Source organism: Leguminivora glycinivorella, chromosome 6 (genome assembly GCF_023078275.1).
Source record: "Leguminivora glycinivorella isolate SPB_JAAS2020 chromosome 6, LegGlyc_1.1, whole genome shotgun sequence".
Taxonomy (NCBI): Eukaryota; Metazoa; Arthropoda; class Insecta; order Lepidoptera; family Tortricidae; genus Leguminivora; species Leguminivora glycinivorella.
In genome coordinates, this window is record NC_062976.1 from 16,028,626 (window position 1) to 16,605,341 (window position 576,716).

Consider the following 576,716-nt stretch of genomic DNA (forward strand, 5'->3'; position numbering starts at 1 on the left):
ATCGAATAAATTGAAATATACCTAAGTTTATGAAGAAATATATATGTGTCTCAAATAGTAATGATTTGTAATAAATCGTGATAAATGTTTGGTATTATTGGTAGAGTAGCTATTGTAGCTATTTATACTACTGCTATTTATTAGTACGGCCACTACGGGTGAGAAGCTGTCTACGTATAGTACCTAAGTATAGTCAGTACTAGAAGTACGAGTAGGTAAGCACTTCACCGCGCATGTTAAATAGCTGACTACGACTATTACCACCACTGTAGTTTTTGCTATCTTTACTGCTGAATCTAAACTGGCAGCGATAGGTAGTCAAACGCGACAATTAGAATATGTAATCAGACCGAGGTCTGGAAAACTCGGTTTTCGCCGCGGAGGTAAACGACTCGCAACGTCGTATCGTACGAGTTATTAATCAGCACCTTACTTACGCCGATAGCTATTCTAATGAGGCATGTACCGAAAGAGGAAGCCTTGTAAGGAGGCCGTGGCGACATGCGTGTCTTTTAAAGGATTTAGGTTACGTGGCAGATTCGTGGAAAAATAATATACGTATGCGATTGTAGAATTGTACATGCATTTTACGTAATTCTTTCCCCAAATAGGTACGATTAGTATACCTAACAGATATTGTTGGGTCTGTAAGTAAAAGTTTTAGTAATAGTGTCTAGATTTTTTATAAAAACTGTTTGAAGTAGGTACCTAAATATTCGAGGAAATGTAAGAATATAGTTTCTAATTGTTATGTCGTGTTAAAGCAGTGCACCATGATGGTGTTACATACCTTCTCTGGGCGGCGTGTGTCTGGCCAGTTCGATAGGAGTTCGGGGGTATTGCGGCGAGTGGCGAGGCAGAAGCAGTGGCCAGACTCCTCCTCCACCATACAGCGCTCCGAGCCCGCTGCAGTACATCAACGCTCCTAGTTCTGTACACAGAAAGGAATAGTAAACAACTGTTTTATCTGCATTTAATTACAAATACATTTTATTGTAGCACCCATTACACATCGTGTCATTCAGAAAGACGCATTGCCTTGGTTTATTGTGTATGTCACGCTCTATATCAGCTGATAACTCTGACATGCTAATGTCAAACAACACAAATATTGTTTGTAGCAACCAGTAAAAGCGAACCTATCTCTGATCTTCATATGATTGGGAATATGGTGCTCACCGGTAGCTCAAACATACTGCTTCAAGGCTCAGCCCGCGATCTCGAGGATGTCGCATCGGCAGCAGATCGAAAAGAGGTATGCGGGCAGCGGGGACGATACTTCCCGTGGCTCTAGCATAGGTACTGCTTAAAGCCCACCCATGATCTCGTTAAGCTGCAGCGTCGGCGACTGCAGGGAAACGCTCCTCTCGGAGGAGGGAAAGCGGCGCGGGCGAGAACGGCACTTACCCGTGGCTCTAGCATACTGCTTCAAGGCTCTGCCCGCTATCTCGATATCCCCAAGCTGCAGCAGATGCGGCAGCGTCGGCGACTGCGGCGGCGACTGTGGAGAGGCGGGCGACTGCGGGGAGACGCTTCGCTCGGGGGAGGGGAAGCGGTGCGCGGGCGGCGGGGACGACAGCTGGAACTGCTCCGCCAGGCGGGAGAGGAGCACGTGTCGGGACATCCTGGAACAAGGTACTGAATGTAGATAGGCGACCAACTAGAAGACCATCATACAGAGTGTACCGTCAATCATACTTACTTGGGTAAGTAATTTTATGCCGAATAAAGGACGAAAAGCCCAAGTTTGCATAATAAATTAATCCCTAGCAAACTTTTTTTAATACCCAATTTAGTAATTGAGTAAAAAGTAATAGATATCCTTTGATTGATGAACACACTTAATTGGTGTATTCTCTTTGGGTGACAGCGTAACATGCGTCAGCAAAACACATTTATCAAGATTTCACAGGCATTAGTAAACGATTGTAAAGTGGCGATATCATCGTAGTTTTCACGTGACCGGCGTCATTACGCCGGCCATCTATTTGTCGACACCGCTCGCCCTGATTAATCCATTCGCCTGTGTTGACAGCGAATCGCATTAAAAGCTCAATCAAGTAAATGTAGAATCAGAATAATGGAGCGGCACGGCGCCCTCTGCGTACGCGCATTAATAATGCACACTTCAGCAAAAACAATCTTCATTAAACTAACGCACCTCCACCACCCATTTGAACGATGAAAGTGTCCTACGTAAACATCAATTTACGGCAACTATAGCTATTTCCATTACAAATTAACAAAAATATATCATACATTCCCATCAACATGTCAAAGCAAATCAAAAGTAATGAGTTTCAGGAATGATTTGCCGAAACTATCTAATTACTCTAATGTTGGTATAAATGCAAAGCTAAATTATACAAGAAACTTAGGTTAGTTATTCGACCCTAAATTAATCGTTCCAGCGAATGTGCACCTTATAGTTAAGGTTCCGATAACGATCTTATTTATGAAGCAAATTGTGTAATTTCATTTCTTGTCATACAAATGGGGCAATTGATTCGAGCTATTACAGCTAATTGAGTAACGAGTGAACTTATGAGGGGGTTGTGTGTCGCAATTTCTTGTGTCTATAAAGAGTGGTAATTATTTGCCACCGACTGCTGGTGCTGCCATATTTTTTACTGCCGTGTACTCAGTGGGAACTCGCGCAAGTGTTGAGAAAATCAATCACCGCTATAGCATTCGAGAATACCGCAATTGCAAAAAAATAAAACAATATGTATAAAGGTTAAGAAAGGCCATGAGCTGATATACATTTTTCATCACGGTTGAAACGTACCTATCTATCTAATTACCCGGTAAAATCGATATGCAAAGACAATACTGCCCAGCAACAAGTCAGATATTATATCGAAGTGGGCTAGATTTTAATAAATATCCGGACACGACTTTATTGTGACATTTGTGACAACGTACAATTAATTTAGAGTATGGAACAATTTGGCGACGTTCGTAGGTGTATACAATTTTACGTATCATATCGTTCACCTATTTTTAACCGCCTTCCAAATCTCAAAGGAAGGGGTTATCAAGTCGTCTGTATGTTTTTTTTTTTTTAATGTTTGTTCCTCGATATCTCCGTCGTTACTAGACCGATTTTGAAATTTTTTTTTTGATTGAATGTATATGCATACAGATTGGTCCCATTTTTCTCAGAACCCAGTTCTGATGATGGGATCCTGGAGAAATCGAGGGAACTCCTCAAATCTGAAAGGCATACATATGGTGATTTTTATGTTTTTAAAGGAACAGCATGCATTTACGTACGGAACAGTGACATTTGGTGCAGTGGAACTCCTGATGATGGTCAGAATGGAACTCCTCAAATCTGAACGGCACACTTATAGTGACTTTGGTATTTTTATAAGAACAGCATGCACTTACGTCCAGAACAGTGATATTTGGTGCAGTGGAATTGCTGATGATGGTCAAAACGGAACTCCTCAAATCTGAACGGCACACTTATAGTGACTTTGGTATTTTTATAAGAACAGCATGCACTTACGTCCAGAACAGTGACATTTGGTGCAGTGGAACTGCTGATGAAGAGTGAGCCGCCCCTGGTTAGAGTTCCGTTCTGATAATCATTCTCATCTGTAAGTACTTCAGAATCATCCAGATTTCAAAATTGGTTCAGAAATGACGGAGATATCGAATAACAAACATTAAAAAATACACAGACGAATTGATAACATAATCCAACATTTGAAAGTATTTATCACCAGAACCCCAAAGGAAGGCGGTTTTTTTTTCTTATTATTATAATTAGTTGTAGATTCTTATCTACCACATAATTGTTGCACTATCGATTTCAGTACGTTATAAAGATTGCTGTGCTTTGAAATGTCACAAGCTGGTTGAAAAGCGCTAGAATTACCCACTTCAGTGTAATTTGCAGTATAACTTACTACTTACTGGCGGAATGTAGAACTGAATAAATAATAAGCTAATATTACTTTTGCCATCACTTATACATTTTTAAACAACATTTAAGCAGTTCCATCTAGCAGTTATTTCATGATATTCTTTCACAAGGCCGTATTAACGATAACCTGTATTGGCTCTGTTGGATTTTTTCTGAATCATTGAGTTTGTATTTTGTTTTAAAACTGAGTATCTTTAAACAAAATAGGATAAACCAAATTAATATTTTGAGCGACATTTTTTTTATTATGAGAAACAGGTACATCATTTGACCACAATATCACCTGATGGAAAGTGCCAGTGAATTTTCCAATGGGTTCAAAATTAAAACGGACGGATTAAGATAATTATGTAGTTGACGAGCTCATTGAATAATCAAAGCCGATTTTGTTTTGTAACCGACTTAGCTACGAGCTACGACTAAGTACATATTGTTTGGAAGAGTTCCGAGACGGAAGTTGGTGACTTTCATTTCCCTTTCTTCAATCAACAGTTTGTACTGTAGAGGTAATTTGAAATTGAGCATCAGTGATACAATTTTTCTAGAATCCAAAACTACGAATGTCAGGATAAGTTCCCGTTCTCAGTAACCGAGAATTACTGATATATACCTATACGTATATAAACTCACACCTGTATTCCGAAACGCGGTAGGCAGAGCACATGAAACAGCTCAAGTTTTAGTGACAGTTTTAGCAATTGTTTATGGCTTGAAAGAACACGAAACCCTTACTAATTGCTGTGGCAAAAAGCAAAGACAAAACAATTATTGGTAAGCGATGCTGCGGACAACCGTAACATCAAAATTTAACTTTTGCAGTTTTGCACTCGGCTGCAATGAATCTGACCGGTATCTTTACAAAGACTACCAACAAAATAAATTACAATACCTACTTCCATATGACTTTGCAGATGGTACGGTATAGGTCACGAATGTTTTCGGCTCGGCACATCAATTGTTTTACTTTTGTAAAACATGTGCAAACTTTATGCAGAGTTTATATTGAGATACGGCAATAAGACGCGTCATTTTGTGAAATTGACGTATCTAAAGACATTCCAAACTTTAAAAACCTTATCTAGATTATAAGAATAAGAATAAGAAATTTATTTGCTAGAATACTTATAACTAAGGTACAGATGTTCGTGTAAGAAGACAAGTAAAAGTATTCAGTCATCGTCATGACGACATGCAAATGTTTCTTAAAACTAAGTATTAAATTTATTAATTTTACAAAATATATAACTAATATTAAAAAATTACAAAATTAAAATCTACACATTCAACAACAATAATAATTAACTTCATTCCATTGTTATATAAATATAAAAGTATGTCAACGACTAAATATAATTAAAAGAGTTATTCTCACGTAAATCACAATTATTATTATTCAATGTTTCAATATGTTTTAAAATTACAATTAAAAAAATTCAAATTAATTTATAAAATTCAATATATTATTACTAGGATGTAAAAATAAAAATTATAAAATAAAACAATATTCCATTCAGTCACTTCCGTTCATTCGTTCATACTTCCTTCCCGTTCCACTACCTTAGATTATGATTTCACGTTATTAGAATTGTATATCGTTTGCGAAATATCTGCCTTAGATTATATTACCTATATGCCAACTCAAATTAGATGCTCTGAACGGGCTGTAAGCCTCGCGAACCGCCATAATTAGTAAGTTACCTATGCCATTTTCTAAGATCTCCAAAAACTTGGTCGACAAAAAAATCTCAATAGTTAAGTACAAAATTTCACTGGCATCGGTTCAGAAATGCAACTTTAGCAAAAATGCAACGTTTTGTCAATAAATGCAGTCAAATTTGAAGTAGCATACAAACCGGAATATAAAATCAGCGAAAAATTCATGTATTCCTGTATTTTATTATTTTCTTCGTGATATTTAGGAGGCAGTGAAACCTCTGAAAAATAGACGAACTCTATGGATACTGCTACTAAAAATTAATATATCGATCGATATTGTTATAGGCGTTATAGCCACATTTAAAGCTAAGAACATTAAAAAAAAGTTTATATATATGATTAAATATAATGTATGCAATTACATTGTATACAATCGCCTTTGATATTTAAGTAAAAACTTATAGGTACGTAAGTTGTACATCATAAAATATCATGACTTATACATAGTACAGAGAATATGGTTTGAAAAAAGTAGGTAAGTAATCAGTAGATTATTTTATTGAATGTGGGTATAATAAGTAATAACGTTAAACATAAGGACAATAAAAAGGCCTACATAAGTTATCGATTCGTATTTTAATGTCTTTGTTAATTAAACTTCTGTACCTGTATATTTAATTACTCTCAACTATTGCGGATTCTCCTGGATTTTTCAAGGAAGCTTACCCGGAAACAAATTTTACTATTATTTTGAAAATGGAAAGATTATTTAAAAAAATTAAGAGATTTTTAAAATCTCAACACTGAGTATTTTAGGAAATATCCAAGCGCAATGAATCTGTCTGTAAAAGTTGCCCTAGCTGCTGAACGAACGTTTCTGTAGCGGCTACGTTCCCAATACAAAGTTGTGCGTAACTGCTTACAAAACTAAATTAAGAAACGTGTGTAAGTATGATATTTATTTTGTGATGCTTATTAGGATGTCAAAGATCATGTCACTGATGTCAAAGATCATGTTCAGATCATCAGCAGGGGTAATTAAGAAACCTAAATATCTTTAATGTCGTTAACAAAACTTAATACCTACTTATCTACTTACATTTCATTAGGTATTTATAAAACTTTCATTCAATAATAAAATCATCAACAGACATTCAATAATAAAATCATAATTGCAGTGATTTGTAAATTGAAAATCAAGTTAACTTTGATTATTAATAATTAATTAATGAAATCTAAGAAGGGCGGGCGGACTTACCTAGTTTGGGCGGGAATCTGCAAACGTTTTTCCTTTCGCACTCACTGCCGCTTCCACTGTAACGTTGTCTTAAATGTACTTAGGATTGATTTCAAATCCACAAATGATTTCTAGATTGAATCATAACTGGAGGTTGTGTCGGGGTGGTCGCGAGCGCGCAGGCTGCGGCGCGGTCGAGCGCAGAGGTGCGGAGCGATCGGCGCGCGGCACCTGACTGAGCGGACTAGCGGAGGCTCTCGCGCCCCGACCTACCCGACACAGTACCACTATAACGTTCTTTTTTCAAAACTCTGCTAACAAAAAACGAGCAGGTCGGGGAGGCTGCGCATTAAAGAAATGATTTGATGAAACGGCCGCTTGACAGGTGGCTCGCGTCGCGCTCGCATCGAGTACCAGTTAATTGTAGCTTGCACATAGATAGTGCGCCGGCGGCAAAGAGAAGCCCTGAAAAATTGCTTTTATACATTAATGCCCTCAAATAAGCGGTTGCTGCTTCTGTGACATTAAAGTTCCCCTATTTTCAAGTTCTACTTTTAGATAAAAGCAGGTTTTTAAATTGCAGTTCAGCAGCATGCATGTTGCGCTTGCACCTTTGTGTCTCTTGATTTTCATAATAAATTCAATACAATGTAATTACTAATTAGACACGTACAATTTTCAGCCACGGTAATCTGTAATTCTTAGCACTGTGTATATACATATATGTCGTTACATACGTATGTAATCAGTGGCTAATCCGTAGATAAATCCGAGTGGTGTAATCGTATATGTCGAGATTAGAGGATTTTAGGCGCGCGGGAAGCTCCGTTAGTTCGGGCGCCCCGCCCACCGCGCCGCATTGGCTGCCGTCTAGCGCGGGGCGGGGCGAAGCTTAGATTTCACTTAGGAAAACAACGTGAAAACAAGCTGTGATTTGTTTACTTTAATACATAGAACTATGTCAAATCATTTCAGTATTATATTTTCTTAAAGGGAGGTAAAAAGACAATGCGAATCAAATATCATTTACGATTTAACTTGTATATGCAACAGTATATTTTTCAATGCTGAAAAGTATGTAAAAAAGGCTCGAGCAGACGCCCCAGGAGCAGCTGAGCGCGCCTTATTTATTCGCGGCCGTTGTAAGGCGACGCACAAAGAAACGGCAAAACATCTACTATAGGTACTAGAGAAACAGATAGGAATGCTTTAATGATTTTACGTCTGTTTTTGTTCGATTTACAAAACGAGCCATGGACGAATGCGACGATATATAAGTAAGTTTTAAATTATAGTATTGACCTTTACTTTTCCTAAAAAAAAATCCTTACGCGTCTATCGGAAAGGAGTCAAGGTTCATTGCCCCTACCTACATGTTCATTATAAATCCTAATTTGGTTCGTACTTATTTAGGATTTCAGGGTTAATTTTTAGGATTCCTCGTAGCATCGTTCCGTGTAGTGTTTTTATGGCATACCATTTTTATTATCTTGTTGTGAAATAGGTCTAGTGTGCCCCTCGAAATAAATTCCTACTTATATGAAAGAGTTAACAGCTGGTATGTGGTATTATTGGGCTTATGCTAATGTATGGAAGCTCCGACACTTTCACCTTGGTGGTTCGCTTTCCATACAAAAAAAAATACGTTTCATGTACCTACTTACTTAGTCATTACACATTATTACTACATAACATGTCCGATTTCCTTAACGTTCGAAATGTTCGAATATTCATTTGCGGCAAATTAATAGAAAATCTGAATTAAGTATATAGAAACGACACAAAAAATGTAACATCAAATAATGTTTTTTCTACTTGCCGACAGTAATCTGTCAATTAGGACACCACAGACTAAACTATAAGTGCTAACTTTTCATTGTTGGATACTCTATGGCAGTTCCGACTCAATTATAATAAGCTCATTATAGTTGACTTTAGTTAACTGTAATAATTTCAAAAATAGAACTTTATACAATTTCTATACTAATTTGCGATACCTGGCAAATTTTCCTGCATCTGAAACACATTTTTTTTTATCTGTCGCGTTATCGGCCAATCAGAGACGGTTATTACAAACAATTGGTTGCTAGGTAATTGGATGTTGATACAACGGTGCTTGTGAAGATGATGACTCGTAGAAAAAGTATTGTTTACAATAGTGATATAAGTAATTAAGCTTTTCACTCTCGTACCGTACTATTAGGCCACTCAGCAAGCTTCGTGGCCTAAACATGGTACTCGACTGAAAAGCTTTGTATTATATCACGATTGTATAAAATACTATTGTATTATGCACGATTACTGTATAAAAAAGTATTCTTTATTTATTCATTTACATAAGTTAACAACTGCTTTGTATGAAGAGGTTACAATCTGAACGACGTTTAGTAAAAATCTGAATGAAAAAAAAATGTACTGACTGTAGTAATATTAGGTTTCACCGTTTATTACTAAAGTAATTATATAGTCGATTAACTCTTTGTGTGGCAATCAGTGAAATTCAATTAGGCGTCTAATCTGCTTTGGTTGGCGTGTTGCGTTACAGGAGGCCGTAAGGCTTCAGAGGTGCTTCAGGCGCGTGCAGCGCACAGACTAGCGCGCGCAGTGGTTGCATTGGATTACTTTTTTTTTAATCCAATAAATATTAGCGAAGCACCTTGTGTGACTTGTGTCAATGAATCAAAGAGTCACAGATATACCTGTAGTAGGCTTGAAAACAACAGTATTCAATCATTAATATTATTTAAGGGTAAGACTGAGTTCTTCCCATAGCCGTTTAGGTAATAAAAGGAAAATGTAGGATAGGGGCAAAATAGTACATTTCGATACAAGTGCGAAAAAGAGGAAGTTCGAAACGAGTGGCGATAAATTAAAACACGACCGAAGGGAGTGTTTTAAATCGACACGAGTTACGAATTTCCTTTTCGCACGTGTATCGAACGACGTTTTTCAGTACAGATGGACCTCCGAAGTTTCGACCTGACGTATAATGAACCACTTCTCGCACTAGTGCGTAAAAAAACACCATCTGTACTGAAAAAGTAGTTTTATAAGTAGGTAACTTACCTTTAGTTTTACTGCAGGAAAAATGAGATAGACAAAAGTTTCTTTGGGTGTAGCGTGTAGTATGCATCTTGAAATCTGCAATGCAACACAAAAAAAAAACATTTTACAAGTAGTTCTATTGGAGCAAAACCAAACAGCTGAAAATGTGGGAATTGATGCTTGAGCTAAATAAAAATTATAATGAGCTGAAAAAAACGTAAAGTTTTTTTTTAAAGTGATAATATTAACCATGGAATCTCTGGTCGCCATAGTACGATGTGTCATAACGGCGAGCGAGTCGCGTGGATGCGCAGGCGGCGGCGCGGCGGGGGTAGGGGGAGGGGGCGTCACGGCCCGTTAGCGCGGATCCTCGGCGCGTGCACATGTCGCCTCGGCACGCGCCCGACTTTTTATCATCCTTTTTCTGTTTTTGTTTTCTCCCTTTGTTCGAATTTTGAATTAAATCGGTTTTTTCGATTCGGCATTAATGAAGCCCTGGGTCGGTTGCGATTGCTTTTGTGATACTCAGATAAAAATGTGGACACGAGTTTTTTAACTGAATCTGTATAAGAATCTTTATCATTTGCATAAGATTAAAAGCGTAGTTAATATTACTTTCCTATTTCCAATGCGCTTAACTAAAGACGAATATTTTTATTTGTTTAGACGTTTAATCTGACAGCGTTTAGATTGCATCGCAGTACACATTACAGCTTTAAGTGAAGTCACTAGATAAGTAAATCAAAATAAAACGGCGGGAGGGTATGTTTCAGCTGCGGGCGTACCGGTTTGCGCAGGCTGTCGCCGCTCGCCGCTCGCCATTCCCGCAGTCAACTTTTATTAATTGGGCAGATGAGAGTCACGGCTTCCATGATGAATACTTCTACCTTATAAGGCCATCAGTTTGCGAAACCTTTTATAGATTCTCAATTAAAAGTGTCTATTATAGTTAATGGGACGCTCGGACATAGTAGTTTATAGAAAAAGGAATATTTGCTTTAAGTACGGGATAAAAAACAGGTAATATAACGGAAAGGACGATTAAGTGGAATAAAATATAGCGTGGGGGTGCGGGTGGCAGGTGGCTGCGGCCTAGTGCGGAGCCCGGGCCCGCTGCGTGCAGCGCCGTGTGCCCCGCTGACTAGGTGTCTATTAGCGACTAGGTTGTGATTTTAATAAGGACTTTACGTCTTACGTTTTATTCCAGAAATAGCTTCTACAATATAGAAATCAATTGGTGTAATGGTACGTATCGTAGGTACTAGCTATAGCTACATATACCAACTATTTATACATAAAAGCATACCGAGTAAGGTACAGCGGGGCAAATCTCGACTGGGGGGCAAACGTAACTGGTCCATTTTTTCCATGTTTTACAATGTTTGTATTATTAAATAGAGTGTCCACCGGTTATTATATGGTAGGCGTGTTCAGTGGATATGCATGAAGAACTCAACATCATAGTGTAATAATGGAAAAAATGGATTAGTTACAATGGCCGCCCCGTCGAGATTTGGCCCGCTGTACCTTAGTTATTTTAGAAACATTAAATTATTTACAATTACATATTATATTATAACGGTCCACGTAGGTACGTGTTATTCTAATAAGAATTCTAGTGAGTCAAAAAATATTTGAACTTGCATATAATCCTATCGGTGGACTTATTGACACGTCGAAAGATGGTGCTTGTGAATATTCTTTTAAATACATATTTGGTTGGCATAAATAAAATAAAAATGTACCTTTTTTGGTATGTGAAACCACCCTTTGATCGAGAGGTTATGTATCGCTAATATTTTTAATACTATGGTCACATCACTACGCACCCTCGGACGTGGACGGTAGTCACGGCCAAGATTGCCGACTAGCGGCATGTGCACCCTTAACGGATTTATGTAAACGTGCGGTCGCGTGCCGCACAGATGCTTCGGATACCGACCCTGATTTAAATAACCGACTTACCTGCACAGGAGGTCATTTATGTGTAGATAACGATCGCCGCAACATTTTTGTACTATGGTCACAAAACTACGCACCCTCGGACGTGGACGATAGTCACGGCCAAGATTGCTGACTAGCGGCATGTGCACCCTTAACGGATTTATGTAAAAGTGCGGGTCGCGCGCCGCACAGATGCCTCTGATACCGACCATGATTTTAAATACCTACCTAACCGAATTACCTGCCGGACGGAAAATGTTGTCTTTACTGACCTTTGGATAATTGAGACTAAATCACAGATTTTTTTTTAGTATGACAGATAAAAGGACAGATATGATAAGTTTCGTCAAAAGTTCTGATAAGTTTGATAACGAGTAACTTTGCCCATGCGTACTCGTAGTTTTATTTTAATATAAAACGCTATTATAGCGTACTCGGCAATCATTGCCTTGAAGTGAAACGAGATTATGTTCAGTGTAATGTCAAACCGTAGCCGCCGCTGTAATCCACTCAAATGAGTTTATAAACATAATACTAATATATATATAGCGACCCGGCCCGGCTTCGCGCGGGGAGTGAAGCATAAAAATACGCATAATAAGTTATCCTTAAAATATAGGCATATGTTTTTGTAGACCTATGAAGAGAAACTTTCACCATACATTGTTTTCTAATATTGACAACGGCTTGGGCAGCGTTTTTGATAAAAGCGCTATGCCAATGCATTAGCAAATATCGTCATATTTCGACCAATTCACAAAAAAAAAACAGCCAATTATATAGGTATACAACAACTTTCTCAAGATCACTCTTGTCATTAGTTGAAAACTGCATGAAAATCTATTCATTAGTTTTTTGTTTTCACCGCGAACAGACAAACAGACACAGACAGACGAGGCGGGGGTCTGTTTTATAAGGTGGAATGAACCTTATGTACATGTAATAGAGTCTTAAATCCATTTCAGACATAAGTCCTGTATTTGTGTTGGAAGAATCGCTAATAAACCAGTAAACGCTCATGATTTACACGATCGAATCTCGCAGAAGCGCCTTGGGCTTTTATTGCATTATTATAAAGGTATTCTTATTAAAGCCGCCTGCATTGTGTCAAATATATCTCAATTTAATTGTGTGCATCAGAATGACTGACCAAAGTGGCAGATCGATGTTGGAGTACCATCAGCATTTACTACCTATTTGCTACTATTTACTACCTATATTGACATATTTGCTACCTAAGTTAAAAAAAAGATTTTCCAAAAACAATGTGGGCAGTCATTCTGACGTCAGGATGACTGCCCAAACTGAGTATGTCGGGGTTGGACCCCCTAATTTGCAACAATGTATATACTATGATTTACTACCTATTTGCTACCTACACATATATTTTTTTCAGATTTTTTAGGTAAAAAATAACGATTTTATGAGCAAAGTATTATTTTTAGAGATTTCTTCCATAAAGTGGGCAGTCATTCTGACGTCAGGATGACTGCCCAAACTGAGTATGTCGAGGTTGGACCCCCTAATTTGCAACAATGTATGTACTATGATTTACTACCTATTTGCTACCAGTACATATATTTTTTTCGGATTTTTTAGGCCAAGATTAACGATTTTATAAGCAAAAAAATAGTTTTTTTGTAGAAATGTGTTTCATAAAGTGGGCAGTCATTCATACTTCAGTTGGACCCCATAATTTGCAACATTCTACCTATGTCCTATGATTTACTACCCATTTGCCTACTTACATAATATTATGTATGTTTTCAGATTTTTTTAAATATGAAAAATTGAATATAATGAAATAAATATAGGCCCCAAGGCCCCATTTGCCTACCTACATAATATTATGTATGTTTTCAGATTTTATTTATAAAAAAATTAAATGAAAATATATCGATATTATATGTAGGTAGGTAGCAAAGGTAGTAAATCATAGTTGCAAATTAGGGGGTCCAACTTGAAGTATGAACGACTGCCCACTTTATGAAACACATTTCTACAAAAAAACTATTTTGCTTATAAAATCGTTATTCTTTGCCTAAAAAATCCGAAAAAAATATATGTGCAGGTAGCAAATAGGTAGTAAATCATAGTACATACATTGTTGCAAATTAGGGGGTCCAACCTCGACATACTCAGTTTGGGCAGTCATCCTGACGTCAGAATGACTGCCCACTTTATGGAAGAAATCTCTAAAAATAATACTTTGCTCATAAAATCGTTATTTTTTACCTAAAAAATCTGAAAAAAATATATGTGTAGGTAGCAAATAGGTAGTAAATCATAGTATATACATTGTTGCAAATTAGGGGGTCCAACCCCGACATACTCAGTTTGGGCAGTCATCCTGACGTCAGAATGACTGCCCACATTATTTTTGGAAAATCTTTTTTCTAACTTAGGTAGCAAATATGTCAATATAGGTAGTAAATAGTAGCAAATAGGTAGTAAATGCTGATGGTACTCCAACATCCATCTGCCACTTTGGTCAGTCATTCTGATGCACACATTTAATTTATTTTATCGTTAAAATAGTATTTTTAAGTAGGTAAATAAAATAAAAAAGATTTTTATATACGTACTTAATTTATGAATTACTTCTGAATATTATGATCTAATAGATGAACGATGAACTCGTTGGGTGGACGCGACATTCGAAAAACTGCGGGGCACCTCTGGATGAGATTAGCCCAGGACCGGAATATGTTACGTATACGAAGACAATCTATGCTCAGCAGTCGGCAATTAACGGCTGGAATGATGATGATGATGAGATGAACAAGAGTGCAATTACGTTTTTGGCTTTGATAAGTCATCCTTCAACTCATAGCTATTATACCCAAATCGATTTTCCACCTATTATTGTCTTATTGCTCAGTAGATAATTAATAATAAGATTCATGTCGAATTGTCTATTTATTGTCTAACCTCTAAAAGTCGAAGTATAGCCTACAAACCGTTACGCCGCAGACGCAGGCACATTTAAACTTAGACATTGTTGTAATTTCTGTAAAAAGTTCAGTTTTTAGGTGCATGCTCTGTCGAAGGTGAAATTTAGTTAAAAATGCCCATACTTATCTATAATTACGAAATCGTGATTATTGGATTGAAGGTAACAGGGCAACAGTTAGCCGGAGTCATGTGGCGGGCGGCGCGCGCACAGAAACCGTAAAAGATTGTCGAGGGTACGCAATCGCACTTCGAGCGAACGGCACAAAGCTGTATTGTGTCGCGCGCAGGCGGTGCCACTTGCATAAAGCCTTCCTACCACCGATATGCGAGAACTGGCGCAGCAAACGAGTAAACCATTGTAAACATATCCTAAGAATTCGTAAAAGTTGTACGCAATTGCAGAACGGTTTCATACTGGATAGTCTAAGCGTTGAAATTGTAAGTGACACGAACAAGGCCCCGGGTACAACTCTCCTGCACTAATTGCGGTCATTCTTGCGCGCTCCCATATTGACTGAGCACATGTTGCCGACTCCGAGGCCGCAGACTGCTGCTATGTTGCGGTTTTCGATTACTGCACGCATAATTACTACGCACGCTCCTCACAATAACCCTTTTACACTATTATAATATTTTTATAGCTTTTATTAATCAATATTAACTCGCCATTAAAAATAAAATCAACAGCGGTTACGAGTTGCGGTAGCCGGAACGGCGCGCGTGTGTGCGAATAATCACAAAGGTACAGCTTCGAGGGAGGGTATAAATACTTTCTTGACTTTTGATTATTTCATGCTATCAGGAGCGTACACGGGTCTTTGACAATTTAATAGCATATGCGCGCGCACCTGCCATTGCAAAAAGTAGGCGCACGCTTCAGGCAGTGCGAGGCGCGGAATTCGTCGCCGTGACCATGCCCCTAGCCTATCTTATACGCTATTTACTGATAATTGATTGGTAAGGTGTATAGGCGCATTATATCCAGTTTTTACTGCTGCCTATACAAAGACCTTTCGCCATTTTAATGTCTTTAATCTCCCTATAATAATTTTATACTTACATAAATACTGCTGGTTTCATAAAAACTCATACTTGTTATACAAGTGTATATTACGCCGACGATATCATAATCTGTTTATAAAACCATGATTTAAAAAATCCTAGGTTATGTGTTTAACGAAGTTGCGATGGCGGTGTGGCAGTAAAACTCCGTTGGTAAATAGCAAATGGGTGGATAAGAATAAATTCGAGTTTAAAAAAGCGACCGTAATGGCTGACGGTCATTCATGTTAGGTACTTGTTATTCGAAAAAACTGTGGTAGTAGACAACCACTGCGCACTACGACAATTCTAATAAATCCCTCTTGTGCCAATGGTATAGATGGAAATTGTTTAAATAAGTACTGTATGTACAGGGACCCCCTCCCCTACCCCTGCAAACATTATGCTGAAGAGATGTCGCCTACCTCTGCATCTGACTGTACAAATCTGAATGTGTGCGTACGACTGCGTAGCTTGTGCGCGGGCGCAGTGCTGCGCAGTGAAGATGTCTGCGCGAGTTAACGCGCGCCCCGCGGCGGTGCTGCGGTCGCCGAGCCGCTCATGTCCACTTAATGAGTATTTTAACTACTGAAAAAGACTTCAAGAGAAAGGATAAGGCAATTCATAAAAATTTGGTACAGTCAACGAGATTGTCCTTTATGAAATGCTTTTGCCTGGTAAGGCAGAGCTACTTCAATCAAACTCGTAAAAATACTGCCAATTTGTTGAAAGTCATTAAATACGCATACGTTCAGATATAAAATGGCAGAAACCGCATCTTTAGAATTACCTATTAGAAAAATAGCATTTTGTAAGGGAAATTCTCGTGGAATGCCCCTTCAGCTTATCGTTTGATTCGCCTTGGAGGAAGATTACAACTCGACTAGTTGATGATGAATTGATGATGTGTTCGCATAGACGACGCGCTTGTCTCGCATTCTTGCACAGCGCCAGCACCATTTTTGGTGAACGTATGTTTCGTCCTTACGAAGTTATATATGTCAGTGCTACTGCAGCTAAATCATACCCCACGTCTCTCATGCTCACCGTCCTCTAGCCTTACATGCTACCAGTAATGAGGGGGTTCGCGATGGAATAGATTTAACATAAAGCCCGGAGCTTGTCTAAGTGCCTTTTGAGATGAAAATAAAAGTTGGGAATGCAGATCGTAAAGAGCGACCGTAATCAAGGCTGGACGTGCTTCGGATGTAAGTGGATATGTAATAAAATTAATAATCAAATCTTCGTCGCTTGGACGGACTTAGTTGTTCCACTAGATGGGTAACTCATTTTATGCCCCCTGTAAATATCCTTTATGGGGATATCTTGATTATTATGAAAATGATAGAAATTAAAGAAGCCTTCACCGTCAATGTCTAAATCACGAATGAAACTGGTAATAACGTCTACGTCGCTACATTTAGCAGACAGCAGACGTCTAAGGAACATCCCATACAATAAAATTTAACGCACCCTTTAACGGCGACAGACGGTTTGATGCAACCGGCCCATAATGTAAATCCATACTATACTTACTATACTAATATTATAAATGCGAAAGTAACTCTGTCTGTCTGTCTGTCTGTCTGTCTGTCTGTTACGCTTTCCCGCTTAAACCACGCAGCCGATTTTGATGAAATTTGGAACAGACAATCTTTAGACCCTGAGACAAAACATAGGCTACTTTTTATTTCGAAAAAAAGGGATGAAGGGGTTGAAAAAGAGGTTGAAAGTTTGTATGGGATTTCTTAATTTTAAAAGATAAAACCATGAAACTTTATATTTTAGCACTTGATAAGAAATCATTAAACATATATTTAAAGTCACATACAGGTCGAACGCGATTAATTAACATTATTTTTACCTTTAAAATAAACATGGTGGGAAATAAACATTAACTAAAAGCGGGTAGATTATATTTATTTGTCTACCCCGAACATTTATATAAATTAATATCGGGTAGTTTTGTGTTGTTTACATCTCCGGTGACATTTTGCTGGGACGTCAGTCTTCCGCGACCACGGCCAGTGCAACCTGGCCGAAACGTTGGGAAAAAAGGTAAAAATAATGTTAATTAATCGCGTTCGACCTGTATGTGACTTTAAATATGTGTACAAAGCGCGAGAACTTAAAGTGTTATATCATTAAACATCTTGATAAGGGATAGGGATAGGGATAGCGATAGGGATAGCGATAGGGATAGCGATAGGGATAGGGATAGCGATAGGGATAGGGATAGCGATAGCGATAGCGATAGGGATACGGATACGGATAATATGGGTATCGTTAGAGGGATACGGATAATCGGTCGGCGGTCTCTTACAATCAATGTGCTCTAAGAAGATCGTTGTTTGCTTGCTTGAAGATTACGTTTGCGATAAGTATAAGCAAAATGTAAAAAATTGTAAGGGATAATAGAAAAAAGTACTTTTTACCCACCGATCATAGTGTCGAAATACGGGCTATGTGGGATGTTTATAAAGGTTTCCCCAGCGTATATAGAATTACCTACGCTGTGGTCGATGTGTAATATTTCTACAATCATTGCAAGCAAAAGTATTATGTGCAATCGAAATAATCGCAGATAAATATACCTACAGAGAAACCTAAGGATTCAAATGAAAATCTTAATGAATACTTTTATTACGCGGGCGAAGCCGCGGGTAAAAGCTAGTAAATTAATAAATTATGTATGAAAAAAAAATCTTATTTATTAAAAAAAACAATGTAGTTAGACTCCTTAGATTAGAGCTCCGATACTAATCGTTACAAAAATATTCGCCCGTATGGAATACACACGCTGTATAATGGAACATTATTTTTTTTTTCTATAACGTAGTCCAATAAAATCAAGTCTTTAGTGTTCTTTACATATCCCGCACCTTTTTTTGGTCTTCTCTGTTTGGCCTAAAGGTTGACTGGTAGAGAATGCCATGTAGCATTAAGTTCGCCTCTTGTAACTGTATATTTTTACTGTGCAATAAAGTTTAAATAAACATTACACAGACCCAGTTATACAAAGTGTCTACTAGTATATTAGGTAAAATAGTGGATCTAGTGGGTGCCCCGGTGGATAGCGATATTTACCTTCTCCGATAAACTTTAAATGTTGGTCAAGATTCAAGATTCAATAGTTTATTCATCGTAAACACATAATTATCTACATTAGTAGGTATTACATAAATGTTACAATTAATATTAAAAAATGTATGACGGGTTTACCACGAAATGGTCCCGCCTCAGCATAGATGCTGACCCAGGGGTCAGCGCTGATCTTCCGGCGAGACCACTTTGTGGGCCACGAACGCAGCTGTACGGCCTGCCCCTCCGAAACATCTGAACATTCTGAACGCGTCAAAAGTCGATCTAGTATGTCCATACATTTTACGACATTGAAAACTTTTCTTATGCTCGAGAAATACGATAATACATACGAGAAAACATCCTCAGTGTGATTTAGTGTGTAAACCCGAATTTTGAATATCGTTTTCACGAATGCATTATAAGGGGCTGTCCATAAATTACGTCATCGATTTTTTCAGATTTTAGACCCCCCCCCCTATAATCATCCTATCGTCATATCTTAATGACCCCCCCCCCCTTCTCCCAAAATTGACGTCATTACCAGTTTGACAAAATAAAACATTGCAGATTTGAGAAAAATAGGGTATTATATGATTAAAACACTTGGTTATAGAATCATCTTTTATTATTTTTACTTTGGCAATAATCATTGATATAATATAACTACTTATAATATAATATAAATACATAGTATAAAACAAAGTCGCTTTCGCTGTCTGTCCCTATGTATGCTTAGATCTTTAAAACTACGCAACGGATTTTGATGCGGTTTTTTTAAATAGATAGACTGATTCTTAAAGAAGGTTTATATGTATAATGCATTTAAGTACCACGGGCGAAGCCGGGGCGGGCAGCTAGTATTATATGTAATATTATTGTTAGAGTATTTTATCTGTAGTTATTACTGTATTTGTGTACATCTATGTTGCATTACTTATGTATGTTTATTATGAGTTATTTTAGTATTGTATGCGCCTTAGCCGCCTCTCACATTTGCAGTCTCACTTACTAGGTGTGCTGGAAGAAATTTCTTTTTAGAAATAATCTTTTTGTACGTGAAAAATATACTATAAATAAATAAATAAGAATGAGAAACACCCCCCCCCCCCCCCCCCATCTATCATTTACCGTCATCCGCAGACCAAACCCCCCCCTAATTTAGAATGACGTAATTTATGGACGGCCCCTAAGTTACAATGTAGCTGAATGAAATCCGGCCTAATGCTTACATAATGTGAAAAACGTGACTGCCTTATGGAGACGCCTGACGCCTGTTACTGGACCTCCGTGACTCCTCAGGCTAAATTCGCATCGCATAACTGGTATCACTAATTTGTCCTCGACAAGACGTATTCGTTCATTTAGTCATTAATAACATTTAAATAAATCGGTTGGAAGAGCGGAGCAGGATACCTAGCCATAGTCACTGTCACTTACGATTCGTAAGCTAGCTTTCCCTTTTTTTTTATGGAATAGGCAGCAAAAGAGCAGACGAGCCGCCTGATGGTAAGCAGTCATCGCCGCCCATGGACATAAGCAACATCAGGGGAGCCACTTATGCGTTGCCGACCTTTGAGAACCCTAAATACCTGCTTCTTGAAGAACCCCATGTCATAGCGCAAGGGAAACACCTCAGAAGGTAGCTCATTCCACAACTTGCACGTTCGCTATTCTGGGTAGGTAGGTATGTAGTCAAATGCACAAACGCTCACATCGTTATCGTAGCTCTATCTCAATCGATCTTCCGTATTGGCGCGACAGAGCCATCAGACTGCGTTTGGCGTCAACGATAGTAATTCGGCTAAGCCGGTGTAGTGGCACAAGGCACAACAAAGCCAGGGTAGGTAGCCGAATGGCACAAACTCTCACGAAACGAAACGCTCGTAGATATCTATCTCTATCGCTCTTGCGTATCGGCGCGACGAGCCAGACTACCTTTTGCGGCGTTTCGTTTTCGTATCGCGTCGCAGAAATGGCATTCGGCTACGGCACCAGACTGCGTTTCGATCGCCGTGTAACGTCAACAAATAAATAATAAAATATAAATAAATATTGGGGACACCTTACACAGATCAACTTAGCCCCAAACTAAGCAAAGTTTGTACTATGGGTGCTATGCGACGATATACATACTTAAATAGATAAATACATACTTATATACATAGAAAACATCCATGACTCGGGGACAAATATCTGTGTTCATCACACTAATAAATGCCCTTACCGGGATTCGAACTCAGGATCGCGGCTTAGCAGGCAGGGTCACTACCGACTGAGCCAGACCGGTCGTCAACGAATGTCACTTCGGCTAGGCCGGTAGCAGCGGGAGCAGTAGGCCTAGCACATGATGGCCGCGGGAGTGTCGCCGCGAGATAGATGCCACGTCTTCTTCTAACTGTATTAATGACATAAGGACGGGTAGTCTATCTCGCGGCGACATACTCCCGCGGCCATCATGTGCTAGGCCTACAGGTGCCGTGAAGGCCGGCCCGCGGCCCGCGGGCCGCGACCCGGGAGCGCCCGCGCCTCGCCTCCAGTTAATTGATTCCAATCAAGGCAAGACCCTCGATAACTCTCCCTGGACACTACTTAGTCTGCTCTGTTTCGTGATTAACAGCTGATCCTTCATCATCCTCCTTGCGTTATCCCGGCATTTTGGCACGGCTCATGGGAGCCTGGGGTCCGCTTTGACAACTAATCCCAAAATTTGGCGTAGGCACTAGTTTTACGAAAGCGACTGCCATCTGACCTTCCAACCCAAAGGGTAACTAGACCTTATTGGAATTAGTCCGGTTTCCTCACGATATTTTCCTTCACCGAAAAGCGACTGGCAAATATCAAATGTCATTTCGCACATAAGTGAAAAACTCATTGGTGCGAGCCGGGGTTCGAACCCGCGACCTCCAGAACGAAAGTCGCGCGCACTTACCGCTAGGCTACCAGCGCTTAACAGCTGATCCTTACATTTGTATTATGTACTAGCTTGTGCCCACAGCTTCGCTCGCTTTAAATTCGAAGATTGCTGAATGCCCCATACAAACTTCCACCCTCCATTTTAGGGAAGTGGAAGGTTAGAAAAAGACAAAAAGTAGCTTATGTCACTCTCCGTTTCTTCAAATAACTCCACTTAAAAATCATGTCAATTCGTTGCTCCGTTTTGCCGTGAAAGACGGACAAACAAACAGATCACACTTTCCCATTTATAATATTAGTAAATAAGTAAGTATAGTAAGTATAGTACAGGGTGGCCCAAAAATACGTTGACAAACGTTTGTATAATTATTTTTCAGTCCTTATACGAATGATTGTCAAACAACAAACAAATTAAAATGTGAAACCTTAATAATTTTTGACCAAATAAATCGAATCGCCTTCAAAATGCCCTCCTTTGGCTTTGAAGTACAAACGCAAATGTAAGAAAAAAAATAACGATATGCCGCTGCACCTCTAGTATGATTTTCGTCAAACTTATTGCACGTTTAGTTTTTTAAATATCCTAATTTTTGTAATCAATAAACGGGCTAGGGTTTTAAGATTGATTACTAACTATAATTTATAGTTTTAAGTGAGGTGAATTTACGTAGGTAGGCTGAAACGTATCGAACGTATGAATTTGAAAAAATCGCCGTTTTACAATTGGTCTATATAGCAAATCTTGCGAAATGGACATGAATGCTGTTGAAATATTCATGGTGAATGTAGAAATATACAATAAATATAGGCTCAAAAAATATTTTCGGCAACTTCGATATTTAGGTTTATTTCAAGATTTTACTATTCTTTGTCAACGTAATTTTGGGCCACCCTGTATAGTATGGATGGATATGGATAATGCTGCAATGACCGCAGGGCTGCTTCACTAGGTTAAGTTGTTGATCTCCTTCGCGATATGTCTTTTTATCGACCGAAGCGACTGGGTGACTGGGCGATTTGCTTTTGTATGTCCGTATGTTCGCCTCTAGAGGTCTCAATTATCGTGAAATGATTTGACCTAATTGTATGATTTTATTAAAACCAATTTTTCAATTATTTTATTATGCGGATATTGCCATAATCGGCTTAAAAGCCAATAGCGTAGAAGACACTTAAGAGTCTTAAGACCATCGTGAATTGACTGCACTATATTAATGCCTTGAGTAACTATAGATAGAGTTTTTCGTATTTGAGCATATCACGAAGGTCTATAAGTTCTATAACTTACAGAGCCACTAGCATTATATTATATAGTATCTAGGGTTTGCTCCCGGGAAATACCGGTACCGAAAGTACCGGGAATTCCCGGGATTTTCAGCCATGCAAAGAACCGGGAAATCAGCTTTAAAATCCCGGTACCTTCGGTACTTTCGGGAAATACTTTTTAGTGGCATTTTTTGCTGCACATTGCATTTATTTCTGTTTATATTACTCATACAGTTAAAATGAAATAGGTGTACAGTAAGCCCCAATACGCCTAATCACCATTTATTAGCGGGTGACAGTGGCAGCCTGGCAGCTGTGGCCACGGCGATACCCTAACTAGCCCCGCTAGTCGGTAGTCGATTTTTATATTTTTAGTGGTACCTTATATTTATTTGCGTATTTTTTTTTGCGATGGAGGGTTTGAACATTAGTAGCAAGTAAAACGCAAGTAAAGTACCTATAACAAATTAGCGCTGATTAACTAGCATGTTGTCTGTTCGCGGATTAGCTGAGTAATTTTCTAAATTTCCGCAAATAAACGCTGATTATATCGATTATCATTCATAAAAAATGTTTTCTTATTTTGTTTATTGTGATTATACTAGTAAGACTATACGTAGAAAATGAAACTGTGATTATCGTTATCTCTACATGTTATGAAGCAAATTCGCCCGCCGTGTATGTCTGTGTGCCAGTGTTCTAGATAAACTCAAAACTACTGAAAGGATTTTCATGCGGTTTTCACCTACGTATGAAAAGAGTGATTCTTGACGGAGGTTTAAGGTTTTGTTTTAAATTGATTAAAATATGACGATATGTGCTAATCAAGATGGTAAAAATAACGCTGCTTAAGAGTTTCAATCGAAAACCCTGCCCATACCGATAAAATAATCTTGGTGGAATTGTATTAATCTTATATATACATAAGCGGTATACAAAAAGTCGGCGGCGATGTCTAACTTTAAAAAATCTTCTTCTCGACTTTTTAAAAAACGTTCACATATAATGTGGTATTTGCAAACCTATTAAACACAAGTATTTGTCGAGTTTGCGACAAAAAGGGTAAACCCTTTTGCTCCCAAAAACTTCCTGATATTTCCGGGACCGTTTTAAGAAAATTTCGGGAATGGCAGATCGCTAAATCGGAGCAATGCATTGCAACGGTACCTATGGTTGCCAAGTTCTCCCTATTCATACTAAGAAATAATAAAAGGCAGATAAAATATTATGCCGAGCGAAGCCGGGGCGGCGCGCTAGTACTGCTAGTAGTAATATGTATAATAAAAGATGTCAAATCCTAAAAAATATGTTGTTTTATTTGAAACAGCGAAATATTTAGACCAGTCCCGAAAGTACCGAAAATCCCGGGAAATCCCGGTTCCATGTTTAAAACAGTACCGGTACTGCAATCCCTAGATCATGGAAAGAGGATAAAAGAAGTAAAATAATCTAAATGCTCGTATCGTCAAAAATGGTTTCGATTTAATTAATGAAATATAAAATTCTCAGAACAGCATTGTTGGAACTCAAAAGCCTACGCGAAGTATAATAATTGATATAAAAATAATTCTTAAATTAAAATATTAATTAAGTTCATCGTTAAGGATAGTGCAGTGCATTTAAAGAGGCAGTACGTTACGCTTGTTGTCGAATGCTTCTTAAGCAGGGAGCCGAAGTGCTTTTTGCACAAATAACTGGTTAAGGTATGGCAAGTTATTTCGTTTGTTGGATTCCGCAGATATGTTCATTGAAAAAAGAATTGTTTTATTTGTGTAATAAATTGTAGAATATTTTGCATAAACTATTTATGGATAATGATTAATAAGTCATTGAAAATTCTTACCTAATGTAGGTATATGGCCTCATACATTCCACGACTCTTCTCTGTACGAACTAGTGCATTTGATCCTTATTTGAAGTTTACTCAAGAAATAATAATGTATTGACAAAAAGGTACAATGAACAGTCATATCTCCAAACTAGCTTTTTCAAACTCAAGGACCAAAAGCGCTGTGCTTTGCAGTTATAAACATTATAGCTTGAAGCAAAATAATTATCATATTTCTAGTATTTCTACTGCTTATTTGCAATTGCTACGAACATGTCGGTGCGCTACGCACGCTACGCCGTAGCAGATAAGTACCAAGCTTATTTACCAATAGAAATGATTTGTCCTTGGTAACCTACGAGTACTTCTATTTACTATGGGTGTGCTATGGGCGGCATATTTCAGTGCAATATTAGGTCTACACTACATATTATGTCACTTACGCCGTGTCTTGCGTGGGCGACGGTCGCGCGACCGTCGCCGTCGCGTCTCATACTTCCATATCGATAAGGTTTGATTTCGTATGCGTCGCATCGCCGTCGCGCGACCATCGCGCGACCGTCGCCCACGCAAGCCACGGCGTTACACACAATGTCGCGTGATTGCTCATGAAATACCTATGCTACCTTTTCCCACATAAACATGGTCTTCAAGGTAGGTGTTTTTTAAGTTGTTGTAAAATCATCGTTCCTTTATGACATTTTTCACAACCGAAGTCCATTCAAGAATATGTATATTAGGGTGAATTTACTAAAATGGCATCTTTTTTTTATAATCCCATCACGACGAAAAAGCTAAGGCCTTAAGGTCTTAAGCTCGAGTTAAGGTATTAAGGTCTACAGGTGTGCAGTCAGTGCCGCGGGTCCCTAAAAACACGCTCCCGACCGCGGCGGGCGCCGCCGTCGAAGCTCCGATTTAATTGCGACCATTAATCCACTTCCACAGATCACTTACCAACTAAACGGACCATTTAGGGTGTGTAGACAAATGCCAACAGGTCATGCTCCGTATTGTATAGTAAGTTATCTCTGTCCATCACTCTTCCGTATTAGCATGACACGAGTTGCGTTTCGTTTTCTATGGATCGTTAACGTTTGCAATTTGTCTAAGAAGTCACATTGCCGATCCGAAACGTACGAAATCTTGTGCGAGTTGTATACATATCTTATTGTTTTTCTTGTCATCACTAAGTTAAGAAAAACAAGGGCTAATTTTGCGGCACTCTTTACAGGTGGAATTTATTTTCTGTACTGGGACTGGGAAATGTATGTGTGTTTTACGTTACATAAAATCTGAATTTCGGAGTCGTTGTGAGGTGGTCTTTGTCCGCGATCAACCGCTTCCTTTGCGTACGCGCATCCTTTTTATAGTCGATTTTACAGTAAGCATTATTATAATAACTAAAAATTACCGCAGTACGTGCACATTCGGTCCTTGAGTTTCTGAGCGGTTTCAATTAAACAACTTGCTCTTGCTCATAATGATTATCATTTAAAAAGCACCTTTTGGCGGATTTCCGATCAGTACTTATTGTCAACACAAATAGAGTCATATCAAGGTGAGCTGACAGTGATTTTGATAGTAATGTAAAGCAGGGGCAAATCTCGCAACACGCCTATCATATATAACCGGTGGACACTCTGTTTAATAATGCAAACATTGTAAAACATGGAAAAAATTGACCAGTTACATTTGCCCCGCTGTACCTTAGTTTTTTTTTTGTATAGACATAATAAAATTGTCTTTATGTATATTCTTGACATGAGCTATGATGATCCTTAAAAAGAGTTTTTCTACTCGTCGACTTTAATCTGTCAATTAGGACACCACAGACTAAACTATAAGTGCTGACTTTTCAGTGTTTGACACTTAGTCAACTATAATATTTCATTACAGTTCATTTTTAGTTAACTGTAATAATTTCAAAAATAGAACTTCATACAAGTTCTTTACTAATTTGCGATACCTGGCAAATTTTTCTGCATCTGAAACACGTTTTTTTTTATCTATCGCGTTATCGACCAATGAGAGACGGTTATTACAAACAAGTGGTTGCTAGGTAATTCGATGTTGATTGATACAACGGTGAACGACGCTATTAACATTAATTTTAACTTGAATGATGATATTTTTCGTCCATTGATGATAAAGATGATGACTCATAGAAAAAGTATTTTATATAATAGTGATATAATTAAGCTTTTCACTCTCGTACCGTACTATTAGGCCACTCAGCAAGCTTCGTGACCTAAACATGGTACTTGACTGAAAAGCTTTGTATTATATCACGATTCTATAAAATACTATTAAAGTAACTAAACTTAAATATGAAATAAAACTATGGAAACGGATTAAATCGCGTATAATGAATGGAGCATGACCTGTTGGCAGAATGTTGCGAGAGGCCATTGAGATCAAGAAATATCCAAACTTTAATAGAGAGGATGGCTTTACTTTACCACCGGCTTGGGATCCAGTAGTACATCTGATAATGGAACAAGCAAGACGAAGGCTGTGAGGCATTTGTGTTGTATGGTGTTGGACATTTGCAGTTTGTTTCTTTGTCAATTTTGTGTAGATTAATTGGTTAATTATTTTTTAACAGAATAATGGTAAAATTTTTTGAATATTGTATAACTGGCTTTATTAATAGTGTGTGAACCTGCCTTAGAAATCTATATTATTTGTGGTCATGGTTCGTTAATATTTCTTTTAAGTGGGTAGCTTTTGCACATTTTAATTTTTCCTCAGTCACCCGTTGACCACGAACGCTGTAAAGAGTTCGAAACGTCGGGATGTATTTTAAATTCATTATACGCGATTTAATCCGTTTCCATAGTTTTATTTCATGAGTAACTATCGCGGTAACCGAAGACAATAAACTTAAATACTTAATTTTCAAACTAAACTGTAAATGTCTAGTGTCTCTGCAGAAAGAGCAGAATCGTCGAATGTTAGTTAGACATATATTTCACAACTTTTATTTATGATGACAATGCTAGGTTTTAGTCATACTTGTTATGGATAATTTTTGGCCAAAAGCTGCACTTTTGGATGGAAGCAAGCCGCTTTGCATGGTGATAGTAGACATCATAGTAAACGATTTTTTCCGAGGATATCGAAATTTCATCCCTTAGTAAGCCGAGCGTAGCGAGGTGTTTTATGAAAATGAAAAAAATTCTATCTTTTTATTGTATCGTCCGATTTTGAAAAAAGGCATCTCAAATGAAAGGTATTGATTTGTGTAATTTAAAAAAAATACAAAGAAAAATTTTTAAAAGAAAAGTATGAAAAAAATTAAAAAAAGTAAATTTACGTCTCGCACTGAATAACTTCAAGGAATGACAGACAAAATGTACAATGTCGGTATACGAGTTTTTTAAATCAAAGACAGATAAATTCGTAGTTCAAAACTAAAAACTGCGTCGAAATCGGATTAGCGTTTTTTAAGATACAATACAAGTTGCCAAAGTTGGGAAAGATCGCTTTATATGGCCACTTTTAAATTCCTTTGCCAGAAAGTCTGAAATAATATGTTTTTCTGACACAGAAAAATACATAGTAACAGTACACATCAAAATAAAATTAAAAATTCCGAGGATATTATAATTTCATCCCTTAGACGACGTAGCGAGGTCGTAAAACCGAAAAAAAATCTCATTTTTTTGTACGTCGTCCGTTTTGACGAAAACCGAAAAAAAACCTCATTTTTTTGTACGTCGTCCGATTTTGACAAAACATGTTTAATTTGAAAGGTATTGCAATAAAAAAAATTGCCTTTTTTTTTTACAAGGATTTTTCGTAACGATCCAATAAAAAAAAACTGACATCGCTGCGCTCGGCTTTCCAAGGGATGAATTTTTTATATACTCGTAAAAAATTGTTTATTATGATGTCTATTACCTATGCATACTTTTAACTGTAAGAAAAATATAATGTTTCTGACTTTCTGCCTAAGGAATTTATAAGCGACCATATAAACAAACTAAGCCAACTTTGACAACTTGCATCTTAAAAACTACTGATTCGATTTCGATTCGGTTTTTAGTTTATAATCATGCATTTATTTGTCTTTAATTTTAAAAAATCATATATCGAAATTATACACCGTGTTTACCGTTTTTTGCGGTTATTCAGTGTGATACGAAAATTAAGGTTTTTTTTTAAAAAATCTTACATTTTTTTCCAATTTTTTTCAATATTTTTTTTTAAGTTACATAAAGCAATACCTTTCAAATGAAACATGTTTTGTCAAAATCGGACGACGTACAAAAAAATGAGATTTTTTTTTTCGGTTTTCGTAACCGACCTCGCTACGCTCGTCGTTCTAAGGGATGAAATTATAATATCCTCGGAATTTTTAATTTTATTTTGATGTGTACTGTTACTATATATTTTTCTGTGTCAGAAAAACATATTATTTCAGACTTTCTGGCAAAGGAATTTAAAAGTGGCCATATAAAGCGATCTTTCCCAACTTTGGCAACTTGTATCTTAAAAAATGCTAATCCGATTTCAATGCGGTCTTCAGTTTTCAACTACAAATTTATCTGTCTTCGATTAAAAAAAACTCGTATATCGACATTGTACATTTTGTCTGTCATTCTTTGAAGTTATTCAGTGCGAGACGTAAATTTACTTTTTTTAATTTTTTTCTTACTTTTCTTTCAAAATTTTTTCTTTGTATTTTTTTTTAATTGCACAAATTAATACCTTTCATTTGAGATACGTTTTGTCAAAATCGGACTACACAATAAAAAGATAGAATTTTTTTAATTTTCATAAAACACCTCGCTACGCTCGGCTTCCTAAGGGATGAAATTTCGATATCCTCGGAAAAAATCGTTTACTATGATGTCTACTATCACCATGCAAAGCGGCTTGCTTCCATCCAAAAGTGTAGCTTTTTTTTCATAACTAGTATGACTATTTCATAAACGTTCACTAAAGTTATCAAACCGATAAAGTTCGTTTGTCCCTTTCTATCACACCAATACGTCGGAACAGGCGGTTTCATTAGACTTATCTTTCTAGTGCTAACGGTTACTGAGATTATCCGCGGACGGACGGACGGACGGACGGACGGACAGACAGACATGGCGAAACTATAAGGGTTCCTAGTAAACTACGGAACCCTAAAAAGGAAAACACGGTTTATATAGGTCTAAGTAGATAATGTTTTGGTTGAAGGTAAAGGTCCAAATTTCCCTTATTCGAGCAGTCTCAATAAGAGTGAGAGGCACCCGGAGACTTATAAGGGCCTTCGAATGTGAGGACGGAGCAGGGATCCTGTACTAAAGAAGGATTCCGAAGAAACGGCCTTAGCGAGAATAAGTGATTTCCATCTCTTAACAATCAATCGACTATTGCCACTGTTGTTAATTTAACGTTCCGGACTACGTGCTTGTTTTTGTAGTTGTCAATATTTTATATTTCATCACATTTCATTAAAAGTATTAGTTCGATATCTTGTAAGAAAAAAAAAAAAAAAAATAGTTATTTGTTATACAAGGGGGCAAAGTTGTATTTTAACGCCGAGTGTGGAATTGAAAAACGAGCAAGTGAAAGGATTTCGAGAATAGATCCTGAACTTGCGAGTTTTTTAACACACGAGAAGTAAAATACATTTGCACCCGAGTGTAACACAAAACTTTTCCCCTCACTATAGCGAGGAAACTACAACGCAAAAAATGCGTTTATCACTGCTTCCAGTAGTTCCACAGGTGGTAAATCATCTTTATTACTAGATTCACCTACTTTTATCAATTTTAAAGCAGTTAATTTGACTTTATTCAAGGTCAAATTACTTTACCCACTAGTGGATAAAATGCGTTTTTCCGCTGGTATTAAAGGACAAAACACGTGTTTCCGAGCTAGTGAGGGGAAATAGTACATTACGATACAAGTGCGTAAAAAAGGAAGTTCGAAACGAGTGGCGATAAATTTAAACACGACCGAAGGGAGTGTTTTAAATCGACACGAGTTACGAATTTCCTTTTCGCACGTGTATCGTACGACGTTTTTCAGTACAGATGAGCCTCCGAAGTTTCGACCTGGCATATAATGAACCACTTCTCGCACTAGTGCGTAAAAAAAACAACATCTGTACTGAAAAAGATATTACATTATACAAGGAATACTTGCAAACACCTCATTAAACAGAGAACATAAATTGCTCTATTTCACGATGGCACCGGGCTCGGTGAGGGTTGACAGTTTAAACGTAGTTAATTAGGTACAACGATTAAAATCGAGAAAAAATGGTAATCAAAGGGCGAGTGTCTTGTAAAGTAGCACTTTTCATACAAGCCGTTCCATACTACACTTCTTTATGTTTATTTTTAACCGCCGCCTCAAATCTCTCAAAGGAAGGTGGTTCTCAATTCGTCTGTATTTTTATTTTTTTAAATGTTTGTTCCTCGATATCTCCGTCGTTACTGGACCGATTTTGAAATTTTTTTTTTGATTGAATGTATATACATACAGATTGGTCCCATTTTTCTCAGAACCCAGTTCTGATGATGGGATCCTGCAGAAATCGAGGGAACTCCTCAAATGGCATGCATTTACGTACGGAACAGTGACATTTTGTGCAGTGGAACTGCTGATGATGGTCAGAACGGAACTCCTCAATTCTGAACGGCACACTTATAGTGACTTTGGTATTTTTATAAGAACAGCATGCACTTACGTCCAGAACAGTGACATTTGGTTCAGTGGAACTTCTGATGATGATCAGAACGGAACTCCTCAAATCTGAACGGCACACTTATAGTGACTTTCGTATTTTTATAATAACAGCATGCATTTAAGTTCAGAATAGTAACATTTATTTGTTAGGAGATTTGTTCTCTTTGTTATGCTTACATAACATATTGAGTTTTCAAGTCAAATTCTGTCAAGGTCGATTTCTTATATGTTATCGGATATCGGATTCATGAGGAATTGAGGAAACTCCTCAAACCTTAACGGTATAGGTATATTCATTAAATTTGTGTTTCCATCAAATAATCAAAGATAAGCAGTTTTAAAAATTACCTACACATTTCTACAAAATCCAACATTCGCAAGTACCTTTGACCAGAACCCCAACAGCGGCGATTTTTTTTTCTTAAAAAATATTTTTTCTATTCCCGAACTGTTATTCGTCATTTACAGGGTCGTGCATAGATCGTTAAAACCCTACATAAAAGATGCCCGCCCCCGCCCGGCGTCCCGCGCACCCACGCATACGATATAGCTCTTAAAGTATTGTTAGGTAGCCTTTAAGGGATATAGCGTGTGTGCGCGGGGCGCCGGGGGTTGCGGCGGCGCGGGGGAGTGCGAGCGACAGGGTGAGTGCAATGAATCATTACAGAGGACAAGTCAAAATTCAGGGAATAGTGCGAATTTCACGAAAGTTATTCTAGAAAACTATTAAAAAGTAAGTGCATGGTCGTAGAAAAAGTATTGTATGCAACGGTGTTTAACTGAGTCAAAAAATACTCGTGGCGTCTTAATTTATTTAACAATTTTCGGCTTCGCCTCAAATTGTTACCCACGCCACTCGTCTTTTTTGACCTCCTTTAAACGCCTGTTGCATAAAATACTATTATTACAGTTTGGATGAATTTAAGTTGGTAATTGTACAACGTTATATTTAATAACTTATTTAGATGGAAGGAATCAATCTATTTAAGAACGTTAATAATTTATGTAAGTGGCATAAATTAGAGCGTTTTCACATTATCCGATCCGGTATCGGATGTATAGGAAGGATGTCAAAAATCAAAATGGCGTCCTTAATATACCTATGTAGGATATCGGACCTACATCCGATATCGGATCGGATAACTTATTCCTATACCATAATACGGGCATTTTCAGAATTTGGGACACTGTCAGTTTTGTGACGATAATTAAGCATGATCTTTCAATAACAATATTGTTTTTGTGTTAATTACATACATTTAAGCGATCTACATTCAGAATTAGAAAAAAGTATTTTTTTAGACAGATTTTATGCTTAATGCGTCACAAAACTGACAGCGAGTTAATTTTTGTTAACAACTTATGCTAATTGGGGGGACCCAAATTCTGAAAATGCCCATACTTAACATATGTGTAGTATGGAAATATGAGATTGGGACCCGTGAGGACTTTTGTAAAGTTTTCATTATTAGGTAAACTGCCAAACGTATTGCTGAAGAGCGAACAGATAGGTACATAAATATTAGTTCCGTTATTAGGATTACTTCACCATTACCATTCTGTCCCACTGCCCCATAATTTTATAATTATTTAGTAACCCACGGTGAAACTGAATTAGAGTATAGGTTATGCGATGCGTGTGCCGCGCGCACGCGCTGATAATTACAGGCAAAGGTCGCGAGCGCACATTGCGCCGCCTGCGCCCGCGTCGCCCGCGGCATCAATGACATTTGATTATGCGCCGATGTACCGTTATTCTGAATTTCTGGAATTTATTATTTAGAGGGAATACTTAATAATCAAAGCAGTTCTTTAACAAAATGTACATTTGTAATATTTTTTTATGCCGATTGTTGATACGCATAAATATGATCAGCATTGTAGGACGGATTTCGGTTCGTGATCCGTTACCACAATATCATCAGAACTTATTTAACTCAAAAAAACTATGTACCTATACTCTAGGTAGGGCGGTATTACATAGGTAGCACGTTTTCTTAGTGTTTTTCCGATATTTTAGTTTCGCTCGCATTTTGTGATCATCTCTTCCGGTTTTCGTTTCAATCTCTATTTGCGATTAAGTAATAATAGGAAGATTGCGGGCTTTGATGATGCCAAAATGCTTTCAAAATAGCCTGCCCAGGCAAAAACTTTCCAGACAATCCAAAATCACAAAGGAGTTGGGATAATATTTATTGTGATTTAGCTTACAATACTCTTTTAAACAACTTAACAGGTCCAGAACACGCGAGGCTTTTGGCGGTCGGAGCCCGGGAAGCCGGTTACTGGCTACATGCCCATCCCTCACCAAACACTGGTACTTTCTTGGTTCCGACCTCCCTTAGACTGGCGATTGGCCTGCGACCTGCGACTTGGGGTTTCGGTGTGTACGCCACACATACGCTCTTGTGGCACGGACGTGGACCGACTGGGACACCATGGATTACCTTGTCAAACAAATGCAGGCCGTTTTTCGAGACATGCGTCGCTTAATGACATTATCCGTCGGTCCCTTGCAAACATCAATGTGCCTGCTCTCCTTGAGCCGCCTGGCATAATCAGAGATGATGGCAAGAGGCCTGATGGAGTGTCCTTGGTCCCTTGGAGTATGGGACGAATGTTAGTGTAGGATGCTACCTGCGTAGACACATTGGCACCGTCTTACCTCCAACGGACCAAGATAAAAGCGCGTGCAGCGACAGAAAGTGCCGAAATTTTGAAACGTAATAAATACAAAAGTCGTGGCAAAGAATACCTTTTTGTACCTTTTGGCGTAGAAACTCTATTAGGTCCATGGGGTCCCAGCGCGAACAAGTTGTTCACAGAAATAGCGAAGCGTCTGGTTGAGGTAACTGGTGACCGAAGAGCTGGCGACTTCCTAGCACAACATATCAGCATTGCGATACAGCGAGGAAATGTCGCCAGTATCCTTGGTACAATGCCTCAAGGGCCTATTTTAGACATTAGCTAGCTTTTAAGTTTAGTCTTAGTTTCTTATATAATTATGTAAGTACGTTTATGTAAATAAATAATATTAGTAATAATATTATATTCAATTTATATCAAATTTGACCCCTTGCGTCATGTTACAAATATATATTTTTTTTCTATAAAAATATATTATTATTTAACTCATTTTTAATTTAAACTCAATCAAATCAAAAAAACGAAAGGGTTAAAAAACGAAACTGAATTTTATAGTAATAGCTCACTCCAACGTAGGCCACGTCTTTGCCTTTGGCCAGTCTGTGGCCAAGAGTAAGCCCATTTATAAAAAAAAAGTAATAGAGTAAGTAAGTAGGTACCTAAGTAACGAATACAAAACGATTAAGAATAAAGCGAGAGACAATAGATTGCAAAGTACCATCAATTCAAATCATGTGATTTAATGTCATTACTCGTTTTGTACAAAAAATGTTTATCTACACCTACTTACTGATATAGGATGCAAAGATTACTTTTCAATACTTCCACAAAAGGACATAATTGCACTATTGGGCCACCACTTCATCAGTATTCGACCGACGCTTCAATATTTACATAACACATGCATATTTTAAATGTACATTTAATAGTTATCTACTATTTTCATGCATTGCTAGCAATTGGCAGCAAAAAACACCCGTTGACTTTTGTAATTACCATATCAAGAATGCGTAAGTATTTGTAGAATCTTTGAGGAGCAATTACTTATACTGCTGCGAATGCACATACGTGAGTTGAAACAGGACTCCTGCCAGTGGCGAGCGTGTAATCACCTTATCTTGTTGCTCCTAACAATATTTAGTTTACTTACCTACAATGTATCTTTTAATGTAAGTACCATTTAATGATTACCACTCTGCATTACGTTTTGAATCTGTTTATTCACTTTATTCTTTCATATTTAACTACGTTCTTTTGCATTTTGTCTGCGAACAATGTAATTTTTATAATTCAATTAAAATAAAGCGGCTATTTGTGTAGAGTGAGTCCCTTTTAAGACGGAATAAAATAAAACAAGAAATACTTACTGAATATAATAAAAAACCACTCATTAAAAATATGGTACCTATTCTATTAATGTATGGCACCTAACTACGTATGTGTAATGGTATAAAGATAATATTTTGGTAAACAGAGGTGTCCCAAAAAAGTAGTGTAGATTAGTAGAGTATGTAGTTTTTATCCACAAGAGAGGGAATTCAAAGTTATCGTGTTCGCTGACAAAATAGATTTTTAACGATAGGTATTTATTAGAGTTTGTTACTTGAATTATATTTTTAGTGTCTTTTCGTTGTGTTATATAAGATTCTGGTCAGCGAGTCAAACTTTTAAAACCTCTAGAGTTAAACAAACTTGAAATTTAACCCTTAATAGTTATTTGTTATACAAGGGGGCAAAGTTGTATTTTAACGCAGAGTGTGGAATTGAAAAACGAGCAAGTGAAAGGATCCTATAGTTGAACCACGAGCGAAGCGAGTCGTTCAAGAATAGAATCCTGAACTTGCGAGTTTTTTAACACACGAGAAGTAAAATACATTTGCACCCGAGTGTAACACAAAACTTTTCCCCTCAGTACAGCGAGGAAACTACAATGCAAAAAATGCGTTTATCACTGCTTCCAGTAGTTCCACAGGTGGTAAATCATCTTTTGACTTTATTCAAGGTCAAATTACTTTACCCACTAGTGGATAAAATACGTTTTTACCCGCTGGTATCAAAGGACAAAACACGTGTTTCCGAGCTAGTGAGGGGAAAACCCTATTAAAATTAAACCCTAGCTCGGATATCAGTAAACACCAAGTAAACACTAATAATAACGCCAATAATAACCTAAAAAATCCTCTATAATACAAATAAAATAACTATTGACGCTGCACTGTATGAAATAATGTAATAAATGTTGCTTATGTGTATTAGTATAATAATATCTGTGCCGTGTTTATTCGTATCACTTAATGTCCGTCGAGGCTTCCAAGTCACGCAATGCAGTATTTAATTAAAATGCATCAAAAGGCAGTTATTTTTTAAACGTATTCATTTACCTGCCCCGGGTATGGAACCAAAGTAACTTAATCGCCTCAAAGTATTCATAAAATACAGAATGTCGAACCAGTAGCAAAAACATTTGTGTGTACCTACTTACTTACCACTCAGTGAATCTCTAAAGTTTCTTGCTTTTTTGTGCTTTTTGACCTGTAAATGAATGAAGAATGTAAAAAAAACCAAGCAAAATACCGATTTTTATAACATGGCGTTGCTTTATCAACCTGTTCATATACTTAAGACGTAAGTGGACGACTATCCTTACACCGCTTTTTCGTACAAACGGCGTTACCATAATAAGTAATAGATTGAAAATATTTTTTCTCAAACATGCAATGAAATATTGTCTTTACGTTCCTTAAAATGGGCTGGGAAGTATCGCTTTTTGGGCGCAACAACTCGAAAGGACTGTAAAGGGATTTCATATTATTTTTCAGGCCTAGGCCTGCAAAGTAACTTTTTTTTATAAAATATTGTCCTTTAGAGCATTTTTTTTTATTTCATTGTATGTTTGAGAAAAGCACTATACATGCCTCGGCGTGAAAACGGATTCCCGGCCTCGTATCCCTATCCGGCCTCGCTCGCACGCTCGCTCGGCCGTATATACCCACTTGGCCGGAAATCCTCATTTTCCCGGCCTCTGATGTAATGGACTATGACACAATTTAACGCAGGGAAGTTTGTATTTAAGTTTGTATTGTTTACAGCCATGTCCTTCTCCGCTTAATTTTTAACCCCCGCCGCAAAAACGACTGGGTGTTATAAGTTTGACGTGTCTCTCTGTCTGTCTATGTCTGTGTTTGTCTGTGGCATCGTAGCTCACGAACGGATGAACCGATTTAGATATTTTGTTTGAAAGGCCAATTAGACGGGAGTGTTCTTAGCCATGTTTGATGGAAATCGGTCCACTATATCAGGGTTTTTTTCAAAATTAAAATACAAATACAAAATAGGTTATTTATAAAAAACACAAATTTCGTGATATTACAGGGATGATGACTCCCGGTAAGCAATATTGCCTGTGTTGGGATAGCCACCGCTCTACCTTAGGTTGTAAAGGTACAATAGTACTTTAAAAGTGAATGAATTTATCATAAAAATATAGGAAACATAAAATATAATTTTTTTTTGTGTTTATTAAGTTTTTGAAATCAAATAGTGATTTGAATTATTTCTGTGTGTGTCTGTGTTCTATATTTCAGAGAGGAAAATGGAAGCTACATTTGTATGTCTATTATAAATTATCTAAGTGGTCAGCCAATCTCCTCTTAATCCCAAAGGGCATTGCATGAATAGTCGCATAAAGTCCGTTTATTGGCCACCTAAAGCAGATGGCGTCCCGCGAGCGGGTCGGATTGTCACAATCATAACCAGATGAAATTCACGGTCAGTGGGCTCGTAATTGTGGCTCTGCTGCCCTACCGCGCGTAGGGCTGCGCACTGCCTTACTTCCTAAGGTTATAATGTTTTCATTATTAAATAGTGTCCACCGGTTATATATGGTAGGCGTATTCAGTGGATACATGTAGAACTCAACATCATAGTCTAATAATGGAAAAATGGATTAGTTACAATTGCCCCCCAGTCGAGATTTGCCCCGCTGTACCTTATTCAATGAACTGAATCACTGACATAACAAATAAGATTTTTAGAATTATACCAATATCATTTCAATATAACATTTTAATTATGATTTATAACACTTGTCATATGGCCATTATATTCCATAAAAAACACAAAGGGATGACACGTTAGGCCAGGGGCCCATTTCTCAAAACTGAAAGTTGCAAGTTACAAGCGGAAGTCTCTTTCCAACTTGTCATATTATATTAGACATTGAATACCACTTATAAATTGTAACTTATAGCTTCGAGAAATGGACCCCAGAGCGGGTCTGTGTGTAAAACTGTACGACGCGTATTTTCTTTGGCGACCGATCACGTGGTACTTCCCATAGCAAATTAAGCTTTAGAACCTCTGGCTCTGATAGATAGATAGTATGGACTTTTTTTTCTGACATATCGGGGCGGCCGCGGGCACGGGCAGCCCTGGCGAGCGAGGCGACACGTAATTGCAATCGACCGGCAGTAATCAACCGGCTCCGGCGTTTATCGGAAACATCTTTATTAAATTTATCAACTCTCCGCCGCCATTGCCACAAGAACTAGGCAAACAATGTCTCCTAAAAAATCTTGTGGGGCCTTATAAGGCATTTGTAAAGAAATCAGATAACGCTACTTAACGGTTACCGTTGAGAATACGCATAGATTCTCATTACATTTTAAAACTTTGTATGTACATACGTATAGAGTCATTAGGGTCTGAAGAAGCCAAGTTAACAACGATTTTGATACAAGAAACTGCTCAAGGGCTATTAAAAAAAAAAGCTATTTTACCTATAAAACTCCCGTGAGACTCAGACATATTTAAAAATATTTTTAGCGTATTGAGTCGATATAACGCTCGACATGTTTCGCTCCATTTCCATTTTAAATACATTATTAAGCTTATATGAGCTCAATAAAAATAATTTATTTGCATGAACAAATTTACATATTTACCTATAGAAACTAAGACTAAGGTAATACTTAATAGCTGGCTTATATTAAAAAAAAATATATATATGAGAATAATGTACCTTAGTTTGCTTAACACGTGTAAAGTGTACCCTATGAAAATCGTTGTAAACTTAGCTTGGTCTAACTCTATGACATGTATTTCAGGTTTCATGGGAAGGATCCGAATGAACTAAAAAACAGAATTTAAAATTACTCATTGAGGTCACGTCCAAACAGTCGTAATCCGACAGCTGACTGCAAACGGCAATTTATTCGCGCCTAAGCCATAAATTCGTCCAAGTCAGATCGAAACTAAGCACATTTTTCACAAAATTACAAGCTTCATGCAGTGTAATCGCCGTGATGCATTCGCGGCTATAAATAAAACGTTTGCGGCGCAAGCGCGTTGAATCCGACGATGGCTGGAACTCGTCCGGGGAGCACCTGCGACAATTTTTATAGTATAAATTTGCATTAATTCATTTAGGCCTGTTTTCATCGCGGCGTATAAATGGGTTAGCCGGTAAGTGGTGGATCTAGCCGGTGGGGACGCGACGGGGGGTGGTCGGCAGGAGGGGGGAGGGTAATTGACGGAGTGTGCGCGGGCGACGCGTCGCAAAAGCCTGTTTTTAATCGTAAAGCGATTTTGATTATGACTTGATTAGATATGGGTTAGCGGGACTTCATATTAAATCTATACTTAGTGCAAGATGTTTTTTCATTATATTTTTTAATTTTAAGTTAATGACTTTGCGAACTCCTTATAGATGTGTCTATTAAGTGCTTGTTAAGACCTTTCTAATAAATTTCCACTCGATGTGTTTGGGGTTTTTCATTAGACTAGATCCGATTATAACTAGCATTTTATTGTATTGTCATCGGTATTAAAATTACAATTCATACACACGATGTATGTATGATTTAAAAAGTCATTTATGTTCGAACATCGGTCGTTTGTCCATAATCAAGAAGTAAAGATTAATTACGATTCCCAAAAAAATTGTTAACGTTGTTAAAAATACATTTAGTTATAAATTGAACATCAAACAAAATGATACTTTCATAACATATGTAGGTACGTACGTAGTTACATATGTAAAAGAAATTAGAAGTAAATATTTGTATCTCACTTGTAAATACCTATTATGCCTACGCTACTAAATTGATTATTCGTAAAGAGACAATTTAATTTGATATGTTGTGTTTAATGATTTGTTGCATAAAAATTGCTGAACTCGCTGAGAAAAAAGAATAATTATTAATTAATATAAATGTTTTTGCAGAATGTTCTAAAATCTATCATTTTAACCTATTTTTCAAGTTTCATTTAAATCTTATCCATACTAATATTATAAATGGGAAAGTGTGTATGTCTGTTATTAAGCTAGTATTTTAATATAAAGATTGGGACAAATCGCCCTCGGCGCAGCCCTACCCTTGTGACTGTGCGTAGGCCGCGGCGTGTGGTCACTCCACGCGCAACTTATAACCGCACATATCAAATCTAACATCTCGCAGGAGTCTAGCAGCCTTCTGAATTATGTCAGACTGACAGTTGTTTGCCACTTGTCCAGCCCGTAACATAAACAAGGTAAAAAAAGAAATTAACTTTATAACTTTGAGCTCTAATACAAAAATATGTAGGCATTCTACGCTTTATTTTAAAGGAATGAGCAGCGGAAGTATAACCATATTTTATCGTCGACTGTACTACGCCTTAAGTGGAAATAAATTCTGGTATTGAAAAAAGGCCGGGTGTACCCATTTCTACATCGCAAGTACCTGTCTGAGTTACCTACAAATAAATCTCACGAGTAAACAAATTATACAGTACATTAAAGTTTTTCCAAGATCCTAATGAATATAGCGACTACATTTTTTAATGTCAATACCTAACTTTATAAAAATAATATAGGTACAACCCCATATTCGTCAACACTTAAATTTTGTATTTAAATTGCCACGTAATACCTACCTATATACAGCCCCTAAGTAACAAATTATACAGTACATCAAAGTTTTTCCAAGATCCTAATGAATATAGCGACTACATTTTTTAATGTCAATACCTAACTTTATAGAAATAATATAGGTACACCCCCATATTCGTCAACACTTAAATTTTGTAATTAAATTGCCACGTAATACCTACCTATATACAGCCCCTAAGTACATATCTATCGCTATAAAACTTATATCATCCATACTAATATTATAAATGGGAAAGTGTGTGTGTCTGTTTGTTTGTCCGTCTTTCACGGTAAAACGGAGCGACGAATTGACGTGATTTTTTAAGTGGAGATAGTTAAGGGATGGAGAGTGACATAGGCTACTTTTTGTCTATTTGTAACGCGAGCGAAGCCGTGGGCAAAAGCTAGTTTGTTATAATTCTAAACACATTACGATAATATGTTTCAACGCACGTGTTTGCCGTGGACATGGAAATGCACTTCAAGACGGTTCCCAAGTATCCAAGCCGTCGCCGGATCCGGGCTAACCGTCTCAACGTTTCTGGATACGGTTACAAACGGTTTATTATGAATAATAAGATAATTGAATTAGAATTTACGGGCATTTTCAGAAATTGGGACCCAAAATTAATGACAGTTGTTAACAAAAATTAACTCGATGTCAGTTTTGTGACGACAATTAAGAATAAAATTTGTCTAAAAAACCCACATTTTTTATGTTTTAAATGTAGATTATTGCTTATAGTTTATGTAATTAACACAAAAGCAATATTTTTATTGAAATTTCATGCTTGATTGTCGTCACAAAACTGACATCGAGTTAATTTTTGTTAACAACTTTCACTAATTTGGGGTCCCAATTTTTGAAAATGCCCTTACACCAAGTTTCTTATGTAATTATTATCTTACGACTTCGTAGTATTATTTAAATCGTTTGAGGTACGATCTATCTCCAAATTAGACAAGCACAGATTCTGTTAGTGCAACAAAACGTAAGTACACAAAAAACTGTGTTTGACAAAATGGTGTAGGTACTGGTACTACAATATTTAGTAGAGAATTTCTCTAAGACATACGTTTGCCATTTGTAGGTAATTTCTTGTATAACTATATGATTAAGACGATACGGTAGGGGTCAATTCTCCATACAAATGCTCTCGACTATTTCCTCCCTGGTTTTTGAAGATAGAGCAGTGATTTTTTCAACACAGATTGTTATTATTTTTATCTGTGTCGGACCGTTTTGATTTTTTTGATATTCTGCTTTTTAAAGATTCTAGAGCCAATCAAAAATTTCCAAAACGGCCTTTTTCATTGTGGCGCAAAAAAAAGTGTGATACTCAAGATTGGTAACAATTAACCAAAAAAGATAAATGGTCCGACATTGATTATTTCATTGTTATTCAGATTCTCAAATTTCGTTCCGATTGATTAAGTTTTGAAGGAGGAAAGAGTCGAGAGCGGAACCTCGATTTTAAAGATTTTTTTGAAATATATTTTGACCGAGTTGTTCTTAATGGACAATTTTTTTTCGATAAATCTAGTTAATAACACTTGTATATGTAACTAAAATTCCCAAGTTGAAAGGGGGGCTCCTTTCCATTTTAGCATTTTCGCTACCGTATCCTCTTAAGTAGGTAACATAATATTTTTCTAGTGCTTTGCTTACGCAAATTATCTAGATACATAAATATATTAAAGATCGGGCAGTGTAGTGGCAAATGTCGGTGTTGTTAATATATCCTTCATTCGCGGAAAATAAATGTGAAACACATATATCCAGAGGTTAATTTCATAAGCGGCAAATGCTGTACAATTTACATTACTCGAACCATATTATTATGTACACTAATCCGCAAAGTAAATTACTTATTCCTACATCCACATCCCATAACCAGTCCCTTAATCTCGAATAGCTTTATTCAGCCGGCAAATATAGACTACGAACAGTACATTTATCTTCACGAGCGTAGGGACTATAGCTAAATGTAGCCACTGGAATCCCTCCAGGCCACCTAGCCGAAATGACCATCGTTCACGCTAGCCGCCGATCGAAACACAGTCTGACTCAGTCGCGCCAATATGGAAGAGCGATAGAGATAGCTAGCTAACGATATTATCGTAATCATTTGTGTATTTTGCTATGTACCCTGGAGCAATAACGCTATCGATTCACGGTAATAAAATCATTATTCATAGATTATGAATACGCGCCATACAAAAGACATCAACGGCATGGCGCGCGTTCCGCTGCTTGAGCTTCAATTTCTCCCCACATGAAAGACGTATGTAAAATGAAACCACCTCTTTTTATGATACACCTTATGATATTCTAAAAAATCCAGGTTTTTCTTCAACGTAAAAAGTCGTGGGGTGAAGAAGCCGTTAGCTTAAAGTGAGGTGGACGTATCGCATCTGGAAATGACTCAGTTGCCCGTTTAATGGTAAATAAAATGTTTAATTTAAAAGTTTACGAGCAATAAAGTTTGAATTAAGTACAAAGATTACGAATAAATACTTAAAGGTAATACGACGGATCTTACTTGTAATATATGACATTATTAATGGTATTTGATTGAATGTTAACCGACTACTCATTCTTATTTTATATCTTACTTAATGTTTTCAGTGAGGCCGCCGGTCAGTAAAGGAAAGTACTTTATGCGTTATATTATAATACTTATCATATTAAAACAACTGCTCGTTACAAATAGAATTACAATTTAATGAATAAGGCCTTCATTCATCAGGTTCTTCTACGCAAGGAAGTTGGATGGCATTTCATATTTGTAATTTGTAATCTAATATAATGTAATATAAAAAAAACTAGAAGTCATATGCAACTATATGAATTCTGTCAATTGGCCACATGTGTATTTGTGTAACTATGTTCATTCATGAGATCATGAGGGAATCTATAAAGCTCTTAGTTCTTTTTAAAATTACGTTTGTGTAAAAAAGTCTCAATGTTTGTTGTAACAGGTGATAATAAAAATAATTTTGCATTAATCTGATCGTTTTAACTTAACTTTAGTGAATAAAATCACTGGGTCCATAACCTAATGAAACTCGTGTAGACAGTTGCAAACAGACTGAATGTATTTGTACCTAATATTTTATTGCAACTACCAGATGGCAGCACCAGTATACAGGTTGATTTTGTTACCTAAAATGTTAACATGAAAAGACTATTCCAGACGTTTTATATCGACGGCGAGGATCCACGACTAGCCGCGACTCACCATATGGCAGCGCACATGCCTCGCGCCCAAATTGCAGGTTACTTCTATCGCTTTCATTCAATAAAACGGTTTGGGGTACGACACGAGTCAAACAACAATCAGACTTAGGTGGCCTATTACGGTAAGAGGACAGTTGAATCATTGTCAGGAAAGATACAATTTGTCACCACTTTGAAGAAAATTCGTATCTTCTGTCAGTGAAAAATTTAAAATACAAATGTAGTGGCTATGTAAGGGGTGCATAGAGAGTTACTGCGTTTCAACTTTGAGTAGCAGTATGACATACGAGATTTTGTCAAAGTAGTGACGAATTAGAAAACGAGTTTGCGTATGTAGAAGCACAGATTAGCATTATTAATTGATTTTGCAACTGGCACTTATAAGTACTTAAATTTGTACCCGTTATCGGTCTCCATCATGAACTAAGCAGTAGAACAATCTATCATATCTACGTGTACTACTATATATACGTGTAAATAAGTTAAAACTATCTACCTACTAAACCCGAGTGAATGACGGTTAAGAATTCCGTTCAGAACGTAAAATAGAAAAACTGAACAGAATGTTATAATATAAAAGAATCAGGATAACCTAATTCTGCAAAAAGTGTGCAAGGGTTATTATATTTTAAGGTCATGGAATTTTTAAGGATCTTGTGACACTGTCACAATCTTCTTTCCTAAATAAGCTGCAGAGTTAGCTTAGCTTGATATTTTTTGCTTTATTTACTTAGAGGTAGTTTTTAATTGTGAACGCATTAATCTCGCCCCCACAACTACATAGATGAGCTTACAGACAGCAAGGCAAGCATAGTTAGTGACAAAAAACTGTTTCAAAACGCCCCTCTAATATTTGTAATCCCATCCCATCTATTATTGGATGATCAGTTGATCACGTCTAATCTGCAACACGTAAGTCCAACACTTAATTGTTTCGAGTTGTTTTTAACTGATGAATGATACTAAAACAAACAATTGATTAAAAGTTAATTATCATGTAGAATAGTCACATAATAAAGTAACGGATTACTTTAATTCAATATCTTGTTTATTTCAAATACTGGCAGGCAAGCATGATCGTGCGATAAATGATAAAACTCCCTATCGCACTATTTGTAAGTGCGATAGAGACGACCAGATGTTTTATCATTTATCGCGCGACCATACTTCCCTGCCTGGGGCCCATTTCTCAAAACTGAAAGTTACAAGTTACGCGGAAGTCTCTTTCCAACTTGTCATATTAGACATTGACAGCCGCTTGTAAATTGTAACTTGTAGCTTTGAGAAATGGGCCCGTGGTCATCGTACTCGTACTCATCGTATGGTAAAAAAAAGTACAAAATCGCGCTACTTACCAATCGGGTTGAATATGACTAAATATAATTCTAATAAACGACTGTAAGTGTAAAACGATGTCCACTTTAATCTCATACCCTATAATCCTATAATACATAGATGAGATTACAAGCAGCAAGACCCGCAGGCAATGTTTATTATGACACTAATTAGAAAAACCAAACTATATATTCAAACCAAGTTACTTTATTAAATATATTTTTCAAGTAGTCGCTCAAATATATAAAGTGCTTTTTCCCGCGGCTTCGCTCGCGTTAAATTCGAAAATTTCGGAATGCTCCATATAAACTTCCAACCCCTATTTTAGGGAAGTGGGGGGTTAGAAAGAAAAAAATGTAGCCTATGTCACTTTCCATCCCTTCAACTATCTCCACTTAAAAAATCACGTCAATTCGTCGATTCGTTTTGCCGTGAAAGAGACAGATACACACACTTTCTCATTTATAAAATTAGTACTCGTATGGATAGACTGAACTATGTACTCGTACATAAGAATATCATACTTACACTAAAGAAAAAATTACCAAGTCCACCGGTGATCTAGTTGGATCCTCAACTTACAGTGGACTGTCACTTTAATGCTTTAATTTACAATAAACATTCGTTTAAAATGTTAAAACTACTGGTGGTGGTGGTGGGGTGTGGTGGGTCATAAACTCATTTGTAAAGAATACGAATAAACAATTCTAATAAAGAACGTTAATGAGGCACATTGGATATGAATCCAATAACAAGATGAGTTTACGAATAGCATGACAAACATAGTTAGCTACGCTTTAGTTAGCATCATTCTATTATATATTTAAAAAAGTTAGCAGACCATTTGCGGCATTTACTACACTCCCCCATGTGTAACTATGGTCCTATTTGAAGCCCGCATCAAATCAGCGGTAACAGAGAGTTCACGTTTAATTTGTTACACATTGTTTTAGATCGCAATATGTCGGCGGGCCGTTATCTGATGAAATATGTCCGTTATGATTGGCAAACAAACAGTATGGCGCCGCCATATGTCGCGGCACGTGCGCGCGCGCATCGCTGCTCGCTCAGGGATGAAACTACCACGTAGACTTTACAACGGCTTGGGTTTAGAACTTGTAATTAAGTAAATACCCCAGAGATAACTATTTCGAGTTACAGCCATTGTGCTTAATTTAATTTTTTACATAATTACCTCAGTACCAACATAATGGTCATCGTCTTCTAAGGAGTAGTAGGGTAGAGTTTGCTATTATATATAGATCACTCGAGACAAATGATCCATCCATATAAAAATTCTAGGGACCATCAGTCAACGCCAGAAGTTAAAACGACTAAGCTTCTGATCATCAACCTGGAAATTGGCACAGGCGTCATTTTTACGAAAGCGCCTAAGTGCCATTTGACTTTTCGATCCCGACCATACGAGTCCGGTTTAATCCGATAGGTACCTACCGAAATGCGATTGTAAAACATCGAATCGTAAACACAAGATTTATATGAAGGGGCTATAGACCTTGATTACCTTTATGATTTTGATAAGTCTAATTAAAATATCGTGAATCATTCGAAACTCGTATTCAAATCTTAATAATAGGTTCCCAATTAAATAAGAATTATTTATGTCCTGGCGGGCAAGCATGGTCGCGCAATAAATGTTAAAATATCATGAAATTATAGGGACGGCCAGGGTACGTAGCCGAATGGCACAAACGTATTGGCGCGACAGAGCCAGACTACCTTTCGCGGCGTTTCGTTTTCGTTTCGCGTCGCAGAAATGCCATTCGGCTACAGCACCTAATGTTTTATCATTTATCGCGCGACCATGCTTGCCTGCCTGATCTTCTTAACATCAAAATATGTCTGAACGTCACAGCATACGTAGTACCTACTGTCACAATTTTCCCATCATGGAAGGAAAGTGAAAATTACCATAACATTATCTCACCTGATGGTTGCACTCGACCTACCTAACTCTATGGCGCAGGGAAGCCAGGGTGCGGCGTCATCCGTCACTGTAATCGCTTGTTAATCATTTTTCGGCTGATGGGGCTCATCGCGTCGCCCTTCGCGGATTATAATATTCACAGCCAATTTTAAGGGTGCTAGTGTTGTAGAAAAAAACTCCAACAGCATGTAAGTTATTGTTGCGTTAATAGCATGATTCGTTTCTCTTGACAGCATCAATAACATGTATTTAATATTTTCCCCAAAAGTTACATTTAAAAGTACCTACTGGTGCTGAAATGTATTTAAATTGGGAGATTATCTATAGATGTATACATACTTGTATATTGTTGATCCTTATCATAGATGCGAATAGACGCAGTAGGCTGTAGGTACGGCCAAGTGGCCAAATACATTATATCGTAACATGCCGTTTGAAACGGTGACGTTTATGTACGCATATATATGCATATTGCCATTATTCGTTTGGTGCTGACTGGACTGCCATGTTCCTACCCAGCAGCAATAAACAAGCCTCAAATCGAGTTAACCGCAAAGTTGTTCAAAAACAAAACTAATCAAACAAACAGTGGAGTAATAAAGTGTCGAAGTGCGAGGTGGCGCCCGTATCGTCCGCGGCCCTACCATTGACATTGAACTCGCGCGTTCACTCAGGGGAGGTTGGGGTAGTAATATTACCTACTGGACAAATACTAGTTACATGGAAAAAGTAGGTGATACAGAAAGTACCTATTAACACATTTTATAATGTTAAAATATGTTTAACACAAATTAATTAATGTTAGTTGGAAGTTCATAGGTACATTTGTTATTACTTTCATTTAGTCATTAATGTATGGACTCATACTAAAGACTAATAAATACTTATACTTACTCAATTGATTGCCCGGTTCGATAGTCAGCTACAATAATTATGCGGGCAACACTTAATGTATTTAGGTAAAATTTGTTTCGATAGAGAAGAGTCTTGGTTTGTATGAGGTCTTATATATTCTGCGACTATTATCTTTCCGCACAGAATCCAAGGACTTAGCTAGCCCTTAAATTGACATTATCTAAAACACTGGGCATTTCAAACTTCACTCTCTCTCTCTGTATTTTTACCCAAGCTAAATGCACCACCAAAAAAGCTAACAACATGAGTTATTGCTTGACTAAATTGGAACAATATATTATTTAACGATAGGGTAATACTGCTTTAATAAGCCTGGTGCTCCCAATATCCCACACCTCCCCTAGCACCCGCATACCGCATGCGGTGATTTGCATGCCTCATACTATTACACGTAGTTACATACAAACTGAACAGATAGCCGACGTGATAACGTAGACATAGTGTCATTCACGAAGCCCCGTCCCTTGGTTCAAGTTCCACAAATTGAAGTGTCATCGTAAATGGCACATTCGGTACCCGCGACGTTCCGAGAATGAAGGGATTCGATGACGCAATTACAGCAGACGTCAGCGCTTATCTTGCGCATGATTGCCCGTAATAAAACTGAGCTGGGGGTACAATAAAATATAGCCTGTAATCAGGCAGGTAAGGGTATCGAATTTCAAATGTTTCAGTGGGAGTTTACGTATAATTTTTTCCTTGTAAGTTTTTCAGACATTGGTAGGTAGGTATTTGGAGAGTCAATAACCTCAACCTGTCATTTGTCGAAAACATTCAACCATAATGTTGAAAAACGCATTCTCTTTATTTCAGTCAAAGTCAGTGCTATTGGAGACTCTATTCAAGTATTGATTTAATTCACTTAAATACTTATCAAAATCAAACCACTAAATATATGAGACAGGCGAATACGGATGAATAGCTACTATGAAAAAATGTGCCCAACATGTAGAATAAAGCCTTCTGCTAATTATTATAAAACCGAAAATAGGAGAGTATTGTTTTTGTGTTGACAGATCTTATAATTTATATTAGCTAGAAATAAGAGCAATACCTATAAATTAACCGTTAATAGAATCGTCCCTTAATTCCCACAGAGAATCAATTAATGAGCACCGCTATAAAAAAGATAAGATTGCAAATGTGTGTATTCACACGGTTAATTTCGCCCTCCACTTTAATTTCAGTTTAGATTAAATATGGCGTAATAAATTTAGGGTTTCTAATCAAGTATGTCGCGAAAGGAAATTGTCTACGGGCCCCAATTCTAAGGTGAAGTGCGATAAGGGGTATACAACAAATAAACATGGTGGAACTATTAGTGAGGTTGTTAATGTACGCACCTGGGCCCGCAGGTGACCCGCGCACGGGTGATATTGTTATTATACTTATTAACAACTGCCAGTATAACTGGGACCGTAGTAGCCAATCGATCAGGATCCTTAGTTGGATTTCTCGATCGCTCTTCCGTTACGACAGAGCCAGTTGCGTTTCGTTCGCCACGGAGAGTTAACTATTGTACATTCTATCTTGGCTACAGGTCCTGGCAGGCAAGCATGGTCAAGCGATAAAACATCAGGCCGTCTCTACCTACTACACCACAAATAGTGCAATAGGGACGGCCTGATGTTTTATCGCGCGACCATGCTTGCCTGCCTGATACGGTAAATACCACGTAGCCAAATGTACAAACGCTGACGACAAGCGCGGATCCAGCTTCGTGCCCAGGGGGGGGGTCACGTGGTAAAGGCCCGGGGCTCCAGGGGGGGTCACGTGGTCTATTTGTATGGCCAACTTAGGCTCCAGGGGGGTCGTGACCCCCATGACCCCCCCTGGATCCGCGCATGGCTGACGAGAATATCATTATCTCTATCGCTTTTCCGTATTGGGGCGACAGAGCCAGACTGCGTTTCGATCGGCGTCTAGCGTAAATGATTGTCATTTCGGCTAGGCCGGCAGGCCATGGGGGATACATTTACACTGGTTTCTCAAACGATTCATGGAGCTCGCTGAAGTTATAGGAATAACAGTGTGATGCGCTTGTGGGAATTAACGTGTTTCTATTGTTTTAGGACACTTTGGTTGCGTCGATTAATTTGGGGTTTATTGGTTACTGTCATGCGAATATTTGGGTTATGACTAGTCATTCGACGACATCGTAAAAGTGTTGATGAAATAAAAGTGATATAACTTACGAGTTACTGACATTGATAACTATGTTGAGCGAACGTAAGGTTTGACTTGATTTAGGTATAATTACATTAATTAAACGATCTGGTCAGTTATTTGGAACTGTTGATAATTTATAATGATGTTAATACGTAATACAGTAGGTTTTTAAGTAGGTCAGAACATTTTACACTAGGTACACTATTTCCCTTTCAGCTTTCTAAGCGCGCGGTTGTTTTTTTATTTACGATAAAGGCAGCGCAAGCGCGTGCGCTCACTGGAATGTTATTGTAGGAAAAAATTATATTTTACCACGTAAACATTTTTCAGTACAGGTGGTGTGTTTTGCCCACACTAGTACGCGAAGTGGTTCATCTTTTGTCAGGTCGTAATTTCAAAGGGCCACCTGTACCTACTGAAAAGCGATACACGTGGAAATTCGTAACTTGTGTCCCTTCGGTAGTGTTTTAATTTATCGCCACTCATTTCGAACTTATTTTTTTCCGCACTTGTATCGTAATGGTCTGCTATTTCTCAGTAGATATGTCTAATTTAAAACGCATCGCGTTTAACGTTGAGTTTATAGCATAAAGCAACCGAATGCTTTAGAGTAAACCAAAATACGAGTTCCAGATTATTGTTATGTTCAAGTAAATAGGTTGTAAAATCTCTTAGATGTGTTTTATAGAAAACAATCTCCAGCCGTGGGCAACTGGCGGCCTTGGTCACTTTTTCTTAGTATATTGCATTTATTTATTTAAGTTTGTAAAATATTGAAGTGAAATAAAAAGCATCTGTTAACACTTTCCCCTTTATTTAGAATAATTCAATAGTATTATCACATGTCTGATCGAACTTGTATAGTATGTAAGCACGTTATATATTCTCTTTACGGAGAACACTTCACAGTTTCACACTTAACTGTTGCTAGGGCTCGGTACGGCTACTATTTTTTCATAAAGCAAAAAGTAAACTATAAGGAACCACTGCTTAGATAGGCAAGATAATTCTAGATCGGCATAGATTATCTGTCGTAGATTTCGCATATAAAATGTTTACAGGTGCTTTCAACACATTTGATCGTTATCTGAACATTCGAATTTTTTTAAGTTTATTACGAATGGTCAATTTAATGTATGTGTTATTATGGCTATCGGCACTCTTATATCTAAGATGTACTACATATGCTACAGAACTATGTAGGTATTACAACAGTTCTAGTTTACCAGGCGTATTAGATTTGAACTATTCAATTTGAATTAGATATTGGTGTAACCTGCAAGGCAGCAAGGTCTAAAGAATCAAATGCGAAACCGAATGTACAAGAAATATGTGCAATTTCAGCACTATTTTGTCTTGACCAAAATAAGCAAGTTGTTATCCACAGACAAAATTATTATGGATTCGCGTAGGTATGTAATTTTGTCGCGTATGCTCCATCTAATGGTTAAATAACTATGCCGAGCGGTTAGACCGCAGCCGCGCGAGCCCTAGCCAACATTAACATACACACATGTTATGCAAAAACTTGACAAATGCCAACGCAGCGGCGTCCGTCCCCGCAAATGTCACGCGACCAGTTATCGCGACACTATAGACACCGATATGTCATAACTGCACTGTCTATGGCTATGTACCGCACACTTGAGGACTTGCGGAGACTATGCAGCTGCGTCGCTAACAAAATACAGGTAAATAGACAGTTTGAGATATGGACGTGAATTAAAAGTGCAATGTGGACGTTGAAAGTTATTTTCTAGCTTTTTGTTATCTGAACGAGTCAATCCACATGGAATAATTAGAATATATACCGATTCACCGATGATGGCGTGAATTACGAATTTGAATTTCAAATAAAGAACACTTATAGCGTACCTATTTTAATTTAAAATTTAAATGGATATCTTTAATCGAAGAGATTAAAAATGTTCAGGGTTTAATGTAATTTACGCCAGCCTAGGTAAATTGGACCAGTACTTATAATACGCATAATAGACAATACGCATTTTAACGCCTTTAGGGGGGCGGTTAACATTAAAGGGGATACAGTGGATACAATACATGGCTAACATGTTTCGTGGCCACTAGGTATATGTATTATGAATAAAATCATAGTTTGCATGCTCCAAAAAAGCTCCACGTAGCTTTTAAGAAAATTACATTAAAACTTCAAAAATAGCTCTTAGTAAATCAGTAGTAGTAGTAGTAGTAATCACTTTATTGTGTACAACAGATTCACATACAGTTTACAGGAACAGAGGTACAAAGGCGAACTTATCCCTATAAGGGATCTCTTCCAGCTAACCTTAGATTAGATGAGAGGAACATTAAAGTAGGCAAGATAGACAAACTTACAGAAGTACAATAAAGGTCAGAAATAAACCAAAATAATGTCCACAAGTAAATAAACTACATAAATACTAAATAATATTATGAAATAAACTACATATACGAATACACAAATAAAATACGATATATAAATATATATATACATAAATATGAATATCGCAAGAAATATGTACTTCTCAAATAGGAGTAGGTTCAGAAGGAATACACATAACCAGATCACGCTTGGTTGGAAAGCCAAAGCTTCTTCAAATTAGTCTTGAGTGATGCCACAGACTGAGACTGTTTGAGAGACCGGGGCAGTTCATTCCACAATTTCACCGCGCGCACCGTGAAAGACTTTGCATACGTACGTGTATTATTTGTCGGAATGGCAAGCGTAAGATTAGTGCTTGAACGTAAGCGGTGTTCACTGCCTTCAGCCAGATAGTTAAATCTCTCAGATAGGTAAGTTGGCGAACAGGGGTTATAGAGTACGTTGTACAGCAACGACAGGACACGCACATCTCTACGTCGGCGGATCGGTAACCACCCAAGCCGGGAACGAAACTCAGAGATGTGATCGTATTTGCGGAGGCCAAATATATACCTGATACAGACATTCTGCAACCGTTCCAGTTTGTCCAGCAATTCCTCGGTAAGATCTACAAACGCAACGTCACCATAGTCAATAAGAGGAAGCAAGAGAGAACGAGCAAGAGTAACCTTAGTATGAAAAGGAAGGAAATTCTGCAGTCGCCGTAGAGAGTGGAGGGAGCCAAAGATATTTTTACTCACTTGAGTAACGTGAGGAGCCCAAGAAAGCGTCTGATCCATGGTGATACCCAAACTTCGGACAGTAGAGGAAAGGGGGATAGTAGTCCCATCAAACAAAATGTCAGGTATCACCATGTCTGAGAGCCTGCCCACATAGTAAGGGCTACCAATGACAATTGCCTGTGACTTCTGAGCATTAATCTTAAGGCCAAATTTACTCGCCCAATCCCGTATCGACTCTAAGTCACAATTAACCTGAGCAATCAATGAGGAAATATCGTCTATACAGGCCGCTGCATAGATCTGTAGGTCGTCTGCATAAAGATGATACGAAGACGTAAGCGCGGTGGTGATACCATTAATAAAAATTGAAAATAAGAGGGGTGAAAGGATCCCACCTTGCGGAACACCGGCGGAAAGCTCGCACCAGTTGGACATATTGTCATCCACTCTCACACGCTGGCGTCTGCCATAAAGATAATTACGAAACCAGGCTAAAGAAGTTTCGGAAATGTTAAGGCTCCTCAATATACCTAAAAGGATGTCGAAGTCTACCGTGTTGAAGGCGCTACTGAAATCAAGGAGTACAAGGACAGTAAGTTTTTTGGATTCTATATTGAAACGAATATCGTCGGTGACTTTAACCAAAGCAGTAACTGTGCTATGCCCGGGGCGAAATCCTGATTGGAGGGGATTAAAAAGTGAATTTTGATTAAGATAAGATAGGAGACGACGGTTCACATAATGTTCAATAATTTTGGATAATACAGGGAGAATAGAGATAGGACGGTATTGGGAGAAAGAAGCAGGATTTGAAGTTTTCGGAAGAGGGATGACATGGGCATACTTCCAGGATGCTGGAAATGTTCCAGTGGATAAGGAGAAATTGATGATGTTGGAGATGATGGGTGAAATGAAATCTGCCGCAAGCATAAGCATGTCCACACTGAGGTTATCGTCACCGACGGCTTTCGTTTTAATAGATTTCAGAATCACATCGTTGCTGGCAGTAACAGATAGAATATTTAAAATTTAAAAACCTTCTCCGAAAAAACAACAAATAATACCGTACAATATGCAACAAGGCGCAGGCAGCAGCTCAATGGAGGTGGATCAAGTCCTAATGAATAAGAAAAGAGATGACGAAATAGGAAAACTTTTGAAGATATTGGATATAATTGTAGATACAGCAGGAGGTGCAGTAAAAACCAAAATAACAGATGATTATAAGTCGGATATAGTTGATATCGACTTTTCCAATGAATTATCAGGCATCCTCATGACAGTATATACTGGGTTGCGCAAGAAAGCAAATTCTAACACTAACGTCAATACAATAACTGCATATTCTGCATATAAAGCAACAGTGAATAATGTTGAGATTTCAATTGGAACAATTATCACAAAAGTTGAGGAAAGTGATATCAAGTTAGATTTTCTAACAGCCACTCCAATAGTAGAGCTAATGACTTTATTTCGAAATTCATTTGATGAAGTCCGTAATGGAGTGACCAAGTTTCAAGTAAAGAGTGGAACAAAGAACGCCACTAAAAAAGTGGTTGGCAGCACAAACAAAACAATCTGTGAACAGACCCTTTCAAATTATGGTTTGAACAACAATCACATCCCGCTGATGCAAGGAATCACTTTTCCTCCTGAGAGACGGACTGGGCTGATCAGGAGCCTTGGGCCTATGGCACAAGCCATTTTACTCATTCAAGAAGATAAGTACTTTGATAAGCTTGAAAGTGCCTTGAAGAATAGTCTATTGATGCTCCCTATGGCAGAAGAGATAGCCCGCTGTTTTAGAGAAGCGAGAAACCCAGGATCCGTACAGGGTGTCTTGTGTGAATTGGGGGATTTGCTTCTCTTGACCACTGCTAGATCCACCCAGAAAATATACTTGCCCTTGCTCCTGGTAAAGGTTATGTGGGATGTTTACCAATCATATCGTACTGTGAATTGGAGTTTCTCTGGGACTGGAATATTAGTGTTGTATTCAGAAGCAGCAACAAAAATCAAATTCACAATGAAAACTTCTGCTGTGGATGATTTAATCAAGCAAGTGGTGTTCCACGCTTGTTTTGGAACTTATCTAGATGATTTAGGAATTCTGTCCAAGATTACTGATAGGACTGCTGCTTGGAATAAAAGGAAAGAGTTGAATAGTTGCTTTACAGAACGCTCTAAGCAGAGTGTAACAGTGTTTTCTCCAGTGCGCTTCAGGCTTGTTTCCAAAATGGCTCAGGCTTTGCAGACAAAAAGTCTTGGCAATGTCAACCCTGTTTGCATAGGCCGACCTTCCTTTACAGGTTTCAGAAAAAGAACTCTTACTGGAGGGTTTGTCAACTACATGACTTCAGGGAAAATCTCCGTAAATTTCTCATCTGACCCTCTCCAATTACAATATGCTTTGAAGAAAATAAAAGATGAGATTTTTTCGAATAGAGATGACAAGAAAATTTTGATGTCAGGAACAAATAATTGGCTTATTAAAGATAACAAAGGATTCTGGGTTGAGACTGATGAGGTTCCTGAGGAGAGTGGTTCTTATTTCTTCGGTGCTTAGCTAACATTCTTGATTGATATATCTAATATAGTGACTTCCTTAATCAAATATATTTTGTGTGTTTAACTTTTCTTTGAATTTTAAGTGTTTCTTGTGGGGTGATAAGGCCGATTTCAAAGGGGACTGAATTAAAGTTATTAGTGGTACCCGCAAGAAGTGATAAAGTGGAACATTTAACTATAGGATCAAGAATAACCGGCGAAGTACTGAAAAAAATATTAAGGCCATTTATATCTAGGAAATTAGAACCAAACGATTGAGTTTTACCCACTCCAAGTGTTTTTAAAAATTTCCACAACTTATCAGGAGGACACTCCTCAATAGATTGGTGTATGTACCGACGCTTTGACTCTCTACAGACCTTGTTGCAGCGGTTACGTAATGATAAATACTTTTCACGATTACTGTCAGAAGGAGTTTGTCGGAACTTCACACGAGCACGATCTCGCTTCGCCATCAGCAGCTTAATTTCCGGTGTGAGCCACGGAGCAGGGAAGTGCTTAACGCGTGTGGGCTTCAACGGTGCGTGTTTGTCATAGGTCCTAAGCAATATGTCATTGAAAGTCCTCACCTTCATATCGATATCAGCGAGACTTTCCAGGCCTTGCCAATCCGCACTCGATAAATCGGCATAAAAGGCCTGCAGATCCATGTCACGCAGGTTGCGACGCATTATAATTTTGTGTTTACGTTTTGGAGGACGGATTCTGAAAGCAGCGTATATTAAATCATGGTTGGAGAAACCAGCCGCATTATATTGGCCGTGAGAAGAAACCAGGTCTGGTGAAGAAGTTAGAATGAGGTCTAATAGGGAAGGAGGCCCGTTATGCGAAAAATGGGTGGCTGTGAGAGGTAAGATACTAAGGTTTAGAGAAGTAGCAAGAGAGTGTAGCTTTGAAGAGCGAAGGTCATTTTTAAGAAGGCAGGTGTTAAAATCACCCATGATAATACTATGGTCAAACTGGGGGGTTATGTCAATTAAAGTATTGTGTAATGTGTCAAAATAATTAATACTGGAAGATGGACTGTAAAAAACGCCTAAAAGAACTTTAGTGTGATGTAATATGACCTCTAAAAAAAGATACTCTGCAGAACTCGAGTAGACCGATGGTGATTGCGCGACTATCCGACAAGCAATATTACTCCTAATATAAATAGCTACACCCCCACCTCGGATGGCTCCCGCTCCACTTCCACTAGTGCCTGTCCGGTCGTTCCGTATCAAACAGTACCCCGGCAATGGGTAAAGTGTTGAAGGTAGAGAAGGTTTTAACCAAGACTCAGAAATTAAGATTGCATGGATATTCTTATTCGAGCTGAAGGCTGATAGCAGTTCAGTGTAATGTGCTGGCACGCTCTGTGCATTGATGTGAACGACATTAAAGTTTTTATACGAAGAGTCAAACGTACATTGCAAACGGACTCCCAAATCAGTTATATCTGAAACATCACTCAAAGAATCGTAAAAGCTTGAAGAAGAAAGAGAGAAGAACTCGCTTTCTAAACTAGTATTAGAAATATCTGACATTGTGTATGGTGTTGTACTATTTTATGTATATATAAAATTGTCTATAATATATAAAGTATTATAAGAATAAATAAAATATATATTAAGTACTATTAAGAGTAACTTAATAGTAAACCTCCTCATCTGCTCGCCAGCAGCTTTTACAAATCGTACAATTTTAAGACATTTTAAACTTAGAACAAAGATACAGAAAATAATAGTAATAGGAAAATAGGCACAGAGAGCTGCGCCATCCATCATGAAAAAATAACTTTAAGTTATAAAACGCACAAAATTATTGGAAGTTGAAAAAATCAGATGCCACCGATCCATATAAAACTAACGCTACACAATTTAAAAATATTTATACCTCAGCGTAGTCATGGAAATATACATCGTAATGAATAAATGTGACATCCACACATAAGTTAAAAGTAATATTAATGCTAAGACAAATTCGAATTCTAATTTTGCCCTTTAGAAAAAAAGAGGGAGCAAAAAGTTCTTAAGCCTAAATGGTAACTACTTAGTTTAAAAATAAAGAAGTATAATAAAAATAAAAAGGTACAAGGAACATAAGAATAATATCATGAAATAGTCCATACCCAACCCACGTGATGAAAATTGAGATCACTCTGTAGCTGTCAAGAGTATCGAGCGCGAAAAAAGGGGTAAAACGTTTTGATGTCATTAAATGGATGCGTGTCGGATTGTAATAGCAGCCCCCGGTGAAATTCATTAAGTTGGTGTTTGAAGTGAGGAGTTTGCATGACGACTGGTTACGCGGCCTGTGCACACGAGCTCTATAGGGCTATAGGGTTAATCATAATCAGTCTGGTGACTACATCCTTTAGAATCAGTAATCCCAAGGAACCGCGTCTACTAAAGTGACCAAATACAGTCTAGCTGCACCAATCAGTTACATCCCACCCCTAATTTTAGAACAAAACGGGACTTAATCGCGTAAACACTTACATTTATATTTGGCCCGACGTTTCGAACATCAATTATGTTCGTGATCACGGGTAGACTGGCGAAGAATTGCATCAACATCTTCTCGTCGCCCGAGTTTTTGTTCTAAGTAAAACTATGAGTGCAAATCGTGTTAGTTTAAATCAATACATCCCACCCCATTGTATACTAAAATAGCCTGAACTTCATCCTTGGAAATAAATACTGTTAATTAATAGGCGTATCTTTCTATCTTTTTAAGTTTTTAAATAAGCGGAAGTTAAAAAATACTTTCGCTAATACCTTTTAAATTTTATTAACCGCCTTCCAAATCTCAAAGGAAGGGGTTATCAAGTCGTCTGTATGTTTTTTTTTTTTTTTTTTTTTTTTATGTTTGTTCCTCGATATCTCCGTCGTTACTAGACCGATTTTGAAAATTTTTTTTTGATTGAATGTATATGCATACAGATTGGTCCCATTTTTCTCAGAACCCAGTTCTGATGATGGGATCCTGGAGAAATCGAGGGAACTCCTCAAATCTGAAAGGCATACATATGGTGATTTTTGTGTTCTTAAAGGAACAGCATGCATTTACGTACGGAACAGTGACATTTGGTGCAGTGGAACTCCTGATGATGGTCATAATGGAACTCCTCAAATCTGAACGGCACACTTATAGTGACTTTGGTATTTTTATAAGAACAGCATGCACTTACGTCCAGAACAGTGATATTTGGTGCAGTGGAATTGCTGATGATGGTCAGAACGGAACTCCTCAAATCTGAACGGCACACTTATAGTGACTTTGGTATTTTTATAAGAACAGTATGCACTTACGTCCAGAACAGTGACATTTGGTGCAGTGGAACTGCTGATGAAGAGTCAGCCGCCCCTGGTTAGAGTTCCGTTCTGATAATCATTCTCATCTGTAAGTACTTCAGAATCATCCAGATTTCAAAATTGGTTCAGAAATGACGGAGATATCGAATAACAAACATTAAAAAATATACAGACGAATTGATAAGATAATCCAACATTTGAAAGTATTTATCACCAGAACCCCAAAGGAAGGCGGTTTTTTTTTTCTTAAAAATTATTCTCCTACAATTTCCAGAACCTCTTCATTAGTTCTTCGTTCTGTCCAACTGATTTTCTCCATTCTTCTTCAGCACCACATTTCGAAAGCGGCTAGCCGTTTATTCTCTTTTTTGGTCAGAATCCACGTTTCGCAGCCGTATAAAGCTATGCTCCAGATATAAGTTTTGATGAGCCGTTTTCTAATTTTACGCGACCTATGCTTGTATGAGTGAAATATGACAGGTCGACTGTTTTTGACAGGCGGTAACTGTGAGGTAACCGAGAGGGGGTGGGCGGCACTTTCAGCGGGGAGCGAGAGCGGCCATACTGTACGATAGTACTCTCTGTGCCATTATTAACGCGCCGCGTTACAAGGAAGCTAACTATTTGGCAATGGTTAACTCTGCACTGGTTTTTTTTATTCCCATTAAATTTATGGTTAGCTTCTTTACGTTAAGGTGGCTTGCCTAGGTTACCCGAAGCTCAGGCTGCGTTAGATGGCGTTAATCTGCAAATTACCAGTCTTATTTTTTTTGTGGAGTCGTACAGGCATTTATATACTTTCAATTATGCTTCGCGAACATTTAATATTAAAATTGACGTATTACAACAAACATTCAACTTCTCATTGTGACGTTAATCCCATCAATGTAGATAAATTTACTATTTTACACTATTTTTAAGTACCACTCACACATACAAACAGTGTTTTTGTATCCCTTCTAGTCGATAATTTCACGCGGCGACAGCTTGTTTAAATAGCCTTGCGGTAAATACGTGCCATCGCATGATTTGCATGAAAGTACTGGGTTCGAATCCAGGACTTTTTCTCTTTTTTTTTTTAACCGCCTTCCAAATCTCAAAGGAAGGGGTTTTCAATTCGTCTGTATTTTTTATTTTTTTATTTTTTTTAATGTTTGTTCCTCGATATCTCCGTCGTTACTGGACCGATTTAGAAATTTTTTTTTGATTGAATGTCTATGCATACAAATTGGTCCCATTTTTCTCAGAACCCAGTTCTGATGATGGGATCCTGGAGAAATCGAGGGAACTCCTCAAATCTGAAAGGCATAAATATGGTGATTTTTGTGTTTTTAATGGAACAGCATGCATTTACGTACGGAACAGTGACATTTGGTGCAGTGGAACTCCTGATGATGGTCAGAATGGAACTCCTCAAATCTGAACGGCACACTTATAGTGACTTTGGTATTTTTATAAGAACAGCATGCACTTACGTCCAGAACAGTGATATTTGGTGCAGTGGAACTGCAGATGATGGTCAGAACGGAACTCCTCAAATCTGAACGGCACACTTATAGTGACTTTGATATTTTTATAAGAACAGCATGCACTTACGTCCAGAACAGTGACATTTGGTGCAGTGGAACTGCTGATGAAGAGAGAGCCACCCCTGGTTAGAGTTCCGTTCTGATAATCATTCTCATCTGTAAGTACTTCAGAATCATCCAGATTTCAAAATTGGTTCAGAAATGACGGAGATATCGAATAACAAACATTAAAAAATATACAGACGAATTGATAACATAATCCAACATTTGAAAGTATTTATCACCAGAACCCCAAAGGAAGGCGGTTTTTTTTTCTTAAAAATTATATGGAACTATAGTCAATGCAAGGTGATCGACGCAGTCTTACAAACACCATCTAGAGTAAGTGATCTGTTATGGAACCATTTTGCGGTAAGTGTTATAAAGGCTGATACAATAACATTCAGCACCTGTCATTCCCATAATAGCATTACATTACTAATAGCTGGCGTAATATGTTGTAATGACTGCCGTAGTATAATGTAACATGAATTAATCCAATTATGAACGAATAGCGAAACCAGGACTATGTGTAATGTGCAGCATATATTTTGCAGCCAAGACTCAAAACTAAGGAACTAAGTTTTGTAGTATTCGGCCAATAATAGTATAATAAAGTAAAAAACCTCGACCAATTACCAAATGTAAGTCAATCAAATCGAGGCGTCTACCGCTAAACACGAAAACGGGAATGTCGTTATCAGCCTCTTTGCATTTCGAGCGACAGAGGAATATAAAGAAATTTTGAATTTTGCGTTTCGCGGTATAGTCGCAGCCTTTAGATATTGTGGTATGCTTACACAAAACTTTTTGTAATAATCGAAATATCGCGTAATTCTGGGTGAAACTAATATAAAAACCCCAAATTTGTACATTTATATTTAAATAAAATCGCCTATCAAACTAGATACCTTTTCTGACGATACCATGATGTCTGTGAAGGACAATGTTACAAATATGATGATTAGGATTAACAAGAGCTTCGTAAGATTCATGATTTCTACAGTAATCATGACATAGCAAAAGGTTTTTACTTTAGGGAAAAACGTAAATATGTCTCATTGCTACAGAGACCCTTTTTAGGGTTCCGTAGTCAACTAGGAACCCTTATAGTTTCGCCATGTCTGTCCGTCCGTCCGTCCGCCGATAATCTCAGTAACCGTAAGCACTAGAAAACTGAAATTTGGTACCAATATGTAGGTATATCAATCACGCCAACAAAGTGCAAAAATAAAAAATGGAAAAAAATGTTTTATTAGGGTACCCCCCCTACATGTAAAGTGGGGGGCTGATTTTTTTTTTCATTCCAACCCCAACGTGCGATATATTGTTGGTTAGGTATTTAAAAATTAATAAGGGTTTACTAAGATCGTTTTTTGATAATATTAATATTTTCGGAAATAATCGCTCCTAAAGGAAAAAAAAGTGCGTCCCCCCCCCTCTAACTTTTGAACCATATGTTTAAAAAATATGAAAAAAATCACAAAAGTGGTACTTTATAAAGACTTTCTAGGAAAATTGTTTTGAACTTGATAGGTTAAGTAGTTTTTGAGAAAAATACGGAAAACTACGGAACCCTACACTGAGCGTGGCCCGACACGCTCTTGGCCGGTTTTTTTTATTTCCATTGTTTTCATATGTAAATTCAGTTATAACTTATAATGAACAAGAAAAAAAATATTCTCACAATTAAAGGTACAATTTTACCCGATACAGCGATAAGCAAGTGACTTCTTGAATGTTTTCCGTTTTGGTTTACAGGAATGTTTGGTAACACCAATTTTTACCATGGCCTAGCTTAAGGTGCCCAGGTCACCTGACAAAGATTTTAAGATGGGGAAGGGGGTCGCTGATATTCCAAGTGCCATATCAAGTGCTTAAGGGCCACATACGTCTCTAAATTAAAACATTGATGGAAAGTCAGTGTGCCAATGTATAGCAAAACTATGGCCCATATATGGTCAGTTTTGCTGACTGCACATAAAATTACATTTGCATCTTGTGAAAACAATGGAATAAAGTTGACTCTTTACTTTCATTTGATACTAGCACAATTATATACTCAGTACCCAACAATCGTCTCGCGCATAAGGTGTGTTACCATTGACAAAAAAATATATAGACTGGAAGTCTATACTAGATGGAAGTCCGGAGTAGACAATCTTGTTATCAATCTTAAATCACCAAATCGTATTACGGCGGCGTATACAACACAATTTACAAAGATATTCAAAAATAGAAAAAATAATTTGATTTCAAAAGATTTATAAGGAAGTAGTACATTCAGATTATGGTAAAGAAAGTTCTTCTTATGAGTTTTAGCATTTTTTGAACGAAGTAGGAAGAACATACCTGTATTGTGTTACAGTCGAGTTCATAAATATGTTTACATTTCTTCACCTAAACTCGTTACAATAAGGTGACGAAATGTATACATATTTATATGATCAATTTGGAAATTATTTATTCAAAAAGCTTTTTTATTTTTGGATATCGATGTAACCTGCCAAAACCGTCACGCCGAGCATCTATACTCGTGGTATATTTTATTATTTCATGGTGCTACAGGTAGAGATGGGTAACTACCGACCTAACCGCGGGTAAATACGCGGGTATTTTAATTTTTCTTCTAAATTTGACGTTTTTAAATGGTGTTTGGGCTAAAATAGATTAATTTAAGTCAGTCTTTGTAATTGTACACATAATGTTTATACAAATTGGGAACGAATAGGTTGCTATGAGATTTTAGTGTATCACTCCAACTATAAAAATCGTGTAATATCATTCTCTGACATACGGAAATAATTTCAAATGCTTTTAGTATAAATTATAAGTTTGATAAATTAAAACTGTAAATAAAAATATGTGAATAAAAATATTTAAAAAAATCTTTTTCAAGCTCATAACTCATACATAGTATGTTTTATGACAAAAATGCATAGAAACTTTTTTGTAGGAAATTGTGTCTACTTTAGTTCGTACATACAATACTTTTCGATATTAATGATAGTTTCCATGAAATATGAAAAAAATACATTTTACCCCCCCTAACCCCACCATAACCCCCTCCAACCAGTACTAGGAAGTTTATCTTTATCGTATAAATACGACTAATTAATACAATCTAAAAAGCACACTTAAAACATATTTTTTTAATTATTTTTAAAAATATTCATTAAAATTTCTGTAAACTTAATTGTCTCTTTGACTGAACAGTTTTGTTTTAAATTGTGTATAAAAATTACAACCACTAACTTAGTATTTATCTCCATTTTAACACAAATCAGCATGTCCAATATGAAATGAATCTACCCGTCAATTTGGGTAGATACGGGTAAATACCGGGTAGATAGGTTTTTACCGGTTAAATACCTGGGTGGGTAGATTGGGTATTTACCCACGACCCATCTCTAGCTACAGGTTATGCGCGAGAATATTAGTTAATTACCTATAGCATATTAGTCTGTTCTACCTACGTTCTTAAAGAATAAGCCTCTGAATATCACTCAAACCGCCGCCGGTGCATCACTATACGCCTCTATTACCGTGAATACATAACTTTATTCTAACAATCAGCACTATAATGAAAAAATATCTCTTTCTAATTTGCGAATAATCACATATTGTTAAATATGTCTAGGTGGGCTAAAAATATCTATGTATTAGAAAGCGGACATGTATGTGAATATACAATTCCAATAATAGTTTACACGTATATTTGCATAGAGTAAAATGCGACGGAGTTACAAATATCAATGACAAATGTTTTATACAACTATCGATAGACATACAGTAGCCATACCACGAGATGATATTTGACATTTACGTTAAGGGCTGCATGAACTCGATAGAATTTCGATTTCGAATCTACCGCACCAATGAGGAGGCGCACTGACATTTTATCCCGACAGGGGGCGCCTGTGCAAGTGTCTAGGCATGTCACCGTCATTCACATGTGTGAGAGAGAAAAAAAATATCTTCTCGCTCTCACGTATGAAATTCTTTATCTGTTCAATGGACTTATGAGGAGGCGCCATCTGTCATAATCTTTGAGTGTGCCTCCTCATTTATCAGCGAATTGGTTTCCGATCGAGTTGAGGCAGTTACTTTTACGTAAACGTAAAGTTTCAACTGGCGGTACAGATATACTGCGAAAAGATTTGCCTTCATATTGTTACGGAAACGTACGAACGTGTCATGCTATTTCAATCAGTGTCAATACAAGATGTACTGACATTGACTGAACTAGCGTGACAAATACGAACGTTTCCGAAGGAAACCCTTTTCACACTACATCTGAGAACGTTCCAAAACTTCATAAGAAATTACAGTTTATGATTATCAATATTATCTATAAAAGGGCGACTTTAAACATGTAACATCAAATAAAGGATACTGGGTTGAAACAATCAATACTTAATATCTACGTTGTAAGATCTTTTTCCCCTCACTAGCTCGGAAACACGTGTTTTGTCCTTTAATACCAGCGGGTAAAAACGCATTTTATCCACTAGTGGGTAAAGTAATTTGACCTTGAATAAAGTTAAATTAACTGATTTAAAATTGATAATAGTAGGTGAATCTAGTAATAAAGATGATTTACCACCTGTGGAACTACCGGAAGCAGTGATAAACGCATTTTTTGCGGTGTAGTTTCCTCGCTACAGTGAGGGGAAAAGTTTTGTGTTACACTCGGGTGCAAATGTATTTTACTTCTCGTGTGTTAAAAAACTCGCAAGTTCAGGATTCTATTCTCGAACCACTCGCTTCGCTCGTGGTTCAACTATAGAATCCTTTCACTTGCTCGTTTTTCAATTCCACACTCGGCGTTAAAATACAACTTTGCCCCCTTGTATAACAAATAACTATTTTCCGATGTCTTTTAAAATAAGCTATCAATGTGCATTTAATATTGAGCCAGAATCACTTGTTTTGCATTACGAATTTAAAGCCACCAAAATTATAAGTAAACAACATGTAAACAACAGTCTCACTCATACTTGTTTTCAGAAATATGCATACTGATTGAATAAAAAAAACTTAATAAAGTAATGAATAGGTACAATGTAAATGATAAATTTGGCTACTCAAGGCGCTCAAATCCTATGTACTATTGGATTCTGAACGGCTACCTCGATATTTATTGCAGCATTTCACTATGTATATGAATGTAACCCTTAATACTATCTCACAAATGACCATATAGCAACCGTATTGATAATATAGTGTAACAATATAGTCAATAACGTGTCATCTGGCGCGTTTCCACTGGTATACAATAGGCGGTAAACAAAATACTAACAACATTCTCGTTATCATTGCTGAGATTTAGATGTAGGTTACATATGCAACAAGATATGGAGCAATTCCATAAAATTGTTTAGCATTGCAGTGGCGGTACAGCCATATAAGCCCAAAAGCCGGGCTTGCCCTAACATTTTTAAAATCGCGCGCTAATATTAGATATTATTAAGTTCTCCATAAGTGAGCTCACGGCCGACCGACCATACGGTACAGACACGTACAGACCACAGCATGTTGCCATGTTTTGCCGTGGCGCTAGTGCAGCGCGGAAGAGCACGTTCACTACGTTCAGCTATAACTTGCTCGCTTGCACTCGTTGGCTTGCAATGGGGCTTGCTCTTGCATCCTTTTTTTCCTAGCTTTTAGCGTACATTCTGCCTAGCAACTTATATAACTATTTGTAGGTATATATAGAACATTTGTTCCACGATTTAAGCCGGGCTTTTGGTATGAAGTGAGGAACAAGATTGAGCGCGCGTTTGATTGACAACTTCAAGTGTATTATTATTTAGTCGAAAGTTTTATTTGCGTTAAGTGAATGTGCTCTTCTTCGTTTTCTTGTTATTAAGTGTTTAATTCGTTTAAAAATCCAATTGACAATGGATGAATTTGTTCCTTGTGACGGTGACAAATGCGTGGTACACATATTACTCGACGAAGGCAAGGTAAAGTAGTTAAATTTTGCCCAAAAACGAGACATTATTTCCGCGCGAAAACCAACGCCCGGCTTGTGTATTTCTCAGAAAAGTGCGGCGCGTAATAGAACATTTTGTAGGGCTGTGAGTTCGAAAATTGAAGATTAAGTAGTTAGATATTGCCAAAACGTACCTTTCGGCTTGCCTCACTTTGAAACCCTAGGCACGCCACTGTAGCATTGTCCTATAATACTACAACTTTCTCTGAAAAATCGCATGTAAAGGATTTTTTTTGTTGAAATGGTATGAGACAACTTTTGGAATGCTCTTAATTCATTAATTAGGTAAAATGGTTTAATAATTAAATACTGTCTACATGTACATATATCCAATTCGATCGCGTTTTTTACCAGCGCTTTTTTAAAATATCGTTTGCGTGTAAGTGTATACTCTAATCTGAATAGATCATCAAAACGCGGATTCAACGCATACTAGCAACCATTGTATTCATATAGTATACGTGCAATAAACTAATAAATGTACCAAACCAAAAATAATCGACCAACACGTAATCTGAGGGTATCGTACTTACTGATCGAACTGTATACTAAATTGTCTGCTAAAAAAACTAAATCCTATAATAACCTGCCAGTTTCAAGTGGAAACACCAGACAACAGAACAAACTGCTTGTGTATACTGCAGTGGGTAATGCATGATTGTACAGTTCACTTGTGCACGAGCGACGCGAGCCGACGTACGCCGGACTTGCCCGAACCCTTGGTCCTCTTCGTCTGCTCCTTCACACCCCTGGAAAGACGATAATTGACATTTTAGTTAGCATAGGTACTTATACGATATTATTCCGAGTTTTCAAATAACAGTTTACATGGTTATTGACAAATTCAGTGCTGCTGACCTGATATCAAGCCTTCTCTGTAGGCGTTTTCGCTATAATTATACGCTTCTAGCGCGTAGTAGCCTAGTAGGTACGGTAAGCTGCGCTTACACTTCATGTGTTAATCTTATACTTTTAAACGAGCAATTCTTGTATATTTATTTATTTATATATATATATATATATACCGACGATCTCGGAAACCGCTCTAACGATTTCGCAAAAATTTGTTATGTGGGGGTTTTCGGAGGTGAAAAATCGATCTAGCGTACCCTTAAATCCCGGAAAACGCGAATTTTCGAGTTTTCATGAGTTTTTCTTTCGCGTTAGTAAACGTAAAATATGGTCGTTAATTTCGCCGCGCGCGCATCGGTTCCGTTTAGCTCAGTCGTACGAGGTCGGTCTAATGTTCGCAGATAAATCGCAGGTGTCAGGGTTTCGAATCCCGGCCATAAATTAACTTCTTTTTTTTTTGTATTAAGAGTTTTTTTTATCTAAAGACGTGATATAATAAAATAGAACCGAGCGAAGCTCGGTCGCCCAGATATTAAATGTAAATACGAGATTCAAAAGTAAGTTAGTATAATTCAAAGTCCTTCAATAGGTATTAAGAATGTTAAAGCCCTCTCAATGCTCTGTCGCGCTTTCCGTATCTTTAGCCGCGCAAAGGGATAAAACTTTTCTAGTCAGGAAGGATAAGTCACCTAACCTATCCATAATTCCATATTATGAATAACGAGGGCACTAAACTACTGTGATTAATAATATAAATGTAACCTAGGGTTGTTGCCAGCAGCAGGATACCAGTGGTCATTCTGCATATAACCATCGATCCTACCATCTAGCGGGTCTGTTGGGCTGTTATAAATGTTATACACGATGTGACAGGGACAGCGCACCATCGTGTCATCGCGCTGTCCCTGTCCACCACGAAGTAGTGACGGTTATTATAAGTACACGGCCAAGTACTCACAGGTAGCGGGTGAGATCCTCGATATCGACCAGCATGGAGTCTTGCCCCATGTGCAGCTCGTCTCGCGCCATCAGCAGCTGCACGAGGGACTCGTTTAACGACTCGATCTGTGAGTGCAGCTCGTTTACAACCACCTGCAACGATTTAATGGTTAAGTACCTGCATAATAATAACAGAGATTTATCGAATTTAATTTGCCGTGATCATAATATAATGAAACTAAATTTTACGGTTGAACTCGCGAGTCGCGTGATTTTAGTCACTTTCTTTAAATTTAGTTTACGAATCGCTGATGGCTACAGGATAAAGAAAAATGTCGACTGACCCTAAAATATACATAACTAGCATACACTAAGCACTTACCGTTAAACAAATAAATCGAAAGTTATTTATCTGCCTCTTTGTCACTCTTGCGTGTTCGAGTGATAAAGAGACAACTAAACATTTGTCTTTTCGCGTTTCATATTAGGACTCTGTAAACAAACCATCAATGCAACTTTCTGCATCAATATAACTTTTTAATATCACTTCTAACTTCTTGTATTGTACTTTAACCGGAGAATTCGACACACGGATTTATAGAAGCGGCGCAAACTACATAGGAAATATCTGAATGACCACGCCTTTTGGGAAGTAAGCAGGGCTGCTATATATAAGATTTTATTATCTCTCTAGGGCCGAGTTCAAAGAAATAGTCTTATTTTACAAGGCTATTTTTAAATACATTAATAGCTGATCTCTAATGACCCTTATTATACTCATAGTTTATATAAGTACTACTATTACAGTAAACAGCGCATATTAATTACCAAAATAACTCATTGTTAACAAAAATAAAGTCATATTCGGCGATAAACAACGTCTGCTGATAAATAGTTAGTTAACAAAACAGAAGTCTACGTGACACCATTATAAAGTTAGGAAACACGCAACAAAAACAGCTATTGTTTTGTTTTACGAGTGGCCGCACGCCAAGAACAGAATCAAGGTCAATACCGTACAAAAGACTAGTCATAACTGTGGCCGCGAGTACTACACATAATACTATGCGAAACCGGACACTTCCGGATTATTCAGTACAATCGGTATCAAATTGGTCAATGAGTCCCGCTTTTGAAAGTGCGTTTAAAAAAAATGAGCAGACTTTCTCGCGTGTAATCATTTTCTTTTTTATATGGCAAATAAGTAAGTATAAGGTTTAGGAAAAATTGTATACAATAAAGCTGAACTTGTCATGCATGTTGTACTCAAAGTATAACGTGAGATAACTGAAAAAGTATTTCTGCCTCAAACCCAGTCGGGAAAACTCCGGTATGGAAGTTGTAAAGAACTCACTAGGTATAGTAGGTATACCTCACCTAGTTTGCGTGCGTATACTTTACCTAGGTTTTTTAGATCGTAATCCAATATAATTGTATAATTTGTTGTTCGTAATAGTATTTTATGCAACTGGTGGTTAAAAGAGGTCAAAAAAGGTGAGTGGCGTGGGTAACAATTTGAGGCGAAGCCGAAAATTGTTAATAAAGACGCCACGAGCATTTTTTGACTCAGTTAAACACCGTTGCATACAATACTTTTTCTACGACCAAGCACTTATTTTGAAAGAAAATTATAAATTCAACAAATACCTACTTTCAGTCATCTTAGTTATCTAGGTGGACCGCCTACCATTTTGAATATGCAGTTTGAGTGCAAACATGAAAATAAAACTGTCTATGGTATGGTTCTTTGAAGCCTGCACTAAGACGAATCGAGCCGAGTTGAATCGAGTTCTATACATTTGATTGCGATTCGACGCGTCGCCAATGAACGCAGCAGAAAACGAAGGAGTCTCGACTCTGCGAATTGGTTTGTTAAGTTGGTAGCAATGTATTTACTGAACTGTAAAACAGCTATATCGTGCGACTGCTACTAAATGTTTTCAGGGTATAGACTAGATAGACTTGTCCTGACATCTTTTATGTAGGGTTTTAAAGTTCTATGCACGACCTTGTAACTCACGAATAACAGTACGGGAGTAGAAAAATTACTTTATTTATATAGCTTTTCGTTGAAGGAAAACATTGCGTAGAAACCTGCATGCATCTGCAAAGAAATTCAAAGTTGTATGTGAAGTCCCCGATCCGCACTGGGCTAAACGTAAGGACTACAGCCCGAGTCTTCTCACGCGTAAGACGAGGCCTGTGCCTAGCAATAGGACGAATATGGGCTGTGTGTCAAGTCAATGTGTAAATACCTACTGGATTGTCAAGGCGTATAATCAAAGAATCATGACCGTGACGCTGTCTGCGTCCTGCACACTTTCTGCACCCCATTACACACTTGGTAGAACATGCGTTGTCTAGACGAGGAAATCCAGACAGCTCTCTACCAGCAGAATGATATATTTCCTGTCATATACAGCAATCTAGCTCAGTTGAAGATTTATGATTATGTCTTCTTTTGGAATTTCAGATGGAAACGTTATCATCGAAGAAACTTTTGTAATGAAACGGTAAAAATATACTGTAATGTAGTTTTTGTGGTAATTGGCTAATACTTTCCGTGTTGTGCACTTAACTCAATAGCTAATAGTTTATCTACTGTGTGTCTCACACAGGGAAGGACGTGGCGCCCGAAATTTTACATATACATATATATTTACATATTATTTCTTCGTTCTGCAACAGGCTCCGGTTAAGAATATTTTCGAGTCTTAACCTGCATGCTCATAAGCTTTGACGATGTAGTTTCCTCTCACTGATTTTGAATGCCTTGCTGGTATGTTGGTTTTTGCCGCAAAATATCATTAGCGTATGGCATGGCACACTTTACTTACGGACACCGTTAGTAACGGACGGAGTCACAAGTAAATAGAACGTCAAGCATAATCAACCCCACGTGATAGCTGTTTAGTGTCAACAGAAACTTTGCACATATTCGACGAGTGGAAACACAGTAGCACTAAGTACTCGTAATGCCCGTCGCTACCTGTTTTGTCCGTTTTTTCAGAACGAGCGAGCCGAAAGAAAGGCAATAGGTATGCTGCTCTCAAGTAGGGCAGTATCATATGGACGAAAAGGGCAAACCAGCAGCAGGGGGCAGACGACGCCCACGCTACAGCCTCCTGAACGTAGTTGCTGAGAGATGGGACAGTGGCCTCATAAAACACTGGTCCACTCTCCACTGATCTCTAGTACCCAAGTTATTTAAGATTATTCTTAAGTTAACCATAGTTTCATGTTTTGGTTAAGTCATACTAACAAAATATGGACCTTGTATGTCTGAAATAAATGCATTTTTTTTTTACAATTGTAGCCATTTTCACTATACTATTTTCTCCAAAACGTTCGTATTTCTCGTGCTAAGAAGCGCTGTTGGCGTAGCGGTTAGAGCGTGCGACTTTCAATCCGGAGGTCGCGGCTTCGATCCCCAACTCGTTTTAAGATTTTTTTTTTTTTTTTATTGCACAGGGAAACAAACAGCATATTATTACACATACAGTTTAACAAATGTACTTAACACAACGGCCAGAACAGTTTCCACTTGTAGTTAACACAACATATGCTCTGAGAGAAACATTCAGCATGCACAAATAGAAAATACAGTTATTCATTTTACTTACTAACGAGTTAACATATTAGAAATTTACAATACAAAACAAGAAAAGGGGAAGGCAAGGTGTTTCAGACATACATATTTGTCATTTGAGATGAGACATGTTATGTGCGAAATATCATTTGATATTTGCCAGTCGCTTTTCGGTGAAGGAAAACATTGTGATGAAACCGGACTAATTCCAATAAGGCCTAGTTACCGTTCGGGTTGGAAGGTCAGATGGCAGTCGCTTTCATAAAACTAGTGCCTACGCCAAATCTTGGGATTAGTTGTCAAAGCGAACCCCAGGCTCCCATGAGCCGTGGCAAATGCCGGGATAACGCAAGAGGATGATGTTCGTATTTGTCGTGCTAGCTCGATCAACGTTAGTATTGTAATAAAGTGTACCTGTAACTGCGCGACGTTCATGTCTGTGAGCAGCTGGCGCGACACGCGGCGGCGGTCGGGCGCGAGCGGCGCGTTGGCCTTGCGCATGGAGTTGCGCAGCATCTCCGTCACCGGCGACGCGCCGCGGCTGCGACGCTCGCGCTGAAACGTTACACGCATGGTTACCCGCCTGTTTCATATTTGTTACAACTGTCTCATATTTTCGAGCACAGCCGCTAATCCGCTAAATAGAAACGAAAGCCACTCGGCCACTCATTTGCGCAAGCCGCGTCGATCAGCAGTCGAAGTTACTACTAGCTCGGGAGACAACTGTTTGGGGTCTCACTTGGGTTTCAGTTTCATTAATGTACTTAGTTTTTACTAGCAAAATAATAATGAACATAATAGATAACAATACGGAAGCAAGGAAGCAAATCCCGTTTGTTTAACATACATTGTAACTTTATCATTCCAAACCGGAAATTTAGTAACAGATTGAAGATTGGACGTTGGACATTACATAGACACACTTTTACCTGATAGTTAAATAATTCAGCATTTAGTCAACATCTAGATCAGTTTAATATAATTATCTGATGGACACTTAAGTTAAAGTTGTTTCATGTTTAAGTATTTTAATGAACCTAATGTAGGTAATGTTACAAGGAATTTAGTTTCCAGTATATTATGTAATTATTTTATCACTTTGTGGTTTACACTTACCTCCATCTGAATCCGGGCCAACTCTTTAGCCTGGGCGAGTGCGATCCTTGCCTCGGTTTGAAGTGTTGTCTGTAGTGCGTAGAAATCTGACTCCTTTAGCTCTATGTGTCCGAGTGACTGTGATGATCGAGACTTGGGTGTCTTCAGTGAGAGAGTTGTGGGACGTAACTTAGCACCTGAAAGGAGACAATTACACATTATGATTTGTATTTGAATATATCCAGATGTATTTTAATTAGTCAAGTGACTGTGAACTTTAGTATTCCTCATGTAATCGACATTCACAATGGTCTACTTACAATATTTTTATCAGTGACCACAAAGGAAATTGGTAAACAAATACATAAAACAAAATATCAAGTACCAATATCAAAACTATTCAAAACTAACAAGAAACATTAAAAGACATAATCACAGACAAACAGTGTTAGTTCTACCCATTGTAATGCCAAAAATCAATTTAACACTTAACTAAGACAATGCATCATGTACTTACTAGATGGGACAATGCCTATTTTGTCATGTTTTGTAATGCTGACAGACAGCGGCCTTGTCTGGTACGGATGGTTATTTAGACTGTAGTTTGACTTGCTGAAAATGCTTGACCGAGACAGACTTTTGGTGCTATAGTTGATATTCCTGTCCTGCTCTGATGTTGACTCATTGTCAGATGCTGTCTCGTTCATGAAACATATTTGGAGATTCTTCCCTGCATAGCCACACCACAACATAACACATTATAATGACAACACAAAATAGCCCATTATTTAGATGGTTAGGAAAAAGTATTAATGAGATACATATTATGTTAAACCCATGATATGATGAACTAAGAGCCACTTGCACCACCCGCTGAACTCAAGGTTAGTGGGCTGTCAACTGTCAAATTCCATATAAAATGGTGAGTTAACCTCGGGAACCCTCCATTTTCGGTGGTGCAAGTGACCCTTAATGAACTATTGAATTGAAGTAACATTATTCCTTAAAATGTAATGTATCCTCTAGCTCCCCAGAGCGTTATACCTATCTTTATTGTGGGTCTAGTGAAAAAGGGTATAACTCAAATTGACTCGGTGAAAAAGGGCACAAGTCCCACCTCGGACTTGTGACCTTTTTCACCGGGTCAATTTGAGTTATACCCTTTTTCACTAGACTTACAGTATTATGCTCACACTAATTAGATTACTTGATAGCTTTTAGCTTATAAGTGAATGTATAAATGCGACTCATCATGATTTACTGTTTAGCATCAGAAATAATAACATTCTCAAACACTTTGTAGCGTTATCTATGCTGCAGGTAGAGTAATGTGAGAATAGGAACCACCATTATTAATTACCACACCCTTGGGAACAGGATGTACCATGACATGCAAAAAAAAGCCTTTTTGGATAAACTGCTCTTTCAGGTACAAATCCCTAGGTAAAGTTACTAACACAATAACACTATAATTATGTAGCTATCACAAAAAGTACCCAAAACAATCTAGAGAAATTCATAATACATGCTAGAAATTAAAACAAAATAAATGCAAATTATCATTGTATTATGAAATCACATATACCTACTCAAATATATTGATGCAGAAGTAAGATAACACAACACAAACAATTACCCCAGATGAGTTGTTTCATAATCTACATTTAATAGCCCACACATATCCCTCTACCACACAATATAAATGATTAGACTAGGTACCCAAATAACAGCACAATTTATGAGTTGAAAACTCACCATTTTGCAATCTCGAGTGTAGGCTCGGTTTTTTTCCGGGCCTGTCAATGTGTCCCATACTATAATATTCCTCACTGTCAGCCCCCATGGCCAAACGTTTCCTGATTTCCTCCCTATCATTGCGTTTCTGAAATTAAACATAGAACTTTTATAAAACAAGGTCACCAAATACAGAAAGTCACAAAAATATCATAAAAATGCTACATTTAAATTGCTTGAAGGTTCTTCGGTAATGGTAACTATTCTTGTAAATTTGTCTAAAATATCATTTTCCGTGAGGACCGGCCACTCGAACTCTGTTTCGGCACATTCCGCGGTGTCGATGGTGCCGATGGCTCTTGGACTTAAAGCTGTATTATCACAATTATATTCATTGGTGGGTTGAACATGTTTTTTGACGAATTTCGTCTTGAGCAAGTGTAGGCTTCGCTTCAATCCTGATATTTCTAAATGATCTCCATTGTCAGGTGTTTCCAAGGAAGTTTTGCTAAATCTCCTTTTAATGTTAGTAATTAGACCCTCAAACATCTTATATTAAGCACAGTCTTCTGGTTTTTTGGCAAAAATATGGCACAGCCTATTAGTAGAAACCTATACAATAAAATGGCAAAAAAATAACATTATTCTCAGCTGTCACTTCGTTGTCGTTTGTTGTTTGACATTTAGGTTAGGGCTGTGCTGTGATATAGGGCAAGGACGAGGGACGTTCCATTTTTTATCGATTACAGTATCGTCAATCCTTAATATCGATTTAAAAAAGTAGAATTACTTACAAGGCAACAAACATTATCCACAGATTCATGGTTATCATATGTAATTGTGTATAAATCTAAAAGAAACCTTGTATCCTTTTTATAATGTCTTTGTTCGGAATTAAAATATGGCATCGATGCCATCACTACAATTTATGCTAATAATATTTGCACAATACAACTAGCCGTAGTTAACTTAAACTAAACACTGCCCGCACACCTTGCTTTGTGTTGGTGGCTTGGTGGAGACTGGCCGCCTGTATGCTCGCGTAGTTGAATCACCGGTAGAAAGTTGAACTTACTACTTATTGATAATTATAAAATTGTTACACATGGTTGTGGCAGACGTGGTTTAGACGTATACTTTTTACCGTTACCTTAGTATGCGGCGCGCTAATTTAAATATGGCAATGGTTATTACAAGTTTATAACGTTAAGGTTGTACATCATAAAAAAACTCGTACCCGTCTCTCTGCTTCTTTAGCAGCCTTCAGATGATTTTCAATTGCATCTAAATCTAACTTAGGCAGAGCAGTTTCTATGTTGTAGACGTCGAAACTCCCTGAAAAATAAAAAATAAAAACTTTTTAGACTTCGCACATACGGGTATTTCAGCCATCTACGCGGCCATAAGTCAATTTTACAAAATGCATGACAGGTAAACAAAAGAGTTGCCCCTATCAAGATGATTAGTCTAGGGATTAAAATTACTCCCTCCAAACCTGATTCCATGAATCCCGATAACGCACGATCAGTCGGAAGTTGATCTTCCCATTCGGTGTAAGTATCTCTTCTCGGCGTTCGTGTGTAAACGTAAACTTCAATCGGTCATATTGGTAAAACCAAGTTAATTTGTGAGAAAAAAGTTATGAATCCAGACACATCAGGTAATATACAATACAATACAATACAATACAATACAATACAAATACTCTTTATTGCACACCTCAATACACGAAACAACATAGCAAGTATAAACAACAACTTAAGAGGTAAAACAAGAGGCGGTCTTATCGCTAAAGAGCGATCTCTTCCAGACAACCTAGGTAGTGGAGAATAATAAATTTAACCTTGTAAGTAGGTGTACTAAATGTAGACTTAGAGGAAATCTAGCACAAACTATACTACGCAAAACAATAATAATAATATACTACCAATTTTAAATATATTTACTAAATTATGTTTGTATATTAATAACTTTTTTGTTTTTTTAACTTGATCGTTTTTTTAACTTTTTTTTTGCAAATATTTTACTTCAAAAAGGGTTTTGTTATATGATCCTATGAGATCCCGTTTTAAATTCACTTTTATTTTAAAATTTAAACCTTTGGGGAGATAACTGTCAAAAAATTAGCCGCGGATAGCCGCGGATTATAATTATTTTTGACCTTCGAAATTTATACTGAAAAAAGAACCATTGTCATTTTTTTATGATTAAATTATTTTTTGTTTGTATAAGTTCTCCAATATACTTCAAAACCTTCGAATGCAAGGCTTGTGACTCGCCAGTATCTATTGGACCATTTGAACCGCATTTGCAGCTTTAGTTTACCTATATCGAAGAAAAGCTCAACTTTTAAAAAAAGGACCTTTTATCTATAACGAGGATCAAATCACAAGCTTTAAACAGAAATTTTGCCCATTTTAAATCGGAAATTAAACAAAGATGGTCTTAGGCTCACAAAAATAGAAGAAATATTCCGAAAATTGATTAAGAAGTGGCTTGAAGGAACGTTTGAACTTCCCATTGTGAGTCTGCAGCGCGGTTCTTTTGTATTGTATTGTCTTATGCGGTTCTTGTGTCTACATAATAGATCGGGTCGACCGTGTAAATTGTTTGACGAATCGAGTAAAATACCTATTTCATGAGAAAGAGGAAAACATGCGGTCTATCTTAGAAGGAAAAGTGATAGCATGCTGCACAACACAAATTGAGTTGCGGAAAACAGGAAAACGTGATGCGTCTGACGTACTGAAAGATATTTTGAATTCTCCGAGGCTATCAACTTCTGTTTCTGACACACAGAAGAACAGAAGTTGATATAGACTTACACCGCATCGTCTCAGGGTTTAGCAATGTTTGTGGGTAGCTGCAAAGAAGCTGCAGAGGCACGTTACAAGCACTTCAGAAATTACCAGCAGCAGTTTTGCCAGGAAAGTTTCCAGAGAATCTTACCAAACTAAAACTAAATAGATTGCTACTCAGCTCTGATCCCATCTTAAGCAGTTTAAAGAACGCAAGATAAAGCATCATTAATAGTTTTGCCTGAAAAATAGCTATGTTATGTTAATTGCTACGTAACCAAATACTCAAAATTAATAGTAGTATGCATTATAATAGAATAATTTCATGTTTAATTAAATAAAATGATATACAAATGTATTTAACCTACTAATAAGCACCTATGTAAATTGTGAACTGCAACATCTCTTTACTAGCAAAGGATGTCTTTGTCTATTTCTATGTCTAATGTTTTTAGGGTTCCGTAGTCAACTAGGAACCCTTACAGTTTCGCCATATCTGTCCGTCCGCGGATAAACTCAGTGATCAATTGATCATTAGCACTAGAAAGCTGAAATTTGGTACCAATATGTATATCAATTACGCCGACAAAGTGGTAAAATAAAAAGTGAAAATAAATGTTTTGTTAGGGTACCCCCCCTACATGTAAAGTGGGGACTGATATTTTTTTTCATTCTAACCCCAACGTGTGATATATTGTTGGATAGGTATTTAAAAATAAATAAGGGTTTACTAAAATCGTTTTTTGATAATATTAATATTTTCGGAAATAATCGCTACTAAAGAAAAAAAAGTGTTCCCCAAGTGTTTAAAATATGAAAAAAAAAATAAGTAGAACTTTATAAAGACTTCCTAGGAAAATTATTTTGAACTTAATTGGTGCAGTAATTTTTGAGAAAAATACGGAAAACTACGGAACCCTACACTGAGCGTGGCCCGACACGCTCTTGGCCCGTTTTTAATGTCAATAAACTGTTTTTTCCCACTAAGTATATTTTATTTCATATAATAATACCCATTAGAAGTCATTTCTACTAAAAAATAATTTTGGCCGCGCAGATCGCTTAAATACCCGTATGTGCTTCGGTTTAGTGATTTAGCTTTTAGGAATTAGGAAATTTATAAGAGAACTGGGTAACTATATACCTAAATGTTTTAGAGCTAGTTGAAAACTACTAAAAAGTGCTTCTTCTATCTAACTTCTATAGTGAGTTTTGTTCAAGCAAATTGCAAGTAAGTATGTTCTATAGAGGTATTATCAGGTAATATTTTACAAATAACACATTTTAGAATTACATTTCAATGTAGGAATGTTTGTCATCAATTCACTTGCTTTACTTTGGTTTGTATCCCAGCACCTCCACCATCTCGTTTATACTCGACAGCACAATCCGTACGTAAAAGGTAGGTACTTGCGTGGGATGTTGCTACGTTATTATGAAAGATAAACTTTTATTTAAGTGCTAGCTAAGTTCCCAGGAGAATTTACTTTATTTCAAGAATCAGGATCTCCTAATGCTATAACATTTCCATACATATTACTTCAATTGTATACTTTGCTATCTCGGAGGAAATAGACTGGTGACGCCTACTGTATGTTGCATTTGCTTACAAAAAATTCTGCCGAATTTCGAGGGGGTGAGGAAATAACGCATGCAAGAGATGCATAAATGATTAGTGTCAGTACACACGCACATTTTGATAAAAAAAAACAACACGTTCTCAAGTTGATGCACACAAACATATCGCCGATACATTATCTTGGTCAATATTATGTATTATAAATTATCGTAATATTGCAATTTAAATTGATTTTTACATAATATTAAAATCGAGTATTGTAAATAAATACTCCATGGGAGCAAACGAGTTTTGAATCGATTCCACGTGATTAGATATTATAATGTCATTAATCTGACATTATGATAAAATTAAAAATATTTTTATCTAAATAAAATAATATAAGAGCTGTAAAAAAATACTGAAATTACTTACACATGGATTATATACTTTTCCCCTCACTAGCTCGGAAACACGTGTTTTGTCCTTTAATACCAGCGGGTAAAAACGCATTTTATCCACTAGTGGGTAAAGTAATTTAACCTTGAATAAAGTCAAATTAACTGCTTTAAAATTGATAAAAGTAGGTGAATCTAGTAATTAAGATGATTTACCATCTGTGGAACTATTGGAAGCAGTGATAAACGCATTTTTTTGCGTTGTAGTTTCCTCGCTATAGTGAGGGGAAAAGTTTTGTGTTACACTCGGGTGCAAATGTATTTTACTTCTCGTGTGTTAAAAAACTCGCAAGTTCAGGATTCTATTCTCAAACCACTCGCTTCGCTCGTGGTTCAACTATAGAATCCTTTCACTTGCTCGTTTTTCAATTCCACACTCGGCGTTAAAATACAACTTTGCCCCCTTGTATAACAAATAACTATTATTTTTGTAACCTTGAGGTGGTTGAGTTTTATTACACGTGCTCACAGCAACTTTTATTACCAGTGATCTGTGGAGAAGCGAGCTTTCACATGGGCAGATGGGTAAGTAACTAAAAGTCGTCTCTTGTCTATTTCCTCCGAGTTTCCTTTGAACTTGCTATGAACTGAATGCCATAGCCAAGAAGTAGATAAAAGTAGGTATACATTAAGTAAGAATTAGCTTTATGGTTCAAGTTTACGTAAAATTTTACCATAATCATTATTAATTTCAAATTGGATTAGTTGTTGTTGGATTAAGTGGCATATATGTATAATTAACTTTAACTTAAAAAAAATGACAATGTGAACCGTGTTCGCTTAAATGCACTTTAACAGTAAACAGCCTTTTTGCTTCTACTTCGACCCAATATGTATTAACACAAATATGTAATGTGGTTAATGAACAAAGAGTGATACAGAATTTGCTAAATCTTAAAATTTAATTCAAACCTTAGTTGATTACCAGCAATCAACTCATAAGTATTATGGAACCTAAACAAAATATGGTTGGAGCAACCTTACTCATATTTGTACTTAGGATTACACGCTCTACAAATCATTAACTCGACATAGGCAGTTGAAGTCAGGTACCGTTGTCGGACGAGAATTGTTTATGTTACGACGATTGCCTAATTAGTTATTTGACTTATTTGGTATAACTTATGTAAGGTGTTTGGTCAATCAGAGTATTTGCGACTGGTCAGTTAAAGAGGGCTATCAAAGATCTAATATAGGTATTCCGTTAGGATAATATTTTCAAAGGATGCTTTTACTCCACCAGACGCAAAATACTCCGGTATACTAATGAAACTTACCCAAATCACATTTGTCTACATTTTCACCTAATCGGACGGATGAGTTGCCTTGAGCTGTTCTGGTATACTTCTTAATAGCTGGTGCCAATTCCTTCGGCTGTTCCTTTGGCGCCGATGGTTCACTGGTTTGGAACATCATAACCACTTCAGTATAAAACACTTAAAAACTTTGTCTATCTTAAATACCACACCCAAATGACTGAATTATGTTGGAGTAAATGTGCCAGATGAATGTTTCTGCTCAATTTGAGTTGATTAACCGCGCGTCGGTGTACCGAGTCATACTTTTCTCCCGAATATAAGAGAATGACTGCTCTGTAGCGTCTATTTTAAGCTTCAGCGCCTGCTATTGCATGGCGGTAAATTAATTTAATGTTGTTTCTATTAAACAGAGCACGGTGCATCGATCGCAGCAGCAATGTATTGATGGTTTCTATACTTACTAATGTTAAGAAATGAAATTTGGTATATGTAACTAAATATTACTGTAAGCAGATAATTTAAAAATGACTTAGAGAGCTTTACCTACCCTACCTGCTTTTTACGTACAGTCAAGTGCAAAAATACGTATCGATTTTATCCGCTCAAAAATATGTACCGAGACCTTATTCCGCCGACATAAAGTGCTATGGGACATATTTTTGATAAGTTGTACGCACCCATATTTTTACACTTGACTGTACCCTAGTGGATACTTGTGAATATTTTCATTATGGGTAGGTATTACCTACACTAAAATCACATTTCATTTGTCACTAGCGCTCTCAACTCTCAATACGAGAATAGCAATAGAACCTACTACAAACTGATCCGCTTAGGTTATACATAATAAAACCTATATTAAACACTAGCAAATCGCAATAACTACTCACCTAAGTACCTTGACCGGTTTCCTTGTGAGTACACCAGGATTGCTTCCACTTTTAGTATCTGCAGTATATCGAGACGAATTCGCTACTTCATTGAAATTACCATCTGTTAGGATCACAGAAGGCTCTTTTTTATTCCTTATCCATAATCTATCACGTTCTCGCATTTCATCTAACTTCGGAATAATTTTCCTTAACTCGGTGCTGAGTAGTTTTATTGTATTTTCGACGTTATTGCTCATATTTTTTGTGTCATATTCGGTATCATAAAGGGTGATTTCATCTTTCCCGTCTGATAAGAATGCATCGGTTATCTTATTCGTGTTATTTTCTATCAATAAAAATGTAGGCCTATTGAGATTCATTTCTGTTATTGCATTTGTTTCATTTTGTTTAATATCACTAAATTCATTATTTAACACTTCTTTACTAGTTATATTCTCTGCCTTTTCGGAAATTTGATCGGATTCATCAGCATGAGTTTCAACAAGTTTCTTTATGACATGATTCACAACTTCACTTATGTTATTTATGGTATTTTCAATTGGCTTGGCAAACGTGTCTTTGATGTCTTTTCTTAGTTCTTCTAAATCATCTTGAATGTTAATGTTATAATTTAACAATTGCTTTATTTCGTCTTCAATTTCTTTATTAAAATCCCCTATTATGTCTTTGGTGTGAAAATTATTTTCTATATCAGTATCTGTGCAAGTTATATCAAATTCACTACGGTTGATATTGTTATTATTTTCTGATATTGTTTTTAATAAATCTGGAATTTCTTTTTGTAAAATAGTATCCGCTTTAGCTGTTATTTTACTCTCAATAGGCGAATTTAGTATTTTAGAGTTTTTAAAGTCTTCCTGGTTATTATTATTGATATTTTTACATACGATGGTTGTTTCATTTAAGTTAAGCTCTGGTTCGTACGAGGATTCGGTTATCTCTAAATCTATATCGTCGTCCGTCATATCATTTTCGGAGTGATAAAAGTTTTCAATATTTGAAGAGTAATCCTGAAAATAGAAAATATATTTTTATTACCTCATTACCATAATATTTTATGTATAAGTACTATAAGTACTACACTCTTTACACCTAAAAGCGAATAGATCTGTCCCAATGTAGACTTCAAGAAATATTTTCCATCCATACGTGAAAATAAATATTTCATCCACAGATAGCTTTAACAAATAGTACGGTACATCGTACTAATGAGGCTTCCTGTGAGCCCCAGATCTGGGTCAGTGCCCGCACTACAAGGGCATCTGTCAGCGAAACTTGACCCACCTGCAACGTATGCGCCAAGTGTTGAAAACCTGGATAATTCGGATTCACGATTCCTCTAGGCACGGGGCGACTGCCATTCTCAGACATCTCATCCGTGTCCGAATGATCGAACGGCCGCTCGTCCTCAATTGGGGTTGTATTCGAAGACACATTACTACCTGAAATATCGATTTTCAAACGTTACGCACACGCGTCAAAAACTATTAGATACACCTTATAACGTCCATTCACCCACGCGTTTAACCGTCTAAATAATTAAACGCCTAAAGAAAAATAGCCCCCTCACCCAAATAAATACGGACAACGCCACCGTTACCTTTACGCGTAACGTGAATTAAATTACGCTTGTTCGCTTAAATTTTCGTCCAAATACATTTACCGTTTCATTCAGTTGCTTTGTTATAGAAAATGCTTTTATAAGACTTGAATTATAAAACCGCTCAGAGGAATTAACAAGCAACAAAAATATCAGGCGCTTTCACCCTGGTTACAATTATGATTTTGAGTACTTAGCCTGGCAAGGTACTTACATCAAAACGGATTACCACGAAATAGGCTTTATCTAAATGTTTGTATTATTTTACTTTCACAATGAATGTGTAAATATAACATACAAAAGCAACTTTGTGAAAATAACAGCATTAACTTGGAGAGAGATTAAATCAAGGCCTGCCAATTAAGATTTCTTTCAACTAACACATACCTAGAAAGCTTTCACGGGGAGCGAGGAAATTTTCCGTGGCGGCCTCCAGGTTGCTAGCTTCTGTGTTATTCAAATTCAAGAATACAGGGTTATTTCGATTGTTCAGCCTATACAAGGTATTGCACACTGGTTCATCAGTCAAGTTGGAGGTTTCGTTCGCAACATTCTTGTTGTGCACACTATTATTTCTGAACAAATCACTGGTAATCGAATTATCGTAGTTAGAATTAAATTGAAAATGTTCGGTCCTGTTAATGGTGTTATAAAAATATTCTGAGCTGGAGTTATTGGGCAGCCAGCCCCGGTTGTCTGAGTTTATGTGTGACAGTATCTGTCCGTTCTCTGCGGCCACATTACCGTTATCGATGACCTGTTTGATTCTCATGATTACCTGAAACAATATAAAGCCCATTAATATATTGATTAATATGCTGTCGTTGTTATATTTAAGTATAGTTATATTGCTTTCTGGGAAATTCCATCTGACGATATGATATTATTCGACGAGTTATTGCTGACTTTGCTGGTAGGAACCGTATGTTAATAAAAATTAAGTACCTAACTTATTTATATAATTCAAACAAGTTTGCGACGAGCTTTGTGGTCATTAACCAGATCAATAAACAAAGTGTGAACTCCTAACACGCATAGTTCATTAACCTTGTAAACGTCATGTCATGTAGGTATATCGTATGCGTCGTGTCTTCCTATTCTTCCTAAACCTTGTCGCATTGCATTGAGTAATGACTAAAGCATGATGGGGCGAGCGAGAGTAAAATATTTACGAGAGTAAATTAAATCGTGACGGCTTGCTGGATCACTTGAGACTTGAGTTTGCAATATTTTTACGCCCCGGGTCACACAATAAGGTTCATAACACTTGCAACAAAAAAATTAAAAAACATGATTATGATAAGTACTTGAAATTTCCTACAACAGTTTCTGTATAATTCTGGCTCGGCCTGGGTGCAATTGCACAGTCACTGTGCGAGTCTAATAAGATGAAAACGTCATTACCCGTCTCACAGCCGAGATAATAAGGTTTTGATTTGAAGATTAATAGCTTGAAATATCTCGGTATTTTAGATTAAAATCTTACAAAGTGTGCTAATGGGCCGGGAGGTGTGACCACAGTAGGTCCTTGGAAGTTGGCCTGCCTTGGGCCCAAAACGTCTCTGAAGTTTGCAAGGTCCGCGCTGTTGCCAACTAATCACCAAGAGTCGCAGCGCGAATCGCATCACGTTAACTAGTTAGCTCGCTTTCTCTATAATTTGTTGTATATAAGATTACCAATAACGACGTAAGTAGGTAGGTAACCTAACTTAATATAGTAAAACTGTCAATTGTTCTTATTCATCTAAGTACATATTATTATACTTTGATCTGGCAAAAGAGTGTTTAAAAAGTTAAGTATATTTTTGTGTTGTTTGTTAAATACAGAAAAGTTTATTTGCCTCCCGTATCTTGAAATCCATACGGCGCAAAATATTATATAAAATATATGATATAAGTATATGAGTAAGTAGAGTCTGTTCGAAAAGTGAAGAGTCGTGAAATGTATGGGGTACATTCCACGACTCTTCACTTTCCGAACAGACTTTACATACCTACATAAAATGCCACTCTTGATGGCAACTACTTGGTAACTTAGTTTTTTTTTACTTTGGTGTCAAATTCCAATATACTTTAAAATGGAAGAATCCATTTATTTACATGAATAATTTTATATATAAATAAAAACTAAGTTGTCCGGTCATTCGCATGGCGAAGGTTTCATATCCATAGAAAATTTGAATTTTGCGACTTTTTTTAGTGTCAAGATTTAGTTTTCACTGACTTGGCTGTTTAGACACAACCGTTGCCCTAAAAAAGTAGAAGTATCGATACTTTAGCATCACTACAAGTACAAGAAACGTCATCGAATGTCACGTCACTGGACCCATGAGTGGCCAAAGTCCAAACAACAGTAACAACGTAAGATCAAACATAAAACCAAGTGAAACTTATGTAATTCATAGCTTAAATCTAAAATAGACCCTTGAGGTATGTATCTACCAAATATTTGGCTTTACATCGAGGTTTTTTGCTCCGGGAAAACGTAAGCATATTCCATTATAGCATTTATAGCTTACGGAAGCAATATTGGCGGCATACCGAGGGCGACAATCCTTATACATTAAGATATATATAGTTATACCTACATATGTAAAGCAAAGATTTTCTTGCCAGAGAATTGCACACAGAATATCAAATATGAAATCTTGAAGGTGTAGAATAGTAGATTTAAATTACTATCAACAATTGGATCAACAAAGCTAAATCTATGGTGGAAGGTTAGAACCATTTTGTGTATTTTGGCCAAAAACATTTTTCTCTGACGGAAGGGCACATTATTTTTTTGTAAAATAAAAACCTTTTCTGCGCGTGCAAAAATTGCAACACGAAAACTATGTGTATTTTTCACGACACCACAATGTAAAAAACTTCGCTTTCATTTGCTAAGATATTGATAAGAAAGTTGTATTTTCTCTGTGGGACTGTTAGCAATCTTATAGGAGTTGTTTCCTTAAATAACTATGACTGATAAAGTAATATTTGTGTACATTCTTTTTTAAACTTGATAAATCCTTCAGTAGACAGATCGAGCCGTTGTTAAATATTTTGGGTTATGTTATTATCATTGGATTATATGTCCTAAATCCATAGAGGGCTATATTGCGGATCAGAGCCGGATATTGTAAGCGGCCCGCCCTCGTCCTTGCTGCTTGCGACACGCGGCGCCGACCTCAATCCGTATATACCTACAGCCTGATAAGCTACCACCCTTGCCATTATTAGAATAAAACCATTCTATAAAAGCAAAAGTTTCACTATGAGGGCATTTTAATGGTAATTTCAGATCGCTTTCCATCCACTGGCGTTTTGAGGGAGATATCTCATGTAGGTAGCCGTGGCATTGCGTCGATTGAACTCGATTCCTAACAGGTTCTCTAAAATTCTTCAGTATCTATAGATACAAAACAGGGTACGTATTAGCCGAATGGCACAAACGCTCACGAAACACTCACGAAACGTAACGCTCGTATCTCTATCGCTCTTGCGTATTGGCGCGACAGAGACAGACTACCTTTCGCAGCGTTTCGTTTTCGTTTCGCGTTGCAGAAATTCCATTCGGCTACGGCACCAGATCCCGAAAACTCCTCCGGTTTTACCAACGAAAATTTTTACACCACGCCACTACTAGGTAGGTAGGTAGATCGCTAGTCGCTACCGCAGAAGTAACAATTAGGTAGCCATCCCTTCCGACCGCTTGTCGATTCCAACAATCTAAATTAAATTCCAGACACGTTAATACCAATAAACGTGAATCAAGTAGGAAGGCTAATTTGTTTGCGATTCTTTATGAGTTTTTCGATTGAAAATTATCCAAAGCTCGACTGTATGTTTAGGAATTTGGTCATACACCGTAAACTAATTAATATTGTGATATGACGTTACCTTGTCATCCATAAATTAATTAAGGAGATGTATGCTTCAATAGGACTCCAGTGTCCTAAAAAGTAATTAAGCAGACGTAGGTATTTATCGCGCTACTAAATTATTCTTATGTAATTATCTTCTGAATTGTGTAGTGCCCTGTCGGCCCTCTGTAAGTAAAGCACCCAACTCCGAGCCGAAAAGTTTCAATTTGATGTCTGGAGATAACAAACTCCTGAGATAAGCAGCAGATTTAATTAATTTCGACTCCAGTACTTCGGGATTACGATTCTCACCAACTTCTATTGTATTCCATTCTGTATTTTGTACATAGGTATGCTGTAGACAGGCTGTCTAATCCAAGGAATTGCCTTTAATTTGATCGCGTAGTCAAGTCTTCGCAAGATTGAGAGTCAGATAGCTTTAAGCACATTTCGCTGGCTCGGTATTAAGATATATTGACACGATTTAGAGTCTAGACGGTATTCAATCCTCTTTCACAGACATCCGTAGCAAAAACTGTCGTATCGTGTTTATCTTCCGTCAAGGAGGAAAAACTATTCAGATTCAGTGAGGTAGTACATAGGTACTTTATTTTTTCCTAAAATGTAAATAAAGTCTTGTTTTTGAAATAAAAATATCTAAATTCTTATGGAGGCTCAGTAATTTCACTGCTTGCAGCTTTTATTTTGGTTTTCTTCTGCTCTTATTTTTGTTTCTTGGTAACGTGGATATTAAAATGCAAGTCTCCATCGGCAAATTAGATTTCACGATTTCAAGTTTGATATTTATTATACCTAGATGCGTCAGCATTATTATCCTCGATAATTGGAAAGTGACAAACCATACAAATTTAAATATGATTTGGACTTTGGTTTACGAGTATTTAATTATTTTTATTAAATAAAATGAATATTCTTACGACTTAATACCATACATTTTATATGTGATATTGATATATGTTAATAAATTAAATAACGTACAATCAAAATTAAAAGAGAGCTTCCATTAAGTATTTTCTAAATAAAAGAGCTTCTTTCTTAAAACAGGTGTAACTTGACTTGATGTATCAGAAATTGGAAAAGAACTAAGAAAGCACAGCGCTCCGTTGTTGGTTGTTGGGGTAGCGTCGGAGCGCATGGCTGCTTGCCAACAAATTGATTTTTGCTAACACCCGGAAACTAATCCTGTTAGAAGGAAAACGTACTTTCTAATTCTATTTCTACCTCGCATTTTACCTTCCCTTCATTAATACAAAATCAGGTTAACCGCACGAATAGAACATGGCTAATAAAGAAACATCACTATGCATAACCCTAAATAAAGCAATTCTGGTTTGAAATTGTTAATGCAGAACCTTAATGATATTTGTTCAGTCAATTCATGCGAGCAAACAGTGCCGCGCGTTGTATCTCTATAAAGCCAAAATTAGAAAGCGGCGGAACATTTACAAGCGTTTAAATGGGTTAGGGTAGTTGCCTATTTCTGCCTAAATTTATATTATATTTTAAAAGACAAACATTATTCGTTTTTTTTTCTTTTATGTAAGTCAGGAGTTTTTGGCAGCTGTATTTGTGATTTACAGATAATCCAGTGCTAGGACAAACATGGTACTCGACTGAAAAGCTCTGTATTATATCACGATTGTATAAAATACTATATGCTTCGACTAATAGTCAAGTCGAGGTCGAGCTAGTATATTTTATTGAATTTCTTAATTAAAAACATGATGTCAAATAGGCACCGACTTAGTTTTATTATGACCTATAATAATAAGAAAATAGGCAATCAAAATACGTAATTATTTTTGCCCTTTAAATGCGTAGACAATTTACTCCCGCAATATCGTTAATCTTAAGCTTTTAGTGTTAATAAAACAGGTGTAAAAAACATATTAATAAGATACACGACGTAGTCCTTCGGGAGTAATATGGGTTATTTATCATCGCCACAGCGAGAACCCGAGACGCAAAGGCCCGCAACGTAAATGATAATATTTTAAACAAGATTATGCTACAAGATACTGGGATATCTTGTGGCAAGTGAAAAAATAAATAGCAAGGAAAAGTGTAGAGGAATGTGATAGTAACACGAGCCTGTTTTTCTATTTTTACTACGTAAAATGTTATTGAAAGTTTCAACGCATATTTCAGCAGTTCCCAAAAAGTTTGTACAAAAATTAAGGAAAAAGTTAAATTTGTTTTTTTTTATTCCTATTTTGTTACCAAGATTTTTTGATAAATTGAGATTTTAGTAAGTTTTGTTTCGTCATTAATATACCTAGATATTTTTCTGGCATGAACGAAGTGACAAAGTGACTTACTTCTAGAGCAGGCTCCAAGGGGATGTTCGTTTGCAAAAATAGCGCACCTCATTCTGACTTCAGATATATATTTTATAGATCCCGGACACCATATAAACACATGTTGCCAACCAGTATTGTGGTCCCCTTCCCCGCACCCCGGCAATCAAAAATCGCATACAAAGAAAAAAAATTTTTTCATCAAACCATGCATGCTTAGTTAGTATAGCTATTAATGATGATTTAAACATTGCATGATAATATGTATAACTTGACACAACTTGTACCTACTCAGTATTCAATCAAGAGCAAACATAACTGCCAATAAACTGTTTTGCAGTTTGGCGGTATTTTGTAAACTGTCATATCAATGTAACTCTAACTATACATATTGTAAAAAACCTAGTAGCCTAGAGAATGAAAATAAATACTGAGAATAATAATAATTCCGTGTGGGGTATCAAATGAAAGGGCTTACTGAGTAGTTCACGAATATATAGCATACTATAACATTTATTATACTTCCTCTCAGAACTTTTTGAAAGTTTACTAAAATGCTCGATTTTCGAGTTAACTTTAAACCACTATTGCTTGAGAAGTTATGAATCTATTTTAATCATTATTATTTTAAATAACTAACAATAGTCCATTATATACAAAATAATAGTTAATACAGTCAAAAAGTTGCATGGGGGAGCGAGGGGAGCAATCAAAGATGGCGAGTTTCGATATTTCTCTCGTGGCCAAACGTTGTGTATAACTGTTGTTTTATTATTTTTTCTACTCCTGCTTTTCTCCTCCCACTTTAATCTGTCAATTATATTGTCCCGCAATGAAATTCCACTCAAAAACCGAATTTTAAGAACCATATTGAAACATCGAAACTCGCCATTTTTGATTGCTCCCCCGCTCCTCCATGCAACTTTTTCACTGTACGAACTATTGGTTCGCAAACAATGGACTATTGTTAGTTTTTTATAATAACAATGATTAAAATATATTCATAACTTCTCAAGCAATAGTGGTTTAAAGTTAACTCGAAAATCGAGCATTTTAGTAAACTTTCAAAAAAATTCTTAGAGGAAGTATAATAAATGTTATAGTATGCTATATATTTGTGAACTACTCAGTAAGCCCTTTCATTTGATACCCCACACGGCATGGTTTGATGAAAATTTTTTTTTCTTTGTATGCGATTTTTGATTGCCGGGGTGCGGGGAAGGGGACCACAAAACTGGTTGGCAACATGTGTTTATATGGTGTCCGGGATCTATAAAATATGTATCTGAAGTCAGAATGAGGTGCGCTATTTTTGCAAACGAACATCCCCTTGGAGCCTGCTCTATTCCGATATTTAGTTCAACGATAACTTACATTATAACATGTCATTAATTATTATAATTATGTCATTAATTTTTGCCGTAGCACTGAATCTTGAGTAGTTTCATGTGGTCTGCCTACCCCATGTTTTATAGAAATGTCACATATTTGAAAATAAACGGACAACATTTAATTATATCGAACCATATTTTAATAGTTTACATAATTTCTTACATGATTATTCAAGATTTTAGAGATTATTATGAGGGGTAATTAATAACCTCATGTAAGGCTATTTATTGATAAAATAAATAATAAATATTGGGGGACACCTTACACATATCAACCTAGCCCCAAACTAAGCAAAGCTTGTGCTATGGGTGCTAGGCGACGATATACTTACTTATATATAGATAAATACATACTTATATTTACATAGAAAACATCCATGACTTAGGAACAAATATCTGTGTTCATCACACAAATAAATGCCCTTACTGGGATTCGAACCCGGGACCGCGGCTCAGCAGGCAGGGTCACTACTCACTACCGACTGAGCCAGACCGGTCGTCGATGTCGATAAAAGGATTGTCGATGTTTTTATTTTGTCAAGCAGTAACAACTTGACGTTCGAGTGCTAGAAAAATATCTAGGTATAGTTATTAAGGTTCTCCAGTATCTATAGTTTCTTAATTATAACAATTATCCTGTATATATCTTACGAAAGTCAACTTATATTACTAAATGGTGGTATCAAAATAGGATCAATTAAAATTTGCTGACGTGGCTATGTAGAAACTATTTGGAACTAGCCGAATGGCATTTCTCCGGCGCCAAACGAAAGCGATACGCTATCGCGCCAATACGCAAGCGCGAGAATAGATATCTGCGCTGTTTCGTGAGCGTTTCGTGATTGTGCCAAGGATTTAAGTTAAGTCGACGAACGAGAACGACACACCTATTAGTTTAAAAATATGTTATGACGTGATACAGACGCACGACAGCGGCTACTATTTGAGTGATTGTATAAAATTAAATTAAAACGGGACTTAATCGCGTAAAACTTACGTTTATATTTAACCCGACGTTTCGGACATGACATTACGTCCGTGGTCACGGGTAGACTGGCTGGGAGTTGTATCAACATCTTTTAGCTGTACGAGTTTTTCGAACTACCCGCACTTGATTGTCATCAGTCACTTTTATTACGCTAGGGTTGCCACTCTGCCTACATACAACACTCACGACATCCGATGGTATGGGACGGGAAGTTTTCTCACGTTTACACTTGCTAATCACTGGATTCCACGAAGATGAAATCCCTTGCCCTTCATTTTGATTGAAATTACGATGTTTCCTGATTTCAATCGCTTCACGTACTTTCCTGCTATAGTAAAGACGTTCAGTTGAAAGGACTTTGGGATTATGCAGTTCAATCCAGTGGTTTGGTCCTGACTCTAGCAAATGCTCGGCAACCGCAGACTTATTTATTTGTCGTTTTTTGACCGCCGCGATATGTTCTTTGACCCTTTCCGCTATTATATGGTGCGTTTGGTTGCTCCAATATAAGAACTACCACAGCTACAGTTAATCTTATAAATGCCTGGCGTCTGATATGGAATAACATCCTTTGCTGACCTTAGTTGCCCCGCCACCTTCGACAACGGCATGTACACAGTCTGTATCGAATACTTCTTTAGCATGGTACCAACCTTGTCTAGCAACGGTGGCAAGGTGGCGGGGCAACTAAGGTCAAAAAAGGATGTTATTCCATATCAGACGTCAGGCGTTTATATGAATAAACTGACTAAGCGGCTTTATAGCAATCGACCTAAGTGGGACGTTTTCCCGTTCACACTCACAACTTTACCGTAACACGTCTTTAATAGTCCACCGCAAGCATTTTCTCCTTACATAGCAATAGGTACATATTTTTTGTGCGGGGAAGTTGCCAGCCCTCCAGTATAATTTACATTATTTTCAATTGCCTGCACTACGTAATGTGGATAGCCTGATAGCCTACGAAGCATCAATGTAATATTGAAACGGGCACTGCTAACCGTAATGACCCCACAATACGTGCAGCAAAGTTGTTCTCGATATAACTTGGCTGCCTTACGAAGCCCTTTTCTATACATTCGTCTTGTGGAATTAATGCTGTGTACTATGGATAGCGTATGATAGAAAGTCAAATGATACCTACAATTATTGCCTCGCTTTCGGGATAGACGAGATATTTTTGAGGCATAATTTCTAGGATGAAAATATCCTCCCAGCACGGGAAGCATGGTCGCGCGATAGACGATAAAATATCAGGCCGTCCCTATCGCACTTACAAATAGTGCGATAGGGACGGCCTGCTATTTTATCGTCTATCGCGCGACCATGCTTCCCGCGCAGGACTCAAACTATATCTGTACCTTTAAACTAAATCTATAGGGCGGTTTAAGCGTGAAGAGCTAACACAGACATACACACTTTCTCTTTTTAACCGTCGCCTCATATCTCAAGAAGTACGGTTATCAAGTCGTCTGTATGTTTTTTTTTTTTTTTTTTTTTATGTTTGTTCCTCGATATCTCCGTCGTTACTGGACCGATTTTGAAATTTTTTTTTTGATTGAATGTATATGCATACAGATTGGTCCCATTTTTCTCAGAACCCAGTTCTGATGATGGGATCCTGGAGAAATCGAGGGAACTCCTCAAATCTGAAAGGCATACATATGGTTATTTTTGTGTTTTTAAAGGAACAGCATGCATTTAGGTACGGAACAGTGACATTTGGTGCAGTGGAACTGCTGATGATGGCCAGAACGGAACTCTTCAAATCTGAACGGCACGTTTATAGTGACTTTGGTATTTTTATACGAACAGCATGCACTTTCGTCCAGAACAGTGACATTTGGTGCAGTGGAATTTCTGATGATGGTCAGAACCGAACTCCTCAAATCTGAACGGCACGCTTATAGTGACTTTGGTATTTTTATAAGAACAGCATGCACTTTCATCCAGAACAGTGACATTTGGTGCAGTGGAACTGCTGATGATGGCCAGAACCAAACTCCTCAAATCTGAACGGCACGCTTATAGTGACTTTGCCATTTTTATAAGAACAGCATGCACTTTCGTCCAGAACAGTGACATTTGGTGCAGTGGAATTTCTGATGATGGTCAGAACCGAACTCCTCAAATCTGAACGGCACGCTTATAGTGACTGTGGTATTTTTATAAGAACAGCATGCACTTTCGTCCAGAACAGTGACATTTGGTGCAGTGGAACTGCTGATGATGGCCAGAACCAAACTCCTCAAACCTGAACGGCACACTCATAGTGACTTTGGTATTTTTGTAAGAAAAGCATGCATTTAAGTTCAGAACAGTGACATTTATTTAGTTATGTTTGTTAAGCATAAGTTTTGAAGTCAAAGTTTGTCAAGCTTCGATTTCTTATAATATAATAGGATTCATGAGGAATTGAGGAAACTCCTCAAACCTTAACGTTATACGTATATTCATTTGTGTTGCCATCTAATAATTAAAGCATTAAAAGCAGTTTAAAAAAATACTTACACATTTCTACATAATCCAACATTCGCAAGTAGCTTTCACCAGAACCCGAAAGGCGACGGTTTTTTTTTCTTAAAAATTATATAATATTAATATGGATATGTGATAGGTATATTTAGATGCGTATGTAGGCACTATCGGTGGGTAAATAAAACGCAGCGTTCAGGCCGTAACGGGCCCCAGGGAACCGAAATACCTCGTGGATATTACTCGTGTTATATTAGAATGTGTGGGACAGAATAGTAGTAGCTGTGGTGCTGCTATTGATTCCAGCGACTATCTCTAGCTGTCTGCCTTCTGTTTCCGTATTAAATATTTATATAGAGACATTCTTACCCAGCGGCCCTTTAGTCTATCTATACCGTGTATTATATGTGTACGTAAAAGTTGATCCGAATCGGGCAGACGAGATATTTTGGGAGAGGTATAAATAAATATGTGGATCCCACACCTATTTGAAGTGAAGTTGCAAGAGATCGGATGGTTCCCGGATATTAAAAGTTGGTTCTATAAAAATAGTAGCAACGCCATTGTTTCGTCTATGATAAACTTACGAATCTGCAATTTTATCAAAGGAAGACCTTATACAAAGTATGGTTGATTAAGAGTAATTAATTTTTCTCCTCACTAGCTCGGAAACACGTGTTTTGTCCATTAATACGAGCGGGTAAAAACGCATTTTATTTTGTCCACTAAAATAATTTAAAATAAAGTAATTTGACCTTGAATATAGCCAAATTTTCTGCTTTAAAATGGATAAAAGTGGGTTAGTATAGTGATAGTTTTACCACCTGTGGAACTACTGGAAGCAGTGATAAACGCGTTCAACTATAGAATCCTTTCACTTGCTCGTTTTTCAATTCCACACTCTGCGTTAAAATACAACTTTGCACCCTTGTATAACAAATAACTATTAATTGCCACATCGAAGGTGTTAAGATGCCTTCCTATGGATACATAATATCAAAATCTAGGTACGTCTGAGTATGAGTTTTACTTTGCTACCATTAACCAGTAACCTGGAGAAAAGGGTCAGTGGTCATGAAGAAGAAACTATTACTTAAAAAGCTTTTAAGATTCCGTGAAAATACACACATCTAAAGGCTCCGTGACCGTCTGGCCGGAGCATTAACCCCCACTTCCATTTTTCAGAGTCAGATAAAATCTTCCTCCAAGTGAAAGAGTTACAGTGATTGATAATTTATTACGTTTCTTGCTGGCGTTATCAGAGGGTGATGTCCCCGAGGAATAATTCCATCTTCAAATAATGTCGTGATTTAAGTAAAATTATTGGGGCTTCTGAGAGCGATGGGCAAAAGATTTCGAAAGGTTAGTAATAAATGTGTAAAGCAATGAGAAAAGAAAGTTTTAGTGCATAAGTTGCCACAACTAAACGAAAGTTAATAAGTTATTTAACTAATTTGAAGTTTTCAAAATGACACAAAGAGACGAAATTGATTATTTCGCTGATTGTCTATGAGATAGTTAAATGAAAACCGCTCGAAATTCTAGACCATTAAAAGCTAAGCTTTTAAAGAAAAACATAACACTAGCTTTTAGCATGCATCGGTAAATAGGCTAATAGACTCATGTCGAATTTGGGACAAAAAATGATTGTCTTTTGTAGTATTTGACATAAAAAAACAATACTTATTTATAGAGTTTGGGTATTAAAAGTGTGCGATGACTACGTATTTTCGATTAAAAATGTGTGTAATTTTTTATTTATTTTGGCCACCGAAAACGCTGTCAGCGATGTATGTGACGTCATCGAATTCAAACCTTACTGCATGTCAAAACAATCACTGACATATTGAACTTTATGCCTTTATACTTAAAAAATCAGAAAATGTTGTTTTCGAGTAGAATGATCTGATGCACAGATACTGTATAGAATAACATGACTGTGATGTTTTCGCCTGATTACGTAAAAATAAATTTAAAAAATATTTTTTTGCTGTTATTAAGTCATAATAAAATATGGTAATATTTTATTTTGGTTAATTGGACAGTACTTAATCACACCCTTTAAAAAACCGGCCAAGAGCGTGTCGGGCCACGCTCAGTGTAGGGTTCCGTAGTTTTCCGTATTTTTCTCAAAAACTACTGAACCTATCAAGTTCAAAACAATTTTCCTAGAAAGTCTTTATAAAGTTCTACTTTTGTGATTTTTTTCATATTTTTTAAACATATGGTTCAAAAGTTAGAGGGGGGGGGGGGGGGGGGGGGACGCACTTTTTTTTCCTTTAGGAGCGATTATTTCCGAAAATATTAATATTATCAAAAAACGATCTTAGTAAACCCTTATTCATTTTTAAATACCTATCCAACAATATATCACACATTGGGGTTAAAATGAAAAAAATAATCAGCCCCCACTTTACATGTAGGAGGGGAACCCTAATTAAACATTTTTTTCCATTTTTTATTTTTGCACTTTGTTGGCGTGATTGATATACATATTGGTACCAAATTTCAGCTAACTAGTGCTTACGGTTACTGAGATTATCCGCGGACGGACGGACGGACGGACGGACAGACAGACATGGCGAAACTATAAGGGTTCCTAGTTGACTACGGAACCCTAAAAAGGGTCAAGTAGCCTATAAACGCATCTAAAACTAAATCCTAATAGAAAACAAAAGAAACATTACAAAATTGGAGCTTTAGACTAACTGAGTTAATTTCAAAACCGCAAAACCAAATTAGGCGGGAAGCCAACACCCACATATAACTGATGTTACTGCACAGTCAAAGTGCCAAAAATAAATAAACGAAAGTTAATAAGTTATTTAACTAATTTGAAGTTTTCAAAATGACACAAAGAGACGAAATTGATTATTTCGCTGATTGTCTATGAGATAGTTAAATGAAAACCGCTCGAAATTCTAGACCATTAAAAGCTAAGCTTTTAAAGAAAAACATAACACTAGCTTTTAGCATGCATCGGTAAATAGGCTAATAGACTCATATCGAATTTGGGACAAAAAATGATTGTCTTTTGTAGTATTTGACATAAAAAAACAATACTTATTTATAGAGTTTGGGTATTAAAAGTGTGCGATGACTACGTATTTTCGATTAAAAATGTGTGTAATTTTTTATTTATTTTGGCCACCGAAAACGCTGTCAGCGATGTATGTGACGTCATCGAATTCAAACCTTACTGCATGTCAAAACAATCACTGACATATTGAACTTTATGCCTTTATATTTAAAAAATCAGAAAATGTTGTTTTCGAGTAGAATGATCTGATGCACAGATACTCTATAGAATAACATGACTGTGATGTTTTCGCCTGATTACGTAAAAATAAATTTAAAAAATGAACACACTGAGTGAGTGAGTGGCACTGAAGCTTTAGTAGTTTCATGTGCTCTGCCTACCCCTTTATGGGATACAGGCGTGATTGTATGTATGTATGTATGTAAATTTAAAAAATATTTTTTTGCTGTTATTAAGTCATAATAAAATATGGTAATATTTTATTTTGGTTAATTGGACAGTACTTAATCACACCCTTTAAAAAACCGGCCAAGAGCGTGTCGGGCCACGCTCAGTGTAGGGTTCCGTAGTTTTCCGTATTTTTCTCAAAAACTACTGAACCTATCAAGTTCAAAACAATTTTCCTAGAAAGTCTTTATAAAGTTCTACTTTTGTGATTTTTTTCATATTTTTTAAACATATGGTTCAAAAGTTAGAGGGGGGGGGGGGACGCACTTTTTTTTCCTTTAGGAGCGATTATTTCCGAAAATATTAATATTATCAAAAAACGATCTTAGTAAACCCTTATTCATTTTTAAATACCTATCCAACAATATATCACACATTGGGGTTAAAATGAAAAAAATAATCAGCCCCCACTTTACATGTAGGGGGGGAACCCTAATTAAACATTTTTTTTCCATTTTTTATTTTTGCACTTTGTTGGCGTGATTGATATACATATTGGTACCAAATTTCAGCTAACTAGTGCTTACGGTTACTGAGGTTATCCGCGGACGGACGGACGGACGGACGGACAGACAGACATGGCGAAACTATAAGGGTTCCTAGTTGACTACGGAACCCTAAAAAGGGTCAAGTAGCCTATAAACGCATCTAAAACTAAATCCTAATAGAAAACAAAAGAAACATTACAAAATTGGAGCTTTAGACTAACTGAGTTAATTTCAAAACCGCAAAACCAAATTAGGCGGGAAGCCAACACCCACATATAACTGATGTTACTGCACAGTCAAAGTGCTGAAAATAAATATACATGACTTTATTGCTTATACGTTAAGGCTGTGGATACATATTTCTGGCACTTTGTCCGCATCTATACTACCCTGACTGTACTATACATAGTACGGTACAGTCAAGCTATGCACAACGCCTCACAATTTGAGGAAAGGACGGGACCCGCGACGTGCGTGACCCGCGAAGCCCTCGCCCGTTAATGGCCCCAAATGATGGATCGCTCTACCTACTCGCAAACAGGCTGCAGCGTAAGCCAATGCTGTAAATATTCATTACCTTGTAAAAATTACCTACTCATGGATTACATAATAGCAAACGTTTTGACAAGCAAACGTAATATTGTTTGAGATATATATAAAGCTTGGTAGGTGCACCGAGGATACCAGTAGGTAGATTAGATATTATGTTATTTAAAATCCACTTATTGGTTCAGTCACCGGCATACATATTTAAGTGATGATTTCTGTACCTTGTGACATTAACATCTTGTTTGTAATGTCATACGAAGTTGTCAAATGATTAAAAGCGACAAGATACAGAAAACTTATTCTTGCGGGTATAAGTTTGGTAAAGACAGTTTAAAGCTATCGCAGCGCGTGCTGAATTGGGATGACGACTAAAAAAAACTATTTAGTCCGTCAGTTACATCATCAAAAAATTTGGACACATATTTTTTTATTTTTTCTCGTAAACGAAAAATGACGACGGTACAGTGCCTTGAAATTTCGCGTGACGTCACGCCTAGGTACAATTCTTACCTAAAAGTGACGTCACAAGCCGTGGGGGCTCTGGAACTTTGTGCCCTGTATCATTGTATTTTTTCATTAATTAGATATAGCGAAAAATATGTGTTCAGTATTTTTAGACGATCCAACTGACGGACTAAACAGAATTCCATTTTTTTTATGTAGTCGTTATCCCTATTAGCACTGACGCAAAAAGCTTAAATAGCATCTTTAACTGTAAGTTAATATTAGTACAACTAGGGAACAAATCAAATTATTTTATTGAATATTTTTCGATTTGTTATTTTTTCAAGTAGTCACACTACTATATATAAATTATAAATTTAAATAGATATCATACACGAAAGAAAAAACGACAGGGCCCACTGGTGGCCGAGCTGGGAAGCTGGTCTATTTAAATTTATAATTAATATTAGTAGTTATGTAGTACATAATAACATATTGTAACTTTTCCTGAAAAGATATTCCTTCGTATTACAAGCTTAGCTCTTTTTATCGTTTTTAAAAAACGAGCTGTTAACGAGTAACTAATTCTACACTGATCATGGCCTCATACTCTCGGACACTGGCGAACAAATATATGAAAGAATAGCGTTCCTAGCACTTATTCTAAGCTCGTGTAGGTAAACGCGTACCATGCTTGTCCTGTCACATCTCACTCATGAGATGTGACAGGTCGACTGTTGGCGTTTTTCACAGGCGGTAACTGTGAGGTAACCGAGAGGGGGTGGGCGTCACTTTCAGCGGGGAGCGGGAGTGGCCATATTGTACGATAGTATTCTTTATTATACTGTGACCTGACATATATGTAGACACTATTCACTCAACCCGTTATTCACTTATCATTTCTTGGAATTACTTGCTAGGTACTCTATGTACCTGTATGTACCTAATCAAGTAATCAATAATCATTCACTCCAATTCTGCCTTTACATGTTCGTTGAAATTTGGTTGAAATGGTTTCCGACATGAATGCAGTGTCGATGTTGGAGCTGTAGGCATATTGGGAAATAGCAAATTGAATTATGCTTCCGGTTCGCTGGTTCAACCCTTTGAAAACATTTCAATAGGTACAGCTATCAAAGCTGCTATACATATATGAAAACAATTTTAGCCTGTGCTCACTAAATTTAATAAATAAACGAATTTTACATTTTCTCTGTAGTAATGTGAAAAATTACTAGAAAAGTAATAGAACTGGTGAAAATCAGTGTAGGTCGGTTCAATATAACATAAAAGTTACGAAGCGTTGCGATACAACAAGGAAATGCCGCCAGTGTCCTTGGCACCGTGCCTCAAGGGTCTATTTTAGATTTAAGATCAAGTCGTATGTACTGTTACACTTAATCAAAGTTTTAACATTTAAGACGATACGGTAGGGGTCAATTCTCCATACAAAGGCTCTCGACTATTTCCTCCCTGGTTTTTGAAGATAGAGCAATGTTTTTTTCCCCTCACTAGCTCGGAAACACGTGTTTTGTCCTTTAATACCAGCGGGTAAAAACGCATTTTATCCACTAGTGGGTAAAGTAATCTGACCTTGAATAAAGTCAAATTAACTGCTTTAAAATTGATAAAAGTAGGTGAACCTAGTAATAAAGATGATTTACCACCTGTGGAACTACTGGAAGCAGTGATAAACGCAGTTTTTGCGTTGTAGTTTCCTCGCTATAGTGAGGGGAAAAGTTTTGTGTTACACTCGGGTGCAAATATATTTTACTTCTCGTGTGTTAAAAAACTCGCAAGTTCAGGATTCTATTCTCGAACCACTCGCTTCGCTCGTGGTTCAACTATAGAATCCTTTCACTTGCTCGTTTGTCAATTCCACACTCGGCGTTAAAATACAACTTTGCCCCCTTGTATAACAAATAACTATTTCAACACAGATTGTTATTATTTTTATCTGTGTGTGTGTGTGTGTTTTTTATCTGTGTGTGTGTGTGTGTGTGTGTGTGTGTGTTTTATCCGTTTTGATTTTTTTTGATATTCTGCTTTTTAAAGACTCTAGAGCCAATCAAAAATTTCCAAAAACGGGCTTTTTCATTGGGGCGCAAAAAAGGTGTGATACTCAAGATTAGTAACAATTAACCAAAAAATCTAAACGATCCGACATAGATTATTTCATTGTTATTCAGATTCTCAAATTTCGTTCCGATTGATTAAGTTTTGAAGGAGGAAAGAGAGCGAAACCTCGATATTAAAGATTTTTTTGAAATATCGTTTGACTGAGTTATTCTTAATGGACAATTTTTTAACGATAAATCTAGTTAATAATACTTTTATATTTAACTAAAATTCCCAAGTTGAAAGAGGGACTCTTTTCCATTTTAGCATTTTCGCTACCGTATCCTCTTAAGCAAATGCTTACATCTAAATAAAGTTTTGCCTAAGTGCTACGAGCGCTACGAGAAAAACGCCTACGAAGAGAGAACCCACCTATTCGGTAGCTGGCAGAAACGAATCTAAAATTTTTACAATCAACACAAAATATGATTTCTTGTGTATTTTATTTGTCATCTAGCTAGCGCTAATATTCATATTTGACAATTTTAACTTAACACACATATCATGTTCAGAATTATTAAAACTGAGATTCACAGAAGTTGTAATTCTGTGTCAACAGAAGACAATGTATGCACTGTGACTATATACACCGTGTTTCACTTAACACTAAAAACCTGAAAACAGTTTGTTCAGAATCGAGAGTAGAATCGATTGAGCTATATCTTGATGGGGGTAATATTTTTATTTAAATTAGTATTATTAGTTATTTTTTACGTGCCCATTCTATTGTACTCGTAATACAACATTGTGTATATCGCATTGCTAGAGGTTGTTTACCTTTTTTCAGTATTTAGGGGTATTAATACTGGCCGGTTACTTGGACGATTATTTTTTCCGCTACTAGTTTGACGTTGTTTGTCAGTTTAATCTTAATGTTTATCATAAGTCATAACAAATTGAACTCGTACCTAATTACAACCTTGTCATTTTGAATATTGAGTTTATTTGCTTACTGCGATAACCTGTCCAATTTGAAGTTTACTGTGACAAAGCTTTAAAGTGTTTTACAGTGACATCTTAGCTGTCTATTGGTAAACCTTATGTCGTTGCAGTAACGTACACAAATAAATAGTCTTATGGTTTATGATGGTAGTTAGCAATTATTTTATTGAGTGTAGAGCTAAAAGTCAAGTAGAGCTGTACAGAAAATTAAAAATTCAATTAAAAAAAAAGTAACGATCAGATTAAAAGATGAATACTCTAGATGAGTTTAAAAAAATAAAAATCAGTTGGGGTGTCTGAGGTTTTGAGTGATACCGGAAACACCGTGTAGATATTATTTTGACAGTAATTATCTACATGTCGGTCTATATTCGGTCCTCTTTGCATATACTTATTAGCGACAGTTGTCAGACAATATGTTAGTAAAGTTATGGGTACCTCAGTCTGTTATACGGCATGCCTACTTCAAATGTCAAACGATTAAACTCCTCTCAAAACGGACGAGACGCCTACAGTTCACCCACGCTAAACACATGAATGGACATGTACACAGAACGATGAAATCTCTCGTATTTGTTTACGAGTAATACGTCTAAAGTTGATTCATGGTTTTGTTTCTCTATTTCTGAATAATGATGCGAGGGATTTTATATTAGAACACCGATCGTATCGACTAGCGAGGGACTCAAAAATAAAACCCTGCAGCGTACTGAGAGACTAAACGTTTACCTATGCCAAAGGTGGAAATAAAAATGCTCCGTTTTCTGCACAAGAAAATTATAACATGTTTCAAGAAATTAATGAATCTACGGTTGTGTTGTACTCACGTTATTACATCGCTATTGCTGCGACATCATCCACGGAGTTTAGCCGTTGCGTGAACTCCTACAAGTATACGCCCGAAGAGGAGCCTCCGAATTAGCCCGAAACATGTCGCAGCAATAGCGATATAATAACGTGGTACAACCGTAGATTCATTAATTATTTGAATATGTCTCAAGAAAGTTTAACGTGTATATGTTTCAAGAAGTTGTTTAAAAGAAAACGTACCTATGCAGAAAACAATTACAGTGTCCTAGAACGGAAGAACGAATCGCTTTCCAAGTAGGTGATGTAAAAAAATGTATTTTATTTGACTGCATTGTAGGTTTGTATGCCAATCACATAGAAGCTTACTGCCCCGTTTTATTTCTGCATCTAATGATACAGTAGAAGATTAAGTAAAGTTCACGTTAGCAATAAAGTGACCGACGGCAAATGAACCGTTCGCGCCGTAAATAGCGCTTACGAGCACCCGGCGGCCCTTCCACACGCCGACACTGCTCAATAGCTTGTTCTGCCATCCTAATGCGGATATACCTACGACCCAATATGGCTGTGTATTGGGTCGTATAAAATTAAATTACATATTCAAAGGAGAAGTCTTGTTTTTTTACGGGAATAAGGATATAGAGATTAATTATCAAAAATACCTAAGGATGGTAAGGATATCTGAGAACAGTTTCGGTTTATTGTATAGGTAGATGCTAGGATAATTTATATAGGATTTACAGTCTCCTCATGTTTTAGCGCCACCTATTAAATACTATCATAACTACACTGATAATGCCTACAATTTTTTCAAAATGTGTATTGACGTGATATCATGATATTAAAATAAAGAAGCATGTCATTTGTTCTTATACAAAATAAAAACACGCAAAAATATTTGGGTAAAATATGATTTTGGCCACTTCTAGGCTACGAAACAGCGCCAACTAGTTTTAAACCTAAAAGGACAATACATTTCAGGGGTACGCTTTTTTGTATGAGCTTTGTCTGTCCCGTATTATATGGTCCTTGGTAGATGTTAACAATTTGCTTTGAGAATAAGATACGTAAATATATAAATTTAAATAGATATCATACACGAAAGAAAAAACGACAAGGCCCACTGGTGGCCGAGCCGGGAATCGAACCCGGGTCTTCAGCTTACGCGGCTAACGTCTTCACCACTAGACCACCCGCCCGCCGTGGTACCCGACGAAATTTCTCTAGTGTATGTTATCTCTGATAAGGCTAGGCGCCTTTTGACCAACTCTAAGGGCGAGCAATTAGTGCTTGCACCTCCTATACGAATCCTTTGCAGGATTACGATATAGCGAGAGAGATGGTGCTGCCATCTATACAACTAGGGAACAAATCAAATTATTTTATTGAATATTTTTTGATTTGTTCTTTTTTTGAAGTAGTCACACTACTATATATAAATTATAAATTTAAATAGATGTCATACACGAAAGAAAAAACGACAAGGCCCACTGGTGGCCGAGCCGGGAATCGAACCCGGGTCTTCAGCTTACGCGGCTAACGTCTTCACCACTAGACCACCCGCCCGCCGTGGTACCCGACGAAATTTTTCTAGTGTATGTTATCTCTGATAAGGCTAGGCGCCTTTTGACCAACTCTAAGGGCGAGCAATTAGTGCTTGCACCTCCTATACGCTCTAATTGCTCGCCCTTAGAGTTGGTCAAAAGGCGCCTAGCCTTATCAGAGATAACATACACTAGAGAAATTTCGTCGGGTACCACGGCGGGCGGGTGATCTAGTGGTGAAGACGTTAGCCGCGTAAGCTGAAGACCCGGGTTCGATTCCCGGCTCGGCCACCAGTGGGCCTTGTCGTTTTTTCTTTCGTGTATGATATCTATTTAAATTTATAATTTATATATAGTAGTGTGACTACTTCAAAAAAAGAACAAATCAAAAAATATTCAATAAAATAATTTGATTTGTTCCCTAGTTGTATAGATGGCAGCACCATCTCTCTCGCTATATCGTAATCCTGCAAAGGATTCGTATAGGAGGTGCAAGCACTAATTGCTCGCCCTTAGAGTTGGTCAAAAGGCGCCTAGCCTTATCAGAGATAACATACACTAGAGAAATTTCGTCGGGTACCACGGCGGGCGGGTGGTCTAGTGGTGAAGACGTTAGCCGCGTAAGCTGAAGACCCGGGTTCGATTCCCGGCTCGGCCACCAGTGGGCCTTGTCGTTTTTTCTTTCGTGTATGATATCTATTTAAATTTATAATTTATATATAGTAGTGTGACTACTTCAAAAAAAGAACAATTCAAAAAATATTCAATAAAATAATTTGATTTGTTCCCTAGTTGTATACGTAAATATAATTAATTTCCTAATTTCCAAGATTATCAATGTAGCACATTCAATGCCAGCGTGTGCTACGCGCTACGAGCGTAGACGATGACATGGGAAAAGGATGTGTAACGAAAAGCGCCTACGAAAAGAGAACCACTCTTGACTGTATTAGGATCATTGTCCATCATATGTTTAGTATTAGACTCCTTACGAATCAATATTATGATTGAAAATTTGACCTTAATTTATGTTGTGAATACCGCTTCATATTGCGCAAACATATCAAAGAGTTTTATTTTCTTAGTCCTCATTTAGCTCTTATTGAACGTTGTGAAAGTAACAAGTCACGCAAGCTGTTATTCAGCGGGCAGGGTAATGTAAAGCTCATTTAATAAGGCTTTTGTAGCAGCTAGTAAAACGTTATTCATCATTAAGTCAGAGTATCAAGCTTTTAACTAGTGGCAGTGAGGGAATGTGAACCAACACATATGTTACCTTATGTGTAGCCCGTTCGTCTAGACTGTGTAATGGGTACACTGTCTAAAATAGAAGTGCGGTAGACGGGTTTGTGTGCTACTGTATCAAAGCTCAGAAAAGCAATTAGTTTAAGAATCATACCTGTAAAAGGCGCCATCCTGGCTACAGCTTAGCGCAGTCACTGAATAATAAATGCAGCGAGCAAGGTTATCTTTTATGTTCCAACAATCCTGGCTCGGAGTGCAGCGGCCGGCCGTGTCCGATTCTCACGCGCTCACTACACACAGCTATGTATAAGAATGTACGTCACTAACGAGGTTATAGTATAAGAAACAGGAGCGCAGGCGGACAGCGCTGTGTGGAGGCTCCGGACATGCGCCCCCGCCCGCCGTCTCTGCGAAATGATCGCGTGGCGCCGCCGGCCCGCCGCCCGCCCGCGCGCCCGGTGCAGGCAAACATACTCCCTTCGCTTTTAGACCATCCACAGGAGCCACCAGCATAACAAAGACCCCCGTATGTATACAACAACTATCCGTCATCAATACCAGACTTATAGTGGCTCTGAGACGAACGCTCGCCAGTGGATGGTCAACAGATGAGACTAGCAGCACAGGCTCGGCCGGCACTCGGCACAGTCGGCACAACCTACATCTACAGTAAATATTAAAACAACAGATGAATTTCCATGCCGCTACATTATTCAAAACAGAGTTATGAATGCAAACAGTAATGCCGTTGTTGCCATTTTATTTACGATCACAATTGTAGGGTAGGTACTATTTTGCTATTTGGTTAAATGTAAGTAAAACACCAAATACACCTATACAGACCGTACTTATTGTTAAGTGTGACCTTTTCTTCGGGCAGAATCTAAGAGAACTAGGTCGATATTATGGTAATGTTCCTGCGTCTTGATATTACGATTATGCCTCTTCATATACGAAAATGAATATGAATGTAGATATGGATCGTTATCTTTAAGTATACGTTTATTGGATAAGTAAAAGTACCTACGTTATCATTTAGAAATTCTTTCACAGCCTGCAAAGAACTTTTAGGTGTATTATAGACTATAATATTCATATGAAAGTCAATTCTGACTTAACAATTTGCAAATTTTCAATCATGTTTTGATACGACTTGTGTTGTGTTGTATGATCATGAGTAACACTTTCGAAACCGGGCTCTTAACATTTTCGCTAATACAGTCGGCTACGCTTCTACGAGCGGTGTGCCCGACAGTCGGGTTCTTGGTAGCGAAAGTGTTAAAATAACAGTGGCGTCATGAGGCATGACGCTCGCATTTATTGGTGCGCGTGAGCATGTTTGCTACACAACTATCGAAACATGCTACGCCGTAGCAGGAAGTCGTAGCAACGTTTGTTACATGTCTCGTCTTTATATCAATACGTTATATATATACAGGTACTACGTTGATACTTTTTAAGCCTCAAAATCACTAACTCTAATAATATATGATTACTTATTTTCTAAATCAGATTCGATTGTTTCGAAATCAGATTCATCAAAGTGTAATGAAACAATTTGCAGTTCGTAACTGAACAAAGCGGCTGCATAAATGCATTGTATCTAGGTAAGCATCCGGTGCACACTTTACTTTATCGAGCACGTTCACTGTAACGACACGATTTTCTCGTCAACACAAATGAGAATGCAGTTGCAACATGGATTTCATATATTTTAGTGTCATGGGATTTGGTACGATTGGTACATTTGGTACTGTCATGGCAAGATGATAATCGCTGATAAACAACGTCAAACGAAACTTACATACATACATACAATCACGCTTGTATCCCATAAAAGGGTAGGCAGAGCACATTAAACTACTCTAGTTTCTGTGCCACTCTTGGCAAGTAAGGGATTGAAAGAAAACGAAACTGTGACATTGCGTGACAGGTTGCCAGCCTCTCGCCTACGCCACAATTTAACCCATATCTCACAGTCCACTTCTAAGATACCCACGAGAAGAAAAGGGGCGGTGAAATTCTTAAACGAAACTTAAATTTTAATAATGTTAAGTAAGTCGGACTCGCTCACCGAGGGTTCCGTACAAACTTTCAATAGTTGAATCATCAAAATGTTATTCATAGAACTCTACAGATTTGACTAAATCCCTCAAGACTCAATTTTCCACATAACAAGTAATATTTTAATATACAATTTTATTGTTAGACAATGTCCAAATAAAATCAAGACTATTCGACTTCAATAGTTTACGACTTACGACATGTCGCAAGGACGCTCCTGAACCGACCTCATTATATCAGGAAAAAACGCAATGTAGGAAATGAGCGTTCAACGTACAGCGACATCTATCGGCAAATTGAGTAAACTAATGCGCGCGAGCTAGTATGGAAGATGATTTTTATGAAAAATTGTTTATTGCGTGAACCGATTTTAACCATTTTGCCTTTATTTGAAAGCAGGTAATTTCATTGTTATTTTGTTAGTAAATACAGGTACAATAAACACCCGCAAGGGCGTTGAAATTGAAAATGTAAATCTGAAAGGTTTTTTATAAATAAAAAAAGTTTTCAGGATACTTGAACGATTTTATTTTTCCTGTAATATTCATTATAATAGCCATGTTTGGTGAAAATTTCATAAATTTATGTTGGTAAACTTCGGAGATAAGGGGGGGGGGGAACGGTATTTTTTTTTACATTTTCCTTAAAAAAACATTTTTTTTCAACAACCACAAAATTTAAAAAAATGGTTTTGATATGTACAATTTGAGCTCTTTCTAACGATACCCCACTTGACCTAGTTACTTGAAATTTTCAGTTTGCCCCCCTTTCATTTTAGCCATTTTCTATCATTTATATTGATTAATTTAAAATAAATATACTTTCAACTTGTAGAAGTTCACAATGTTTATAACTATTCCAAATTTCATATCGATAGCATAAGTAGTTCTCGAGATATTTAACAATGTGACAGACGGACAGACAGACGGACAGAGTCGCACCATAAGGGTTCCTGTTGTACCTTTTTGGTACGGAACCCTAAAAATGTCATATGACTTTTCGTAGAATCCACAGGCTGATCGTTTATGATCCATAAAAACGCAACTGTCACTGTCGTACTACTATAGAAGAGACAAGACCAAAGATCTTTACACGGGATAGCTCAATCACATTTTTTGCCATACGAAATTTAACCTTATTACTGAAACAGAAAGTCGATCGTATCAGACTAGCGAAAACGGTCCACATGAGAGGGCACTGTTTGGGCTGGTGTCCCTCTCGCACGTGTTGCCAGTGTTAATGAGGTTCCCATATTAGTAGTATTTTTATCTGTATATTACCTGACTTTATAACTTCTTATTTTATTTTAATGTTATATTCAATCTAGGGTTTCGATATATTTCAAAAAATTTGGAAATAATTATAATGTAATTATTTTGATGCCAGTAAATCAAAGATATGTATAATTAAAAAATATGTTCAAATGGGTATTAGTATTTCACAAAGCATTTCGTCATCGTAGCGCAGCTTGCGCAATTGTCAACTTGGCTTGACGCAAAACGCCGCAGAAATGTAGTCTGGCTCTGTCGCGCCAATAGTCATAGGGCTTACGGCGAAATTATGGTCAAAAGCTGCACTTTATGCAGAAAGCAAGCCACTTTGCACAGTGATACTAGGGACCAATACAAACGTTTTCATCCGAGGAAACACGATTTTCATCCACTAGAATTCAAGATGGCGGACATTTTCCAAAATGGCGGCCGCATATTTTTAAAAATTTATAGAATCGTAACGGCTGCACCGATTTTGATGGTTGGGGTGTCTATCGCATCGTATTGAAGAGTTCATTAATATAAAAAAATAAAGTCATAAAAAAGGTAAGATGGCGGCCGAATAATAAGAAAAATATGAAAATTTCAAACTTTTTTTTTCATTCTCGTGCAATTTACCAATAAATTTTCTATGATATGGTCACATTTTTATGTATTTAAATTAAACCTGATAATATTATCTATATAATAAAATAAAAATCATGAAAATCTGTTGAGTAGTTTTTGAACTATACTCATTTGAAATGGAGCGCGCGGATTTGAAAGACGTTTTCGCACGTGATGTAAACAATTTTGGAATCATAACGGCTGCACCGATTTTAATGGTTGGGGTAGCTATCAGTTTGTATTAAAACATTTATTTATATAAAAATTAAAATCATTTAAAAAAATAAAGATGGCGGCCGAATAATAAAAAAAATATGAAATTTTAAATTTTTCTTTTATTCTCACGAAATTTACAAATAGTTTTTCCACCATATGGTCACATTTTTATTTATTTAAATAAAATCCGATATTAACGTCTACAAAATGAAACAAGAAACATTAAAATCCGCTCAGTAGTTTTTGAACTATACGCATTGAAAATAAAGCGCGCGGGTTTGAAAGACGTCTTTGCACTTGATATGTGATGCATCGTATCGTTTGGTACCGCTATACACGCAAGACTGATTATTTATTTTGGTCTCAACTTACTATATTACTATTCAGAATCAATGGTTTTAGTATTTATATATATTATTAGTTTTTTATTCCGAGTTTAGGTATATTTAGACAACCCCCGTAAACTTGACCATCACATAATTTTTATTTTAATACGTAAAAGAACTTAAATGCACATAACATAACATTTGTATTAATAGCAATTGTCCTTTCCGAGGACTCCAGAGATAATTTTCGACAACTTCTGTAGGGGGCTACGGAAACATATATTAATACAAAACATATTTTTTACTTCTCGTCTAGGTTATACTGAAAGATAAAAGAGATACAAAATAATATCAAACAAGGAAATAATGATAACATAATAATTTATAGTAATAGCATAGTGGATACCCCCTCCCAACTGAGGGGGACTGAAATCTTCTCGAGGCTGAGGCGTAGGGTTAGAGCCGGCGTAGCTTTATTTGACATTCATATGCGCATTGTAATTTGCCTACTTGAAAAAAAAAAAAAAAATATTTCATTTTCATTTTTTCATTTTTTTTATAATATCATTTTTGCAAAATACTTTTTATTTTGGCAGATCCCTTTGCAAATAAAACATTATTAATACATTGCATTATTTGCATTGCGCCGCGCAGGGTAGACCCACAACACGTACAGCGTATTGTTTCGCAGCCTTTTTCACAACCGCAATTGTCCAAGTATACATATTCATACCATATCTCCCTGTTTTCAGACCACTGCAGTACCCAACTATCGTTGTACGTCTTCCAACCCCAGGATGATGGAAGTAATATCCAGAATATGGGGCGTTGTTATACGACACGGAGTGCTGCCGATGTTGGTTAGGTACTAATTTATTTTCGGTGGTAAACAGTTTCATGCTCACCAAGTTGAACTGGAGTGAACTTTTCAAGCATGGCGATTATTCCTCCCGGAAGACTTTGTAGTTACTGCGATGTTTCTATCAAAGCTGGTATAACTTCAGTGTGTGTGCAAACAATGTTTTAGAACATGATTTTTTCCTTTTGTATTGAAAAAAGAAGTGGTATGAGACGTAAAAGCGTAAAAACCACGAATAGCAGTAGTACCTTATACTCCGGTAGGTTATTCTCATTTGAAGTCTTAAGAAAATATACTAGATAAGAATTGGAAATTTCCCAATATAATTAGCTCCACAGATCACATTCTTAAATGCCAAATTGGGACCGTTCTTAACACATATTTTAGTGAGCAAGCATGGACTCAGGCCTGTTTACCGGTATGGTTTGGCGGCTGAGGCACTCGTAAAGTGTCATTTTGCCGTCATTCCTGCCTCCATTTACATCACGTCCGATCTCGCACGTAACGCCCTGAAAGCCTCCACGGCTACAAACTGCGAGATAAACTCAACGAAGGGCATTGGACACTCTAGCATCCGTTACCACCCTGAACTCACTCGAGGTCTCACATGAGGCAAAGACCTTTCGAGGCTCTAAGCTAGGTCCAAACCCGAATCTGGCCTGACTTTACGTCTATCCTTCACCCGAAGACTCCAGTGGTTTTTATTTAAATACCAAGACATCTGTATCGGAAGATGTGAGGATACGCGTGAGTCCCTGTTCCGCCATATCTTTTGCGCGAGGTACAATGAGGCTATCAGCTTCTTCCGGTTACGTTCCTATGGTTTACCCTGAAATAGCAGAGCAAATGTTCTCTGAGGAAGTAAATTGTTTAGAAAAAAAAATCACCACATTTATAACATCAACAGGCTATAGTTTCTCGAAAAAGTCTTGTTGGTTGTCATGCTGAACAGTGTATTCCTGGAGGAATAATGGCCAAGCTTGAAAACTTGATCCGCAGACTCAACATTTATAGGTTAACTTGGTACGCAAGGAACTGTTTCCAACCAAAATTAATAACCAGCATCCCACCAACATCGCCAGCACTACAAAAACATACGCTCCTTGTCACAGAAAACAAGTTATTTTATACATAGATATTTCTGAAGCCCCCTACAGAAGTTGTCGAAAATTATCTCTGGAGTCCTCGGAAAGGACAATTGCTATTAATACAAATGTTATGTTATGTGCATTTAAGTTCTTTTACGTATTAAAATACAAATTATGTGATGGTCAAGTTTACAGGGGTTATCTAAATATACCTAAACTCGGAATAAAAAACTAATAATGTATATGAATACTAAAAACATTGATTCTGAATAGTAATATAGTAAGTTGTGACTAAAATAAATAATCAGTCTTGCGTCTATAGCGGTACCAAACGATACGATGCATCACATATCAAGTGCAAAGACGTCTTTCAAACCCGCGCGCTTCATTTTCAATGCGTATACATAGTTCAAAAACTACTGAACGGATTTTAATGTTTTTTGTTTTATTTTGCAGATGTTAATATCAGATTTTATTAAAAAAAATAAAAATGTGACTATATGGTAGAAAAACTATTTGTAAATTTAGTGAGAATAAAAAAAAATGAAAATTTCATTTTTTTTTATTATTCGGCCGACATCTTTATTTTTTAAATGATTTTAATATTTATATAAATAAATGTTTTAATACAAACTGATAGTTACCCCACCCATTAAAATCGGTGCAGCCAATCTGCAAGAGCGATAGAGATAGATAGATACGAAAGTGATATTATCGTGAGCGTTTTGTGAGCGTTTGTGCAATCGCCTACGCACACTGTTGTGCCAATACGGACGTGCGATACTACTACGAAACGCTACGGAGTGTAAGCAATTATAGCGTAGGCTAGTTAGGTACCATAGTTTATCGTACTATAGAAACGTGTCGTTATCGTATACGACCACAATAAAGCACAAAGCGTCGGGTAGCTCGGAAATTCGTAGATTCAGCCGAATTGCTACGCTTTCAGGGAACTGCAGCATTATGACACAGTTACACGACCTACTTACTAACTCCTTTCACAATCGCACTTTATATTACAATATGGGTTCCATTGTGGCGTCACCTGTCATTACAATAATTATCACAAATTGGTCAATTTTCAACCTTTGATTCATCTTTGATTGCTAAAAGCGGCTCTAGAACATGAGCAGTTTCATGTGATCTGCGCCTACCCCTTTTAGAAATACAGTTTATGTAATATAGTAATATCAATTTAAGGTTGTCTGGAAGAAATCGCTCTTTAGTGATAAGACCGCCTGTTGTTTACCTTTGTTTGTGTTGCTTCATTTGTTTGTATTGTTGTTTTTGTGCAATAAAGAGTATTGTATTGTATTGTAATATATATAATATTTTCATAGTTGTATAATAAGTATGGAAATATATTAATACTAGCTGTTGTCCGCGGCTTCGCTCGCGTAGGAAAGAGACAAAATGTAGCCTATGTCACTCTCCATCCCATCAAATATCTCCACTTCAAAAATCACGACAATTCGTCGCTCCGTAATCCGTTTTGCCGTGAAAGACGGACAAATAAACACACACACTTTCCCATTTATAATATTAAGTATGGATAAATCAACTAAGTTTTGTAGTCGGTAAGCAATAATCATTATGAAGACAAAGTTGAAGCATGCCTAATAATACAAAGCAACAATGTTAAATAGTTACGCGTAGAAAAAGCTACTCAAATCTCTATGTAAATAACTTTTAGCACAAATAAATAGATATTAATAGGTACAGTTGTTTAATTAATCAGACTATTTATTTTTCACAACGATCCAGATATAGCATTTTAATACTCAAGCAACTAGTAATTAAATAATTAGCCATCCTAATTAACTTTATAAAAATTTCGAGATCATAACGTGCTCATTTGTTTTTCTCAAGTTGTTCTCAACTAATAAAATTGATAAAAAGTCTAAAGCGTGTTTTATTTCTTACAAGAGCTAATGACTTATGTCTGAAAACTTCATTTTTTGTATTTGTACATTTTATACCTACATACTACATACTACATATTTTATATTTTTATATTAGGTGAGGTGAATATGAGCGGGATTGCAAGTACCTACTACCTATCATAGCTAAATTTATATGAAACCTAGTATTTATAGGTACATATAAATCCTATTAGACGCTCGATTTCGCTCCAAAACATTTGGAGGTTTCCATATTCTATCTTAAATAGAATATTGGTATCTATATTACCCATTTCATTCTAAACTATACAAAAACTCATTTAAATTTGTACCTTAACCTAGCGCTATAAACTCCAATCTCAAACGGTTTTCCAATGTATATTACGGCTATTATGCTCTGTGGGCGGGCATTGCGCGCCAGTCCGCGTTTCGTTCATTCTGTAGTTTCAGGATTCCAGTAGCAAGCGCCCTCTACCGACAAACATGAAAATATCCTAAGAGAGACTTTACGTTGAAGAAAAACGTCTAGAAAACCAGATGTCGCTTTTGTCAATAGGAGACAATTTCTACGTGGGCAAAATAAAACGCCCATGTGTTTTACGAGCCCTTCGGTAGATGGCGTTGTGAAGGAAGACCGTTTACTTTATTATAGGGGGCACTATTGTAATGTTTTGCTGCCAGAGTGCAGCACTGGCATAGTCTTTGAACCGTTATCGTTTTTACGGTTCCGTAGTCAACTAGGAACCCTTATAGTTTCGCCATGTCTGTCTGTCCGTCCGTCCGTCCGCGGATAATCTCAGTAACCGTTAGCAGTAGAACTAGAAGCTGAAATTTGGTACCAATATGTATATCAATCACGCTAACAAAGTGGTAAAATAAAAAATGGAAAAAAGTTTTATTCATTTTTAAATACCTATCAAACGATATATCACACGTTGGGATTGGAATGAAAAAAAAAACAGTTCCCACTTTACATGTAGGGGGGGTACCCTAACAAAACATTTTTTTCACTTTTTATTTTACCACTTTGTCGGCGGTATTGATATACATATTGGTACCAAATTTCAGCTTTCTAGTGCTAACGGTCACTGAGATTATCCGCGGACGGACGGACGGACGGACGGACAGACAGACAAGGCGAAACTATAAGGGTTCCTAGTTAACTACGGAACCCTAAAAATGATTAGTTATATACGCTCAACTTCAAATTTTAACAATGTATTTCAATGTTTATTTTACCAGGGGCCCGTTTCTCGAAAGGTACAAGTCTTGTATTACAAGTGTGTTTCCATGACAACCCATACGATTTGACAGTTTGCGCACTTGTAATACAAGGCTTGTACCTTGTACCTTTCGAGAAACGGGCCCCAGATGTACCGTATTAAGTAAACTAAACTATGGTAAGGTTACATTTGAAAATATGACCATGTAAATATGAAACTAAAGACATGCGCAACATCGCACTATCACCATAAGTATATAAAAAGAAGTAAGTTTAATAAAAAGATTCTTCATGAAGCTTATGATATGACGGTACCCTTTATCGCCAATCGACCCGACGTGAAGCTTCGTCCTTCGTTGTCCTCATTTAGAGACGAAAGCGACGCAATACAGTAGTTTACTTACAGTATCTTCTAATAATGGAATTTATTAAACTATATATTATTTAATCATCCATTAAGTCATAATTAGTAGCTATCAATTAAGTCATAGTAAAAAAAAGTCACAATTCAGCGTTGCCCCATTATGAAAGTTGCTTAGTGTGACCCTCCCCAGTACCCTGTTCACTCCTGCTCACGACTCATGAATCACCGTGTATAGAAGCGTGAAATATTAACACTTTCGAAACCGGGCTCTACGCGGCGCTACGACATTTTCGCTACATACGGGGAAATCCATGTAATCGGCTACGCTTCTACGAGCGGTGTGCCCGACAGTCGGGTTCTTGGTAGCGAAAGTGTTAACTCAATGGCCATACACGTAGTCTCGTGAGAAGGAGAGGCGAGCCGGCAGGCAAGCACTTACAAATAGTGCGATAGGGACGGCCTGATGTTTTATCATTTATCGCGTGACCATACTTGCCTGCCTAGCTGGTTTACTAGATAACTACAAAAAATACTAAAATAAATGATATTTTACCTTTACCTACCGTTACTAATTTTATTTTACCTATAAAGTATACGAATATAGTTAGGTATCTCCGAAAAGACAAATCCTCGCATACCTTAAGTTTTACGACAAGAAAACCTCAAAATCTTTAAGCAAATCGGAATAAAAGCAATCAGGGCGAAAGTTCCAGCCAAGTTAACAGGCTATTAGCAAATACAATGCCAATTTTGTCCAGCTCCTTGTGATCAGTTATTACTAGAACATCGATTTCGATTAGGTACTCTACTCCATTTCTGTTGTAAGAACGGTTTCGAATTAAGTAAGCGGCATTTTTTACCCTTATCGTACAGGAATCGGCTTAAACTTTGACCAATTATATTGTACTTTTCCTTCGTTTGTAGAATTACTATAATTAGTAAAAATCTGCTTAAAATTTTTACTAATACAAGATATCTAACATTTTTATTGTGTAATCCAATTGATTACCGGTTCTTCTCTATAAAGATTCAACTTATTACTACTCACGAAGGTTCCTATTTTCTACGCGCTAAATACGCTAAAGCAGCATAAAATGTGGCTTTATGATTAATGTGCATTGTCCATGTCCATTTTATCAAATTTATGTAGAAATTTTAGACGGAAGGACACAAAAATATTTCTATACGAGAAAATAAATATAAATAAATAAATATTGGGGACAGCTTACACAGATCAACTTAGCCCCAAGCAAAGCTTGTAACTATGGATGCTAAGCGACGACACACATTCATACTTTTTTAAATAGAAATACATACTTATATACAAAGTAATAACTCATAATAATAATTCTCAGAAAATATACATATGATATGATATTAAATATTACATTCCAGTAGCAGATCTAATGATTAATATCGTATACAAATATGAATTATGAACATCAGCAGTATCAGCACCGTCGCGCGTGACCTTGAAGAACTTCCCCGGGGCAACTTCTAACGTTATTGGTAGGTACTGATCCCTTACGTGACATTCAATCACAAAATGTTTCTCTTTATTCTTAATACTTTTGCTTAAACGGATTTCGCTTTCTTCTGAAGGAACAGGAAAATCTGTCCTTTTTACCTTTTAGTAACTCTCCGGCCGGCAATTACGTACGCGGTTTTTGGCGGATATTTCCCTTGGGGCGGAATAGAGTTTACAAACTGGAATGGTAGATAAACTTGTAACAGGATAAAAAATAATACTTCAAAGTACGAGTATTTAGAGTAGGATGTAGGTCCTACACATATGTATACTCGACAGTGAATAGGAGGTTTATTTAAGCCCCAATTTTTGTAAGTTTAAACAAATTGTAATGTTTGGCCAACTTTTTGCAATTAGGTTTAGGTACGGTCACCCAAGAAAGTGGTTTACCACTTTTTTGGCTGACTGTACATACTTACCTACCAACCTAAACACTAAAGTGACTTTGGGTCACTTAGGTATCAATTTTGATATCCTACTCAAGTAAAACGCAGAAGGCAGGAAAGTATTAAGTAAAACGCAGGCTGGATACTAACTGACTTTATTGTAGGTCTACCCGACATTTTACAATTGTTGGCATACCCTGCACATCCCACCACCAAATCAAGACATCGTTTGTAAACAATAACAAAGTGAAGGTCTATAGGTTTTGCAATTCCCAAAATTTTGCCTCTTGCACATATCTACAATGACAATTAAAGCAATTACTAATAACCCTATACATATATCCCTCCCATCACTAATTTGAAGGCACAACAAATATAAGTAATACATGATGAATAATTACACACTGGTGTAATAATTCATTCAGCTTCATTACTACCAAACGAGTTTTACATAGGTAGTTTTTTTTATTTTATTCTTATTACATCTAGTTAAATACGGTCAGTTTCTTATTAGCCCTACGCTGGGCTCGAATGCTGCGAGCGGATGTGGCTGTGGGGCTCGCGAGGGGCTCGTTCAGGTCGTTCCCCGGTGGCCTGTCAATATCTGCCGCGTTCCCGTACTCGTAGTCAGACTCCGCATCTGACCCTTCGACTGCCTCAGTGCAGTCGGCCGCGCCATACCTATTGGCCTCGTCAACTACCCCCGCGGGTTTCACAGCCACCTCCGTACTCGATTCCCCACCGGCGCCATCAGTATCACCAGAGTTGGTGTCCGCTGGTAAAGTGCTCGCGCGCGATAATGAGTACCTAGCAGGATTATTACCCCTACCGAAATAATTTGATCTTGATGACGCCGCCAAATAGAACCGTTTCCAACGTCCACTTTGTACGACACTGGACCTGTGGTCGCTGTTATCTGACCCTCAGCCCATTTTTGACCCCTTTGTGTATAATCCCGAGCTAAAACAGACTGTCCTACGTGGAACCGGCGGTAGTGGCCGCCGGCCGCCGCGGCCTGCTTGCTCTGCGCCGCGCGCGCGCGGCCGCGGGGTCGGGGCGCAGCGCGTCGAGGCGGCCGCGCAGCCGCCGCCCGAGCAGCGCTACGGCCGGTGCCACGCCCGTGGTGGCGTGCTCGCTGTTTCTATATTGGAACAGAAACCGGCTCAACGCTTCTATAATATCTACCCCCTCGATAACTGCCCGTTTGACAGCTTTCTTTACGGTTTTCACCGCATTTTCCGCTTCTCCATTTCCCTGCGGTCTGTATGGCGCCGATGTGGTGTGTCTTATGGAATTTCTTGCGCAATAATTATTAAATTCCTCTGAGGAAAATGGTGGGCCATTATCCGTGACTAATTGTGAGGGCAACCCGAACCTCGCAAATATAGAACGGAAAGCTTTTATTGTCGCCCCTGCTGTCGTTCCTGACATAGGCAACACCTCTACCCATTTGGAATGAGCATCGATCACGATAAGAAATCGTTTATTTGAACAATCAAAAAAATCGGCATGCAGTCGCCTCCACGGATACAAAGGAAACTCCCAAGGATGGAGCGGCGCGTGCGCGGGCGCGTCGCGCACGGCACGACATGCGGCGCACGCGCGCGCCGTCTCCTCTATATCTGCATCCATCTTCGGCCAATAAATATAATTTCGAGCTAGGCTTTTCATTTTGTTAGTGCCTAAATGACCCGTGTGGATTTCCCTTAGTATATCCGCCCGTAATTTCGCGGGAACCACGATCTTTGAATAAAATGCACCCTAAGTCGGCGTACAATTCGTCTTTACGAATAAAAAAGGGTTTTTCTTCCTCAGAATTAGGGGAAAATGGCCAACCAAACATTATATATCCTAGAATCTTACATAACAATGGATCTTTTTTTGTTTCACTAGCAACATCTTTAAAATTAATTGGCATTGACTCTAACATATTAAAATCTGACGCTTCTGAGGCGGGGCGGCTCTCGTGAGACAATGGAAGCCTAGACAGACCGTCCGCCGGACCGTTGTCCGCGGACCTAACAAATTCGACTTTGTAATCATAGCCCGCCAGCCGCGCTGCCCAGCGCTGCAATCGACTGGCCGCCGTCTGAGGGATGCCTTTCTTTCCCCCAAAAATATACATAAGCGGTTTGTGATCCGTGCGAAGTAAGAACTGCCTCCCAAACAAATATTGGTGATGCTTAGTCACGCCATAAAATATGGCCAAGGCCTCTTTATCGAGTTGGCTGTAGTTCTTCTCCGCGTCGTTGAGCGTACGCGAGGCGCAGCTGACGGGCCGCTCGCTGCCGTCCGCGTACCGATGCGCCAGCACGGCGCCGACGCCATACGCGCTGCTGTCCACTGATAACACGAGCGCCCGCCCCTCCTCATAGTGCGCCAAAACGCGATCACTAATCAATATATTTTTCGCGCGGTTAAAAGCCTGTTCACAATCACTGTTCCATGACCAGTTAACATTTTTTTTTAAGAGTGCATGTAGGGGGTGTAATATGGTACTAAGGTTCGGAATAAATTTACCGTAATAATTTAAGAGACCTAAAAAACTCTTTAATTGCGTGACGTCCGTAGGCGTCGGTAAACTTGTGATGGCCTCAAGCTTAGCGGGGTCCGGGTGTAAACCGGTTTTGTCTATAATAAATCCTAAGTAATGCACTTTTTCTTGAAGGAATTTACATTTTTCCATTTTTACAGTTAACCCCATTTCCCTAAGCCTCTCAAGTACCATCCTGAGGTTGCGGAGGTGTGTATGGCGGTCCGGTCCCGTGACGCAAATATCGTCTAGGAATACCACTGTGCCCGGTACCCCCCGTAACGTCTCCTCCATTAACTTTTGAAACTTTTCCGGCACACATGAAAGACCATAGGGTGTGCGGCGGTAAGAAAAAGTACCTATATGTGTGGTAATGGTGGTGTATTTCTGTGAATTTTCAGTTAACATTACCTGCTCATATGCGTGCCTCAGGTCTATTTTCGTGAACTCCTGTCCGTTACTTAAGTTGGCAAATAACTCCTCAATACGCGGTAAAGGATAATAGTCCCGCTTTAACTTGGGGTTAATTGTTATTTTATAATCGCCGCACAACCTAAGTTCTCCGTTTGTTTTAATGACGGGCACAATGGGAGTTCCAAAATCAGAATGACTCACCCTGTATATGGTCCCGTCGCGCTCCAGGCGCGCCAGCTCGCGCTCCACGCCCGCGCGCAGCGCCAGCGGCACCGGCCGCGCCCGCATATACACACCCGAGCAATCACTCACTTCTAAGTTAAGAGTTTTTTTACACGTACCTAACTGGTCAGTAAACACTTCTGGGTATTCTTTGCACAATTGTTTCACGAATGGATCCTCCACTATTTGGTTCAGTTTAATCTCTTTAACACCGAACGCCCTAATCCAATCGCGACCTAGTAGCGGCCTACCACCATTTTCAATTACGTACAAAGATTGGTTCTGCATTTTCATGCCTTGATAGCATACTTCGACCGAGAGAAATCCGAGAGGATCGATTCGTGAGTTATTGTAACTATGAAATCGTGAATGATTAGTTAACAATTTTTTATTCTTAAAAAACCGTTTATAAAATTGCTCACTAATTGCCGATATTTTACTACCTGTGTCTATTTCCATTTCTATATTTAACCCCTCGACTTCCATGTCAACAAAATAAGGATCATTACCTCTAGATTGCATTTGAATGTGATAGAACTCATCCTCCGAATTATCACTTAAATAATGCTGTCCCTTATCACTAATACGCCGATCACTTTTTGGGCACATCACTTTTAAATGTCCGCGTTGATTACACTGATCGCAATTATAATTAGCAAACCGACACTTATTTGCGCGATGCCGTTTACCACATCTCCAGCAAATCGTATCGTCGCCCGTCGTTCTAGACGCGCCGCCGCCGCGCTCGGCATTCTCGGCCGGCGCTCGCGGCCTGGCGCCGGCGCCGCCGCGGCGCGCGCGCACGGCGTGCAGGGCCTCGCCCGCCACACCGCCGCCGCCGCCGCCGTTCGCACCCGCCGCCGCGGAGCCTCCGCTGGTCCCGCTTAGGACTGCATGCTTCTCCGCGGCCTCCAGTGCCAGAGCTAGTTCCACTGCCTTGCCATAGTTAATATTTTTTTCTGCAAAAATCCTCGATCTCATAGCCTCGCTTGCCAACCCCGAGACGAACTGATCTCGCAGCTCCTCCTCTAAACGTCCCGAAAAATTACAATTCACTGCGAGATGTTTTAGGCTTTGTAGAAACTCAGTCAATGTTTCGCCAGGCTGTTGCCTCCGTTGCCGATAAACATGACGCTCGGCGATTTCTGAGCGCTGCGGCTCCAGGTGGTCCGAAACCAATTTGACAAGGTCATCGAATGTTTTTGTCTCCGGGTGGTCAGGAGCACAAAGGTCGCACATTAATGAGTAAGTCGCGTCCCCAACTACCGTAATTAACGTGGGCACTTTTAAGGTTTCTTTTATTTCGTTTAATAAAATAAACTGTTTGACACGTCGTACGTAGGCCGGCCATTGCTTAGAGTTTAGATCAAATGCCTCGATTTTACCGATCGGCATTTTACACTCGCGAAACTTTAATATGTGCGGCACACTACACACGTATTTAAAAGAAAAAACACTTCAAAACGCGTAATTACTCGATTATTCGTTAAAAATCTCGACTGCGCCAATGGAAAGTATTAAGTAAAACGCAGGCTGGATACTAACTGACTTTATTGTAGGTCTACCCGACATTTTAAAATTGTTGGCATACCCTGCACTTACCATTTTTCTAAGTGACTTGGAAAAAATAACAAAATTGTTTCACGAAAAAAGGTATAAATAGGTACCTAAATAAATTCTAGATATTTTGCTATTTTACACATCACAATAAGCAGGCTTACACACTACCACAGAATAGGTATATGAAAAACACCAAGTGAGTTATGATTGAAAGATACCTATCTCCACACAACATGACTTTCCCAGGCCATGAACTTCAAATGTTCGCGTAAAATATGACCAGACAAAGTTACGATCATTTTAACGACCACATTACTTTGACGTAGCTTCCAGGAAGCTACGTCAATCCTATGAAAACTTGGGTCATTTACGATCAATATGTGCATTGGAAAAGCTAAAAAACCGGCCAAGAGCGTGTCGGGCCACGCTCAGTGTAGGGTTCCGCAGTTTTCCGTATTTTTCTCAAAAACTACTGAACCTATTAAGTTCAAAACAATTTTCCTAGAAAGTTTTTATAAAGTTCTACTTTTGTGATTTTTTTCATATTTTTTAAACATATGGTTCAAAAGTTAGAGGGGGGGGACGCACTTTTTTCCTTTAGGAGCGATTATTTCCGAAAATATTAATATACAGTGTGTAATTCTAATACGGGCGAATCCCTTAACGGTGGTTAGTGATGTAGAACATAAGAAATGTAATTATTAATTAAAATGTTATCCATGCAAAACAATCCGGTCCGTACCTAATGCAAAACACACTCACTTAACGCTCATCGACAGTTACTTTTAAAAGCGATATTTTAAAAGGTAATGTTATTAACTGTCATCGCAATTATACCATGTTTACAGTTAGTTAATTATTTTTTTTTGATGTACCTACTTTAGATTTGGGACTAACATACTTATATTTATTTAATTATTACTAATTATTAATTACTTAGAAATTTTCAAAAAATCCGAGTAATAATGAGGTTAAATTTAACAGTAACTTAAAACACCTCTTAAGTAATGACAACACTGATACAGATACAATGGACAATGATGAGTTGATGGTTTTATCTAATATTCTGGCTAGTTCAAAAAACCTAAAATTACATGCAAATGGCCTAACACGCATTACAAATTCATGTCGCTTACAGAACATACAATACCGCCCTTATTTGGCAACGCAAACTACACACAGATTTACTTTAAACTTAACTGCAGATTTCAGGCTAGGGCCATTATTTTGAAGCAGCACATTACGTAGCCGGGGAAAGCGACATGAATATAAAAATACATGCTTGGCTCCTTCACAGAGAGAATAGAGAACACTCGTGTTGTCCGGTAACGTTACGGCCCATTCTACGTTTCTAGGTTTCCACTCGACTGAGAACAGTGTCTCGACTCTAATTAGGTAATTAGGTCGCTGTTATAAAGGTATTGTTCGTATCTCACACTGTTACTTTAACTTTGTTAAAGCTATACATATATATGTATACGTAGATATAATTATGTATAGAATAAGCTTCGGAAGCCGCAAACATTTTTTAAGAAGACTAAGCGGACACAGATATCTGTTACTACTTACAGATAATATTTTACTACATAGAGATATCCTAGAGGTCAATATGGAGTTGGTAGACAATGATGTGGACACGGACCTTAATTTTTATCGGGAGCGCGTTTGGTCGTTACCGTAAATTGGATTCCTAACGTGGTAGCCTAGGTCCCTGTATATAAATCGAAAACAGAGACCGCACTGTAACAGAACAAGCGTCTATGACGAGGAAATTGACTCGTTATTACATATAAAACTTACGGCGAATCAACTTTTCCTTGACCAACTTTTTGGTACATATTTCCTTTGGGATTTCATTGGATATTTTGACAAATAATATCTTTGAAGCTTTATCACATGTTTAGTCACGTTTTCACTCATCAAATTCACTATTATTCGATGCAAAACAGGTTGGAAAAACATATTTATCAACAAACTACGTTCACATGGATGAAATACTGACATTGACAGTTGTCAACTGAGTAGCGTTCCAATATTATATCTTGATTTCAATTATAAGTCATAAAAGTTCATAATGATTGTAGTATACTTTCAGGATGTGTTTATTGTAGCATTTAGAAACAAAAATGATATTTTGCCTCAAATTTGATTTACAAAACTAGTTAAAAACCTTTGATAAAGTAATATTTGCATATTTATAGTTACCACAATATAAAATGTTTCATTACGTACTAGGAATCAACAAAAGATATCTCCATCTCACTCTAAAACACGTGCAATCATGCAGATGTTACTATTGAGAAGCAAAAACGTACGTGCTGAGAGAATATGGACGTTAAATGTATAAGGCGTACGGCTTAGTAAACAAAGTAGTTATGATCTTTTTTCTTATCGTATCCCAAGTCCCAGGTTTGTCCCAGTTATATCCCAAGTATGTCCCAGTTATATCCCAAGTCCCAGGTTTGTCCCAGTTATATCCCAGGTATGTCCCAGTTATATCCCAGGTTTGTCCCAGTTATATCCCAAGTATGTCCCAGTTATATCCCAAGTCCCAGGTTTGTCCCAGTTATATCCCAGGTATGTCCCAGTTATATCCCAGGTTTGTCCCAGTTATATCCCAGGTGTGTCCCAATTATGTCTCTTATAGAGAATCTATAAAAGGGTCGGAGCGAGCCGACGCGCGTCATTCTTAAAATATCTACAAGACTAACAGTGTCTCTGGCTTTCGTGTGTTATACTGGTGAGTGAAGTTGTTCTGCTATTATTTCTCTGTTTGTTTTTACTTGGAAATTATTCTAAGTGATTGTAAACTTTGAAATTGTGTCTCTGTTTGATTGTGCGGGGACAATATCGTCGTACAGTTGAACTTAGACCTGTGGTGGAATTGCTTTACTGTCAGTTGTGGGGTTAATTTAGTGTTCTATTTATAGTGTAGTGTTATATTTAAATTAATGTGTATAGTGAAGTTTTCTGTGCTTTGTTTCATGAGTGCCGTTAAGCAATACAAAGACTGGGTCGATGTATGGCTGGTGTTTGGAGATAAGTCTGTGTTTGGTTTTGTAGGGAGTAATTCTTGCAAAACTAAGCGTAGATTATAGCACGTAAAGGAAACTTCATTCGTTTGTTTAGTTGGTCAGTAAAATTGAATTTAGTAATTTTCTATGGGGTTATTTTGTGAAAGTTATAAGCCAGATCATTGTTTGTGACAGACTGTTGTCCGGCTAGGCGCTTCTTCCCTTACGGTGTCAAATAAGAGGCGTTTAGGGGTCTTTTTGTTCCAAGTGGAGGGCTTGGACGCTTTTCTATACTTACAAAAGCGTATTTTCTCACCGGTCTCAAAGAGTCCAACTGTTAGATGGAAGTGAGGACTTTCACGATTGACGAAAGGCATTAGGAGTAATCCTTGCTCACTGAAGTCGGCAGTATTTGAGGCTGGGGTCCTATATATATTTATATTTATTTACTCGGTGCTCTAGTCCATGCTGGCGTTGGTCGCTGGGGATTTCGGTTGTGATCGATCAACATCTAAGTAAAGTTGATCGCAGCTGGGTCTCTCATGTGGCTGGTACTGGTGTGTCCTAGAATACTGGATATATACACGGATAGGGCGATCTACTCTCAGTAGGTGATTATTGGGAGTTTCAAATCAAAGATTTGAAAACTCCCAATATCACTTCATATTTAGGACTCGTACTCAGGTTTATTGGTGATTTAAAACTCCCAATAGGTTTTCAGATGATTTAAAACTCCTAATCGGCTTTCTCATGATTTGAAACTCTCAATAGGTTTTCAGATGATTTAAAACTCCTAATCGGCTTTCTCATGATTTGAAACTCTCAATAGGTTTTCTGATGATTTAAAACTCCTAATCGGCTTTCTCATGATTTGAAACTCTCAATAGGTTTTCTGATGGTTTAAAAAGCACACAAGGTTTACGATTGCATATTTAGAATTAGAACTTGTGAACTGTAAAAGCGCAATCAGATTTTTAACTTAACATTTCGGATTCGTTCATTTGATTGAAACAGATGAAGTATGGTGTTCGTTGTTAAATGGTCCATTTCGAAAATGTAAGCCGTAAAGTTAAGTTAGGTATGATATTAAATAGCAAAAGCTTAACGCAACACACTCTCCGAGGTGGCCAATCTCAGATGTGGTCTCTCTCAAGCGTTTGCTCGATTGACAGTGGCGTTTACACACAACGTGTCTGATCAGCTCGTCAGCGTCGCAGAACACGAATGGACCCCCAAAGTGTGAACTCTGGTGTAGTCGCGTTTTACATGCATCGATTGAGTTTGACCCCCTCCGGGTATGGGATTCCATATCTATCGACCGCGTAAATACAGAGATCCCCAAGTCTCGAATTCAACACTACATGCCTCGGTTGGCCAAGCCAAGGAATGGTTTACGTGTTGAGGTTGTCGGTCGTCACAACCCGACATACTACACATCACCATTTTTATTTATATGAAACATTGTAAAAACTTTATAAGTGTGATGTAGACCCAGTTATGCTATTGGCTGTTTCGGATTACGTACTCCCACGTCATATCTACTACGAATTTTGTAATATATGGTTTAAAATAACGTATATAAAATATGATCTTCTTTGACACCCATAACAAAGAGTTCAGTATAAATTAAAGGCTAGCGTATGTCATATACTGCACTTTGCAAAGCAGAACTTTTCATAAAGATATAAGGTTCAAATTTTGATTATATTAAAATCATGACATACATTGAACAGTATGCGAAATTGCAATCACTCATTTAGTTGTAATTTGAGTCAGTTTACCTGGTTGCTCACTCGCTATGTTTATCTTATAAAATGATCACGATTTACATGAATTATAAATGGTTTTGATATATAATAGATCTCAGTATACATATTTCAACTATATTGTGAGTGGTAAAACTCTAAAAATAATATCGTATTTATTCTCTATGTTTTAGTATGTTAAAAATAAAACAATTAATTTATCATGAAACCATTTTATTTAAGTAATGAGTTATATTACAAGCACGACGACTAACTAAAAAGTAAAGTACATTTTATAACATAAAATTTTCTAATAATTACTCACTTCGCTCAACTTTTTTACAATTTTTTCTACCAGACCTTCAGTTGCATTTAATAACTCATCATAGTCATCTTGAACAACATATTGTACTGTAACCCCATTAGATTCGATATTTGATTGCTCCAAATCGGATATACTGATTTTAATCAGACGCTTTCCTTTTGTAACCTTTCTGATGACATGGGAATTTAAACCCATTTTTTTTATTTTCCTCTTTCCTTTCTTAGCGATTTTCTTCTGACTTTTTGCTGGTGTACCTGATAATGGAATTTCTAAAGATGGATTCAGGAGCAAATCCTGGTATTTCAGGTACGCATCCATGTCTTGAGAATAATTGAGCGGATCATTCGGTTTTTCACAAACTTGCGAATAAAATGGTGTGGTTTCAGTCATTTCAGCAGCGTGGTTAATAGGTTGCGAGCCCTGTAAAAAAATATCAAGTTAAATATATTTCAACACCAAATAAAAGTACTCAAAGATACCAGAATATAATAAAAGTAAAATACATACCATTCTGATTTTGAAACTGATAATGCACCCGGCTTGAAATCTCGAACTGTTGTAATTTTAATTTGTTAAATGCTCTATTTATAACTTCGTAGTAACAAAATATAGTATAGCTATTAGCTATTATAGCTTGCACATTGAACGCGGTCTTAACGCGGCGACATTCGTTCTTGTTTCCGACAAAAGAAATATTACACTTTTGTTTTTCAATAATTAGCTGAGTTGAATATTATATTACAGTGATGATCAACCTTTGTATTATATTGGTTTCTTACTGTATTTTTGCAAATGTTGTAGTTTATGTTAGTTATAATTTGCTTTTAGGTTGTTAACTCATGACTTTACGTCAGTTTCGTTTTATTAATAAAACCCCTGGCTTATTCATTTCCTCTACTATTTTCTAACAAGTGCAAGTGTTACAGTGCGAGTTTTACGTACACGGAGAAATTCACCTTGAAACAATGTTCGTAAGTTTGTAATATTTTATTTAGCTATAAACTATTCTGAATATGGTGTTGAGTGATGTTTGTTCTCGATTAAATTTACCGATAAGTATCCTTCTAAGTAGCAGTTTTATGCGAGTTAAGTGCGTATTGGTATTAACTTTAACTTAAAATTTATAACCCTCGCTGGAGAGAGGTACAAGTACAACTGTGAAATCTCGTTCGACTGAACATAACAGAATCTTATTTTTATTTTCAGGTCTGACTTTGAGTACCATGTAATCCAGTCTAAGAAAGACCTCGACTCTGAGGATGAATCTGGATCATTAAAGTATGTATTTTAATTAAATTTAAGATTTTATTGACTTATTATTAATTTTTGTTATTATTAATGATCTGATGGATAATCACTGTGTATTGTAGGACTCAGAAGAAAACAACCAAAAGGAAAAACGCTTCTCAGATCCCGAAACGTGACGCGGGCTGGTCGCTGGACAGAAACGTCGTCGAAGAATGTGCTAGTAAAAGGTAATTAATTAAAACTGTGTTTGAAAACTTGTCTACAAATGCGAACTTTTTATTTATTTCTCTTTATTTATGAGAACTGGAAGTAATATAAAGTTTTTAATATTACAGCAAGAAGATCAAACCAAAGAAAACTGTGAAAAAGCACGCATCGTCCGTGTTAATAACTGATACGTTGCAGGACAGTGACACTGACCTTGATGAAGAAGACAAAACTAAAAGGTAATTAATTCAATTCAGTTATTTTATATGTAATACATATATTTACTTAACTAATTGTAATTAGCCTTTGAATCTAAACATTTTAAACCATAGTATTTAAATTCTTAAATGTTAAGTACTTACCTAATTAACTAATTATATTTTGTTGTATTCGATAATATAAATAAGTTTTTAATATTCCAGTACGACAACCAAGTCGAAGAAAGAGACACCTGATTGTAAGCCAGGCTGGTTTTCAAACTGGGGTGACGAAGGACATGTTGAAGCCCAGCGTCGAGCATCCGCTGCCAACTCTCTGTCGTCCGTGCTGATACGTCGCGTCCCAGGCGGCTACGTGCGTCGCACAGCTTCGTTAACCGGTGATCTTTTTATTGATCTTAAACTGTATAACGTAGTAGATATTCAAAACGTTCCATCTGAAGCCCGTTGGGAGAAAGCGCTGGTTAATTTTAAATATCGTGTGGATTCCGTTTCGGATATAGTAGATGGAATAAATAAGATTCTAAAGCGTTGTAAGGACGACTTTACAGATGAAGGAACCTTTTTCCCAGATAAAAAAAGCCAATAATCTTTAATCTTTTTTACGTCTAATTTAGTCTATTCCTATGTCAATAGGCAAAATGCCTCATAATAGCTCCATATTTTGTTCAGTGTGTGACATAAGTATTCCAAGTAAAGCCTTTTCTGCTCACTTGCGCACTAACTTGCATAAAAATAATAACTCTGTTCAATTAACTCCTGATATTGAAAAAATAAGCAGCGCTTTCCGTAGTAGAATAGCATCATACAGAGTGCGTGGACCAGAGAGTAGCCTCCATGACTCACCGGTAAAGTTTCTGTGCGCTCTTCGTAGACATATTAAACATATTCTCGAAGCGAGAAGGCTTGCTTTTGGATCAATAAAGGTTAACTTTGAACTGTTTGCTGAATTTGGTTTGCCGAAAAATGAAGCATGTGAAATTAAATCATTCGCTACGCAAAATATCATTTTACATCAGAGTTACGAATTTAAAGAAATATTTTCAACCATTTTGAACACATTGAGCACGAAAATTGATGAATTTCAAGAACGGGACAGTGGCTGGAGCTTTCTACGAAACTTATATCTCGAGATAAACATAAACAAATATAATCCTCTTAGAGCGTCTAGATTTATAGAATTACCAAAGTTAATAAAACATCGAAGAGCTTGTGTAAATATTAAAAACAATGAAAGTAGCACTATCTTCGAATGATGATAAACGAGTAATATTAAAAGACAATATTCACACACTTGCGTGGGGACATGCTTCATTTTTCTAAATATAGTTATATAGTGATATTTTAAAGGAAACTTTGAACTAATTTGTAAACACCTACTTTACTTTTTAAGTTAGCTATGCCAGTATGTATATTATTATTAAATAAACTTAAAAAAAAAAAAAAATGTTTTTCTTTTTTAAACCCACCATATTTATGTACAATGTTTAAATCAACTCAGGATACTTATGTTATGATCGTATACCTGTATCACGAGTACAATATCGTATCATGAGTTGATTTAAACATTGTTTTCAGGAGTATAATTTACAGGTTAATAAAATGCGTTTTATTTAGCACATTCATTTATTCAAAGAGGAACGTGATTTTCTAAATACCATTTTTTCATACATATTACATTTTTTAATGCACAAGTTTTTTTATGGTACACACAATTAAAAATACAATCATTAATACAATATTTTTTATACAGTTCTTGTAAATTCGGTGCACCCTTTTCACTTAAATCTATAACAGTACAGTTTGAATATAATTCTTTAATCCATTTAATTTTTTCCATACCTTTAACGAATATTATCTTATCTTTAATATGATTATAAATAAGTCTTCTAAATTCTCTATAATCAACATAACCTTCGTGCCACAAAATACCTAAATGTTTTTCAATCCATTTTGTCTGCCTCTCTTCACTTTCCGTCAATTTAGAAAATCGAAAAGGGGTTTTATTAAGAAAACTTGAGTGTATTCTAGCGTGCTGTATGCAAATTCTTTGATAATAAATTCGTTTTCTTTTGTTTTAAACCCTTGAAGGTCTACAAATATATGCTGCATTACGATACTTTTTTCGTAATATTACTTAAAGGCTTATATTCAAATACACTATCATTTAAAATCAGACAGTAAGCTGCAGTGTTCTTTGGTATATCAGATTCACAATCCAATTCAACTCTCACATCTACTGAACCGATTTTTAAGGTTTCGTTTTGACGAGAACAGTTGATAACAAATAAAGGAGCTTTATCTTTAAAATCTTTAGGGCTAAGCAACGGCGCTTGTAGACGATTATAATAAGACTGTTGAAATTTCGCATACTGTTCGTATATTATAGCAAACTTTTCACCCGAAAAACTAACATCAAAACTTTCGTACGGAAAGTAAACTGAATTCAAGAAAACTTTAACATCTCTCAAATTACAGTGATCAAAGTGTGATATGTCTTTATTAGCTTCATTTTTTCGTCCCGTTTTCAATCCAATTATAATATAACGCGGCTTTTCAATTTGCGATGAAGTTTTGATAGACCAAGAATGTTTTGACGTCTCAGGCAAGAGCGGATATTCATACAAATCCCAAGTCCTAAATGCTATCTGAACGGCACGATCTCTTTCTAAACATTTGAGTAAATTTAATCTTTCACGATCAGACACTTTAACATGAGGCATGCGCCATACTATTTTAGATATAGTAATATTGTCTATATATTCATTCGCATTTAATTTAACACTATTCAAATTAGTATTGGATCTTAAAAGAATAAGTTCATGCTTGCAATTAATTATGATTTTGCTGTAATCCTCAGCAAACCCGAGAATCTTGTTTAAAGGTACAGACACAGAAAATGTACCTTCCGTGTTTTTTATACCATTGACATCAAATCCCCATAACTTAGACATGGATGCTTCCAGTCCATTCATAGATACAAGAGATTTCATAGTTGTTGTAACTCCTGCGTTTTTAATTTTGTCAATTTCGATTCCATTTAATTCATATCGAATATCTTGAAATAGATGAAGTATGGGGTTGTTTGTAAGAAGAACACTTTTTACCTCGGCTTTTGTTTCTCTATTGAATGCGGTTATAGTACCTTCTATGTATAAAGAACTTGCTGATGGTAGTACGTAAAGATCTTGTTGGTTTATAGGTATACGTATTTCATCGTTGAAATTGAAACTTGTGACGTACGGTTTATATGAATGATATTCAAAGCTCTCGATAGAATTATCAAAGACAAAAGGTTCTGTTAAGTTTAATATACTCATTTTAATAGGCGTAAGCTTTGGAGGAATTGCTTATTTTGTTTTGTGAGTTTTACTTTAGGTCTTCTTTTCGTGATTGCAGGATGAGTACTGGTAATGTTTTTAAGAGAGACTGAAGTTTTATTGAAGTCTATCATTTTTTCTTAAATGTAAATATAACTGAATTTCTTCACCCCGTAAATTAACTAGATTATTGTTAACGTCTAAAATTCTTATCGTTATTGTGTTTAAGCTATTTTGGGTTACAGGGAAATAAATAACGTTTTTTGGTGTTTCTATAATCCGATAACCAGGTGGCACGTTTGGTACAAACTCGTGAATTATATGACTAGGTTTTCCGTTAACGAATGAACCGCTCACTATGTCACATTCGATGCGGACTATGGTTGTTGAGAGAATGGAGACAGGATAAGGGGATTCAGTTAATATATTAGCTTGAATAGATTCTGAACCGAAGCCAAGTATATTACCGATGGAGCCTTCTTTGTCGAAATGAATATTTTCAGAGCATAAAATAGATGTTTTTAAGGTATTATTATTGCATGTTAGTGCAAAAGAGCATCCTTCAATATGTTCTTTAAGGTAATCGTCAATATCTTGAAGTTCATATGATCCTTCAGGAATTTTAATTACTTTGTTTTTACCATAATAGAACTTATTATTTCTGTCGTCTATGTTGGGTATAGAATTAAAAGTTGACATATACAATAGCCCACACTCATATTCACCATCCAGGTGAAAAGCTGGTGAATAGTTTGTTAACAGAGTGGAAGATGTTCCAGTTATAGACAAAGTGAAAGACATTGTGAGAATGATAAACTGATTATTGTGCGATGATATTTAAACGGTTATACCAATATTGTTTTAAATACTTTAGGCATAAGTGTCCACAATTGACAGTGTTAAACTTTTGATATGTGTCATAATTATAGTAAATATCATATTTTTTTAAATACCTCTTTAATTCTAGCGGAGGTGAAAGGTCACCATAACTATTAAAATATTCACAATAATTGTTATCTTTTACGTAGGCTACCCAGTGTGTACCATTGTTTTTAAAACTGTCTAAATTAACAATTCCACATTCTACTTTTTTAGGAGTCTTTGGTAAACTGTCTCTCATATAAACTCCTCGAAAATATGGAATATCAGATGAGTGTTTTAAAATGTCAATATTTGAAAGAGCGCGCCTGGGTAACCTCTCAGTTAGTTTTTTGAAAGTTTCAAACATAATCCTTTGCCATTTTTATATGGTTTAATGTGTAAGCCTTTTCCTAATGCAATAGATTCCATCATCTTGTTATGTCGCTCCGATTCCGCTAAATTTTTTCTGGCGGCTTTGTAATCACCTACAGCTTTAGCAATTCCGGCAGCTCCTCCTGCTAATGACCCTAGCGCAGACAGACCAGCAAAAATAGGTATCAGCGGTAAGAAGCCTCCAGTTTTTGGAATTGGTATAAGACGAGGTACCCGTACCTTGGAATTGGTTTTAAAAATTTTCGTCGCAGCAATAAGTGCCCGCTCAATTATATTACTACCTTTTGTTTTTGGTTTCTTTTTTAATTCACTGCGTATCTTGGTCACAAAACGTTTAAATGGTTTTATACCCGCACCTGCCTTTATTTTAGATTTCATCACTTTGCTAACTAACCACGAAGCAATTTTTTCTCCTCTCCCTGCATCTTTCGATTTTCTTCTTTGTTTCGCCATTTCGTATAGTTCTAAATCAGCACGATGTCTATCAGCTAAATCCGAATAACTATCATATGCTATGTCGTGTTTCATACACGCATTATCTAGCGCATTAATTCCTTTATCGCCTCTCTGCAACCTTTTGCGCAATTTTGTTCCCGGACCACAATAGTTATAACCAGGTAAGTGTAATTCAAAGGGTAAATTATTAATAGCGCTGTTTAACAGTCCTTTCCCTTTCATATCTCGTGAGATAATAACACTATCATTAAAAGGAAATTATATAAATATCTTTAAACAACCGCACTTTTATCAATCCAACTGTTTTCGCTATTATTAAGGCCCAACCATTTAACATACAACTTTCTACCCTTTCTTTTAATAACCTTTTCTACAAGGTAAACGTTTGGATGGTTGGTTTTCAGAAGTTCTTCCTCGTAAAATGTACCGAGTATAGTGTTTTTATGCTGGTCTTGAATGTGATACGTAACAGGTTGAGTGCGATTCACATGAGTAATAGTGAAAAGTTCTGTTGACCAATTAGGTGTGTAACCTTTGTGAAAGGCATTTTTATACTTGCTAATGCGTACACAATCTCCTATATTGAATTTGTTCGATTTATAAGACAAATTGGATAGTGATTTTTTAATATTTTTTAATACTTGCATTTCATTATCAAAATTTACATCAATAGGTTTTATTTTTGTTGTGCGATGCACAGTCTGATTATATGATTTTACTACATCGTCTAATGGCTTACCAACCCATTTATAGTTACCAACTAATGCAAAATGTTTGTAGAGCTTAGACTTAAGTGTCTTTATCAGCCTTTCAACAATAGATGCCTTCTTAATTGAATAAGTTGAGTAATGATTAACTTTTAATAATTTTAAGTAGAAATCGAATTCTTGATTGTAGAATTCTTTTCCTAGGTCAGTTTGTAAGTTTTTAGGTCTTCGTTTAGATGTTTTTATTATTAGTTCAAATGCATCTTTGACTTCTGTTTTAGTTTTAGACTTAATAGGTGTACACCATGCATACTTTGAAAATGTGTCAATAACGGTTAAAATATATTTATATCCTCTGTTAACAGTATGAAGCTTTTGTAAATCTATCAAATCGGCTTGCCATAAATCATCAATTCCTTGTAGTACAACCGATCGTCGCTTAAAATTTCTTCGCGCTGACCTGTGGATCTCGTTCACTATTTGTTGTTTTATCATTATTATATTTTTTTAAAATATCGTCTATCTCCTTCTTCGTATAAAAGTTCAGTTTTAACTGAGTTACGAGTTGGTGAATTTGATTATTTATTGTGTTAAACAAAGAGTCTATATACTTCTTTTCGTACATGTTTTGAATGTGTTCATCAACGTACTGCTTGTTAACTGCATCATCGGAAGATAATGGTTTAACAACCCCTTTTAATCTTATAGTTTTTAGATCAAAATTTCCTGCTTCTGTTCGAAGCAAAGCCTTGTACTTGAGCTCAGAGATTTCATCAGTACGCAAACGTTTATGAACATGGTGACCGAATTTGTCTATATTCATTTTTTACTTGAAAGTCAAACTTCAACTGATGGGAAAGGTAAGAGTATATACATTTATATATTATTTATTAAGCCTGCTTCACGTAATTCTTCAATTATGGATATTATCTCGTTATCTAACCCTGTATTTCCAGCGTCACGCGATGCTATAAGCAGTTTTAATCTGTCAACTAATTCGTTTGGATCATCCCAATATACATATGAAATATCTCTTTTTACTTTTTTCATTGATGGTAAACCTTTACCGGATATATATTCTTCACTTACTGTGCGCTGTTTGGATAATTTGAAAAGAGGTTTTATAAGGTTTAAATATTTCATACCCTTGTTGCTTTTTATGGGTTTCTTTGGATCAAAGTCGCGTCTATGTGCATTCGTTTTCATTAACAATGTTTTATATAATCGTTTATCATCTTCAGTTACTAGTTTTAAGTCAGGTACTTTCTTAAACAACAAATCATGTAAGCCTTGTGTTAAAAAATAACTTTCTCCACCTATCACGAGTTTATCATCATTAACAGAAATTGGGTAAGATCCAAGCATTAGCTTTCCACGCTCATTTCGTACACCAAATGGAATGTTCATGATAAAATATTGTTTCTGCCAAGCGGGATCATCGCGAGGAGAAGGAAACGAGTCTGACGTTCTAAATGAAATATTATTTGTTGTATCAGAATCACTTTGGTTCACACTTTCTTGAGATGAAGAATCACTATCATTTAATTCATTTTCACTATAATTTGGTTCAGATTCAAATGACTTTCTCAACAAAGTTTTATTATCCAAACTTTCTTTCATCCCATCTTCTGAAGGACTATATTTCAATGTTTTTACTGGCTTGTTCCATTTAAACCTATCGTTATCAAAATCTGAGTCACTAATGATTAGATTGTTATCATTACTACTATGTTTTTTTACCATTTCACCAAGTGGGTCTGTGATTGGTTTTAACATTGCTTCCAACATCATATTATCGTTTGATTTAACATCACGAATGCGTTTAACTTTTTTCTTACTGCTTCAGCAGATTTGAGTACTTTTTGTTTAAACAATTTTTCTTCATTAATTTTATGTTCCATGTCTGAACTAGATGGTTTCATTTTAAGCAATAAGTGTTTAATGTAATACTATGCTTTATATATCAAGTCAATCTAGAATTATAAATGTATCAAATCCTTTTCTATAACAGCCTGAATTTCTATTACAATCTTTATTTATGACTAAGTAATCAAACGGGATCTTCCATACTTGTGCACACATTTCACGAAATTGAGACCATGACATATCACTTCCTACATGTTCATCATAAACATGCTTTAAATTAATATCATCCTGTTTAAAAAGAATAATTAAGTTAGCATTATCTCTTATTAATTGTTTAGGTATTTTACTATACGTCTGATTTAGATAAAAGCTATCTATATTTTTATGCCTTCCCATTGCAAAGTAATCTCGTATATTATTTTGATTTTCACACGCAACATCATCAAATATTATAATGGAATTCATGTTTGCTGTATGAGGACTTAAGATTTCATCATTTGCGTTATATTTTTGAAATGATACTGAAGGAACTAGCTTTAAAACTTGCTCTAGAAATTGATACATTGGTTGAAATAAGGTTTTAGAATACACATAAACATTTTGAAAGCGTAGACCATGTTCATGTAGCAGCAAACCGACAATTAAATTTGTTTTTCCACAGTTCGATGGGCCACATATTATACAGCGAATGGTGTCGGGTAAAAGCGAGCCATGTCGAAAATAACGTTTATTGGACAAAGAACAAACAGCATCCAACTGCAATTTCTGAGACTGTTTTACGAACTTCATTTTGTCAATAGGCACGTGCAACTAACTTGAAAGGTGTTTAATCATTAACGGAGTTTTATAAACTTTTGTCTATATATTCGTCATGAGCGTTTTAAATCATCAGAAAACCTATTGAGAGTTTCAAATCATGAGAAAGCCGATTAGGAGTTTTAAATCATCTGAAAACCTATTGAGAGTTTTAAATCACCAATAAACCTGAGTACGAGTCCTAAATATGAAGTGATATTGGGAGTTTTCAAATCTTTGATTTGAAACTCCCAATAATCACCTACTACTCTCTGCTACCCTAGCCCGCGGGCAAAAGCAGAGGGGGGGATCAGAACTCAAGCCTATAGGTTGCCGATCTCAGCTTCGCTGGCTGAACTGTACAGCTTATGGTAGGGATACACTTGTGCATATTCTGAACATTAGATCTATGGTAAGTGATGGTCTGTGTTTCAGATATGCTAGAGTAGGGAAAACGATAGGACTAGGGTAAAGTCACACACTATTTCTATGAAAGTAGAGTTCTTTTATGATTGGTTTTGAAATATAATTGGTCAACGTGTATTGTGGAGAAATAATTTAACTACTACTATTTATATGGTTTTAATGGACTTTAAATGTGGTGTTTACTATCTTAAAATATGTGGTAAAACTGGTAATTTATAAAAACTCTTATTACTTAATTTATTTGAGTGAAATTAATAATTGTGGTAGCAATTTCTGATTTTTCGGTGTGGCTGCGGGACACTTAGTGTTGCTAACTAGTTTTTCAAGGTAAATTCTATCAAATTGGCTAGGGAAACAAACTGTCTTTGGAATAAAAGGATTTGTTTGTTATAGGGCCCAGTGGCATGCGAGCGCCGTCCACTGATGGAAAGTCTAAATCTTAGAAAAGTTTGACTTACTTATTTCTTATAAAAGTTAGCAACTGCTCGGTGTTTCGATAAAACATTAGAAAGATCGAGAAGTTATGGTCTATTAGCAGTATTGGGGAACGGGGGTTTAGCTAGTGAAAAGAAACAAAATAAAAAAGGGGTTAGTTTGTAGATAGATAGCCCTTCAGGCTTACTTGCTTAGGATGCCCGATAATGTGGTTTGATTGGGCCTAAGGATTCCAGACGGTATCGCAAGTTCTCACCCCAAACCGGAATCGAAAATAGAGCGTAGCCGATGTTTTCTAAAATATTTTTTAATATTTATTTCATGTATGTTTCACTCACTAACTTTTATTCTAAAATTCCTTCATCACGTCATTAATTTTCTCTCTCATAACTTTCTAGGCCTAAATCTGATAAAATACTCTTCTATAACACTATATTATTATGCTACAATAACCTTTATTCTTCTTTAAAATATAAATAAATAAAATTTTAAATATTAGTCAAAAATACAGCTGATACTCATTAAAGGATCTAGGTTATCGCGGTTCACGTCGAAGGGTTCTACTTATTCACGCTAGACGATCACAAGGCCAAATTTACGGGGTATATTTAAAGGGGGGTTAGCTATACTGTTGGTTAGCCAAGTAAGTAAGTAAATAAGTAAAGGTGAGCGGAGGTTTAGTTACATTTTGGTTCCGTGCCCAAGGGATCTAAGATGTGCTCTGTAGAACACATCTTGGATACCAAGGTTTATAAATAAATAATAGGAATTAGCCTTACCAGGCTACATTTGTTGTTGTGAAAACGAGTGGGTGTGCTGTATTTCCTGACTTATTTCATCTCTAAATAAAACTCATATACCTAATATTTTTATTCAATCGCTATTTCATAAAAACAAAAATAACTTTATTGTTAATAAACACGTCTGTAGTTTTTCTTCCATTGTTGGTTCTTGCCGCGTTCCGGGCGAAGTCATGCATCGATGCGGAGTCAATTGTATGTTCATCTCCTTCCACTGGTATCTAAAAAAAAACATAGTAATAAAAGTAAAGTAGCGTAGTAAACTAAGACAAAAAAAATATTTCTAGGAAATTAGTTCATAGTCGTAGTGGTTAAACATCGTCCCCAATAGGCGATTCGGGTTGCATTGCTACGTAGCAATTGTTGGCATTGGCGCATCTTGACGTTCCCTTGCGCCTGTGCGTAGTACTATTATTTATTCTGTGTCTTAATGTATGTTTTATGGCTGTTGTATAGGCAGGGCAAGTACTGGAAATACTAGGTACTTATATAGAAAATACCCATGTATCTAAAATAATAGGAAGCGCGGAGCTGTAGCACTTTAGAAGAGTTTGCCACCTCGTGACCGGAATTGGAAACATAAGTGTGTACACAATGTACAATAGTAATAGAATTTCATGTTAAAACAAATAGTTCTCTATAGGCCCAGTATATTTTCTTAACAGGCTCTGCCATCTTCAGGGCTATTTTGAAAGCTTTACATCATATTTGCGCTTCACATCGCAGCGTCTGGCAGCTTCGATGCTGTCTTATATAGTCCATGAACACTCTGATATGTATATTCTTAGTAGGCGCCTGTTATACAGAACTTCATTCATAGGTAGGATAACTACTAGTTAGGTCAGTAAGTAGGTCGCTAACATAGTCTAGATGTAAGGTTATTTTCCTAAAATAATCCAGGATACCTAAGCCCTAGATTTAAGACCTAGTAATACAAGAAGATAGGCTTTAGTCTAATGGCTATGGGGGCGCGATTATTCGTTGTCGCGCTGAAGTACAATATTATATGGGGCGTCCCGCCATTTTTCTATGAATACTGAATAGCTACACGCATGTTATACTATGACCGTACCTCCTTCGATGGATGGTTTGTTTGCATTTCTGTTGTAACTCTATAATATATGTATTGTCTCACAGGATTTCATACATCATACAATAAATTGACAAAGTCTTTATACTGAATATTTTCACTATGAGAACAAATGTCTGTCTGTTACAGTGGCGGCGCGTCAAACATATTCATAGGCAAGCCGGGGCTAATTTGGCTTACATATTTCCTTTACAACTCTGCTCAAATGTCCAAAAACAGGCAAGCCGGTGGGAATCAGCTTTTATGGACGCGCCGCCACTGGTCTGTTAGGTTATATGTATTAATCATGTTAGGACTAATTTAGTTCATTAGCTTATAAGTCATCATATATTTTCATATTACATCCGTAGTAAACAAGCATACGTCCCTCTTGATGGTGAGAGGTCACTGTAGCCTATATCTGCCAATTATTTCAATAAATTAAATGCACAGTGCGAATTTCAACTTTCTATAAGTATATATTTTTGCTATAGTACAAACAAGTATGTATGTATGAACAATATTTTCAACTGGTACACATGACATGTTATCTCACTTAGATTGTGTACACAGCTTTTATACGGAACCTTACACTGTCGCAATATTTCACGGATCAGGCATATGCCAACATACATATTTTATTAGTTAAGTTAAATAGCTACACAATCGTCACCAGATTTCCTACGAAATTACCAGCATCTGGGAGGTCGTACCTCGCCATACCCTAACTCCACCACTGCTTGATCATTGTCACAATTGCTTAAATAATTTCATGAAAATTGATTGAAATTTGTAATATTCCTGTTAAGTAGGCATAGATAATAAGCACTATTATCATTATAAAACCATATTTTACTGAGGTTCAGAAAAAGTATGTAGTATGTGGTACGCATTAAGTATGTAAACTTACCTAACATGACCGGGTCCAGTCTGATTGTCGGATTACTTTGTTGTTCAGTAACGTTGAACGAGCTGGTAGTGCAGATCAGCGAGACTGAAAGGAAATAGTCAGACATTAGAAATGTTCATGTGGATAGCGTAAGAAAAGGGTTTAGTTTTAGAGTGGGGTTCTGCCAAATAGGAACAATATTATTTCACTTATCTACTCACGGGGGCGCGTCGCTTAATTTTTGGAACTAAGACACGCCCATGAGAAATATTGTGTCAGAAAAAACAACGCATACAGCAAAATGTACAAAAGGAAAAAAAATATTAAAAAGTTTGAGAACCCCTGCTTAGCAGTTCATATCTACACGAGTTAGGACATAAATGAGTTAGTAATAAGTTTGCTTAGCCAATAAAATGATGATGAGTCAGTTAAGTTTGATTTTTATCCGGTCGCTCATGCCTCGCCGTTTTGCTCTACGCTTCATTTCAATTTTCTAGATAAAATATTGATGCCATGAGCTGTTCACTTTTAAATTTAATAATTAGAACGTGTTATTATAATAAAACAAAAGTACCTTTCGTTTATATGAAGTCAGTAGATATATGGAAGACGGTCCAACTGAAGCGTGGCCTCTCGGGTAAAACCTGAAATTGTACATATTGAAAGATTAGTTAAAAAAGGGTGTATGTATGTTTAAGGAATCTTATTTATAAATACGTATCATTAAGATTGTTTATATTTATCTAGGCCATTCATGGTTAAGAAAAAAAAAGAAGAAGAACAACCATATCCATGTTTCTATGTAAAATTTCCTGTCGAGTCGTTTTACTCACTAAGTAGAGTTAATTAAGTTAAAAAGTAGCTGTTTAGTGGCAATGATTTTTTGTACTTACTTGAGGATAGTGCTAGGATGGGGAGCAGTTCATAAAGGACACACCGAAAATTCCTTGGTCAACCTGCTCGTTGCCGACAGCTAGTTGAGGTTCTTCGATGATGTTTATCCATTTCATATACTGAAAATTGATACATACATTGTTTAAACTCAATGTAGCACAAACAAAATTTATGCTAAGTCTGGATTTTTAGTCTACATAATTTTATTTAAGTATACAAAAATACAAAATTAAAGTTTGGACAAGTTACAATGCCTATTTTTAAATGCCATGACATTCATTTGAGGTCCTACAAATATTATTTTCCATAGCCCATAAGCCAGCGCTTCAGAAAAATAATTGAGAAGTTTATATGTTGGTACGGAAACAACGTTACAATTTCCAAGAACAGTTAGGTAGCCTAGATCAAATAAATTAGTCGAACATATTTTTAATGCTTACCGTTTAACCAAGGTATGTTCAGTTTCTATAAATATTGTTTTCCATAAAATTTGTGGCAGATGTGTAGAAATATCGGGCATTGTAAATTCCAATTAGATGTTGACTGAAAAATCAAACAACCATATAAACCTCTTTGAAAGTAGCAAATATATTTTGACAGTTAGGACTATTTCACGTACATTTAGAATATTTAAGATCCTCTTAGGCAATGTGAAAGTCAGAAAGTACGAGTAACGTGGGGAAATTTATTATCATTAACTTATCTGACGACAGAACAATGAAATAAGCAACATTTCACCAATATATTCGGTCTAGTCGTTGTAGTTCGCAAGTATGTTCTGCTGGGTTTCGAAAACGACGACTAGTTTGAAAACACATCAAATAATAAAACAAAAGCTTACCTTTCATGCAAAACTGCTTTTGAAGTAGGCAATTAGTTCACTTTATCAATTGAGGCATAGCCCGATAAGACATCCTTTGCATGGGCTGTTTGCTCATTAGATCATGAGTATGAGCACTAAATTCTTCTATTATCTTGATGAGAAACACAACAAAACACATGTCCATTGCATTCACGTTTTTTTTTTCCAACAATAATGTCATGTCAATTTCGTAACCTCACTTTCGCTAACGGAAAATTACATTGCAATTGCAGTTCAGAGTTCAATTTGATAAAACAGGCTCACTTTGTCGACAAAATTATTTAGAAGTAACGCGTGTTTAGGGCAAATAATGTTTTGTTTGCATTTTCTTAGTTTGCTAAATGACAAAATGGCGAATATGGACGGTTCATGACCGGCGTCGGCGCAGAATTGCCTGTCGTATTGTTTAAGCAGATTAAAATGAAGCGAATATTTAAATAATTCTAGTTGTAGATCACGTAATTAATAATGAGCTAAAGAAAACAAAAACGGATCTGCCATTTTTTCGCGAACAAGCGGATTAGCGGTAAGCATGACATAGATTAGAGAAAATAATTTAACCACAGATAACATATATCTTCGCCAAAAGGTGTTCTATCGGTGACATTACACAAACTATCATTGTTTTTAAGTTGGTACGCTTGATCGGTCATACAATTAGGTACCTTAAGTTTTTCGGAGTGGTGATGATTATGGTTTTTGTAGTGGGTGGACGGTTGATGGAGTTCATAACAGTGGCTAGTTTGTTTGAATTCATTCCTGTTTTTTAGAAGTGTTTTTTTGAGTATCTCATTTGGCCGGTGAGCGCGGTTGGTGGTGTGAATGGCGGTCGTGCCTTGGTCTGCGCTGTGACTCCCGATTTGAAGGAGAGGGCCGGTCCGTCGGGTTGACGTCTGACAGATTTGAGGCTTGCCGCTGTTGATATTGCAACGTTATTTGTGCCCTGTGTTCCCTGATTTGTGCTGTTTTTGGGTTTTTGTCGACGACTTCTGCCTGCCCTTGGATTTTGTGGTGCCCGCATCTCGCGACGACCACCGTGCATCTATTTTGCATTCGGAGTTGGACGCCTTCACGACGACTTGGCTCACGTATTTTTGGACAGCGATTCTGCTTTTCTCGACAACCCTTGCGCTGCCCTTAGAACTACTTGCTCCCTTCGACGATTATCACTTGCAAATAAGGATAAAATGGCTGGTATAAATGACCGAGAAGCTTCCTATCCATTAGTTCACGATCCAAAGTATTACATGGACGAAATGAGATGCTTTGTTCCATCGTGCAAAAATATAGAAGCAAACAATCCCTATTTAAGTTATTTGCGTGTACCGCAATCTTTTAAAGAGATAAAGTGTAAAGACTGAAGCTTTGGAAAGAACATAGGAAACCCAAAACAATTTTATTGGTCGATGGAATTCTTGGGAGAAAAGTGTGCTGACTACTAGAGTTACACGCCATTGCCTTTTTAAAATAATATATAATGATGATATAGATGGAAAGAATATGTGACCATTTCAATTTCAGTGAAGTAACGGTAACAGGAATTTTCAAAATGGACCATTTTTTGAAACCTCACTCTGTAGTGAACCACGGTCAGATCAGATATTTAAATAATAGTGTTTTCATGTCATTGCTTGTGTTTTTGCTTTGGTGAGTTTGCAGACTAATTTAATAAAACTACATTGATCGATTCTTTTGTTTTATTATAGTATTTTTGTTTTTAGTTTGAATAGGTAGTACTCATGCTGTCATGCTGAAACATCAGACTCAGGCAGGGCATTCCACTCTTTACATATTGAAATGAAATATTTATTTTTTAAGTAGGCATATTACAATGCGCATATGAACGTCAAATAAAGCTACGCCGGCTCTAACCCTACGCCTCAGTCTCGAGAAAATTTCAGTCCCCCCACAGTAAGAGGAGGGTACCAAGTTATCTATAACTATACTATGGGACCGGCAAACTCGGCGGGCCACTTCTTTTCAAAACATTACATCTTAATAATTAACATGCATTAAATTATAAATAAATCCGTCTCATTTCTTATCTAAAATAGTGTTTTCATTTTCGTTGATATGCACTGTCACTAAATAATATTTTTTTTGTGACATGGTGTTCAGAAACGACTTTGGCTCTTACAATGCATCTGGTGTCATCTCTCTTCAGCTCCACAAAACCAACTGCACTTTGGACATAACCATTTCTCATCATCATTGGCCACGCCACAACGATCACACACAAAACGTGAGTCTGCAGGGAGAGGCCGAGCCAGCGAAGTCTTCTCTGCTTTAACATAGCACATAAGCTGCAACTATGTGTCCTCGACAGCACTACCTCATTGCTAACTTTATCTTGCCATGTAACATCAAGTATAGTCCTCAGGCAGCGCATGTGGATAGCCTTAATCGCTTCTAGAAGCCCTATAAATAAGAAAAAAAAATCCTGGTATAAGTGATGTTAGTGTTTTATATACACAGACAAGACATGTTTATCTTAAAGTATAAGCAACTTACATCAATGTTTTCTCACCCTAATCTCTACAATGTTGTGCTTGTCGCTATTCCTTAAATATTCTATAATAACCGCCATGTCTGTTTCCAGAGTTTGTTTTCACAAAGTCCTTTGATCTGCTCATTTTATTTGCTAAACTAGCTTGTAGTATGTCGAGAAAAGCAAAATCGCCGTTGTCCAAGGTACGTGGGCCGGGTCGTCGTGGGGGCGTCCAATTCCGGATGTGGAGTGGGTGTGTTGTGGTCGTCGTGGGATGTGGGTGCTGCAGGGTCCAGGGGTGGTCAGGGGTCGTCGGTGGGAGCTCGGGAGCAGCACGGATTGGGGAGCGCGGGGTGTGGATAATGTTGCAATATCGGCAGCGGCGTGTTTCGGGTCTGTCGGGCGTCGGCTTGACGGATTGGCCTTTTTTTTGAATCGGGAGTCGTAGCGCGGACTGGGGCGCGGCCGCTGTTCATGTCGCCGGCCGTGTTCATCGGTCGAATGAGATGTTCAGGGAGGTATTTCTAAAAGACAGGAATGAGTTTGGGCAGGCTGGCTGCTGTTATGAACTCCATTAACCCTGTACTTGCTGCAAAAAATGTAATCATCGCCACTTTGAAAGGCTTAGGGTACCTAATTTTCGACAAAAGATATTCAGTAATTCAGTAATTTATTGTCCGGTGTTGTCATTTACAAAACTTTACTTCATTTTTCTCTACTTCATTATAGTAAAATTAATACAATAGATGTATTTAAATACAAAAGATTTTGTTAATTTAATTTTCTATTGCTTAAATCACATCAAACTATTCAAGTTGTGTAGATTTTGAACGGTATTTTGTAAATAGGGCCTAACACATGTCCCCTTACAAGTGCGGTCCGACCGTCTGTTAGATCCTTAAAGAATCTCACAATATATTTTTAATGTGGTCACACTTTTGTAAACCGATGCGCACACGCGATTTCCTACGCATTGACAAATTTACACGATAGTTTTCGTTCGATTTCATTAAATTATGAAAAAAAAAAAAAATCAATTATATATTTCTAATAACTAGTCAAATATTTGAACATTATGATAGGCTAAATTTATGATATCAAATAATTGTATTGTTGATTTAATGTTTGTGACTACTAAAAACACATTAGTGTGTTTACAATGAAAATACACCCATGAGGACAATTGTAAAAGAAAAAAAAAACGGTTAAGGATGACAATATTGACAGTGACAGTTCCTTACGAAAAAAAATCTGAGCGCGAAGTTATTAAATTTTATTTAAGAAAACCGATTTCACTGAAATTATAGTGTTATGTAGCTTCAAATAATTAGTGTAATTGATAGTGTAGGAGCATGTGTGATTTTTAGTGACGTCTTATTATCACACGTAGAGAAATGTGAGAGTTAACTACGTTTTGAAACGAAGAGCTCTGTTAGTGAAAACATAGTAATTTCAATTAGTTTTAGGCCATAATTAGTTAGTTAAAAAAGGTGTTAGTGCAATAGTGCAAGACTTGAGTACATGGAGTCAGAGTTAGCAACAGTTTGGACGCGAAAAACATGAAGTGAACATTGAGATATTTCGTGGGACGTTCGAGTTGAAGTACCCGGCTTTTGATGTCAACTAACGGAGGAGTAAGAGTTTTTGAGCCTGGTCTCATACCTGCTCATAGGACCAATGTGTTACTGAAGATTTTCAATATGATTATGTTGTTAGTGGTGCCATATTATGCCACACTAAACAGAAGAATGGAACAGAAAATGCCGATCAAGAAAAATACATATATGTAAGTGTTCAAAACCCCAGTTAATTTACCCTATTCTAGTTTTATTGAGCAAACAAGACGGAGTTTTATAGTCTGCAGTAATTTTTGAGTTAGAAAAATTAAAGTCACTTAGCGATCAGACATCATACTTGAGGAAAAAAAATAATAACAATAATAATAATTGTAGGTGAACGTAAATGAGACGTACGTCTCATATGGTTAAAGTACCTAGATGGTCCTGCAACCTTAGTTGGCATATTTTTTTTTGGAAAATATTTTAACGCTTGTGATTTTTATTTTATCTTTCCCTCTGTTTATTGGAAGTCTTTAACTTAACTTTAGTTTTAACCTAAGATAGATTCTTACCACAGCAGTGTTCTGTCATTGAACATAGTGGATCAGCGAGGACGGTGGAAACATGCGGTGAAAACTTCAGTGTGTGTTTAAGTGCATGCTTAGTAACGCTAGTGAAATAACAAGTGTTTATGATATTCGATTTATGCAATATTTTATTTTTTGACCAATGATTGTACAAATAAGGACTAGCCAACTTTAGAGTTGAAGAAATATTCATTGGTTTCAAGTTACTTGCTGTGTTCAAAAATAAGTAACTGGATCTTTTGCGGTTATGCTGATTGTGATCAAGTGTGCAACGTGTCTTCGGAAGAGGTTTCATGGTGTCCTGGGTTATGACACCGACTGAGAAGAGAATAGTTTGGAAAATTTTGAAATATTACCAGGAGGCCAGCAGGATCTAATCATCATCATTAGCTACTCAAGAACTCATCATAGAACTAGCCAAGTATGAAAAGAAAAAAAAGGAAGAGAGACACCATGATCAAGTTCCTCAGCCCATTGTCGTGTTTGTTAACAATTTTCTAAGTTTGTTGCAGCTGCGAATGCCATGAAGAAGGAATGGATTGTCTGAAATTGCAAAGGACTGTCGGGGCATGTTTTACAATACTGAGGACACGAACATAGAAGAGGACAATGCAAGTTTAAGCTCGCTTTAAGAAATTTATTATTTTGTTACATTATTATTCAATCAAATAAAAGTATTTTGAACCTACTTATGGCATCATTTTGTATTTTATCATAAGGCAATTAAAACCAAAATAAAATTTTGCAGATAGTTTGAAAAAAAAAAAAAGGAATATATTTTATCAAAACCACATCAAATTTGATGTTACATTATATTTTACAAAAAATATCAAAACCATATCAAAATTAAGGATACATCATATTTTGCGGGAAAAAATTGAAAATATGAAAACCACTTCAAAACTGCAATTACTTTTTTTTTGCAAAATTGTATTATGCGTTTATTATGAACATTACATGATGTGTAATGTAAATTTTATGAGTACATTGGTTACAAGTAGGGTATGCAAACCGGTTAACCGGTTAACCGAAAAACCGGTTAACCGAGACTTTTTGGCCTCGGTTAAAAACCGGTTTTCAAAGTCTCTAACCGGTTAATAACCGAAACTATATTTATTTCCCAAAACGACCAAATTAGGCATAAAAAAGGATCAAAAGTACGTAATTCTTCAATGTTTTGTAACAATAAATATTTATTTATTACTTTTCATTGACAACAATACGCACCTGCACTGAATTTCTTAAAGAAGTCATAGTATAATTATGATTTTATAATCTAATTAAACGTGAAGATTAAACAATAGTCCCGAGTCCACTCAAATATACATTTTATACAGTAGAGTCCGGTTAGTGTTACGACTCCGCATATACCTAACGTCCAACCGCTTACAATAACCGAATAACGGAAGCACAGGTATTTGTTTGGTTTTCATATGTGATATTATGAATGTACATCCGTTTATTACGACTCCGGTTTTAACGACCAACCGCTTTTTACGACGTAATTTTACGCAAAATCCGTTCGTCAAGTCCGGTTACAACGACGAGCGACAACGTTTTATTTTATTTTATTTATTTTATTTTTATTTAGAACACATACAGTCATTTATACATATGAAAAGGGTGCATATAAATATACGCATGCAAACTTACTACTTAAAAAAGACCTAGTTTTACTAGTAAATTGAGGAAACAAAGGTATTTCTGCCCCAAGCACGGTCCCCTGTCTTGCCTACAAGTAGCAAGATGAGATTGTGGCGATGTGACTTTTTGGAGCATTGGTTTTAATAATTTTAACAATTGGTTCGCCTCGGGTCTAATCTTATGAGCTAAATAGAACCCACTTTTTATTTTTCGATTGCGTTTAAACTAGTTTTACTTAATAAAAAAATCGATTGTCATATTAATTACGTAAATCGATGTTCAAGGAATGCGACTATTTATTATTACGACATACGACAGTAATTTGCCGGTGATGAGCAAGCACGCATACTAAAAAATGACATATCTTTAAACCGAAATGAAATTCGTTTTGTACGACGTCCAGTTAGTACGACGTAATATCAGCGGTCCCTTGGGCGTCGTTATAACCGGACTCTACTGCATATATCAAATGATATTTTTAAAATAAAGGGAAAATGTAAATCTTGGTTTTCTTACGTTAATTCCTTGTACTACTAGTGTCTCTGGGAGCTGTAGACCTCCGCGACATGCTTAGAAAACGCACAACTGACAAATATTTTGTTCTTAAACTTCTGCATTTTACAAAATTTCCAAAAATTGGATAAAAATGATCTTCATCGTGCAAGTAATACCTGCTACGATATCATAAACAACAGAATTCTTGAAGGTAATGGTAATATTATTGCGTAGTATGGTAATTTACTAAAAATCCGCAAAACCGGTTAAAAACCGGTTAACCGGTTTTGAAGATATAGGTTCGGTTATTAACCGGTTTTTAAAGTTAACCGGTTTTTGCAAACCCTAGTTACAAGTCAATGACTTCTTAGTAAAGAATGTTTATTTATTGCGACATACTTATGTGGAACATTATTATTTTTCTTTCTTATCATCATCATCATTATCATTATTTTAAATGCGTCATGAGTTTTTCAAAATTTTATTGAGATTCACTGTTATTATTATAGGGGTGGTAGAAGTCCAAATTTTGTCTGAAATTAATTTTATTTCTATAGTGATCTGTGTGATAAAGGGCCTTATTGGCTAGCCCATCGTAAAGTTTCACTGTCATTTAGTAGTTTCATTCCTAGGATTATAAAGTGGTGTATGGTGGATGTAAATCTATAATACGGATCTTTTTTATTATCTAGATAAAGAAGTCGGTTCATTATATGGACAACAATTTTTTTTTTAAATCTTTATTTTGTAAGAAGAATGTATTGGATATACATTGTATGGTTAGATTATTTTAATATAACAATAACTGGACATCATAGTAGCTAGTCTGCCTGGGGTAGACGTTAGGAAAATCGAGATCGGTGGATAAGCTATTTTTCATTTTAGTTATTACAGTTAGCAGTGATATTTATTATTTATGCGTTATCATTTATTACATTATATAGGGTGGTATACTGTACGATATCGGTAATCACCAGTGCAGATCCTCGATCCTAAGCATAACTTGGTCAGTATTTTATCCTACAAAGATCGGAGTAGGGAGGGCCACTAATTTTTTAGCTGACTGTACTTACTTTTATTAAATTTTTGCATTTTATGTTATCAATTTTGCATTATGAACTGCAGAAAAAAAAAACAAAGACAGGAAAATTGAAAGTAGGGTAGTGAACTTACAGTAATTGACTCTAGTTAAAATGTGACCATAAAATGTAACATTTTGTCCGTACGAACATTTTATTTTTAACATGTGTATCAAACAAATTTCACATATTGTCAAATTGTTTGCGGTTAGTAATTATTTTATAAAATTAAATATAGATGAATGAAGGACCTTTCGTAAATAAAATGAAATTTTCTTTGTCCTCGAGTCAGGGTAGAGTGGGGTAAAATGGGATACGTGAATTTTGAAGTTATTATGTTATTTTATTTCCATTTTTATTCTTTATTTTGATTACTTTTAAAAGCGTTGGCTTTTTGTTGAGATCGAGTGAAAGAGCGAATGAGGAAGTAAGAATGGTTACATTGTGTGTGTGTGTGTGAATAATTTAGAGATGATGAATGTTTATAGATGTAAGAATGTTTTGAATGGGATGAATGACTGAATGATGTGTGTCTTGAATGATTTTTTTTTATGGAATGAGTGGATTGATACGGACAGACAGCGCTGGAAAGTGGTCAAAACTAGTTTGGTCGGAATTTGCGGGAACAAACAAGGGGGGAATTTTGGGAACACATTAGTCATAAAATTCTTATTGGTTAGGTTAAAATCCAATGGATTCGACCCATTTCAAGGGTAGTTTTTTGTGACTACTAACTACACAAGGTAATAAGACCCATACGAAAACCACACACCTCATCTTGAATGGGATGTATTTGACAATCGACATATTTAAGGGCCGATATCGTCTAGTGAGAACGAGGCTCTTTTCAATAATTGTTTCCTTGTTATGTTTTCCAATATGTGGAGTTTAGTATCATCAAATCATTCCTTCATTTGATCAAGGATGTAGTACCAAGTTTAGGTACATGCTTATGTCATTTAAGGTTTGTTTTATAAAAAAAAAACACCCCAGCAAACTTTAAGTCGATATATTTTATTCAAGTATGAGACATGCGCCAAAACATGTGGCTGGAGTGATTAGGTAGAGGAATTGGTTTGAGTTCCGACAATGGAGATTGAAGGCTCTGGACTTATAATGAGAGCTCTAAAGGTTTCTTCGTATTTGCATGGGAAGTTATTGTGAACTCGTTGAAATTATTACGGTAATTATTCCGGTCCAACAGTGTGGATGGAATGAATATTCGCCGCGACCGGGGAACGAGCTAGCAAGAACGGGTTAATAGGACCTATCAGATTCACAACCTGGTATCCCTGGCGGTGCGTGGACTCTGGGAAAAGAGTTATCATGGTTCATTGTCGAGATTCTGATGAGCTGATTTCAAAACTGAGTCGCTAGCAGTTGCATAGTATTGGAATACACACCACACGATTAGAAATGGGGGGATATTTCCGACTGATCTAGAGATATTCTTCTTTTATTCAATTTTATTGCTTATTTTGCTAAGTGAGATTGGATTTTTTTACAAACCACTTTGTATTTTATAAAAGAAATCCAATCGGGGGCGAGTTGTAACAGAACAAGCGTCTATGACGAGGAAATTGACTCGTTATTACATATAAAACTTACGGCGAATCAACTTTTCCTTGACCAACTTTTTGGTACATATTTCCTTTGGGATTTCATTGGATATTTTGACAAATAATATCTTTGAAGCTTTATCACATGTTTAGTCACGTTTTCACTCATCAAATTCACTATTATTCGATGCAAAACAGGTTGGAAAAACATATTTATCAACAAACTACGTTCACATGGATGAAATACTGACATTGACAGTTGTCAACTGAGTAGCGTTCCAATATTATATCTTGATTTCAATTATAAGTCATAAAAGTTCATAATGATTGTAGTATACTTTCAGGATGTGTTTATTGTAGCATTTAGAAACAAAAATGATATTTTGCCTCAAATTTGATTTACAAAACTAGTTAAAAACCTTTGATAAAGTAATATTTGCATATTTATAGTTACCACAATATAAAATGTTTCATTACGTACTAGGAATCAACAAAAGATATCTCCATCTCACTCTAAAACACGTGCAATCATGCAGATGTTACTATTGAGAAGCAAAAACGTACGTGCTGAGAGAATATGGACGTTAAATGTATAAGGCGTACGGCTTAGTAAACAAAGTAGTTATGATCTTTTTTCTTATCGTATCCCAAGTCCCAGGTTTGTCCCAGTTATATCCCAAGTATGTCCCAGTTATATCCCAAGTCCCAGGTTTGTCCCAGTTATATCCCAGGTATGTCCCAGTTATATCCCAGGTTTGTCCCAGTTATATCCCAAGTATGTCCCAGTTATATCCCAAGTCCCAGGTTTGTCCCAGTTATATCCCAGGTATGTCCCAGTTATATCCCAGGTTTGTCCCAGTTATATCCCAGGTGTGTCCCAATTATGTCTCTTATAGAGAATCTATAAAAGGGTCGGAGCGAGCCGACGCGCGTCATTCTTAAAATATCTACAAGACTAACAGTGTCTCTGGCTTTCGTGTGTTATACTGGTGAGTGAAGTTGTTCTGCTATTATTTCTCTGTTTGTTTTTACTTGGAAATTATTCTAAGTGATTGTAAACTTTGAAATTGTGTCTCTGTTTGATTGTGCGGGGACAATATCGTCGTACAGTTGAACTTAGACCTGTGGTGGAATTGCTTTACTGTCAGTTGTGGGGTTAATTTAGTGTTCTATTTATAGTGTAGTGTTATATTTAAATTAATGTGTATAGTGAAGTTTTCTGTGCTTTGTTTCATGAGTGCCGTTAAGCAATACAAAGACTGGGTCGATGTATGGCTGGTGTTTGGAGATAAGTCTGTGTTTGGTTTTGTAGGGAGTAATTCTTGCAAAACTAAGCGTAGATTATAGCACGTAAAGGAAACTTCATTCGTTTGTTTAGTTGGTCAGTAAAATTGAATTTAGTAATTTTCTATGGGGTTATTTTGTGAAAGTTATAAGCCAGATCATTGTTTGTGACAGACTGTTGTCCGGCTAGGCGCTTCTTCCCTTACGGTGTCAAATAAGAGGCGTTTAGGGGTCTTTTTGTTCCAAGTGGAGGGCTTGGACGCTTTTCTATACTTACAAAAGCGTATTTTCTCACCGGTCTCAAAGAGTCCAACTGTTAGATGGAAGTGAGGACTTTCACGATTGACGAAAGGCATTAGGAGTAATCCTTGCTCACTGAAGTCGGCAGTATTTGAGGCTGGGGTCCTATATATATTTATATTTATTTACTCGGTGCTCTAGTCCATGCTGGCGTTGGTCGCTGGGGATTTCGGTTGTGATCGATCAACATCTAAGTAAAGTTGATCGCAGCTGGGTCTCTCATGTGGCTGGTACTGGTGTGTCCTAGAATACTGGATATATACACGGATAGGGCGATCTACTCTCTGCTACCCTAGCCCGCGGGCAAAAGCAGAGGGGGGGATCAGAACTCAAGCCTATAGGTTGCCGATCTCAGCTTCGCTGGCTGAACTGTACAGCTTATGGTAGGGATACACTTGTGCATATTCTGAACATTAGATCTATGGTAAGTGATGGTCTGTGTTTCAGATATGCTAGAGTAGGGAAAACGATAGGACTAGGGTAAAGTCACACACTATTTCTATGAAAGTAGAGTTCTTTTATGATTGGTTTTGAAATATAATTGGTCAACGTGTATTGTGGAGAAATAATTTAACTACTACTATTTATATGGTTTTAATGGACTTTAAATGTGGTGTTTACTATCTTAAAATATGTGGTAAAACTGGTAATTTATAAAAACTCTTATTACTTAATTTATTTGAGTGAAATTAATAATTGTGGTAGCAATTTCTGATTTTTCGGTGTGGCTGCGGGACACTTAGTGTTGCTAACTAGTTTTTCAAGGTAAATTCTATCAAATTGGCTAGGGAAACAAACTGTCTTTGGAATAAAAGGATTTGTTTGTTATAGGGCCCAGTGGCATGCGAGCGCCGTCCACTGATGGAAAGTCTAAATCTTAGAAAAGTTTGACTTACTTATTTCTTATAAAAGTTAGCAACTGCTCGGTGTTTCGATAAAACATTAGAAAGATCGAGAAGTTATGGTCTATTAGCAGTATTGGGGAACGGGGGTTTAGCTAGTGAAAAGAAACAAAATAAAAAAGGGGTTAGTTTGTAGATAGATAGCCCTTCAGGCTTACTTGCTTAGGATGCCCGATAATGTGGTTTGATTGGGCCTAAGGATTCCAGACGGTATCGCAAGTTCTCACCCCAAACCGGAATCGAAAATAGAGCGTAGCCGATGTTTTCTAAAATATTTTTTAATATTTATTTCATGTATGTTTCACTCACTAACTTTTATTCTAAAATTCCTTCATCACGTCATTAATTTTCTCTCTCATAACTTTCTAGGCCTAAATCTGATAAAATACTCTTCTATAACACTATATTATTATGCTACAATAACCTTTATTCTTCTTTAAAATATAAATAAATAAAATTTTAAATATTAGTCAAAAATACAGCTGATACTCATTAAAGGATCTAGGTTATCGCGGTTCACGTCGAAGGGTTCTACTTATTCACGCTAGACGATCACAAGGCCAAATTTACGGGGTATATTTAAAGGGGGGTTAGCTATACTGTTGGTTAGCCAAGTAAGTAAGTAAATAAGTAAAGGTGAGCGGAGGTTTAGTTACAGCACTCATGTAAAAATTCCGAATCCACACATAATAATGGAAAAAAGACAATGCCTATCGTGGCGCCGGCACGTTCACTAAAAGCAATCACAGTAGAGACGTTTTCATAACAAAGAATGGCCTCTTTGCGCGCTGCTCACAACGCTGAGTGGATTGCTCTCTGGGGAATAAACTTTCAACACACCAAATTTTTCATGTGCCCAACACCAGCAACTCATTAAGGATGTTAAAAGCGGAATTTTAAATCAGTTTGCTGTTTTTACATTGATCCTGTTCTCATGTAAGTAAGTAGGTTTGTAGTGCGAGCACATAGATGTTGAAATATTTTAGAATAAGACGATTTGATTTGAGCATTAAAATTACTGGTTACTAAAATAATAACACCGACACCCATGTAACACCAGGCTATGTATTTTTACTGAAGCAGATGTAGTGCAAAAAGGTTTTCCTTCGTATTTTTCTGGACACGTTCGTAATTGTCATGTTAGTTCATACAGTGTCAGTGATAAGTCTTGTACTGAGACTGACTGAAATAGCATGACATGTTCGTACATTTCGCGAATGTAGACCTTTTTAACCCCCGACGCAAAAACGAAGGGGTGTTGAGTTTGACGTGTCTGTCTGTCTGTCTGTCTGTCTGTCTGTCTGTCCGTCCGTCCGTCCGTCCGTCCGTCCGTCTGTCTGTCTGTCTGTCTGTCTGTCTGTATGTATGTCTGTCTGTTTGTCTGTCTGTCTATGTGTGTGTCTGTCTGTGGCATCGTAGCTCCCGAACGGATGAACCGATTTAGATTTAGTTTTATTTGTTTAAAAGCTGAGTTAGTCGGGAATGTTCTTACTTCTTAGCCATGTTTCATGAAAATCGGTTCACTATGTCGCGGTCGGGGGTTTTTTCAAAATTTTAATTTTCGCACTATAACTGTAGCTATTTATTTTTATCAGTTTACAAAAAGAAGTATGATGTAAGTACCTAAGTAGTCTAACAGCTACCCTTTGCTAAAACAAAAGACGGGCATGTAAAGAAAGGACACCGTTCAAATAGGCTGACGTCGGGATTTCGGCCGATCGATGCACAGCCCATTCATCGCTCGACCCTGAATCACCATTCATAGGCATTTGTTAACGCATTTCCCTGGAAACATCCTTCAAATTGAGTGTTTCCAACTTTCCCGCAACCTCACGTTTTAACGACATTTAAAATTAATAAGAGTTTGTAATCGGGCCTTCAGCTGTTTGTTTTATGATTTTACGGGCCGTAACGGCTATTATCCCATATTTTAAAGTGAGTTACCTACAGCTTTTCGTGACTAAATGACATTATTGCAACGTTGGGAGCGGCGCGAGGGGTCGCGGAAGCCTTATAGGTGCGTTACGGAATATGCTAAACAAACAATTCTGAGAATTTTGTTTATTTAGGAACTTGTAACATTATATGAAGTTACAAGGGTTAACATAAACATGTTGTGGGTATTATATTTTCATACATTTTAGGGTCTCAATTTAAATTCAAAATTTAGCCGCTTGGCCAATTTGACATAACAACTAATAATGTAAAGGTTGTCTGGTAGAGATCGCTTTTTAGCGATAAGACCGCCTGTTGTTGCTTAATTTCTTGTTTGATCTTATTTGTTGTATGTAATTACTTAATGTGCACAATAAAGAATATTATTATTCTCAGTATTTATTTTTACTCTCTAGGCTACTAGGTTTTTTACAATATGTATATGAAAATAAAATATAAAAACATTTACAAAACAATATAAAAACATATAAACATATTATAAAAAACCTAACCTAGGGTGCCGCCAGCAGCGGGGCAGGGCCCAAGCTGCCGGTGGTTAGGGCTGCAGAGAGAGGAACCGTCGGACTATCCGCGCCGTGTCCAAGATCACCGCCTTCTGCATCTGGCCCTTGATCCAGCCACCTAGCGAGAGTCTCTTAAGATGTTGGTCGAGACTCTTCGCTATGAGACCGTTCGCTGAAACGACTATCGGAACAATGATCGTTGAATCAACATCCCACATGGCGGTTATCTCGTGAGCCAAGTCTAGGTACTTACTGGACTTGTCCTTCTCGGCTTTCACGAGATTCTCATCATGGGGGATGGTGATGTCAACGATTATTATTATTATTATTAATGTTTGAATTAAGCGCTGTGAGAGGCACATCTATACAGTCCTATTTATTTATTTAGTCGTATGGCAAGAAAAAGAAACATTTATAAGCACAAATTAAGGCCAATCAGCCATTTGATGGCCTCGTCGCTAAGGGTGATCACTGATCAGGTCTTCTGGAGGTCCATAGGGATAACACATGGCACACTATAACACCGTAAAAAATAAATGACATACTTCGGTTCGCACATAACTGGGCGGAATCGGAACGGGCTCCCAGTCGCAGTTCCGCGGGTCCGAACTCCGAAAAGCCATCGTGAATACAAATGCGTTATCAACGCGCAGGCACGAGCGATCACTGAACAGGTAAATTGGGATACAATTCCGACTAGACAGATGTAATTCAACGTGCCACATTTGATGAAGGTGATGTGCTAAACAAAGCAAGCGTTTGTTACGATAACAACATACACGGTATACCTTCCTGCTTACTGTATGATGTATGTGCTGAAAATTAGGCCGAGATTTTCGAGGTATATCGGTTAATTAATGTTAATTAATATTAGATTTGAGTACCTATTTGGATAGTTTGAAAGTTCCTCACTCTTAAAACAATTTTTTTTTCAGTGAGTTGTTGAGTGTGTAAATGCGCTCATTATCTACAGAATAAGAACCTCCATCTATCCATTAATTTTTTTTTTTTTTTTAGCCTATTGGAGTGTCCCACTGCTGGGCAAAGGCCTCTCCCCTGGCTCTCCATAATTCCCGATTCTCCGTTACTTCCGGCCAGTTATTTTGGAAGTCGTCAAGGTCGTCCCGCCATCTTTGCCTGGGCCTGCCCCGCCCACGCTTTTTCGTCGGCATCCACTTGGTGGCTATGTTAGCCCACCTATCCGGATGCATGCGATAGACGTGGCCGACCCAGTCCCATTTAAGCCTGGCGGTTTTTCTGCCAACGTCAGCAATGCGAGTCTTAGAGCGCAGCGTGGTGTTACGGACGCGGTCGGTCCTTTTAACACCTAAAATGCTGCGCTCCATAGCGCGTTGGCAAACCTTCAGTTTGGACTTCTGGTTTCCTGTGAGCGACCATGTTTGTGCACCGTAGGTTAGGACGGGCAGTATACACATGTCGACGAGTTTTCGCTTTAGTGAAAGTGGAAGGTGTCCCTTCATATGCTCCTTCATGGACCAGTAGCTCTTCCAGGCGTTATCGACACGGCGTTCGACTTCTTTGTCTTGCCTGTTGCTGAAAGAAACTAGCTGGCCCAAGTAAATGTACTCGTCGACATATTGTATATTCTGCCTGTCTACCTCGACCCTACGTTTCTTGCTGTTGGTCATTGCTTGGGTCTTTGCACGATTCATTTGAAGTCCAACCTGAAGGCTTGCATTGCTCAGATCTTGGAGCATTTGTTGTAATTCTGATTCCGAAGAGGCGAAAAGGATAATATCGTCGGCGAAACGAAGGTTTGTTAATCTTCTGTCGCCGACGACTATCCCTCTAGCCTCCCAGGAGACCGCCAGGCTCTTGAAAACTTCTTCAAGGGTGCTAGTAAATAGTTTTGGAGATAGCGGGTCACCCTGTTTGACGCCTCACTGTATTGGAAACGACGGACCGGAGTACTGAATTTTTATGTCTGCTGTGCTATTTACGTATATGTTTTGAATTAAATTGATATATGGAGGGGGGATATTTTGGTTTTGAAGTGCGGTAACTATGGCAGAATGTGTGATGCTATCGAATGCTTTAGTGTAATCTACAAATGCTAGGTATAAGGGAAGTTTGAATTCGGTAAACTTTTCTATGATCTGGTTGATTGTATGGAGGTGATCGGTGGTGGAGAACCCAGGACGAAAGCCAGCTTGATTAGGGGGTTGATGTTGGTCGAGTTGCCCAGCAATGCGACGCTCGATGATTTTAATAAATATTTTGTATATGTGGGATACCATTAAATTAAATTTATAAAAAAAATACTAAATATAATATTCATATATAGTCCTAAATCAACTCGAAAATTGTATAAAGACTATAAATCAGTATACAAATTAGTTTTAACTAACACTTTATCCAAAAATCAACTGTGCGAATAAATAGGTACAATTTTCATGAATTGAATTGCTCATCAGAGAACAGAGCAATAGAAACGAATTAACGACGAATTACGAATTAATTATCTATCTAACCCGAGCCGTATTATTTCATTTGTAATAATTTCAGTAGGCGTTGGGTTAACGAGACGTCTCCGTTGAAATAAACTTGATCGTTATAGTATCCACGCTCAAAGTTTCAACCGGTTATTTATAAGAAAATGTATTTTAAGTTACAAATATGGGAAACTATATTTGATCATTAGGTATAATGTTCGTGCGGTTTCTGTGGCCGAAGACCTCAAACGCCGCAAATATGCAACCCTTGGCAGTGGTTAAATTTTTGCGGCGTTTGGGGTCGAAACGCTGGGGCCACAGGGGCCAAGCGCGTGTACCAAGAAATAGCAGCGCGTCTCATACAGTCATCATGTGCTTCCTCGGGCTCGGGACTAATGTTCTCTGCAAGGAAAATCGTATCTTCGTAAAACTGTTTAATGTGCATTAAGTGCAGTAGGTAAGCAAAATTTAGGTTAGATTGCTTTTAATAGTTCTAAATATTTTAAGCGACTCTCATAAACCTACCTCGCTGATTCTAATACACTACTTTTATTTGTTGAGCTAACGTAAGTCAAGATTTTCTTTGTAGGGTTTTTACAGCACGCATAAGCCGTCTCGAGTGGCCGTCAAGTCGAGTCGAGCACTGTGTCGTAAACTTGGCCCGGTCAATATGACGGGAATATCAATTTGTTTTCATCAAGAGGTTTCTGCACGGTAAGTTCCGGCCGTAACGTTATTTGATGGTTACCTATGCCTTGAACCTTGAATAAAAGTCGTTGCAGAAGTATGTTCTAAATTTCGATAAATGGCAACTAAGTATGATTTTTACATACGACTAAAATATTTTTTTTGTCAATGAAAATATTTTTTGAAAACTAAAAAATTTTTTTTTAGATATATTTTTATTATTGGTCTAATAATCCTGTTTTGCTAGTTTGCTGGCTAGACCACGGAAGCTCATCAGTTTGCGGCCGTTCATTATGAGAGCCAAATGAGCTTTTGTTCTTCTAATGATGACAATCATCTAAGTTATATTCTGAGTACGAGACTAATGATGAGTTATGACGTTGAATTCTAACAAAAATATTTTTTGCTTGCTCCCTTGTAATCAGCACTACACACCATAAGCTTTCGCTAGAGGTACAGAACCTCGTAGAATTTCAATTGAATAACAAACAATGTCGGCAATGTCCTGATTAGGTGGGCTCGCTAAATGGATTAGTAACTTACGTAACTGAGTGCTGGAGACTTGGTTTGTTTTTACAATTACTCTCGCTTTGTGCCCGAGATGCACTGCAGCCTCCGCCTCCTCAAGGTAGCAGCATATGAAACATACTGCATATATCAGGTTGATATTATTAAGAGGATACGGTAGCGAAAATACTAAAATGGAAAGGAGCCCCCCTTTCAACTTGGGAATTTTAGTTAAATATACAAGTGTTATTAACTAGATTTAATTTTATCGAAAAAAAATTGTCCATTAAGAACAACCTCAGTCAAAAGATATTTCAAAAAAATCTTTAAAATCGAGGTTCCGCTCTCGACTCTTTCCTTCTTCAAAACTTAATCAATCGCTGAATAACAATAAAATAATCTATGTCGGACCGTTTAGCTTTTTTGGTTAATTGTTACCAATCTTGAGTATCACACCTTTTTCATCACAATGAAAAAGGCCGTTTTTGGATTTTTTTGATTGGCTTAGAGTAGCTTAAAAAGCAGAATATCAAAAAAATCAAAACGGTCCGACACAGATAAAAATAATAACAATCTGTGTTGAAAAAATCATTGCTCTATCTTCAAAAACCAGGGAGGAAATAGTCGAGAGCGTTTGTATGGAGAATTGACCCCTACCGTATCGTCTTAAGTTGTAGCACTTCGCTCGTAGCCGATCACAGCGTTTTCCTACTTTGTAAAAGAAAGCGACTACGAACAGAGAACCCGCCGAGCGGGGTACAGTCGAGTTCTTCACCTTATAGCAACGAGTTAAGGTGAAGAAATGTACACATATTTATAAACTCGACTGTACCGGTTCTAAAGGATGACAGCAAAAGATTTTTACAGTAATTTATTGTAAGTATAAAAATGTTTTCAAAGAAAAAAACAAAAGTAAAACGAAGTGTTACTATACATGCCGTAAGATTCAGTAGCTACTGACTAATTACAGCATCGAGTTTAAAAAAGAAAAAACATTATAAATAAATGTTTCCAATAACAACCCGAAGCCGCGTTTATATAAATAAATAAATAAATATTATAGGACATTCTTACACAGATTGACTGAGGCCCACGGTAAGTTCAAGAAGGCTTGTGTTGTGGGTACTCAGACAACGATATATATAATATATAAATACTTATATACATAGAAAACATCCATGACTCAGGAATAAATATCTGTGCTCATCACACAAATAAATGCCCTTACCGGGATTAGAACCCGGGACCGCGGCGTAGCAGGCAGGGTCACTACCGACTACGCCAGACCGGTCATCAAAACAGCATCGAGTTTAAAAAAGAAAAAACATTATAAATAAATGTTTCCAATAACAACCCGAAGCCGCGTTTATATACTTATAAACATTTGAATCCGATAAGCGGGGTGTCTAAATGTCTTCCGCAATGCCGTAATACGAAGAGGATAACGATTGCGTCATTTGAGACTGATGTAATGTACAGTCCAACAAGAAATTATACAAATTAAATAGAGGCGCCATTGTAGTGTCGTTCCGTTTCTTTTACTATTAATGGGCTTACTGATGACCACAGACCAGTCGAGGCGAAAACGTGGCCTACAGTGGAGCTCGCCCAGAAGGTGCCTGTTCAGTCTTGTTTTGAACCACCCTTCACCCTTGGTTGCTGGGTTATATAAGCTGGAAAATATAGACGCGGGCAAGGAATTTCACTCCTCGGCCACAGTACATATAATAAAGAGTACTATCGTACAGTATGGCCACTCCCGCTCCCCGTTGAAAGTGCCGCCCACCCCCTCTCGGTTACCTGTCAAAAGCGCGACCAGTTTACCTGTCATATCTTACTCATACAAGTATGGTACACGTTCACCTACACGAGCTTATAATGTGTACTAGGAACGCGCCTCTTTCATATATTTGATCGCCAGTGTCCGAGATGTGCCTTAGGAGTGCGCATAAGAAAAGAAGAAGCAAAGCGCTTTCTTACATAGAAGGTAAAAGTCAGACCTATAAGTATATCAGAGGCAGACCGAGAAAGAGGTGGCGGGGTGACTTGGATGCGTTCCAGCGGAAATGGCAACATCTTGGCCAGCACAGGGAGGATTGGAAAGGACGAGGGACTTGGCCTAGCACTGGGACACACAATAAGTGCGTTTGCACGTTATCCGACACGATATCGGATGTCAGACCGATATCCCATATATTTACGCCGCCATCTTTGATATTTTCCTTTGAAATCCTTCCTACATCCGATATCGGATCGGATAATGTGAATCGCACTAAGGCTGTAAAAAAAGTACCAGTGCTCGAGAGTGACCAAGTAGATGCCACTTTCAATCTTAAGCTATTATTAATAAATGTGACAGAAAGATAATATCGGCATCGACACGCTAATACCTATTGTCCCGGATCTGTAAGTTCACATTTTTGACACATTTGTTTTAAAGTATGTTGCGATGTGGCTAAGACGTATCGTTTGCCAAATCTAACGATTAATTTCGAATTGGTTGAATCGATTAGGCCCTATAAGGCCCTAGGCGCTTAAACAAATATACGATTTCTATCAACTTACTGAAATGTCATTTGAAGCGAAATGACAGACTCTGCCACAGCAAGCACTAGTTTAAAAATAAAAACCGGCCAAGAGCGTGTCGGGCCACGCTCAGTGTAGGGTTCCGTAGTTTTCCGTATTTTTCTCAAAAACTACTGAACCTATTAAGTTCAAAATAATTTTCCTAGAAAGTCTTTATAAAGTTCTACTTTTGTGATTTTTTTCATATTTTTTAAACATATGGTTCAAAAGTTAGAGGGGGGACACACTTTTTTTTCCTTTAGGAGCGATTATTTCCGAAAATATGAATATTATCAAAAAACGATTTTAGTAAACCCTTATTCATTTTTAAATACCTATCCAACAATATATCACACGTTAGGATTGCAATGAAAAAAAAATCACTCCCCACTTTACGTGTAGGGGTTCCGTAGTTTTCCGTATTTTTCTCAAAAACTACTGAACCTATTAAGTTCAAAATAATTTTCCTAGAAAGTCTTTATAAAGTTCTACTTTTGTGATTTTTTCATATTTTTTAAACATATGGTTCAAAAGTTAGAGGGGGGACACACTTTTTTTTCCTTTAGGAGCGATTATTTCCGAAAATATGAATATTATCAAAAAACGATTTTAGTAAACCCTTATTCATTTTTAAATACCTATCCAACAATATATCACACGTTAGGATTGCAATGAAAAAAAAAACACTCCCCACTTTACGTGTAGGGTTCCGTAGTTTTCCGTATTTTTCTCAAAAACTACTGAACCTATTAAGTTCAAAATAATTTTCCTAGAAAGTCTTTATAAAGTTCTACTTTTGTGATTTTTTTCATATTTTTTAAACATATGGTTCAAAAGTTAGAGGGGGGGACACACTTTTTTTTCCTTTAGGAGCGATTATTTCCGAAAATATGAATATTATCAAAAAACGATTTTAGTAAACCCTTATTCATTTTTAAATACCTATCCAACAATATATCACACGTTAGGATTGCAATGAAAAAAAAATCACTTCCCACTTTACGTGTAGGGGGGGTACCCTAATAAAACATTTTTTTCCACTTTTTATTTTTGCACTTTTTTGGCGTGATTGATATACATATTGGTACCAAATTTCAGCTTTCAGCTTGCTAACGGTCACTGAGATTATCCGCGGACGGACGGACGGACGGACGGACGGACGGACAGACATGGCAAAACTATAAGGGTTCCTAGTTGACTACGGAACCCTAAAAATGAATGATAAATGACACAATAAGCAAAATCCTGCGTGATAAATTAATATCGTAAAATACTCACTAACGAAGATCCGCAAAAATGTAACATGTGTTAGATTATGTTTAAAGTAAGCGAAATATTGTTTTTAAGTACTTGATTTTTTTAAATATTATTACAGGATTTTATTTAAAACATTAGGTTGCGCGAGTTTACGTTTTGTGGGCGCTGTCATGTGTCAAAAAGAGGTTCTTACAGCTCTGGGACAATAATAAGGTATTAGCGTGTCGATCTCATACTTTTGCCTTCTTGATTTGAAAGGGATGACACTACAGTGTCGTTTTTTTAATTTCTACAGTATCTCGACGGACTGTACCACATTTCTCCGAATTCGGACAACAAAAAATAAAATACGGGTTGAGCTTATAGCGTTGTCATTATCTTCACGCCTAGCACGTAGGCGTCCTTTAAGAGGATAATGACCGGAGCTTAAATCCTTTGCCTGTACAATTTATAGCATGAAATTGCCATTGCTATGAGTAAGGGTTATCTACTCGCATTACCTTAATCAATTTAATCATATTTAGCTAAATATAAACTAGAATTAAATCTCCAACCTTATAATTATGAAATTGAGTAAATCTCTAATTCCCGAATTAATTCATTCGTGCATTCATAAATAATCTTCAAACTCATGAATTTCTTACTCACCAATAAGTACCTACTATTGCTTGGTTATAGATGTTGTAGTATTGACTAATATAGTTACACCGTTTTTATTACATAGAAATCGTTTTTAATACAGCTCGTAATCATTCCTAAATTCCCCTAATTTTGCTGGCCGCATTTTAGTCAAAGTACCTATGTAACCTATAACACATTTTTTTCTAAATTTATATTTTTACCACCGCCTCAAATCTTTCAAAAGAAGGTGGTTCTCTATTCCTCAATTTTTTTTTAATTGGAGCAATTTATTGTTGTCTGTGTGTATAGGCCGCCATTAAGTAATTTTGAAACTTTTGAAAAAATTATGGAATCTGTGCTACTTAAAATATCATCTTCTAGTAAAAAAATACTTATATGCGGCGACTTTAATGTAAATATCTTGGAAAATTCAACAATAAGTATCAGATTGTTGAATCTTTTCAAATCATGTAATCTCAATCATATTTTTATGGAGCCTACTAGAGTGACTGCCACTAGTGCCACCTGTATAGATAATATTTTCACTGATATTTTTCCTACTACTAAAGATGTAATTAGCAACTTAGAATCAGACCATTTAGGCCAATTGATAGTATTTGAGACATTAAGGAAAAATACTTTGAGAAAACAAATAACTTTTGTACCAGTAACCTCCGACCGCGTGGAACGAATGAAGCAAAGTTTGGTTCAGGCGCTACCCTCCCTGTCTTCCGATATGAGTCCTAATAGTATGTATAATTCATTCTTTCACACTTTTCTGCAACATTATAATGCAATATTTACTTCAAAATCGGTCGTAGTTAGTGGTGCATCAGTTTTTAGTGAGTGGGCTACTGCAGAGTTACATCAACGAAGACGTGCATTGTATGCCTTGTATGAAGAACGGCGGTTTAATACGAGTGATGAATTTAAAGAACATGTTAAGCAATATTCGAAGAAGTTCAAGATAGATTGTCATATCGCTAAGCGAAATTATCTTAGTAATAAAATAAAAAATAGCTCTGACATTATTAAAGCAACGTGGAAAGTAATTAATGTGGAAACTGGTCGCTCGAAACACGCAGTAAAAGATATTAAACTGAATATTGATAACAAAATTATAGATTCCAATTTTGAAGTAGCAACAGAGTTCGAAAAATTTTTCACCGAGATACCAGCATTCACAACTAAGGATTTAAATTCATCACCCTTATCTGCCGTCACATTATTAGAGGAAAACGTTCCTGAGTGTTGTAGAGACCTTTATTTTGAACATGTTTGTACCTCAGATATAGTAAAGGCATTTAAATCAATTAATGTCAAAAAAACTAGTGACCTCTGGGGGTCTCCGTCCATGCCGTAAAATCCTTAGTTGAGGTTGTAGCGCCTGACTTAGCAGTTATATTCAACAACAGTGTTGACTGCGGCGAGTTTCCTGATCTAATGAAACATAGCAAAATAACTCCTTTATTTAAATCCGGCAGCCACTCTGACCCCACTAACTTTAGACCAATATCTGTGCTGCCAACTTTCAGTAAAATATTTGAAAAATTAGTTCTTTCTCAATTAGTACGACATTTTAACGTTAATAATTTAATGCATAATAAGCAATTTGGCTTCACACGGGGTCGCTCGACAACCGATGCTGGTGTTGAGCTAATTAAGCATATTTTCGATGCCTGGGAGGAGTCACAAGATGCTTTAGGTATCTTTTGTGATTTATCTAAGGCCTTCGACTGTGTTTGTCATGAAACATTGATCAGGAAACTACATTATTATGGAGTCAGAGGATCAGCACTAGATTTACTCAAGTCCTACTTAAATGGTAGAATACAAAGGGTAGATGTCAATGGACAGAGATCAACTGGGTCATTGGTCTCTATGGGTGTACCACAGGGATCAATATTGGGGCCTTTCCTGTTCCTTATCTACATAAATGACTTGCCATTCCTTGTAAAGACCCACCATGATATAGTATTGTTTGCAGACGACACCTCACTTATTTTCAAACTCAAACGACAGCAACAAGCTCACAGTGATGTAAACAATGCTATCTCTAAAGTAGTGAACTGGTTCAATGCTAATAATTTATTATTAAATGAAAAAAAGACTAAATGTATTAAGTTTGTCACTAATAGTAACGTAAGGAATGAGCAAACAAGTGTCGTTGTGAAGGATGAGGAATTAGAACTGGTAGATAGTACAGTTTTTCTTGGTATAACTTTAGATTCTAAACTTCAGTGGGGTCCCCATATTGTAAACCTCTCGAATAGACTTAGTTCTGCAGCTTTTGCAGTGAGCAAGATCCGTCAGTTAACAGACGTGAAAACAGCTCGATTAGTCTATTTTAGTTACTTTCACAGCATTATGTCATATGGTATTTTACTTTGGGGCAGTGCTTCAGAGATAAATACCATATTTATTCTGCAGAAGAGGGCTATTCGAGCAATATATAAAATGAACCATAGAGACTCACTTAGAGATAAATTTAAGGACATTAATATAATGACAGTGCATTGTCAATATATTTATGAGAATATTATGTATGTACATAAAAACATTTGTAATTTTAAGAAAAACTGTGATGTACATAATATAAATACTAGAAATAAACATAAACTCGCGGTGCCCTTCACACGGCTCTGTAAAATTAAAAAATCATTCATGGGTAATTGTGTTCGATTTTATAATAAACTTCCGAATCATATTACTGACTTATCAATTAATAAATTTAAGAATCATGTAAAGCGTGTACTCATTTCCAAAGCTTATTATACAACACAAGACTACATGAATGATAAAACAACGTGGGATTAATTGTTATTCGAAATGGTTTCTTATTTTTACGTTTATTATTATTATTATTGTTGATGAAATTAATATTGTATTTTTTTGGACATTGGATTTTTCCTAGAAATATTCTAGACATGTATTTTTATATATACATATACCTAATTATATATTTTTTGTTTAACGATTATTTTTATATGAAATTGTATATTATAGACTCAATATTATTATGAACAATAATTTACAACAATAAATTGCTCTGATAATTAGGTTAGATTAAGATCATAATATATATGTAATGAACTATTCATAAGAGCTTGTAACTAGGCCTACATGAATAAAGATATTTTGAATTGAATTGAATTGAATTGAATTAATGTTTGTTCCTCGATATCTCCGTCGTTACTGGACCGATTTTGAATTTTTTTTTTTGATTGAATGTACATGCATACAGATTGGTCCCATTTTTCTCAGAACCCAGTTCTGATGATGGGATCCTGGAGAAATCGAGGAAACTCCTCAAATCTGAAAGGCATACATATGGCGATTTTTGTGTTTTTAAAGGAACAGCATGCATTTACGTACGGAGCAGTGACATTTGGTGCAGTGGAACTGCTGATGATGGTCAGAACGGAACTCCTCAAATCTGAACGGCACGCTTATAGTGACTTTGGTATTTTTATAAGATCAGCATGCACTTACGTCCAGAACAGTGACATTTGGTGCAGTGGAACTCCTGATGATGGTCAGAACGGAACTCCTCAAATCTGAACGGCACGCTTATAGTGACTTTGGTATTTTTATAAGAACAGCATGCACTTACGTTCAGAATAGTGACATTTGGTGCAGTGGAACTGCAGATGATCGTCAGAACCGAACTCCTCAAATCTGAACGGCACACTTATAGTGACTTTGGTATTTTTATTAGAACAGCATGCATTTAAGTTCAGAACAGTAACATTTATTTAGTTATATTTGTTAAGCATATTGACTTTTCAAGTCAAATTTTGTCAACCTTCGATTTCTTATAATCGGATTCATGAGGAATTGAGGAAATTCCTCAAACCTTAACGGTATACGTATATTGATTTTTGTTGCCATCAAATAATTAAAGCAGTTTAAAAAAATATCTACACATTTCTACATAATCCAACATTCGCAAGTAGCTTTTACCAGAACCCCAAAGGCGGCGGTTTTTTTTTCTTAAAAAATATTTTACTTAGATGAACTTGAAACGAATGCTGGTTGTTTTAATTATCTCGTCTCGCTACGAGGTGCTAAGAGTACGGGGCCACGAGTCCATAAATCTGTCTCACGTAATAACGTTCTTTCCCAATAGCTCGCAGTCTCACGTAACATATATTACCACAATGTTTATTCCCTTGTCCAATCTTTACAATGGTTTATTCAAAGCTGGTATGCTTTCTTGTTGATAAATAGTGACGAAAAAGTTTCGTTTTCTTTCAAACCCTTAATTACCAAGAGTGGCGCTGAAACTTGACCAGTTTCATGTGCTCTGTCTACCCCGTTTGGTAATACAGGCCTGAGTTTATGTATGTAAATAATCACGAACAATACCGACAATAAAGCGCGATTAACGAAGCCGTACTACAGACAAAACCAGATACTTATGATTTTGTAACACAACGCGCTCAAGAAAAGGGGTTGTAAACGGCGTAGTATTTTAATCCCATTATTTTATTAGGTAGCGCAAAAGCCTTGAATCCAGTAAAAAATGTTTTACTTAACTTTCGTTCAACGCTCACCAGTTAATGAGCACTTGGGTACGATATTACGTTTGAAAAGGCTGAAGGGGAACCGGGCCTTTTTTACGCTTTAGACCGCGATTTATTTTACTGTTTCACTCCCCTTTTCCTCGTTATTCATTTTCAGTTACCACATTTATTCAAACCATAGTCTGGTACTGTCACAGAATTCATTAAATAAATTTCATAATTTAAATGGTTTAAATTTACATTATGAATATTGAACAGTCTTAATTAAATAGTAGCGCTGAGGTTTTTGATTATCCTGGCTTAATATATTCGTAAGATGGTATCTTCAATCAAGATTTAGCCATTTCCTAAACAAAGTCACTTTCCAAATAATCTGAATTAAAATTAAATAAAATATTTGAAACAACTTACCAGGTCTCCACAACTCTGGTCCAAATATCTACAATCCTTTAGTCGCGCACTACGTACGTGAAGGTTGTCATCGCGAGCTTATACAGGGTGTCCTGACGAGCGCGTCGCGTAGGCAACGGGCCGCTACTGCCGCCGCCGAGCCTCCGAACCACCGAGCCACCCCGCCCGCTTCCTGCCAAAGCTGTTCACTACAATTCAAAACGCATCGTTGTAGAAAAACCAGTGTAAAATATGACCAGTATACCCACAACCACGCTTCACGCGTAGATCTTGATTATAATGGAAAGCGTAAGTCGAAGTGCGTAGTCATAGATTAGAATAAAATCTCTGCCGTGACGCAAAGTAGGAAACTGTGTCGACCTAGGGGAATCTCCTAGCTAACTAGCTGCATATTTACAACCACTCTGTTTCACCCTGACACGACGTCTGTGAATCACTGCACAAAAGTAAAAAAATATTAGCTGTTAGCCACATCAAACTAGTTACTGCGGCGTATGGAGTGATTCGAACTTAGATGCGTCAAATATTGGCACTAGAAATAATATAGATTGGATAGGACAATATCAAATGTAACGTTTTTTTTTGAAGAATCATCATTTTTTTGCACTGACATATACTTATAGACTAAGAGCCCAGAGCCGCCAGACTTTCCTAATTTTCCCAGGGAGAAACTTTGGAATAATGTAGAGTTAAGTATGGTATACTTAGACGTATAATGTCAATTGTCAACCCATGGTGAAAAGATTCGCTGACTAAGGATGAAGTCTTAGTAGTTCAGTTGGCAGAGCGCGGAAGTATCTATCCAGAGGCCGTATGTTCAAATCTCACCCATAGCTATCGAATCGTTCTATGTGAAATGCCCTAACAGTTCCTAACAAACGTGAACCAGCTGAACAATTTATGCACCCTACATAGTTTAAATCAGCCATTTTCCACTTCCCGTAAAGTCTTTCGGCATCTGTGGGCTAACCCGGCCGATAAAGTCTACTCGCCTGTAAACTGGAATAGGGGATGCTATCCTTATCGCTACCAGGTTATTTGTGCAAAGGAAACCAGTAATAAATAGCGCTCTGCTCTGTCTATTTGTATGGGAGTAATATTTAACAATTATTTATGAATATTTTCTGTGTTCAGTGGAAGGTCATGTTTGATGTGCTGGTGGAGATGGGTGTACCTGAACACCTTGCTTACCTAATACAGAATCTGTACCTTGAGGGTTCATGCTTCGTGAAGCTGGAGAATCAGAAATCAAATTATTTCCATACAGACCGGGGCGTCCGTCAAGGCTGCATTCTGTCACCCAAGCTTTTTAACCTGTACGGCGAACAGATCATGAGGAAGGCACTTGACGGCTGGGAAGGAGGTGTTTCAGTTGGAGGTCGATTGATCAGTAACCTGAGGTACGCAGACGATACGACAGTAGTTGCGTCGAGTGAAGTAGAGATGGCGGATCTTCTGAACAGAATTGAAGATGAAAGCGCTAAGCTCGGACTTAAGATAAACCATTCCAAAACTAAAATAATGGTAGTTGACAGGGCAAATATACTTCCAGTTACCGACGCACTTCGCCAGTACGAAAAAGTTAGCGAGTTTATGTATCTTGGGTCGTTGATAACCTGCAACGGTGGCAGCACTGACGAAATACGCCGTAGAGCCGGTATGGCGAAGAGTGCTATGGCTAACCTCGATAAAATTTGGAAGAGCAGAGGAATCCGACGTCAAACTAAAGTGCGATTGGTTCGAGCACTTGTCTTCTCGATATTTATGTATGGTGCCGAGACTTGGACCCTAAAAAGCTGTGACGTGGCTAAGATTGACGCTTTTGAGATGTGGTGCTGGCGAAGACTGCTACGTATACCTTGGACAGCTAGAAGAACTAACATCTCTGTTTTGGAAGAACTTAATATCACCACACGCCTCTCCAAAATATGCCAGGAGCGAACCCTTAGATTTTTCGGTCACATCATGAGATCACCAATGCATAATATGGAGAAGTGTATCATCTTGGGGCGAATGAATGGTAAACGCGCTTGGGGTGGGGCTCGTAAGAGATGGTCTGACTGTGTGAAGAAGTCGACTGGCGGCAGCCTATACCGTGCAGTCCACATGGCTTATGACCGCGTTCAATGGAGACACGCTACTTGTGGTCGCGATCCTCAGCATTGAGGGAACGAGGAAGAAGAAGATGAATATTTTGATTTATGATGAATTCATAGGACCGTTTAATGATAATTCTAAGGCGAACTCAGGTGGTGATTGGCCTCTGCCCCTTAAGCGCGCCCTTCGTAGTTATCTTTCTCTATCGCTCTTCAATATAGGTACTAAAGGATGCCTTTCCAAAGTCACAGTCGCTTATGAATATGATAATATCTCTCTATCTCTATTAGAGTCGGATGATGTTGACGTATTTGCCGACAGTACTGGTGCATTTTACAGGAAATTCCTAAGGTGCATTGATGTGATATAGTCTTTGATATCTCTGTTAGGTATAAATGTAGGTGTTTTGAATGATTCACGGTTATTTTCATTAGACTTATATTGACCGGGATATAGACCGTGATTACCTTTTTGATTTTTGTCGAGCTCCCGATATTTCGACGCAGATGCATACAATTAGACTTATATTGACCGGGATATAGACCGTGATTATAATATTTCGACGCAGATTATCGAATCATAATAAATTTTAAGTTAAGTTTTATTGTTATAAATGTTATAATTGTCTCATTATTTTTTGTAACTGCGATGTTGTTTATTAATTAATGTACGTATACCACATATTATAAGTGTTTTGGTGTAACACTGTAAACTTTAAATAAATCGCAACAATAGGGAAAATCGATAGAACCGATACCGGACCGGAGATACTTACCGTTCGTTCATTGGCTAGGTACCCAGCGCCTTTCATTCGCCACAGAGCGTAAACGATTATCAGTTTGTCTAAGCGTGCAGCTATCCCAGCTAGCTGTCCCAAACTCGCGGGACAATAGGAACATGTACCCTCATGCGGGATTACCGTCTTTGAGGGAACTCGGCCCGCGCCCGTTGAAGCCATTTAAACCGGCTAAATAATCACCCTCACGGTGTAGGGGTTGTAGGCATTTCAATTTCAAGGGGTCCTAATCTGAATATCAAGACTGATGTGTGTTGGGAAGTTTTCAGACATGAGTAATTTTCCATTTTCGAAAATTCTTATACCTTTATTTCTTGTTTTGTTCCAATTTATATAATTTATAAAAACTTTTCAAAATTTTTCCAACGTAATACATGAACAGTTGCTCAAATGCTTTTTTGGTACGACAACACCTTATGGTCATCAGCTAAAAGGAGGAAAATATAAGTGCGACTATTTCTAGTAGGTAAGTCTTGTTGTTGGCTATAAAAACGAACATATAGCCGATAGCTCATAGCTTACTAGCTCGCGGTGGGACCAGTGCCATAGGCACCTATTTCGAAAAATGTACCTATACAAATACATATAATTGTACATTATGGAACGCGAGGCGGAAGTCAAATATTGCAAATAAGTGTAAATTAAATCGCGATGGTTTGCCGAAGCGATTTAAAGATTGGAGTTTGAGATACACACACAATAAAAAAATAGATATAAAACCTTTTGGAAAGAGACTCCTTACATCTACTTTTTGAGAAAAAGATTATGTGGTTACTAATAGAATTCTAGCGCGCTCAGTGCCCATACGTCGCAGAGGCACGTACGATATAAAACTTCCTTGTGTCAGTTGGAGACTTTATTATTGAATTTGAAATAAAAAAGCTGGCACGCGATAAACAGAATTTGTTCCCTAAGTGGATTTCTTCAACTTTTTCAATATGCCAGAACCAAATACCTACTTACCTATTTAGAAGTAACAAAGGCATTGTGTTAAGTCATCAATATAATATACTTTCAGCAATATAATTAAACAGAGTAGAGTATAGATTAAAACACGTTTACGTGATGATAATAGGTGATGTAATCCCATTCCCATAAAACACTCAATAAAAAATATATTGCACCATTGCCAGTTAATTAAAAACTCATCATCAAAAAAACATCTCCACAACACATACATATCATATCATATGATAGGTCAAAACGTCAAAATGTGTTAAGGAATAGATATTTTAAAAGTAGGTTCATAATACCCATCGGGCCCAAATGAAGTTCTTTGAGACAAATGAATTTCAGTGACTTCTAACACACCGAATTCGAAGTCGCCGAACTTATCAAGTATGTCTGCTCCGTCGAAAGGAATCCGCTTGTTTCTTCTTCGGCGTCCTCCGTTTGGCGATGATTTCCTATACTTGGTGTTTAAGAGCGTTACATGCAATTTAACACTGTCTCGGCCAAATTCATTTTTATTCATCAAACCTGAAAATAATTTAATTTTAGATCGGGAATAAACATTGCTGATGGAATAGATTATTTTTATAATTTTTGTTCAATAAAACACCTCACATAATAATTATATCTAGAATTTTTAACATTTTCATTTAAATACAATCGAGTTCAAAAACGTGCTTTTTTAAATGAAATATTGATATTTTACAGACTAGGTACTGATTGTATATTTATTATTCTTTATATACTTTATTTACATGAACATATTTACATAATTACTACTTATTTAATAACGAGAAAGAGATCTACTAGTAGCGTTTAAAATTAAAAATGGCCAATGGCCATGCAGGCCAACTGCAACATCAGTCTACAAATTGAGTTGAGTTGTAGTGCGTCTGTATCAGCCCTAACGTAAGTGCCAAAGAAATTAATGGAAATACGTGAATTACCAATTCGATAGCCTCATTACCTTTCCTGCTGTAAAAATCCACGATTTTGTCAGCCAACTGCTGGACGATACCGGGTGTTGACTCGTGTTCTTCAACTTTGGCATAAAGGACGTTTATATTTCCAGAATTGTTGCCCATGTAGGATAGGCCCTTAATTCGGATTTTTAAAGGCAAATGATCTTGAAGCAGTGGACTGAAATAACGTGAAAAATCTTATAATCCATACTAATATTATAAACGGGAAAGTGTGTCTGTTTGTTTATCCGTCTTTCACGGAAAAACGGAGCGACAAATTGACGTGATTTTTTATGTGGAGATAGTTGAAGGGATGGAGTGACATAGGCTACTTTTTGTCTCATTCTAACGCGAGTGAAGCCGCGAAAAGCTAGTACCTATATAAATCAAACACTGCCTATTTCGAATCCGCTAACTTGGAGGTTGTAGCCATGTAATAACCGTATATTAATATTAATAAATCATTTAAATAAAATGATGCGACTTTTCGTTCATACCTGCCCTCATGACATGACATAATAATACATTTTATGCTTGGTGGGGTTACTGGGGTAGCGTAGGACGTCGGAAGTTACCGGGAAATAAACAAGATTTCCGCACTTGTTGCTTAAATAGCTATTGTGCAATTAAGACAAATAAAGAAATAAAATACAAATACTAACATTATAACTTTCTCCTTAGCCTCTGTAAGGACGGTGGAAGCAAAAGCCCTTTCCTGGCTATCCGTTAAACATGTCACTCCCACAGTAAGGTGTATTTTACTGGGCTTAATAAAGATAGATTCGTGTAACCCGCGGTTTTGACAGTCGCGAAGGACAGCTTCCTGAAACGCATATTCATATTGAAAAAGCAAATTCCTGGCAGAAGAATTGAGATGCATGAAGTTACGCACTTAGAGCTACTATTTATGATGCTAATCCATTAGGTATTTATGTTACTGTAAAATCCTAAATTTTTGCGTTACGGTGGTTGCGGCAGATTGTTGCGTTGCGGCGCCGCACCACGCACATGTGGCGGGGCTCATCAAAGTTCGGTAAGACCTAACTATGATTTGCTGTACTTAACTTTTTGACTTTCACTGTCGGAATACCTAGGTTTTCTGACAGTGGAAGTGATCAGGCCAAAATACTGTTTTCACCACACCAACTGTTAAAGGCTTACTTTGCAATTCGAAAACAGATAGCAAAATTGCATTTGATGTTTTATAGTTAGCATTTTGTTCGTGTCGGTGTGGTGGAAAATTATGTGTTTCACTCGGTGGCAAAGTTTGTTTAACCTTCGTGCCTTGATACCCGAGCAAGCGAAAGATTCCAATATTGAACCGCGAGCATAGCGAGTGGTTCAAAAAGTGGAATCTTGAGCATTGGCACGTGCGGTTAAACAAGAACTTTGCCCCCTTGTAAAACAAATAACTATTGTTAATTTGGTAGGGTTAATGAATTCGTTTAACTAAATTTTGGTTAACCTACCTGAAATCGAGTAAAATTATCCATGATTTCCGGCACATTCATAGGTATTGATATGAAATGCGTAGGACTCTGTTTCATGCGTGCCGACACAACTATCTTGTTGATTAGCCGTCTTGCTGCTTTCACGTTCTAAAAGAGAACATAATTATACTGGGTAAGATATTATAATAGTACATTGTGATGTTATATTTTGTTATGGCTTTGAACTAGTTTTGACACGACCATGACAATTATCATTGTGATTAGTGCATGACACGATAATTACCTACAGACATAATGGACTATGTACAGAAAGGTCAATTCCTACAAAACCGAAATGTAAGCGCAATTCGGGGACAAATCATGTTGTTCCTTTTTAATGTAGGTACAACACTGAAGTATTCCTTTCAAAATTCAAATCATTATGTTATCTGTGGTGTCTCACACAGAGTCGAGTTGTGCCAACCCTAATTGCTCGTAGCAATGCTAAGAAATGTTTTGCCCTCGCCTAACTGCTTCAGTTCGAATGCATCGTATCAAAACCACATCAAAACCCAATAGCAGAAGCATACTGAAAGGTTAGGTTAGATCTTAAGCTGAGTTTATAATTACACCAGCATGTTATTGCTGCAAATTTTGAGACGCAACTATGGGTAAGAGTGAGTGGCAAGAATCTGCATCTCTTTCTTGCATATACCTTTGTTTCAAAACTTGCAACAATAACTTGCAGGTGTAAACTCAGCCAAGCGCGGATCCAGCTTCGTGCCCAGGCCCCAGATGGGGGGTCACGTGGTCTATTTGGATGGCCAACCTAGGCTCCAGGGGGGGTCATGGCCCCATGACCCCCCCCCCCCCCTGGATCCGCGCATGAACTCAGCTTTAGGATAGACGACGCCAGGTCGCCTCTGCAACAACCGTTATAGGTAAGAAGAATGCTTGCATGTGTTGGTATAAAAGAAAGGAGGGAGCTAAAAAAATCGCTAAGGTAGCCGGTAGGTATAAGATTTGACAATGATAACGGTCGGTTATGGTGGCGCCACCAGACGTCATAAATCGCAAAAAATCGTCATGACGTCATGATACATTTTGTACTTATGCTAGCTAGATTTTCATCAATTCTTACTGCAGCAGTTGGTCCCAGTATAGTGATATCTCCGTCTTGGCCATTTCCAGGAATCTTCAGTTCCGTCTTGGTGTCTTGCTCAATTTTATCTTTCGTCTGTTGTTCATTTCCTATTATTATTCCAAAATATTTCCTGAAATCGAGGTTTAAAATGACATTCGAATAATAAATACAGGGCGTCCCAAGCCTATGGGATATGAAGGGAAGTACCATCAATATCGTAGACAGAGTAATTTGCTGGAAGAAAACTTTAGGTATTTAATTTTTAAAGATTTTTCTAACGCCGTGTCTTGCGTGGGCGACGGTCGCGCGACCGTCACCGTCGCGTCTCGTACTTCCATATCGATAAGGTTTGATTTCGTATGCGTCGCATCGCCGTCGCGCGACCGTCGCCCACGCAAGCCACGGCGTAAGAATGAATTGCTTCGTCTGGGAAGTATACCGACGAAAATATTTAAAAGAAGGGGTATTTAGCTGACAGAAGACTTTAGGTATTTTATTTTTATCGTAGATCTACGATCTATGTTCCTCCCCTGCGTGTCCCATAGTCTTGAGACACCCTGTATATTAGTATAACTTCAGTAGGTAGCTTTGAAAGGATACGGAACAAAAATAGTGGAAGCTATTCAATTATTAATTCTAGCTAACTGTAATCATAGAGTGTGAAGGAACTTCGTGTCTAGATAATACCAGTATTACGACCCAGCCACGACATTGGTCTTGTGAGCGGCGGCCATACATTGGAGCGAGACACAGTGATGGGACGTTTAATTCGCACGTATGGCTGCCGCTCACCGCTGTCGCGCTTAGACCAATGTCTTAGTCGGGCCGTAAAAGAGTATTAAGCCCTTTTAAAAACTACATCTAAAGAAGAAGTACTAGTTATATTTAAAATGTTAAGGCTTAATAAACGATAGTAAATAGTATTTTATGCAACAGGCGTTTAAAGGAGGTCAAAAAAGACGAGTGGCGTGGGTAACAATTTGAGGCGAAGCCGAAAATTGTTATTGACGCCACGAGTATTTTTTGACTCAGTTAAACACCGTTGCATACAATACTTTTTCTAACGACCATGCACTTAGTTTTTTTGAATAACTTTCATGAAATTCACACTGTTTCCTGTATTTTGACGCAAAGGTTTGCACTGTCAGTTCGGTTGCCCAAAGCCTTCCCGCGCACGCGCGCAGTGTCGTTATAAGTCGTTGCCATGGTTACAGAGCCAAACAATGCGTTTTCAGTTTTTTCGATACTGCGCGCATGCGCGGAAAGTCGATGGAGGCTGGCTTTGGGGAATAGACCTTTATGTAGGGTTTTTAAAGATCTGTGCACGACCCTGTAAATGACGAATAACAGTTCGGGAGTAGAAAAAATAAATAATAGTTTAAGTAGGTACTTAGAAACATGAAAACTTGTGCTGTATCGAGAGTCATCAAGTTGCGTAATTTCTGTGTCTTCATCGAGATCACTGTTCTCGTGGTCGCCGTCCATTTCTGAAACGATTTAATCAACGAATTATTATTATTTAGGATAATTTACAAGATACAAGAATAAAAAAGGTTTTAATACTTTTAATTATATGATCTCTTCAGTTAGTTAATCACAGGTTGACAGCATTAGTAATCAATCAGGAACACACACACACACACACACACACACCTAACAATGTTCTTGAATTGTTTTAATAAGGTAAAATGTTGTCTACATTGTGTACCTACTTATATTCTAAAAATAAATCACGAGCGTAGCGACTGGTCCAAAAAGTGGAATAGTATTAACCGCGTGGGTTTCAAGTGACGGGAGGTGAACAAACTTTGGTCACTGCTGTCAAACGAGTTAAAGTACCTATTTGTGGGATCTAACAGGCTAGATATCTGACCGGGTATACCATATACTTAGGTTATTCAAATAACAAAATGCTACTTACCTGTTTATGTTATATAAATTAATAAGTTAACGTTAGTTTATTATCTGAATATGTAACTTACTTAATTAAATAAAATATTTTTTAATGAGTTCTTTTACGATATATTTCTAGATTTGGGGAGGGTAATAGTTCTAGCTAATATTTTAGTCTTCTATATTATACTTTATTTATATTTATAAAAACTAGTGATACTGATAACAGAGTAAAGAGATTATTAAATAAAATATTGGTTGGATAACTGATAATAGTATATGTAATAAGGTATCCATAGTTGAGCAATCGGTAATTCGAGTTAAGTACCTAAGTTTATTTAATTACCTACTTTCCTATACGAGTATACAAGCTATTTTTCATCGTTGAATTGAAAAGGCAGAAATCAACTTATCTTCTCACATTTAATTGATATTAATATCTGGGCGACCGAGCTTCGCTCGGTTCTATTTTAATATATCACGTCTTTAGATAAAAAAACTCTTATAAATACAAAAACAAAAAAAAAGACAAAAAACAAAAACTTAATTTCTGGCCGGGATTCGAAACCCTGACACCTACGATCTATCTGCGTACATTAGACCGACCTCGTACGACTGAGCTAAGCGGAATCGATGCGCGCGGGGCGAAATTAAGGACCATATTTTACGTTTACAAACGCGAAAGAAAAACTCATGAAAACTCGAAAATTCGCGTTTTCCGGGATCTAAGGCTACGCTAGATCGATTTTTCACCCCCGAAAACCCCCACATAACAAATTTCAGCAAAATCGTTAGAGCGGTTTCCGAGATCGTCGGCATATATAAATAAATAAATAAATAAATATACAAGAATTGCTCGTTTAATAGTATAAGATTTAGTTAAAGGAGGAGCACATTTTACGAAGGATAACTGAAATAACTCACCTATTCGGAAGCCTACACAAGTTTCATTACAGTATTAAAAAGATTTCCTCCAATGAGTTTTCTACAGAAATATTTTTCCGGTTATCTTGTTTACACACAATTTCCGCGCATGCGCAGTGCATTGACTGGTCTACTTTTAAGACGCAGAGACAGATAACCTACAATCTTGTGTCAAATTACATTAAATGCATAGTACTTGCGAATAGTTACCTACTAATTGGTTCAGTTTCTAGATAGAATAATATTACGTACATACCTACTTGCAGCGACAGAAATACCTCGATACCATACCAATATTACATAACGTATTGACTTTTGTGTTACGTAAATTTTTTTATTTTTCGGGTAAAAACTGCCAGCCCGGAGCTGTGTTGCCAGTGTAAATTTATAGTAAATAAAAATAACTATATCTATAGCAAGTTATAGTGATTTTAGATATAGGTAACTACTTCAACGACTATTTCAACGGAGCCTAAGAAGCTAAAGAGCGAAGCGAAGGTTCCTTGATGTAGTTAAATTTGTTTTAACTGTAAATTGAACGGCATAAAACAAGTGAAACTCTGTTCTTATTTGAAATTATTTATATTTTTAACTGTAGCACCGTGAGCCATACATAGTTTAACATTTTTTGTATGACAGGACCTAGTCTAAAATTTGCCATTGATAAATTTCTAATGGCTAACACAACTTATTCCTAAATACTTACCGACATGCTGTACTTCAGAAGTTCGAGGGTGGACATTTTTCAAAAGTCGGCATTTCCTATTGAATATCTTCTTACTATAGATATGATCATGCACAGGTCACCACTACCAACAACAGCTATAAATGCCATAATATTTGGAAAACTGCCAATGGATAGGTATTTATGACCGTCACTTTCTGAAAATTATCGTTGATTTCAATGATAAAAAAGATATTTTTTTACGAAATACTTTATTATTTACATAAAACTATGGTATAGATATAACAAAAGTGGGCTGATAATACCCATCAGGACCAAGAGCATGTCGTTGCGATAAATGTATCTCACTCAACTCCATCACACCGAATTCGTAATCACCAAATTTACTAAGAATCTGCGACCCATCGAAGGATTCTCTTTTCCTTGAAGAACCTTCTTGAGAAGATTCATTTCTGTACTTGGAATTGAGCAATGTCACGTGTAGTTTGACATTAACAGGATCCCACTCTTCTTTCTTCATGAAACCTAGAAAATAATAATATGTAGTTTGCCATTTGGGTTACTAGCAAGCGAAAGAACCTAAAATAGAAATACGAAATTATCCAGCAAAATCGGAATAACGTAAGGAATGGTCAGACGACAGTTTGCATCTCTTACCCACAACACAGGTCTTCTAGAGCTTATCGTTGGACTCAGTCAATTTGGGTAATAATGTCTTGTACAAAATATTTGTTATATAATCTGTGAAATTTTAGAGCTGCTTTGAGAGTCGTGCCTTTTCCGAGAACATAGGCTAGTTCCCTACTAGTCAAATCAGCTTCTTTTTAAGGCTGCTTTCGCGAAAAACGTCAAAATAATGTATCGAGCATCTTATTAACTTGATACTTATAAGACTGGATTTTAGAAAACTTACTTACTAAATTAATTACGAATTTTTTTCTGATGCACGTTTAGGAAAATCCGCGTGTAGTGCTGGATTAGTCGATCTTATTTGTAAAATTTGGATAATTTGGAATACTTACTGAAACTGGTAAATTTATAATACGTGTATGTCCTGTACTACAAACTTCTCAGACTACATGTTTAACCCCCGACGCAAAAGCGAAGGGGTGTTATAAGTTTGACGTGTCTGTCTGTGTGTATGTCTGTCTGTCTGTCTGTTTGTCTGTCTGTCTGTGTGTGTGTCTGTCTGTGGCATCGTAGCTCTTTAACGGATGAACCGATTTTGATTTAGTTTTTTTTGTCTGAAAGCTGAGTTAGTCGGGAGTGTTCTTAGCCATGTTTCATGAAAATCGGTCCACTAGGTCGCGGTCTGGGATTTTTCCAAAGTTTTTATTATAAGGTTTTTAAAAAGAGTAAACAAGGCTAAGACGAATTGAATTTTTTTCAGAAATTACCTAAAATTAAGAGACAATTTCTTTGGAAATCTACATCACATCGGAGTTATTTTCGTAAAAAAATAATCTGCAACGTTTACTCAAATTGCTCTTATGCCTTAGTGATTATAAATGTCTATTATATATTTTTGGCAATTTTTTGAAAACGAGCCTTCCCCTTCACAATTATTACCACTTCTGGACATTTTCTCATATTTTGTTAGACCAAGTAGAAGAAGTCCTATAATATGTTATATAATTGTAAACTACATACTCGGAAAGCTCTTTAATTTGATACCACACACGGTATGATTAAGCGCTCGGTTGCGATTTCTCTATTTTTCAGATGAAAGGGCTCTTAAGAACTGTCAAAACGATTTGCTAATATGGAATTACTATGCAATACTGAGGAGTGAGGTCACGGTCAATTCATTTACTTTATACCTTTCTCTTTGGCTTATTATAGAAATTATGTTTATACATAACTATATTGTCCATATTTTTCTTCTAATTATGTGGTGCTTTATTTTGTGCACTGCATAAAATATTTTATTTTAAGCATAGGAAACTAGCCTATTCTCCCGTTTGGATGGGAAATGTTCTGTCACGAGAATACTCTCCATAGTAAAATGAGAATGTTCTCAAGATTCTCAAGAATAGCACAACTATACAGTTTTACTTAATTACCTTCTCGACTGAAGTACGCCATCACTTCATTAGCCAGCTGTTGAAGGACGCCAGAACTAGACTCTTCTTCAACATTCGCATACAGAACATTTATATCTTTAGGGTCATCGTTCATGTAGGATAAACCTCTTACTTTGATTTTTAAAGGCAAGTGTCCTTGTAGGAGGGGCCTGAAAAATAAGGATGTATTCATATTTAGGTTTCAACTATGTAAAGCCCACCTTATAAAGTTCACAGTTTTGTTATTAACTAGGAAAACGGCTCGGCTTCGCACGGATATTATACTTATGTGTAAATCTTCTTCTTGAATCACTCTACCCAGTAAAAAACCGCATCAAAGTCCGTTGCGTAGTTTTAAAGATCTAAGCATGCATAAAGACACAGACAGAGAGATAGAGGGAAGTGATGAATCGGGATGAATATCGTTTGTTTACGAAAGCAATAGGTAGAATAAAATAAATCCTACAAGTATTTATTTGATTTATGATAACAATTTTCTAAACCTTTCCCATGTTTCGTAAGCTTATATCTGATAATGGAATTTCAGCTTTAGTTGTACCCGTATTGATTTAAAGCGTAAACTTTTGATTTAGACACTACATTTTTTGTTTTTTTACTAAACATATACAAAAAGGCAAAACCCTCACATAATGACTTTCTCCTTGGCTTCCGTCAAAAGTTTGGAAGCAAAAGTCCTCTCTTCACTATCCATCAAGCACATAACTCCCATCGTCAAATGAACTTTGTTAGGCTGGATAAAGACGGATTCCTCTATCCCGCGGTTTGGGCACTCGCGGAGGACTAGTTCCTGGAAAATAATATAAATGGATTTGGATAAAAACGTATACCGTTTCGTATAAGATCACTAAAACTTAAACTATTTTCTATTTCAATGAATACCAAGCATGGCCATTACGTAACAACAAAATACTCGAGATTTTAAGACCTAATTTGGACGCTCCACTCTTAATTATGAGCTAGACCCAACACCGACCTGAAAATACGCAAGCAGAGAGTCGACAGTGTCCACACAGAACAAGCAGACCTGCCTTGGTGAAGGCAATGTCGTCTACATTGCCCGTTTGCTGCGCGAAGACTTTGCCTCACGTTTCACTACCAATAATAATTAATTACCTTAAATTGTATGAATCTGTTCACAATATCTGCCTTATTCATGGGTATTGATATGAAATGTGTAGGCTTCTGTTTCATACGGGATGACATCACTATCATATTGATTCGCCGTCTGGCAGTCTTCACACTCTAAAATAAAAATTACCTTCTAGAAGACTACAATAAATTGTAAGTACAAAGTATTATAATAAGAAGGTTTTATTATAATACTTTTATAATAATAATTTGTCTGTAAATTATTAGAGGTTTTATCTACTATGCAAATTATTTTAAGTAATAAATCACATAAATTATAATGTTATAGCCAAAAATGCAATCAGTAATTAATTAGGCATTCATTGGCATCACTTCATTATTTCTCCAAATAGTAAGTGAAATGTGATTTGATATTTTAATTAGGTAAATATATTTTTTTCTCTGCATTTAGTTTGAAAACCTTACAGTAGCACTGGGTCCCAGAATAGTAATATCTCCTTCTTTTCCTTGCCTTGGTATTCTGATTTCTGTCTTAGTTTCATGTTCAATTCTGCTTTTTGTATACCCTTTCCTCCCAATAATTGAACCAAGGTAATGTCTGTGAATGAAACACAATGAAAAATTATCTAATGGCCAGGGAGCGTACTTTTCGTGCCGATGACATCAATTTGACGTCACACTCCATATAGGGTGATCACAAATTGTTTTATTGTAAATAGTTAATCATTAGTCATTAATCATTTTAAGTTATGAATTTCTTTGCATGGTAATGAATGCAAGAAGGATGGTGTGCTTTACGTTAGAGAGGAATTCTCTTTTCTACGTATTTATTGTAATGTGTTGTTAACAATACTATTTAATTAAATTTATGTATAAAAACAAATCAAATAATTTTATTCACGTTTCACATTTCAAGTAGGTATTATTTATGCCACATGTAAATGGACTACTGTATTTGAAGTAATTTGTACACGATTAAAATGATTGACGACTAATGATTAATAATTTACAATAAAACTATTTGGGATCACCCTATACGGAGCGTGACGTCAGATTAATGTCATCGGCATGAAAAGTACGCTCCCTGCTAATGGCATAAAAAGATCTACAGGCTGTCCCACGGCTATGCCACATGTAGGGAAAGTAGCTTTACATTTTCAAATGCTAGCACCTGGCACCTGAATATACTGTAGACAATTAAAAAATACAGTTTTTAAGTATGACAAAAATACTTACTTGGAAACATGAAAACTTGTACTATATCTAGAATCATCAAGCTCCACTACTTCGATATTGTCATTTTCATCATTCTCATCACTGTCTTTGTAAACAGTATCTGAAATTCAAAAATAATGTATCAATTGGTAACTTACATCATTACAGTTTGTTTAATTTTGTCTTTGCTATGGTATGACAACTGACAACTAGTCACAGTCAGGTATTTGTAGTCAGAGTTCAGACCAATGCTCAACTCTCTTATTAACAGCCTAAGCAAATAACAAGATAAAGCAAATAAGTTTGTAAGCAAGTAAGGTGTTACCATGAAATACCTCTTTTTACTTAGAGGGTTTAGTACTCTAACTTTGTTCCTAACTTAGGAATGGTATAATACCGTAGGTTTTATTACCGTTTTCATATAAATCGTGTTCCTGGAAGGTATTTATATCGACAAATGTATCAGTGTTTCTGTAGCACCTCCCGTCAATCCACACTAGTTCGGGTTTTAACACATTATATGACATTTTATTTATCTCTTTGACTGTATTTATTTTGGCTACCAACGAGTCTGTTTTTATAAATTCGTAAAGCATAAAATTCTTTATTATATTTATTAAATAGAGTGTATTTACAACTTTACAATAGTGGACAAAACTGGCTCAACTGGGCCAACAGGCTGTCAAACTGACAGTGACAACTCCCTTTGACATACTCTTTCAGTTCAGAAATTAAATAAGTGAATTATTGACAAGTCTGCTCTGCTACAAGTGTCGTTGCACACGGTAGAAATTATTCGATTCAGGCATTCTCGGCTCCGCTCCGTGCGCTTGAGTAATTAATTGAGCATGCCGTGGCAATATGCTGAGTGGGCTCCCAATTTAACATCTAAGTAGATTGTGTTGTATTTATCTTTGTTATATTTGTCCAAACTGATGTTAAATAAAAAATCATTCTATTCTAATGTTAGGATGCGGATGATTACTTGAATTTTAATAATTTTGGGTAGTTTCATACAGTAGAAAGCTATAGTCATACTATAGTCGGCCAAGCAAATGTCACTTTAAAAAAGCGGCAAATTTGAAAATTGTAGGGGCTAAGGTTTATTCGATCCGTTAGTGAAAAGTTTCAAGGTCGTGGTGCGCGAATTCGTATATTAGCAACATAATTATGTATGTGGTGACGGTGGTAATATTCTATGCTTGCCTGCCTACGCTTATAGCTAAACAATCAATCAATCAATCTTTATTGCACCATGATACAAAGGTGTTACAATGGCTCTTCCACATAGACTATGTACTGTAGGTACTTATGTAAAAACCTTACTTTTTAGGGTATGCGACAACTTAGGCCGGCCTTACAGAGTCTGAATCATAAAGCGAACTTCTGTAGACCTTGTAGACTTATTAAGCTTGTTTCTTTGCATTTTATTGCCTCTACACGTATTTTATATAGTACACCTACGAAGGCGCACAGCCGAAAATAATGTAAGCACGTTAGCACGCGAAGTAAATTGCCGGGGTAAACACCACTATTTAGAAGAATGAGAAGCGTGCGATTGGTGTTAATTCAATGACACGAAGGCCACCCACGTTTTTGAGACTCTGGTCCATTAAGCAATAAAAGCTCGAGCTAATCCATATTTATTATCAGACGTATATATTAAAAAAAAACCGGCCAAGAGCATGTCGGGCCACGCTCAGGGTAGGGTTCCGTAGTTTTCCGTATTTTTCTCAAAAACTACTGAACCTATCAAGTTCAAAACAATTTTCCTAGAAAGTCTTTATAAAGTTCTACTTTTGTGATTTTTTTCATATTTTTTAAACATATGGTTCAAAAGTTAAAGGGGGGGACGCACATTTTTTTCCTTTAGGAGCGATTATTTACGAAACTATTAATATTATTTTATAGAATTTTCAACAATATGTAATATGTTAATAGTTAAATAGGGAAGAGCGGCGTTACCCAACACGGGCATTTGTTGCTTACAGGGTAGCACCATCCTCTGTATCATATTCTATGTGTATTTTTTGAAATAAACAATTTTAAATTTTTTGAATTATCAAAAAACGATCTTAGTAAGTAACTTAAGTTGACTACGGAACCCTAAAAACACAACGTTGTAATTGTTGTAAACATCAAACAACAGTAACGCGCATATGTGTCTTCATTCATATAATAAACTAATTGCTTATCTAATCCGTCAGAAGTCTCATCAGTCGTCATCAAATTAAGCGAATTTATTTTCTAAGTAGAAGTTTATTAATACATGTAAACATTTAATATCAGGACGGGCGGCAGGGCACCAATGACGCAACAATCTAGTTCTTAGCGAGTTTTACTGCGTTACTAATGTATATTTATTATTTAACAAGTCTCAAGTCAGTCTGATAAGATAAACCGATTTGTAACCAGCGTGTCTGGTTGCAAACGTAGACCAATTTCCATATTATTCACCTATGTAATTTAATAGTCAACTTAAACGATTAATAAGAGACAGTGTTATTAGATTTTCAAAAATGTATCATAACTATGAATATCAATACGCTGCAATACAAAATAGGGAAAATGGTAAGTCCATTATTAGTCCATTATTTAGGTCACTGCTTTACTTGATATTTTTTAAATATACCATACATTTTGATAACATTTACATACATATGATACATATATTACATTTACATTTTGATACAGAATTCTTTTGTTACTTTAGTAAGAAAGAAAAATATACTGTAAGTATGTCATCTGTATGTAAATATAATGTATTGGACTCCATACATTTCACGACTATTCTCTTTCCGAACAGACTTTGTAAAGGATCACTTCGTCCACTTCTCGCAATAGTGAGATAAAGTAACACCATATGTACTGAAAATAGAAAAAAAAATGTATTAATACGCATTTGTTACAATCTAACGACTTAAGCCATATGTACTAAGAATACTAACTAGTATTATATTTAGATATAATAGTATTATAATTAGATATAATAGTATTATAATTAGATATAATAGATATAGTTAAGTAATATGAACTTCCCATCAGCTGTGTGCTGATGGGAAGTTCAATAATACCTCCTCAAGGTTTTGCCAACGATGGGTCTTGTGTAAAAAAAGTGTAATTTTTCTTTTATTTTTAATTTATTGAATAAATAAATTTAAAAAACCGGCCAGGAGCGTGTCGGGCCACGCTCAGTGTAGGGTTCCGTAGTTTTCCGTATTTTTCTCTATCAAATTCAAAATAATTTTCCTACTTTATAAAGTTCTACTTTTGTGATTTTTTTTCATATTTTTTAAACATATGGTTCAAAAGTTAGAGGGAGGGGGACGCACTTTTATTTCCTTTAGGAGCGATTATTTCCGAAAATATTAATATTATCAAAAAACGATCTGAGTAAACCCTTATTCATTTTTAAATACCTATCCAACAATATATCACACGTTGGGGTTGGAATGAAAAAAAAAATCCACCCCCACTTTACATGTAGGGGACCTACCCTAATTCTAATTAAACATTTTTTTTCATTTTTTATTTTTGCACTTTGTCGGCGTGATTGATGTACATATTGGTACCAAATTTCAGCTTTATAGTGCTAACGGTTACTGAGATTATCCGCGGACGGACGGACGGACGGACGGACAGACAGACATGGCGAAACTATAAGGGTTCCTAGTTGACTACGGAACCCTAAAAAACCGGCCAAGAGCGTGTCGGGCCACGCTCAGTGTAGGGTTTCGTAGTTTTCCTTATTTTTCTCAAAAACTACTAAACCTATCAAGTCGAAAACAATTTTCCTAGAAAGTCTTTATAAAGTTCTAGTTTTGTGATTTTTTTCATAATTTTTAAATATATGGTTCAAAAGTTAAAGGGGGGGACCCACTTTTTTTTGTCTTTAGGAGCGATTATTTCCGAAAGTATTAATATTATCAAAAAAACCGGCCAAGTGCGAGTCGGACTGGCCCACCGAGGGTTCCGTACAAACTTTCTTTCAAACTACCTAGTAAAAATAATCTCATATTTTCATATAACTCTAATGACTTGACTAGAAGACAAAAGTATAGGCACTAATGAGTATTATAGTGTATAGCGCCATCTCCCGGTCAATTTGCTAACTAATTTGCGCGACCTGGTTTTTCAGGGATAATTCTTTATAATGTTAACCGATTTAAACAGTTTTTACTTTATTAGACAGAAGATGGTTTACGTAACATCTCGTATTAATTTGAAGTACGATATACATCCGCAAGGGTGGGTAAATTGAAAGTAAAAATCTGAAAAGTTTTTTGTGAATTAAAAAAAAAGTAAGTATTCAAAATACAAACACGATTATATTTTTCCTGTAATATATAGCATAAAACCAATGTTTACTAAAATTTTCATAACTTTTCGTTGGTAAACTTCGGAGATAAGGGGGGGGGGAACGGTATTTTTTTTTACATTTTCCTTCAAAATTCTTTTTTTTTCCACAACAAAAAAATTATAAAAAATAGCTTATTTACGTTCAATTTGAGCTCTTTCCAACGATACCCCACTTGACCTAGTAACTTGAAATTTACAGTTTGCCCCCCTTTCATTTTGGCCATTTTCTACAATTAAAATTAATATATTTAAAAAAATTATACTTTCTATTTGTAGAGGTTTACAATGTTCACAACTATTCCAAATTTCAAGTTGATAGCATTAGTAGTTCTCGAGATATTTAGGAATGTGACAGACGGACAGACAGACGGACAGAGTCGCACCATAAGGGTTCCTGTTGTACCTTTTTGGTACGGAACCCTAAAAACGATCTTAGTAAACCCTTAAGCTAGGAACATACTACGCGGACGTCCGTCGTAAAACGACCGCGACCGCGACCGAACAGTGTGCACGGAACAAAACATCCAGCGAGCCAGATTTCGATCGGACGTCCGTGCGCTCAAGGCCACGACCGCGTCCGTCGACCGATAGTTTGCACGGTTATGTGTAATTTCCATTGTCCAGATCCCCGTCCGCGGTCGATTCACGACGGACGTCCGCGTAGTGTGTTCCGAGCTTTATTCATTTTTAAATACCTATCCAACAATATATCACACGTTGGGGTTGGAATGAAAAAAAATATCAGCCCCCACTTTACATGTAGGGGGGGTACCCTAATAAAACATTTTTTTCTATTTTTTATTTTTGCACTTTGTTGGGGTACCAAATTTCAGCTTTCTAGTGCTAACGGTTACTGAGATTATCCGCGGACGGACGGACGGACGGACGGACAGACAGACAGACATGGCGAAACTATAAGGGTTCCTAGTTGACTACGGAACCCTAAATAAAAGGTGATTGCGATACAAGTGCGGAAAAGAGGATGTTCCGAAGCGAGTGGCGATACATTAAAACGCGACCAAAAGGAGACACGAGTTACAAACTTCCTTTTCGCACGTGTATCGTACGATGTTTTTCAGTACATGACCCTTTGAAGTATGGACTTTGAAGTTTCGACCTGACAGGAAATGTACTACTTTGCGAACTAGTGCGGGAAAAAACATCATGTGTACTGAAATAGTACATTTCGATACAAGTGCGAAAAAGAGGAAGTTCGAAACGAGTTGCGATAAATTAAAACACGACCGAAGGGAGTGTTTTAAATCGACACGAGTTACGAATTCCCTTTTCGCACGTGTATCGAACGACGTTTTTCAGTACAGATGGACCTCCGAAGTGTCGACCTGCCATATAATGAACCACTTCTCGCACTAGTGCGTAAAAAAAACACCATCTGTACTAAAAAAGAAATTACTCGATTATTACAATTCTCTTAATAAAGCTATTTACGCCGGTTGTCCGCCAGTGTGACCGTTGCTTTATGTAGCTGTCATTTCACGTCAATTTCCAACAAAACGAACTAAACTGCACTGCAATTTGTAATTTCAATATTCGCCAGATTTTAATGTACAAATAAAAACTTGATAGCAATCTGAAATTAATAAAGCTAGTGAGTAAATAAATAAGGAGTAAACGATACTTGTGTTATATGTATATGTAAAGTATACCTACTTCACAAAATGTTCAAGTTTTATTACTGTGTCAGTGAAAAGTTAACGGAAGACGATGATCAATCTCACAAACTGATTGTTTAAGATAAGATATCAACTAGTACAATTTAGGCATAACATTATCCTGGTTAAATTATCCCTGCATTGGATTAATGGAGATTTAGTAAGTAAATACGTTCATGTTTAAAAGAATCATTCATTATTTATTTGTGCTTGTTATTTATAAACAAACAAGGGCTAATAACCAATTAAATAATATATAAATCTCATGATTCTAGTCTAAACTCGGAATAAATTTCAAACTCTCCAAAGCCACACAACTATTTGGAATAGGATTATTGATTTTGATCTATGGCAGATTAAGCCATCCACTTTTCATGTTTTATTTTTATCTTGAGATCTAGAAAAAAATGTTAATGCTACCAAGAGGAGCTCTAGTATCATAAGCCCCCATTCCCTCCCACCTCTCTTCGGCCTAGGCTAGCCCTAAAAATTTTAACTTGTTAACACTGATTTAAACTTTCATGATTATTACACATCATACGTCATTAAGTCCCGATTTTAAAAATAATCATCTATTTTTTTGTATGAAGACATATTACCATATGATATTACCTATTTATATTTAGCAACATAGGAAAGTAATGTTACATTAACAAAGCGTTAAATATTACAGTTAACAGTTTAATTGATGGTCTGAAAATGTAAATACATTTATCTTTTCCAGGTGGCAGTAAAATGCATGGATCCTGCCGAGTTGTTACATTTTGTCTCCTGACTACAGTTTTGCCTACAATACTCATAATCATACCACTTTATTTAAGAAATATGAAATATGCTGATGTTATGTACAAGATATCTGACTCAGATGTCATCCAGATTCACAAAGGACAATCATCAGTGTTTTGTAAAACACATTCCTTAAAAATGAACACTACATTTAATGCATTCCAAATGACTGGCAAACCTGCCTTGTCCTTAGAAAACAAGAAACACATAAGACTTAAGAAATCCTTGACTCTTCCAGATGACACACTGGAGTACTGGGGGTTCTACCTGTTTAAAGGAGCTTCTGTAGAACTGGAAGCTTGTTCCAGGTATGAGGGATCTAAAATATTAGTTGTCAAAGGTGACAATATACTTAATACATGTGGCATATTAGAAGGGAATAAATACAAGAAAGATGCTCCTCATGTTGATAATCAGGAACATGTCATAGTCACCTTGGCAAATCCTGGTGAAAAGAAAGAATACCCAAAATCTTCAGTGCCAATTAAAAATAATTTGAAGCAAAACAATCTGGGAGAAGATATTGAAGCAATAAAAGATATAAATAAGACTGATAGTGTTGAAGGTAATTTGAAACATAGTAACATGACAATGTTAAATAGTTTACGATTTAAAAGAAATACAAAGCCAGTTCATCAGCCCAAAACTGTCCTTGATGCTGGAATTCATCATGGTGGAAATGCATTCAACAGCACAGATGGACAAGATAAGTCTGTGTCTAGCTTTGAAATGAGTTTACATGAGTGTTATGATAACAACATTATTATAAACCGTGAACTGCCATACCAAGCTGTTTGTAATGGTACTAAATATTTTGGAAAAGCTACTACTTTAAAAGTTACCCATGATATATTAATAGATGGATATTACTATTATATATTCTATAGTGATAATGACTTTGTCAAAAATAATATACATGTGATTTTTGATATTTATAAACCCACTTTTCTGTACACTAATATGTCAGAATCAAAGGTATGTATTAATAAAACAGAGTGTATATTTGACATAGGGTTTTTGAGTGATGAACTAGTAATTGTAGAAGTACCTACAAAGGATGGGTTATCTTATGAGGATGATTCATCTATTCTGACTTCAGTTTGTCACCCTAGAATGTCTGTATATATCATTTTCCCAGTGACCGTCCTTATGTTAATAATTTTATTTGCATTTTTATGATACATATTTTTAGTTTTAACATACTATTTCATAGTGAAAACGAACATTTCCAGAAATGTGATATTACTTTATTAGATGTTAACTTTAGATAGTAGTAAGTTTACTTGTGATGTGATAGTTTCTACTGTTGTACTCATTAGTCTTTTCTTTATATATCGAACCTTATTAATGAAGTCTTATATGTAGATGGTAAATTTTTTATAACTTATCAACTGAAGTACCTAAATGATTTTAAGGAAATTGATATTTATATGACTGACTATGAGTGCAGTTCAGTAGTCTACAACATATTATTGATCTATGTACCTATTGTATATTTAAATTATACTTGTTATTTAAAAATATTACTTGTTGGATCAAAAATAGGTATTTTTATTCCTGCCGTCAGCAGCATGTTAATTAAGTGTGTAGGTAAAATTTCAGTTAGACGAGGCTCAGTGGAGTTCCGTTTGCAAAAATAGCGGACCTCATTCGCCATCTTTGATTGCTCCCCCCGCCCCCCATGCAACTTTTTCACTGTACGAACTATTGGTTTGTAAACAATGGACTATTGTTAGTTATTTAATAGTACATTACATCAGAGGCCGGGAAAATGAGGATTTCCGGCCAAGTGGGTATATACGGCCGAGCGAGCGTGCGAGCGAAGCCGGATAGGGATACGAGGCCGGGAATCCGTTTTCACGCCGAGGCATGTATAGTGCTTTTCTCAAACATACAATGAAATAAAAAAAATGCTCTAAAGGACAATATTTTATAAAAAAAAGTTACTTTGCAGGCCTAGGCCTTAAAAAATAATATGAAATCCCTTTACAGTCCTCTCGAGTTGTTGCGCCCAAAAAGCGATACTTCCCAGCCCATTTTAAGGAACGTAAAGACAATATTTCATTGCATGTTTGAGAAAAATTAATAATTCATTAAAAACATATGCATTAGTTCTCAATCTAAATCTAAATAATTTTTAAGAAAAAAAAAACCGTCGCCTTTCGGGTTCTGGTGAAAGCTACTTGCGAATGTTGGATTATGTAGAAATGTGTAAGTATTTTTTAAAACTGCTTTTAATGCTTTAATTATTAGATGGAAACACAAATGAATATACGTATAACGTTAAGGTTTGAGGAGTTTCCTCAATTCCTCATGAATCCGATTATATTATAAGAAATCGAAGCTTGACAAACTTTGACTTCAAAACATATGCTTAACAAACATAACTAAATAAATGTCACTGTTCTGAACTTAAATGCATGCTTTTCTTACAAAAATACCAAAGTCACTATGAGTGTGCCGTTCAGGTTTGAGGAGTTTGGTTCTGGCCATCATCAGCAGTTCCACTGCACCAAATGTCACTGTTCTGGACGAAAGTGCATGCTGTTCTTATAAAAATACCAAAGTCACTATAAGTATGCCGTTCAGATTTGAGGAGTTCGGTTCTGACCATCATCAGAAATTCCACTGCACCAAATGTCACTGTTCTGGATGAAAGTGCATGCTGTTCTTATAAAAATGGCAAAGTCACTATAAGCGTGCCGTTCAGATTTGAGGAGTTTGGTTCTGGCCATCATCAGCAGTTCCACTGCACCAAATGTCACTGTTCTGAACGAAAGTGCATGATGTTCTTATAAAAATACCAAAGTCACTATAAGCGTGCCGTTCAGATTTGAGGAGTTCGGTTCTGACCATCATCAGAAATTCCACTGCATCAAATGTCACTGTTCTGGACGAAAGTGCATGCTGTTCTTATAAAAATGGCAAAGTCACTATAAGCGTGCCGTTCAGATTTGAGGAGTTTGGTTCTGGCCATCATCAGCAGTTCCACTGCACCAAATGTCACTGTTCTGGACGAAAGTGCATGCTGTTCTTATAAAAATACCAAAGTCACTATAAGCGTGCCGTTCAGATTTGAGGAGTTCGGTTCTGACCATCATCAGAAATTCCACTGCACCAAATGTCACTGTTCTGTACGAAAGTGCATGCTGTTCGTATAAAAATACCCAAGTCACTATAAGCGTGCCGTTCAGATTTGAAGAGTTCCGTTCTGGCCATCATCAGCAGTTCCACTGCACCAAATGTCACTGTTCCGTACCTAAATGAATGCTGTTCCTTTATTAACACAAAAATCACCATATGTATGCCTTTCAGATTTGAGGAGTTCCCTCGATTTCTCCAGGGTCCCATCATCAGAACTGAGTTCTGAGAAAAATGGGACCAATCTGTATGTATATACATTCAATCAAAAACAAAATTTTCAAAATCGGTCCAGGAACGACGGAGATATCGAGGAACAAACATAAAAAATAAAAAAAAAACATACAGACGACTTGATAACCGTCCTTCTTGAGATATGAGGCGACGGTTAAAAAATCTCGGAGAAAATGTAAGAAATGTTATAGACGTTATAGTGTGCTATATATTCGTGAACTGCTCAATAAGCCCTTTCATTTGATACCCCACACGGCGTGGTTTGATGATTTTTTTTATTTCTTTGTATGCCATCTTTAATTGCCGGGGTGGGGGGAACAGGGACCACAAAACTGGTTGGCAACATCTGTTTATAGGATGTCTGGGATCTATACAATATATATCAGAAGTCAGATTGAGGTCCGCTATTTTTGCAAATGAAACGAACATCTCCTTGGAGCCTGCTCTAAGTGGTTCGAATTCCCCAGAGTCCATACAAAAGAATGGCAGGCGTATAATAGAACAATTGGAATTCCCTATGAGCCACTAAATATCAGTCTCAGGAGCAGGAGGTAGACCGGTACGATTAAGAGCATATGCATAACACCTATATACTTAATTAAATTTTTAAACGAGACAATCGCGTACGTGTTTGACTCGAGAACAAATATTCCGTGTTCATCACACATTTAAGTATTTCCGCTTTCGCATGTTTTTGATGTATACCTTACTTTTTAAAACATTTATGAACCTCCAGCACGGCAAGCATGGTCGCGCGATAGACGATAAAATAGCAGGCCGTCCCTATCGCACTATTAGTAAGTGCGATAGGGACGGCCTGATATTTTATCGTCTATCGCGCAACCATAATTCCCGTGCAGGTCTTTTATCCCTGTTTGCTACCTATGTATTTGATGTATGACTGTATGTGTTCTGAACAATAAATAAATAAATACATTTAAATGCCCTTACCGGGATTCGAACCCGAGACCAGACTAGACCATCGGCAGGCAGGGTCACTACGCAGACTACGCCAGACACCGGACGTATACAAGAGGTTAATTGGGTACAATTATATAGAAATACCTACCTACTCCTAAACGTTCACGTTAAGTTACGTTTTTGTATGAAATTACACAGTATTTTCTTTGAAGAAAATGTCAAAGGATATACTCACAAAAGTACCTAATTGCGAAGACTGCGCCGGAATCATATTATTTCTTTCGAGGATCCTGAAATTCCTGAATGAAATGAAATGCGAAATATATGACTATTTTCAGGAGGGCGCTATTATTATGGGGTGACAGTTCAGTTTAGTGTGAAGAAAATAGTTCTTATGAAATTCCGCAATATGGCGCGTAGTCATATTAAATCTGTGTCATAGTCACATATCATTTTAAATCTGTGTCACTAGTCACATATTTGGTCAGGCTAGTGAATTTCAAACGTTAACGCCTAAGATGCGAAATTCGAAAAACCTTAGGAATCCGATTTATGGTTCGTATTCGGTTAGTTTCACTTGATTTTAGGCTCCCTCTAGTCTTACCGCGTAGTTTTACCAGTTGAACTACTGGGAATTTTCTTCCCAATAGACTTACTGATAGTAAAGCCAGACAAGAGGTAGGTTAGGTATCTTTAGATGCCCGAAGGGCAAACAGTGCAGAAATAGGAGCCCCGCAGCGGGGCTCCGTGGAAACAGTTCGCGTCTGGTTTTGTACAAAAAAGCAAAGTCTTACAATCAGTAAGTCTATTGGGAAGAAAATTCCCAGTGGTTCAATTGGTAAGACTAGAGGGAGTCTTGATTTTCTATTTGGTTGACTGATTCAAGTACCCGAACTAGAGTGGGTTAACCCTCCATTTTCGTTGGTGCAAGTGGCCCTAAATGTATTGAGGTAATTCAATGCAACGCTGACATTTCGAACATTCATCCGCCATCTTGTAATTTTTGACAGGTCGTGGAAGACCCCACGTAGGTATTCACTTTACTGCCCTAGGGCGGTAAAATAGCTCATTTCGTATCAGTATGCAGGCATGCAATAACACTAAATCGACACGAGTTACGTTATTTCCTTTTCGCACGTATATCGTACGACGTTTTTCAGTACAGATGAGCCTCCGAAGTTTCGACCTGGCATATAATGAACCACTTCTCGCACTAGTGCGTAAAAAAAACACCATCTGTACTGAAAATAATATTTTGCAAGAATAATTTCCTCATGGGCGATGTGGAAAGCAGTATGTCACATATCAGCAAATTAATTTCCAACTTTGGCGCTAACATTTGAATCCTTCACTACACCTCAGGATTTTAGAATCCGTCTCTACATCAGGATTAAATTGTAGACTGTTTTGCGAGTCTTGTGATTCTTTGGTCTTGTGACATCATGACATGAACTACTTTAACTTCAGCTGTTTCGCTGTAGCTCTCATTTCTCAAGCCTTTCGTTTAATTTATAAGATCGATAATTAAATCGGTATATTCTGTTAAGAGTTAGACAACAACCTTGCAAAATCTGGTCCTACGATTCATAATAAAGGTTGTTTTAGAAGCTAAAGAGCAAAGTGGGTACGTAGCACAATGTCGAAAATCACATGACCGAAGTACGAAATTCCGAAAGACATGATATCGAAACTCAAAATTGCTTCTGTACGAAATTCCTAATAAAGATGCATGTCCTACTTAGGGTTGCCAACTTTTTTTTAGGGAAATATAGTATTTTAGAAAATTCCATCTATAAAATATAGTACACCGAAATAAAATATAGTACGGAACAGATAATCGATAACCGAGTCGTAGAAATCGTTTTTTCTGCCCACTGTAAGGGGCTCCACTCGGTTTTCGTCGATTTTAACAAGTTTTGTGTTGTATTGGTTCTCTTATTTTGTCGTCGAAAATTGTAAAACGACCGAATATCGCTTCCCAACTCAAGTTTCGCGGAATTTTATTCTGCCGAATGTTCATTTCCCAACTTATCATAATTGTTTTATTTGCCAAGCTCACGTTCACTAACTTAACATTTGGCCTTTTTTTAAAAGCAAACTTGTGGATGATGTTAGAAATTATTTGTAACTTGCCTAATGTTTCGTTGCGAAACGTTATTTGTCCAAGAGTTGTTTCAGCAAGTGAAGCATTTGACAAATGATATGTCTGGTAAAAGTTTAGATGGATTTTAATAATCTGCTTTACAATATTCTACCAATTGAAAAGTTGCTAAATGTTAAATTGTTAAAATGAAACTTCGGCGAAATGTTGGTTGGCATGGCAAATGAAACTCGTCCATAAATGGTTTTGCGAAAAGGCCCCTATTACCCTATTTGTATTTTGTTTTGGTGAAGGATCTTACATACTTACATGAAATCTAGACATTTTATGAAATTTAAACTTGCAAGAGCGATTTTAATTTTAAACTAATTAAGGCAAAAGTTTTGATCAAAGAACCAGTTTTGGTCCTAGTTCAACTTTGATGCTAAATATCACAGAATCAATGAGCTGTGAAGTAATTATGGGATACTAGTTTGCTTAAAGACGATGCTGTTAATATGATAGGCTTTAAAAACTATCATAATATTATAATACCAATGGATTCAAATCGAAGCTGTCTTAAGAAATGCTGTTATTTAATATACCGTGGAATAACCTAACCTAACCACAAAATTAAAATTTTGAAAAAACCCCCGACCGCGACGTAGTAGACCGATTTGCATAAAACATGGCTAAGAACACTCCCGACTAACTGAGCTTTCAGACAAAAAAAAAAACTAAATCTAAATCGGTTCATCCGTTCGGGAGTTACGATGCCACAGACAAACACACACACAGACAGACAAACAGACAGACAGACAGACACGTCAAACTTATAACAGCCCGTCGTTTTTGCGTCGGGGGTTAAAAAGACAAATGTTTGCAAACAACGGTGGCTTTATATATTTGTAACTGTAATAAGTTCATGTCAGAACGAAGTAATGAAATGTACAATGGATGTCAGGTAGAAATGAAAGCGCGAGCGTAGCGAGCGCGAAATTTTTTTTATTATAAAAACGCCGCCCCTGGCGGTTTGATCCTAGTGTAAATTCGCCACTAGCAAGGACCCCAAAAATATAGTACTTTTGCGTACTATATCTTTGTCATATAGAATATAGTACGCTGGGCCAAAATATAGTACAGTACTATATTATATAGTACGGTTGGCAACCCTAGTCCTACTACACTTTTAATCGACCGATCTCATTTTCGAAATTCAATATTCCTTTGTCCAAAATGCCTTACACCAATACTTCGAAATTCGATATATCTAGTTCTTAAAATTGCTACTTCCTAAAATCCTAATGATTATTTTTCGAAGAAAATTACCATATCTACTTCATGTTCAGTGTAGGAACTTGTAGGGTTCGGTAATAGTTTCCCATAGGACATAACAAGCTAGAATAAAACTTGAAAATCTTTATAAATTTGTATTTTTAATATGTTTCTACGGGATTCTTGGACATACGACAAACATCTTTCGAAATTTCGTAATTAATAAATTTTAAACTTAGGTCACCTAAACGTAGGAAAAATGTCGATACTATTTTCGTACATTAGCAGTATTGTCCTTTCGGCGTTCTAAAAATAGGCCAACTAACCATAGGACATGCATCTGTAGGAATTTCGTACAATAGCAATTTTTTTTTTTTTTTTTTTTTTAAATCTTTATTTAATAAAAAAGGGGTTTTATCATACTTGATAATGTCACCCCCATTGTTACAAAACTAAATCCTAATTACAAACTTAACGACGCCCAATTCCCAGATTGACCAGCTTGTACAAATCTCTGGCAGTTTTAGATTCCACTTAATAGCTTTGCTTTTTTAATGCGAAAGAGCGATTCACAAAATTGTGCGGAATGCAGGACAATAGAAGATGCTACTCACATCATGATGGAATGTGTCCGAAACGAAGCTGAAAGACAAAATTTTGTAACTAAGTATAACATTAATTTACTCAATGTGGGCAATAGCAATTTTGATTTTCGATATCATGTCTTTCGGAATTTCGTACTTCGGACATTTGATTTTCTACATTGTGCTACGTACCCAGCAAAGTAGTACTAAAATAATATTTATTAGAATATTTATGGAAAATGTTGACCTGAATTAAATTACTAGTGGCTGTCTTCATAACTTAGGACATTAATCAAAGTAAAAAGGAACCTTAATCGCCATCGCGACAAAAGACTATTATTCAGAAACAAAATTTATTCCAAAAATATAAATAAATCGAAATGAATGTAAAAACCATGTAGAAAACATAGTAGAAATGCAATAGCAATAGGGAATTTAGGATACAATAAGGACCCGTTAATAGAAAGTAATGAACTTATAGAGGAAATTTTGATTTATTATTTCCACATAGATGTGTCCAAAGTGCGTTTCATAACAGGCTCAGTTGGCAGATCTTCTGGAAAACAAAATTAATTCGTGTTTGAGTACAATATATAGAAATTAAGGTTCCGATCGGGAATGGAGCGCTACATTATCAAGTACATCAATAACAACAATTACGATATTTCATATATTTATTATCGTATTACAAAAACAGTTACCATATTATGTACAACTGGAAAAAAAAGTTACAATACATTGTTTCTTTCTTCTAGTACTTTTGTGATTGAAATAGCCTCTCCAGTACCCGATGAGACCTCTCTGCCGCCTGCAGAGAGGCCTGCGCGGAACGGGGGCCATCCGGCCGTGCCGGCTTATTCTATATATATTAAACTTATCAAGATACGTCTATTATACTATTATACGTTCATTAAATTAACTAAAACGCAAGTAACGGTCCAAATAAAATGAGTTCCAATAAAAAAAAATCGGCACAGCAGTAGTTAGGAGGCGTCTCCTAATACTCACACCTTATATATATCGCAATAGAACGCAGGACACAAAGTATGAACCGGGGATTGGTGGCACCTCAGATGAGGTTGGCCACATCGCTGGGCATTTCCGTAATAGTTGTGTGGTAGAAGTCCTCGATGTCCTTCAGCGCCCTCTTGTCTGATTCAGTAACAAAGTTGATGGCGATTCCTTTACGGCCGAAACGTCCACCTCGTCCAATTCTGAAACATATAAGCAATGTTCAAGTTCTACAAAACTTGATGTACAAATGGGATTTCATAATCAATTTTTCTTTAAATATAAATTTAAATTATTTTCAAGATTAACTAATGTATTATATTTAGCTGTTTTTTTTTCTGTATGACTACAAAGTTGCTACTGGGTCTGTAGCAAAAAACCCAAGTTTATGATACTCCTACTTATCAACTAGTATGACTATGCTACACAGAGTGGCAATCTGATTCATTGAGATTGGAAATCACAACTTTTTCGCATTTTTTGCCCATTTTCAGGCAATATTTGCTCAGACACTTGTAACAATGCGTCATCGCGTGTCAAATATTAATTAGTAAGTCAGTCACACATACCGATGGATGTAGTTCTCGCGGTTGGTGGGAAGATCGTAGTTGATGACGCAGGAGACTTGCTGCACGTCGATACCGCGAGCCAGCAGGTCGGTGGTGATGAGCACACGCGAGGAGCCGGTACGGAACTGCCGCATGATGACCTCGCGCTCGCGCTGGTCCATGTCGCCGTGCATGGCCGACACCGTGAAGTCACGCTCGTGCATGGACTCAGTCAGCCAGTCCACCTGCAATAACGACATGAAAATGTTTAATTGTAAGTTGCTAGTTTAGAAGATAACTAAAAGTTGTTAGAAGTCACATCCAGTTGTCTAAAGACTGTATCGTTAAATATGGAGACAACTTTGAGTAGCCGTATTTATTTGCTATTATATTTTTTTCTTATAACAAGACATGGGCTTAATAAGGCACATAACAAGGTACGCATTTTGTCCTAGAAACTCGACGTAAAGCATGTGGTTTAGACAGCATTGACTTAATCCTCCCGAGTACCAATTACGATTTCGGACAAATGCTACTAGAAAATTCACAAAGTGCGTACAAGACGACACAATTGCGAAAAAAAATTGTACGGTGCGAACCTCAACGACACATGATCCACAAAGCAGAATATCTAGACATAGTCTAGCCACTGTTATTTAAAAAAAATAAAGTTCATGAATTTAACTATCATACACTGTTTATATCGATCAGCACGGGTAGCATGGTCGCGCGATAAATGATAAAACATCTGGCCGTCCCTATCGCACTATTAGTAAGTGCGATAGGGACGGCCAGATGTTTTATCATTTATCGCGCGACCATAATTGCCTGCCTGGTTTAGGCACTGTTCAAACACCATGAATGTCTATTAGACATTGGCCTATGCCTAATTTTTTTATCTATTTCTCTCATCCTGCTTGTATCAAAAATTTACGGCAATCCGGAACGTTGCTCAAAAATGCGTTTTTTTAAATTATATAAATTCACCGCATTTATTCTACAAGTACCCAATTGAACAACCATGAAGAGGACTCTTAAAAAATATATTTTGGCAGCATATTAACCTTTGTTTGTCGAAATTAAGCCAGATTAGGGGTTGTCCGAAATTTATTTGCTAGACCTTAATGAAAGTACCATAAAGTCCCTAAAATAAAAAAAAAATCAGACCTTCTTATATCAAATAGTACTTACCAATACCTTCAGATCATACTCTCGGACCATAATAATACAAAATTATGCACATGTCAACATTTAGACGAGGTTTGTTTTGTCCCTATAATTAACGATACAGTCCTTATGTAAATTAAAAAGTGGCATCATAGTGACCTCCAAATCAAAACAATAATGTGTTGCTTAATCAATCAACCTTATAGCAGAATGAATTTACCAGTTTCAAGTTAAGCGACACAGAAACAGGAGGACACTACATAATTGGTAACATTTTCTTGCCACTGTTTTATTTCTATACAGTGGATCCAGTAGAATAACTTCATTCTACATCAATCAATGCAGCTTTAGTAGGCTATTTCATAATAGCCTTTTCATGTACCAGTTGAAACATGGTGGATCTCTGGTGGTGATGCAACAACCTAGTAAAAATTACAGTTTTAAAAAAGTTGTCTCAATTAATAAAAACATTTACCACCTTATTCATAAACGTTCACTAAAGTTACCAAGCCAATAAAATTTGTTAATCTCTTTCTGACGTACTAGTGTGATAGACAGGGACAAACAAACTTTGTCGACTTATACGGGGATATTTTTTAATTTAATCCAAGACATTTTGGCCTACTGACATACTAACTTATGAAGCAGTTTTAAACAAAGAAACTTACCTTGCGGCGGGTATTGCAGAAAATAACAGCCTGAGCGATGGAGAGGGTATCATACAAGTCGCACAGGGTCTCCAATTTCCACTCTTCCATTTCAATGGAGATAAAGAATTGCTTAATACCCTCTAGGGTAAGCTGAAAACAAAATAGGTAGATTAAATAAGTGGATCTCCTTGTAACCTCCTGTTTGCCTAGGTTAGTGACTTTCTAGTTTTTCCTGTTAAGAGTTCTATAGGTAAAGTTATATGTGAGTGTGCACGGTAGAGATGGGCCGAATATTCGGTAAATATTCGGTACTCGGCAAGATTTTCAATGTTCGTATTCGGCCGAATAATTCGGTAGCATTGCCGAATATTGACCGAATAATCAAAGTAAATAACTAATGAAGATCTTACATATTCCATTGGATAATAAGCTCCCATTTTAGTAGTTTTCTAAGGAACTACTAAAAAGAGTTAATTAATACATCAAAATATGTTTAAAAAAACCGTAGCTTAAGAGTTGAGAAGAGTTCAGAGTTGTTTTAACTAAGTTTTAGTTATCCACTAAATCATAAGAACATAGTTGTAGTAACATATGTAACCATGATCATTTATCAATCATTTAATAGTTTTACTGAACATATGCTTTGAAAATATGGCGTAACCGAATATTCGGCCGAATGTTCGGTTCGGTAAGAGCTGAACCGAATGTTCGGCCGAATATTCGTATTCGGCAAAGTCCATATTCGGCCAATCTCTAGTGCACGGGAAAACATCCCACTTTGTTGATTGCTATAAAGCCGCTTTGTTAGTTTGTTCATATTTATACAAATCTCGCCATAATGGTAACCGACAAAGTGGGAGTGTTTTACTAAACACACTCACATATGAGGTAGGTATCTTATATTGGCATACCCAGTAGAGTCAAATAACACTAATTTTAAATGAGATAAGCAGTTTGCATATTGCGCTATTTTGCCAAGAATATACAATTTTCTTTAAAGCTAAATTATAAGCAGCAGAACCGAAACTCTGTTCTGCCCAGTGTAAGGTCAGATTAACCGAAAGTTATCTGTAAATTCTATACTAATTAAAACTGTGAAAGAAAGCTAATTTATAATTAAAAACTGGAAGAACAAATTCTGTCCATTGAATCTCTATACTTTAGGATAAACAGAAAATTTATCATGCTTATGACCTTGTACAAAGATAATGGATGATTGATACTAAACAAATTTTAGAATCTTCACTACTAATTGATTAAGAGCTGACACTGGAAACCACTAGATAGTTCAGTAATTTGCAACTAGGGATTGCAATCCGGTCTGATATCCAATCCGGCCGGATGCGGCCGGATTTTGGTCCCAATCCGGCGGATCCGGCCGGATTGGCCTTAAGGATTAAAAGTACCCAAATAGTTACTTTTTTGTATGTTTTCAGCATAATATGAAAAATATGATGGTATTTTGCTTCACGATTAAAAAACCAAAAGTTGAAAGCTTAGAAATCAACATTTTTACCAGGTAACAAGTAAATTTTACTAAAATAATCAGTCGCAAATAAAATTCTTTCGTTCTTTTTAAACTTTCATAGGATAACAAAATTATTTTTATTTTTACTGTATTGTTTTACCTATAGAAATACCTATAGAGCTTTTAAGATACAATTAAGAACGGACATTATAACATTAGAACATTACCTACATGCATTATGAGATAACTATTTTAAAAAAGATAATTAACTATGTTTTGTGTTATTTTACAGTTAACTTTTCTCACACGCAAAGAACTAAAAAAAACTACAGTAGCTAAATTAATGTCATCAAGAGTAATTGACCTTAGTATTATTTGCTATTGCTGAAACCACAATCTTACTGGATACCTATTAAAAATGTTCATATTTAAGCTTTGAATTGTTTTTTTATGATTATTGTAGCAATGTGCCCCTCATACTTCTTATATCATGCTGAAAACGTTGTTGTTCTTGTAGTCCTACGTCACCACAGAGATGCAAAGGGCCTTCTCAAGCTCGCGCCATGCCTTCCTATCTTCAGCTACCCTCATGGCCTCGCTCTAGCTCGACCCGGTCGCTCGTAGTTCATCCTCAACGGACCGCTTCCATGAGTTTACAGGGCGCCCGGAGCCAAGGCTCCTTCCAGCGGCGGGTGATTTCCAGCCGAAAGAAATGGTTGCGTTATTTCGTTAGAGGGAACTCTTGGAATTATGTGGTACCAATGTACTTTTTGTGTCGCGGTTTCCTCACTAATGGGTGTTTGCTGGCATATACTCAATAGGTCTTGATTTCGGTTAGTACATACAGAAACATACACATACATAGAGAAACAACATGTACTGTTACCACCTAAAATGTACCTATGTTTTCACAAATAAAGAAATTCTGATTCTGATAGTGTTTGGCCAGAAAACGCGAAGGATCGACCTCAGTGACATGTTAACGAAAAGTTTTGTCGTATGGCCCTTTGTCACTCTCCACTATTCCACATTTTGCATCCAAGCAAACAATTGCACAGATTTCACTACAGATTCAAAGACGGAAAATTTGACGCGTCACTTGAGCACATTATTTTACTTCCAAACGGCCTAGTAATGCAAAAACGTACGTTTAAATTATTTTTTGATTGGAAATCAGACCGCATTTCAATCCCCTGTTAAGCTTACGTTCAAATGTTAGCGTAAATGTTATTTTTTTCACTATTATAACATATTAAATTAAATTACCGGATCCGGTAGCATGAAAAAAGCACCAGATCCGGCCGGATTACCGGATCCGCCGGACCAGATTGCAATCCCTATTTGCAACCTTTGCCAACCTAAGTACTATTGTCCCGGAGCAGTAAGTTCACATTTTTGACACATGACAGCGCCCACAAAACGTAAACTGGCGCGACCTAATGAAATTTTAAATAAAATTAATAATATTTAAAAATATCAAGTACTTAAAAATGATATATCGCTTACTTTAAACATAATCTAACACATTTACGATATTAATAAATATTTTACAATATTAATTTATCACGCAGGATTTTCTTATTATGTCATTTATCATTCATTATTATTTATAAACTAGTGCTATGGCAGTCTGTCATTTCGACTCAAATGACATTTCAGTAAGTTGATAGAAATCATATATTTGTTTAAGTGCCTCCTTGTACATATGGCCTAATCAATTCAACAAATTCGTAAATAATCGCTAGATTTGGCAAACGATATGTCTTCGTCTTAGCCACATCGCAACATACTTCAAAACAAATGTGTCAAAAATGTGAATTTACAGCTCAGGCACAATAGGTGTCTATCTGTCAACACGTGTCATATAGACAGACTGATGTCACTAATGCTTCTAATTTGGCCACCTAAGGCCCTAGTCTATGGGACCCTGGGACAAATTTGCCACAGTTAATTTTCGAGATAAAAAGTACTTCTACAATCTATAAGCCTATGTTACATTTGAAAATAACAAAACACAACTTACCTCCTCTTTCTGCACAAGAATACGAACTGGCTCTCTCATGAAGCATCTCGACACTTCCAAGACATCATCAGGCATGGTAGCCGACAACAGGATAACTTGGACATCAGCCGACAACATCTTGAATACATCATGGATTTGGTCTTTGAAACTGAAAATTAAAAACAAAGTAATAAGATAAAGTATAATATCTGTGTAGAGAGGGCACTAAATTGCAAGCTAAAAAGAATTTTGCTAAAGCAAGCATGTCTCATAATCACAAATCTAGACCAATGAGAGCAAATATGTATGACTCACCCTCGGGACAACATTTCATCAGCTTCATCAAGCACAAACAGCTTAATGGTGTTAGCGCGGAGGGCACGGCGGGTAATCATGTCGTAGACGCGTCCAGGGGTACCCACCACCACGTGAACACCACTTTCCAACTGGCGAATATCCTCGCGAACATTGGTGCCTCCAATGCAAGCATGGCATTTAGCATTCAAGTGATCACCAAGAGCTATTACCACCTAAAATTATTGTAACTTGTTAATAATGTAAAATCACAAACAATATTAACCACAACACTCATATCACTCAAAAAATAAATTACAGATAAGTTTCTAATGTAATTTTACTAACCTTTTGAATCTGCTGAGCAAGCTCTCTGGTGGGCGCCAGAATTAGAGCTTGGCATTCACGAATACTAGTATCAATATGTTGCAAAATTGAAATGGAGAAAGTTGCAGTTTTCCCAGTTCCAGACTGGGCCTGAGCTATAACATCGCGTCCTTGAATGCAAGGCATAATAGCGCGTTGCTGGATTGCAGATGGCTTTTCGAAACCATATGCATAAATTCCTCGTAATAACTCTTCCTTCAAATTCATGTCATCAAAGCTTTCCACGACTTGATGCCAATTTGTGTCCAACGCTCCTTCGGGCTCCATGCCCGGAGGTCCATCGTAACTGACTGGTTCCTTAGATGGCCCATTCTTTGAATCCTCCGGCCAATCTTCTGATCTGTGGAGTACACGAGTGTTTATGTTTTAATCGTGATAGGAGCATAATAGACGAATCAATCTCGGTCTACGTTATTGAAATAGATGCTAGGAATAAGTATAAATCATTAAAATTTCGCATCAGTTGTGCTTCTGTCAAAATGGCATTGTCGTTGATCTGTGCCCAAGACGACTATAAAATATAAAAATTGTAGCAAAATTGCATTTAAAATATATATCTTGATTATATCTAATACTGTGGAACAAATTACATTACACACGTGCACTATGCTTAATTTATAATACATGTTCTGCCAGCGCCATGTTGGCAATCGGCGACCACGAAGGGGCGAAGTATTGAATAATTGTGCAAAAACTATGCATGTACCAATACATGATACAATTATACATTGAAAACCACATGTTGTTACTTTGATAATTAAACAAATAAAGCCCAAATTAACTCAGAAAGTACTCTTACCTTCTTTCAGGTGAATAAGACATGTTCCAATCGCGGTAGCTGAACGGAAAAGAACTAGCAAGGTCAAGTTGAGTTTGATGAACAGAAGCTTATTTTTAATTATTGAATAATTAGCGTTTAGTCGATTATTAGTGTCAAATATATTTTTATAATATTTTTGTAGGATTTATTACGAGCTTTAAATTTTGAAAACGTGCTGTATCACGAGAAGATGAGTAATACTATATTATTGGGAAATAAAACAACGGAAGTACGTCTACGACAAGAAATTTCAATTTGACTTAAAGCGAGTAAGCGATATAGAAGCTCTTGTTAGTCAGATAGAGACAGGTAGCTCAGATTTCCAGAAATCTATATTGTTGTCTATGGTTCGTTAATAAAAACTTATGGAAGGTAGATTTTATAAATTATAAATTTATTTAAATTTTATATCGCATTTAATAACCTTAAAATATAAAATTGAGTTTAATACCAACAGAAAAGAAAAATAAAGTAACATTTTTATTAATTGGAAAAGTCATCATTTTATTCATCGCTTTGTCGCCTAAACTACATATGTAGCGGTTTTCTCTTTATAAATGATAACCAATAAGTTCATAATACGTATTCAATAAAGTCTCCAATATTTTATTTGCAATGAGTTAACAATACAATGTACACATATGAACAATTACATTTATTGAATCATTTATATCCATTATTTTTGCATATAAATTCAATCTCCATCTCACCGCTAGCGTTTAAATTTTCATATGACTTCAATGACATGAAAAACAAACTAGCTTGTCTATGCCATATCTTCAAATTCTGTTCTACACGTTGGCAGCACTGAAACTTCCTGTTTTGTCTATGGTCACGCTGCCATTTTGAAACGGTAGTGCTTAGTGCTTTTTGTTCGTGTGGAGCGCTTGCTCGTTGCGAAGAGGAAATTGTGTTGTAGTCAAGTGCTGTAGGTTTAAATAATCGAACATTCAAAATGAGCTGGCAAGATTACGTCGATAAACAGTTAATGGCATCCAGATGTGTGACAAAAGCAGCAATTGCCGGTCACGATGGGAATCTGTGGGCAAAGTCGGATGGCTTCGAAGTAAGTTTCTGGCAAAGTTACTACGTGTCAGTGATTTGCAGTTAAACCTTTTGTTTTGTGATAATGTGGTTAGAAGTGCATAGAAAGTGATGAAAGTGCATCAAATTATGTAAATAAGCAAATGGATAATGAATTTTGTCCGGCTGGTATGACAAGATGGCGACATGTGGTAGCCTATGGGAAATCCAAATGTGAATCTAGCTCTTGAAGAAAATATGTTAACTTATCTATCTATATATTAGCGTAACGTTGCGTGACTAAATGCGGTAAAAAATTAGTGTATTTAAATACGCCATAAGCACACAATTATTGAGCTTACAAGTTGCCGGCCGGCGCGTCAACAATTTCATTTTAGGGAACTTCGTGGTTGCTATATAAAATTAATGTGAATACTGTAACTGTTACCAATTTCAACGTTGAAATAACTAATCTTATCATTATGTTCGATAAACAAACATTACTTCTCTGCAATTATTTTTTATCAATTGGTCGGAATGAAAATAATTTTATTAGGTTTAACATAGTACGATTAAATCAGAAAACAATATAATTGAGTCCTCCTTGTCAGTACCTGAGTCAGGAGAAATCTCATTTTAATGCACACATAATTTTGTTAAATAAAGTTCTTATTTACTTTCCAATAAGAAATGATATCATCTGATAATAAATCTTCATTTACCTCTATTAATAAACATTGGGAAACTAAATACTACTTACTTTGTTAGTTCAATAGAGTAGTGGTTCCATAATTATATTCTATGTTGACTGGGCTCCAAGCTCCAACCCACCTAACAAAAACTGCCCAATTTGGGACCCACCTCTTGACCAATTGACCATCCTAAAAACGGGATAGTTTCAGGGCCCAGTAAAAAAATAGCTCGCGCCCCAGTTTCATAATACAGCTTTTTAAAAGATATATAAGATAATTTGAAGTACAATATCAAAAGTGCAAGGCGGCAGCAAAACCCAATATAGGTATGAAAATTATTACAAATCAGTACATTTTGAAGCAGTTTCCAATTTAACACTTTAAGTTCTCGCGCTTTGTACACATATTTAAAGTCACACACAGGTCGAACGCGATTAATTAACATTATTTTTACCTTTTTTCCAACGTTTCGGCCAGGTTGCACTGGCCGTGGTCGCGGAAGACGTGGTGGCTGGGACGTCAGTCTTCCGCGACCACGGCCAGTGCAACCTGGCCGAAACGTTGGAAAAAAGGTAAAAATAATGTTAATTAATCGCGTTCGACCTGTGTGTGACTTTAAATACAGTTTCCAATTGTACAGAAGTAAAATCCGTGTAAATCCAACAAAATGTATGATTTTATAAGGAAACACTTGCCAAGCGCAATAAAACAATGACTAGTTAAAATGACTGCTAGGTAGATAGATTAAGTGAAAATAATATTCAATTAAGTTTAAATAGGTAGGTAAGGTATGTCTGTGAACAAAAAATAATATTTATGGGTCAAATTTATAATTATGTTTAAGTATTTTCGACAGGCTTTTGACCATTCTGTCGGGCTCGTATTTTTGTTTAGTATAGAATCATGTCTTTCTAGATGTAGATTATGATTTTAAAGAGAAAAACCAAAAAAATAATTTTGACCACCTATAAAAAGCAACATAAACAAACCACAAATAGATACATACTCAGCTCTACTCTCATACTGTCCTAAAACTCCTAAATTTGAATATAGAATCTTTATACTGAGGATGTGTCTTTATTTGTCGTGAAATTCGCACGCCGTGCGAGAGTTGACCGGCCGTGAACTCGTAATTTCGAAGTCGCGCCCTTCTAGCCATGTGCTCGGCAGTCTCGCTCCCCAGGGGTGTAGAATTGTAGAAATATGAGATCCGTTGGCAAGACATGGTTTGTACATGAAACAAAATATTATATTTAGGAAAATAATTAGGCTAGTTTCCTATACTTAAAATAAAATATTTAAAAAAAAGAGCCGATTTGACTAGTAGGAAACTACCCTATTGTTGATTGACTATGTAAATTTGGAACTTACTATAAATAAACTTGATTCAATTCCTTTTTTTTAGTTATAATAGTAGACATTTGACCACAATCACACTTGTTAACATAACTTGTACAGTCACCGGCATAAATAAGTGATGATTTTTGTACCTTGTTACTTATAATCGTTTGACAATTTCATATGACATTTCAAACACTACGTTAAAGTGACAGTTGTGACTTATTCATGCCGGTGACTGTATGAGCAGTCAAGTGCACAGACAAAGTCGAAATGCACGATATGTATCTGTATTGACAAAATGCCTCTATTATTTATGAATCTGCTTATTAACTAAAATTAATATCCTTCAATTACTTGTCAAGTGTTAGGTGTCAGTGTCAATCAAAAATTCTCGAAATATGACGTTGCTATATCTGTACACAAAATTTGACACGACATTTACGTAAAATTAATAAATAAAATCATATGGGTTGTGCATAATTTTCTTTTCTGAACCTCACTTTTAACAATTTGGCCCATATTCTTAGTTTGATATGTGTTAAAATGTCAAATATTAATATTAGCGCCATCTAGCTGAGCATACCCCAAAGGTGTAATGCCACTGCACCTTTGTCTAGGCCACTGTACCTTTTTCTGTATGGTACTGAGGTACGTTTTTTTCTTAGACTTTATCTGTCTATACGGAGTTATGTCTTTGATAGTAGTTAAATACTAGGTTTCTACTTGTAGAGCAGCATTGATCATTCTCTGTAAAATGCTAACTTGATTAACCATCTACAGATATGTACAGTCACCGGCATAAAGAAGTGATGATTTCTGTACCTTGTTAAGTTGTTATATTAACATCTTGTTTGAAATGTCATACGAAATTGTCAAATGATTAAAAGCCACAAGATAAAGAAATCATCACTTCTTTATGCCGGTGACTGTACCAGAGCAGATATGCCTATTTATAAAAAGATGTTTTGTATACAAATATGTTGTTCCCCAATGAAAAACCCCACTTTGTCTTTATAGTGAGATGCAAAAGGGTTATTTCATAATGATGTCCTTAACAATCGATTTTTAAGAAAAAAACCCCTTGTAGAAGTAAAACTGCCTGTCACGGAAAACACGCAGCTAAACAACATTTTATCAGTTTGTGCTATCCACAATCGACAGTTTTTTTTTTCTGGGGTTAGGTACTAGGTTAATCCATGATGCTTAGAACACCTGTGTAGACAGTCATATATTATGTTCCTAAAGTACTTATTGTTTATATGGATGTCATCTATCATCTCTTATCTCATTAGTTTCTCGTTTATCTGCTCTTTTTTGTAATTTTTACCTAATTCTCGGGGATTTTCCGCAATAGTTTATTATTATTCTAATACCAATTTTTTTATTCTTTTATATGCTCCAATTTATGTGCGAATACCGAATTTTCGGTTCCTAACTTGGCGCAACGCCGAATAAGAGGCATAACTGGCGAATATTTTAAATAAACATTGGGATACCCCATCACAGATAGACCTAGCCTCTAAATTATGCATAGGTAGCTACCATCGGTAGACTATGTCCTTGTAATAAGGATTACAAATGTACAGCTAACAGTGTTGCTGATGGTACTATGACGATATATGAAGATGAATACACAAAATAAGCTAACACTTGACTGTAAATAAATGAATAGACAAATGTGTAGGAACAAACAGGTATATTATGTGTTCTGCAATCAGATAAATGCCATTACGGCCATTCGAACCGAAAACCATCGGCTCCAGAGGGTCACTCACTAGGCCAGACTAAGGGTCTATAAGCCCCATTAAATATGAAAACTGCTTGATAACAAGGCACTGTTTGTTAAGATTTCTTGTTCGTCAGAAGTAGTGAAATTTAGTAAACACAGACACATCATGGCCATGTCATCTTAAGCATTTGTGTTGCGAAAGGATTCAAGGGTACAAATGAATGTGGTACGAAGTAACTGAAGTTTTGATTGTGCGAAGATATGAAACGAAAGGAAGTCTTGTTCGTCAGAAGTAGTGAAATTTAGTAAACACAGACACATCATGGCCATGTCATCTTAAGCATTTGTGTTGCGAAAGGATTCATGTGCCGAGAAAGGTATTACAAATGAATGTGGTACGAAGTAACTGAAGTAAACCCACAAAATGGTTGATGGACTGTGCGAGAGACAATATGAAACGAAAGGAAGTGGATGACGACATGGCTGGTGATAGAAAGTTTTTTTTAGTCCAGAAAGTTCAAAAATATGACATATGTATGATGTTTAAGAACTATCTAATGATGAGCAGAGGTCATTCAAAATGTATCAATTCTCTCATACTGAAGCTGTTAGTAGCCCAGTCACTTAAGGCCATTGTGAGTTGTGATATAATATTGTAGTAGTAGTAGTAGTAGTAGTAGTAGTAATCACTTTATTGTGTACAACAGATTCATATACAGTTTACAGGAACAGAGGTACAAAGGCGAACTTATCCCTATAAGGGATCTCTTCCAGCTAACCTTAGATTAGATGAGAGGAAAATTAAAGTAGGCAAGGTAGACAAACTTACAGAAGTACAATAAAGGTCAGAAATAAACCAAAATAATGTCCACAAGTAAATAAATTACAATAATAATACTAAATAATATTATGAAATAAACTACATACACAAATAATAAAATAAAAATAAAAATAGCCTTTCAGACATTTTTACATTTCATTTTGTTGTTGACATACATGTATATATTTCCTAATTTTGGTCTGTATGCCTTTTGCAGGCAAAGGCCTCCCCTAACTCTTTCCATTTGTCCCTGTCCTTTGTTATTGTAGTCCAGGAACTGCCTGCTGCACTCTTTATCTCATCTTCCCATCTTCTTGGCCTGCCGCGTTTCCTCTTTTTGTATCTAGTGAACCAGTACATTATCGCTTTAGACCACTTTTCTTTCCCTCTTATTGTGTGACCTGCCCATTGCCATTTTAACTTTTTAATTGTTGTAGTAATATATTTAGTAATATTTTTGTTTTAGTACATTTCTTTATATCTATGTTTCTAACTTTATCGGATAACCACTTTCCCATCATGCTTCTCTTCTCTCCATAGCATTTTGACATATTTCTAGCTTTTTGTAGTGGGATTTGTTTAGTGCCCATGTTTGGCAACCATAAGCCATACATACACAAATACACAAATAAAATACGATATATATACAAAATATTAGAGATGGGCCGAATATTCGGTAAATATTCGGTATTCGGCAAGTTTCTCAATGTTAGAATTCGGCCGAATAATTCGGTTTCATTGCCGAATATTTACCGAATAAACAAAGTAAATAACTAATGAAGATCTTACATATTCCATTGGATAATAAGCTCCTATTTTAGTTGCTTTCTAAGGAACTACTAATAATGCGTCAAAATATAAACACAATTGTTTTGTAAAAAAGTTAAAAAACCGTAGTTTAAGAGTTGAGAAGAGTTCAGAGTTGTTTTAACTAAGTTTAATTATCCACTAAATCATAAGAACATAGAACAGTTGTAGTATGTATAACCATTATTAATCATTTCATAGTTTTAATCTTAACATTCGCTTTAAAAATATGGCGTAAACGAATATTCGGCCGAATGTTCGGTTCGGTAAGAGCTGAACCGAATGTTCGACCGAATATTCGTATTCGGCAAAGTCCATATTCGGCCCATCTCTACAAAATATGAATATCGCAAGAAGTATGTACTTCTCAAATAGGAGTAGGTATACACATAACCAGATCACGCTTGGTTGGAAAGCCAAAGCTTCTTCAATAAAGTATTATTTGTCGGAATATACTATATTTTAATATTGATTTAAAATGAGTCTTTAATGTCGAAAAAAATGGCGACCCTGCCACGATCCTAAGATCCGGGGATTGCCGGATCACAGGGTTGCCGGCTGCCGAATGTTAAGCAAACAACCATTCAGTAGTGAATTTAATTACTAATAATAGGTTACAGGGACACTGAGAGAGATTGAGAATATGTATACAAGAAGACACATGTAAAAGATTGATGAATAAATGGATTTTTTATTATTTATTTATAATAGGTTACATATGCTTTTATATAATAAGCAAGTACACATAGACGATACACACACCACAGTTTAACAAATACGGTCGCCAAAGAAATCATCTCATATTATTTCGAGATTTTTAACCATACTTAGGTAGTTATACTAACCATACTTAGTAGATAAAGTAGCCTAGGTTTAAAATTTTGTCCAAAACTAAAGAAATTATTCGAACAATCATAGAATACCTACTTTGTTTGGCTTGTTGCATCTTTGTTTGGTGTGTAATAGTGACAGAACCTGATTATGTTAACTTTTAAAACCGCTTGCTCTTCGGCCAAGGGCTCTTAAAATATTCAGATATTGTTTTTGTCGACAGAGTCGGGCCAAATAAACCAGAAATAGACTTTTAAATAAACTAGAGTAAGCCTGTCATCGGTTAGAGCAGTGTTTCTTCACCTGTTGCCCGCGGGACCCCAGGGAGTTCGCCTCAGGCTCACCTATAGGCTATATAGTATGTATCTTGATCGGGTCAGTAAAGGCAGCTACCAGATCGCTTGCTGCCACTCAAAAATGATCTTTAGAAGACCTTTCTTCAATTTAAAATTTATGAAAATTCGCGTTTACAGATTTTGCAAAATGTTTTTTGTAAACTCTGTAAGGACGGTCTTCTTCTAAGTGTGCGTGTGGATTGAGTGAGCACCTTCCGAAAAAAAAAATATGCTGATCATTTAGTAAAAGTTCTAAAACAATTGTAAAACGAATCTCTGAATTTGTAAAAAGATAAATCAAAAGATACAGTCATTAACATGTGCTCACTCAGTTCTCACAAACTACCAACGAAAACAGTGAATGTATTCATTTGACATATAATATTTATATACTAACATTTAGTAAAAAATATGCCAACCTACCTCTATAAACTTTAGATCACCTAGTTACGTATTTAATTTTTTACAAATAGTTTCTTATGCTCACTCAATCCTCACACTTTTGAAAAGCCGAATTTTGATGAAAAACATGAGATTTAGACCGCTATTATATGTGTATAGTTTAGTAAAAGTGAAATGGGAATTTGTAAAATACAAAACGAACCACTAACGTGTCAGGTTTTTTTATAATATTTTTTGTAAGTGCTCACTCAGTCCACACGTTTTGAGAAAGTTAAAAATGTAAATATCTAAAGATTTATAGCACCACAAACACTCGAAAGTACTTCAACATTTAGTAAAAATTTTTACTAAATATCCACCATCTAATATTTTATATTCGTTGTCTGGTTTTAAAGATATTCAGCCACCCTACATGATACATTTATATGAGAAAAGTTATGTCTGAATATCTTTATATGACTTTAACCTATAAATGATGATTTTCAATCATAAATATTGAAAAAATAGTTGGATTTGATGTAGTCTGATGTTTTATAATCAGTATTTTGTTCGTGTTGGTGTGGTGAAAAATTTTGTGTGTCACTCGTTGCCAAAGTTTGTTTAACCTTCGTGCCTTGAAACCCTCGCAACGATCAAGATTCCACTTTTTGAACCACTCGCTACGCTCGGGGTTCAATATTGGAATTTTTCGCTTGCCCGGTATCAATATTGGCCTTGTAAAACAAATAACTATTATATTCGCGTATATTAATGTTCCTATTTACATTCCTGAAGGTGGTCTCAAGTGTACCATCTGTTTTTTCTTTTTAAATTAGGGCTCCTTGGACTTTCTCTTCTAGGGATTGTTTTTGATGTCCTAGGGGTCCGTGGGCGGAAATTGGATATGAACGAACCACTGCCACTCGGTTAAGCCAGATTACCTGCACACGTAGTTAAGAACGGTCAAAATTATCATTTATGACTAAAATAATAGTAGTTTTAAGTACAATTTCGCATGATAAGAATATCTAATAGGGATGAAGTTTATGGATAGTGTATTAATTACATGTTATTAAAGAACTCTGCAAGCTAAATGATATCTTTCTATTGTCGTAGATATCAAAAGATGAAGTCGCAAAGATAGTGGCCGGTTTTGAAAACGAATCGCTCCTAACAAGTGGTGGCGTGACGATAGCGGGGACGCGGTATATCTACCTCAGTGGCTCAGACCGCATCATACGCGCAAAGCTCGGCAAGGTCGGCGTGCACTGCATGAAGACACAGCAAGGTGAGCCAATGTTTCCTTTTATTATAAGTGCGTTTTCACATTATCCGATCCGATATCGGATGTCGGAAAGATTTCAAAGGCAAAAATCAAAGATTGCGGCTTAAATGTACGGGATATCGGTCCTACATCCGATATCGGATCGGATAATGTGAAAACGCACTAAAATCGAACGAACACCCTTTCCACGCCGCCCGTATTACCGAACAAATAATATGCGTAGGAGGGTTGTTCCGAATGTTTTTTTTTTAACGATGTGGTAATGCTGTTACGCATACCCCCGTTGATTTCGGGGGTTATGTGGGACTCTCGTCTCCCATACCCTTCTCTTGCTGAGAAAGGGGGGAAACGTCCTACCCACTAAACCCACAAAATGTTTTTAGCTGCTCCGGTTTTGTTCAAGCGATTTGTATTTTGCTTATACTCAGGGTTGGGCAGTATTTCAAATACATGTATTTTAAATACTCGTTTAAAATACAAATACGTATTTTGTGTTTGTATTTCAAATACTGCTTGGTTAAGTATTTTGTATTTGATATTTCAAATACCTAGAAACATGTATTTAGTATTTTGTATTTGAAATACTAAAGGCTGTAAAATACATTTGCACAAAATACATTTCTGAATAGCTTTTTTTTAACTGTGTGATAGTCCGATAGTCCCTTTAGGAGACTGTGATATATTAAAAACGGCAACACTGTCAAGTGTCAACGTCAAATGTCACTGTCACTACTGTCAGCGACAAGTGTCACATCACTTTGATAGTTGATTTCGCGGTCATGACATTTTTCTTACTACTGCCACTACTCTGGATACATTCACTCGCCAACTAGACGGAACTTATCGGACAATACTTTTAGGAATTTGGTTTTTATGAAAAGGAATTCTTTATTCAATTCATAAAAACCAAGTTTCAAGCTTTTCAAGTTTCGTTTATTCGGCATTTTCAGAAATTGGGACCCAAAATTAGTGACATTTGTTAATAAAAATTAACTCCATGTTAGTTTTGTGACAACAATTAAAAATAAAATTTGTCTAAAAACCAACTTTTTTCATGTTCTAAATGTAGATTATTGCTTATAGTTTATGTAATTAACAGAAAAGCAATATTTTTTTTTAAATTTCAAGCTTAATAAAATTGTCGTCAGTGTCATAAAACTGACATCGAGTTAATTTTTGTTAACAACTTTCACTAATTTTGGGTCCCAATTTTTGAAAATGCCCAATCACAGGTCATTGCTAAACCTAGTCTTGCAACGTGTTAAAATTAAGCTTATAAAATAAAGTATATTGATATTCATATAAGAAATATGAACATTATTTTTCATTTTATCAGTAAATTCACTGATTAAATAGAAGGGATGACATTGAAAGAAACGTTAAGTTTATTGTTAAATTCTGCGCATGCCTACCTATAAGTATTGTCCTTTAATTTCATAAGTAGAGTGTGGCTAATGAAATATTGCCCCAACTTTTGGCGGGAAATTCAAAAAATCTAGGGCTGGTCACACTTGGTATAGTAGGAGATATAGTTTTGATACTAGAAAATATTTTTGTTTTCTGTGCACACTTATATTGAAAATCAATAGAAATTGCTAATATATGTACAGAAATTTGACAAAATCTGTTAGCATTTGACGTATTAACCTAAAAGTTTTACGATGGTTATTGGCATTTAAATATTAATAATTAACGTGTATTACAAGCAGTAATGGGGAATGCACTATCGACATTTTTGCCGCTCATGTATAGACATGTTTCACCAAGATATTTTTATATATATTTTATATTTTTATTGCCATATAAGCAGTGGTGGCCGAGTGGATATGACGCCCGACTTTCAATCCGGAGGTCGCGGGTTCAAATCCTGGCTCGTACCAATGAGTTTTTGGGAACTTACGTACGAAATATCATTTAATATGTACCACTAGCTTTACGGTGAAGGAAAACATCGTGAAATTCAAAGATTTATGTGAAGTCTCCAACCCGCATTGGGCTAGCGTGGAGACTATATAGCCCGAACCGTCTCAGACATGAGAGGAGGCCTGTGCCCAGCAGTGGAACGTATATAGGCTAAATTATATTATTTATTTTATTTTTATATTTTTATATCAAATTACTACTGACCAGTCACTTCACTGATTTCTTCTAAATATTGGTTTTTCGTAAGTCGTTACGTTCCAATATTTTTATTTTATTAATGCTTTCCAGAGCTTCGAGTTTCTCCTTGTCTTTACACTCTTTTCCTGTTTATGAGATTTAAGTTTTATTATATTCACATACTTAATCAAAGTTATAGGCAAATGTTAGAACTAGTACTTAAAGTATCAAAATAATAATAGAGCACCAACCTACTATATTGTTTACGACTTGTAAACATTGCAGTTTTTCATTATATGCCGCTTCACGTCGACTTCGCTCTTGGTTGTAATTATTTATTAGCTTAAACAGCAAATTGCGGACCTCGCTTGGTATCGTCATTGTTATAATATTTAAGATTTACCCTTAATAACCCGCGAACAATTTGAATAAGTGACATAAATTGACAGCAGACTTTTAGCCTTTTTTTTTAAACCATAGACAATTGGTGATACCACAAGGAAATATCTGTCAACAATATTTGGCTAGCCAGACTCTAGACCTTGTTATCTTGGCGCGTTGATATTGTTTTTCCATAGAGTTTGAATGTTTTTTTTTTACTACACCAACTCTTAGGCCGGCAACAGACGAGTCTTAATTTTCATAATCTTAAAAAAAGTTTGTATGCAAACTGACACTGACAGATCTGTCAGTGTCAGTTTGAACTGTCAATTTGCATACAATTTTTTTTAAGATTATGAATTTTTAAGACTGTCTGTTGCCGGCCTTAAAGACTCTCTTTATTCTTCGAAAACAGATAGCAAAATTGCAATTTCATACAATTTTTAACTTGATGTCTTAGGCCGTTTTCACATTATCCGATCCGACTTCGGATGTCGGACCGATATCCTACATCCGATAAACTCTTCCGATAGTGTTGGATGTCGGTCCGATAAAACGCATTGTTCCAAATCAATGAAGTATGATTTTGTGTCAAAAAATATTTAATAATTATAAGCACTATATCCTAAATATTATAATATTGTAAAATTAAAATAACGATCATAAAAAATACTCAGGGTGTCAGGCAAAATAAATAATTTTAAATTCAACTATATCTACAAAAAGAAAAAACTCATATCCGCAATTCGGACCGATGCATTACAACCTTTTTTTTTTTTCAATAGAAATGGTCAACTAATTTGAATTTAGATCGTTAGCAGCTGTTTAATAGACGCCATTTTTGTCATGCACACACACAAACGTACACATACATATATACGCATACAAACAAATATTATCGGCCGACAACTGACGGGGGGTCCGGCATGCCAAAAAATGTCGGAAGCGTCCTGCCGATATCGGCAGTTCCATGGTGCCTCGGACAAAAACTGTTGTAGGAGAGTGCCATCGGCATTAAATCCGCAATTTTTGCGTTTATATAAAAAGTTTTTTAGTAATAATGATCTATTAAATACATAAATGAAGACCTGGAAGCTCATAAATTTTACATTTTACATCCTTCCTACATCCGATATCGGATCGGATAATGTGAAAACGGCCTTAAGCTTGCTGGTAGAATTTACCTAATAAATGAAATATTTTTTATTAAACGTGATATCAAATCATAATATGAATACCATCTAACTTAGAATATGATATCCTGGATATCAAGTTTAATAAACAGTTAAGTATTCTAAAAAAACCGGCCAAGAGCGTGTCGGGCCACGCTCAGTGTAGGGTTCCGTAATTTTCCGTATTTTTCTCAAAAACTACTGAACCTATCAAGTTCAAAACAATTTTCCTAGAAAGTCTTTATAAATTTCTACTTTTGTGATTTTTTTAATATTTTTTAAACATAGGGTTCAAAAGTTAGAGGGGGGGGGGGGGGACGCACTTTTTTTTCCTTTAGGAGCGATTATTTCCGAAAATATTAATATTATCAAAAAACGATCTTTGTAAACCCTTATTCATTTTTAAATACCTATCCAACAATATATCACACGTTGGGGTTGGAATGAAAAAAAAAATCAGCCCCCACTTTACATGTAGGGGGAGTACCCTAATGAAACATTTTTTCCATTTTTTATTTTTGCACTTTGTTGGCGTGATTGATATACATATTGGTACTGTAGCGAGACAGAATAACATTACCACGCACGAGCGCGCGGGCTCGAATACTTTCTCGCTCGCACACCATCACCCGTCGCGCTCAGCGGATCGACCGGCCCGAGCGCGCGCGAAGTACTCCGAGCGGCGCAGGCAGCGCAGGCGGCGGGGAAACCGTAAATAAAAGGCGCCGCGCGGCCGCCGATCAGTCAGTTGTTAGCTAGTGGTCTAGCTTGGGAGACGGCCTCTGCTATGCCCCAAGTCCAACCAACAAATGAAGCACGGGTCGAGACCGTCTACACGGACCGCCCATAAGCTTCATAATCGGTTGGCCTTTGGTCTTGTAGTGGTCGTCCCTGAGGACCTTCAACTCATGTTTAGCTAGGTACTCCACTTGTATGATGATTATTTGTATTATTGGAAGTTAAACCAATAAACAACTGGTTCCTACTTGGCGTCTTATTCCAACCACCCTACATTCTGGCGCCCAGCTTAAAAACAAGTAGGACAATGGAAAAGTCAAGAGGGAACAAAATCACTACAAGAGGCAAAAACTACGCAATTTCTACGAGTATAGTTTTGGTGCAGGGGGAGGGTTCTGGCGAACACCCTCACTAGCAATGCTGCGTCAACGAGAAACTGGAAGACAATTAGCTGTACATGGATCCTGTTATTCCTGGTACTCTTACGGGACGTCACAGAGTACCAGAGGGGGAGAATGCAGCAAGACAAACTAATTCAGTTGTGACCTACCGGTCAAGCATGAGAGACGGCCCATGCTATGCCTCAAGCCTAACCACCAAATGATCACGACGGGTCGAGACCGTCTACACGGACCGCCCATAAGCTCATATTCGGTTAGCCGTTAGTCTATCGACAAAGTAAGGGGTGAGAATGCCGATGCGTACCGCCCCCGATCATAACTTTCGCCCAAGTAGGGCCCATGAATGAAATGTACTGTCGGACCTGCGACAATGGAAACTACCCGCACTCGGAAAAAAAGTCGCTCTTACCCTACAATAAGGCTGTAAGTGGCGAATTATTTACAAAGGAGGTAGCAACGGAAGAATCTTCAGATACATCAATACAGAGTTGAATTGCACTATGGACACTATCGGACCAGCTTCACTCCAGGGGGAGGGTTCCGAAGAAAACCTTATCAAGCAGTTCTGTAACATGACGAAACTGAAGAATTTGTTCTACTCACGTACCAGAGGGAGAGACAACAACTCCTGCTATTCCTGGTACTCTTACGGGACGTTAAAGAGTACCAGAGGGGGAGAATGTAGCGAGACAGAATAACATTACCACGCACGAGCGCGCGGGCTCGAATACTTTCTCGCTCGCACACCATCACCCGTCGCGCTCAGCGGATCGACCGTGAGCGTCAGAATGGCGGGTGTACATCAAGCAATCCTGGTGTGGTATACGTCAGGAGTTAGTGCTAGCAATGTGCCAAATGTGCGCCAAAATTCGAGCAATGTGCTCTTTGAACTCCAGAGATATTTAAGAAATTAATGACACCCGCCATTCTGACGTCAGGTTGGCGGGTGTACTTCCAGTTCTAGCTAATGGCTGCTTACTCGAGGGTGAAAGTACTGCCTAAGGTTAGTGCTCGCAATGTGCTTCCACATGTATGAAACACACACTAATTCAGAGAGCCGTTGAAGAGTAATATGGGATTGAATAAATATATCTATAACGCCTGCTGAAATAAAATAGCAATGTTCATTGCCTGCAATGCAGCATTAACATGCAGGCGCTTTTCACAAAAAAGTGATACTCATAGACATATTTATTCAATCCCATATTACTCTTCAACGGTTCTCTGAATTAGTTTGTGTTTCATACATGTGGAAGCACATTGCGAGCACTAACCTCAGGCAGTACTTTCACTCTTGAGTAGGCAGCCATTAGCTAGAACTGAAAGTACACCCGCCAACCTGACGTCAGAATGGCGGGTGTCATTAATTTCTTAAATATCTCTGGAGTTCAAAGAGCACATTGCTCGAATTTTGGCGCACATTTGGCACATTGCTAGCACTAACTCCTGACGTATACCACACCAGGATTGCTTGATGTACACCCGCCATTCTGACGCTCACGATCGACCGGCCCGAGCGCGCGCGAAGTACTCCGAGCGGCGCAGGCAGCAGGGACCGGCCCGCTATCCCTTATACGGGGTTTTGTATGGGTATTTCGTTAGGCTTAACTTACCCTACCCTTTTGACGCGATACCCTTTCATTTTGCTTTTAAAGCCCTAACGAAAGCGCTTACCTAAAATAGCCCAATACCCTTTCAAAACCCTTATCATCGGCTCAGCCTAACGCCATAAGGGTAAGCCTTATATTGGGTTTTATTTGCTTTCCCTTATAGCATATCGTGCGAGTTTAAATCCTGTACCTCGCTCATAAAGCACACATTACTCCGAACGAAATAACATACGATCGTTACCTACGGCGGCACTGTGTGTGATATTTGCGCGTTTCTGTTTGATGGAAACGGCTGTAGATAAAATAAGGTTCAATTTTCAATACCAAATACTTATAGTTATGATAGGCTCCTTCTTTGCTCAGGTGTAACACAGGCAAACGCTGCTTTTTAGGGTTCCGTAGTCAACTAGGAACCCTTATAGTTTCGCCTTGTCTGTCTGTCCGTCCGTCCGTCCGTCCGTCCGTCCGTCCGTGGATAATCACAGTAACCGTTAGCACTAGAAAGCTGAATTTTGGTCCCAATATGTATATCAATCACGCCAACAGTGTAAAAATAAAAAATGGAAAAAAAAATATTAGGGTACCCCCCCTACATGTAAAATGGGGGCTGATAATATTTTTCATTCCAACCCCAACGTGTGATATATTGTTGGATAGGTATTTAAGAATGAATAAAGGGTTTACTAAGATTGCTTTTTGATAATATTAATATTTTCGGAAATAATCGCTCCTAAAGGAAAAAAAAGTGCGCCCCCCCCTCTAACTTTTGAACCACAAGTTTAAAAAATATGAAAAAAATCACAAAAGTAGAACTTTGTAAAGACTTTCTAGGAAAATTGTTTTGAACTTGATAGGTTCAGTAGTTTTTGAGAAACATATGGAAAACTTCGGAACCCTACACTGAGCATGGCCCGACACGCTCTTGGCCGGTTTTTTTTATCGGACTTGTCTTGATGAGTACCCGAAGTCTAGCTGATGCTGAACCCTGGCTGCACCTAGGGGAACTCGGGTTTAGTGTAATACAGGCAAACGCTGTTTTCGTCATCGGACTTGTCTTGATGAGTACTCGAGTGAGCAGTACCCGAAGTCCAGCTGATGCTGAACCCTGGCTGTACCTAGGGGAACTCGGGTTTAGTGTAACACAGGCAAACGCTGGTTTCGACATCGGACTTGTCTTGATGAGTACTCTAGTGAGCAGTACCCGAAGTCCAGCTGATGCTGAACCCTGGATGCACCTAGGGGAACTCGAGTTTAGTGTAACACAGGCAAACGCTGTTTTCGTCATCGGACTTGTCTTGATGAGTACTCGAGTGAGCAGTACCCGAATTCCAGCTGATGCTGAACCTTGGCTGCACCTAGGGGAACTCGGGTTTAGTGAAACACAGGCAAACGCTGTTTTCGTCATCGCACTTGTCTTGATGAGTACTCGAGTGAGCAGTACCCGAAGTCCAGCTGATGCTGAACCCTGGCTGCATCTAGGGGAACTCGGGTTTAGTGTAACACAGGCAAACGCTGTTTTCGTCATCGGACTTGTCTTGATGAGTACTCGAGTGAGCAGTACCCGAAGTCCAGCTGATGCTGAACCCTGGCTGCATTTAGGGGAACTCGGGTTTAGTGTAACACAGGCAAACGCTGTTTTCGTCATCGGACTTGTCTTGATGAGTACTCGAGTGAGCAGTACCCAAATTCCAGCTGATGCTGAACCCTGGCTGCACCTATGGGAACTCGGGTTTAGTGTAACACAGGCAAACGCTGTTTTCGTCATCGGACTTGTCTTGATGAGTACTCGAGTGAGCAGTACCCGAAGTCCAGTTGATGCTGAACCCTGGCTGCACCTAGGGGAAATCGGGTTTAGTGTAACACAGGCAAACGCTGTTTTCGTCATCGGACTTGTCTTGATCAGTACTCGAGTGAGCAGTACCCAAAGTCCAGCTGATGCAGAACCCTGGCTGCACCTAGGGGAACTCGGGTTTAGTGTAACACAGGCAAACGCTGTTTTCGTCATCGGACTTGTCTTGATGACTACTCGAGTGAGCAATACCCAAAGTCCAGCTGATGCTGAACCCTGGCTGCACCTAGGGGATCTCGGGTTTAGTGTAACACAGGCAAACGCTGTTTTCGTCATCGGACTTGTCTTGATGAGTACTTGAGTGAGCAGTAACCAAGGTAGAGCTGATGCTGAACCCTGGCTTATCCCAGGGGAACGCGGGTTTGGTGTAACATAGGCAAACGCTGTTTTCGTCATCGGACTTGTCTTGATGAGTACTTGAGTGAGCAGTACCCGAAGTCCAGCTGATGCTGAACCCTGGCTGCATCTAGGGGAACTCGGGTTTAGTGTAACACAGGCAAACGCTGTTTTCGTCATTGGACTTGTCTTAATGAGTATTTGGGTGAGCTGTACCCGAGATAGAGCTGATGCTGAAACCTGGCTGTACCTAGGGGAACTCGGGTTTGGTGTAACATAGGCAAACTCTGTTTGCGTCATCGGACTTGTCTTGACGAGGACTTGGGTGCGCAATAGCCAAGACAGCGTTGTAGCTGAGCCCTGGCGGTATCTAGGGCAACTCTGGTTTCGGTGCATTATAATATAGAAATATTTCATGCAATGTCAAGTTAGGCATAAAACATAATATTAACTGAACAAAAATCCTACCAGAAGTGAATATTAACATCAAGTAGTTAGAACAAATTTATTAATTTGCCATACGTAAAACACTTTATTTATGTCTAAAAAAATACGTATGTATATTCATTTGAATATCAAAATTAAGTACAGTCGATTTCACTAATAGTAACACAGGGAATAAAGAGAATACTGGAGTTCCAAGCGTCCATAGACTGCGGTAACTATTTACTATCAGACGGGCTGTATGCTTGATTGCCACCAGAAAAGTATTTCTGTTTCAAACACAGAGAACCTCCTATAGAGTAGCATTCTTGTATATTTTGTTCGCGATACGAGTCACCAGTGCCAGGGGTGCGAGGAGCGGGCGGGGAATGTGTTAAGCGCGCTGTGATTGGCCGTTTCAAGGATGGCGGGCAGTCGCGCCAGATGAAAGGGACTGTCCCTCTACTGACGCGTAAGTGGCCAATGTAAGTTGACCTATGCCGGCTCTGAATAAATTATAAATATGACTTTTATGTGGAATGTAATGACGTCTGTTTTTAAATTTGAGCTTCTTGTTACCTTTCCACACCATTTCACACTACAGGTGGACATCTTTAAGACATCAAAATACCCTTTTTCAATTTTTTTACTGCGAAAAACACGCACTGCTTTCGGGTCTGTTACTTGGTCGCTACTGATCGGGCACGGCGAGCGCCCGCGCTTATATCAGTGCAAATACTAGGAAGGCTGGCGACCGCGAGTCGTCTTGTAATGGATGTCTATAGGGGTTGGTCTGTGGTTTCAAACGATCTTCATAGAATTCACAACAATCAACAGAAATAGTTTGACAGATTCTATGGTACTACTCAACTCAACCAAGTACCAGTCATAAAGACGAGTCTAAGATATTTCACACGAAACATACTATGAACAAAAAACAGCGTTTATTTATATTGCACCGAACCTGAGTTCCCCTAGGTACCACCAGGTCTCAGCTACAGCAGTGGCTTGGGTACTGCGCACCCAAGTCCTCATAAAGGCAGGGCCTATAACGGAAACCGGGTTTGTCTATGTTGCACCAAACCTAAGTTCCCCTAGGTACAGCCAGAGTTCAATATCAGCTTTACCAGTACTCATCAAGACAAGTCCGCTGACAAAAACAGCGTTTACCTATGTTGCACGAAACCCGAGTTCCCCTAGGAATAGCCAGGGTTCAGCATCAGCTCTACCCTGGTTACTGCTCACTCAAGTACTCATCAAAACAAGTCCGATGACGAAAACAGCGCTTGCCTATGTTACACCAAACCCGCGTTCCCCTGGGAAAAGCCAGGGTTCAGCATCAGCTCTACCTTGGTTACTGCTCACTCAAGTACTCATCAAGATAAATCCGATGACGAAAACAGCGTTTGCCTATGTTGCACGAAACCCGAGTTCCCCTAGGAATAGCCAGGGTTCAGCATCAGCTCTACCCTGGTTACTGCTCACTCAAGTACTCATCAAAACAAGTCCGATGACGAAAACAGCGCTTGCCTATGTTACACCAAACCCGCGTTCCCCTGGGATAAGCCAGGGTTCAGCATCAGCTCTACCTTGGTTACTGCTCACTCAAGTACTCATCAAGACAAGTCCGATGACGAAAACAGCGTTTGCCTATGTTGCACGAAACCCGAGTTCCCTTAGGAATAGCCAGGGTTCAGCATCAGCTCTACCTTGGTTACTGCTCACTCAAGTACTCATCAAAACACGTCCGATGACGAAAACAGCGCTTGCCTATGTTACACCAAACCCGCGTTCCCCTGGGAAAAGCCAGGGTTCAGCATCAGCTCTACCTTGGTTACTGCTCACTCAAGTACTCATCAAGACAAATCCGATGACGAAAACAGCGTTTGCCTATGTTGCACGAAACCCGAGTTCCCCTAGGAATAGCCAGGGTTCAGCATCAGCTCTACCCTGGTTACTGCTCACTCAAGTACTCATCAAAACAAGTCCGATGACGAAAACAGCGCTTGCCTATGTTACACCAAACCCGCGTTCCCCTGGGAAAAGCCAGGGTTCAGCATCAGCTCTACCTTGGTTACTGCTCACTCAAGTACTCATCAAGACAAGTCCGATGACGAAAACAGCGTTTGCCTATGTTGCACGAAACCCGAGTTCCCTTAGGAATAGCCAGGGTTCAGCATCAGCTCTACCTTGGTTACTGCTCACTCAAGTACTCGTCAAGACAAGTCCGATGACGAAAACAGCGCTTGCCTATGTTACTCCAAACCCGAGTTCCCCTAGGAATAGCCAGGGTTCAGCATCAGCTCTACCTTGGTTACTGCTCACACAAGTACTCACCAAGACAAGTCCGGTGAAGAAAACAGCGCTTGCCTATGTTACTCCAAACCCGCGTTCCCCTGGGAAAAGCCAGGGTTCAGCATCAGCTCTACCTTGGTTACTGCTCACTCAAGTACTCACCAAGACAAGTCCGGTGAAGAAAACAGCGCTTGCCTATGTTACTCCAAACCCGTGTTCCCCTGGGAAAAGCCAGGGTTCAGCATCAGCTCTACCTTGGTTACTGCTCACTCAAGTACTCATCAATACAAGTCCGATGAAGAAAACAGCGTTTGCCTATGTTGCACGAAACCCGAGTTCCCTTAGGAGTAGCCAGGGTTCAGCATCAGCTCTACCTTGGTTACTGCTCACTCAAGTACTCATCAATACAAGTCCGATGAAGAAAACAGCGTTTGCCTATGTTCAACGAAACCCGAGTTCCCTTAGGAGTAGCCAGGGTTCAGCATCAGCTCTACCTTGGTTACTGCTCACACAAGTACTCATCAAGACAAGTCCGATGACGAAAACAGCGCTTGCCTATGTTACTCCAAACCCGCGTTCCCCTAGGAATAGCCAGGGTTCAGCATCAGCTCTACCTTGGATACTGCTCACTCAAGTACTCATCAAGACAAGTCCGATGACGAAAACAGCGCTTGCCTATGTTAAACCAAACCCGCGTTCCCCTGGGAAAAGCCAGGGTTCAGCATCAGCTCTATCTTAGGAACTGCTCACCCAATTAACTCATCAAGGCGAGTTGGATGACGAAAACGGCTTGTTTTTATGTTGGCAATTAACGTTTTCAATGTGTAATGTTAATGGTTAATTGTATTGATTTTCGGCCAACACTGTATATATACATGCATACATACATATTTACATAATTATATTCATACATACATACCTACATACATTCATACATACCTACATACATTCATACGTACGAACGTACATACTGATCTATGGGCGGCGATGATCATTTACCATCAGGCGATCCATCACTTCCTTGTCTCCCAGTTCATTAAAAATAATTTCTAGCCGTGTTCTACTTTTATCCAACGAAAACATGTTTCGTTGCAAAATTAAAAATGGGGCGCATAGTGCGGAGTGGCAACAGCGCATTTTCCTTCCTGTTCTTACAATAGCTTAGATTCATAATCCTGTCTCTTTTACGCAAGGCTCGACTACGCTTTAACAAAAGGGAAAGCCTTATAAATAGCGCTTAAAATAAGGGTAACCCTTATTAAAGGCTTGCAAGCCGTATCGGATAGCGCTAAGCCAATGCACAGGGCTAGCTTTATTGTTTTGCTTAGTTTTTTGTAAGGGCTAGTCAAATGAATGGGCTTGCAGTTCGAAAGGGAGAGTCTCTCGATTGGGTCATCCTTACGTTAGGGATTCCCAATGAAAGGCTTGTAGCGCGGAAGGGGTTGTCCGGTCCCTGGCAGGCAGCGCAGGCGGCGGGGAAACCGTAAATAAAAGGCGCCGCGCGGCCGCCGATCAGTCAGTTGTTAGCTAGTGGTCTAGCTTGGGAGACGGCCTCTGCTATGCCCCAAGTCCAACCAACAAATGAAGCACGGGTCGAGACCGTCTACACGGACCGCCCATAAGCTTCATAATCGGTTGGTCTTGTAGTGGTCGTCCCTGAGGACCTTCAACTCATGTTTAGCTAGGTACTCCACTTGTATGATGATTATTTGTATTATTGGAAGTTAAACCAATAAACAACTGGTTCCTACTTGGCGTCTTATTCCAACCACCCTACAGTACCAAATTTCAGCTTTCTAGTGCTAACGGTTACTGAGATTATCCGCGGACGGACGGACGGACGGACGGACGGACAGACAGACATGGCGAAACTATAAGGGTTCCTAGTTGACTACGGAACCCTAAAAAAGATGTCAAGTTAAAACTTATAGCCTGTCAACCAAACTTTGGCAGTAGCAATGTACATCAAACTAAAGTATGGTATCCCTATGAAACGAACAAAAACCAGCAATGTACGTCGAACAGCCACAGATATTTTTTTTTCAAGGGGCTCTCTCCTTCCTTACGAATTAGATAATGTATTAAAAAGGGACGGATATGTGCTAGTTATTTCTCTTTTTAGTAGGACGGAGATTTCCACAGATAAGATACAAATGACAAGCGAACTTCCACCGATTTTCAAAACTTAGTGTTGCTAGCCCGCGATTTTTCAAATTTGCCGCCTTTTTCTAGTGACAAGATTTGGTTGACGGTCTATATATGAATTTACTTTTGAACTGCAAAATCGTACAACTTTCTCATCCCTAAACCTTTACCAGTTGGTGTGGTCAAAAGTATTTTGTATTTTATAACGCTATATTTTGTATTTGGTATTTGAAATACATTTTTTTAAACACTATATTTTGTATTTTGTATTTGAAATACCCGTCACCAAAGTATTTAGTATTTTATATTTGAAATTTGAAATACTATTGGCCAGTATTTTGCCCAACCCTGCTTATATTATTTTGATGGAATTTTTATTATTAACTATGGTGATGTATAATATTTGTGTATATATATATACACAGTGTAACATGAGGAAACCGAATAATTTTAACAGCGTATTCTATTCATCATATTAGAGGAGTAAAATGTCATATAAACTTTTCTGGATTTCACCTACTTTCAGAGTTTTAAGCATTTAAAAAAAATAACAGTTACTTATTATTTCTCAGAACAAAATGCTATTTTGATTTGATGGCGATGATGCCGTTTTCAGACATAATCTAACTATCCTCGTTTATGGTTGGCAAAAAAAAAATATAATAAATTAATTATTCGCGATAGACTCATAGTTTATTTTGAATATGATGTACAGTGTACACCCTGTTTTTTATTGAATTCCGTTAACTTTATAGAGGTAAATCGGTACGAATGTGTCTGGACCGCAGCTTGGGTCCCAACTAAAGAGGTTTCTCACTTATCCAGGTCCCACTTAACCAGGTTTCACTGTACTGAATATAAAACATAAAACTGAATCAAATCCAGCAATCTATTCAATATTTATGAGTCAATTATTTGTAGGTAAATTATACCAGCCAGCTTTAGGCATCAAGTTAAATTTTGTATGAATTTACTTTGCACTCTTGTGGATAAAATGCAATTTTGTTATCCGTTTTCGAATAGCAAAATTGATCTTTAACAGTTGTGAAAAATGGTTTAAAATAGTCTTAATCAAAGAATATGAAATTTATAAATTACTAGCTTTTGCCCGTGGCTTCGCTCGCGTTAGAAAGAGACAAAAAGTAGCCTATGTCACTCTCCATCCCTTCAACTATCACGACAATTCGTCGCTCCGTTTTGCCGTGAAGAACGGACAAACAAACACACACACACTTTCCCATTTATGATATTATAGTATGGGTTTTCCTGTCGATTTATACAATCCTGTAATCCCGGGACGTAAACAATGAAGGGCCGATTAGTCGGCACTTCATTAGTGATAGAAAAACAGTACAAAATTAAATTACTAGCTGAAAATTATGTTTGTATTATGTTGCTATTAGTAATTCCTTTTTTTGTCAAAACAACAAATATCTGTTATCACCACAGAAATAAATTTCCTACCTAGGATTATCGACTTCATAGGCAGGATCACTACCCACTAAGCCAAGCCGGTTGTTAAAAATGGAAAATGTATATAAATATTGTCATGAACCTTTGAACATCTGTAAAAAATCATGAAAAGCGCGAACGAAGGACCAATAATGACATTCAAAATGTGAATTTATCGAAAATTATGTTCTGGCCGACTAGCCGACTAGTCGGCCGACTAATCGGCCACCCAAGCGCCGACTAGTCGGTAGTCGGCCTAGTCGGCCAAATCAATAGTCGGTACATCCCTAAATTATAACTTAATAAGGATCTATACATTATTGACGGCCTATTCAGGAACTTTCAGTAGACCAAAGTCACGTCTTAAAGCTCGGCCACACATCCGCGTTTTGAAAGCGCAGCGTTAGCGTAGCACCGCCGATCCGCGTGCACATGGTGACTTCTAAACCTATAATTTTCAACTAAACTTCTAATAAGTATTGAATGACATAAGAAATCAAAACATTTAATCCGTATTCAGACTAGTAGTTCACAATGAAAGAAGAAAGAAAAGACGTTTATTAGCACAACATACTTATAACTAGCTTGTAGAACAGTTTGTAGCTTGATCCATTGTAGGATGATCTCGTTTTTATGACTTACCTCCATTAGTCGTTTATGGCATTCGTGTATGAGTTTGGATGTAATTAAATGGCTCCTTAAAGCCATAAGGATGCTCTACTGTCAGAGAGTATACGGATGGAGGATCCTAGTCCTACTACCTTTCTTGCAGTTATAGCAGCTGCCGCATTAATTATGCCCATACACTCAGCTTGGAAGACCGAGTTGTGAGCTCCTAACGGAGTGGTAATCGACATGTTCAGGTCTTCTGAGAAGGTCCCAAAGCCCGACCCGTTGTCCGTTTTCGACCCATCTGTGAAGATTCTCAGTTCCCTGGGATTGAGTCCTTCGTAGTTGTCGTCCTCGTATAATTGTATCTTGTACCTTTCATCGAAGATGACATGTTTTTGAATTCGATCCGTACCTGACCTGAGGATTGGGAATTCGTCGTATATTTTTTCCAGGCATTTTGTGTGAAGAACTCCTGTGCTAGACCAGATGTTGAGTGTACTCAACCTTACCGCTGATAAGCTTGCTTCCTGCTGTATGTACAAGTATAGCGGTGGAAGGCCTAACATGACCTCCATGGCTGCCGTCGGAGTAGACCTCGTGCAGGCAGTGGTAGCCGCACATGCGAGCCTTTGGAGTCTTTGTAGTTTGTCTCGCATGTTGCCTAGGTTTGTTCTCGGCCACCAGGCCAGAGCACCGTAGCAGAGCATTGGCCGGACTATCGTCTTGTAGAGCCAGAGGGTGATTTTCGGATTGAGTCCCATCTCTTACCGATCATCCTTCTGCATTGCCAGAAGACGACTGCTGCCTTGTCTATTCGTTTATAACTAGCTTGATCTAATTGTACATAACATAATAGTGGATTGCGCTAAAAGGTCATTACTCAGCTGGGTGTCTCGGCGTGAATCACATGGCCCGCTACGCAACGCTGATTTTCAGTAAGGACCAGGAGTTGGACTAGGTGGCACTCAGTAAATTGACTATATGCTATATGTATACAAATTGTTAATGAAAACTAAATCCATACTAATATTATAAATGGGAAAGTGTGTGTCTGTTTGTTTGTCCGTCTTTCACGGCAAAACGAAGCGACGAATTGACGTGATTTTATAAATGGAGTAAGTTGAAGGGATGGAGAGTGACATAGGCTAGTTTTTGTCTCTTTCTAACGCGAGCGAAGCCTCGGGCAAAAGCTAGTACTAAATAAAACAAATTTAGCTTAGAGTGTTTGAGTGTAATGTATGTAAATGTGTGTGTGTCCACGATTGCCTAAGTGTTGCATTTTTGCTTAGCCAGTATGAATTTACGAAGGTGAATTTTAAAAATGGATAGGGTTTTGCGCGCAATTCAATGCGCGCTTTGTTATGTGTGGCCAAACCTTTATAGTTAGCCCTGCACGAACGTATTTTGCACTGCCAATACATTTTTCTGATTTCAAATGTTTGTTTCAGCCGTCGTCATCTCTCTGTACGAAGAACCCATTCAACCCCAGCAAGCCGCGTCTGTAGTGGAGAAGTTAGGAGACTATTTAATTACCTGTGGTTATTAGAGGTGAGTTTAGTACTAAAAACATTCACATAGCTTTGCCTAGTTAATTTAGGTATGTCATATTCATATATTTAGTATCTCGGTTTTACTTACGTCATCATCAACCACACCATTTATAGATTTTACTATAAGTACTATAACGTTTCTCAGCCTTGAACGAGCTGGCCGCTTTATATTATGACAATGGCAAACTCATTTTGGAATGAATAAATATGAAGTGCAATCTTTAATTGCACACTATATTAAGTTCGGTTTAGGCATATCATTTAACCTGTGCAGGTTTATCACACACTTTTTTCCTCTTTCAGATCGAAGCGCGCCCGTGATCTAAGAATACTATAAGATTAATATTTTTTCCACAGGGAAATAAGTAACTGCATTTTGTATATTCTATAAAGTGATAAGGACCGTTCATTTGTTTTGATATTTGATAAATTATGGCGCCATCGAGTCGGATGCGTGTAGTAACTGTGTACAGAAACAATTACTTTGCGGATTCTGGATCATTTTTTACACGCTCACCGCTTCCACAACGTAATTGTTACTGTAAAATGGTTTAAATTTTGTATTTTAAAAATGTTTGCTTTTGACGACCATTGTAGCGAGGCGTGTTTTCGCTTTAGCAATCAGGTCCCAAGGCATGATGTATAGAGATTTTTTTAGGGGTTTTTCTCTTCAAGCATCTCCGTCAGTTCATGTTATATCCATCGGAAGCATTCCTCCAACTGTGCGACTCGAACATTTTATGCAACCAGGCTTACCACTGCTCGATATAGCAGGACAGTAGTGCAGATCGATGCTTGATGAGAAATTCCGAGTTTAATACCACGTAATGAAATTACTGTAACAATATACAAAATATATATATAATTACAAATATGCATTCGTGTAAGGGCTTGTTACAAATTGAAAGACACTGTAACCCAAGTAAAGTATTACGATTATAATTGAAAATCTCTAGTCCCACTGGAACCATCGTGAGAGTATTCGGTTAGTGAGGCGGAGGAGCGGGCCCCGTGCGCACTGCGCCGCCGCTCCGGAGCTCCGGACCGGGCCACGGGGCCGAAGCGCCCGCGATTGCTAAATTTATGCTATGCTTCCTTTTTAATTATGCCGCATTTATAACTTGTGTAGAGAATAAACTTTGCAAATATTTGTTTTACTTACTCTTAGCTGCAGAAACTAGAAGCGCTCAATTACCCTGTATCCTCCGACAAGGCTTGCAGTAAACGAAGGGTGCATATTGTTTAATATTTGATATTACTACTATAGCTTTGTACATTGTTTCTGATAAGCGATGGGAACTGTGTCTATCTAATAATAAATGATTTGTATTATACTATATGTTTCTTTCACCACATCGTATCCTGTAGGGAAGAATTAAATTAAACAACAGACTGAAATGCTAATGAACATAATTTATTTTTCTTTTGACAAAATCTACAATATTAAGAATTAAGTACATGAATACAAGGATTGGTATAAAATGTAAACTTGTATCAATAGCTTATTAACTGATCTTGGTTCTTTACACGCACGAGAATCATTCATAAGTTCTAAACCTACAAAATAGCCAAGTTATCAATAACAATCTTCACGCTTCCATTTTAATAAAATGATTTTATCAACAAGTTCTAATATTTCTATGGTAATTGGAACATTTGGACAACTCAACCAATTTTTGCTATATTAATGAAAATCTGCATTTGTATACTTATAATTCTGTGTGATATATCTACATTTCTACATTCCTATATACCAATTGCTGGCTGTAAAAATAAGAATACAATACATAACTTAGAAATAAATTATGAATTATTTTACAATATGTATTAATTGATTAATAACGAGCTCTATACATGTGGCTTGGTTTATAATTGTTATAAAAGTCACAATCAACACTTCAGTAGGCATACACTCTGAACATGTTCTCTCGGAAGTTCCTTTTACCTCCGTCAGGCTTTGTATGTATGTATATTCATCAAGTCGTCTATTTGTTTCTATTAAAAACTAATCTTATCAAATACTTCACTAAAACTTATTGAGTTGATTGAACATGTTTATAGCTTGTGCAGGGGTTTAGTATGTAGTATTATTTATTTTATATTAACATTATCATATTAATTAACAGTTTTCTTGTTTCGTTTCTGTATAAATGAAACTAACAGATTGCCTAACGTTCAACATTGCCCACGTGCATTCTTTATTCATTTGTCGCGTGTCGATTTGTTCACGGATGCTCTAAAGAATAGTGACGAGATTTCTTCCAAAAGCTTCTGAAGAATCCTTTGCGTTGCTTCTGACCTGGATGGTCATCACCTGTTAACAAAAAAAGGGGTCGATTAGGCACGAATGCACGAGTTTAATAGTGAAGAGTCTAATTTTGAAAAGGCGAAGTGGAACATATCGAATTGCAAAATTATAACTTGACACTACTATTCATTTTTTAGGGTTCCGTGCCAAAAAGCTACAAAGGGAACCCTTATGGTACGACTCTGTTTTTTTTTTTTTACTAAATTGTTAGGGTCGTTACTCTAGTCTATCGAAATTCAATTTAAAACGGTCAGAATAAATAATGATAACTGTTTCCGACAAAATCCCACCCACGCACGAGATAGCACATCCTCGTAATGTAAAATGCTGCAGATAAAGAGATCCGAGACAATCTCTTGTGTCACAAATTTTCAAAAAACGTAAATAACAAATGAAAGCAATCATTTCGTTGTTTCTGAAAGAAGTTCATGTCTTGAACTTAGTGATCGTGAACCGTGTTCGGGGCAGGGAAGTGCGAATGTCAAGTGTACTAGGGGCTACCGCATCGTGCGGGTCGATACCACGGAGCAGCGACCGCCACGGCGCGCGGCGAGTACGGCGGGCAGGCGATCCTATACAGACAAGACCCGCCCCATCTTTTTACACCAGTTTTAAATTTAAATGTGGGACTTAACACGTGACATTACTGTCGTATAGCCAGATTTGTACATTTAACAAACAGTATTTTATGAGGTCTGGGTTATAATTTGAAGAGATTAGTGGCTATGGACGTAATGGTTAGTGTTTTACTTTTGCTCGGGAGCGTTTTTAGCGTGTTAGGCTAGGATACAGTTAGGCACGTTGCTAAGTCATGCCATGCAACGTTACTCGAAGACGTTAACTTTACTTCTTATGTCTAGACCATTGCGAGTCCGCTTGGTTAGACTTAATTAGCAGTTATTTTATTATCGTTCTAGATACTGGATTAGAGAATAAATATTAAGTTCGTAGGACCGTGTAGAATTTGTATAATAGTTACCATTCTAGATATTTGGCAAATATTATGTTAGTTTTAGAGGGACACTAAAAATAGTTAACTGTAAATGAATAACGTGTAAGCAGATTATTCATTAATGAAGTCTACGTAAATATTCGTCGATGAAACAAGAGAACGACGTTAGTAGGCCATCCGAGAATAGCTCAGTAAAGTAGGTAGGTATTTTCCAGCGATCGTTCCACATGCCACGCGCGCTGCCAAAAATAGTCGTCGTGGTTTGCCGCTCGACATTTGACTCCGGTGCCGATGCCGTAGGGCTGGCTGCACAACTGCCCATGCGACTAATTTTATTTTGTTAGGCAAGTACCTGTAGGTAAGTAGTGTTAGTGGGGACGTTTATCGACAAAAAGAGGCCAAACCTTCTTTTTCTTGACCAAAGCATGAAACTTGGCACAGTTGTTCCTTATATCAAAATAAGCCGATTAAGATCGGGAGCCTTCGGGAGCCTCCCCCCTGGGGCTCGGGAGGGGGGGTCAAAGTACCGCTTCACCCGGCTTGCTTTGAAAAATTCTAACATAGCCCGTTTAGTTCATAGGTCATGTTTGGTATCGTTTTCGAGTAAATCAATAACGTAGAATTCATTTTTGGTACTAAAATTATGATTTAATGGTAAATAAAATAAAAAAAAATTAAAAGTTTGAAATTTTCAACTACGATTTACAAATTCAAGTCATCATAAATGTCAAACTGTTTGCTTTTTCTACAAATAAAAAATATGATATGAAAGCCTATTTAATATAGATTATGAATAATATAACTTTTACCCACCTTTACTAACGTTAAGTTTCATAAAAAAAACTTTAAGCCGCGCGGCGTCGGGACGCCGCGAGCGTAATTTTAACATACCTTTGTTTTAAAAAACTCTATTAGAACCCGTTTAGCTATTAGGTCATATTTAGTATCGTTTTCGAGTAAATTAATAACGTAGAATTTAGTTTTGGTACTAAAATGACCATTTAATGTTAAATGAAATAAAAATAAAAAATAAAAATTTTCTGTGAGTTGCAAATTCAAGTCACGATAAATGTCAAACGGTTTGCTTTTTCTATAAATATAAAAATATGATATTAAAGCCTATTCACAAAGGATAGTACGCGTTCACCTACGCGAGCTTAGACTGTCTGCGGGGAACGCGCCTCTTTCATATATTTGATCGCCAGTGTCAGAGGTGTGTTAATGCATAAATAGAAAAAGATTCATTATTATTGACGTGTCGACAACGGCAACACTCGGGTCGGACCACACGATCTAAAGACCGACTGTACCTGTTATTTATTCATTGTAGTGAATCCTGAAAGAAATTTATATAACAGTATTTTATACAATCGTGATATAATACAAAACTTTTCAGTCGAGTACCATGTGTAGTACGGTACGAGAGTGAAAAGCTTAATTATATCACTATTGTATACAATACTTTTTCTACGAGTCATCATCTTCATCATCAATGGACGGAAATATCACCATTCATGCAAGTTAAAATTAATGTCAATAGAGTCGTTCACCGTTGTATCAACATCGAATTACCTAGCAACCAATTGTTTGTAATAACCGTCTCTGATTGGCCGATAACGCGACAGATAAAAAAAATGTGTTTCAGATGCAGGAAAATTTGCCAGGTATCGCAAATTAGTATAGAAATTGTATCAAGTTCTATTTTTGAAATTATTATAGTTAACTAAAGTCAATTATAATGAGCTTATTATAATTGAGTCGGAACTGCCATAGAGTATCCAACACTGAAAAGTTAGCACTTATAGTTTAGTCTGTGGTGTCCTAATTGACAGATTACTCATACTCATACTCATACTATACATTCCCTTCACAAAAACATAGCTGGGTACATATGGAACTGCATAAAAAAGGCTCTACCCTCTTTATGCAGTTGCATCGGTTTTTGCAACCTGATTTACATTTACATCTTGTAACTTCTAAGCATATACTGGCCACTTCAGTGTTGTCTGACCAGTGTGGTACTCATTCGTCTCCTTCTTCCTTCCATCCCCAAGAAGACGGACTTGGCAAATTTTGGTGTGGCACCAACGTCAACGCCTGACTCCAAACAAGAACGCCCTGAGTCCCATTTCTCAAAACTGAAAGTTACAAGTTACAAGCGGAAGTCTCTTTCCAACTTGTCATATTAGACATTAACAACCAGTTGTAAATTGTAACTTGTAGCTTCGAGAAATGGGCCCCTGGTACACTGTGCGCAGTATATGCTGATCCAAGGCAGCCTATGAAGGAGGTATGTTCTCCAATTGTCGATCTTTTCTGGTACCTAAAGAGGTAGGTACTTCGACCACTCATTCACCGTTGCGCAACGACTTGGTCTGAAACAATATGTGCATTATCATTTTAGAGTCTACAACTATCAAATTACAACTTTTTGGTGGATCACGTAACCTTCAGTATTACCCACTTACGTTACGTATCATAGAAAATTATTACAAACTTTAGTAGAATCTGATTTGCCTCTGATATTGCTCCATCTTGTAATAGTTTGACACCTTGAGTGGCCTGGCTAAGCTTCAAAGCCAAAAGAAAACGTTTCTAGATTAGACATAGTATGGGATAGGTACGATAAACGCAGCTTGAAACGATCAACAAGGGAGAAACATGGCCACCCAAGGCTTCAAACTATTACGAGATGGAGCAATATCATAGATAGGCTAATCAGATTCTACTAAAGTTTGTAATTATCTTGTATGATAGGTAAGTGTGTAATAGTGAAGGTGATCCACCAAAATGTTGTAATTTGATAGTTGCAGAATCTGTTTAAATAAAATGACAATGCACATATTGTTTCAGATCAAGGGTCCTTACGCAACAGTGAATGAGTGCCGGAAGAACCTCTTTACTAGAAAAGATCGACACTTGGAGAACATACCTCCTTCCGAGGCTGCCTTACTTCATCATATACTGCCATTTGTCTAAGACTGGGGCTAAAGACATGCCAACCACACCCTTGCTGCCGACGCATTAGGACACCACAGACTCCACTGCCAGTCTATTGCTGGCCGAATTTTGTGACACACTGCACTTAACGATTTAATCCGCAAGGCTCTCGGCACAGCGAACATGCCGACAACCCTCGAACCTGTCGGCTTGTCAGCAGCAGACGGAAAGCGGCCTGATGGTTGCTTGCTTTTGCCTTGGTTTCTGGGACGACCCTTGGCGTGGGGCGTGACCTGTGTGGATACCTTGGCTCCGTCCAACGTCTAACGCTCGGCCCAGAAACCAGAGACTGCTGCTGCAAAACGCCCAGTTTAAACGCGCAAATATGCATTTTTAAAAAACAACTACATATTTGCGGCAATTGCATTTGAAACATTTTGACCATGGTCATCAGACACCAAGCAGTTCGTGAAGGAAGTTTCCACCAAACTTGTCTGGGTGTTTGGTGACATAAGAGAAAAAGCAAACGGTTGACATTTTTGTTGACTTGAATTTGCAAATTATAGATGATTTTTTTTTAATTTATTTACAATTAAATTATAATTGTAGTACCAAAAATAAATTCTTTGTTATTAATTTACTCGAAAACTATATCAAACATGACCTAATAGCTAAACCGGGTCTAATAGAGTTTTTAAAATAGAGGTATTTTAAAATTACGTTCGCGGCGTCCCGACGCCGCGCGTCTTAAAGTAATTTTTTAGTGGAACTTAACGTTTGTGAAGGTGAATAAAAGTTATATTTTTTATAATCTATATTAAATAGGCTATCATGTCATATTTTTTATTTATAGAAAAAGCAAACAGTTTGTCATTTATGATGACTTGAATTTGTAAATCATGGATGAAAATTTCAAATTTTTTTATTTTTTTTATTTTATTTACCATTAAATGATAATTTTAGTACTGAAAACGAATTCTACGTTATTGATTTACTCGAAAACGATATCAAACATGACCTAATAGCTAAACGGGGTAAGTTAGAATTTTTCAAACCAAGCCGGGTGAAGCGGAACTTTGACCCCCCCTCCCGGGCCCCAGGGGGGAGGCTCCCGAAGGCTCCCGATCTTAATCGGCTTATTTTGATATAAGGAACAACTGTGCCAAGTTTCATGCTTTGGTCAAAAAATTTAAGGTTTTTCAATAAACTCCCCAGCTATGTAAGTAGGTACTTAGTTAACGGTAACATAATATATGTTAACTAGAAACAAGAAATGTCGCTCGAGAAGAATACCGCTGTAAGGGTATTTGAATTGGAGGGGGTCGAAAATAAACTCACAAGAAAATTTATAACTTTTTTTGCAGAATCCTATTAATATATACCTACCTATAGTATTCATCACTAGTTTAAGATTTTTATTGGCGGTAGAAAATTGCTGCTTTCCACTGATAGAATTGTGTATCAAGGTCAAGTATTCTACACATCATTAACATGATAATTGTTCGAAGCAGTCGAATTTGAAGGCATAATAATATAATATAAGTATAAGCATAGCCTTACATGTACTTAGCTGCTTCGCTTCTCTTTTAGCACGCGCAGCGGAGGTCGCCCGATTCAAGTTCAACAGCTTAGTAGACTCCCCGCAAAGATGGGCAAGGTGTAATAGTTTATTTCTGGGTTTTTGTCTAAGATATTCAATTACAACGTAATCATAATGGACTAATAGTATGATAATTAAGGAACCTATACTACATTCAACTGCAAATAAATAACAAGTACTTACTTTTAATATTACAAAATATACCTACTTAAAAACAGTAGTAAAAAATATTTCGTTGGTTCGTCGCTTCCGCAGAGAAGCAACGGATCTTGCGCTGTCTGAATATTAAGTGGATATAGGAATCGATAGATATGGTTTATCTCACACTTTTGTCACTAGGATATCCTGTTTTAGGTAACCGACGCCCATGCTTACACATGGAAATGAAGCTATGACATCAAGTGCAGTAAAGTTGTGACAGTAACCATTTCACGCACGTGAATCACGACTGAAGAAAATACGTACTTCCTCAGTCACCGTTTCCGTAAACATGATTCATCCGGTGAATCACGCACCTTTGCCTTTGTCTCCATTCTTCGCGACAATGTTACTTATGATGTCGCTGCGATGTGCCAACCATCCACATCAACGCCTACATTTGGTAGTAAAGTACCTCAATAGTATAAAGTAGGTAGTGGTTTGGTAGACTACGTACTCCTCCCACCAGTGACGACGTGTTCTAGTTCTTCTAGTCAACATAGATAGATATCTTAGGGATTGAGAACAATAATTTCGTGTTGTGAGAATTTATTGCGACGGGCAATAATCGGGTCAGGATGACCGTCGTGGAAAGCAGCAGTATAGGGTTGGTGTGAACCGACGGGGAGGGAGAGCGGGTGCAGGTCGTCGACTCTGCGGTGAAGGGCATCGCGGGGTCGGTGCGTTCGCTTTCGACGGCGCGGCGGCGGCGCGCCGTATTGATCGCCGTGGATCGCAGCCTCCGCTCTCCGCGCCCGCCGCTACATCTACGGTCCTACGAATGTTTATGCCACTTAGAATTAACACCGGTTGGATTTAACTTGAATTTCACAACTAAATGCTAAAGAATAAGTAAAGGTATATGCATCCGTAGGTATTGCAGTTGCGTTCGATCGCAGACACACGGGACGGCAAATTTAGTACACACGTACGATAGATATGAAAGATACACACATTTACAAATGTATGTTTAAAATACGGAATGCTAGAAAGAGAAGAAAGTTGAAAGTGCTGAGACACGTTTGTTTTGCCGACAGCACCACGGTGCCCCTAAACAACCACGGAATTTTAGGTATACTGCGTCCTAGGACTTCTAGGACAGGTTAACAATACAAAAAACACTGGCAGTTAATTACGGTAGGTAACTTGACACACTGTCCTCGGCAACCGCGGCGCCGCGTCGGCGCCCGCGCTGCATATGCCTCATCTTGTGACATGCATACCTTAGTCAGAGTCACTCAGCAGGTGGTGCTTAACATGACCCAAAACTAAGTAGTAGTTCTACGGAAATACATTCAAATCTGAGCCAAAGTTGATGTATTTTATTTAGAATTCATACATTCGGAACAACAAGTGGCGCGAGCAGTGCGATGTAGGTAATGAAGAAACCAACAGACTGGCAAAGAGACAGAAAAGCTGCGGTTTACTTTAGATCGTGCCACAAAACTATCGAATGCTTGTATCTACATAAAAATATTAATAAAAAAAAGTTTCGCATTAACGCATTTGAGTTCACTGGTGAAAAACTCAAAGCTACCTTATAAAAGTAGGTATTACCACCGAGATGTAGATAATTATTAATATACAGTTTCGAGCTTTCGACCCAAAATCAACTTAAATAAATACGAGAGAATTGAAAACAAAATGAGACGCCGGCGGTGAAAGTGTAATGATAATTACATGCCGATTATTAATTCAGGCACGAGCGAGAGCAGACTCTTTTCGACTTAGTATCGTGGTTGATCGATCGCATCATAATTTATTTTTTCGCCGATTGAAAAGCTTCCAACCTTTAGTTTTGAATAGCCTTTGGTTTAGTTTGGAGACGATAAAATAAACTTTGCTCGTAAAAACCAGGGACGATTCTGAACGGAAATTTTATTTTCAATAGCGAAGAGGACAACTGTCATATTCTGTAGCTTTATTTATGTGTAACTACGTGTTGCATTCAACAAACCCGTAGAGACCCGGAGGTAGCTGGTAGCTATTGTACTACGAGCAAGCGGAGCAATGACCAGGCATCGCCGCCGTTATTATCAAATATCGACATGTTTACTGTATTACTTAACGGCCGAGAATTGTATTTTATGTTATGATATATATCTAGTTGTGTTATTACAGCGCTGAATTATCTTTAGCCTTCACCTCATACATTACTGATATATTGCGGTGGGCTGTTGGCATGATAATGCAGCAGAATTAGTGCATCAAAACTGTTTTAGTAGATATATACGAGTACCTATATTGGTCAGTTGCACGTCCTTTGGTAACATACATAGAAGAGTTAAATAAGTTCAATAGCATATAAGACGAAATTCTGATTAACACGAAATAAATTGCTATTCCCTTCCTTTCAGAGCCCAAAATCTCCATAACTCGAAATATCCCTCCAGGATTTTTCAGTAGGTACCAGTGGCGGCTGGTGAAATTTTCTGCTAGGCAACACTGAGCAACAAGAAACCTACCTTAACATTAGGTACTTTACTAGTATCTAATCAATTTTAGGCAAGCCGGTGAGAATCGGCTTGTATGGACCAACCGCCACTGGTAGGTACAGTCAACCAATTGGAACCCTAGGTCACTCTACAACGAGCAGTAAGAGTTTTCTTACAATCTGATTTATAATGTCACTATGACATAGTTCTACAGTGGCCTAGGGTTCCAATTGGTTGATTCCATTGCTACAATTTTATAGTAAAAACGATTTAAGTAGTCGTACTTATTGTTTTATGCTGCATGTTGCATGCAGTACTTCTGTATCACTAATTAGGCACCACTCTCTGAAACCTAAAATCTCATTATGACGAATAAAAACCTACAGGATACAGGAACTAAGTCCGATGCCTCAACACAACGATTTGGCATTTTCCTTGAGATTCTTGCTATCGAGGTCCCCTACACTAGTCTACCTAGAATGTTACGGCACATTATCTGGGATACCAGTACCCAGTAAACGCCAATGGCCCTGGTTTCCAACCAACCGGCTGGCACGGCCAGCGGGGACTCGAAGGCAGTAGGACATACGAGACTACTTTCTTGGAGTAACGGGAACGGGTCGACCGGACGGTCTGCAGAGCGGCGGTCTGACTGAGCGGTGTGTGACACACTTTTGCGTTCTCAATTTTTAATTAAAACTCTAATTTTTTAAACAAGTAAGCTAGGTATGTGAAACTAACTGTATAGTATCCTAATTATTTAAGACGTTGAAATTAGAGTTGAAAATATTGCCAGTCTTTTCATTTCAGTCATTTCAATTCTTGTGTAAAATGAACAGACAGTCGAAAATTGGCAATTGGAACTCTTATACAATAAGCAAATTTTAATTGATCCTATTTTGTTACCAACATTTAGTAATATAATTCGACTTTCGTAAGATATATACAGGATAATTGTTATAATTAAGAAAATATAGATACTAGAGAACCTTAATGACGAAATAAAACTTAATAAAATCTCAATTCATCAACAAAATCTTGGTAACAAAATAGGAATTAATAAAAACAAATTTAACTTTTCCCTTAATTTTTGTACAAAGTTGACGGGAATTGCTGACCTAATTACAACCTTGTCATTTTGAATATTGAGTTTATTTGCTTACTGCGATTACCTGTCCAATTTGAAGTTTACTGTGACAAAGCTTTAAAGTGTTTTACAGTGACATCTTAGCTGTCTATTGGTAAACCTTATGTCGTTGCAGTAACCTACACAAATAAATAGTCTTATGGTTTATGATGGTAGTTAGCAATTATTTTATTGAGTGTAGAGCTAAAAGTCAAGTAGAGCTGTACAGAAAATTAAAAATTCAATTAAATATAAGTCATAATCATAATAACGTAACGAGAAGTTACACGAGTACCTACATAATATTATATGTTAGTATTGTTAGTAAGATACATTTCCGGCACAGCATAATCTTAGGCCAAGATAACGCTCTGCTCAGGTAATAGTTTATCTTTTTGATCGTAAAGTGTTCTCGGCTTGTCGAGTGTGTGGGTCTTCTCGATACGGTGAAGTAATGCTGCTTCGGTGAGCTAGATGCGAGATAATCCCGTGACAGGCTTCAAGGGCTGACTTAGCTTATCCGATCTCTAGAACACTTCACTTTATTTTATACGTAACCTACCTTAGTAAGTATTTCATAATATTATTTTACGCATCAGTTCACCTACATCTACATACAGCTAGATGTCTACGTACTTATTGTAGTTTGAAGTATCTGAAGTTTTATTTGCCAAGATAATCATTTACTAACTGCATCTATATATAAAGATGCAGTTGCCCCTTTTTCCTCTTTTGTTTCAGAAATTGAGTTAAGTAAATAAGCCGACGAAAAAACCTGACGCAAAACCCCGAAGCAATTGTACGAGCAGTCAGCGACTGGTTAACCACAATTAACTATCGATCGGTTGCTGGCGAACATTTTGCTTATTGCATGATGGTTCTCCACTACCGACCAGTATTAACATCGTCTTAGATTACGCGAAGCTGTTGCCGATTGTGAGGCCTTACGGTTGTATATGTATATATGCAAGTGATTGGAACATATAATCCAAGTCTCGAGTCACTTTCGTCTGCTAATGAGTGCTAATAAGGGCGCCGACGCGGAACCGACCCGCCGGCGGCACGACCTTCGGCTGCACCTGGTCTAGTAGATATGTACGTATCGGTGCACGGATGGCATATGGGCATGAGATTAACCTACAAGTCGTTAGGCTGCCTACGCGTTGGCCGACTGCGCACTTGATAGATGGATTACTCTTCATCTATCATGTACGTCTATTTTTACAAGTACTTAAAATGACTACTGAATAGGAATTTTATTTGCAGTGTGCGTGGACTGTTTAAAAGTAGAATATATGAATGTATTTGTCATCTGTTTTAATCCCGCGATGGTTCATTATAATCATCATTAGTTTGGATTTATTAATAACTTGTCTAATATCTACATTATGTGCAATATGTGTACGGATGTAGTGAGAAAAGTTTTTCATTCGTATCTTTCCGGAAACATTCGTATTTTTTTTTTAAGATAAGATGCTTTATTTGTCATGCTAGTTCAGACAGTGTCAGTACAGTACGTCTTGTACTGACTGAAATAGCATGACACGTTCATACGTTTCGTAAAAATACGAAGGAAATTATTTTCGCACTGCATCTGTACCTACTACCTACCTAATGAGTCTTGAGAGTGATGAGTGCCTAAGTAGTCGAAGTAATATTTTAGGTAAGTAAGTAGGTATATTGTCTTCAGGCCCCGTAGCCGAATGGCATTTCTCCGACGCCAAACGAAAACGAAACGTAGTCCGGCTCTGTCGCGCCAATACGCAAGAGCGATAGGGATAGATATCTACTAGCGTTTCGTTTCGTGAGCGTTTCGTGAGCGTTTGTGCCATTCGGCTACGCACCCTGTTATATCAACGATGAAAGGAAAAGAAGTAACATTATCGGGGTACGTTGTACGTTGTCATGCACACGGAGTAGCGTGAAAAAAGCGCAAGCCTCTCGCCAAATCTGTCTACGGTCCGCCGCCATTACCAAATGAATTATTAATCGTAGACGCAGTTCACTGAACCCCTGTAGCTCTAAATTAGTGGCATATCATATCACTCGTGTTTCAGCGGGCCATCATTAAAACTGTGGCCTAAAATAATCACTAAGACCAGAAAATTATTTGGCACCGGTACTTTTAATGTAATTAAAATGAGTCTGCGTGTGACGATGACTTTATTAATTGTGGTATTTTATTTGAGCGGTGTTAAAGAAGTTTTTTTAGGGTTCCTAGTTCCTAGCCTGCTGAATTATCTATTAAAATTAATTTATCAGGAGTCTCCTTCATATTTTACATAAATATTCTACATATCAACGAAAAGTGCGCCATTAGTGAACAGTTAAATTTTTACAATACCCACAAGGTATAAAGAGCGATGACTTTGACAAATTATGATTTCTAATTTTATTTACTTATTTCTTAACACATTTTTTTCTGTCGGTACAGTTGGTTCGTTTTATTTGCTGTAGTTTCATATTGTATGCCTGCAGTTTCGTTTTTAATTCTGCAACCTTGTTGCTTCGTGTAATAAATTGCTATTGTTTCATCATAAATGAATGCCATACATAAATAGTTATCGGGGGCAAATATAGATTATTTATTACTAACAGGTACCAAAATGATCTCATAAAAGTAGATAGAAGGCATTTTATCGGCCGACAGAATTATACTATGTCACTTAAATCCTTAAATCGCATGCGAGTATTGCGAGTTCGCGCGTCGTGTAAATAGGCACTTATATTCGAGTGGATAATAGTTATTTGTTATACAAGGGGGCAAAGTTGTATTTTAACGCCGAGTGTGGAATTGAAAAACGAGCAAGTGAAAGGATTCTATAGTTGAACCACGAGCGAAGCGAGTGGTTCGAGAATAGAATCCTGAACTTGCGAGTTTTTAACACACGAGAAGTAAAATACATTTGCACCCGAGTGTAACACAAAACTTTTCCCCTCACTATATCCTGGCGGAAACCACAACGCAAAAAAATGCGTTTATCACTGATTCCAGTAGTTCCACAGGTGGTAAAACATCTTTATTACTAGATTCACCTACTTTTATCAATATTAAATCAGTTAATTTGACTTTATTCAAGGTCAAATTACTTTACCCACTAGTGGATAAAATGCGTTTTTACCCGCTGGTATTAAAGGACAAAACACGTGTTTCCGAGCTAGTGAGGGGAAAAATACTAAACTACTATATGTTTGATAAAAATGTGCCTACTAAACTTGCTGAAGCTTTAACACATGGCACTGGACACGAGATTATACACTGGAACGTTTCCAATGATGCCCGTTAGTATAAACATGACGGTCGAGTTCCGTAGCCAAATCTACGAATAAATGTGAAATCAGAACGGAAACAAAAGCACACACATTTATCACATTTTACTCAAATTAATCAAATACAAAAATAAACTAGAACTGACTTTTTAAAAATAACTAGTACCTACTTACGTCTTAGTGGAGAACTAAGTATTTGGAAAACCAAATCAGCCAGGATGTACGTAGGTAGTTAGATACTTAATAAAAACATTGTAATTTCTATTCTAGGTTCAAAAATTTTCAGTGAAGGATTGGCTTGAATATAATCTGCATAATTTTATTACATGGGCCACTAACAATTACTGGATACAAACACTGAACATCAATGAAAAAAAAAACAGCAGTCCAAAAGTAGGTAGGAGAATAGATAACGTTTATTATTCAAGTAATTAACACACTATGTAGAAGACCAAACTATTTGAACATTGCCTGTATACCTACCTACTCGTATGTAATGAGCTATTGTGTGACGTTGATGACACACGCGTGCTACCGAACTACAGGCCGACTACTTAAATAAATAAATGCTAGGTCAGTCTCACTGAATAAGCTCCACGGTAGGCTCAAGAAGGCTTGTGTTGTGGTTACTTAGACAACGATAATATACAAAGACTATGCTCGTCATAAAAATAAATGCCCTTGCTGGGATTGGAACCCACGAGTCCCACGACCAGCAGTAAAGTCACTATCCACTAGGCCACCGCCGCCACCGGTCTTCTACAAGCAAAAACCGCCGCCGGCAGAACCGTACTGATCACTTTGGAAAGCGTGGAATGCTGTTTTGGCCTATCGAATGAATTCTGCTCTTAGATAATTTGTTTAAATTAGAAATTAGCCTGCTTCGGTTCATCTCCATTAATAAACTGGAATTGTAAAATGAATTAGAAATGGTTACATTTCTCTTAAAAATGCTAGAAAATTCTTAGCGAGCCTATTTTGGTATCAGAATTATCGAGGGTAAAGCAGTGGACTGTTTCACCACGGTGACAAATTGTCGTCCGTCAGTGAAACTTCACCGTTCATTGCTTATCCAACAAGTACCTAAATACTGACGATGAGTCGATCCAGAAGTTGACGTTACCAGTAACACATCTCGCGGACACTGGCGATCAAATATATGAAAGAGGCGCGTTCCTAACACACATTCTAAGCTCGTGTAGGTGAACGCGTACCATGCTTGTATGAGTGAGATATGACAGGTCGACTGTTCGCGCTTTTGACAGGCGGTAACTGTTAGGTAACAGAGCGGGTGGGGGGCACTTTTTATACTGTGACGTTACTGTGGTAAAACAGGAAACCCAAGAAGCAGCATATACCGCAGCTTGCATAACGATAATTTGTACCTAATGCAACGGAAAACAGAAAAAGTTGTTGCTACATGACTACTGCGACCTTAGCAACTGATAAAGGCTCGCCAGAACATCAATTAACGAATGCCACCACACTTGGCTCATCCTCGGCGCATTCCCGATAAGCCGTAATGGACTGGACAAGACACAAACCAATTAACAAGTGGTGAGTGGCCTCTTGCCCGGAGGGACTGGTGACGTCACTCAGATAGCTAATCGCTAGTCAGCGTCGACGAAAATAATTTTAGGTGGGGTACCTATACCTACCTATGTTATGTTGGTAAAATACATATATATATGTATGTTTATTTTCTAACGGCTTACAAAGAACACACATACCTACATATATCTCGATAACTGCGTCGAAGTTATATGTTAACCAACCTGTTTAAGGCATGCCTATTGTCTATACTATATACTAGATATCATATGATATCCAGTAACAGTTCATTGTTTGGTAAATACGTGAACTGGATAGAAATAACTATTAGAATCAGACTGACGGCTAAACTAACTCTACACTGTTTGATAACACAAAGTAAGGAAGTGCTATCATATCATAAACAATAAAAAACACTTGCACACTGCTATCAAAGACGGTACTGTGTTACTTGACCTTATTGACTGTATTTAATTTCGTCGATTAAAGTACGTATTCTAATTTCTAATATGGTATATGTACAATGCATAGACATAATAGGTATTTAGGTTATTACTCGATTAATAAGCTTAAGACGCTACGATACCCCTCATTTCTCCATACAAACGCTCTCGCCTGTTTCCTCTCTGGTTTTTGAGGCTAGATCAATGGTTTTTTCAACACAGACTTTTATTATCAATATCTGTGTCGGACCGTTTTGCTTTTTTTGATATTTTTGTTTTAAAAGGAATTAGAGCCTCTCAAAGTTGGCCAAAACGGCTTAATTGAATTTGCCAGAAAGAAAGGCGTGGTATTCAAAACTGAGATCAATTATCCAAAAAAACGAAACGGTCCGACACAGATAATTTCCTTGTCATTTTGATTTCCAAATTTCGTAACGATTGGTTAAGTTTTGGAGGAGGAAACAGTCGAGAGCGGAACCTCGATTTTTGCAGTTTTTACGCGTGATTTCGCGCCTGAGCTGCAGTTGTCCCTATCGCACCAAATTTAGGGGCGGGGCTAAGTTTTTATATACGTACACTGAAATAAAGTGATGGGAAATACTCGACATCTAATGTCGATAATCTAGTGATGTGAAAAGTTATCGATATACTTCGTCGAAATATCGACATACCGTGTTTGACGAACTTTTTAGTTAGAAATACGTACTATTATATGTTCATATTTAAAATTGGTGGTCCAAAAAAGACCAGTCTGCTCCGAGACCACGGGGACAATGCCGTCCTTGAAACGTCGGAGGTTAGTGTTTAAAACATAGTAAATACGCGATTAAGTCCCGTTTGCAATTTTAAATATTATTATGTGTAAAAATCGTGAAAGTTTGAATCTGTATTATATATTCTGTGGAAATACTAAGTCCATATTTGTATAAGTATAGGTACGTAACAATAGCATACAGGTATAAGTTTATTTTGTACATGCATAACTTTTCTCGTCATTGGTTTACTAGTAACAATTTTAAAGTTATGCTGTATTTTACGATAGATTCCACGAATATTAGGCAACTATTTGGTATTCGGTCTTTTCAGCCATTTTGCCGAAAATTTGGTATTCGGTCATCATTGTTTATTTATTACTATTCTGCCGAACACCAATTAGGTAAGTAGTTATATTAGTCATATTATATGTACTTATTTACACACAATAAAAACAGGCATAATATTAATAATTTAAGTCATGTTTTAAAATATTAAAAAAACGATGGGCCTTATTTAGTAATACATAGTTTGTTCCAGTAGTACCAGTACCTGCCCTTAATAAGGCCCAGTGCTTATATTTCTTCTAAGTTTTATCAATCATGCCGTTTTGTATATTTTCTTCGCAGACATAGAATCACAAAATGCCCTAAATAGTTACTTCTCTAAATAAGGCCCATCGCTCGCTTCTTAAGTTTTATAACTTTGTGTAAACATTGTGTTGATGAATTTAATCATCAATTTTTGTGATAAGTATTTATACTACGGTCTGTCGTCTAAAACACATTTATTCAGGACTATGCATTTAGGATATGGTACTCTAAATTAGAGGGGCTCAAGTCTTAACAAGCAGTGCGTCAAGGTCAATGTGGTCAAGATATGCAGACTTTATTTCATATTAAGTTTAAAGGGACAAAATTAGGTACTTAATTAAAGTAGTGTGGGGTAGCCTGCTGTCCTACGGGGCAATATATATTATAATGTATTGTGTTTATGTGTATTGTGTATCATAAGTACTGGGCGTTTGCGGGGTCGCCTTCCACTCTGAGGCCACCACTCAAATACTGGCGCTGATGATAGCTCATCTTTGAAGATTATATCCGATCCATCTCTATTTCCGCAACGCTACTTCTTGGGTATCGAAGGTTGTGAACATGTGGACACATGGGCGGCATGGGCCTTATTTCATACCTGCATCAAATAAGACCCATAGTTTTTCTGTTTAATAATACTTACTTTTTACTTTTTTACTTACTGCACGAAATTTTGAACCATTTACACTTATCAAGTTATAAAATGTACATAAAATTTCGAAACTTAATAGCCGGGCCTTGTTTGCACAAGCAACATTACATATGCCCTTAGTAGGTAGGGTTAAATGAGTATTACCAACGTTTTAATTCTGCGGTAACAAAAATGCTTTGCCGAAAAGTATAAATAAGATCTAAATAATAAAAGTATATAAAGTATCTATACGTTTAAATAGCCTAGGTTTAAATTTAGCTGGCAAATTAGTTAAGCATTTTTATGGTTGGTATGCATGTTGGTTACCACGAAAAACTGCACATTTTATTACATTATGATTATGGTACAGTAATTAAATAAATATTGGGGACACCTTACACAGATCAACTTAGCCCCAAACTAAGCAAAGCTTGTACTATGGGTGCTAGGCGACGATATAGCGCAGGACACCACCGCGAGCGCAGACTTCTGGCCGAAAGGTGTGGTTTTTCGGCGATTCCGGGGCAACTTGCCGAATCCTACACCGGGGCAAACGACGCAACGGAGCCACGCTGTTACGTCATCGCCCAAATAAATTGTTTAGTTTTAAACTTTATTGTTTGTTTTTTTTTTCATGTTCTTACTTACTGTTTTTTTTTTCTTTTTTGTTATCTAAGTTTCGTGACGCATTGGTTTTACTGTAATGTCATGTAAACATGTTTTTACTAATAAATAAATAAATAATACATACTTAAATAGATAACATACATACATACAATCACGCCTGTATTCCATAAAGGGGTAGGCAGAACACATGAAACTACTAAAGCTTCAGTGCCACTCTTAGCAAATAAGGGGTTGAAAGAAAACGAAACTGTGACATTGCAGTGACAGGTTGCCAGCCTCTCGCCTACGCCACAATTTAACCCATATCCCATAGATAAATACAAAACCATACTTAAATAGATAAATACATACTCAGGAACAAATATCTGTGCTCATCACACAAATAAATACCCTTACCGGGATTCGACGAACGACGACGACGACGGGAACCGAAGACAACATTAAAATTAGGTAGTTAATTAAAGTACTTTGAAGTAACCTGCTGTCCTACGGGATAAATATTATAATATATATAGGTATCCGTATATTTTTATTCTTTTCCTTCCGGCGACCGTCCTTTGTCACCCATGTTTCACAACTAAAGAGTAAGACGAAATTGACGAGTGAAGATGCTCTGACTGAAACAATTACTAATGTTCATATTATTAATGTTTACCATTACACACAGAGCACAATCTCATCGGTAAATATTGTAAATTTTACTTTATTTCGACGTGCGTTTATCATAGCGCTCTTGAATAATACGATTTTGTAAAGAAAATATCTCCTAGATACATACTATCAATTGTGTCGCTTAGTTTCAAACTTGGGTACTTAAATCCATTCTGCTTTAAGATTGAATATATAAAAAATATATATTAACCTTGTAGCAGAAATTTATCCAGGTTTGAAGTTAAGCGACACAATTACGCTTAATTCGGTATGTAAATACCTTATTCTTTGTTAGGTTACTGATGGGCCTTATTTCATACATGCAGCAATTTGGGAAAAATGCACCTACTTAATGCACAATTGCACATGGACCCAATTTTTTGACCCATTTACACTTATCTAATTATAAAATGTACATAACATTTCGAGACTTTTAACCGGGCCTTATTTGTATGTAGATTACAGATGCCCTTAGTTGGTAGATGAAATGAGTGTTATATACGTTTTAATTCTATGGTAACAGAAATGCTGATATGTAAGTATAAATAAGTTTTAAATAATAAAAATATCAATCAATACGTTTAAGTACCGATACCTAGGTTTAAATTTAGTTGGCAAATTAGTTAAGCATTTTTATGGTTGGTCTTGTTCTGTGCTAAGCCTTGTATTTCTAATGCTAGGTAGGTAATATGTATACACAACCCTAGAAAATTAGAAATATAAGATGCATATGTAGCTTTCCATCTGAAAAAGGTCCTTATGCTTTAGCAGATTTTTTGTTAGAATTCTGCTAAAAAGTTCTAATTACCTTGGAACATAATCCGGTGTCTGGTAAGTATAATAGGTACCAAATTGTTACCTAGTTAAATTTTCCTACGCTGTCACTTCTGTCAAACATGTGCAAAAAAAAGAATAAGATTCACATACATTTTTGGTAGGTAGATACTGTCAACCAATTATGTAGAATCCTAGGCCACTCTAGAACCCTGTCGTATCGACACCGTCCTTTATTTGCTACAGAAGTCAGTTTTACTTTTACTGTGAAAGGGTCTAGATTGGCCTATGACCTAGGATTCAGATTAATTGGTTGATTGTACGTACCTACTCCTATAATATGGCTTCTCTTTGAAATCGAAAAGGTTTTAGCTTTTTACATACCGAATAACTTTATTTCGCTAACAATGTATCTTAAAAGAAATCATCTTTTAAGATAATCACATTATGTATAAGATAAGGAATTGTTTCTACCATTCCTTAAAACATTACAGATTTGCATTTTAGTCAAATCAGTACACTTAATATCTTCACGGAGTCCAAAACATTATGCATCAAAAGTCCGAAACTAGACAACTATAGAGAGCGCTTGAGCGCGAGTAAGTACTTGCGCCGGCCGCGGACGCGGGTGTGTGCGTGCGCCGCGCGCACGCACACAGGGCCTCTCTGTGGGTTCCACCCCCGTCAGCGCGACGGCGATAAAGACCTAAAAATCTCAAATTTGAATTCGTGCTTCGGTATCGTATCCTCTTAATTGAATATGCATGTCTATGTCCCATGAGCATTATTAGTTATTACATTAACCCTTCAGGTGGCGAAATCCGGGAGCCGACCGCACGTAAAGTGGCAGGTAACCGGGAGCCGGACTTGAAATAAAAAGCTGTTGAGTGGCAAGGATACCGATAAAATGACAGAAAAAGTTTACCCTTGAGTGGCGGGGCCCTCACGGGTGGTCATCGCGAATGTCACTTGTGTTACAAAAATTATAATTTCTCAAAAAGTGTAGGGATGTTGTGCATAAACCATATATCACTGGATTCATTATGAAACGGCTAAAATCATTCCATAGCAAAAAAATACATTCCATTTATGTGAATTTTGCTAGACTCGATCAAATATCAGGTGGCTACGTTTTCCACTTCCATGTATTAAAATAACTTTATTTAGGAAAACAAACAGTAAATTGTATAAAAAAGTAATTCAAGGACTTAAATATACATTTATTTACACTTATATCCCTTTTTTTAACATATTACAGTACAATTTTTGCAAAAAAGACGGTTTTTAAACACGTGTCTCAAATATGGCAGGCGGTTGGTCCAATCAAATTGGGTCATATTTCAAGCTGTTTTGAAGGTGAGGGTGTTGGACCTTTACTGAATGCCGTCCTTGTTTAGTGACGAATGGTTCGTGCAAGTGTGAGGAAGCTAGATACAGTTTTAGACGGTTTTATTTATATATTTAGGTATATCGTCGCACGGGGTCCGGGAGCCGGTCCCTGCCACTTATCGGCTTGTTTTTCCCAGAGTCCGGCTCCCGGCGCCTGCCACTTAACGGAATGTTTTATAAAACGACCGTGCCACTTATCCCCTATGCAACTTGTAGCTCCGCCACCTGAAGGGTTAAAAGGTTACTCGTAACTCATATATACGTTCAATAGTGTCGCTAAGGACCCATTTACACGGTGGGAGAAGTTCTCTCCGAGAACGCATACGAGTTTTAATACATTGCGGTATTCGATTGGTACACTGAATTGTATGTAACAGCAGTCTGCAATGTAACTAAAATCGCACGCCGTCTAAATAAGTCTTAATAGAGCTGTAGCCAACGTCATTTTATCTTCACGTCCTATTGATATGTCACATAACTCACATAGTGTCATGTTGACATTGTGAGGGCTTTCCATTATCAGCTAGCAGTTGAGATGTTTTGTGTCAAACATCTAATAATAATTATTGTTATGTGTAGAGCACGGCGCGGTTATGCGAGTGGTTATGTAAACTATCGTTATGCGAGTTCATTGTTTAGAGTTAGGTAGCGTGTCGTTATGGACGTTATTATAACCATTACTGGTTAAACACTGTCTTGGACAAGTAGGTGAAAATAAGCATTTCCCTAAAACAGTACAGTCAACGGGTCAATACCTAAGACTTTTGTCTCGAGCGTAGGACAGCTAAAATAACTACCTATGTAGCGCAGGGATATACCAAAATAACGTAAAACTTTATACAACTCACTAGGCATTTTCTACCAGTCTATTATAGGAAATACAGAAAACTTTGTAATATATGGGGCAATTAGCTTTAACTAATTGATATTGACTAGGACTAGTTTGGTAGTTCTTGTTAAATGTTATATGTGTAATTACTGTACAATCATTAATTTATCTAATTTGATGAAATGCGACGTTGAAAATAGCAACACAATAATAGGTCCCAGGATGTATAGCACCAAGATGTCAAAATTTGGTCAATTTTGAATCCTGTCAAAGATAGATAAAGTAGAAATAGGACGTGAAACATACTACATATTTCATGCCCAAGTAATATAATATGAATCTGGAGGAAATCAACAGTCGTCAGAAGCCAGAAATCTAAACGGCGACACTGGCCCTAAACTTGGTTTTGCTCCGTTCGAGCGGCTGCTTTGTGGTCCTGGCGAGAAGATGGCGTCAATCAATAGCCTCCCCTGTGCTGGGATTCGTCCGCCGCGCCAGGGAGGGGAGCAAATGTGGATAAATGTTATTATATTACGTTACGGCTTGCGAATATTTACTGCAACCGTTTTTCTCACTTTCCATTATTCTTATCAGTTTTTTTACCCTCCATGCATAATACTAGCAACTTGTAATACAGTAATTACAGTATCTATTAGTGGCCATTTTCATATCAACTTCTAATGCAACTTTAGTGATGTTGAATTACTGAGCAAAAAATTTGTTTTTCTCAAACATGGTATGAAATATTGATGTTATGTGCCTTATAATTGGCAGCGAAGTATGACGTTGCAGGTGCGGCTAGGACGATTGATAGACAATGGAATTTCATACAAACCTTGCAGGCCAAGGCCGGCAAAGTCTTCTTTTTTAATTTCCAAACACAGATAATTGTGACATAACATCCAGGTATTCAGCCAATAATAAAAAAACTATAAGGGGCTTTATAGACGTGCCGACTGCAACTGGTACGGGCCCTAGACAATATTTGATTTTGGGTGCGTTTTCATACAAAAAAAAATTTTTTTGGTTTTTTTCTTAATTTTTTTTTAATTTTTTGTTTTTTTATAGGCGTATACGGGGTACTAAAGGGGAACGAAAATTCGATTATTTTTGCGCTACGACGCACCGTTTAGGAGATATAGCCATCCAAAGTTACTATTTTCAGTAGACTTTATTTATTTCATACCATGTTTGAGAAAAGCACTATACATACCTCGGCGGGAAATGTGTCCCGGCCTCTGTAGTAATGTACTATTGTAATGAAAGGAAAATAGTATCCACCAATAAAATATTACATAGTAAAGTAGGGTACATACCACAACAAATTAATAATTGTGTCACCGTTACCTACTCAACGTACGTGTACCTGCTTGAATTAAATTAACGTATTATATATGTATTTAAAATAATTGATGTTATTGTTACTAAGCTAATGATTAAAAGTGCAAACAAATTACCATTAACAAGTAACAACATTATCAACAAAAGCCGTTCGTGGAAATAAACTGTAGGATCAGTTTCGATACTAGGAGAATCGTGTTTAATGCATACTATATAATTAAATTACTTATTAGGATATAGATAACTATTGATGCAATAATACAAAGTAGATAAAGATGTAGAAAGTGTCGAGGAAACAAATCTTATCAGTGTTTTTATGACTCTTAATGCGTCAGTACTATTAGGAACGCGCAATGCTACGATGAATAGGTATTATTAGGAACGAAAGATCTTCAGGGATCTAATTTCCGCAAAAATGTGCGAGGGATGGGGAGTGCGAGTCGTCGTCGCCCCTGCAGAGGGGTCGCGCGGGGGGGCAGGGGGGGGTGCGAGTCGGGAGCGAGGGTGGCGGCTGCGGCTGCGCGCGCCCGGAGCCCTAGGGACGCGGCGCGTGGAACCCTGCCCCGCGCGCCCCGCCCGAGGCCCTCGAAAGCACGATTAATAAGCACTCATTCAAGCTCCAACACGCGATTGTCGTCATGGTAACGTCGCAGCTCCATGGTCAATGAGGGCCAGAGTTATTTGCCCATTGCTTTCCAAATCATGATTTGTCTGTTTATGACATCGGGCACCAGGAAAAATCTTTCGGTGTAATAATTTGTCCGAATTTTCTAGCAGCTTTTGGAAATACAGCTTAGCGCTTTTCTTCCCGAGTGATCAAAATAACCGTCGCTAGCTGTAACTGTTTGGGTGTTTGGTTATAAATTATAAAGAAGTAGAAAAATCCTGTAGAACTTACCGTTAGCGGAGCGGGCCGCCGGTGACGTGGCCTCCTTGCTTCTGGCGTTTTCCTTCTCCTTTCCATTGTTCCCTGTAAAAAAGAAAACTGATATAGTATTTGTAGGTTAGGCTTCAAATCAATATTAACATGTAAACAAGTCTCCAGGATAGGGCGAGAGGCACATCTTAATATAGGTAATTATTTTATTATAAATAACACGTGTAAGCATAACGGACTAGAACGTGAAAGGTTAATGCATGGTATGAATCAATTAGATATAAAACAGCTTGAATAGATATAAGAGTCATTATAACCGATTGGGTAGTATAAATAATTATATTTGCATAGGTTATTCGTTTGCTCTCAGATATATGCATATATACATATTAAGTACTAGCTTTTGCCCGCGGCTTCTCTCGCGTTAAATCCAAATATTCGACATGCTCCATACAAAATTCCACCTCCATTAGGGAAGTGGGGTGTTATAAAGAGACAAAAAGTAGCCTATGTCACTCTCCATCCCTTCTACTATCTCCACTTTAAAAAACACGTCAATCCGTCGCTCCGTTTTGTCGTGAAAGACGCACAAACAAACAGACACATACTTTCCCATTTATAATATTAGTATAGTATAGTATGGATGTTATTAAATAACGTATTTTCTTTTTCTCTTAATAATAAATACTCAGAAATGACTGTCAGTCCTAAAATAAACTGGGTGGCTGGCTGGTTAGTAGGAATCAATCAGTCAACACAATGAAAGAGTCGGTAAGCTCATCAAGTCGTTATTAATTATTCCGCTGGTCGAGCCGATGTGCAAAGAGCTAAGTAAATTAATATCATGCCGTAACTGTCATAACAAGGGTGTATCTTCCCGAACGCCAATGAAGAGGATAGGTGGAGATTAATTCTCCATACAAAGAGTTATTTTCATCTCTGAATATGACATTGATATTATGGAAAATATTTTTACATAATTTGATTAATTAGTCATAGCCATATATGTTCTTACTATGTGTTATTCTAAGGTTAAATTATTAGGAGTGGCGAGTGGAAGCGTGCTGGGCCCATAACCTCTGAATATTAGAGGAAAAAGCAGAGGTAAAAACGAATATAATTTATTTATAGAAAATAATGCGACCCCATTAGTCTAGTTTAGGAAGAGAAGTGAAGGAAGATAATATGACAGATATAAAAAACATGTTAGAGTGTTCGAAATACAAATAGTATAAAATAGAAAAAGGTTTAAAATAGTAAAAAGGTTTAACAGTTGGGACTTAGGAGCAGTTACAAGTTTGCATGATAGCAGTTTTGTTGCTCCGGTGTGGTAATTAACAATGTGGGGGAAATCCCAGTAGTTAGGACAGGTAAAAACTTGGTGGTAACTAGTGGGTATAGCCACAAAAATATAAGGGAAGTATTTGTCAATGGGGAAATAATGAAATACTAGGACGTTTTAAAACAGTATCTTTATTTTTAAGCGCCGCCCCAAATCTCAAGGAAGGTGGTTCTCAATTCGTACGTATTTCAATTCTCTTCGCATGTATATATGTATCTCAATTTAATGTTTAGGCCACGATATATCCGTCGTTACTGGACTGATTTTTAAAATTTCTTTCTGTGTCATAATCTTCAGGCTTAAAGTGCAAATCTGCAAATTGTCGAACGCTCTGAAACATTTCCTTTTATCGGTACAATCGACAGCCAACAGCCAATGCTGCCTCCTTCCTTCATCTTTTGGAACACTGAAAAGTTTAATATTATTCATGTTAATTGTAAAGACATAAATTATATAAAGTTGGTATTATTATACTGTGATATGAGCTATGAACATAGAAACCGTACCAAGTTGATAGATTTAGCTCCATTCAATAAGAGTAAATACCATGCAAGAAAAAAGATTGGTCACCCTAGTCGTAAAACCACACATAGCATTATTTTTCTTTAAAGGTCATATTTATCGTTCTAAACCTATTCGTGGGAATTTTGATATAATTTGAGACAATGAAACCAATATAATGATAAGAACTAATCAAGATTACAAGCAAAATAGAAGAAAATTTATTGCCAGTGAGGTTTATGAACATTTTGGTAAAATAAGTACTTACTTGTGAAATTTTACGTCGGATTTCGGTTTCCATTTACTTCCACAATGGTTCACTATGCAATACATAGCTCAGAACTTAAGTAAATCGTCGAAAAACGTTTATTTTGCAAAATAAATCTCTGAATCGGTGAATGAATTTTGACAATTCTGACATATCGGGCATATTTTTTTATTATTAGTGTTCCCATAGTACGCAGGAGGTAAATACCGGAGTTGCTCCTAATTTTTACAATGAATAAAAAAAACAAAGTTTTCAATCGGCCTCAAAGTCAAACAGCTATGATTCAAGAGGGGCGACATCGTTTTTCATGACTATGTAAGCCAATACGGGAGCGACAAACACGACCACAACTCGGGCAGGTGAAGTGTGCACTCGACGAACACGTATCGCGCTGATGACGCTTGGCGCGCTTACTTGCGAGTGTCGCAAACCAAGAGTTGTCGTGGATTTTGCGTCCGTCGAATACCAGTTTGCGCCATTTGTCCCTGTCCTCGGCAAGCTTTTCCCATGTGTGGACCGGGATGCCAAATGCGTGCATGTCACGTTTGGTGCAATCTTTATAACGTAACATTGGCCGACCAACGTTCCTTTTGGCATCAGCTATGGCACCAAGCATGACACGCCGTGGCAAACGAGCAGGTTGCATTCGATGCACATGCCCCAGCCAGCGCAAGCGTCTCTGCTTTAGCAGCGCATAGAGGCTGGGCAGCTGAGCAATCTCAAGCACCCTCTCGTTCGTGACCTTGTCTTTCCAATTTATGCCCAAAATATTCCGGATGCAGCGCATGTGGAATGCGTTGAGTCGACGCTCGTGCTTGGCGTACGATATCCAAGTCTCAGCCCCGTACAAGAGTATGCTTAGGATGCAGGTTTGATAGACTATTGTCTTGGTTTTCCTTGTTAGGTGTTTATTTTGCCATACTCTTGTACTCAACTTCCCAAACATCGTCGCGGCTTTTCCGATTCGGACGTCGATTTCTACATCCGGAGAAAGGTTATTAGCTATTGTCGACCCGAGGTAACAAAACTTGTCGACTGACTCCAGCGGAGCGCCATCCAACATTATCATCGGTGTTTCCGCGCACCCTTGAGCCAGCACAACAGTTTTCCGGGGATTGATGGACATAGAGAACAGGGCACAGGCACGAGAAAACTTATCCATAATACTCTGGAGCTCTGACTGCGATGTGGCGACGAAGGCTGCGTCATCGGCAAACAGCAAACTGTCAACGAATAAGTCGTCTCGCTTTCGTTTAGATTTTAGCAAGGAAACGTTGTACAGTTTACCGTCAGCTCTTGTATGCAGATGGATACCCTGTTGGTTGTCGCCAAAAGCAGTTTTGAGCAGCAACGAGAAGAATATACCAAACAGGGTAGGTGCAAGGACACAGCCTTGCCGAACACCTCGACGCACAGAAAACGGGTCAGACACATCGCCGTCGAACACCACTGCTCCCCGCATACCCTCGTGAAAAGACTCTATAAGTCTCAAGAGATTTGGTGGGCATCCGATGTGTTCCAGTACAGCATAAAGACCTTCACGGCTGACCGTGTCGAAGGCTTTATTCAAATCAACGAATGCAATGGTGTCCTCTGTTCTCTACACTTTTCCTGGATTTGCCGAAGTGTAAAGATCATGTCTGTCGTGGAACGCTGGGAACGGAATCCACACTGACTTTCGGGATATACGCGATTAGCAAGTTGCTGTAATCTTGACAGTACTACTCGACCAAATAACTTGCCTACAATACTAAGGAGAGAGATTCCCCGGTAATTGTTGCAATCACCACGGTCTCCCTTCCCCTTGTACAGTGTGACGATATTAGAATCGCGCATATCTTGTGGAAATTTTCCTTCCTCCCAGCATTTCCTCAACAGACTATGAAGGAGCGGACCCACACACTCGAGCTTTACGACGTCGGCTTGAGTGCCATCACTGCCTGGACTCTTTCCACGTTTCAGCTGCTTGACAGCCTTGTGAAATTCCTCTAAAGTGGGTGGTGCATCTAGTCCGAACCAGGTTCCTAACTTTGGCGTGTGAAGTAAGGCCTCTGAGTCAATAGCAACCGGATTCGAATAGAGCTCGGTGTAATGTTCCACCCATCGTCCGAACGGCGGCTATCTGTACAAAACTTTTAAGTGTCTTTTTAAAACCTAGAAACTGCTATTTCATTGCCTGGTAAAAACATTTCGGGTAATATCATACCACGAGGGAAATTAAGTACTACGACGATTTCGGTGTTTGTCCCCATTCGTCTTAAAATTATAGGTAGGTAATTTAGTTTATGTTGTGTAGGTAAGTAGTAGTTTATGTTGTGTTATATGGGGGATTCATGTACATGGATGGAGGTCCTTATGTACATGGATGTAGCCTCCTTGCAAAATTGTATCATTTATCAATATTCACTATGATCACAGTGATAAATGAAATCTCAGTATTGTATGGTACATATTGTGTAGGTAATTACTCACTTATAATAGAGTAAGATCTTTAAATGCTCAACTCAACTCAAACAAACGTAGTAAATAGCCATGAAAACTCTAGGTTTTTTATTTACGACTTTTGGTCAAGGAGATTAACGTAAGTATAGGTCTATTTACTTTTCGCCTACTTTTCTCATTTCAATAGGTATTTCAGCTCTTTACGATAACGTGTGCAAATTTTCATTAGGATGTAGCTAATCCACTTCTAAAACGTAGGTCAAAGTAAGTTGTACTGTTCGTAAAAGGACACACGACACACCGTATCACCGTAATGTTTCACAGAAGTGATAAGTAACAAAAATATTTAATCATTTCATATAAAAACGAATTCGTCACGCTTTAAATGCACGATGGATCGTCAGTTATCGGAAAATAAACTTTTTTCCTCCCACATTATAAGTAGTCAAGCCCAATACAATAATTTATCAGTGATTTCCTGTCTTCCTGTTTGAGTACCTACATCGTCAGTACAACCGAGTTGGGCTTTAAATGACATCTAAAGTAGAGCCGGAAATAACTGGTCGCCGATAGAGCGGGAATAGCGTAGAGATGAGATAGGCATGTTCCCGGGAGGATCCTTTTTGCCGCGGTGCCGTCCGACCGGTTCCGAGCTCCGAGCGAGCGTTCACCCGGCGCGCGGCGGGGCCTGCCGATGCCGCCCGGCCCGACAAGCCGGTCCATTCGCAGTTTCTTTTCTGCCCAATGCCTGCTTCACTTCTTTCCATCAGGGATACTTACAGCAGCGGAAAATGTATCATATTTTTCGGACACATTTGCACAGATAAGGACACAGGTAACGGACCCAATCATGGACAGTTTAAGCTAAAAATTTTGCCTATTTTTGATATTTCACTGATACGTGTAAAAATTCTACCGCTAAGCGTGTTAAAACTTGAAAGTCTTATCCTTCTTTTACATTTCAAGCGTATTGCAGAGCGTATTGGTTTCTTCATAGTTAACAAATTAAAACGAGGTGTTTTTTCTCCAATCATGGACGGCAGGTCTCCAGTAATAGATCCCCCATTATGGACAGTGAAATATGGACAGCCAACTGATACTCAATGAGTCAATTTTATATACCCCAAATAAAATTAGTTTGGGTTATTTTAACATAGGATTGTTTCTTGTAAATTTTGGTTTCGTAAATTGTTCCTTGTCCATCATAGGAAGTACGCAGTTTTCCGGTTCCAGTTATGGACACTCGCAAAATAACACTATTTCTTTATATCTTTGGAGCAAAAAACTAGTATGTTTTATACTCGTACCTTATCTCATGCTTAATGCAGTAAGTAAAACTCATTCAAGTTTACACCGAGTATTATATTTTTATTATTTTATACATGAACTCAACTCTCTTAGCAACATTACTAAGAATTCATCCTGATATTTTTTTCAGTAAACTGATGATTTTTATCTTACCGCCAAATCCTTCGGAAATAACCGAATTAAATGAAACTTGAAAATTAAGCAGCTCTATGACTAGTTTATGGTGCATTGCTGTCAGTTTTTAGAAAATAAACTAATTTAAGAATATTTTAAAGGAATTGTGTTCTTTTGCCCATAATGGCATCACCATCCATTATAGGGTATTTTACATTATTTTTATTTCATTAATTTAAAAAAATGGCTATGCGATGTCGATGAAATTTACAATATAGGTGCATTTGAAAAACTATTTGAGCAACTTAAGGTTCATTTTTAAACAATTCGTATGCCCGGGTTATGCAGGGTAGCCATGTGGGCCTCAAATAGTAAAATAATAATGTGGTGTAATTTTCATACCCACGAATTCTGAGATTGATAAATCCATCCATCTACTTATATTATTAGTAGGATTCGATATTTTGTGTTTTTAGGGTTCCGTAGTCAACTAGGAACCCTTATAGTTTCGCCATGTCTGTCTGTCCGTCCGTCCGTCCGTCCGCGGATAATCTCAGTAACCGTTAGCACTAGAAAGCTGAAATTTGGTACCAATATGTATATCAATCACGCCGACAAAGTGCAAAAATAAAAATGGAAAAAAATGTTTTATTAGGGTACCCCCCCTACATGTAAAGTGGGGGCTGATATATTTTTTCATTCCAACCCCAACGTGTGATATATTGTTGGATAGGTATTTAAAAATAAATAAGGGTTTACTAAGATCGTTTTTTTGATAATATTAATATTTCCGGAAATAATCGCTCCTAAAGGAAAAAAAGTGCGTCCCCCCCCCCCCTCTAACTTTTGAACCATATGGTTAAAAAATATGAAAAAAATCACAAAAGTAGAACTTTATAAAGACTTTCTAGGAAAATTGTTTTGAACTTGATAGGTTCAGTAGTTTTTGAGAAAAATACGGAAAACTACGGAACCCTACACTGAGCGTGGCCCGACACGCTCTTGGCCGGTTTTTATAATAAGAAGTTCAATATTAGTAGCATACACGATGGGTGTGTATAAAGTCTCTAATCCGCATCAGGCTCTCGTGGCTGCCCACGGGCCACATTCAATGGGTCCTAAGACTGTAAGTAGGTACCTATTCAAAAACATATTTGTAATGATGATCCAATAGTCGTTTCCTTAATATAAAAGTCTAATTTTAAGAATTTTCGACTTATCGTTTTCGATATATAAGCAGTATGGTAGATTGTTTTTTCGCTACTGTACTTTACTCACGGGTCTATCATAAGAATATGCAGCTTTACGAAGCTCGCTTTACAATTTGAGATGACGCATCGACGTACATTTTATTTTCGTAACTAAAAATGTAGCTATCTCAATTTCATGTCGTTATCTGCTTAGGTATAAAGCAATCAGGTCCCTATCTCGGCAGCCATGTTGCTTGTTATCGAAGCAATAGTTGTCGAGTTGTCGTACAGGTTAAACCGATTGCATCGAACCGAATCTTGCGAATTGTTTGAGGTTGACGTGGAGGCGGACGCGCCGACCTTGGCAGTGGCGTTGACTCGCCCGGCCTCAAATCCCGATACCAACCGTCGCGCCATAGGTACATAAACATATGAGCCTCACTACTCATCACACCTATTTAAACTTACTTATATATTTTGTCCGTTAACGGCCATCACTGGAGGTTCAGCCTTGTTTGGTTGGCACTCATCAGATACGGTAATTTTAGTGCCAATTTTTATGATGACAGATTATTATATTGATGATTTTATAAATTGCAAGTAATGCTGTTTAATAAATCGCGCCTCTCTTAAAGTAAACGGTTATTACGACAATATAAGCACGAGGATTGAGGATTAAAATCATAACGGCAAAGCTTTAACTTCCTTTACATTACTTGTTTTAATTTAATAACTTTAAAATAAACAGGAAAATCAAAGCAATTCGTTGCATTCAAGAAAATTCATTGCAGCTCACAGTTCATTGAACAAAACACAGACAGGCGGGATCCAAATACATCATAAAGTTATTGTTAAGAACGGTAATAAATGGTCGTAAAATATATTTTTTTTAAACAAATGTTGCGCAGCTATAATTAGAGATGACGCAATTCTGCAAGTGTTACTTTTTGTAAGCGTATGGTTATGGTATGGCGTGTAAAAAAAGGCATGTACCATGTGTTATGTTTCTTTGATCATAATGTGTACTAAGGAGGCATGTTATAGAACATTAGGTACATATAGTTCATAAAATTTTAAAGCAGGTCTATGTTGATTAGACCAATTACCCTGATTAGACCATTAGATTTAATGTTTTGTTTTCGCAGTTGCTGTCCGTACATGATAAATAGAATACATACTTATTTCTAAGAACACCTATCTCATTAGGTATATGGGACACGGGTAACGTTATATTTTCCTGTTTTTCGGTCCGTTGGGATAATTAAACACGTCGTACAATGCTAATAGCTTTATAAATGAATACAAACAATAACACATACCTACCTACCTATCAATCAACCTTTAATACTGGCGTGTTAACAAACTAACCTCGTGATAATTGTGGCGATAATACAAAACAAATCGATTATTTACAAGCAACGGATTTAATGAACTATCGTTAATCATTAATTAAATGGATCTGACGTGATCAAGTAGGTAAATAATTCTGCCTTGCCCAACAAACAAGTTTCATTTGGAGTTTATATCCCATAAATACAGCGAACAAATGATCTAAATTATAAGTAAGGTGCGTTGAGGCAGGTTTATACCTATGAGTTTAGTGACATTGGGACCTGTTTTCTCACAAGAACATGATACTCTAGTAGGTAACGAGCTAGCCAAAGAGCCAATCAGACCGGAGTGCAGCGGACCATATTGGATTACTACGAGGCCGTACTCACGCGTGTGGTACCAATGGATACCACGGCTAGCCACAGTATCGTCGCGTGCAACATCGATGTGGAAGTTCTAAATTCAGGTCTTGAAACCGTTATTATCTTCATAGAAAACCACCAGTGTTATTGTTTCTTTTTTTAACCCCCGACGCAAAAACGACGGGGTGTTATAAGTTTGACGTGTCTGTCTGTCTGTCTGTCTGTTTGTCTTTCTGTGTGTGTGTCTGTCTGTGGCATCGTAGCTCCCGAACGGATGAACCGATTTTGATTTAGTTTTTTTCATTTGAAAGCTGTGTAAGTCGGGAGTGTTCTTAGCCATGTTTCATGAAAATCGGTCCACTAGGTCGCGGTCGGGGGATTTTTCAAAATTTTAATTTTGTGGTTAGGTTAGTTGTTTTTTGGTCTGTTATTTAATTTTTATAGGACATTCCGATTAACTGAAGTTATTATTTTGATACAAGAGTCAGTCCTACGTCCTACCTCAAGAGCGTTAAACTTATGTAATTCACCATTTTGGACTATTTCGAGGACTTTCTTAATAGGTACCGGTTTAGAGTCCTGGGGGGTTACCATGACGTACTAAAGACGTTCAGTTTAGGTTGAGAGAAAGGGACACAGCTATAGCAGTTACATAGCTCCGTCCCTCTCTCTCAAGTCTCAACCTAAACTGGACGGCTTTAGCACGTCATGGTAACCCCCCTGTTCTTATTAAATAAATTTTATCTTATTGATTACAAATAAACAATAGCAAAACAACTATGTACGTACTTCAATTCTGTGGGCCTACAGAATTATTCATAGATATTATATGTATCTTATCTATCAGCTCGCATGAATTAATTGGTAGTTAGACTAGTTAGATATCTTATCAAATATTGGTGTCACCGTAAGTAAATCATGTGTCACTAAGGAATCTTACGGGATCGCTAATACATTAATGTAATGAAAGCGGAACGACACCTATGGGCTCCAAATGTATCACAAAAAGACATGAAATAAAACTCAAAAGGCACGAAGGACCAACGGAGATCAAGATAACGCAGCAGGTGTTCAATACGTCTGTTTGAAGTCACGCCACCAAAGTCACGTTACAGGTAGATAGTTGTACTGGTATATAAGTATACCACATCAATATATATAAAAATAAAATACGTGTATCCTGCACTTCGCGTGGAAATAGTTATTTGTTATACAAGGGGGCAAAGTTTTATTTTAACGCCGAGTGTGGAATTGAAAAACGAAAGTAAAATACATTTGCACCCCTCACTATAGCGAGGAAACTACAACGCAAAAAATGCGTTTATCACTGCTTCCAGTAGTTCCACAGGTGGTAAATTATCTTTATTACTAGATTCACCTACTTTTATCAATTTTTAAGCAGTTAATTTGACTTTATTCAAGGTCAAATTACTTTACCCACTAGTGGATAAAATGCGTTTTTACCCGCTGGTATTAAAGGACAAAACACGTGTTTCTGAGCTAGTGAGGGGAAAAATATGTTTCCAGACAAAATTAAAATTAATTCAACTTGTAGCGTATGTTAAACGTTTAAATATATAATTACAGAAAAAATAGAATGAGTTGATAGAGAAACAGAATTACTAAAGCATTTATAAATATAATGTACAAATAGGTAGGTACTGAGTTGTGATGTGAGCTTGTTTGCGTTGAAATAAAACTGTTTTACACAAGTGTACTCTGTACTGCCATATGGTACACCGCGGATGGTTATGTCGACGCATTCATACTATAAAAGGAATCTTATGTTTTTTAAGGACATTCGTCTCGAAGAATATAAACCCGGCTCAAAACGATTTTAAACCTCATCGTAATATGACACAAATTACATTGAACAGAAAAAGACTAATACGCATTCGAGTGTACGTTTGCGTGATAAAACTCAATTTTATCAAGTAGGTATATAAATTTTAAAAACCATATACGTAGATTATAGGCACCTACTATTTACGTACCTATATAATTATAATTGTTCATTAGATTATGACGTCCATATCCATATGAACTTGACCGCAAACAGTTTTTCCTGTTTAAGAATGTACATACCATTATAGGTAGTTTGTTGGAGGAATGTACTAACACGAAAAAAAAATGTATTTTGCAGATAAATAAGTAAAAGTAATAAAAATGCTAGTGTTGGAAATACGCGAGTGTCTGATGTCATCCATACCGGATGTAGGTTGGAACTTGGAACATAGATTCGGGCGAAGACGGATGTATCGTCATTTGCATGCAAGCCGTGGGCTCGATTACAATGAACAGAGGCGAATGACAATGCTACAAGGGACAATATAAAAATGACAGTCTCCAAGCAGCTACCTATATCAAATTCCCAAAAGATTATTTCGCGTCTGTTGAGTAGTCTCTAGTGTACTGACCTAGAGATTAGTAGTGATGATATGTAATGGGGGTTCACACTTATACTGGTCTTCTGAAGCACTCAACAAGTCTACAGTTGGAGTAAAGTTGTCTGCCGATATCTCGCTGAGTCAGCAATGTCAGCATGGGATTTCGCTGCATATTGGTGTGACATATAAGTGTAACCGTAACTTAAATATGCACACAATATCGACCAGCCCTTGTTTGCAATACTCGTAAGTATTAGTAAAAGAATAGCTAATGTAGAAAATTGTGGTGTATTCTTGGGCTAGTAAATAGGTGAAGGGCACAGAATACGCTATGCTTCTTGTTGCGTAATTAACTTAGAATAGATTGTACTAAAGGTCGTTAAAATTTCGAAACCCAAAATATGCACACCGCTCCCTTATTCGACAAGAAATGTAATGTAACCAGTCAAGATAACAATCATTAAGATAAAGTTTTCGATTACAACTTGTTATCTAAGCCGATATGATGATAGCAGATTACATTATCATCAGCTTTTCGATAGCCATACTGTATTGCAACTCGTCCGCAATGTCTTGAATATCAGAATCGATTGAGCGTAGGCGAGCGTAACCAATTGCCGAAGGTATAAAAGTCGAATCACCATCGTAAAGAACTAGTAGCCAATTGAAAATAACCAGCGAAGAGTCACAATTTCGAAATCCTTAGGAAAAACACTTTCTAAAAATAGATCTTTCAAAAAATAGATCTTTCACTGGCAACGTTCCGAAGAATTTTCGTTGCAGCCGAAAATATGAGAGTTCAATTTGAAGCGACGAAAAATGTTGTCAATTCTTTTTTTTAATGTGTTTCAATTAGTTACTGCTTACTGCCAATAGCAACAGGATTTCTTCACTGAATAAATGGTGTAAATGACGAGTTTTAAGTATGTCCAGTGCATAAACACGATACGATACAAAGTAATAGTCACGTATGTAGGGCGTAGCACTGACGGGTGGCGATGGCGACTCGCTCTTGGCCCCGTGGCCTGACCGGTTGCCGTCTTTGGTAGCGACCGGTTCTACCGGCTCGTTATTTACTGGGACTCCAGATAGATACTTTCTAACGTTCCAATATTTGCGTTCAATCAGAGCTTATCGCGAATCCGGACGGTTAGACGAATGACGAACAAAGGTCGCGTTGGAATTGAGAGATAAATCGTTGTTATGGCTAGGTATCTGTTATTTATTAATCATTGGAGTTAGTGAGGATTAGCATGCCCCCATCCACCCTTATGTGAGTCACGGCTGAACTTTTATTCCCATTGCTTTGCCGAGTGTTAGTCACTGTCTTTCTGGCTAAGTAAGATATCTGAGGGCGCATACAGTTGAACATATCTCTTGATAACAGTTTACACTGGTTCTGCTCAATCGAGCGCTTGTCATGTAATAGAATACAGGTTCTTTAGGCAACGGCTGTGATTCACTGCACCGCCATGCCATACGATTATGCACATAATAATTGATGTCGCAGGTAACAGAATCGCTATTGTATGCTATTCGCTATTGTCCTGTTGAACTTTTTAGGCCCTCGCGATTGTTAGCGGGTTATTGTTGTACGGTTTGGATGAGTCGATCTATTTCAATCGGAATAATATCAGATGTAAGAGGCACGATGGATGTGTAGTTAAATAGAAGTGTTTTAAATCACTGGAAATGATTGTTGTTACAATTCGTATTCATTAAATACTATTCAATATGTAAAGATAACAAATAAAATAATACAGGGAACTAAATCAACCGAAAATAATGTACCATGAACGTTTTCCTGTTAGATTTGCATTTGGTCGACTCAAATGTATTAACCTATGGGTCGATTACAATACAAGTTTAATGCTAACGGAAATATTAAAAAAACCGGCCAAGAGCGTGTCGGGCCACGCTCAGTGTAGGGTTCCGTAGTTTTCCCTATTTTTCTCAAAAACTACTGAACCTATCAAGTTCAAAACAATTTTCCTAGAAAGTCTTTATAAAGTTCTACTTTTGTGATTTTTTTCATATTTTTTGAACATATGGTTCAAAAGTTAGAGGGGGGGGGGGGGACGCACTTTTTTTTCCTTTAGGAGCGATTATTTCAGAAAATATTAATATTATCAAAAAACGATCTTAGTAAACCCTTATTCATTTTTAAATACCTATCCAACAATATATCACACGTTGGGGTTCGAATGAAAAAAAAAATCAGCCCCCACTTTACATGTATGGGGGGTACCCTAATAAAAAAAATTTTCCCATTTTTTATTTTTGCACTTTGTCGGCGTGATTGATATACATATTGGTACCAAATTTCAGCTTTCTAGTGCTAACGGTTACTGAGATTATCCGCGGACGGACGGACGGACGGACGGACAGACAGACATGGCGAAACTATAAGGGTTCCTAGTTGACTACGGAACCCTAAAAACATAAGAAAAGCATTCATGAAATCTTAAAATATCTTATAGGCACAGTATTAGTACGGCTTAATATTTTGATCTCGCCCGCTTCGACAAACCTATAAATAGGCATGCACGTAACATTTCACGTGTTTTTATCACATAGAGCTAGGTAAATTTTACGCTATACATGCGTCGCTATACCTAGGTATGGAAATGGAGGTAACGTACTTTGTTGATGACTTCATTGATCACGGTGTGACTAAACAGCGGCGTTCAGATACGCCGTTTAGATACACGTGGCGCCATCTAGTATGCGCTTTAGGAACTATTTTATGTTGAAAATATCCGTTGTGTCCAAAATGTTATTTGTTTCTATACAGGGGGTTTATTTTCTCGTTTGTAATAATTTACGGGATGAAATTAATATTTGTAATGTACCTATAGGTCATAGGTACTGAGTTTTCTTATTATGTATAAATCGGACAAACTTAAAAGATTTATTATTTAGTAGCACAGAATACATATTAGTACAAGTTAGTAGGTATAAGTCTACTTAAGTGATAAATGTAAAGTTACAATTTTCCCTTTCAGAGTCCATGTATTGTAAAATGTATAGTGTATGAAAATATTACACATAAAGAACTATTGAACTAAACACAAATCGTCAGCCAGTAAGAATCGAAAAACTATATGTACCTACTCATGACTTTCTTTTGGGTACTAGTGTTATATCAAGCTAAGTTGGCAGCGATTTGTCAGGCTTGTATGAAACTACTAGCTTAAGCCCGCGGCTTCGCTCGCGTTACAAAGAGACAAAAAGTAGCCTATGTCACTTTCCAATCCCTTCAACTACCTCCACTTAAAAAGTCGTTGCTCCGTTTTGCCGTGAAAGACGGACAAACAAACAGACACACACACTTTCGCATTTATAATATTAGTATGGATGAAATTTACCTAACTCTTGCACAGGCGAAGGTTATGAAAGTCGCTGTCAGTTTGGTATCAATCTAGTACCTTTTAGGGTAAGGGCCGGTTGCATCAAACCGTCTATCAACGTTAAAGCGTCCGTTAAATTTTATTGTATGGGAAGTTCCATAGACGTCTGCTGTGTGACGACGATGTGTCTGTCAAATGTGGTTGATGCAACCGGCCCTAAGTAAGACAAAGACAGAGTATTTCTATTCATGTAAGAAAAGAGGCAGATTTAGGTCATATTTTTAAATATTTTTTTCCTTAGCTATTTACCTGTTATTGAAAGGTTGGTGTAACCTTTCCTTTAGGCATAGGTACATAGTAAATGAGTTTTCTAGCTAGTGGCGAATGCTATAACTTCTATACCTCTATATCTTAGGGCCATGCACATACATAACTCTTCGGTGCTTAATTGCTTATACTATTCGTGTAGTAAAGTAGGTAAAGCAAATGATTAAAATGTTCTGTCCAGTAAGCTGCAGTCACATGTTTATTTATGAGCCATAGACCACGGCACCGTTATCGGTTAATTACTTTACTAATTAAAATGTTTTTATGACTAAGCTTTCAGCCTGATGAGAGTTTTTTATCAGACTTATTTAACTAGCACTTAATTTAGCTAATTTTTAAGTAATGATCTAGATTATTTTACGTTAGAACACAAATTTAACAGACATACTATAATTAAAATTTTCATTCAACAATATTATAATTAAAATGTTGTTTGTCCAATACACATAATTATCAATATCATATGCAATATTATGCGTATGCACCTACATTGCTTCTTCCTTAAGAGTTATAGGAAAACGAAAATTCAAATTAGGTATATATACGGTCAGGATAAAATTCATAATTAGGTACAAACATCGCATTATTAATAACTTCTGGAATTTCAGAAAGCGCTAACAAAAAAAGATCATCTGTCCACTTTGTGGTCGAACAATATCCAACGTTTATTCTTAATAAGGCAATAGGAAAACAATTTAAAATTCCGGTCCCATAACAATAACTACAAGGACAATATGCATTGAAACATATCTACGCATGTGGTCTAACGGCTAAGAACAGTCAAGTCATTAGTCATCGGAACACATTTCGATGGTTATTATTAACCTAACAGACAATTTCGACATACGTTCGTTTAACCTCAGCATGCCTACAATTCTTATTGATAGGCGATGACGATGCGACTGAGTTGCTTGTAGTTCTTAGAAGGATTTGGCGATACCGATGAAACGTACGAATGTTTCCGGCAAACACGAATGAAAATCTTTTCGCACTACACCTGTATCTTACTTCGCCTAAAATGTTTAAATAACGAATTCGCAATATTCATCGACTGATATATTTTTAGCATTTTCCCTTGAAATAATACACCTAATAACTGCTTTACAATACCTAGAAATTTCGATGAGTACTGCATGATGTCTACAAAAAATATTTGTGAAACAAATTTGAAAGTTCCCTCCTACGCGGCTAGCTAGCTCGTCTGTACGTCGTCTCGTGGTCTCGGAGAAAGAGCGGAGTGACCATTTTAATATAGACACAGATCGGTGGACATACGTTGCATTTGCAAAGTGCGATTTTCTAACCGACTACGTTATTGAAATTGATGAACAAAAAATCTAGTTCAAAAAAACAATGGGAATAAGACAAGCAATACAGAACAGACCATGCTACCTACTATATTAGCTTATTGAACTGTACAGTATCTATTATCAGCTAATACGAGTATTAATACAATTTCCACTTCACTATGAACAGAATTCATTTTGGCATAATGTGGCCAGTTATAGAAAGATGGCCACTTGGCCAGTGAGTAATAAATGACTATCATACATTTTCTTCATCCACTCCACAGGTTTTGTCAACAGGACATGGCATTTTCGCGAAAAAAGATTCAAAACCTTTTTTTTTTCAAAATACATAATAACGGCGGTTATGAAGTGGAAAGTATGCAACATAAAAGAAAATTTTAGGACCATTTTTTGTCTCCTGTTTTTTGTCCTGGATCGAAAGGGCTCGTGATTAGGAAGTGGTAGGAAAAACGTAAAATTTACCTACCTTAGAAAAAATATTTTTGGTGATTGTTCTCGCGAAAATGCCCAGTTATAAGAGACGTATACGCTCCACCCGCCTTAAACTTAGTTCCAATTTTGCCATTCGGTCCACGTCGAGGTTAGTCCACTCGGGTGCTAAAGAGAAAAACACTAAACGTCAGTATTAAGCGTCCTTACCTTTTCGTATTAATAAGCTGGTGACCCTACGCAGTGCCTCTCTGGGTGACTTATGGAAGAACTTGGGCGTCAGGTTGGGGGGCAGCGTGAGCGGCTTGCGCGCGCCGGAGCCGTCCCACGGCGCGTGCTCGGCCTTCGCCGACGCCGTCAGCCGGTCCAGGTGCTCGATGGAGGCCGGCCTGCCGGTGCAGACTGGGGTTAACTTGTGTAGTTATGAATATTAGGTAGATTACAAGAGTGCCGGGGCGAAATCTATTTTTTGAAGTTAGATCAAACATTAGGGTAGGTTTCCATATCATTTTACTTTAATACATTTTCCGTAAGTGCGTTTTCACATTCGATATGGGTTGTAGGACCAAATACTCCATGTATTAAAGGCGCCAGCTTTCATTTTTGCCTTTGACATCTTTTCTATATCCGATATGGGATCGGATAATGTGAAAACGCTTTAAAAATTGATTTGGTTATTGGTCAGAGTCAGTAAGAAGGTTAAATTATGTATTATATTTGCCTTTTATGTTTAGCCAATTGTCAGATCAGAATGTCAGATGTCGAATGAAGTCGTGTCGTCGTGACCCACCTGGATGGCGTCGCTTTAAACACAGATCCAACGGATGTCGGAAACAGATAACCTGATCCACTTTCTTCTGTTAGATATTTTTGTAACATGTGTTATCGGGGTAAATAATTCAAAATGTTGCCTTGGGCTCGCGGCCTAGTGTAGTGGCAGTAGTGGCACTGACGCCAGCGGAGCCACGATGGCCCCGTATCGCTAAAGTGCTGACTGCACGGTGTAGTATACTGACCTGTGTCGCTGCCGCGGGTACCAGCCGCGCGGAGGTCCGCCGAGGCGCAGCAAGTCAGCGCCGGTGCTGACGCCAGCGGGGCCCACGATGGATCCGCGCCCGTAACCGCCCAGAGTTACACTGCTCCCTGTAGAACAATTAAAAAACAAATGTTAGTGTTACGTCCCTTATATTCTACCCACGTCAGGTTGCTGTGAGTTATATAAGTTCATCATCATCATCATAAACTTAAGAGTTAATCTCTTGTCGGTGGAGTATTTTCCAGCTTTTTCTATCCTGTGCCAGCTCTTTGACACTTTGATACGACACGACCCCTACTTTTTCTTTTATTTGGTCCATGTAGCTGCGTCTGGGCTTTCCTCGACCTCTCTTACGTCCAATCCGTCCCTCCAGAATAGTAATAAAAAAGTGGTCGTGTCGCATCAAATGTCCGATCATTTTTCCGCGTCTATTTTCAATCGTTTTCAGGATGGCTCGTCTTTCATTTACTCTTCGTAACACCTCCTCATTCGTAATCTTATCTCTCCAACTAATTCCCTCCATTCGTCTCCAGCACCACATTTCAAACGCTTCCATTCTCTTCCTATCTCTTAGGGTCATTGTCCACGTTTCACATCCATAAAGGGCTATACTATATAAGTTACATTAGCCAAAAAGGGTGAAAATTTAAATAAATAAATAAATATTATAGGACATTTTTACACAGATTGACTGAGCCCCACGGTAAGCTCAAGAAGGCTTTTGTGGGTACTCAGACAACGATATATATAATACAATACAATACAATACAATACAAATCCACTTTATTGCACAACCTCAGAAATGTACATAGGAATACACACATAAATAATAATAGTTAAATACTTATAATAGGTACTTATATACATAGAAAACATCCATGATTCAGGAACATATATATATCTGTGCTCATCACACAAATAAATGCCCTTACCGGGATTCGAACCCAGAACCGCGGTTTCACACACACACACACACACACGTTTCGCGGAGATAGGGTTTAGTTTGAGATTCGAGCTGTATGCATGCCCATGGGATCAAGATAAGATCATGTTATGCAAGTATACTGACGGCTATGACGAGTTTTTGCCCTAGTTAGAATTGGTCGAATTGATAATGAGATAGAAGATTGTGTAGACGCAGATGTACATATTTCTAATTGACATTAAGTAGTTAAGTAATTCGATATACCTAAAACTGTTTACCTACTGCCATACGGTTAGTTACTTTTTCTTGAAAATTCCCAGGTGTTTACTAAAAGCTAAGGAAACCCAATTTTATGAATTCCAGTTAGTACAGGAATACGGAAAGAAGTAACATTTTATCCTCCACAATATTGTTCAGTGTAAGTAGGTAAATTATTTAGGTATATTAATTATTTCTAATAGCATCCCAAGCGGTTAAATGTATTCTTTTTATTAAAAATCCATATCCAATTTAATCTGGACTGTTTGAGTCTGATACATTGATCTTGGAGTGGAAGACTAGCAAAGATATTTATTAAAGACGCCTGCTGCTTCTATCATAGCAATGTGATACATCTTTCGATCGAACGTTTTTAAAATAAACTCGACACTACCAGGGTGGCTAGCCGAATGGCACAATCGCTCACGAAACGCTCACGAAACGAAGCGCTAGTAGATATCTATCTCTATCGCGCTTGCGTATTGGCGCGACAGAGCCAGCGGCGTATCGCTTTCGTTTGGCGTCGGAGAAATGCCATTCGGCTACGGGGCCAGATCGGTTTTCTTCGTGTATAGCTTTTATGGTTTATGGATTTAGGTACCTACTTTTAATATCAGTTAAAGATCTGTAACTATCGGTAGAAAGATTGAAGGTCTTTGTCATCTTGGGATGATTAGCGCCACTCCGGCACATGTCCGCAATGAAAAGCGAGATGAAAGCAAAAACCAAGCATGGTCTTGGTACCTTCTTACGTCAACTGAAATGCGAACCTACGGCTCAATATAGACCTACGAGCATTACGGGGCATGAATAGTAGCGCCTGTTAGCTTGACCTTATACTTCTAAATGTGTATAGCCTGACAGAAATATATGCCTATTGTCAGGAGGGCGCTGTTATTCTAATGTATGGGATGACAGTTCAGTAGACAGTATAGTATGAACAAAATAGTTGTAGGTAATAAAATTCCGCAACATGGCGCGTAGTCATACCTACCTATATTATATCTCTGGTCAGGTTTTAATGTTATTAATGGAAGAAGCGTAAAGTAAGCCGTATGTCCCTAATATAGACCGAGTAGATTGCAAGAGTTTATCTGCACATTTAGGGCCAGTTGCATCAACCACTTTTGACAGACACATCATCGTCACGCAGCAGACCTCTATGGACCTTCCCTTACAATACAATTTAAAGATTGCTTTAACGGTGACAGACGGTTTGATGCAACCGGGCCTTAGACTGAATAGCTCGAATCGCTAATAACTTCTGAATAACGCAGAATTAGATTGTGATTTTCTGGCAACGTTTTTTCGTTTTCTTTTAACCCCTTATTTGCCAAGAGTGGCCCTGAAGCTTTAGTAGTTTCATGTGCTCTGCCTACCCCTTTATGGGATACAGGCGTGATTGTATGTATGTATGTAATAGAGGTGTGTATAAGGTATAACCGATATAAATATCTTAATCTAATACAGCGTTATTCTTGAGGAAAAAAATAAAACAGAAAATTGATAAAATTGGTATTATCTCGTAATTCGTGAACTACCCATGTTACCTAGTTCAAAAATGGTCAGAATATTATTCATTGAGAGTGTAAGCATAAAATATAATGAAATTTTAATTAAGTAGTCCAGTTTAAGTGCTTTGATTTTTTTTATGATGCTGGTGACTCTTTATCCGGCCAAATTTAGATTTATTTTTATTAAAAACTATATGTAGTATCGATGTGGGAGTTTTAGTCTAGTGTTTAAAATGATGAAAAGAAACGATTTTTAGAATAAAAAAGAGATGGAACAAAAATGGGGTTCATCAAACACTGTGAGCCATAGTGTTGTTTCTCGGAGGGCCAGCGGAGTTTCTATGCGGGGTGCGGGGCACATCGCAGCCTTGTGCGAAGACTGGCGTCTCGGGCAGACTGGCGGGGAACTGCCTCAAGATCCGATGAAGATCAATAAAGTTAAAATAAAAGAGTGAAGTTAGCTGTGGGGAACTATAGACTTAACACTTGAACAGAGGTCATATTAGTGTTGTTCCTTGGAGGGCCAGTGGAATTCCTTTAGGGGTACATCACATCCGCATGCGAAGACTGGAATCTCGGACAGGCTGGCGAAGGGATGCACCAAGATCTGTTGAAGATCAATAAAGTAAATAAAAGAGTGATGTTAGCTATACCTATAGACTGTATGGAGGTCATAGTGTTGTTCCTGGGAGGGCCAGTGGAGTTCCTGGGCGGTGTGCGGGGCACATCGCAGCCTCGTGCGAAGACCGGCGTCTCCGGCAGGCTAGCGGAGGTCTGAAGAGGTCCACGCGCGTCGCGGTTCTGACGCTGCAGGGTGCGGCGACGCGCGCCGCTCGCTCCCATGTCTGAAGGAAATGGTGAAAGGGAATATAAATGAATGTAAACTAGTAGTCATAAAATTAATATTTTGAGAAAATCCCCTGACATAGTGGACCGATTTTCATGAAACATGGCTAAGAACACTCCTGACTAACTCAGCTTTCAAACAAAAAAAAAACTAAATCTAAATCGGTTCATCCGTTCGGGAGCTACGATGCCACAGACAGAACAACACACCGACAGACACACAGACAGACAGACAGACACGTCCAACTTATAACACCCCGTCGTTTTTGCGTCGGGGGTTAAAAAGAAGGGAATTCAAGTACATGAAATACCTACAATGGATCTTATAGATAGTTTTCCGGACCCTCTTTTGAACACTTTCCTTGAGTTTTAGGTTAATTACATAACGTTTTAAGCCGGTTCGGTGGAAGGAAAGAGCGGAAAGGGCCGCAATACAACGCGATGGTCCGACAAATCAGCAAACGCTTTCCGTCAAGGTTCATGATGTCTTAGAAGTCGCAAGGGACCGAAAGACCTGGAAATCTGTCTTACGGAGTCAAGTGATCTAAGTGCGTTTTCACATTATCCGATCCGATATCGGATGTCGGACCGATATCCCATACATTACAGACGCCATCTTGGATTTTTTCTATTGAAATCCTTCCGACATCCGATATCGGATCGGATAATGTGAAAACGGCCTAAGTAGGAGGTCACGACCCTCAGCAAGCAGCAGCAGCGTAATAGTACATCGAAAACGCTCAACGAATAAATTACTTACACTACCTAAACTGTTTTAACCAGGGACCGGAAAACCCCTTTTTAGGCTTAACTTCATCAATTTGCTTACCCCATCAATTTGCTTACCAAATAAAATGGCAAGCTTTTTTAAAGGTAACCTTTTAAAAAGGTAAGCTTATTGAATCTGTTACAGTGAGGTTACCATAACTACTAACTAAGTTAACTTCGAAACCCTATCGCGATAGGGTTTTTCAAACCTGTTTTCATTGAGTTATGGTAAGCTTTATCCGTCCCTTGTTGTTTTTCTACATTTAAACTGGTTTGCTATAGATAGAGCTTGTCTCAGACGCATGCACTCGAATTTACGGAGTTATTACCATTTGACTTACGTCATTTAGTTTCTGTGTTTGATATAGTATATAGTACTCGTACTCATCAGGGACATGCTAGAAATAAATATCAATAGTATAAATTGTATATTATAAGGGAATAAAATTAAGTAGGTTTTTACAGCTAGCAAGGTTTTGTACCTACTTTTTACTTTTAATTTTTATTTATTTTGAACTTCATTATCAGTCTCATAAAAATAACTATAACAATGCATGTGCTCAAAAAGTGCGTTTACAATGCATGTGCTCGAAAAGTATGTTTTTTACGAAGCAAAATCGTGCAGCAAGTTGTAGGTACTTTTAAAGTAGTACTTTTCCACACTAGTTCTTTTTACTTTTAATTTTGAACTTCACTATCACTCCCATAAAAATAGCTATAACAATGTATGTGCTCGAAAAGTGCGTTTTCTATAAAACAAAATCGTGCGGAAAGTAGTACTTTTCCGCACTAGTGTTTTTTTACATTCCAATTTTATTTAAATTTTGAACGCCACCATCCGTCCCAGAAAAATCGTTCGGAAAGTAGTACATTTTCGCACTAGCCACTTGACAGTCCAGCCCGCGCGACCATATTCCGGTCAACCGTCCGGGTTTTTAAGCGACGCGCGCAGCGCGCTGCGCATTCACAACTTTTTACAAAAACGTCTGTATCTTCTAAACTACACTAGGTATAGTTAAAAAAAAATACTTCGGTATAAATGAACGTACAGTACCTACTTGAAATAAAATTATAGTGATAGTAAAATATGTATGATTATCACTACATAGTATAAAACAAAGTCACTTTTTCTGTCCCTATGTCCCTATGTCCCTTTGTATGCTTAAATCTTTGAAACTACGCAACGGATTTTGATGCGGTTTTTTTTAATAGATAGAGTGATTCAAGAGGAAGGTTTATATGTATAATAACATCCATTAAATAGTGGAGAAGTACTGTTATTTTTGAGGTTTCTAATGTGATGTCGTAAATAATTACATGCGGGTAGATTATATTTATTTGTCTACCCCGAACATTTATATAAATTAATATCGGGTAGTTTTGTGTTGTTTACATCTCCGGTGACATTTTGCTGGGACGTCAGTCTTCCGCGACCACGGCCAGTGCAACCTGGCCGAAACGTTGGGAAAAAAGGTAAAAATAATGTTAATTAATCGCATTCGACCTGTATGTGACTTTAAATATGTGTACAAAGCGCGAGAACTTAGTGTTATCTTGATAAGGGATAGGGATAGCGATAGGGATAGCGATAGGGATAGCGATAGGGATAGCGATAGGGATAGCGATAGGGATAGCGATAGGGATAGCGATATCACTACATAGTATAAAACAAAGTCGCTTTCTCTGTCCCTATGTCCCTTTGTATGCTTAAATCTTTGAAACTACGCAACGGATTTTGATGCGGTTTTTTTTTTAATAGATAGAGTGATTCAAGAGGAAGGTTTATATGTATAATAACATCCATTAAATAGTGGAGAAGTACTGTAATTTTTGAGGTTTCTAATGTGATGTCGTAAATAATTACATGCGGGTAGATTATATTTATTTGTATACCCCGAACATTTATATAAATGAATATCGGGTAGTTTTGTGTTGTTTACATCTCCGGTGACATTTTGCTGGGACGTCAGTCTTCCGCGACCACGGCCAGTGCAACCTGGCCGAAACGTTGGGAAAAAAGGTAAAAATAATGTTAATTAATCGCTTTCGACCTGTATGTGACTTTAAATATGTGTACAAAGCGCGAGAACTTAGTGTTATCTTGATAAGGGATAGGGATAGCGATAGGGATAGCGATAGGGATAGCGATAGCCATAGCGTTAGCGATAGCGTTAGCGATAGCGATAACGATAGGGATAGAGATAGGGATACGGATACGGATACGGATAATATGGGTATCGTTAGAGGGATACGGATAATCGGTCGGCGGTCTCTTACAATCAAAGTGCTCTAAGACGATCGTTGTTTGCTTGCTTGAAGATTACGTTTGCGATAAGTATAAGCAAAATGTAAAAAATTGTAAGGGATAATTAATAGAAAAAAGTACTTTTTACCCACCGATCATATAGTGTCGAAATACGGGCTATGTGGGATGTTTATAAAGGTTTCCCCAGCGTATATAGAATTACCTACGCTGTGGTCGATGTGTAATATTTCTACAATCATTGCAAGCAAAAGTATTATGTGCAATCGAAATAATCGCAGATAAATATACCAGAGAAACCTAAGGATCCAAATGAAAATCTTAATGAATACTTTTATTACGCGGGCGAAGCCGCGGGTAAAAGCTAGTATACTATAAATCAAGGTTAAACTTATGTAATCGAAAAAAAAATGAAGAAATTTTTTATTTGACTATTACTTAAATTACAGGAAATTTTGAGCGATGACCCCCTTTTTTTATTACGTATTAGAGAAATATACTATTTTACCTTTATAATGATACCACAACCAACACATACAGTTCTCATGAAGATATCCAAAAAAAATTAAACAAATTCAAAATCAAACACAAACACGCGGAGTTTGACAAGGCACTGGCGAATTTATTTTTTCATTCACTAAGTAACGAGCGTACACTGCCATCTATACTTTTTGTAGCAAACTATGTAGTTAGGCTACGTTATTGTATCAAGAGAATAAGTAAATAATGCCGCAATATTTCGCTAGATGTCACTTTAATCAACTGTGTCTCCATCCCTTCTTTTGGATAGTAAGGTATCGTAGGACTGTCTACCGGAATTTTTTTTGGATACTAAGTATGCTATCGTAGGACTGTCAAGTGGCTAGGGTTTTTTACTTTTAATTTTTTTTTAATTATGAACTTCGCTGTCAGTCCCATAAAAATAGCTATTATAATGTATGTGCTCGGAAAGTGCGATTTCTATGAAGCAACATTGTGCGGAAAGTAGTACTTTTCCGCACTAGCGCTTTTTACTTTTCAATTTTATTTAAATTTTGAACTTCACTATACGTCCAAGAAAAATCGTGCGGAAAGTAGTACTTTTTCGCACTAGTGCTTTTTACTTAAATTTTTTTTAATTATGAACTTCGCTATCAGTCCCATAAAAATAGCTATTACAATGTATGTGCTCCGAAAGTGCGTTTTCTATGAAACAAAATTATGCGGAAACTAGTACTTTCCACCCTAGAGCTTTTAATTTTCATTTTTTTTTAAATTTTGAATTTCACTTATCGTCCCCGAAAAACCGTGCGGAAAGTAGTACTTTTCCGCACTAGTGCTTTTTACTTTATTTATTTTTTAATTTCGAACTTCACTGTCAGTCCCACAAAAATAGCTATTATAATGTATGTGTGCTCGAGAAGTGCGTTTCCTATGAAACAAAATCGTGCGGAAAGTAGTACTTTTCCGCACGAGTGCTTTTTACATTTCATTTTTTTTTAAATTTTGAACTTCACTATCCGTCCCCGAAAAATCGTGCGGAAAGTAGTACTTTTCCGCACTAGTGCTTTTTACTTTTCTTTTTTTTTAAATTTTGAACTTCACTATTCGTCCCCGAAAAACCGTGCGGAAAGTAGTACTTTTCCGCACTAGTGCTTTTTACTTAATTTATTTTTTTAATTTCGAACTTCACTGTCACTCCCACAAAAATAGCTATTATAATGTATGTGCGCTCGAGCATTAGAAAGCTGAAATTTGGTACCAATATGTATATCAATCACGCCGACAAAGTGCTATAATAAAAAATGGAAAAAAATGTTTTATTAGGGTACCCCCCCCCCCCTACATGTAAAGTGGGGGCTGTTTTTTTTTCCCAACGTGTGATATATTGTTGGATAGATATTTAAAAATAAATAAGGGTTTACTAAGATCGTTTTTTGATAATAAAAAATATGAAAAAAATCACATAAGTAGAACTTTATAAAGACTTTCTAGGAAAATAGTTTTGAACTTGATAGGTTCAGTAGTTTTTGAGAAAAAATACGGAAAACTACGGAACCCTACACTGAGCGTGGCCCGACACGCTCTTGGCCGGTTTTTTTTTTTTAAATTTTGAACTTCACTATCCTTCCCCGGAAAATCGTGCGGAAAGTAGTACTTTTCCGCACTAGTGCTTTTTACTTTTAATTTTGAACTTCACTATCAGTCCCATAAAAACAGCTATTACAAAAGTGCGTTTTCTATAAAGTAAAATCGTGCGGAAAGTAGAGTACTTTTCGGCACTGGTACTTTTTACTTTTATTTTTTTATTTTATTTTGGACTTCACTACCAGTCCCATAAAAATTGCTATTACAATGTATGTGCTCGAAAAGTGCGTTTTCTTTGAAGCAAAATTGTGCGGATAGTAGTACCTACTTTTCCGCACTAGTCACTAGTGCTTTTTACTTTAATTTTTTTTTTAATTTTGAACTTCACTGTTTGTCCCAGAAAAATCGTGCGGAAAGTAGTACTTTTCCGTACTACTGCTTTTTACTTTTTTTTTAATTTTTCCTTCTCTATCAGTCCCATAAAAATAGCGGAAAGTACTTTTCCGCACTTGTGCTTTTTACTTTTAATTTTTCTTTAAATTTTGAACTTCACTATTAGTCCCATAAAATAGCTTTTAGAATGTATGTGCTTGAAAAGTGCGTTTTCTATGAAGCAAAATCGTGCGGAAAGAAGTATTTTTCCGCACTGGTGCACTTTACATTTCATTTTTTTTTATTTTGAACATCACTATCCGTGCCAGAAAAATAGCTATTAGAATGTATGTGCTCGAAAAGTGCGTTTCCTATGAAGAAAAATGGTGCGGAAAGTAGAGTACTTTTCCGCACTAGTGCTTTTTACATTTCCATTTTTTTTGTTTTGGAGTTCACTATCAGTCCCATAAAAATCGTGCGGTAAGTAGGACTTTTCCGCAATAGTGCTTCTTACTTTTTATTTATTTTTTTAATTTTGAACTTCACTATCAGTCCCATAAAAATAACTATTGCGATATATGTAGGTACTCGAAAAGTGCGTTTTCTATGAAGCAAAATTGTGCGGAAAGTAGTAGGTACTTTTCCACAATAGTCACTAGTGCTTTTTACATTAATTTTTTTTTAATTTTGAAATTCACTATCAGTCCCATAAAAATCGTGTGGAAAATAGTACTTTTCCGCACTAGTGCTTTTTAATTTTCAATTTTTTTATTTTAGTTTGAACTTTACTATAAGTCCCATAAAACCAATGTCTTTCAAATTTGAAAATTGTACTAACATAACTTTTCATTTTAATAATTACTAAAGTATTTTGTCTTATTACGTTTTTTTATTTACTCGCACAATGCATAGTAAAGCATTGTTTGAAAACTTTGAAACATGTGCGCAAAGATGATTTCCGAAATTCCGACTCGTGTCGGCTTATATGACACTCATCAGAAATCACCTACTTTCCGCACTTGTTTGCATAAATAGCTATTTTGACATTTTTAAAAAAGCCCAATTGAGAAGATGTTTTCAATTATCTAATTGTAAGATATCGATACAATTATTTGCTTCGTTCTTTCACAATATTTTTTTTAGTTAGTTCTTTACTAAAATTTGCTCTCGAGTATGAGCGTCTTTGCTGAGATGGTCCGACGGCCAAACAAAAGGTTGATTTTAAAAAGCTAAAACTAGAATTGTTCGGAAACGCACACTCGCACAGGTATAAACATAAAGGTAGATAAACAATAGAACAACCCGGCGCGCGCTACGAATGCATTCAATGCCAAAACACACTATGATAGTTCAGGTCAGTTATGTTTTAATAGTAAGGTTTTAAAGTCCAATATTGTTTGAATTGACATAAAGCTACGTTAAAACTTGTTTAGATACGGACGTATGAGCTTGTACTCGCTATGGTTATTCAATAATAAGTTGAATTTCAATGTACGCAGAGATTAAAATTGCTTAAACGGTTTAATAACTAAAATGATAGGGTAACCTTTAAGACTGGGTTTGATTTTGGTTAGAGGTTAATTAAGTTAACTGTATCAGATAGGCTTACCCTATCAAACCGTTACCCTTACAAAAGGTTACCATTATGGTTGGGGTTTTTAAAACAACTTCTAAAATAAGCCTATGAAAAACCCCGGCTATGGTAAGCGGTTCCGGTCCCTGGTTTTAACGTATTAAATAGGTATCGTAGGTATGTAAATAGGCAAGAAACATGGCTAGGTAGGCTATCTCTAGAATTTGACAGGATACTGCACATTATGTTAAACGCTGTGTAATTTCCTTTTGGCATTATTGTACAGTACAGACAGAAGGTGAATAACTACACTCTGTGAGGTACAATGTGCGCCGATAACACTACGATTGATTAGCATACGTGACGTCGCGCACGCTTCAAACTGCACTTTTTGCGATGTTACTAATACGACGAATTTTAACCACTGAATTTTAACTACTACTACACTTCCTGTCATTTATAATCTGCACACTATTTGTTCTCCTATAAGAATGATATTTAGATAATGAAATTGTTGAACTCAGGAACTATGCACTAGTTAAAACAAAGGATAATTAAAAAGCGGTAACGACGTTGTTATCGTGGTAAGCAAACTAAAATAGTGTTATGTTATGTCTTAGATAGATGCATAATATATCAACACATAGCCTCTTGCTTAGTATAATTACTTTTAAATCGGGACTTCATCGCGTATGACTACATATTAAACCGAACTCCAACGTTTCAGGGATGGCGTTGTCCCCGTGGTATTTTTTTTTTCAGAGGTGAAGGTAATCCTCATTGGATACTGCCGACCCGGTCTTCGACAGCATGCCCGACTCGGCTATGCTGGAGGTTTCCTCCTAGCCGCCTACGGACTAAAACCCTCCACCCTGTGTAGTAGTTTGTTACTCGGAGAAGACTTCTCCGGGACCAGTTTAAACCAATCTCTTGCTTAGAAAAGTCATGGCTTCAGCGGCATTAGTAAGAGCAGCAGTTGCATCCATCTATTTGTGAAACCGCTACGGATGGCTAATGGACTGTTTACACGCGTCTTGGCACAATGACACGAACGTATGCATCCTATACGACTGGATCCTACATGAGCCAATGGCTTAACACTAGTCAGATCAATGTGAATCCTCCTGTGTCCTCCTTTTCTTGTTGGGTCTCCATATACGCTTGGCACAATTACACGAGCACATCATACCCTAATAGATCCTGGATATTACCTGTCGGCAGAGTCCTTCTATCCGTCGAACCACTCTTGAAGTTGCTGCTGCGGCGGTTCTTGTTGTAGCCGGCCTCCATAGAACGCGTCTTCAGGCTGTTGGTGGTGTCGCGGTGCGGCGGGACTGCGGGCGGCTCCGACGGCCTGGAATGTAAAGAGATACTTTTAATATTGTACCATTAAAATATAAAGATACGTGACTCATATCCCCGTAAGTACATTATTTTAGTCGCGGTTCATGTTCTACTAGTGATCGCCATCAAGATAAGATTCTACGATTTCTACGGTTAGGCCTCAAGGTTCAGTTCTCGATGGTAAAATATTTTTTTAAACGTTTTTGGACCCAGACGGGAAATTCTAATTCTATAGACAATTCTATTAAACAAAAGGGCAAAATATAATTTAAATTCAGTTCGAGTTTGATAAGTAGCTATTATGCTTACCTTCTCCTGGACTCCATCGTGGGCGTCGGCAGAGTGTCGGCCTTGTTGCCGTGCCGCTTGCCGGGCGGCTGCACGATCTCGGTGTACTCGTCGTCCACCTCCTGCACGGGCGAGGGCGGCAGCGGCGGGAAGGCGGGCGAGGCGGGCGGCGGCGGCAGCGGGCCCAGCTCGGGCGAGGGCGGCGCCGGGTAGTGGCGGTGCGCGTGCTCCACGACCTGCACGTTCAGCGGGAAGTCGCCGCCGCTCGACACCGCCGAGTCCGACGACGACGGCTGCCGCGCCAGCCCCGCGCCCGCGTCCTTCGCGCTCGCCGACTTGTGCATGCCGCTCGAGCGCCGTCCGGCCGACCGCTCGCGCCGGTCCATCGACCGCTGGGTCTGGATCTCGTTGTGGCTCGACGACTTCTGGATGTCGTGCCGCTTCTGTCTCTCTCTAGAACTATAACGGAAATTGTTTTCTAATATATCTTTAGATACGTCATCACAGTATTCGTCCTTATGGATATTCCAGTCTTTAGGTATGTAGGGTGTGAAATGTTTTTGGTCCCGTCCCTGGCTGAGTATGGCGCTGATGTTGTTCTCGATCTTCCTGAGAGGCGAGGTGTCGCCGCTGGAGCCGTGCTCGGCGCTCTCGTGGTCGCGCTCCTCCTCCTCCTCGACGGTGGTGATGAGCGCCTGGCGGCTGGCGCTGACGTCGCCGTCGCCGAGCGTCGGCAGCGACACGACGCGCACCATGTTGGGCGGCGCCGTCGACAGCTCGTTCACCGTCTCGTTACATTCCGTCGGCGGGGTCTCCTCCACTTTGCCCTCCTTGATTAATGACTGAATGTTGTCGAACGTCGAAGAGTATTTTTTGAAATCGGTGAATCTATTCTGCGGCGACAGTTTGTTCTGAACGACGTTGCTCTTCGTCGAGTGCGCGTTTCTCTCGCTAGGTACTTTTCTACTCTTGGGGCTGTGGCCGTAATACTCCTGGTTGGTGTATCTGTCCGGGCCGTTGTTGAGATCTAAGCTGAGTCTCGATTTCGGGGAGGTCATCTCCTTGCCCAGCCTCGAATTCGGGTAGCAAAGATCAATGCTGTATCTCGAGTTGGGAGTGTTCAGCTCGCGGCTCAGTCTCGAATTTAAATCGACGCTATATCGAGACTGCGGAAGGCTCAAATCCGAGCTCGGCCTGGAGTTGTACGATCCGACCGAACCGGATCCGCTAATGGATATACTCGAGCCGTCCATGGACTTGTCGGTGTCTAGGCTTCTATTGAGACTATGATTTTGAAGGAGGCTACTCGTGTTGGCGGATTTGGCGTTAGCGTTTTTGTTAAAGCTCGGGAGTTGCTTTCGATTTTTGCCTTTTCGGATGACATAAGTGCCGGAGGCGAGGTCCTGCGCGCGGCGGCTGTCGGTGTCCGCGTCGGAAGCGGGTGAGACGGCTTCGGCGCGCGGCTCGCAGGGCGGCGGCGGCGGCCAGTACTCCTCGCCCCACTCGTCTTCCACTCGCTGTGGTATCGAACTCGTGCTCGAGTGTGATTGATCACCAGATTTTCTTCTTCGTCGTCCTATCACCTGCAAAAATTAAATAATTTACAGAATTTTATAAAGAAATTTCAGTATGACGATACGGTCATTATGATTATGAACAATAGGCCACTTTAAAGTAATTCGTTCTAAATATCTAATTTGATTTCAAAGTAAGATTGACAAATGATACGCATCGGTTTAAAAGCGCAATGAATTACTTTTCATAGAATGATTTAGGTACATACCTTCGTGCTCCCTGGAGTGAGTAGAGGATCATCACCATCGAGAGACACTTCCCAAGCTATGGAATTGCGTTTCGAAGGCGTGGTGGCGGCGGGCGGCGGCGGCGGGAACGACTCCTCCAGCGAGTCGTCCGAAAAATGCTCCTCCTCGGCGCCGCGGGTCGGATCCCTCTTACAGATCTCCATTATCTCCTCCGAGGAACCTCTACACACTTCTCTATGTCTCTCCATAGAACCGGCGAGAGTCCGCGGAGGCACCCTGCTCCTCGGCGACAGCATCTCCCCGTCGGATCTGGCGTCGCGTCTGTTTCTGTCGAGATTTTTGGTATTCGAGGGCGATATCTTCTGAACGGTGCTCGGGGAGTGGGACTGGCGGCCGTACTGGACGTTGGGGCCGGGGTAGATGGTGACGGGGTGCTCGTTGTAGGGCTTGTCGCCGAACTCGGCGGAGAAGCCCATGAAGGGGAAGACGGGCGGGCTGTCGACGCCGGGCGAGCGGGCGCCGGGCGACGCGAGCGCGCGCGGCGGCAGCCACGCGGCGTCCGCACCGCGCGCGCCGTGCCCCGGCCCGTGCTGCAGCGACGCGAACGGGTACGGCGGCGCCGGCGCCGGCGCCAGCTGCAGGTGGAACCCGTTGCTTTCGTTGTCTTTCTCCCAGCCGTATGGTCGCTGATGTCTCGTTTTTGGCTGGAAACACAAAGATCACATGATAATTTATTTTGTAAATGGGTTCATGGCTGTGGCGGGGACTCATTGTGAAGTACTCGGAAAAAACTCATGTCCTGCAGTGTCTTATCGTATTTAAGAAAAATCTGGTGGTATAGGTACCTACTTAATAAACTTTCTTCATTCTCATGCACTCCAAGAAATAACATACTAGTATCAATGTAAAATGGGCTTACAAAGGTAGTCTGCGTGGCGGTCGTGATCCCGTTGACACTGATGATGGAGTCGAAGGTCTCTCCTCGTTGTTCAACTGACGGCGTTCGCTTCGCTGAGTTTGCCGGTGATACCCTGGAAGTAAATGTCAATCTGTGTCAATTACCTTCGTAAGAATAACGATAGTTTCGAGGAAGAATAGGTGAGGAATTAATAATCATGCTTGTATAATGTAACTTAAACCGCTTTCATTTCCAAACCAAAATAAGTCATAACAATTCACTTAAAAAGACAACATTGTATTAAATTTGATGGTGCAATACCTATCCTTCTGGACGTTTTTAGAGTTCAAAGGAATAAAACAGCTTTCAGTAGAATTTATAAAAACTATAATTAAAGAGATGAAAAGAAGGGTGAACGATATTTTTTTAGTTCGTTTTTTGCTGAGACTATACGTCACGTCGGAAGGCGAGTGTTATTTAATTTTAGAGAGACACGGAACACCCAAACTATGAGCAATTGTGCTTCCCGTAGAAGCACTCCGCGGCGCCCGCGAATAACCCTGTCAAACTTCCCCAACTCGCAAACTTTTGACTGGACTTAACGAAGCTGCTTTGAAGTTTTGAGATGTAATTTAAGATAATGGGTTCATTTAGGATTGGAAAAGGCGGTTTAGGCGCACTGCGAATGGAGCGTAAGAGCGTAAGCGAAGGGATTTGAACACCAAGCGTCGCCCAAGCGCGAAGCGTAATCATTTTATAAGAGAAATGTTGTTTGTTATTATACGCTTTACGCCTGTTGTGACGACGACAGAAATGTTATGTGCTGCGCTGCCTGCGCTACAACGAAGCTGAGCATGCTGCCTTGTCTCAACTTGTATTTGCTCAAATGCTTATATCGTTCTCGTTGAACGCGTATTACATTACGATACGATTACGACGTATTACATTACGATACGATTACGAGCGTTTTCTAAAATATTTAGTAGAGGCTGAAGAACTGATTCTCACAGATGTTGAATTTTTTGGGTTCGTTGAACTCAGGATCACTAGCAGATTCAATTCTAATGACATTTTGGGACACCTTTTTTGATGGTTGGATGGAGAGTGAGTAGAATGGGCAAAAAAAGATACCATGATTTGTCAGAATCGAGTCTTCAATATTTTCTCCTGAAGTAGGACACGCGTCTTTCACGGCTCAGCCACGAAATTGGTCTAAGCGCGACAGCGGTGAGCGGCAGCCATACGTGCGATTGAAAAGTCCCATCGCTGTGTCTCGCTCCAATCCGGGCCGTCATGGTCAGTATGTTAAGGGCCTTACTTGGGCAGGAGGGTGGAGATGATCCGCTGGGCCTCCTCGGGCGGCGGCGGCGAGCGCGGCGACGGCGGGTCGGGCGGCGAAGGCTCCTCGCGCTCCTCTGTCGGACGGAACCCGAGGGCAAATTTCGCTCTGAAATGGTAATAAAACTTCATTGATTACTGGGAAACAGAAATCTTTGATAAACAACCAACTTTTCCGCGTTTCATTCAGCCAGTAGAATACTAATTTGAACGAGTAACGTCAGAATGATATTTTGAATCATATTATTTAGGTACACATCGTGGGACAAGTGCAAAAGGAATACATTGGTTAGTATCATGTTGGTACCTGTGTACTTTTAAAAAAGGCTGAATGTTTCGCACGATAAGGCTAGTTTATCCCGGAAAGCGCAAAATTCGCTCATCAGGTTTCGTGAATAAAACAAAATGTAAACTCCCGATTAACTAGCCCCACAGGGTTCGGTACCAGGTATCTTATCCGAGCTATTAGCACGTGATTCACCGCTGTCGCCGGCCGCCCGGTGCAGCGCGGGCGTTACGTATGGCTAAATGGAACGCACTTCAATATTAAATTCCCAAAAGGGAGGCACGCACGCATACCGGTACCGGCTTTGAACGATGTAAAAGCTCGCTAATTACCTCGCTATTGAGTTTTTGTGAGGATAATTGCTGTTGGCCCTGTACTGGCCTTTGCAGTGAAAGAGGACAAGCGCTTAGGGACTGGGACTTCTGGCTATGAAAGGGGAATGCAACAGGGCTAAGGGCACTTCATACTCCGGCTTAGGGCGACGGCGTCGCCTAGGGCTGAGTTACCGTCTAATCAGAACAACTCTAGTCAAGTTAGCTATTTCTTACAAAAAAACTTTACAAGATAAGAATGTTTTAGATTTTTTAAGGACTTTATTGCTAGGTGTCTGCCCGGTCTACCGGATTAAGCATCATGTAATTTCACTAATGTCCAAAATGAGAGACAACACATTTGTTATGAATAAGACAGGTAATCCTAATCCGTCAAGGTTCATGTAACCATAGTTTTTGGATGACTATCTAGTGCTAGTTTGTATGTGCAAAGGTCGCCATAGAGCTAATACGACCCATCACCAGCAGTCAGATATACCGAGTGGGGCCTGTAACAAAGGCGAAAAATTGAACTCTAGGCTATTCTCCTTATACTGATCAACATTTGTTCGGCGACTTTTAAAAATAACTTGTATTTTGATTTTTAACACCCTTGAAAGTTTTTTCTAAGAGGTAATGTATTGCGAATTCTGTTAAATCTAAAGTATGACAGACAACGTCAATGACAACAATAATAGCGTACATTGAAGCTAATATTTATTTTGTATGAAAAATTAAAAATTTAAAGACTTCATAATTTTTAAAAGTCACTGAACAAATGTTGATCAGTATAAGGAGAATAGCATACAGTTCAATTCTTCGCCTTTGTTACAGGCCCCACTATGTATAAGGGCGCCACCGCTTCCACTGAGACACAACTGACTCCATGACAAACATAATACGCTTACCTCCTCGCGTTCGTATTCTTCGTTCTCGGAGGTGTGTCCCGCGAGGGCTGAGTCGCTGTGCTCAGGCGCGAGAAACAACTGACTCCGTCACAAACAGCTTAGCTCCTCCCGTTCATGCTCATATATCCATCGTCCTCAGATGTGTGTCCCGCGAGCGGCGAGACGTCATCAGTGGCGGAGTTCGTAAGAGTCGCCGGCGTGGCGGGTGCAGCCGCGAGAAACGACTGACTCTCTGATAAATAAGTAGACACTCACCTTCTCCCGTTCATGCTCATATATCCATCGTCTTCAGATGTGTGTCCCGCGAGCGGCGAGTCGTCATCCGTGGCAGGTGTCGCAGGCGTGGCCAGCGTGGCGGGCGCCGCCGTGAGAAACGACTGACTCTCTGATAAATAAGTAGACACTCACCTTCTCCCGTTCATGCTCATATATCCATCGTCTTGAGATGTGTCCCGCAGGCGAGTCGTCATCCGTGGCAGGTGTCGCAGGCGTGGCCGGCGTGGCGCCGCCGTGAGAAACGACTGACTCTCTGATAAATAAGTAGACACTCACCTTCTCCCGTTCATGCTCATGTATCCATCGTCCTCAGATGTGTGTCCCGCGAGCGGCGAGTCGTCATCCGTGGCAGGCGTCGCAGGCGTGGCCGGCGTGGCGGGCGCCGCCGTGGCCGAGGCGCGCGCCTCCAGCGACCGCGGCTCGCCCTCGTCGTACTCGCTCAGCACCTGGTCCAGCAGCTCCAGCGAACGCTGCACGTCATCGCACCCTCTGGAAATAAAAAAAAATACGTTTAGAATGTTTCCGAGTTCGCTAACGACATGTTTTAAGAAGTACAGGGGCATATTTCTCGAAGCTACAAGTTACAATTTACAAGTGGTAGTCAATTTCTAATGTGACAAGTTGGAAAGAGGCTTCCGCTTGTAACTTGTAACTTTCAGTTTTGAGAAATGGGCCCCTAGTCAATTCACAATAGCTGGCATGATTAGAACAAATGAGTAATTGAAAATATGCACGTGTGTGCCAGATTAACCGATAAAATGGAAGTTCTTGACAATATATCGATACAGGTGACACACGTGAAGTCAAAGTTTTGTTGATTCCAATGGTGAGAGCTTTCGTGAAACGATGTACTTTGGCAACTTAAGGCTTTTGTAGAAAATGTTCATGACTTAATCCCGACGTACAAGGATTTCGTATCGTCACTCAATGTTATTATCAAACTACTTCCATATTCCTTTTGAATCCAGTCCATGCAAGTTACATGCCAATGTTATATTAAACCTGACGTTACGGCATAAAATGCAAATGTAATATCACACGGCTTTGAGCACGAGAGGTACTTACAAAAAAGCTATAAGTAAATTCTTATTGAAATATTATTGAGTGACACAACAGTTGTCTTTTCAAGTTTCATCTACTGTTTGTTCACTCTAGATGACTCTAGTCATTTTTTTAGGATAAGTAACCAGAAAATACCATGACTAAAGATGTTTTGAATTTAAAAACAGTTCTTTATATTGTGAAATATTTTCATGGAGAAAAGTGGGAACGGACTTTTATTTTTCACAGTGGTCCTTGAGCCCTTAAGTTACCTAAGAATAAATCTTGCATAAAGGACAATTTAACGTACAACGTAAAACTACGAAGAAAGAACGTAACAAAAGTAATTTAAATAGTATAATAGAATTATCAGGCTATAAAACACCTACATTGTCTCTTTGAAAAAGAAATACGATCCATTTTTCAGTTGACGGGACACGGCGTCATTCTTAAACGAAAAATGTAAATCACGCCAACCGAATGTAATTCAACTGTAGTCTGATGGATGCTAGCACGTTTGTGGTTTCACGAGAACCAATGCGATTCCTATTTAATTTCAATATGTAAAAAGTTCGTAGTAAGGGAAATCCTTGGCAGCCGCATCAGGATATGTCTCGAGATAATGGCAAATTGAACTCATTTCCTTCATGAGCACTAGCCGAGAACACTTCCTTAACTGCACCATTAGAACCGAATTAGAGGATAACGATATAGTCACATCATTCCACTCAAGTGGCTTTTACATTCGCTTCTGTTTCTATTCCATATTCTGCTAGTATTTTTAGTTTTATTACTCTAAAGTTTTTTGTATTATTATACATGTTTTGGTACATATTTGTAAGTCAGTCACATTAAAAGAGCTGCGTGCGTAGCCGAATGGCACGAACGCTCACGAAACGAAAAACGAAACGCTTGTAGATATCTATCTCTATCGCTCTTGCGTATTAGCGCGACAGAGCCAGACTACCTTTCGCGGCGTTTCGTTTTCGTTTCGTGTCGGAGAAATGCCATTCGGCTACGGCACCTGATCGGATAAGAAAAAAAATATTGAAATCGAATAGTTAGTTGATGGGTCGCTCGAACATTTTAACGTTTGTCTACTCGTTTGCCGCTAAATATCATAAATTAAACTCCTAAATCATCCCTTAGCCATGTGACTAGGTACTAAGGGTAATATTACCTAAAGCGCTAATTAAAGGTAGGAAATCAGATTAAGTCTCTAGAAAAAGATAGTTGCTTTTTAGCTTTTTTATATCTTCTCTCGTTATTTCTTTATTCTTTTTCTCGTTATTTGTGGTTCTTATCATCATTAATAAAACGCCATTATACAATACTTTCTATTATTAACAGCATTTGTTAGTAGGGGTAAATCCATAGCTTACATTCAATTTAATAACGCAAATGTCAACGTCAAAGTCTTGATTTTTTAATCAATGAATAACCTAAAACATTTTATCCGCACATGTATTGTTACCTACCTACTTATCAGCAAAGTTTAGATATTAATCCACTAATTTGAGAGTTATACTGACATTTTGACTGTTGATCCAGAACTTCGCATCTGTTGATCTCGAACATTTTGAAAGGTTAACGCGTGGGTTTGGAAGGAAGCCTTGGGGAAGCGTCAAAATGGAATAACTGATAACATTTACTTATTAAAGTAAGAATAACGATGTTCTGAAAGTCATTTTTTTGTTAAAAATATGAACCCAGAAAGTAAAAAGGTTCAGGGATGGATTGCAAAAATAAGATCCAGTTACAAGACGTCAAAGATCTCACAATAAAAGCGGGTGTATCGCGAACTCATTTTTTATTTCTTTATCGACATAGGTTTTTAGTTTTCACTGGTCATGGTAGACTCACTTAACTTCTAACATGATGTCAAAGATCTTAAAACAAATTGTTACTCTACTATCAAAATCACGAGAGTTCATAAAACGTCTACATAACTATCTCGGTGAAATTCCAAGAAAATGCTAGCAGTTTAATGTTTCTGCAAGTGCAGCACGTTTCTAAGAGAATTCATTATATTTGAAGGGATATGCTACAAAGTGGTTGTAGTGGACGGCACAAAGACCCTGTTGAGTGGAGAGCCATAGCTACTACGCTCTCACTCCTCGATAAACTCTCGCGGGGCACGGTTGCTCGATAAATCAACTTACGTATCATTTTAAATTAAAGAATGAGCAGAAAAGTTCACACCTTCGTTCGGCAGGACTGGAACGAGGCAACTTAACGAGTAATTAGGTATTATCTATTTAAATAAATCCTCAAAGCGTTTCAAATGAAAACGACAAAACGTTCACTTTATATTTCACACGGTTTGCTAATTAAATACAGGCAAAAAACTTACTGTTCTCATACAAATGTGACTCAATAGTTGCCACATGCAAAACGTGTTTACGCCCCTATTATATTCTACTCTTATTTGCCAGGCTAGGCTTGCCGGTATCAAACATTAAAATCCTCACCTCAACGATTTATTGGTAGGTATCATCTGAACCTCTTGATCTACTTACAAAAAATTCACCTGAACACTGATTTACGACATTCATGATTCGGCGAGGAAAAGCCAATAATTCGAGTGTCCGGGCGCCGCTTGTCTCCCGCGGCGATCTCGTTCGTTCATTAGCGCACCTCCTAATGATCTCCTCATGCACGAGGACCGAGATCCGGTGATAAGGAACCATTCAATCATTATTTTTCTTTTAGATAACAGATCAGACTACTTTTGAAGTACAATGGCGTTTCCTGAGCTAGAATAAAGTCTGGCGCCTCGTTATATTTCACTTTTGCGTTAGATAATTGCATTTGCACAGTCTTCTTTTTGTTTTCAATTAAAAAGCATGTGTGAAAATAGATTGATCTTCCGAAACCTTACAAATAAAATTAATGCATCGAACAAAGTCGGTAAGCTAAGACTAAAACACATCGCATTTCCCTTTGGATAATACAATAAGAGAAACGCTCGATTCGTCATGCATACAGTGTCTTTATGTGCTAATAAGCCTCAATCCTCTTAAGGGACGTAAATAGCTAATAAGAATCTGAGAAAGTGACAGTGACAAAGACGTATTTATAAGGCGCTAGTGAGAGCCGGAGCTAGTTTTTACTAGATTGAGTGACAGACAACAGCGCGTAAGCGGACGCACGCGCTACGCGTACAGTAGTTGTAGTTACGTACGTAGTATAGGTATTGTCCCGCCAGCCCGCCACAAAGCAGAGCACTCAGCAAGAGTGCCGTGGCGCGGCTGGCGCGTGCTTTTGTTTTATTTCACCCACACTCCTCCGCTTTCCAACTTTTAAGGAGCCTTCAAATTGCATTGCTACTCTTAAATAGTTGGCTTTCATTGATTAGTTTCCTGAACTTTGGTCTGCTAGTTTAACTGTTCAAGTTTTTAAATGTGTTTGAAGAAGATTACACTCACTGTTCGTTTCAAGTTGGTTTTTGTTTTAAAGAAGAAAATTCAGTTTAGCGGATTATCCTAAAAGCGATCTGTTACTGATTAATTTTGGCGTTTGATTTACAGATTGTGTGTTCCGAGTTTGTACTTATTCTGTTGGGCCCACTTGCACCAACCACTTAACTCAGGGTTAGTGGGCTGTCATCTGTCAAATTCCATATAAAATGGTGGGTTAACCCTGCATTTTCGTTGGTGCAAGTGGCCCTTGGTTATTTAAAATTAAATAAATGTAGGAAAATACAGCGGTCTCGGCGCCGAATATATTTTTATTCCATTCGGCGTCGAGACCCTTGGTCCGTGTGGCACTGGCGCTCTGAGTCTCTTCAAGGACTTATCGAAGAGACTAAGAGACGCCACCGGCGACCGAAGAGCTGGCAGCTTCCTCGCTCAGCGTATTAGCTTGACAATCCAGCGAGGAAATGCTGCCAGCGTCTTCGGTACTATGCCACAGGGGCCGTTTTTAGATTTACTTTAGTTTAACTTTAGTTTAATTTAATTTTTATTTTATTTTATTTTAAGTTTAATTGTAGATTTAATAGTTTTATTGTAAGATAATTTTAATAACTTGATAAAATACTTATAGAACAAAAAAATAAATGTCAATGTTTCGAATATTAAAACATTTAACTACATATCTACTGTATTAGTTTAATTTATAAAACTCTATCTATGGTCAAGCTAATTCAAATAGCCATATTTTTCACGCCTCAGCTACAGCATTTAAAAACAAAGGTGCAGCTCGCCCGCGCTTGCCGCCGCGCCGCCGTGTTGCGATTATTCGTAACAGGCCTACATCTCCGGGTTCTGTTTATGCGGAAATGAGAGCAGCGAGGCGGAAGTGCAGCGCCCGCGGCCGTTCACCCCGCGCACGCACAACCTTACGAACCTTACACTCTAGCGAAACTAACAATTACAGTATCTTGACTGGAACGTCAGGCAACCGTGAATAGTACAGTACAAAACAGTATCAATAGTACAAAACGTTGAGCTACGAAATCGCACGGAGTAATTACTTATGAGAGAATTCATTGATAAATTGCACTTTTGCAGCTAAGAACTTAATTATTTTCAGCGGCCATGCGTTTCGTACACCGTGATCATTTGAGGTGTGACAGTTGTGAAGACGATATCGAATTATAACGTATGTCGTACATTTTTAAATCTATGAAAGTGTGTTAATAATGACCTAATATAATAACGTACATGTTATCATATTATTAACACTTGTTTAAATCTTATTGGAACGGTTATAAATACTGCCCTTATTTTTTCGTAGCGCTACGCCGTAGCACGTAGTAGATTATATGAGCTATATATTTGGGTATAGATGTTCTGTCATTCCGACTGTTTAAATTGCACAAAGAAGTCTTATTTAAATGCTTTACCAGTTCTTTAAATATGTGTTGCTTTGGATTGTCCTAAATATAGTATCTAATTTACTATAATAATTAAGTTTCGTTAATGATATACATATACAAGAAAAAACGTTTTACCCATTCTTCAATTTCTAAAGATAGATTTATATGTAAATAATAGCTTTTGCCCGCGGCTTCGATCGCGTTAATTTCGAAAATTGTGGAATGCTCCATTAAAACTTCCATCACTCATTTTAGGGAAGTAGGGGGTTAGAAAGAGACAAATTGTAGCCTATGTCACTTTCCATCCCTTGAACTATCTCCACTTAAAAAACCACGTCAATTCATTGCTCCGTTTTGTCGTGAAAGACGGACAAACAAACAGACACACACACACACACTTTCCCATTTAAAATATATTAGTATGGATCAGATATTTGTAACGAGTTAAAATGCTGCGCGGCGATACCTTAACTGTGCGCACGTCCTTTCTAGCGTGCTTATAACACGAGCTACTCATTAAAATACGCTACGAGTTTACGCTTTTTTCAAAACTCGGTCAAATGCGTGGGTTACGCTATGTATGTTTCAGGCAGTGCCTGAAATGAGTTTTTACACAACATTTAATAAACGGAACTTTGAAAAATACTACGGTAGGTATTGGGAATTTACTGTGGAAGCAACTAAAGCTGAAAAAAATAAATAGAAATGAGGTAACGACTGAAAAAAAAGGAAAAACTGAAGCAAGATTTATTTTTCATACATTTAACAATCAAATGACTAGGGTTTATGCCTGTCAATGCTAAGATAAAAAGAGTAATTTATGATTTGTTTTAATTAACACAAGTCAAATTATATTCTATTGTTGACCCTAGGGATGGTCAGAGGGCGCTACGAGTCCTTTTATAGATTACTCATATAAGAGATAATTTCGACCTCAGCAGCTGTGACCTGGGTGGTCGAGCGGATACAGGCATCTGCCGCGATTGCAGAGTACGCTGGTTCGATTCCAGCCTCAGGCACTGGAGGCCTTGGTCACTTTTTCTTTCATATGTGTAATTTATTTCGGTTTTAAATTATGATTTGCCTCGAAACTATAACGTACCGTACTCTCTGGTAATGTACTCGTATTTTGTTCTATCCATTCAATTAAACAAGGAGAAGAGTCACTTAGTAGCAGATTTCGCAAAGCCAATGAGGTGTTCAATTGAACCTGCTTTAACAATGAGTTTTCTATTTTGAACACCTTTTGTACCTCTTTACATGGCTAACTCCCTCTAATGCCTCGATGCTGCTGACTACACAAATGCCATTGTTTTGATACAAAATGCTCATTCACTATTTTGCAGTTTCATGAATAGATTAGTGTTAATTGGGTAAAAGTACAATGGAAGAAAGTTGTGAGCACTGAAAGAACCCGCGGCCGGTGTTCGGTCGGGTTTAGCGCAAACTTGTCCAATTAGTCCGAGCCCGCGTTGCCGCGCTGTGTTGCCATTAATCCTTCTACTTTTAACAAATAACTATTTTCTATTGTTATATTATGAAATTTAATGATACATTGTTTATATATTTGTCTATGTCTAGGAACTAATAAAGTATATACATACCATTCCTACCTACCTCATCATCAACTTTATGTCTGAAAGGACACTGTATGTCCTCGACGAATTTCCGATTCTAACTGTCAGTTGTTCTAACCTTGAACAAACAATAACATAGCCAACATAAGGCAGCAAGAAACTTTGACCACGATTCCACATCTTATACGGAATTCCGTAATGGCCGTTCCAGATGTGACGATACTGACGATCGTTGGAGGCCATTGTGACACTGCATGGTCATGGACCGACACGGATACGTGACGGCAATGTAATCGAGCGGCTTAGCCAGAATCCAGGGAAAGTTTGTTCTGCTGTTGAAGACACATTCGTACGTCTTTAATTGTGATTCGTGGCCATACCTTGTATATTTTACTTTTAGGTGCCGTACGGCGTGTGAAATGGAAAGGTAAATAGATTATACAAGGATAATAGAATAAATATCGAAGGTAATCTTACAGAAATGGACCAAGCCCTCGTCATTACTTTAGAAGCTTTTACGAAACGGTGACTTGCGATATTTTTCTTAATAATGCTGTTAACTTGCTCGAGTAGTTTCGTTAAACTTGGCCCCATTAATTATTCGCGAGCACGAAAACACGAGCAAGTTTGTTAATAACCAACAACTTAAGCGCATTTCGACACTCCACCTGGCGAGGGATCTCCACACTGATAAATTAAGCGGACCAAGTTGGTTTGGTGCGAATTCTCACGTATTTCCAGAACTGCAGTGCCTGGGGAGCGATTCTACTGTAAACTGGCCACAAAATGTCTAGTACTGTGTAAATGGAGAATAATTTAAGAGAATTGTTAACAAATGATGATTAGAATGCTCGAACATATAGGTTCCAATGTTGTAGTTATTTTATTTACTTTATATAGCAGTGACCTAAAGTGAACTTTGATCATAAAAGTCATGTCTTTAGATTCAATTTTAACCCTACAATATTTAAGAGTCTTATTTTGCGGAATTTGTCTACAAAGCAACAAAGTAACTGAACACTAAACGAAGAAGAAAATCACCTCCGTCTTTCAATTACATTGTTGATTTATCAAAGAATGATGAATTCCTGCACGGTAACCTTTCATAACAATCCGTCCACAATCTAGCCCAAGTTAATTGTTATCGCAATACAATTTCTGTCACGGATCAAAATCTATAATGTTATTATTAGGTGGTCGACTTTTATCGGAAAAATCATTCGTCTTCGGTCGCGGAAGGAAGCTTTGAGGACAGGCCAATAAGGGCAGCCGGCTGTAACAACACTTCGCGCGGAGGCTGGCAAGGCTAATTCCACTCTCGAACGACTAGCTCTAAGGTTGACAGTCCAAATGAGCTGTAACTATTATCGGCTGCAGCACGGTTTAAAGCAATTTTGCGAGTCAATATTGAACTTTTCAACTCTTGGGGACGATGTGTTCCGTCGGAGTAGGACCGAGCAAAGCCGTGCCATGCGTACTCCAGAGTAATTTACAACTTCGGAGCGTTAGCCGAGCAATTACTTCAGCGGGCCAAAAGTTTTTACTTTGAACTCAACTTTACTAAGAGCACAAAACGATTTTGAGTATTTAAGTTGAAACATTGTTACATTTTGTGGCCAGTTTCAAAGTCAGATTTGTCTGGATTGCAAGTAAATCCAATTTCGCAATTTTCCGTATTAGGATTGGTCTATCAGAAAAAACGTAACATAATTATTTCTCCCTGAAGAGGTGCTTGGAGGCCGTAGATGGCCGGATTTAACGAAATTAAATATAAGGGTTTCTCGCGGTTTAATTACGGTACCCCAAAAACGTGGCGTTTTGCGATAATGGGAACGGGAAGCCATGGAAGGTTTAATTTGAGCTCTAAATCATTTGGGGACAGTCATCTGAGCTGCGTGTGCGAGCTGCCAGGGGGCGTCGGGGGAGCAAAACGTGTAACATTTCACTCGCTTGTATCATACTGTGCATACAAATTCAATTAGTCTACATCCTTTCGATTGCTGCTTTACATTACAATTTATGGCCAAACGAGAGTACCTATCCTGGTGGTGAAAATTCGATAAATAAGGGTAGCATTTTCATCAAACAATGAATCGAATGGCCTTTCCCATTCGATAAAAATTGATGTCTTTCGAGCCACATTGAGTAGCAGCAGTTGCAGATATTTTAGTTCATAGCGAAACATATAAAAAAAGGTATCCAAAATAACAGTCACCGCCGGAATTCCATTTGAATATTAGTGGCCGCTGCCATCCACGTTTTGGACAAAACTTTGCATTTAAAGTTCGCTTCTGTTAGTTGCAGCGCTATCGACCGCCGGCGGGCAGACGGCGCGGCGATGAAAAACTATGCTTTTTGTCCAACTTCAGCTTCATCTTGTACTCGGTCGTGAATCTCGGCTAACTTTACGTTAGTTGCGAGTTGCGAGGCAGGTGACGGGGTGCATCGGGGTGCGAACTGAAGCGCACTTTATAGGCAGGAGGGATTCTGAGGAGGACCGCGGGGTAAGAATTGCGTCTACGTATACCTCTACTCTACTGCACTCAGTTTTCATTTCAATGATGCGTATCCTTAGGCAAGTAATTAAAGATAAAATGCATAAATATATCCGTGATTCATTTAAAGTTTTTACATGTATACTTATTACAATTGTACATACCATATTAACCTAGGAGTATTTAATTTTTTTATGTATAATTTAATTTTAAACTCTTCTTATAAGATTAATAACTTAATATAGGGTATAACGAAAAACTAACGGTCATTTTGTAGGTCAGTAACATAAAATCATGTAATCTACAGAATTAATATTATCGAACGAATAAAACCAATCTAATGTCCTTATCTAAGTATATAAATCTAACCATTTATGTTGCGTACGTACGTATGGCGTCGTGTATTTGTGAACAGTAACTTTACCGTCCAAACTTCACACAGTTGGTTCCAACTGATAAAAGTAAAAACAGTAGCGAGATTTTAACTAGCCTTCGGGTCAACTTCGTATTCCTGGTTCCCAGTTCTAGGTAAATTTTGTTAATTAAGGCTCTCCAGAAAAGGATAGCGTAGGCTGGAATAATTAAGTATTAATACAAAGGTCAGAAAAATGACAAAGTCTTGAATATCAAATTTCTAACTGTTTTATGATGAGACAGGTGACACAGACTATTTCTGTAACCATGAAAAAAATAAGCAGGTAAGACACTTGAATTGATTTATGATATAATTAAGTACCGACGTAAATGTTAAGTCCCTACTTGATAAACTATTAGACACAAAGTACTGTACAAACAACTAATGTACATAGGTACCTATGTAACTAACTGTCTGTGGCGTAGGCGAGAGGCTGGCAACCTGTCACTGCAATGTCACAATTTCGTTTTATTTCAACCCCTTTTTGCCAAGAGTGGCACTGAAACTTGAGTAGTTCATGTGCTCTGCCTACCCCTTTATGGGATACAGGCGTGATTGTATGTATGTATGTATGTATGTAACTATTAACTGTAGAGAGTAGTGTATAGATATAAAAACATAATATATTAACTTAATCCTATAGTTAGGTCTGTTTGTTTGTTGCGGCGAGCCCGCGGAGCCAGGCTAACAAGCGATTGTGGCGCCCCCTGCTGTCAGCGGCTATACTCCCCTATTTTTAAAATTACTTTATACTTCCCTATCTCCGGATACAGCGATTAAGGGATGGCGGCAGTAGAGTTATTCAGTTCCCCAATTTTCGCCTCGTGTTTCAGTACATTTTTTACAATTTGAGCGATTCGCTCCGTAGTTACTAAAATGAAGAACAATAAACAATTGGGGATATTCTTTTCACGAGAAAGGCAGTTTTTCCTTATACCAATTGAAGCCGAATTAAAATTTTAGCTATTACATAATTTGACTCTCCTCGAAACAAATTACAATCGAGATATTCAAACAATTAAAATTGACAGATTTTACAATCTACTAAGATTTTATAATTAGACTTAAAGGGAATAATGGCCACTGCCACTGGCAGTGAGAGCTGTGTGTTTTGCACACGGGTACAATGTAGTGCACGGAGTGTTTGTGGACATATCCCATTCAGTGACTACTGCCCGGCGGAACGTCCCGCCAGAGCCCATAATTACCGGGTAATCACGGGATAGTTGCCGCCAACCCGTTTGCCGTGCACATGATATATATCTTACAGAGTGATTCGGACTTTAAGATAAAGTTTCGATATGGTCGATACATACCGTACGAATAATTGTCACCGCCAGCGAGATCGGTGTACCTATTCTGCAGGGCACATGGGTAAAACGTAGTGATACGCACTACGAGTAGGTATACAGTGTAATAAGCACTTGTGCCCGTGTTGCGTTTGTGGACATATCCCATTCAGTGACCACTGCCCGGCGGAACGTCCCGCGCAGTGCCCATAATTACCGGGTAATGACGGGATGGTTGCCGCCGACACGCTTGCTGTGGAAGACGATATGTAGCCAGTAATAGCCACATGATATCTTACAGAACGATTCGAACGTTATGATAAAGTAACGATACAGTCGAAACTGCCCCGATGCTCCTTAATTTTTTTTTTTAAGAATGCATGCATTTTGTTTAAGTAATTCTATTGCTGTTCTAAATTTTCAGATAAGTAGGTAGTAAAAATTGCCATCTTCGTCTCAGAGTGCACTACAAACCCCGCATGACGTCAGACAAGTCAGACGATAAACAAAACGTCGACTGGCCAACTTTACAACTCGCTGATCTGCTAATATTTATGTATTAAAATTATATTAATCGCTTTTACGGTAAAACAAATTTGTTCAGGAAGTTTTATTTACCTTACTAAAACCTTATTCGACTAATATGAATTTAAACTTTGAAACGTGATCATGATCCAACTGCGTCGAAATATCGGAAGCTCGACAAAAAGGTAACAAGGTCTTTTCCCCTCACTAGCTCAGAAACACGTGTTTTGTCCTTGAATACCAGCGGGTAAAAACGCATTTTATCCACTAGTGGGTAAAGTAATTTGACCTTGAATAAAGTCAAATTAACTGCTTTAAAATTGATAAAAGTAGGTGAATCTAGTAATAAAGATGATTTTCCACCTGTGGAACTACTGGAAGCAGTGATAAACGCATTTTTTGCGTTGTAGTTTCCTCGCTATAGTGAGGGGAAAATTTTTGTGTTACACTCGGGTGCAAATGTATTTTACTTCTCGTGTGTTAAAAAACTCGCAAGTTCAGGATTCTATTCTCGAACCACTCGCTTCGCTCGTGGTTCAACTATAGAATCCTTTCACTTGCTCGTTTTTAAATTCCACACTCGGCGTTAAAATACAACTTTGCCCCCTTGTATAACAAATAACTATTATCCCGGTCAATATTAAGTCTAATGAAAATAACCGTGAATCATTCAAAACTCTTAGGTGAAATGTAGTTAAAACTTTAGTAATTGAGTAGCAGTGTTAGGTTTGCTTTTGTTTGAATAGCCTGGTTCCAATGTTTGAGTTAGGCGTCGAAATCGATCTGCGATGGTCCCGATGGCAGCGTGCTGTGCTGGCGGAGACGCGCCGGATGCGGCAGCATTAGCGCGTGATTTATACGTCTGGCGGCGGCGGCGGGTGCGGCGGCAGCGGTGCGGCAGCGGGGCGCGCGAGTCTCGCGCTCGCGCTAATTCCGCAAACAATGCACCAGCCCCAGACACCACAGCTCCGGTCTTTTTCATTTGATACAACTTATTATAACCTCCTAATGGCATAAATATGTAAATCGAGCGCCATAGGGTAACATATCAAAAGAGATTATTCTGATGCGATCGTTTGAATGCGAGGAGGAAGGTAGTCGCTTAGTGTCGGGGTATCTTTATTGAAGTTCACCTATCCTGCCTACGTATTTGCATAGGAAGTGGGGCTTTTTGTTGTATCAGTACAAAATATTAGGCTCTTCTAAAAACACGAGGAATCACTCGTAAATCAAAAAAAGGGGTCGACGAGAGAGATGTTCATGGAATCAATATAATCACGGTCGTTTACCTAGCCACCCTACAAATCGTCCCAACCCCATCGGTGTAGCGGCGCACTCCAAACGCCCCGACACTCGTCGCTCTTTAAATTACTGCTGTGGATAAAATTTGAACTTGTGTCCCCGCGCAACGCAATGTGTACCTATCTGCAGTTAATTATCTGCGTGCAGAGGGTAAGAAAGGGGAAAGGCGGGTGCCAATATTCTCCCCCAGTCACCGCGGACCCAAAATTCGAGCGGGACCATCGGACCGCTTAGCCTCTGTAATTAGTTTTAATTAAAACCAACGTAAAACGAAAGCGAATCGATACCGTGACCCGTGATATTTCTATAGATGCATTCTAGAGGTAATATGATAAACTTAACAATAAAATAAGCAAGTGCTCGAGATTTAAAAAAAACCGGTCAAGTGCGAGTCGGACTCGCCCACCGAGGGTTCCGTACAAACTTTCAAACTCCCCAGTTAAAATAATCTCATGTTTTCACATAACTCTAACGACTTGACTAGAAGACAAAAGTATAGGTACTAATGATCATTATTGTGTATAGCGCCATCTCTCGGTGAATTCGCTAACTAATTTCCGCGACCATAGTATGTTGGTTTTTCAGGGATTATTCTTTATAATGTTAACCGATTTAAACAATTTTTACTTTATCGGAAAGAAGATGATTTACGTAACATCTCGTATTAATTTGAAGTACTATATACATCCGAAAAGGTGGGTAAATTAAAAGTAAAAATCTGAAAAGTTTTTTGTGAATTAAAAAAAAAGTTTTCAAGATACAAACACGATTATATTTTTCCTGTAATATTTAGCATAAAACCAATGTTTCCTAAAATTTTCATAATTTTTCGTTGGTAAACTTCGGAGATAAGGGGGGGGAACGGTATTTTTTTTTTAATTTTCCTTCAAAATTCTTTTTTTTTCCACAACAAAAAAATTATAAAAAATAGTTTATTTACGTTCAATTTGAGCTCTTTCTAACGATACCCCACTTGACCTAGTAACTTGAAATTTATAGTTTGCCCCCCTTTCATTTTGGCCATTTTCTACAATTAAAATTAATAAATTTAAAAAAATTATACCTTCTATTTGTAGAGGTTCACAATGTTCACAACTATTCCAAATTTCAAGTTGATAGCATTAGTAGTTCTCGAGATATTTAGGAATGTGACAGACGGACAGACAGACGGACAGAGTCGCACCATAAGGGTTCCTGTTGTACCTTTTTGGTACGGAACCCTAAAAAGGTTTGACGTCATTAAAGCTGTTAACACAGATTCGATGAGTTTCAAATGTTTCAGAAAGCATTAAATGCAATTCTCTAGGAAACGCAAAGCACTAAACGTAGAAATTAATGTGTTGTAAATTATTAAGGCGAGTGACGACGACAGCCTTCGGGGGTTACAGGACATTAAGCAGCAGAAAGAATGGCTCCCCCTACATCTCGGCGGTGTAATTACCGGCTTCAAACGGATAAATTAGATTAATCACACTTGCTTTGACGGCCAGGTGCTAATAAAAAGTAGCGCTACGATCTTTCTATTTTACAGCTTGTCATGAAATAAAATTAATAAGTCAGACGCTGTCACATTTCACTCACGCACCTTTCCAAAATGTATTTAAATTAGCTGAATTGTTTTATTTGCGCACGGAACCCTGCCTTTTCTATTGTGCTCATAAAGGAGTAGGCAAGTGGAAAGTATAAATGTGTGCATGTCATCGTATGTAGTGACTTTTCCATCAAGTTGGCATGTGTGGCGGAGTGCGAGCGCCCATTGAGGAGCACGCCGCTCCGTCGCGCCCCCTAGTAATTAGCTAGCAGCGCCAGACGCTGTTTACTCACATCACTACCCCCGCGAGGACCTTGCCCGGTATAAACGCTCTTTAAATATCTCTATCAGACGGTCAACACAGCCTTCCCCGCCGGTGCCATTAAAATCTCGCCAGACATATTCATGATACTAATAATGTTTCCAGCTTCAGCTTTACTGTGTTGTGATTTATTTAAATTTAGCTAGATAGCGGATAAACATCAAAAGTAACAGCATCGCAGGATTCCGAGACAACAAAGCGTTGTGGGGGAGCGCGAGAATTTTAGCTCGCATGAATGATAATGTCGCATGCATCTAAACAATGCTCCAGGAATGGCAGGAGTCAGGAAATCAGCTCGTTTGCAGCACGAGAGGCCCGCGAGTGCGGCTCGTTAGTGCGAGAGCTGAAATTACGCCGCCCGTGGGTGCACTTACGTGCGTAAGTTACTTAAAACGAGCCACGTACTAAAAATATTTCATTTAAGTATGAGTGAACTTGGTGTTTACTCAACTCTAAAATTAATCTCGAGGAAAATTATTTTTCCCTTGACGATTTTACGTACAGTCACGTAGTTCAATGTTTGTTCCGAACAACAGGAAAAAGGAACCTCTTGCGGAAACTGTTTGTTATTTTCGTCCGGGCACAGCTAAACATTATCTTTGGCTCGTCAATTGTCTGCTAAAGTTTCGGTGGCTGTATCAACACCATGGCGATATCTGCAATGCCACTATTTTATGAGGCTCTGATATACTTAGTTTTATTACTTGATACTTATCTTTATAAAGGTTCATAATACAATTGGTTTTATATTTTAGCGTTAGTAATCAAACCTATATAGGGCAATATATATCATTTGATAATTACAGTTAGAATTCACGCTTCATTGCCAACACGGGATATACCCAACTTGACAATTTGTTGCACAAAAACCGTACATTTTCGTCAGCAAAACACCCGTTGCAAAAACCTCCCCGTTACACATCAAAGATAATAATATCAATATCGCGGTAGGAGTACTTTCCCTGCCGTCTGCGGCCGGGGGAGGCGTGGGCGGCACCTTCACTTTCGAGCGCCCGCTGTATGCACGCCGCCGCCGCCGCCTCGCCGCTCTACCGATCACTGTGTTTAGAGGTTTAGACACTCATTACTAGATCATTGAACATTTACTTTTCTCAAACATGCAATGAAATATTGTCTTTACGTTCCTTAAAATGGGCTGGGAAGTGTCGCTTTTTGGGCGCAACAACTCGAGAGGACTGTAAAGGGATTTCATATTATTTTTTAGGCCTGCAAAGTAACTTTTTTAAGGCTGTCAGTAGGCCTTTCTTTTTTAATTTTTGCATCTGGTAACTTTTTTTGTATTTGTATTTTGTCACTTAATAAATAAAATATTGTCCTTTAGAGCATTTTTTTTATTTCATTGTATGTTTGAGAAAAGCACTATACATGCCTCGGCGTGAAAACAGATTCCCGGCCTCGTATCTCTATCCGGCCTCGCTCGCACGCTCGCTCGGCCGTAAATACCCACTTGGCCGGAAATCCTCATTTTCCCGGCCTCTGATGTAATGTACTATTACTCAAATGTCAAGAATTGTCAGTGTTGACTCAACTTATCTTAAGGCAAACATATTTTGCTCAAACATGGTATGAAATATTGATGTTATGTGCCTTATAATTGGCAGCGAAGTATGACGTTGCAGGTGCGGCTAGGACGATTTATAGATAATGGAATTTCATACAAACCTTGCAGGCCAAGGCCGGCAAAGTCTTCTTTTTTAATTTCCAAACACAGATAATTGTGACATAACATCCAGGTATTTAGCCAATTAAAAAAAAACTATAAGGGGCTTTATAGACTTGTCAACTGCAACTGGTACGGGCCCTAGACAATATTTGATTTTGGGTGCGTTTTCATAGTAACAATGTGTACGGGCAAAGGTTAGGGAAGTGTATGCTACCGCATATTTTGAATATATTTTCAAACGAACTAATTAATTCGTTGGAGGGACGAACGAATAAGCAGGTAAGAAATATTGTAAAGAAATATTTGTTTAAGATAAGGCAGTCTAACGACGCCAATTAATTGAATACTTAACCCTCAAATAAATATGTAAAAATGCATGCAATCATTAGTATAATTACTTAGCCATAATAGATAGGACTCCTTAACTCAAAAAATCTTTATTAGTTAAGATTAGTAGTTAAGAAAAAACATGTTATTTGTAATTATTTATAGAAATAAACAGTTTAAATTTTTAATTTTTTTTTTTATACAAAAAAAAATTTTTGCGTTTTTTTTTTGAATTTTTTTTAACTTTTTGTTTTTTTATAAGCGTATACAGGGAATCAAAGGGGAACGAAAATTCGATTATTTTTGCGCTATGACGCACCGTTTAGGAGATACAGCCATCCAAAGTTACTATTTTCAGTAGACTTTATTTATTTCATACCATGTTTGAGAAAAGCACTATACATACCTCGGCGGGAAATGGGGTTGCCCGCCTCAGACCTATCCGTCTATATGTCTTCGGCCGGCAACCCCCTTTGTCCCGGCCTCTGTAGTAATGTACTATTAATTGACCATAAGATATGTCTTAAAGTAATAATTAGGGTTGCAAATAGAAAAAAAAACAAATGTTTTTTTTTTCAGCATTATAATAAAACTGGTACATGTACAGGCCCCGTAGCCGAATGGCATTTCTCCGACGCCAAACGAAAGCGATACGCCGCTGGCTCTGTCGCGCCAATACGCAAGCGCGATAGAGATAGATATCTACTAGCGCTTCGTTTCGTGAGCGTTTCGTGAGCGATTGTGCCATTCGGCTAGCCACCCAGTTGTTACCATAAAAATCAAGGTACACATGGCACTCCGATAGGCATTGCCAATCGATTACATGTCTTACAAATGTTATAGGGAACAATTTTAAAACTAGTGTTTATTCATCCCAATTTACTTCTCACTAGTAGGAAATTAACATAGGTACATACAAACAAAGCTTACTTAAACTGCGTGAATTTGTTTCAGAATATTTCACCGTGACTAAAATTACTCACACGAGATATGGAAAATCGATTATGTAATTTATATTCCATCATGACGTTTTAAAACTCATTTGCAATATGGAAATATCTTTTCAATTTATCACAATAGCCGTTTGGCGGCGTTTACCAAATCATTTTATCCCGTGTAGGCTTACAATGGGTTTTGCAGGTAGCCATGGTATAATAACAGCCGGTCAGCGAAAAGCCAGCGGCTGTCCATTATGGAAATTGGCGGGACGAGGGGGCTAGACCAGACGGTGGGACCTGCCTACGTACGCGTGATTTTTATCGGCGGCGATAAACGCTTCACTGTAATAACTAGGCTGCGGATCTTTTTATGACAGCTCTTGACATCACATATGAAGTATCAAGGACGCCAGAGCACCACTTCGATTACAGATGTAGTGAAAAAAAAAGAGTTTCCTTCGTATTTTTACGGAAGTGTAAGTACGAACGTGCCATGCTATTTCAGTCAGTCTCAGTACAAGACGTACTGACACTGTTTGAAATAGCATGACAATTACGAACGTTTCCGGAAAAATACGACGGAAACTCTTTTTTTCACTATATCTGTACCTATATGTCTCGCCATTTGTTGTACGTCAGGTTTCGGAAACTCGAATGCTCGTCGACAATAAGTATTGGTATTAAATAGTTTTTAAAGAGCCGTCAACGTAATCCTAACTAGCAAAAAGGAAATTAAGTTATCAGTCCTCGTTTGTTTAAATTAATGACTACAGATAGGTACATCAAACAAAGTGAATAAGTACCAAAAGTTTCCCTCGATCCAATAAAATAGTTTACCATCAAAGCATACTTGCCATGGGCCTCTTATTTAGAACATAAACTGGGATAATCGGTAACGTGCCAATCGCTACCCCGGCGCAGGTCGTTCACTAAACTAATTTTTCATCACACACGCACTTTAAATGTGCTATTCCACGCAGGCAGAGCGTGAGTTATAGAAAAATCGTTCTCCCAAGGGAATAATGAAATTTCTTGTACCGTACTTAACTTTTTTACATCTATTTACATATTTTTTACATTGCGAGTGTGATGAAAAACATTGTGTGTAACTCGGGGAGTATGAATATTACTAACTCGAGTCTTTAAATCGCTCCGGCAAGCCGTCGCGATTTAATTTACTCTCGTTAGTAATATTCAACTTCCTCCCCTTGTTGCACAATGTACTATAAACGGGTAAGAGGTTTTACGACTGATTGGGAGTACCGGTAATGAAAAACGTGCAGCCATTTGATTCCACTCTGAAATTCTTCTTATGCAACTAGAACTGCTTAGATTTTTTGAATGAAATTTTAAACCATTTTTTGTTTACAGTAATATTTGATTACTAGCCGTTAAATTATCTATAATAATGTTCATAGACTTAATAGAATCAGATTTAAGATAGACGATTGCAGGTACAGTCACCTGCAATGACATGTTACTCTATGAAGCCTGTAATAAGATGTGACACGCTGTCATGGCTCACTTATGGCACTGAATGTATAATTGCTTATGGCTCTACAAATAAGATCGTGACATGTTATTGCATGTGACAGGTGATTGTACTACTAAAATATAGTGACTTACTTGTGCATGTGCAAGCATCAAACGGTTATCTTTGAATTAAAGTTGTTGTCATAGCAGAAACGCCGTGTGCGCTATGTCACGTTCACCAAGCTGAGTCAAAACCTTTTCAGTGATGATTTACATGTTTTTACTTAGTTGAGTTTTCTTTGTTCAATCGTCTAAATGAATTCTATTCTGTTCTAAACAGTTTTATTTTAAATTAAAGTCATTTCAATCAGCTCTTTTGGCAAATGTCTGAACTTATTAAAATAATAAAATATCGTGTCGTATATCAAGCTCGTTTCTTGCATAAACTGTATCCACTATCCTAATGTATGGTATACACGTACTCCAGAGTTAACCATGGAAAGCTTTTAGGTCGGGATTCACCTTATCTATATGCATTACAACACTTTTTGTGATTAAGGAAGTGGCCGCAAATCAAAGCACGCCCTAAAATATGCCGGGCGTGGTCTCAAGTTATTACGCGGATTAGCCGAACACTTTGGGGTAAAATTTTATTGAGACATGGGTATAATATACGACAGTTTTTATAGGTTTATGACTGTAATGTAATCTTTTAACATAGTATTTTGATTTACGGAATTAATCGTAGTATTTATAAGTAACTTTTACATGACTTATTGATAAAGCATTATTGTTACTTATGTATGTAAAATGTTTTCAGAATGCAGGTTAAAGCTCAAAGTTTTTTTTAAACTGAATCGCTGATGTTACATAAAGTAAGTACAAATGTATTTCTTTGTCTGTTTACTTCCTGTAAATATTGAACCCATTGAAAAGTCTCCAAAGAATAAGGACAGCCTGTTGAAGAGAGCGCCCATCTCAGATCCTAAGCAAATCGAAAGGCCCATCAGGATGAGAATACTCACGTTTTTATTGCCCTTTTCCGTGACATGCAAATACAATTTTCTTTTGCAATCCCGTCGTTTCGAATGGGATTTTCTGTGATGTGATAATGTTTATATCCATTGCTTAATCTTCTCTATAAATATGAGTAATATGACTTATACATCGATAAATAATTTCGTAACTAATATATTTACTTACAGTCTAACTAAACCAAACGGAATGTAGCGATAAAATAACGGTTTTTATTTCTTTAAGTTCAGAAGTGTAGTGAACAGTGATTTTAATTTGGCTTTTCATTCCTCTATATCTATACTCTGTCTATTCTTCGGTAGTGTAGCGGTCAAGGCGCAATATTGAATCCTAAGCAAATTGTTGGACGGGCCCGAGGCGCGCATTATTTTCTTTTATTGCAGAATTGCTTGGGTACATTTTGTTGGGGTGCTTTTATTTCTCGGGAAGCGACAATTTGTGATGTCCTTTCTCGAGGGACTAAGTATGTTGGATTTTTGCACAAAAACTTATAAAGAATAACCACGTAGTTATAAGAATTATGGGCCTTTCTGTAACCGTTTTTTGTTTTTATTTACGAGTAGTCATGGTTGAATTTGATAACATATTTTACTTAAATGATCAAAGGATAACCATCAAAAGATGTCAACAGGAAAAATGCTAATTCTGTCAATATCAATTGACCGATGCCACCATGTGTTGTTTAAATCATTGGTCAACATCAACTGTTCAAATACCTAATGCCCATTTTATAAATAGCATCAGCATCCATTAATAATTAACATGAAAATGAAACCGCAACACTGGTCAGTATCAAACTCTCCATCCAACTAGTATTAGCCGCGGGTATCGATAACAAATCCAATACAGCTAGTGTTTGTATAATGAATACTGTATTGTATTGTTGTCAGGCCATTCCGAGTACGATTGCATAACGGTGCATGGCCCAATTTCCTTGTTTGACTAGCTCAATCCATATATGCCTGTGGACACACATTGGACGACAATTGGTTTCTGTTGAATCGCAATGTTTTTTTTATTTCCAGTTCAATAAATGCCAATCAGTGCGGTACGGTTCTCGGTGTTTTCTCGACTAGCCCCTAGCCCCCGCTACACGGGCCGCAGAAATGGAAATATGCACACGTTGGTGCTGGCGTCGTGTATAAAAGAAAAGCGATGACGCTTTTACATCGATCTCGAGTGCTGCAATGGCGAATGGCGTGAAAGCTGCGCGATGCTTACAGATTCAAGTGGGCACGGTACACACGGTGAGAAAAGTACAATCGCTGTAAGAAAATAAGCACAATCATATTTCTTATTTGGACGCACTTCGCTGCGTTTCATAGATATTCAACACAAATTATGAACAAGACATTGATTGGTTATCAAATATGAAAATAGCCACATGTGGCTGTAAATTATCAATCCATGTTAATTGTCAGGAATTCCTGAATTGCTAAAGTCGAATTTATGGACTGCCTTGCAAAATTCCGGTTCCGCTAGGAACATTTTCCGGAAATTATGTTTGATGAATTTACAGATCCATACGAGATTGGATAGATTTGCACGATTAGTAGGATGTAGAAATTGCTTCGCATCTGTTCGTTTCAAGCTAATCTTGTCTTGACATCTTGTAGCAAGTGTTCAGATTTAACATGAGCTTTAAGAGTATCAAAAAGATTTAGACATAATTCGTCAACGTACATAATTGCAGGTACTTACAGTCAACCAATTGGAACCTTAAATTAGATTGAGAAATCTCTTACTGCTTGTCATTTTGACATGGTTGTAGAGTGGTCTAGGGGTCCAATTGGTTTGACTGTACTCAAATAATTATTACCGCAAAAATCCATTAAGTGTGCACTGTAATTTAAGTAACCACCCACCTGGTAGCCAGGTAAAACCACCTGGTAGGTACTTACAAGGTACAAAATACGAATATTTCATACGCTGTTGGTACCAACTATCAATTTGGCAATTACGAGAGCTCGATCGGATTGAAACGGCTTTCATGTGCTGTGCTTGATTATAATGGTGAAAAACTGATTGAAACTGGATACGCTGATGTTAATAGGGAGCAAACACTGCTATAATTATGCAACGGCGCGGCTTGCCGCTCTCCACGCTCGCGCAGCGTACTACAACATGCATCGTTGTAAGAAGATATGGAAGAGATATATGCCTACTATCTTATATTTACTTATACGACCCATGAACCTTAGTGCGTTTTCACATTATCCGATCCGATATCGGATGTCGGAAGGATTTCAATAGAAAAAATCCAAGATGGCGCCTGTAATGTATGAGATATCGGTCCGACATCCGATATCGGATCGGATAATGTGAAAATGCACTTTTAAACAAATTACTACAGCTATTATAAGGAGTTCCTGTATGGATGCTGCGATATTCCTGTACATAACTAACGACAGATTTTATATTTCTGCATGCAGCATATTGCGCACAATTGCTCAATTAAATACGCATCTGATATCAAACAATTCAAACGCCTTGTGCGTTGCAGCACTTCTAATTTATTATACCTATAGGTTAAAATAAACACACTACTACCAAAATGGATGCCACATTAAAATTAGCGTTCCACGTGTAAAATACAAAGTTAGACATCTGCCAGACTGCATGGGTAATTTTAGACCTAGGGCCCGACCCACTCAGCCCCCAGTCAATCAGCGGTGTCATTTCATTCATGGGAGTGCGCCCACTCGAAACCTGCCACCCACCCGTACACTTTTAAAGGCCTTCGAGGGTGTTCTATGGACGCCTGCCTGTATCAATTTAGTTTAGTGCGTCGGAACATTGTTACTATCGTCTAGTCTAGGAGTTTTCGTGACGGAGGAGATGGATGGCGTGAAACTAAACTAATAAACCTAGTAGGTACGAGTATCTACGTAACACGAAGTTGAACACATAAAGTTGTAGAGGAACACTAAGTAAAAGTACATTTTTTAAATATATATATATTTAATATGGTAAATCGCTTTTGGCGGTTACAAAACACTTCTAAAATTCAAGCGTCTATATCTATCATACGACTAATTAGTGTTCGGTTTACGCATGCAACCAAGTGATCCAGGCTTGTTTATGAGCCTAAGGGCCAGTTGTATCAACCACATTTGACAGACACATCATCGTCACACAGCAGACGTCTATGGAACTTCCCATACAATAAAATTTAACGACTGCTTTAACTGTTACAGACGGTTTGATGCAAACGGCCCTTAGTGTTATAAGAAACTAGATATTTATATGACTGGTTAACGCATCGCAAAATACATTTATGACATAAAATATAAGTGAATAAAAACAAACGCATGATTTTCAGAGAGCCATCGCATGTAGGGTCCTCCGGCGAAGAGCGGCGCTTTGATCGGCCGCGGTAATGGGACTGGCGGACCACACTCGCGGAAACTTTTACGGGACACTGACCCACTTCTAAACAACCGACAAGAGTTGCCTCAGCTGGGGTTTCTTTAAGATAAATATGACAGACCCACTTTTAATTTATGGCTAAGTAGCTACTTCCGCTGCGCAACGAGGTTACACGGCGGCGCATCGATTCAGTAAGAATATAGGTACATAGGTAGGTACCTACCTAGTTAATGAAATACTTATTATATCTGGTCCCGTAGCCGAATGGCATTTCTCCGACGCCAAACGAAAGCGATACGCCGCTGGCTCTGTCGCGCCAATGGCGCGATAGATTTCTACTAGCGACGCGAAACGAAATGGCATTTCTACGAAAACGCGCCGCGAAAGGTAGTCTGGCTCTGTCGCATCAATATGCAAGAGCGATAGAGATAGATATCTACGAGCGTTTGTGTATTCGGTTACGCACGCTGCCTGGAAGTCGTTACATTTCGTATTGAATCTGTAATGTACGACTCATATTCAAATTATACATTGGATATTAGGTCTAGCTACGATATAGATGGGATAAATTTATGTCAGTACCAAAGTCACGTTTTTGTTTGAGAATAAAGTAGGTATAATAAAGTAAGAATCAAGTCGACTATTGCGTGTTATACAATTTAATTTTAAGAAGTTTTTATCAAACAAGCATAAAAAAGAATGTTACAATTAACGAATAAAACTGCTTAATTTAACTTCCCTGCTATATATAATTTAAAGTTCCTATGTAGTGTAGTAAGATGTACATCCCTTCTTCTTATAACGACCTAAACGACCTTTTAGGTGAGCGGCTTAAATGGAGCTAAATTATTCTCTCCTACAATAATAGCCAGCAATTCATTAGTGCATTAGCATAAAGGATGTTTTGTTTTAACATAAAAGATCCTTTATCGATATACTTTATTGTGTTTATGCTTTCAATCGTTCTTTGTTAGGATTGTATGCATAAACTCGGCGACGTGTGGTGGCAAAGGTGATCCCATACGAAGAGGCCAATCAGAGTTATGAGCTATTTCCTTACCGCGTAAAAGCAAGATACAGATTTATGACGGCCACGGCCGCTCGTAAATAATGGCCTTACAATACCCGCCGCTCGATTGGTACTTGGAGCTCTTTGTATAACACATCCTCGGTGCTAACATAAAACACCTTTAGGTACTCATTGTGTTGTTCGTATCGACCTTTCTCCAATATATCCCGCGAAGCATATTTTAAAGCCGCAAAGAGTAGCCCCATATACTATTTGAAAGGTTGCAAATGTTTGATGACGTTCGGGGCAGGTCTGGTATAGAATGTCCAGGCATTGTGGCGAACAATGACGACTTCAAACATGGACACTGAACAAAAGCTATAAAATGTATCAAGAACAATACGGCGAGGGAAAATTGAACTACATGGACAAAACTCAAAAATATTTAAAACTGAAAAAACTAGAAAATATTTTTCACTGTATTTTTTAACTCACTTTATTTCACTATATTTTAATAATTTTTGTTTTTTTACTGTCAGTGATTCATGGTAAAGCTATTATGCTAAGGCTTTTGTTGCCTAAGATACCTCGATTAACAACTGAATGAATTATACTGAAACTTATTTTGGTAACACCAAATCATCATAAGGTACAATCTAACTCATTTCTTGTATAATACTAGTTGATCAATATGTCATGTATGTTTAAGTGAATTTAAGCCCCTGTCTTGCATATCCTGTTGCATAAACAAGGAATTAAGTTAGTTATGTGCCATAATTAGATCAGTGGAAGGCCTTGTGACGTCTGATCACGGCTGGCAAATCAAATATCGCGCTCCCCGAGGAACATTACACGTCCCCATTCTTTCAATTGCAAGACGTCACAACAATACCGCGCGCAGTACACAGATTATTTAACTCAACCACTATTCAGGACTGCCATCAATAGATTGAAAAGATGGCATGACGAAAATGAGTTTCGTTAGGCAAATAAATCGGTATCTACTGTAAATACTTAGTGTTAGTTCGAGCTGTCAATTCGTAAAGGTAAAATTAAAGGTAAAGTTTGTTCCGAAAAAGAGGATTCCTGAACTTCTTCTCTAACTTTCCTCTTTCCGCGCATACCTACTCTATTTAAACGGTGAAACGTCAAGCCAACCGTTCCACATCACATACCTAGTGGCAGAAACGCCATCACTGCGAATCACATCAGTTTTATTCTAAAATTTGCTTACACGAATTAAAACGTGGAGGTACTTCGCATATGTTTAACCTTTACGTACTATCTAGTTCATCCTGTGTGATGCGGAACGGCCTCGAAGCGTGGCGCCTTCATTTCGTATTAAAATATTTCTCCATCATTCCCCAGACGATTGACACTATGATTCTCGCCGTATATCCTTATTTAGCCTTTCATGAGTCTTTTGCTCCTAAGCAAGCGCTCTCGAGAGAAATGTTCAGTCATTACGAGGAGCAGTAGTGGATTTTTCTCATAGACAGAAATACAAAAGGTGTATTAACACATTCACTGCAAATGTTTTCGTAGCGCTACGATCATAGCCGAGGCCAGATTTATCCCGTTTTGTAAAGATTCCTGGCACTGAAGTAGATAGTTATTTAACACAAATTAGAGAATATCAGGGTTCATCTCATTAAAAATACATTATCTCTGTGGACGAGGTAATTAAGAGCGGTGATAGAAAATTCTGAAACGAAGTAAATAAGTATTTACAAAAGTAAAGCAGCTTATAGATATGCCGTTCACGGCGCCAGTCCAACAAAACTGTGCAAAACAAAGCAAACTGGCCTTAGGTTGGTGCCAAGAATAATAAAGGAGCTCTTAAGTGGGTTTTCCAGAAAACTGTCATCAGAAGTTGGAAATAGTAAGTAAGAAACAAATAAAGTTTAGTGGAGTGGGAAGCAAAGCTACCAGTTACAATTTAAAGTTGGTCCGGTGCAGGTGAGGGGCGGGGTTGGCCATGACGTGAGACAATGAAGCGGTGAAAGATTACCTTTCCTTAGACACCGCAATCTGTAGTATATAGATCGACTTGCAATTAACCCGTTACCCGACTCACTAATCTACTCTCGGTTTAGGGACGCCCTTGAAACCCCTATAGTACCTATCAAATTTCTAAAAGAAAACAAGCAGACTTAACTTGTAACTCTGTGTAAACAAAATAAAATTAAGTACATTACATGCAATTTGGCAGCTCACTGTGCCTATGTGACAAAGTCAAAAGGTTGGGGAAGCAGCAGGACTGCAACATTAATGTACGGTTTACAAAGCAATGAATTAGTTTAAGAAATATAGTCAATTGCTATAAAAAAAAAATAGTTCTAGTCGTCTTGCTTAAATGATCCAACTTCAGGCAAACAGACCAACTTTGTCGCTTGCCATAAAGGACGGTTACTTGTGTAATCAAATCTCGTCCTAATGGTAAGCGAAAAAGTATGATTTGACTAGTCTTCAACACAAATGCTCTCTCTAGTAGCTGGTAAGTGACGCCGAGAGGTGAACTTGCAGCATTGATACATAAACTCGCTAAACTAACTTCGCAGACCGCCCTCTAACAGACAGCTCCGTAATGTATTCCATGCAGCTTAATGCTTGCTTTAATTAAATTCATTTAATATTCATATTACTTAGCTAATCTGCTATAATTTATAGCTTTTCTTGAACTTTCTAAATTGTATACTTTATGATTTCATAATAAGTATTTCACAAGTACCTACATGTACTACTTGTTTTTCCTAATAAATCTTTATTATAATATGAAACAAACATTTCAGTACGCCATCACAGCAAATGAAAAATACAATTAGGGGATTTAGACTTATAAACAATTTCATTTTTCAACGTCACTGCAATATCACGAAGTCGTTTATCTACTTTCTACCCCCTAATTGCTAAGAGGTACTGAAACCAAAGCAGTTTCATGTGCTCTGCCTACCTCACTTGGAATCAGTTTATGTACATATGTAACCAACTAAGATTTTCTGATAAAAAATGCGAACAAGATAATTTTAAGACGGAACGAAGCAACTTAATTTCTACAGAAGGTACCTGTTACATTTTATTTTATTAAGGTGAATGTTTTAGAAAAAAATCACAATCAATTTGAATTATAAAATGCCGCAATAAGATATTCCAGATACGAATCTTCGTCGGTTCATTACGACTTCAAAATGATCCTGAAATAAATCGTGAAAGGAATCGCAAATACAGCGACGGAGATTGGAGAAGATATCGGTAGATACCCTGTGTACTTGCGTAGTTAAGATCTTGATTTGTTCTGGCTGAATAGGGCATGGGTACTTACTTTCAATGACTTGCATGATAAAATTGATAAATAATAATAAACTATATTAGAAGATTGCTTGCATTTAGTATATAAAATTGTAATGCCGGGTCAACATGCTTGGCAAACAATTGCAAACGCTGTTCACCAAACAACTAACATGAATGTTTGTCTGCTTTGTTCATGTTTTGTTTTGTGTTTGTTAGTGATCGGCATCGGTGTTGGATTATTTGAACAGATCAAAGAGGCTTTCGACAAACTGACGCTGACGAACGCGCCACCCCGGGGACATGATGTTTGTGATGGGTGATTCGGTGGTGTTTGGTAAGTGTTTGGTGTTTGTTGCAAACATCTAGCACGCGGAACTAGCATGGCAATATTAATCATCATCCTCCTCCTTGCGTTATCCCGGCATTCGCCACGGCGCATGAGAGCCTAGGGTCCGCTTTGACAATATTATCAAACGTATTTTTGCAACAGGTTGTAACATGGCAAACCTGCATGTTGCAGCCGCCGCACGCACTGGCCGCTAAGAAGAAAAAGTACGGCCATATCGCGCGTCTTTTGTTTTTTTGGACAAAATTTTCTCTGCCGGGGAAGGCTAATATACATTTCAAGTGCTATATATTTAATTGTATTTAAAACTTGTGAAATACTGCTATTGTAAAAACAGTGTGTTTGTGTTGGGCTGCCTCTTATGCAGGTATTTATAATTGTATAATATGTGTAAATAGTTCTAAGTTTATTCGTTTAATGTTGAAACCTAATCCAAGTCTTATTGTACGTCACTGTTTCGCGAAAGCGAATAAGGCTTGGGCTAGGTTCCGACTGCAAATCTAAGCACGCACGATTGTTGCAGCCCTTTCTTCTACTTTAAAATTTAAGAAGAACTTTGCTGAATGTCGCTGCTTATACTACTCAGCGCTAGAACATCTTCAGCCTGGTTTCTATACGACTCGCGCAGTGGCACCCGCGGACAGACCACGTTATACGGCTCGACGAAGACCAGCATAAGGAACGTTGAGGCCAGTGACGATCTTTTACCTGTAAATACCTACTCGCGTACTGACAGATAGTACCCATTTTATTGTATATATTAGTTTTTATATTATATTGTTTAATGGAAGAACCTTCGTTTAATTTCTCCGCTGCTAGCTGGCTACAAGGTACCTATATAATATGTCTATAAAGCCACAATATTATAACTTTAACATAGGTAAAGTTTTCAGACGTAATAAAAGATCATGAATATATCGCCAAGTTTAACACTTTTAGTACCAACTTAGACTTGGGACATTCATGCAACTGTCCTTTACTTGGGCTGTATAACCATTTTGTCTTGTTACTGTCCACTTGAAACTTTCTCTGGAATGTTCAAACTCAAGTATTATCCCAAATGTTGCACCTCTGAGTGAGGTTTTAAAAAGTTGTTTAAATATATTTCGGGACTGGGAGTAATAATGGAATTTGTATCACGGGGCGAGAAGATACCGTGGAGACCGGCATTAAAAATATTAAAATAAGTAATTGCTCCATCAGGGCTGCACCTGAGACCGGCGGCTCGAGCCCTTGGAGCGCCGCACTTCGTGATAATGGCAATTGTGTGATCGCTGCGAGAATTTTCATTCTTTTCTCACGTTTATGATCTTTTTTAGGCGTTGATGATGTTGTTTGAGCTGCATACTTGATTGCGCCAGTGTTTTAACGTTCTTTGAAGGTATAAAAATATCTTTTCTACCTCCATTGAACTGATACCGTCACTTATTTATAACCTTTGTGAAAATTTGTAAAAACTTATTACACTTTTGAAATTTGAGAACATCGGCTAATGGTTATAATGCTAACTTTAATTAAAATTCTTCAGCATTTTACTATCCAAAGCTATGAAAGGAATTTATAAAAAATCGTGTACGAGCATAATCCAATTCCAGAGTGTCTTTTTTCCCGTCTGCCTTCATAACGCTACATGCCGCAGGAGTCCACAAAAATGTAATCATAAAAGGCGTTAACCAAGAGTTGTATTTGTGCGGCAATTACGTTAAGTGCTAACTCATGTAGGCTGCGGCTCGTCCGCGCTAACAATTTGTGAGAGACACTTTTTGTATGTCACTTTCGTCCTCAACGTTTGAATCTGCGCCTACTTATGAGAAATTACGTATTTGGATATACCTACAAATTGCTATTTTCGACCTCTAATTGATTACATTACATACAAAGTATAATTAATTATTCAGAATAATTGTCAGTTTATAAACAGAAACCCATAGTGATTTATTGGTTACCTCATTAAACACTTACAAAAAAAAATTAACACATAAGGTTTACTCGGCTAATTCCGAAATTCGGGATATTCCGAAAATTACTAATATCTACTAATTGCGGCTACATAATTTGCTCTGGCAACGCACCCTATGACGTTCAAGTATCTACCTCCCAGCGTAAGTTGGCTCGAGACACTAGCGGCGAAACTACGCTTGTGGCGCATCAGATTAGTAAGCGAGTGAAAAATTCCCGCATTTTTGTCATTCGGAATTAGACGACCATCGCTAACTCTGTACTTTAGTGAGTAAATGAATTAACTGCTTTTGTGTTTGAGAGATTTTCGTTTTTTAGCCATTTTAAATCGGCTTAAACTATTCTAGCTTGAACTTTATTACATTTTCAGATTTACCCGAAGTGGGGAATTCCGTGTCACAAAGTGTACCGGAATTACCCGACCTTGTTTTCTCAAAGTAATAGCCAGTGGTTCTCAAACAAACAAAATTAAGTTCTTTTGTTATTCGGATATAACGATTCTAAAATATACATTACAATACATTTGCCTTCAGGTCCGTTCGGTGAATTTCAACGAAGCACGTGTGTCATCAACATGCCGGATTGATAAAGGCCTAGGAGGTCTTCCACCTAAGTTTATGTGCATTACTTGCGTTTTTTTTAAAGGTTAAAGACTAAGCCTTTAATATGTGGATTTTTATTAAGTAGGTACATTATCATAAGGCGACCCCTTGGAAACTATTGATGGTGGATATAAATGTGTCATTAAAGTTTGAGTACCACAGATTCCTGATCGGGTAAATCCGAAATAAAAACTTGACAAACACATGTTTAAGTACTCCTATACGCTAAATCGAGTAAAAAGAGCCGGGAGGGTAATTTCAATCAAAAAAGTAATATGTTTCTTATGCGACATACACATAAAACTCGTTTTCAAGTGTATTCGGATTTACCCGAACCAATTCGGAATTGCACCTTTGCAACGAAAAAACAAACTAGATTTGAAATGCTTGTATTTTAAAAATCTTACATTATTTATGAAAAATTCTGTAATCCATTGTTAGGCTATTCCATCTAGTAAGTGTGTTATTCACTATTTCCGTCTAAAAACTTTGCTATACTGACTGGTTCATGGAAACACATACACCTTATCAACTAGTGCAAAAATCATTCGGAAATACCCTAGTGCACCTTACCAGGTTCTTTAATCCTAATATTCTTAATATTTTTGTTTAGAATAGTCTATATCAAACACTCTGTAAAGAGCTTTACAAGGTACTTACACCGGGGGTAGCCGTAAATAAGAACGCTGAAAATAACGTTTCAGATGTGCCAAACGAGCAATATTTTTGCTGAACATTCTGTTACATGCCGATACGTACAATTTCTATTTAGGTATGTAAAATCTTTCATTCACGGGCAATGTGTTGTGATGTGGTGTACGATGATGCAGCCAGCGACAAGAAAACACAAAATCGAAAGCATTTGATTCACAAGCGACAGGATAGGACATATTCAGTGAGTGAAAGTACTCGGCAGTAATGTTCTATATAAAATGCATAAAATATTAGGCCAAAACTGATGCGCACTATAAAAAGGCATATTAAAATGTATGCGATGAAAAATATAATTAAATATTGAAACACCTTTTTCCACGTTATTAGAAGCAGATAAATGCAAAATCATTTTTACGTAAGACCAGAGTTAGGTACACTTTTAAGTGACAATGCGCAACAGAGGGCGTAACGTGTAACTCGACATTTCTATATCACTCTTGTAAAATATTTTCAGATCGATCGTTTCACGGTCGGCCCTCAGTTGTGAAGCTTAAGCTTAGCTTCGAAGTGTTATAGCAAAGCAGGCACGATCTACGCAAAATGCAAGGCACATCGATTCGCTGTCTGCGGGTTGGTATTAGGTACTCACTCGGGTCCATTTTTTCCTCCCCTGTGCAGCATGCCCGCGCGTGCCATCTCACGCCCGCGCCCTGCAAAAACGAACATTAGCTAGGCTTAAGAATAAAATAAAATGGAAGAGCGGGTCAATCTCTACTAGAAAGAAATGCAACACGTTACATTTAAATTCCCATGTCAAAATGATCCACTTTAAGTATTGTCTAATGGGATCATATCATTTTTGCGCCAACATATAGCTACAATCACGAGTGAAAACTACAGGCGAAGAATAAGAAAATGATGACATGATAAGTTTGCATTGCGTCATAGTGTCTAGACGTTAAAAATAAAACACTTGACAATTTTGAAAATTATATGACTTATACAACGGTATCCGCAGCACGAGTTGTTCTTATTATTCAAGTTGTATTACGGCATTAGCATGCTTCTCACTTCGGTATAGCATGTGAGGTGGTCAAACGTTGAAGACAAATTATTACTCGAAATTTGTTGTACACTATCTTAGAGTACACCCTCTGTACAACTGTGCGCTATGTCCATGAGCAAGCAGACTCATCTTTGGGCCTTTCCAAGTCTTTACTCGCTAAACACGGGCTTTTCGGACCGCGGCTTTCTTGCGTCCCTTGAGTGGAGGAAAAAGTTTATTTAATTACTTACGCAATTAATGGTGTATTTAGTTTATTGCTCGGTTAGATACAGTTCAGAGGATTAGCCGGAGGAGTATTACGAACGGTGATCTGCTAGTAGTTAAATAAGAAGTAAGAGAGAACGTTCTATCCTTCTACATAGTATTGTTATATGGCGTCTCGAATGCTCTCACTCTTGTAACCAGTTGTACATTTCTTCATTCCTAAATTCGACAGTCTTTGAAACAATAGCGTAGATCAGCATGTCATTTATTTCTACAGTCATCTACTCTTAATTGAGACTGAAATACCGAAATTCAACGAGGTTTCTGGTTTTATCAAATATCTCCTATACTTACCGTATTCAAACTGATACAATGTTTCAAATTTTGCATGCATTGAAACGTCAATGCATTGTTTCTACTGAAATAGGTTATTTTGGAAGTCGATCTCTATTTACTGAGTGATCAAATTGTGCAAATCAGTGGTGATCCAAATAATAATGGTAATTAAAGACGGATCCCAATATGTATAGCTAAAGTATGTTGAGTATATGTATGTAGCTATAAGCGTACTGATATGCTGCCGTAAGTGCGGTCTTGTGCGCGACTCCATGCATCGAGTGCGACATCAAGTATTGACTCATTCGTTCCGTGAAGTTTCAATTAATAATGTATTGCACATACGCTAATGTGGGAACGCTTCACATATACACTAACCTGGTTTTAGGTACTGGAATGAAATGCAAGTCGTTTCATCTACACAGCATACTGCCGTCATACGACTAATGAGTTCAAGCAGTCTTCTACGACGCCACTTCCTCAAGGAACTGCATATTGCGTACGTTGGTAGGCCGCTAATTAACGCAGCTTTCTGAAGGGAACATGCTTTATAACTTGAATCCGATGTTTACTTTCAATCTTGAACATACTTCATGTGTACAATAAGTCTACTTAAGTTTACTGTAAGCAATTTTGTAATAATTTTAGAAAATTTTCCTTTTAGGCATACATACATATTTACTTGGTACCTTAATAACTGTTAGAATGCACATAAATGTGGGTAGATTCAGACGTAGAGTAGGTTGTAGCGTCACACAAGGAAATAATATATCAGTATTTAATTAGTAAAGGCCGTTTAATTGGGGATTCCCACTCTTATTAAATGGCGCAGTCGGTAGGATTTACACCTACGCTTCCAAAAAAATCCAATCTCAATATTATCAACATTAGTTTGGCATTAGACTGGTGTGAAATAGGCTTTATACGGGCACTTATACTAAGCATCTGTCAAGCTGCACTAAATTTTAATATTTGTAGTCGTAGTTATTTTGTAGTAACCTAGATTGTCTATGCTTATCTAGAATAAGTATTAATGCTAATTGTTGCCGTAGGATTATAGAGAATTTTAAAATGAACGTCGTAATAAACCTAAACATTACTACATCAAAATACAAATGGGAGTACCAAACTTAGTTCAACAAACACAATATGTTCATTAGTTACATCCTCTATCACATTTTCGTTCTCATCTCAAAACATTACTCAAGTCTTTCATAAGGAATTGCACCTCATGTGAGCGAGGACTAGGTTCACAATAGAAAATGAGGAGTAAAGGAGTTAGGAGATGTGGTAAGTAAATATAATACCGCACACTAGACACGAGCTTGGCTGGCTCGCCTAACGAGAACGAAATAATGAATTACAGGATCGCTGCCATCAGATAGTATACAGCGTTGCTGGATAACAATGCCATTATGAGTCTAAGTACGGTTTTGTTTCAACCAAAAAATAGTGAACTGGGAAAATCAACTGTGACAATATCACTCGCTGCTATGGTTACCTTTTCTTCACTATGGTTGTTAGTTAACCATATGGTAACGGATCACTGGGTCACTATTAAAAAAATATTTTTATAGTATTTATCATATAACTAAACATATACTCATATGACATTTTTATGAAACCCCTTACATAAGTAATAAGTCGTCTTGCACATGCTAAGTAGATGACCCATAAAACTAGTTAATGTCACTCTTATACAAACTTCCAACCCCATTTCACCGCAGGGGACATTTTCCTCGACAGGTATAATGTAATCCTACATTAAATTAGGTACCTACATGTTATCCAACTACTAAACTATCTGTAAGGACAGTAGTTTTTAGCCTAGTAAGAAAAAAGTTTGATTCAAAGCATTGGTTCTTATAAGAATGTGACTTCCTATTCAGATCTTACATATAACTGAATGTTTCCAAGTTATTAAACTCTTGAAAAATAAGATTAAATTCATACAAACTGAACTTATAAAAGAAAAGCTAAAGAAATAAATAAAGTAGGTAGGTAAAAAAAAATGAGACTTAAAAATACTTACTAAGCTAAAGGCAGAATTCTCACGTAGAAAGCTCACCCTATTTTTGAATATCTCCAAATGTAGCAAGCACAGATCCTGCAATGGTTATCGCTATTTCAACAGTTTCAATACGTTCAATGCGGTCAAATAACGTTTTGGGATTTTGTCAAGAGGGAAAGACTTGCACTCGCTAATGCAAACACATCAATATAACCGACTTACAGGTCGGCTTACAGACTTTACGGCAAAGCCGTGTTTGAAGGGGACATAAAGCTTATTGACTTCCAATAGGTACAGTAGAATAGTAGGCACAAATGTAATTTGAATGTACTGGTTAGTTATTAGTATCTTCTCGATATTTTGTTTATTTTCATACTTTGCGAGCAAACCCATAACATGATTTAGGCCTGTAAAATCTAAGTCAGCTATTATTCGGAAACGTAGCGCACTAAGTACCACTTAGGCATATATTAGTCATGGAGTGAGTAATTGCTTCATAATAGAGCAATCCCTCTCGGTGGTGGCGGCGTGAAGGGGCGGTAAGAAGCCAAATGGGCTTGCTATCGACACCATTCATTTGTTTCTAGTACTTAAATACGTCATTTGTTTAATTAGATATGCACTTACTAATAAAGGAAGTGGCTAATAGCTATACTGATTTGCCTTATTTTTTAAATGAAAATCTGATCGGCCTTTGGCCCTAGTCATACCTAATGGAAGGTAAAGATAGGGTCTAAGGGCGATACACGCTATCCGATCCGATGTCGGATGTAGGAAAATTGTAAAAGGTAATAGATGTAAAAGATTGCCCCTTTAATATCGATCGGATAATGTCATCGGATAGAGCTCATCGTTTTAGTCATATTTTATTCACACAAACTTGACGAGGCTATATTTCTCAAGGAATACTTATGAATTGAAAAAAATACAATATATTTGTTGAAATTGCTAGTGCATTTGAAATTGCTTCAATATCAATCACAAATTAATATCGTTTTGGTAATTGAAATAATTTTACAAGTGTCCGATTGTCTGTTATTGGCCATTTGTAGTAGTAGTAGTAAAACATTTTATTGTACCAAAAAATAATTCAACACACAGTAAAAAGAGCTTATCACTAGTACAAAGGCGAACTTATCCCTCTAAGGGATCTCTTCCAGGACTCAGGAAGGGTTTTTCTTCTTTATTTTTATTTCTCTTTCAGGGTAATCCAAAATGGTAAATTTTGTAAAAACTTGATTTATTATCTGCTTAGGTATGGTATAATAGCTATTTGTAGTAGTAGTAGTAAAACATTTTATTGTACCAAAAAATAATTCAACACACAGTAAAAAGAGCTTATCACTAGTACAAAGGCGAACTTATCCCTCTAAGGGATCTCTTCCAGGACTCAGGAAGGGTTTTTCTTCTTTATTTTTATTTCTCTTTCAGGGTATTAAGGATAAGACTTAAGTATAACTATTATCGGAACTAAATTGAAGCAATATATGATAGTGTAAAATTTTATACGAATGTGAAATTTTATAACGGCCATTATTTTTGCAGCATAGCACATTTTTATGTCAGGAATAATTGCAGCATGTAAATTATGCAAATAATTTATTGGCCATAACATTTATATTGTTTCACGCCATTACTGTTTGTCTATTAAGTTGGAAATTATTAGAAACGGCGTCGTTATTTATAAATTACGGTTTCCTCATAGATTGATGTAAGTAGCCGTTTTCATCGCTCATTCTGTTACGTTTAATATGATGTAGTTGCGAGAGTACAAAAGTGTTAATTCGTTCGGACACGCCATTCTAGCATTACCCCGCGCTCCGCGCCACTTGTAACGTTCCGGGTGTCACATGACTAACGAACTTTTTGATTTCAATATTTGCTAATTGCCAGCAGGCTAATTAAGTAAGTAATTAGGTACCTACAATATGTACATAAATGACATCAGCAGGGCAAGCACATGATTGGCGCGTCTTCACATCACAAGTCTTTTTCCAACTGTATATGACAAAAAGACGGGTAGTATACATATCTCGCGGCGATATAATCTCGAGCCATGATTGGGTTCTTGCCCTGCTGATGTCGTTAATGTAAGTACCTAAACGTAATTAGCTTCGGTTTTGCTAACGCAGCCCTAGCCGTAGTCTAAGCGTCGTAGACCTCATAGCAAGACACTTATGTATAACAAAATTACGCTATACGATTTCGTAATTTGGAACGGTAAAATGAACATTGTTTTTTTGATACGATACGAAAATAAAGAGGTATTTGGTAGACACTTATTAATGTAAAATTAAGCTTCAGAAATATGAATTTTCATGGCGGTTATTATTTTGGCAGTACAATTATCTTTTTTTTTAATAGGACCTTCTTACACAGATTGACTGAGGCCCATGGTAAGCTCAAGAAGGCATGTGTTGTGGGTACTCAGACAACGATATATATAATATATAAATACTTATATACATAGAAAACATCCATGACTCGGGAACAAATATCTGTGCTCATCACACAAATAAATGCCCTTAGCGGGATTCGAACCCGGGACCGCGGCGCAGCAGGCAGAGTCACTACCGACTGCGCCAGACCGGTCGTCATAATTTTTTTTTAGTTAGTAATAATTGCAGCATGACGTAAATTATGTAGGTACATACTTAATTTTTTTATTATAAGTATTATATTATCGGAACGGTTAAATTTTGCTGAATTTGAGTAATATATTAAAAATGCATGGTAGCCACATTACTTAGGGGTAAAAATTTTGCATTCAATAATAAAATTGCCAGATTTTTTTCATACCGTCCACTTCAGGGAACTTCAATAGCTATTATAATTACATGTACCTATAGAATATCCTGATCTTTTTATTTGAGTTTTTGGTAAGAACCTCCCCTAAGGGCATTTCCCGGTCTCCGAGCAACGCACGCACCCCTCCAGGAAAAGGGGCTCACAAATTCAAATTTCTTTATTCGTATTAAAACCTAATCAGGTGATATAAATTGGGTTTTTATATCATGTGTTTTGAAAGCATGCATACATGGGCAAATAAACTTTTTGACCGAAAGTTTTAAGTGTATTTTGCGATTCTTGCGTTATCTACTCACAATGCCTCCGGAGTTACCAAGAAATCGACCTAATAATATAGATAACACCATTGTTCCGTGATGTGTAAGACATACATATATTGTTTTTATTTTTCAGAATTATTTTAAAATACGCTGTATACTGAAATATATTTAAAAGTGAGAACAAACGAAGTTGAACAACTTTAAGTCAATCAAAAGATGGACTCGCTTAATTATTATGATAAGAAATGAATTAATTACACATGTAATTACCTGGACATTCGATCGGGTGGACGGTAATGCAGTTTTCTGTTTTGGATCATTCCAGATACCTGAAACAAAAGCATCGAATTATAAAATCAAAGCATATTAAATGTGTATGGCTTAGATTCCGCAAGGATACTATCTAGTACTCGTGTTCTTTTACTTCACATTTTGCTTCGATATTCACTTCAATTGACAACATTTCATATTTTTGAGTACTACTGTTTATTGTTTGATTTGAAAGAACTCAATAATAAAAGATTCACGTATTTTTTTATTTTTCAAAATAACTGCTATTTTAATGCGAAAATCCCTTTTTATTACTACTTCGAGCAGAAAGAGCGTAAGTTACAAACGTCAATACTCAACTTAATGACGTCACATGTTTGTTTCATACACTTAAGAAAACGACAAAATCATTCGTAAAAAAAAAGTTTTAACAGTCAGCTTAAACAGTTCGAAATGTCTGACTGTCAAGTGTCACTGTCAACAAATATTGAACAACTACCTACGAGTTATAGAATAAAGAATATAGAAGTATAAGGAAAGAAATCTGTCAAATCTGTACCTGCAATTGCAGCGCCACCTATCTATGGTTTTATATGTGCACTTCTGATACTTAAAGTTTTCGCTCCTTACCTCTAATCTCCATACTACGAGCGGTGTAGTGTCACAGTCAAACTCAAGTGACATCCCAACCGGAAGATTTTTTTTATAGTGGCAGCTCTGAATAGTCGGAATCAACTACGTTACGTCACTTCCCCTTTAAACTATTTTTAAGAATTTTTTGCTAAAAATATGGAAAAAATATTAAAAAATATATTTTTAATACAGTTGCTCAAAAAGTGCCCGTTTTTTGGCTGTTTAGCGTGCGAGAAGTTGATTTTTACGCACTAGTGCGTAAAAAGTATGCGTTCCATTTTACGATTACTTACCGAGCTGTTTTAATATTAGTGTAAATATTTTACTAAGACGGAATAAAACTATAAACATACTATTAAGTGATTAATTAAGTGATTAATGTTTAATACATTGATATTTCATATGTAAGTAATTGTTTATTTTTAGTCATACTAAACATAATTTATAAAATGGTTTATACTTTGAAAAAATGGCTCATAATGACGAGTCGTGTAAACAGAACGTGAAATGGAACGAAACGCGTCGTCTGTCATTTAAAGTAGTGGCGTTTTACCAATGTTAGCCTCCCCACAGACGAGTCTTAATTTTCATAATCTTAAAAAAAACTTGTATGCAAATTGACAGTTCAAACTGACACTTGTATACAATTTTTTTTTAAGATTATGAAAATTAAGACTCGTCTGTGGGGAGGCTTACCAACTTAATGCAAGCACGTTCAAAAACCTTAATATGTTACGCTATTTGCATAATAATTATTTTATGTTATTTGGAATACTTCGAGGCATAAATGGTCGATTGAATTAAAATGTAGATATACATTAAACAATCGTCCCAAATCGTAAATGTTTATGTTTTTATGGCACACAATGAAATAAATAAATTGTGTTGGATGGATAGCAAAATCGAAAATATGAACGCAAGTTTAAAAGCTTCAAAGATAGTCAATGTCAATGCGAAAATTAGGAGTGCGGATTGTTTATCGTTTTATTTCGTTGTAGTAGTGTTTTTTCGCAACTGTATTAAAAAACGTCGTTCGTCACACGTGCGAGAATGTCATTCTTCACGCACTTATAACGAAATGTACTATTTTGTGATCTACAGGCGTATATCTCGAAATGGTTTTCGATTTAGGGACATTGAAAATTTTGAAACGTTGTCAATTTAATTTACGAGTAATGTACGTAGAATATAATGATAGACATAATTCAAGTGTACGAACATAGTGATACCTAAACATAAGTGAATAATAATTTTAATATGCGTATTATTACTTTTCATTGGCTTATTTATCAATTTTCGATATTTTGTGAACGTTATGATATGATCGAAGAAAGAGTTATATTATGGGAATAGCTTGGCTATTCGCAATATGTTTTGAAAATATCGTACTTTGTATATATATTGCGACGAAAGGGGTATTACAAAACTTCAGGAAAATAAAAGGTAAATTCACAAAATGCTTTAGAGAAATCTATCGAGACATTATTAGGGAGACTTGTATGTTCGAATATGTATTTTAGTTGCATTTTCAACTGAAGTATATATTTACCACTCGTACTACGACTATAACGTCTATAACTGAATGCTGGTAGAGGAGAGTTTCATAATATTACCCGTATCGGTTTTTCGCATATACAGAATGTATCTTCTTGTCGCGTCCTTTCACGAAAGTAATTAAAATACCGTAATTAATAATAATGTCTTTACATTAGAAAGCTGACTAATGAATTCAATTTCGTATAACAAATACCTAAAAATGGCAAATACTTATAAAATTAAGTAACACCTGAGTAATATACTATATGTAGGTATGTACTCTGTGTTACTTACATATCTTATTTCAGCATTTAACTTTCATAGATAGTTTACCGCAAAAAAGTGAAACCTGTTTTGCCGTCAGACACCCGTAAGCACCGGATTTATAATACACTCGTAATTCATATAACAGCAATTCCCGTCAACTTTGTACAAAAATTAAGGGAAAAGTTAAATTTGTTTTTATTAATTCCTATTTTGTTACCAAGATTTTGTTGATGAATTGAGATTTTATTAAGTTTTATTTCGTCATTAAGGTTCTCTAGTATCTATATTTTCTTAATTATAACAATTATCCTGTATATATCTTACGAAAGTCGAATTATATTACTAAATGTTGGTAACAAAATAGGATCAATTAAAATTTGCTGACGTGGCATTGTACAAAGTTGACGGGAATTGCTGATAAAATATCAAAAGCAATCGCATTAAATAAATACAAAAGAACCAATAAAAGTTCTACCTCATGTAATGACTGTGCTGGTATTTATAATTGTAATAATATGTAATAAAACCTATGGGCGAGCCAGACAAGGAATTAATTAAACATTCGAGCCCCGTGCAGGCATTTTATCACTCGGAACTTCAGTTTTAATGTTTCATTCGCTTCACATCCGAACGGCACCCGTTTCATATTTAAATCCTTCGCTGATAAAATATAATATTTAAAATGTCCGAATAAAATCGCACTGATAAGAACATGTTGAAACGTCCGTCCCGTCCGATGCAGACAAGTTTAATTGAATATCATTCATTCCATGCTTTTTTATCTTTCATCACATCTACGATTCAACTTTTGATACATTGTTTTGGATGAATAAAAGTGAAACGAATAAATCACACATAACAGCGTCCCTATTCTGGATAAATTTAAGATGCATTAATATAGGTCAAGAATATAAAAGTTGATACTGTTGCGGCAGTAAACCGTAACATGTAAGTGTTACATAAAGCTGCGTCGAACGATTCTAGTGAAACGTTATTGAGGACGAGTGCGCTGGTCCGTGGGCCGCAGTGCGCGCGGATTCAGGTGACCCATATGGACGCCGGGTAATGGTCGCTTGTTCTGTACGCGAGCCGAGCGCCGAGCAGACTAATGCCCGATTTAGAACATTACAACAAATCAGAGCCATGGTAAATACGCCTAATTAATAGGTTAATACGTAATTCTTTTTTATCTAGGCAATTCGTATTTATTGAATGTTTTCAACATTATAAACAAGCAAATGTGTTTATATACATATTTGTTGTTTTTAGTCCTTCTAAGTAATCTAAACTGTTGTTGAATCTTTACCTATACTGTATCCATTCTTATAGATGTGTATTGTGTAATGATACTCCATTTACCACAGCATTATTTACACTCAATCTGTAGCCAATTCCGTATACATTTCATAGCACAACCGAATTTGCTGCGACCGTCATTTCCATGATCGCCGCTGAAGTGACAGTCTATCATCTATCCTCAAGGCGACGAGGATACATAAACGTTTGTTTACGATCAGTCTTGCGGCTCGGCTTTCCACGCACCTGTGGCCGCAATAAAACGCTTTATGGCTACAAAATGGGTGACACGAACTTTTAAACGATTCAGCGTTTCGGACTCGTAAATCTATTTACGGGGTACATTACATATGTTTTCACAATCTGTGTTGACAGTTATTTATAACAAAATTTATTTTATATGCACTCATGTGTGGTGCGGATTTACTATCCGTCCATAAATAATAAAACTTTATAGCTTTTGGTTTGAATGGCTAGGGACTTACTTCAACACGCAACCATTTATTTTTTATAAGCCTTTAACAAAATGTTTAGCACTATGTAGGTACCTATACCTCAAAATACTTATTGGCTACAATATTTGGAATAAAATATGATACGTGGCCATGAGTTTGAGTTCACATCAGTCACTTTGATGTCAGTAAAATCGCTTCCACTAAAACCACAAGGTTCATCAAATCATCACAAAAAACATAGCGCAAAAATACCTAAACGTTAAGTGCACCTAATATCTTTATCCTTCAATCCCTGTAATTTCTACAAAAAATTAAGAGTCTACAAGCTCTTATTCTTCTAAATTCCGCATCATAAGCTAACGTTTAACTTTATAAGCAACGAGTGTATTAAAATGGAAGTACTTACCTAGGTTATTTAACAGTTCAAACAACAACGTTCATCAGTAAATAATCAAATTATGTCTAATATCCCACTAAAATCAATTATGTTAACCCAAACTAATAGGCATGTTATCCTTAGTTCGGCATGTTAGCTGCCTATGATCAATAAATCCCGTCCCATCCCCATATCCTGCCCGTTGCTCCAGTTTAATTGGAACAATGAAGATAGTTGCCTGCGTTGATTGTAATTCCTGTAATCGATGTGTGTGAACCAGTTTAATTCCTTTTGTTTGATAAACAAAGTTACACATTCAATGAATAAAATGGAGCGCGCCGAGAATGGAGCCAGTGCCAGGGAGAATCGCGCACGGGACTGCGTTCCGATTCGAATAAAGCAAAATGCTTCGCTTACATTTTAGATACAATGCTCCGAGAAACAAAAAAAAATTACCGACCATCCTGACACCGGTACAACTTTTTACCTTTCTTCCGGAATGTTGGGTACTAAATCAGCAGCTATTGACCAACCTTATGCTTGCATTTTAAAACCATCTTAGGAAATGAAAGTCCAGCGATGCTGAATAAATGTTTGTTACGGCTACATAGCGTGAATAGTAAAATACTAAGCGCTTCTTTATTTACCTAGGGCAAGATGAAATTCTCCCAAGAGTCAAACATGCAGGTCACTGAATAGACGTAATTCCTGAACGACTTTAAACAGTCGTCCTAGTTCTCTTGTACATTTTATTGCCATCTGTAAAACAAATTTCATCGTGCCAACAATACTCGGTGGATATTAGGAACTGCCCACTGAACAGCTAAATAATAAAACCAAATAAACTAAGCCGACCAGGAAGGCTTTCATTCCCAAGAATAAAAGAGGACTTAGGCGTTTATTTCCACGAGTTGCTGATTATCCTTGGGTAAATCTCATCTGCCGGCGTAGCCGAAATGACAATCGGTGACGCAAGACGCCGATCGAAACGCAGTCTGGCTCTGTCGTGCCAATACGAAAGAGCGATAGAGAATATAGAGATAGCTATCTACGATAACGATGTTATCGTAAGCGTTTGTGCATTCGGCTAGTCGGCTACGTGATTATATTTAGCTTTGACAAACAGACATACTACAATCGATTTCTCGAAATGTTATTCATCAAGTTAACACATGTAACAATTTAAAACTTTCCTGTGGATACCAAATTACCAAAACCAAATTCTCGGGCGTCAGCTTTATAATAATGTGAAAAAAAAATCTTAAAATTTTTGTGTTGAATATCTTATAAAAAGTATCCAAATGTTAACATATATATAAACTCCTCCAAAAACGAACCGATTTTTCGGGTCAGCTATACACGATAGGTACCTAGTTACCTAGTGCACACTATCAATAAATACGAGTACACTTACATTAATTAGGTACAAATAAATATTGGTTTTTTAGTCTAAATAAAAATAGAACAAAAAAGTAATAGAGGTTGAACAAACAAAATTATTGAGGAAATAGTGTTGACGCGCTTGGTATCTAATGATAAATACGCCCAGTAAATAGCTGATGAAGGGTGTTTATTTAAAGAGCTGCAAGAGCTCACGTCACACGGCGCGGTGCAGTGCCTTATCGTCCCGTCCTCCGAACAGCAGGCGCGTCGCCGCCGCAATCTGATTTGCGGAGCCGGCGTCAACAGTGCAGAAATAACTGCCGGCATTTTGCACAATTTAATGCCCTTGCATTGTACATTAAATGCTACTGAATATATTAGATATACCTATAGACTAAACAAACGACATTAAAAGTTGTATTTTGCTTACTCAACTGACATTCCTTTTACGATTTATGACGCGATGCACTACTTGCTCTTTTAATTGATTAAATAGGTATTACAATTATTTGAGGTAATTATCTGTTTTGAAATATATGGTGACACAATAGCAACTACTATTTTTTATACCACATAGTGTAAGCAGTCGCCGTAGCCATGGACGTTTGCGACTACAAAAGTGTTACTCGCGCTCTGTACACTTCTTTTTAGGAGATGTAATTCCCAGCTCACACCACAGCCGGAGCGTTTGCGGGAGGAAATTCTTCAAAACTAGTCAATACCTATGTCGTTACCAGCTCTTAATAATAGCAGGTACATAATTATTTTTGTGTATATTTTCCGTACCTGACAACAATGTTGAATATTCTGCGGTAGACTGCAGGTACGTTTTTAATTCGTACTAAAAAGTTTATTCTCACATTTTAAACGCCAGTTATAAGCGCTGCTTGCCTCATTATAGCGTCCTGAAGAACATAATTATTACGGGTGTAATACTCAAGGAAGTTATAATTTATGAAGCATGAAAATATTTAATGTTTACCGCGGGGAATTTTTTAAAGGCAGTAAATGCAAATGTAACAAAGTCAAGCAAGTCCGCAAGTCTTATCAGATGTCCACGAGACGCTATGCTGACTCAAAAACTTATTTACTTCGGTGCCTTCGCCTCTCGCTCCAGTAATTCGAGTTATTTCGATTTCGACATCGGCAAACTGACGCTTCTCTCCGATAATGGGGAAGGAAATTAATTTTCTCCGACTTGATAAAAACAGATAATAACTTTTGGTAGCGACTACTTTTTGGGGATCGCGGTCGCTACTTTTGAACAATAAAATCGAGCTAGATTAAATACCTACCCAAAAACGTATGATAAAAGATATTTATAGTATTGTAGGCATCTATTTTTTTGAAGGAGGATGAATTAGGTACATTATTGCAAGGACAATTTTTTGCGTTTGACAGTGACAGTGTTTCTAAGAAAATAAACTCCTTCGTATTTTTTGTTCAACTGCAGACAACTTAACTTAGTGTCTGATCGACGATCTCGCCGGGTCCCAAGTTTTTTTAAAATTATAACGCAACTGTACTTTCTTTTTTTTTCTGAAAAATAATAATACGTAAAAGAAATTTAACGCCGCCTAAGCCTAAGGTATTTTGGAACATTTCAAGTGTTTTCCTTAAAGGTCCCGATAAACATAAAGAAACACGTGTGAATCTAAACGTTAGTCGTGATCGGGTCAAAAATCCCGATGGTCTCTTAAAATGCTTGTACATAGTTTTCACCTTTCGGCCTTGATAATGTTTTCTATATTTGTAATATGATGGACCTTTGCGCACGGGTTCAGTACACGTGTTTAGATAAAGAAGCTCACAACACGTGTGAGAATAATTAAATTAGCAGGAAAGCATATAACATATAATAAGGTCTCATTTGCGATATTTCATAAGTGATATAATATCAAATCTAGCGGGAGAAGGTATTCTGCTAGATTCTGACTAAAAAACTCATAAAACACAAACCATTTCTGTTCGTTCGCCCGGAGGTTTACTAGCAAAGAATGCCTTGTAAGTATTAAGTCCGCCTTTCGTACATTTTGCTTTGTGAAGACTAAATCACTACTTTTTTTTTTAATATATGACATCTTATTTCGATTTTTAAGACTAAATCAATTAAAGCAAATGATCAATAAGTAAGTTAGCTCGCATTCCCTTTTCTCCTGTTTTTTTGTCACTTAACGTGCTGACTTATTTCACTCTTATTTGCCGGCTAGTTGCCGACTTACGACTATAAGTTATACAAATGTGGCCGAATAATCAGCTTTTTCGATTAGTCGGCAACTAGTTTGTACATAAGGTACAGCGGGACAAATCTCGACTGGGGGGCAATTATAATTAATCCATTTTTTCCATTATTACACAATGATGTTGAGTTCTACATGTATCCACTGAACACGCCTACTATATATAACCGGTGGACACTCTATTTAATAATGCAATCATTGTAAAACATGGAAAAAATGGATCAGTTACATTTGCCCCCCAGTCGAGATTTGCCCCGCTGTACCTTACCAAAAGGATTCTTCTAAATTCTTATAAGCCTAATGTTACAAGTAACTATGCTGTTTTATTTAACAAAGATTGTTGAATAAAAATAATCCTCTTTATATAAACAACGCACGTGAATAACATTTTTATCGCCATCTAAAGCTACTCATTCTCGACTTTCGACAGTGGCAGGTAATAAACACGGGTACTGGCACGTGTAAGTTTCTTCTAAAAGCGTCCGTCAAAGACAAATGTTGCCAGCTGCTACATAAAAGGAAGTGCGCCAGCCCTCCTTCAAAATATTGAGGGTAAATACTTCAAAGTATTCAGATAGCTAGTTCCAATTATACAGGAGAGCCCATTTCTTTGTGAGTGTTGACTGACCGAAAAGGGTGGGTCGCTATCGCTACATTTACCTACATAACAATAGTACCTACATGTATTGGAGAAAGGATACTTTTAAGGATGCACATCCATTTTGGGCATTTTGTATGCTTTTATAAGGAAAAAGGTCCCAGGGGAAACTATAATTCGAAATGCAAAAAGTTATGTTAAACTTACTTATGTTATACGGAACGCGTGCGTACAAATAGATGTATTTACTGTATCTACATAAATACATCAATGTATGACAGTCTTTGAATATGAATTTCAGTAAGCTTGCTAAACGTTTCGATGTCAAGTCTTTGTATTACTAACGTCTAAAACATTAGGTTGTACTATTATATATTCTGTGGTTACACTACCAAAACTTTTTTTTACGAATCTCTTTTATTTCTCTATCTATACATATTTTAAATAACTCTGTTTGAATTTAAATCCACATAAAACCATTAATAGTTATTTGTTATACAAGGGGGCAAAGTTGTATTTTAACGCCGAGTGTGGAATTGAAAAACGAGCAAGTGAAAGGATTTTATAGTTGAACCACGAGCGAAGCGAGTGGTTCGAGAATAGAATCCTGAACTTGCGAGTTTTTTAACACACGAGAAGTAAAATACATTTGCACCCGAGTGTAACACAAAACTTTTCCCCTCACTATAACGAGGAAACTACAACGCAAAAAAATGCGTTTATCACTGCTTCCAGTAGTTCCACAGGTGGTAAATCATCTTAATTACTAGATTCACCTACTTTTATCAATTTTAAAGCAGTTAATTTGACTTTATTCAAGGTCAAATTACTTTACCCACTAGTGGATAAAATGCGTTTTTACCCGCTGGTATTAAAGGACAAAACACGTGTTTCCGAGCTAGTGAGGGGAAAAGGATATTTGAGATCGAAAGACTCTAAGTAACAAGCGAAACCATTTCTAAATAATCCAGATCGAATTCCGGGCAATGACTTGATGAATGTTTGTTTGGCTTCAGATATTTGATGTCAACAGGGAGCGGGTTGCGTACAATTTGCGTAAGGAAAACCTCAAGTCATAATGTACATTAACATGAAATTCGCACACGTCGGCAGTTCCCACCATTACGAAATTAAAGCTCAGCGCAATATATTCGAATTAAATACGAGTTATGCGGTGCTGAGTACGCACGCGGCCACGTGTGTAGGTCGTGAGGCGCCTGCGAGAAACTGATGTCATTTAGTGAATGAACTGACAAGTGCTAAAGTTGACATCACACGCTGAATGAACGCGCGATTCTCTGAAATACACATCCAAAGTTTAGGTTTGTTAATTATTATCCTCGACTAGATTTAGAAGCCGCGTCTGTTGCCAGCAGGCAGTAGCAACACTAGCAACTCAAATACTCGGACAGTTATTCCTGTTTTGGTGTACCGTTTTACGTCCTCAGTAGTATTCAGAAATAACAGTAGGTAAGTATTTCTCCTATGAATGATTGTGTACCATGACAATTTATTAGATATTTTTATTTTGCTTAGGTACATAAGATAACTTAAGTTTCAAAGGTGTTAAGATGCTAGAATTTGTTTTGGAAATCCTAGAGGAAATTTCGGACTCTAGACGATTGTCATTATGTAAAATACTTCCTTGCTATCTGAACGTATCCATATCGTCCAGTGAATTGCCCCTCAAATAAACAGACGCTCGCAGATTTTTCTCTCGCAACTTGTTTTATAGCCTGGGTTTTCGATGCGCTGATTAATAGGCGAAATTGGCGACATTATTCACCCAAATTGTCCAACTAGCTACATATGTAGGGCCTCCAATCTCCATACTATCAGCCATATGGCAAATATGTAACGAGCTCTCGGTCTATGTTTATTCAACATTAAGGATGTGGCGGCGACATTAGCGAGAAAATGTTAAATATTGTAAGTGAAAACGCGCACGACATGAAACAAATTGATTGGATCAAAACCATGTACATACATATATTATTCATCTTGTAAATATCGAGAAACATATCACCATGAATTATAAATTACAGTACAGGAACTTCAAATAAAGAGGTTTTTTGCATTGTAATGATTAATAATATGACTGTATGAGTTTATGCTTGTTTTACAAGGACTTTTGTTTTACTTCATGAATTATTAATTATACTTAACATATTAAGCTTATTATGAATTTCACTTTCGAGGCCTTGAGACTGTGTAATGTGCGTAACAAAGTACATAATAATATTTTACTAAGCAAATTAATTATCAAAAAGATCCTTTTCCCATGGCATATAAAGTATGAACGTACAGGAATTATTGGATGGCTTTAAATAAGGGGCGGTGCTGAATAAATGAAAGAGCGTGAAAGCTCCGTTGGGGCAAAAAAATGCAGAAGTCGAGTAATTCACTGTGAATAATAAACGAAGAATTTCCGCGACGAACCCTAACTTGGGGAAGTGGGGCTGACAAGACGAGGGTCCCGTTAGACCAACCTGAATACCATATAAATATCAATTAAAGACCGCTTCTGTGCCTGACGCACCTCCAAAATTGTGAATTATGGATTTTTGAAATTTAAAATCGGTAAATCATCGCGCTGAGCTTACAGTGCACCGTGACGTGATTTATTCTAATTTAATATGACGCTATACACGCGGTTACTGTAAAACTGAGGAGCCCGCCGCGAACACCAAGGTTTGGAAATTGCTTGCATCTTTCTCTGTCTGTCTAATTACGCTTAAATAGGAGTAAACGAGAAGTATACCAGCTAGTCAGGTACGTCAGTCAGTGTTCGCGGTAAACCTTGGGAGGTGTTTACGTACGCCAGAGCGCCGGATGCGCTCACAACAAAAGCTCCAGCGATACAGATACAAATCAAGGTTGTTTTGAAATTGGCCACGCGTAAGAAAGTTCTTTTCCGAGTGAAAGCGGTCCGCAAATAAATCGTGGCTCGGAAACAATGCACGCATTGTTCACTTGTAAATTGGTTCAAACAACTTACTGCATGCTTTGAACTTTGCCTCTATTTTATTAAGATAACTAGGTGTTTTGCGGCATTAACTTTTACTTTCGTGATAAGGTTTTTTTTTAAATAGTTGTACCTATTCAGCCACTTTCTACAGTGGCAACATACATTTAGTAATAGGTACGTAAAGATATACTTAATATACATACCTACTTATCGATTCAATCGCGTCATTATTCTTCGAAAACTTTAACCTCTTGCGACTAGCGACCTCCATATATGAGAAATGTAATAGAATGAAATAATAGTGTTGAATTGGTTTTATTTTAAAATAAAAGAAAAATCTAAATCCTCAAGATTAAAGCTTATAGATGGTGATATGTTTAGTGTTAAAGAAGGTACAAGTAATGGTCGTAATGTCGCGAATTGTCTTTAAAACAGGTCGAATCCACCAGTTTGGCTGAAGGCACGTACGTTTGGTAGTTATGAAGTAATTTACATAATTCAAGCACTTCACTGCTAAGTCGCTAAATTATTCAGGTTACCTAAAATTTACAAGTTCCGAAAGAAATTAAGTCAATCGCGTTAATGAGTATACTAAATCTTCAACTTTGCGAAGGAAAATGTTTAATCGTAAGTAATTAATTGGTGGTAACAAATTATCAATGAATTATTAAAAAATCATAAATCTTTATATTTGACACTGATTGCTTGTTTTTATTGCATTTGAAATTAGTTACAGATTTAATCATTAATTCTATAAATATATGTTCACGAAAAAAAAACACACTTTATTTTGTTATTGCCAAGTCACTTAGAACCGACTAACTATTTTAATCTATTGATACTATTGCTTTGTACATTCTCAGTATTAAAACGAGACTTGTAAAACTCAAAAATAACTATGTACAATACTCTAGTCGGAACAATGCATCTGCTGTTGCCTTTAAAGGCAAAACAGTGAGTTATTATATTCATTATGTTACACCCGTTTACAAATAAAATATTAATCTAGAACTACCTCGTCCAACAATAGATTTAATAGAACAAACCAATGTTATTAAATAAACAATCCCTGAACAAAGGACCCGCTCAACATGTAGCACACGTGCTATTGATTGGACAATGGTCGGAGTCTGGGCGAGACCTACATTCAGGAATACAGGTGACCTAGCACGAAAGGCTATTAACACTAGACAGCCCAGGAGCCTGGCGATATTTATTAAAGACCAGTGCGTTCCTTTTTTACTCTAGGACCCATTTACTCGGTTCGAGGACTCGCATGCGAGTCTGTACATTGGTGTGCTTTGTGCATTGGTTATGGTGTGCTGAATGTAAACTCAAGGGTACGTAATGTAACTAGATCGCATGCGAGTTTGCGGCTTTGCGCGCCGATTTGATCGGCCTTAATGAACGATAAGCGAGATGTAAGCGCGTGCCCAGGACACAGATATTTTAAATTTTTTGTGCAAGAGATATTAAAACGTAATTTTTTGAAGAACCTTTTATACAGTTCTCGATTTATCTCATTGAGCGAAAACAAAAATTTTGGGTTCGAAATCCATACGCCCCTCGAGAAAGAGAAGATTAATGAAAACCGTATTCACATCCATAAAAGCGCTGCAACTTTGTAAAATCTCCGTTTTGTATCTGTATCTACACCTACTGCACCTTAACTCAGACAGCCCAGGAGCGCCGATTTCTATTAAGCCTTGGCTTATCAATACATTCATAAATAAAGCTACGTCGTTACCTTTCAGCAATATTGATGGAGTAGATTAGAATGGATAATGGACATAATAAAGGAGCAGCTTATTAAGCGAAAAGTCCTTGGAGATGCCTGATGAGCGCAATTTGTTTTTTCAACATGTTTCTTAAATATTCTCAAATAAGAATTATTTTACAAGTATAATTATTTTAGCTGTTCGGGAAATTCCAACAATTCGGTAAAACATACGGTTAATTACAGCCTGGGGACTCCTGGATCTTCAAAATTTATCACTTACGCGTAACTGATCTTTTAGAGCAGCCATCCTCAAAGTGTGCTCCGCGGATCCCTAGGGCTCCGCAAAGCCTCTCTGGGGGCTCCGTGTGAATTTTGGTTACCTGATATGCAACTTCAACTCTCTTCCATTAAACCAAATATTCACCAATTGTTAAAAAATAAAAAAAAAACAGTTTCATGTAATATACCTCACATTAAAATCTAATGATGTGATTTTACTATTATGATTACTTATTAAAATAAATATTGTATTAAACTATTTTTTAAAACATTTAATTTAAGGGTTCCGTCAGGTATTTTGCTTTCCAAAAGGGTTCCATGGGAAAATAAGTTTGAGAACCACTGTTTTAGAGAACTCATTTATTTAAGAACATACAGTAGTCCCTCGAGCAAAACTCGGCAGTTCATCGCACGGCGTAAGTTTTCGTAAGGAAATTTCTTAGAGTTATTGATTTAGATAGTAAATAAGTATTCGTAGGTACCTAAGAAGTTGTTTTTATGCCTGTTAATTATAAATACTCGTATCATAGTTAGATTTGTATTGACCGGGATACAGACCGTGATTACCTTTTTCTAATGAAAATAACCGTGAATCATTCAAAACTCGTATCATAGTTATTCTTGAAACGTGTGAGCTTCAACAATTCACTGAAATCTAAAACGTTCTGAATTGCAAACATGTCCAACCCCCTCGACATATTTAATTTATGTGTCGAGAGATAAATGTGCTCTGAAGCCGTAAGTAAAAACGTAGTCCTTATTACCCGGGCCTGCAATTTTGTAACGAATTACTTATCCCTCAGATAATGCGGCTTATGCTTTTTCTTGTTTTGAGGCATTATCATAATATGCGATTCTGTTAAACCTTTAAAGAAATAAGTTAGTACTTCACAATACAAGTGCGGAAAAAGGGAAGTTCGAAACGAGTGGCGATAAATTAAAACACGACCAAAGGGAATGTTTTAAATCGACACAGTTACGAATTTCCTATTTGCACGTGTATCGTACGACGTTTTCCAGTAGGTACAGATTTTTTGCTGTGTACTTAACAATGCAAAAGGAAGTGTACAAGCTTCTAATAGGTTGGCAACGCGCATGTGACACTCCTTGAGTTGCAGGCGTTCATAGGTTACGGTGACCGCTTTCCATCAGGCGGACCGTATGCTTGTTTGCCACCGACGTAGTATAAAAAAAAACAGATGGCACTTCGAAGTTTCGACCTGACAAGAAATGAACCGCTTCTCGTAAAAAAAGCACCATCTGTACTGAAAAAACTTAAATAACTCCAAGTAATTAACTCAAATGCTATATTATCTTATACTTTTAAACGAGCAATTCTTGTATATTTATTTATTTATTTATATATATATTTATTTACACTGACGATCTCGGAAACCGCTCTAACGATTTCGCAGAAATTTGTTATATGGGGGTTTTTGGGGGTGAAAAATCGGTCTAACTTATCCTTAGGTCCCGGAAAACGCGAATTTTCGAGTTTTCATGCGTTTTTCTTCGCGCGCCATCTCGTGTGCAGTAGTTGTACTGTTAAGACAGAATTCTTTCGGTTGATGTAAGTACTATTTATTGCAAACACTAGATGGCGACACAGGTCAAGGCTAAAACGAATAGAAAAATACACTATTTGAGTTTTTGTGGCGAAATGCGCGCCATCTCGTGTGGAGTAGTTGTGTTGTTAAGGCTGAGAATTCTTTCGCTCGATGTAGGTACTATTCATTTTTGAACTAGATGGCGACACATGTCAAGGATACGAAACAGAACCGAGCGAAGCTCGGTTGCCCAGATATTATCATTTTAATGGCAATTACTATCAATAAAGGAAGGCTTAACAGATAATTTAATAAGTACTGTATTTTACCTGGAAGTAGCGTCTTTTATAATCCCCAATTAAACAAGGCCATGATCTGAAACAATTAAAAAAATATTAATCAGTATAAAATCTTTCTGATAGCGATTTAAAAAAGATTAAGTAGGCATCTTACGAGCAAAATAGACCGGCCATTTTAATACCTGTGGCAAATCAAAATAAACAGGCTGTAAATGTTATAATACTCGCATAGGGTGCTAAAACTTTGGCATTTGCGATTGCTCGGAGTTAATAAGTATGTCGTTTATAAATAGAAGAGGTTTCATTTAGATTAAAAACATCATAACAATTATTCCTCGAGGATTGATGTGGGGTTGAGCTGACCGCAAAGTTTTAGTAGGTACCCTCCTACGTTATCTTAAATAATTAAGACTGTAATGTTACCAAAACGCATATTAAAATAAAGGTTGTAATTAACCTAAGGGCTATTATTTATTTGGGCACGTATGTTCCATACTTGTATATCTGCGTGTAGCGTATTCACCTACGGAGCACAAACATTCGAAATTAACTGCCGAAATTCGGGCGGAACAGTAAAAAGGCGGCCAAAGGGTTTCGAGGTACAGCACCGTAGCCTATATTGCTAGGTGTACGGGCAAATTAGCATTTCACAGACGTGTGACAAAATGTCTCTGCTTCGCCGACTTAATGAACGGGGAACATCGTGATTAAACGCTTTTACGGCGAGTAAGACGTAACATGGCCGTGGAAAGGCGACGTCGCCTAAATTTAGCAATTAGGGGGCGAGCCGATATGAGAGTATATTGATTAAGATAGGATACCGGAACCTAATCTGCCTATATATCTACGAAACGTGATTAAATACCGCACAGCGCTGTAGCGTGTCGCAGGGCGGATACTCGTACCGATGTTTATGACATAATCACTCTCCATCAATTTGCTCAAAGGGAGTGTTGTGAAATGTTCTTGATATTTGACACTTCATTGGTAAGTGCCGCGTTGGCTTTGCTCGTAAAAGTATCGTGTTAGGTTGTGAACATAAAGCAAAATATTACGGTCGTCGTCATGAATCGACGACAGGTTTTTTCAGTGATATTTACACATATTTAAAATTGCAAACGGGACTTAATCGCATGTGTCTTCGAATCGCGTATTATTGTCTGTTCCGAGACCACGGGGACAATGACGTCCTTAAAACGGCGGAGGTCAGTGTTAAAAACATAATATACGCGATTATGTCCCGTTTGCAATTTTAAATAGGTTTTTTAGTATTTTCTAATGCATTAATAAGACCCGGAGTAAATGAAACGTATAATCATCGCATTTTATAAATAGGTAACAAATATTTGAAATCCCAGTAAAATTTAATTCGAAAATTTCATTATGCGTTTGAGTCATTAAATTTTACACACAAATAGTTTTTACAACCAGGCATAAGATTAGAAAATGTTCTGAGCCAACCATAATTCGCCAAGGATAACCGTGGAAGTAGTTATAGAGTTACTTAAGTATTTACAATGCCATAAAGCCGGTGATATCAGAACGCCCTGACTCCACCAGCATTGGCTTCCGCCTGGCGTTGGGCCAACCTACTCCGGCAACTCCTATTCTACGCGACAAGCAAAAACTTTATGGCCTAAAAATCGTTGCATTTGTTATAATACAGCTAAACTTATGAATATGATTAAAGTTATTGCAGTGGGCAGAAGGAGAACTTTTGGGATAAACATATTCATACAATAATAAAAAAGACGCTTGACAAATTTGGATGAAATAATCAACAAAGGAGGCTATGCTATTATAAAGCTAAATAAACATAGGATATATTTGAACACTTTTCTTATTAACGTGTCATATAAGATACACTCTTCTTGTATTGAGTTTTAATTTTATTTAATCTATCAGGCACCATCGAAGCTTGAACGTGCAAGTTTATTTTTTTTTCCAGGAAAGAGCTAAAAATAAGTTTTATTCCAATAAAACAAGGGGAGAAATTGCGTGCCAGTGCAAATTATGAATTTTATGGCGAAGAACATGTGTCGTTTCATTGCAAAACTGTATCTACCTAGTAACATAAAGAAGCCCAAATGAGCCATAATGAAAGTCGAAATGGCAGGACAGAGTGTAACCGTGCCCACGCTTACGTGATTAGGCCGCTGTAAAAGAAAATTGGGGAGGAAATCCGACTCTAATAAACAGGCGATTGTAATAACAGAGTAAATTCGAAGGCGAGGCCGTGCCGTCGCTTCCTTATACCTTGCCAAAGCTGAATCGGAATCGAGAATTTTTCAAACACAAAATACCGAATAAATATAATTAACCTTGTTCAAAAAAATTATGCGAATAATCTTACTTTACATACACGTGTATCTTTTAATTTAATTTATTATAGTAGAAGTAAATATATTTGTGAATCATAATACCGACACCAAATAACTCATTCATATAATTATGTTGTTTTGTATATGATGCTTGCGGACATTCGCCCAATATTTAAACACATTTACACGTAACAAATTTTGTATGTTAACAAGTTTATTACTCGGCACAGGTACAGACATACACCTATAGTAGTTTGCGACAGGTAAAATATTAGTTATCACTTTACAAGGATTCGTATTGTATTATCTTTTATTTACCAATCAATACCGAGTTTAAATGGCAGAACCTAAGCCGTATTTGGAAATAAGGATTTGTTTAATCTGTGAGCAGATATCAACATGTGGTGACGTGTGAGCATGGCAGAACTTAAAGCGTATTTAGAAATACGCATGTCTCCTATCTGAGAGAAAATATCAAAATGTAGTGACGTGAGCATGGCAAAATCTTAAGTGTATTTAGAAACTAGCTTATGCCCGCGGCTTCGCTCGCGTTAGAAAGAGACAAAAAGTAGCCTATGTCACTCTCCATCTCTTCAACTATCTCCATTTAAAAAATCACGTCAATTCGTCGCTACGTTTTGCAGTGAAAGACGGACAAACAAACAGATACACATTAATTTGCAATCTTGCCCATTGCCCATTTATTCCACCCACCACATCAGCGGCTGAAATCCCGAAACCCGTCATGTGTAGCTGCCCAGAGACTCCAGGGCTTTGACATTCGTGAGACGTGGAAAGAAGAATGGACCGCTGCGGACTCATGTTCAGGAATCGTGGACCCCACACTCCAGCTCCCAGGGTTTGACCTTCCCCGAAAACTATGGTGCCGTCTTAACAGACTCAGAACGGGCCATGGTCGTTGCAATTATACCTTGCACAAGTGGGGATGGAAGGATTCAGCCTTGTGCGAATGCGGCGAGATCCAAACCATGGACCACATCATCGAACGCTGCCCTCTGCACTCATACACCGGGGCCAGAGAAGACCTACTGCAACTCACACCAGACGCTGCAGAGTGGCTCAATTGTCTAAATGTTGACCTATAGCATTTATATTTGTATTCTTTTTGACTGGTTTTATTGTATAAAACTTGTTATTTGCCTATTTTCATGCCATACGATTAAATAAATAAATAAACAGATACACACACTTTCCCATTTATAATATTAGTATGGATTACCATGCCTCCTATCTGAGAACGAATATCAAGATTTGAAAGCGTATTTAGAAATAAGCATGTCTCCTATCCGAGAGCAAATATCAAGATGTAAAGTGAACATGGCAGAATCTAAAGCGTGTTTAGAAATAAGCATGTCTCGTACCTGAGAGCAAATATCAAGATGTGGAGTGAGCAATCTAAAGCGTATTTAGAAATAAGCATGTCTCCTACCTGAGAGCAAATATCAAGATGTGAAGTGAGCATGGCAGAATCTAAAGCGTATTTAGAAATAAGCATGTCTCCTACCTGAGAGCAAATATCAAGATGTGAAGATTGTGAAGTGAGCATGGCAGAATCTAAAGCGTGTTTAGAAATAAGCATGTCTCCTACCTGAGAGCAAATATCAAGATGTGAAGTGAGCATGGTAGAATCTAAAGCGTGTTTAGAAATAAGCATGTCTCCTATCCGAGAGCAAATATCAAGATGTAGTGAAGTGTCGCGAGTCGGTGCGATCGCTCTTCAGCACGAGACCCCTCAGCGCCGAGAGGTTTCATCCTGCTTATCAGGACAATGGCGGCACGAGTCAATTGGGATTAGACGATCGATAATCTTCAATATCTCATTGTACCTATTTGTGATATGTGTTAATATAATTTATTATACATAACTATTAGGTACTTATTGATTTCAAATTAGAACTATCTCAAAATTGAAATAATAATAAGTAGATTAAAAGTTTTATTCGTATATTTAAAAAATATATATATTGATATAAAACAGGTAAAATTTTGTGTAATTGTTTTTTAATATATCTGGAGAGCAAGGATTTTTCTTTAATACTTATGGATTTTTCTTAAATAAAATAAAAGTATTTGTGTAAGAGGGCTCCCATTTCTGAATAGAAAAACTGCACTAAGTAAAATATACTCAAGTAATTCAAAATTGTACGAATCTACTATGTACCTATTGTTAAAAGTTTAAAACGCATGCCGACACCACATACATTATCTAACAAAGCCAATAATCTAGACACCATTATCAAGACCATTGAAATATCTAGTGAAGTGAACGCAAGGTGCATTCTCTGGCAGCCGATATCGATAATTCCCTGAGAACCGCTCGGCCAGCCCGGTCACGCACGGGCCTGCAAGCAAACAACTGATTGATTTATTTGCCTTACTTGCTCAAATACTGAACGGACTTTCTCACAAAATCGTAAGGCAAACTAAACGATGATAAGCGTGATTATTAAGTACACAATTTAATTTTTAAAACGTGCTGTTTGTTAAAAAAATGTCTAATTATTTATTTTGACATTTTATATCTACATTATATCATATATAATACCTACAATTTGAAGGTAAGTATATAATAACGAGTAAACGAAGCGTTTAATTTTCAAAAAATATTATATTTAATTAAAACAAAGAAGTTCTTTAATACTTATAATAGAAATGAAATATATGTTTTTTTGATTTTGTAATATTTACTCATGTCCTGTTGTTAATTAATTGTTCTAAACCAAGTCGTTTACCTATCAGTTACTGTAAAATTGAAAGTGTGTAAAATAAATCATTGATTACTATCGTCTTCGTCTCAATCCTCGATGACCCAGCAACGCCCCGATGTGTGAAAATGGTGCCAATCCTGACATGTCACCGACATCAGAAGGTGGGATCACATCGAGGCAAAGAGACATATCAAAATTGTACCGGAACGGAAGTACCGCCATATTGGCAATTTCTCGAAGCGCAAAATCAACAAATGCGCGCCCTTGACCTACTATCGACGGGTGACCTTTCCGGACTTGGAACCCGATAAACAAGAAACTAACGCCATGATATGGTGTGCTACCGCCGACGTGTGTATGGTCAACGCACCATTGGAGGGCGACCAGCTTGTCGTCGCCATCCGCAAGTTGCAGTGACTATGAAGCGATCAAGGAAAATGTTGTTTATGAGTGATAAGAATGGAAACGGTCATACTCGTTTTCATAACCGTGAGAAAAAAAAAGAGGAAGTACCCGCTAAAAAATGTGTCAACGTGTTTAAAGGAGCAGCGTCTACGTTCGCAAATTGTTTACACAGTATAGCAGTAATAACTCTACTTACAAACTTCACGCCGCGCAGTGCGTCGAAAAACTACCCTCGCACGCAGCGAGTACCTACATGCAAAACTGGGAAATATTGAGTTGGACAGTGGCGGTCGCGTGTGCGCGCTGTGTTAACGTGTGTGTGAAAATGACGTCAGTGCCGAGGACATTTCGTTACTGAAGTGTTTATGGGGGTATGGAGAACAGTTCTAAAAATCTGGAAATAATATTCTTCAGAATTCCTAGATATCCAGAAAAATGCCGACCGCGTCGTCCCTGCCGGAGATTTACTACTGAGTCGTCCTTACACTGTGTCGTTTACCGTAACGTGGGACCAGTTCCAGGAGCTGTTTATTGCGAGCTAATTCCTAACCTAGAAACGTGGTAGTAAGGTCACGTGTCTAACCTTGAAAGCAGGTGAGTGATGCATTCCATTATGTTATCTGGTGAATTGTGGATTCCTATTTGTGGAAATTTTGAGAGTACACTTGGTGAGAATGAAAACAATTATCTCTCTCAATCTCAATGAATCTCTTATTGAAAACGTAGTGATTATAAAATTCCAAAAATTGTAATTATTGTTTGTGTTAATGAAACAGCTTTTTATTCTGATTTTGTTAGTTCCAAGATCAGTATTCTATAATGTTTCGTAGTTTATAAAATTTGAAGTGATTGCCAGTATTAGAGTATTACCCCTAAATTTGTGATTTATCTCAAATTGTTCATTGAGTGAAAACAGAAGCTACGCATATGAAATTTTATGTTGCAGTGTGCTACAGTCAAGTCTACACAACGTGAGGTATCTAAAGTCGCGTGTACCATCACGCGAGTACCACAGACAATGCTCAATGAAATGTGATCTGGAGAATGAAAAAAAAGGGACAGTAATGGCCAGCTGTGATAAACCACGACGTGCTTCACTGCACCTACTGCAGCAGTGGCAACCGCTGCTTGGCGCCTTCGTGCTTGAACTGGTCTTCGTGAGGTCTTCATCTTTGGCTTCGATGTGTGCGTCGTAGCGACGAATGAGAATACGACCTTGGACACTGATACTTGAAGCTGGTGAGCAGTTTCCATTTTATTGGGATATTGTTGAGATATTTGTTCTGTTTAGATTGTGAATTCTAAACAGAATGAAACTCATGTGTTGCTAATGTATGTGTGCAATCGAAGAATGAAACTCGTCGTTTTCATGGTTAACGTAATTTTTGTTTTGTACCATATTGCTATGGGTTGCTTTGGCTCAGACTGTATACACCATTACAATCATTCGTAAACGTAGGAGTAAAATTCGGATCTATTTTTCCGTTTCCATGCGGCCACGACTGTGGGTGGCGTGCGTTTGATTTGGTGGTGTAATCGGTCGATGTTGGATACCGTATGGAGGTAGTCCATATTCATGTGATGAACACCGGGTAGAGGTTGTTCATATGTCGCCGTGTGTCAAGTTGCCGAATGGATGCAACTGTTAGAGCACTGTAACTCATTACCTTGATTCTGATTTAGTGACATTTTGATCAGTGAGATCAACACGTTGAGTTTCATTCTACTATTGTTGACTTATTTTGGTACCTACATACAATTTTGAAAAGGTTTTTTTGTCCTTAACTAAAATGATAGGACAAAATATAAAACTGGTAAAGTTGACTTTTTGGTCATGTTTTTAGTTAGTTTCATAATAAAGAAAAAGTGAAAGGCTTTTTTTTGATCTTACAATTTTAGTTGCGGATTAGAGTCGTTGTTTTGCGAACCGTGAATTTTAGGTAGTTCTGTGACTGCAAACAAATAGGTTAACATTTAATGGGCTCACGATAAATTGAGGAAAATGCCAGATAGCCACGTACCATTTGATGATTTAGATGTAAAGGTAGCGAGTGTAATATGGATAATAAGGATCTCAGTTCGGCTGGTCAGACCGTACGTACCAGAGGCTTCAGCGTAGTCGTAGCCCGTTAGAAATCGGCATCTGCTGTGCGCAGTCCGTGGGTACGCGATGCGCGGGAACTCTGGCAGAGGTCGGGTCTTGCAGAGACCGTAGAGTCACAGGGTTGACTCGGCGATCCCGTGGGGATGCGCGTTGTGTGTGGTTATGGTATAACCAATTGGGCCACGAATGAGATACTTGTTTCGATTTTATGAAATTTAATGTTTTGAAGATTTGATTGTGAAGAATAGCTAAACTGGTACTTGGTTATTTTGGCATTGCGTAGTGTGTAAATGCCATCTTAAAGTTTTTAATGTCAATCATTTTACTTTGAATTACCGAGTTTCTTTGAGATTTTGTTTTACAAAAAAAAAAAAAAAATGAAGAGAGAAACCAGACTAAGCTAGATCCTAAGTACAAGGGTCCATTTCGGGTTACAGAGATATTAGATGGCGATCGCTATAATATGATCGATTAAGATAGATGCGGGGGATCAGAGCTTACCTGACGAAATTGAAGTTGATTTAGATGTTGGTTCAGATCAGTGTACATCTGATGAAGATTAAGTTTACATGGTGATGTGACCGTACCAGAGGTTGATGTGTAGCCGTAGCTCGGTAGAAATCGGTATCTGTTTACAGTCCGTGAGTACGCGGTATTGCCATCAACCCTGGCGGAGGTCGGGTTTCGGGTGAAACCATGAGTCCGAGGAAGAACTCGGCTGTCCATGAGGGACATTGAGTGCAACTGTTGCCCGGCTATGTGTAGCCGTGCGGTCCATGAGGGACGCGCATTGAGTGCAACTGTTAGTTGCCCGGCTATGTGTAGCCGTGCGGTCCATGAGGGACGCGCATTGAGTGCAACTGTTAGTTGCCCGGCTATGTGTAGCCGTGTCACATGTGAAACTTAATCGTAGTTTTGAGTCGGATAGCGAGTCCGCATTTGAAGTTGTTAGTAATCAGTGAAGCTCTGAGACCTAAATTGTGATGAACAATTATATCTAGTGGATTAGATATGTGATAAATGTCGTTATGACGTTTTGTATATTGATTGAGTAGTATTCATCGCGAAATGTTATTGATTTTGTGGATTTATAACAATTAATGAAGTTTCATTTAATTTATGACCTCTGTGGGTCAGGAGTGACCGAGCAATATGATCCTGTGCGCAAAATTTGTTACAGGTTAACACACAGGGACGTGTGTCGCGCAGGATAGCCGTGTCGGGAAGTCATCAGTACGGGACATCAATTGATTACCTACGAAACGCAAGCGCAGCGTTGGCGCGCTTCTACTGAGTCTGACCTGACGTACCTGCACGACCAGTGGTAGGGTTCAGGTATAAAACCAGTGTCGCCTGACCGGCAACGGTCATTATGATTTTGTAATTACTTGGTTACTGGTCACTGGTGCGTGCAGACGTATCAGGACAGGAACAGTATCACGTTTCGTATCATGTCCTGTTGTTAATTAATTGTTCTAAACCAAGTCGTTTACCTATCAGTTACTGTAAAATTGAAAGTGTGTAAAATAAATCATTGATTACTATCGTCTTCGTCTCAATCCTCGATGACCCAGCAACGCCCCGATGTGTGAAAATGGTGCCAATCCTGACATGTCACCGACACTCTTATTTTTACCTGATAAACGTTGTAAGTACGACTGTTACGACTAAGTACGAAACGTCGGGATGAATTGTAAATTCATTATACGCGATTTAAACCGTTTCCATAGTTTTATTTCATACGACTGTTAAGTTCTAATATATACGTACACGACATAACTAAAGGATACCTATTTGTTTAGAAACATTTTATTAACCCAGCTCTACACGAAAGTAGGCTTCAAGTTCCTTAATTTAATGTATAAATTAATTTAATGTAATGTGTAACCGACTGGAAAAGAAGCGTAATTGACAAATGCGAGCAAAATATAATTTATTCGCAACCGTGTGGCTGGAAATAGGTCGGACATGTCAGTTTTTATTTGCCTCTGTGCCGATGCACATCGATAAAAACAGGGCGAGTAAATTCACTAGCGTGGCACTTCGAAGTACCTAAACACTCACTATTAGGTACACTTTTTTTAACAGTTCCGTCCGTTATTGAACACGTTTTTAATAAAACATCGAATATTTTATAGAAATGTTAAAATGTCTTATTTCGTCAGTTTTATTGCCACTATTTATCATCCAAAACGACGCTAAAATGTAATCAGATTTTTCTTTATTGTTTTTAATTGGATAAGAGGCATATTTCAAGTATGTATTTATCTGTTTTAAATCTTGATAAATATTTTGTAATTAATCGAATTAGTTAATAACGACCATCGTTACATTAGCGGTGACTTCCATACGGTCAACAGCGGCATCACAGTATAAAGAGTACTATCGTAACTGCCGGCACACCACACTTCACTGACGATTTGTGTACATTATTATCAGTACAAAAAAGGTAGCTAATGGACTGTTAAGTGTTTGCTTTCGGACATAGCCATTACAATTTCGTATTATGCAAGTCGCAATTTTTGGTAGGCATTAAAATTGTATTTGTTTGTTAAAACTAGCGTACAAAAGATATCACCCCGGCAAAATCGTTACAGTAATTTATACATATAAATTTAATTAAGTAGGTATGTACGTACATTTGAAGTTTTTGCTAGATAAATTAATAGTATGAAAGGCGCAGACTTAGCTCATAAGACCGCTCCTAGCGGATGGCACAGTGTTTATAAAGTTAAATGCTCCCTTGAGTTTATGACAGATTGTTAAGTTAGTTGCAAACAAGTCTGCACTAGGCACTTCAGACTTGCGCTTGAACTTAGTAATTATTTTGTCACTTTACACATAATATATCCCTTTGCACAGCCATTATCACGAGAACTATGGATTTTATGTCTATCGGTCGTATAAATATGTCACAGCAATATGATACCGAACTTTCAGTATCACAAGTGATGTTTTTGTTAAAAAAAATGTCAATTCAGACATGTATATTGTATTTAAAATGATATAATGTATTTAAAAAGGCGTCATACGTTAAGCTTGTCATTTTAAACGTTTTTGTACAAGTTATTGTGTGGGAATGTGTAAATTTGGTATTAGACGGTTGACAGTACACAAATGGAGTGCACATAACCTGTGACGTCATCGCCCGGACGCAGCTGGGCCCATGACGCCAACATTTAACAAGTGTCCGATTCAGAAAACCAATATTACTATAATCTATACCAAGTGTTCGTAATCGGGGTTCACGTTTGAAATGGTTAAGGTTTATCAAAACTCATGTAGGTGTTGGCAATAACAGCGCTGTGCCTGGGAAAGCGCCGCCCTCGGCCGCTGTCGTCCCGTGACGGTTATGAACTTGGCTTACTTTTTATTCTATTGGTAGGAAGCGCTTTTAGCAAACACTAGGGTTCTAAACAGGAATGATATAGAAGTATAATGAGACTTGTTGCTTATCTTTCCCTGTTAGGATAACAAGCGATTCTATGGTTTTCCAATCATCGCAGACGAAGGTGCTGAATATTGACGAAAAGTTTACACCATGGTACCTAACGAATAATCCGACGAATAACGAGCATTGTAGAGGTGTATTTTTGACCGCATTGAAATAATAAAATGTAAAACAAAGTTTTCTGAAATCGGTCTTGTTTTAGAGGCAAAATGATTCTTGTAAAAAAAAGTTTGTGTAGGTTAGTAAATAACAATAACATATAGTTTGCTAGCCTATAGTTTATAAAGAAAAGAGCGTCAAAAGGACATAATATACGAATATAAGAGAACAAATACATTCTACGACTCTTATCTTACCACACAGACACTATTAACAAGGTTTATGGTGGTATTACGGGGTTAGTGCTGGGCATACTTTTCAATTGAACATATTACGAAATAGGAGGGTGATTGCTATAGTTCTTTATATAGTATAAGGATAAGCACTTAGCAATAAAGGTCTTCTATTGCCATGTTTATTTTAGATAAATATGGAGTCAGCCAATAAAATAACAATCTCCCAACTTTCCTTATGTTAAACGGGTCATTATTTCAAGGGGTTCTAAAAATGTTCAAAAACAAAAATGCTCTTTTTGATTAGTTTTTTGTTTATTATGGATGTAGTCAGATATACAAATCAAAGTTTTAATGGTGTTAGAGATCAAAATTAATTATTTATGTAAAAAAAAACTCAAAAAACTATATTTGGTGGTAACGAAAGTGACCATGATGACCACGAAAAATAACACTTAATCAGATTTTAAGCCTTTTACATATATAATAGAAATTACAGTTATAACATGATTTAGGAACCATCGATTGCAATCAGTCAGGTAGCAATGAACTTGACATAAACATTGCACGCTCATTAAAAAAAATAAAAATAACTTGCTCACGAAAGTGACGAATTCAAACCATCACTTTAGTTACCCAACTTAGTCTACGCCTTAACGTCTGAATTTAATCATTGTCATTGAATCAAATATCGTTTTAAATGTGATACCAACTATTTTTAGATCGGTGTGGTATGTATGTTGTACACTTTCATATCAAACATCCAGACTTTCAGTTGAATTGTCACTTAGATGATTTTCGAATAAGGTTTTTCCGAGTAAACGTTTTCCTGTGATTGCGTTGTTCACGAACTTTACGGTGTATTTGTTTAATAAGCTTATTTTTTGCTATCGTCTCTTTTTGCCAGCAGATATCTATAGATATCGATGTCTTCTAAATAAAACTTAACTATGTCTTCTCTAATCTAAGTTTACTAATCGATTTCTTTTTTCCCTGGGAATCTTGTTTTGATCTTCATATTATTTCCTTTTCAAGCTTTTCTTTGCTCTTGTAAATTGTTTTTTGTTTTTTTTTCTCTTATCTGTCATTTAAATTTGCCAATCTAGTGTCTAATATTTGCACCTTTCTTCTTAAATAATCGACATAATCGTGTTTTAATTTTCTGCGATTTCTGAGAGTCGCTTTTTTACCCGCAGACGCGCGCGAAGGGGACGGGTTATGTTCTGATATTTCACTTGAAGGTGGCGTTTCTTCTCTAATGATTCTTTTAGTATATTTTGTTTGTTGTGCTTTATTCTATCCCTGTAACGTTTAGCTCTATCCCTCCAGTTTTTTTGCGTAGCTTTGTTCACGAGAAGTAATTAACTTCTCGTGAACTCAGCTATGGTATTTAAACGGTATTTTTTTTTAATAATAATCCATTTTCTTTTCTTATTTAATATCTTTCTCTAGCTTACTACCTTACTTCTGCTATGAATGACATTGGCACCCGTTTAAATTTTTTCAGACATTTTGGCATAATTGAACTGTAAAACTTATTTTATAAATTAAATCACCAAAATACTAATATTTACCACTTCGTACTATTTCTACATATAGGTGTCACACATGTCAAAGTATTATAAGCATATATCTTACAAAGAACTTTAATTTAATAATTAAATTTAACAAATTAATCTCCCGATGCATCATTTTCGTGGTCAAAAGTCACTTTCGTGTCTGACCACGAAAGTGACTTTTGACCACGAAAGTGACGGATCACGAAAGTGACGACCACGAAAGTGACGATAGTCTGCTTTAACGGATTTATACTGAATAGTTTTTAAGTTATAACGGAATTACTTAGTCGACGTGTAAATTAACCCCAGAAAGCATGAATTAAGCATATTAATATAATTTAATAATTAAACACTTACCTAAACTTAAGTCAACAAAAGTGACGCACGATCTTTGACACAGACTTGACAAGATACAATATTATTTTATTACTCATAAATGATGTCCGTCATCGGTGTCCAAATATTTACCAAACTTTTAACGCAGAGTATCGGTGTTGCTAATATTTAAAAAACGTATAAATACTTCGATGTGACCTTTCTTTTTGCCAAAAATATTACTAAATATGAGTGACCACGAAAGTGATGATGGTTTTAGGAACAAATTAAATCATGTCAATATTGATATTCATCATTGCTGTATTTTTTGTGCTTTTGTTTTATATATAGCCAACATACTTACACGTAAGTATATACAGTTAACATTGCGTTTTTGCTAAATATGTATTTTTAACAGTAGTGAGCAGTAGACGATGTCTCATCCGAACTGACCACGTAGCGTGATGTTTATTACGTAAATCGGCAATTTCAGAAAAATATTTTACAATATCCTAAAAAACATTATTGGACGATAATAGTATTAACACAATAAACACGTAAAGTTAATAAAATATAATTTACTACGTATACTTTTCTGTACATAAAGTTTGAACACAGTTTCATGCATTGAAATAATGACCCAAACATGAATTCAGTGCTTTCACAAATATTGGCAACGATTATAGTATTTGTGCTTTATCCTCAAGCCGGATATTGATAAATTCCGTGTGAAGGCTTCAGTCAGCGCGGTGGCGTTAAGCCGCCGTGAGCCTCCGCACTGACAAGAGGCTTGCGGGCCCGGCCTGTCGAGAGTGCTGAGGAAATAGAAACGTTCGATGAGAACACTTGCGATATCCGCGCGCACGTTGCCGGCCAAATAGGTTACGATCTCGGGGACGGATCACATTCCACTACAATCTTAACATCGGGGGTCTCAGCCAAAATGACAATCGTTGATTGAAAACGCCATTGAAACATAAACCTTTTCCATCCATAATACAATTAAACGACGGCATACGCGCCAACAAAATTTCTGGAAAACCTTATGTGTTGACTTTTCGTAGCAACGTTTTCGTAGTTTGTTGTTTGTTAGTACGGTTGTCATCTTAGCTAATAGGCGTCCGTGAGATCTCATCAGACGATTACGAAACCCAATGTAAATCAATTCACGACATATTGGTAAATAGAAACTGCATATTTACGTTTACGTAGGTACGTATAAAGTCACAAAAACGAATAGAAAACGAGAAAGCTATAATTTTACATTTATGTTATGATTAGTCACTTCTGAACAAGCGAAATTCAGCGAAACCAATTTACAAAAAGCAATATCACACTGTTATAATCGAATGCTGAGAAATTTGTCAATCGAAGATACACGAGTAAATTTAATAATGTTCCCATTTTAGACGACGCCGAATGGCTTAAAGGGGAGTCGTACGAGCAGATAGATGTTAAGTGAGCGTGTGTAAGTAATGGTTCATTGTTTTTGCGGTAAATGGCCGGAGATTACCTCAAATTGACGTCTCTGTGTTAGTAAAGTGAAAGGAAGTATTCAGTTGTAGATAATGGATTGAGTTGTTTTGTTCTGTAACAATGCTTCAATTTCTAATACCGTGTTGTCCGATAAATATGCTACATTTGGTCCAAACTATCTGTTCCTATTTAGATAACCAAGTAGAAGTTTGACGTAGGTAATATGTCGTCGCTTTCGCTTGATTTTATTACCCATCGAGTTAACTGATTGTCGTGCTCATCCGTGAATAGTTTTTGCGCGTCAGTGAGGGGTCGAGTCAAGGTCAGCTTCAGCAAACAAGGGGGCACTAATGAATATACATATTAGCTGAAGAGTGGGAACTGAACATAGACGGCAACACAACATATCAACTAGTTACTTTTTATACGAGTCTTACAAAGAACCCGCTTTAAACTGAATTGAAATGCGATTCCATGCAATCACCTTCCGACGTTTATACCTGGCAGCTCCCCTCTAAGGATTTCTCAATTGAAAATAGCATCTTGGTTGCATTTAGTATAGTTGTAGGAGGGTATGGATGGTCGGGCGGATCGGTCGGGCTGCTGGCGCGCCGGGGCCGGAGCGATCGCCGAACTAGTCTAGCGCGGGTGTCGCGTCTAGACGGCGCGGCGGCGGCGGTGGCGCGGTGGATCCCTATCGGCTGCTGTAAAATTATGTGACGTGAGCGCCGACGTAAACTTAGGATATCCGCCCAAACTCGGATCCTCTCGATTATTTCCTATAATTTATTACCAATTCTGTTCAAAAACTTAAGTTCCGCATGTCGACATGCATGAACAAAGTTCAAAATCGTCTTTACCCACAGCATGCATTTAGATCTCTAGAGAGAAGAATGCAATATATTGGCGAGCGAGCGTTTCACTTAGAATAGTCTGTTTGCGAATAGCAAAAACTTGGGCACAAAGTCTTTTTTAAGTGTGATTGCGTTGTTGAATGAACTAAATCGATTGCAATCATGTGCTGTCTTGTCTACTTACATATGTTCAAGATAAAACACATTACGACCATAACTTATCACTTTTTCTTTCTTTTCATCCCATAACAATGGAGGTCGCCTGAGATAACCTCGTGCTAAGTAACAATTTGCAGAAAGCAACAAAGGAATCTAGATCAAGCGGACAATGCGTACTTTACGAAACAGTATAGCAATTAGATGGGTTTAGCATCTACGGTGAGAGTGTACTAAGTGGCGAAACTGCAGTCGACAATAGAGAAGCTGTTGCTACTGGGCAGGGCAGCGTAGGCGCTGCCGTGTCTTAAATAGCGCGAGCGGGGGCGATGCATCTGAATGTATCAACTGTACATACGTATGCACAACTATGCCTAAGCGGGAGCTCTCTTAAGACTAGTTTACAATTTTACATCAACCACGGACTCGCATGTGGTCGGCAAGCAACTTAAGATACCGGCCGGTTGCCGGGGTCATCGTGCCGCAACCTTTCACCGCTCCACACAACCGACGCGCGAGTGACCCGACCCGTCATAACCTCTCCACAGCTGTCATTAAATCAATTATCGCACTAAGTTTTTATCGATCACATAGCGAGTTTCAACTTTCAAATGCTATTGAATTGTAAGATTGAACAATTATTACGCTGTGTTAAAATACATACTCTTTCCGAACTATTGGAGTCGAAATGCATCGTGATTTAGATGCGTCGACGTGAAGTTCTCATACAAACATCATGTAATAGTTATTTGTTATACAAGGGGGCAAAGTTGTATTTTAACGCCGAGTGTGGAATTGAAAAACGAGCAAGTGAAAGGATTCTATAGTTGAACCACGAGCGAAGCGAGTGATTCGAAAATAGAATCCTGAACTTGCGAGTTTTTGAACACACGAGAAGTAAAATACATTTGCACCCGAGCGTAACACAAAACTTTTCCCCTCACTATAGCGAGGAAACTACAACGCAAAAAAATGCGTTTATCGCTGCTTCCAGTAGTTCCACAGGTGGTAAATCATCTTTATTACTAGATTCACCTACTTTTATCAATTTTAAAGCAGTTAATTTGACTTTATTCAAGGACGAATTACTTTACCCACTAGTGGATAAAATGCGTTTTTACCCGCTGGTATTAACGGACAAAACACGTGTTTCCGAGCTAGTGAGGGGAAAATATTTTTTCTCAAACATGGTATGAAATATTGATGTTATGTGCCTTATAATTGGCAGCGAAGTATGACGTTGCAGGTGCGGCTAGGACGATTGATAGATAATGGAATTTCATACAAACCTTGCAGGCCAAGGCCGGCAAAGCCTTCTTTTTTAATTTCCAAACACAGATAATTGTGACATAACATCCAGGTATTTAGCCAATTAAAAAAAAAAACTATAAGGGGCTTTATAGACGTGCCGACTGCAACTGGTACGGGCCCTAGACAATATTTGATTTTGGGTGCGTTTTCATACAAAAAAAATTTTTTTCGTTTTTTTTTTTTAATTTTTTTTAACTTTTTGTTTTTTTATAAGCGTATACGGGGTATCAAAGGGGAACGAAAATTCGATTATTTTTGCGCTACGACGCACCGTTTAGGAGATACAGCCATCCAAAGTTACTATTTTCAGTAGACTTTATTTATTTCATACCATGTTTGAGAAAAGCACTATACATATCTCGGCGGGAAATGGGGTTGCCCGCCTCAGACCTATCCGGCCTCGCTTCGCTCGGCCGTCTATATGTCTTCGGCCGGCAACCCCCTTTGTCCCGGCCTCTGTAGTAATGTACTATACTTGCATCCAGAAATAAGGCATCTGATACGCTCCGTCTGTTTCCATCTCCGTAAGCCATTCGAGTTAATTAACGTACGAAAATAATTTACCTGAAAATGTAACCGCCTCATAATTTAATTAATCTAAAACGAGGTGCATGTAAATCACCCGCCTTAAATGGGATCGGAAACAAAGGCTTCCCGCTTTACGGCACGTCTACTCGTCTAGCCCTTAATTCTGTGGCCGGCAAACCGCGAATAAACACCACTCATTATAGTCAGTAAGCAGAATCAACGAGTGGGAAATAAAAGAAAATAGATATACTATATCGTCTAGATTAAATATCCGATCCTGCTGCAAGGACTAGGAAGGGGAGACTACGGGGGAGGAGATTTTGATACGTAATAGCGCTGTAGGCTTACGTGACTCCGATGACTGAGCCTAAGAGGCAGCGAAGTCGTTGGATATGTCTGCGTCACATCTCACTCGAACGCAGAATCAGTCAGAGTATCTACGTTTGCAAACCGGCTCATTCCGCAGCAACCCCTGCTGCCCCACCGTAAGCCCCCGCAGCCTGTCCAAGACACCAGAACACCCAGTAGATAGGGTTGGGAAAAAGTTGTAATGTGATAGCTAATAAACTCTTTTGGATCAAGATTTAAATTTAGGATATGTCCGGATTAGGATTATCCTACCAAGGAATGGGACGACGGTATTTGAATAGAAGCTGATATTATTTTATTGAGAAAAAAATAAACATAGGGCTATTCACTACAGTGAATAGCCCTGTGTTAAAATATCTTCTACAACCTAGAATACAACTGAGCTGTCATAAATGGCTATTGAGAAAAATAATCTCAACTTTTTCGAACAATCCTGTGCTGCTATATGGCTAAACGGATCAGAAGATCAGCCCCATTTACTTTACATTAGATCTAGTTGCTTAAATACAATAGTAACTTAAATTGTATAAAATAAAATTATTGTCTCTCCACGTGTTGTAGCGACTGGCGCTGCATATGTCAAGCCTCAAGCTGCACTTGATGTATGAAGTCGCGAAACCTGTGTCGAAATGCTACGAGTACGAGAGATTAGGTAGGTATTCACTTCGACGAAGCCCTTTGTATTATTCTCAAGAACAATTTAAACAAACTATTTCCTGCAGTTGAAATTTACAATTTTTTTTGGGCGAGCTCGCTCTATCGTAGGCCACGTCTTCTCCTCGGTTAGTCTGTGTCCGTAAGTCCACAAAAAATGATAAAATTTACAGTCCTAATAAAAACAGTATACATTTATCGAATATCTAATAGGTTATTTATCGAATAGGTTTTAGCACATTCCTAAAATCCTGTTGTGTTGACTGTGCAAGCTCGGCACCCGACGCGGCGCCACGCTTGTTTTGTTAAAATAAGCTACCTGCCGGCCTAGCCGAAGTAAGAATAGTTTAGCTACGTGGCGATCCAAACGCAGTCTGGCTCTGTCGCGCCACTACAAAAGAGGGGAGCTGTCTAGTAGCTAAGAACTTATGAAGTGTAAGCGATTCTGATTGAGAATCGTTGATGCTACGTGGCGTCCGTAACCCAGTCTGGCTCTGTCGCGCCACTACAGAAGAATGATAGGTAGAGCTAGCAAGGAACTACGAACTGTAAGTGTAAGCGACTGTGACATTGGCTAGGTACCCTGAGCTCGGTAGGCGCGGAATTAACCAGGATTTGGAATGTTTCGGCATTAAGATATCATGTCCAACGGAATGTGCCGACGAATTATACAAGCCATCTTTAGTACCAGAAATACCTGAAAATACGATTGGTTTACCAATAGGTACCTATATATTTCGGTCCTGCAGTGAGATACTTTGTAAAATTTACCTTACAGGTACCTCATTTTTACGCTTGTCTTAAGAATTAACATAGCTTACGATACAAATAAAAATATGAAAGACAGAAAACTATGTACTTAAATTTCACTGGCAGAAAGCAGTTTATCAAAGAAGAAGACTATTTTGTTACCCTATTTCAAAACCTTGTAGATTGAACCAAAAATTAAATGAACCAAATATGCTGGTTCATTGAGTTTGTTCTTGATATAAATTTACATTTCATTATTAATTTGAAATAATAACCAATTAACCAAGGACGTTTATTGAAAATCAATAAAATGTTGCGCACAGAGTTGTACTAAATTGTTTTGACTTAATATAAGGAATGCTTTAACATTAAAGAAGTTAATAGACGGGTCAGTAACCGAACAAGTCGATTAAGATCGTAAATCTAAAATCTGTAATATTTTGCTTGCCATCCCATGCCCTTGAAGTTAACTGTTGAGACGCTCATTCTACTAAATAAAATAAATAGAAAATATAAAATTACCGTAAAAACAATAAACTTCGATATGGTCATTACTTTTCCAACTAACGTTTGTAATCACATTTCAATCCATGGTGCAGTTGGATGAATAAAGTAACAAAGAATGGGAAAAGAAATCATTTATTTAATAGGCATTTGTTTTTATATTTTAGTAAGTTAAACGTTTACCTACAATAAACCGTAAGTTTGACTCAATAGGTACATGACTCAGTAATAAAAGCAAATATAAATGTTTTCTAGGTTTGTGTGGCATCAGTTTCAGGTAAGCACCTTACAAATGGCTCGGAAGGAATAGTAAATAATCTATGTATAATAATCTCAATTCTACATATGTCACCGTGACATGTGACCGAACACCCAAACAGCCTTAGAACCTGCCGCGATAGCAGAAGACGCCAGTTCGACTCCAGCAGTTATATTTCATGTTTCTACTTATTGAAACAAATTGAAATATTTTCTAAAACTTAATTCTATTTGTTCTAATAATAGGAGACCCCAGTCTAAAAGCACCCAAAGACAATGTAATTGTTGGTAGTGGAAATAAGCTCAAAATGGAAGACTCTGAAGATGACGGGTACGACAGCGGCCCGGCCGACGATGACCTGCCAAGGAACTGGCGAGTGCTACAATCAAGTACTTAACATACTTTTTACTATAATACTCCGGCCGGAAAGCGCCATATTTCAGGACGCTGCGCTTAACGAAGTTACCACTTCCTGGCTCTGTCGAACAGAAAAATAGTATACACACCCTGGCCAGTAAACAGGAAAGCCTCAGATCACAATCGCACCCTTAGAACGAAACTGACCCAACTCAATACTACATCGGTCGGTTTCGTCCTTTAGGTGCGACTTATTTATTGAACTCGGCTACGCCTCGGCCAACAGTTTCATGTGATCGGAGACATTTCTTACTTCACTAGTCTAGAATACTCTTTGAAGAATCAGATAATAACCTAATAATGCCTAAATTTGCGCCATTTCATCAAATAAATAACATGTTAAGTTTTTAGTTAAATATTTAATATGTGTTTAAATTAAAACTATGGGTAAACACCTATTTATTTAAACTAAACAACCACGGCTTTGATTTTTACAGGTGATGTATTGACTCCGCCAGAACTACTACCGTTAGCCAAAAGATTAATAGCAAAAGGTATTTTAGTAATAACTTATTTTAGTTTAAATAGCGACAATAATTAAATACAAATATAATAGAATAAATTATTAATTTCCAGTTGACACTGTTAAACCAGGAGGTAAGTTACATTATAATACTAGTACACCAGTACACAGTATTAAAACAATAAACTTCAGTGATCAAACAAAACACCATCTTTACGCCCTAATCACATTTTATTATACCTACCTACGGCCGGCCGATAGTCCACTATCATACGTTTATCATAGAAATATGATCATAGATCAGCCAGGCAATCATGGTCGCGTGATAAACGATAAAACGTCAGGCCGTCCCTATCGCACTTACAAATAATGTGAAAAGGACGGCCTGACGTTTTATCGTTTATCACGCGACCATGATTGCCATACTGTATGCTTCCCTTTTTAACCCCCGACGCAGAAACGACGGGGTGTTATACTTATAAGTTTGACGTGTCTGTCTGTCTGTCTGTCTGTGTGTGTGTCTGTCTGTGGCATCGTAGCTCCCGAACGGATGAACCGATTTGGATTTAGTTTTTTTTTGTCTGAAAGCTGAGTAAGTCGGGAGTGTTCTTAGCCATGTTTCATGAAAATCGGTCAACTCTACTATGTCGCGGTCGGGGGCTTTTTCAAAATTTTAATTTTGTGGTTAGGTTACTCTCCAACGTGAAGAAAGAGGACTATGGGCGTACCTTATGTCGAAGACATCCCTGATGTCTGTCTTTATTTCTACCAGTGTTTTATTAAAAGTAACTGTTTCAGCAAATAACAATTATGAAAATCATTAAAATTTTCGTCTTTACTAGGATGCTCTTTTTAACCCCCGACGCAAAAACGAAGGGGTGTTATAAGTTTGACGTGTCTGTCTGTGTGTATGTCTGTCTGTCTGTCTGTCTGTTTGTCTGTCTGTCTGTGTGTGTGTCTGTCTGTGGCATCGTAGCTCTCGAACGGATGAACCGATTTTGATTTAGTTTTTTTTGTCTGAAAGCTGAATTAGTCGGAAGTGTTCTTAGCCATGTTTCATGAAAATCGGTCTACTATGTCGCGGTCGGGGGTTTTTTCAAAATTTTAATTTTGTGCATTTTTATATTAAAGGAAAAATTGGAAAAATTTACGCTTCCGGCGGGACTTGAACCCGCATCATTTTTGCAATCCGTGCAATGCTCTCACCAATTGAGCTACGGAAGCCACGCCGGACATCTAAAAATTAAATTTAGTATGGGTTAGCACATTGTTACTGGTGAATTCTCAATATAACTTGAGACTCCAGTGCCGTTACAAGACGTAATAGTCTGTTTATGGCGCTAGACGTCACCCCAAGACGTGTGTACATATATGAGGCATGGAAAGATTTGCGATGTCCGGCGTGGCTTCCGTAGCTCAATTGGTGAGAGCATTGCACGGATTGCAAAAATGATGCGGGTTCAAGTCCCGCCGGAAGCGTAAATTTTTCCAATTTTTCCTTTAATATAAAAATGTTTAGAATCGTTAGCAGACGTTTCTGCTTGTTAAAAATTAAATTTAATTTTGTGGTTAGGTTATTCTCCAACGTGAAGAAAGAGGACTATGGGCCTACCTTATATCGATGACATCCCTGATGTCTGTCTTTATTTCTACCAGTGTTTTATTAAAAGTAACTGTTTCAGCAAATAACAATTATGAAAGTCATTAAAATTTTCGTCTTTACTAGGATGCTCTTTTATTTAATTTATTTTTTCAATTTACAGAAGGCACAGGCGTCGTAAGCTCGGCCAAAAGTGCAGAAAATTTAGCAGACGTTTTATTTCAAAGATTTTGTACGTACTTTACTAATAGTATTTTATTCTTTTATAGGTAGGTGATTTGTTTTGGCACACATTATCTTATCTTATTGTTTTTTTATGTTAATAATTACTACTAATGTTTCTTATAGTTATGACAGATCGACGCATCAAGCAGATAAGCAGTAAGTATAAATAAAAAGTGGCGTACTTAAGAGCGCTATGACAAAAAAAGGCGATATATTGTAAAATGCACAATATTTATCGACAAAATTGTACACTTTACTCATACTAAAAGACAGTGAAAGTACTTGTTTCAGTTAGAACATCTTATTAACTGTCGGTTAAATAAAAAACATATGAAAAAAAAAGCTTTTTCAATTAGTAATGATTGTTTTTCTGATGCTCGTTTAGGAAAAACCGCGTGAAGCACAGAATTCGGAGCTCTTATTATGTACAATTTGATAAGATCACTCTCATAAATGAGGTAAATTTAAGTTCCAAATATCTTGTACTTAAGGCCCATTAAACAATATTTATCATTTAATCCTTTGAAATTGAGAAATTGAAAGTAAAACGAACTCAATTTTGTCTTGAAAATACATCGAAACAAGTGATCATTTCTCCGAAAATCTACATGTTATCGAAGTTATTTTAGTATATAAATAATCTGCACAATGTGCTTAAACTGCTGTTATCCATTTGTCGTTATAATATTTTATCATGATTTTTTGCCAATTTTTTGAAAACTAGCCTTCCTGTCGCTATTTTACCGGCGACGGACGCCTGCGATTTCAGTGCCGCGCCGGAGCTCGAGCAGGTAAGACGTATGTCGCTTTGGTCTCCGAGTTTTCATCGCAAACGTCGAGAATATTTATTGTTGTGTGGGTCGGACGCCTTGTTTCTACACGGGCTATCCTCGCATTGTGTGTGTGTAAACAGCGACCAACGAATTTGATCCTAGACCCGTAAATATTTGCTTTTGTAATACTTTGTTATGTTTGAATGTTAAAGTATTACAACGTTGTGATGATAAAAATGTGAAAATTACAATACGGTCAAGATGATAAGACACATCAAGATGGTACTCGGGATCTGATGATGGAGCCAGAAGGTGGTCACCAGTACCAGTGAACCATGTAAGTAAACGACTTCGTGTTTAGACTCGTTGGGTTCGTCTCAACAAGACCTTTGACAAGAGGTGGTACTCAGGGTCTGATGATGGAGCCAGATGGTGGTCACCAGTACCAATGAACCATATAACTAAACCCAGAGATGGGGAAATCGTAATCGATTCCGGATTACACGATTACTTGATTTTACTTTGTAATCTGACACTACTGGGTGTCAGATTACTTGCAATGTAATCAAGTGAAACGGTAAATTACCATTACATGTAAAGGAATCACTAATCATCTATACAATCATTACTATTACCAATAATTCGGAATCATAGTCGATTCAAAATAACTGAAATTATTGACTTGATTACTTTCAGATTACGAATATGTAGTACCTCAGATGACTGTCACTTTGACACAAAAGTCATCATGGGTGTCGTAAAATAGGTTTTAGGGGGTGCTGATTCCAAAATTAATGACCAATTTGGAATCTGACATTGCTGACTGTCACTTTGACACAAAAGTCGTCATGGGTGTCGTAAAATAGGTTTTAGGGGGTGCTGATTCCAAAATTAATGACCAATGTTCAATCTGACATTGCTGACTGTCACTCTGACACAAAAGTCGTCATGGGTGTCGTAAAATAGGTTTTAGGGGGTGCTGATTCCAAAATTAATGACCAATGTTCAATCTGACATTTCTGACTGTCACTTTGACACAAAAGTCGTCATGGGTGTCGTAAAATAAGTTTTAGGGGGTGCTGATTCCAAAATTAGTGACCAATGTGGAATCTGACATTGCTGACTGTCACTTTGACACAAAAGTCGTCATGGGTGTCGTAAAATAGGTTTTAGGGGGTGCTGATTCCAAAATTAATGACCAATGTTCAATCTGACATTGCTGACTGTCACTCTGACACAAAAGTCGTCATGGGTGTCGTAAAATAGGTTTTAGGGGGTGCTGATTACAAAATGAATGACCAATTTGGAATCTGACATTGCTGACTGTCACTTTGACACAAAAGTCGTCATGGGTGTCGTAAAATAGGTTTTAGGGGGTGCTGATTCCAAAATTAATGACCAATGTGGAATCTGACATTGCTGACTGTCACTTTGACACAAAAGTCGTCATGGGTGTCGTAAAATAGGTTTTAGGAAGTGCTGATTCCAAAATTAATGACCAATGTTCAATCTGACATTGCTGACTGTCACTTTGACACAAAAGTCGTCATGGGTGTCGTCAAATAGGTTTGCGGGGGTGCTGATTCCAAAATTAATGACCAATTTGGAATCTGACATTGCTGACTGTCACTTTGACACAAAAGTCGTCATGGGTGTCGTAAAATAGGTTTTAGGGGGTGCTGATTCCAAAATTAATGACCAATGTTCAATCTGACATTGCTGACTGTCACTCTGACACAAAAGTCGTCATGGGTGTCGTAAAATAGGTTTTAGGGGGTGCTGATTCCAAAATTAATGACCAATGTTCAATCTGACATTGCTGACTGTCACTCTGACACAAAAGTCGTCATGGGTGTCGTAAAATAGGTTTTAGGGGTGCTGATTCCAAAATTAATGACCAATGTTCAATCTGACATTTCTGACTGTCACTTTGACACAAAAGTCGTCATGGGTGTCGTAAAATAGGTTTTAGGGGGTGCTGATTCCAAAATTAGTGACCAATTTGGAATCTGACATTGCTGACTGTCACTTTGACACAAAAGTCGTCATGGGTGTCGTCAAATAGGTATCCGGAGGTGTTTGAAAACTAATGACCAATTTGGAATCTGACACTGTTGACTGTCACTTTGACACAAAAGTGATCATGGGTGTCTTCAAATAGGTTTTCATGGGTACTGATCTCAATATTAATGATCAATTTGGAATCTGACATTGCTGACTGTCACTTTGACATAAAAGTCGTTATGGGTGTCGTCAAATAGGTTTCCAGGGGTACTGTGCAATGTCAGGTTCCAAATCGGTCATTACTTTTTAAATCATTTCATTAATTTTGGAATCAGTACCCCCTAAAAACTATTTGACTACACCCATGATTCCTTTTGTGTCAAAATGACAATTAGCACTGTTAGATTCCAAAATAGTCGTTAATTTTGGAATCAGCACCCCCGGAAACCTTTTTGACGACACCCATGACGACTTTTGTGTCAAAGTGACAGTCAGCAATGTCAAGATTCCAAATCGGTCATTAATTTTCAAATCAGCACCTCCGGAAACCTATTTGACGACACCCATGATGACTTTTGTGTCAAAGTGACAGTCAGCAATGTTAGATTCCACATTGGTCATTATTTTTGGAATCAGCACCCCCTAAAACCTATTTTACGACACCCATGATGACTTTTGTGTCAAAGTGGCAGTCAGCAATGTTAGATTCCACATTGGTCATTATTTTTGGAATCAGCACCCCTAAAACCAATTTTACGACACCCATGACGACTTTTGTGTCAAAGTGACAGTCAGCAATGTCAGATTCCACATTGTTCATTAATTTTGGAATCAGCACCCCCGCAAACCTATTTGACGACACCCATGACGACTTTTGTGTCAAAGTGACAGTCAGCAATGTCAGATTCCACATTGTTCATTAATTTTGGAATCAGCACCCCCGCAAACCTATTTGACGACACCCATGACGACTTTTGTGTCAAAGTGACAGTCAGCAATGTCAGATTCCACATTGGTCATTAATTTTGGAATCAGCACCCCCTAAAACCAATTTTACGACACCCATGACGACTTTTGTGTCAAAGTGACAGTCAGCAATGTCAGATTCCACATTGTTCATTAATTTTGGAATCAGCACCCCCGCAACTCTATTTGACGACACCCATGACGACTTTTGTGTCAAAGTGACAGTCAGCAATGTCAGATTCCACATTGGTCATTAATTTTGGAATCAGCACCCCCTAAAACCTATTTTACGACACCCATGATGACTTTTGTGTCAAAGTGACAGTCAGCAATGTCAGATTCCAAATCGGTCATTAATTTTTAAATCAGCACACCCGAAAACCTATACTCGTGGTATATGCACTTGAAATGTGAAAGTGAAAATGCTAGAATGACATGTAAACCACGAAGTTGTATAGTCATATTGTTCATTGGTATTGGTGACCACCATCTGGCTCCATCATCAGACCCTGAGCACCACCTTGAAGTAATTAGAATTGTATTTGTCTTATTTTATCATCATATTAATATATACTTTACTCTAATACTTATCATATAACAAAAGCAAATATTTGGGATGGGATCTACTTTTATAATTATTACTTTAATTTTTTAAATAAATTTTAACATAATTGATATTATTTCGCGCTATATTCTCGTATTTTCGTACAAAATAATGTTTATTAGAAACCAAAAGTTTATATCGAGATAGTAGATTGTGGTTGTTATCAAAATTCCATAGAAAGGATCAAGATTGTTTTGTCCATTATTGTAGTGCGAGCGAGTGATAAGACGTGCTAGAAAGGGTCGGCATATTGGGCTCGCGCGGCGGGTAAAATACCTAATTTCGCCCGACGCCGAAATGTTATAACGCTCTTAATTACTTTCTGATACAAATCTAATTTTGCGACCAATTTACAATCCATAAAATTATGAGCAATGCGGTTATTTTATTTTCCCATCACTAGCTCGGAAACACGTGTTTTGTCCTTTAATACCAGCGGGTAAAAACGCATTTTATCCACTAGTGGGTAAAGTAATTTAACCTTGAATAAAGTCAAATTAACTGCGTTAAAATTGCTAAAAGTAGGTGAATCTAGTAATAAAGATGATTTACCACCTGTGGAACTACTGGAAGCAGTGATAAACGCATTTTTTGCGTTGTAGTTTCCTCGCTGTAGTGAGGGGAAAGGTTTTGTGTTACACTCGGGTGCAAATGTATTTTACTTCTCGTGTGTTAAAAAACTCGCAAGTTCAGGATTCTATTCTCGAACCACTCGCTTCGCTCGTGGTTCAACTATAGAATCCTTTCACTTGCTCGTCTTTCAATTCCACACTCGGCGTTAAAATACAACTTTGCCCCCTTGTATAACAAATAACTATTATTGATGTAACATGAATGAATCAACATTTTTGATTAATGAAAAAGTTAAATAAATAGGAATGAGGCAGGTACTTACTATTTTCGTTTATTTTTTCAGAAATTGATATTGCTGGTCTTGATGCTCTTCAAGCGTTGGCCCTAGACGGGTCAGGTAAAAGCACCATTTTGTACTAATATTACTATTTTTATTTATTTAAATAACATTGTATTAAGTATTATCTCGTCGGTGCGTCCGAATGTGAGTAAAGGACGCAGAGACACGATAAGCTGTATCACGCTACACTACAAAACTGAATTTATAGTTAGCCTGCAAGTTTGTATCCCTACATAACATATCTAACAACGTCAATACGTCTCAATAGATTGGTTGAAATTATTTTTTTCTTAATTCAAGGAATTCACAAGAATCTGAAACTTGTGAGCGTCGATGGCGGTCGATGTTACATGGATGAATTTGACAAAGACGGAGGTAATTACTCGTATCTTTTATTGATAAAATGTTGACAAAAGGATTTTGATGGTGAATTTCTCCAGGGTTACAGACTACTTACTTCCTACTACTTACTTTTCGATTACAGAAAAAGTAAAATACACGTGTTTATACAATCTGTTTTTATTGATTTGCGTTAACTTTAAGAGAAAGTTTTTTAGATCAGTTACCTACAATTATTTCTCTAAGAAACTAGTGTCTTAACCACAGAACTATATTTAGATAGAAGAAACAAGTTCATCTATTTGTATAGGGGCCGAGCGTGTCAAATTTTGTACTGAAGTTGTTTCTTGCCTGTAATTTTAAATATGTCTCAGGCTCTTGATTGTTCATAATTTTTGTGTTGTTGCAATTGAATATCACGTAACGAGGCATTTTTTATGTTTTGATGACTTCAACTTACAAAAATTGACGCCCGAAAGCTGCAAGCTGCGATTAAAGACGGACAACTCAGTGGATTTCACTGAGTTCATTTGACACGCTAAGTAGATACGTTTGCTTGATCTATGTATATATGACATCTGTGGTCTTAACTCTTACTGTTACTGAGTTATTCAAAAAATGATTTTAGTGGTATAATACGTGTAGTAGGTACGACCTTTATAATAATTATAAAATAATATCCTACTCGTAGTATTATTTATTTTTATTACGACATGTGCCCTCAGATAATTGACACTTCCTTTTATGTTATTCTTAAGTGTCTTTCACATTTTTGCACTTTGTTGGCGTGCTTGATATACATATTGGTACCAAATTTCAGCATTCTAGTGCTAACGGTTACTGAGATTATCCGCGGACGGACGGACGGACGGACGGACAGACAGACATGGCGAAACTATAAGGGTTCCTAGTTGACTACGGAACCCTAAAAACGGGCAAAAACAAGAACCATAGGTGGTTCCTAGCTGTTAATGATATAATGAGTTTATCGATCTGTCGAATTTAACGGAAAATAAAAAAAATATTGTGTATATCCTAGGTATCCCTTCGTTGAAAACCGAGTCTGAAATATACCTTGAAAATTATACGTACATTTAAAGAGTTATATTTATTTCATTTGCTTAAAATTTTGTTTTATTTGCAGTTGTGCATAACAGCATGTGTTACCCCAGTAAGTATATTTTATAGTATTTTTTACTAATAATTCAGGAAACTTATAACGTGTAGATTGGATGTAAGTTTTAGATATGACATACATAAGGGCCTGTACATAAGAACATTTATAATTTCAGCGCGCCCGGGTCACAGACAAAGCATATACAGCTGTAAGTATACAAGGTGCCCGTGAGGTAACGGAGTAATTTTACAAAATGTGTTTTTTCTCGTATTTCATAGTCCTAAGTACCTTTCATTATTGAATTAGTGTGCAGTCACTATTAAACATATCGGAGCCGCAAAAGCTCTTACAGATATCGGAACACTCTATCATTAAGACGTTAGAGTGCGTTTCTTCCCGTGGGGGTCGAAGAAATCGACTGTGGGATATGGGTTAAATTGTGGCGTAGGCGTGAGGCTGTCATGTCATAGTTTCGTTTGCTTTCAACCACTTAACACTACACCCGAGCTGATACGATCGTGAGGTTGTCAGCGGGTTGTTAACATATAATTGTCAATTTTAACAAATAAGAGTTTTGAATGATTCACGGTTATTTTCATTAGACTTATATTGACCGGGATATAGACCGTGATTACCTTTTTGATTTTTGTCTATATCCCGGTCAATATAAGTCTAATTTTAACAAATGTCATTAAATTCAAAATTTATTTAGCAAACCTCGATTTATTCAGTTGGAAAGGGTTATTTGCCAAAAGAGGCAATGAAACTTTAGTCTCATATGCCCTACCTACCCCTTTATGGGATACAGACGTGATTGTATGTATACTTATGTAAGAGTGCGTATGACAATATTTGTGATAGCCTTGGCAGCTCCGATTTATCTGATGGCCACTGCACATTTGTTTTTCTATTTACAGTACTAACTAAACCAATTAATACAATTGAAGAAGAGAATGCCGAAAATAGACGTCAAAGAAACTCTGGCGTGCCTCAAAGTCGAAGTAAAGTATTCAAATACGTTTTTATTACATGAATTAGACCGTTTTCACATTATCCGATCCAATATCGGATGTCGGATTTCGATAGAAAAATCGAAGATGGCGCCTGTAATGTATGGGATATCGGTCCGACATCCGATATCGGATCGGATAATGTGAAAACGCACTTACAGTCGAAAATTAACCAGTCGCGGTTTTTACCGTTATTCACTAATACGGCTTTTACATTGAAGTAAAAAAGTATAAAAAATTCCATCATTTCATCAAAAATATGACACAAGTGGCAAGTGTGGATTTCGATGATCGCCATCAAAAGATTTTGTAGTGAGAATATTACGGAATAGTGATAAATGATATTAATTAAAACCGAAATAAATTACACATATGAAAGAAAAAGTGACCAAGTCCTCTGGTGCCTGAGGCTGGAACCGAACCAGCGTACTTTCCAATCGCGGGAAATGCCTCTTTATCCGCTCGGCCACCCAGGTCACAGCTGTCGAGGTCGAAATAGATTAGATAAAGGTTTTCAATAGATTATAATTTAACTTGTGTTCATTAGAAATGATATTAAATCTGAAACTAGGCGACATCCAAAAAAGTTTATATAAATAACATTTAAGTCTTGAAATGTAATCAAGAATACGCTGTTAAAATTATTCGCATTCCTAATGTGTAACATACCGTGTATATTTTGGACCACTGACATACATATTTCCTGAAATAATTCAACATAAATATAACTTTAAATAAAAATAATTTTGCAGTTAAACTTCTGAGCAAACTACAGAAAAATAGACAAATAGTGGTGAATGGTAACCGTAAATTTAACCAAGACCAGAATAAGGAAGCGGAATCGATGACCAAAGGAGGAACTAAAGGTTAGTGTTAGTACGGCTCTTGGTGTTGGTCGGTAGTAGCACAGTATAAAACCAGTAATAATTCTTCTAACAAATTATGCGCCGCGCGGTTTGTCCTTGAGTAGCGCTCGCACGCAGCCCCAACGCAGCGAGGTGCAGAGAGTACTACGCGGAACCGGATGATGCAGGTCGCGCCGGCCGGAGATTAACTACTGAGTCGTCCTTATACTGTGGTAGTAGACTCGGTACAGTCCGCATCAATAGTAGCGGATAAAACAACGCACCAAAAGTATCTGGCATCCTGAATAACTTTCTAAATATATATAGATAAATCTATACAGTTTGTACAGTTCGTGGTCAGAAATGTCAAAGTATTACAAATGTCAAAGTTTAATTTATTTTTTATGTACAGACGTCTCTTTTTGTTAAGCGGTTACAGAATACTAGAATGACTAGTTTGAAGCATTATTTGATCCGATACTTTTGACGCTGTTTGTACTATCGCTGTAAATTAATTTTGGTATATTACTACTACCTACTTACATCATTTGATTACAGATTTATAAAGAATATTAAAGAAATTATATATTTAAATCTTTGTTTTACATTCTGATGTTTTAAAAGATAATTATAATTACCTATACATATTTTCAGGTAGGTAATATATGTTTGTCAAATGTGTGCGAAAATTTATTGAAATGTAACTTTTTTGAATATCTTATTGTTTTCAATTCAGAAGTTTAGCTTAAAATTTAACACATTCATAGGTCCCAGTGTCAAAATGGGTAATCGACCACAGACCGCGGACACTCCCAAACCCCACCAAATGAATATCAAAAAAGGTAATTTTTATTTAACTTTGTTGGAATATCATATTGTTTTTAATATAGTAGTTTACTTTAAAATGTAACAAACTCACAGGTCCCACTCCCAATGTCAAAATAGATAATCGACAGAACGTGGCCACTTCCAAACCTCATGACACCCTTAACAATAAAGGTAAGCTTTATAGTCTTTATACTACCTATGTTAGTTGAGCTGACAAACCAAGCATTAATCTATTTATAAACGGCTACAAATGATTTCAGAACATTTAAAGGGTTGTCGTTGGAAGTTCGAATGTGTGACTGCACGGAACCTTGACACGTGCCGGCTCAAGACGACTTGTCCCGGCGACAAGGAACCAGACGTAGACCATGAAAAAGAGAAAATACACGACGACTTTAGAAGAATGAGTAAGTTGGAACAAAGAGGATCGAGTATTATTATGGAGTTACTGTCAAAGTAAAATGTGTAATCACAGTGCATAAACTGCCATCTCTCGACACAAGCTTAAAACTTTTGAACCTCAGTTTTGACAATTTGGCCCATATTGTTAGCTTGTAATGTGATAAAATGTCAAATGTTAGCGCCATCTATCTATCCGAGCGTTCCCCAAAGGTGTAACGCCATCTAGGCAACCGTACCTTTTTCTTTAGGTATTTGAGGTACGTTTTTTAGGGTTCCGTAGTCAACTAGGAACCCTTATAGTTTCGCCATGTCTGTCTGTCCGTCCGTCCGTCCGTCCGTCCGTCCGTCCGTCCGTCCGCGGATAATCTCAGTAACCGTAAGCACTAGAAAGCTGATATTTTGTACCAATATGTATATCAATCACGCCAACAAAGTGCAAAAATAAAAAATTGAAAAAAAAATGTTTTATTAGGGTACCCCCCCTACATGTAAAGTGGGGGCTGATATTTTTTTTCATTCCAACCCCAACGTGTGATATATTGTTGGATAGGTATTTAAAAATGAATAAGGGTTTAGTAAGATCATTTTTTAATAATATTAATATTTTCGGAAATAATCGCTCCTAAAGGAAAAAAAAGTGCGTCCCCCCCCCTCTAACTTTTGAATTATATGTATAAAAAATATGAAAAAAATCACAAAAGTATAACTTTATAAAGACTTTCTAGGAAAATTGTTTTGAACTTGATAGGTTCAGTAGTTTTTGAGAAAAATACGGAAAACTACGGAACCAAACACTGAGCGTGGCCCGACACGTTCTTGGCCGGTTTTTTTTTTCTTAGTCTGTAGCTGTCTATACGGAGTTACATATGTCTTTGGTTGAAATAATAAATGAATATTGGCGGACACCTTACACAGATCTACCTAGACTCAAACTAAGGTTGTTTGTACTATGTCTATTGTCAACATAGATATTTAGATCCTATATATAATCTATACCTACAAAAGAGCCATGACCCAGGAACCAATATCTGTGTTTCTCTCACAAACAAATCTAATACCCTGGGTTCGAATCCACTATATTCTCTTAGCGTGGAATTCCAAATGCAATCTAAAAAAATACGAGTACTTGTAGTTTAAAGCGTAGTACTTTTTTATTACAGTTGGTATCGCGTCCGTGGATGAAGAGGTGGAAAAAATATGTACGTGATTCTTCGTAGTCTTTTTAAATTAGATATATTTCTTTCTAATCTTGAATTCCAGTAGTCTTAGAGAAGTGTATGCAATTATATCAGAAGATGCTGCTTCACACTTAGCACCTAGACTTGAGCTTATCGCTTGACTTGGCCTATCCACTAAAAGAAAGAGGAAGGCCCCTATAGCGGTTCGGTTCAGGCCCCCTGTTTTTATATTGTTCGTGTTGTTACGATTTTATTAAATTATGCTAAGGTAAGGTAAGGTAAGATATCTATATCAATAAGGTATCTCATAGGTAAGCGTGCTCCACCGTAGACCGCATCATCACTTACCATCAGGTGTGATCGTGGTCAAACGTCTACCTATCTATACTAAAAAAAAAAAAATGCTAAGGTCAGTGCGGGCAAGACCGGCATAGTTTATTTGAAATAAAGTTTGAGTGAGGCGTAATGCGCATGGTCCTATGGGATAGCAAATATTATATTTTACAAAGCTTTTACAGTATTTTGGTGAAGTAAGGTACTTTTAAGTGATAAAAATCACTTTTTTTAAGGCTCGGCGGGTTGACCGTCCTCCCGCGATGAGCACAGAAAGACCGTAGTGCTTGTTGTCGCGTAATTTCATATGAGACTAGGTTCCAAAATCATGATCATTGTTATTTTACGTAATAACGGGGCATAATGTGCTAGATAACTATTAAAATAACGTTGAAATTTTGAATATACCTATATAAGCATTTTTCTATTTATAAGGCAAGACCGGCATATGTCCCGTAGATGGGGTTCATAACCTTTTCTTTTCAGGTCCAGAAATTGCATAATACTGTTTTTCCAACGAACACCTGCGAATACAATTTAGTCACGATATTACAGGCTCATATAAATCCAACTAAGGTGACGGACCCAATCATGGACAGTTTAAGAAAAAAATTCGCCTGTTTTTGATATTTCACTGATAAATGTAAAAATTCTACGGCTAAGCGTATTAAATCTTGAATGTCCTATCCTTCTTTTACATTTCAAGCGTATTGCAGAATAGATAGTCGTATTGGTTTCTTCATAGTTAATAAATTAAAACTAGGTGTTCTTTCTCCAATTATGGACGGCAGTTCTCCAGTAATGGATCCCCCATTATGGACAGAGAAATAAGTTTAAAATTTGACTTTTAAAGCCAACTGATACGCAATGAGTCAATTTTATACACCATAAAAACAATTAGTTTGGGTTATTTTAACATTGGATTGTTTCTGGTAAATTTTGGTTTTGTAAATTGTTCCTTGTCCATCATAGGAGGTACGCAGTTTTTCGGGTCCAGTAATGGACACTCGCAAAATAACGTCATTTCTTTATATCTTTGGAGCAACAAACTAGTATGTTTTATACTCTCATGCTTAATGCAGTAAGTAAAACGCATTCAAGATTACACCATGCGTTATTTTTTTATTATTTTATACATGAACTCAACTCTCTTAGCAACATTACTAAGAATTCGTCTTGATATTTTTTTCAGTAAACTGGTGAATTTTATCATGTCGCCAAATCCTTCAGAAATAACCGAATTAACTGAAACTTCAAAATGAAACAGCTCTATAACTCTAGTTTATGGTACATAGCTGTCAGTTTTTAGAAACTTATTTTAGATACTTATTTTTAAGGATTTGTGTTTTTTTGTCCATAATGGCATCACCGTCCATTATGGGGTATTTTACCTTACTTATCTGTTTTTGAAACTATGTTAATTAAGAAAACGTAATAGGATATTAAGATACGTGAATTAGTTTGGTAACATTTCTTAGCAATGCTTGGTTTTGCTATAGTCACTACAGTATGAATGAATGCGTAATTTTTTTTACATCACACTCGCACACTAAATGTGATTTTACACGCAAACGGAGCGTGAAAAAAAAAATCGTTCTCCCAAGGGAGTTACGAAATTTCTAGTACCGTATTCAATTTTTTTATCTTTTTACATATTTTTATGTTGCAAGTGTCATGAAAAACATTGTGTGTAACTCGGGGAGTATGAATATTACAAACTCGAGTCTTGGAGGAGTTGAGTGGTTCTTTTCTGTTCAAGGATTTTATGTTGCCAGTATAACATATTAATTCAATGAAAAGAGTTTTGACATTATATTTCATGATCGTTTATAAATTGTTGTAGATTAAGTTCGTACTACTGACTTGCAGTAGGTATATTCATTATTAATATTCTGGTAATTTCCTCATAGTGACGTGAAAAATTGTATATGTCACATGGTAGCAAAATTATTTCCACCTTGAGCGTTAATACTTGAATCCCTCCCTACGCTCAGGATTCTAATTTTGAATCCCGAGCGTAGCGAGATTAGAGATTCCTTTACTTCGTTCAGGATTCAATAAACACCCTTTGCCCCATTTTGCTCGATTACGACTTCAAAAACTCAGTAGAGATTCAGATGTCATTAATACATAAATATTTACATAAATATTTGTATACTTAATACATAAATATTTGTTTCAGTTATTAAAAATAGCAAACAATATAAAAGTCATGTCTATACATCTTCCGAAGAAAGTATTGATAAAATCTTTTATTGATGCACTTCCTAACGCCAGCGTATATATCGACGAGGAAGACGAAATGATTTTGCTTGAGAAGTGCACAGTTTGTGCCACTAGTCATAGTTTAGATATGACCCTCTGTGCCTCCAGGGTTCAGTTTCTGCCGTCTGACGAACTACCTTTATCAAATATGTTTTGTCAAGGGTGCACAAATATTATGTTTTCTGTTTGAATAAATAATTGGATTCAAAGTGCTTACTTTTATTACTAAAAATACATAATTCTCTTTTGAAATATTTGTCGCCGCATGTTGCACAATCTATACAAACACTACCATCTTAAATATGATGATGAGTAATGCAGTGTAAGTAGGCTTAGTTCTGTTCACCACTTATAATTCTTCACAACTATGACATTTTTATTTAATACTTTCGAATGATATTAGTAACACCATACGAATCATTACCAAAACTGTATTTCGAAGTTAAAATCAAAAACGGTACAACTATCATAAGCAAAAAACGTACTTATATATTGATATTGTTTACACTCGACTTATTTCCAATAAAGCCTAAAAAAGGTTGGCAACTCCTTGTTTATCGTATGCCGGTCTTGCCTTTCTCTTTTATGCCGGACTTTCTGAGTAGGCACAATTTCTAAGTTACATATTTCAGAACATAAAACAAGAAATTGAACGCGTTTTGAGTAGATTAATAGTACTAGTCAGAAATAACGGTTATTCAATGACTACGTTACATACATGATATACAAATATTCCGACTGCTTCTATTTTATTTTAATTTTTTGCTGAACCATGTTGAACTTGATGCTCGAGTTCGAAACACGAATCAAGTTTATTGTTAACTAGTGTTCGTCCTAGGGATATGTATTCAAGACCAATGGCTTAGGATGAAAAACTGGTATACCTTCGGAGGTGTGAGAGGCGTAGATATATAAACACAAAAGTTATTGTCAATAGACGGTCTTTCCGGGTAGACGGTCTTCCCCACACTGACCTTATATGTATATAAACTTTGCTAGATTTTGATATCATATCTAATATATCTAATTCCGTTAATTCAGTTTATGACCTACATAAATATGTACAGATCGATTATCGTTTTACAGTGGAATCTCGAGTGTTGCACTTACGTCCTATGTGGTTTAGAAGTAAGTATAATATTTTTAAATAAAAATATAAGTACTACTACTTCGCCTAATACGGTAGGTACTGGCGCCAAAGTTAGCCCGTTCTTAAGCTTTCCCACTTTCAAAATTTAATACTTTTGTAAATGTGTCATTATTAAGAAAAATAAAAATGTCATACCATTTTTTTTTCGAAATTGCAGATCGTAGCCGTAAACGTAAAGATGAACTATGATCGTGTCTGGTAGTTGATGCTGTGTATCGACTCTGAATCGACTTATGACCGAATTTAATTTTTACATATTGAAGGTGTTTTTTTAACCAAGATCAAACAATTACACATATTGAAAAAACCTTATGTACTAATAAATAAGTTGCAGAAAATAATAAAATCGTGTTTAAACAATGCCTTGAAGTAATGATGATGTCTTAACGAACTAACAGAACTGTTTATACCTATTGCTATGATCTAAAAATATTTAGGTTTTCACATTATATTCATCTATCAATCTTCCAGTGCATGCAAATGTATAGATAAATAAATTATCAGGTATATTGAGTTAGTTTTAGTTAATAATTTGATAAACATACATATATATTTCAGGAGGCCCCGCCGCCCCCTCAGAAAATTTATCTCAATACTTTACAAAGTTATTAATGAAAAAAGGTTTGTTTATTCGCTTTATTTCTATAAAGAATTACATTATTTTTATCATATGAGATGAATTTACTTTGAGATTAAAAATACGTATTTTCTTCTGATAGAGTCTGCGCTAAAGAAACGACAAGGTGAACCTGCTAACAAATTCAAATCAAGGCTCAAAAGATTTTAATAGCTTCTCCAGTAAAAAGCAAATGTTATATGTATAATAAGGATTGTTTGTTTTTATTCCTAATACCTATTTACTTCACGGCTAGTACCTACACAATACACAATCAGAGTCGCTAAATCTATTGTAATTTGGTTAACAGTGTAAGTTCTGTAGCTGTACCTTATATGTGTGCACAGTGTGTTTAAGCATTATAAATAAATAAATAAATATTGGCGATTGACCCTAGTCACACCTGATGGGAAGTGAAGACAGAGTCTAAGATGGAGCTCACCGATTCAGTAATAGCCTATTTGAACGTAATTTGTAGGTACCAAAAATATAAAAGTAGGTAAAGGGAATTACAAATAAGTTATTAATAAGTGACTGTTTTCTATGTATATAAGTATTTGTATATTATATATATCGTTGTCTGAGCAGCCACAACACAAGCCTTCTTGAGCTTACCGTGGGACTCAGTCTGTGTAAGAATGTCCTATAATATTATTTTATTTAAAAAGTAAAAAAATATATACATACTTCGGAATGCTAATGCTGATTCGACAATAATTGTCCAATTCTTATGAAGGATGTCATTCGGATATTGTGCATTTCGCCAATCGCCCGGAGCTGTGGCGGTCGAGAGTCACGATGACTGACATCTTTCGGATATCATTCTGATGTCAGTGTACGTTTGAATTGGTCTGCCAGTCGTCGAGCTCCATCGCGCGGCCGCTGTAAAGGTAAGAGGTCGCACGCGCCGCGCGCACCCTTTCATTGGAACCCTTTGTTACATGAAGTAGGACACGAGCAGAGATGTTCGAGCCCGATATTGCAACTATTCACTACGCTTTCTTATCGCCCTTTGGCATTCCGTTCACTTTATTGTGAGTTTACTTGTCAGAAAACTTGGAAATAAGACTATTCTTCATTTCTTTATACTCTATCGTACATTTACTTTGCATAAATAACAAGTAGGTTAATTAGTTCGACTGTAGAAACTAATTTCAATCCCCTTACTCTTCTAAGTAGGATCACCAAAAGGAAATAACAGTAGGTAGTTGATTATCGTCGACATTCCAAAATAAAAATCATCTATGCCTCGGCTGGCCTAGAGCGATAAAACCCAAAGTATCAGTATTTAATATTGTTTTGTTTTATGTCTGATTTCATGATGACCCGTTTTGATCATGACGGTCAGAAAAAAACACAAAGTCATTGAACAAAATGAAGACGTTTAAAATTTTGTTTTATCCTTTATATTAAGACAGTTCATAAAGAATGAGAGAGCGATGGGTACCTGCTCTGAATTTCAAATGAATAGACATTATTCATATTTCGGTTGAGGAGACTGTGGCTCGCCGAGACGAGGGATTATGAAGGAAATTCCAATTTCATGAAAAACTGACGGAGACTGTTAGTGTTGAGTAATCGTCTCCATCTAAGTTGCATTTAATTACGGAGGTACAGTAGGTTCGCGTCAGAATCTTAACTAGATTTTCGCCAAGTCCATTAGGAGCACGTTCCGGGCGAGCGTCGTAGCCGATTTCCGGAAATTACTGTCAATCCCAGTTAAATGCATCTCGGGACAGGTGCCATGAAAAACTATTTCGTTACGAGCAGCGCTCTAAAAGGATAATTCAGAATTTGTTTTTTATCATGCAGAAACGTCTGCGAGCGATATTACATATTTTTAAATTAAAGGAAAAATGGAAAAATTCACACCTCCGGCAGGACTCGGCAGGAAAGGTCGCAGGTTCGAGTCCTGCCGGAGGTGTGAATTTTTCCATTTTTCCTTTAATTTAAAAATAGGATAATTCAGCTCAAAGAATTACGTACAATATGGTTAGAGAGAATCCAAAGTTCCAAACTATTAATATGTTTCAATCGGTTACGTTATTATCATTTTAATTTAACGTTCAACTGCGTTGTGCAATCAGCCAATCATAGTTGGGCTTGTTTATACCCATATCTATAAATTCTCTTGCATAACAGTAAATAAAGCACATCTAAATAAAATAATGTTGCACTCCCAACAGCCATCTGAGTGAGTGACGTTTCAATCTGACTTTGTTTCGAGTACAAGTGGCGCAAGGCCCCGACTTTTGATCCCAAACTGTGCGGATGACAGTTACAATACTACCTGGAACCAAAACGGGTAAGAGTATATAGGGACAAAGCAAAAATAATTAAACTTTGTGTTTGCTCGCGACCGCTCCAAGCTGCAACTTAGTGAAATTATAATTCGGTAGGTGTGTAGAGTAACCTAAGTTACTATACCTTCTTGCATATAGGTTTATCAATTTTGAAGTGTAAAACCGAGCTGAAGATGCGCATTTGAGCTATCGTTTTCGTATCTGTTAAGAGGATACGGTAGCGAAAATACTAAAATGGAAAGGAGCCCCCCTTTCGACTTGGGAATTTTAGTTAAATATACAAGTGTTATTAACTAGATTTATCGAAAAAAATTGTCCATTAAGAACAACTCAGTCAAAAGATATTTCAAAAAATCTTTAAAATCGAGGTTCCGCTCTCGACTCTTTCCTCCTTCAAAACTTAATCAATCGGAACGAAATTTGAGAATCTGAATAACAATGAAATAATCTATGTCGGACTGTTTAGCTTTTTTGGTTAATGGTTACTAATCTTGAGTATCACACCTTTTTTTTTTTGCGCCACAATGAAAAGTTTCGCCATGGCCGTTTCCGTCCGTCCGTCCGTCCGTCCGTCCGCGGATAATTTTTGAAAATTTTTGATTGGCTCTAGAATCTTTAAAAAGCAGAATATCAAATAAATCAAAACAGTTCGACACAGATAAAAATAATAACAATCTGAGTTGAAAAAAAAAAATTGCTCTATCTTCAAAAACCAGGGAGGAAATAGTCGAGAGCGTTTGTATGGAGAATTGATCCCTACCGTATCGTCTTAAATTCTAATTTATAAACGACATTCAGGACATCGCAACAGTCACGTATAAAAATGGAAATACCAACTTTGATATGATCCTAAAAATGTTCCTAAACGGTTTTTTCCGTATTTGTCTGTAATTAGGAAATTGGTAGTTACTTTTCCGATCAGGTATTTATATTTACCTTCATATTTCATGTTATATTTAAATTACTAAGTAGTCAAAAATAGTGGTAACCGTGCCAGCGAACTTAAACAGTCTTATTAGGTACATCAGGGCCATACAATTTCATCCAATCTCTGAAAAATAATATTTATCTATTGTAATTTTACAAATAGGTATAGAAGGGTTAAACAGTGACAGGCGAAAGGCGCCATGCATTGTAAAATTAGGTCCGCGAAGTGCCTGCTCATGCCGCGAGCCCCGTTCTAATTACGAGTGTAGCATCTGTCTTGCTTGAACGACGGCGCTTCGTTTAAATTTCCAGTCATTTATTATTCTTATCATTCCTGGCTACAGGAATATAATTGGGTTATAAAATAATTAGGCGAAACATACTCCTCAATATTGTCAGATGACTTAAAACGTAACGTGTATTAATCTGGGTAACTACTTTACTGGTAAAATAGAAATACTTAGGTGTACCTAACTAATGTTTACAGTAATATAATATTAGTATATTTTATAAAGAAAATGTTTACTATAATTGGATGTAGTTACGCAATAACGTTCCAATCCACATGAAATTATGATTAAGTTTTAGACCTTGTATGAAAAACAAAAGTCTTTCATTTCAATGACAATTTCAGATGGATTGGAACGTTATTGCGTAACTACGTCCAATTTAACGCATAAAGGTAAACTTTGGACACCCAATTAAGTCATTACTCGTAAGTCTGGGCGTATGTAAGTACGTCAATTAATTTATTTTAACACGCAAGTCTCATAATGACTTACAGGCGACTTTTTTGGCAAGTATTTGTTTCCCAAAATATTTACTTGGTCAAATTTCATTTTACCAAATATTATTTAGTCAAAGGTATTGTTAGGCAAAATTTCCATTTCCCAATATATTGTAATTAAATGGCGCACTAGAAATTTGTTTGTTGATTTTATACTTTGTGTCCAAGATTTGTGTGAAATAATGTGTATGTCGTAGGTACTTTTTTTCCTCCTGCTGCAAATATCAAGGATGACATTTTCACTTATATGTCCGGATACATTTTATTAAAAAGAAACCTTATGTTTTCATTACCATTATGTTCTATTAATTTTTAATTACTTTAAAAAACTATTTCCAGTTTGCTCACTGTCAACCTAACACGCTCCTCCTCGCTTCGCTCGTCGTCGCACCTAAACTGACCCTGTCGCACACGAGTTTTCTGATACAATACTAATAAAATTATTACATTACATTTATGCCTTGTAATATTTATTGTCAAACGTGGTTTTGCATGGTGTATTTGACCAAACAAATTAATTGCGAAACATACCTTTGCCAAACAATATTTTGGGCAATGAAACTATTGCGATATGATTATTGGGAAATGAAATTTGACGAAACGTTTTTTGGCGAAACGGCAGGACACCCTTACAGGCGTATTCAGAATTTCATAATTAGTATATTACAGATGTAGTGCGAAAACCTTTTTTTCGTATTTTTACGAAAACGTTCGTATTTGTCATGCTAGTTCAGACAGTGTCAGTACGTCTTGTACTGAAACTGACTGAAATAGCATGACACGTTCGTAAGTTTCCCTAAGAATACGAAAGAAAATCTTTTCTCACTATAAATATGTGTAAGTATAGTATGTCAGTATACCTATCAAAGTCAGGTTTTCGGTTGAAGAATTTTAAATTCCTAATACACCTGTCAGTCTATACGTACGTATTTCATATTTTGTATTAACATGGAAACTCTACCTAGGAACTATTTACCGTTACTTTAACGGTATCTTAAGCAAAATCTTTAATACATTCATTTAACAATTTACCTACTTACATCTAAGTTTTTAGAAACCTGGAATCCGTAGAACCATTTCCTGACTATTCCCAGGATCGAAAAAGCAGTACAAAAGCGGTCACTGGATTTATTAAGCAGACTAACTTTTATTTTGTTACGCGACGCTGCTCTCCCAATTTTCTACTTGGTAAATTGAAAACTGTCGGACGACTCTGTAGCTTAATCCGCAATTTATTTTAGTAGCTATCTATTAGAAGAACAATTATCTCGCGGTATTATTTGTCTAAATGGAAACAACTCGGAAAACAGATTAATCCACGGAAGCCCGAAATAGAATCGGGTAAGACATATACATAAATACCACTTAAGTAGATACTAATGTATCTTCTTTAAGATATTGTATTGATATAATGTCAAAGTCTGCTTTTATTTAATGAAAACTTATGCGTTCTTAAACTTAATAATTTATGATATTAAACTCATCATCCTCCTAGCATTATCCGCCATTTGCCACGGCTCATGGGAGCCTGGGCGTACCCCACCCTTTTGACGACTAATCCCAAGATTTGGCGTAGGCACTAGTTTTTACGAAAGTGACTGCCATCTGACTTTCCAACCCGAAGGGTAAACTAGACCTTATTGGAATTCACCGAAAAGCGACTGGCAAATATCAAAATATGACATTTCGCACATAAATTCCGAAAAACTCATTGGTGCGAGCCGGGGTTCGAACTAGGCTACCAGCGCTTCTATTTATGATATTAAACTATGAAAATCTATTTAAGTAAACAACTGACTGAGGCATTTTTCAATTTGTAGGTTTTTAGGTACCTCTACCTACTTAGTTAGCAATATATAAGTACATAAGTAGTTATTTATTACATTATCAACCTGCCCGCAGCATAGTAGGTAGCACGGGTCGGCAGGTCGTTGGTGAGGATCGCAATTATGGCACCGTTCGATCAGACGCGCCGGCGGCCGCGGCGCGTGCGGTCTCCCTAACTGGATTATTATGCTCCGATAGGGTTGGCTCAAGGGAGTCAATCGGTCACAAACCGGTCAAGTGCGAATACGGGGTTTTTAGCTTCTCTAATAATAGAAAAAAAAAACTATTTACATATCACATCGCAAAAGTTAAATTACCATAAAAAAGGGTATAAAAGTACTTACGGGCAATAAAAAGGATACATTAAATGCCACGACAAGTAAATTTATACTAGGCAAGGTCAATTTATGAACCTCATGGACGCATGGAAAAGGAATGGTCTCTGTCCCAATGCAAAGTGACAGAGAGAACTTACATAGACTAAGCACTTTTTAACCTTTCCGCCAGTATATCCGCCAGTATTGGCACGCGTTTAGCTTATATTTAAAAAAAAAAACTGATAATCACATCTTAATTTTAATACGTTGATAACTCTATATTAGAAATTTGGTTGATCTAACTTTTTGCGTTTGTAAGTTATTGATGATGGACGTTGACCGGCGAAAATGCACTGTGAACAAATACGTGAAAAATCCCCTTGGTCTGGGTCAATGATTGCTAAATTGTTGAATTTCCAGAAAACTACTAGGCAATACTTATTGCCCAAATCATTATTTCATTAAAGGACAATTAAATAATAGTGGCAAAATAATTCAAAATATCCACTCCTTGCGGTCCACACGGAATCAACAGACAAAAAAGATGGATGAAAATCTTGTTCAGAGGATGATGAATACTATTTTCAGAAAAGTCCGTAATTTTGTGCATAAACATACTGAATTATTGAAATATATATGACACGCTATAAATTAATAAACGATCTTTTATATTCTGCAATAAAAAATATTGTTTACTTTTTTCTTTTCATTTAAAAATTAAATTCCTCCCATCGCGTACCAATTCTAAATTAACTATGCTTTAGCTATAGGCTTGTGTCGTTCACGAACTATGAACTGTTAGGAATAAAATCCCATCAATGACCGAAATGAACTAAATCTTTCCGTGGTCTGAGAATCGGTCTTTGCTCATTTAGTTCAGTATAGGATCGGCGAGCGCGAGTGGTTTGGATCGAGAACGAATGTGTGACTGCGCCGACCGAGAGCGAGAGCTACTTAGCAGAGCAACAAAAAAAGTCAAGTTTTCATATTAAACTTCAGTTACTTACAACCTTTCGGCCCGGAATGTTACTATCTGTGGACCATTCGTGTCATTTAAACACTATTCGGTCCCATTCGTTCTGATCTTTCCGACCGCAGTGGTCGCTGGTCTGGCTGAACTAAATGAGCAAAAGACCTAAAAGAGCGAACTAGTTCGTGGGAGCGATTGAACGAGATCGGAGCGCTCCGATCAACGAACGAAACGGCACAAGCCTACTTAGCTAGATATATTTTGTTCCTGGTGATTTTATTGATACGAAATTACACAAGGATTAAAAAACAATGCATGCGCTACAATATTTTCTTATTAAAATAAGTGGTAACCCTAACGTTTTGCATTTTGAAAGGAGCAGCAATCCAGTGTGGTGATTTCGTGGTTATCCAAATAATTAATTGACCACAAATCCATCAAGAGTATCATGAATCGTGACACTTCATATACAACCAATCGATACTAAATGACCTATTTACAATATTCAATTAGAAGTGAATTTTTCTCCTTTATAATATCAAAGGGGACTACTGGCCCGAAACAGGTTTCAATAACATATTCCCTATTTTTACTCTCTGGATATTTATTAACATTATTTATTGTACATATTTACACACAGTTTGATATGTTCATAGCTACAATCCAGTCCATTGGGTTTTATTTTGTTAAATAAATATGAATTTGGCACAAAACACTGGTTCCGTATACATTTTTGAAACAATAACAATTGTGTAGGTTAAAACCGAAATGTAACGCGAACATTTACCAAAATGTATAAACTCAGTGCAAACAAGCTTAGTTTAACCGGCCGCTACTAGATGGCGCCACCGGTACTGGTTTTCCGAGTGAACTTAGCAAATATTTAAGTGTTCCCGTAGACTTAAAATTCTAAAACCTAGTGCAACATGTGTTAACGGGTGCCTAGAATTTTATAGTAACCATGTCAATATGTAACTCTTAGATAAAATTCGTCAAATTGTTAGTTTGGCCGTACGTCAACAGATGGCGCCACGGGTATCAATATTGTGATATTGAACTTCGGTGTTTAAATATTTAAATCATGGGACACGGTTCCCGTAACTTGTATATTTTACTGAAGTAACTAGTAAATGTAAAGATTGTAAATAAGTAGTCAAACATGTAAAAAACAAACAACAATGTTAGTACTAAGATCAACTTGACTGTTACACACAAAGCTCAATAGATGTCGCTGTGCTGTGGCGCATTTCAAAGTTAGTTGTCGCTATTAAGATTTTTCCTGGGATAACGACCTCATGTACTGAACAATGTTTTATTTGAGAATTAGCTAGGAGTCAATTGCGCACACATAGTGTACCGTTTGGGACCTTTGTAAAGCCATTTGATTACGTCTACCACGCTCCCCTTTGCGCTCGTCGGTTGTCCTCAAGGACGCTGTACGGCCTTTGGAACCTCGTTAGAATAGGTATTTAGCGATTTTAGCATAGTGTTGGCTGAATAAACGCCTAAGACTACTACACGTCGTTTCTATCTTCGCCTACGCGCACGCCCCACCCCTCTACGGATTTTCATCCCTTACATCTGGCGCCCAACGTGGGGCCGTGCTGTGACGTCACGACGTTGATGACTGTCGAGACACGAAGAGCGAAGGTTTTGCGAGAACAACGTGTAGAAATGGCTGTTAACATGTCAGAAGGACAGTTCCAGCAGCTATTGGAGGCGATCACCAGCGCTGTACGTCCTGCTCCGCCGCCGGTGAAGCATAGCTCCTTCGCGAAGGCAACTTTCTTCTTCGACGGAAAACGGGATCCAGCCTGCGTGCAAACGTTCCTGACGGCAGCGACGTGTTTCAAGCGTGTCGGGAACATTAGCGACAGCGACGCACTAAAAAGTTTACCTCTCATCCTGAGAGATGATGCAGCCGTTTGGTGGAACGGCATAAGCGAGACTGTGAAGACCTGGAAGGACTTTGACAGCAGATTGCGTAGAGCGTTTTCACCGAAGAAACCCGCGCATATGTTGTACAAGGAGATCATCCTGAACGACCAAGGTTCTCAAGAGCTCACTGAGACCTTTGTCGCCAAGCAGAGGGATTTGATTGCTCAGATGCCGGAGCCCCAGCTCTTGGAAACGCAGCAACTGGACATGGTGTACGGGACTCTACACAGGAGGATAAGGGAGAAAGTGCCGAGGGAATCTGTCCTGAGCTTTGATGCCCTCCTCGAGGCAGCGCAATCGGTGGAATTGCTCCTGGATGACGAAGTTCCTACACCGACAGTGCCTAAACGGAAGGAACGTATCCGATGTCACTATTGCCGGATCGTGGGCCATACAGAAGATGTATGCCGGAAGAAAGAGAGGCAAGAAGCCGCTCGAGAAACGGTGAAGGTTGAAGCGCTGCCACCAGCCACAACTACTACCTGCACTGCGCCAACTGCAACGGCAACGCCAGCGCCATGTCCGCCACCGCCCGTCATCACGTGCTATGGGTGCGGTACGCCAGGCGTAGTTAGGAGCAGATGCCCAAAGTGTGCAGTAGCCAGGGGGTCGACCAAGACGGAACGCGTCGACTTTTGTGCCATTGGGGTTACTGAGGATTACTCCATGGATATCCGAAAGAGGCCCATCATCGGAATTGGCATAGATGGAATGTCTGGGACTGCGTACCTAGACACGTGTGCAAAGAGCAACGTTGCATCCTACCAACTCTACACTTGCCTGAAGAAGCGTGGCTACCGAATCAGCGTGGAGTCTGCGAAGATAACGTTGGCGGACGGCGTTGATAGGGTACAGGAGGTCCTCAACCTGCGATGCGTGGTGAATGTGTGCGACCGCGCGGTACCAACCAAATTCATCGTGTTCCCCGGCAAACGGGACACAAGAACGCTCCTGGGAGTGCCCTTCCTGCAAGATGCTGGCATAATTGTTAATCTGCCACAGATGATATGGCACTTCATCGACAAACCCACGGCCATGTACGAGTTGGGGAAGGAAGACGATGGGGAACGGTCATTGACGTACGAGACAGAACCGAGTCTGCAGTGCTGCATAGCTACGTCAGCTGTGTCTATGAGTGCACCTGCGCCCGAGCCGAGGTATCAAACCACTCTGCAGCGTGCCCTGCCGTTCGACGCTGACCTACCAGCTGAGAGTGCCACTGTCCCCTACAAGCTGATCCCGGTTACGACCGCCGATGTGCCGGAAGTATCCGTCCCCAAGAGACAGAGAACCCTGTTCGACGGTTACTCACCCAAGTTCGTGGATGACATGTACCGAGACGCTCAGCGAACCCTTGCAACGACGGAGATCGAGCTGTCCCCACATTCGATGGAACTGTTCCCAGAGCCAAGTAGAACTGGCCGTAACCTATAACCCATACCAGGGTAACAATGCAACCCCTAAGACACGTACCTACAGTCTTATGGAAGAGGGGGAGACCCAGAGACTACCCCTGTACCAGCAACCGGAAATGAACGCGGACGTGCTCCCACGCCGATCGCAACTCAACGTCGACTTTCCTGTCACTGCGCCGGGTCGACTGCAGTTCCAGAGGGGGAGACTGTAACGCGAACATTTACCAAAATGTATAAACTCAGTGCAAACAAGCTTAGTTTAACCGGCCGCTACTAGATGGCGCCACCGGTACTGGTTTTCCGAGTGAACTTAGCAAATATTTAAGTGTTCCCGTAGACTTAAAATTCTAAAACCTAGTGCAACATGTGTTAACGGGTGCCTAGAATTTTATAGTAACCATGTCAATATGTAACTCTTAGATAAAATTCGTCAAATTGTTAGTTTGGCCGTACGTCAACAGATGGCGCCACGGGTATCAATATTGTGATATTGAACTTCGGTGTTTAAATATTTAAATCATGGGACACGGTTCCCGTAACTTGTATATTTTACTGAAGTAACTAGTAAATGTAAAGATTGTAAATAAGTAGTCAAACATGTAAAAAACAAACAACAATGTTAGTACTAAGATCAACTTGACTGTTACACACAAAGCTCAATAGATGTCGCTGTGCTGTGGCGCATTTCAAAGTTAGTTGTCGCTATTAAGATTTTTCCTGGGATAACGACCTCATGTACTGAACAATGTTTTATTTGAGAATTAGCTAGGAGTCAATTGCGCACACATAGTGTACCGTTTGGGACCTTTGTAAAGCCATTTGATTACGTCTACCACGCTCCCCTTTGCGCTCGTCGGTTGTCCTCAAGGACGCTGTACGGCCTTTGGAACCTCGTTAGAATAGGTATTTAGCGATTTTAGCATAGTGTTGGCTGAATAAACGCCTGAGACATTGTGTAGGTTACTCATAATCTGAATATAGTTAATATCTAAAAACGAAAATGAAGAATACGCTTTCGAGCACAGATGTCATATATACCATAGATCAAGCAAACGTATCTACTTAGCGTGTCAAATGAACTCAGTGAAAACCACTGAGTTGTCCATCTTTACTCGCAGCTTGCACCTTTCGGGCGTCAATTTTTGTAAGTTGAAGTCAACCAAAACATTCGAGAGTCGATTGCCCCCTTTTCTAATAAAGCGATACGAGAGAAATGTTTATATCCATGTCACACAAATGACATGTCGTAGTGGTAGCTTTTTACTGTTTATCTAATCATAAAACATCGCAAACGTACCAGAAAAACAAGTAAACAAAACAAAGCGAATAGTGCACGATGTCAGCTATCTGCGCCAACCAGGGTGCCTAGCAAACTTCACAATCGCTTTACGCTTCGTAAACGAATCAGAGCCAGCTCTCCCTATCGCTCTTCTGTAGTTGTACAAAGCACAGTCTGCGTTTCAATCGTCCGGCAGCGTCAACGTTTGTAGCTTCGGCTAGGCCGGCAGGAACACCGTAAAGAAAACAAGTAGAAAAACCTCGTTGCGGATGTCGCCGGCTCGCAAAAAGCGACCAATTCACGCGGAAACCGATACCGATACCGCTGGGACTGAAATGCAGTAAATTCCGACACTAGTTTAGCGTACAAAACTGAATTATCTGATGAAAAAATAAAATGTAAGAGTATTTTAACATATTTTTAACCAGTTTGATACCGTGCCGCAGGGGTTACTTTACCAGAATAAATAAGCAGAATAAAAAAGAGAGGCAGGGCGGGCAAGCACGGTAGCATGCTATAGCTAATCACTTACAGACACTTAGGTAGCGTCCCCACTTAGGCGTCGCGTGTCTCGGGGCGCGCAACGGACGTCTGCGCCACGCCGCCTGAATGTAATTCAAAAAACGTCTCCTCAGTACATTTTGTATAGGAAGGACGTAAGACGCGCCCCAGGCGGCGTGGCGGTGGCGTGGCGCGCGCCGCGCCGCCTGGGGGGGGGGGGCGCATCTTACGTCCTTACATTCAGGCGGCGTAGCGGAGACGTCCGTTGCGCGCCGCAAGACATGCGTCTTATAAGTGTGGACGGTCCCTTACAGAAACAGCGAAAAGGACGCAGTGACACGATCAGCTATATCACGCCGTGCTTGCCCGACAGCTACAGGAGTCACTGATATTTTATAAGCATCTTAAATTCAACTAAGTCTGTAATACACACTAAGCATTATGGTAGATAAGTTATTTGTACTATAACACATAATATGTATTTCGTCCAATAAGTAAGTAGGTAAGTTCTGCTTAATTAAATTAGATAAGGCCAACTTTTATTAGCAATACGCCAGGAACGGACTGTTTATTAATGCCATACCACACGTACTTTCACCCAATTAGTACCTACAATGTTCCAACTTATAGTTAACGTTTACTTGTGGGAGAAATAATCATAAATGTACCTATAGGTACTTATATCACAACACAACATAGAGTTCTTTGACTACACGCAAACATTCATACACGTATAAATTCACTTGGAATTTCAAAGGATTCCAATGACCTAAATATATCGAAGGCCAAATCGAAAACGGTAAATACAGTTCGTTAAAGGCATGTCTATTTGTAATATCTCAATGTTGTTGTTATCGATCAGTATTCGTTTATTCGCCCTGTAGTGCGAAAACGAATTGGGCAGCAATAATACATTTGTTATTTTGGCAAAATTATTAAACATACACTAGGGTGGAGCGAAAAAACACTTTTCTGGAATTAGCAAACCTAATAGTTATCAATCAATGCCACTTAGTCTATGAAGCCTTTGTGCAAATTTTCAGCTTTTTAAATCAACGTCTTCTGCCTCCGCATTAGGATTGAAATTTTTAAAATCTCATACAAACCTGAAAATTCAACTTTTAGATAAAAAATATTTTTCGGCAGTATAATGTACAGTATACATTATAGATACATATTATTACAAGAAACTACCAAAAATTGCGAAAATAGCGTTAAAAATCGCCAATTTTCAGTATTTTAGCAGCTATTTTGGCGAATGTACTGAAACTAGACAAACTTTGGCGATTCTTGACGCTATTTTCGCAACTTTTTGTAGTTTCTCATAATTATATGTATCAATAACATATACTAAACCATAAATTAAATATAACAAGATCATACCATCCCATACATTAAAATTTTACACTACCACACATAGATGCCACAAAAAATGCCTTGTTGCCACCGATTATTTGTAGATTGGCATTAAGTGTCAATTCCGAGCCGTAAATCTATGTCAAAAGTGACACTTAACGCCATCTACAAGTATAATCGAAAGCTACAAGACATTTTTTTGTGTCGCCATCTATGTGTGGTGGAGTGTAAGCGCGGTCTTAGGCGGTCGCATTTTAATGTATGGGATGGTATGATCTTGTTATATTTAATTTATGACTAAACATAATACTGCCGAATTTTTTTTTTATCTGAAAGTTGAATTTTTAGGTTTGTATGAGATTTTAAAAATTTCAACCCTAATGCGGAGGCAGAAGATGTTGATTTAAAAAGCTGAAAATTTGCAAAAAGGCTTCATAGAGTAAGGGGCATTGATTGATAACTATTAGGTTTGCTAATTCCAGAAAAGTGTTTTTTCGCTCCACCCTAACATACACCCGAAAACGAATGTTTATTCAAAATATTTGCCAATGCATAGAACATAATAGTTACATTTAAATTGTTGGGTTTTATATTGCCAATATTTTAATAAAGCCCATATTAATCGATATAAAATTTGAGATATGAAATTGTATGTTACGCTATGGGTTAAATTGTGGCGTAGGCGAGAGGCTGGCAACCTGTCACTGCAATGTCACAGTTTCGTTTTTCTGTCAACCCCTTATTTGCCAAGAGCGGCACTGAAACTTGGGTAGTTTCATGTGCTCTGCCTACCCTTTCATGGGATACAGGCGTGATTGTATGTATATTGTATGTATGTATGTATGTTACGCTATGCTTGTTCATAAAATAATATTTCTCGTAAGGACAAGAGGACGAAAAATACAATATGTTCGATATTGTTTTCCCGGCTGGAATCCTCTTTAGACAGGTAAAATTTATTATGCAAATGCTGTCTTACTGTTAACTTACGGTCACTTGCAATAATATGTTACATTTCGAAAACCACAAAAGATGTGACGTGCTGCTCTACAACTAAGAGATGATGTCAGATATTTTTGCGGCGTTCGATGTGAAAAATATTAATACAAGTGACTAATATAATATATAAATATCTGGGCAACCGAGCTTCGCTCGGTTCTGTTTCGTATCCTTGACATGTGTCGCCATCTAGTTCAAAAATGAATAGTACCTACATCGAGCGAAAGAATTCTCAGCCTTAACAACACAACTACTCCACACGAGATGGCGCGCATTTCGCCACAAAAACTCAAATAGTGTATTTTCTATTCGTTTTAGCCTTGACCTATGTCGCCATCTAGTGTTTGCAATAAATAGTACTTACATCGACCGAAAGAATTCTGTCTTAACAGTACAACTACTGCACACGAGATGGCGCGCGAAGAAAAACGCATGAAAACTCGAAAATTCGCGTTTTCCGGGACCTAAGGATAAGTTAGACCGATTTTTCACCCCCAAAAACCCCCACATAACAAATTTCTGCGAAATCGTTAGAGCGGTTTCCGAGATCGTCAGTGTAAATAAATATATATATAAATAAATAAATAAATAAATAAATAAATATACAAGAATTGCTCGTTTAAAAGTATAAGATATGTCGGTGCTACATTAAATAATATGCTGTACTTGATTTATTAACTGACATGTTCAATTATACATTACAAATACATAATTACATAATTATTATATACGTACGTTCTTAGGGAGTTAAAACACAGCCTAGCTATGGCAATAAATCTAAAGATTTCTAGCCCACTTTACCGCTTACTGCTCTTAAACATAGCATCAACTCCTGACAGTATTTTATTTTCCCCTCACTAGCTCGGAAACACCTGTTTTGTCCTTTAATACCAGCGGGTAAAAACGCATTTTATCCACTAGTGGGTAAAGTAATTTGACCTTGAATAAAGTCAAATTAACTGCTTTAAAATTGATAAAAGCAGGTGAATCTAGTAATAAAGATGATTTACCACCTGTGGAACTACTGGAAGCAGCGATAAACGCATTTTTTGCGTTGTAGTTTCCTCGCTATAGTGAGGGGAAAAGTTTTGTGTTACACTCGGGTGCAAATATTTATTAATATTTTACTTCTCGTGTGTTAAAAAACTCGCAAGTTCAGGATTATATTCTCGAACCACTCGCTTCGCTCGTGGTTCAACTATAGAATCCTTTCACTTGCTCGTTTTTCAATTCCACACTTGGCGTTAAAATACAACTTTGCCCCCTTGTACAACAAATAACTATTAGCGTAGGTACAGAAAGCACCGCTGCCACGAACCCAAACAGTTTCTGTCCCGACTATAAAGACGCTATAACTGCTTTTATAAGCATAATAATGAGCCGTATCATGAAAATAGCTTCCACTAACATGTAAACCCATGAATCGAGGTTAATTAAAAACTGAATCAGATATAAAGTGCAAACTCTATTCGTTCGGACGTGGAAATTCCATTCGTCCATTATGAAACACGATCTGGTTATTTACTTAACCTGTTTCAGTGGGAGACAAAGACGCTCATTCGACGTTGATGGCTACTAGCACACGACAAAGCGAATACCTAAATGAATAGCCACAAAGCGAGATTGAAAAGTCCCTACAATGAACAATTTCCGTTCCTTTTTTCTTGTATTATCTAATGCCTAGTTCAAGTAGATTGCCTTCTGTTGTGGTTAGTGCGGATTTTAATTATTGGAATTTTCTTGAAAAGGTTTTATTGCCTCATGTGCACGCCCGTGATTCCCTGGGTAATTGTATTGGCATGGGATATGCCTGCACCTGTACGAAGATTAGTAACTTTTTGTCACAAAAGCTTCTTAGTCTTGTACCTGACCGTCTTGTAACATAATGGTACGATTTTTGATAGTTCGTTCTGAATAATTAACTACTATAACGTTTATTTTTAAGTTGTATACTTGTATTCAAATTCCTCACAGTCATTAAAATATACTATGTAAAACACTTAGATTAAAATCTTACAAAGAAATAAAACGAAATTATAACTAAATAACTACTTAAAAATAAACTTATAATAAATATTACTAATTGTATAATTAGAAAATAATAAAAATAGAACCCAATTATAAAAAGAAAAAACCGGCCAAGAGCGTGTCGGGCCACGCTCAGTGTAGGGTTCCGTAGTTTTCCTTATTTTTCTCAAAAACTACTAAACCTATCAAGTTCAAAACAATTTTCCTAGAAAGTCTTTATAAAGTTCTACTTTTGTGATTTTTTTCATATTTTTTAAACATATGGATCAAAAGTTAGAGGGGGGGGACGCACTTTTTTTTCCTTTAGGAGCGATTATTTCCGAAAATATTAATATTATCAAAAAACGATCTTAGTAAACCCTTATTTATTTTTAAATACCTATCCAACAATATATCACACGTTGGGGTTGGAATGAAAAAAAATATCAGCCCCCACTTTACATGTAGGGGGGGTACCCTAATAAAACATTTTTCTCCATTTTTTATTTCTGCACTTTGTTGGCGTGATTGATATGCATATTGGTACCAAATTTCAGCTTTGTAGTGCTTACGGTTACTGAGATTATCCGCGGACGGACGGACGGACGGACGGACAGACAGACATGGCGAAACTATAAGGGTTCCTAGTTGACTACGGAACCCTAAAAACCATCTATCAAAACAGCCTGCGGCATGGTGCCCTATGCCCATTATGCTGGCGGCATTTCCTCGCTGTATCGCTTATTGAATGCATATTGTTAATCATAGTCTTAATGCAAATTGCAAACCGTTTGTACCTATGTAGGTGTTGCGTTATTAAAATTGCAAAAGGTTACTATCATGTTATGGTGATTTTTACTATCTTATTATGGCAGACAGTATGTGACACAATACGAAAGTCGTATAAAGAGACGAGGCTTAGCAAAGTTGTGTTCCTTTTGAAATATTCAAATCTCAGGGGTGACTCCCCGCGTTCCCGTAAAATGCAAAACAAGCCAAGTTTCCCCCTAAATCAGCGGCCGCCCGCGCGACACCGCCCGCACAACAAACAAACTTTCATTTAGCTCCAGAGGTGCTCTCGCCGAACTTCAAGCTAAAAATATGTTTTTTAAACAACAATACACTTTTGAACGAGTAATTACAAAATATGTGGATGAACATATCTATGTAAAATAAAAGCTTTCAGCTTTATACATCGAGCTTGCTAAAAGCTTGTGGCCTCGAGAATCTGATAAATTTGGTCTACATTGTTAAATAAACGAGGCTTTTTGCTTTATCCGACGTTGCATTGTAAGCTATTTATTCATCACTAACTGGGATAAAAGGCTAAACGCTCTACCTATATTAACACCGAGGCTTTTTCAATGTGATAACCTAGCTAGAAACAACAGGCGGCGGAGGATGCAAACAACAATGGACGGGAACAAACGCGACGTCAGCTATTATCTCACTCTAACCTAGTTCTGTCCAGTATGGCGCTCACCACACTGGAAAAGCGAAACGGAGCTAAATTGCCAACGAGTTGTAAATAAACAACTGAACTTGTGGAAAAAATATACGAGGCCAGTCACGTCGAAAGTGAGATAGCACTTAAACAGCTGCTCGTGACAATAGTGGGAGATCGGCGCAGCGGCTCGCGTAGGTGCTCATCATTTTATCGGCAATCACTCATATCATATTTTATGATCAATTTATTGAATGATCTGATAAATATGTGCAAAATAAAAAGATAAAAGAATTGCATGTGAGCAGTATGTAACTTTGTAGTTAGGGATATACAGAGGTAACTTTGCAAAATGATTTATTAAGATGCCTGATTGAAATACATAAGTACTAACCTGAGTCGTGATTTATCGAGTAATCTTCTAACCTGAAACAATCAAAAATATTATGTTAATGAAGTTCAACACGTGGAGTTCAACAACATGGACACACAGATTGTTTTAAAGAACCTGATAATTCTACTATTGTAACAAATTTTAACACTGTTTAAAGTAGGAACCGATTAGAGCATTTGATTACTAACTATGATTGTATGTAGGTACTCGTAAATTGTAGTCTGATATAATTTGTCATTGATATTCAATGAAAAATATATCACAGTACAATCGAATAGTAATTAGTAACTTTCCAATGAGTTGAAAATACAGTTCAGCAGTGCTCAAGCAAAATACCAATTTTTCCCCTAACTCTTAAACCGAATCGTCTGCTCAACAATATCCCGCATAGATCCATTGTACGGCTGGTGCTCAAGAGTTACACCGCTTCAGACGTTAATTGTGTCATTGTTACTGGCCTCTTCCAGATTATTTCGTGTTAGCAACTCCGAGGGCCGAAATTTTCGCTGACATCGAGAGACCTTCGAGGAAACGAGATAACTTGAAAGTTAAAATAATGTTATATACTTAAGGGTGCGTTAAATTCTGCCGTGCCGGCGACATCGTTGACAATTTCTTCCATGTACCTTTTAAGAAAGGAGAGCTTTATTTTATTACGTCACTTTATACAGGAAGCTCAAGACCTTGGAGCTTTTAATAGGTACGATGAACTAAACTGAACTAAATAGTTGTATGATATGTAGATCGGCTCCTTCGGTGATATACAGTTAGAGCGATTACGTGCAATCCAAATCAGATCTGAACCCATGAACATATTATAAGATCCTTTTATAGTTAGACGAACTATTAGTACCTATGGTAGTTTACGCACTAGATCCGAAATGACGGAAAGAAATCGGATGAAGGAGAACGGATGTAGGTATACAAATAGTTCTACGGCTATGACGTACCTACCTTATTTCGGGTTCGGATCGGACGTAGTGCAAAACCGCTCTTATTCGATGTGTCACATCTTGACAGCTTTTTGAGGAATAAAGTCGCGGATCTACTTAGGTATACATAATAATAGCAACTAAGTTCAAATCAGTTAAGAAGAAAGAAAGTTACCGAATACGCCCATTAATTCCGATCATATTATCATCGGCTCGTCTTTATGAGGCTGTCACATAAATAAAACTCCCGGCCCATTAGCCCGGCGCGGTGCGTATGAGCCTTACAAATATTGGCGGGGGAGGCTGGGGCAAGCTGGACCTCATCAATATCTGTCGTCAGGCACCGACTTGCCAAATGCCAAATTATGAATGAGACATGACGAGGTAATTCTATGTCCACACTTATGACCTAATTCGTTTACTTGCGTCATAATGAAAGATTTTTTTTAAAGGAGCAAGCTCTTTTAATAGACTGTACGTTCAGCTTTTGTACTTTCCAAATAATTCAAATATATCTTTCATAAGTCCTAGAATAGGATTAGGTAGCTACATAAAATAAATCGCAATCTAATCTTATTACAAACCAGAAAAACCCTGATATTTTAAACCAATATTATTCCTGTCAAAGAAACTACCCTACTTAGGATTCTTAGTAAAAAGCTATTTACCAAGACCTAAAAAAGCTTTAAGCCGCTTATAACATCGAGTTTTATTTTCAAGATCTTTTTAACGTTTACGCCACCCTGTTTATATTTGATAGCCTGTGTGGGATCCCGGCGCCTGGATGGAGTTTACAACTGTGTCAAGGATGATAAGCGGAAAATTTCCTTTGAGAACGCAGAATACCCGCGTTAAACGCGCCCGGGTAAGCGGACGCAACTAGCTCGGGCCGCACGAGAAATTCTCGTTTAATGGCTCATAGTTTACACAAACCGTTTAAATGTAACTTAAACCTTTAATTTACTTACTCAGTCTTTAGCTGGGAAAAAAGAGTTTGTTATTCTGAAAAATATTTTAAGCTAGTTAGGCCCCGGCAAGCTCGGCCGTATGTAACCATAACCATACAAATGTGCTGAAATTTAATTAAACAGTAGGTACTCATAGAACAATAAAGACAATGATGATGATGATGATGACAATGATGATGGAGGACAATAAAGGGCTGAAATGAGTGTTGGAGAGAACTTATAAACCACCTTATCCAATTGTATTAAGTACAAAGTTTCAGAGCAATCGTAACTTAACTATTATCTAGATAACCGAGCTTGCAATCGATTACCACATTGTCAGTGCTGAGTTTGCTTAAGTTAATATTAAAAAACTCGCAATAATTCTAACTTTACCAATATTTTAAATCGAACCGATCCGGATAATTTCAACTTTTATATCGGCGCCAAGCAGCGTGCCAAAACTTTAATAAGCTGAACAATAACTCCCCGACTGTCTTAGTAGCGATTGTTTCATTACTTGATGGCATGAGGCCAGTGGAATATAAAATGGGGCTACTCTCCCCGTAGCCGAGAGTACAATCATAGCTCTTCTGTATTGGTGGTGACAGAGCAAGTTGCGTATCGCCAGTGTCCCGATCGGGCCGTACCGACTCTGTTCGGCTCGCAATTGATATACAGAAATTATTAGGTTTGGTATAAGTTAACGTCCCTTGCGTGCAATACCACAGATAACATAATTACTTGAGTTTTGACAATCCTAAATACCCGAAAGGGATAGTGCCATTGACATGGGACAACACATTTCGACCCTGAACGGCTGTCAAACTTCCGTTTTTTAAGGTGTCGTTTTTGTTAGTGTCCAGCTGAGCATAGTTCGCCATGGAGCTTCAACGATTGTGCTCTTGGCTACAGGAGCTGGATAGCTGCATGCTCTTGCTCTCTGCAGCACGTGGCCGCTTCAATATAACGGGATTTATTAACACGCCCGACGTCCAATTAAGAAAATATTCTGTAATTTCACCGGAGGCGGGGTTGGCATGTCCACAAATAGGGTGAGATTGTTTGTTTTTGTTGTGACAATTAACGTAATTAATGTCATTAAGGCTATACTAGGATTGCTTTATGACCATTTTAATTTGATTTATGTAAAAAATATTATTTAACGTTTTTATGAGCACTGATTAATGGGTGGATAGGTACCCAATATACTTTAGATATAGGCGCTCACATTCCTTTTCATGAGTAGGTATTTCATTACAGTATGTAATACCTAAATAGATCGTTCATATTTCAAATACCTTAATTGGAGACCGCAATAACGCATTATATAAATAGGTTACGGATTCATCCAGAACTTGACATTATTTCCTATTGCATCACATCTACAGTTAAATTTAGGTCGTATTTGAAATAATTCAATTGATCTCACAATTACATTAGTTAAATTGTAGATTAGGGTCGGCTACAGATTTCAATATTAACAAATAGTTTTAAATTAAATACATTTGTCATGGGAGAAACAAATTGTAGTTGGTCAAGGTCATATTGGTTTATAATATCCTTAACGTTTGTTACCTTCATAAGTTTGAAATCCGATTAAAGGCAATAAATAGAGTTGAATACAATGCAGATGAAGTCGCTGTCAGAAGTTAGTAATTAATAAATGAAATAAAACAAAATGCGGTTGAGCGTCCGGACAATATTAATAAAATGACATCTGAACGCTATTTAATTATTTTTTTTCCTTGACTAGTGCAGGAAATAGTTGGTGGTCGTGACAGTTTTATCGATGCGCGCACATTAACCCATTTACTCGGATCTGAGCCGGCGCATGGCGCATGGTTGAGCAACGATTTTACTGATCAAATTGTTGGATGTTGCAGTAAACATGTAGGTTATGATGGACTCAATAAACTAGCGCATTCTATTCTACTTGAGCATTAACATCAAATAGAATTATGCCGTTTTATTATTCAATAAAGCAGCGAAGAGCAGAGAAGAGCTATCAGGGTATCATGTACCAACTATATTACTACCTAACACCTGTATAAAATGAACATGATCGCAATAAAGATTTGAATTGAATTGAATTGAATTGAAGATAGTAGGTTTTGATTTAAATAAGAAATCCACGAACGACACGCATCGCATGGCTGTAACGCATGGTTTGATAATTTATCCCTTGTTTTGGTGCAGAGTTCTACCTATACCTACGTATAATAATTTAATTAGTCGTATCAACTTTATTTGATATATTGCAAATATACGCTAGAAGTGTGAACCAAAAGAGGTGATTGGTAACCTCGAGATACGTCACTAGTGTCTCAACAATGCGTAGGTGGATGCTTTCGTATAAAGCATTATTTGTAAAGGGAGATGTGAAGAGACCAATATTACATCAAGAGTTCAAGACTAACTTTATTTTTAACTCCCGACGCAAACACGACGGAGTGTTTTACGTGTCTGTCTGTCTGTGTTTTTAGGGTTCCGTACCTCAAAGAGGAAAAACGGAACCCTTATAGGATCACTCGCGTGTCTGTCTGTCCCTCTGTCACAGCCGATTTCTCCGAAACTACTAGACCGATTTACTTGAAATTTGGCACACGTATGTAAACAAGTGGCCCAAAGACGGACATGTAATATAATTAAATGAAATTAAACGAAATTTAATCATAGGGGCCACTTTTGGGGGTAAAATTGAAAATTAAAAATCAAAGTTATTAGAACTATATTGTGCTACATATCAAATGAAAGAGCATTTTATAAGCATCTCAAATATATATTTTTTATAGTTTTTATTTTGGTAATTTAGAAGTAATTTAAGAAAATAAGCAAAAAATGACCATTCCCCCCCCTTATCTCCGAAACTACTTAGCGTAAAATTTTCAAAAAATACACGAGATAGCCCTCTACCTATAGATTACAGGAAAACCTATTAGAAATCTACAGTCAAGCGTAAGTCGGACTTAAGAGAAAAAAACTCAAATTGAGATTTTTCACTCACTGCCGCTGCAAGTACTTACTAAATGTTTTGAAATTTTGTGAGCGCCATGGACAGGTAGAAAGAAATTCATTTCTGTTTAGAAATTGTTAAAAATTTTAAGCATTTGCCAAAATGACTTAAGTTCCTACTAAAAAAGAGGCGCTTACGACTGTTTAGAACTGCACTGACCATAATATTGCCCTAATAGGTCAAAAAAATTGTGCCACCGACAACCAAAATCTGAAGTCTATTTGCTCTATCTCTTATAGTTTCCAAAATATACGCAAAATCTTTAAAGTACAAATCTAGTTTACGTTGCCATCACATGTTGTCAGGCGCTCATGACCTTTTTGTATGGAAATGTCGAAATCCGACTCGCACTTTACCGATTTTCATAGAAAGTTGTGTTTTATTATAGTTTTGAAGGAGGTTTCTTGTTTTTAACCACCAACGCAAAAATATTATAATAATAATAGGTTTGACGCTTGACATGTCTGTCTGGCATCATAGCTCCCGAACGAATCAATCGATTTTGATTTAGTTTTTAATGTTTAAGGTGAATTCGTCGAGAGTTTTTTTTGTACCACGTAGGTGGCAAACATGCATACGGTCCGCCTGATGGAAAGCGGTGACTTTTACATATGGACGCCTGCCACTCAAGGAGTGGCACATGTGCGTTGCCGACTCGACTCATTAGAAACTTGTACAAACCTGTACTTAGAAGGGGCCTGATGGGTGCCGACGACTCAAAGGACCGAAGGAAGGAGGGGGAAGTAAGGAAGGAGTACCGCACCCTCGTTGAGCTCTGGCTGCCTTACTCTCCGGCAGGAACAAAACAATGAGTAAAGTCTAGTGCTACTTGATTGCGGTCTTTTGTAAAGCGGAGGTATTAGACTCTGCTCTACCTTAGAGTATATTCAATTTAGTATTAGAGTTATCAGTCAAGAAATTTAAATGCAGCGCCATCTATTATTAGTTTCGACAACTTTTCATGTGACTTTCCATGCCTAAAGGTTCGCACAAGTCTCAAGTCGCGTAAATTACTTAGTAAATTTTGCCGAGAGACGGCGCTAAATACAATAATACTCATTAGAGTACCTATACTTCTAGTCAAAGACATATATAACTCCGTATAGACAGATAAAGTCTAAGAATAAAACGTACTTACCTCAGTACCACACAGAAGAAGGGCTCAGCTAGATTGCGCTAATATTAATATTAACACGCTTTTATTAGGTCGTCGTGTATGTAACTAACTATGTAATGGAATCTACGGAGGCTAATTTAACCATCTTCCAAGGATCGTAGCGTAATGATAATTTGCAGCTGTATGTGGTTCTGATGACAGTACAATAATATGGTACTGTTGAACTGATCTGATGATGGAGCCGGAAGATATGAACTGGAACTACATGATGGAACATCGTATCATAGCTGTTTTTGGGTTTCTTAGAAAAGTCTTGTAATGAACTTTGACATAGATTAGGTTTCAAGGTCTGATGATGGAGCCGGAAGATATGAACTGGAACTACATGATGGAACATCGTATCATAGCTATTTTTGGGTTTCTTAGAATAGTCTTGTAATGAACTTTGACTACGATTAGGTTTCAAGGTCTGATGATGGAGCCGGAAGATATGAACTGGAACTACATGATGGAACATCGTATCATAGCAGTTTTTGGGTTTCTTAGAAAAGTCTTGAAATGAACTTTGACTACGATAAGGTTTCAAGGTCTGATGATGAAGCCGGAAGATATGAACTGGAACTACATGATGTAACATCGTATCATAGCTGTTTTTGCGTTTCTTAGAAAAGTCTTGTAATGAACTTTGACTACGATTAGGTTTCAAGGTCTGATGATGGAGCCGGAAGATATGAACTGGAACTACATGATAGAACATCGTATCATAGTAGTTTTTGGGTTTCTTAGAAAAGTCTTGTAATGAACTTTGACTACGATTAGGTTTCAAGGTCTGATGATGGAGCCGGAAGATATGAACTGGAACTACTAAAAAGACCAACGTAGTATTTAAAATAAGTTGGGATAGGGTTTTCTTGAGACCCTTAAGAGCAAATAAAGGGGGGCTCAGGGGCGATCGAAGCTCCCCACAAAAAAGACAGATCAACGTAGTATTTAAAATAAGTTGGGTTAAGGTTTTCTTGTGACCCACCAGAGGAAATAAAGGAGGGGCTCGGGGGGCGAAGCCCCCCGCAAAAAAGAAAGATCAACGTAGTATTTAAAATAAGTTGGGTTAGGGTTTTCTTGTGACCGTTCAGAGTAAGTAAAGGGGGGGGCTCGGGGGAGAAGCCCCCGCAAAAAAGAAAGATCAACGTAGTATTTAAAATAAGTTGGGATAGGGTTTTCTTGTGACCCTTAAGAGCAAGTAAAGAGGGGCTCGGGGGCGAAGCTCCCCACAAAAAAAAGATCAACATAGTATTTAAAATAAGTTGGGATAGGGTTTTCTTGAGACCCTTAAGAGGAAATAAAGGGGGCTCGGGGGCGAAGCCCTCCGCATAAAATAAACATCAACGTAGTATTTAAAGTAAGTTGGGATAGGGTTTTCTTGTGACCCTGAAGAGCATGAATAAGGGGCTCGGGGCGAAGCCCCCGCATAGAAGAAAGATCAACGTTGTATTTAAAATAAGTTGGGATAGGGTTTTCTTGAGACCCTTAAGAGCATATAAAGGAGGGCTCGGGGGGCGAAGCCCCCCGCATAAAAGAAAGATCAACATAGTAGAGAATGCCTTAAAGCATAAGTCCGCCTTTTGTACTGCAAGATTTTCTTTTATCACTGCTTCCAGTAGTTCCACAGGTGGAAAATGATCTTTATTACTAGATTCACCTACTTTTATCAATTTTAAAGCACTAGTGGATAAAATGCGTTTTTACCCGCTGGTATTAAAGGACAAAACACGTGTTTCCGAGCTAGTGAGGGGAAAAATTCAATGTTGGCTGCTCGCGTGCGGTCCGTTTGTTAACGTAGGTAAGAATTTATAATAGCGTCATTTTGTGAACATCAAAGGAGTGAGCCTTCTGTACTTGTACTATATTCTGTGACAAAACTAACAACATGTGTTCCAAGTACAACATTCGAAATGCCGGAAAGTTAGTAGGTATCGACCGTAAATTGGCGAAATCCAATTTACGGTCAAATTAACACATGTGATGGACCCTGCCGTCTATAATAAATTGCCGCAATATGTGGTTGAAGCGCATAGTGTGTCGAACTTTAAGTACCTATCGCTTAAAAAATTGGCTGGTCGAGCACCCGTTCTACACTTATGACAATTTTTTTATTACCTAATTAGAAAAATATTTTTGTGCATTTTTTATGTGAATATTGCCTAACATTTTGTAATTTCAATCTTCTGTCTATTTATTCTCTAAGTATTATTGTTGTATGAATATTATTTTTTTAAATCAAATCTTGACGTGTAAAATGGCGTTAAATGAATAAATGAATATGAGTATGAGTAGTATGATTATTTTAACCATTGAAAGTTTGTACGGAACCCTCGGTGGGCGAGTCCGACTCGCACTTGGCCGGTTTTTTTTGTTTGAAAGCTGAATTACACCGTGTCCAATAAGTCCGAATACTCACATTTTACCTCAGTTCTAAAGATATAGGGATCACAGGCCATCAAATTCTTATTTAAACTAAAGAGTATATTCCTCTTAATATAACCACAAAATTAAAATTTTGAAAAAACCCTCGACCGCGATCTAGTGGACCGATTTTCATGAAAAATGGCTAAGAACACTCCCGACTAATACAGCTTTCAAATAAAAAAAAAACTAAATCGAAATCGGTTCATCCGTTCGGGAGCTATGATGCCACAGACAGACACACACACAGACAGACAAACAGACAGACAGACAGACAGACAGACAGACAGACAGACAGACAGACAGACAGACGGACAGACAGACAGACACGTCAAACTTATAACACCCCGTCGTTTTTGCGTCGGGGGTTAAAAATACAAGCACAAAGTACATGAAATTTCCGAAGTGTCTAAGAAAAACAAAGAGGTAAAGTGCCAACAAAATACTTGCTCGGCACGCAGGTGACGAGTTATTTTTTATAAGGAGAATCTGTATGTGATAAAACAGACGCCACGTGTCCAAAATAAACTATTATGGGTACCGAGGATAGATAACGTTCCGGGCAACTAGAAAAATGTGCCTAGGTTCCAGAGCTCACCATCGGCCCAGGTGTGGGATGCAGTATGTAAGCGAGGTAAACTACCTTCAGTACTTACAGATAAAAGCGTTAAAATCAACGTTTTTTTCTTTAAAACCAAGGTTTTGGAGAAAAAATGCCTTAAAGTTAAAAAGGATGCTTGGGAATGAGTATCATGTGTCCCAACAAGACGCACCTCCAGCACATTCGGCAAATGGTATTCTAGCGTAGTTTCAGACTAATTTGGCAGTTTTTTATCCGAAACATGAGTGGCCACCCAGGCCTCCAGGTTTAGGCGTATTAGACTATAAGACTAAATTTTTATAAAATCATAAACCTACATCATTTCAAAAAGGTTATCGAGAGTATTTGAGATGAAATGTGAAGAAAACGGTGCGTGCCGCGTGTGATCCGTTTGAGAAGCGTTTGAGGCTGGTAAACAAGTTAATGCTGGAGTTAATCCAAAACATTTGTTGTGAATGTAGTAAATAAGAGTGCCATTCATAAAATATAATAATAATGTAGTAACTATTTGTTCATTTTGTTTTATTGGCTATTTGTGCTGTATTCAAACTTATTGGACACGGTGTAGTCGAGAGTGTTCTTAGTCATTTCGGTCCACTATGTTAGAATTGTTGATAATGTGCCTCTGATGCGATCTGAAGTAAGCTTTTGCAATGACACCTACTGACGCTAGGGTCCGTTTTTACGAGCCCGCCCCACTCCTTGAATTTGTTAGGCGAGACGATAAAACGCAAACAGTGATAAAAGTGTAAGTAACTAAAAATTAACTCATAAAAAGACAGAAACGCTATAACGGAATGGGACATCTCAATCAAAGGGGAGTTTCCTGTTGTTCGGGTGAGATGAAAAACTCCTAATAAAAGTATTGAAAAGGTGCCATTATTGCCCACGTTTTGTTAGGAAACGGTATTGCCGCGCTTCCTGAGACACATTTGTAAGAATTTACATTGTAACATTATGATGGGAAACTGTACCCGCAATTGTACTCGTAAATCAAACGTAAAAAGGTAAGCAAAAGCGAGAGTTAACCAATATTCACAGAGATTTTCTTACAGGGGACCGATTTTTGAATCTCAAACGCATGAATTCGCCGTTCGAAAGTCGTAGCATTACGTCGTTTTCCACAGACTTTCGAACGGCGAATTCATGCGTTCGTGATTCAAAAGTCGGTCCCCAGACTACTCTTTACACAGCATATTCAAACATTATTTGCTGTATCCATTGGATCCACGAATTTATATAGACATCTCGATTCTGTTAACGAATGCAAATAACGCTGACTACACAGCCAACATGCCAATCACTCCATAGCATAGCGAACTAAATGCAACTGTCACTGTCGAACGGTTAACAAAGACACAAATAATTTCGTTATCGTTGTACGTTTGTCACCATGTCATGGGTAGCCAGTACAATTTTACGCATAAACTAATTGTTTATTTGTATTAAGTAGGTAAACAAGTGAAAACGTATAGACACAAAAAACGTAACAGTGTATTACGGATATCTATTTAAGATCTTATTTTATATACGACTGTCTCGCCGTACAAATACACTATATCTTACCAATATATCTCCACGATGGTATCACATGAAAAACTTGGACAATATATTCAAAGCCATATATTATGTCGCACCGGCCCACTTTAATAGCATTCAATAAATTCCAGTCAGCCTGAATGTAGTGTTTGCTAACCTTGTTAGAACCTCTAAGCATCTTACATGTATCCTCCAGCCGCCAAACAGTCGGGCTCCTGTGCTATTAGAATTGCTTCTAAAACAGAGACTAAGCTAGTACTATGAACCAGTGAAAGGGTTTTATCTGTCTATCTGTAGTAGCAGCCAAACGACCTAGAAGATATAGTTACGTTGGTCAGAGGAGTCTTCGACTTAAACGCAATGAGAAACGGTCTGAACGGGCCGCTTTCAAGGACTTGATTGTCTTCATCATAAAAACTCGTCACGTGCCGCGCCCTCTGCGCAAACTGACGGAGGTCTCCTCGATATCAGCAGTTTATTCCCATCGCCTTTCTTCGAACTATTTGAAACTCTATTCCTATATCCCCAACAAGTAAACCTTACACTGGATTCCTAGAGGCAACAGCTCACCAGAGCTTTGTAAGGAATGAGGGTAACAACCCTATACGCGGGAATTGCCTCATTCTAAGGTGAGAATTTCGCCATAAAATCTTTTAGAAGAAGTCTGAAGCACTTAGTTCCTTGGACTTATTTATTGCAATCGTTTGCAGGTGTCCTGTACCAGCTCCAATAAAGTCACGCTTGAAACCTGTGTAAGTACGAGTATTAAGGTTTGAAATGTTTCGATCTTACAGAAGCATTTAATAAAAGATGCTTGTAGTTTTGATATATTGGGAGTTAAGGAGTCGCTTACAACTCATGTAAAAGTATTTGTTTTGTGCTATGTTAAAAATACCTACTTATTACTATGAACACGTAAACTCCCTAACAAAAACAAAGCAGCCCGTTTTTGTTGCCCTTGATGAGTGCATTTCAATTTTATCACAAGATAATGCTTTTATAGTCCATTATGGAGCCCCAAAGAACCATTGAAAGTAAAGAATGGAATAGAATATGGAAGATATCAACAACTGTGACATTGGACCCGCGTCCGGTGCGCCCTTCGCGATATATAGCCTCCGACTTCGAGTTGCCGAAACAGCGGGGACGGGACAGATCGCGCACGATTTATGTATGTTTTGCTTTCTCTGGAAACCTTGCATAAAGTGAGCGAAGTCCGAGCGATTTGAATAAGTGATAAAGCTATGGCTGGCCGTAGGTGATTGATGAATAGGCAAATATAATTGATAGGTGAATAGGCTGATGATTCATCTTGAAACAAGTTTCGGGTTAGTCATGCTCCTATTTCTAAAAGGTTTACATAAAATAACAAAGGTTTTTACACATATGTATGATATACCTAAGTATAATGTTTACCTGTAGAAATTCAATAAAAGCATGTATAGATAATAATGTAAGATTATTTTGTTCGTCTTTGCGATTGGATTTATTACACAAACAGAATATATACATAACTACACTCGCTTGATGTGTAGTTATATACCTATATATATGTGAGTGTTTGCCTTAATTGCATACATTTATAAAAGGCTGTTGGTATATTGTCAAAAAACAAATGAAGTTTGCTCCATGAACGATAATATAATACATGTATGGAATTAGACTAACAGCATGAAAGAGTCTATATTAGGCGTTGTGAAAGTTGTCAAACAAACAAATTGCAGTATAATTTATCTAGCACATCGTGTGAGCAGTGTTGCCATATAAAGCTGTAGTTTTAAAAGTAGCACGTACCTATAATTAGTTACTTCCATTTAATTTGATACATTTTTCGTCTGCTTTTTTGAATCAACCTGCGTGTAATAACTTCACGAGAGCCTTTCTACTGAAAACCTCGTTCGTGTCTCTGCGTTGCAGTTGCCTGATAGCTAGTAACTAAGTTGGGAGTGGCTTTTAAATTTAGGAAGCGCCTGGGCCGAGCATTAATGACCTGAGCCGCCATTTTGAAGGGCTGCTTCGAGGAAAACTTCTCACTCGCCCTCCGAGGGGAAGTAATGCGTTTTCCTTTATCACCGTAGGACAGTTCGCGCACTTCTTGACAAGGGGACTTTTACGATTATTGTGCTCGCGATGTAACATGCGAAGTGCAATGAAAAAACTATGCCTTCGATCGTTCGCCGCAAATGGACGAGGGACCCCGCCACCAATCTTTATAGTCCCGTTATGTACAGTCAGCTTTAATCTTTTTATGGACTACTTGACGCCATTAAAAACAGACGCGTCGGGAATTAATAAGCATGGCGATTGGTAGCTGTCCCGCAAAGTTGTTGATTACCATAACATAGCACGCACCTGTAAATCATGCTAATAACCGAATTAACTATAGCACAATATATCTACTACTAAACTACTTAATAAAAATCGAAACTATAGAGATATCTAATGATGTTTTGTTTTAAAATCCAAGTTACATTTACAATTTCATCTTCGTTGAATACCCTAAGGGCCGGTTACATCAAACCGCCTGTCACCGTTAAAGCGTTCGTTAAATTTTATTGTATGGTAAGTTCCATAGAAGTCCGCTGCGTGACGATGATGTGTCTGTCAAATGTGGTTGATGCAACTGGCCCTTAGTCTAACAGAAACCACGGCAAATATACTCTGAAAATTCTAAAATTATTATTTTTTATAACGGTAATTGTTGCAACAAATATTTCATGCTGCACATACTAAATAACCGCAGCGATTTTTAATAGCTGCGCGACGAGATTTAAATTTCACAACATTCGTTCTTTTTTTCAGGTCGCTGTAAGCTAACAGCTTTCTATAAAAGGATTAGGTTAGAGTTACAATATAAGCAACATTGCGACACGCGCCACGAGCGCGGCATTTCAAAGCAGTGACGCAAAATGCGGCGCAGCGGCTAAAAATGTCAAAATCGTGTGTTTCTCCTAACAACGCCGGCAGCATGGAATAAATAATATTACTACCGTACAGAAAATAAAATACACTTCCTACAGAATAGTTTGACAGGCGGTTCACTAGTCGTACCGGAAAGATATCGGTCACACCGAGCGTGAAATAATGCGCCATATGTTGTACAACAGCAATTAGTTATCGGGCGAAAGCGCAAGTGTTCTCATGCGGATAGGTCGCAAAAACCTTAATAAATGTGTAGTTAGTTAACTACATGGTGGAGCAGTGTAAGAGTAACGAGTGAATAACACATAATTACACATGGCATAGCGAGGAAGGATGCACCCCGGCCCCCGCTTGTGCATGACTGCATGTCAAATGCATACTGTGCATGTGCGAGCACAAGTGCATACTCCATTCGAGCTGAGACTTGATAGTTCAATGTAACGATACATGTGCACTACGGATAGAATACTACCATCTCGCAACAAACTATATGACAGCATGCAATAACTTTAGATAACATTTGAGAATGAATCGAATCTGAATGAGCCTCGGTCCCGGGTTCGAATCCCGGTAAGGGCATTTATTTGTGTGATGAGCACAGATATTTGTTCCTGAGTCATGGATGTTTTCTATGTATATATATGTATGTGTTTATCTATATAAATAAATAATAAATAAATAATAATAAATATTATAGGACATTCTTACACATATTGACTGAGGCCCACAGTAAGCTCAAGAAGGCTTGTGTTGTGGGTACTCAGACAACGATATAAATAATATATAAATACTTATATACATAGAAAACATCCATGACTCAGGAACAAATATCTGTGCTCATCACACAAATAAATGCCCTTACCGGGATTTGAACCCGGGACCGCGGCGCAGCAGGCAGGGTCACTACCGACTGCGCCAGACCGGTCGTCAAAAGTATATAAGTAAGTATATCGTCGCCTAACACCCATAGTACAAGCTTTGCTTAGTTTGGGGTTAGGTTGATCTGTATAAGGTGTCCCCCAATATTTATTTATTTATTTATATAATAGAGCATAACGTGAAAAACGAAAGTCAATATTTCGTTATCGACAGATTGCTTCTTTTATTCTCTTATGTTCTTTCATATTCAAGCGTTAAATAAAAAATATATATATATTGCTCTACTTTGTTCATATAGGTAATTCCAAAATAGTATTACTATGTTGATTAATTGACCGCGTGAAGACCTTGATATTATGAAGTCAAATAAGCCCTCAGTAGACAAGACAGCGCAACTATGAATTTATTCTCACCTAAAAGGTCAACGGCCTCCGAATCTGGTTATCTTTGAAGATAAAACTGTCCCCGGAGGCGTCAGCCGAATCCAATAACAAACACTACGTTACGCGTCTCATTCGTCCGAGTTTAGAACGAGTCCGCCTCGATAAAACACGTGTCCTGTTTCCTGAAAATTATTTAACTTATTATTTCCTTTATAGACACTTGCTTTTGTTTTAGAGCTTCTATGGAGAAATGTATTTTAAGTCGTCGCTTCAGGCAACCATGAGTCATCGTTACAAATGTATATTCGTTTCTAATTGTGATGAAAGTTTGATTTGTCTTTAGTAAGTGCTAAATAGGGCAGGCGTGCAGGAGAAAGTGTGAGCAGTCGTGACCGAGACTGGGACGCGCAGCAAGTGGGCCGCTTATCGACACCCCGACGAAAGACCGAGTGCATTGGGCAGATCAACTGGAAACTGCAACACAACACAAGCTACTTTTTAATGTCTATTTGATCAGTTGATAATGATACAGTATGCGTATAAAAGTAGACAGGTCTCAAAGACAACTAACTTTAGTGTGCCATATTTAACACTTTTACAATAAAATGACCAAGTGTCCACGCAGGATCCGCGCATGGTCAAATATGGTCATGAGGGTCATGACCCTAGAGCCTAGGTTGGCCATACAAATAGACCACGTGACCCCCCCATGGGGCCCTGGGCCTTTACCACCGCACTTGTGTACATTATATATAAATCCAGCTCAAATACCAATCCGCTTGTAATATTTTATTCAAGCAAATCTACTACTGAGTACTGAAACTAACAAAACTGCAATAAAATGAGATTCAATAGATATGAATATCAAAGTATCAAATTGCTGCTAAGATGGGTTGGGTTCTTCAGGTGCACTTTGAGGCACTTTCTCAGCTAGACATTTTGCATCGTTCCAAGTGTCAGATTACATAGTTGACAAGCTGAACCGACGTGGATGAGGTCGCGGACGTGGCAGTCCAGAAGGGTTTCTAAAGAAAGTGTAACCAGACGCCGAAGCGTTGCCTCTTGACACTGGAAATCTTGCGGAAAACACTTTCAATTCCAAGGGAATATCGATAAACTTCATAAAATCTTCACAACACTTGGCGTAGTGTATAGTGACCCTGCCTGCGAAACCGAGGTCCCGGGTTCGAATCTCGGTAAGGGCATGTATTTGTGTGATGAACTCAGACAATTATACCTGAGGCATGGTTATCTTCTATGTATATTCTGTATTTATATATCTGTATACATAAGTACCTATGTATGTCGTCTGTCTATGTTGCTAGGCATAGTGATGGCAGATGGACTAAAATGGTGGCCGCTCACAGATGTAAGAAGCACTTGGCATCCGTTAGCTCGTTGGGTGGACGACATCCGAAAAATTGCGGGTCACAACTGGATGAGACTAGCTCAGGACCGGGACAAGCTGCGTACTAGAAGAGAGGCCTATCTATGATCAGCAGTGGGCGATAAATGGCTGATATGATGATGATGATGATGATGATCGTCTGTTTGATGTGAATAACAATTAGGTACCTTAATTTCAGACAAACGATGCCAGTAAAAAGTGTTTAATAATAACAAATCCTCCGATATGAAAGGACAAAACATCCGATATGAACAGAAAAAAATACAAAACATTTTAGCTCTTTCTATCCTAACAAACTTGTGATATTAAGATAACATTGTATAATTCAGTCCACAAACAAACTGGGTAGAGTACATTGGTTAAGTAGAAATAATTAAAGGATTGAACCACTTTTAACAGTCTCTATTATACTAGATTATAAGAATGTCCCGTTAAAAATGCGCTCTCAAGATTTCCTAAAATAGTTACGATTACGGAGCTTAATGATAACCATCAGCATCTTAAAAGGAAACAAGAACACAAAGTGAGCGGAATGGAAACATCCGGCGGGGCAGGCAATAAACAATCGAACCCATCGTTGCACCAAGATAATTACTGGGCACTTTTGTTCTTTTTGTACCTCAGACGATCACAGACGAAGATGGAGTGCCGCCTCGGCAAAAACGACGCCAACAATGGAGGTGCCAATGCGAACCAACAGCTGCCTCCTAACTTTTATGACCACTCACCTAAGTGGAGTAAACCGGTTAACTATTTCTAAATCGTGCTTCAAATTACAATGTTCTGCATACATATATGTATTGTTGTTAACCACATGCAGGTGCAGCACCCGATTAACCTCAGCCAGTGCATTACTAAATACTTTCTCCTTCAATATTCATGATATGCCGTAATTAGCAATTTAATTCGAATTAAATTTTGTGGTAAGCCGGTAACTTTCGTTCGAAACGGGAAGCGGGCACCTATTTTGGTGTAAGATTACCTATATATACCTACTAGCTGTTGCCCGCGGCTTCGCTCGCGTTAGAAAGAGACAAAAAGTAACATACGTCACTCTCCATCCCTTCAACTATCTTCACTTAAAAATCACGTCAATTCGTCGCTCCGTTTTGCTGTGAAAGTCGGACAACAGGCATACACACTTTCCCATTTATAATATTAGTATGGATTAGATAGATAAAACTAGTCTAAATGTGTCATATTACGTCGTTTTAAACGTGATAGGATTCGTGCATGTTGCAGTGTGTTGGGGCGTCGAACTGTTGCGCGGGCGGCGCTGGACGTGACCTCCGCCTGTGCACAACGAGATCCTTCATTATTCAGCTCGCGAACGACTGGCCTTCTGTGCTCGCAATTTCATTCCATTTCATATCTCGCATCAACTTGGCTGACGTCTCATGGGAGCCGGTGTGCTTGTGCGTTGTTCAGGGTTGTAATTCCCTTAGTAGTTATAGTTACCAACCGCAGTCGAAACTTCACCTATGGCCAGTCTACATAGTAAAATTAGCTGTGTCTGAGCCGGCGAGGCGTTCTCAGTTAGACTGGTTGTGGATGCGTCTTCAATAGAAATAGTAACCAGTTGGGATAGCAAGCGCCTGTTGAGTTTTAGATCGGATTACGGATGTAAAAGTTCTTGCATTATTAATAATATTATTTTATACTTTCCTAATGAAGAAATTAGAGAGTATACGTATTGTTCTGGTCCTGCGGATCATTAGAATAAATAGATATCTGATCACTGATCAGATAAAGTTTATGAACTTCATATTGAATAATGCACTAAAAGACAATGAAAACGGGTTACTTTATCATACTGAGTCACGCAATTAGTTACACGTTCTAGTATACGTATATCATCATCCTCCTTGCGTTATCCCGGCATTTGCCACAGCTCATGGGAGCCTGGGGTCCGCTTTGACAACTAATATCAAATGACATTTCGCACGTAAGTTCCGAAAAACTCATTGGTGCGAGCCGGGGTTCGAACCCACGACCTCCGGAACGAAAGTCGCACGCACTTACCGCTAGGCTACCAGCGCTTCCGCTACGCTACCAGCGCTTCTGCTAGGCTACCAGCGCTTCAGCAGCTGCAGGCTGGCAGGGGCTAGTATACGTACATATACCTACGTAATGTTTTATACAGCGTGTGTATTCCATACGGGCGAATATCTTAACGACGATTAGTATCGGACCTAGGAAGCCTAACTACATATTGATTTTTGAATAGATGAAGTTTTTTTTCCATACATAATAATTCAGCACGCAATGTATTACGTCCACATCAATTAGCGTACCTACCCAATCGTCATTACGACATGACGTTTATGTCATGTCAAATTAAGTTGGACGGCGTACATTGCCGCTTGGTCAGATTAAAAAAATAATTACTCTTAATTAATAACACTTTTTAACAAAAGGCTTATCCTATACAATTCGTATAATCAGATACTATATCTGGAAATCTGGATACATTATTCGCCCGTATGGAATCCACACGCTGTATATGTATGTGTGTATTTATGTTTAAAGAATCGAAATGTATTGGACAGCTTCTCGTACACAAATAACTGTCAAAACGGTGCTTATCAACAACTGTCTTTACCCGCTTTACCGCCAATTACCTAGCGTGATATTTACTCATTACTAACCCACGCTAGATATTTCAACAGCTAAAAACACTTAAAACGCTCGGATAGTCGAAATAAATCATTTAATATTTTTGTCAGGTAAAATATCGCTTTTCCAGTGCTCATCGTAAAACTGCAACTTTTATTTTCTCGTGACAGTTTTTCCGCACGAGCGCTTGAGATTCTTTATAGAGTAAAGTGCTATTAAAATTATTAGCACACGACAAATCAATTCATTCGAATACCTTTTAGTACTTCTGAGAATAACGTAAACTGTGAAATTTGTATTGCAGACTGAAGCGAAGTTATTGAAAGTTATAACAATTTAAAAAGAAATTACTAAGAATAAAAATTGAGGTAGGTACTTATTAATAGTATTAGTCTACTTCAAATACACACATGTAACTTATATCATGATTACAAAAGAAATACGTTACGCTCAATACTTTACTCCGGTAAATTATATGTCATAAATAAAAATACCCAATCGTATTCATAGTAATGCTAGAAATTAGCTCTGTTTATCACGAAAACATTTTTTATTCAACGTCAGTTATCAAGTGTGAAAAAGTTTCAACCACTTCATTGCTTTACGTAATGGATATCATTTTTATGTTTTAAAGCACGAAATCCACGCAACTTAAGTCCGTTTTCACATTGTCCGATCCGGTATCGGATGTCGGAAGGATTTCAATAGAAAAAATCGAAGATGGCGCCTGTAATGTATGGGATATCGGTCCGACATCCGATATCGGATCGGATAATGTGAAAACGCACTAAAGCACTGAGCTACATGTAATGTTTTATTAATTTGATTAGTATGCGAGTAAAAAATAATTAAAGTCGGATTAGTAATGCAGTCGGAGAGTTCTCACGCTCCCCTTTGTTACGCAAGCATCGGTGCACGACCACAATGCGTTATTGCGACCATTCCTTGGAATGCACATGGCATTTTTAAACGCGCTAATTACTCACGTTAAACGCCGAAACTTCTGTAGAATAATCAAATCTGTTTCAATGTAATTTACGCTTTGCAGCGCGGGAAAACTGATCATGCCCTTCGCGGCTCTAGCCCTAATTGATAGTATTCATACACTTCAGTTTTTTACTGTACACAGGACGTCAGTAATAATTTTGTAATAAGCGTTTCTTTAAAAGTAAGAAGCTACAATTTAATATAAATGTCGAGGCTTTCTCAAGATAAAGTGCTCGTTGTAAAGATCAAGAACAAAAAAGAATTAGTGAAGGACGAAGGAGTTTAATTCGGAAGACAACTAGAAATAAAATGTAGACGTTTCAATTGACTAAATTTACTAAATAGATAGTTCGTAATGTAATGCAATCCGGTTGTTTTAATTACATACCTACCTACATGTTTCAATGATACTTTTGCTTTTGCTACGCATGCTGATCGTGAAGGTCAGGCTTTGCAATTGTTCCTTCAAGGTAACCGAATGAGTCCTGAGCAGTACCGCATTTATTGTACCTAATGGCTAGGCACGCGATTTAATACCGTTCTGTGACCCCTACTAAGTGCTATTCGGGCGGTTACACATGAGAAATGTAAAAAGGTGTCTCAGGTTCGGCAGGTCGGGGGTTAATCATTGTTGGCGGCGTGACGGCTACTCGCCGGCGCCGGGTTCGGCGGCAATTTGTCAATCACGCCGTGAATGGAACCGTGCGCTTTCAATGAACGTTTTACTTCGGCCCATAACAAAAACCATCAATATTGGACAACGCGGCTCGGGTGTCCGTAACCTATACACCCATTACCATGCTAATGACGGGGCAGAAACATCCAATTAAATCTTGTTATTGATGTCAAACAAAAAAAGTTGTGTGTAAATATATGAAACATCTGTTGCTGTCATAAAGCGGAGTCCGACTAGCAGTAACTTTACGAGATATTACGATCGTATGTACGAATAAGTAAATCATTTTCATTTAATAAGATTTTTATAGAGCTTTTGGTCTGCATACAGTGTCATAAAAACAAATCCCTTCTGGTTTATCTGTACACATCGATCGATTTTATGTTTCGTCGTAAAATAAGAATCGTTTACCTGTTGTAGGTAATATTTTCTCGTAAATATTTATTTGCAATGTTTCGTACTCGTATTCGCCATGTTGTAACAACTATGAATATGTTTTGGTAACTCAAATATTAGATCGGTTGAAACAATGGCCTGTGTGGTGACGGGTTAAGAATTTCGCCACCCCCTTTCTTCCCATGGGTGTCGTAGAAGGCGACTATGGGATATGGGTTAAATTGTGGCGTAGGCGAAAGGCTGGCAACCTGTCACTGCAATGTCACAGTTTCGTTTACTTTCAACCCCTCCAAAGTGGCACTTTTAGTAGTTTCATGTGTTCTGCCTACCCCTTTATGGGATACAGGCGTGATTTTATGTATGTATGTTATGTATGAAACAATGTAGGTAAGTACCTACTCATTTACGAGTCTATACATAGAATACTTAGATACATAATTTGAATAAAGTAACTATTTAAATTTAAGTAATATATTTTCCAATTGTTTGCACAATGATATAATGTTGGCCACAAATAATACACTGTGCCTACCTAAAAACATGCATGACTCCAATTGTTCTTTTTCGCGAAAATTCGCAATGATATAATTCGTTCTTATCATTTTATATCTTTGTTAGACCTGAGATCGCTATCTATAAGTAGTCGTAAATAGACGTAATTAGGCTGATGTGCGCTGTTCTAAATTAGCCCACAAAACAACGAACACATTGCACGGATAATATAATTTCTCTAAATTAGCTTCATTACCCCACGATGCCGGTGCCAGTAAATCACACGTCGCTCGGCACATTCACAATGCGCGGCTGATTGGGTTACTAAGTTCTTCACAACGCTAAATAAACCTTTTATCTCATCAAAACCATATCAGTGTGATATCTGTTTATTCATACTTGTTATGAATAACGAGGCCAACTTTTAATACAGACGAGTTCACATTCGTGACGTATTTTGCGAGCTGCATGATATCATTGGGCAGGCTCGACCTTGCCGCGCCTTCTATGACTTGTTGACTAAAATCGAAGTTTACACACTTTAACATATTTTTTAAATACTGTGGCTTTGGTCATCGAGGAAACCGCTTGAAATAGTACGAGTGATGTCATGGAGCGTTGACGTTTCACAAATAGTTTCTGCATAATAATATGGTTCCGATTACGACTGTTCGTGTTAATAATACGTCTCAATGTAAATTATTTAAATAAGGTCCTAATGTACGTCTAACCAAAGCCTTTTGTATTTTTTTCCCCCGCCGTTGTTTTCAACCGTTTTTGTAGCCATAACGTGTGAGTGAGGTATCCAAACGCTATATATTGTTCTCATTGTTATTGGAATAAACTGTAATAAACAAATGAAAACAATATTAAAGTAAATTATTCAAATCTTAATGCTAAATATCATGAAGACAGCAAGAATAATCAGGCTGACGGAGATATCGCATGTCGCCGATCGATTTTAATTAAAATCGCCAAACAATGCTGCTATTCATTATTCGCTGTTCGGGCAAAGCCACCGCAAGACCGATCGCGGTTTCTATTTTTGTATCGTAAACCTTATAATTGTCTTTATACTAAGAAGAGTTTTAAGATATAAGTTCGAAGGTTGAATTTTCAAATGTGTTATTATGTAAGATACGAGTTTTAGGGTGTAACCAGGGGATTATTCAGCCACGCGCCCTACGCCGCGGTCTCACGTATCTTATTTGCTACGCTTCTTATCGACATTCCTAGCCCTTTATTTTTTTCATAAACCATGCAATTAACTTTTTGTATTCATTCCGCCGGCTTCAATGCTGCATTACGAAATATATATCATTATATTACATGCTGTCAGTCGGTATAATAATATATGCAGCTGGAATGTAAGAATTCTAATTTAATATGAGATATTATTTTAAACGTTGCGTGATGCCCCGAATAGATTGCATTACACATACCATTATTTTATTTGCTCAGTGGTATATGTTGTAAATACAATGTTTTCATATTTGTTAAGTGTTAATTAAATCGTATGTTTCGTTACTTATTGTTAAATATCATATTTTTTAGACAAAATGACACTGATGATTGCAAATTTCTTATTTACGAAGTGTCTCAACCACCCGATAAACTACTGCAAGTACTACCTACCTATTATTTTTATCACCAACATGATGTGCGTGAATCGTAGCTCAATAGGGGAGGTTGTAATCTCATAATTAATTCAGCGAACAAATCACGATAGGCCAAAAGCATCATTTAAAGGCATGCAAGGGGAAAGTATTTTGTGCATTATTTAATCACATCATTTCGTATAATCAACGGGCTGTTGAAGTGCACTGCCATTACAGGCTATATATTTTCAGGTTGCGTGACCGCTGATGAGATCGGTTGTTGGGTACACCAGTGTAACATGAACTTGAAATCTGTAGCATTTATGCGACTTTCCTATACAGGACGGCCCTTATGCTGAAAGTGCAGTAATGTAACTTTTATGTGAAGTACTTCAACAACAGTTCTAATTTTGTTCGATAACTAATGTGCACATAAAGCATGAGATACCCTTCTCAATGAAAAGTCACATATTCGTTTATCAATATTACTGCTCCAAAATCCTGTATCAAAACTGTGAATTTTGTGGCTGGCAGTATTAAAACTAGTATTGCCGCGTCAAATTGCTCCCTTGATAAATTGCAATTTCGAGCAATGGAGGCACATCTACAATTTAACTATACTCTAAATCAAATTTAATTCAATATATTTAAACTAAAACTTATTTGATTCGCCCAAAAAAGATTCTACGTTTAAATTAGGTAAAGTTTTATATTAGGTATTTATTATTTTGAAAGAAAATTATAAATTCAACAAATACCTACTTTCAGTCATCTTAGTTATCTAGGTGGAACCATTTTGAATATGCAGTTAAGGAGTCTCGACTCTTCGTCTGTGTTTGATAAGGATCCAACATAAGGCATTTACTGAACTAAAACAGTATATCAAACTGCTACTAATTTTTTCAGGGTATAGACTAGATAGACTTGTCCTGACAATTTTTTTCTATGCACGACCTTGTAACTCACGACGGGAGTAGAAAGGTAAAGTTTTATATTAGGTATTTATGTAATAAGTCGTAAGTTTAATAGACAGAGTAACGCGAAAGATTCTGTAACAGATAATAATTGTTTCTTAACTATTCGAGGAATCTAAAAGTAGGGTATAAACGATTCAAGGAATCTCTATCTTGCTTAGCTAAGCTTTTTATAAGATTGCCAAATCTTTGGCGTAGCGGTAAGAAATGTCTTATTCGTACATAGATTCGCCTGAGCCTTCGACTCGCCCATGCCTATTGAGCAACGGCAACGATACCCCACTAAAGTGTATTGCAGACCGGTCACGATAATCCAGCACCAGCACGACACGTGGAACGCGCTCCCGTTAGTTCAACGGCCTAAATAACAATCGTTACATACGTCCAACTTTTACTAGCTAATCGATTCTTATAACCGATCAAACGAGCAAAAACTACGTACGTAATCGATAATGTTACGGAGTCGATACTTTATTGTTACTTGAACGACAGTAATGGCGTAAAACAATTTCCTGCAAATATTTCTCACGGTCGATATAGCATGTTACTTATACCTGCATATTACGTGTAATGTGCGTTTATGGGCAATGTGGCATGTTCCTTGACTTCATGACTAAATACCTAGTGTCAGAATAATGTGCGGAAATAAATTTCTTAGATTTTTGTTAATGTTATATTATATTTTCAAAATAAACTTAAGACATTAAGGTCTATTTTAAGAGCGCTATGACAAAAAAAGGCGATATATTGTAAAATGCACAATATTTATCGACAAAATTGTACACTTTACTCATACTAAAAGACAGTAAAAGTACTTGTTTCAGTTAGAACATCTTATTAACTGTCGGTTAATTAAAAAACATATGGAAGAAAAAGCTTTTCCAATTAGTAATGATTTTTTTTCGGATGCTCGTTTAGAAAAAACCGCGTGAAGCACAGATTTCGGAGATCTTATTATGTACAATTTGATAAGCTCACTCCCATAAATGCGGTAAATTTAAGTTCCTAATATCTTGTATTTTAGTCCCATTAAACAATATTTATCATTTAATACTTTGAAATTGAGAAATTGAAAGTAAAACGAACTCAATTTTGTCTTGAAAATACATCGAAACAAGTGATCATTTCTCCGAAAATCTACATGTTATCGAAGTTATTTTAGTATTTAAATAATCTGCACAATCTGCTTAAATTGCTGTTATCCATTTGTCGTTATAATATTGTATAATGATTTTTTGGCAATTTTTTGAAAACTAGCCTTCCTGTCGCTATTTTTACGGTGACGGACGCTCGCGATTTCAGTACGGCGTCGGAGCTCGTGAAGGTAAGACGTATGTCGCTCCTCTCTCCGACTTTTGGTCGCGAACGACGAGAATATTTATCGTTGTGTGGGTCGGACGCCTTGTTTATACACGGGCTATCCTCGCATTGTGTGTGTGTAAACAGCGACCAACGAATTTGATCCTAGATCCGTAAATATTTGCTTTTGTAATATTTTGTTATGTTTGAATGTTAAAGTATTACAACGTTATGATGATAAATATGTGAAAATTACAATACGGTCAAGATGATAAGACACATCAAGATGGTACTCGGGATCTGATGATGGAGCCAGAAGGTGGTCACCAGTACCAGTGAACCATGTAAGTAAACCACATCGTGTTTAGGCTCGTTGGGTTCGTCTCAACAAGACCTTTGACAAGAGGTGGTACTCAGGGTCTGATGATGGAGCCAGATGGTGGTCACCAGTACCAATGAACCATATGACTATACCACGTCGTGTTTGGACTCATTGGGTTCGTCTCAACAAGACCTTTGACAGGAGGTGGTACTCAGGGTCTGATGATAGAGCCAGATGGTGGTCACCAGTACCAATGAACCATATGGCTAAACCACTTCGTGTTTAGGCTCAATGGGATCGTCTCAATAAGACCTTTGACAAGAGCTGGTATTCAGGGTCTGAAAATGGAGCCAGATGGTGGTCACCAGTACCAGTGAACCATGTAAGTAAACCACATCGTGTTTAGGCTCGTTGGGTTCGTCTCAACAAGACCTTTGACAAGAGGTGGTACTCAGGGTCTGATGATGGAGCCAGATGGTGGTCACCAGTACCAATGAACCATATGACTAAACCACTTCGTGTTTAGGCTCAATGGGATCGTCTCAATAAGACCTTTGACAAGAGCTGGTACTCAGGGTCTGAAAATGGAGCCAGATGGTGGTCACCAGTACCAGTGAACCATGTAAGTAAACCACATCGTGTTTAGGCTCGTTGGGTTCGTCTCAACAAGACCTTTGACAAGAGGTGGTACTCAGGGTCTGATGATGGACTCAGATGGTGGTCACCAGTACCAATGAACCATATGACTAAACCACATCGTGTTTAGGCTCATTGGAATCGGCTCAATAAGACCTTTGACAAGAGGTGGTGCTCAGGGTCTGATGATGGAGCCAGATGGTGGTCACTAGTACCAGTGATCCATATAACTAAACCATTTAGTAATCAGGCTCATTGGGTTCTTACTTCTTCTCAACAAGACCTTTGACAAGAGGTGGTACTGAGGGTCTGATGATGGAGCCAGATGGTTGTCACCTCACCGGTACCAATGAACCCATTAACTGAACCACTTCGTGTTTTTTATGTTATTCACATATGCGAGTTGATTTTTTGGTGACCACCATCTCTCTCCATCACCAGACCCTGAGTACCACCTCTTGTCAAAGGTCTTATTGAGCCGATTCCAATGAGCCTAAACACGATGTGGTTTAGTCATATGGTTCATTGGTACTGGTGACCACCATCTGTCTCCATCATCAGACCCTGAGTACCACCTCTTGTCAAAGGTCTTGTTGAGACGATTCCAATGAGCCTACACACGAAGTGGTTTAGTTCCATGGTTCATCGGTACTGGTGACCACCATCTGTCTCCATCATCAGACCCTGAGTACCACCTCTTGTCAAAGGTCTTGTTGAGATGAACCCAACGAGCCTAAATACGAAGTGGTTTAGTTACATGGTTCATTGGTACAGGTGACCACCATCTGACTCTATCATCAGACCCTGAGTACCACCTTGAAGTAATTAGAATTGTATTTGACTTATCATTGTATTAATATATACTTTACTCTAATACTTATCATATAACAAAAGCAAATATTTGGAATGGGATCTACTTAAATATGATCACAGTTTATAATTATTACCTTAAATTTTTAAATAAATTTTAACATAATTAATATTATTTTGGGCTATATTCCAGTATTTTCGTACAAAATAACGTTTAAAAAATAAAAGTTTGTAACGAGATAGTAGATTGTGGTTGTTTTCAAAAATCCATAGGAAGGATCAAGATTGTTTTGTCCATTATTGTAGTGCGAGCGAGTGATATGACGTGCTAGAAAGGGTCGGCATATTGGGCTCGCGCGGCGGGTAAAATACCTAATTTCGCCCGACGCCGAAATGTTATAACGCTCTTAAGTCGCTCCGCTAGCATGATACTTAGGCGTCATCCATATATTACGTCACAGTGTAAGGGGGAGGGGGGGGTCATACTAAATGTGACAATCCCTGTTAATGGGATACAAAAAAGCGTGACATAGGGGGGGGGGGGGGGGGGGTCCAAAAACCTGAAATTTGGTGTGACGTAATATGTGGATGATCCCTTACCTCTACATGTTTTAGCTCTTTTCCCATAATTGGTTAACAATTATAAAATAGTGAAGGGAAAAGCTGCAAAATTATAATTATGAAAATCAGTTTAAAGCCATGAAATGTAGGCATCACATAGACGAGGCAGAGGCAGATAGATAAAAGTTAATATCATAAAGAACTATGGCTTTTGGGTAAAACTAAAACGACACTGTAAAAAATATTTGGCGTAGACAATTGTCATCAATCGAGATGTTACCACGATTTCCTGGCTAATTAACAAGTACCTGATTAAAATGTTGTTATGATAATAGTGACACCTACTCAGCGTGACTCAAGCCCATCTGGCGATTATGCAAGCGGCACAAACTAGCAGTCCTGCCACCGCGCGCTCGAGCCCGGCTTGCTTATCATCGATGCTATCCGATTATATCGATTAGCCCTTCGGAGCTAAAGCCGGGAAATCCGAACTGAATACCAATTCGTGTGATACCGAAATAGGTGCATAAAGTAGCTTTTGCCTGAGACATCGTCGTTGTATTGTTGCGAAACAAATAAGTTTATATTAGGACAATATTTTCAATTTTGATTTGTCTTGTGTTTACGGATACATTTGCTCTCCTTTTTCGGCATACAACACATAACATGCCCATAAGTAAATTTAGCGGTTCTAGCTTGACATTATAAGAAATACCCAAATAGATAGAATGTCTACTTTTTCATAAGTACTAAAGCCGTTTTAACATGAATATGGACGCCCACAACTAACCTTTAACAACTTTATAATATTTGCTAAATAAACATGATGCGATGTTAAAATATGCGAAAACGTTTAGTGGAAACATTAAAAGATTATAAGGATAAGGTATACTTTAGGTGGGAGTAGTCAGTATCCTAAAAACGAGGATGAAAATGGAGGAGTCACAATCCCTCAACGATGTATTAATATAATAACAACTACTCAAAACTTCAGATACCTACACTGTTATGGCTAAGATTGTCCCCTCATATTGATTTACTGCTACAACCTATCAAATACACGTCCTAATTGTACCGAATGTTATGATCCGTAAACGAGATCGAGCACGTAGCAAAACGAGCAAGCGAGCGTGTTGCGATCGTGGACAAGCGTGAAATGTGGGGCGGCGCAGCTGAGGCGCTCGCCCGATCGATACCTAATACGCACCGTGCTGAACGACGCTGTTCTCATTCAGATTATCCATGACAACAAAGAAAAAAGCAAATATGATAAACTTTTTTTTTTTAATAAATGGCCTCAATCCCATTTGGTGGGACTATTTTGCCAGTGTCAGGGTAAGTGCGACGTTGTTCGGTAGTTGGCACCTTTGAGGTTGGCACTAGTAAATTGATAGCTAGATTTTACAAGGGCACGTGGACTATCGGCCGTCGATGACAAAAAAGGGGCTAAACGCGTTTCGAGATTAATTCTTCATCAGCTTCTCACTATAACATTAGTTTACTGCATAATAAGCTATCGATATTACACTTTAAACAACATTAATGAGCAAAAGAAGGAGAAATTATTCACGACACGATGCCGCTAAGATGGCACCCGAACCGGAAGTCCATATGATAAACTATAGGCTCTTGGCTCTGGCAGCCATAGACCTTCGCGACATGCTTAGAAAAACAAAAGTGAAAAATACTTAGTTGCTAAAATAGTTATCCAGTCCAGTCACTATATATTTTTTAGCGCCATAGACGCTTAGCTACGAAACGACGACGAAAATTACCAAAACAACTGAATTGACCAAAAAAATTGGTTATTACAGAATCTGGATACAAAATCTCATGAAAATCGGTTGATAATTGCGACCTACAGGAGGAGAACATCCGGACAAACAAAAGCAAATCGAGTTAAACCGTGGACCTACGCTGACGCATAATCATTTATTTCAGACATGACTCATATACGAGTAAGTGTTAATAACAAGTACATAGTAGAATCCTAATTACACAAACCAATTAAAATAAACCTACCAAGTAAAAACAGTACTAATTATCTATTTATAACTCAGCCTTTCCAGCAACAGTACAAACAGATTCTTAAGCACTGGTGGCCTAGCGGTAAGAGCGTGCGTGATCGGAGGTCGCGGGTTCGAACCCCGGCTCGTACCAAGGAGTTTTTAGGAACATATGTGCGAAATGTCATTTGATATTTGCCAGTCGCTTTTCGGTGAAGGAAAACATCGTGAGGAAACAGGACTAATTCCAATAAGGCCTAGTTACCATCGGGTTGGAAGGTCAGATGGCAGTCGCTTTCGTAAAACTAGTGCCTACGCCAAATCTTGGAATTAGTTGTCAGAGCGGACCCCAGGCTCCCATGAGCCGTGGCAAATGCCGGGATAACGCAAGGAGGATGAGTACAAACAGATTTTTAACAAAACTAAATCGGAGGCTATGTTTGCTATGGAGCTCTGTGCACATACAAAGCCGTGACTGATAGGAATATGACGTGAGTGCAGTTTCAGTGTGATGTATGATGCTGAAACTATCAAAACAAATAAAGTAATGTAAAGCTAGCTTCCAAAGTACTTTCGCTAATTTACTGTTGATGATTACAGATATCAAATAAAATAGAAGTTTTAGAGTACAATTATGACTATACATCAAAATTACTGTCACGCAATAGAAGTAAAAACTCAAAAGTAGGACTTGATATCTAAATAAAAAAAAATATTTGACTTTAAACCCTACGTTTACACAGAAGCTTTTATTATTACGTATCTAAGTATGCTTATTCGTCGTATTATGTCATCTTATCTACATACAGTTGATGACAAAAACAAACAGTAGCTGTGAATTAACCATCTGTCATCATTTCCAGAAGACGCAAATATTGCTTTAAATAAATAGAAGACGATCAACTGTTAAAAATGACACATTCAATTATCGAATGTGGAGATTCTGCAACTTTTAACATTACGTTACAACTATGATATTTGACCTTCTATATCGCAAGATGTATTAAGTGATCACAGATCACAATTTATAATGGCTAGTCGGGTGTGATGCGCCCGCGATACGCACGCCCCGAAATAGATGCACCTTTCACTTTCTAAACGCCTTCAGTCTTCACACCATATTCGGAAAATGTCGCTCTCGAACACTTTGATTATCGCACGTTCAAATTCTGAGAATCATTCAGGAAGTTGTCAATTTTAAGCAATTTTAAATTGCACAATTTTCACCAGCAAACCGAGGGTTCATTGGATGCAATTTGGAAGGCGTGTACGTAAGGAACAATAAAACCGATTTCGAACTGGTTTGTTTTTATAAGGTCTAGGAGAAATCTCGCAGCAATAGACCGTAGTCACGCAACTGCTCATCTTGCACCGGTTTATTCTGGGGTACATTCCACGTTTATGTTTGCTGATAGCTATTGTAAAATTGCAAGTTTTCTGTTATAGTCGCACATAAAAAAATGTCATAGACCTCGCAGTAATAAAATGTCTAAAACGGATAAGAAGCCGTCGACAGTTGACGTATAAGACACTTTGATTAAAATCAGTCTGTACTGTGGCCCATAGATTTACACAATATCGACCATATATGATCATATTAGCTTTTGCCCGCGGCTTCGCTCGCGTTAGAAAGAGACAACATGTAGCCTATGTCACTTAAGTCACTTTCCATCCCTTCAACTATCTCCACTTAAAAAATCACGTCAATTCGTCGCTCCGTTTTGCCGTGAAAGACGGACAAACAAACAGACACACATACTTTCCCATTTATAATATTAGTATGGATTACACAAAATTTAGCATAGTAGGTATAAACAATGCACTTATTATCCACGCACAATACATATCAATCTGGATTTAAGTGACGGCTGTTAAGTACACATTACACAACATACAATCGTGATAGCGCCTTATAAGCGTAAGCAACTTTACAAATAACAGCTATTCTCTACTAATTCTACGTCGGCGTTGCCCGTTACTGCGTCACGCTACATTGATCGAATCTAGTTATCCATGGATCAGATGCATTTCTGTGAAACGATAAAGGTTGGGGACCGCATTTAAGAGCATTTTATAATTTTAACATGAAACTTTAGTCACGCAGTTGCAAGTCAACTTGTGCATAAGTACTCAACATTTTGTCTCGTAAAAAATATGTAATGGACGAAAATATACTTGTAATGTTGAAACGCAAAAGCATATGCGTTGTTGATACTTAGAATACGTTGTACCTACAATAGTCTCATGTTCATGAGAGAGAAAACTACTGATTAGTGATTAAATCAAAATAAGAAACAAATAAGGAAAGGTAATAGGGAAATTGCAATCAATTTGTTTTCATGGAATAAAGCTACGTACGATACTTCGTCTACGATTGTATCAAAACAAAACGTTTCAAACGTATACGAGCATAGACAACCAGGTCACCTAGAAATCATAGGCAGATTATTAATTATACAAACATGACATGAATGCACCAAATGCAGATTCAGTGCTCTGGAAGGCTAATTTGAGGAACATGCAAATGAATATTATGAACGGAACATGAACATCGATTAGCCATAGTCAATTAACCCGTGTACTCGTATGTATGAAGAGGGCATTAAAGTACGCTCGTACGCTGTTATACAGATTTCTGCAAAAAGGAATATCCTGATTTATTCCAGTTCATAAAGATAAAATAATGTGTCGCTTAACTTCAAACTCGGGTAAATCTATTGTGATATAAGGTTGATTCTTTTTCAGATTTTATATATTTTTATACATAATCAACCTTAAAGCAGAATGGATTTACCCGAGTTTGAAGTTTAAACGACACAAATCTGGTTCAAATGTCAGTATTGCTCCGAATGTCTTCAAAGCCAAGTGTGACGTTTTCAGCACACGGCTGAAAACGTTTTGTCTCTTTGTTATTCAAGTTAATGATTTACGCTACTTATGCTTGTCTAATCTGTGCATGCTTATGTTTATGAATCATTATTTAGCGTGCGCGACCTTGAGCCGCGCTCCAATGCACTTCGCGGTTCCGGTATGTCTCGTCTCGGTCCAAATAATGTTACTGAAGATGTGCTAATTCTAGTTACTAACATAATTTATTTAAAACAATTAAATGCAAGCATAATCTTCTATTACTTCATCCACGATTATGGCGATCTAGCTACAACCAAAGTAGGTTGAGCGATAACTTTTCAAATTATATATTTGGAAGTGGACGACATACCTAACAGCAGTAACAGCATCCAGTAAAGTGATTGCGAGTCTGTCTAATATTTAACGATTTTTATCGTATTGCGTTACTGTCGCCTGATTTATTAACCTATAAGAAGGACTCGACCTAAGACTAAACGTCAAAATGCTGATCTTAAACAGAAGTCCACAGAATGGTCGCATTAAGATAGGATCATTACTGCGCAATTTAATGAATACTGGCGCGACTGGTTAATGTATCTTATTATTAAAGCAATTATATTCAATTATTACACATAATTATTTTTAAAATCGGGAAATCGTCGCAAAATGCGATCTCATCCAAAATCAGAAGTCCACGTTAAATCGAATGGTCGCATAACATCCCTAGTGCGCAAACAGTAGGATAATCATGCGGGTAGTTCGAAAAACTCGCGCGGCTGTCACATTTCATTTTCTCCGAATGAAACGTTGGAGGTCTGGCGCGACTGGTTAATGTATCTTATTATTAAAGCAATTATTTCAACCTCGACCCCCGTGCTCGACATAACCTGGCTAGTCCTGACCTAAGTCAATTAAATATAATTGACCTTCTCAACTGAAACTGACGCAAGAGCAAGCCTGGTCTGCCTGCCTGCCGGAATTAGTTCAAAGGATTAACGTACAGGCACAGGTAATTGCCACTATGTACTAAAATGCTTTTATTTAAAAGTTTGCTAAAATAAAAATAAATGTTTCCCTTTTTAACACAATGACGGTAAATTTTAACTATAATAACGCACCATTTTCATTATTTAATTTCATTATTCCATGGACATTTGGGATCACCTCGATGAAAACCCTTTTGCCAGAAGCTTTCCATAATAAATGAAATCAGAGGTATTTTCGGATTAAATACAGATTAATAGCTACTGCAACTACACATCAGATCCATTAAAGGAGAGGTACATATAACGATTGGTCTAAGAATATCAAACGACTTTCTAGGCGGCTCTACACGGCAAACACTTTCAGTATATTTTCAATCCCAGATATTATTTTCTTTAATTTTTATCCGCTGACATGTACATAGGTAATAACTTATTTAATTCCACATAATTATTTTTAAATCGGGACTTAATCGCGTATGATATAACATCATATTAAACTGAACTCCAACGTTTCAGGGACGGCGTTGTCCCCGTGGTCTCGGAGAATTATGTAGTCTTCTCGCTAGGCGGCTCTACACGGTAAACACTTTCAGTACATTTTCAATCCCAGATATTATTTTCTTTAATTTTTATCCGCTGACACGTACATAGGTACTTCTACTTATTTCATTCGTAATAATCGTGAAAGTTTAAATCAGTGTTTTATTTAATTCCTTTAATATAATAATAGGATTTTTCTCAAAATGAGGCCTCGTTTTCTTCATCAAGAGTAGCTATTTACATAAAAGTAATCGATATGGAATATTTTATTCAAATACTTGATTAAAATCGTTTCGGTGCAATGTGCTTTATCTATCTAGCAAAAGTTAATTCATTTTTCCAATAGATGTTTTCTCTATCTAAAAAACTGCGAGGTAAAAATTACCTGGCAAGGTGAAAGGTTTCTTTTCTAAGACAGCGGAAGAAAGACCCTTTGAGCCATAAATAATGAGATTTGGCAAGCGGCGGTCATCGCTTTATCTCGTAACTTATGGACCTTATAGTGCTGAATTTGTACGTTGAGTTTGTTAGGCACGCTTGGAAAAGGAATACACAATAAACCTGACAATTCTACACCAATATAAATAGTTTATATCAAAATTAGTCCGTTAATCCGGAACATTTATTAAATCGGACTTATTGCTACGAGTATGTTTTAGCCATAATTTCAAACCCTCAAAGGTATAAGCATAATTCCAAATAGGGAGTATCTATATGCATATAAAAACGTATGATGCACTTACATACCCGCCCGGACGTAGGAATTACCAGTTGTGCCACTTACCCGTGTCATAGTCATAACTATTAATGAAACAACTGGTTAGCACTCATAATCTAAAATAATTGTGCAGCACATAACACTACCTCTCATATTCATTATTTTCAACAGGTTGTAATTTTAATTTTAATTTTGCTCCATCATGGCTTTGATGATAGCCATGGCGAAAAATTTATCAAATCGCGTACATTTCATAAAATAAATAAAATAGTCGAACGAAAACTACCTTCACACCGAAAAGACGCATTAGATTTTTGGTGGCGTCTAACTTGGGATAATAAAAAATAATAAAAGTTAAATCAAGTTTGCTCACCTACTCTGAACTTTTGAAGTGTGTTTTCGTGTTCACTAATTTAGTTCATATGTTTAAATCAATAAACTTTTATTAGAGAAAGTTTACTTGCTCATAAGTCATAATCGAGACAATATCACCACAGTTGAGCAAAATCTGGTCGATTTGTGTTAATCTAATTTCGACCCCTCTACCCCATTAAACCACACATAGTGGGGTGGTCACCCCAGAACTATTGATTTAGTTTATTATAGTCCGACGACTCTTGTGTAACAAATCACTTAATCCTTTTGTGGACGTTGTTGATTGTGAACAGGATGTGCAAGCTTAAGTTATTTATGGTTTTATTTGCTGTGTAATTAAGTTTGTTTAACATTTTAGGGTGATTTTTACACCTTCACGTTAATTTTGACATCATTCGGTACATCGATGTAGATATAAATGAGGTTTAAGTTTTCCGTTGAAATAGATTGTATTGTCATAAATTTAATGTGACGAAGGTGTATTAGTGTCAATTTAGTGGCAAAGTATCTAACCACCAAACGAACTTGATCTCTCGTAGAATTAAATCATGTTCTAATAAATAAACCACGTCGTATTTTATTGCGAGGCCGTTGAAAGAGGTCCCTCGGTTAATCTAACTTCGTCATATAGAGCAGGAAGTATGCCGCCGCTGGCCCTTGGGGGCGGTAATGTGGGACGTTGGTAGTGTTTGCATTCGGCGCACATTTCCGAGGGCTCGGCAACACTTGCAGTTGAAGTTGACATTACCACGGGGCGACCAGTGGACGTCTGATCTCCCTTATTCATAGACAAAATAGAATATTTTTAAGCATAGATATATGTACCTGTTAAGCCTTAAATGTATAGTGATGTATATAATATGTAAATGCATAGTGATGTGTAAGGCTTGTCATGTAATGTATGTCATTAATAGGTAGCTTGAACATTATTTTTCTACTTTCGTGTTTACTCAGCAATAATAGTTTAGTGCAGCGAGTTCCATTTTGTGTAGATCGCCAGTCATTATTACAACTACGAATACAATAGTAATACCGCATATATTACTAGGTACAAGTAGTATATTCTACACGATGCCATCACTGTAGGTAGAGCGACGAGCGACGGTAGGTACATAAGTCTGACTCAGCGCAACTACTCAAATCTCATAACGTCAGCAGCCGGCAGCGATTGTTTACAAATAAGAACGCAGTACTTCTATTTAAAGCATGGCAGATTTAGTATGATTTGCAATCCCGTTTCAATATTCCTCATTCTATAGTATGGAAATACGAGTGTGTTCATTATTTATATGCATTGGTAGGAACAGATCTAACAGATTTACGTGCATACGTAATTCGTTTTAATTTCCCTCGGGTATAATGATGCTCTCGAGAGCTATTTCGGTTTCGCTCGTGGTAGCTATCTTGAGATGGAAAGCACTTAACCCGGCATATTTTTACTGCCTAAAATAAACCACGTGTTTAAAAATCATGAACGATTATGGTAATAAAACTGGTGGTATGACTACTTATGTTCAATGAAGACCATTTCTCATGTCCAACGAAAGTATCTTATTGGATGTGAGCATACCTAGTTAGGTTAGGGATAACATCACATTGTAATGGGAGCCCCGCGTGGAAACCGCAACGCCACTATAGCGGGCAACCGACCGTTAAAACACGTCTTGCCAAAATACGAGCCGTCTGTTAGCTTTAATATATTATACAAGAAGCCTAAGGAATGAATCTTTATAGTGATATAAAACCTTTTGGTCTTGGCGGGACTAACCTAGCTGTGTACCGAAAATTGGAGTAAAATTATCCAAAATGCAAATAAATATTAAATTACACAACCTTCAAAACTGAGATGTTGTAAAGTACGAACGTTAAGCTACTTAATTGGAATCTACCTATAAATTCACAGAAACTATTTATTCACACGTAAACCTATTGTTAGTATTGTTACCAAGCATTTCCAACTACCAAAGACCTCCTTCTCTTTTGTCTATCGGCACCATCGATTATTGTGGCATCTCCAATTGAGTAATAGTGCTTCCAATAGGATAGGTACAAGTTACGGACTATAGATGCCACTATTAAGTCCAGCAACCAACATTTCTAATGAGTTTTTTATTATTCGGTTAAACTGTTAGTCAAGGTCAAACTGTTATATCCTTTCTCCATTGGGTCTTGATAAATGTGACAAATAAAACTCATAAGTGCAGTCATACCAACGTTAGGTGGAATCATGTATTTATCAAACGAAGTATGTATCAGCAGCATACATAGGGTATAAAAAGCTGACGGACTGCGCCCGTCCGTCGACCTCATCGCGACGCCATTGTAACTCGGCTGCTGCTCATGAAATATGGACCGACTGTCTGAAAGAAAAAACCGCTTCCGTACTTCACAAGTCAACTACTATCTTTGTGCATTTCTTATCAACAAATCTTTGGACGTGCATTTTGTATCTCCTATCGATATAAATTCGAAGGATCTGAACCCGATATGAATCCTCTTTTGGATATGAATATAAATCGAGAAAAAGTGATCTGTTCTGAATCGAAAGCATACAGTTCTCACGTTCCTTTTAAACCGGTTTCGCTTTAAGTATAAAATCTGCCCATTGGCAAGCGGTCTGCTCACACAAATTAGGTGCACGCTACACGCATTTGAATTCAAAACCTGTAACATCCCTCTTGTTATTTTGTAAACTTGATTCTATTATTTGAGCGTTTTAATAAGATCTTGAACTTTCGTGTTTCAGCTCAGCAACTATTGGTAATAATAGCGTGCAACAAAGGATTGTATTGGAAATGTTTTGTAATAACCCCTTTGTAAATGGCATATTTTCTGTAAACCTAATCAAAGCTATACTTAAGATCACTTTGATTTCCAGTTGCATTAGCATATCAAAGCTCCACGAACTCATTTATTCAGTATAGTGTGAATCTCTGCGTAGTGACAAAGGTCCAAGGCAACTCCTGCTAGCGTATCCTTTAATATTCAGCATTTTACATAATGCATCCTTAGAATCAGTTAATTAGGTAATTAACATCTAATACAGACAAGAATAACATTTAATCCTTCGTCAGCATCTTTATTCTCATCGTTTCTTACTACTCGTATACGAGTACCAATGATGAACAATAATCTTATGGCTTTTCCCTGCTGCTGGTTTTCTGAAGGCTCATTTCGCTCGCTGTGTCCATTAAGGTTCCCATCATATTATTAGCGGACTTAATAGGTACTTTCATGTTTCCTGCCCACGCTGAGGGATCATTCCCCCGCTCACCTGTGGGCATGGGCAGCAATAATAGACATCCTTCATATGCATGTTTGTCGCTAAAATACCTCTAGGATTACAGTAAGTAATAGTTTTATAGACCTTAAAAACAATACTTATCGGATTAGATACCTCGTAGGCAGCTATGATTTCGTTGGTAAGTCTACTAGGTAGGTATACGCACTAAGCACTCCGTAACAGGTAAGCCTACTTACATTAGCATTTTGGTCTAGGTCCTAGATATTAAACAATAGCTATAAATATTCATAGCGCTGTTCGAGAGCTTTCAAATATTTTGCACAAATACAAATATTCAATTTTCTATAGAACATGCAAACTAATAATATTTAGGTACCTACTTAAATGCTGTCTTCTACGATAAAGCTGAAAATCAAGTATTTCGTAAAATAGATGTGAAGCTTAAAGAAAAAGAAGGAACTTACCAGTTATTTTACGCTGGTCCACGAAAGTCCGCAGTGGGAATGCACGGCACAAGGAATAGGTGGACACCTAGCGTAGTCAGCTCAGTGCATATTCCCAAGGTAAACAAAGATTACATAAACTCAATCCCACGCACGCACGTCACCCCAATCGATTTTCAAACTTTCGAATACGCCCACTTATATTTTACAAGTAGGCACAAGGAGGCTAAACTCGTTCGAACAGCTCTGCAGCACTGGATCCAAAAAACCGATTAATCAGATCTGATACTTCTGTGCCCTTGAATTCATACAGGTTATGTTATCGATAGGAAAGCAAAACACGCGCACTGTCAGTTCAAACAATCACAAGTCGGGTTCGAAGCCGGTTTCGGCAGAGTTCACTGAACAAGGTGGTGATTGTTTTTTATTTTTGTTTTAAAAAATGTATCTGTTGATGTATCACGTAAGATGCGATGTATGGGAAAGGTTAGCGAACCCGTGGATCGCGAGTGCCGGGCGGAGCGACGCTGGTCCCCCCGCGATCAGGCGCTGACTGAGCGGCGCGAGGGCGCCAAGTGGCGAGTGGCAAGGATGAGACCCCGCGCGCCTCGCCCGCAGCCGCCGGCCGCCGGCACTGCGCGCGCCTCATACCATACACCTTAAACACTCAGCGCAAAATACGAAAGGCGTTAAAAAAACACCTCCAAAAATTTCGAGCACCAACTTAAGTAGCTTTTGTTATTCACGACACTTCCAGGAAGTCGTAAAAGCTTTAAATATTGAACCGCTCAAGTTTCAGCCATCAAAAGTTAAATTATCCATAGAGCAAGCTTACATAAATCTGTAAGGACTTTTTATTTATAATTCATACTTCTATGGACTAATTGTTCAATGTAGGTAATTATGTTGTTTTACACATCTCCATGGTAAAGCAAGATCACAAAACATCCACTAGCAAAAAAATTACATAGGAGACACGCAGATGTCATAGACCATCGATAAAATAAAAATCATTCTTCTTTCAATCAATCATGAACACAAGCAAACACAAAGGAGGAAAAATATTTCAAGATTTCCAATACCCTTTTAAAGAGATGTTATTATTATCGGGCGATTTCAATTTTGAGGCACACCCAATCTGTGAGAAGCAGCGTCTGAAAGAAGTAATAGAGTCTTATCAGGACAGCGCACTCCTTGCATAATAATGGATGATAAATAATATTGTTAATAAAAACGGTTGATACACGGGGAGGGTGTTTGGTGTGCGGATGCAGCGCGGATCTCTATTTATCACAAGATGGAGCAAAGACAACTCGCATCTAGCACATTGTATACTAGTTACTAAGTACTATGTACGTTAACACAAAAAGTGCATTTTAAAAATACACAGTAAAAAGTGAATCTAAAAACATATTGCTAACGATGTTTTTAGATTCACTTTTTACTGTGTCCTTTTTAGATGCACTTTTTGTGTTCATCCTTGAAACTCGAAACACGACTAAGCATCTATCTGGTACGCGAGCCACGTAAAGGCACACCAGAGAGTGGAACAGCTACACTCTCTTTCTTGAAATTGTCTGTTCCAGAACACGCAGTCGCTGTGGCTGAAATCGGCCATGACAGCATCATCATCATCAATGAAGCATAGTAAATTACGACTACCAACATACGAGTATTGAATGTTGAGATGACCGCGGTCATCGAGCCAGGATCTCAGATCCTGACCAGCTTGTCAACTACCCACAGTTCCCGGAGTTTCCCGGTACGTGCTGTCCGTCCATCTAGCGGAGGATTATCTATGTTGCGAAGTCATCCGCTGTCAGGGGCAGGTGATTGAGTCTTTATCGCTGCGTCGGCGAGGGGCTGTCAACGCCACTTACGCAGACGGAGCCTCTCGTAACTTTCCTCCTAAAATGCTCTATGAAACAAGGCGAAAGTAGCAGATGGTTTTAGGCTTTCCTTATGGTTAATGTTTATAATATAAACTGAAATAGATACCATACACTAAAGAAAAAGCGATCAAGCCCACTGGTAGCGAAGCCGGAAATCGAACCCGGGTCTCCAGCTAACGCGGCTGACGTGATAAACCGCTACACCACCCCGACCCCCCCCCCCCCGAAGTAATTTGATTTGTTCCCTACATCGAATGTTGATAATAATTAATAAACTGCTTGATGGGTCTAAATACCCTAAATGAGGGATGCGGTCATAATTATGATGCCTCATGTAATGATCATTATGACCAGATGAACTCATCTGAAAAAGTGGGTATTTAGCAGAGTTTTATGAAGCAGCAGCATGATTTTTTTAAATAAATGTACAACATCAGAAACCCTTTAAAACACTTTTGTACTTATGTTAAAAATAGCTTTAACCCATTAAGGGGATTATATAAAAAAGTAACAAGAGACCTTCACAAATATAACAACATTCTCGGGATCATTATGCCTAATGCACCAACACCTTATGATATTACGCTAATAAACGTGCATTTATAAAAACAATTCAGCTAAAAAGAGCATGAAATCAATGGGAAATAGTTAATCACAACCTCTACAAAAACAATGTTATTTAGAAATGACCCGTGAAATATAGCTCTTTATTAATGGCGATGGCTTTTGTCTTTGATGTGGCGAGCGAGATAAGGCTGATTGACGGTAACTGCATCTATCTACATTCTCTATAAATTTTAGCCTCGTTTCTCTTACCCACTATTACCCACTATTACTTGGACCAGATATCCGTGGACATGCGTCATTAAGGAGATTAAGTTGTAAAGTGGTCCACAATGGTTTCGCGGTTAGTTGGAGTTTTGAATACTATCTGAATGTTTTATTCCCACTGTATTGCGAACGCAAGCGAGTCGAATGTCAGGAATATGCGACGTGCTAGTCGTAATGAAACAATGTGTCACTATGTGTAAAATAAAACAATGTTACCTAGACATTGTTTTATTTTACTGTTTAACGAATGAAGAAAGAATTTCAGCAAATACTATTGACAGTATCAGTATGACGTATAACTATAAAGTAAATACTTAGAGCATAATTAATTTACCTGTCTGTTTATTAATTGGTTACGACTAAACAAATAAAATTACAGATATATTTAGATACATTTTGGCACGAGGATAGCTTATGGCCTGGGGATATTTCAGGAAGGGAGGTATAATGAGATAGGTAGGCCCGCCTTGGTTGGGGAGGCTATTGGGTATCCATTTAAGGTTGACTGCCGACTGGGCTGCGGTAGTTCGCCACTGACTGATTTTCGCTAACAGCTAGAGATGGCGGTGTAGCGTTCCATGCTTAAAGGGTCCCTATACTTCCGCAAAGAGACGAGTTTCGTCGACGTCCTTTTTAATCTTGAAGCGTAAGAACTCTTCTGTGATACACTTTAAATATAATGGGTATGTTTTACGAAGTAGCTATTATAGGTACGATAGTTCACCTGAGCACTCGACTCGCACGTCATTCGACCCAGGGCCAGGTAGAGGCAGGCTAATGGGTAGCGGTACAGGGTAGCCCACTACCCCGCTTTCTAAGAACCCGTCGACCACTCGCGGCGACCGTTTAACTTGATAAACGCGGGGAATAATAATACCCGACGTCGGCGAGACTGCTGAACACGCGATTTTTTTGCTTACATGGTTGTATTTCTTATTGGCGATGGCAATAATGAAAATACTTATGTTTTCATATTCAAATTTTGTCCTAAAGTGATCGCGCTATAAGACCGCCTTTGGTTTACCTTTGTTTGTATTGCTACTTTCCTTTCGACTGTTTTATTTTATTGAGGTATGCAATAGAGTGTATTTGTAATGAGTATTTGTAAATATCTCTATTATATTTACGGAAAGCACAATCAACCTGGTTTTGTAAAAGGATAACATAGCACAGTTACCTGTTTTTTTAAATATTGGGTTGGCACAAAAGTAATGACACACTCTACAAAACTCTATACATTACCTTTCTTAAGTTAATTGTTTTCGATAATATTCTAGTATGTTGTAGAACATTCTAGGTACTTCTAATGTGAGGGTGTATAAAGCCGCCCTCGTGATTGGTTTAGTTAGATTGAAATAAAATGGACGAGCGACAAGTTTGAACACTTTACTTATACGAGTACTTGTTAGGCCACGGTGCGCGGTCTGCGGCTGACAATATCAACACTGCATTGGGCGCTGGAAGTACAAGCCATGCCACGGTGTCCAGATGGTTTGACCGTTTTAAATCAGGAGACAGGAGCCTTGAAAGTCAGTCACGCTCAGGGCGACCACCTGCATTCAATGATGACGATTTACGCTGCGAACTTCAGTCGAAACCTGATGCTACTACTCGTGAATTAGCGGAAGCACTTAACTGCAGTCACCACGCTGTGGAATACCATCTGCATGAGCTTGGGTATCGAAAAGTTTTGGCTCGATGGGTAGTGCACATCCTTACCGACGCCAGTCGTGCAGTCCGTGTCGCCATCTGTCAATCACTTTTGCTGCGACCCCGACGTAAAGAGTTTTTGACTGATCTGGTTACGGGAGATGAATCATGGATTTATTATGAGAACGATACACGTCGTGCTTTTTGGCTGCCTCGAGAAGAAACACCACCAACTCAACCGAAGCTGAGTCAAAAGAACCGCTTAAAAGTTTTGCTTTGTTGTTTCTGGGACTCGCAAGGCATGCTGTTCCATGAACTATTACACAATGAAACTGTAAACGCTAACAAATATTCAACACAGCTCACCGAACTATCTTCTGCTATCAAGAAAAAACGACGAAGACGAGCCACTGTAATTTTACTACATGATAACGCTCGACATCATGTCGCATCTACCGTTCGCCAACAGCTGCAGAACTTGGGCTGGGAGACGATACCCCACCCACCTTATTCTCCAGACCTCGCACCATCAGACTTTCATTTGTTTAGAACCCTGAAACGACATTTGCGGGGTAAACAATTCAATGATTTCCATGATGTACAGGTGGAGTTGAACAACTTTTTCGAGGCACAGCCATCAGAGTTCTGGGCGAAAGGCATCCAAACTTTGCCGGATCGTTGGCAAGAAGTCATAGATGCTAATGGTGATTACATCATCGACTAAGCTTTTTGTATTGTAATAATAATAAAAAATATACAAAATTACACCCGCGCTCGTCTGTTATGAGATTGTACATCCCACGGAAGTGCGGAGGTCGAGGCTTCCTAAACGCCAAAGATCTCCACAACCGTGAGGTGTACAATCTCAGGAATTACTTCCTTAACAACGAGTGTGGGATGCATCGTGATGTGGTGGCAGTTGACGGAAACCTCACACCGCTCTCCTTGGCGAAAGAGAACTGGCGCAAACCTGTGGTACTAAGTACTGCGGACCGCAAGGCGGTATGGGAGAGCAAGCAGCTACACGGGCGGTTCTACAAGGCCCTCACGGGACCCGATGTAGACCTGCTCGCATCGGTGAACTGGTTACGATTCGGGGACCTCTTCGGAGAAACCGAGGGTTTTGCCTGTGCAATTGCGGACGAAGTTATGATGACGAACAACTACCGGAAATATATCCTGAAGGACGGTACGGTCGACATTTGTCGGGCATGCCGCCGTCCCGGAGAGTCACTCAGGCATATCATTTCCGGTTGTTCTCATCTTGCTAACGGCGAGTACTTGCACAGACATAATCTCGTAGCCAGGATTATTCACCAGCAACTTGCTCTTCAATACGGCCTTGTGGACCGCGAAGTACCGTACTACAAGTACTTACCTGCGCCAGTTCTTGAAAATGGTCGTGCCACGCTCTATTGGGATCGATCTATTATCACTGACAGGACTATTGTAGCCAATAAGCCTGACATTGTAATAATAGATCGACTGCAACGCCGGGCAGTGCTCGTTGACATCACCATCCCCCATGATGAGAATCTCGTGAAAGCCGAGAAGGACAAGTCCAGTAAGTACCTAGACTTGGCTCACGAGATAACCGCCATGTGGGATGTTGATTCAACGATCATTGTTCCGATAGTCGTTTCAGCGAACGGTCTCATAGCGAAGAGTCTCGACCAACATCTTAAGAGACTCTCGCTAGGTGGCTGGATCAAGGGCCAGATGCAGAAGGCGGTGATCTTGGACACGGCGCGGATAGTCCGACGGTTCCTCTCTCTGCAGCCCTAACCACCGGCAGCTTGGGCCCTGCCCCGCTGCTGGCGGCACCCTAGGTTAGGTTTTTTATAATGTGTTTATATGTTTTTTATATTGTTTTGTATGTGTTTTTTGTATTTTAAAAAATATAAAACGTAAACCAAGTGTCTCATTACTTTTGTGCCAACCCAATATTAATTTCTGTTATCGTTTTTGTAATTTGTAACTCGTCTGTTTTAGGTAGGTACTTATACTTACCATAGTCCATAATTATGTCGCTTCAGATAGGCTAAAAAATCACTGCTGGGTTTTACTTTTTTCTATTAACAATCTCCAAGAAACAATAGTATGCTTAATTAACCAAATAATATTAACGAACTACAAAACATTACGGTGATAACATCTTTGCAATCAATTATTACACAATGAGACACAAATTAATGAAATTAATAGCTTATTGATCCGATTCAATAAAATCATAATTGGAAAATCACTTGTCGAATCCCGATGACGGAACAAGTGCGCGACGAATTTGAAGCGTTTTTTTTAATACATAGCAGAGTGATTCAAGGGGAAGGTTTATAAATGTAAGACCCGGGTGACCGGAGCGGATCGCTAGTAAAAAGTAAAACCAACGTATAGAGGTATACCAAAATTTTTAGTTGACAGTCGTAATTTGCAACGGTAATACGGTTACGGTATCAATCTTCCATGTTTCATATTATGATATGCAATAAAGTACTTATGGTTTAAACAGACCAAGTCATGGACTTCTGATGATTATAAGACATATAAGATAGAGCCCCAAAAACCCCCTTAAATATTAACCCCCTTATTCCTAAACGTACTAAGTTAATATCAAGTTGATAATTTCGTTTGTCCCTTTCCAACGTATTAGTATGATAGAAAAGGACAAACGAATTTTATCGGCTTGATAACTTTAGAGTACGTTTATAAATAAGAGGGTAAATATTCATACTAATATTATAAATGGGAAAGTGTGTGTGTCTGTCTGTTTGTCCGTCCTTCACGGCAAAACGGAGCGACGAATTGACGTGATTTTTTAAGTGGAGATAATTGAAGGGACTGAGAGTGACATAGGCTACTTTTTGTCTCTTTCTAACGCGAGCGAAGCCGCGGGCAAAAGCTAGTATGTTATATATGTTATTTTAATAATTAAATTTCAATATTATTTATTAAGGCGACTCGCGTGGCTCCGTGACTTCACATATTTTTGTGTTTCACCAGCACATATTTCGAGGTGCTAGCGCATTATTCATGCGTCAGTATCCAAGGAAAATACATATTTCATAAAATCCGCCCTCTGGTTCCATTTCTTACTTTGACAAGTCATCTACTTCATTAGGAGTAGGAATGGTTACAGTAAGCAGTAGTCAAAACACTCGCAACGTGTCTGAAATGAAATTAAATGAAATTATTTATCACGCATCTGTCTACCATCATGACGATAATTCGACAACAAGCAGATTAATTCGGTTTCATAATCTGAAACCGAATTAATCTGCTTGTTGTTTAATTATTCGTCGCGAATATTATTCAAGTTTTTATTAATGTCTGAATTTTTCCTTTGTTACATATTAGCACATACTTTTGTTTACTGATGTTACTTGTTTATAAAATTTATACATCTCAAAACCAATTTCAATAAGAACTCAAATGTCCGCATCCGCATGAACCCCATAAATAATTTAAGTTTTTGACGCTGATTGAACCTTTCGTGAAAAATTTGTAAATGGCAATAAATTATTGACAATAATTCTTAATTAAAAAGTTAGGGACGATTCCCTAATAACATTTTGGGATAGCAGTACGGGATCTGTAAGCTGCTCTCAGTGCCTAATTTAAATAATCCAACCTGTATAAAACCGGCACAATCTTAGCAGAAAATATATTATAACAAGGTTATCTGGTCTACTTATAGATACACGATTCCCGTACCCGCTCAATCCGGGCCACGGAAATTAGTCAATGTATGGAAACACGGTATATTTACGTTTATTCGCATTCGACTGTCACAGCTCATCTGCGGGCCATTTCCTGTACAGACGCGGTGCAGACGTCTACGTAATCACTTGCCTGTGTGTGTGTGCTTCTTGTTTAGGCGTCTAGCGAGTTGTGTGACCTTATGACATCATGTAGTAGATACCGCTATCATGTGCCGCTATGGTTACGTTTTGGTCGAACATCCTAGTGTTGATAAACTGCAATCTCTTGGACAAATTTATTTTTTCGCTGCTCAAAAAATGTTACACTGAACTTTATATTCTTTCCATACTACGTATCTAAGTACCTACGTGTTACCTGTATAACACTTCTTCTTTGGCATTTATTTAGTGGTACTTAAAAAATGAAAATGAAATATTTATTTTTCAAGTAGGCATATTACAATGCGCATATGAACGTCAAATAAAGCTACGCCGGCTCTAACCCTACGCCTCAGCCTCGAGAAGATTTCAGTCCCCCCTCAGTTGGGAGGGGGGTATCCACTATGGGACCGGCAAGAAACTCGGCGGGCAACTTCTTTTCAAACCAATCAACATTACCAACCAACTGACAACTGACATTATATTTCAGGACAGCAAGACAAGACTTCTAGACTTTTTTTAACCGACTTCAAAAAAAGGAGGAGGTTCTCAATTCGACTGAATTTTTATCGTTGTTTAAAAACAGGTATACCTATATCAATTTTCCTTTATAACCATAATGGTAGTGGGCCAGATTGATTATAAGTATGATTAGGTTAGTTCTTGTCTACGCGTAATGGCGCTTTTACCATGTTCGTAGTTTTTACGTAGGCTGATGTTGATTTCCTTTCCGACATTTCTTGTCGAGTTCCGCTCCATTTATCTCTCAGCAATTTATGTTTTACGCTTATTATTTCCGATTTAATTTGTATTACATTTTTCCGTTTCATAAATCGTTTAAGCTTACATATTCCGCATATGTATACGATTCTCTATATAAGTATTTAAGCAGTTGCGTGCTAAAAGGTATAATCTTCTATTACATATACAATATACACGAGCAGCACGGGTAGCATGGTCGCGCGATAGACGATAAAATATCAGGCCTTCCCTATCGCATTATTAGTAAGTGCGATAGGGACGGCCAGATGTTTTATCATTTATCGCGCGACCATAATTGCCTGCCAGGTCTCATCCACGTTGTATAAAAAATGTAAACCTTCCGGTTGTTACCTATTAAAGAAAGTACAGGTTTTCAACGCGTAAAACAAAGGTACAGACGGAACATTTACGTAAAAGATACTTTCTGACGTTGTTGCATTGTAAACGTGTAACGGCTCTCATTCATGCTAAACCTTTTCAGTTGCACGGTTTAATTCTCGCCGAGACGAATGCAGCGCTTTGAGACATAAAAAAATGTTTATTTGCATCGTTTTTCGTGGATTAGGGAGCTATTCCCGTATTTGACGTTTATAGCAAGAACGCTTTTAGTTTTGTGCATAAAGCTAAAATAGCCTCATTTGTGTGAACGCGACGATATGAAGATCATATTGAATTTAAATTAAATGATGGCTAATTATACGTTTTTGAATGCATTACTTTTTACCGTGTTATATTGCCACATAATAACGGTGAGTTTTACCGACAACCGCAGCCTCAGTCGCCTTAACGCGTAATCCTTTCACAGAAAAACAACGAGAAAATGCTTGTTAGGTGTAGTGCTAATTAGCCAGCACGCACTCCGACCTCCGTGCTCCAACAATGCACCTTGGAGGAGTAGGTAACATGCACTTCATTGTAGGGTCTTAAAAGCTATAGACGAATATTTTCACTGCGTTTTGCTTTTGCTGCAATTATAAAGGCCAAGTAAATGTTTTCTCGTCAAATATTTTCTCAACTAGCTTATTAAGGTGCCAGCGACTTGAGATAACAATCATATGAAGTCACTGTCGCTGTAATTTGATAGTTTGGGGGTTATGTTTATCACCTGCAGTGCCTCGTGCCGCAAGGGTTTCTGAATGGACGCCATCCCGTGCTAGAGTGACAGTCATTGCAAGCAGCAATAACAACTTATCTTCAATAAGAACTTATCTTCATCGACTGTTTCATTTCCGTGTCCCCCTTATCGTTACTTTTCAGCCTCTCCCGTTGCCATCCAATTTTGGCGCAGCTATGTTACACACATTCATAAAGGTTAATGGGTACGAAACTGTAAGACACTATCAAATTAAATATTAACGTAATTGGACAGCGTTACATCTTCATTAGAGTTGCTATGTGGTTTAAGATAATTGTATCATACACGCACGTTGATAATGAACTGTAATGGCCGTAGAGAGCAATTTCTACTGACAGAAAAATTGTGATGATTACACTAATAAATAACATGCTGTCTATTTGTCCTACAGACCAAACAAAACAAATAATGTGTCCTAGAACTCTCAGACTAATAAGTGCACATATTATTAGTCTGAGAGTTCATTACATTATATTACATAGGTATTTTTAATGCTTTTCATGACGTAGGTTCCTGTTTTAATATAAAAAGTAAATTGTTTCTACAATATTAGAAGGAAAGACTACCACTCAGTACTGAGCTATGAATTTTCACAATCTTCCATACCATAACATTTAGTGAATGATCGAACGTTTTAACGACAACAGACGGTTTAGAGCAACTGACCCTAAAACTGTTCATCGTCTTTGTTATGAAGACGCAATGAAACATAGAAGCACAATAAATAATAACAGCACTGTTAAGAATACTATGTATAGTGAACACTCCCAAGCCGTCCCGGCTTATTCCGTTGTAGTTGAGCAGGAAATCGCCTCCTCAAGCGCTGGTCGTGATTTAGTGGCCATTTTTCATCTGTATTGCACGTGGGGCTGCCCGGCCCGAATTGCCCTCGTCCGTGCCCAGTCCCACACCGCAATCAATTGAATACTTTTATTACTTTCTCCACATTCGCGTTTCTTACCTTACTCATGAAAACTATATCGTTTATTAGGGATAGCCTTTAGTCTTTACTTATTTTATACAATGTACATTTAACACTTTCGTAACCAAGAACCCGCCTGCTAGGCACTCGTGAACTATTCTGAGATAGCGACATAGTGGGGTCACCCTACATGATACATTTGTATGAGAAGAGTTATGTCTGAATTTCTTTAAAACCAGACAACGAATATAAAATATTAAATGGTGGATATTTAGTAAAAATTTTTACTAAATGTTGAATCACTTTCGAGTGTCTGTGGTGCTACAAATCTTAAGATATTAACATTTTTAACTATCTCAAAACGTGTGGACTGAGTGAGCACTTACAAAAATTTGTTATAAAAAAATCTGACACGTTAGTGGTTCGTTTTGTATTTTACAAATTCCCATTTCACTTTTACTAAACTATACACATATAATAGCGGTCTAAATCTTATGTTTTTCATCAAAATTTGGCTTTTCAAAAGTGTGAGGATTGAGTGAGCATAAGAAACTATTTGTAAAAAATTAAATACATCACTAGGTGATCTAAAATTTATAGAGGTAAGTTGGCATATTTTTTATGTTATAAATGTTAGTATATAAATAAATATTATATGTTAAATGAATACATTCACTGTTTTCGTTGGTAGTTTGTGAGAACTGAGTGAGCACATGTTAATGACTGTATCTTTTGTTTTATCTTTTTACAAATTCAGAGATTCGTTTTACAATTGATTTAGAACTTTTACTAAATGACCAGCATATTTATTTTTATTTTCGGAAGGTGCTCACTCAATCCACACGCACACGGGTTCTCGCCATACATGCGGTTGGTTATATTATGTGTAAAGCAAATCAGTGGCCAAGTTTGCAATACGTACGATATTGTGGTATGACGCAGCTATTGTAAAAACTGCATCTACTTTCCTAGTGATCTAAACTATTACTCAGTCGGAACATAATTAAGTTCTATCACAAAAAAAAATACTGATAAAAGTTACGCGTACAGCTTCCGCATTGCTACCTACTTTTCAGCCTTAATTATAGGTATCATTTAGAGGAAGTTGAGGACAGGATCTAATACATACATACAATCACGCCTGTATCCCATAAAGGGGTAGGCAGAACTCATGAAACTACTAAAGCTTCAGTGCCACTCTTGGCAAATAAGGGGTTGAAAGAAAACGAAACTGTGACATTGCAGTGACAGGTTGCCAGCCTCTCGCCTACGCCACAATTTAACCCATATCCCATAGTCGCCTTCTACGACACTCACGGGAAGAAAGGGGGTGGTGAAATTCTTAACCCGTCACCACACAGGCAACATCAGACAGGATCTAATAATTTATAAAATTGTATTTCAAACTTAATCCCAAGAGTGTTCATCTCAAATCAATACAGTTAAAACAACTTTAGGGTTACAAATGTACGAGTAAGTAAGTGTTAACAAAGCTCTACTTACAAATTGAAAGTTTTGGGATAGATAAAACCTTTCTACGGACTGTTAGTAGAATATTAATGGTATTTTTATATCAGGCAGATTGTTAAAAAAGGCCGCATTTATACTTTTGTCTTTCGCGTCCGAATTGTGAAAAGGGGTTTCCCTGAATAAATGAACATCTCTGAAAGGGAGTCGTGTAAAAAGACACAAGTGGATTTCGTTTGTAAGAGCGATGAGAAAAATGCGTTTTTTTTAACGGCCCTGGGCAGTGGAAAGCTCCGTTAATGGCAGCCCAAACGCCAATTATATCAATTAAATACTTTACGACTGAGCGCCGGGCCTCGCTTTTTGTTTCATGCGCATTATTTAGCCGCTTTAGATGTATTTATTGCCCCTCCAATTTTGCAACTCTTGATACCAGAATTCATGAGAATTTATGAACTCGAGTCTGATTTAATAACCCGAGGCTACTTTAAACTTTAAACGTTAGTTATGTAGAGTTGCGGCCAAGAAGCAAGTTGTGTACAGTCCAATTATCTTTTTATGCTTAAAAAGATTCAATCATTCTCTAAATATTAATATTATTTGAGAATATCTGGGATTTTGCTTCTGAGGAAATCTGATAAGCCGTGTTCTTAAAGAGAGAAGATACACAGAAACTTGTTTTGAGGGCCAAAGTCATAAATTACTATATTTGTGCAGCCATGACAGACGTACGAAAATATTTAAAAGCCTCAGCCTCATGATGATGATGTTTATTTAAAAAAAATGTACCTCTGTCTTTTACTTACAAGAATATTTTGGGTACATAAATAGTAAGTTTTAGACGTTAAAAAAGCTAACAGAAATATGCACAGCAATTAGGTACAAAGAACTCACGAATTTTGCTACCGACAAGTACCTGACATTGTTCATAAAATCATAATGGTCAAAGTATTTAATTACGAGGACTGTTGGCGGGGGCGATTTCATCCATTCAGCCTCATTTGCTACAGGGGCACTCGACTCAAAAGCCTTTCACTTAAGACGGTCTACCAGTAGCTCCTTGTTACTGTTATACTTAATAGCAATGCTATGCCGACACACATTGTACACAGTACACACACATACAAATGGGTATACGGACATACATAGCGTGTCTGTCTTAAGCTGAAACCTACATAGTTCTCTAAAAAGACTAATTTGATTTGTGGCGCACGGCATGATAGTTATCAAAAACATATTAAACCGTAACCCTATTCGAACAATAATTATAAGATGGCGATATGATACCGAACAGTCGGCGCCTAACGTAACATTTAAAGAAATATTACTGAAAAAATGTCTAATTTTGAAGATATAATAAATACCGAAAGTGGCGCTAGTGTCGCCTTAGGCCATTTAAACATTATCCGATCCGATATCGGATGTCGGAAGGATATTAATGGAAAAAATCCAAGATGGCGCCTGTAATGTATGGGATATCGGTCAGACATCCGATTTCAGATCGTATAATGTGAAAACGCACCTTTACGCCTTAACCATGAACGTCACTTTTGACACTGATAAATCTTATTGTTGAAACATCTAATAAGTATTTTTCGAATAAGACCGACAGAGGTTGGAGCGTATTCTGAAAGACATCAATTTGTATCTTAATTTCATAGCAGTACATCGCGTGATTATGAATATCAACGTAATGAACATTTACTTTTAGGTAAATATAAAGTTTTTTAAAGAGTTCAGTGACAGGTATCACCGTAATAAAAATCGCGAGACTTCGTGTTTTAAAGTTATACATTTTATGTGGAGTACCCATCGATCGCCGAATCACTTGTGTTTAAAGATATGCATAATACCTACCTCTACCTCAACATCAGTGTAGTGTGTTACAGTAAACTCTACTCTGTACCTCTAAAAATTACAGTTAAATCGAATAGAGTCAGAAGTCAAGCTTTGGGCAACATAAAACAATGCAACGTCCCGACCAAAATGAACTAGGTACGATAAAGTAACAATGTACCTACTATATTTGTCTACTCAGACATCCAACTTTTACCTATACGAGTACAGCAGGATTGATGTTATTTTCCGAAACAAATAAGTTGTTCCTACAAGCAAACGCTTGTTGCATTTTCCGTCACTGTGGGAAAATATTTGAACCATTACAAAATATGACGAGAGAGAAAATGTTGCAGGGCAATTTTGCCAGTTTACTTTTACAACCTCGTAGCATAAAATTTTATAGTGAGCTTATGTTAAGGGAAGAAGGTAAAAATTCCAGGGATAGGGAAAGTCAGATATTAGATTGTGAAGGTAATCCTTGAATTTGCTACGGGGAGAGAACTCGGCTCGGCGCAAACAGCCGCAAACTGACGCGTCACGGGCGAACCGAACTCCACTAAACTGATTTTCGTCATTAAGGCGGCTGCAATCACACCGGGATATGGTGTTTACTGTTTACTCCTGTGCAGGCTACGTGGATGAGATTCTATGTGTAGGTACATAATAGGGATGGGTAGCGGTAATGCATAAAATTTGCGGCAACTACAAATACGTGTTGTGGGACGTGTTAATAGATAGATAAGACAGATAAGTTACTTTATTTGTATCCACAACACAACATACAAAGGCTTACAATAAAAAAGAAAAAAGAAATATGAGTACACCGCCAAATTAAACATTTTTTATATAACGGATAACACAAGAACGGAAACAGAAGAAGAAACAATGTACCTACTAAAATAGTTTATAGGTGTTCGTTAATGTCTATTAATAATTCCGAAGTAGGGGCAAAGTTTAGTTTACCAAGAAAACTTAGTACCAAACTTTTTTACATTTGGAAAGTAACTAATAGACTTCTGAATTTTCGCAATAACGTTTCGCTGGGATTTTGTTTTAATAAACTTCATGGGGAAATATATAATTGCAAATACGAATTTACGAAGACTCCAATAATCGCTCCATAATTATCAAACAACATTCTTAAGAGTCAAGAAATCTCATTGAAACGTCGGTGTGATGAATCGCTGCTGTTCCGTAAATCGAATTATGCTGGCCAATAATTGTTTAGTCAATTAGGCAGCACGAATTACCTTGCAGCCTCGACGTAAAATACAGATTTATTATTGGTGTTGGTTTAAAAATTGAGATAAAGTCTTTCTTGTTTAATACACGTTTGATATGACTAATGTTCAATTAAATTGCTAATTAATTGTGTACCCGTTAATTAATTCACTTCAGTATTGTATTTAGCAGTGTTCTGTTTGCCCCCCTTTTTCTCCAAACGAAATCCTTTCATTATTATCATTAAAGTCATTAAACTTGGAAAATAATTTCATCAGTCCAAGAACATTTTGACGAGTGTGTTACACTCACTACGTTTGTAAAGTTTTAAATCACATTATTTATTATTTAGTTTAACATTATCAGTTTAAGTTTGTTTTAATAAATTAAAGATATATACAAGATCAAGGCGCCAGCCACGTATGCCGTATATAAAGGAAGCAGAAGCACGTCAGCGCGGAAAGCAAACGCCAGCTTTGGCTGAATGGTGCACCGCTCGTTACCACGTGAATGCAGAGTAATTGAGACCGGCGCTTCTTCGACAAATTACTTTCTTCCGATGACCACGACGCGCAGTGCAGCCATATTTTAAAGCAAATAACACGGTATTTATACACGAACATAAATTATTTCACCTGAAACTAATGAAACTGAAAATAAAACCTTAGTTGAAATAAAATAAAATCTTGTATTAAAACTTAAGGGCACCCCTCATGATGAAGGCGACACGTATATACAGGAAGCACAGAAGTCAGCGCGGAAAGCAAACGCCAGCTTTGGCTGAATGGTGCACCGCTCGTTACCACGTGAATGCAGAGTAATTGAGTCCGGTGCTTCTTCGCCAAATTACTTTCTTCCGATGACCACGACGAGCAGTGCAGTCTTATTTTAAAGCAAGTAACATGGTATTTATACACGGACATAATTATTTCACCTGAAAATAAGGAAATTGAAAATAAAACCTTAGTTAAAATAAAATCTTGTATTAAAACTTAAGGGCGTTTCACTTAAGTTTCATGATGAAGGCGACACGTATATACAGAAAGCACAGAAGTCAGCGCGGAAAGCAAACGCCAGCTTTGGCTGAATGGCGCACCGCTCGTTACCACGTGAATGCAGAGTAATTGAGACCGGCGCTTCTTCGCCAAATTACTTTCTTCCGATGACCACGACGCGCAGTGCAGTCTAATTTTAAAGCAAATAACACGGTATTTATACACTGAGAGAAATTTGCATTGTGAATTTAACAAGTTCAACTTGTTGCGGTTTATCTGTTTGAATCAGCCAAACGTATGTTTAAAACAATATGTGTCAGGTTGTTTTTATAAAATCGACTTGTTGATTCTAATATATTGTCGATTCAAATGACAAGTAGCTTGTTGTTTGAACCAAACAGCACGTAGGCGCTATTTTAACCAAAAAACTTGTTGAACGAACATGAAAACTGGTTGTATTTTCTGTCAGTGTACACGAACATAAATTATTTCACCTGAAAATAATGAATCTGAAAATAAAACCTTAGTTAAAATAAAATAAAATCTTGTATTAAAACTTAAGAGCACCCTCATGATGAAGGCGACACGTATATACAGGAAGCACAGAAGTCAGCGCGGAAAGCAAACGCCAGCTTTGAGCTGAATGGCGAACCGCTCGTTACCAACTAATACGGGGAAATTAGCTAAAATTACGGTATAATTAATGGAAGACCTACACGCTTTTTCTGTATCTTCAACGGTTTTGTCAAAAATTGAGAAAAAACGCATTTTCGGCTCTTTAAGGGAGGGTAGAGGGGTGACGCAGAGGGGGGAGGGGTGGGGAGGTTTGATGAAAAATAACTTTGGTCTATAACGTGCATGTACCAATAAAAAAAAATCTTCCATTAATTATGCCAAGATTTTCATACATCACTTTCCAGGAGCAACGTACTACACGTGAATGCAGAGTAATTGAGACCGGCGCTTCTTCGCCAAATTACTTTCTTCCGATGACCACGTCGTGCAGTGCAATCACATTTGAAGGCATAGCTATAAGTTATTTAGGTATACAAAACCACTATTATAAGTAATAGGTTGAGAATACGACCTGGGGAAAAGAACATAATTATGGACATACTAAAGCCAATTTCCGAGTAGAACCATACTTAGTATTCTATTTACAGTTTTTCGTACAGATTTTCCAACTAAATTACCTAAGTTAGCTGGAAAGATCGCTTTTTAGCGATGAGACCCCCTGTTGTTACCTAGTTATACTTTCACTAAACATTATTTGTAGTATTACATACAAAATGTAGTATTACATGCAAAATACCTCTAAGTGTGCCTTCATTGCGTTTTCTTCGGATCTTGTCAAAGTTCGAGATACATTACATATTCTCGGAAAGGACCCGAAAGATTCTAGGTGAACGAATTTCTAGGGAATATTATTTATTACTACGCAGAAGTACAATATAAATTTAGTATATTTTTATTCAGAAAATGTGTACCTTCGTCATTGCAATAGTTGTGGTTTTGACAGGCCATTGTATCATTATAATACGACACATGTGAGGGGTTAAAAACGCTCACCTGATGCCTATAGACGGCGGAGTCAGACCTCGTCTACAGACTAAGGTATATAGGTAAGGTATATAGGTTTGGACGACCACTCTGGCGTTGTCGGTAGTGACCCTGCCTGCTACGCCGCGGTCCCGGGTTCGAATCCCGGTAAGGGCATTTATTTGTGTGATGAGCACAGATATTTGTTCCTGAGTCATGGATGTTTTCTATGTATTTATATATTACCTTATACATATCGTTGTCTGAGTACCCACAACACAAGCCTTTTGAGCTTACCGTGGGCCTCAGTCAATCTGTGTAAGAATGTCCTATAATATTTATTTATTTATTAATTTCAGTCATCAGATGGAAGCCTAAATTAATCCATTTTTAGTTTAGTACGCTTGTTTGTCACAGTCACCATAGACACCATAATTTACCTAAGTATACCATATGCTAAGTACATCATCATCATTCCCTTGCCCATTTACCATACTAATTTTGACATACTAATACCTTTCACTCTCATATCTTTGTTCACACACATTCCATCCATCTTTTCTTAGGCCTTCCACTACCATTGCATCCATCCACCTTCATATTCACCACTGTTTTATAACATTGCTTTCATCCCTCCGCATTACATGCCCATACCATGCTAATCTACTTCCTCTCACCTTCTCTGTCACCTTATGCTAAGTACATAACATAAATATACCTACATATGTAGTTGTAGGTACCTCGAGTAAGAAAATTACAAATCCGGTTATTCGGATTCCTGTACAATAGTTCTTACACTATTGCCACCTGTTTACACGTAAATCCTTAATACAACGAACGAAACAAATTAAAACCTTTTACCTCTAATCTCACACGTACTTCAACAACGAGGATTCAATTTAGAGTAATCAGCCTGCTTACCTTCTCACCTAAACACTTTACGTTGACAAAATACATTTTCCCCTCTTGCAGGCCTAGCCGAATGGCAATCGTTGACGCCAGACCCCGATCGAAACGTTGTCGCGCTCTGTCGCGCCAATAAGGAAGAGCGATAGAGACAGATAACTACGAAAGAGAGCGTTCGAGCATTTTGCTACCAGGCCCCGTAGCCGAATGGCATTTCTCCGACGCCAAACGAAAGCGATACGCCGCTGGCTCTGTCGCGCCAATACGCAAGCGCGATAGAGATAGATATCTACTAGCGCTTCGTTTCGTGAGCGTTTCGTGAGCGATTGTGCCATTCGGCTAGCCACCCAGCGCTGGAGAGAGCGCAAACATAACAGATTAGGTCGTTTCCACTACAGCCAGAGGTCGGAAGTGGCTGGTCCCGAGCGAGTAAATTCATATTTACCTACCTACATACATAGCTAGACTATATTAACATCGCTATATTATTTGATTTACTGTAACCGCAAGCCACACAGTGTGCTCCTATCATATGTTGCTGAAACGCCATGAAACAAGTTCTAACAATAAGACGATAATTCAGATGGTAATGTATACCAACGGACCATCTATCTCCATTAATTGATCATAGTTTGAATAAGCTATGTTGGTGCTTTCGTAAAGAGAATCTTGATAAATCTTTCGTTATTGTAGGAAATAAATAAGCTTGTATTAATTCTGTTAATAACGATTAATTAACTATAATTTCAAGTTTACAGTAGGTATACTGTCGCCTTCTAAAGAAAGCTAGCTTAAACATTTTTAGAATTTCGTACTTATCTTCTTGGTACTTAGCACGTACTTAGGTACGTTGTGAAGTTAAATAAAACAAGAATTCGCAGTTTCAGTTAAAGTTGAACAACAACAGGAGCCTTCAGGATGTTTGCTTAATGTTTTCTTAAGCATACATGTTTATGTAAAGACGAGCGGACGAGATTACACATGAGATTGCAAAAAGAGAACAATGGCCGCATATTCAACAGGACAGCGACGAAGCACATTCGTGAGCACACCCCACGAGGCGCACTACGCACAGTGTCCGAAAAGAAATATGGGGGGTATGAGGCGAGTGCGAGGTCAATGAACCCCAACACGCCGCGTGCATTTCCTCAACCAATCTTATTACTGTTAACGCCAACTGTAATAATCATAACATATCTGACAACTGTGTTTTCGTTTTCATTTATAACGAGCAAACGGACGAAGAGGGAGCTTGCGAGTTGTTTGTTAGTCAGACTCAGACTGGATTTGGAACGATTGCAGACATGTAAACGTAAACTTTGCGTTCAGCTTGCAATATTTATAATAAACTAGCTTTTACCCGCGGCTTCGCCCGCGTAATAAAAGTATTCTTATTGAAACGTTTACAAAAAATAAGATTTTCATTTGGATCCGTAGGTTTCTTTGTAGGTACATCTATCTGTCCGCGATTATTTCGATTAAGGTTAAGCGGGGCAATTCTCGACTGGGGGGGCCATTGTAACTGATTTATTTGCGGTACGGTCAGCCATGAAAGTGGTTTCCCACTTTTCGACTCTATTGATCGAAAAGTGGTAAACCACTTTTTTGGCTGACTGTGCCTTACACATATTACTATTGTTTTAAAAGAAATTCTTGCAATGATTGTAGAATTGTTACACAGCGACCACAGCGTAGGTAGTAGGTACGAATATGTATGTATTTTACCTATATAAATATTTATACTGGGGAAACTTCATACAACCCACATAGCCAGTATCTCGACGCTATGGTCGGTAGGGTAAAAAGTACTTCCTTGCATTATCGCTTACAATTTTTTCCATTTTGCTTATACTTATTGCAAACGTAAACATATAAAAGGCAAGCAAACAACGATCTTCTTACAGCACATTGAATGTAATAGTTATTACGGATGCAGGATACTCGCCGATGCATACTTACTAATCCCTTCCCACTGAGCCACCTGCATTTTACACTGCCTAGATATCGATTGCCGACCGATTATTCCGACCCCAATCCCTATTCTTATCCCCGTCCCTATCTCTATCCTTGTCCCCGTCCCCGTCCCGTCCCTGCCCCTCCCCTATCCCTATCCCCGTCCCCGTCCCCTATCCCTATCCCTATCCCTATCCCTATTCCTATCCCTATCCGCATCCGCATCCCTATCCCTATCCCTACCCCTACCCCTTCCCTGCCCTACCCCTAACCCCTACCCCCTACCCCTACCCCTATCCCTAACCCTATCCCGTTCCTGTCCCTGTCCCTGTCCCTGTCCCTGTCCTTGCCCCTGTCAAATTATCATGCTAGGAGGTGAACTTTGAAAAATCCTTTCTTAGTGCTCCTCTAAGGAACTTCCGTGTCAATTTGAAATCTCTTGAACCAGAAGTAAAGATAAAAACTAAACCTGTACTTATGGCTATTTTGGATATTTTAACCCCATTGCACAACAACAGGGGAGAAAATTTCTTTTCCACCTCATTCGATTTTAAATATTTATCGTGATCAGCGACCCGATAAACCATAAAAACGATACCCATATTGTGTTTTTGCCTTTATCCCCTTTGCTCCCCTTTAGGGGTCAAATTTTCAAAAAACCTGAAACATCTCTTTAGGAATCCTCCTGTGAAGTTTCGAATAAAATAGTCAAACTAATCTTGTTACCCGATACAAACTTTGAACCCCCATTTCACCCTTTTAAGAGGAGAATTTTGAAAAATCCTTTCTTAGTGCTCCTCTACGCCATATAAGGAACCTATGTGCCAAATTTGAAATCTCTAGGACCAGCGGTTTCGGCTGTGTGTTGATATGTCAGTTAGTCAGTCAGTCAGTTTCTTCTTTTATATATTTTTTGATATTTAAACCCCATTGCACTACAACAGGGGAGAAGGTATTTCACTTCCGCCTCGTTAGATTTTAAAAGCGTTGTATTTATCGTGATCAGCGACCCGATTAATCATAAAAACGATACCCATATTGTTTTTTTGACTTTATCACCCCCTTTTCACCCTTTTAGGGATTAAACTTTCAATAATCCTGAAACATGTATTTAGTCTATGTCTTTGGGAATCTTCCTGTGAAGTTTCGAATAAAATAATCAAACTAATCTTGTTTCCACATACAAAATTTGAACCCCCATTTCACCCCCTTAGGAGAGGAATTTTGAAAAATCCTTTCTTAATGCTCCTCTACACTATATGAGGAACATATGTGCCAAATTTGAAATCTCTAGGACCAGCAGTTTCGGCTGTGCGTTGATATGTCAGTCAGTCAGTCAGTCAGTTTCTTCTTTTATATATTTTTTTGATATTTAAACCCCATTGCACCACAACAGGGGAGAAGGTATTTCACTTCCGCCTCGTTAGATTTTAAAAACGTTGTATTTATCATGATCAGCGACCCAATAAACCCTAAAAATGATACCCATATTAGTTTTTTAACTTTACCACCACCTTTTCACCCTTTTAGGGGTTAAATTTTCAAAAAACCTGAAACACGTCTTTAGTCATATGTTTTTAGGATCCCTCTTGTGAAGTTTCGAATAAACCAGTGAAACTAACATTGTTTCCCCATACAAACTTTGAACCCCCATTTGACCCCCTTAGGAGGCGAATTTTGAAAAATCCTTTCTTAGTACTCCTCTACACTATATAAGGAACCTACGTGCCAAATTTGACATCTCTAGGACGAGCGGTTTCGGCTGTGCGTTGATATGTCAGTCAGTCAGTCAATATCTTCTTTTATATATTTTTTTGATATTTATACCCCATTGCACCACAACAGGGGAGAAGGTATTTCACTTCCGCCTCGTTAGATTTTAAAAACGTTGTATTTATCGTGATCAGCGACCCGATAAACCATAAAAACCATACCCATATTGATTTTTTGACTTTATCACCCCCCTTTTCACCCTTTTAGGGGTTAAATTTTCAAAAAACCTGAAACACGTATTCAGTCATATGTCTTAAGGAATCTTCCTGTGAAGTTTCGAATAAAATAGTCAAACTAATCTTGTTTCCCCATACAAACTTTGAACCCCCATTTGACCCCCTTAGGAGGTGAATTTTGGAAAATCCTTTCTTAGTGCTCCTCTACACTATATAAGGAACCTACGTGCCAAATTTGAGATCTCTAGGACCAGCGGTTTCGGCTGTGCGTTGATATGTCAGTCAGTCAGTCAGTCAGCTTCTTCTTTTATATATTTAGATGCACTTTTGAATGTATTCAATTACAATAATGAATCATTGCAGTATAAGTCACTCTGGAAAACTCCTGAGTAATAAATAAATCTGTAAAAAAGGTAGGGTCAGGTCAGAGATATTTCGATCCGCGAACACCTATCATAAATCTGTTTCAACCTCTAGCGCTGCGATCCATTATTCAGGCAGAAAACCACAACGTACGTTCCGCTGCTTATTTACATGTAAAATTTCATTAAATAACTTCCTTTGAAAATTAAGGAAATGTTGTTTAGTTTAACAAGCATCTTATGTAAAGAGAGTAAAGTGCGCCAAAAGGTACCAAGTTATATTACTTATCGAATTATACAGATTTTGAAAAAATATGGAAGAAGATGACTGACTGATACGAAAATAAAAATAACATGCTACAGTAGGTACCCCAAAAATCAGGTAAAGTCACTCCGGATAAGTGTGTCATAAGGAGAATTGTGTGGCTTTCACATTTGACCTTTTTACTCATTGTCACAGATGTTTTTGCGAGGTCATACTTTTGCTACTTGCTACTCACGATTAGTGTTAAACGTATGAACGTTTAAACAGGCCAAATGTGAAGGCCGGACACACTTATCCTTATAACACACTTATCCATATTGATGTACCTTACTTAATAACTTTCCAATTAGTTTCTCCGAAAAAAGTCTTATTCTAAAACAGTCATTCTTATCTTAAATCAAGAAACAGTGATACCAACATGTTATTAAAGATAATAAACTGGCTTCTGAATTTTGTACAGTGTTGATGTATTAAGCACAAAAAATCTGAAAGGGCTTCCACTTAGGTTAAGATCGTAACTAGACGAAGTCTGTAAAGTCCTGACTAGAATAGACAGATGTCTGTGCAATTATCTGTCGCCCCTCACGATAAAATCCGATAAGTGGCGGCAGCAATTGCCGGCAACTCAAGAAGTTGCCTTTTAAAATATAAACGTCACTCAAATGTTGAACTTCGTTATCAGCTTTTCGTTTATTTCCCTTGTTTAATATAATTTCCAATATTCTTAAGTCGTTTATATTAACGAATCGGCTTCCTGCGATATTGGCAGCAGATGGAAATAATGTCTCAACGTAATGGTTTTTGTTATTGTTCTAATCACTAATCAAGTTATTGGGTTTTTACGCGACGACTTTACGATATTTGTAAAAATCTACATTTATAGAATAAAATACGTCCTCAATTACCACAATAACTGAATATTATGTTTATGTAGGTACTGCATGCTTTCATAAAATTTACATAGAATTTTCTTTCAGTAGACGCGCTTACGCCTACGAAAAGACGAGAAATAGGCGCGCAAATGTCACTCAAAGGACATATTTCACAAATATTTTCTTATGCTGTAAAGAGCGCGAGCAGTGAGTGAAACGTTACTTAGGAACAAAGGCGTGTTTGTTGCTAGTAGGAAGCTCGGCGTCACTGCGTGTCGTCGCGTATGCGAATCACGCACGACTTTTTACAATATACTGTATGTTTTTCATTACCAGATCATTCTCCCCCTTTCATCACAATAACAGCTTCCGAATTTTCTTGTAGGATGTTGTTGTGTACTTGAGAGTAAGAGTAGATATCTACATTTAAAGGAGGTAAAGTTACTTATTACAGTTATTACACAGCTTAGTGGAAAAATAAATTTATCGAGGCGAGACCATTAAAGATGCATTCAAAAGCGTGATGCATGACCATTGACCAAGCCTCAAAATTGGTTATTAATAAATAAAACAATTCACGCATATTATTACGATTTACCATAATATCCGAAAATGGCGACGCGAAGATAGATAGATAGATAGATAGATTTCTTTATTTCATGATAAAAATTACACTATAAATTTGCTACATGTCAAAATTATGTTTATCTTCTCATCATGATCGTCAAAAATTACATAATAAATTCCAAATAAAAATAATTGTGTCTCCCAAATGAGGATCGTCATTTACAAAGAAAGAAAATACACATGCCAAGCTAAATAAAATTAATAAATTAAGTTACAATATCATGAAATTATCACGAAGCAAGAAAATATTATATAACAGAGAAATATAGGTATAATATATTCATATATATGTCGCAGTAAGATAGATAAAGCCGTTATATAGTTATAACCCTAGGAATATAATTATACGTCGTAACATAGTTAAACGAAAGCGATTAATTGCTATCTTACTAGGAATATAACTATAATACTAAACTAGTTTAGTCATATAGTTATATGACTGGATTCAGTTTAGTGAAATGATTGTAGGCAGGAGTGCGGCGGTGCGGCGGAGGTATAGTTATAACCCTAGGGATATAATTATATGCCGTAACATAGCTAAACGAAAGCGATTCCTTACCATCTTACTAGGAATATAATTATAATACGTTACTAGTTTAGTTATATAATTATATCACTGGATTAAACTTAGTCTAGGGATATAATTATAATACGTCTCTAGTTAAGTAATATAGTTATATAACTGGATTAAGTTCAGTAGTATAATTGTAGCAGTGTAGTGCGGCCACTGTTACGTTTTAACTAATATAGCTTGGATTCGTTTGTTTAGTAACCAAACCTCGTGTACTATGTTCGGATCGATACAAAATAAACTTTGTTCTAACGTCAGTGACGGTGTTGTTATTCCAAATCGTCCCGCTATACGTATTATAAAACACTGATTTAAACTTTCACGATTTTTACACATATTTAAAATTGCAAACGGGACTTAATACATAGTAATACGCGATTAAGTCCCGTTTGCAATTTTAAATACCGTATTATAATTATATTCCTAGTAAGATGGTTCTGAATCGCTCCCTTATATCCCTAGGGTTATAACTATACCTCCGCCGCACCGCTGCACTCCTGCCTACAATCATTTCACTAAACTGAATCCAGTCATATAACTATATAACTAAACTAGTAACGTATTATAGTTATATTCCTAGTAAGATAGCAATTAATCGCTTTCGTTTAACTATGTTACGACGTATAATTATATTCCTAGGGTTATAACTATATAACGGCTTTATCTATCTTACTGCGACATATATATAGGTTTAACTATTATATATTCTGTGATATAAGGTGAATTCACCTTTACTTGTCCAGTCATGTAAACAAACACTGCTGGAAAACATTATCTAACTTTTCTCTGGAATTACACATTAATCATTAGGTACTTAAAATGTTATTATATACTTAAAGAAACTCACAAAGTATTGAAATCAATCAAAAAACCACTGAAAAATATCATTTCAAAAAGATTTTCATCAATAATTGCAATGACGAACGGATGACATCAAAAACCCTTGACATTACGAAGTCTAGGTTGTCTACGAATCGTAATGTTGGGATGACAACATCAGTATGAACGATCGATATTAACATTTGAGTTTGTATAGCTTGGAAAAAATGCGTTGATATTGACTACAATAATTTATCAGATTTTTTTTAACCGACTACATTACATTTTATTTCCTACCCTTTCTTTACAATAAATGTTTAACTATCAGTATATTTTGATATTTGTTTGTTGTTGTAAATGTTAATCCTAGGTCCTATAAAATGAATACTGTACTAGCCTTTTTCACAGGATTGTTGCAAATGTGACGAAAAATAATTTAATTTTGGTTTTAACATAGATATACGAAAAATTGTAAATCCTCTGATGACGTCAGCAGCGAAATCATCGTTAATAGTTAATACATCATTTTGTCGACACTTCCAATCACTAGTTCCAGTCTTTGACCATATTTGACGTTTCGTTTGTTTACATTATTGGACAAGTAAGGATGAACTGACTTTAGGTACCTATGTAAGTTAAAGTTGATGGTTATCATGCCGCGCTGCATGAGGGCTGAGATTTAAGATCAAACACGATCTAATTGACAAAGTGTCCCAAAAAGCGGAACTTGGTACTGCAAAGGGCAGAGGCTCAACTCGGCAGGGGGTTGAAAAGCCGAAGTGACCGCGCAGCGCTTGTTCGAGTTAAGACAAAAGCCGACAGTCAGGACTGAAAATGGATACAACACGGGTTTCAGAGCGTCCATGCACTTCACTTCGCCCGCGTTCCTGATTATAAATTACAAGTTTTATACATGCTGTAAATCGAATTTCTAAGAACGAGTTTTTACGATAACGTTTATAATAAAAATTTTGAAAAAACTCCCGACCGCGACATAGTGGACCGATTTTCATGAAACATGGCTAAGAACACTCCCGACTAACTCGGCTTTCAAATAAAAAAAACTAAATCGAAATCGGTTCATCCGTTCGGGAGCTACGATGTCACAGACAGACACACACATAGACAGACAAACAGACAGACAGACAGACAGACAGACAGACAGACAGACAGACACGTCAAACTTATAACACCCCGTCGTTTTTGAGTCGGGGGTTAAAAATAGTAGGCAGCATGTAATATATGATTTCATCGCAATACCTACTATCTCAACGCGAAATTATTGACAAATATTTCGCAGCCATACTATTATTACATGATAAACAATGCAGCTAATTTAAATTCTGTAGTATAACGGTCGATTCCTTCACCGACTGTAATCTCTCCTCTTGAACATCCCTCTGGAATTCTATTAGGCACGGCTCCCTCACAGCTTCGCTTGTTACTGCGGTGGCAGTTTACATGTGTGCGAGCGCACAGAGCCATGCCCGTGAGACTCGCGGATAAACCCCACAAATAAGCATTTCATTATCATGTGTTAATGAAAATGGTGCCACTATTCTAAGAGGCTCATGTTGAGGGAGATGGATGAATCTTCATGTTTCTAGTTACTGTGTGTTAGGCTGAGACTGTTAGGAGCTAGGTGGTAAACCTAGGAAAAGCTTGAATCTTCTTCGTGGATTAGGTACATTACGTATCCATATTAATATTATAAATGGGAAAGTGTGTCTGTTTGTTTGTCCGTCTTTCAGGGCAAAACGGAGCGACCAATTGACGTGATTTTGTAAGTGGAGATAGTTGAAGGGGCGGAGAGTGACCTAAGCTACTTTTTGTCTCTTTCTAACCCCCCACTTCCCTGAAATGGGGTACTTCCGAAGCCGGGCCGAAGTATGTATGGAGCATTCCGCAATTTTCGAATTAAACGCGGGCGAAGCCGCGGGCAAAAGCTAGTTTACAATAAAGCAAGGAAGATCTTGTTACTAAAATTTGCCTTGCAGATCTTAATCTAACCTAATAAGACGTAAACGTTTGAAAAAAAAATCATAAAAATGTCTACTTTTATTTTACTGAAATAGCTTAAAGTTTAGTGCGTGTAAAAAATAGTGTTACCTACAGATGAAAAGTTTATTTAACAGGTTCCTTTGATAAATTATTTGAACGGATACGATACGACTAGTTAAACTAGGCAGTCCCAGGCATGTAAGTAGGAAACGTTTAAATTGAAAGCAGCGCTTTCCTCAGCAGTTGTGCGGCGGCTTCAACTTTCCTCAAACATTTCCCGCAGGTACCGCATAAATGCCGCACCGACCTGCAGTTCGTAAACTAATAAATTTCTTGAGCAAAATGAATTCCACAATTAAACGGATACAAATCCTTTGATACTAACTCGATAAATCAATTTTCAGTACAGATGGTGTTTTTTTTACGCACTAGTACGAGAAGTGGTTCATTATATGGCAGGTCAAAACTTCGAAGGCTCATCTGTACTGAAAAACGTCGTACGATACACGTGCGAAAAGGAAATTCGTAACTCGTGTCGATTTAAAACACTCCCTTCGTTCGTGTTTTAATTTATCGCCACTCGTTTCGAACTTCCTTTTTTACGCACTTGTATCGTAATGTACTATTACAGATAACCACGATAGATGATCGCCATAATCAATTCAAAGAAAATGAAACGCCCCGTTGAATGGACCAGAATCAAGCAATCTAACTTTCAAGTCTTTCTTAATTACACTGTTCGAAGTCAATCGATGTCTGACCTAAATCTGCATTTGAATAAGGCCCGACTCAATCTTCCGACAAGTTCAGCACAATCTCTGTTCCATCTTAATAATTCCAATCCTCAGTTTGAATGTAAACAGAGCTGCACTCTAAGGATTAGGAGTGGTGATTTGACAAAGTTTCGGCAAGGCTCAGCTGCTAGCTGTCGTTTCTACAATAGCAATCAATTTGTAACAGCCCACCAGTGACAAAAGGAATCGGTCAATCAGAAAGGCTAAGATAACACCATAAATACTTTAGATTATGTAACTGGATGCAAATTAAATGTCCACATGTCACCATGCGCACAATTTGCAGGAAATGTTGATTTAATGGAGATGGATTTGCGTGTTCGGAACCGCGAATAAAAAGGCACGTTTTAATTTTACTTGTTTGTACAAGTGTTTAAATAATACCAACCACAACCAAATTCAATCAAACAAGCAATTTTCACTTTTTGTTTTAGTCATAAATAATTATATATGTTATAATAAAAATACAGTATGTGTACTCTGTGTGATCAACTGATCATAGACATAATTAGAATCGTTAAATTTTCTTGAGAAAAAAAGCCTCAAGTTTGCTAATGGCAGCCTACTACTCCTTGACATCTTTCATCTTAAAAGTCAAAGTTTATTTTTATCTTTTTTGCAAGGCCCTCCTAGCCGTTTAATATAACGAGCTTAGTTTTGTTTTGATGTAAGATAGGAACACAAACATACCGTTTAATACGTTCCTATTTGACAAATAAATGCCCCGTAAAACTGTACTAAGAAAAAACTAAAAAAAATGTATCTACTTGCCTGTAAAATAGAGTAGAACTACGAGTATAGACGCTATCTATTTCCTTATATCTGGCCCTGCATCCACAATCTCCATGATTACTCCGCACACGGGCGAGTTATAACCAATCCCAAACTTTTCTGTCCCAGTCATAGAATCAATCTTCAATAGCCAATAATGCATCCGATCCCCAATCTATCTCATTCGGGCCATAAAACTTCGCGAGACGCACGGACACGATAGCAAAGTTTCTGGAAGTATTTTGAGAATAGAGTGCTGTCCTGTCCCAGGATCCTGGCTCAGTCAAAGAAAACAGCAGTATTCTTTACTTATTCAGACAAACAACTGTTAACTTGTAACTCGTTAAGTGACATTAATTTTGTAATTACTTTACACAAATACACTTTAAATCGAATTTAATCTCGACTGTGGGACAAATGTAACTGGTAAATTTTTCCATGTTTTACAATGTTTACATTATTAAATAGAGTGTCCACGGATTATATATTGTAGACGTGTTCAGTGGATACATGTAGAAACTGAACATCATAGTATAAGAATGGAAAAAATGGACTAGTTAGTAGTTACCCCCCCGTCGAGATTTGTCCCGCTGTACCTTAATCAAACCTTTCCCAAAGGCCATTCAACTCAAAATCATTTTTGGCACACCTCACTTTATATCGTATACTAGTAGTTACTAATAGTGCCCTTCCCAGCCCTACCCTCGTTCCAGTTATACCATTGATTCACCCGCTTTTTACTCCTGCCTTTTTGAAATTAAATAAAAGCGGAAGGCTTTCCTCGTTAGCAGATCTTCACCCACCTCGTTAACCTTATTACCGAGTGTGAGTCCTGCTGGCCGCCACTTCAAACTAGAAACCTACATTCACACTAGCTCGGTTCAGTTGGAGGAAATCTCGCGAAAGAGCTAATTCAGGTCAAACACATTTTCCTAATGATTACTAAATACATTTGGTCGAGTGCCAAAAATTAACGAGGACAATATAGTTGCTACCTAAATTGTAGAAACTTCACTCGTAATGTACCACGTATTCTCATACTTGTGATTTTACGCTCTTTCCGTAGGTACTTCTACATAAGTAGACAAATTACAGAGATAACTTATTAATCTTATTATGTATCTGTTTTAGTACATCATGTCATGCTTTAAGTCTAAATTATAAATAATTATAAAATATAAATATAAAGAAGTACTTCATACACCAAATTTAAAGTTATTTTTAGGTAAGTATATTTCACGTAATTATCTAGTATAAACAATTTAATTAAAAATGTAGATTTTTACTCGTACTTCTTCGCCAGTTTGTTGGAAACATTGTTGTAAAGTAGGAGGAAGTTGGTAAATTTATACCTACTTCACAGTAGTTTACAACTGGAACTATGTAACAATAACAATACTTATCAAATAAAACAGCTATATCGGATCGGGGAACAACTCCTTACTTTTGAATATTTATTTATTCTTAATAGCTTTACGCTTGTTTCTGGGGATTATAATATTCGTGATTACATTTTATAATCATCTACGACCTACGCAATGTTGTTACTTCGGTTGAGGTGACAATCTAATTAAATTTTGCACATCGAAATAAGTCGATTATAATAATTTTGCAGGCGCGCTTACGCCTCATGCGAAATTCCCATTTCAAAATGATCTTCGTTATGCATATTAGACCAATTCACATGAAGGATCTCGCAATCTTACTTTTACTTGGTCACCAGCACTCGGTAAGGACAGAACGATAATATAGGAAGAAAGACTCAGTGGTAAGTCAGTATCAACCACATCTACGTGTATGAAACGCTACACTCCTTTACAACATGTTGAACACGTTCGCATCTCATCTCGTTATGGCAATAGCAGTCTATTACATTAACCAAACGCATATAAAAACGCTGCGTAATGTTAAGGAAGTTGCGTTCATAATAAAATTCTTTGTTGTGATGCTAAGACACATAAAACCCACAAAGAAAAAGACAATGCTGAAAGGTACTTTCGGCATGCAGAGAAAAATGGCGGTGTGTTGTAAAGCTCGTCAGCAGCCGATGATAACCACGACCCATCTATCAAGAGTGAAAATACTGATTATAAAATGAACTTACGAATTCAGCGTCTTCAGAAGTATATTAAGTAATGAAACGAGTCGTATGTTGATCTGAAATTATATTTAATGATATAGGTAAGTACTTAAGTTTATATTTTCGAGGACGGCATATTACTCGATTTATATTAAAAAGTCTAGTTCACTAATTACGTTGTTAGTTTATTTTAAATGACACTAAAGCTCTGTTAACATTTATTTGCATCTGCCAACAGAGTACAAAACCATCACGAATTTTCTTGAAAATTCAAAATATGCTACAAAAATGTACATACAAGCGAATAATTCTGTAAGTATGAGTAACTTGACCTCAATATCAAAGGAAAGCTGAAAATGTAATTAGATTATTATTTATAAGTACAAGGCGGGATGCAGCGGGGCGGTTGACTTAGATAGCGGGAGGTCGACCTATATACATATCTAAGCTACTGGCCAACAGTTGAGCTCAGGAAAATTCTAAGACTTACGTTCTAAATAAAAAGGTTGTCACAATGAAGTCACCTAGCCCGATACGGATCGCACTGTCTAAAAAGTTATCGATCATCAGTATATTAAAGTTTATAAGATACAGCGGGGCAAATCTCGACTGGGGGGCAATTGTAACTGATCCACTTTTTCCATTATTACAGTATGATGTTGAGTTCTACATGTATCCACTGAACATGCATACCATATATAACCGGTGGACACTATACCTATTTAATAATTCAAACATTGTAAAACATGGAAAAAATGGACTAGTTACATTTGCCCAAACTTCAGAATCTCCTACACCTTAGTCAAAATGTAAATTCGTCCTTACATGTTGTAACGAGAACCTAAAATTTTCAGTTTAGGCCATTACGAGAAACCTAAAATTTTCATTTTAGACTCACGTGAGGGTAGCACCGGCCAAGCCACATGATGTATTGTATTATACCAATATACTAATAGATGATATTCTTTATATCATGAGCTAGTACATGTATTACATAAGTAAATGAGAAAAATAGGAACGCAATTCTCCCATGACAGTGAATTTAATCTCTATCACCATCGTGTTCATCGTAAAACAAGTGTCGCAATAAATCTTGTTCCGAGTTCAATTTGCTTCTTTGGATATCTACATTTACCTACCGGCCAATAATATAAGAAAGTCACCTTGAACTTATGTATGTTCAGATCTTTTAATAATATAATATTTACCGGAATGTTTTCTAGTCAGGTACAGGTCATTAGCCAAAAATTGTATATAATATTAAATCAGTTTACAAAACCAAAATACAATATCATATACGTAGTAGGTATACACAGCAAAATGTTATTTCGCTCGATTTAGAAGCAGCCCAGCTAGGGAATTGCCTCCATCTTAGACAAGTAAACAGCCAGAACATTATCGCTGCTTATATCTCTGTGGGTTGTACTTAAATGTTGTGCGCCTGATGTAAAGTAAGTGGAAAATGCACTGTTGAGTGAGGTCTCTACATGTCCTTCATCATGTCAATTAAGACGCTACAGGAGCGAAAATGCTAAAATGGAAAAGAGCCCCCCTTTCAATTTGGAAATTTTAGTTAAATAATTATATACTAAGTAGTGTTATTAACTAGACTTATCGAAAAAAATTGTCCATTAAGAACAACTCAGTTAAAAGTTATTGCGAAAAAATCTTTAAAATCGAGGTTCCGCTCACGACTGTTTCTTCCTTCAAAACTTAATCAATCGTAACGAAATTTGAGAATCTGAACAACAATGACATAATCTGTGTCGGACCGTTTAGTATTTTTGGCTAATTGTTACCAATCTGGAGTATCACACCTTTTTTTGAGCCATAATGAAAAAGGCCGTTTTTGAAAATTTTTGATTGGCTTCTAGCATCTTTAAAAATAAAAATATCAAAAAAATCAAAACGGTCCGAGACAGATAAAAATAATAGTAATCTGTGTTGAAAAAATCATTGCTCTGTCTTCAAAAACCAGGAAGGAAATAGTCGAGAGCGTTTGTATGGAGAATTGTCCCCTCCTGTATCGTCTTAAGTAAATTCTTGTAAGCTACCGGGATGACAATGCGGATTACTTCACCAGAGTAGCATCTGTCCATAAGACGCTTGTCCATGTCCCCCCAGGGCACCGTGGTGGTCTTGGTCACTTTTTCCTTGGTTTAACACGATCGGCGGCGGTACTGCTAAAACTAAGTTTCATTTTAATTGGCAAAGACAGTTGCAACCTTAACGCCCGATCCGCCGGCGCCGCCGAACTTATTGACACATCTAAGTATATCAGTTTAGGTTTACAAAGTATATAAAGGCTAACGCGTCGTACTCTTGCTACCGAGTTAGGCTGCTCTCGTGTCACCATAGAAACACATTTACACGAGTTGGGAAAAAACTACAAATACAGTGTTTGGATACCGCAGGAACTTGATAGAGATCAACTAAACCGCCGTGCCGATATCTGCATACAACTTCTGTCTTTTCGCCGCACATTCAACTGGTTGGACCATCTTATCACTGGAGATGAAAAATGGGTCTTATATATAAATCACACACGCAAACGTCAGTGGCTAGCTCCAAACGAAAAAGGAATAGAGGCACCAAAAACAGAGCCTCATCCGAAAAAAGTTATGCTGTCCGTTTGGTGGGATATTCATGGTATTATTCACTGGGAACTCCTACCAAGTGGAATGACTGTTACCGCATCAGTATACTGTAATCAGCTTGAAAATTTAAACCAAAAAATCTGTCAGAATCGTCCACAGCATGCTTAAGTTTTTTCTTACACGACAATGCTCGCCACACATTGCAAAATGCTATTCATTCTTTACCAGAACGATGGAGACAAGTAGTAGATAACGAAGGTCGTTATATTTTTGATAAATGATTAAAATAATAAATTAAATAAAAATTACAATATTGGTTATGATTCGCTCATTACTTTCTTACCAACCCAATATATATGTGCCTATTGTTGTTACTTAAAATAGAAAAAAAAAGTTTACTTTTTTGTGTCAGGTAATTGTCAGAATTTTGTATGAACTGGAATTAAAACGTAAGCACCTAAGCGAAAACTGTAAAGAGAAGAGGAAGAAAAGAACTTTTTAAAACAAAGAAAACTTTATAAATATTCTTTTCACGGATAGCACCTGAGGGGCCTCCGTAAAGTTTTATTTCTCTTTGTATAGCTAACAAAATGAAAGCTTCAAATAACCATTGTTAACTCCGACAAAAAGCTAATTTTAGATCGAATTACTTCGTAATTGCGCATAACATTTCGGCTGGGTTTTTGTACATCGTGGATATCTGTAAATTACTGCTTAGCGAATAATGTACCTAATAAATAAGGAAAAGTTGTATACGTTTAAGTTTTGATTCTATTGATGCAAAATTTAAAGGAGATATTTTATAATGTATTTTATGATACAAACTTAGTACTTTCTTGAAAATACAAAAATATTTGCAACACGTATATATGGTGGTAAATAAAGGGAGACGTTTATTTACTTACTGAATCGAACATAGGAATACTGACTGCATGACACCAACGCATTTAGATAAAATTGCACATTATGTACAAAGTTTCGATTATGAAATGAATGGACCATATGCGTTTATCGCATTTTCAATCTAACGGTATTGGTTAACTGCAAGTGCCTCGAGCACGAAATGTCAATCGATCACTTTGCAAATAGAGGAAAGTGCTCATTCAATTCGTGTTGAAGGCCTCCGATCCATCACGCCGCGTTTAGAGCGTACAATGATGAAAAGCTAACGAAGTAGTTTGCTTATTAGGCCGATTAAGAATTAGGACTCGGGCGAAATTAAGTAGGCTCCGTTTATTTCTCTTTCGAGGGAATCTTTTATTGTTGTTTCTTCTTGATAGAAAACTACATGGTTCCCACGATTCTAACGCGTTATTATTTTTTTGGATTTTATTTTCTACCCGTCATCGTTGCGAGCATCTGTCTAAGATTTGATCAAAGAAAGATAGACAGTAGATCTATAGAAATATGTTATCCAAATAATTATCCAATCTATATCGATCAATTTAATACCTATGTATTTTCAGAGCTGTAAAAATGCAATAGGCTTTTCCGCCGGGTGGCACGTCAAAGGGCACAGATCGTTGTAACCTTAGTGATAATTTACGACCGCCCTCGCGGATGATCCGGATCAACGCCAGCGATTCGTCGATAAATCTCGCAGTAGCAATTTTTCTATATGCCTGGCCTTTTACATTGCCATCGTATAACCATATGGCCGAAAGAGATTCAGTATAAATGTAACCGTGAAAATCGAAACAATAAGGCCAAATCTAACTTTCATTAATATCTTTAGACCATCTGAAGGATATAATTTGGACATCTTGCAGTCCACTTGTGCTTGTTCTTAGCTGCATCAGCGCGGGCAAGGCGCACAATGGCTGATTGACAACTTTCGGGCGTTTGAATTGGCCGGACAATGAAGTAAGTAGATTAATGCCGTATTGAGAAACGCTCCTGTTCCTAAAATCTGTACATTTTTATGAGCTTTCTCCTCGCGTATGCCTGACTAACTGTTTAGCTGATAAGCTAACCCATTGACGGCTTTGGTTGCCAAACTATCTACTCTGAGTCTAAACAATCTATTAGGAACAGTCGAACATTACAGGCGTCGGAATTGTCGGAAATCTAGCAAAATTTAAATAACAAGTTCCTGGCATAAAGTTGTATATTGACTATGTAGGCCGCTATTACAAATATAAGAAGCAAAATTATTGGCACTATAAAAGCAGCTTTAGCTGTTGGACACAATTCTTTTTATGTGTTTACATGGTGCCCGACCGTTTACGCAGAGTGGCGTCCGATCCGGCCCTAACTGAAAAATCTTTGCAAGGGTGTCAGAATATGTAGTTTATAAGGAAAAATAAATACATAATATTATGCCCTACGAAATATCCGGGCGTATAGTTTCTGCTTATCATAAAGCAGTCATGAAGACAGTTTTACGGAAATACATGGTACACACAAATAAAGTGCAGCTATGGGTAATCGTTTTATAGTTTTAGTTTGATATTTTTAGTCGGTATTGATAGTTTTAGTCGGTGAAATACTACACTTTCCGTTATCTAATAGATTTATTTAATTCAAGTTTCAATTAAAGCATCTTATTATCTTATTCTTATCAGACTGGATTTTTGAAAACTAACTCACTAAATTAATTATGATTTTTTCTCTGATGCACGTTTAGGAAAACTCGCGTATAGAGCTGAATTAGCCGATCTTATTTGTAAAATTTTGAAAATTTTGAATACTGAAACTAATAAATTTATAATTCGTATATCCTGTACTACAATCTTCTCAGACTACATTTTTATTATAAGGTTTTGAAGAGTAAACGAGGCTAAGACGAATTCAATTTCTTTGAAAATCTACATCACATCGAAGTTATTTTCGTACTAAATTAATCTGCAACGTTTACTAAAATTGCTGTTATGCCTTAGTGATTATAAATTGCTATTATTTATTTAAAGCAATTTTTTGAAAACGAGCCTTCACCGTCACAATTATTACCACTTCTAGACATTTTCTCATATTTTATTAGACCAAGTAGAAAAAGTCCTATACTATGTTATATATTTGTAAACTACTTCCTAAGCCCTTTAATTTGATACCGCACACGGTATGATCAAGCGCTTGGTTGCGATTTCACTGTTTTTCACGTGAAAGCCCTCTTAAATATAAGACATGGAAATACGACATGCAAAAGTTAGATGGCGCCACTACAAAATTCCTTGTTGCCATCGATTACACCTGTAGATGGCGTTAGGTGTCACTTTCGACATAAATATTAATGGCTCAAAAGTGACACTTAACGCCAATCTACAAATACCTAATCGATGGCAACAAGGCATTTTAGTGGCGCCATCTACTTTTTGCAAGTCTTTACCTTTAGGCGGTCGCATTTTAATTTATAGGATAATCTTCTTATACTTACTTAATCTATGATAATATGCATCCCGTTAATAATAAGTTTTGAATAACTTTGACGAGTTTATTTATTCATCAATTACAATATTAACGCTCCATCATCGACAATATCACGTTAACTAGACGCCATCAATGTGGAGCAAACATAGATTAATGATCCGTCATTATGGCAATGTCGTGGACTATTACAATTAACCCGTCGCCGATCCGGCTGCTTTCCGTCAATGACGTAATGAATGGATCGCGCTGTGCTGCTTGGCCGACAAGGCCAGTTTACAACTACCCGCAACAATTAATGAATTAAATATTTTGGATCAGATACTCGTGGATACTTTGGATCCGATTTGATTTTGATCCATCGGTTACTGGCTCATACCCGGTTCGAAGGACCCGTGTAGCAGGCGTAGCAGCACAGATATTACCTAAGCTGGTTCTGATAAAGACTTAAAATAACGCCGTCTTACTGATCACAAACAACTTGATTCAAAACGAGAATAATAAACAAGTAATACTGCTTTTAGTTTTATTCATATCAAAAATCTACGTTATACCAAAGTTACCAAACATTATTAATCTACCGAAAGAAAATTTAATATTATTAAATCCATATTGCTAACAACATTATCCAGACGCACGCAGGCACTGAAAATGATTTAATGAAAAACTTGCGTAGTTCGGTTCTGATCTCATCATACCGCAGCCCATAGATCATACAAACCCCTAAATTGCACGTGTGTTACGTCTCTTATGTCATCATGGTCATGGCACCACATTTCTATAACAACAATAATTATATGACCAGTTGCTCACCAAAAATTGGTATAAGGGGTTTCGGGGGTGAAAAATCGATCTAGCTTAGTCTTAGGTCCCAAAAACGCGAATTTTCGAGTTTTCGAACTCCGAACGAAGCTCAGTCACCCAGGTAATACTTTTCATTAGTTGGAGAGAAAAAGCGGTATCACGGTAATAATGTAAGATCGAGTAGAGCAGCTTATACCTCTTTGAGTAAGTATATGGTATAATGCTACAACAGGATGACATAAGTTTATTTAGTCCCTGCTCAATATCTTCAGTCTATATTTTACTATATCTATAGCGCAGCGCACGCATCCCACGCATGGTTGGTTACATCCCGCTTGATTTTTTTTTTTTATCTTATTTTTTCTTTTATTTTATCCGACTAGCTAGCACAAGCTTTTAGTCAGGTGGAATTTATAGAAAAACACCATATGCAGATTTACGAGTATATGTGAAATTCATAAGATATTACGCGCAGCCTAATTGATTCATTCCACATGCACATTTCCACCTTGATTACTCAATAAAATATACGTTTTCTTTCTAAACTCCATCTCAATCTTTTGACCCAAACCCTCATGCACCGGCATACACATTTTTCGGAGAGTAAAAAGTAAAAGCCCATAAAATCTTATAAGTAACTAACTGGGTGTACTATGTGTTAAAATCAATTGAAGTTAATAGTTCACGAGTAACACACGACATTTAATCCAAATTCAGCGCGAACTAGGAAACATAATATTGGGTCGGTTACGTTCAAAGTTACGTAACAGTTAATTTCGCTAAACTCCACCAATTTCGGCAACGAGGTCGTGAGTATCGGTGACACGCTTAGAATGTAGTTAAACTAGCTCCCGGGTGCGACAATGCTGTATTTGAGACAATACAGAGACGGCACGGCTTATCGTACGCGAGCAGAGCTGACGCGCTGATGCTTCTGCGATAAAGCTGAAGACTCAGCGAAGAAACATAGCAAGCGTATTCGTATAGGTACCTAGAATAACACACTTTTACCATCAACAATACATTTAAGAACTAGGACGTGTTCAGAAAGATATGAAATTACTAAGTATAGGTATGTATTATGTATACTTAGTGTTTTATGGTTATGTACTTACTGATGTTCAGTCCGCCGGACGGCGACGGCCTATGAGTTAGAAGTAAAAAGTGGCAGTGCGAAGAACTCATAGATCGTTGCGCCCGTTGCCATCCTCCGTACTGACTGATCGTCAGTAGGCGCCTTTAAAAAACATATTTTTATAATATGAAATCTACCTACTACCTATTTACATAACATAATAATGATCGGCTTGCAAGTAGTAAGCTTCAAATGCGTAAAAGCAACCTCGCAGATCTATAACGACGATTTTTTTAATAAGGGGGTATTGGCCCAATATCCAATGTCCATAACAGTAACAATATAGCCAATTAGAATAGTCAAGAGGATATGGCCAATATCCGGCCCCAACCGAAGATCGTTCACATACGAGCATAAAAATACTTTCCTCATTCCCTATTCCTTCGACATTACAATACGTAAATATCGGATTCGCATTTGATTTGAAGCAAATCAGTTGCTATCGGCTGTAAACGTCTCTCTCCCTATGATAAATCGTCCTCATGACCTGCTTATAGACGTAACGTCAATCTTCCACAACACTCTCAGTTATTCTAAGATATCTTTAACCTAGACGGAATACATCCTTATTGCTACATTACGAATGCTTAATTTATCCTACTGGCAAGAACGTTGAGGTTTATCTAAATGATCATAAATATTTTCAATTAAAATCAAAGTTAATCAGATTTTATGACTTCCTATTTATTTTGTATTTAACAACCCGTCTAGCTGACCGTAATTGGTTTAAGTTCCAAACGTCATAAACAGTTATTTAATTTAATAAACCCCAAGTCGACGCGGGTCAGCTCCGTTTTGTAGATAAATCAATTCTACGAGAATTTCGAATGTAGAGCTGCAGTCGCGGACTAAAAGCTGACTTTTAACGTTATTTTTCGTCCCAACGGCATTCGTCGCAGTACTCGATTAGGGAAGTGTTTATTAAATTACAGCAATTGCCGGCGTCTAGTTAGTCGCAGATTGCGCAACCTGCCGAACTGAATTCCGAGGAATCAGCGAGAGGCCGAATTTTTTGTTTCATATAGGTATCTCTCCGTTTCAAAAATAATTTCCTAAACTATGACACTTTACTTTCTAAAATAAATGTTAGTAAGTAGGTAACTAATTATCAAAAGCAGCTTTACTATGCCCTGTAAGTTCATTTACCTAAATCGGTAATCGGTTAATAAATAAATCGGTAAGCACTAAAATAAGTCAAAGTCATGGACGTTCAAATATGCACCTTGAGAAAAGGACATAATCCAAGGAGTAGATGATGTTTTTGCAACAAATTATGTGTACCTTATCTTACTCAGACATATACGACTTAGGTACTAAGACTAGACGGTTGACGAAAGCAGTTCGATAGAAGAGAGACATAATCTAGAGTAAGACCCCAATGTAGTTAAGTAAATACTACTTGTGAAGACGAGCTTGTGAAAATAGCAAACCCAACGCTGAGCTGTTAAGTAAGATGTCTCTAACAAATAACGTGGAGCTTTGAAACGAAGTAAAAATATGATCCAATTCAACGAGCTCTCGACATTAATTGGAATTCCTTCGGCAGATTAAATTCAGTCTTCTATTCCGTGACTCGCTGGCAAGACACATTATTTGCTGACTGCCGCATATCCGCAGTATTGATAAAAAGCAATAATTTTGTATCAATGCTTTTTGCCCCAACAAATATAGAAAAACGACGGTTCTCTTTGATTGGAAACGCGAGTCGTAATGCAAATGAAATGACCGTTACCGAAATGGATGCGCGCATATTTACATTATTTTGTTATTTACGATTGCTTCTGTGTATTTTCATTGAATGTGTGAATAAACAGGTTGTTAATGAATACTGCGCGATGAAACACGGATATTTTCAGAGTAGGTCACCTGCCAAGTTCTGAATTTTTAATATATTCTGAAAGCTGATGTTATTTTGAGCTGAAATTTCATGGAGGATTCCTGATGGCGAGGCTTGGGTCAAATCGCAGGGTTGACGGGGCTATTTGCATCGGCCGGTGACGTCGACACATTATCCCTTCATCCCGACTCTAAAATATATCTGAGGATAAAAATTTCAGCAGGACCATTTTCGTGCTGAGATGACCCAAACCGGACCTCATTTCTATTTCAGTCACAAGATCAAGTTATGTAGGTGAGATATTTAAGATAGTTTTATACTTGAATACTAAGTTGACTTGTCATCTTATACATACATGCTATAAGTAGGTACTGTAAATAAATATTTTTTTTTCGATCGCTATAATAAGTACCTAGTAAATTACGCCGTCAATAGAAATACTAAGTTGTCCTCTATGTTATGGCATCAACAAGCCACATTAATCACATTGGTCCATAATTCTAATAAGAAATTAAAATGCCTATACATATAAATGTATGTTGTATAATTTGTAGTTGACACGAAACCTTCGCTTCCAATAACCGCTATAAGCTCCCCATATCGCCTGCGATCCATTTACTGATGACTGTCGTCCAACACAAGATTGATGAGGGCGATATCGCCCACGACATAATTCTTAACTTATTTACTTGGATTATACGTAGTACGTACATATACGTTGGTATAACGTTTTGCATTTAATAATGTGAATATTTTACAACTACTTACTTTTTTTACTTCATAATTCACCTCACTACTTTGAAATTTCGTCACTATTTTGAAAAAAACTTGTATCCTGAAAATTGTGTTTATCTATCATGTCCCAGATCCAAGTTCTGAGGGTTCAAAAAAACGACGAATCACTTCGAGAAAAGGTAGGTACTGCCCTTGCGCTTCGCTTGGCTCGTCTTGGCCGGGGCACTACCGTGTCCCCAGATCTTCTGTCATTGAATAAACGAATTTAGTAACTGTGTATGAGGCGCATTGAGTTACTGCGTTTCAACTTGTAGAGTAGTAGAGTGAGATACGAGATTTTTTCAAAGTAGTGACGATTTGTGAAATTATACAAGTCTGAACCTCGCCGTTTTATAAAACTGAAACACGAACGTGGAGAATGGAGTGATTTGAAAAGTACCTATCTAGAAATTCCAGAGTTACGAGGCTTTAATAAACTTTTTTTACACTATTTTTCCACCTCAACATCGGCATTATTTCCTTTGCCAGTCTTGTTTGCTTTACTTTTATTTATGTTAATTATTCCTATATAAAACTAATGAGAGCTGTATCTTGTACACGATTGATTACAATCAATAAATGATGATGATGATGATCCACGTTCCTACCAAAATTAAGTTAAAATCGTATTAAACTGGAACAGAGTTGCATTTCTTTTGTTTCGGTAGGTTTACAAAAATTAACACTTTCTCTGCACTTTAGGTACTGATAATATAATTTCAATGGCATTTATATGCCTAGGCTTTAGGGAGTTATAACTCGTCGCTAAGGGACTTAAGGGAGTACCGAGAAATAGTTCTCATCGAGAGTCCGGCCGGCCGGGCGCGGGCGAGCAGCGAACGGAAATCAAATTTCCAGGAATTCTCGTGCCCCAATTAGTACTGGCAACTATAGAGATTGCTCCAACAATAAATATTGCAAACTATCTGCTCTAGATCGGCGTTTGCAACTCAATTTTATGAAATTTTCAGTGTTAAAAAGCTGAAAAGTTGTTCCACTTCGAAGCTCGTTTAATCCTACGATATACGTTTTATCTAGGTACAATAAATTACAACATGCATTAAAGTGGTGTAAGTTTAAAAAAGTATCTATCATGCAAAAGTTAATATGCCAAAAAGATCATTATCGTAGCAAAAACTTTAACGAATAACAAAACAAGCTAACCGCGAATTTGGTAGCACGAAGTGAGCTAGTATAATTTGATTTGTCAAAATACCCACATTATGAGTTATCAAAATTAATGTAGAGTTAAGATATCCTGATACTAAGAACCTACTTATTTAACGAAACTTCTGATTGAATTTCTACGTGTCTTTGTCTTCACACAGCTAATACGTGTGTGTATACAGCAGTGGCGTAGCATCGATACAACTCGATTCCCAACGGGTTCCCTAAAATTCTGCAGTATCTGTAGAAGTCCATACAAAACAGATCCCAACAAGGTGGGGCTTTACCAACAAAAAATTTCACGCGTCGCCACTGGTATACAGTGGCTTTATTTACTAATTATACCAACTTTAGGCAACTCAGTAGCTTTTGAAACTAACCGCTAGTTCAAAATATTCCCTAAGAGACGCGTATATCCATTACAAGTTTCACTAAGGCTCTAAGAGCTCCGAGTGGTATTGTGGCCAAATGGCTGTTTCAGTTGCTAGCTGTTGCCTTTGTTGAAACTTGTTATAATTATGTTACCATTTCAAGGCGTTATCATCGTTTATTACATACTACATATTAAAATCACAAATGATTAGTACTCCCTTGACACATCTTACTTAAGGGCGTTCCCTGCGCCAATGACCTTGGATTTGAATCCATTGATATTATGATATATTTTTTAACAAGCAGAAACGTCTGCTAACGATTCTAAACATTTTTATATTAAAGGAAAAAATGGAAAAATTTACGCTTCCGGCGGGACTTGAACCCGCATCATTTGCAATCCGTGCAAGGCTCTTAACCAATTGAGCTACGGAAGCCACGCCGGACATCGCAAATCTTTCCATGCCTTTCCTTATGTACACACGTCTTGGGGTGACGTCTAGCGCCATCTACCGACAGACTATTACATCTTGTAACGGCACTGGAGTCTCAAGTTATATTGAGAATTCACCAGTAACAATGTGCTAACCCATACTAAATTTATTTTTTAACAAGCAGAAACGTCTGCTAACGATTCTAAACATTTTTATATTAAAGGAAAAAATGGAAAAATTTACGCTTCCGGCGGGACTTGAACCCGCATCATTTGCAATCCGTGCAAGGCTCTTAACCAATTGAGCTACGGAAGCCACGCCGGACATCGCAAATCTTTACAAGATGTAATAGTCTGTCGGTAGATGGCGCTAGACGTCACCCCAAGACGTGTGTACATAAGGAAAGGCATGGAAAGATTTGCGATGTCCGGCGTGGCTTCCGTAGCTCAATTGGTTAAGAGCCTTGCACGGATTGCAAATGATGCGGGTTCAAGTCCCGCCGGAAGCGTAAATTTTTCCATTTTTTCCTTTAATATAAAAAAGATATTATGATAGTTTTTAAACCCTATCATATTAACAGAATCGTCTTTAAACAAAATAGTATTCCTTCACAGCTCATTGTTTCTGTGATATTTGGCATCAAAGTTGAACAATTTACTTTTGTTTTAATTACCTAAAAATTAAAATCTCTCTTGAATTTTTAGAAAAGTCAAAGTTAAATCCAAACATGTCGATTCCATGTATGTAACACACTTCACTAAAAAATCTTAAAAAAATAAGTTTTTTTTTTCAAATATGGCACTTACGATTAGAGATAAAAGATTGAAGAAGCGATGGCCGTTGGTCTTGTAATTATATCTGTAATGCAAATTTAGGAGTTTCAACTCAAAACTTGTCAAAAATCGATGAAAACCGTGTGGAGCCCCTTAAACAAAATGTGCATGAGGCCACTTTTCCAGATGTCGAAACTCCTTAAAACAATCTATTATTAGTACTTATAACAATACCAAGTTATAGTCTGTTTACGTATATGGAAACAATATATTTCGAGATTCTTTCGACGCACAGACTCTAGTTGCTTTTATTCCTAATATAATATTTATCCAAGTCAAAAAACTGCAAGAACACGAGAAAATGTTCAAAATGTATATTGACACTAAATCCAAATATCCATACTAATATTATTAAAAAGGGAAAGTGTGTGTGTCTGTTTGTTTGTCCGTCTTTCACGGCAAAACGGAGCGACGAATCGACGTGATTTTTTAAGTGGAGATAGTTGAAGGGATGGAGAGTGACATTGGCTTCAATTTGTTTCTTTCTAAACAGAGCGAAGCCGCGGGAAAAAGCTAGTTTACTGTCCTATAATTGAAACACGATATTCATAATTTTCATTCATGGAATACATAAAGACAAAGACAATAAAAGTCGAGCTGTTTAATTTGTTACTTTCATAGTAATTTTAATTGTATCCATGGTCACGTTTCTTCTTTTAAGTTCCTTCGCCGCAGTCTACGGTGGCCAATTAACATTAAAAACGCGGCATAACTCAAGAATGTTCATTCATTTCGAATTCAAGATAAACGGCAAAACAAATATTGACCGTTTCTCGTCCGCGCGGAAACGGAGTGGCACAGGTATTCCCATATACTGTGTGTAAAAAGTTCTCACGCAACGCAAGCCAATGTGACCCCAAGAGTCATAAACACTATTAGTAACAGAATAACACCCTTATATTGGATGATTTGAGATTTTAACTCGCAAAGCTTCGGTAATGACCCCAGAACGTCTGACAATTAGTGCTGCGCGATCTCAGACGACCCTCCGGAGACTGGGCGAAAGACTAAACGTGACAGGAACTACTCTCGCGGGCACTCCAACCGTGTCTACTTCCCATTTTCACTGTGCCTACTACTTTTAAAAGACAGTTTTCCTTTTGCATAAATTGTCTGTAGTCTGTACGCGACCAATGGAAACTATAAATTCTTGTTTTACCTGTGCCTATTGATGAAATAGTAAGTAAAATCATTAATCTTAAACAATACTAAATTGGCAGATACGCCACTGACTGGGTAGGCATATTTTGTACATCCAAACTATTGGACACAACATTTAAAACTACCATGTTACCTAAAAATTCCGATTAGTCCGATATAAGCGATTACTATTATTTAGGGTTCCGTAGTTGAACTAGTCAACTAGGAACCCTTATAGTTTCGCCATGTCTGTCTGTCCGTCCGTCCGCTCAGTGACCGTCAGCACTAGAAAGCTGAAATTTGGTACCAATATCTAGGGTAAACTCGCCTCATTCGGTGACACGCCTAATTCGGTGATACAAGCTTTGAAGCACTATTCCGAAAGACTATTTTTGGTTGTTTCACCCAATTAGGCGTGTCACCGAATGAGGCGAGTTTACCCTATATCAATGACGCCGATAAAATGGTAAAATAATCCCCCCCCCCACACACACACAATGAAATGAAATGAAATGAAATGAAATGAAATGAAATGAAATGAAATGAAATATTTATTTTCCAAGTAGGCATATTACAATGCGCTTATGAACGTCAAATAAAACTACGCCGGCTCTAACCCTACGCCTCAGCCTCGAGAAGATTTCAGTCCCCCCTCAGTTGGAGGAGGGTATCCACTATGGGACCGGCAAGAAACTCGGCGGGCCACTTCTTTTCAAAACATTACATCTTATAATTAACATGCATTAAAAAAACAAGATACAATTTAATAAGCAAAAGTATTCATAAAAAAAAAATATTAACACAAGAAATTATACAAAGTACAAAGCTATTATGATTATTAATAAGAGATGTTAGAGATGTATAGAGTCTCTAAGTGTCAAAGTACATCTAAAAAAAATTTATACATGAAGAAAAAAAAAACGAATAACTAAAATAACTTTAGAGTTGTAAAAGACTTTGTTGTCTTAAGCAAAGGAAAAAAATATATATATATATATATATATATATATATATATACTTAATCTACTTTTTTCCTTGGAGATGTATATGGTCTCCAAGAGTCAGAAAGAAAATAAACAAACAAGGACCGAACAGAGTGCCTCAACGTAATCTCATTCAAAATTAATGTTACATAGAATAGCATAGCCCCTATTAACTAAAACAGACCGGTCTTCACAAACAGCACCCGTTCACGAATATGGCGCGCATCTCAGCCATCGCCCCCCTTAACCTTCATTCGGGAAGGTGGCGACCCGATCAACGACGTCACCGTAAGCAAAGACTTTTTAGCGAGCATGACATGTTCAAGCTGTCCGGGCTGTATTAAGTATTCCAATAAGACGACTGGTCTGGCGCAGTCGAGTCGGTAGTGACCCTGCCTGCTACGCCGCGGTCCCGGGTTCGAATCCCGGTAAGGGCATTTATTTGTGTGATGAGCACAGATATTTGTTCCTGAGTCATGGATGTTTTCTATGTATATAAGTATTTATATATTATATATATCGTTGTCTGAGTACCCACAACACAAGCCTTCTTGAGCTTACCGTGGGCCTCAGTCAATCTGTGTAAGAATGTCCTATAATATTTATTTATTAAAAAAAAAAGGGAAAGAATAAGTAGATGCAGTACAGGGGAAGGGATATACCGGCGAGTAGATCCGTAAGACGTTGTTTGCTTGCCTTTTATAAGTTTACGTTTGCAACATAATCAAGGAAGTGCTTTTTACCCTACCGACCATTGAGATATGGCTTACAGTAGTTATTTATATAGGTAAAATACATACATATTCGTAACTACCTAAAAACAATCATTACAAGAATTTCTTTTAAAACAATAGTGTGTAACCGTACAGCAAATACAGTTACAATGACCCCCAATGGAAATAATCGCGGACAGATGTATGAAAATCTTATTTTTTGTAAACGTTTCAATAAGAATACTTTTATTACGCGGGCGAAGCCGCGGGTAAAAGCTAGTATTATATATATCGTTGTCTGAGTACCCACAACACAAGCCTTCTTGAGCTTACCGTGGGCCTCAGTCAATCTGTGTAAGAATGTCCTATAATATTTATTTATTAAAAAAAAAAAGAATAAGTGAATACGGTATACCTAGATGTAAGACACAACACTCCGTGCTTGTATGTTACATAGTTTAAAATTTTAAATTGACTTAATTGAAAACAAGATCTTGGGAGATGTAAAAGGTCCCCACAGTCAATTATAATTAATGTAAAGTGCGGAGTGACTTTTTGTTTCATTTCAGTAGGTATATAGGTATTTAAAAATGAATTGGGGTTTACGAAAATCATTTTTTGATATTGTTAATATTTTCGAAAAAATCGTTCCAAAAGTAAAAAAAAAATCACAAAAGTAGAACTGTACAAAGACTTTTTTTTGAACTTGATAGGTGGAACAGTTTTTGAAAAAAATACGGGAAACTACGGAACCCTACACTGAGCGTGGCCTGACATCTCTTGGCCGGTTTTTTTTTAAACAATTAATCGCAAACGATAGTTTATAAAATGAAACACCGATACTTTATTTTCTTATGTAAATACACTGTAAGGAAACTATAGCGTAAACTAGTACAAATTGTAGTTTAGTACAACGACGCCGAGTCAGAAGTTAGAAGAAAGTTTTATTTTATGTGCTGCAAACGCAAACTAAACAACAATTTTCTGTTCCTACGTTAACAATGAAGACGAATTTTATGAGCATGAAAGTGAAAACATTATTTTATAAAACAGGTAGGTAAAGGTTTTCTTCCCTGCAGATGTGTCTCAAATTATAGCCCATCTTCGAGGAGGGATGACAAAAATGCTTTAGATTGAAAATCCCCGTCCACATTGTCGTTCAAATTAAACGCGAAGAACAAAAACCGTTTGATCCGGAACAGCGTCTATTGTCAACTGGCTATGTATTTTTATTGAATGCGCGAGCTCGCTTGAACCAAGATCTCGGAAGAACCAACCAACCAAGTGACCTCGCTATCTGTGACAGCTGTGCGTAATCAATGAACGCACCTATTCTGGTTTTTTCTGCACCCTCGACACGTTTGTTCTCGGTAAGCAGTTGAAACGTCACCCCTGTGCATTTTAATCAGTGTCCCAGGACGACATTCATTTTAAAGACAGGCTTAAGACTACCAGTAAATTAAATGTAGGTAGATTTCATACAATTGTACTGTAGTCGGGATTTTTGATACAAGAAAATCCGTAACTGTTACGATAAGTGACTGTTACATGGAGTCCAATTACATTTGCTGTCTTTACCTTTTGTCGGCACTAAGATAATGACGACGAGTTTTTTTGTCTGAAAGTGAGTTGAAAGGGTTATTTGTCCTTTTGGAAAACCCTTTCAACTTCCAGCAAATTGCTGGGCACAGGCCTACGGGACCTCATATTGGTTATCGAGAGTGTTTAAGATGTAGCTCAGAACTAATGAAGAATAAACCTTTGAATTCCTTTGCAAATCTACGTGAACATTACACGTAGATAATTTACTAACAGATTTTTATATTGAAATACATGAAATCACGTAGGTATCGAAACGAGTTAAATCTAATAGTGACGAGGCTGTATAATTATCGATAATACGATTGATTCTCCTGCGAGAGAATGAACGACGATGATATTTTTGTCACCGTTGAATATTTCAGCGGTTCACTGGAGGATAATGCAAGGAGCTCGTCGTAAGAAGGCGTCTAAATCGAGCCTCGAAGCTCCATTGTAATTGGACAGGAACAATGTTTGCTGTCTCGGGAATAAACACTATTTCTAACTCAAGCCTCTCCTTCTAGGATACTTATTTTCCGTAAACTTAGCCCCAGTGAGCTACCGACACAGAAATAACTTAACATTTTTATGTTTTCATTTAAGTATCAGGACTTTTTTGATATTTAGACTAAGTATAAATATTTGATCTAGCTATCTTTTAAATACTTGCTTAATGTTAATCTAGCTACATAAGCTACATTTTTCAGCAAGTATATTTAAGCTAACGCGTGTTTTCGACAAAACAGGCAACATTGTAGAATTTGTAGATAAACATAAAAACTCTTGGTTGTCAGGTCTCGCGTCGGGTTTTCTTGAAAAAGGATGGAAAGCCATTTCACGCACGATTGCGTCCAATGCTCATATCACAACGAATTTTTCTCGATATCAAATGCTAAATGTAGGTTATGCTATCATAACCCTGAAAAGGTCGATTGTGAAGGTTGTAAACTCGGATTGTGATGTCGATTTCATTTACTTTGTAGGTATAGTACACCGGTCAAATCTTACATGAAAATCGGCTAAAAAATCAAAGTGTGATGTAAAGCTGGATTTTTGGTATGTTATTTGGAGTCCTTGGGGGAATGTAAGACTATGTTTTGCAAGCAAAAAAAAAGTGTGCTAACTTCGTAATTTAAAAAAAAAAGTAAAAAAATCGGACTTTTTTTGGTTTTTATTTTTTTATTAAAAAACTATGCTTTTTTGGTCAAAAGTTGCTGTGTAATGTTGAAAGCGCATTAAATTACAAACAGTTTGACATCTTTTTTATCAATGTCCGTCAAATAGTTTTCGAGATATGAAGCGTCAAAAAAGGTTAATTTTTGACGCATTTATAAAATGTAGCGTTTTGCCAACATTTTTGGACAAATATCTGCAAAATACTTCATGATATGATATATATTGCAATACAACATTGTATAAATTTATTTTGCTTTAGTTTTAGTGCAAGTAAAAGTCAGTAAGAAGAATAGTTACTTTGGTAAACAAAAAAAAATCTATAAATAGAGAAGCCAAGAGTCTGGTAGATTGGTTAAGGTATTAGTTTACGCTAAAAGTTTTAGGTTGAAAGTGTTATCTATTCGATCTTACTTTCTTTGATATCCGTTTATCTGATAAAATTGTCTAAGCTAACTTTGCATCGATTTGACTATTACTAATGAAGAAATAAAATACAGTAAAATTTTGAAGTTTAGTAAATTAATTTAATTTATTTATTAAGTATATCAGACAACAAAGGGCCCATAATGGTTAGTACTTATACATTATAGGATATTTTAAAAACTACCTGTTAGTATAACATATACAAAAAGTCGACACAATAATACAACAATAAAACACTCACCTAGTGGCCTAAATTAGAAAAATAAAACAGAATTAGTTACATTTTACTTTTTCCTTTTTGAGGGTCCTGGTTCTGCATCTTGATGGCACAACTCCTGTAGTGATAGAAAGTCCACTTGAGTTGTATTTGACCACCGATTGCTGTGGAATAAACTACGGGAACGGAAAGCGCCCACGCCAATTATTAAGATACTGGAGAAGTGGTATTCCCAGCAGAAGAACGTAGTAAGATGGAAGTCAACTCTGTCCACAGCCAGCGGGCTAAACTGTGGCGTGAGACAAGGACGCAGTATGTCTCCGGCTCTCTTCAGCGTGTACATGGATGGGCTGTCGCAGGCTTTGACCAGTACCGAGGTTGGCTGCTCCATCAATGGGCAAATGATAAATCACATCGCATATGCAGACGATAATATATGGTCCTACTAGCACCATCTGTGGGAGCTATGCGTAAGATACTTGCAGAATGCGAGAGATACGCCAGCCAGAATAACATGGAGATACAATCCGGACAAGTCTGAATTTATGCTCATGGAGGCAGCACATATGCCCACACATGTACCACCTCTTTTGCTTGATGGAGTTCAATTGCGGAGAGTACACGAAGTCAGATATCTTGGTCACATCTTGTCCAGTTTAAAAGACCAGGAGGACATAGAAAGGCAGAGGCGAGCCACCGCAGTAAGGGCAAACCTGTTGGCTAGAAGATTCGCCAAATGTAGTGACAACGCAAAACTAGTGACAGCGCAAAAAGACAGCTGTTCCTCAGTGTATACTGTCGAGTTATGGTCCGACTACACCTGCGCGGCGGTGAGAGACCTGCGCGTGCAATACAACACATACTATGTAGTCTATGTACTGATATTTCGTTAAACGGAGAATACTATGATTCGGGCACGTCCACGACAAACGACAACGCTCGTGAGATTGCATCGATGTTATTGACCCTCAGTGATATGCTTTAAAAACCAGTCCGTACAAGAACAATTTCGGAACAATCTGATTCAATTAATGAGGGTTTTCTACTCGTAAATATTTTTTTCCGCCAAGCGTCGATCCTGAGGTCTTTTTGACCGTAAACTTAACTAACTAAATAAATGTTGATTTGATATACGCAAATATGTGTCTGAGTAATACTTGAACAGCCCCCAAATAATCATAATTCATTCTCCGCTACACCTGTAAATATATGTAAACTATCCCATTTGGCCATTACCATCCACCGATTATTTCTGATCCAGTTATACTAGACTTACGATATAATCCTATTTTTTTAAATAACTGGCACACTTTTAGGCTTAAATGAAAGCTAGTGAAATTTTCTACATTTTTATTTTACAATTTATGTAATAGCCTGAGTTGTTTTGCTGATATCTGTCTCAAAATATTAGCAAAATGAATATTTTCATAGAAAGGGGAAAAATGTTCTTTTTTTGATGCTTCATATCTCAAAAAATATTTGACGGACATTGATACAAAAGATGTCAAACTGTTTGGAATTTAATGCGCTTTCAACATTACAAAGCAACTTTTGACCAAAAATGCATAGTTTTTTAATAAAACGGCAAATACCAAAAAAAGTCTGATTTTTTTACTTTTTTTTTTAAATTACGAAGTTAGCACACCATTTTTTTGCTTGCAAAATATAGTCCTACATTCCCCCAAGGACCCCAAATAACATACCAAAAATGCAGCTTTACATCACACTTTGTTTTTTTATTTCTCTTTTTGACCAGTGTATAGGTATACCTACTAAAGTCTAAAACATCACATACCTAGAACTGTTGCTCTCAAAATGCAACTAGGTATCTCATATTTATAAAAGTAATACATATCTAGCTAGAATAGTAGGCCGTTTTCACATTATCCGATCCGATATCGGGTGTCGGACCGACATCCTACATCCGATAAATGCTTCCGATAGTGTCGGATGTAGGTCCGATAAAACACATTGTTCCAAATCAATGAAGTATGATTTTGTATCAAGAAATAATTAAAAAATGTTTTATATTTAATAATTATAAGCACTAATATTCCAAATATTATATTGTAAAATTAAAATAACGAGCATAAAAAATACGCAGAGTGTCAGGCAAAATAAATAATTTTACATTCAAATATATATCTACTAAAAGATGAAAAAACTAGTATCCGCAATTCGGACCGATGCATTACAACCTTTTTTTTTTTTCAATGGAAACTGTCAACTAATTTGAATTTCGATCATTAATTAACAACTGTTTAATAGACGCCATTTTTGGCACGCACACTACTACAAACTTATACCTACATTATATACGCACACAAACAAAATATTATCGGCCGACAACTGGCGGGGGGTCCGGCATGCTAAAAATGGTCGGAAGCGTCCTGCCGGTATCGGCAGTTCAATGGTGCCTCGAACAAAAAAAAAACTGTTATAGGAGAGTGCCATCAGCATTAAATCCGCAATTTTTGCGTTTTATATCGTTTTTTAGTAATAATGATCTATTAAATACATAAATGAAGACCTTTATGCCCGTTGTTTTAATTTTACAATATAATATTTGGAATATAGTGCTTATAATTATTAAATATAAAACATTTTTTTAATATTTTTTGATACAAAATCATACTTCATTGATTTGGAACAATGCGTTTTATCGGACCTACATCCGACACTATCGGAAGCGTTTACCGGATGTAGGATGTCGGTCCGACATCCGATATCGGATCGGATAATGTGAAAACGGCCTAAGGCTTTTGAAATAAATATTATAAATATATTATAAATATAAGTTAAAAGTTTCCATTAAATCGAATTAACCCTTGGAACGCCGTTGTCAAAAATTTGCTATTGAACTAATAACCTTCAATCTGTTATTCAGAGTTTAAATTGTCTGTGACAGATTTGGAACAAGGTGTTTGAGGGGTTATGTACTTATGTTTGCTTTGCTTCTCTTCTGAATCGCCGTAATAGCTGCCATAATTTTGCACTCTGATTAAGGAAATTAAGTTGCTGTCAAGTTGACTCTGTGACCAGCTGATTTCAAATATTGAAATTTAATTATATTTTTAGCTTTAAAGAGGACTTCTACTCATTGTTAGTTAATTTAAGTAGTAAAGTATTATCAGTGATACAGTTTTGGTGAAATTGACAACGTTACACCGAGTATTTATTGGACTTTGAGGCAGGACTACCCAACTGTCAACGAGTGATCGCAGCCGTTGGAATCTGCGTTTGAAACGGGGAGAGTATTCCGTTTTATTTATCATTTATTTCTACACTCAAACAAAGCTCATTGCTGCGGCCGTGAGCAACGTCAAACAAACAACATTGGCACCGTGCAGTTTCCCTTTGCTTGACGAACTAGTGGAAGCACAAGACGAGACAAGACACATTCGCCACAGACACTGCCGACTACTGACACACTGCACACTATTCATTCCTACAGCTCACATCTCTGTCGTCATCTTGGCAAATCTTTCAATCTCTGTTGAGATAAGTACTCATCCTTTTTTATTACATCTTTCAGAAAGCCAGACGAGTGACAATGAACACCGAAATTGCGACCGAAACTCGCAAGGCAACGGCACGACAACTAGAGATGCAGCTAAAAACAACAGCACAGGACCTACACGAGTCGAGGGCCTTGTCGAAGCAGTTGTTGGAGGAAAGGGAGGAAAGCGAAGTGGAGCTCCAGAAAGTAATCAACAAAAACTCAGAATTGAAAAGGGAGCTGGCGGACAATGATGTGCAGCTGACTGATGCCCGCGGAGAAGTGGACCGTTTGCAAGGCACAATAGACACCTTCAACCAGTGCGCTTCGACACATGAAGTGGCCTTGGCCCGCATCACACAGTTAGAAGAAGAACTGGGTGCGGCTAATGAGGAACTTAATTTGTTTAGGAAAGAGCGGGAGCACTATGATGCTTCGCAGTTACAGAATGTGTACCAAGAGTTGGTAAGCGGTGAAACACAATTGAGTAGGGACTCCAAACACATAGTATTCTTTAATAGTAGTAATAAGTTAAAAAAGTACATTAAGATTAATAGGTATATTAGGAGAACCCAAAAGCTGATCAAAGGCCAGGCATGTATTAAAAAATATAGTAAATTAAAACATACATTAACAGTTATGAAAAATAGGGTTCAAGACTGTCATTCAGAGCTGGAAGTCAAGGAATCAAATTTTCTGAAATTAAATGCCGACATTAACAGGCTGAAAGATGAGCTTTTGGCAGTATCCACCATGTATGAGACTACTAAAAAACAAGTTGAGGAGCACATACAGGCTTTTAATACATTGCTGCTAGAAAATAGAGATTTGGAGGAGCGGTGTAAGGCATTATTAAATGGAAAACATTGTAATTGTGGCCAAATGCCACCAGCAAAGATTATTCAAGCCGATGTGGCCCATGACACAACTAGGCATGCGGCAGTAGTTAAACAGCCCCCTAGAGCAGTCAGTAAGACTGTTGTTTTTTCAGATCAGATTGGGTTAGGAATGGGCCCATTATTAAGCTACCAGTTAGAGCAACAAGTGACAAATTACTGTTATCAAAACATTACTTTGTCTCATTTATGTGACCTTATTTCAAAGGGATGTTATGATAGCAGTACTACATTAGTAATTTTATTAGGAAATAGTCTTAATGTAGATAAGCTTAGCATAGATAAATTGATGTCCACACTAAATGTTATTGAAAAATCTGGTGTGGGGAAAATTATATTATGTGCACTACCTTATGCAGAAAATGTATCATATGACTATAATTGTAAGATAGCTTACTATAATTCTTTAATGTACCATGCCATAGCTGTTAATAAAAAGTACCATTTCTTTGACTTAAATAAATTCATTGAGCGCTTCATGCTAGCTCCACGGAAGGTATTTTTGCCAAAGAAATTATTTGTATATTTAGTGGAGTTATTGGCCTTCAATATTGAGCCAAATAGATGTAATAGTGTTATATATAAGTCTCAGTCAGCTGACAAAGCCAAGGACCCCATGCCTCATTTAAACTAGATTGTAAGACAGCGGAAAAACACCTGAATATGAACGTTGTTCACCAGAATATTCAGGGTTTTTCCAGCAAAGAATTAGAAGTAGGATTATTTTTAGATAGTAATAATGTTGAAGTTATGTGTATTACTGAACATTGGTTGAAACAAGAACAGTTGATATTTGATTATGTTAATTTTAAATTAGCTAGTTTTTTTGCCAGAAAATCTGCTGCTCATGGTGGCTCCCTTATTATTGTTAAAAATTGTATGAAGTGTAAAGAGCGCAAAGATGTTGTAAAATATTCCATAGAAAGAACTATAGAAATTTCATGTGTTGAATTAGACAGATATATTATTGTATGTGTTTATAGACCACCATCAGCTGACTTCAGCATATTTGAATCTACAATGGAAAATGTTCTGAATTTAGTATGCAAGGGCCAAAAACATGTTATTGTATGTGGAGATTTTAATGTTAACTTGCTCGAGTCATCTAGTAATACTGTTAAAATGTTCTGTTTGTTTAAATCATTTAATTTATTTAATTTATTTCTTGAACCTACCCGGGTAGGTGTGACTAGTGCAACATGCCTAGATAATATTTTTTGTAACTGTGAATGTATAGATAAGAAATTATTTAACTGTTTTCATTCCGATCACAGCGGCCAAAGGGCAGCTTTCTTAAACGTTATTCATGATACTCCACAAACAATAACATATAGACCCATTACTGGATCTCGCTTGGAATCATTCAAAAATGAAATTCTACATAGTTTGTCTATAATACCATTTTCGCATTATGACTGTAATCATTTGTATCAAGATGTTTTCAATGTAATTCTTAATCAATTTAATAACAATTTCAAAGTGAAATCTATTAGTGGGTCAAAAGTTAAAACAAAGTTTAGTGAATGGGCTACTGTAGGTATTCACAAAAGTAGAAAAAGACTTTATGAACTTTATGGTGAGAGAGAGCTGAACAAGAATTCAGAATTCCTGGACTATGTAAGAAACTACTCAAGAATCTTCAAGAAAGTGTGTTTAACTGCCAAGAAAAACTTTATTAGTTCTAAATTGAAAGTGTCGGACAACAAAGTGAAAACAACTTGGAGTATTATAAATAAAGAAGCTGGTAAATGTAAATCACGCGATTGTCAAGTCAACATTGTATCAGATAATCAACAAATAGTGTCGAACAGCGATGTTGTAACGTAGCAGATTTTTTGATAGTCGTAATTAAATATTTTGGATAGATTTAATTTTTGAATGAAACACTTCCTTCTCGTTCATTGCATTATCTGTTGCACTTCAAATGCACATATTTATGTTTATCTGTTGTAGGGTTGCCATACAACAAGTATTATTCGAAATTGTAGGTATTTTGGCTGTCATTCCAGGAAAACTTTGTATAGTTTTGATATACTTTAAGTATTGATTTTTGGAAAATATAATATTTTAGAGACATGATAACAAATGTTATCATAGGTTTTTTAAGGCTGTTCTGGAATGATATTTGTTAGGTTTTGTTTACTTCAAGGTCTGATACAGAAACTGGAGTAATTTTCATTTAATGAATTAGAGTATTTTATTGTTTATTCGTTTGCCACCCGGCTTTTGTTTTGGGTCCTTTAAATTCGAGATCATTCAGTGCGCCGTTCTTTCTGTGACGAGATCCTCTTGTATAGTGATCGGACGGCCGTATAAGGGCCTGGAGCCCGGCATGCCACGTGCTGCCGTGGCGTTCCATATTTTGTGTGGTGCGTTCTGTCAGTCTGAGTAAGTAGATTTCTTTGTGAGCTTTTGATATTTCCATGGCGTGAAACGTGGAGAGATTCTTAACCATAAATTGGTTTATTTCCAGCTGGCAGAAACATGCTAAGGGTGGGAGTGCTCCTTGGAGATCCTCGGTCTGCAGTCTGCAGGTCTCCGGTGAGCTCGCTTACATTTTTTTGTTTAGTCTATCACAGTGTGTGAGGGCACTCGACTAATGTGACCAATTTATTTGTTTCATAGGAGTCGGGAAGAAGTAAAGAATTAGAAAATTGCAGAAGTAGATAATTAAACAAGAACCTTTACAATTTCGATGTGCAAGGAAACTTCTTTGGCTTACTGGCGCAAGGTGTCTTTGGACCTTGTTTTCGTATGGAAGGGTCAGCCCTGTCCACGTGGCGAGGGGGCGTCAGCACCGGAGTCCGGGGAGCAGCCGGCTCATCCCTGACAAGGTGTGTCTCCTGCCCGTTTCCTGCCGGTAATGCTGTGTAATTCAGGTTTTTAATTTCTGTGTAAAGTAATTTCTGATTTCATTTATTTTGAGAATTCTGGTGCATAACTTTAGGTAAATTCATATTTAGTTTTTGTAGAATAAATGGTTGTAAGAAACCTTTTCCTGGACCCTCTTAAAGCGGCCCAGCTTTACCACTGAGCGTAGTTCATATTTTTATATGGTGTCGAATTTAGTATAACTCACTAATTTCTGTTTAGGCAAGAATTAGCTTATATTTAATAAAGTTATAAAATGTTATCTTGTTTAATTTGTTTCTCCTCTAGCTTTCCTCCAGCAAGTATAGAGACACCATTTAGCTTTTGTTTTATTATAAATTTTGTGCTAACGTGGGTGTATTTACTTTGAACTAGCCGGAGCTTCCCATACCATTTAATTTACCCCCCATCAAATACACCTCCGTTACAATGTTGCCTCGGCATTCGAAGATTATTTCTCAAATATAGCCGTTAACACCACAAAATGTTTACATTCTTCTGCGGCTCAAGCCCATTCATTACTTTGTGCTAATGTTAAGAAATGTAATAATTCATTTGAATTTAGTCAAGTAGACTCTGTAAATATTGTTAAAACATTCAAGTCACTCAATTTAAAGAAAACGGAAGACTTATGGGGAACATCAGTTAAAGTAATTAGTCATGTCATAGATATAATAGCACCTTACTTGGCCGTAATATATAATATTTCAATTTCACAAGGCACCTTTCCAGATCTTATGAAATGTAGCAAAGTCATACCGCTTTTTAAATCGGGTGATTCGAGTGATATAACCAATTTCCGTCCCATATCAATACTTCCTGTACTAAGTAAAGTCTTTGAGAAGCTAATGTTAAATGATCTACTGGGACACTTCAACAGACATAGATTACTTACAAGCAAACAGTTCGGTTTCACAAGGGGCCGTTCCACGACCGATGCTGCTTCGGTACTCATTAAACATATATATAATTTTTGGGAAAATTCTTGTGATGCAATTGGCATATTTTGTGATCTTTCAAAAGCCTTTGATTGTGTGGATCATGGAACGCTCATTTTGAAATTAGAACACTATGGTTTGTCTATAAATGCCCTAAACTTTATGTCTTCTTACCTTAGCAATAGAACACAAACAGTAGTTGTTAACAAAACTCGCTCTAGCGGGACTGTAGTCCAATTAGGAGTGCCACAAGGCTCAATTTTAGGTCCATTCCTGTTTTTGGTTTATATAAATGATTTGCCATGTATAGTGAAAAACTTTTGTGAAATAGTACTTTTTGCTGATGATACATCACTGCTTTTTAATGTTGACCGAAAATCTACGGATTACAATGTAATTAATAGCACGTTAGCTGATGTACTGCAGTGGTTTACTGTCAACAATTTACTTCTTAATTCTAAGAAAACCAAATGTATTCGATTTTCTCTGCCGAATGTTAAACCAATCGATACAAAAATACTTTTGAATGATGAATGCTTAGAGATGGTAGATACAACACTGTTTCTTGGTTTAACATTGGACAAAAATCTACAATGGAGTCCTCATATAAAGAAACTAGCAAGCAAATTAAGTTCAGCCGCATACGCCGTTAGGAGAATCAGGCAACTGACTAATGTTGAGACAGCTCGCCTAGTGTATCATAGTTATTTTCACAGTGTAATGTCATACGGTATTCTGGTTTGGGGCAAAGCAGCTGACATACAGACTATCTTTGTATTACAAAAGAGAGCCATTCGTTCTATTTACAACTTAGGAACACGTGAATCAGTAAGAGAACTCTTCAAAGAAATTAATATCTTAACTGTAGCTTCCCAATACATTTATGATAGTATAATTTATGTTGTTAAGAATTTAGACTGTTTCACTAAGAATTCTGATATCCATAATTATAACACTAGAAACAAAAATAAGCTTGCCATAAAGAAGTTTCGTGTCCGTAAAGTACAGAAGTCATTTGTTGGGCAATGCATTCATTTTTATAATAAGTTACCTGACACTGCTTTGAGATTACCCCTCCCAGCTCTTAAGAACTACTTAAAAAAATCATTGATGTTAAAGGCTTATTACAGAGTCGAGGACTATTTGACAGACAAACATGCATGGCCCGAACCAGAAACTACAAAAAACGAATAGCAATTAAAATAATTGTATTATGTATAGAGGACACAGTTCAGATAAGAAAGCACATCAAATATTTTATATTTTATGTTGTGTAGGTAAATTACATATTTAATGATATTGAGATTCATATTATCTTTTTCTTCTATGACAATTTGATATGTTTTCTCTGAAGAAGAACGACGTATTATTAAGCAATAATATAATTTATTGAAATTGATTTCCATAGAGTACCTAGTCTGTTCATATTCTTTGATGAATACTTTTGCATGTTAAATTGTATGTTGTTATTTAATGCATGTTAATTATAAGATGTAATGTTTTGAAAAGAAGTTGCCCGCCGAGTTTCTTGCCGGTCCCATAGTGGATACCCCCTCCCAACTGAGGGGGGACTGAAATCTTCTCGAGGCTGAGGCGTAGGGTTAGAGCCGGCGTAGCTTTATTTGACGTTCATATGCGCATTGTAATATGCCTACTTGAAAAATAAATATTTCATTTTCATTTCATTTTCATTTTCATTTTCATTTACACGAAATGAACATTTCGCGAAAACTCATAAAATCGCATGTCATAATATTTAAATTGTAGGGTTGAAATTGAATCACCGTAACTTCGCCCGCTCCCCGCAGAAATAATCTATTCCGAGCGCAAAATTGCCGGGAATCAAATTTTGCGAAAAATGTTGTTACCTACATCATTCTCCTTATACGTGTATTATGTAAATAGATATCTAGACGTATGCTATGGAAATCAAGGATTCTGGTAAACTCATCACGCCGCAACATGCTTGTACTTATAGAATAGATATCGTCGCTTATTAGATCCGCAGGTAACTTTGCGGGCTTTTTATTAGATTTAAGAAAATAATCGTTGTTACAGGTCATTTCACACGAGCTGGCACGAATTAAATGAATGAAAATGCCTATATGTGTGTCACATTTAACCGGAAAATTTGTAGGTCTTGACTGTATAGGTACATACAACAGCTAACTTCCAAATCAATCATTATTCAACGTTACTCCAATGAAAATACTGATGTCGCATGTTTGCTATGGAGTATGTATGTACTTCTACCAAAATACATAAAAACGCGATAGCAATACATCGACAACCGCATATTTATAGTATCTCACCGAGCTACTATTCGTCATATTATTCTCCGTGTTAAAACCGTGACGCGAATTTGAAATTCGGTAATAGCAGGAAACCTGTGGAAGCCGTTCTAATCCAATTGACTAGACTAGCCAACACAGACGGCATCATCCACGATAACCTCCGATCGACCGTAGCTGGACGCTAAATGATCAAAAGGACCTCACACCGCTGCACCAAACGTGGTCAAACGTTACTAGTGTGATCCGGCAAACGGTCAAATATTCGGCCACTCCAGAAAGTGAATTCGAGTGAAAAAAAAAAACATTTTATGTCGGTTCTAGAACGTGCTACGCGCTACGAGCGTAGCCTGCAACATGGGAAAATGCGTACAAGCGCCTACGAACAGCTAACCCAAAATCGGGTCAATGACGCTATAATGTGTTCTAAATGTACGTAAGATCTAATTAGCTTCAGCAACCGTTCATATATTATGCCATTTCAGTTCATCGCTACTACGAATGAAGCTTCATATTACACAATATTACTGATTTACCGCACATTCGCGCCAGGTGAGACAAAGCTGAAATGTACTCGCGAAACAATATCCCGAGCTAGTTTGGCACGAATCCTCGCTTATTTACATAACTGTGATAAGGATAGTCATAAAATCCGAAGCAAATAGGTATACCTATAGCCAAATAGGAAGGGTAGCTTTCGTATATTCAGCTATTTCAGCTATAACTACAATATTATTTGGATATAGGAGCACATGTTTGACATTTGAGTTATTAGGGTTTTGTAATTATATCTTTCATTCTTTTCACTCATATAAATTTACTCATCCCATTAACTAGAGACATATTGCGTTTGCGTGTTTACAATACCTTATAAATGACAATTCTTGAAAAATATCTTTAATGTATGTAGTAGTAGTAGTAGTAAAACACTTTATTGTACCAGAAAATAATACAACACACAGGAAAAAGAGCTTATTATAAGTACAAAGGCGAACTTAGCCCTTTAAGGGATCTCTTCCAGTTAACCTTTGAGCAATTGAGGGAGAATTATATGTGTTATTGTATGTAATTATTAACAAGCTGGCAACCCTGGCCATGTAAACACACAGTGAAAGTGCTCCTATGAAATTTAATTAGAAAAATTAATAGATACGTACCCCTAAGGTTATCGTGCATACACAACTTAAGTGAACGGCTCTTGAAGTGAAGACACACTATTTTCAACTGCACAGGGATACATTTTTGGCATCTTAGAGCAACGGTAAGACATCTTTTCAAGCCGTTTTATGTTTAAAATCGCCAATGTAAACAACATATGCCGGTAGTTGTAACGGTAAAAGGCACACCACGCACAGATGATTGGGCGAAGTTCTGACAACTGACAGTTTGACGTACCGTACTACGCAGATAATAAATTGTGTGGCCAGGACAAGAAAGGTACGTTCCGAAATTGTAAAACTTTGCGACATCAGCAGAAGAAGTTAAATATTTTTCAATTATACTAAAAATTGCTATTAATAACATAAAATCATAATGCAATCTAAAAGGCCAACCAGAGCAACTACAAGCAGCCGTAATATGTCAAACATAATTACTTTAAGACGCGCGGCGTCGGGACGCCGCGAGCGTAATTTTAAAATGCCTTTATTTTAGAAACTCTATTAGACCCCTTTTAGCTATTAGGTCATGTTTGATATCGTTTTCGAGTAAATCAATAACGTAGAATTAATTTTTGGTACTAAAATTATAATTTAATGGTAAGTAAAATTTAAAAAAATTAATAAATTTGAAATTTTCATCCATGATTTACAAATTCAAGTCATCATAAATGACAAACTGTTTGCTTTTTCTATAAATAAAAAATATGATATGAAAGCCTATTTAATATAGATTATAAAAAATATAACTTTTATCCACCTTCACAAACGTTAAGTTCCACAAAAAAATTACTTTAAGACGCGCGGCGTCGGGACGCCGCGAGCGTAATTTTAAAATACCTCTATTTTAAAAACTCTATTAGACCCGGTTTAGCTATTAGGTCATGTTTGATATAGTTTTCGAGTTAATTAATAACAAAGAATTTATTTTTGGTACTACAATTATAATTTAATGGTAAATAAATAAAAAAAAATATTCATCTATGATTTGCAAATTCAAGTCGACAAAAATGTCAACTGTTTGCTTTTTCTTTAAATAAAAAATATGATGTAAAAGCCTATGCGTATGTCACCAAACACCCAGACAAGTTTGGTGGAAACTTCCTTCACGAACTGCTTGGTGTCTAATGACCATGGTCCAAATGTTTCAAATGCAATTGCCGCAAATATGTAGTTGTTTTTTAAAAATGCATATTTGCGCGTTTAAACTGGGCGTTTTGCAGCAGCAGTCCCTGGTTTCTGGGCCGAACGTTAGACGTTGGACGGAGCCAAGGTATCCACACAGGTCACGCGCCAAGGGTCGTCCCAGAAACCAAGGCAAAAGCGAGCAACCATCAGGCCGCTTTGCTTTGCTGATTAGCCTATCTATGATATTGCTCCATCTCGTAATAGTTTGAAGTCTTGGGTGGCCATGTTTCTCCCTTGTTGATCGTTTCAAGCTGCGTTTATCGTACCTATCCCATACTATGTCTAATCTAGAAACGTTTTCTTTTGGCTTTGAAGCTTAGCCAGGCCACCCAAGGTGTCAAACTATTACAAGATGGAGCAATATCAGAGGCAAATCAGATTTTACTAAAGTTTGTAATAATTTTGTATGATACGTAACGTAAGTGGGTAATACTGAAGGTTACGTGATCCACCAAAAAGTTGTAATTTGATAGTTGTAGACTCTAAAATGATAATGCACATATTGTTTCAGACCAAGTCGTTGCGTAACGGTGAATGAGTGGTCGAAGTACCTACCTCTTTAGGTACCAGAAAAGATCGACAATTGGAGAACATACCTCCTTCAGAGGCTGCCTTGCATCAGCATATACTGCGCACAGTGTACCAGGGGCCCATTTCTCGAAGCTACAAGTTACAATTTTCAACTGGTTGTCAATGTCTAATATGACAAGTTGCAAAGAGACTTCCGCTTGTAACTTGTAACTTTCAGTTTTGAGAAATGGGACTCAGGGCGTTCAACTTGGAGTCAGGCGTTGGTGCCACACCAAAATTTGCCAAGTCCGTCTTCTTGGGGATGGAAGGAAGAAGGAGACGAATGGGTAGTGTGGTACCCATTCGTCTCCTTCTTCCTTCCATCCCAGTCAGGCAACACTGAAGTGGCCAGTATATGCTTAGAAGTTACAAGATGTAAATGTAAATCAGGTTGCAAACACCGATGCAACTGTATAAAGAGGGTAGAGCCCTCTTTATGCAGTTGCATATGTACCCAGCTATGTCTCTGCGAAGGGAATGTATAGTATGAGTATGAGTATGAGTAATCTGTCAATTAGGACACCACAGACTAAACTATAAGTGCTAACTTTTCAGTGTTGGATACTCTATGGCAGTTCCGACTCAATTCATAATTCATAATTTCTTTATTGCATCCATGGTTACATCTAGGTGTTACATATTTATATTGGTTTCACATGGACCCTGACAGGGTACAGCAAGTCTGAAATCTAAATTATGCTAGGTATTGAATCGATTATAATATTACAACTAGTTTTTTAAAGGTGCGCGGGGCCCGAGGGCCCCGCGGTCTTTCTTGTTTTTTTGTTTTTGCTTTTGCTTTATGCTTTTTAGTTTTTGCTTTATGTTTTTTTGCTAAGCTTATTTGTTTTATTGCTTTGCTTGTTTGCTTTTTTGCTTTAGCCTTGGCGTGCTTGGGAGCACTCTCTGCACGTAGCTCGGCCTGCGGCCTCGCGAGCTTCGGAGGCTCTCAGACACGCTCCGGGCCTTCGGCCCTCCGCGTAGTTACTGTGGGGGTTGTGGGGAAGTTGGAGCTTAAACACGACCCAATAGTAAAAGTGTCTTGAGAAGCTCACGACGGGCCTACGGCCTGCGGCCTCCGGCCCGTCGTTTCGCTTCTCTAAGACACTTTTACTGTTGGGTCGTGTTTAAGCTCCAACTTCCCGGACCGCCGGCGAGCCGATCAGGGACGCTCCGGGCCTTCGGCCCTACGCGGAGCTCGGCCTTCGGCCTTCGCTGGGTTTCAGAGCTCCGCGTCGGGCCTTCGGCCCGCCGTGTCGCTTTTTAGACACTTTAATTATTGTTCTGCTTGGGAGCACAGTCTGTACGCAGCTCGGCCTGCGGCCTTCGCGTGCTTGGAAACACTCTGACCGCAGCTCGGCCTACGGCCTTCGCGTGCTTGGGAGCCTCTCAGACACGCTCCGGGCCTTCGGCCCTCCGCGTAGTTTCTGTGGGGGTTATTGGGAATTTGGAGCTTAAACACGACCCAATAGTAAAAGTGTCTTGAGAAGCTCACGACGGGCCTGCGGCCTGCGGCCTCCGGCCCGTCGTTTCGCTTCTCTAAGACACTTTTACTATTGGGTCGTGTTTAAGCTCCAACTTCCCGGACCGCCGGCGAGCCGATCAGGGACGCTCCGGGCCTTCGGCCCTACGCGGAGCTCGGCCTTCGGCCTTCGCTGGGTTTCAGAGCTCCGCGTCGGGCCTTCGGCCCGCCGCGTCGCTTTTTAGACACTTTAATTATTGTTCTGCTTGGGAGGATTCTCTGCCCGCAGCTCGGCCTGCGGCCTTCGCGTGCTTGGGAGCCTCAGACACGCTCCGGGCCTTCGGCCCTCCGCATAGTTACTGTGGGGGTTGTAGCGAAGTTGGCGCCCCTCTCAGGGACGCTCCGGGCCTTCGGCCCTACGCGGAGCTCGGCCTTCGGCCTTCGCTGTGTTTCGAACCTCCGCGTCGCTTTTTAGATACTTTTACTTATATTTTCTTGCTTGGGAGCACTGTCTGTACGCAGCTCGGAACTTGGACCGGAGCAATGACCGTCGGGCTGTAGAACGCTCCCTCAGGCTGGTAGGGAAATTTGACTTTGTCCCCTCTCGCCGCCGTTTTTGACTTTTCCAAAAATTTTTTTTTCTCATTTCTATTTTTGGCCCCCGCTCTTACCACGTGCCAAATTTGAACGCGCTCGGACCGAAAATAAAAAAAAAAATTTCAAAGTCGGCCATTTTGAAATTTTGTAAATGCCATTCGATGGACCTCAGATAACTGTACAACATTAGTTTAAGCACTATTAACCTTTTTTCTACCGTTACGGAGCTATGGGGATTTAAAAAAAAAACCTCCATACAAACTGGTAGGGAAATTTGACTTTGTCCCCTCTCGCCACCGTTTTTGACTTTTCCAAAATTTTTTTTTCTCATTTCTATTTTTGGCCCCCGTTCTTACCACGTGCCAAATTTGAACGCGCTCGGACCGAAAATAAAAAAAAAAAAATTCAAAGTCGGCCATTTTGAAATTTTGTAAATGCCATTCGATGGACCTCAAATAACTGTACAATATTAGTTCAAGCACTATTAACCTTTTCCCTACCGTTACGGAGCTATGGGGATTTAAAAAAAGGACCTCCATACAAATTTCAATTGGCCTTCAAAGGGCGCCATTTTGAATTTTTCAAAATTTTCTTTTTGTATACTAATCTTGGGGTGGCTGTCTACCCGTGTGCAAAATTTCAGCGCGCTCGGACCATTTTGAAATTTTTCAAAAAAAAAAGTCGGCCATTTTGATTTTTTTTTAATTCCATTCGATGGACCTCGGGTGACTGTATAACATTTGTTTGAGCACTTTTCACTTCTTTGTACCGTTACCGAGCTATGGTAATTAAAAGAAAAACCTCCATTTAAATTTCAATTGGCCCTCAAAGGCCGCCATTTTGAATTTTTCAAAATTTTCTCTTTGAATATAAATCTTGGGGCGACCTTCCACCCGTGTGCCAAATCTCAGCGCGCTAGGACCATTTTGAAATTTTTCAAAAAAAAAAAGTCGGCCATTTTGAATTTTTTTTAATGCAACTTTTTTCTACTCGGATACCTGTATGACATTTGGTCGAGCACCCCCCGGTTATCTCTTACGGTTTAAAAGTTGCCATACAAAATAAAAGTGGCCAGGTTTCTCACATTTGTAGCATTTTTCAATTTTTTTTTATTTCATTCGAATCAAGGCCGCTTGGAGATTCTACGACCAAAATTTGAGCTCTCTACGATAAATTTGAAAAATTGACAAAAAAAAAAGTCGGCCATTTTGAAAAAAAAATGGCGGCGTCAAAAACTGCCCAGGGTCCTCTATGACATTTGGTCGAACACTCCCCGGCTAACTCCAGCTGTTTGGCCAGGCCGTCCAACATTTTTTTACCCGGAACCGGTAGACCGACGGTCTGATCTATCCGGGGTCGCAGGACCAAACTCTATACGACCACACCAAACACTGCCACCCGCAAAAACCCCCTCTGCCTATTTTTTGAAAAATGTCAGTCGGGTTGTAGCTTTATATTATATAGACTAGTTTTTTAAAGGTGCGCGGGGCCCGAGGGCCCCGCGGTGTTCTTTTTTTGTTTTGCTTATTTGTTTTTTTTTTTTGCTTTGCTTGTTTGTTTTTTTGCTTTGCTTTTTTGCTTTTTTTGTTTCTTTGCTTAGCTTGTTTGTTTTTTGCTTTACTTGTTTGCTTTTTTGCTTTAGCCTTTGTCTGCTTGGAAGCACTCTCTGCCCGCAGCTCGGCCTGCGGCCTTCGCGTGCTTGGGAGCCTGTCAGACACGCTCCGGGCCTTCGGCCCTCCGCGTAGTTACTGTGGGGGTTGTAGGGAAGTTGGAGCTTAAACACGACCCAATAGTACGACCCGTCGTTTCGCTTCTCTAAGACACTTTTACTATTGGGTCGTGTTTAAGCTCCAACTTCCCGGTCCGCCGGCGAGCCGATCAGGGACGCTCCGAGCCTTCGGCCCTACGCGGAGCTCGGCCTTCGGCCTTCGCTGGGTTTCGAAGCTCCGCGTCGGGCCTTCGGCCCGCCGCTTCGCTTGTTAAGATACTTTTTGTTATTGTTTTGCTTGGGAGCACAGTCTGTACGCAGCTCGGCCTGCGGCCTTCGCGTGCTTGGGAGCACTCTGCCCGCAGCTCGGCCTGCGGCCTTCGCGTGCTTGGGAGCCTGTCAGACACGCTCCGGGCCTTCGGCCCTCCGCGTAGTTTCTGTGGGGGTTGTAGGGAAGTTGGAGCTTAAACACGACCCAATAGTAAAAGTGTCTTGAGATGCTCACGACGGGCCTGCGGCCTGCGGCCTCCGGCCCGTCGTTTCGCTTCTCTAAGACACTTTTACTATTGGGTCGTGTTTAAACTCCAACTTCCTGGTCCGCCGGCGAGCCGATCAGGGACGCTCCGGGCCATTGGCCCTACGCGGAGCTCGGCCTTCGGCCTTCGCTGGGTTTCGAAGCTCCGCGTCGGGCCTTTGGCCCGCCGCTTCGCTTATTTAGATACTTTTTGTTATTGTTTTCTTGGGAGCACAGTCTGCACGCAGCTCGGCCTGCGGCCTTCGCGTGCTTGGGAGCACTCTGCCCGCAGCTCGGCCTGCGGCCTTCGCATACTTGGGAGCCTGTCAGACACGCTCCGGGCCTTCGGCCCTCCGCGTAGTTACTGTGGGGATTGTAGGATTGGTAGGGAAGTTGGACCTCCGGCCTGCGGCCTCCGGCCCGCCGCGTCGCTTTTTAGACACTTTTACTTATATTTTCTTGCTTGGGAGCACTGTCTGTACGCAGCTCGGAACTTGGACCGGAGCAATGACCGTCGGGCTGTAGAACGCTCCCTCAGGCTGGTAGGGAAATTTGACTTTGTCCCCTCTCGCCGCCGTTTTTGACTTTTCCAAAAATTTTTTTTCTCATTTCTATTTTTGGCCCCCGCTCTTACCACGTGCCAAATTTGAACGCGCTCGGACCGAAAAAAAAAAAAAAAAATTCAAAGTCGGCCATTTTGAAATTTTGTAAATGCCATTCGATGGACCTCAGATAACTGTACAACATTAGTTTAAGCACTATTAACCTTTTTCCTACCGTTACGGAGCTATGGGGATTTAAAAAAAAACCTCCATACAAACTGGTAGGGAAATTTGACTTTGTCCCCTCTCGCCACCGTTTTTGACTTTTCCAAATTTTTTTTCTCATTTCTATTTTTGGCCCCCGTTCTTACCACGTGCCAAATTTGAACGCGCTCGGACCGAAAATAAAAAAAAAAAATTTCAAAGTCGGCCATTTTGAAATTTTGTAAATGCCATTCGATGGACCTCAGATAACTGTACAACATTAGTTCAAGCACTATTAACCTTTTCCCTACCGTTACGGAGCTATGGGGATTTAAAAAAAGGACCTCCATACAAATTTCAATTGGCCTTCAAAGGGCGCCATTTTGAATTTTTCAAAATTTTCTTTTTGTATACTAATCTTGGGGTGGCTGTCTACCCGTGTGCAAAATTTCAGCGCGCTCGGACCATTTTGAAATTTTTCAAAAAAAAAAGTCGGCCATTTTGATTTTTTTTTAATGCCATTCGATGGACCTCGGGTGACTGTATAACATTTGTTTGAGCACTTTTCACTTCTTGGTACCGTTACGGAGCTATGGTAATTAAAAGAAAAACCTCCATTCAAATTTCAATTGGCCCTCAAAGGCCGCCATTTTGAATTTTTCAAAATTTTCTTTTTGAATATAAATCTTGGGGCGACCTTCCACCCGTGTGCCAAATCTTAGCGCGCTAGGCCCATTTTGAAATTTTTCAAAAAAAAAGTCGGCCATTTTGAATTTTTTTTAATGCAACTTTTTTCTACTCGGATACCTGTATGACATTTGGTCGAGCACCCCCCGGCTATCTCTTACGGTTTAAAAGTTGCCATACAAAATAAAAGTGGCCAGGTTTCTCACATTTGTAGCATTTTTCAATTTTTTTTTATTTCATTCGAATCAAGGCCGCTTGGAGATTCTACGACCAAAATTTGAGCTCTCTATGATAAATTTGAAAAATTGACAAAAAAAAAGTCGGCCATTTTGAAAAAAAAAATGGCGGCGTCAAAAACTGCCCAGGGTCCTCTATGACATTTGGTCGAACACTCCCCGGCTAACTCCAGCCGTTTGGCCAGGCCGTCCAACATTTTTTTACCCGGAACCGGTAGACCGACGGTCTGATCTATCCGGGGTCGCAGGACCAAACTCTATACGACCACACCAAACACTGCCACCCGCAAAAACCCCCTCTGCCTATTTTTTGAAAAATGTCAGTCGGGTTGTAGCTTTATATTATATAGATATTGAATTTAACAAGGTAATTATGTAAAAGTATATAATAGGAAACAATGAAATAGGACATAAAGGTAGGTATGTCAAAAAAGAATAGTAAGATAGTAAGAATAATAAGCTCATTATAATTTAATAATCATTTAATAAATCATTTTATTGATCAAAAGGTACATGGTACATGGTACAATGGCGCCCTGGAGACTGCGTTAGTTTACACTGTGTTGCAGTCCCAGTGGATGCCCGAATTACATGCTCGATTAGATAGGTATTGAAAAGAACAATTAGACTTCATTTGTAACAAAGAAACGGAAATTAACATATATTACTAGGTTGGTACAACAGCATGCATAATTGTGTGAGTGTGTGTGTGTGTGTGTGTGTGTGTGTGTGTGTGTGTGTGTGTGTGTGTGTGTTTGTGTGTGTATGTATGTATGTATGTGTGTTGTGAGTACGTTTTTGCTTAATATCTAGTAGTTGTGTGCCTATAATCGTACTAATCCTAACACCCGAATAAACTTTCACTCAATAGTTTTTCAGTCTCATCGTAGTTCATAATACATATCCATGTCCAGATTGTCTTTTTAAAATCGTAGCCAGTTAATGTTTTTATACTCTTGTGTTTTAATTTTAGTTTATTATAAATTAACGGTGCGTTATAATTAATGTTCCGTCTTGCAAATTTAGTTTTGCATTTCGGCATGGGAACGCGTTCAATGCGCTTGTTTGATGTTGGTAACAACGGGACTATTTTATGGTGGTATCTTTTTAGGCATTGCATGATATATAATTTACGGACGGAGGAATTGACTTTAGTTAACTATAATAATTTCAAAAATACTTCATACAATTTCTATACTAATTTGCGATATCTGGAAAATTTTCCTGCATCTGAAACACATTTTTTTTATCTGTCGCGTTATCGGCCAATCAGAGACGGTTATTACAAACAATTGGTTGCTAGGTAATTCAATGTTGATACAACGGTGAACGACTCTATTGACATTAATTTTAACTTGCATGAATGGTGATATTTCCGTCCATTGACGATGAAGATAGACTCGTAGAAAAAGTATTGTATACAATAGTGATATAATTAAGCTTTTCACTCTCGTACCGTACTACACATGGTACTCGACTGAAGAGTTTTGTATTATATCACGATTGTATAAAATACTATTATATAAATTTCTTACAGGATTCACTACAATGAATAAATAACAGGTACAGTCGGTTTTTAGATCGTGTGGCCCGACCCGAGTGTTGCCGTTGTCGACACCGGAGTCAATAATAATGAATCTTTTTCTATTTATGCATTAACACACCTCGGACACTGGCGATCAAATATATGAAAGAGGCGCGTTCCCCGCACACAGTATAAGCTCGCGTAGGTGAACGCGTACTATCCTTTGTGAATAGGCTTTAATATCATATTTTTATATTTATAGAAAAAGCAAACCGTTTATGGTGACTTGAATTTGCAACTCACAGAATTTTTTTTTTTAAATTTCATTTAACATTAAATGGTCATTTTAGTACCAAAACTAAATTCTACGTTATTTATTTACTCGAAAACGATACTAAACATGACCTAATAGCTAAACGAGTTCTAATAGAGTTTTTTAAAATAAAGGCATTTTAAAATTACGCTCGCGGCGTCCCGACGCCGCGCGGTTTAAAGGTTTTTTTTCTAAAACTTAACGTTAGTAAAGGTGGGTAAAAGTTATATTATTCATAGTCTATATTAAATAAGCTTTCATATCATATTTTTTATTTGTAGAAAAAGCAAACAGTTTGACATTTATGATGACTTGAATTTGTAAATCATAGATGAAAATTTCAAACTTTTCATTTTTTTTTATTTTATTTACCATTAAATTATAATTTTAGTACCAAAAATGGATTCTACGTTATTGATTTACTCGAAAACGATACCAAACATGACCTATGAACTAAACGGGGTATGTTAGAATTTTTCAAAGCAAGCCGGGTGAAGCGGTACTTTGACCCCCTCCCGAGCCCCAGGGGGAGGCTCCCGAAGGCTCCCGATCTTAATCGGCTTATTTTGATATAAGGAACAACTGTGCCAAGTTTCATGCTTTGGTCAAGAAAAAAAAGGTTTGGCCTCTTTTTGTCGATAAACGTCCCCACTAAAAAGGTGTTATTAGGAAGTGATGTAAACGTTTATATCACCATTTTATAGAGCCGCTATAGGCCTGGTCTATAACAGGATCAAATATGACTACTATAGATCTATATTATTGTATAATAGTGTTAGGAATCACTGCTATGCAATCAATTTGCGCTATTAAGGTTCCCGACAAGCCGCTATTAGTTGTTGCGTTATACAGCTAAAAGATGTTATTAGGAAGTGATGTAAACGTTTATATCACCATTTTATAGAGCCGCTATAGGCCTGGTCTATAACAGGATCAAATATGACTACTATAGAACAATATTATTATATAATGGTGTTAGAAATCACTGTTATGCAATCAATTTGCGCTATTAAGGTTCCCGACAAGCCGCTATAGTTGTTGCGTTATACAGCTAAAAGGTGTTATTAGGAAGTGATGTAAACGTTTATATCACCATTTTATAGAGCCGCTATAGGCCTGGTCTATAACAGGATCAAATATGACTACTATATAACAATATTATTATATAATGGTGTTAGAAATCACTGTTATGCAATCAATTTGCGCTATTAAGGTTCCCGACAAGCCGCTATAGTTGTTGTGTTATACAGCTAAAAGGTGTTATTAGGAAGTGATGTAAACGTTTATATCACCATTTTATAGAGCCGCTATAGGCCTGGTCTATAACAGGATCAAATAACCTACTAAAGAACAATATTATTGTATAATAGTGTTAGGAATCACTGTTATGCTATCAATTTGCGCTATTAAGGTTCCCAACAAGCCGCTTATAGTATTTTTAGTAGTCGTATTTTAACAGAAATTAAAACCTAACTATACCACTATTTTGGGATATAGTGGCTTTGGAAAAAAACTGCTACAGTATTTAACACTGTAGTAGTGATATGAATACCATTATAGAGCTATTTTGCTGTATAATGAAGTTTTCAGGATACGTTTATATAGCTTTGAAAAGCGTTAATAGTCGTTTTCTAATGCCTTTTATATCTCATCGCCGTATACGTCACAATTACTCTTTTATATCACAGAACTGTAGAATAATGGTTTCGGTATCTCTTTTAAAACACAATAGCGTTATAGCTGAGTTTACTATATGTTTTATAAAAAAAAAACTGTTTAGAAGATCTTTCTATAGTAAAACATTGAAAACAAGTATTGTTTTCTATATAAAGAACTTATAAGTTAAACTGGATCATAGTTAAAGTCTCATGCAACCCTAATTGAATCCACAATGGCGGGCTTATGGCAGTGAATGCGTATGATAAGTGACATAGTCGAACTATAAAAGCGTATGTTTTACTTCTTGGATCCATAGTAGAAACTATGGTGCCAATAATTTTATTGTATTAAATTATATTTATTTATTTTATTCAAAACAGGTATAAATCGAGGGCGCACTTAAAATACTCCATTAAACTAATATTCTTTTAACGGTAAAATTTCCATCGCATACCTTTTTGCAGTAATGATGGAATTATACGAAATCCAAATTATTTTGATTGACACTAAACTTCACAAGTTCACACGCCACTTTTCATAAAGTTCCTCGTTTAGAACAGTTTTTGTTAAATATTACACACATTAAATTATTTTAGAAATTTCATTCATTCGCATTAAAAGGGACGGCAACTGCTATTACAGAACAAAAAACCTGTATAACGGAATCTCAAATGCTACTATAGCATAAATTGATACTATAATAGCGTTACTGTGTCCTCTATGTCAACAAATGGTTGTCTGTTTCAAATGTAAATCTACTGTAGACTCAAAATCCACTATCGCGTGCTCTACTTGCAAGAAACGGTATGAATACGACTGTGCCGGCGTTTCTGAAAAATTGCACCGATTAAGAACACTCGAAACCAGGAAACAGTGGAAATGCAGAATATGTATAGTATCGAAAAATGATGGAAATACCCCTACCACTTCTCCACTACCTGGGACTAGCGGAAAAAATCAAAGTCAGCTATTTACACAAAAACCATTGCCCGAAGTAGTGTCAAATGAAACAATTGAACCATTAACGTCTCCTCAAACGCCTGGCTGTCAAGATCGTATAGATGAGCCTCGGGAATCCTCTAATAGAATAGACATCAATAACAAAATAGCAAATGCATTCAAGTGTAGCCCTCCTCAAACACCTGGCTGTCAGGATAGAGTAGATGTGCCCCGGAAATCCCCTAATGAAACAGACATTAACAATAAAATATCAAATGAATCCAACTGTAGCCCTTCTCAAACACCTGCCTGTCAAGATAGACTAGATGAGCCCCGGGAATTCCCTAATGTGACAGACATCAACAATGAAATATCGAAGGAATCCAAATGTAGCCCTCCTCAAACACCTGGCTGTCATGATAGGCTAGAGGAGCCCCGGAAATCCCCTAATTTAACAGACATCAATAACAAAATATCAAATGAATCCAACTGTAACCAGCTTTCAAATGATTACCGTATTAATACCGATATTCAGATTACAAATGACTCACATGATCATCAACAGAGTGATAATGCTGCGACCAAAATACAACAGGAAAGAGACAATTACTTGCCGACAGAAGATATTAACTTTTCATTGGACTATAATTCGCCATTAGTTAGCAACAACAAAACTCCTGATAAAATCTGTATGTTGTCGGTGTCATCACCGTTACAGAAGATGATCTTAGATGAACCTTGTGAAAATAAAGAATTTCAACCAACATCATCCTATGCTCCAAATGGATCGTCGGTTATGGATTTTTCCAACACCACTTTAAATGAGCTACTTGAGTCATCGATAGAATCTTTGTCACCGACTGGCAAGTTATGCAAGAGCGTGGATGGTCTGATTCGTGAGGCCTGTCCATGTGCAAGTACTCAGGAACTTTACGAAAAAATAACTACACTTGAAAACGCACTCGCAAGTACAGAAAGTGAACTCGAAGATAAAATCATTGAAAATAACGAGCTTCATAGGAAAGTAGACCAGCTAACTAGGGAAACGAAAGTACTACAATCCCTTTGCTATTCCACAGCGGCAGAAACCAAAACAGACATCAAGAAAAGAAAGCAGAGGCACTCCCTGTTAATCAATGCTTCGCCAACACCATGCTCCCCTCACACCGGTCATGATGCTGATAAAAAAACAGATTGTAAAAAACATTTGTTTATGATGCAACTTAAAATAAATGATCTAGAAAATCTAATGAAAACTGTAGAGAAGGAAATCAAAAACATCGCAAATCAAATAGAGAGCATGACAAAAAGAAGCTATCACCTACAATACAATGATAGCAATAATGCCTATGACAAATACCTGTCCGTAATACCACAAGCTGACGTCTTAATGCAAAGTGAGAACCAAATATTTACTATAATGGATAACGCAGTACCACCGAAGCATTCAAAACTATGTGTAATTAGTAATCAATCAAATTACATGATTAAAAAAATACAGCGGACAATTCCCGCTGATAACGTGTGTGTTTATCTAACACCTGGAGCAGGGACACGTGAACTCTTCAGAAACCTTCCTAGTAAACTGAAAGATTTTACCCCATCTGATTTTTGCATATTTTATATCGGGGACGAAGCCTTTCAAAACAGTGTGAATTACTATAAGTTAGTACAGTTTATAAGAGAACAGCTTGCTATAGTTCAACACACTAATATTGTTATTTGTCTGCCTATGTTTAGGATTTCAAATGTTTCTAATTTATTCAACAAGCGTGTAGAAATATTCAATGATCTCTTATATAAAGATAACTTGACACATAACTATAGCTACTTATTAGACTCAAATTTGAACTTGTCATATGATGGCTACATGTTTTCCCGTTTCGGTATTGCAAGTCGTCAGGCATTTATTACAATATACAATGACTTAATGGATCTTTTGACGGCCATTCTTAAAACATCTAATCAAACATGTAATAATAGCCAATCTTTTTGCACACAGCTTGGTGAAGATGTAGATTCAAATCGTTCCTCTCATTCCTTTGAAATAGATGACGTCAAGGAAAACAGTATTTTTTTAGAAGTTTGAAATCTGACGGCAACACTAATGTAGTGAAAGAAAGAAAGAGTTTTAGGATAATTCATCAAAATTGCAGAAGTATTCGTAATAAATTAATAGCACTAGATGGAGTAATCGAAAACCATAAACCTGATGTACTAATTGTTACTGAAACATGGTTAAATAAGAATGATGTCAGTAGTATTGTCATTAAAGGATATAATCATGCCAGTCATTTCATACGTAAAAAACAAATTCATGGTGGTGTATCAATTTTTACCAAAAACAATCTTAAATATAAGACTTTGCATAATATTGAAGCTTTGTCAGTGGAATATGATTGTGAATTGTCAGCCGTAGAAGTAGACATTAAATCAGAAAAAGTTATACTTGTAGGAATGTATAGACCTGGTAAAGGTAACTTTCAGACTTTATCAGAAACCTTATCTAAATTGTTTGAAATCCTGTGCAGTGTGCGGTGTAGGGGTGTTATTTTAGCTGGTGATTGGAACGTAGATTTTTTGACGAATTCTGTGCAAAGAACATCTCTTATTGATATTCTATCACCTTACAATGCTCAAAATATAGTAGATTTCCCCACACGAATAGACGGTAGCACAAGTACTTCAATTGATTGCGTGGTCACAAACATTGATAAGAACCTAATCAAAGTTCTACCCCTGTCTACAAGTATATCTGATCATGACGGTCAACTTGTAAAACTGCAAGTCAAAAATTCGAATCTAAGTGCTAGATTTAAAGAAGTACGTTGCTATACGGATTCAAATATTCGAGATTTTATAAACACTATGCTATCTTATGATTGGAAAACCATTTTGGGTAAAGACAATTCCGAAGATATTTTTAACGTTTTTTTTAACAAGTTAATTTTTGCTCTCAATATCCACATCCCAAAGAAGATAATCAAAGATACAAAAAGTAAAAGATTACCATGGATGACAGACGAATTAATAAAAATGCAAAAAGACATTGAAGACTTGCACTATTTACAAAAACAATTTCCAGATATTTCATTCAAAGAACAGATTAAAGAAATGAAGATTATTAGAGACAGTACTTTTCATGACAGCAAGAAAGAACATCTGGAAAAAAGACTGTATAGGTCTAAAAATCCCAGAAAGGAAGTATGGTCCATTATAAAAGAAGAGACTAATAAAGCTGAAGAAGAATGGGAATGGCAATTAACTGATGTAATTACCGGCAAGGCCGTTCCTATTCATGAAGTCCCAGAACACATAAACAATTACTTTAGTCAAATAGGGTCTCATGTCGCCATCAATAATGTTCCCGATAATGCAAAGGCATTGAAATATCTGCTTAATTATACATCTGATCAACCGGAGTGTAGAATCAGTACTGTAAGCATAGACGAATTGATGAAAATTGCTAGAACTAAAATTAGCCAATCCAACACAAAAGACTTGTATGATATTTCGGGTAAGCTCATGTATGTACTCTTACACACATTACAAATAGAAGTAACATATATTGTTAATAAAATCTTACTATCAACAATGTACCCAAATTCTCTCAAGCAGACACGCATTTGTCCCATATATAAAGGTAAAGGGGAAAAGTCTAACGTTGAGAGTTACAGGCCCATTAGCATTGTGCCTACGTTATCTAAACTTATTGAAGCAATTCTGTCAAATATCATTATTGGTCATGTAATATATAATGGGACACTTTCAGATGCGCAATTCGCGTATCGAAAAGGCCAGTCGACCACGACAGCGACACATCAATTTACAAAGCACGTTTGTATGTGCTTAGATAGTAAACTCAAAGTTGCAGGGATATTCCTCGATCTGTCAAAGGCCTTTGACACTGTAGATCACTCATTACTTCTAAAAAAGTTGGAAATATACGGTGTCAGGGGTCAAATCGGGGAATTAATTAAATCTTTCTTATCACACAGAAAACAATCAGTTGAACTACAAATAAATGGAATGCGAAGTAGATCTTCTGCTAAGGATATTAAGATTGGCGTTCCTCAAGGGTCCGCATTGGGAAACACACTATTCCTTATATTCGTAAATGATTTAGCAGCTTTGAATATTGATGGCAGGATGATGCTCTACGCTGATGACACATCGATCACAGTGAGTGCCGAAACTTTCGAACAACTAGAAAGTAAGATAGCTAAAGCCATACATCTGTGTGAAGATTGGTTTAGTGCAAATGGCCTAAAGCTGAACTCCAATAAGACGAGCATAATGTTATTTCACCCCAGAAGACCAACATCAGCAATTGAAGTATCACTAGGTAATGATAGACTTGTTCAGACAGTAAATGAAGTAAAATTACTAGGTTTTCAGTTAGACTCTGAACTAAAGTGGAACAAACACATAGAAATGGTATGTAATAGAATGGCTAAAGGGGTTTATGCATTACGACAGTTAAAAACTTTAATATCAGATGTCAGCTTAAAAGAGACCTACTATGCTTACGTTCACTCAATACTATCATATGGAATAATTCTGTGGGGAAGCTCTTCTGATAATGAACGCGTCCTGAAGATGCAAAAACAGGCAATCAGAGTACTTGTTGGTGCAAAGTTTAGAGATTCTTGTAGGGAGCACTTTAAAAAGTTAAGTATTTTAACATCTGTCTCAGTTTATATAATGGATGTGATAATGTATATGAGAAGGAACATTCATGAATTCAAGATACGTGCTCAATGTAACCCTCGCCATACTAAAAGATCTCTAGATATAATACCGAACGTAAATAGATTAAAACTTACTAAACGCTTGCCAAATGCAGTGGGTTGTTTGCTCTATAATAAATTACCTTACCACATAAAAAATATCAAGCAGGAGGGTTTATTCCGTACACGGCTGAAATCGCTGCTATTATCTTGCACACTGTATAGCGTTAAGGAGTACCTAAATAATGACTACTCTGAATTTGACGTGGTTTTAAATTAAAATAAATAGTAGTAGGTACTCCTATAAACTAAAAGATGTAAATCTTATTGTAATATCTAATGTAAATATGTAGTTGTAGATATGTACATAATTGCCATATTTGACGATAATTGTATAAAATACTTATAAGTTTGATGTAATACAAATTTATATTGGGTTTTTATAATTAAATAAATTATTCTATTCTATTCTATTCTATTCATATGTAATATTTGAATGCTGATCGAACTCTGTCCGCGATAGGTAACAATGCATAACAATTTCTGTCATCGTTCAACATGTATTCTTTTTTTTGCAGGTTATCTGAAACCAAAGGATTTCTAAACACTAATAATCAAAGATCGTTATCAGCGTGCTGTATTGGTGGCAGAGTATGGTTGGCAAAAAACAAATACACAAGTATTTAAAACATTATATACTTAACAAATTATGAAATATACACATATTTATAATTATTTATCTAAATTACATTGAATAAATAACTAAAATTTGTTCAACAGATTTGGCTTCGTGCACTACTTTTGACTTGAACTGGGTACTTGAATAACAATTCTAGATAGTTTTATCTAGAGTGCATTTGATTATTTGGATTAAAATAATATGTCTACACTTCGCGTAATGTATTTTTATGACATAATTAATGTCATTTACGTACCTATTTTTTTTTTAAATATATAGTTCATCAGAAAAGGCTTTGTACCGTAGAGGTGTAATCCTAAGAAGGTAAGTATTTATTTTGTAGTTAAGAACAAAGTGAATATTTAAATGTAAGTATTTGTTTTTTTTGCCAACCGTACCGTTTGCCACGAAAAGTGCACCTTGATAACGATCTCTACTAATAATACCATCATCACTATCTTCAGGCACGTAAAAATGATCGATGAAGCTCTGAAGTTTTGTGTAGACGGAAGGTAATTTTTGCAAGACAAAATATCCCATTGGGTTGATGTAATATGTAACCGAAAGGACTCTCTAAATTATGTGAAATGGTAAGATCATAGTCTATAAAGGGTATATATAGCAGGATAATTCCTGGTGTACATTTTCTTGGTTTCCTTGTGCTATAGATCTCTGCTATATAGTGTTAGACCTGTGGGATATCCCCCACAGAATATAAATTGGTTCATATTAAAAAAAATATGGTGTTTGTACCAAGAGCCGAACTTGTCACACAGGGTGATTGAAAATTTGTTAATTTTTTTTTTCTTGAATTTAAATGGTTAGGAGAGTCATATTTTTTTTCATATAGTTTTTAATGCCATTAATGTTTGTACAAAATTTGAAAATCGTCACTTTCATAGTTTAGGAACCCTGTATATCACTTTTAGTTAAATTCGCACCTTAATAACATTCAAGTTAGTGTCAAGCGATTGACGGCACATGTCAAAACAAATAACATTAGGAATAGGTAAAGGAAAGGCTGTGTGTTGTAATTACACGTGTTCAGTAATCTTTATTTTTTTAATAACTCGATAACCGTAAGAGTTAAGACGCTAGTTTCTTAGAGAAATTAATTGTATTTGATCTAAAGAACCTTCCCTTAAAGTTAACGGATTTCAATAAAAACAGGGTGTATAATACGCCCTGTTTTAATTGAATTCCTGCTTTGTTCAAATAAAATTTCTCTAAGAAACTATCCTCTTAACTCTTACGGTATCGAATTATTAAAAAAAAAATTAATTACTGAACACGTGTGTGGCATCCCTTACCACTTCCTAATGTTATTTGTTTTGACATGTGCCGTCAAACACTTGGCAATGACTTTAATGTTACGATTAAGGAGGACCTTAACACTAATTAATCCATTTATTATGTATGGAAACGAAAAAACTTTTTTTTTTTTTCGAATTTAACAAAAAGCCATATACAGGGTGGTTCCTGATGATGACCTAACTGTGTGTCGAATTTAACGGAAAACAAAAAAAAACACGTTGCGGCACTTGCGGCCTTCGAAGAGTAACAGATTATTGCTGGTGACTGGCGGGCCGTCTATGTCAGTCTCGATTATTTTAGCGTTGCATTTTGCTAATAAATTATGATTTGAAGCCCTTTATTTTGGGTCGGTTTATGCGGTTGCGAAATTAAAATAATTGATGTCATCACAAGTACGTGACAACAGTTTAGCCATGGATAAACGGTATGAGTACCAGAAATGTACTCCTAGATTTTATCATATAGTTATTTTCGACAATAAATCGTTTGCTAAATATAAACCAACCGCAGTAGAGGAACACCTTAACCACAGTATAATAATAGTTATTTGTTGTATACTAATTGAAAATACAGTATAATAATTGAAAAACGAGCAAGTGAAAGGATTCTATAGTTGAACCGCGAGCGAAGCGAGTGGTTCGAGAATAGAATCCTGAACTTGCGAGTTTTTTAACACACGAGAAGTAAAATACATTTGCACCCGAGTGTAACACAAAACTTTTCCCCTCACTATAGCGAGGAAACTACAACGCAAAAAATGCATTTATCACTGCTTCCAGTAGTTCCACAGGTGGTAAATCATCTTTTTTACTAGATTCACCTACTTTTATCAACTTTAAAGCAGTTAATTTGACTTTATTCAAGGTCAAATTACTTTACCCACTAGTGGATAAAATGCGTTTTTACCCGCTGGCATTAAAGGACAAAACACGTGTTTCCGAGCTAGTGAGGGGAAAAGAGTATTATCGTACAGTGTAGCCACTCCCGCTCCCCGCTGAAAGCGCCGCCCACCCCCTCTCGGTTACCTCACAGTTACCGCATGTCAAAAACGCGAACAGTCAACCTGTCATATCTCACTCATACAAGCATGGTACGCGTTCACCTACACGAGCTTAGAATGTGTGCCAGGAACGCGCCTCTTTCATATATTTGATCGCCAGTTTCCGAGATGTGCCTTAAGTAACGAAAAACAGAAGTATCTAGTACCTCGTGAAATAAGGTTTACCGTTTAGCATTTGGTTCGTTAGCGCCAGACGGCGAGACCTGGATGTGGCCGGGCATTCCCATAGACATAACGAACTTAGGGTGAGTTGAGTTCACTGCCGAACCAAAGGCAATACGGCAGAACCCGTCAGCGGAAAATACCGCTTACGAACGCGTTTTTAACCGAACCATTGTCAACTTCATTTTCAAACTTTATTGCGGTAGATAGATAGAATATTCTTTATTGGTACTACATCTCAGGAAGGTACTGCGGAGACAAAACAATTTATAAATAGAGCCTGCGCGGATCCAGGGGGCCCCCCTGGAGCCGAGGTTGACCATACAAATAGACCACGTGACCCCCCCCTGGAGCCTGGGCCTTTACCACGTGACCCCTCCCCCCCGGGGCACGAAGCTGGATCCGCGCTTTTATAGAGGCAGACAACTGGCAGTCTTATCGCTAATGAGCGACCTCTTTTAGACAACATTTTTGGGTAGTGGAAAAAACATACCTAATCAAAAAATAGTAAGTAAAAAGTCTAATATCTTAATGCAGACCAAGGATGATTTACGCAACTATGGGAACAAATCAAATTATTTTAACAAATATTCTGATTTGTGTTTTTTATGTAGTCACACTACTATATATAAATTAAAAATCGAAATAAGATGTCATATATTAAAGAAAAAATGACGAGCACCACCAGTGGTGAAGGCCGGATTCGAACCGGCGTCTTTTAGCAATCCGGGCCAAACGCCATCACCCCTAGGCCACCTCGCCACAGCGGAAGCTGTCGAAATTTCTCTTCTATATGTCATCTTTGTAAGACTAGGCGTCTTTGACCAACTCTAAGGGCAAGCAGTAGGTGCTTGCACCTCCTATACGAAACCTTTACAGGTTTACGATATAGCTAGAGAGACTGGTGCTGCCATCTATACGCAACTATGGGAACAAATCAAATTATTTTAACAAATATTCTGATTTGTGTTTTTTATGTAGTCACACTACTATATATAAATTAAAAATCGAAATAAGATGTCACTGCCACTGGTGGTGCTCGTCATTTTTTCTTTAATATATGACATCTTATTTCGATTTTCAAGGATGATTTATATAGGATTGACAATCTTCATATTCAGAATCATACCTCAATTTTTTAGCGCCACTATCAAAATGTGTATTGACGTGATATCATGATAGGGTAGACCGAGACGAATCGGATCACTGGGTAAATCGGATCAAGTTAAGCATTTCTTGAAAATTCAAATGATAATGGCTTGTCACGGGCAGCTAATGAACGTCCCGCGTTGGGTTTGACCTTTCTGCAGGCCGCGGCAGAGGCCGCCACTAGCGGCCGCCATTAGTTAAGTTTCAGGGATGCTTCGCGTCAAACCACTGGTTTCGGTGTGCTGCAATGTGATTTTACCGGTGATATAAAAACGTGGTTACAAATTTGTGATAAAATCCAAGTTGGCTAAAGTCTAATGTTTATTATTAAATGTTGTTAACAATGTGTTTTGTATTCGTTATTGGTGTGATTGATACTGTACTTTAAAGAATATTTACGCTAGGTAAACATATTGAAAGCATATGATTTGAGGCTATTCGGATCACTTCTTTGGGGGCGAAGTGGATCACTACTTTGGATCCGTTTTATTATGTTTCTTCTAATTATTATTATTATTTGCACATTTCAGATGGTTCGTACGTACAAAAGAAATACGCATCAGGAAGAATGGAGTGTAGAAAATATGTCAGAAGCAGCTGACAAGGTGCTGAGTAAAGAGCTGATGATACGTCGGGCGGCCGAAATCTATAATGTGCCATTTACTTCCTTGCAAAGAAGAGTTTCACTTTCCCGTAGTGTTTGTTAGCTTTGTACATTGAATATTATTTTACATTTATAACGAATTGCTTTTGTTGAAACGTTGCTATAGAAGAGAAGTCGAAATCTTACAAAAATACAACTTTAGCCATGGTAATAGTAATTAATCTTAATAATATGATATTGTTTGTTCCAAATTTTATTCTAAATAGCATGTGTTATTGAATGAAAACAATTATTTTATCAAGCATTTTATTTTGATCCCTTTCGCCTCGAAAAATGGGGCGAATCGGATATTTTTAATGCTTTTGTAATTTAATTGTTAAAATTTAATTAAAGGTCTGATATTTGTTTTGACTACTTGATTCAATAAATCGATAACCTTTGTATCTAAAAAACATTAATAAACGACATATCGCTTTGAAATGTCGTTTTTATTTGACATTAACCCAAAATTGATCCGATTCGCCTCGGTCTACCCTATTAAAATAAAGAAATATTTCATTTGTTCTTATAAAAAACAAAAACACGCAAAAATATTTGGGAAAACTATGATTTTGGTCACTTTCAGGCTGCGAAACAGTGCCATCTAGTTTTATCCCTAAAAGGCCCATACATTACAGGAGTACCTACACTTAAAAAAAACGCTATATCGACTTAATACGTGAGTAACCCGCTTAAAATATTTTTAAATATGTATGAGTCTCACGGGAGTTTTATAGTTAAAAGTACCTACACTTATTAACCCCCGACAAAACGACGGGGTGTTATAAGTTTGACGTGTCTGTCTGTCTCTCTGTTTGTCTGTCTGTGGTATCGTAGCTCCTGAACGGATGAACCGATTTATATTTAGTTATTTTTTGTTTGAAAGCTGAGTTAGTCGGGAGTGTTCTTAGCCATGTTTCATGAAAATGTCGGGGGTGTCCACTATGTAGGGGGTTTTTTCAAAATGTTACTTTTGTGGTTAGGTTATTTGTATGGGCTTTGTATTTGTAAGTCCCGGTAAGTATATATCGTCCTTGATGCAGACAGATTTAGTCAGAATAACTGTTAGGCGCTATTGGCTGAATTGCTTATCTTAGACATAGAAAGCCACCCCCGAAAAATGGCAGCTGATAATTCCAGCATTGACGTTGACTAATAAATCCTAATTGCTAGATTCAGGCGTCTGGCGCACTTTTATTTTTATTCGAATTGTCTGAAGCAATCGGAATAACTTAAACCAAAAGCTCAAATCGTTCTACAACCACATTTATCCAAAGATCCTATCTACGAATAAGAATCGTATTGAGATAATTGTCTTTTCCCCTCACTAGCTCGGAAACACGTGTCTTGTCCTTTAATACCAGCGGGTAAAAACGCATTTTATCCACTAGTGGGTAAAGTAATTTGACCTTGAATAAAGTCAAATTAACTGCTTTAAAATTGATAAAAGTAGGTGAATCTAGTAATAAAGATGATTTACCACCTGTGGAACTACTGGAAGCAGTGATAAACGCATTTTTTGCGTTGTAGTTTCCTCGCTATAGTGAGGGGAAAAGTTTTGTGTTACACTCGGGTGCAAATGTATTTTACTTCTTGTGTGTTAAAAAACTCGCAAGTTCAGGATTCTATTCTCGAACCACTCGCTTCGCTCGTGGTTCAACTATAGAATCCTTTCACTTGCTCGTTTTTCAATTCCACACTCGGCGTTAAAATACAACTTTGCCCCCTTGTATAACAAATAACTATTTTAACACACTTACCACAAAAAATAAGCGAAGCTAGTTTCATAATATGGTCATTCAAGTGGTTTTTACTTTGATTTATTATGTCGTGTCCGGTTATTATTACAAAGGGGTCTTTTAAACAAGCATTTTCTAGAATTTCGCAGTTTTACTCAAGGTAGAGCTAAAGCACATTTAACTAGCACCATTAGCACGGGTAAAAATTCGATTAAAAACTTTATCCCAGAATGGGTCTCTCTATAACGTTTGCCTTTTCACTGCACATCGGCCATATACATTTAAATTTAAACCCTGTTAACCAATCCTTAAACTTTGCAGACGACTCCATGATGACTGAGTAGTTACCTATATCAATTGTACGGAATTAACAGGAAAGGGGATAACCGTTCCTCGACACAAATAATTGAACTACGAACCAATGGCACAGAAGTAAAAAAAAAATGTTTATTTCCAAGAAAACACAATCATGTATACAATTAAACTGACCTCCACACTAGGCAGATGCCTGTCCCGCGGGGGAGATAGTATACACGAAGTATACACTAAATACAGTTTTAAAATGTTTTATAATGTAACAACAATAAACCTGGGTATCTGTATCTACTGTGGTTTTAAATGCGGTTATAAACTATTAGAGGCTTTTGAGACTGGCTTTTATAACCTTGGTACCTACGGACTAAACGCGACATCCATATGTCGCCCTTATCCCAACAGCAAGTTGATAAAATGATGACAAATAGCTAGATAGACATATCTGTAAATCTGTACTGTGTATATGAACCCTGCTGTAGACTAAAAATCTAATTTACACTTACACCAACATATTACACTGTCTGTCTGTCTTAACACTGCGACAGATGTCATACAAACCCCTCTAGAGCCAGTAGTGGAGTTGTAGTAAGTCAGGCATGTTTAGGGTGTTTACATGGACACAGAATATATAATAGTACAAGTACAGAAGGCCCACTGCTTTGATGTTCACGAAATGCCGCCTTTTTAAATACCTACAAAATTCTTACAAAGAAACAAGCCGCACGTGCGCGGCGTCCGGCGATAGGGTTGCCTATGGATTAAAACGAATTAACACTCACATAAAATGTTATACTATTATATTCAAGTCTTGGGTACTTTCTAGGTAACTGTATTTATATATTTTTGTTCAAGTTCCAACATTACAAACCTTATTGAACTTTTCCGTGGGACTTAGTCAGTAGCAGATATGTGTAAGAATGTCCTATGGTATTTATTTTATTAATGATGTCTATTTAACTAAGTATTTTTAGCAATTCGACACGCGGACATCGTATATGAACCTTAAAAAAACTCGCGACGTAAAGTAACAATAGAAAGTGCGAACGTGCATTCCGTGAGAACGCGCGCCACCCCTGAGTAGGCCGCGAACTCGCGGCCGCCAGGATGTACTTGTAGCGCGGCGATAGAATCGCAGAGGGAGCCGCCCCTGACATGGATTTCTGTGCTGAGTGATGTAATAATATTGTTACCACAAACATGCCTGGCTTACAACTTCACTACTGGCTCTAGAAGGGTTTGTATGACATGTCCATGAGTAAAATGTTGGTGTAAGTGTAAATTAGATTTTTTATGTTGTGTGCGTTATTTTTTAGAGCTGTGGGCCGCCGTCTTACCCAGCGAATTCGTTCCTGGCTCCGTACCCGAATGCCATTTCTACGACGCGAAACGAAAACGAAACGCCGCGAAAGTTAGTCTGGCTATGGCAATACGCAAGAGCGATAGAGATAGATATCTACGAGCGTTTCGTTTCGTGAGCGTTTCGTGAGCGTTTGTGCATTCGGCTACGCACGCTGCTCGGTCTATTTGGAGTATTTGGACCCAGCTATTTAATACCTATGGTCAGGGCCGGATTAAGGGTAGAGCGAGTGGAGCGGCCGCTCTAGGCGCCGAATGATAAGGGGGCGCCAAAATCGTCATTGCGTGGGCGCACAAATAAATAGCCCAGAATGGCGAGAGGAGCCGGAAATCAATTTTATTCAGCTATTGAAAGTCTAGATTTGTGATTCATATTATCTGAAAAGTAGCACCATGTACAACATTCAATAGGGGGGAGCTGTTGCTATTAGGGCGCAGTGAAAGATGTTCCTAGACGAACCACATTGTTGCGAGGCCGAACGACAAAGTCAAAGTTACGGCGCTATTCAAACGCTCAGTGTTTATCCACAGTCCAAAGCGGAGTTCCTCCAAAAACCATTAAGGCGCAAAACGTCTCAGAGGCGCAATTTTGTACGAGTCAAAGGAGCGTAAGCGTGATGATGAACGAACTTCTAAGCATTGCAGTTTACGAGATATTCACACTTTGGAGTAATAATTTATCATAATGAGTGTGAAATCGGAAGTAAAAGTGATCCAAACACAGTGCTCTGGGGCTGAAATTATCAACATCCACTATAGTAGCCTGTGTTGTGTTTCTTTCTTTCAGATCAACTTAGTTATGTACATGTTGAAGACTTTGACCCCTGTTGACTTTACTTTAATAGAAAAAAATTTCGCGCTCGCTACGCTCGCGTTTACTATATTTCTATATAGTGCCAGTACATGTGATATATTTTAGTTAAATACTTAGTCAAATGGTTGTGACTTGTGAGGTGTCAGACGGACACAGCGAATCTATAAGGATGGCCTTTTGGCTTCGGACCCCAAAAAATTTAAACAAGGGGGCGCCAAAAGTATATCTCGCTCGACCCTGATCAAGTGCGCGGACCGGCGCTGCCTATGGTATACTATATAAAGTGGTCAAGCCCACTGTACTCAAAGCAATAGGGGTGAAACAATATCTAACCCGCTATGCTGAATACCCGGTTGGAAAAAGACTATTCGTTTTTACGTACGTAGTAGTATCGCGCGCCTTATATGCTAGCCGTATACAAATACATAGATAGACTGCAAGCCAGGGACGGATTTCCATGACCAATGGTGAAATCAGTTAAGTGATAGGGCAATGGGTAATTAATCTTTATTGACATCTGGCCCCGTAGCCGAATGGCATTTCTCCGACGCCAAACGAAAGCAATACGCCGCTGGCTCTGTCGCGCCAATACGCAAGCGCGATAGAGATAGATATCTACTAGCGCTTCGTTTCGTGAGCGTTTCGTGAGCGATTGTGCCATTCGGCTAGCCACCCAGATGGCGCGGCGGTTCGTTGGTGAATTGGTGAAGGGTTCGGGCAGCACGAAGACGTAAAAAAATTAGCCAAGGCCTCCCGGTTGAACCTTTATTACTAGTATTATGTTACTGTTAATTGTTTAAAAAATGTCACGCGCTGGTAAGGCCGTCAGCTTCGAGCGTAGTATACTAGTGTGATTATAGCCTACCACGTCGCTGCGTCCTTGCGAACTGCGAGCAGTGCGAGCTGATACCGCTGGTCGCGCAAAATGTAGAAAATTCGTACCATAGGTATCTCATTTTGATATTGCTAATGGCATGATGCTGCATCCACATACATAGGCTAGGTACTACATTTTGGTGATGGTGTCTCTTATATTTCTTGGCATTTCTTATTATTTCTTCCTCTTTCCCATTGGATAGCGAGAGATGGCATCACGGCACACGAATAATCACCAAATTCCTAAAAGTTTGAACGTACCTTGAGACTTGCTTTGCATGTAGTGTTCTATCAGGCGCTTCCATAATCCCACGCGCAATTTTAGCGAACATATTGCAGTAGGTCATTTTATACCTACATCTACAGGTAAGGTCGACGAAGTGCTAATTTCCGCTTTTTTGTACGGGTTTATTGCGTCTATTTGAGTTTCTATGGTGTCTAAGGAATAACGAGCAGACAATACGGCAGATAGTAAGGAATTATCGTAGCAAATGGACACCGTATACACCAGGCAAGCAAGCATGGTCGCGTGATAAACGATAAAACACCAGGCCGTCCCTATCGCACTTATTTATAGTGTGAAGAGGACGGCCTGCCTGACGTTATATCATTTATCGCGCGACCATGCTAATACCGGTGCAGGTTGGTTACAAATGCGTTATTGGCTTTCAAGAATACTCCTTAAAACGCTACGTTACGTTTCAAGAGCCCTTGTCACAAAAGATTCCAAAAGATCCCTTTAAAAACGATGCGAATCTATGACGTCGTTCCAACCAAAGAGTGCATGGAGTAGTGACAAGAGCCTAGTACACTAACCTTCTTTTTCATTGTAATCCTTCAAATCCTTGGTTAGTTGTTACCTTTGCAACTGTTGAACTCAATGAATCCCGTGTCCGGAATCTGCCTTGCCGCAGCACCGACTTTCTTATTACATATTATTAAAACACTACAACGTCTAAAACTCAACTAATATCACAAATCAATTGATGCAGTTTTCGTTCACAAAATTTTAAACAAACGGAACAGACCGATTCACGATCACGATCACTTTTGCCATCTGTCAAATGAATGTTGCCATTGCCATCCTTGTAACAGACGGGCGAATCAGTCGGTAAGGTTTGATTAACTTATCATTTTCTCGCTCCTTCTGCCTTATCGGCTATACTTATGTTACGACGGGACTTCTACATGATCAAACATGCCTCGTAACAGTTGGACCGAAGTTATCCCAGTACGCAAGTTGGGCCGTCCCATCCCTTCTTGCAACAAATCGCCAAAGAGCATTGAATCACTACCAAAGAGCATTAAATCCAAAGAGCATTGAATCACTACGTTTCAAATCGCATTTCGGCATTCTTTCAATCGATTTTGCTTTTTGTTGCAAGGGCGAAAAGTCTACCAAAGAAATAGAAAATCTTAATCTCGCTGTCTGCCTGAGGCAATGAGAAAATCTGTGGTCCCTTCAAGGGACTCCCTTGGGGTCCAAATATTAAATACCGGCGCCGATTTTGCGTCATGTTCATGCAATATTCATGGTACAAATTTAAGTATCTTTCAGATTAGCCAACATGAGTGTACATTTGCTAAAAATGTGGAATAGTATAAATCTAATAAAAATGTTAAAAATATTGATACAGTATTATTGTACTAACTGTACAATTTTAAAATGTAATAACATAAAGTTGGATTTGTTCGTCAAGTCTACGTTTTGTTACTCACCAAAGGTTCTCGAACTCTGCATTTTGACAGTTCGCAGCTGTGTGCATTTGGATTGTTGCTGTTATGGATTTTTAAGTCGTAGAATTTGTGGTTATTTATGTAAACTTTCTGATAACCAATGAAAAACAACTGATTTCAACCAGCTACATGTTTGATTTTGTTGCAACGTTGTAATCCCACATCATGATTCAAGTAAGAATGATTGTATCTTTTCTATTATTCCGTAGTATGAGTAGGTTGTATAACTAGAAATGCAGCCGCTATTACCAGATCGATGTTCGTTCTAATCATGTCATCTAATCTTTTGAAGAATATAGTTGTTATTCCATGTTTTTATGATAAGAAATAACCTGTTGACATAAGAATTCCAATATGGCTCACCCGGTTGTTAGAAGTACATAATGGGAACTCTAGGCAATTAAGATAAACATTCACGTAACCGTGCTAAACATCTAATGTAAGGAAATACTATCAACTCAAGTTATTACTAATTATATGAGGATTTTATTTCACAAATACCTTGAAATACATTTGCTATAGCATATTTGAAATTCATCTTTGTTTTACTTGTTTATTTCTATTATCTTACATATACATAAGTTTGTAAAAATATATTTTTTCTTTTACAGATAGCCTTTTCACCTCTGAATATCATAAAATCATTATAAACCAGGTAACTAAAATCTACCTATGCCTTTGGTCTTTTATAGTCAGTATGCTTCTAAAAGTATATAGGTAATTTATTGGAGTAAGTCCAACTCACCTTAGCTAAAACAAATAAGTATTTATTTTAAACACCTCAGAATAGCATTTTGACTGCAACAAATGAATGAGAGTTATCTTTCTCTAGCAAAGACAAAGGAGAACATTTAAGTTACAGGTTTTATTTTACAGAAGTATGGATCCAATAGACAATGAATGGCTTGGAATCAAGACTGAGCCTATTGATGATGCTCCCCAAGTCGGTAATGCTGTCCGTAGCTGGCAGTGGCGGGAGCACGGCCTGGATCCTCCACACAGTCCGGCCAACAAAACTGTGCTTGAAAATATTGCCGAGGATATCTTAGTGCAGAAACCACTTACTATAAGAGTATGTTAACATTTTTTTTAAATAATTCGTATAAAAATTTAATGATACAATTTACAATTCATTTATAAATAGTGTCATTAATCCCTCCCCAGGGATCTAAACATAAACTTACCAAAACAACCTTGAAGTATTGAATAAACAATTTGCATATTAGTTCTTTTGGTCTGGGATTTAAGTAGACCTGTTTTTTCATATGATATTTGTATGAAATTATTTTAAGGACATTACTCAGCCAGCATATTAAATATAGAGGAAAATATTTGTTTACAGTCCTGCGATTTGCCAGGGTACCCCAGGTCTACATTTCTGATGGTTTTCAGTCCTGATGGGTAAGGATGTTCATTTTTTTAAGTTTTGAGTTATTTGATCCTGTTCCGAGTTAAATTCTTCATTCGTCATCCTCCTTGCGTTATCCCCGCATTTGCCACGGCTCATGGGAGCCTGGGGTCCGCTTTGACAGTTAAATTCTTCATTATGTTACATTATCTTATAAACATTAAATTGCATGTTTATACATAGATATATACTTTACTATAAAAACACACCTTACTACATGTTTATTAAATCAGAGGTCAAAGATTGCTTAAAAGAGATTGCACTTATTTGCAATCTCATATTATTATCTTGAATTATTTTATGTGCAATTGAGGCAATGTGTATTCAACATGTGAAGACAAAACTCATATCAAGATCAAGATGTTGCAAACAAGATCTGATTATAAATATAGAAAGTATACATTAATAGCTTGCATCTTTCATAACTATTATGGCACTGGCATGACTATTTGTACTTAAGTTAGATGTTTTTTGAATCCAAAGGTTTTCCCTATTATTATCATGTTTCGTCACCAGATGGACCAAGTTTAGAACTGGACTGGAAGTCACAGGCAATATGCTGAGATGACAAACCATTATTATTTACTAATGTACACTTTATTTGCGGTATCAGTACCATTTTTGGTACAGACAGCATCAAATCTATTGTGATATTTGTGATAGTGAAAGCATCAAATCGTTCCACATCTTTGTTACCATTATAATAATAAGGAGACATTCTGGTAAATATTGTGCTTTGGTTGTCGCATTAAATTTGGTACTGAATGTACGTGGGTGAATCAAGTTTTTCTTGTTTGTTATTGCCATGGTTTCGGTCTCCTGAGTCACACTAGTTTTATGCAAAAATATGCTACTTAAACTATGAAAACATGCATTTTTCTGGTGTTTTCAAGTCCTTTCCTTAATTTCCACCAACAAACATGGACTACATGCATGCTTGATGCTTGCATAATTTCAGTAGCACAACTTTGCATAAAACCAGCGTGACTCAGGGGACCGTAACCATGGCAATAACAGACAAGAAGAAGTTGATTCACCCATGTGCTTGTAAATAAATATTTTTTGTTTTTGTCTTTAATCAAAATATTTTTATCTCATTGTAAGTTTTACATTTATCAATAGTGTTATATTCTAGGCCTTATAATACAAAGTTATTAATTTGAGTATTTAACTTCTTTTTTCAGCACAAAAGTAGCGTCAACTCATGGTAACCACAATGTGTACGTGTCAGAGCTGGCGAGTGGCAAACATGTGAGGATATTAAAGGGGCATCCTCGGACGCCATGGTGCATTGCTTTCCATCCGTCCCATCCGCAGCTCATTGGCTCGGGCTGTCTCGGAGGACAAGTCAGGGTTTGGGACATATCCAGTGTAAGTTTTAAATGATTGTTGCTAATCTTTTATTTTAATCAGTACTTTTTATAGCGAAGAACATTAGAGGGTTTTTATTTCAAAAATACATATACTAATCGTAATGGTGTTGTAATTTAGTTGAGTCATATTATTACAATAAATATATATTGTGTAATTTAATTGTAATGTCCTCCTATATTGTCTATTTTCCTGAACTAATTTAGAACTAATATAAATGTCCATGTTTTTTCCATTACATAAGAGAATAAGACTAAGTACAAATTAGTTTACCATCTCAAAATATAAGTAAGTAAAGTACCTATGAACAAAAATAAAAAGTTACAATATCACAAAAACATAGGTAATTTATATAAATGTAAACATGATATGCCCTTAACAATTAAGCATATTTTTGTATGTTTTTCTACATACTAACAAGTCTATATTAAAAACACACACACACAAAACCAAGAACATTATTCTATGTTTTGCGCATCATAAAGTGATCTAGTCGGATCCTTATAAGTATTCTTAAGGCCTGATTTAGACGGCGTGCGAACTCGCATGCGATTTTAGTTACATTGCGGTCTGTTGAGGTTACATACACTTGCACAGCCATAAAATACGCAATGTAATAAAACTCATATACGAGCTCTCGTACCGTCTAAATGGGCCCTAAGGAATGTAACGCCTGCCTGTCGCGCGCAGCGTATCTTCACGATGACTCATCTTGAACCTATTCGTAATGCACGAAGGTTGAAAATGGGGTTATATGGGCTTTTGCGGTCAAAGTTTTTTTTTAGTATAAGTAGACGTTTGGTCACGATCACACCTGATGGCAAGTGATGATGCGGTCTACGGTGGAGCACGCTTACCTATGAGATACCTATGAATTGTGCGCCAGTCATATGACATACAAAATATACATGTATATGTATATCGTCACTACTTTAAAAAAAAATCTCTTTTCATTGACAAACGAAGATACAAGTTTTTTTCAAAGTAGTGACGATATTTATTGTTGCTAAGGAAACAGATTCCGGCTCATTTCGCAACCGTCTAATAAGACAAGTCTTCATGTAATTTCGTGTCAGCAAGCTCGATGAAAACAAAAAAAATCAAAAGGTTAAAATGCCATTATTGCCATTTACCAGGGTGGCAGTGAAGTATGGAACGTGCGGAACGAGACAGTGATAGCTTCCATCGCCTTCCATCCACGAGAGCAACTGCTGGTGATTGCAACATATAACGAGTTGTACTTCTGGGATTGGAGCCAGCCGGCGCCTTTCACTAGGGTATCCACTAACAATGTTAATGAAAAAGTTAGGTAAGTGAAATTCTAAATATTTCATGACATTTCATAACACTTTATGTCAGGAACTAATTCTGTTTTAAACCGCCATACCATAATCCCGAGAGCACATCGGAGGCGCAAGAAATTCGTCGAGGATAATATTTTACTAACCCTTCATTCGGTAGGGGCACACGTGCCATTATACTTAAAACAAAAACGCATCGCTACTATAAGAATTACAGTTTAAAATCGAATGTGTAGAACAAACGTCTATAGTATTTTATGTAACAGGCGTTTAAAGGAGGGCAAAAAAGACGAGTGGCGTGGGTAACAATTTGAGGCGAAGCCGAAAATTGTTATTAAGACGCCACGAGTATTTTTTGACTCAGTTGAACACCGTTGCATACAATACTTTTTCTACGACCATGCACTTAGTTTTTAATAGTTTTCTTGAATAACTTTCGTGAAATTCACACTATTCCCTGTATTTTGACGCAAAGGTTTGTCAGCTCAGCTGCCCAAAGCCTTCCCGCGCACGCGCGCAGTATCGTTATAACAATGCGTTGCCATGGTTACAAAGCCAAACAATGCGTTTTCAGTTTTTTCGATACTGCGCGCATGGAATAGAATTTTATGTAGGGTTTTAAAGATCTATGCAAGACCCTGTAAATGACAAATAACAGTTCGGGAGTAGAAAAAATGGTTAAAGGGCTAATAGGTACATAGAATCTATCAGCATAAGTATAGGATATGGTTATGTGCAGCCTTAAAAAAAGACTAAAAATTTAAATTGTAACGTCGTAGTGTGTGTAATAATGTCGTAATGTATTCGTCATGTTTGAAAGGGACAACACAACATGAGTCGCTACTTTTAAATTTCTACTCTTTGCCAGGTTGTAGATAGTAGCACTAGTAGCTTATTAGATTAAAAGACACTGGTTCCTGCGACTTGACACCTACATTCAATTGCTAGGTAAGCCAAACTATTTTGTAGCTCGACCATGAGGTAAGAGTATTCATCTACACTAAACGTATAATGACACGTCGTATTATGAATTTAATTCATTAAACTAAACCACTCTTTTTAGATATGTAGCATTCGACGCCCTAGGCTACAAGCTGATAACCGGCATATCTCTCTGGACCACCGGGCCCTCCAGCAACGTCACAACAACTTTACTACAACACGGTCCCCCAACCATCATGCTGAACCGGAGGGACGACCCGAGCGAAGGCCCGAGTCGACCCGAGAACCCCGGCACGGCCCAGGACATGATCGTGAACTCGTATCAGAACCTGGTGCAGCGGTATGACAGCCTGGTGAGGAACTACCAGAGGTTGTTTATGGTGCGCCATAGACTGACTAGTACGCCGCCGCCGCCGAATACGGTGAGTTTTTCCTAATTTAATTTCAATGTAAGTTTGAGGATATATCGTCACTACTTTGAAAAAACTTGTATCTTCTTCTGTCAATGAAAAGAGAAATGTAATAAGTATGTATGGAATGCATATAGACTTACTACGTTTTAACTTTGAGGAGCAGTGTGAGATACGAGATTTTTTTCAAAGTATCATATCGTCACTATGATTAATAATTAATATAGGCTCAGTGGTATTTGCTTGTAACCCGTTGTGAGATCACCTATTGGATGAGTGATAGTAAGAAATTATTGATTGATAAGTTAGTAAGCAATTATTTCTGTATCATCTGTGGAAACCTATAAATGAAACCATTTGTGGCATCAACATTTTTTTAAGAGACTCCTCTGCTGAATGTATCATTTAATTAAGTAGCTATAATAAAGTGAAAACTTGCTTGAAAAACACTGATTTAAACTTTCACGATTTTTACGCATACTTAATATTGTAAACGGTACTTAGACATACAGGTTTGTGTTGAGACCATGGGGACAACGCCAGCCTTGAAATGTCGGAGATTAGCTCTTTCGCAAACAAGAACCCGCCTGGTAGGAAGTAGGCACTCATATATTTTGGTCAGATGCCGCCGGACTACCCGCTGGGCGGGTTGTCGCCATACAAGCGGGCGGTTATAGATAACGTCCGGTTCCTCAGGTAGTGTGCCATTTTTTGTCTGGTAGTTAATGTGTTAAAAATTTAGTTAAGTCCCGTTTAGAATATTAAGTATGCTTTAAAAACACACTGAGAGAAAAAACAACCAGTTTTCATGATCGTTCAACAAGTTTTTTGGTTAAAATAGCGCCTACGTGCTCTTTGGTCCAAACAACAAGTTAGATTTTGTTTAGGTACATTCTACAAGTTACTCGTCATTTGAATGCACAATATATTTGAATCAACAAGTCGATTTTATAAAAGCAGCATGACATATATTGTTTTAAACATACGTTTGGCTGATTCAATCAAATACCTTTTAATAAGTTTGACCTTGTTCGAACAAATTCGACTTTGTATCATCAATATTGTGATTTATTCCGTTCACTAAAATACTTTTGTTTCAAACGGACAAATCCGCAACAAGTCAAACTTGTTAAATTCACAATGCTAAATTCTCTCAGTGCACTTGACAAATCCCATTTGCCCGTCAGACGGACCGGGGCACCGACCCCATGGAGACGGATCTCGCGCCCCCGCCGTGCTTGCGCCACGCGCGCCCCTCCACTTCCACTGCCAATGATGACGGTAAACTACCCTTCTTGTTACGTCATCATAATTAAATAACGTCACTACGGACATGATTTCGCAGCTGTGAGACCCCGAGAAAGAATATTCAAATAATATTGTGAGCAATACAATGACCGCTTCAGTTTGCTGTCCAAATATAATTCAATACATACATTTGTTTGTTACTTCAGCACAACCTTCTCCTAGTACATCGCGGCGGCAAGACGCGGCCGAAAGAAGCGACGGGGAGGGCAGCAGCAGTCGCCTCTTGAACCTCGACGTACTATCTATTGATGGAAACCCGAGGTAACTCTTACACCCATATTAGGTATATCAACAAATTTTTAAGCGCGATTATTGTATGCGGTATACTTTGGTACAGGTTTCTATACAATATTTATTTTGATTCCAGAAGTCAAAATCCAGAGACACCGCAACAGGAACATTCCATTTTTGGGTCGCGATCGTCAGCATTCCAACCCCTCTCCGAAAGCACCGGCAGGTCTTTCCGAACGATAGACCAGAACGAACGCACACGCTTACTGCCCAACCCCTTCTCTTCGGCGGGCGGCCTATCCCGGTCTAACAGAGTGAATTTTTCGGAACTGTCGTCTTCGAACGCGAATTCGTCCCGCACGAGCTTGTTCACGGCGACGTCGTTCGCGAATATAGCGGCGCAGCGGCGGCGCCAGCACCTCGCGCACATGGCCAGCGCGCTGCAGAGCGAGAGCGCCTCCACCTCCTCCGACGCGTCCTCCACGCCCTCGTGGCCGCGCTTCCGCCTGCGCCCCGACACGCCGCCCGCGCCGCCCGCCGCCAGGCCCGCCATGACCAACTCCTCCACCCAGATGAGCCCCACCAACGCCCCCGTCGACGCGCAGGCGATCAACGAAAGTCTAGATTTAATACGCGACATACTGAGGGATTCGGGAACGAGATTATTAAACTTGATAACGAACATGTCGCTGTCGACGCTGGCCAGCGTGGAGCGCGGCGGCGCGCGGCGCAGGAGCGCGTCGGGCGCGCGCTCCGACGACAGCGAGGGCGGCGGCCGCCCGCGCGTGCGCCCCCGCGTGCGCCTCTTCAGCTCCAGCCTGCGCCGCGACCTGCTCTCCTCCAGCTCCGACTCGGACAGCGACGAGTCCCTGGACATCAACATCTTCCGGGCGCGGCGCACGCCGCTCCAGGTCGCGTCCGGCCTGCTCCGGCGCACGCAGTCCAGCTCGCCGGCCGCCGAGCTCGCCGGGCCCGCGGACGGCGACCCCGCTCCGTCCGCCGCCGACGCGGAACGGGAGCGAGGCCCGCAACCGGAGAGTAGACCGTCCACCGACGCCCCCGACCTCGGCGCCGATCGACCGTCTACCAGTAGAGATAACTTCTGGACGCGAGGCGGCGTCGTCCCGCCCGACGAGGCCTACAGAAGAGTCAGGTGGGGGGTTCACGCCTTACAAAAACACGCTCTGCTGTTGACCAATAAGTGGTTGCGCGGCAACAGAACGACCATGCGCGAGCTTCGCGCTATGTGGGAAAATTTACGCAGGAGAATATTAACGCTGCATAGGGAAACCGGGCGACAAGACTTGCCCAGCTATTATACTAGATCTCTGTTAGAGAGATGTATGTTTTTATCCGAATTGCATAGCACGAGACCCGCCAGGCATAACGCACGAAACGACGAAAGCGGGAGGAGCCAGTCGGAGAGACGGGACGCTCCAGGAAATTCTGAAACCGCGAGCGGTTCCAATGTGACGGGGAGTGATCTTAACACTTCGACAGAAACTAATACAGACAACCGCGAGCCTCGCCCGCGGCGCTCCCCGCAGGCGAGGTCTTCCCCGAGCGTGCGCGCCTCGCCCTCCACGCGGCGCCGGCTGCAGTCCAGCTACAGGTGGCGGCCCGAAGACGAGATTCGTCGGCGGTCTCGAAATCACGCCGCAAACCGCTTATCTCACAGGCACCCCCACAGCAGATCTCGAAGAGATTTCGCACGCGTCATTGAAATAAGCGCCACGAGACACGAAATCAGAATGCGAGCCATGCAAGTTCTCTCCGTAATGTTCAATATGATGATGATGTGTTTGGAGGAGAGAGGTCTGAGTCAACTTATTATAACTATGTTACGTACTCTAAAAACAGCTTTAGGTTTGACTTGCCTAATGCTGATGACGAATAGAAATGCCGCGAGATCCGGCAGTAATTCTGGCAGTTCGAGCACCCGGGTAGATTCGTCGAATGTAGTCCGCATTCAAAACGCCGAGCACTCGGGCCCCGTGGATGTAGATGTCGACGGCCCTGATGAAGTCATGTCTCTCAACAACCCGACTCTCCTTGGCGATCCGGAGCCGGGAGCTGTCCCTATCCAAAAAATAAATAATGATGGTCGCGCCGCTGATAGAGAAAGACCGCGAACTTCGCAGTGCGTAGGAACAGGAACAAGTACCACGCAAGAGGACTCGCCTCCCTCTCATTCTAGGACGCAGAAGTGGAGCAATCGGCTCGCGGTTCAAATATCAGCTGCAAATAGGAATAACTCGGCGACAGCAAGAAACAGAAGAGAACTATATTTAGAGAGCAGAAGACTTAAAGCGCTGCACAGGACCAATCCAGGTGCACATCCCATAGTTAAGAAAAGAGTTCCTCCAATATCTCATCACCGGATCCCGGCTATGCGCTTCGTGCCCAATAAAGAATCCGGTATCAATACTTCAAAAAATGTTCCTAACACACTCGACGAGCCGGTCGCGGGGCCTTCGAACGCTTCTCCCTCGGGTGACAACTCCAGACAAGAATCGCCTCGCGCGTTAGACGAGTTCGAGCAGAGGGTCCATTTAATTCGCCTAGCTCACATGCAAGCGGTGAGATTGCGGTCGGCGGCGAGGAATCGCTACCGACGCTTACAAACCATTCGATTGTATACGCCGTCCTCGGTGCGGGAGATGTTCGCTTTGCAATCTAACAATCCGGAAAATCAGCAGCCAGGGAATAGGTCTCCGAGCGGACCGGAGTTCGGTCGAGGGCGGCCGTTCGCAGTGAACAGGCCCCACTTTCTGGGGCCGCGGCCCGAGCAGGACCGAGAGGAGCCTAGCCAAGTGGCCGGGGTGGTGGAGGTGCTGCCGATGCCCGGCGTGAACAACGTGGCGGCGCTGCTTCAGGCCAACGATCACAACGCCAACGACGCGACTAGCCCGCGGCACAGGCTGCCGCGCATTCAAGAGTACCTGCAACCAATTATACTGGCACAGGTAAAATTATTGATTAATATTGACATGTCAGCACACACACATGTCACAGTCGCTTTACCTGTTACGTTTGTGGTTTTGTTTTAGAACGCCATGGCGGTGGATGAGGAGCAGGGCGGCGGCGGCGGCGCGCGGCGCATCAGCGGCATGGCGGGGCTGCTCGACTCCGGTATACTGTCCGACGCGCTCCCGGCCCCCGCGCACCGCGTGCAAGCCTGGGACTTCACCACCGGCGACACGCCCGACATCGCCGACAGTAAGTAATCTTATAGAACGCCACGATGGAAGACGAGATGTACAAGAGCAGTGGCGCGCGATTCAGCAGCACGGCGGGGCTCATAGACCATAACATCTTGTCTGACGCGCTCACGCGTACCGTGTGCAGGCCTGGTCGACAGCGAAAGGCTGTGATAGATCAGATATGACCCTGGCCAAACATACCTACTTTTGCATGTGGAAGTAATATCTACGAGTAATTACTTAATATTCGTTTTGTTGTTAACTTACAGATATAAGAAAATAATAGAAGAAAATCTAACTTAAAATAAGTATTTATAAATAAACTAACTATTAAACCCCGCTCCTTATCGTTTCTGGTGCAAAAGTACCCATAATACTTATGGCGTTACCCCGTTATGGATAACTTTTGCACCAAAAACTATTCGGCGGGGAACCCTCTCTTTATGTCATAATCTTACACAATTTTAACCGCTAATGTATTATTCAGGTACAAAGAACGTGGTGGTCCAAAGATGTCGCATACACAACGACGCAAGTATTGACATATCAAAAGACGGGCGACTGCTTGTGGCGTTACTGCCAGTGCCGCGGTTAAGGAACACTAACCATTGGCTGGGTAAGTAAGCAAACAATGTTGCGTAACATATTTCTTTAACTTTCACATTGAAATAACTGCTTATGCATTTTTATTTTGCAGGTGTGTACTCGTTGGAGTGGTCGCGACTAGGCCAATGCCTGCACACAGCGGTGTTAGAGCAGAGCGCGGTCTCAGTGGCCTTATCTCCCACGGCGCGACACCTGGCCGTCGGGCTAGGGTCACGGCGCTTCACCACGCTGCCGAACGCGCGTAATAGCGTGTTTGCGTTGCTCTTCCGACTGGACCCGCACGGTGAGTGAGTTACTGCCCACTGCGCGTTACTTAGCTACTTGGGGCACGGTTACTGACCAACAGGGTTCTGAAAATATTACGTTAACTTTTAATACAACTGTTTAACTTAAATAATGTTTTATTGAAGTGAAACTTCAAATGCGACTTCCAACTGACAGCGCGTAACATTCTGTCAGTGTCATTGCGCGAAATGCCGCTCACTCATTCCATTCATTCACTTATTCACTCAGTCAGTGACAGAACAGAATGCCTAGAATGATAGATAGATAGAATAGTTGGAATGTGCGACATCTGGTTCGAGCGTCATCTTAGCGGTCTCACGTCGTGAATAGGTAATTAATTTGTTTTACTCATTAACTAGGGGCCCGTGTGTGCGTATGTTTTATATTTAGATCGAGTGCAAAATTATTTGAGCAAATAGCAATGTAAAATATTTATAACAGTAAAAAGATGGACGTAACTAAACGCAAAAACGGCAAAATGTTTTTGAGGTTATGTTATGAAGTTTCACTTCTTCCGCGCGAAGGGACTCCACGCACTGTTTTTTATTACAAAACTGGATAAATTAATTATAATCCTAATTATTCGATTTCAGAGAGTTCGAGCCGCACTGGTCTGTCTCCCATCAAGGAGTTGGAACAGAACTGGGAGCAAGGCTTCACGAGCCTCAACTGCCTGCGCTGGGCGCCGCAGCCCGGCCAAGGGCTCGTGTACGCCAACAACACCGGACAACTCATCATCATGAGCTAGGTCTACTGAATTACCAGTGTCTTCGTGAGTCTACTGCCGCCAATGGGCCCCACATTTTGGCTACAGCTTATGCCAACTTTGCATCCATGTACGCTTTCCACGATTGCGTGTAAAGGAAGTATCTACGCTTGGCTACCACTGACATTTGCAGATGCACAGTTCTGAGTGCTAGCCAGAGGAAAAACTAGACCTGACTTTAATCAGGTGGCAATAACAGTTGTTAGACAAGCTCTCAAGCTACTCAAGACTGGCATAACGAATAGAAAAGCACCGAGTACGATGAGAGATTTATTATGACGAACTCTGAACTTATACAGTGATATATGCGTCTGTGACTAAATTATTTGACCATAGATTCAAAGTTTACGCTACCAGAAAGAAACAGAAAATGTACGCGAAATTAAACTTCATGACCCTTTACGACGACGTCAGTTGTATTACGCTTAGATTAAGTAAAATAAGCGTTTTTTAACAATATCATAAATATAAATAAGACTTGTTTATTTCGAACCTATTAGAAAATTTGTTGTCTAAATTAATTATATTATTTATGTAATATTATTTCGAGCTTGTGTTTTAAATTAGTTGTATAATTTTGATCTCGTGAATTATATTGGATACAAATTTGGCCCTATTTTATTCATAGATGTATCATCAAGTTTGGGTGATCCGAAACCATTCTTGTTTTACGATTTTACGGATACTAATAACTTATTATTTTTACTTAGATACGTGATTCTTATTATTTGGTTATTTTAATGAAAAGTTGTATATATTTTATTATTCATTATCTTCTAAATTAGAGAGGTGCAACGTGGAGAATATTTCCTAGTAAAGTTCAGGAGATTGTTAACTTAAAAATCTACTAATACGAAATAGAAGACTAAATTAAATAAGTACGAGTTTATTTAAGATTCAATGCATGACACTAAGTACCTACCAATCTGGGACTGGGGTCGGAACATGGTCACAGGTACTTAGTATAGGTATTATACTAATTTATATGCGACCTAAAATTTGTTTTTTTTTTATTAAGAGATGTGTCCGCATAAAAAAAGAATATAATATTGATCAGAATACATCAAGCGGTATGACGTTGAAACCAATTAAAGGTTGAAACAACATCCATAAACATGATTTGATTACCGAACAGAATGTCCAGTATACATAGCTTCTTGCCTACTGGCTGGCAACAGACAGTCTTAAAATTCATAATCTGAAAAATCATAGAAAAAAGATCGAGTGCACGGATTTCCATACAATTTCGCAACTGTCCACACACAGACTCATTTCTTAAGATTATGAATTTTTTCAGATGGATCTGACAGACTACGAATAATCTGAATTTTTATCTGATTCAAATCTGATTTCATAAGATTATGAAATTTAAAGAGTGTCTGTTGTCGGGAATCTGCAAGTAACAATGACATCTAAATGAATGGAATTATAATGTATGCACACAAGGGCCAGTTACGTTTTGTATTTTAGTAAGACTGAAAGATTTTTAACAATGTGTCATATCGGGATGGTGACGAATATGTAGGTTTGTATAGTGTGCAACAATATGCATCATACTATGAACCCCTACAATATGGATATCGCGTGGGGTGTCTGGTATTATATATTTAGTTCTTCCATAATATTTAATAATCAAAATGAAACTGATATTTAGATTAATTTGAAATAAAACATGAATTTACTGCTTTCTAACACTATAAAAATATTAAAAATATCAAATTTAAGTTGCTTGAAATGCATTTCTGTGATTAGATTTTTTAAATATATTTTTTTTGTTCCTTTTAACCCTTCACACCTATTGGTCAGCAAGGAATGTTTAACCTAACCACAAAATTAAAATTTTGAAAAAACCCCCGACCGAGCGCGATATAGTGGACCGATTTTTTGAAACATGGCTAAGAACACTCCCGACTAACTCAGCTTTCAAAAAAAAAACTAAATCGACATCGGTTCATCCATTCGGGAGCTACGATGCCACAGACAGACACACACACACACAGACAGACAGACAGACACGTCAAACACACCCGTCGTTTTTGCGTCGGGGGTTAAAAATAAAAATTTAGCAAGAGATCGGAGATTTAGTTGTTAATCGGTCAAATAACATGAGATTATAGAGTTTAAATATAAGAAATATATATATTCCCTTAGTTTTATGTTGGTGTAATTATTTGTAGCTATCCTGTCAGCAAGAGGGTTGAGATACATACCTAGGGAGTATAATTGCAAAGTTCTGCCGCCACGGTGCAGCAATACTAAACCATAATAATATCTATGTGGTACATTTCAAAACAAGTGCGAAAAATACTAAATTTCCAACGTATGTCCATAAATCAAAGCATTAAAAATTGTTTAGAGGTAACGTCGTTCGAAAAAATAGTTGACTGTAGTCCGTAAAACGCAACTAAAAATTATACTGCTTAAATTAATTTTAAATTTCTTTTTCTGATCACAACTAAATAGATTGAGTTATCTTATTTGTTATACTATACTTTTTCTATAACTTATTTGGAATGTAAATATTTTTTATTTGCGATTTGCCTGCGCTCTATTATACTCTAAATTATAGTCCAAATGTACATATTACTATTGTTAATAACAGTTCCAGTGTCAGTACCGAAATCCGAGACAATGTGTTAATTGAATAATTTGTATGGTTGTCCTGGTAGGCAAGTATGGTCGCGCAATAAATGATAAAACATCTGGCCGTCCCTATCGCACTTACAAATAGTCGCACTTACGATAGGGGCGACCTGATGTTTTATCATTCATCGCGCGACCATGCTTGCCTGCCTGGATAGTCCCAAAAGCTCTAGTTTTATAGAAACAAGCACTTTGTATAAAGTTAAACATTAGGATTTCATGTTTCTATGGGAAGGAAAAGCGAAAGGGAAGTAGCCGCTGATTATTACATACAGGTTGATTCACGAAAGCAATGAATGGAATGAACGAAATTTGTATCGGTTACCAACAGAGCCACCTTTGTATTTGTTGATATGATACACATCGTCACTACTTTTAAAAAAACTTGTATCTTCGTCTGTCAATGAAAAGAAAATTGTAGTAAGTATGTATGGAATGAATATAGACTTACTGCGTTTTAACTTTGAGAAGCAGCGTGAGATACGAGATTTTTTAATAGTGACGACATGTCATTGTTACATTCCATTATTTCTAGCGTTTGTGGATCGACCTGTTTTTTGAACATTTTCACCATCTACCATTAGTCTAAAACGTACTTTCTTTCGTTTTAACAAGGTTGACTATTACGTGTTATTTAAAATAATGGCGGAGAAAAGTAAACAGGGTGGCGATACTGATAGTGGAATTGGATATAATGATTTTATAGAATTCTTCTAATCTACATAATAATTAAGTTTATGGGATGTATATATATCTCAGTCACAGTTTTGACTACACACTATAGTATAGTATAGGGTTTTCTATACCCTATGATATATCAAACGAATCCAAAATCTGCAATAAATAAATATTTAACTAAGTTAAATTACTGAAAACTTTTGGGCGCTTGCTAAGTCTGTGATATGATTCATATTGGGAAATAACCACCCAGATACAAAAACCACTTCATTTATAGAATAACCTCCTTGTCTTCAAAATTCCAAATTAAACCGATGTGCTTGTAAATATATTTTAGTATGATAGATAACTATCACACATGCTGCACAGCGGGGTTACATATGCTCGTGTCTAATAAAATAACTATAACTTGAAATGCTGTTTTTTTTGTCGACCTGGATTTTGGTTCTTCGCAAAGGGGTTGTCAAAGAAACGGTAGGTACCTACTCCTGCTCACCGCATAACCCTGAATGACAGTACAAATACTACGGACACCTTTGCAATGAATCGTTCGACATAACTAGTCGCAGATAGAATGTAGAATCATATACTGGGGCATTTTCAGAATTTGGGACACCCAATTAGCGTAAGTCGTTAACAAAAATTAACTCACTGTCAGTTTTGTGACGACAATAGCATAAAATCTGTCTAAAAATTTACTTTTTTCACGTTCTGAATGTAGATTATCGCTTAATGTTTATGTAATTAACACAAAAACAATATTTTTATAGAAATTTCATGCTTAATTATCGTCACAAACCTGACAGTGAGTTAATTATTGTTAACAACTTACGCTAATTGGGGGGTCCCAAATTCTGAAAATGCTCACTGTCAGTCGCGAATTTATCAATGAATTCGTTCATAATTTCTCCATGCACTTTTGCAGCTGATAGTACCTATACTAAAGTGGCAGTGGTGCTTAAAAATAACCGGACATTGAACTCTTTAGAGAAGGTATATTCGTATGGTCCTTACAAGAGTGCAGTAAATACGTTTCCATCTAAAAATCCATCTTTATTGCGCGCAGGTGAAGCATAAAGACCGAAGGGTCAAGGGCGTGAAGACGCGTGAACACCACATATTTTAGTTAAGAATACCCTTCTATAATTCTCCGATGTATTTAATGGAAACTATAATAGGCGGCGATTTGAGGGGTAAAGGATATAAATAATGAGAATAATCAATATAAAAGTGAATCAATATAAATATCTTAATTTATTCAGTTTGATAGAATGTAACTGCATTAATGATGTTGACAAAATAAAATCGTTTTACATTAGGTATGTCAAAATTAGGACTGTTATGCAACTCGTCCTAGAAATTGAATTCAGCCATTTATGTTTCGATAAAATGATATTACCTAAACGACTGACTTTTTGTGATGGTATACTATACCTCGCCTCTATGTTGAGTTGAGAGGTATACTTTGGAAATAAAATACGTCAGTTTTAATAAATAACAGTTTTAGAGGCATGCGAATCCCAGTATATATTATATAGATGGAGTTAGTCATTTCTATAGACGGATAACTAAATAAGTTTGCCTACCTAAATAATTTATTCTCTAATAAATTTGAAATAAATGGCTGAATACATTTTTTACAATTTGCATAGAAACACTAAAGAGATCTATCCGCAAATTTAGCATATCTTATTAAAACATCCAAATTACTACAAAGCATTTATGCGACATAAATAATGTTCACGACATCAAAGTAGTGTTTGAAAGTATAGATCAATTATACAACCAATACTCGCAATACATATATAAAATATACTTCATGTTCAACAATTTATACTTCTGATCTAGATACAAAAGAAACTTAAAAACAAACTATTTCCAAAAATGTCACGTACAAATCTTGTCCTATACCGTAGATCTTGGGTTCCTACTAAATAACGATGGCCCTACCGGCGTTATAACGTATACAAAACATTCAATACTAGATACTTATTGTGTTCACGTCTCGCGTATATCGAAATACTCCTAAACACTGCACGGAACATTTTGGTTAGTAGCCTGTACTTGCATTTATCCTTTCTAAGAAATATCCTTGTGTTGCTACAGACGGCAAGGAGCATCCTGCGAGCGCCGTGACTCCGGACTCGTCACGCACACGTCATACAACTAAACATGGTTTAAACAACTTACAAAAGATAAGTCAAACCATTAAAATAACATTAATCCCTACAAATCTTTATTAAAAATGTTAATTTGCTCGTAGCACAAATATACTTTCTTCCTTGACTCATCACAGACCAAATGTAAATTCCGTTTCTAATTCCAATGTAAACTGAGCTCGTCCGCCAGTCCCGGTGACTTAAGCGATTAAATATAATAGCATCTGTAAGTAAGGTCGTGTAGGAAGGGCTGGGCTGGTGAAATGCAATCATCGTTAGTGTTCGGACGGCTTGAGCTCTTTGATTTGCTTTATGAGGTAAGCCTTCTCGTCGTTGAACTGCTCATCCTCGGAGCGGTCCGTATGGAACTTCGTCAGGAAGTCCACCAGCTTGTCCTGGTTCCGCAGCAGGATGTCCAATATTGGTTTTGGTTTGTTTGGATTGGCTACGAAAACCTGGACGGATCGCCTAAAAATATATCCCCTGGGAACTTGAGCTCTTGAGTGATTTGCTTTATGAAACCCCCCGTTCCCAATACTGCTAATAGACCATAACTTCTCGGTGCCGAAGCCTTCTCGTCGTTGAACTGCTCGTCCTCGCCTTATGTTTAACAGCCGCAAGGTATAAAGCGGTCCGTATGGAACTTCGTCAGGAAGTCCACCAGCTTGTCCTGGTTCCGCAGCAGGATGTCCAATATTGGTTTTGGTTTGTTTGGATTGGCTACGAAAACCTGGAAACACACAACAACATGTTTTAACATGTCTACGTTCTATGCTGTCTAACTAGAAATTGCTGTAAACTTATTAAAACAGGCCTGCAAATCCGAATCTTAATGTAAACGATCGCCTAAAAATATATCCCCTGGGAACCCTACAAATGGGCAAAAAGTTAGGAAAATTACTTGCAAAACATGTACATGATGAACGACAGAGTGTCGCGTGTCTTAGTAATAAATAAAATATTAGATCACTTTCTAAAGACACGGTTGGTTAGCGTTACTATAGGTAATATATCTGCATTGTAATTAATGATGAATAATGTATTAATGTAATTACATCTAAGATGTTAAGGAGTAAAGCACCAACCACGCCAATGATTAAAACCCATGCGCGGATCCAGGGGGGGGTGACCCCCCCCTGGAGCCTAGGTTGGCCATACAAATAGACCACGTGACCCCCCCCCCCCCCCCCCCCCCCCCCCCCCCCCCCTTGGGGGCCTGGGCCTATACCACGTGACCCCCCCCCCTGGGCACGAAGCTGGATCCGCGCTTGTTAAAACCGTGGTGGTGCGCAATCTGTGATGTCAAAAAGGGTACGCAATGCCACAGTTGGTACGTACCTTAAAGACGTGGAAAGCCTCAAACTGTATATTGCGCGACTTCTCCTTTAGCATGTTCATCATAAGCTTCAGGTTGTCCGGGTTGGTGATGTATCGGGTCATGATGGAGAAATTGTGCCGGTCGAGTAGCAACTCGCCGAGCAGCTTGAGGCTCTGCCGCCGGGTGACGTAGTTCTCCGAGTTGAGCAGCCGCTGGTAGTGGCTGAACACCTTGTCGTAGTTCGCTTCTAGGAACTCCGCGCAGAGCATTTTGTGACGTGTTAGCAATTCCTGGAAAAAAAAAAGATTTGCTTGTATCTTTATATGAATACACTGACGCGGCTTTATAGCAATCGACAAAGTGGGACGTTTTACTAAACACACTCACATATGGTGGTTGAAACCCGAGCCACTCTAGAACCCTGTTTTTGATACCCTGCTTTACTTGCCATAGAAGTCACTTTGATGTTTACTGTGAAAAGGTTCTTCAGTGGCCTAGGATTCAAATTACTCTACTGCGCGACTGAACTATTCTTAGCCTTAGATCACCAAATCAATCAACTGATGCGTACAGTACAACCCAAACAAACTTGTAAGTATTTCAACAATTTTGATGATGACTCGCCGCTAACGATGAGCGGCGTTCAAAGTGATAAGTGTTAAAAATGTGGCAATTGAAAATGCTAACAGAATTTGTAAACTTAGGGCACGAGCATACACGTTGAATAACACTGATTAGCGCGGGCACAGCGAAAGTACTTGTTGAACACTTAACACTCGACTGGTATATTACTTCGTAACGGCCTAGCACGACAATGCGGCGTTTTGCGGCAGCGGCAAGCGGTCACAAAAAAAAACGCAGCGCGCGCGAGGCATTGCGCCGCTTGAAATCGCGCGCGGGTTTCACGGGCCTACCCGCGGCAGCGGCGCGCGGGGCGGCGCGCGACTCGAACAACTCCGCGCGGGCATCGACGGCTGATGGGTCTAGCGATTCCACGCGAAACAAAAGATTTTGTTTTTATTATGAGCGTCTTGAACCCGAAACCATTATTTACTAAAAATTGAAATGTACTTTCGCGTGTGTAGTATGTAATAATGTTTTCAAACGTATTTTTGTATAGTATTTATTCGTATTTACTCTTAATTTTTTTCTGATTGGTTATTTATATTAAGTATCATTTAACTAGCCATAAAACAAATGTCCTGTATTTAGTTACCAGACATATTTCCTTGTACACGACGTAATTGACTAATTAAAGCATTCTATGCACTTTAGAGTCATATTCAACAGTCAAAAACATGTTTTTAAATGAGCCGTTCCTAGGCCCTGCCGCCGATTCTAAAAGTACGTGGCATGGCTAGCGCCCGCGCGCGTTTCCCGCGCAGCCCTGCCGCCCCGCTCGCCGCCTTAGACCATTGTCGTGGCTAGGCCGTAAGGACTTGGTAATCTCACGGTCCCCCCACATCTAGCGTCTCGCGAGCGTAGCATTGGGCCAACTGTATGGCAAAGACTGACGCCGGCGTCTTTTTTCATACAGTTGGCCCGACGCTACACTCGCGTGACTAACACCTTTGTGCAAGAATGCGAGCCAAGCGTGCAGCCAAGCGACCGACCAATCACGCGTTATAGGGATTGGCTAATAGCCTGGTCCACACAGAGCGAGGCAATGTGCTCACGCGACTAACGTCCAATGAAGACGTGCCTCGCGGGGCAGAATGCTCAGCGCAGAGAGCAATTCACATCCTAGATGATCTAAATAAACTCAAGAAACCTACCTTAAAAGTAGAGAAGGCATCTGAGGCAATATCAAAAGTGGAAACTTCTACGTAACGGAAGAAATTGTAAAAATCGTCTGAATACAGCATAATCTTAGCCAAGGCCTCGTATCGGGCGCACTCGCGCAGCATGGTGCCGCAGTTCGACGCTATCTCCTGGTGCTCGTACCTGCAACACAATCAATATGTAGATAAGTATAGTTGCAATAGGTTAAAGAGCCATCCCATAGACGGTTCGAGAACTGTGTGGATACTGTTAGGAATTGATAATCATTAGAGATGGGCCAATATGGACTTTGGACAAACATTTGGTTCAGCTCTTACAGAACCAAACATCTGCCGGATATTCGGAATGCCATATTTACAATGGTGCTGTTGAGTTTAAAACTTTTCAAGTAATGTGTCTCCTAACTAGGGTTGTAAATAGAAAAAAAACCAAATGTTTTTTTTTCAGAATTGTGAAAAAAAACATGAAAAAAAAAGAGCATCTTGGTTTTTTTCTAAATATGGTTTTTTTTCAGATGAACAAATAATACGTCAATAACGGTTTTTCGTGAGTTGAAAATAACAATAGTAATTTTAATTCAATTAACGTTCATTACAAACGTTTATTGGAATATTTGTAGGTGTTTTGCCAACATTTTAACTACCAACTACAGATTTCGTAAATTTATTTTAAAGACATATTATTTGATATGTTTAATAGTACCAATAATGGTAACCATTTTAATAATTAAAAAAAAAACTACTCCAGACACTTTTTTTCATGACATATCAAACATGTAAAAATCCGGTAATCTTTCCCAGACTCTTTACGTAAAAATGTCATATGATATGATAGTCGGTACCATCGATGATTTTACATGTTTAATGGTACCATTTATATATACCTACCCAGACATTAAGGTGAAAAGAATCTCCGGCTTGGTGCAGATGTACTCAACCGTTGGTGACCTGGTGCCGATCTGACGCCTAAGCACATTGTTGAAGACCTGGCCACATCCTTCTTGCCTTCAAAGTCAATGCGGTTCAAGTTCTGAAAGTTTTAAATTTTTTTGATAAGTGTTTCTGTTTAAAACTATGTAATCTCGCTCGCAGACGTTTCTGCATGATAAAAAACTAATTAAGTGTTTCTGATTAATTTTCTGACTAACTGGACATTATGACCTCCAGGAATTTCAAGAGATGTTCAAGTGTAATAACAACACTCGTCTGAGAGGTCATCACTTAAAGCTAGAATCTAGAATGTGATAGATCTCACAGTAACCTTTACAAACACTAAACTTTTTGAGCAATCGAGTAGTGAGATCTTGGAACAAACTCCCAGAAGACCTGGTCTCAGCACAAAATGTGAATCAGTTTAAAAATAGACTAGACAAGCACATCACATCTACAACTCGGCTATGATTACTGTCAAATGATCACTGGATACAGACTATATCAGTTTTTTAACTGCTTGCCTGCTTATTAAATAATAAATAATAATAATAAGTTATGTTTGAAGTGAGATAACTACTACCAGAAATTAGGCTGTAGTGTTCTTAACCCATTAGGGTCACTTGCACAGCGTGTTGCCCTTATTGATATAATTGAAATCTTTTATTAGATAATAAATTAAGTTTAAGAAATAAATATATAATTCAAAAATCACAGAATAACATGAAAACTAATAAATTTGAGTTCTATTGTGAGTTAGCCTAGCCATAATGACATTAATTTAGGTGTAAAACTTGAATATGTTGTGTTTGACACCATACAACATCTATAGACATTTAGCGCACTCAATTAAATAAATAATTGTGTTAAAAGTTTAATGCCCCAAGCTAACTGAAATAGTAAATAAAAGAATATTTATAAATAAAAAATATACATGCATTGCCTTTTTGCTAACAAAATAAATATATTCATTATTATTTACAAATCCAGTGATAGAAAGTGTGCCCATACTAAATTAATCAAAATATTATTATAAGTGGCAGACCCCGCCGGCGATTACGGGCCGACAGAAGATTGCTTCCTTAATAATTAGCCCAAAACTGCCCAAGATCGGGAAGATTGGAAAAAGAGTGGGGAGGCCTTTACCCAGAAGTGGGACATAATAGTGGGCCATCAGCTTAAGACCAACCAATGAAGAAATATCAAACTTTCAACAACTCAAAAATTAAACCACCGCCAACTAAACCACCATTTAACCAATACAATAAAAGAGTTATGATCTCATTAAAATGAGCAACACCAAAAGATTGCATTACACATTTATAAAAATATTTATTTAGATACAAATTTCCTTGACATAATGCTAACTTTTTACACAATATTACTTAGTGTTTTTATTAATCGACTTTTAATATATTTTAAAAAATGGTTACTCAATCCAAATTATTTAGTTAAATATAAAAGCAATTTTTCACAATTGACTACATACATTAAGATAATTAAACTTGTTTTAACCCGATTTAATAAATTATGACTCAGACAATTTTATTTTGTAATCAATAAATGAAACACATCTAAGAAAATATTAATCACACTTACATACCAACTAATTGTCATAGATAACACAATTACTAGATTACCATAAAAAGTAATGATTATGTTCTCAGACAAAACAAAACTATAAACATTGTGTACCTGAATCAAAAGCAGAAGCAGGTTTGTGTTGTACAGCTCCTGAGCCAGCTGGGCCACAATGATGTCTGTCTGTGGCTCCGCATCCGACGTCCCATACAGCATGTTCTTTATCAACACCTATCACAAACATAATACACTTCAGTACCTGTCAACAACCTATGCAATTATGCATACTGATACATACAGCTACAATATGACAGTTCACATACCAGATTTTTGCTCACATCTTCTTGAGCCTTTTCTGCTTTCTTATCACCCCTTTCCAGCGCAGTCACTGCATCCTTTAAAGATCGAACAAGCTCCGCAGGGCTCTTCTGTGACTTACCAAAAAGAGGCATAGTATTTTGATGATTTGGATAGATGACCAAAGCAATTCTGTCTACATAAGATTTTACCTGCAACCAATGGCACTGCGTAAAACACAAAAACTCAATAACACTGCTTTATTTCGTACTTAAACTATTATTCACGAGATAGCAAAGGAAATAAAATGAGATTTGACAAATATGAAATACGTTACAAAAATAGCGTAGATGCACAAATGATAGCTTTATAGGTCGATTGTTGCACTGATGGTTTGAATTTGTTCGTAAATACACGCGCAGAACGAAGTGTAACTCACTTTCAGATTAAATTATTACAATTTCCCCTAGACCACAGGCGAAACGAACGAACAGCTGTGATGTCAATACAAATATTGCCAGTAAAATGAATGTCATGAACTTTTGATTTTTTTTGCTCATAATAATTTTTACATGTTTACTGTAATGAATACCGACATTTTAATGATAATAAAGTTTAATCAGTTGTGATGATATTTTATAGTATTATTAAAATTGAATAAATGTATTTTTTGTTTTGTAATTTTCGGCGTTTTAAACTGCAGCTGAAATAGTCTTAGGGTTGCTAGCAAATACAAACCCTCTAATTTGGAGTAATAATATGTAGTCAAAAATCAGTTGTCGACTCCATCTCACAACCATCAAGTGTAAAGAATTGAATAAAAATGTTTGTTTTCAATAAAAATGTTTGTTTTTCATTCGTTTTATTGATATTAATTATTTTATGTTTTCTTAGCTTGGTCATACCAAAAAAAAGCTGTCAGTATGACAGATGTTGTAATATGACCAGGGTTGCCAACCGTACGAGGTTCCTCGTACAAATACGAGATTTACGGTCTTACGTACGAGGTACGAGGATACTATTAACCTCGTACAAATATTCATTTTGATAATATGGCCAATTGGATATATATTATTAGCATTTTGAATCTTTTTACACCATTTACGCGATGATTGTCTATGGCAGCTATCGCTTCAACAACCACACCGCACCGCACCTTGGAATGTTTTCACGAAAGTGAGAGCGACAGTGTTATTTTTTTATCGCTATCACTTACGTGAAAAAATCCACAGACGCGGTGCGGTGCGTCATTTCTTAGGTACTTTACGGAGTGGTCCCGATAGTATAATACGAGTATGCTTAATTTTGTTTTAAACACGTTTTCGATGCATAATAATAATATTTTTTATATGTACGAGGTTCGAAAGTCTAAATACGAGAATTTTAGCTGCATACGTACGAGGAAGTTTGCTTTACGGTTGGCAACCCTGAGTATGACAGATCAACGTTTCCAAAATTTATTTTTAGGTTAAAAATCGGAACTTGTAATAGCTAATATAATATACCATATTGAGTCAATTAAGCGCGATAATTAACTTAAACTTTATCATAAGTTAAAGCCATGGCTGAAGCACCAGGTGAAAAGTTGTCAAAGAAGTGAGTATTGTGTGGCATTTCAAAGAAATACCGTCATGTTCGCCACGAAGGCTCTCGCAGCATTGCCTGGCCTGCTAGCTCACAGGAGTACATTCACGGGAAACCGATTCGCATATCTATCGACTGCAGTAAACAAACGGTTAGCATTAATTTAATAATATATGTATTTGTGATGTCTAAATATTATTTTAATTTTTTTGCTTCAGTGAATTAAAACGGCGATTGAAAGCAGAGCAAAAGATAAAAGAGAAGGCAGAAAAAGCCGCTCAGCAACCAGTCGTAAATACGGAAAAGAAAGCCTCGAAGGTTAATGAAGAGGAAATCAGTCCAAATGAGTATTACAAGTTGCGAACGGCTGCCGTGGCGGCCCTGAAGGAGGGTCCCAAGGACCAGCACCCCTACCCACACAAGTTCAACGTTACGATTTCTCTGGAGGAGTTCATCAATAAGTATAATCATTTAGAAAATGGAGAAGTCCTTGAAAAAGTTACATTGAGTGTTGCAGGCAGAGTTCACTCTATAAGAGAGTCCGGAGCAAAACTGATCTTCTATGATCTGAGAGCAGAGGGGTTCAAAATTCAGGTAAATTCAGTTACAAACTTGAATAAGTTTATGACAAAATAAACAATTTAAATATTAACTACTGACACAATATTGCATCAGCTGAATAAATATTTATTTAAGTTGTAATGTAGACATATTTTATATTAAAATGACAAATTCCCACAAGCAGACAAACCATTAATTAGCATGTATAATCTAGTTTTAAAATTAAGATATAATTTTATATGCACCTAGGGAGCATTATATATTTATTTAACTTACAAATATCAACCAAAAATTATTTTTCACATTGTATTTACAAAATGGTCATAACTGCATCTGACTATAGATAACCTTTTCAGGTGATGGCTAACGCCAAACTGTACGAGTCAGAGGATAAGTTCGCCCCAGACACTGATAAGTTACGGCGAGGCGACATCATCGGCTGCGTGGGGCATCCCGGCAAGACCAAGAAGGGGGAGCTCTCCATGGTGCCAAAGACCATCAAGTTGCTCTCTCCCTGTCTTCACATGCTGCCCCATCTGCACTTTGGTCTGAAGGACAAAGAAACAAGATTTAGGAAGAGATACCTGGATCTAATTTTGAATGATAGGGTATGTCTTGAACAACTTCTAACTGGGCCATTTTTTTCAAAGTTGTCCACCCAACTCTTTTTGTATTTGGAATTTTTTTATGTGGTTTCCACTCAGAATCGCGAGTTCTTTCAATCCTAATAGGAGAAAAAAAGTGTCCCAAAGTTTTTTCCAATTCCGTTACCATTTTTAGGGTTCCGTAGTCAACTAGGAACCCTTATAGTTTCGCCATGTCTGTCTGTCCGTCCGTCCGTCCGTCCGTCCGCGGATAATCTCAGTAACCGTTAGCACTAGAAAGCTGAAATTTGGTACCAATATGTATATTAATCACGCCAACAAAGTGCAAAAATAAAAAATGGAAAAAAATGTTTTATTAGGGTACCCCCCCTACATGTAAAGTGGGGGCTGATATTTTTTTTCATTCCAACCCCAACATGTGATATATTGTTGGATAGGTATTTAAAAATGAATAAGGGTTTACTATTTTTTGATAATATTAATATTTTCAAATAATCATTTTTTGAACCATATGTTTAAAAAATATGAAAAAAATCACAAAAGTAGAACTTTATAAGGACTTTCTAGGAAAATTAAAAAAATTGTTTTGAACTTGATGAAAAAATACGGAAAACTACGGAACCCTACACTGAAAATACATGTATATAACGGAATGAAAGGTTTGAAAAATGTATATAAATCTTGGGACAATTTTTTTCTCCTATCAAGATCGAAAGACTTCGCGATTCTGAGTATGAATCGCGTAAAAAATACCCATGTAACAAAAAAAAATGGTCAAACTGTATTTAAAAACTTTTGTTCTCTTTGACTTTAATAAATTTCAAACTTAACTAAATTTGTTGTAATTAATCAGTTTGAATATTGTTTATCACGCACTGAAACGGAAAAGAAAACAATATAAAAAATTGGAATGCAAAAAGACTGTAAACAGTAGGCAGTCTTATCACTATTGATAATGTGCAATTATTTTTAAGTTTATATACATTATCAATAGTGTTTAAAACTTACTACAAGTAATATTGTTGCTATGTGCATAAAAAAACTGTCAATTAAGTTGCAGGAAGATTTGTTGTGTTATAAAAATTTTTAAGTACTCCATTTTAACAGGTTAGACAAACATTCTACACAAGAGCCAAAATCATCGCATACATTCGTCGATTCCTGGACAACATGGGCTTCCTCGAAATAGAGACACCTATGATGAACATGATCGCCGGTGGCGCAACAGCTAAGCCTTTCGTCACACACCACAATGATCTCAACATGGACTTGTTCATGAGAATAGCTCCAGAGCTGTACCACAAGATGCTCGTTGTCGGAGGCTTGGATCGGGTCTATGAAATTGGCAGACAGTTCAGAAATGAAGGCATTGATATGACTCACAATCCTGAGTTCACTACTTGTGAATTTTATATGGCCTATGCGGATTACAATGATTTGATGACAATGACAGAAACCATGCTTTCTGGTATGGTTAAGAGCATCCATGGATCATACAAGGTGAATATTCTATTTAGTACATAAATTCGGCCTTCATTTGTCAGGATATTGTCAGCATATATGCAACTTTTCTGTTATTAGGGACTAGAAAACGCTATTTTAATGGCGATGATGCTGCTATCGGACATAATCTAACTATACTCATTGATAAATGTCAAAAAATATTCAGTGCAAAAAAGTATGTAGTTTTAGAAAAAAAATGTAATTTTACTTTTTACTGAGACAGAATACATCTAAAAAAAAAACAATAAATAAATTACACAACAAAAAATTTTTTTGGCGGATTGACGTCCTAGAACATTTTATCTTTAACTTCCCTCAAAATGTACTTAAAGTACTTACTGTACTTACTGTGCAAACATTTTCGTGAATAGTAGTAAGTAAGTAGTGTAACTTAATAGATAAATAATTAATATACCTTCAAACTTACATTACAGGTCAAATACCAACCAGACGGGCCAGATGGCGAGGAAGTAGAGATAGATTTCACTCCTCCATTCGCGCGAGTACCCATGATCTCCACACTGGAGAGCGTCCTGAAGGTCAAACTGCCGCCTGCTGACAAACTGGATACTGTTGAAGCCAACACGCTCCTTAGTCAACTGTGTGAGAAGCATGAGGTAACATTGTCTGTGTCTGCTTTGTTTTTCAGAATGTAGTTTCTGTTCTTCTTCCTCCCAAAATTATTTATCATAATAACAGTGTGATTGCCAGATACGTTAATGTCATACAGCTCATTATCATCATATCCTCCTCCTGGCGTTATCCCGGCATTTGCCACGGCTCATGGGAGCCTAAGGTCCGCTTTGACAACTAATCCCAAGATTTGGCGTAGGCACTAGTTTTTACGAAGCGACTGCCATCTGACCTTCCAACCTGAAGGGTAACTAGGCCTTATTGGAATTAGCTAATACAGCTCATTATCAACCTTGGGGAATTCAAAGACATCATCAGCGTCATCATTTTAGCTTTTAGTCGAGTATAGGCCCCTTCGTGTACGCAAGGGTAATTCAGAGACAAGATTCATGATGACGCGCATGCAAATAGTTGGATCCACACAAGGCGAGGCACCGAAGCTATGCGCTCGCGCCGCAAATGTCCAATGTAGATGTGTGTCGGCCGAAGCCTTGCTCGTGCGTGCTGCTGGACGACTCACGTTTAAGAGTTTTGAATGATTCACGGTTATTTTCATTAGACTTATATTGACCGGGATATAGACCGTGATTACCTTTTTGATTTTTGTCGAGCTCCCGATATTTCGACGCAGTTGCATGCATCATGATCACGGAAAACAACCACGGGAAACAACGGTTTTCCGTGATCATGATGCATGCAACTGCGTCGAAATATCGGGAGCTCGACAAAAATCAAAAAGGTAATCACGGTCTATATCCCGGTCAATATAAGTCTAAGGCAGCGTTCCCACTTATGCGTCGCGTGTCTCGGGGCGCGCAAGAGACGTCTCCGCCACGCCGCCTCAGTGTAATTTAACGAGGTGGCGGCGGCGCGGTGGCGGCGACGGGGCGCGGCGTCGCTTGAGGCGCGTCTTACGTCTTTCCTATACAAAATGTACTGAGGAGACGTTTTTTAAATTACACTGAAGCGGCGCGGCGCAGGCAAGTCAAGCGACGCGCCGCTAGCAGACACAACTCGAGCGTCGCCCAGGGGGCGCGCCGCTTGATATACAGGATGTATTATTTTATCAGCAACAAAAATATGTGATGATATTGAATTAAGGCAAAACAGGACATATAAACGCTCTCCATTATTTCCTCCCTGGTTTATACCTATGTACTTATTATTATTATCAATATCTGTGTCGCACGTCGCACCGTTTTGCTTTTTTGGCATGTTTGTTTTTACTAACGCAAAGACGACGGAGTGGTATAAGTTTGACGTGTCTGTCTGTCTGTATGTCTGTGTGTGTGTGTGTGTGTGTATGTCTATGGCATCGTAGCTACCAAACGGATGAACCGATTTAGATTTAGTTTTTTTTTGTTTGATAGCTGAATTAGTCGGGAGTGTGCTTAGCCATGTTTCGTGATAATCGGTCCACTGTGTCGGGGTTTTTTTTTCTATTTTTTTATGTTGTGGTTAGGTTATTAAAGAAACAAGTTGAGCCTTTCAGTTGGTCAAAACGGCTAAATTTAATTTGCCACAAAGAAAGACGTGGTATTCAAAACTGAGATCAATTATTAGCCAAAATATCGAAACGGTCCGACACAGATTATTTCATCATTATCCTGATTGAGAGGAAGTTTTTGAGAAGGAAACAATCGGGAGCGAAATCTCGATTTTTTAGGGTTCCGTAGCCAAAATGGCAAAAACGGAACCCTTATAGTTTCGTCATGTCCGTCTGTCCGTCTGTCCGTCTGTCACAGCCGATTTACTCGGAAACTATAAGTACTACAGTGATGAAATTTGATGGGAATATGTGTTGTATGAACCGCTACAAAATTATGACACTAAATAGTAAAAAAAAGAATTGGGGGTGGGGCCCCCCATACATGTAACTGAGGGATGAAAATTTTTTTTTCGATGTACATACCCGTGTGGGGTATCAATGGAAAGGTCTTTTAAAATGATATAAAGTTTTCTAAAAAACATTTTTCTTAAAGTGAACGGTTTTTGAGATATCAGCTCTCAAAGTCGTAAAAAGTATGTCCCCCCCCTCTATTTTTATAACTACGGGGTATAAAATTCTAAAAAAAATAGAGGTGATGCATGCTAATTAACTCTTTCAACGATTTTTGGTTTGATCAAAGTATCTCTTATAGTTTTTGAGATAGGTTGATTTAACTGTAATTTTGGCAGGTGTATAAATTGACATAATAAGTTTATTATATTTGCTGCTACGGAACCCTTTGTGCGCGAGCCCGACTCGCACTTGGCCGGTTTTTGTATTTTTCATTAAGTACGCAGGATTTCTCGCCTGAGCAGCAATTGTCCTTATCGCATCAAATTTAGGGGCGGGGTTTTAGTGTCTAAATTCGTACACTGAAATAAAGTGATGATACTACATATATAATTTGATAAGAATTTATTTTTAAAACATTAAATAATAATTTGATACTATATATACTCGACATTCAATGTCGATAATCTAGTGAAGTGAGAAGTTATTGATATAACAGAATTTTGCACAAAATAGGCTCACCCCTTTGATGTTAAAAAGCCGCCACTTCAAAGCAAATGAACCGCACACGAGCAGACGACATTGAATTCTATTGCGCGGCGCGAAGGTCGAAAACCGCGCCCGCACCTGGCCGTGTAGGTAGCCAAGAGGCTGCACGTGCGTTTTTCTTTGAATTCGCCGACGACGCAGCTGTGAACGCAGGTGCAGCCTTCTATCTCTTTCATTTATATTTCTGTTTCAACGGTTAGACGTTTGCCAGCCGGCAATGAAGGTTGTTTTTTATAACCGAGTTCAAAAAAAGGAGGAGGTTCTCAATTCTACTGAATGTTTTTTTAGGGTTCCGCAGTCAACTAGGAACCCTTATAGTTTCGCCATGTCTGTCTGTCCGTCCGTCCGTCCGTCCGCGGATAATCTCAGTAACCGTAAGCACTAGAAAGCTGAAATTTGGTAACAATATATATATCAATCACGCCAACAAAGTGCAAAAATAAAAAATGGAAAAAAATGTTTTATTAGGGTACCCCCCCTACATGTAAAGTGGGGGCTGATTTTTTTTTTTCATTCCAACCCCAACGTGTGAATCGTGTGATACATTGTTGGATAGGTATTAAAAAATGAGTAAGGGTTTACTAAGATTGTTTTTTTGATAATATTAATATGTTTCCGCAACAAAATCAGCCTGTATAATGACGCATCGCGCCGTGTTTTCGCCTCTTATGTGTAATTTAGATTGCGTCCGCGCCCCGTCCGCGCCTCGTCCTCGCCACGCCCGCGCCCCGCCACGTCCGTTGTGTTTATTTTAGACGTAAGACGCGCCCTAGGTGGCGTGGCGGCGGCGGGGCGCGCGCCGCGCCGCTTGGCGGCGCGCCTTACGTCCTTCCTATACAAAATGTACTGAGGAGACGCTTTTTGAATTACACTCAGGTGGCGTGGCGCGGACGCCCTTTGCGCGCCCCGAGACACGCGACGTATAAGTGGGAACGCTGCCTAATGACTCACGTTTACACTGAACTTTTACCGCGCAAGCACATTGCCTCGCGACGAGCCCTGCTCTGTGTAAACCCGGGTAATGACTCACACGATTGTAAAGATGCCGGCGGGACGCAGTCTGTTTGACGTCGCTAACCTGTTAGCACATGCCACGGTCGCGCGGCGCTGCGTCTCGCCCTAATGCAATGCCGACTTCTGTCCTAACCTTCAGAGTGCCCCCTAATTAAAGCTATCCTTTCGACCTTCACAGATTGAATGCCCAGCCCCTCGCACCACTGCCAGGCTGCTCGACAAGCTGGTAGGCGAATTCCTTGAAGAGAAATGCATCAACCCGACATTCATCCTGGACCATCCGCAGATCATGAGCCCACTCTCTAAATACCATAGAGAGATTCCTGGACTTACGGAAAGGTATAAATTTTATTTTTTAAATAATTGTAACTCGAAATAAACGATTAATATATAAAATACCCAGTGGTTGACTGGTAGAGAATGCCTTAAGGCATTATGTCCACCATTTGTACTTATTTTTTTATGTGCAATAAAGAATAAATAAATAAATAAATAAAATACTAGCTTTTGCCCGCGGCTTCGCTCGCGTTAGAAAGAGACAAAAAGTAGCCTATGTCACTCTCCATCCCTTCAACTATCTCCATTTAAAAAATCACAATTCGTCAAACAAACAGACACACACTTTCCCATTTATAATATGTATATTAGTATGGATCAACTCGAGTAGGTACTCTTACAAGAAGGTACCTACTGTATGTCGAAAAATTAATGCACCATAACAATTAACAAGTACGAGACACAGCGATGGGACTTTTCATTCGCACGTATGGCTGCCGCTCACCGCTGCCGCGCTTAGACCAATGTTGTGGCTGGGCCGTAAGGTAGGTTTCTTTTTGCTCAGTTTTGCCTAGCAGAAATTTTCCTCAGTCGCCACTGGTGGGTACTCAGACAACGATATATATAATATACAAATACGTATAATATAATATAATTGCTGTGTTCTAGACGTAGGTTTCTAAAGAAAACTCCAGATTTATAGAACACTGATGTGCTACGTTTAATGCTCGGACACAGACTGACATGGGTTACAACTACCCTCTATATGAAAACATAACAATTCCTCCACCAATAGTAAAGAAAGCTTAAAATTAAAATTAAAATATGACCTATCTAAGCATACTAATACATTAGAAAGGTTACACACTAACAAACATAGGTATAGTAGGTATTTATCTGTACACTGGGTTAGGATTGCGAGTGGCACGGATATTACGACGATCTGCATGCGTCATAGGGTCTAAGGGAGTCTCGGTACCCTCCGCCTCACCGTCTAGAAAAACATCATTCTGGGCCACCGATGTGGCAGCAGGCGGGACTATGGAGTCGGGGGGTACACCTTCCCGTGGTATCAGCGACTGGCAAGGCTCATCTAAATTATTTCCACTTTCAACTAAACTTGAGTCAGAGGTCTGGCCTTCAATCGCTGGAGGTGACACTGCATCATGACTTGGAGATAACGACTCGTTGATTGTTATTTCCAGGTCAGATGAAATATCTTGGGTATCACTAGTAGTACCTACGCTATTATTACCTTTATACAACAGTAACTGATCTACATGTTTCTTAACTAATATATTTAAATCTATTATACGAACTAAGTACATTTTATTACCTATAAGTTTTTGTATACAACCTTTTTTCCATACGTGCTTATTTCCGTTACTAAATATATGTTTAACTAACACCTGATCTCCTTCCACAAAACACACCTTGCGCATAACAGCTGATGTATTCGCCTGGAGACAGGCTCCGTGTTGCTATTCGCCATTATTATTTTTATACCTCTTTTCAAAAAACCAATACTATTTTCTACTTGGCCGTTCGACTGCGGATGGTAGGGGGGGCTAGTCAAATGTTTTATGCCGTTTGCTACGCAGTAAACTTCCATTTCTTTCGAACAAAAATTCGCTGCGTTATCGGATACTAAAACCTGCATTAATCCAAATCTACTATTTACTTCTACCAACCTATCAATGATCGCTTTTGTTTCCGTTGATTTCATTAGAAAACATTCGACCCATTTAGAGTGTGCATCAATGATTGCCAAAAATTGCGTTCCTTCAACTGAAAACATGTCCATATGCACACGACTCCAAGGTCGTTTAGGGTAAGGCCACACGGCAAGCGGTGCGCGCGGCGGGGTCTTACGCATTGCGTTACAAATACTACAAGAACCTATCTTTTGTTCTATGTGTTTGTCAATATCGGGCCACCACATTCGTGATCGGGCTTCGGTCTTTGTTTTGACGACGCCGAAATGTGAACTATGTAACTCGTCTAACATTTTTTCGCGAAGCTCCCGTGGAATTATTAATTTGTGACCCCTTAGAATGCACCCCTTTTCGACATGAAGCTCAAACCTACATTTAAAGTACGGTTTCAAAGTTTCATTTTTTATTTTGCGCGGCCACCCATTTATGACGTACCGTTTAACCTCATTGAGATTACTATCAGCTGTGGTCGCCTCTCTTACCTCTGATAACGTAATCGGCCTGAGCATGTTATCCGTAAAGTAATTAACGTATAAGCACGTATCTACGAGCTCACTATCACATTGTTCAACCCTTGATGAATAACTGGATATCGAGCGCGAAAGAAAATCCGCGATGTTTTGTTCGCTTTTTATATACTCAATATTAAAATTGTAACTTGATAAAAACAATGCGTATCGCTGTAAACGATTTGCAGCCATTTCCGGTATGCCCTTTTTATCGCCAAAAATAGTAATAAGTGGTTTATGATCCGTTCGTAAGACAAATGGCACGTCACGGCCATACAAGTAGTGATGGAATTTTTTTACCGCAAACACTAAGCTCGCAGCCTCCTTTTGTATTTGAGCGTAATTACACTCTGCTTTTGAAAGTGACCGTGAAGCGTAAGCCACTACGCGCTCCTCGCCAGAGGGCTGCGTCTGTGATAAGACCGCCCCGAGGCCGGCGGGCCCTGCGTCAGCTGTCACTATCGTCACTAACTCGGGGTTGTAGTGCGCGAGAACCCTTTCGGAACCCATCTCCTCCTTAATACTTTTAAACGCTTTTCCTTGTTCTTCCCCCCACTCCCACTTTACGTCATTTTTTAAAAGTGAATACAAAGGCTTTAAAACGCTGGAAGTGTTAGGCACAAAACATCTGTAATAATTGACTAAGCCCAGGAAAGACTTAAGTTCTGTAACATTCTTTGGAGGCGTACACTTTAAAATGGCTTCAACTTTCTTTGGTGACTTATGCAATCCGTGTTTATCAATGATGAAACCGAGATATTCGACTGATTTTTTAAATAGATCACACTTCTCGCGTTTTAATCGTAACCCGGCATCCTCTAACCTACTTAAAACCTGTTCTAGCCTTTTTATATGAATATCGCGGTTTTCTCCGGTCACCAATATATCGTCAATAAATATACAAACGCCGTCTATGTCACCTAGTACGCTTTCAAGCGTCTGTTGAAAAATATAAGGCGCGTTCGTGAGTCCAAACACTAAACGGTTATAGCGAAATAAACCCTTATGCGTATTTATGCAAGTTAAGTTACGCGACTCGTCCAATTCCAGCTGATTGTACGCCCTAGACAGGTCAAGTTTTGAGAACTCTTCCCCTCCATATAGCTTAGCAAACAAATCCTCAATACGTGGAACCGGATAGTTATCAACATATAACGCCTTATTTAACGTAACCGAATAGTCCCCACAGATCCTAATATTTCCGTCGGCGCGCAACACGGGCACTATCGGCGTAGCGACATCGGCGTGGTCTACTTTCTCAAGGATCCCCAAATCTACTAAACGCTGAATCTCAGCTTCTATTTTACCTTTTAAAGGCAATGGCACAGGGCGAGGCTTGAAAAACTTCAATGGCATGTCCGGTTTAACCTTAAGAGTGACTTTATATTTATTAAAACACCCCAGTTCGTCTGTGAATAACTTAGAATATTTAGTCATGATTTTAGAGCCTAAGTCATCTCCTACTATATTGTTAACGTTTTGTCTACAAATTTGTAAACGAAATGCTCTAAAAAAATCGCGCCCCAATAAAGTAGGTCGATCCTCGCTCTCCACACAAACATAGAACATAACCTGGTTAGTTTCCCCATCGTAGGTGACGGGTAAGCTAACGGTACCCTTAAGTGCCAGCTTACTTTTATTATAGCACCTTAATACGAGCTTCGGCGACTTTAACTCATATTCTGAGAAATACCTATCGTAGATGTCGTGGGGCATTAGTGACACTGCGCTCCCACAGTCAATCTCGCAACTAATAGGCTCGCTCGCTATCGTAACGATCTGTACCATCGGTTCACCATAAACTGTAACAATACTGTAAACACTCTCACCTTGAATGATATCGTCATCCTCCTCTGCTACAAAATAATTCCTTCGCACTTTGGTTTTACACATTCGCTTTAAATGTCCTTTTTGTTTACACTTTTGACATGTATAGTTAATAAAACGACACTGATCCTTTGTATGATTTTTATAGCCGCAAACTTCACAACTTTCCAAGTTACTACGAGGGTTACGTTGCGCGCGCGACGTGTTGACGGCAAACACTGGAGTTTCGGGTACCGCGGGTTGTGTTTTTTGCAACGCTATTCGCGCGCACCGCACACTTTGCGCTAATTCTAATGCCTTGCTAAACGTTAAAGTGTCAACGCTCTCGGCAAATAACTTTTCTTTTTCTTTTACATTTTCCAACCCTAAGACAAACCTGTCGCGTAATACACTGTCCAACTCCGTTTTAAAACCACAGTACTGGGCCAGGCTACGCACTCGTGCGGCCCAATCTGGCAACTCTTCACCCGGTCGCTGTTCAGCCTTATAAAAAGTGTAGCGTTCAGCAAATGTACTCTTCTTTGGCGTAAAATGCGTATCCAGATGTTGTAACAAAACCTTGTATTCTACGCTGTCAACTTCCTTTGGCGCCACTAAGTCTCGAAGAATGCGGTAGGTATCTTCCGATAAGGCCGACAATAACACGGCACGGCGTTTCACTTCTGACTTGTCTGTTGTTTCCGTAATATCATTAACAGTGCAGAATTGAAACAATCTGCTCCTGAAGATACTCCATTCGTGAATCCGATGGTCAAAATTGAGACTGCCGCCGAACATTACATTTGCACTTGATGTAGTCATTTTTTCCAACCAATTAATTGAAAAAAACGTTCTCTGCACACGTAGATATCGATCTCGTCGCCAATTGCTGTGTTCTAGACGTAGGTTTCTAAAGAAAACTCCAGATGCTCGGACACAGACTGACATGGGTTACAACTACCCTCTATATGAAAACATAACAATAATACATAGAAAACATCCATGACTCAGGAACAAATAGCTGTACTCATCACACACATAAATGCCCTTACCGGGATTCGAACCCGGGACCGCGGCGTAGCGGGCGGGTCACTACGCGCTATATAATATTCCTACTGTTATTATTTTGGTATGTTGCTCTCTCAGGTTTGAAGTATTCGTAATGAAGAAAGAGATCTGCAACGCGTACACGGAGCTGAACGACCCGGCAACCCAGCGGGAGCGGTTCGAGCAGCAGGCGAAGGACCGCGCGGCGGGCGACGACGAGACGCCGCCGACGGACGAGGCGTTCTGCGCCGCGCTCGAGTACGGCCTGCCGCCCACCGGCGGCTGGGGCCTGGGCGTCGACCGGCTCACCATGTTCCTTACCAACTCCAACAATATCAAGGCAAGTTATAGGCTACTTGCCTCCTAGTCGAATCAGCTCCTTTTTGAGAGCTGTCAAAACGAATTTAAGCGACTTGCTGATATGGAATTTATATGAAATCGAATTCTTTATTTCTTTATTTCTTTATTAGCATTCACACACTATACAGTCTATACATAATATACAGTACAGCACATGAAACCCCTTGAGGTGTAGCAAAAGATAAAATTAGAGAATATAAGTCAAGTAAGATATAGCGATACATAGAGTCAAAAAGAAAAAAAGATATTTAAAAAATTAAAAAATTAAATTAAAAATTATGCAATGTCAAATTAATAGATAGAACT

At 37.7% G+C, this 576,716-nt stretch overlaps 12 protein-coding genes and 1 long non-coding RNA gene across 21 annotated transcripts in view; 7 read left to right on the top strand and 6 right to left on the bottom strand.

Annotated features, from left to right (window-relative positions):
* The window catches only part of LOC125227288 (zinc finger protein 41-like), a 16,880-nt gene extending 9,846 nt beyond the window's left edge, over nucleotides 1-7,034 (bottom strand). The window contains exons 1-3 of the mRNA XM_048131562.1: nucleotides 6,849-7,034; nucleotides 1,408-1,625; nucleotides 791-931 (exon numbers count right to left, since the gene is read on the bottom strand). Coding sequence (XP_047987519.1) covers nucleotides 791-931; nucleotides 1,408-1,624 — 358 coding nt within the window. The 5' untranslated portion in view covers nucleotide 1,625; nucleotides 6,849-7,034. The remainder of the gene's footprint in view (nucleotides 1-790; nucleotides 932-1,407; nucleotides 1,626-6,848) is intronic.
* A 60,439-nt stretch (nucleotides 7,035-67,473) lies between these two features.
* LOC125226775 (schwannomin-interacting protein 1 homolog) lies at nucleotides 67,474-171,219 on the bottom strand. Its single transcript, XM_048130860.1, has 12 exons — nucleotides 171,188-171,219; nucleotides 84,455-84,845; nucleotides 83,752-83,909; nucleotides 82,465-83,477; nucleotides 81,593-81,714; nucleotides 76,739-76,836; nucleotides 75,523-75,649; nucleotides 74,285-74,497; nucleotides 73,789-73,964; nucleotides 73,087-73,227; nucleotides 69,103-69,236; nucleotides 67,474-68,041 (listed from the first exon to the last, which is right to left on the bottom strand). The coding sequence occupies exons 2-12, from the start codon at nucleotides 84,837-84,839 to the stop codon at nucleotides 67,960-67,962; spliced, it is 2,649 nt and encodes an 882-aa protein (XP_047986817.1). The 5' UTR covers nucleotides 84,840-84,845; nucleotides 171,188-171,219; the 3' UTR covers nucleotides 67,474-67,959.
* On the top strand, nucleotides 124,884-130,942 carry LOC125227026. The gene is made up of 6 exons (XM_048131218.1): nucleotides 124,884-124,951; nucleotides 129,213-129,329; nucleotides 129,565-129,636; nucleotides 129,729-129,833; nucleotides 129,942-130,052; nucleotides 130,236-130,942. Exons 1-6 carry the CDS (start codon nucleotides 124,884-124,886, stop codon nucleotides 130,618-130,620), a joined length of 858 nt encoding a protein of 285 aa, XP_047987175.1. The 3' UTR covers nucleotides 130,621-130,942.
* A 3,935-nt stretch (nucleotides 171,220-175,154) lies between the features above and the next one.
* Nucleotides 175,155-187,119, bottom strand: LOC125227027. The gene is made up of 14 exons (XM_048131219.1): nucleotides 186,870-187,119; nucleotides 186,479-186,578; nucleotides 185,708-185,840; nucleotides 185,267-185,395; nucleotides 184,780-184,940; nucleotides 184,133-184,302; nucleotides 182,339-182,594; nucleotides 182,091-182,164; nucleotides 179,958-180,054; nucleotides 178,565-178,697; nucleotides 177,463-177,591; nucleotides 176,656-176,816; nucleotides 175,999-176,171; nucleotides 175,155-175,559 (listed from the first exon to the last, which is right to left on the bottom strand). The coding sequence occupies exons 1-14, from the start codon at nucleotides 187,051-187,053 to the stop codon at nucleotides 175,297-175,299; spliced, it is 2,163 nt and encodes a 720-aa protein (XP_047987176.1). The 5' UTR covers nucleotides 187,054-187,119; the 3' UTR covers nucleotides 175,155-175,296.
* A 1,668-nt stretch (nucleotides 187,120-188,787) lies between these two features.
* Nucleotides 188,788-195,102, top strand: LOC125227362. Of its 2 annotated transcripts, none has more exons than XM_048131659.1 (2): nucleotides 188,788-189,028; nucleotides 193,214-195,101. In XM_048131659.1, exons 1-2 carry the CDS (start codon nucleotides 188,977-188,979, stop codon nucleotides 194,452-194,454), a joined length of 1,293 nt encoding a protein of 430 aa, XP_047987616.1. In that variant the 5' UTR covers nucleotides 188,788-188,976; the 3' UTR covers nucleotides 194,455-195,101. The 2 variants fall into 2 exon arrangements, with proteins under 2 accessions (XP_047987616.1, XP_047987617.1); XM_048131660.1 differs by lacking the exon at nucleotides 188,788-189,028 and adding an exon at nucleotides 192,209-192,649 and having other exon boundaries at nucleotides 193,214-195,102.
* A 6,883-nt stretch (nucleotides 195,103-201,985) lies between these two features.
* Nucleotides 201,986-209,994, bottom strand: LOC125227184 (eukaryotic initiation factor 4A). 3 transcript variants are annotated; one of them, XR_007177150.1, is made up of 8 exons: nucleotides 209,837-209,994; nucleotides 208,999-209,377; nucleotides 208,672-208,886; nucleotides 208,378-208,525; nucleotides 204,905-205,036; nucleotides 203,091-203,314; nucleotides 202,519-202,724; nucleotides 201,986-202,063 (listed from the first exon to the last, which is right to left on the bottom strand). XR_007177150.1 is itself a non-coding variant. In XM_048131422.1 (7 exons), the coding sequence occupies exons 1-7, from the start codon at nucleotides 209,857-209,859 to the stop codon at nucleotides 202,580-202,582; spliced, it is 1,266 nt and encodes a 421-aa protein (XP_047987379.1). In that variant the 5' UTR covers nucleotides 209,860-209,994; the 3' UTR covers nucleotides 201,986-202,579. The 3 variants fall into 3 exon arrangements, 1 of the variants encoding a protein (XP_047987379.1); XR_007177149.1 differs by having other exon boundaries at nucleotides 201,986-202,066; XM_048131422.1 differs by having other exon boundaries at nucleotides 201,986-202,724.
* A 712-nt stretch (nucleotides 209,995-210,706) lies between these two features.
* On the top strand, nucleotides 210,707-237,499 carry LOC125227185 (profilin). Its single transcript, XM_048131423.1, has 4 exons — nucleotides 210,707-210,923; nucleotides 218,933-219,104; nucleotides 236,064-236,163; nucleotides 236,469-237,499. Exons 1-3 carry the CDS (start codon nucleotides 210,813-210,815, stop codon nucleotides 236,159-236,161), a joined length of 381 nt encoding a protein of 126 aa, XP_047987380.1. The 5' UTR covers nucleotides 210,707-210,812; the 3' UTR covers nucleotides 236,162-236,163; nucleotides 236,469-237,499.
* Nucleotides 237,500-237,558: 59 nt separating this feature from the next.
* On the bottom strand, nucleotides 237,559-447,600 carry LOC125227181. Of its 2 annotated transcripts, XM_048131417.1 has the most exons (16): nucleotides 447,054-447,600; nucleotides 408,297-408,328; nucleotides 351,738-351,783; nucleotides 336,111-336,169; nucleotides 329,805-329,865; nucleotides 297,426-297,638; nucleotides 295,349-295,477; nucleotides 294,052-294,163; nucleotides 293,153-293,836; nucleotides 291,391-292,952; nucleotides 290,949-291,091; nucleotides 282,502-282,693; nucleotides 279,132-279,258; nucleotides 278,326-278,504; nucleotides 261,475-261,546; nucleotides 237,559-238,479 (listed from the first exon to the last, which is right to left on the bottom strand). In XM_048131417.1, the coding sequence occupies exons 5-16, from the start codon at nucleotides 329,849-329,851 to the stop codon at nucleotides 238,391-238,393; spliced, it is 3,549 nt and encodes a 1,182-aa protein (XP_047987374.1). In that variant the 5' UTR covers nucleotides 329,852-329,865; nucleotides 336,111-336,169; nucleotides 351,738-351,783; nucleotides 408,297-408,328; nucleotides 447,054-447,600; the 3' UTR covers nucleotides 237,559-238,390. The 2 variants fall into 2 exon arrangements, with proteins under 2 accessions (XP_047987374.1, XP_047987375.1); XM_048131418.1 differs by lacking the exon at nucleotides 408,297-408,328.
* Nucleotides 371,579-390,046, top strand: LOC125227182. Of its 3 annotated transcripts, XM_048131419.1 has the most exons (20): nucleotides 371,580-371,691; nucleotides 371,781-371,802; nucleotides 372,030-372,173; nucleotides 372,639-372,695; nucleotides 372,778-372,798; nucleotides 374,428-374,496; nucleotides 374,613-374,645; nucleotides 379,753-379,806; nucleotides 380,050-380,124; nucleotides 381,233-381,259; nucleotides 381,381-381,413; nucleotides 382,123-382,206; nucleotides 382,968-383,081; nucleotides 383,828-383,902; nucleotides 383,982-384,059; nucleotides 384,149-384,295; nucleotides 385,451-385,489; nucleotides 389,153-389,194; nucleotides 389,775-389,837; nucleotides 389,936-390,046. In XM_048131419.1, the coding sequence occupies exons 1-20, from the start codon at nucleotides 371,644-371,646 to the stop codon at nucleotides 390,001-390,003; spliced, it is 1,293 nt and encodes a 430-aa protein (XP_047987376.1). In that variant the 5' UTR covers nucleotides 371,580-371,643; the 3' UTR covers nucleotides 390,004-390,046. The 3 variants fall into 3 exon arrangements, with proteins under 3 accessions (XP_047987377.1, XP_047987376.1, XP_047987378.1); XM_048131421.1 differs by lacking the exons at nucleotides 389,775-389,837; nucleotides 389,936-390,046 and adding an exon at nucleotides 389,374-389,560; XM_048131420.1 differs by lacking the exons at nucleotides 389,153-389,194; nucleotides 389,775-389,837; nucleotides 389,936-390,046 and adding an exon at nucleotides 387,984-388,199 and having other exon boundaries at nucleotides 371,579-371,691.
* Nucleotides 447,601-504,878: 57,278 nt separating the features above from the next.
* Nucleotides 504,879-506,189, top strand: LOC125227250. 2 transcript variants are annotated; one of them, XR_007177163.1, is made up of 3 exons: nucleotides 504,879-505,444; nucleotides 505,530-505,597; nucleotides 505,682-506,189. It is a non-coding gene; the product is annotated as an uncharacterized LOC125227250 (long non-coding RNA). The 2 variants fall into 2 exon arrangements; XR_007177162.1 differs by having other exon boundaries at nucleotides 505,530-506,189.
* A 32,877-nt stretch (nucleotides 506,190-539,066) lies between these two features.
* Nucleotides 539,067-551,470, top strand: LOC125227095 (activating molecule in BECN1-regulated autophagy protein 1A-like). The gene is made up of 14 exons (XM_048131289.1): nucleotides 539,067-539,205; nucleotides 539,643-539,686; nucleotides 539,908-540,103; nucleotides 540,374-540,432; nucleotides 541,624-541,810; nucleotides 542,947-543,119; nucleotides 544,175-544,475; nucleotides 545,651-545,744; nucleotides 545,918-546,032; nucleotides 546,139-548,968; nucleotides 549,053-549,221; nucleotides 549,693-549,821; nucleotides 549,903-550,094; nucleotides 550,690-551,470. Exons 3-14 carry the CDS (start codon nucleotides 539,912-539,914, stop codon nucleotides 550,842-550,844), a joined length of 4,596 nt encoding a protein of 1,531 aa, XP_047987246.1. The 5' UTR covers nucleotides 539,067-539,205; nucleotides 539,643-539,686; nucleotides 539,908-539,911; the 3' UTR covers nucleotides 550,845-551,470.
* A 3,938-nt stretch (nucleotides 551,471-555,408) lies between these two features.
* LOC125227061 (protein Mo25) lies at nucleotides 555,409-562,768 on the bottom strand. Its single transcript, XM_048131252.1, is given in 8 exon segments — nucleotides 555,409-556,797; nucleotides 557,681-557,950; nucleotides 559,436-559,604; nucleotides 560,330-560,432; nucleotides 560,435-560,471; nucleotides 562,067-562,183; nucleotides 562,276-562,461; nucleotides 562,689-562,768. Coding segments are annotated over 7 exon segments (1,005 nt in total). The 5' UTR covers nucleotides 562,405-562,461; nucleotides 562,689-562,768; the 3' UTR covers nucleotides 555,409-556,617.
* Nucleotides 562,769-563,686: 918 nt separating this feature from the next.
* LOC125226979 (lysine--tRNA ligase) overlaps nucleotides 563,687-576,716 on the top strand; it is a 17,231-nt gene continuing 4,201 nt past the window's right edge. Inside the window, exons 1-7 of one of the 2 annotated variants that reach the window (XM_048131165.1) lie at nucleotides 563,687-563,845; nucleotides 564,052-564,427; nucleotides 564,751-565,002; nucleotides 566,107-566,499; nucleotides 566,937-567,119; nucleotides 570,876-571,036; nucleotides 576,150-576,390. In XM_048131165.1, the coding sequence (XP_047987122.1) occupies nucleotides 563,811-563,845; nucleotides 564,052-564,427; nucleotides 564,751-565,002; nucleotides 566,107-566,499; nucleotides 566,937-567,119; nucleotides 570,876-571,036; nucleotides 576,150-576,390 (1,641 nt within the window). In that variant the 5' untranslated portion in view covers nucleotides 563,687-563,810. The other variant, XM_048131164.1, reaches the window with a different exon arrangement.

Bases quoted from the DNA above. Each gene is read 5' to 3' on its own strand.
- LOC125226775 (XM_048130860.1), bottom strand. From the start codon at position 84,839: ATGAGAATCAAACAGGTCATCGATAACGGTAATGTGGCCGCAGAGAAC. The intron at 83,478-83,751 runs GTGGGTCAAGTT...TTCTATTTTCAG, and splicing joins ACTTGGCGCATACGTTGCAG to GATTACTCTTCAAATATTGA. The intron at 69,237-73,086 runs GTACACTTTATT...AAATCGTTGCAG, and splicing joins TGAACGTCGCGCAGTTACAG to GTGGTTGTAAACGAGCTGCA.
- LOC125227182 (XM_048131419.1), top strand. From the start codon at position 371,644: ATGGGAAAAGAAATCATTTATTTAATAGGCATTTGTTTTTATATTTTA. The intron at 371,692-371,780 runs GTAAGTTAAACG...AATGTTTTCTAG, and splicing joins GCATTTGTTTTTATATTTTA to GTTTGTGTGGCATCAGTTTC. The intron at 384,296-385,450 runs GTAAGTTGGAAC...TTTTTATTACAG, and splicing joins CGACGACTTTAGAAGAATGA to TTGGTATCGCGTCCGTGGAT.
- LOC125227095 (XM_048131289.1), top strand. From the start codon at position 539,912: ATGGATCCAATAGACAATGAATGGCTTGGAATCAAGACTGAGCCTATT. The intron at 543,120-544,174 runs GTAAGTGAAATT...CACTCTTTTTAG, and splicing joins AATGTTAATGAAAAAGTTAG to ATATGTAGCATTCGACGCCC. The intron at 546,033-546,138 runs GTAACTCTTACA...TTTTGATTCCAG, and splicing joins TCTATTGATGGAAACCCGAG to AAGTCAAAATCCAGAGACAC.
- LOC125227362 (XM_048131659.1), top strand. From the start codon at position 188,977: ATGTATCATAACTATGAATATCAATACGCTGCAATACAAAATAGGGAA. The intron at 189,029-193,213 runs GTAAGTCCATTA...TATCTTTTCCAG, and splicing joins AATACAAAATAGGGAAAATG to GTGGCAGTAAAATGCATGGA.
- LOC125227185 (XM_048131423.1), top strand. From the start codon at position 210,813: ATGAGCTGGCAAGATTACGTCGATAAACAGTTAATGGCATCCAGATGT. The intron at 210,924-218,932 runs GTAAGTTTCTGG...CTATTGTCGTAG, and splicing joins CAAAGTCGGATGGCTTCGAA to ATATCAAAAGATGAAGTCGC. The intron at 219,105-236,063 runs GTGAGCCAATGT...TGTTTGTTTCAG, and splicing joins CTGCATGAAGACACAGCAAG to CCGTCGTCATCTCTCTGTAC.
- LOC125227184 (XM_048131422.1), bottom strand. From the start codon at position 209,859: ATGTCTTATTCACCTGAAAGAAG. The intron at 209,378-209,836 runs GTAAGAGTACTT...TGTACTCCACAG, and splicing joins TCTTATTCACCTGAAAGAAG to ATCAGAAGATTGGCCGGAGG. The intron at 208,887-208,998 runs GTTAGTAAAATT...CAATAATTTTAG, and splicing joins TTGCTCAGCAGATTCAAAAG to GTGGTAATAGCTCTTGGTGA.
- LOC125227027 (XM_048131219.1), bottom strand. From the start codon at position 187,053: ATGCTTTACGAATTTATAAAAACAGACTCGTTGGTAGCCAAAATAAAT. The intron at 186,579-186,869 runs GTAATAAAACCT...TTTGAATTTCAG, and splicing joins ACACGATTTATATGAAAACG to ATACTGTTTACAAAGACAGT. The intron at 180,055-182,090 runs GTAAGTATTTAG...AAATCGTTTCAG, and splicing joins TTCTGAAGTACAGCATGTCG to AAATGGACGGCGACCACGAG.
- LOC125227026 (XM_048131218.1), top strand. From the start codon at position 124,884: ATGGAGTTGGTAGACAATGATGTGGACACGGACCTTAATTTTTATCGG. The intron at 129,834-129,941 runs GTAATTAATTAA...TTAATATTACAG, and splicing joins GAAGAATGTGCTAGTAAAAG to CAAGAAGATCAAACCAAAGA. The intron at 130,053-130,235 runs GTAATTAATTCA...TTAATATTCCAG, and splicing joins GAAGAAGACAAAACTAAAAG to TACGACAACCAAGTCGAAGA.
- LOC125227181 (XM_048131418.1), bottom strand. From the start codon at position 329,851: ATGGCACGCGCGGGCATGCTGCACAGGGGAGGAAAAAATGGACCCGA. The intron at 295,478-297,425 runs GTGAGTGTCTAC...TTACCATTTCAG, and splicing joins ATGAGCATGAACGGGAGAAG to AGCGAAATTTGCCCTCGGGT. The intron at 238,480-261,474 runs GTAAGTTCTACA...TTTTGTTAACAG, and splicing joins GGCGGCCCGCTCCGCTAACG to GTGATGACCATCCAGGTCAG.